General features: G+C 36.2%; 1 long non-coding RNA gene and 2 pseudogenes across 1 annotated transcript; 1 reads left to right on the forward strand and 2 right to left on the reverse strand.

The window, feature by feature from the left end:
- The first annotated feature begins 5,505 nt into the window (after positions 1-5,505).
- On the forward strand, positions 5,506-481,602 carry LOC141570434 (uncharacterized). The gene is made up of 5 exons (XR_012494439.1): positions 5,506-5,593; positions 182,729-182,821; positions 337,356-337,436; positions 424,422-424,456; positions 481,545-481,602. It is a non-coding gene; the product is annotated as an uncharacterized LOC141570434 (long non-coding RNA).
- LOC109450174 (thyroid hormone receptor-associated protein 3) lies at positions 189,289-192,327 on the reverse strand (annotated as a pseudogene).
- Positions 481,603-517,400: 35,798 nt separating the features above from the next.
- Positions 517,401-518,968, reverse strand: LOC109450175 (putative inactive 1-aminocyclopropane-1-carboxylate synthase-like protein 2; annotated as a pseudogene).
- Between the last annotated feature and the right edge of the window lie 57,748 nt (positions 518,969-576,716).

The raw sequence follows: 576,716 nt of genomic DNA on the forward strand, positions 1-576,716 counted from the left end.
ACATGGTGACAGATAGCAGTCATTCTTTTGCACGTGGCTTTCCAATTCTCCCAACACCATTTATTGAAGAGGATTTCTTTTCTTCATTGTATGTTTTTTTGTTCCTTTGTTGAAAAGTATCTGCCTATACATATGTGGGTTTATTTCTGGTTTTTCCATTCTATTACATTGGCCCATGTGTCTATTTTTCTGCCAATACCATACTGTTTTGATTATTGTCGGTTTGTAGTACAAATTGAAGTTAGGGAGTATGATACATCCAGCCTTATTCTTTTTTCTTAAGATTGTTTTGACTATTTGGGGTCTTTTGTGATTTCATACAAATATGATGATTTTTTTGGTTCTATTTCTTGAAGAAATGATATTGGGATTTTGATGGGGATTGCGTTAAATCTGTATATTGCTTTGGGTAATACTGGTAGGGTCATTTTAACTACGTTGATTCTTCCAGTCCATGAACATGGAATATCTTTCCATTTCTTTTTGTCTTCTTTAATTTCTTTTAATAATGTCTTGTAGTTTTCAGTGTACAGGTCCTTCACATCCTTTGTTAAGTTTATTCCTAGGTATTTTATTCTTTTTTTGCAATTACAAAAGGAATTGCTTTTCTCATTTCTTTTTCTGAAATTTCACTGTTAGTATATAGGAATGCAATGGACTTTTGTACATCGATTTTGTAGCCAGCAACTTGACTGTGTTCATTTTTTGTTTTTAATAGCTTTTTTGTTTTTTGTTTTTAATAGCTTCTTTTTTTGTGTGGAGTCTTTAGGATTTTCTACATAAAGAATCATGTCATTTGCAAAAAGTGACAATCTGACTTCTTCATTCCTGGTTTGGATGCTTTTTATTTCTTTTTCTTGCCTGATTGCTCTGGCTAGGACTTCCAATACTATGTTGAATAACAGTAGTGACAGGGGCCACTGTAGGGAGCCTTCTTGGCATTTGTTTTTTACAGTTCTTAAGCTCCCTTTTCCTTAAAAAATATTACAGTTTCTGTCACTGGTGGATTCTCCTCTCTAACTCGCTGGTGACTTATTTGTAATGTGTATCACTATCTTTCAGTGTGAAGACTTTGGAAATCCCCTTGACGTCCTTTCTTGCCAAATTCATCTCAGGTTGCCCGACAACAATTTTATTTTCCTAATCTGGCCAGACATCTCTGACATATTTTAGCATGTGGGCATTTCAGAGTTTAACATAGTAGCATGCTGCATAGAATTGAAATGAAGCTTTCCAGTGGGACAGTGGCCACAAGTCATCTCAGAGAACAATTAAAGTTCTTTAAATGTGGGAAAAACTCTCTGGGGAACTAGAATTTCTTGCCTGGGATGTAAGTGGTTTAAGGTAATTAGAAGCATTTTGGCATCACCCGAGAGTTTTATCCAAATTTCTGGTTCTTCAAGATTCATTGACAAGGTGGGTTTAAGAGTTCTGCCCTCAAAGGGATTTATAAAACTTTTCACATAGAGTCTAACCTTCTCTACTGATCAAAAATATTTTTGGAATTTGAGCATGTGTAAGTCATTCTATTTCTCAATTGGAAAATATAGTTGACCCTTGGTTTTTATTTTGTTTTATTTTATTTTAAGAGGGGAAAGAAAATCAATTAAATATATTTTTTGAGTACATGCTAGATGACAGGCAAGAAATAGATACTTTATTCAGCCCATACTGACGCCAGTGAGAGTAAAACCAGACGATTGCTGAGACTGTCAAAGCACAGTGGAGAAGGAGGCTGGCTGAGCAATTAACAGGAAGCCTGGGTCAAGGCATGGAAGGGACATGACCAGTTGTAGCCTGCTTACTAGCAACATCCTCTGCCCCCACCATCCAAGTCAGTGATTTCCCCTTATTTCAGTTGGTAGCCTGAACTGGGTCTTGACTTAGCTGTTCAGGAAGATTAAAATGCCTATGGAAATGCTTCTACTTATCTGACCAGTAGCCACATGTGATAAGTCATGATAAAAGGCAGGGGATAACTTATAAAATGCAGGGGTTAACTCATCACAAACCTGATCTAAGAATGTAAACATAGCCCAGCCAGCTTAGGTCCAGCCTCCTGCATGTTTTGGGCAGGCTAAGGTCAGTGACAGCTTTTAGGCTTTTAGACCTTGATGTCCAGTTCTAGGGAAGGATAATAGGGATTGGAAATGTTACTTCAATGGCCAGGATGGTTACTGTTCTTTTTCAAATCCAGGTATGAAGACAGAATTAAATACTTTTTCTTGCCATTGTGCCATGCTTAACTTTCATAGTTCCATATTATTAAAAAAAAAAAATTATGCTTCATCTCTACTAACTTCCACAAAGAATTTGAGGCAGAATGTAAGAGTATTGTCCATGAAAGTCTCATGGACCCAGGTGTCCTGAGATCTTCTTTATAGAGAAAGCAAATTATGCCCCAGAAAATTTCTTTTTTCTAATGCCCCCTTACACAAAGAATACTGAAAAGTTTGGCACGTTCTTCTTGCATGGAATTGTGCCAGACCCCATCAGTTCTATTTAAGCAGAGAAACCAGATTTCCTTGCTTGATGCTCCCTCATTAACTATATATGTATGTGCATGTGTTTCCAGTCTTCACAAATGGGAATTTTTCTATTTTGCTTTCTAACGCCACAGGACCACATATGTCAGTGGTTTCTGTGACAGTTTCCAACCCTCTTGTTCTTTCTAGCTCTTTGCTTCTGAACAGATGGCATGGTTATCAGTGTTAGTGTCTAGATCCTTCTAGGGTTTCGTATGTTTTGTAAAAGGGCATAACTCATTAAGTTCAATAATTTTTGTTGACTACTTTCAATTTTAAACCCTGAAAGGCCCAAATATATAGATTTTTAAATTAAAATTTATTGGGTTGACATTGGTAGTAAAATTACATCGTTTTCAGGTGTACAATTCTGTAATACATCATCCATATATCACATTGTGTGTTCACCACTCAAAGTCAGTTCTCCTTTCATCACCATATATTTGACCCTGTTTACCCTCTTCTACCACCCCCTCCCCCCTTACTCTCTGGTAACCACTAAACTGTTGTCTGTATCTATGAGTTTTTGTTTAAAAGGCCCAAATATTTGACAGATACTTAGATGGCTTTATGTACGCCAAGTAAGTTACCCCTAATGTCCTACTAGGAGCCTTTCTCCCCAGATGACACCCATCCAGGGCCACGGAAAGCACTGCCTTCTTATTATTAACCTTCCCTCAGGACAGGAGAAGACTTAGGTTACAAGTTTGGGCCAAGATTTTTCACTTTTGGAATTTTGTGCATACTCAGATTTGCAACCTTCTATTGTCATTGTACCAGCTACCAAGTGGCAGCTCAAACCCTTTGCTTTGCAGAAATCCTAGTTTTGGGCACTTAAGGTAACTTGTCAACTCAGCAGAATGTCCTCTTTTCCTAACATGGTTTCTCCTTTGCATACAAAATCCCCAACTTCCCTGTGATGATTTAAACTAAGATTAACTAAGAGTTACATTAAAACTATCACTTACTTTTAAATACCTGAAAAAAACAAACAACAACACCCAAAAACCACAAAACCCTCTGCCCTTTGTTTAGCTACAACCTCCTCTTCTTTTCTTCTTTTTATAAAATATTTTTCCCTTTAAGTTCTATTTCTTAACTCTTTTTCATCACTCACTTTAAAGATCTCCATATACACCTTAAAGGAGAAATTTTTTAGGTAGAATTTCAAATTCCTACCATCTTGGGGCAAGAGTGAAAATGTGAGTTGCCTTTCCTCAGCTTTGTTGTTCTCTGTCCTATTGTCACGCAGCAGCCTACCCGTCTGTCCCCTTGTATCTGCCCCTAAAAAAAGGAGAGTCTGTGAGACGGATCCTTTCAGGGACTTTGCTTCACCTTTGTGCTTGCACCTTATGTCTCCCTGTTTGGCCCCAAAGGATGGCTGGTTAGTCAACGACGGGTAAGATTCCTCAAGGGAGGAACAACCTAAGACAGGCACAGTCACATAGGGGCCATCTGGAGAACTAACGGGGTTGATAGAGGTGGTCATAGACCCCACCTTCCCCCAGCTAAGGAGAGCTTCTGCCTCTGTGGCTATATTCCTTCCCACAACCTGCTTGGGAAGAGATTCAATGATGTGATAACATCAGTTCTCCATCTACCTTATCAGTAAGTTTCAGCATAAAGGTTTTGTCCCTTGGGGAGGTACTTACAACAATTACAAAGACATCCTGGGACTTTCGGTTCCGGCTGCCTGCAGGCAAGGGTGATTGGTTTGAATCAGTTTCCTTGTATACTGTGTGAAATTCACAGTTCTTGAGATTGACAAGCTTTACTTCCTCATTTGTAAACCAAGAAAAGCTATTCATTGGCCCGATTCGGGGCTCTCAGTCCTTTGCAGCTGTGAGACCCTTGGCCCCACTTGCACTCTATTCTTGAATACTGCCTTTCTTAACCTTGTGCCACCCTTCTCACTTTCCACAGCTCTTGTCGTGTAGGATGTGACACTATCCCACAGAGGTGTCCTTTGTCTAGTACTCTTTTGACCCTGAACTAGAGAACAGAAATTGCCTTTGGGTTTCATCAATTGCCCAAATGTTGGAGAATTTGACTTCTGGTTCAGGGTCTTTGCCATCTCTGGGAAGTAAATTAAATAAAAGCATTTCACATCAGAAGTCAGTTCTCTAAATGCAAATTGATCTCTTCATGACTGTAATGTGATTGCTTTAACAAATACAAACACAAAAACAGAAAAAAGCAAACAAGTCCCCTGCCTTATTACAGATAGACACACTTATAAAGAATCCGCTCTGGTCTGTGTACAGCCAACACTGTATTTGGGAGGCAATATCTCATTTTTTCAAAACTAAATATAATTGAAGTTTCCTCAAGAATAAAAAATTAAAGCTGTATAGGTATGTGTGAATATATTATAATGTATAATGTACATTATGCATGTGTACATATGTATACATATTACATATACACATGCACATTTTATATATACATATAATATATAAAAGTATAATTATATAATATATGAATATATATTATATATTATAATTTATAATATATAAACAAGGTAATTATATGTTATACATATATTTACTTTATTTTGGGACCCACAACATAAGTTTAAAAACTGATTCTGCTCATGAAATTATTATTATTCTCATTAAATATTTGTGAAATATCTAGCATATGTGCAGTGATAAGCACTTAGGAATGATGGGAATGCAAAGGATTATATGAATAGGACATGTGCTCTCAGGGGTCTTGAATTTGAGTTGTGCACACAGATGTGTTATCTATAAGAGGTGAATAAATATTTAGATAGGACATGATGAGTACCAAATGTTTGGAAGATTATGCCTGTGGAGGTCGATGCCTCAAAAGAGGCTTGCAGAGAAGGTAGTCTTAATTACTCTGAAATGGAGTGATTGAAGGGTGAGGCATGGTGGTGGCAGAAGAAAATCCTGAATCATCTGAGTCAGATGGAGTGAAGGGAAGATGCTTGACTGACCATGTTCTCTTCTTTCCAGAGAAGCAAGAAGATGGATGATGTACACGAAAGACAAGTAGCCTAGGAAGAGGACTTCTGGCATTGGCCATGAGTTATGTGACCTCAGGTAAGTCACTTAATATCTTAGAATCTTAGTTGCTATATTTGTGAATTGAGAGCTGGTTTACTCATTGAAATAGGGGCAAGATGATAAGTAGCATGGAAAGTCTAAGCAATTATTATAGTTTATGAAAGAGCAACTAAATAGATTGCTTCCTGATCAGTAATAAAATCATCAGAAGCTCACAGTTCTAAGGTACTGTCAGTTTATAATTATGATTGAAGGATAAGCTTGTCAAAAGACCATAACATATGTGCTGAGAAATGTGGTGAGATGGAATGCATGAAACTAGGTAAGATTAATAATGATGGGGCTTAGGTAGTTGGAGAAACGTTCAAGAGCTTCATAAATAAAATGACAAAATATAAAGTTTAAATAAATGGTTTAGTTATCTTATGAATGTAAAAAGCTCATGTTCTTATTATGATCTGGTGAAACCCTCCAGAGTGTAGCTTCTAGGCTAAGCAATGTCATGGGTTTTAAGTTACACAAGAGATTTGAGTGTGTTAGGTTGCAGTAATGCCTGCTCTGAGAGCTCAATTAAACATCCTGGTTTTCCACTAGTGAGCTAGCATCCAATTCAAAATAGGCTGCAGTGAGTAAGGCTTAAAGAAAATAGAAATGGACAGCTGTGGTCACAGCAGAAGTGAAAGGAGGCAGTGCATACCCACAACAGTTTACAGGCTTATGGGGAATGATCTGAAAATATACCTGAGAGTCAACGTGTATGTAGGAGGAGACACAGGTATGAGTCATGACCGAAAAATAACTCTCTGGGAACCTAAAAACGTGACTTTCAGAACTCAGGGATCTCAATTCTGCTTTAAAGGTAAAGGGAAGTGAACCAAGTCTTGTGCCACTGGGAACACTATGATTAAATTGTCAGTTCTCACCTTGGCTCACATAAGTTTACTCTTCTGCCCACCTCTACCTCCACCACAACATACTCTAGGTAAATTGAGTGAAATTTTTTTATAGTTTTCTATTATGGAATTCAGTTGTCCCAGGCCAAGAAAATAACCTACTCTAAATCTATCTTTAAATGCCCAAAAACTCGTTTCAGAAAGGGATACAAAATGAAGTTATGTCTAAACGCCCCACTAATTATGGAATCCAAATGAAAACAACAGTGAGATCATCCTTTTGCCTGTCAGATTGGGGAAAAATAATCATGTATTAGATGGTGTTGGTGACCCACCCATGTCCCCTTGGCTGACCCCAGAGTTTGCCTGCAGACATATCTTAGACACGCCGACATCTTCCTGCGTCTTTCTTCCAGAAGGCATTCTCTGGACACAGGAGTATGCTTTGTCACTGCACAGGTCTGATGGGGCGTAACTGAAAGATAATGCCTTGGAGTCATCGGCAAGCATTGAGGGTTGGTGGATAAATACTCTACTTCCTTGCCTTTCACTGAGACAATTGTAAATTATCTCACACAGCCACTCTGAAGGTCTCCAGAATAATTGAGACCCAGTTGCCCATAGTTAGGGTGATCAGCTGATTCCAGATTTCCTAGAACTGTCCCAGTTTTAGCTTGGGAAGTCCTGGGTCCTGGGAATGCCCTCAATCCTCTATAAACTGGGATAGTTGAGTACCGCAGAGATAGCTGGCTAGTTGATGGACTCCTTATTGGGTTTTCTCCCTTCACTGTCTCACTTCCCCAGCCCCCACATGATTCCTAGGGTCATCTCCTAAATAAACTACTGCATACGTGGAATTATGAATTTTTTTCAATGACTTTTATTTGCACTAGATTCTAAGTTGTTAGTGTAGGAGCCCTATTTTACTCAATATTCTCTGTCCACATCGAACAGAGTGCATGAAGCATAGTTCATACTCAATAAATATTAGCTGAATGAATGAACCCTGTGTCATTAACCAAACAGATTTAATAGACATTATCTGCTGTGTGTTAATGCCAGCCTATTTGTTCCTTTTGAGTTTCCTTATAAATCTGCCCGCCACATTGATCAGATTGTAAGTCATCATGTCATTAGTTTTACAGAAATAATGTATTATTGAAGTCTTTTACATCTTTTGATCATCTTACTATTCATCCAAATTCAAGAGTTTTAAAAAATACAAATGGAATAATGAAAAAAATCAACATGTGAGTAGTGTTATCTAGACCAGGTGTTTTAGTTGTACATTTTCTCATTTAATCTTCAGGGCAACCTCGTCATTTAATATAATTATTCTCGGTTCCCAGAAAGTTAAGGCTTAAGATTTTTTGCTCATAATCACACAACCAAGCAGGGACCGTGTTTCTCACTATCAATCCTGTGTTTTTCTCATTGCATTATGGAATCCACTGTAATTAGCTAGTAGGTTATCTCTCAAACCCACCCATATTCATAGAATTCTATGAAAAGAAAATTCTGGAGACAAAAAAGCATTGGCCACAATGGGTTTGCTCTTCCTGGTAATTAGTTCTTCACTGCAATTTTTTTTCAAATCAATCCTCCTGACAATAGCATCTTTTGAAATAGTCTTCTAAGTCAGTGCTGTACACTTGTGAGAGTTTTAATCTTTGTCATTCAGCATCATTTGATTTCCTGAATAAAGAAAAAAATGCAGGATGTTTAGAGATATATATTTATAGTTGATTTTAATTTCCTGTTTGCTCTTGTAATTATGGTTTTCCTTATGAAAACTGTGTTTGAAATATATTTTCTGTCCATATGGCTTTTCTCATCTTAAAACAGGCAATCATATATAAGACAATAGTCTCAACAGTTAATTTTCCTTATTTAGTACTTTTTAGATCACTTACATGCTTGAATTCAGTGACAGCACAGTTTTACATGTGAGATGGAAGGAGAATGTGCAGCTAAAATCCCCTGAGTTCTCTTACTGCCAATTTTGATTGTAGATTCAAGAAAAATTAAAATGGTGAAGAATGTTTCAGATGTTCATTTTCAAATCAAAGTGGGTGTTGAAACTGGAAGTTCACAACTATATGTTATCACCAGCCAACTTCTCTGTCCCGGTTTGCGTGTTCACCCTCTTTCCCCAGAACTAACTGAAGTGGGTGATGCTAGGAGAGCTGATTATGCTAAATCTTTAGTGGCCCCTTGCAAGTGTGAAAGAAGAACAACTGATAAGATCCTCCAAACCCCCAAATTATGGTCTTGAATCTATTGGAGTGCCTACAATTCCCATCATTAGTATTATTATGGCTTCAATTTAAGACATAGAGGGCACTCTTTTAAAGATATTCATAAACTTGGTAATGATAGTAACAATGATGATAACACTTTACTATGAATTCACTCATTGAAGTTGTTAGAAGATTGTAGGGATTTCTTAGATGTGAAAGAAAAAAGGAGTGGGGCTGAAGCAGTGGTCCTTGGGCTGGAATTCCTGAGCTCGTTAGAGTCTAAGAACTTTAGGATCCAATGGTATAACCATAACCATGACCATAACCATAGCCATAGCCATAGCCATAGCCATAGCCATAGCCATAGCCATAGCCATAATGTCAGTGTTTCAGAAGTAGCAAAAGCCAGAACAAAAACAACAGGAAAAACTTAGAATTCATTGAGTGCTTACATTGTACCTGGGTTTTACTACATTAATTCATTCTCTCCTTACCATACACTGTGGAGTTGATTTTATTATTCTCACCTTATAGATGAGGAAACAGAGACTTAAATAAGTTAAGTAATTTGTTGAGGCTCACAGAGCTGGTAAGTGGCAGAACTGGAGTATGAACTTCTGTTAGTGTGACTCCAAAGCTTATGACTTGAGGACACCAGGTTACCAAGGTGACAACCAAAACAAACAATGCTTACACCCCACCTTTATGTACATTCAGGCCTGGGTACAGAAGAGGATCAGTCCAGACAAAGGGCAGGTAGTGGCAGAGCTACGACTATGGCCCCTTTCTGTGGCCACTTGGTTGTGGATAAGCTGTGGGGTACCTGAGAGCATGCTGGTTTTATCCCAGTTTTTCTCCCTTTGAAGTTCCTGTAGTGCGTTATGATCTGTGATAATTTTCTTTCGGTTTTGTCTGCTCTACTCATGACCACTGCTGAAAGCTTGCCCATTTTTGCCAGTATACTGCTATGTTTGAAAAACAAGACAGAGAAAGAGACTCAGAAATCATACTAATTAGGGCATTTCAGGAATAGGTAAATTCTAGTCTATAGTGGAGTATAGTTATTTTGAGCAATTGAAAGTAGGTTATAAAATTACCACTCTGAATTACTGCTCTAGTACTGTGGTTCTCAGCTGGGAGAGATTCTGTACCCCAGGGACTATATCTGGAGACGTTTTTGATTGCCACAACTGGAAATCGGGGAAGTGTTTTTGACATCTAGTTGGTAGAACCAGGGGTGCTGCTAAACATTTTACAATGCACAGGGCAGCCTCCTCAACAAAGAATTATCTGACCCAAAATGTCAGTGGTGCCAATTTTGAGAAACTCTATACTAATAAAACATATTGGAAACGAATATAATTTTTACAAATTTTTCTATATGGCAGTCAGAAGAAAATGAATATATTTTTATGCCCCATTCTCAAAGTTATCATATTCTTACACAATAGTCATGCAAACATGTGTGAAAATATGGTTTACTCACACTGAAGATCCTTCTAACCCCCTTCTCCTCCTCTGCCCCACCCCCGCCCCACTCCTCCTTCTCCACTTCTTTGTTCTTTTGCATGGATGGGCTGCATGTGTTTCCTGGAAATAGAGAATTCTGAGTCTCTTTCATGCTGGGTTTAAGAACAGCAGGAGTACACTTAAAAGCCAGTTTTGTTCCCCTCAGGTAGCATCTCATTAAACAAAACCAGTTTTCTTCAGAACTCATTCGGCATTGTTTCTTTTGTACCTTGTTTACCTATGTGAGGGCATAAATGATTGGCAAGAGCAGGACAAACCCTTGTAAACAGTGTTGGGTCACGTGGCCAACGTGTGAGAGCAGTTTTACAGTAACATCATAAGTCCTTGGAAAGGTGCATTTTCCTTTCATAAAATAATGGTGGAATCAGATGATAAAGCTTTCTAGGCAGTCTGCTTGTCTTTCCTGCTTCTAGACAGCCCTGCTCTTAGAAGCACTCAGAAAGAACTTCTGATACTGTATTTTTATAATTCCTCCAGAAGAAATATTTATAACGCCCGTTCTTTATTGTTATCTCCAAGTAACATAATGTTCAATTAGACTGTCTTATCTTAATATCTTCTGTTGTAATTCAAAGTCGTCCAGATTAATGAAAATAGAAAATTGTTCCGTTATTATCTATATCTATATCTATAATCTGTATATACAGACTTGAAAACAACGAAATCCGATCTCTGTTTTTCTAAATAACTTACATTTTTGGACCTTGTCTGCAGGTCCTATTTCTAACCCATTTATCTCTCATATTCCTGGAATACTTGTTACAAATGGAAATTCCTGTGTTTTACTCCTCAGGCATCTTCAAGGGGGTGGGGCCCTGGGAATCTGTAGTTTTAGATTCCTAGGTGATTTTTTATGCATTGAAAATTTTCAGACCCACCAGAATAACAAGATTGGTCTTCTTTTGCAGATTATTTTAGTGAGCATTCCCTGTTGCTCTGGAGAGTAGCTTTGCTTTCCACATTAACTGGTTGTCAGGTATATGTTCTCCTTGGTCTATGGTTATCCACAAACAAAATACACATAGTAGTCTTACCAGCATATAACAATAGCTATCAGAGAATATGGATGCATGGTGTTGTTATTGAAAGAGTACATAAACATTTGAAATGCATATTTTTTCTTTTCTGGGAGAAATAGCTCAGGGAAATGAATCTATCTCCTTTTGGGACCCATACACTTCAATTAGTCTTTGCCTGATAAATGGGCATTTGTCTTATTATAATAGCATACACATTCTTCTACTATTGGAGTATGGTTTATGATGTCTAGGTAGCCATACTTGTGCTTTATTTTAATTCTAACTCTGACAATTCTTAAAAGACAGCCAGATTTAAAAAAGATGCACATTTGTAAAATGCTTGCTTCAAGTTAGTTCTCTTTGGGGCATATAATGTTCTTTACAGCAATTTCCAGCATTACTGGGGCTAAAAGTGGAAGGTTGGGGTAAGGAAGAAACAGGGTAGATTCATAGGCCATCAAATGGTCCTTCAGCCCTTGGCATAGGAGGCCCCCAAAAGAAAGCCTCAGTGTATAGGGTCCATTGGACCAATTCCACCAATAGGGCATATTTTCATGATGCATCACAATCTTGGTTTAGAGGGACCCAGGACTCCATGGGTTCTGTATTCTAAGCACTAACAATGCAGGCCATAACAATGGTCCTAGGAATCTTTATCCAACCCATGGTGTACTGGGGCTTTGGGCCAAAGAGATGAAAGATCCTGGTCAAAGGTACCCAAGATGTCAGGAATGATAACTCTGCTTCCTGTTACTGTTTTATTTTTTTCTCATGTAAAAAGACTTTTTATTAGGGTAGTGGTGGTGATTATTTTACTTTGATAGTTATCCTTGGCTTGATAATTAGAAGATTTAATTATTGTACACCAAACATAATGAATGCATTCTAGGCATGCATTAAGGAATCACTAAGGTGCCCTGTAAGTGTTCTCCCTTATGCATTCAGGAATAATTTATTGTCCAGGAACTGGTTGGTATAGAAGGAAACCAAGTTAACCATGGCCACCAGGGCCACTTGGGTCTAGAAGCCTTTGCTGCTCTTGACACTACTGTCCAAATAATTTTTCTCACTTGTTGCTTCACTTCGCTCCCTCAGCCAGGCTGCACAGGGTAGTACCCTGAGTGTCCATGGCCCATTGGATGGTGTTGGAGGTGAGAATTCGGTTGTGGAATCTGACTTCCTTCGACATTAAAGGAAGTGCTAGAATGAGAACTGACTAACTCTGAGCCTAACTTATGAAGGAAATGGGGACGTAATCCTTGTAGATCTGTGCATTCACCCAGGTGAAAGGAGACATTCAGAGAGACCCCACAGGACTGCTCTGAAGCCACGCAGTATAGATGAACTAAATAGTACGTACATATCAAGGTGGGAATTTGTTTAAGAAGTAGCCTAAGAAAAAGAACAATGAAATATTGAAAATGCTATGCTGACTGTTCTCTCTCTTCAGGCCAATGATTTCCCTTTGCTAAGAACATATGCTCCTCACTGCCAAGGTTATTGAACTCTTACCATGTGGTAGCCTTTTTAAAGCCCCACAATTCCTAGTGGTAGTTTCCTGCTGTCTTCTTCTTTTTATGGATGAGGAAATGAAGTTTAGCAATATTAACTCTTCTAAGGTTATGCCAGCAGGGCTGGCCGTCCAACTTCAGAGTTTATGCCCTTACCCGTGATATATGACGTCTCTTTAGGGTGAAGAGTTGGGAAAACATGAAAGCAGATAAAAGTGAATGAGTAGCTCTGAATTGTTTTTGTGGAATTATTTAAGAAATTAGTCAACTGCCATGATTTTGGAGCTGGGAGATAGAAGTTCAGGGTGCTAATAGCTAAAGAACTCTTCCAGAGTCTTTTATTTGCAACTAGGAAAGTAAGTTGCATTGCCATGTACGCCTCATTCCTTCACATTTCCAGAGCTAAACAGGCAACTTTTATTCATTTGATTTACACAAGACTATAATGACCCAAACCTATTGTTATTCCATATTACTTTGTATTTTGACAAGTCTCACCTAATGTGTTGCATATTCTGTGTTGGCCCTGTCGGGTATTGTCTCTTGGGGTAAGAAATGGGGTGGGATTCATATACTTTATTACTGAGCTGTCTTAATGCTTACTCAGGGAAGCATTCATCATCTGTGATGATACTATGATTGGTGTTCTCAGTGGGTGCCCAAATATTCTTTAGACTCAGGACCCCATTTATTTTTCCCCTTACATTCAAAATAGTACTTATCATTGTTTCTGGACAGGTTTTTGTTTCTCCTTGATCATGTAGTTCCTGTTTAGCAGTGATGAAATTACTGCTTACATTTCCTATTCAACCCCTGAAACTTAGATTTAATCTGTTAGAACAATGTTTACATTTTGTGTTTGTTTCTTTTTCCAGTTGAATCAACCCTGTATACATTCAGCCTTTGCCCAGTTGTGACATCTACCCCAGTTAAACATGGATGTTTTTATTTTCGTTTCCTTATCTACCTATTGCTTTCAAAACAGACGTGGTCTGGATTTTCTTTTCTAAATTCTGAGCTGGGTTATATATCAAAATGTTGTTCATCTTTGACTTCCACGAGTTTCAAACCCCACTTGCTTAATAAATATTTGTTGAATAAATGAATGAATTTAAGATGGGTTAAAGATTGGATTCTTCCGGTAAAGGACTTCATAATCAACTACCAGTGGGGACTCTCCTATTATTCAGTGGTTTGCACTATCTTTGAGGTCTACCGTGGTGCTGCATTCGATATATTGACATATTGTTTTATGATGTTGATTTGCACAGGCTTATATTGTGCAGTGAAGTCTGAGTGGTAATGTTTGGCAAGTAGGAAGGATCTTTAATTTACTTTCAGTGATTCAAACATGTTTCCATAACAACTGTTTAGTTGGTTTCCTTGATTTATATTTACATATATATGTATATATGCATATACATATATGCATATATATGTATATGTATGTATTTGAAGCTTGGTCAGAAACCAGACTTTCACGTCTTGCATATTTGAATTTTTATACTGCTTCTCTTTTAGTTTATATCGTTTCATCATTTGTGGAAGAACTAACTTTATTTACCTATGTCTAAGAATGTGGACCAATTTTGAATATGTAATTAGGTGTTACCAACAATAGTAGAGCTAAAGCCCATGGATTTTACTATTTTTGACACTTTTAAACAATAATCAGGGAAAAAGTCAGCCAAAATAATTGACTAAATTGGCTAAATAATTTTAATCCAAATGTGCAATTTGTAGATAAAGTAAGAGATCTAAAATTAATATATTAAGGTTGAAAAATTTCTGCAGCAATTACTTGACTTGACATATCGTTCCTTATCTGACTTATCTAACCATCTTATCTTCAGGTGGTTAAATGAAGGAACTTAGTGTTCTTTCAGTGCATAAGCAGAATTTATTTGTCCAATGTTTATTCTTGTGCAAAACATTAATTATAAATTATAAAGATGATAGTCATGTTTTATCAGTGGCTACTGAGTGATAGAGAGGCTTTCTGGGTCCATCCCAGACTGGACCTCAATTATCTTCTACTTCTCTGTGCTAACCCTAGGGCAGGATGAAAAAGTCTGGGACTTTTTAAGGGTTCCAATATACAGTTTTTATGTTGGTTGGAATGGAATGTTGGCCTGGGAATCCAGAAACCTGGATTTTAGGTTTTGCTCTCTAATAACAAGCTGTGTGATCTTTAGGAAACTTCTTTACCTCAGACCTACATTTCCTCACCTGTTAAGATAAAATAAAGATTGAACTAAAGATTGAACTCTCATGATGCTTCTAGCACAGACATGCTATGAGTTAGATCTGTTTTATTTTTATCCCTGAGTCTGGGAAGATATTATCTTTTTGAGCAATGGAAAATTGAGCTACTTTGTGTGGCAAAAGTGAACCTGGGGCTGTTCATAGCCTTTAATCCAATCAGGAAACCCTGGATTCTGGCTACTGGGAACATGAAAGATAAAATAGCTAATAATGATGCAAGGACCATTGCAGAGTGCTTACTGATCAATTTTAAGTAACAGGTGCTATGTGGTTTTCAGATATTTTATTCTCACCACAGTCCTGTGAGGTAGATTTTTCATGTGAAAAAATTGAGAGTTTAATAATTTGCTGATGATTGTGAACCTGGCAATTTTCCGAATCAGGATTCAAATCCAGGTTCTGCTTAAATCATGCAGTTAGTGTTGCTCTCCTAAGCTGCACTGCCTCTATCTCCTTTATTTCACATTGTAACACACTCTGCATCCACTTTAGAACAGATGATTGGGACAGAGAGCAAAGGAGACAAAAAGCCTTCTTCATGGAGCTTACATCCTATCAAGGGCAGATAGCATCAATAGATGTAATAAACAAATGAGTTGCATGGTGTTTCAGCAGATGGTCAGTGCTATGGAATAAGACAAAGCAAAGTTGGGTGAAGGGAGTTGGAAACGTGTGTAAATGGAGTGGGGTGGGTTGCAATTTTGAACTGGGTTGGCAGGGTGGTTATCATTGGGATGGTGATTTTTGATAAAGGACTTGCGGGAGGTGAGGAAATTAGTTATACGGATATCTGTTAGAAGAGCATTCTGGGCAGAGAGACCAGCAGGGTCCTAAGTGGGGAGTGTACATGGTTGTAGCAAAACAGTTATTTACGACAGAATAAATAACCACAATAAAGAGAACATTGAGAACCTAATTTAGACACTTCCATTCCTGCTCATGGTTTTGTTTATTTGTTTTATAAGCAGGTTGACTCTTTTCTTTCTTCTTATCAGTGTGTTCCATCCTGCTTACCCAGCAGCCTACTTAAAAAATTTGTTTTCCACAAGAGGCTTTTCAATCTTCATGTAACTGCTCAAATATAGCAGTTCTCAAACTTTCTGATCTCCAGACACTTTTATACTCTTAAAAAATTGTTGAGGACTCAAAGAGTTGTTGTTTGCATAGGTTACTTATTAATATATACTGTATTAGAAATTAAAACAGAAAAATTATGCATTTTGTTTAAACTTGTAAAAACTTGTTGCATGTTCACATAGCTTATTTTTATGAAAAAAAGCTATTTTCCAAACATCCATCAAAAATACATTTTTTTGCAAATCTCCTTAATGGTTGGCTTAATAGAAGGCAGCTATATTCTCATACCAGCTTCTGTATTTAACCTGTTACAATACGGTGTTTGCGTTGAGGCTTATGAAGAAAATCTGACTATGGGTTGACTCTGTACTTGTAGGTAATACAGCACTATTAGCAGAGCCACATCTGTTAAACTATGCATTACCAGATGATCAGGGACCAATTGGTCTTTGAAGAAAACATGGGCAGTGCAACCCTCAGACCTGTCCAGTGGGCCTTATCAACCTCATGTTATCTCTCACTCTCAGTGTCTTTGCCTAATCTACTGCCAAAACCTCTGGTGGCTTCCTAATTACCTGAAAACATAATTCAAATTCCTTACCCTGGTTCACAAGACCCCTAATAGCCTAGCCTCTGTGGACCTTCTTGACTTTGACTATGATCATTTCTCCTTATTCATCGTGGTACAGTCATAGTGGCAGCATTTCAGTTCCACAGGCTGCTCGAATTCTCTGTTAATTGGTGATGGCCTGTCAAATAGGCTTTCTAATTATTTGCTTGGGGTACAGCTAAGATACAGACCCCAAAAAGAATTTTGGAAATAATTTATCTAATAAAAGCAATAAAGTTGTGAGAAAAATGAAATATTTTGGGATTAAGAAAACACCTATTTAATCAGTAAATATCTGTGGCATACGTACCATGTGCCAGGCATCATTTTAGGCATTTGAGTCATGTCAAAAAACAAAACAAAGATTTTTACCCTTGCGGAGCTTAGATTCTTGCATGAGAGACAGACAATAAACAATAAACAGAATAAGTAAATCAAGTAGTAGTGGTAAAATACAATAAATGCTGTGGGGGAAAAAAGGCAGAGAAGAAGTGGTTGAAAAAGATGAGTACAGATTGGAGAAAGAAGATGATATTTGAGCAAAGACCAGGGGAAGATGGGAAGTTGTCCATTCAGATAACAGTGGGTAAAGGGTCTGAGAGCAAAGGCTCTAAGATTGCCTGCTGTGTGGGAGGAAAGGCAGGAGGCCAGACCTGTGTGTGTGTGTGTGTGTGTGTGTGTGTGTGTGTGTGTGTGTGTGTGTCTGTGTGTGTCTGTGTCTATATATATGTTATTTATGGAGTAGGGAACCGTAAAATGTTAAAGTTCCAGTTTTCCCCAGCTCCTTCTTTCTTAGGAATTAGTTCTAGGGACAAGTTATTTTAACCTGTATAATTTTACTATTTGTAAAAACTTATTTTAAAGTGATTTGAATTGTGTGTTGGCAGAAATTGAAGAGTCAAGTGAAAGGGGTTTCACAAAGATGACCCAGTAATTGACATATTTGTTTTCTGCTTACAATGCAGGGCAGAAAGGATTTAATTGATTATTGGACCTTTATAACCCACCCTCTCCCCACAGTAAAAAAGCTGCATTTCCCTTACTGACATAGGGAAGTCACTTTGATCGAGTGTCAGGTTCCATTAAGGGGGCCACTGGTAGTGGGACTACTCAGGAAGAAGCTAGCTGCCCAGGTCTGTGAGAGTCTCTGCTTTCTCTGTGTGCGGGGCCTTCAGGACAATAGAAATTCCCAGTGCTGCATTAAATGAGGTGTAAAATGCTCCACGGGACACTGGACGAGCAGCTTCGGCATCACCTGGAAACTTGACTGAAATAGAAATTCTAAGGTCTGGGTGCTGGCCGCACAGAGCTTTTACATGAGTGAGGCCTCTGCTCTTCCTTCTATAACAGAAATTCTCAACCCTGGGTGTATGTTCGATTCCCTGAGAAATTGAAAAAAGCGAAACAAAATAAACAAGCAATGCCACAGCCTCTGTACCAGAGATTCTAATTTAATTAGTCTTGGGCCAAGGGCAAGGGCGTCAGTCTTTTTTCACTCTCCCTGAGTACGTCGAACATGCAGAATCACTATAGTAGGACAGATTTCTCATCCTCAGCATTACTGGTGTTTTGAACCAAGTAGTTCTTTGTTGTGGGGCACTGACTGTCCTGTGCATTATAGGCTGGTTAGCTCCATCCCTGGCCTTTATCTGTTAGATGCACATAGAACCCCTGCCTCCATTTGTGACAACCCAAAATATCTCCAGATATTGCCAAATAGACCGTGGGGTGAGGGTGGGGTGGGGTGGGGTGGGAGTGGGGGGATTGTCCCAGTTGAGAGATATTGCTCTACAGCAATAATTCTCAAAGTTTACTGCAACACTGCCAGTGGAAATGTAATGCTAACCACATGTATAATTAGAAAAAAATTTTAGTAGCCACATGAAAATAAATAAAATAAAACAGGTGAAACTAATGTTAATAATATAGCTAGTTTAATCCAGTATCTTCCAAATCGTATTTCAACTTGCATTCAATATAAAAATTGTTAATAAGATATTTTACATTCTTTTTTCAAGTCCTTGAAATCTGGTGTGTAATGTGCACTTACAGCATGTTTCAATTCAGACTAGACACATTTTGAATGCTCAATATCCACATGTGGTTAGGGGCTGTTGTGTTAGGGTTTAGTGGCCATCAGAGTCCCCTTAGGGGTTGGATAAAGTATAGATTGCTAGGTCCCAGCCCCAGAGCTTCTGAGTCAGTAGGTCTGGGGTTTTGCACTTCTAACCAGTTTCCAGGTTAGGCTGAAGCTGCTGTGTGGTGATCACATTTTGAGAACTACTGATACCGGGAAACCCTGGGGCCTTTGCTGTTAAAAAAGGTGGTTCGTGGACCAGCAGCAGACCTTGGAGTCTTGGAAGAAAATTATGATCCCAGATTGCACCCTTGACCTATTAAACTGTAACCTGCATTTTAACAAAAATGTTAAAAGAAAATGAGACTTGCCTGGATCAAAGCTCTCCTGTTAGTCTCTATACAGTGGCTGGTTTGTCTCCTCAGAACTTTTCTCGGTTCTCTTTCTCTGTTTTTCCCATTTGACTCAAGAATGTTGGGTTTTGTTTTTGCTTTATTTCCCATTAAGCATTCTCTGTTGAAGGCCTAGTGCAATGCGTGGCACATACATAGGCACTTAAATATCTATGGAGTTAATGATCCGATAAAAGGAGAGAAGCCTGGGGACAATGATCAGGTGTCTTTTTTTGGCTTTAGGAATTTAGATAAAAATGTGTTTGGAGATGAGTTGAATACCAGGATTCAGAAACCGAATGTGTGGCTCCTGTTGGCCTGACAGGTGGAATGCTCCTTCCTGTGAACTCCACCTGCACCCAGGAAGTATGGATGACTCACCTTGAAAGAATTGCCTTATGAGAAGCTTGTCAGATTCTTCTTCCTGGCAAAGTGGAGACACATTCTCTTCCTTTTAGAGGAGTGGAAATGCTCTACCTGTTTGTGACATCACCCAGCACCCAGAAGGTGTTCCTGGGATAGCCTTCTTTCAGGGCTGCGCGTTTCTGCCTGAGTGTCAGTGACCACACAGCCTTCTTCACACTTCATAGCCAGTTGGCATTCCAAAGGCATCACGGTCAAGCTGACTCAGTTCTTAATCACCAGAAACACTATTACAGCGTGGAAATTTGGATTCCAAAGGGAATTACTGATGTTATAACATCTGGCTAAAGAATTTTTATATATATATATATTTTTCACATACAAAAATAGTTTCTTGACTTTTGGATCAATTTCATTTTTTTCTTATGCTTTTAATAATAGAAAATAGTTTCTTCATACTTCTTTTGGGAAAAGGCAGTTAAACCCCCTTTTCTGCTGTGATTTGGGATTAAGTGTGAATTAACCAATGGATTTGGTAACTATATGACTTAATGTGTACAACTTGTGTGTAGACAGATGGGAAGATGGAGTAATTCAGTGGTTACTTTCAGAGGAGGGCAAAAATAAGGAAAAAAAAGCAGAAATGCATAGCAATTTCATAATATTCTACCTCATTTCTCTTTTTCTCACTCATGCCAGGCTTTTGAAAAAATCAAGACATATATAAGAGCAAAAAGTCTATTTTATGTTGTATGAGAGGATTTAAATGAGAAACAATGGCATTGACCCACTTAATGAGCTTGATTATTGTAGGGCAATGGTTGCCTAAGGGTGGAAGCAGGAGGACAGGCCAGTTTGGAGTGACAGCTGGTTGAGAGGACATTGAATCTTTATTAACGCCACTGTCCTATGGATGCACTACAAGGTTTTGTAGTTGAAGGGTGTATACTTTGAAGAGCATGCAATTTGTTGTTTATTTTCAATTTCAAGCAATTTCTCTCTTAAATCTGAAAGGGGAGATTGGTGCCATATAATCCCAGGTACATATTTAGTGAATGCTTCATAGGAGAGGTTTGTCTATCATTATGATGAAAAGAGCTACTTAATCTTTGATCTGTGAAGAAGTGAGAAAATGTAGGTGGGATTTCCTTTGATTCAGTCAGTGCATTTGGCAGGTTTGGAAATAGGCCATTACTCCAGACTTTCTCGTGGCTTAGTGGAATACCTTTGGTTATGAAGCTTCCGATACGAGTTATCTGATGCATCTCTGACAATTAAAAGATCAGTAATTCTGCTCCATTGCTTTTTGTTCTGGCAACCATAGTTGAGCCACTCATCTGGGGAAATACCTTTGCTCTGATTCCTTGGGTGAGAAAATTCCCTGACCAGGCTATGCTCTACTGCTACTTAATCAGTGAGCATGCAATTTCTGTTATCCAGTCATGGCGTAACTTCAAGGCTGGAGTACTTTCCTGGAGCAAGGGATGGCGGTTATGGAGAGAAAAGAGAAGATGAAAATAAAGGGAACTTTATACAAAGCATGAAGGTCACTCCAGTAGGTACAAAAGGCATTAAGAGAAGAGAAATACAGACTGAATAGAAACAAGGGCTAAAAATTCAGGTACTGATGGTGTTTAACAGGAAACATTATTTGTGATTGTGCTGTCTCTGTATGTTATCTCATTCATCTCCAATATAATCCTCCAAAACCCATTGCACAGACATTCTTCCCATTAAGTAGGTGAGAAAGCTGAGGCACGAGACATTTACTGATGTAACTGACTCGTGGCTCACCTAGGGATGGAGATAAAGTGAGACCAGAACTTTCTGAATTTTCTTTGCAAGTTTCCCTGGGACCTCTTCTAGTTGTGTGATTGTTATGTGTAGTTGCCAGGATTTACAGACATCTCAGAACCAATCCCAAGAAAATATCATCTATAAGGAAAGTTCTGATGTGCAGCATCTGTCCCTATCTTTTAGAAATGGGAGAATAGACTGACTTCCTGATTTAGGTCTTAGCTACCTTTCATCTAACATTGTCTGTTCACACTTTTTAAAATTATATTTGTTGGGGTGACATTGGTTAATAAAATTATATAGGTTTCAAGTGTACCATTCTATAATATGTCGCCTATATATTGCACTGTGTTCACCACCCAGAGCCAGTTCTCCTTACGTCACCGTATATTTGACCCCCTTTACCCTCTTCTACCCTCCCACCCCCTTACCCTCTGGTAACCACTAAACTGTTGTCTGTGTCTATGAGTTTTTGTTTGTTTGTTTCTCTTGTTCATTTCTTGCTTTCAGTTTTGTATCCCACATTATGAGTGAAATCATATAGTTCTCATTTTGGAGTAAAATAGGCACGATTGCTTCATATAAGTACTCTGCAGTTTAACTTCTTTGTGAGTTTGTACTCTGTATTTATTGAGGTCTTTTTAATCCTTTTGTGTCTGGCAACCATAGTCAACCAGTTAAAAATATATTTCTTTTATTAATAAAAATAATTACCATTACTTATTCTTCAATTTTCATAATATTTTATAGGTGATAATGAACCTTCATAGTTTCTTGTTGAAGCACGTAGGTGGGAAGAAGATCAAATTTGAACTGAAATTAATCTGTAATGAAGTTGAGAGCAAAATGGACAATATTGCAGTCAAGTGTTTGAAGGGCATGTCCTTGTTTGCTAAGAAAACATTAATGTTTTTGAAGCTTTTGTAAAACGGTTTGATGTCTAGATGGCACATTTTGTTACACACATATTTTTTGCTCTGGTTATTAGTAGTGAGGATGAGATGTTTATAAAGCTAAACCTGCAGAGCTTCAACCACATTGGAAAAATGACGACAAGAGCAAGTAGCAACAGACCCTCAGCACATGCTAATTGCCTTGGACATAGGCTGTCCAGTCTGCCTGTGACATTCACCATGGGTCGTCCCACAGGCGTCTATTCATCTTCCTTCAGTCAACCTTCAAGGTAAAGGCTTCTATCTAAATGTCCTTAATTTCCCCATGTATGCTCTATAAGCATACATTTTTCTTAAATCAACTAATGTTTTCAGCATCGGTAGTTTACTACCCTCTAAAAATTTGGGAGTTTACCACCCTCTAACTAAAGCAGAATTTTAAAATTGAATGGACAGGTTTATTAGATTGGATTCTCTAAGCAATTCAGTCTGAATCTAAGTTGGTTACAGAGCTAATAGGAGTGGTTCTATGAGGGAGGTACAAAGGACCTATCCAGCTGGTTGTGACTCCTAGGTAAGAAACGCACTGAAGTAATCCACTGTGTGTGTAGTTGTGCTTTCCACCTGTGACTCTATGTGGCAGTTATAGTTAGGTACATACATGGCCTGTTAGGTTGTTTTAGTCATGGATACTTTACATAAACACAAGATGCATAATATTGGATACCTAAGCCTAATAGAGTAATGTTCTTCCCGTGGCCACACCTTCTGTGAGCCTAATATAGCTCAGCTTCGGAAAGAAATAGTTACCAGATTATGTCTCTAAGTGACTCATTCTTTTTTGTTCACCTTTGAGAATAAAAGTCCAAAGAACTTCCAAGTAGGGACAATTTGTTGATTGTAAGGTGGTTAAGAAAAATAATTTGCTGTATGGGAAAGCTCAAATTTTTGCTCCTCAAATATTTTTTAGGTTGTAAAACACGTGGTATCAACTCAGTCTCACATTTTACACAAACTGCCAGGAGGAAGGGAGCTACATGACTGGGAAATATTTGCCATGAGTCAGTCGTAGTAACGGTAATTATATGGATATGCTCTTCTATGTGATGAAATTGGTGATGGGAGGTAGAATTTGAGTGTTTTGTCTGTGTGCCTCAAATTCCATTGCATAGTGCAGAGTTTCCCGAACTGACATGATCATAAGGATCATTTGGGGGTGCTTACTACATATGTGGACTTCCTCCAGACAATTGAATCAGAATTTCCAGTGGTAGGTTCTGGGAATATGTGTTTTTAATAAGAACTTTAAATTATTCTTATGATCATGCAAGTTTGCGGATGCCTACCTTTGTGGGTAGTGGAGGAAGCCTCTAGGCTCTTTTAATTACAGGCAACTCTTTCATCGTGTTTAAAATGTTCTAAGTACATACATCTTAGTGTGTTCCATAAGGTAGGCAGTACAGGTATTGCCACCTTTATTTTATACTTATGATGTCCACTTACCTAACTAAGCCAACAGTTCCTAAGGGTTTGGTTGATAATAAGAGCAATAAAAGATTTTAGGGTCGTGGTGGTGAGGGCTGGTTGTCTACTCTGTATAACAGTGTGGCCAGGATGAAATGAGCATGTTTCAGATGATAGTCTGTGACATAAATGGACATTGGCAGGGCATTTATTAGAGAAGCAGGCCCAAAATGTGTCTGTAAATCTGATGAAGGTACAATGCACTATATCCTTTGATGTTCTTTAATTGCACTTCATAAGGTACACTTGAGACATACATGGCAACATTCAGAGTTGGATTCTGTGCCCTGCTGAACTATTGGCTGAACACTGACTGACTAGAGACTAAGGCTCAGGTTCTGTCTGTAAGGATTTCGGGGAAGAGGTCTCAACGGATTCTTACACCCTGCTAAGGCAAAGATGGAGAGTAGATCTAAAATGTTTTAGCCAATTCACATGCCTCAGATGCTATTAATTTTTACCAGTGAGGGGTCCCACTTCTAACATTCTTCATGCTAATTTTCAAGTCACTAAAAAACCCTTTTATGATTTTCAAAATATGTTTTTTCTTTGCCTGCATCGCTTTTGTTTTATTCTTCTGAGTAAGGCCTATTCATTCTTTAATACATCAATTCAGGCACCATCTCTTCTTGAAAGTGTTTTCTGGTCCTGTAGGATTTTGCTGTTAATAGTCTACAGGCAAGCATCATTGGCATGACTTGGGAGCTTGTTATAAATGCAGATTCTCAGTCCCATGTGAGACCTGCTGACCCAGAATCTTCATTTTAACAAGATTCCTGGTGATTTGGAAGCACATTAAGTTTGAGAAACACTATTCTAGAAGTTAGATGCTCCTCATTTATGCTTCCTAATATGTGATAAAACTGTGATCATGGCTCTATTAGGACATTTATTACAATGAATTGCATAATTAATCATTTTTTGCCTCTTCTTCTAGGTTAGTCACCATGTCTTACTCATTTCTCCACTCCTATCACCTGGTACATATTGGATGTTTCATTCATGTGGAATGAATGAATAACCTCACTTGCTGATGACAAAATTAGTTGTTCAAATCTAAATGCAAATTTCTGAGACTTCCAGCTGGCTTATATGTCCTCACACACTCAAAGTCAGAATGCGTAGAAGACAGGACATCAGCCAGCTTTCTAGGGCTATTAGTGAGAAGAAAGTGGTTGTTGAACATAGGAGCAAGACAGCAGTGGCATGATGGGAAATTCAATGGATTTGGTCTCTAGGTATGTGAATGGGCATAGGGAGAGGGCAGAGTCACCTAAGGGGAACATATGAGGCAGGGGTTCTGAGTACTTTTTCTGTCCCAACCCACCTAAGAGATTAGACAGATATTTAGCAGTACGACTGGCTAACTATAACACAGGTTTTCATGAGGACGCTTCCCTCAACTATGTAATTGTGCCACGACCCATACCCCATCTTTCTTTTTCAGACTTACTGAAACAAACGGTAGGTTCAATGTCTGGTGTTTTGAGTGGGGCAGGAGGGCACACTGAGAGATAGTAGGTACCAAGAGCACATCCTGAGTTTTGAATCAAGTGTTTGGAACGGGTGGATAGATTCAGATACCTAGCCTGGCAGGTTAGGTTTAGATGTCTAGGAAATCAGCATACCCTAGAAAAGAGTGCATAATAAGAGGTCCCGTCAGAGTGAGGGCTGGTCCAAATGCTGGGCATTTAACACCTGGGCAGTACTTGTTCTACACCTTCCTCTCTTAACCAAGTCTCCTTTGAGTTGGGCACTGTTAACTAATGGTGGCCAAATGTGGAGAGAGGGCTCGGGATTACCATGGAAGTGCAAAACAGTTTTGGTACCTTCCCAGAATCCAGTGGATAGGCAGAGGTAGGATAATCCCCAGTCTGTATATAAGAAGAAAATATTTTTCTTCCTTTACTTTGGTTGGCCCTTAGAGTGTTGTCATGGACCTGAAGGGGGTGGCAGATAATATTTAGAGTGGTTTCAAAGCTAGTACAGTAGTACCTCGGTTTTCTAACGTCTCCGTTGACGAACATTTCGGTTTACGAATGCCGTAATTTTTATGGATCTATGGTATCATTAGTTAGTAAAATTCATGCTAAATTTGCAGTTTTAGGGGTTGATTTTAAAGGTCTGGAATGGATTAATCCATTTTGCATTACTTTCTATGGGGAAACCATGCCTCGGTTTTCAAATGTTTCAGAACTCAACGGTCTTCCGGAACGGATTACATTAGAAACTGAGGTACTACTGTAAAAGCTTTTGGCCTAAAGCAGAGGATTTAAAACAGAATGTCCAGGGAGGCCAGCAGGTGGTGTATAAATTGAAGCTGGGGTGGAGGAGACAGGGATGTCACAAACAGCAAATACCCTATGTAAAGGGTCAGCTCCAGTTGGTAGTGTCGTGTGGGAATCTGGACCAAATATAGAAACTAAAAATTTGGACTCAAATACAGAAACCCCAAATCCATCTTTTTAAATGAAACATCTCCATTTGTAAACTTTGGCACCTACTTTCCAAGATACAGGGTGCTGTGTGATGGTTGCCAGTTGGTGATGTCTAACCTCAGGAAAGCTTTTGGCTACTAGTATTGCAGGGCTTCTGTCTCCAGGGTGCTTTGGGGTCCCTTGGTGTCCTTTTAAGAACCACAAAGACTTGGATCATCAAAGGAAGGGAAACAAGAAGCTGATTATTTAGGACTTGTAGTTGAAATGAAATCAATCATCTCACTCTAGCCACCTTCTAACTCACCCAAATCAAAAGCAAACAAGTACAAATGAAACCAAATGAAAGGCAAAAACAACTGCTCCAAACCTCAGCTTCTCCCTCAGTGTCTCCACAGATGGCATCAATCACCTGGTAAGTTATTCAACTAAGAAATCTGGCAGTCTTTTCTGACTCTTTTTTCCTCTCTGACTCTTCACATCGTACGACTATTCAGGACCACCAGGTTCACCCCCTGAACAGCCACAGTTCATCCCCTCCTCTTCCCATCCCTGTCACCCCTGCCATACATCAGGCTCTATTGCAGTTTTCCTGGATTATTCCAAATGTAATTCCTTACTGGTACTACTAACTGATTTCATGAGGAAACAACACAAACAGAACCTGTTATCCCTTCTTCCAGGACTAGGTCTGTGGCTAGGGTCTGTGTCTCTATCCCCGGGTCAGGCTGAGCAGATCTCTCTTGGGTGGGTGAGGCAAGAGACCAGAGTATTTTCAGTGGTGTGTTGGTCAGCTGGAATAATTCCCAATTCCAGAATTAGAACAAAATAGCACACAGGTTAGTGCTGTCTGGGAAGTATCTTCTTCCCTTCCCAATTTCCATGGGTTAGCATCCATATATTTACGAAAGTAGGGTCATGAATTAGGTGAGTTTATGAAAAATGTACAATAATGAAATGAACTAGATCAAGTGATGATTGTTTTACACCAAATACTTCATCAATCCCTGTGGCCTGTTTGAAACTAAATGTCCATTCGTTAGGGGGCTTTCAGGTCCTCAGATCAAATAATTAATTGTAGATAAAATATGAAACTGGGAAGTAAGTGATCTTCTCAAAGTTAGGCCATCCTCTGGCTTGGAAGGTTAACCTAGGGAGTACCTTCTGGAAGCATCTTCCTGGTCTGATCTGGAGACATCCTGGTAGGACCACAATCACTGACACTAATTTTCCTAATGTTAACTTGAAGGGGAATGAGTGATTGCAAAAGCATTAACTAGAGTCTATAAATAAATTAAAAAGGAGGCTCCAATTGGAAAGTGTCTACTAACTTATTTTTCGCTAGAAAACCCTATAATTAGACTGGATTATAGTAAAAGATTATACCAATTACTTACTAGCTATGAGATCTCAGATAAGCAACTTATTTATAATAACTCTTAATCCCTTCATTTGTACAATGGAGAAGGCATCATGTACTCCAAATTTTGTGATAAAAATTACATAAGAAGGCATATAAATCTCTTAGCAAATTAGCTAGCATATAATAGGCTGTTGGTGAATTAAAACAGCATTATACTTATTCCTCAGTGAAAGTTTATCCCTACCTCTACTGGTATCAATATAAAATCATAACCATTTTAAGCATATAAAATCATTCAACTCATTTTAACCATACTTCTAAAAATCAAAATCCAGAAATTTGGAGGGATCTCAGAAGAATAAAACACTGTTAATAACTGCTGAAAATATATTCTCATGGTTCAAAATTCAAAAAGCAGAAAAAACTGAAAGGCTTTGTATTACTCACTTTTCTCAGCCAGAAAGTTTTCCTCCTACAGGTAACCAGTGTTACCAGTTTGTTGAATATCATACCAGAGAAAATTGATGCAGCTATAAGCACAAGCGAAAATACATTTTTCCCAATTGCTTTTAAAAGTGCTTTTTACATCTGAATTTCCCATCTATACTAATAAGAAGAATTATTGCTTTTTTTTAAGGACCTGAGTTGTTGCTACTTTGATACATATACCGTGTTTCCCCGAAAATAAGACCTAGCTGGATCATCAGCTCTAATGTGTCTTTTGGAGCAAAAATTAATATAAGACCCAGTATTATATTATACTAAAGACCTGGTCTTATATTATAGTAAAATAAGAGTGGGTCTTATATTAATTTTTGCTTCAAAAGATGCATTAGAGCTGATTGTCCAGCTAGGTCTTATTTTTTGGGAAAAACAGTATGTCTGTTATAATTTTTCTAAGATCATTTCTAAAATTTGTGTTACATGTATGCTATAACACTATGGGACATATTTTATGGCACTAGTATTTGTGGCAAACATTGCCTTGTTGTATATTGAATTTATGTGGCAGTTCAATATGGTTAGGATGAACTTAATTAAATTGACTGGTTACCTGTGTATCCTGATACAAATACATTTCCTTACAAAGAATATTCTGCTCTTTGCAAGACATAGGAAATCTTAAATTAGTTCTGTTTTTTTTCATTGAGTTTCGAAAAGTGGTCCCTGAAATAAGGCAGCAAAATATCATGGTTGAATTGCAATTCTGAAAGGAATTTTTAGGAATGGACTTCTTTCTTCTCTATTCCCTCCCTCCAGACTAAATATAACAGTTACAAACTAGAAAGAAGTATCAACTATTGAAAAGTTAATGGCAAGTTCCATCCAGGGAAGCTTCCAAAAAAAAAAAAAAAAGATAAAGAAAACTGTTAGGAGAGTGAGAAAGGCTAACTGTTCCTTTAAACACACTATTTGAAGAGCTGCATTTGTGCTGCCAGCAGACTTTGCTATGGGAAAATCTTGGAAACTGTAGTGCATTCTCTGGGTGCCCCATCTAGACTCCTCATGGGGCACTTCTCCAATCCCACTGTGGATACTTTGAGTGCTCCAGCTAAAGTTTGCAGCTACCCCTTCTCTGGAGAGAGGCCCTCAGTCAGCTAAGAGCTGTATCATGGGAGGTTTCAGCCTGGGCCCCAAGGAGGAGTCAGCGGCTAAAGATTGACTGGCACGAGCATTATTAAGGCCCATCCCCTTTACCTCAGGGTGGAATAGCTCTGCAAACAAGGCAGGCTCCAGTGTTCCCTGTGGGGTCAGGCTGAAGCTAAACTCCAGCTGAGACCACGTGGTACTTCGTGGTGGAGAGGAATGACTGGGGAGCAGGGAGCAGATATTAGGGACCTCATTTAGAATGGGATGGTTCTGCAATGACTATGGAAAAGCTCTTCTGAGCAAAAGTGACAGGGACGCCCCCAGTGCATTCTGCTCCTATCTCAGCCTTGCTAATTCTAACGCAATGAGCCAGTTTTCACTGTGAAGGTTAGAGCCCCTTTCATCAAGGTGGTACCATCCACGGAATTGTTAAAGTTGATTCTTGTACCATAGAATCTTGATAGTGTTTGCTGTTCATACACGATTCAGGGTCAATTATAGAGCTCAAGACACTGATACAAGGTAAAAATGAGCTCACTTTTTCAGACCCTTACTAAAAGAATTAGTGGCAGAACTCTTCTGCAAAAAAGGAAATTGAACGTCTAATAAAGGAGTAAGCTGCAAGAAGCAACAGTAAGCAAACAAAACCAAAATTAAAGGAACAGAATTAGTAAAGCTAAATAAAAACTGATGGTAAAAATGATTAAGCTGAGAGGCAAGAGTTAAAAAAAGAACAAGTTGGAAATAAAGTGCTAGATGAGTATGACATAGACTATAGGCGAGTAGATAGAGAAAATCATTCTAAAATTCTTTGTATAATTTTGGAGACGGTAATGATATGGATTAACCTTAAACTTTGGTTAAGTATATATACTAAAATTTAAGAGTAACACTAAAGGGGTGGGCTGTGCAACTTCCCAAAGTGTAGAGGGTGAAAAGAAAATCAAGAAAGGAGAAAGGGATAAAGCAACAGAAGGGTGATCATGACAAGGAAAACAAAGGATGGTCGGAATGTATCCAAGTATATCAGTAAGCACAGTACACAGTAAACACAGATGGTTGTAAATGACAAACCCACAAACCTACTGCATATTTGAACATTTCTAGAAGCTCTTAGAAACTGAATAGATCAAATGTTTGTTATGATTACTGATCTGATTGGAATTATTTCTGTGGTCCTTTTCTGTATTTTAATTCTTGTGACTTTTTGTATGTTTTTGCCCCTTCCTTTCCACCTCATATATTACATTTCCTCCATTCCCTTTTATAGTTTCCTGATATATGTATGTTAGATCTTTTCTTTCCCCCATGTTTCTTAAGTTCTCTATCAGAAGAGATTGGAGGAGACACAATATTGTTAAACTCTTTGTCTTCTGGTGGTGTGTTTTCATAATTTCTTCAGATTCTGTCTTATGTGATTCAGTTAAAATAATACTTGAGAAAGTAAGCACAAATTTAACAATATAAAAATGGACAATATTGTAGCTATTAGAAGAAGGCTTTTTGGAAAAGATGAGCTGAAATTCAGGGTCACATTGTGGCTACAGCTGGATGTTAACAAGAAAGAGCCATGTCTGGGAAACCAGTGAGTGGAGTCCTGATTGGATCTCAGGAAACCCAGAACGTCTGGCAGGGCTGTACCTGACCCAGGTACTGAGCCTCTCCTAGCAATACTATTATCAGAGGGCATAGGCTGTTTTGTATTTTGTGTTTCTGAATTCACCAAGGCTTACCTTAACCTCTCAGCAGTAAATAAAAGTAGAATAATTCTGCTGGTGAAATGGCTCCCTTTAGCTGACCCAAACAGCTGGGTATGGTGAAGAGAACAGGAACTTCATTAGACTGTGGTCAAGACAAGCCAAGTAGAATTAAGAAACGAAGCTAAACTCACCCAAGCATTCTTCTTCAGGATAAAAAGATAATATGATGGACCTAGGTATCTGCCTCTTGAATCCTTCTGTCTTACAAACTGGTACACTAACTTTGTATAGCTACCATTCTGGGATCACTGTTCTCCATCCTTTGGATTTTCATCACTTTGTTTTCTGGCTTTCCTATTCCGACTCCTTGTATACGATTAACATGAGTTTCCTGTGGCTGCTGTAACAAATCACCACAGCCATGGTGGCCTAAAACAAAAAGAATTCCTTGTCATACAGTTCTGGAGGCCGCCATCCAAAGTCATTTTCGCTGAGCTGAAGTCAAGATGTTGATGGGACTATGTTCTCTGTGGAGGCTCCAAGGAGACTGTTCTTTGCCTTTCCAGCTTCTGGTGGCTGCCAGCATTCCTTGGCTGTGGCCACATCATTCCAGTCTTCAAAGCCAAAGTCTTCAAATCTCTCCCGACTCCATGTTCACCTTGCCTTCTCCTCTCTGTGTGTCAAATATCCATCTACCTTCCTTTTACAAGGATACATATGATTGTATTTAGGGTTCACCTGGGCAGTCTAGGCAAAAGCATCTCAAGATCATTAATCACTTCTACAGAGATGCTTTTTTTCACATAAGGTAATATTGAGGTTCCAGGGGTCAGGAAGTGAATATTCGTTTTTGGGGACTGGCATTGTTTCAGCCTACAATAAAATGTCTTCCTCTTTCTTGATTTCCTCTCTTTCTGTTTTTGTTGGAATACATCCCCTAATAGCTTCAGAGAATTAATGCATGGGAAAAATTATCTGAGCTCCTATAGTTTTTATTCTGCCCTCATATTCGATTGTGAGTTTGTATGTAGAATGTTAGGATGAAGAAAGACATTGGTTTTCAGAAACACTTTGGTATCACAGCACACGTCTCTTTACTTGCTGTTCTTCAGCAGTTCCATTTCAAAAGTGTTTGAACATTTGAGGCATTAATTTGTAAATCATCCTAAGTGTCCTGCAACAGTATTAACTTGTTTGGGAAATAAGTCCTTTAATTTGTGCTTGCATTCATTCAAAGACTGTTGGAAGTTTCAAATCAAGTTATGCAATGAGTGGTGCACAAAAACTTAGCTTTGGAATTGTTTATTCAAGTGCAATTATTAAATAAAGCTTGAAAGTAAAAACAATTGAGATTTTGAACAAAATAAATGATGAGAGCTGAAATGCTATTTTAATTTTTAAAATCTCTAATTTTACTTTTTGGATTATATTGATTTTGGGGAAGAATCTTTAGTTGGAGTTCCTAGGTTTAATTTGATAAATTTATTTCGTGTACCAGGATGGGATATATTGAGAAGTTTTGCAATTTTCCAGCATTTGAATTTCAATACATCATGCAGAGAATTTAGTTGGTGAATTATATCTTGTAAAATTGTATCTTGGGTTGACTTTCCCAGAAGCAGGCTCTGAGGTGAGGATTTGTGTTTGTTAGTAAGTATTCCTAGGAAAACTAGCGTTTTGTAGAAATGGGGCTGGAAAGGAAATTTGGCCCGGCAAGGGCATGGTATCAGGCAAAGTCCCACCCAGGAAACTTTGTCTCAGGTCTGAAGTGCAGATTTGAAGGTTACACTTTAGAGTCCTCATCAGATGGAATGGAGCTAGAGTATTTATATACCAGTGATAGTTAAAGGATTCCCCAGGAGGATGTAAATTCCCAGGATGTTTCTGCTTTATATGAGTTTTGTTTTATTAGTTAAAGTTTATTGGGATGACAATTATTAGTAAAGTTACATAGGTTTCAGGTGTACAATTCTGTAATACATCATCTAAATATCACACTATGTATTTACCACCCAGAGTCAGTTCTCCTTCCATATAGATATGTGTGTGTGTGTGTGTGTGTGTGTGTGTGTGTGTGTGTGTGTGTATAGTCAACTCTCTGACAAAGATGCAGGTGGGGAAAGTACACAGGGCAGTTGGGTGCACAGGTAGGTTGGTAAAGAATCATTTGCATCCTACCCAGTCCCTGCCCTGCCTGTGGTTAAACCTCAGCCTCACCCCGTATCTGGTCATCTGTGCCTCCTTGCTCACTACCACTGCCCTGCCTTGGGGAAAGCTTATCCCTCTGTCTTTATTTTTCTTTGTTTGCTGGAACTCGGGCAGTTCCTTAATTAGGACAGGGTGGTGTTTTCCCCAGTTTTCTGTGCTTGAAGCAGAAAAGTGTGTCCACTTTAGCATATTTTATTCTTGGTACAAGAAGACCTGAATTCTAGTATGTATCACTTAAACAGAAAAAAAAAAATATCACATTTTATTGTGTGTAGAGAGATGACATGGGTAGGAAAAGAATAATTTGGAATCTTTCAGAAATTACATGCTAGAAAGTCTTAGGAAGACTAGTGTCTGAAAAAAAAAGAATTGTGGAGTATGGTGATTTGGCCTTTAGGCAATGTTTTATTCTCTACAATTTAGCATTGTTCAAGACTGATTTGAAATTAGGTGGTAGACTTAGGAAATTGCAAACTTGGTTTTTTGTTTTTTGTTTTTTTTTTTTTACAAAAATTATCTCTTTGAACTTTACATTTCATTTTATTAGTAACACTTTGAGGACAATAAAAAGACGTTTTATCAAATATAAGAGTGTAGTAAAACTTTTTAAGAGTGAAAAGACTATATCTTAGATGATACCATATTTACCTCACGTTATCTATTCCTTTGCTTCCTAAAACGTCATAGCAATGAGAGACATGGGCAAGTTAGGTAAGTAAAATAATTAATACACAAAATGAAATCCAGAGTTGTCTTATTGCTGCATGACTCATCTCTTCCAGAGTTTGATCTGATTTGTGAGGTTGTACGGGAAGAAATGCTTTGTGTGTGTGTGTGTGTGTGTGTGTGTGTGTTTTAAATGGATCTGAATGAGGTATATAGTCCCTGATTACTTTGTCTCTGGAGGCTTAGGGCTTAAAACAAAGGATGATATCCTTCTGAGAAGCATTTTAAATGTGTTCCCCTCTCCAAAATAGAATTAAAAAATTAAGAAAGAGAGAAAGAAAAAAAATGAGTAAAATGAGTGGAGAAGCATGTAATGAACACAAACTCTAGAGTCAGACCTGCACGGGCTTCTTGCTTTGCATTTCTAGTCTGCCACCTTCCTCAAGTTCTATAACTCTCATTAAACTACAGGTTCCTCATCTATAAAATGTGTGTGATAATCATACCCCCTTCTTGGAGTGTGGTGAAGACCAGATGACACACTGATGAGTTGTGCCTGCCAGAATACCCTACCCCAGGCTAGAGCTCGATAAATAGTAGTGACTATGATTATTATTGCCTCGTTGGTGTCAGACTAAAAATAAGGGCATACAGAGTGCATTATCTCTTTACAATAGTTACTTTAAAATCATTAACTTTAAATCCACACAACATTGTGATAGCAAATTTGAATAATACAGCCTTCCAGCTTTCCTTCCTTCCTTCCTCCCTCCCTCCCTCCCTCCCTCCCTCCCTCCCTCCCTCCCTCCCTGCCTTCCTCCCTGCCTTCCTCCCTCCCTTCTTCCCTCCCTAGGGTTGTATGTTAGATTCAGATTCAGAGTAATTTAAAATACTGTCCTCGCCATTTTAGTCATATGTATTATTAAATTAGAAAATACTGTCTTTCTAAAATCCCAGTAAAATTATATAGAAATTCACAGAAGTCTCTCCAGGTTAAATATCAGTTTCAGTTTGCTCTTTTTGAGAAAACGCTGTATCTGCATTTTAAAACTTCTTCCTGTCTTTCAAGAACAGCAAAGACAAAGCATTTCCTGATTCCAGACACGATGGCGTTCTGTGAATTTAATCTATTAATTCACTGTAAACCTAAGCTAAAGCACATACGTAGGTCGCCATTATAAAATGAATCATAGATACAAAGCCAATAAGCCAACAGACACACACAAACATAACCAGAAGATTTGCATTACCAAATCAAAGTCTTAATTTTCTGAGATAAATTGGGATGACCACATGTTCATCTCTGAAATCACGGACAGGTCCTACAAGGGTTGGGTTAATGCTCTTAGTTGATTTTATTATGTAAAAGTTAACAATATACAGGCAAGTGCTGGTTTGTCAGCTTAGAAAATGTTTTAAAATCATGTTCCTAAGAATGCTTGAAAGTCAGATAGCCACTGGACATTTTTCCTTGCAAGTGGACATTTGTTGATTTTTCTGTGAAGAATAGATCCTCAAGACTTCTTGCCCAAACTTAAGTTTGTCTTGTGATACTGTTTTCCTAAACAAATCATTGCATTAATATTTCTCTATCTTTCTTAAATCCTCCCCAGAAAGAGAGAATGTTTGTTAGAAACAATATAAAACTGATAATCAAACTGCACTTTGGAATAGATAGTGCTGTTTAAGAACTGCACTGAATATGGTGATGGAAGGAGAACTGCCTCTGGGTGGTGAATACACAACGTGATATATAGATGATGTAATACAGAATTGTACACCTGAAATCTATGAAATCTATGTAACCTTACTAACAATTGTCGCCCCAATAGACTTTAAAGAAAAAAAACACACAAAAAAAACTGGACTGAATCTTCTGTGACCTGGAAGAAGCCATACCAGTGATATTGGCAGGGTTCAAACACTTCTGTGATATTATTACTGGGAAAGTACCCAGATGCTTAATTTACTAGAAATCAGTAACTTTGGACTTTTGTTGCTCTAGGACCATTCCTGACTCTATCTCTCTGTAATATCTCCGGAGACATTGATCTCATGGGCTTTTCTGAGGGTTAAATAAAATGATATAGTTAGAGTTTCTGCACGTTGCTTGCAATTGAGTAGGTACTCAATAATGCAGTCCCCTTTTCCCTTGACTTTGAATCCAAGACAATGTTAGAAATTTCAACAAAGTGACATACAGTTATGAATAATACAAGGTGTAAATTGCCCAAGTGTCTAATGTCTGGTGCAGACAATAAAAGCAGCAGGAACCCGGATGAGGCAGAGGTCACTAGGGATGCCTTAATCCATTTACAGTGAGACATGACCTGGCATTATGGTGGAGCTTATGTTAGGAGGGAGGGTATTTATTATAGCTTTAATATTCAGGTTATTTTATAGCACTTTACATCTTTGAAAATGGTAATTTGTAAATAATGAATATGTCTAATCTTGTGGTACCAGAATATGTGACATTTTAGTGTACTCAGAGTGCATTGTATTGCTAAAGTGGCTAAATGACATGGTTTATTTATATCCATAGGCATACTCTAAATTGCTTTCTTAGAGGTTTTGGGCTAAGATTGATTTATCTTTGGTGCATGTAGAATTTGGAAGACTGAGTATGACATGGTAAATGTGGATTAACAGTTTTACTAAAGGTGATCTCTAATATAGACTCATTAACTCTCAAAATAAGCTAGTTCCGAATCTTTTTACCAACTGATACTGTACTCTTGATAATTAGGATCTTAAGTGAATACAGCTTATCAAATTATACTAAAATGTTTCACTGTAAGTGCTATTGAAAGCTCTGACAGAAAAACCACAGTTCTCAGGTGTAAGCTTTTTTTTTTTTTTTTAATTTTTAATATGATTGACCTACTTCATCTCCTATGGTAGCATTTGAAACTTACCATGAATTGAAGTTGGTGATATAAAACAAAATTCAGATGGGAATCATGAGATAGCCATATTCATACTTTGAATTAGCTTAGAGAGTCATTTCATCTGTATATTTGATTGGAAATTTACTGAATTTAGGAGTCATTGTGGCAGAGTGGAAAAGACTTTAGTTCAGGAGCTAAGGAGAGATGGATCCAAATACTGGCTCACCTTGTGTAAGTTACTAAGTCCTTAAGCCTTAGATTCATCATCAGTAAGAAACCGATCCAACAATAACACCAAAAAAGCAACTAAACTCATTTCATAGAGTTGTTGTAAAAATACACTCATTTGCCTAGCAGACAATAAAAGCAGCAGGGACTGGTTACTAAGCACCTCCTAAGTGTCCTGCACCAGGCAGAACACGAGCCATGTGACAGGGAACAAACGCAGGCAGCATCTGTGTTGTCATAGAATTTGAGAGACAGATAGGCGCACAATCAGATAACGACAAAAATACTTAATAGAATCATTTCTCAGGGAGGTTCCACAAAGATTCTGTGGGTAGATCGACTTGTCAAGTTTGGAAATGCTTCATTGAGGAAATGAGTTTTGAGCTCCAATTTAAAGGGTGAGTAGGGAGTGAGGTATGGTGAGAGGTCCCAGTAGACGGAACGGCATGTGCAAAGGCCAGATGGAGATACCACTGAAAGAAAGGCTAAGGAGGCGACAGCAGAAAGAGTGAGAAGCAACTTGCTGTCAATAGAGACATGAAACAGAAAAAAGGGCTTTGTGGACAATATAAAGGATTTGGTTCTTTATCCTCAAGCGATGAAGTCACTGAAGGGTTTTAAGTTGTGGGATGACATAATCAAATTTTGTGGTTATAGAATGTAACAACATCTCATAAAGGGCATGAAAACAGTTAGGCTGTTATGTAGTCTAGGCGATCAAATGATTGTTTTGACTGAGTATTGTGGGGTTGTAGAGAGAATTGACATAACTTGGGAGGTACTTATGAAGGATTGAGCATAGGGGTAGCTGAGAGAGAGGTGTGAAGCCTGACTCCTCTGTTACTAGGTTGTCTCAGTGGTTGCATGGCGCTGTCTTTTGAGAAAGGAAACCACTGCAGGGGAGAGCGCATAGTTCAGTTTTTAATATATTACACCTGAAATGTTTTGGGGACATCCAAATGCAGATGTCAAGAAGAATTTGGATTTTAGGGAAGAGAAAACTTGTCATTTTATTATTCCTTCTTCTGCTTGTGTCTTCAGCTCATTTTCTTTTGGGTTTTTCCTTATCAGCCTTTTAAACATTTCCAAAACTTTCCAGCTTACAAACACACACACACACACACACACACACACACACACACACACAACCTGAAAAAACCAAAAACCTAAAAAACAAACCCACTCTTCCACATTATATGAATATTTGTCTTAGCCATTGCCCCACCTCGTAGTCAAATTTCCATTTTCTTACCTCTTAGTCACACCTGTACTTACCAGTTTTTTCTGACCTCACCTCCAGCAAACTGCTTTGCCAAAAGGCACAGTTCTGATCTTATTTGACTTTCAGGCATTCTGTGATTGCTACTTCTTTGAAATTCAAATCTGTGTGTGTGTCTTAAAGGCATCTCAAACTCAATTCAGCTAAACCCAAACTCTTGCTCTTCTGCCTCCAAATTTGAAGGCTCTTTAGTGAATGGCTCACAGTTCACTCAGTTGCACAAGTCAGAAACCTGGGGACTTATTCTTGACATTTTTCCTTCCTTTTATATACTCAACTGTATTCAATCGTTGTAGACTTGTCATTTCTACTTTCTAAGTAATGTGTCTATTTCTCTTGATTTTTATTGCCATCACTAATTCAAGATTCTTAACTTTGGCACTGTTGATATGAGGGGACTGGGTAGTTCTTTGTTTGGGGGGTTGTCCTGTGCACTGCAAGTTATCGAATAGTATCCTTTGTCTCTACCCATCCATTAGCCTTGTTCTGTACTTATTCCCTGTCCACTCTGGCAACTTTGGCATCTTGCCATTTACTCTCCCTGCCTCAGATCCTTTGCACGTACTGTTATTGTTTGTTTGCAATGTTCTTTGTTCTCCTTTCTCTACCTCCTCATTCCCTACTTGAAGTTGCTAATGTTCATTTGTCCTTCATATCTCAACATGTGTACTTTTTACTCCCAGAGGAGCCTTTCAAGATTCCCTGTGTTATATGCTATTAACACCCTGTAGGTCTTCTTTATAACATGTATTTATATATGCAGTTCTGTAATTGAGTATTTAATGTCTGTATTCATCTCAGTGAGGATAGGAACCATCTTCTTTTGACTTAGCAGCATGTACCCATTCTCTAGTAGGGTGTTTTACTCATAGCCATCACTCAATAAACAGTGGTTGAATTAATTAATTAATTAATCCATAAATGTGAGGTATATAGATGAGATATCAAATTGCTCTGATAGGAATGTTTTATTCTTGTGATCGAATTTAGAAAATTGGAGACATTATGATAGTTTCTTATCTATTAACAATTAATTGCTGTCTACTTCATGTTATGAAGAATAAAATCTCTTTGACATGTTTTGGGTATTTAAGTTTTGATGTGTTATACAATATTTTCTTTTTTTTCTGTCAGCCTCTAGAGGGGAACTCTAGTCTGGATGTGTAAGGATATATAAACTTGGCTTTGAAATAAAAAATTGTTCAGTGAGATAGTTGCAGGGGCTTGCCCTCAAATATCTGCAAATTCCATGTATTGCTATTCAGATGCTGCAATAAAATTACCTCCCCTCTGGGAGTTGGCTGAGAAGAATTTAGTTTTCAATGAAAGGTTGGCTCGATAAATCGTATTTTCCAAATCAGAAAATAAAACTTGAAGGGGAAGAGACGTGGACAACTATTGCATGAGGTTGTAGGTACTAAGACTTGGCTTGAAGCTACCTTTAATTACATAAGCCTGATGGGAGTATCATTAATGAAAAGAAAAGCAATAGGGAACTTGAATAATTTTATATATTGAAATGTTTCTAGTTATTAATACAATGCTCAACACTTACCCATCTGCTCAACTATTTAGGCAAAGTCTAAACATATTATTTTCCCTTTCCACGAAAATAGAGAGAAAGTCATAGATAAAGAGAAAGCAGATGTTTAATTTTGTAACAAACAACAGTAATCTGGGGTTGGGTATCTTCATAACTATCCATGTTAAAGAAACATATTTTTTAGTAAAGCTGTCAATGCTCTTGAAACTGTTCTGGGAACTCTCGGGTATTTTTTTCATAACCCTATAGTGTCTGGTTGCTACAGGCTTCTGTCTTCACCACAGCCTGTGTGTCACTGGGCCAACTATATCATCCATACAGACATACAGTTGAGAGTAGAAGCCATGTTCCTTCAGTAGTTAACTCAACTTTTAATATTTTTCTTTGTAGTATGGGAAACAGAATTTTTTGATGTTGATGTGATGCCTCAATAAATAAATGCCAACTGATGGGTTCCTTCCTTTTTTCCATTGTAAAAATAATGTCACAACACTAAAGAAAGATTGCTCCCCAAGCAATACTTGCTGCCTCACTATTCTAATAAAACTAATTTCCTGTTGACATTTAAACTTCTCCATATTTGTATACACAATTGTATACCATTTTATAATGGCTGCGTTCCACTTTATCAAAATACTATGGAATAATTTAATTAATGAGTCTCCATTTATTTAACTTGCAGTTCACTTTGAATTTGTACGTTTATGTGTTTTGCCCAACTTGGGAAGTTTACATCCATTATCTCTTAAAATGTTTTTCTGCACAAAACTCTTTCCTTCTGGGACTCTGATGACATGAATATTAGCTTTTTAAATATTGTCTCATAAGTCCTCAACATTGTGTTCATTAAAAGAACTTTCTTTTAAATTCTCTGTTGTTCAGATAACATAATTTCTGTTGACTCTCCTTCAACTTTGCTGATCTTTTCTTCTGTCTTTGCCATTCTCTACTAAGTCCATCTAGTAAGTTTTTATTTTGATCGTTGTATATTTTAGTTCTAAAATTTCCCTTTAGTTTTTAAAAATAGCTTATCCTTAAGATTTTTGCAAACTTCATGTATAATAAACAAATTATACACCCAAACTTACTCATATTCTGCTGTTTGGGATTATAAAATTTATAGATTTAAATAAAATATAAGCATTAACAAGTCATTGTTGGATGTAGAAGTTAATTTTGTGTCCAACACAGAAGACTTGTCTTGCAATGTGATATATTGGAAATGTAAGTAAGGTTCCTGAAAGTTAGCATTGAAAGATAATCAGTTGAGATACTGGGATTTTATTTTCCAGTAACCCCTAGAGAGGTCTCTTTGGGCTCCCTTGTCTATGAAAACATGAAATAAAAAAAGGTGAAAATTTGTGACGGGCCAGCCGCCACAAGTCGATCGGTTCCCGAATGGGGGAGTGGGAATGAATAAAAGACACACATATGATGATGGCGATCTCGGACCCCAGTGATGCTGAAGCCACTTGAGTTTATTTTACTGCACACATATATGCAGTTTGAGTACGTGCAACTTAGCAACTTAAGTATGTATTAACATAACAAATGTAAATTCTTTAACTTTCACATAGAGGATACAAAATTCACTGAAACTCTCACAAGTAATTATCTTATCAATTGCTCTGATAGGCATCAGCCTTCTGTGTCCGGGAACTGGCCGTTCCCACCACATTCCTCAGCAGCTTACAAGCTCAAGCTCCCCCCAGGTGCAGGCAGAGACAATTGCCTCAGAGGGAGGGAAACAGGTTAAGCATAAACGGAGCCATTCTGTAAAGCTTAGAGTCACCTGTAACCATGGCTCCCCACAAAAATTTGCCCAAACTTATGGACAGTGATTAGGCCATTTCTTCTAAAATATGATGGTTATAGTTTGTCAATCTTTGTCCCTGAAATAATTTTTTTTTTAATTTTTATTGGGGAATATTGGGGAACAGTGTGTTTTTCCAGGACCCATCAGCTCCATGTCAAGTCATTGTTTTCAATCTAGATTTGGGGGGCCGGTGGGGGGCACAGCTCACTGGCCCTTGTAGGACTCGAACCAGCGACCTTGGTGTTATGAGCCCTGCACTCCAACCACTGAGCCAACTGGCCACCCCAAGAATTTCAACACGTTGCGTACGGCGGGGTTTAAATCCCTCATACCCCTCTGTTCCGGCAGGTTTTTAAAAGAAACTACTTTAAAATGCACTCTTCTCTTTAAAGCGTAAATGCTTCTATGTCATTTATTATTTTTCTATAAATAATAGATTCTACAAATAAGTTATTCTATAAATTATTCTATAAATAATTATTCTACAAATAATTCAATAAAATATGCAAAGTAAAAAGAGTCAACAGTAAAAACGAGAATTCTCGTTATCCGTCCTTAACGCATGGCTCAGAAAAAAACGAAGATTCTCGTGATCCGTACGCAATGTGTTAAAATTAATATACTTTAAGTTTAGATAACACAGGGTTTTTGTTTGTTTGTTTGTTTGTTTGGGTCAGTTAATTAGTCATATTTCTGGCAAGAATATTTTTGGAAAAGTCATTTTTCTTATCATCCATTTAAGGCACAGTGTAATGCTCATGATGAAAAATGGTAGTGCTAATTCTATATGTTTATTAAAATTAAGTTAATTTTTTAGAATAGTTGAAGCCAACATTTATTGTGTGATAGTATGTGACAGACACTTTTCTAAGGTTTCCATCTCTTATATGTATTAATTAAATCAGGGATTAAATACAATAGTTAAATATATTAATTGAATAAAGTAGATATTCTTATTATCTTCACTTAAAAAGTTAGGACATTGAGGCACAGAGAACTTATCAGTTGCCCTGGGTTACCTAACTGGAGAGTGGAGAAGCCAGGATTCAACCCAGATATTTTGACTCAAGAGTCTTCTTTCCTCTCTTCTACCTATACTATTGAGGACCCACTGTATATATGCCAGCCACAGGGAATACATAAATTAAAAGATGAAATACTGCCATTTGTGACAACATAGATGGATCTTGAGATTATCATGCTAACTGAAATAAGCTGGGCAGAAAAAGTTAAGAACCATATGATTTCACTCACGTGGGATATAAAAGTGAAAGTAAAAGACAAACAAGAAATTATAGACACTGACAACAGTTTATTGGTTAAAAGAGGGTAAGAGGAGTGGGGATGGTAGAAGAGTTTAGGGAAAGGGTGTCAAATATATGGTGATCGGAGGAGAACTGACTCTGGTTGGTGAACACACTATGCAATATACAGATGATGTATTATAGAATTATACACTTGAAAGCGATATAATTTTACTAACCACTGTCACCCCAATAAATTTAATAAAAATTAAAAAAAAGAAGCAATGCTTTTCTAGAAGTCATTTGGGAAAGAGACATGCAGACAGAGAAATGAAATACAGTGTAATAATTATTATAGTGAATGTATGTGTGCTCTGGGAAGAAAGACAAGAAAGTACATGAGCTTTAGGGAGTTAGATCAGGGTTGGCAGAGTAGGTAACAAACAGTTCTCTTACATGTTGAGAGGGGGTAAATCCATTTCCACCAAAACACAGGTATGGGTTTGTTATGTTCAGGAAATGTGCCTATAATTCTTCATAAAATCAGAGCAATTATGTCTACATGCACTATACATGAACTCTGGCTATTGTATTCGTCAGGGTTCAGTTGCAAAAAACAAAAACAAAAAACGTCTGAGCTTGTTTAAATAGAAAGAGATTTGACACAGGGAATTGGTGCTTTCAATACCAGTAGAAGAGCAGAGTACAGGCTTTGGGCTTCCAGGAATGAGTCCCTGAAAAACGCCATTCAACTGGCAGTTGCATCCTCTACTATGACCAGTAAGTGGAGGACATTTCTTTCAGCTTAGGAATCAGAAAGTTGCTGCCTAACTCCTGGTGCCAGCAGACACGACCTCAGCAGCAGTCCATGGATCAGAAAGCCACCACAAGTGTCGATTCTAAAATCACAGCCCTGTCGTCCATGCCAACAGAATGGTTCCAGACTCTCTTACAGCCATGAATCAATGTACAAGTCCCTACATTCTGTTACTGTTGTTGAAATCCAGGCTTGTCAGCAGAAATAATTGAAGTGGTACAAGAGTGGGCTCTGTTTCATTCTGCTACCCAAGTTCAAGTCACATCTGGATCTAAATCACATTTGGAAATTAAGCTGCAGGGGAGTCTGGGGGACATCATTTTAATTTCCTGCTTTTGCGTTATAGAAAGGTATACTGGAAAGGGTTAAAAGGTTATTGAGGGAGTTACTTTTCAGTACCTGCCCCATAGCAGTATCTGCTATATTGATGGTAGAAAGATGAATGGAAATACATGCCCACAGTTTGTCAGTTCTTCATCCTATGAGTACTGACATCTTCAGTGTAATCACCTTCACAAATTATTTGTTTTGTGTGTGATTTCTTTTTTTCCCCCTCAAAACTGGTTTAGATTCTTGGATTTGTTTCCACAGCTTGTGTTTAGTTACTGAATAGTATTGATTAAGATGAATATTTCTCTATTGAAAGTAAATTTGAATACTGGAAATAGTACTAAATAATGGTGAAAAAGGTAGATTGTCATGCTCAGTAATATAGTTTAGATCAAAAACATGCACAAAAACAAGGACTTTCAGTCGGAGCTTTGTCGTAGTGAAGAAAAACACTCCTTGTGTGGGGCATTCAGGCCAGATGCCTCGCCCCTGATGACCTGCAGTTCCTCAATCATTAACTCAGCTATTTATTGAACATTTAGCATGTGCAATGGCTGTGCAATGTGTTACAGCATTTAGAACTTATGTGTTGTTTTATAGTTCTTTTACACGTGCCTTCCTGTATATTACCTTATTTAATATGCAAAACCAGTTTGTTTCTCAAAAAGAAACTGACACCCAGAGACTTTATTGTTAAGAATCTCAACCAAAATGAATAGTTTCATTGGCTATTTTATTTTGTGAAATTAATTCAGTATGGCCAATGCCATTCATATTTCAAAACTGAACCAATTTTGTCTTTACTTGTGATTTTTGACATACATGGTTTTTGGGTTGTGTTAGGAATTAGAAAATTATGACTGAAGATCATTACTTTCCTGTGAATCACATATGAAAAATATCATATTTTACCACTAATGGTTATTATTTTTGAATGTTGAACAGCTTCCTTGGAAATATTTTTTTAAAAGGATAACTGACATTTATTTTCCTCAAAAGACACTGAACGATATATTTCTCTTACCCAACAATAAGAATCTACTTTATAAACCACACACAAAACATTTTATTATTTTAGGATTGTACTCATACACTCAACGATGGCAAAGCTGCCATTGTACATATAATTTAATTGCTATAGGTGATAATGATTTTATATTCCATTGATACATCTGTATTTTTTGTCTTTTCACATTATTCAGACTATTATGATTTACCTATTATACTAAAAGGGACAAAACATGGATGAGGGTTTTATATTTTGATAAATTCTAATTTTTTCTAAGCAAATACTTAAAAATAAAATTTACCTGCCCAACAACTGCCCTATTTCTTATCCTTTCTAACTTATCTTTCCACTATTAATTTTTCAACCTAAAAGTTGATAAAATTCTAGTTAGGCAATTTCTGAGCCTTTTTTATATTGGTATAAAGCACCAAAATAAATAAATAAATAAATAAATAAAAAAAGGTAAAAAATCTATATCTATCTATCTATCTATCTATCTATCTATCTATCTATCTATCTATCTATCTATCTATCTTTTTATCCATCCATCCATGTAGCCCCCTATCCATCCCATCTCATCTATCCTTTAACTCAATTTTCCTGTTTATGTATGTGGCAATTTGCAGCCTCCTAGATGTTCTTCTTAAAAGACAAATGGCTATAAAATAGTTTATAGAAATCTATTAAGTTGAAGCCAGGAAAAACAAAACAAGAAAACCAAGGGTCTTATGCAACTGGTATATACTGTAAATAAACAAAAATACATATCTTGCCTTTGTTAACAAATGTGAGGATAAGTAAAACAAGATTAGCAGATTAAATTGACTCTCCATACTTTTTCTCACTTGGTCCCTACAGGTAATCAAGGTCCATCTAGTGTCCTGAAGAAATTAATTTGTTTTCTTATGTGCAAATGGACAGCCAGAAAGTAGTGATAGGATAGAAAAGGAAACATTTTCTGTCCTACTCTCACTTGTGAATTGAAATCTGAGATGTGGTGGATGTGGGGTGGCTTTCTGATGGTTTATGTAATGATCTGCTTAGATGCCTACCTAAGGTCCCTATATTTCTTCACATCTAGACTCACACAGCCTAATCCTAGAGTTTATGACTAGCTCAGTTCCCAGTGAGGAGGGACTTAAACTGTTTAGTGCCTTAGTTCTGTGTTAGAATACTAGCAAACACTTACATAATGTTGACTATGTACCAACGCTGTGCTAAACACACACATACATGCATACACACACACACACACACACACACACACACACACACACACTAACTTAATCCTCACAATAAATCCATGAAGTTGGTACCATGATCTACATTTCATGAATGTGGGAACTGAAGCACAGGTAGTGTAAGTAACTTTCCCACAGTCACATATCTACTAAGTCACAGAGCCCAGATTCAAATCCAGGAAGGAAGGTTCAAAATCTAAGCTCTCAATGACTGTATGACATGCCCCTTCTGTATTATACTGCTTCTATATTATGTCAACCTCTTTGGTCTTGCATTTGTTTTATTATTAAAAATAAGAAACTTGCATGTTGAAAGAAACTTTATAATTTAAATATATCGATCAGTCGATCCTCATAACAATCATATGGAGAGGGCAAGGTGAGTATTATTATCTCATTCTATACAGATGAGAAGAGTACAGGCTTTGGGCTTCCAGGAATGAGTCCCTGAAAAACGCCATTCAACTGGCAGTTGCATCCTCTACTATGACCAGTAAGTGGAGGACATTTCTTTCAGCTTAGGAATCAGAAAGTTGCTGCCTAACTCCTGGTGCCAGCAGACACGACCTCAGCAGCAGTCCATGGATCAGAAAGCCACCACAAGTGTCGATTCTAAAATCACAGCCCTGTCGTCCATGCCAACAGAATGGTTCCAGACTCTCTTACAGCCATGAATCAATGTACGAGTCCCTACATTCTGTTACTGTTGTTGAAATCCAGGCTTGTCAGCAGAAATAATTGAAGTGGTACAAGAGTGGGCTCTGTTTCATTCTGCTACCCAAGTTCAAGTCACATCTGGATCTAAATCACATTTGGAAATTAAGCTGCAGGGGAGTCTGGGGGACATCATTTTAATTTCCTGCTTTTGCGTTATAGAAAGGTATACTGGAAAGGGTTAAAAGGTTATTGAGGGAGTTACTTTTCAGTACCTGCCCCATAGCAGTATCTGCTATATTGATGGTAGAAAGATGAATGGAAATACATGCCCACAGTTTGTCAGTTCTTCATCCTATGAGTACTGACATCTTCAGTGTAATCACCTTCACAAATTATTTGTTTTGTGTGTGATTTCTTTTTTTCCCCCCCTCAAAACTGGTTTAGATTCTTGGATTTGTTTCCACAGTTTGTGTTTAGTTACTGAATAGTATTGATTAAGCTGAATATTTCTCTATTGAAAGTAAATTTGAATACTGGAAATAGTACTAAATAATGGTGAAAAAGGTAGATTGTCATGCTCAGTAATATAGTTTAGATCGAAAACATGCACAAAAACAAGGACTTTCAGTCAGAGCTTTGTCATAGTGAAGAAAAACACTCCTCGTGTGGGGCATTCAGGCCAGATGCCTCGCCCCTGATGACCTGCAGTTCCTCAATCATTAACTCAGCTATTTATTGAACATTTAGCATGTGCAATGGCTGTGCAATGTGTTACAGCATTTAGAACTTATGTGTTGTTTTATAGTTCTTTTACACATGCCTTTCTGTATATTACTTTATTTAATATGCAAAACCAGTTTGTTTCTCAAAAAGAAACTGACATCCAGAGACTTTATTGTTAAGAATCTCAACCAAAATGAATAGTTCCATTGGCTATTTTATTTTGTGAAATTAATTCAGTATGGCCAATGCCATTCATATTTCAAAACTGAACCAATTTTGTCTTTACTTGTGATTTTTGACATACATGGTTTTTGGGTTGTGTTAGGAATTAGAAAATTATGACTGAAGATCATTACTTTCCTGTGAATCACATATGAAAAATATCATATTTTACCACTAATGGTTATTATTTTTGAATGTTGAACAGCTTCCTTGGAAATATTTTTTTAAAAGGATAACTGACATTTATTTTCCTCAAAAGACACTGAACGATATATTTCTCTTACCCAACTTTTAGCAATTAACATTTATTTCACAGCAATATATAACAAATAGGAACATTATCAGATTTTAAAAAATTGATTTAACCTCTGCAACATGACAGTTAACTTATAGTTGATGAAATTTCTTATGTCTCAGTAAAATCACCCAGCTGCTTGTGCTGACTGAACAACTTGGTGGTAATGCAAGAGAGGTTAAATGACTGCTAAATGTTACATAAAACAAAGAAGTCAAACAAAGAATGGGCCCAAAGTGTGGTTGGTCAGTATCTGCAAAAAAATCCCAATTAAAATTCCAATAGGCATTTTGGCTCTGAAAATTTCAGCATAGTATCTTAAGTATATAGGATAAGATTCCATGACCTTTGGTAGTCAATTTTGTGAGTCAATTCTTTTCACAACAGATTTAATTTAGTTTATCGTCTTTCTGCAGTATTCTGACCAGATCATACATGAAATGTTATGACAATTTATTGACACCTCAGAAAGAAACACAAACACTTAGGGAACTCTGAGAAAAGAGAAAACGAAACAACGAATAAGAATAATTTCTAGAGTTTACAGAAGTATGAGTTGATAACCATGAACATAGATCTGATGGCATCCTTTTGACACCTAACTCTCTTCATATTGCTTCAGGCTGCCCATTCTGATATGTCAAATGACTAGTTATGTATAAAACTTTGCCTCCACAACATACTCTGGAACTGATGATAAAACACCATCACCTGCTATGTCATGTTCAATCAAAAGACACTGAAAATATACCTTATAGTATAATGTTTATACCATGGGGTAGAGAGGTCAGGGTATAGATACGTAGCTAGGTATCAACTTCATCCCAGCAATTGTAATTCTTCACGTATGTGTTCACATCTTGTACAAGTTTAGTTTTTTTTTATATCGTACATTTATGTTCCATTGTATAACATGTTATTTCCTTCTATCAGAAGCAAATCCAGTCTTTTGACTGACCTTTTCTTTCTCCCTTAGGTTGGTTTCCTACTTACTTATAAAACTCTTCTTTTATCTTCAGTTCTTATCAAAGTCCTTTCTATTCTCTAATGATTCTTTCCTATTTTTCTTTAGCTTTTCTCTCTGTCAATCAGTATATGTCTTAAAATTCAGTGAATGTCCCCAAATAAATTTGTGATATTCTTAAATATATTTAATTTTCAGGAAATTAATTCAATAGCCAAATCTTATTTACAAATGATTATCTCAGACAAACTTCTTATTTTTATTTTCCCTAATTGACAACGAATTTCCCTTTACTCAAAATCCTGTAGGGAGATTGTCCTCTTTTCTGGTTGCTAACTTTTTTGTGGATGAGATTATGTATGAAACTATCTACTAAACTGTGGTAGAAAACTAATGATTTTATTACTCAGTGTAGTTCATAATTGTTCAAGGACTTTAATTTACTTCATTTAAAATTTGAAAATTACTTCAATTTACCTCATGGAAGATGACTGTTGTGGAATAGCGCCCAGACTGTGAATTCAACAATTCCAGTTTTGTCAACTGAGTCTATGATTTCATGCCTTCAAACAATCAGTTGCTAAGATACCCTTTGTCAAACAATCAGTCAATTCAATAGGAAGAAAAAAAAAGTCTTGTTTTTGCCAAGTCATTCCAGTCAAAACAGGTGAACTGCAATAAAAATACAAAAGATTATGTATGGATCATTGAACTTTTAATCCCTAAGATAATGAGAAAAATTTTGGGGGGAGAGGACTTATTATATTTCCATTACCTTACAGTGCCTCGCACATTATTGAGTCTGAATAAATGTTCAGTCAAATGAATTATGAATAAAATAAAAATTCTAAAAATGGTCTCCTCATTAGTAAAAAAATGTTTAGGAATAGCCAGTCACAGTATTTTTTCCTTTGAATTTTGCTTCTCTAAAAATCTCTTTAGTCTTTCCTTTTTGGTATTCTAGGAGGTAGGCATTAGAATTCTGAATCTATCTTTCATGTTTCTTGATTATTATTATTTTTTCATATCTTCCAGTTCTTCATTCCTTTATAATATGTTCTGGAAACTTGCATCAGCTTTGTTTTCTAGTTCACCAGTTCAACTTCATCAGTGTCTTTTCTACTATTAATTTTATTTAAATGTTTTAATTTTAATTTCATTTTCCATGATATTTAATTTATTATTTTTATCATTAGCTTGAATTTAATTTTTAGACTTGATCGACTCCTTTTGCTTATCCCTCTTCCAGAGGTTCCTCATAGCTTCTGGCCCACCGAAGTTCCTTTTTTTGATTTTGAATGTAGTTATGGATTATAAAAATGATTTTCTGTAAATTTTAGAAATCGAGGATGGTCAGAACTGAGTGAGAGGAGACATTGTGTGTGTCCATGATGTTTAAGTAAAAGTTCTTACATTTTTTTCTTTCATGTCAATTCTTTTCACAACAGATTTAATTTAGTTTATCATCTCTCTGCAGTATTCTGGCCAGACCATAAAATAAAAATTTATTGACAGCTCAGAAAGAACCACAAACACTCAGGGAACACTCAGAAAAGAGAAACATGATCAATCATTTGAAAGAAATAGTGTTTTTTTCCAATACTGCCAAAATTATACTGCAGTGTTGCTGGTCAAAAATAAAGAAAAAGTCCAATTAATAAAAACTAAATCACCCACAACCCCACTATTAAAACATTACTATTATTATTGTTTTATATAAATACTTTTTCATTTACTAAGACTTTCCTATGTCTTTCTCATTCAACACTGGAGATACAGGAGAGGGGTGTGGAGGATATACAGGAACTGGGAAACACACTTTTAAGGTTAAATTAATAGGGGAAGACATTGTAATGTGATTCAAAGGGAGATAGCATTATCTTTAGCAAAATAAGACTTAAAATGTAATACTTTTAGAGTTGAAGATGGGGCGAGGAGAATACCTAGAACTGGAGAGAGCTATTAGAAGGAAATTAACTTTCTCAGTGTAAGATATCTTTGATTATTATTGTTGGTGGTGCTGTTATTTTTTTTCAGGCAGCCGAAGAAAAGAATATCAGAAAACTGGCACAAGATGATCCCCTCATGTTCTATCTTATGTACTCTCAGGATAGGAAACTTCCTCCTCTCTGTCCCACACTAGACTGAGAGAAAGAATAGCTGTAAAAGAATAGTTACATGAAGTTTCATATAACTAGCAGAGGAATCTAGGAAAATTTCTAAGAAACAGGAAAACTTGGAGCTTGCTAACCACTGGATAGAAGAACATAGCTGTTTTAGGAGGGAAGGGAAGGGAATTTTGGGCTAGGAGAAGATGCCGAAAGGAGTGAGGCATTGGGGCAAGTGGATAGCAGAATGAAAGATGGGCGTGTATGGACTCTTCTCCACTAACCTAGGGATCATCCACGTGGGAATCTGTAGAAGGGCTAAGCAGTGGGTCTCCCTGCTTGTGTAGTGTGTAGAGAAATTAGATAGACTAGGGGTGGAAAGTTCTTCACCTGTTAGTGACTATTATATGCCAGGCTGGGTTCTAGAAACCTGGCACATATTCACTCATTTAATCCACACAACAGATAGGTACTATTTGTTATATATAATAGAAAATTTGGTATAATTTAGTCCACACCACAGGTAGCAACTATTAGAAAAGATTTAAGTTTTACAGATGAGTGGACTGAGATACAGAAATGTTAAATAACTTGTTGAAAGTCACACAGCTGGGAAATGTTAAAGCTAGGATTTTAATTCAGTTGATCTATGTAGTTCCTGAGTACGTGTTCCCTCACTATAATATCATACTGACCTTTAATAATTTGAAATAATATCTATGTTTCTATCTATCATCTATCTGTCTGTTTGCCTGTTTGTCTGTCTATCTAGATCTTCACTTAAAGGCCATTTCCCTGAAACAACTGTGATATAAACATAAATATCTTCCCAAGAGTGACTTCACAGGTCAGAAAGGAGCCGGATTTATGAGAACTATACTTGCATGCCACAGGATAATTGTTTTCCTGTAATGAGGTCAAAGGGAATCATTTACCAAATAAGATGAAACATTGAAACAGGCTTGGATTTTCTAATATTGTTCTTGATAAAGAGGGTGGATGTTGTAGTTTAAATGTTCCCCTGACAGAGATCCAGCAGAGGTCAATAACTCTGTGAAATCATATTTCCAAATGATAGCTTCTTTCCTCACTGTGAAGAATAATCGTGGGTGAACAAAATTTCAAGCATGTACCTCCCAGGTATAATTGAATTCCACTTAATCTTTACCCTTTTTCTCCCTTACATCAGTTACACAAAGCACCTGGAAGTATAAATATAGCTAGACTTAACCTGGGTATGGATAATGTCTTTAACAGAAGGTGAGAAAATTAGCTTGTAGTCTCAGCTTGCCTGTCAATTTACATCCTGTCAACTTCCATGATGAGTTGGCCAAAGTAAACTTCTTTGCTCCTCTATATGATGTCCTCCATGACCAAACTACAGCCTGATCTTTGACTTCAGTTCTCCCATCCCTCCTTTCAGCTACTCAGTAAGAAAATCAATGACTTCTATCTTATTTTTACCGGCAGCCCTGTAACCAGTGTAATCTCAGAAGTAATGAGACTGAAATGGTTGTCCATGTTCAAGTAGTACAACTGAAGATAGATTCATCTAAGTGATTTCCGGAAGTTGGTCTCTTTCTGAGGTGGGAAGAGGATGCTGTGGTATCAGGATACTTGCAGTTATAGTAACAGAAAAGTAACTCAACCTTGCTTATACCATACAAGCACTTTATAAAAGCTTCACGTAGCATTTCATGGGTAAGATAGGTATTAGGCTTGGTAGTCAAGATCTCTAACTTCTTTGATATTTTATTGACTCTGTTCTCTCCCCTGAGTTAGCTTCGTCTTCTGATTGGTTGAAAGATGGTGGCAGTAGATTTAAATATAAACATGTATGGAGGAAGAAGAGTCCATTTATCCGGTCTTTTCTCCACTTAGGAGTGAAGAAAATTTTCCAGAAGTGCCCCAGCTGACTCTCCTCATGTCTTATTGGCTGGAATTGTATTAAATGTCTATTCCTAAGCCAATGACTGACTCAGAGAATGGAGTGCCATTATTGGCTGAGAAGCAGATAGTTTTTGCCAGTTTATGAGTTTCGTTTGTGAAAGGACAGAGCCCTGGAGTTTCCCACTCTGCCAGTTTTGGTAAAGTTACCTTAGCTTCTTGATTAGCTTAGATCAATCAAGGTTTACTCTTGCAGCTGGGGATGCCTAGAATTTTTTTTTTTTTTTTTTTTTTTTTACAAGTGAGAGACACTTGGATAAAGCAGGATTAGCAAGGAAGAATGGACACTGTGTTCACTGGAATCACTATTGAAGATGATTATAATAAAAGAGAGGCATCATGGAGGAGAGAGGGTGATAATGGAGAGTCCTGCACCAGAGTAGCAAGAAGACCAATTTACCAATAGAGAGGACAGCAGAGTCTCTGGAGGAGGACAGACTTGGGTTCCAAACCTGCTATATCATTCTCTAGGTATATTAATGTGAGGAAATCATTAACTTGGTTGTACCTCAGTCTCATAATCACAATAAGATGTAGATAATAATTTCCCCATTTCTAAATTGATATTAAAGTGATGTAAGAAATACAAAATGTCAAAGGGAGCTTGGGGCATCGTAGATGATTGTCATTATTAGGAATATGATATGACTGATCCTCCTGGAGCCAAGTGATTAGGAGAACAGAATAAGTAGAGAGTTACCGGTAGTTGAACGATTGTGGTTAAATCATAATTCTTTGCTTTTACTGAGTGCTTCCCATAGGCCAGCGATCATTTATTGATTCTATCAGCAGACAGTTACTGAGTGCCCACAGTGTGTTGGGCACTGTTTTTGGCACTGGAGATACAGCGATAAAAATAACAGATAAACACCTCTGCCCTCAAGGAGTTTACAGTCTAGTGGGGGGAAGATAGACAAAGTAAATGTAGAAAGCATATAGAATGCAAGATAATGTTGAGTTCTAACGGGAGGAATAAAAGAGGGAAAGAGGAGGAGGAGGTCAGGAGTGGGCATACACATTTAGACAGGGTGGTCAGGGAAGGTCTTCCTGAGGAAGATGAGGTGGGGAAACACTGAAGGAGGTGAGGGAGTGGGCCATGTGGCTTTCTGGGGGAGGAGATTTCCAGGCAGAGGGAATAACAAGTGCAAAAGTTCTGATGCTGGGGCGTGCCTGGAAAGTTCAAAGAAGAGCAATGAAGACTGTGTGGCTGGAATAAAGTGAAGACCAGGAGGGGGTGAAGTCAGAAAGGAGGCAGGTGAGATTGGTGGAGGGGAGCTTGATAGAGCTTTGAATGTGATTTTAAGGACTTTGAATTTCACTCTGAGTGATAAAGTTGTGAAGGGTTTTCAGTAGAGGAATGGCATGCATTACTTCTCCTTCACTGTTAATTTCTGTTCTATTTGCATCCCTTTCAGACGTATGCTGGGATCTCTTATTCTACCCCCTATGTATTCTAGTTGCTCTTTCAAAATTTTTATTTTTGTCCCTCTGTGCTGCATAAGAGAAATTCTTCAGCACTATATTTCTATTCATTAATTCCTTCTTTGTCAAATTCTGAGTTCATCTAGGATTTTTTTTTTGTTTTTCATTATCCAAATCTTCTAATTATGTATACCTATTCTATTTTCCTGTTTTTCTATAATTTATAATTCTTCAGCAATTGTTCTTCCTTTTTCTTTTATCTCTACAAACATTCAAAATCCTTTTTTATAATTTTTAGGTGGAGTAATCTTTGAATGTTAATTACCTGAAGGCAGCTCTTTTTCTCCTTGTGGATTTTGTTGGCTGATTTCTTCCTGTAGATTTTTTCCTATGGTCGGCAGGATCATTTTTTGAGTGGGATAATTTTTATCTTCTCTCTTTTCTTTTGTGCTCACATCCTCCTTGTCTGTTTTTTTTTTTTTCCCTGTTGTCTCCATCTAGGCCTCTGGGCCTCCAGTTTAGAATTAGATGTTTTAATGGGTTAGTGCTCCTGCTTTGTTGTGATGTTTGCTATTGCGCAGATCAGTCTGGGAGCCAGTTCCTGAGCGTTGGGTTAGGCCTTGTCAACCAGCTTCACTGAACCCACAGGTTATGAAGTTTTGGGCCCTGGATGAAAGCAGTTTTATCAGCCTCCTCCTACGAGCACTGGGGAGAGAAGAATGGGCAGAGGGGAGAACTTCCATGCCAGCCCCTGGCTTCAAGCAGTGAGCCTGAGTCCTATCTGTTGTCTGCTGTAGAATTTTAAGTCCTTACTTGCAGTCACTGGAATCTCACTGCTCTTGTCTGTTTCCCGACAACAAACTCTGCAGATTCTAGATGTTAGCCACATTTCCTGCTTTATATTTCTGTTCTAGTTCTGGTCCATAATGATATTTTGAAGCCAGGTTATATATTTTAGATTTTCTCTTTTTAGATTTTTAAATTATTATTTAGAAGGAAAAGAGTGTGTCAAAGTCTGAGGTTAAACCACCATCTTTACTGGCATCTTCAAGTAGATTTTAGGCAGAAGTTTAGAATGCTATTTGTGAATGCTATTTGTGTCAATACATTTTGTAACTAGTCAATTCATAATATTTTGATATCATAATTTGGGGCTAAAAAATACCATAGACTGTGTGGCTTAAACAACAGACATCTATTTCTCATAATTCCAGGGCCTAGGAACTTCAAAGTCAAGGTGCTGCCAGTTTCAGTTACTGGTGAGAATCCCTTTCATGACTTGTGGATGGCCACGATCTTGCTGTGTGCTCACACGATCTCTTCCTTGTGCTGGTGCAGAGAGCAAGCTCTCTTCCTTTTTTAAAATGCACGAATCCCATCCTGAGGACACCACTTGCGTGACCTCATCTAAACCGAATTACCTTTCAAAGGGGTTAGGCCTTTAACACATAAACTTTGAGTGGAATACAAGCATTCCATTCATAACAGTAGACAACTACTACATTGCTATTTCTGAGTTTGCTTCAGAACCAAGATTCATGTAATTTCAATAGCTATATTGATAACATAAAGTGCTCTACTCTAATAAGCTTGGAAAACTATGGATTAAACCAAATCAGTAGAGTTTTCTAGTGAAATTCTTCTCAGATCCTGAGCCATGTGCATCCTCTAGGGAGTTTACATCGCAAATTACCTATAGGGAGTTTAAATGTGCATAATCTCCCAAACCCATTTTAACACAGCATTTTATTTATGCCATGCTTACTGATATGTCCCAGAAGAGTATTCCATGAGTCCAATGTAGGAAATGCTAATATTGACTTGATAAAATGTGTGTATGTATATACATATATATGAATATGAATTTGAATATGAATTTATATAGATATAATTCTGTCATATATATCATTAACATCAAGAAAGACTGTAATATTATGAATAAGAAAGTCATTGAAAAGTGTTTTGTTTTCTAATCAGCGGAAGGTGGAAGTAGGAATTATGGAGCAATAGAATGTCAGAATAGAAGAGTATTTTGATATATAATAAAATGGAATGTTTTTCAAAAATTTTAAGCTTTTCTCAAACTAAATTTTGTATAGAAACTACTCTCATATATATACATATATGTATGTATGTGTGTGTATATATATGTACATCTATATATACACACACATAGCAGAATTGCATTGTTTGAAGTGGAGTTGAGAAATGGAGCCCCAACCATTTTTTTTCTCAAAGAAAACTTTGAGGACCTCTGAGGGACCCTCTAGGCTCCACTGGGCCTAGCTTGAATTCCACCATATGACCATATGATGCCTCATTTTTTTAGCAAAAGAGTCTCTAAAATGTTGAAGTGATTCCTCAGTGTCTGCTGGCTAATTAGGGGCATAAGCAGAACTAGAAACAAGATACCCTAACTCCCAATTCAGTACTTATTCCCCCACAACATTGTTTTCATTTTTTTTAAAGCCTTGAAATCAGTTTTTCAAATAAAATATTATGCAGAAATTCAACTCATGAAACAGAAGTAAAGCCCAGCTCCTCTGGTTGACGGAAGAGGGATGTGTCAAGTGTCAGGTGGGAGGGTTGAGGGAGCTGTGACCTAGTGTGCCACCAGACAGTCCTGCCATATTTGTCCCCAGTGGCTCATGGCAGCACTGTTTAGAAATGATACAAAAAATTGGGCAGAAATAATTTACCCAGTCTTTCAAATCATGGAGGAAACCATGAATACACATAACAGAGAATATCCTGATACCCATTGGGTCTTACCCTTTAGAAGAGATGTGGCTCATCACTAATAGAGAAATTAAAATTTCTTCATTTAGTAAAGGGATTGTTCTTTGTCAAAGAACAAAATGGCAAAGTTTGCTTTTTAGTTTAAGGGAAGAGACTAAAGATTTCTTTTAGACCTTACCAAAAGAGCTGGCATCAGAATTGTCCATATCAGAAGCAGAAAGAATCCAGCCTGTGGGCCCCAGGGTATACACTTCTAGAACTTTGGTCATTATGTGAGTGAATCAATTTGGTGAATCAGTCCCTTTTTGTGACTTCAATTAATGACAACAAGCACAAGGAGACAGGCAATAGCATTGTTCAGAGCAATAAGTCTCTCATTTGCGTACTCAACTGCACAAGGAGAAAACATATGCAATATTCCTCATTAATAGCAGAATCAAGCCTTTTCCTTTATGAAGTGCTACCAAATTATTCTCATACAATGTTCTGTGACCTTTCTGCCTTTTGTTCTTCCTATTTAAAGAGTGAAGATGAACTTAGAAAGAAATCTAATTACTTTGTGTTGCCAAATGAGATGAGAGAGGTAATCCTGACCAAGGACTTTTTCCTACAAACTCAGCTCCCAGGTAGGGAATGGGACTGTAACTCCTGCTGGAGGATGGGTCCTGCCCTGGGGTATGAGAGTGTTTCATGGCTATTTTTAAGAATCTTCCCTCTTCAGAAAAATGCAAGGAATTCTGTCTCCATGGTCTCTTTATCCAAGAACACTAAGCAGTAAACATCAGGCTTTGGTTATTAGAAACTACCTTCAGGAATAAAGTTCTCTCTCTCTCTCTCTCTCTCTCTCTCTCTCTCTCTCTCTCTCTCCCTCCCTCCCTCCCTCCCTCCCTCCCTCCCTATCTTTTTCTTCATCATTATCTTCTATTTATCTATCACTATCTAGGGTAAGAACAATTAAATACCTTTTTTCCTATTAGAGTCTCTTCAGTGTTTTGTTTTACTTTTGCTTTATCTAGGAACTCATTTTTAATTAGAAGATCTGTATCTAAATCTGTTTCATTTCTAGTTTAATTGTTTACTCAGTGGTTCTATGGAATCTAGAGACACTTTTTGATATTCAAAAGATGGTCCTCATTAGACTCCGTCCCCTCCACTGTTTAGAAGTTGTGCAAAAGTAGACATGGCGTTCGTTTATTTATTTATTTAGAAAAACATGTTGAGCACATATTATATGTCAGACATCATACTATTGTCTAGGGCAGAGAAATGCACAGAAGAGACAGTCCCTGCTTTCAGTGAGCTCTGATTCCAGTTATAATTATGTGTATTCTATTAATCCACATTTATTAACTACATTCAGCTTTAAACCCCTTTATTTTTTTTAATTAAAATTTATCGGTGTGACAATGGTTAGTAAAATGACATAGGTTTCAAGTGTACAGTTCTGTAATACATCATCTATATATCACATTGTGTGTTCCCCACCTAGAGTCAGTTCTCCTTCCTCCACCATATATTTGACCCCATTTACCCCCCCTTTAGTATTTTGAGGCAAAAATATTTTGTTCCAAAGGTACTTGAAACTTTCAAGATTCAAGACATAAACATGGAATTAGTTGCAATGGATGTGTTAGGAGTTGAGTAATAACGCCTATAGAGGTGATCAGTGACAGCAGGAAACTATGACTTTCAGAGAGAGAGTGGTGAGGATAAAGAACAACACCCCAAAATCAGAAATTAACTTGCATTTAACTTTGGAATGTATGTGACTGTTTTTCTTTTAAAGGCAGCAGCTTATTCTTACTAGAAACATATACCTTTGATTCATTGATTATTTTGATTAGGCTACATGTATTCTTTCTGGAAGTCTATGTTGAGTACCAGGGAAATCTGCCTAAAACTCAGAAAATGAATTTTTTATTATTTTTTTTGGAAGGAGCAAGGTGGTAGAACTCTCACCTCCTTACCACATAAGTGAATTATAGAGTTGCATATTCAATCCACTAGTCTTGGTGCCAGGCCCTTGAGAAACTTCTTTGCTCATAGCTCAGAGGGCAGGTCTAGGAATGCCATGTGACCTCATGGACTTCCCTACCTCAATTCAGAGGCTGGCCAGTGACCTATTATGTGGTTTGATGCAAAAAGATGTATAGACCAGTCAGACTTCTCTTGTTCAGACCAAATTAGGAAGTACTGAGAGAAGTGGAAGGCATATCAAGTGACTTTAGAGAGAATTAAGCTATGTGGTTGAGATATGTCAGGGTCAAGATAGAGTTAGAAAAAAGCAGAAAGTATTAAAGGACAAATATATAAGAAAATGTCTGAAGGTTAAAAGAAAGAATCAAAAAATTGGTGATGGGACAAAAAAGGGCAAACAGAGATATTAGTGACATATCACAGAGTAGCTATAAAGTCGGGAAACAGATAATATTATTTCATTATGCGTTGTAGTGTAATACCAATAACCCATTTATTGTGTGTTTGGCCATATTTACAGACTTGGTCTCCAGGCTGTAGGTAGAGAATCTGTAGCCTGGCTTTACAGTGGATTCCATTCTAGTTGTGTGACTTTTCCTGGATTCCTGTGCATTTGTGTTCATACAGTACACCTCGCTATCTCCAACAGTACTTTAATACTTGAGTTAACCAAAGTGAGTCTCCTTGTCTTTGCAACCAGAAGATGCTAACTGAACCTAAATCTTTGATGGTGGAGCACTTTTCCTAACATGGGTTTATATGCTTTCTTTGAGTTGTGTTTGTTCTTACTTTTCTTGTGATCTGTGAACTATGTTGGCTTTTGGAATCTGTAAAACTTACATTTTCCATGCATTGATCAGTGCTTTTCTCCATGTAAATATTTCTGCCACATTATAAACTGTAGTGTTTGATTTAAACCATTGTGTTGTGTTTGCAGTGCAGAAAACAAACCATTCAATTTACTTCTGTCCATCTAATAATAACTCTGATATCATGCTTGCCAAAACCTCCATTAAAGACATATGCCTTGACTCATTGATTCCAATAATAGGGAAAAGCATGATTTCTCAGTAGCAGGAGATCTGATGTTACTTTTGAAGAGAAAAAAAAAAAAAAAGATACCCCAAATGTTTGTATAGCTTGAGAACTCGAGTAGGCCCTCATAGCAGGAAGGAAGTGGTGTCAGTTGGCTCATAGAATATAGTACAGATGGATGAGACCAGTAACAGAATAAAAATCAAACTTTAACTAATAAAGTTGCAGATCCGGGACATGAAGAAGAAAAGCAAAAATAAAACAAATCTCAGAATAGGTATAGTATTAATAATTAAACCCAGACTTTATAATCAGTTTCTCATTAGCCTGGGCAAGAGGGAAACCAAATGATGGTGTAGTTCTCATTGTCTGACAACAGGATATACCATATAATAGACTATTAGAAGAAATAACTATCTCCTTTGTGTTTGATCTGAGGTGAATTTATCATGAGGTCCTTGTACAGACAGTGTTGAACAAAATTATGAATCTCACCTTACAGGCTAAACATCAAATCTGTAGTATATTAAAACAAAATTGTGCACTAAATGGCTTTCCCCCCCTTTTTACTAAAAACTCATATGGTTTCCACATCCATTGATTTATTACATTGGCCCTTGGCAAAAGTCAAACTCTTTAAATGGTAATTTTGTAAAGACAAATTCGTGGAGATTTGGGTAGAGATTGACTGATATGTTCAAGATACACTGCTGTTATGTGGTTTCTTTGGGTCCGGTATAAAACTTATTCTCCTTTAATGTAAATGGATATGAATAAAAGACTCAGTTGAAATACAAGGGCCTAGAAAGTGTTCTATGCTTCTGACTGAGAGAAGATCAATGGGATTTGGTGGGTACGTATAGTACATGAGAGTGTGAAATTGAGGATTCAGGGATTTGAGAAACACATTGCCTTCTTCTGGTCCCCTTTCAATCTGTCTTCTCTCCTATTTTCCTCCCTATCAAAGCTCTAGATCATTGAGATTAGTTTGAATCAGGTGCTGGTAATACTAACAAATTAATAACAAATAAGGTACAATCATCTCCTCCAAAAACTGCTCATCTTCTCCTATTCCCTCCCTCACGCCAGAAATACCCCATCTTTTCTCTCTCTCTTTCTAATCATACCCACTTCATTTGATACCAAGTCTTTTATTCTGCCACATAAACATTTTCACATCTGTCTTCCCATTCTATCTCTTTGCCACTGTATTTGTTTATGAGTTTATTATTTCTCAACTGGATTATTGTAAGTCTGCTAAGTTGCCTCCAATTAAGTTTTCACATGGTTTTAGAGTGATCTTTCTAAAATGCCAATTTTGTTCTCTGCTTATAACCCTTCAACACCTCCCTCAAATCTTAAACATGAAACATGGCAAACAATGCCCTAAATGTCCCAGGTCTTGCTTATATACCTCGTTATATTTTGCTGTTCTCATATAAACTTCTGTTACCTATTCTTACTAAAACATCTGCAGCTCCCTTGAAAACGTCACAATGTTGTTTGCCTCTTTGCCTTTCACTTATCTCCACCTTTACCTGGAACAATTTTGTCCATTGCCATCCAGTTTTGCCTAACTCATCCTTATCTTTCAAAACTAAGCTCAGGTGACCTTCTCTTACATTCCCCATGTTGGGTGAGTATCCCCAGCGTGGGACTTTGGGAGCAGACCACTGTCTGCATGGTGTAGACCATTCCAGTAGAACGGAGAGAATGGAGTACCACTGAGTCTGGAGAAACCTCCTAAGCCTTCTTCAGTTGCTGCATGTCGTGGGCACTGAGTTGAGAGTCAGGTACCATCATAAGGTAGGGATGGGCTTCTTATGTTGGAAAAAAGCTGATTCCCAACATCGATGCACATCCTAGAAGAAGACCAGGGGTTTATTAATAATATCCTCAAAGTCTACACTTCTGGGCATAAGCTGACCCAGCTAAAGATGGTTCAGTGCCTTCAACTGGACCAGCCACGCTTGACAAAGTCATGCAGTGTGTCAAGCAGAGGAGCTCTTATAGCTACAGGGTGCTCCTAGACACCCAGGGGGCCTGGCATGGAGGGAATGCCTGTGGTAGGGCCAGGCCTACCTGAGGAGCTTGGTCTCCTATTAGAAACAGAAGCATGCTGATCAGCTTGCTGATGGGTGGGTTCAAATGAGAAAAAGCAAAGTCATGGTCTGTGCATTCCTGCCCTTTGACTTTTCCCAGCAGTGCCTCCCTTGCGCACTAAGGACTGGGAAAGCTGGAAGAAAAACATATGGCGATAGTTACAGTATGAGACACTGCCTAGCCAAAACTTGTCTTTTCTGACTCCAGTTTTCTTCAAAAGCAGCTATTTTAAAATCTCACTCTCTCTGTACTCTACATCTCAGTTTTAATTCTCTGCTGGGTTATTTTAGTTCATTTGATGAGGGACTGGAGGTTTTGCTCACCACTGAAACTAAGTTTTTAGGTTTTGCTTTGTTTTTATAATCTTGAGAAGGAACTCCAGTTACATTGATTTCTAGTGTACAAGAAACTGTGCTGTATTCTGTAATTCTGAGTGTTTTTTCTAACTGAATGAAGTTAGGAAAGCCTTTGTCAAAGGATGGGTTTTAAAAAAAAAAACCCACAGTGCCATGATAGTGCAATGAAGTGATCCCATAGCCAAAGCTAGGGGTGACAGGCTGGTCTCAGGGCTATGAGAAATGAGGACGAGAGCCATTTGGGTCTAAAAAGCTTAGGGTTGAGTCAGAAAAAGGAAAACTTGCAGATTCTCCTGGGGAGAAATTTCTTTAGGCAAAAAGTAGACCATAAATCGACAGGTACTACGTTTAGCATTGTCTACTGACAAGGAAAACAGGGGACTTGTGCTGGGGACCCATTGGTGCCAGAACCTTCCAGAACCTTTCTGACTTCCTGACTTCCTTACACATAAGGAAGTGTAAGTCACACACTTCGTGCACTGACAGCCACTCACTATTATTGGGAAAGATGTGTAAATTACTGGATTTAATTAAGCATTAATTTAAATCGATTGTTTTATCTCTTGTTTTCTGCTAATCAATGTCTGGGGTTCAGGAGAAATACATTATTTAAAGAAACATTAAGAAATTACATTTTCTTTGTATATCTGAGTGGCAGCATGACTTAAATTTTGTGAACTTGCTACAGCCCAGTATGGAATTTTTTTTTTTTTTTTTTTTTTAAACACACTTTAGTTATAGGGGTTATTTACCAGAGTGTGTACAGAAAAGTTCTGTAAATTAGGTCCCCAGGCCATAGGCAAACTTTCAACAAGTACTTTTTCTTTCCAAGGCCTTGTACTCATTGTTCTTCTCTTCACTGCTCTACGCTGTTGTCTTTGTGATGCTTATTATTAAATTTTGCGTTGTCAATGAAGATGTCAGAGAGCCGAAGTAATTTCTGGAAACAAGTGTTTACCCTCGTCCTCTTGCTTTTCATCCTACTGGTCCTTGCCAGGAGTCCTTGGTTGCCTGGTGTAAGGAAACATCATCATTATCTCATTAATATTTGGTCCTGGTCTCCCTGCTAATCAGTTTAGTATTGCTAAGAATTCAAAGGACAAAAACAGAACTCTAGTAAGAAGAAATAAATTGTTCCTCAGACTATAGTTTCAGGAAGCTGCCCAGGGACAAAAGTTTGCCTGCTGGTGAAATAAGAGGTCATTTAAAATGTAGATTTATGTGGAGAGCATAGCTTCATGAATTCAACTCGTCTAGACTCTAAGCTTCTGGAAACCAGGGACCGTGCTCTTAGCCCTGCTTTCTACACCCTTTTGGTAGCAGGTTCTCACATATGTAGATTGTGCCAAAGATAAGCAAATTCTGGAGTGAGTTTTTCTTTCCCCCCACTCTCTGTCCTTTCTGAATTTACTTACTGCTTCCTGGAATGTGTTTCCTGAGTGGACATCTGAACTGGATATGCCCAAATGAGCTGTTGTAACTCGAAATAAATTTCTGATCTGCTATCTATCATTTCGAGGGTTTTGTTGTTGTTGTTGTTGTTGTTATTATTTTAAAGTCACTGGTAACAGTAAAATAGACACGCTTGCTGAATGCTAAAGTATGATATTTGACACTTATAAGTTACTCTGGGTTATATATGTGGCGATAAGGGATAAACTGATTCAGGTAAGAAAGCTATCTGTTACAGAGGTAAATGAGAACCCAAAGAAATAACAGTTGCAACTTTCAAATCAAAGCCAGTATTTTTGGTCACTGTGACTTCGATAAATATTCTAGAACAACTGTAACTCTTGCAATAATTCCGTAAAATACAAGCCGGGTCAAAAAGGAGATGCTTTTCCACTGAGCATAATATTATTAGACAGATGGCCTTGTGTAGATATTCATTTCAATGATAAATTCTCTAAATTAGTACAGCAAATATTGACAGAGCATGATCTTTATGTCCTATCTGATACAGACTCTGTTTATTCATGTGGTCCCTGTAATGAAACTAGCAGTTCTGATGACTGGATGTAAACCTATCTCATTGCTTACATTTTTTTTTTTTAAATTTGCATACACAAAGATAAAAATTCCAGAAATAGCTAGCATGAAAACAGTCCTTTGAAATGTTGTCTAACAACTCTAACTTTTGAACCAGAATCGAATCTGAATAATGTATATCCATAGTTCTCTGAATTATTCATGGGAAATACATGGCTGGGTACACTTAAGAACTCTGATTCAGCATGTTCAATCTGGTAAGATCATTGGAACCACTCTGTGTTTGCTATTGCCATATTCACTATTTGTAAAATTATAAGCCCTGTTCTTTGTAGAAAATGTTGTAACATAACCCAACTGTCATTTAAAAATAACTAATTGCAAAAATGTGTTCTGATTCTGACACTTGATTATTTTGTTTGCCATCTGGAAACAAGCAATGTGAAGAATCATGTTTTTGTTGTTGTTATTTGGTTTGATTGCCAGATCATCCCCAATATGCTGTGGTTATAAAGGGCATTGTCACTTAGTGGAGTAGCAGCCCTTGGAGATGTGTTTCTCAGGAAATGTTTTTGTACAGTCATTTGTTTTCCTGAAGAAAAAGTAGGCAATACCATAAGGAAGATGTACAATTTCTGCTTTTCCATTGATTCTGGACATTTCAGAACTAATGGAGAGTAGTTAGGAATGAAAATACAATGCACTGAATTGGATATGAAATATGCAGTGGGCTGCTTCTTTTAGCTGTTATTCCAATCATAAGAAAATGGCATGTGCTCAGTCCTTTAGTTTTCTGCAGGAAATTCTTTGATACACAGAAGACCCTGGGGTTGATGTAGGGCTGTACATTGCTTGTTGGAAAACTCTTTCAACTAGTTCCCTTTTCCATCAATGAGTTCTTTCATCATAGTCTTTTGTAGATCAATTAAGGACCAAGGAAACTATTCTCAGATATAATCATAATAAGGAAAGAACACTGACTCTCTGGTAAGAATGTTGCTAAGGCAAAGTAGATAATTTCTAGAGAACTCAATAAGTACTTTCTGACTTTTCATGGTGACATTGCCTCCCAGACATTTTAAGGTTTAACATCTAAAAGATAGATTTATTTTAGAGTAATCACGTTTTTTTTGGAAAGAATCATTTCTTGTCTTTTATGCCAGAATTTCTGGGCCTTTTTCTATTTTCTCATCAACCTTTTGTAGATTTTCTTTTTTTCCCTCTGAATCTTTTGTTGTTCACCCAAGTTCTATCTTTTGTCCTCCTCCCTCTGCCCCACTCTGTATTTGATATCTAGGCAATCTCAAACAGTCTCCTCACGTTAACCATACTGAATGATTTGAAAACTACAAATAGTCTCAACATTTCCTTGTGGTCTAGACCTCCAAAATGATAACAGTGGCAGTAGTCCTATGTCCTTACTAGGTGCAAGGTACTGGGTTAACAGGTCTATATGTGTGAATTCATTTAACTCTTACAACCACCACCAGTGAGGTAAATGATATTATCACCTCCATTTTGCAGCAGAGGGACCTAAAGTTCAGTGATATCACACAATTTGCCGAGGGTTACACAGATAGTAAATGAATAAGCTGAGTTTTCATCCACGACCATATAAGTCTCAAGTGAGTTCAACCACAGACACCTGCCTGTCAGCCCATGCGAAACATCTTCCCTTGAGTCTCCTATAGGCCTCTTAAAGATAATATACAGATCTGTTTTCCCTTTGGCAATGAATCATGTGAATACCAATAAGGAATATATCAAATATCACTGAGAGCTACACTGCAGTTTGCACTAAGGATACAATGTTGAACAAGATTGGTGGTCCCTGCATTTATCGAGTTTATTATTTAGAGAAGGGAGACTTTCATTAATCACATTATTATGCAAATATAGAATTAATTCCAAGCTGGACTAAGTGCTAAAAGGGGCAAGTGCAAAATGCCTCTCATTACTGTTGTTTAGTCCTGGATATAGAGGTGAAAAATACCCACACCTACCTTACCATTCAAATCAGAAATTGTAGAGTCATTTCAGGTTCATTCTTTTGCCTACTTCTCTCGTCCAGTCATTCTCCTGTTGATATTACTTGAACACCTTTTGTATTTTTCCCCATATCTCCATCTGTTTTTGACATTTGTCAAAGACCTTTGTCTCTGAGGCTGTCCATCCTTCTCCCCGTACTTCTCTCTTCCTCCATAATGCCATTGAAGCCATTTCTCACCTGCCCAGCCTGGTGCCCACTGCCAGCACATCCATATGATCTCTGGGCTCTCCGTGGCATGCCTTTAGGCCAGCAGCCTCTTGAGGAGTGGCCTTGCATTCATCTATTTTCTATCTACATTACTCGAATATAAACCAGAAGGGAAAGGATAGAGCTCAGTGGAACACCTACTTTTAAAAGGGGAGAGGAAGAAGAAAATTGTGGAAGGATTTTGAGGAAAAGTTGACAGAGAGGTAGGACAAAACCAGAGGAGGGCAGCCTGGAGGAACCATGAAAGGGGAGAGTTTCAAGAAAAATAGACTGGTCGCCATGTAGATGATATCAGTCGTGTTGTCTGCTCAGCAAAGCTCTCTCTAATTGGGAACTGCCCCTTCACTATCCCATGTTGTTGTAATGGTACTGCCTGCGTGCTGATGCAGGAGTAGACTTGACACTCGGGTCTGACCAATCATGGGGTTTCCCTCTGAACAAGGATTGATCTAAATTAGTGGGAATGTGATGGAAGCAGAGCCTTAATTATTCCATGGGAGAGTGGTTTCCCAAATTGTGTTTTTGGTTTGTTTGTTTGTTTTCTTTTTAAGCCACAAAAGGCAATAATGGGCATATAAGCCAACTGTAAGTCTATAAGTACTCCAGATCCTAAAGTCAACCATTTGGGAATTAACCTTATTTTCCTGGTTAGATCTTAGTATGAAACTGATGAGTTAGTAAAAAGAAGCACTTTTAAGATATTCTTAAATATGAAGTACATGAATAATATTGACTTGGATGATTCTATTGTCTGTGACAGCATATGAAAAAACGATATGTTACAGCAATGTTAACACTTTGGAATAAGAGTATTGTAATAGGAAAAAGAAAAGATGGTTCATTAAAAAATACCTTTTTCAGATCTAATGAAAATCTAGGGTTCTTCATCATGCAAAATTATGATATTCAATTCACAGAATTGTCTCTCAATTTTGGACTATCTCATTCACCCTCTTCAGTAATGAAAGAAAGTATCTATTCCTGATGGATGATCAGAGCGATGATAGCCCATATCCTGAATAGTTCACACATGATAATTTTATAATTCATCTCTCTAAGGGAAAATCTTGCAGTCATTCTTAATGAATCTTTTTTAAATTGAGGTATAATTGACATATAACATATTAGTTTCAGGTGTACACCGTAATGGTTTGATATTTGTACATCTTGTGAAGTGATCACTGCTGTAAGTCTAGTTAACATCAGCCACCATATAGCATTGCAAATATTTTTATTCTTGTGTGATTGAATTTTAAACTGCTTCCTCTCAACAACGAACCAATCTGAAATGTGAAGATGATCATTGACTTTTTAGATTAGAAGGACCCTTAGAGATTGTATCGTGTTTGAATCCCATCCTTTTATAGATGAAGAAAATGAGGCTGAATTGCCCAAGATCACTTAGCTGGAGGCAGATCAGGAAATTTTCAGCCCAGAAACATTTTCACCTTGCCATACTGGTCTGGGACTTATCCCTTCTGAAACATCAAAGGGAGCATTACCAGCCTCTGACTTAAAGTGACTAGAATGGCTTTATTATGAAATGTTTCAAGCTATAAGGTTAAGTAGGGGTTCACATAAATAATGTGATTAATACTTTCTCTGACCATGTGCTTTGTATCTTCATAATTGGGATATGGACATAGTTCACAGCAGCTAAGGAGACCGTGCTCTTTATAAACGCTATGCAACAGCTGCACAGTATCAGCCTGGCTCTTGATAGTTTGTGAAGTAAAGCAAACTACTGAAATAGCATTAACTGTATTTGGTTTATGAAAATTATTTTTGACTAATTGTAATTTGACCAAGATTAGTAGCATTTCGTAGTTTAGATTTCTGAGATGAGTCTGTTATTTTTTACAACCACTTATGAATGGTGAGGCCCTGTCCTATCTGTGGCCCGTTAATAATGGGATTATGGTGGACTATTTGATAACTCTAGTTTGATTCAATGTACTACTGTGGTCCTCCCTAAGGATGTACTGGGAACCCTTGAGGATGCATTAATCTTTTCCCTGCATTAATTGAGTTCAAGTTTGTTTTCCAAAATGTGTCAAAAATCCACAGAAAATAATTACAGTATTTATATTTTTAAGTAAATACAGTTAAGGTGCAACATTTTATTAAAATACATGATTAAAGTATAAAAATTTCCTATTGTTTTTCATTCTTGAAAAACATAAAAATATAGAAAAATGTACATCTGCTTTCTTAAACTTCCTTTCTGGAACACTGGGCTCGTGGGGTAAAGTCAAATGCCACAGTCAGCAGCATGGAAATACCATTTGACTATAGACGAATGATGCAATGAAAATGTTAAAATATGCTTCAGATGCCTGATAGCTGTTTCCAGCTCAATAGACTTCATGGAATAGTCCATAAGGTAGGAACTTAAGGAACTGTTAGTGCTTTCAGTTCTATGATGCACATACCATGGCCAAAGTTGGCAGTGATCCCATAATAGCATGACCTAATGAAACTGAAAAGGGCTATCACGTACCAGATTTAAGCATTGTTAAGTTGTAATGGATGCTGGCATGCCCAGCCCCGATCCTCCTTTAATGAAAAATATGTTGGGAGTGCTGTCAGCAGACATCCTTAAGTTGTCAACCCCTTTAGAGGTCACTTCAGTTATAGATAGCTAACTTACCCAAGGTCATACTGTTTCATAGATGACCCATGTCCAATGATCGATGGAGCATAAAAGTTTGATTAGCTTAGTTCAACTTAGGACAACTGAAGGTCCATTCTAACTCCTGGCATTGGCCAAGGCTCTTTTTGGGAAGTCATCATAGTTTGACTTTTTGATTTGCTCATTTCTGCTTCCACTTCCTCCCTTTGACAAACATTGATCCCAAGGACACTTCTAAATAAACATCTCGCATGTAAACTTTATCTCAGAGTCTCCTTCCCAGGAAACTCAACCTGGGCCATAAATATTTACCTTTTTCCTATCACCTGAAATGTATTGTCCAAGATTATCATTTCTTTGCATGTTGGGTAATACTACACATAGAAAAACACATTGTAAAAAGTCAACCTGTTTTTCAGGAGGATGGAAGGTAGTGCAGAAGCAGAAAGGATGGAGAAAACAGGCACTGTGCCTTTGTGTTTTATTAAAGAAGGTCTCCTCACTCCACTAGGTAGTGGGGTGGGGATGTGTTGGCTAGGCTGCAATTGGTCACAGGATTATTGAGAGACAAGGGACTGTAAATAGGTATGAATGGAAATGATTTCTCCAATTCTGTTCCTGTTTGTTATTGGGAAAGTCAGGTGACTGCAGGTGCCACAAACAGGTAAGAGACCTGCTGGTTAGCTTCTACTTGGCATTGCCACTTGAACGCTTTGGTTCTAGATGGAGAGATAAATTTTGCACTCTCTAAGCTTCCAGTTCTCTTGCCTATTTATTGTTCTTAGTAAATGGGAATAATTATCATGAGTACTTTTTTTGCACACAGTGCTGGTGTTTAGGAAATCTAGAGGTGAGGAGGAGGAGGCAGAAGTTTCCAAAGGATACAAGATATTTTGGGAAGTCTTTTCACTTAGAACTAGGCCCCTATAAGTGCATTGATCACTGTGGGTAGAGAATAAAACTTTGTTGAATTAAAGTCCTTTTGGGAACTACTTTGGATCTGAGAAGAGACTTGAATCTAACCCTAAACCACAACTAATCCAGGTAGTGTTTCGGGTATGTCATGTTGAGAAAGAAGTAGGTAACAGTAGCAAAATAATCTATGAAGAAATTTGGTCAGTTTCTTGCTTTATCTTGGAGTCAGTATATATTCACTACAATGTCTTTGAAGAATTTTCATCTACATGGTCAATGCTGTGAAATATATTGAATTTAAAGTCATTCCCTGATTCCTGGGATGTAAGATCTCTGAGTTCAAAATGATAGCCCTAGCTCAGGTAAAAGCTTCAAGGAGTAAAGACTGATTCAGTTATGTTTATAAGAGAGAGAGATCACCCTATAAATATGAATGGATTAAATAAAATGGTTTCTGATTTATTCTCTTGTTAACCAGAAAATTCAATCAATCAACAAGAAAATCAACAAGAAAAGTTTGCCTGCTGAAGAGTCTTGTTAGACTTTCGTTAACTGGATCTATAAGAGGGGCAAATGGGATCTTTAAAAAAGCTGTTTCCTTGGAAGCAATTTCAGATCTAACAGAAAGTGCTTCAGAAATACCCTTCTTAAGGGAAAACGAATTTCTTCTTTGGATAAATGACGTAGGAGCAGGTTGGAAATAAAAATGGTGAACTGTGACCTAGAAGCAGGAAAATCCGGTGAAGAAAATAGACAAGTGCTTTATTTATGAAATGAACTTTTGAAAACAGTTGAGTTGAGTGCACGGAAAGGCATTCAACTTTGGAACTAAATGGTTTAACATTTAGTATTGGGAATTATATATATCTATGTATAGATATATATAACTTCTCTAAGCAGAGAAATCTCAAGTATATCTTTATTCAAATTACTTTTATGGAATAGATAATATAAACAGCAATAGTTACTACAATAATTTATTCAGCCCATATTTTTATTTTTATGATTTTGTTTTACTTTAAAAATGTTATGATTTTAAAAATATATGTGTGACTATTATTTAATTCTCCAGTTTCTCATAATTTTAGAATTATGCTCACTATACACATGAGAAAAGTGGAGGACCAAAAAAAGCTCCCACTTTTCCAAGACCACATTTTTTTTTTTAATTGGAAAAGGAGTTGTGGGGTTTAAATCTTCCCCTCACCCCACAGCCTCTTCCAGCCACGGTGCTTACAGGTCTTGAATGTCACGGTCATTTTTAGCAAACCTGCAGAGCTGGCAGCCCAGGCACAGAGCTACTGCTGTTGTTTCCCCTCTGCAAACGTGGGATTGAGGAAGGTGAATTCCTGGAATTGCTTCAGCTCACAAAACACCTGGAATTGGAACAAACTGTCCTTGCCCTCTCACTTTCTCCTCTTAGAGAGGTAGATTTCTTACACATTTTCTGAGCTCGATCAAATTGGGAATCCTACATGCTGGTAAATCTCTCTGCTCCTCCTAGGTGTTAAATATATTGACAGCTACTAGATGTTAATGTTCTATCTGAGAATTTCGTTCATGCTCTGTAATTTCAGCCTGCAGCAGTTCACATCTTGTTTTACTTTCTTGAGTTTGTCTTAGCACAGTCACACCAATTAAACTCTTAAATAACAGGGAGCTCAAGGGAATGCAATACAGATGAAAGGTATTTCCCACAATCTCATGTGCCAGGGGGCAAGAGGCATAAAGTCCTTTAGTTATGGTGTCTAGGAAAGGAATATCCACAGAACTAATTTCCCAGCTTCCACATTTATGAGAACCATGTACTGCGCCTTTTTTAGCAGCTTCTTTACCATTGTTCTAAGCCCACACCCCACGGGTCACACTGTATGACAGTGCTAGTGCTGGGATTTTGATTAGTAGAAGAGTTCTGGGAATAGCTTATCAGAAGTTCTAATGCCACTTTGGAAGTATCATTGGCAGCTCTGTAGATTTTATTACAGGAACATCTTTAAATGTTGGTACCCTGACACTTGACACCTAACTAATCCAAACCTGCACTGATAATCCCTAAGCAAACCTGATCGCATAAACAAGGCGATTACAGTACTGCTTTTGTAATTAGGGGGCTAAACGCTTATCTTTTAATTCTTCTCATGTCTCTTCCTCCTTAGGTGATAAAATACTCTGTTTGTTTCTTCTGCCTTCTTAATCTTTCTCTAAAACTGTATTTTCCAAATTGGGACTAGGGGATACTAGTATACTGTTAGATGTTTACAGGCTTTCCATGAGATCAAATGAGTTTCAAAAATGGTGCATTAAAAGAAGTTAAACATGGTTCTTTATGGTAAGACTTTTGAGGTCTTTAATATTAATATATTTGAGTGCATTTCAAATGTTCAAAAGGGGAATTAATATATGACATTTCTGAAGTTTATTTGATCAAAAACAATTTCCCCAATTCATCAATTACATAAATATTAATAATAATGTTGATACTAATGAATATTCAAAGATGTTCATTAATAAATACTAATGTTCTAGTTCGGGAAATACTGCTTGAATCTGTTCTCTCTATTTCCTTGACACTTTTCTATTCAGATCAAGTCATGTTGCTTAAGATTCCTGTAGTGGATGTTTAACAGCTGTACTCTCCTATCTCTTATCTCTAAATTTATCCTTTTCACTATTACCACTGGTCTCTTTCTAATCCATAGTAAGATTATGTTAGTTTCCTTCTGAAAACCACTTAATTTTCCCTAATGTCTGCAGACTAAATCACCACATAAACTCCTTTGTGTGGTGTTCAAAGTCATTGATGATCAAGCCACAACACACTTTCTGTTTAATCACTCCACAAATCTATATTCTTTGCTGAAGATAGTCCATTAACCTGAAAGAATCTTCTATTCCTTTTTAAGATCCAGCTCCAGCATTTGTAACCCAAATGTTAGCTGGAGCTAACCTGTACCAACGCAAATTGCCTTCTCCACCTCTAAGCACAGAAAGTGGCATTAATTTTGAGAATTCTACCTCAGTAGGTACATGTTACAGAAGAATATCGAAATCAAGTATGAGAAAAACTAAATCACACATAATCCTACTACTTCAGAATGACTATAGTTAAAACTTGTCATCTGTCTTTATAATAATATATATTAATGCCTATGTCTATCTGTATCTATTTATATCCATCTATGTACACACCCATTGCGCACACGCACACGCACACATGAAGAGATTATGCTCTACTGTTCTGTCAGTTGATGAATATTTTCTATGGCAAAAATAGAATTCCAAAGGGAGATTGGAGCATTGTGCTGAATATATATAACAAAATGCATTTAAATGGATAAATATCTATGTCTGCAAGTAGGTTAAAAACACACAAAAGAGAGCGTGGCTTTATAACAATACATGTAGGAAAGATATAAAGGTTTTAGTTCATAGGAAACAGTGTATACGTGTATTCAAAAGTATAAAGGTTTTTAATAATTATCAAAAAGTTAACAGGGCTATAGCATTATTGGAAATATAGTATCTAATTAAAGAGAACTGTTTGTTTTACTCTAATCTGCTTTGTCAAAACATACATATAAAGTTACAAAGATGTTTTCTTACAGTAATTTTTAGAAGCTTTATTGTTTTGTCTTTCATGTATAAAAGGACTTAAAGAAACTGGCCTGTGATCTATTTATTTCTCTCTGATTGTAGACCTGGTCTGTTTTCCTTATAAACATAATAACTAGGTCTCCAGACAAATAGAATAATGGCAGTTGCTAGGAGAAGAGTTCTTATCTATGGAATGATTTGAGCAAGATGTCCCTGGTTTAGGATTGCTTATTATAAACAAAACTACAATTTATGAGGCATGATGGCTCCATGGAGAATGTCACATAAGCTATAAAACTTTTTGGGTATAAAACGGTATGTTTCATAACTAAAAATTTCCCCACTGTATGAAGTGACCTATGTATCTCATTAAAGACCTCATCTATTATTAAGGACCAGAGATTTCCTGTCTGATGCAAGAAGGAAGGACTTAGGGAGTCACAAGGGATGTTTCAGACCTTTTCCAGCTTTGCAAGTGGTGCCTATTGATTGCTTGAGTGTTTGACTTTTTTAGTAAAACTTAATAAAGAGTAAGAGTTCTGATTTATATGAGTTTGAATTGACAATCACATATTTTGTATTAGGTCAAGGTCTTGCAGATATTTTGTTAGATTTATTTCTAGTTATGTGATATTTTCATGCTATAGTCAATGCAATTTTAAAATTTTATTTTCTAACTTTGTTGCAGGCATATATAATTATAGTTGATTTATTTAGTATGCATCAGCTTTCGAAGTTTTGATTATTGATTCAATAACTTATTGTATATGTTTTAGATTTTCTACATACACAATTATGTTATTTTTGAATTTTATAGTTTTATTTCTTATTTTCCATTATTTATGCCTTTTATTAATTTACTTTTAAATTTTTTTGGACTAATTATGAACTCCAGTACATTATTATGAACTCTACAATTTTAGAAGAAAACATTAAGTATTTCACTATTAATTATGATGTTAGCTGTAGGGTCTTTTGCAATGCTCTGTACCACTATTTCTTGTTTGCTAATAGTTTAATTTTTTAATAATCATGAATGGATAGAAAATTTTATCAAATATATTTTTCTGCAACTAGTGAAATGATTTTTATTCTTTATTCTATTATTAATATTTGAATACTTTTAGGAAATTAAATTGATTGTTTTATAACTTTTCAATGGCAGTATAACAATCCAGAAAAGTATAGCATTAACAAGAAGTGCAAGACCCGTAGAGTTCCAGAAATGTGTTTCTATTATTATTATTGTTGTTGTTGCTGTTATTGCAACTACAATTGTCTTAGTGAAACAGACCTTGTAAATTTTGGAGGGAAGGTGGGTACAATAGAGGTAGCAAAAAAGGACCTTCGTCTTATGTTCTGCGGATTCTGTCTCTACTATCAGCTGTCTCTGGTTGACTACAAAGAATAACATTTCTTGTTTTTAGTCTGACACTCCTAAGGTATAAGTAGCCCTTTAGTCATTGTAACAACCTCAATTAATCTTTCATAAAATGAGGTGAGCAAGTTTTAAAATAAATACTATGATAAAGAGTCCCTAATGGGCAAAGATTTTTCACTGAGAAATTAAATCCATTATGGGTGAGTGGGAGTAGGAACTACTAAATTCTGTACTTCATTTTGGGAGATTTCCACTGTTTGCATGGTAAAGGCATGGTATCTCCAGGACCGAGATTATTAACTGCCCACAGTTATGGATGTAGAAATGAAAGTTTGGAAAGGTGAAGTGATGGGAGACAGCCACACATGTCCTCAATGTGGTAGAGTCATCTTTGAAGCTCATGACTCCTACTGACTGTGTACTGTGCCAGGGTGAAACTGAAAATAGGAAGCTAGGGGAATTTTCTACCATGTTTTCCTGGAAATAAGACCTAACTGGACAATCATCTCTAATGCGTCTTTTGGAGAAAAATTAATGTAAAAGCCGGTCTTATTTTACTATAAGACCGAGTCTTTATAATATAATATAATATAATATAATATAATATAATATAATATAATATAATTAATATAATGTAATACTGTGTATAATATAATATATAATATAATATAATGTAATATAATACTGGACCTCATATTAATTTTTGCTCCAAAAGACACATTAGAGCCGATTGGCTGCCTAGGTCTTATTTTTGTGCAAACAGAGTACTAGATGTCTTTATATAAAGTCAGTTAGATAGGCATAATGAAAACAAATATTGTATGAGAACTCTAGGAGAAGGGCAAGATAGTTTTAAGGATCTAATATTCCTATTCCCTTTATGATGGTATCAGTCAATCTCCAACCAGCAATGTGAGATCATTTGTTTCCCAGTATGTTCGGACAATCACATTATCATGTTCCTGACAAGTTTCCCCAACTTACCCCTAAATTGAGATTAAATTTCTCTCATTTTTTGCCTCTTCTCTGATTGGGGAACAAAGACACTCTCAGAGACAGAGATTCTTATGCACCGGTTAACCATTTGACCCTTCCACAGAAGGTCTCTTAGGTTAGAAAAAAATCTTAGGTAACCTCTGAGGTTGGTCCTCTGCTCTTTGTCTCTGTGGTCAGCCATGTTCATTCCTGGTGGATGTACCTCTGTTGATTCAGTAGGGTGTTCTGTGAGCTAGAGAGACCTCATGCCTTTGTTGCTCATATCACCTTAAGGCCTGCGGCCCTGACTGTGCCTCATCTCTGAGAATCTCTTCTTCCAGTCAAAATTTTGGGTAAAAGGGGAAAATGAGGTAGGGCTAAAGTGCAGAAAAACTGCTGTTTTCCTCTATTAGGAGCTGAATTGTGTTCCTTCCAAATTCACATCTTAAAGCTCTAACCCCGACCACCTCAGAATGTGACTGTGTTTGGAGATAGGACCATCAAAGATGTGATTAAGGCAAAAAGAGGCCGCTAGTGTGAGCCCTAACCCAATCTGACTGGTGCTCTTATAAGACAGAGGAAATCTGGACACAGTGAGACACCAGGGATTGTGGATGTGCTAAGGAAAGACCATGTGAGGACACAGCAAAAAGACAAGCCGAAGAGAGAGGAGAGATCTGCAAGCCAAGGAAAGAGGCCTCAGAAGAAACCAAACCTGCCAACACCTTGATGTTGGACTTCTAGCCTCCAGACTGTGAGAAAATAAATCTCTGTTGTTTAAGCCATCCAGGCTGCGGAATTTTGTTATGACAGCCCTAGGAAACTAATACACCCTCTGACCTCATTCCATGTGTATTTCAGTCTGTTACTTCATACATTTTTCCATTCCTCCCTTTCTTGCTAACTCCCTCTTTCCCTCCCTTCCCTCTGGGGAAGCCACCTACTTTGTGCATGCCCTATTCTAGGAATTAGAGTAGGGCCTATTAATTCTTGTGCCTGCTGCCCTGTGCCACTATGTGCTGTGGCCAGACTCATATTGCTCTTGGCTGTTGCTTTTGCCTTATATGAAATCTCTGGTCTTGTCTCTCACCTGCTGAGTTGGGTTCTTTTATTTCTTGCCACCTACTGCAGAGGGCAAAATTCACCCCAAGTACACCAGTTGGAAGAGGAGTATTTAGAATGAAGATGCCACTGTCAGAATTTCTTTTTCCCATGGTTGGGATTTTACTCTTACCTTCTTTCTCAAAGGTGTAACTGGAAAAAGCCAGCCCCATATCTATTCTGCTCCATAGAAACCAACTGTAAACCACCTATGTTTCAGCCCCTAAGAGATCTGGGTGAGCTTGGGAGGTGGGGAGGGAAATGGCCATCACCCTACCATCGCTGCTTAGTGAACCGTTTCCAGTCACTGACCACAACCTCCAAGTCAGCCAATTTTCTGGGCACCTGAAAAATATCCCATTCCTTTGACACTCAATAGCAACCCAGGCCACTCTCCCAGTATTGCAGAGGCCATTAAGTAAGTCCCAACCTCCTCAGCTCTCTTGGAATCCTAGTGCAGAGGAGGAGACACCAGGCCCTGGATTGGTTCTGGGCTGATGGCTTTCATATTTTGCAAAGGCTGTTACAACATATCTCAATGCTTACTTAACCTCTGTTTTTTTCCATCAGGAGTTTAACTTGGCATCAGAGGTTCTTAGCATGGATTTTATAAATTAACTTCATGAGTCCATAACCCTTGTGTGCAATAGTGCATGTGTAGGTCCATTTTTTTTTTTTTCCAGGAGAAGATTCAGATTCTCAAAGGGTTTCAGAGATGACCACAACACTCTGAATTGTTGAGTTTTAATACTTACCTAGATCTGATTTAAGCAGAAAATTATGTAACTGTTTCTGTCCTTTTACTATTGTTGTGTGATCCAGAGAGTCTATTGCACAAAGCTAACCTTGATAGAAGCACATGTGGAGCTGCCACCTTTGAGTTTGGTATTGTGGTATTACCACATATGTTTCAAATTATTAATATCAAAGACTATAAATAATTCTTTTGGTATTTGTTATTTTTTGAAAGTTCCCATGGATCGCCAAATAATTCTTTCATGAATTTTAGTTTTATCAAAAAAAAAAAAAGATAGTATTTTTCTTACCAGTGTCCTTTGATACGACTCCAGGCCTGTTACCAAGATGAAGAGTTTGAGAGTCATTCTGGGAGGGCTGACTCATTTTTTTTATAAGGATTTTTAGGGTATTTTCCAATTTTCAAGTTTCTGTTTAGTTTTTCTGTTATTCTCTGCTTATAAAACAGCTAACCCTGATTAGATTTTATAGGGATTTTTAAAAAATGTGTATTTGTTAATTTCTGGTTTTATCATGTGTATTATCAACTACAGACCCCAAATTATTTTTAAACCAAACCAAACACTGACTGCACAGCTCTATAAATTATTTCGTTTTCCGATAATGGTTCTGAGCACATGCAGCTTGTGTAAATAATACTAGCAGCCGTGATTTGGGTGTAGCAAAGGGCATTGTGAAAATTTCAGATGGTTGTTAAGGACTTTGGGTAGCTTTCATTAAAAAAGGTTCTTCAAACTGTGCTTAGAGGTACACCAGGTCATTTAACCAAACTGGATCAGAACCATTGGCATCATTTATGGGTCAATGGTAACTTTTTTTTGTTTGTTTGACTCCAAGGATAAATGATTATATTACTATGATTATAATAAATCATGTGATCAATGTAAAATAGATTGGAATGGCATTTCAACCTCAGTCATTCCTCAAATGCAGTCTTTTACAAGAAATATAAGTCTTACTTTCCTTTACTTATATATGAAGAGGAGGAACTTGGGATGGGGAAGGCAAGCAGAGCAGGAAATTTAGTGTGGTTAGGTGTTTAGTGGGTTTTCTTAGTAAGTCCTTATTCTTTCCCAATCTACGAGCAGCCATTAGTTCAGGATTGAGCAAGCTCTTAGGGGAAGGAACTCTGAGGGAACTGTAAAACGGATGGCCGGCCCTTCTTCTTCACTGGTCTGGAACTAATCTCTCCAGAAAGCATGTTAAAATGAGCAACCCCAGAGAAACTTGTAAATAGTCAGCTACTCTCTGTTGAGCCCTGTAAGACAGGACAGTGTGTTATCTGAATGAAGACTCTTCTTTATCTAACTGTTATTATGAACGGGACGTGGATAAGGAAGGGAGACAAGAAAAAGGACTGTAGAGGAGACACAGTGTTAAGTTCTTCTAGTCTGACCAAAACAGCAGAGCCTCAGGTTTCAGGCATGCCGCCCAGTCCCTTCAGCTTGGCCTACCACAGCCCCTTCTTTACGAATATTATTAGGCCTCCCTATTTCTTCACTTAAATAGCAGAATCCAGGTATGTTCCCATCATCTCTGGTTTTCTCTACTACCTCGCTAGTCCTCATCTCTATTTACTTCTAGAGTCCTCTTTGCCAGTCCTTAATTCTGACTCCAAATTCTTACCAATTTCCCCTCCTCATTTCTCTCTCTCTCTCTTTTTTTTTTTAAGATTTTATTGGGGAAGGAGAACAGGACTTTATTGGGGAACAGTTATGTGTACTTCCAGGACTTTTTTCCAAGTCAAGTTGTTGTCCTTTCAATCTTGGTTGTGGAGGGTGCCGTTCAGCTTCAAGTTGTCCTTTCAGTCTTAGTTGTGGAGGGCGCAGCTCAGCTCCAGGTCCAGTTGCCATTGCTAGTTGCAGGGGTAACAGCTCACCATCCCTTGTGGGAGTCGAAATGGCAACCTTGTGGTTGAGAGGATGCGCTCCAACCAACTGAGCCATCAGGGAGCTCAGTGGCAGCTCAGCTCAAGGTGCCATGTTCAAGCTTAGTTGCAGGGGGCGCTGCCCACCATCCCTTGCGGGAGTTGAGGAATCGAACTGGCAACCTTGTGGTTGAGAGCCCACTGGCCCATGTGGGAATCGAACCGGGAGCTTTCAGAGTTAGGAGCACGGAGCTCCAACTGCCTGAGCCACCGGGCCGGCCCCATTTTTCTCTTTTTGCAGCATCCATCACTTACTAGGAAATTCTTATAAGACTTTAGGGGGACATTTGGGAGTTGGGTAGCCAAAATCTTAAAAGAGAGGGATTATGTCTCTCAGCTACATGACGATAGATGAAAATCATCTCACTAACTGTGTGGCATTAATACAGGCCAAACAGAACAAAGTATCATACAGCTGAGCTGGCTCCGTGAGCAGGGCATGAGCTGGGCCAATTTAGATGGCTTTTAAAATGACTTGCTCTATGTTTACGAAGTTTTCTATCTTAAGAAAAGAAAACACAGAGAGATTACAAGTTTCATCTTGTGCTTATTTTTTTATTTTTTTTTAATTTATTGGGGTGACAATTGTTAGTAAAATTACATAGATTTCAGGTGTACAATTCTGTATTACATCATCTATAAATCCCATTGTGTGTTCACCACCCAGAGTCAGTTCTCCTTCCATCACCATATATTTGATCTCCCTTACTGTCATCTCCCACCCCCCAACCCCCTTACCTTATATTTTTTAACGTTGAAATAGGACTCCTTGAACGGACTCATGGAAAGATTGTGTTATCTAAATACCACTTTGGTGCTTAGTACTATGATAAAAATGGAAAGACATCATTTTAGATGTGTCAGTACTTATCAAATGTGGCAGACCTAAATTGCTGATTTGACACAATTTAGAAGTAACTGGCAAAATCCTAAATGTTCATCAAAAGTAACTGAATAGGAGACCTGGACTGCATGCTGGCTGGTTTTGGATAAATTTCCCCAGTCTTTGAATTCCTAATCATAAGACGAGAGCTGCTAGGAGAGGTAAAAGCACTGGTTTCTAAGGTTTGAGCTCTAAAATCCCATCATGATTCTGGGACAATTTTGTCAAAATTACCTCCTTCATTGGTCAGCCCAATAACTGAAATTCCCCATTTAGAGATTGTTTTGTAAAACTTAAGTTGAAGATGTTTTTCTCTGGGGAGAGAAAATAAATTATTATGATATGAGCAGTTAACCACTTAGCAGAAGAGGAATTAACCCAAAAACGATCTGAGGAATGCAACAAGGTACTGGTAAGGATTCAGAAAGAATTAAAGTTTATAAAGGGCATTCGCAGGGGATAATTCCTCCATAATAACTTCGGCTTCAAGATTCTGGGCACTAAGGTGTAGAAGCCTGAGCGATGTGATGTGATGGCCGCAGCCAAATTTATTTTATAGTTTTTCAAAAAGCTGACTGATGCTGGAAGAAAATGACTCTTTCTCTGAAAGGTCTGAGATGATCGTATGGCTTAGATGACTCACTTCAAAGGTACAATGATTAGTTTTCAGAGTTTATCTTACTTCCTGGAAGGGTCATATTTTTGTACAAGAATGTAGATGAAGGTTTAGAGATATGTGCTATAAACCCAATTAATTAAGGAAGGAAGCAAAGATGCTTACATTTCTGCAATACAGTCTGTACATTCCAGAGATCTGAATTTGAATCCACATCAGGAGGCTGAGAAGAAAAGAATAATCAAGATAAGCACACTGTGCAGTACCAGAAAATGAGGAACAATTCAAAGTGATATTTGGCAGGGGGAAAAATTGCTTCGGTGGGAGTTGAACAGGAGAAGAGCCTAAGTCTCGTGTTAGATGAGAGACTGGAAGTGAAACCTGTCTCTCTCCCTCCTAAGTGTGTGCATTTAGGCAGGTTGCTTAACTTCTGTGACTCTGTTTAATTCTCTGTAAAATTGGGGTCACCATCTATCTCTTAGAGTTGGGGAATAAAAGGGCATATCACTCATAAAAAATCAGATCACTTGTTCCTAGTAAAGAGTTGTTATTAGTATCATTGGCAGTAAGACTCTGTCTTCAGGTGAACACATCAAATTTAAAAAATAATAAAAAGTTCTTCCCCATTTTACTAGGTTGGTAAGAGACTGACTCCCCAAGACTGGCTTTGCTAGTTCTAGTTCGCTCTCCTTGCACTCTTGCCCCTGGAAGAGATGAGCCGTGAGCAGGATTTGCCAGTGTCTAGTGTTTAGACACAAAGAGTATCCAGTAAGGGCCTGGAGCCTGACAGTTTCTAGAAAAGTGTGGAAGATATTTCACCATCTCATCAGGATCCCTTGAGCACGGGATTATCTCTCCCTTTAATGCATTAATGAAGTCCCAAATATGATCTAATGTCCACTACATAGGAAATTCTGTTTTGTGACATTTAATTTGAAGTAGCAAATGCAGAAGCACTATATTTTAGGCTGTGCACTATTCAGCATGGGTGAGTCCCCTGTGAAATGCAATGACAACACATGACTGTGCATTTGTATCCTATGGTGACTTCCTGTGCATTGGAAAGGTTTTCTGGAATCAGAATATTTAAGTGGCACTTTCTAAAGTTCCTTGTATATTAGACATAAATTAGCTGTGGCTTCCTATATTTTGGAAGCAATTTACTCAAAAATAATTTATGCCAAGTGTTATGACTCATTGTAAATAAGACATATGATTGGTACAATGAGATTTTACTGCCTGGCTCACATGATTGTAGTGTGTTTTAGGGTGGAGTAAGTTTTCCAAGACTGGAGAATTTGGCAAGGATAAAAGCTGAAATTTTTATTTTAAGTACCCCCTATCGCAAATCTCTCCAAGGATGAGGGAAAAGGTCAGTACACAGACATATTGTTACTCTGTGGACAACTCATTTCCAGAACTCTTCTCAGTCAAGCTAATACTATGGCATCTGATTAGATGTACTTATCCCTTATCAGCTTATAATTTCCCTTTGACCAAATCTTTACTGACCTCAGGAGGATTTGAACTTCCTCCGTTTCATGTGGAACATAGAAGCATGCCAACAAAGAGGCGGGACGTAGAATTATGTTTTCTACAGATTTAAATTTTAAACCTGTGTTGGCACCAGGGTCTCATCTATAATTTAAGACTCCCCTGCCTTCCTGAACAAATGTGCAGGGCAGGACAGCTGGTGTTTTCTCCCTTTGCTCGTTTCTCACTTCCTTCTTTTTTTCTATAGTGGGCTGAAATGGTAGCCCCCACAAAAAAATATGTCCATGTCCTTATCTCTAAAACGTATGAATGTGACCTTACTTGGAAAAAGGGTCTTTGGAGATGTAACTAAGGAAAGGATCTTGAGAGGGGGAGCTTATCTTGGATTATTCTGTTGAACCCCAAATGCAATCATGTGTATCCTTAAAAGAAAGGCAGTGAGAAGACACACAGACAAGAGAAGGATGAATGTGAGTGTGAGGCAGAGAATGGAGTGATGTGACCCGGAAATCAATGAAGCCACCAGAAGCTAGAAGACTCAAGGAAGGACCCTTCCCCAGAGCCTTTGGAAGAAGGGAGTGCCTGCCGACATCTTGATTTTAGTCTTCTGGCCTCCAGAACTGTGACAGGATACATTTCTGTCATTTTAAGCCACCAGTCTGTGGTTGTTACACTGATGATGGGAAACTACTGCAGCTTTTTCTTTCCACTTTCTCTTTGCCCTGTTTTAATTCTTCTTGTCCGATTTTTTTTTAAATTTTCACTTGCCAGGTTATGCCCTTCATCAAAATAATCTCTCTCTGTGTCTCCCTCTCTGTCTCTCATCTCTCATCTCTCTCTCTCTCTCTCTCTCTTTCATTGTTGTATCATTGCCAAGACAAAGCATATACCACTGATTAATACATATGGTTATCACTGAACTTTTGCAAAGTCGATTTGATTGTGAAGGCAACTAACCATGTTTTAAACTTTAATGGACTTACAAATCATTTGGGAATTTTGTTAAAAATGAAGATTCCTGAGCTCCACCCTAAGACATTTCTGATTTTATTGGTCTGGGTTGGGGCCTCGGAATCTGCCTTTTAAATGAGAACCTGAGAGATTCGTGTATAGATGACCATCAGTCCATACTTGGAAAAACATTAAAGCAAGGCACAACTCCCTTAGACTGCTATCAAAAACTGATACAGGTTTGTGGGATGGGGTTGTCAGTACCAAACCCTATTACAGTCCAGTAGGTGGTAGGTATAGCATGCTGAACTCAGGCCTCTGTGAAAATATAGATAACATCAAAACGATTTAGTTAGATTCACATTTAACAAGACACAGTGGGCAAGTTGAGGAAACTTGAGTCTTTCCTTAACAGTGGGTTGAAAGCCAAGAGGGGGCAGCGTGCCATTTTCTGGCGTCTCTTTTATTACCACTGCCTAGGAGAGACGACTGGAAGGGGGTTGCTCAGCCATGTTCTGCACATTGGGCCGATTTTTGGTTCTGCCTCATGGCTGTGCCACTCGGGGGAAATGGTTTTTTCAGTTTTGCCCCACAGTGGGGCGCTTCTCTGTATCTTTTGTTTAGGAACTCTAAACGTAGTTCGCAGGGAATCTTGGGTGTGAAATTCTGAATGGACTCTGGCTAGAAGCAGCTCCAGCACACTTTTTGTTTGTCTTTCTCCTCTGATCTGGGAGTTTTTTGAGGTGACTTGGTTTTGTGGGCTGTTGCCTAAGGTCACCCAGCCAGGAGGGGGTCCAGCTGTCACTCCTTGACAGGCTGTAAATGTTACTACATCTGAGACAGAAACTGAAGGCTGAAGAGAGTGGCCAATTTGTGCTTTTAGGAGGACATTGTCTGCCCCTCATGGCTGTGATGGGGCATGTACAGTGATTTTTTTGTGTTTTTTTTTTGCCTTTTTCTTGGCTATGTGGAATAAGTATTCTCTCATGCGTTAGAAATGCTGGTTTATTAGGCAAGTCCTATAAGGACCCACAGTCCATTCTGTCTTTCCTCTTTCTGAACGCTTTCAGCTCACACTGCCTTCATCTCCTCCCTGCCTCTTCATAGTGCTCCTCAGACCTTTGCTTTGGTTCTTTGACACCCTGTCTTGACCTGTTTTCTCTAATCGTTTTATATACATGGCTGGCACTGCTCATTAGGCCAGGCTGGAGGCCTTTCACACTAACAAGAGTAAATACACAGTAGGTTCTTTACAGATGGACTTAAACTCTTGTTCTCTTCAAAGATGAACTTTAAAAAAATATGATGTTTGCTACCTATCATTGAGCAGTTGTTCGCAAATCTTAGCTGAAGGGTTTGTTGCAACAGAGATTGCTGGGCCCTGCCCTCAGAGTTTCTGCGTCTAATTCTGTTAGAATTTTCATTTTTAACAAGTTCCCAGCTGATGCTGCTGACCCAGGAACCAGCCTTGGAGAACCACAGCTCTAGAGAATGTATACTTTTTTCATTGTTTGTTTCCTCATGATATGATACAAAAGTCTGCCCCCTATATATTTTTTGGAGATTAAATGGTGTCTTTGTTTGCAGCCGAGGTACCAGACTTCAAAATTGGTTAGTAAGTGAAGCACATGTGATAAGCACCTCTGTAAGTCTTGTAACAGCCATGCTGAATTGCAAACTATGGCTCGTTTGAAGCTTGGTTGGCTGCCTTCTGTGTCATGCTCAGCTTTCTAACTCATGCTTTTTGACTTACAACTATTTCCCTACAGGCAGCCTCTTAACCCCATGCTGTTTGTCTTGATCATGTTTCTCCCCGTTTCACTCCCATCCTCAGAGAGTTGTCTTCAGCATCCCATGACCCGGAAATCTCAGCTTTGGGAAAAATTGCAAAAGACCTCCCTCCTGCCAAATACCTGTTTGAAAGCACATTAGTGCAATGATGAACGCCCTAATGGACATTGTGCACTGTTGTTCTAGTGCCTTTCAGCCTCTACAGGTAAACATTACCTGCTTTTTCCTGGTCTCATAACAGTAATGAGCTGGATCGCAGAACTTTGGCATTTGAAAGTCCTTTCTCTTTGAAAGAGAAAAAGTATTCTCAGCTGGGAAAAGTTACCTTCATTTAGGTAACTAGAGCAAAATTGCATGAGATTGAAAGTTTTGGTTAATCTGTTTTACTATGGGAGCTTCTCACAGCTTTCAAAGCTTCAGGACTAATATTTTGATATCCTTGCTCCTTATTCGGTTTTACAGGGCAAACTTGATGAGCCTGTCCACTGGACTTTAACAATATCTGTATACCAGATCGGATATTGTCAAGTTTCTTCTTTTCCCTGAAGTCCTATGGAAACTAATGGCTCTGTCATTTATTGTTCAATGTCTGACTCTACTTTGCTTGTGGCAGGCTCGCTGGCCCAGTTCTCTGCACTTAGGCACATAGTAGGCTTCATGATGATATGTTTTCAGATTTTAGTTTTTGTTTTCCCCTGTCATGAGACTGAAACAGTCAAATCATGAGACTAAAACAAGTCAAAGAAAATAGGCAAAACATGACAGAGAAAGACTGGTATTGTAATTAGTAAGCAGAAAAGAGGCAAGAAGTTAATACAGACAACTTGTTTGGAATAGGTTGTGAAAATAAGCCACTCGAGAAAGTACTACCCACATACCCAGAACTAAATAAAACTATTCCTAGGCTGTTTCTTATTGAAAAGATGCAAGGAAGAGATTGCAAAAAAATAAAGAAAAAAAAAAAAAACATCAAAAAACAAAAACCTGTACAAGTAGCTACGACAGGACAGAGCTCCTGGCATTCTAAGTTCTTCAGAAGGAATATACCATAGAAATGTTATTACCAACCAGAGTCTCCTCTCCTTGCCCTCTCTGAAATCCTTTGCACTCCAGGATATGGTAATACAAATTTCAAAGTTGTCGTGCAGTTTTTTTAACAAAGAATTTGTAATTACAGAGCTTTCTTTGTTTAGTACAATCTGTCCAGTGACTTACGTATGCCAAGTTTAGCAGGGAGTCCTTGGACCTTGTAAGAGGGAGTAGTGATTAGAACTGGATGAATCCCATTTAACATAGTGGTCCAATGTCACGCCCACACCCTTGTTCTTGAAATTCAGAGAAAAGTTAAATTGTTACAAGAATAATTTCTCTTAAAACATTTGCTCCCTGGACCTGACATTTTGGTGTTTGGGTTCATCTGCTGTTTAGCGTCAAATATTGAGGAGTAAGTAACAGTGGGAACCTTTCTGAGAACACGCCAGGGACATGGTAATTTCTGAAGTAGGAGCTGCTGAATGTCCAGCAGTCTGCATTTAGGCTCTTGGACTGCAATTCCTACATCATGACCCTGGTCTGTTAACTGGGGGTCTGAATTGGTGAAGGTACATTCCATGAAATATAAAGTCATCTTCATGTTTAGCAGAGGTTGGACAGTTTGCTAACAGATTCAAACTTGGTGTGTGTGTGTGTGTAGTTTAAAAATAATAATCACAAATGACAGTGTGCTTGAAATCTTTACTGTAAAATACCTGTAGAATTTTTTCCCCCTGAAAATATCTAAAATGCCAGAACTGAAAATGTCCTTAGAGTCCTTTCTACCCTCCTCCAGTCATTTGTTATAGGTTTAAAAAAATGATATCCAGAAAGAGGAAATGATTTATCACGCCCCCAGTTTCTGCCACTTCCTCCCTAGATCTCCAGTGGAATTTCAACAACTTTCACTCACTGCTGTACCTTTGCCATCACTGTTTTTTTAAAAAACACAAGGGAGTACAAAGGGCTGAGAATCAGGCTGAAGAGTACAGATGAAGACAATTACTTGCTTCAGAGAGAGCTCCATTTAGTAGGAGGGCCCCACATAGCAGTGGCAAGACTGTTCTTTAGCTGGTTGCCCTCCACCCCCACATTCCCCTCTCCCCTCCCCAGCTGGGCTCCACAAGTGGTTGCTGGTAGAGACAGTCTCTGCTGTGTCCAGGGAAACAGTGCTCTTTGATCTCATCCTCATGTTTGTTCCCATTTACGAAGATCCCTATATAAAGACTATATAAAGCTTTTTTTTTTTGGTATAAAAACGGTGAACCTAGCTCATGACACAGGGAGGGATTCTGACTGCTTCTCCAATGACAGTGAACCAGGAGTGAAATGGAGGGAGGAATCATGAAAACCAAGGTCATACACAAAAAAATAAAAGAAGTCCCTCAGAAATGCAATCTGATCCTAGGACTTCATTCAGTGCTTTTCTCAATCTTTGCGGCCTTTGACAATTTTTTTCTTACCAAATGTAAGAAACTAATGATAGTCTTTCAGAACAGAGAACACGATATCTTTCCTAAAACATTAGATGATACAGGCTAACTGGGGATCAAAGCAGTTCTTAATGGGGAACTGGATTGATGATAAACCTCCTTAGAAATATTTGGGATTATGGAGTGAAGAACTTCTTTTTGGCTCCAAAAAAATCTCACTGAATTTCCACTTGAAGTTGAACTCAAGGTCAAAATAACCCAGCATTATCCTGGAATAAGTTAGTTTATTTCCTCAATCAGCTTCTGTCTGAAAAGCTTTGAATAAATTAATAATAATAAATAGCATATATTTAGTACATAGATATTTTAAGAATCCTAGAAGATTTAGGGAACATGAAGTTTCTTGAAAGATAAAATTTAGCAAAGTGATAGAATCAAATACCTTCACTTATAAAGAATTGTACTACTATTCACTTGGTAGGAAGACAGACTAGGTAGAAGAAAAACTCTTGAATTTGAAAAATTTTAGTATGATGGCAAAAGATGAATTCATCTTGATAAAGGAAATGGAAGAAACTGCAATAAAAGAAAAAACAAATTATTTTTCTAGGATTGCAGTGCACAGAATCCAGCAAGCATCTGAGAATATCTTCCAGGAAGAGTTCATGGAAAGTTTATATGCAAAGCAATCAGAGGTATAATAGTAACTCTCATTTACTTGGCACTTACTATGGACCAAGCTCTGGATTAACACTTTTACAAACGATATCTAATTTAATCCTTAAAAGAATCCAGTGAATCATGTGTTTTTACTCCTATTATACAGATAAAGAAAATGGAGGTTTGGAAAGGTTAAATAACATGTCTAAAGTCTTAGAGCTAATAAAATGTGTGAGCTAGAATTTTAGCCTAAGATCTGACTCCAACCTTTCGCTTTAACCACTGGGTTGCCGTTTCTGTATCCATTGTTTCCTTTCACTGTCTCTTAGGAAGTTCAATTCAAACACCTGTCAGACATCTCTGTAAATCTTAGAAATTAAACCAATTCTCTTTTTCAATTTGTATGGATTCAGTCCAATAGTTACTAATCAAAACACTGTAATCCTGAAATCAGACTGAGATTTAAAATCAATTTAAATGAGATGGAATTTCACATTGTGTGAAAATATGCATAATTTATCATTTTTTAAAAAAAGCTGTCCATCTTAATTTTAGCATTTTCTAGTATAAGCATATTTACACGAGATTACTGTTTAAAAGTATATTGTACTTTTTATCTATATTTAGTGTTTGCTAGAGTATTTATATTAGATTAGCATTCCATTGGGTTCAAATATTTGCTTTTTGCTTCAGTGAATGCCTGTTAGTCATACTAGAAATCTGTTTTTGACATTTTCTGTTTAGCAAGCCCATTGTTTGGCACCTAATTTCTTAAAAGGAAGGAGTTCAAGAACTGACTGTGATTTAGGTAGTTTTTCTGAATAAATGAAGTTATTATATCCCCTGCAGTTGGCTCAAAATGAAGCTTCTATTTTATATACAAGGTGACAGTTGATACCAGTTGTTTGATAAATGTCAGTCTGGTGAGAAAACTGCTGCCAACTGAAAAATGTAGGCCAGAAATAAAAAAGAGGCACTGCTTTTTACATGAGTATGTCCCCTGAAGATGCAGCTTGATGCCACAGGCTGTCATTGAGCTCTGCTGATGGGGTTTGGGGTTTGTGGTTTACTTTAAAAACTAAGAAAGGTTCTAAAAAAATGCTCATACTTTACAAAATCATTACAAGTTTGCAAACTCATTGTCTACTCAAGCACACTGGTAAACAGACAGTCACCCAAGTATATCGTGGTGGAGTAAACGTTAGAAAGCTGCGTGATGATTTTGGAGGTCTCGAGGAAGGGTGGCTGAGTCTTCTCGCAGGTCCTGGGCAAAGGATCACAAAGGAGGTGACATTGGTTCCAGGTTTGAAGGCTTTGGCAAAACACATCAGGAGAACAGGTCTCCATGCATCAGAAGAATTTACTTTTGAGAAATTTAAATGGATACTTTTTTTTTTTCAGTTTTGCAGTGAAAATTAATCAGTGTCTTTTCCACACAGAGAACACTTTCATCTGTGTTTTTCCCACTTACCCCCATTGAATGTATGTTGGGACATACCCAGAGCTTAGCTCTCAGACCTCTGTCATTTCAAAGACATCTGAAGTGCCAGGAGTCAAATGAGGACCAGGTATTGTGAATAATCTGTCAGGAGGAAACATCGCCTCTTTGCATGTGCTCATTGCAAGACAAAAAGGGGATATGCTGGGGAACTGGCCTCAGAAGTCAGCATAATTCAAGTGAAAATTTTATTAAATCCATCGATAACAATTTAGCTCTCTGCTAGCTTGCTGACCATTGCTTAAGTCATTTCTTATTCCAAACCAGGTCACTTGCCTAGATTATAACTAAGTTGTGCCAAACTCTATCATTTACCCTATAATCTTCTGGATCTTAATGGGTTTTCAGGGATCATAGCAAAGGAACTAGAGTGTGCACACTATATTATGACATTTACTTGGCTTAGCATCAAAGCCAAGTGAAGACTGAATGCCTCTACCCCACCCTCATTGGCCAGGGAGATATTGTGGGCACATGCTGTATTCATCTCCTTGATTAGCAGAGCACACTAAATTCTGGACCACGATTTGAAAGGGAAGTTACTGCTATACTATCTCATTGGCCATGAACTTCATTTTTTTTTTTTTTTTTGAGGGGGGAAATTGAAAAGAGAATTTTATTGCTTAGAGGGTCAGCAGGCAGTTACTGGTAGACTATATAATTAATTTATAATTTGACATTGTCTAAGATAGAGGAAGAAACATGTTCCTGTTGGTCTGACTTTTCCTGGTGGGACCACACTAAGAGATTTTGGTAATTGAGATTTACCTTACAACTGTGATTCTTTACCTTTTTTCTACTGTGTTACATATGCTTATATATGAAATACTCTCATGGATAAATGTAGATTTGTATAGTTGCATCACTACTTAGATAAAATGGGTTTTGGATCACACACAGATCATGTGTTCTAGTCTCTACCCTTATTTTCAAAATTCATTTGCTACATACCTATGTATCTCAACATCCCAGTTGAAGAGAACTAATGTAAAACAATAAAGAATTTGTTATTTGCTTCCCCAGTGTTTCTGGTCTAGCTTTACACAGGTAAATCTAAAGATCTATAGCACATGTTCTAGTGGGAATGGAGTGGGGAATGAATAGGGGCCATGCTAGTCAGTATGTGTTTTCTGCCTGCATAATTTAATAGTTCTTGAAAGTCTAAAATGTGAGATGTAAGGTATTCTGCAATATGCCTCTATTAGATGAACCCATGGAAACATTATTGCACATAGTTACATATGAGGTGCAGCAGAATTTAAAAAAGGTAGGAAACCACTACTAAATGGGTTATCTTAAAAAAGATCATAAGATCAGTGAAGAATGCAATGATGTATTGAAGTGAACTGTATCTTGCTGGATTTGTGACAATCTGGGCTGGCTTGGCTTCGGTAAATTATTTATGGGTCAGAGTTAGTCTCTGGACTTCATGAAAAATAGGAGGGGTGTTAGAATTCTCCATAACATCACCTTAGAATTTGAACATTATATTTTACTTTTAGCAAATGGAAGCAATTTTCTGCAGGTCAGTATCTTAAGATATATGGATGGTCTTTTGAGAAGTTCTGCTGTGTAATTTATACTTTTTGAGATTTTTAAAAAGGCAAGTTAGCGAAGATTTTTGTAATTTTTTGTGTTTTCAGTCACTCTGAGGACAAGCTAATTTCCCTCTTTCAATGCATATGCACATTTATAAAAGGCCTTGACTAGTATCACATAAATACTAAGAATGCTGGAGTTGAGAGTCATGAAACCTGGACCACTATAATTATTGCTTCAATAATATCACTAACAGGACATGTAGTGGGACTTTTGTAATTGTGGCATTTTGGTCAAAACCTCAAAGCCGAGAATAATATGTGAAAGATACTCTTTAATTCTAACGTGTTGCTGGTTTTCTCTGTACTTTGTTAGAAAATCAACTCCATGATACCATCCAACTTACATAAGAGAACTATGAAGCTTATTACGGGCATGTAGAGATGAAGAGTGTGTTTCCAGGGCTTGGATATCCTCAGCATGTGGATATTTTTCTTAGTTTTCTGGGGTCATAAATCCTCAGTTTATTCAATTTGGCAGTGATATTACAAATTATTAAACAACAGACTGGCTATTTTAGAGCTAATTCATATGCTCATGTCTCTCCTGAGACTCTTGCCCTTCCCTCTGACTATAGGCTTTATCTGCCACTTGGAGTGAAGGTTTTGCTGCTTTTTAAGCTTCTGAATTGGTAGCTATTTCTTTATAGAGATTAGCATACCCTTACATGCAAATTCTGCCTCCCCGCTTCACCTTTCAGTTCCTACACCTTCAAAAAACGATGCCAAGTACTTAATCCTTCTAACCATAATAGGTCTGTGAGGGCATCCAGTAGGGAAAAGTTCCCCTTGAGATTTCAGTTCCTCTATACACGATCTATATTTGGTACTTTGACCATAGGAAGTACCAACTCAGCTTGTTTTCCAGTAAACTATAATTTCCCAGAATTATCCAACAATTATACAGTTTTAAAAGTCATATGGAGCTGTAGCTTGTTTGTGCTTAATTGCATTCTTGTTGTGGTTACTGATTGTTTGACAGTATCAACATATTTTTCTGTCCTCCATCTTCTCAGCCTGACCTCCATAGTGAAGCCATGTTCTCAATGCCACAAAACTGACCTAGAGAAAAGGAAAAAAATGAGATACACTGAGCAAGAACAAGAAGATAGAAATTTAATGCTGATTCTTTCAGATATCCCGACCTTTTTGATCTTCTCTAGGCCAAATGGCATTTGGTATTTGAATTTTTCAAAAAGTACAAGTATTAAAGCCATTTGCAAATGTAGGAGGTTGTGAAATGACTGTACATGTAACTTTTTCCAACCAAGATGGCTCATACATTATAAAATACATCATGGAGTGTATTTTCCTGAAATATATCACATTTATGAGGGTTTGTTTGATGAATTGGACCGCGTAGAGTGCATCTCAAGAGACAATGGATACTACATAGCAAGTGTCATTGTGGTTACATAAAGGTTTGTTGGTGGCAAACAAAAATTAAAACTTGTGAACAACAACAGCAGCAACAACGAAATATTTAGGTTGTAATAAAGAATAAAAAGTGTTTATTTGAGAAAAGAAGGGATTGCAATCTGGGCCACACAACCTAAATTATGCTCCAAAGAGAATAAAGAAAGGCAGGGTTATAAAGACTTTAGGTGCTCTCAGTCCAGTCTTCTTTAGGTAAATGAAGGATTCTGGCTAAATTAATAGGGATTGGTTGAGCCCAGTGTACAAACGAAGGGTTGGCAAATCGAGTTGGCTCCTTTCAAAGGTAAGAAACATAGATGGTCTGGTAGTCCCAGTAAGGAGATGATAAACTTCAGGCACAGCTGAAAAGTTCAGAAGTCCATGGAGAAACACGCTGGGTGAACATGTATCAAATAAACTTCTTCATGGGTACCTGGCTCCATTTTAGTTCCTTTCACATAAATGAATCCAGTTTGGCAATCTCCATTCACTCTCTGAAATAATTACTTTTGTTTGCCATAAAACTTGTCATATGATGGCCTTGAGTCTCAGAATATGGCAGGGAGATAAAGAAGATAAGTTATTGGCATATTTTACAGTAACAAGTAATGCCTGAATAAGACGCATAGAATCACAACTTGTTTAATTTAAGTAATTCAGAGAAAGCCAGGATGAAATGTAGCATGTTTATAATTTCAACAAATGATTTTTTGAGGTCTCTTCTTTTAAAAAAAATGCTGTTTGAAATCAGAATACTGGAGTTTAGGACAAAGAAAATCATTCCATCAGTTAGGTTTTGCTCCTAATGAAAAATAACTGTATAGATTAATTTATATTAATATTTAAAAATAGCATTTATGGTCTTGTTTTTTGTAACTCCAAAGAGACTATACTTCAAACACAATCTCTATAAACTATGTAGATCATGCTAAGTGCACAGTTAGCTATTAACTAGAGATTTCAGGCAGTGTAATCAATCAGAATAATAATACCTAGAAGGGAAAGCAAAACCCTTCTTTTTATCAATAGTTAAATAATTTAGGGTGGGGTAACATCTTTTTAAATCTGAATTTTCTGGATAATTGAGGATTTTAAAATTGATTTGTAGTACTGTAGTGAAAATGGCAGATTAAAGACTTTTGAAAATTCTCTTCTGCATAAAAACAATAAGAAAACTGACAAAAATTGTCAGAAGCAAATTTTTAGAACTCTGGAAATTAATAAAAGACTTGCAGCAATGTAGAGTGCATTTATTCAAGAAAGTGGCTGAATCTTAGTAAGAACAAGAGCTTTGTGATGTTTTAATTTATTACAGTCCCATCCTCTAGTCTGCAGCTCTGTGTTAGCCTTGAAAACCAATTATCTGCAATCAGTGAAAACCTGGCAGCCACTGGAAGGGGTAGAAGAAGGTCAGAGATCTTTTAGAGACCCGTTGCCAGAGCATTGTCATTACTGGTCCTGTTTGGTGGTTCACTGGGAGATCCTATTTGCAAGATTGTCTTTTTTTGAACTCAGAGATCAATAGCGCAAAAAGCCTCTTCTCTGAGGGTTTGTCAAAAACAATTATAGGAAATTGCTTAACTTCACAGATGCCTGAGTCAGTAGGTATTGGGGCAAACAATAAACTGACCATAAAAGTGAAAAAGAAAATTCGGGAAATAAGACTTCCATAGGAACTTTGAAAAGTGCTAACATTTTCCTGGGAGTCTACAAGGCCATGCCCATGCATAGGGATGCAACTAGATATTGCCACGACATCCAAGTATGCAATCAGTGGCTTTGTCTCAATAAGCAATGAAATTAGTGAGTAGTTTAGATGTGGCTGAATTCACTAGTGAGTTGCATGTGGCTCCATCTATGTATCAGACACATATGATAGCATCATACATGGTCTGCAACAGATTGTGGAAAACACAAAATTAAAAACTAAAACACCTAGCCTCTCACTACATATAGATTGAGAAATGTGATTTCAGATAATATTTTATATTGTTAATGCTTACATGTATATAGAAGAAGTATGAACATCGATTGGAAAAATTCATACTAAATTCATGGCAGTAGTTATGGGCATGTGCAGGATGGATAGGAGAATAAGACTAGGAATTTGGAATAACTGAGGTTTCATGTTTATGTAGTATGCTTCAATCTATTTATTGAAAGAAAATAAGACAAATGTGACAAGCAGTTATTAATTTTGGGTGTAGGTGATATGAGTTTTTTATACTGTTATTTATACTTTTATGTGTTTTTCTCAAAATAAAACCTAATAAAAAAAGAAAGGAATTCTTCCAAATTAGAACAGGAAGTAAGCTGAAGAAGAATGTCTTCAACAAGAGGAATGGAATGGAGCCCAGCAACAGAAAAATCAGCTAAAATAATGGAAGGCATTAATGACATGGTGAAATAGCTTCTTCACAAACGGGAGAAAAGCCAGTTAGTTTCCAGTGGGGGTAGAGGGATGGGGAAGCCCCATGAGAAATACATGGTTCAGATTTAAGGAAAGCAGTGATATGATTTTAAAGATCTAATGAAGTGTAAAGAAAAAACATTGATTTTCCAGTATGTTAGAAACATCTTTACATGGCACAGAGAGAAGAAAAGGTTATCCCAGTACATTACTAGGTTATGTAGTAGATATTTACATAGTCATCATAATGGAAATACCCCTTAGTGGTTTTCAATGTTTAGAGTCACCTATAAAGCAAGAAGGAAAGTATTAAATATGACAAAATAGACTATAAATGTCATCACCTGAGGCAATGCAAGAATAGAGATATAACTTATTCTTTGCATAACTTGATGTTACAAATAGATAGCTTAATAATTCCACAAATGGAGAATTAAATTGGATGTCCTTTGAATATCTATAAAATATGTGGCCCTACCATATAGAAATAATTTGAAAATAGTTCAGTATAAAATTAGACCAAAAGTACATTAGCCAAATCCATTGAGTGATGAAGCAACCTGAGAAGGAGGGTTAGAGACTGAAATAAGACCTGAATTACTTAAGTTGTAAATTGATTCCATGGTAAACAGGCTCTAAACCAACCCCACTGGAGACCATGGTCTGAAAATCCCTATTGACATGGTGACTATGCAGTAAGCCTTGGTTCTTCCTCATTATCATGAGAAAAACCAACCTGCATGTCTGAGCTTTACATCTAATGCTGTCTCAAAATCTTTTTATTTTTTTGATGAACAACATGCAGCCCAGTAAAAATTATCTCATTCATGTGGGAAGACAAAGCCAAATTGATCTTTTTTTTTTTTTAAGTGGCTAGTGAATTTATCCCTAGCAAGATTTAACATTAAGAATGAGAATAATAAAATAAACCATTTTATTAATATTTTTGTGCAAATTTGAAAATATTCTACTGAGTAGTTATTTCAGTTTCCATTTCTATATTAAGAGAGTTAAGAACTTGGGATGGTATTGTTTGATTACTCCTCATTGATACTGTGTTTCCCCAAAAATAAGACCTAGTCAGACAATCAGCTCTAATGTGTCTTTTGGAGCAAAACTTAATATAAGACCTGGTATTATATTATATTATATTGTATTATATTATATTATATTATATTATATTATATTATATTATATTATATTATATTATATTATATTATATTATATTATATTATATTATATTATATTATATTACAAAGACCCGGTCTTATAGTAAAATAAGACTGGGTCTTATATTAATTTTTGCTCCAAAAGATGCATTAGAGCTGATTGTCCGGCTAGGTCTTATTTTTGGGGAAACACGGTAGTCCTCAAAAATTAAATATGTTAAATTAATTTTAAATTATTTAGGGGAATTTAACCAAATAACAATACTCTTCTTTTAAAAAAATCATTAAAATTGCTAGAATTATAAATGTAATAATGTAATTCATGTATTGGGTTAAAATACATTAAGAACTTGGAGTTTTACTTTGTATTTTCGATAAATCAAGTATCATTTATTTAAAAACTACGGTAGTGGTGTACAATAACAATCATCAAGGATATAAAACAATTCCTTTTGCTAAAGCTGATGTTGGATGGGAGGTAGAAGGGAAATAGGAAGTATGGAAAAAAGGTAGAAGCACTAATTTTCATATACTATATTGAAGCATTAAAAATGTTTGGAGACAAATGCTGCATGACGATGAGAGATTTAGAAATAAACATTTCCATATATTATGTTAGGCAAAAATATAGACATTTCTGATTCTGGTAGTGGCAGACTAGGTAATTGGGGACAACCCTCCTGCTGAAGACAATGGGAAAATATGGTCAAAACACGTGTTAAGGTCTACTTGAAGTAACTGAAATGTTAACCAGATAGGAGAATTACTGGACCAGTATTTGGGGGAGCATAGAGGCCACGGACATTGGGGGTTATTTTTCTTCTGGGGAAGGTTGCTGATTTTGTGGTTGGTAAACATGAGATGAGACTTGGCAGCACTTTCAACAGTGAGGTTAATAGAGACATGTTGGGGTTCAGGTTTGACAAGTGGGAATAAACCCTCGTGGGTCCACTTACACTGGGATGAGATCCCAAATATTGCTGCATTAAAGGAGTAAGCAGGAACAAGAAAGTCATGCAAACAGACAAATAGACCATTGCAATAGAATAGAGTGCTTCATAGAAACAGAGCAGAGTATGTAAGGACACCTGATTTATGTGTGGCAAAGGCACAAAGGATCAGTCTTCTTAACAAGTGTTACTGGGAAAATTGGATATTCATATGAAAAAGGCCCCAGATAAATCTGATCTTTACCTCACACCATACACAAAAGTAATTCCAGATACATTTTTAAATCTCAACATGAAAGGCAAACCAATAAAATTCTAGAATATACTGTAAGATACTATTTTCATGAACTCGTAGATGCAAAATACTTAAGTAAAAAACAGCATGATCCTTAATGGACAAGATTGATAAATTTGTCCTCATTAAAAACAAGAACTTCTGTCAATCAAGATACATCAATAAGTGAAAAATCACGATAAAGAATTGGAGAAGATATTTGCGACACATCTAACTGACAGGATATCACATTTAATAAATATACCGTTTGGGTTTACCCTGAAGCAGACCCTGAGAAAAGGACTGAGTGTAAATAGTTTATTGTGGGTTAGTCCTAAGAAGCACTTTAAGTTCTGAGACAGGGAAGGGAAGAAACGCAATACAGGGTACACTGATGAGCAGGTTATTGCAGTTTTGCTCTATTACTATCCCCATTCTTTTATTTAAGTCCTTAGAGCTTACAAAAAAAGAATACCGACTGAGGTTCCAGGATCATCTCTTATGCTTCAGAATTCTGCCAGTCCATCTCTACAAACCAAGCACAAATAAAACATGAGATTAAGATCAAGAAACAAGAAAAGAAATAGGGAAAGAGAATAGCAAACATTTCCATTTCCAAAATTGACAGTTGTGGGCAAAAATATCTTGGTTGCTTGGTAGAGGCAAAAGCTCTCAAAAGTGATGTGTAATCCGTATTCTTAAATGTATTTTTAATTATTAACCATAAACATACCTTAGAACTCCTAGGAATACCATTATTGTTGGGCACTGAGCAATTTTAACAATTATCTCCAGATCTGAGGGAAAAAGTTTCTCCTCGACCTTACTATCATAAAGTATTTCGCTGTGAATGTCATACCTTGCTACAATATTGAATAGATGTTGTCGTGCGAGGCACCCTGCGGGGTCTCTAGTCTCACTCCCCACATAAGAACGCAGGATATGGCTAGGCCAAAAAGGAACACCCACGGAGCCATAGGTAGGGGAGTCATACCACTATAGTCTCACTAGAAGCACTGTAGTGTCACTGGAGGCTGGATCCACATGACCTGCAACCTGCTGTCCGTTTCTCTGCCTGCCAACCAACCGACTGACCAACCAACACAGCCGTGGCAGCTATATCAGTGGCTAATTGGCTAACTGGTTACAGCTGACGGCCAACTAGCCACAGCTGACGGCCATCTACTACCCGAGCCAGCACCTTTCCACGTGAGGCCGAGAGCCTGGAAACTGCTCTCTGGGACTCGGTCCCCACAGATGTACTCACACGTTCAGGACCTTCAACTGGAAATGCATGGTTTTTGTCACCCTAGACTCATATTTTCAGCTGTCTCAGAAATTTCTAACAAGAGTTTTCATTACATGTAATCAAATATCATAAAAAAGAGTAGATATTCAATATTAGGTAGTTAAAACATGGCACATTGGAGAGCCAGAAGTCAGCAGATAAAGACAAACACAGGCATAAAGGGGGAAGTTTTCTTTCTAATGCACTGTTATAAACATGCAGTCAAATAGCATGGGAGTTATCAAGTATGCTCGTTTCCCCTTGAAGCTGTTACACTCCCCCATCATGGTGTGCAGCCACAGGGACACAAGGCTGATGCAGGGAATGCTGCCCTGAGCATCTGATGCCTTGCCCTGTGATTCAAGCAGAGTCTGATGTAAATTGAGCAAATAGACACAAGCAGACTCCCATTAACATTTGTAAAAGCAACTCCCTCTTGAATTATGCAGTGGTTTTTAACCTGTTGAAAGAATTTTATAAAAGGAATTCTAGGAAAAGTATCAGTTTGAGCTGACATTGTTTAAATGCCCTAAGGAACTGAACCGTTCCACAGACATCAGTGCTGAAAAAAGTGTTGTGAATGACTTTTAAGTGAGTCGTGTATGTATCATGAGCCAATTAGCAGAAATACTTCTTGTGTGCCTGGGCACAGTGAATCTTAGTTAAAGGACAATGAGCTACTTCAAAGATGAGCTATTCCAAAATAAATTTCCCAAGGGGTGAGCCCCAGCGGGAACAACATGACAACCTCACTATTGTGAAATAATATTAAGAACTGAAGCAAAAATCAGTGTCCTATCATCCAGCTATCTCCAAGCTAAACATACTGAATAAATCAGTAGCCTAGCTTGTCCCAAAGGCAACACTTGTTTTTAAAATATTTTGCTTAAAAAAGTTGTCAGGAAGTCAAGACACGATTTGTGGGCAGAAGGCAAGGGGACAAACGTCAGAACATCTGATTCTCAGAGCTAACTCTTGCTCTGAGTCAAGCTCTGAGTGATTGACTCTGGCAACCTGTTTCTCCCTGATAAGCTTTAATTTCCGATGGAAGTTTGGTTGTACCATATAATTTTTAAGATCCCATCTAGCTCTCAAATACTATTAAATTGTCTGGTGTGAAATTGCAATATTTGCCTGATTTTGCCTTCAGAATGGCTATATCATATGGTTCAACCTAAATTATTCTAATCTTGAGAGGATTAATGGGTGCCTGTAAAAATCTCCTTTGGGACTTTTTGACACACAAGAGAAAATATCCTAAATTATGACTACAAGTAATTTCAAAATATTCCATTGATGTTTTGATATATTTAGTCTGTAAGGTTATTTTTAAGGGGGAGAAATACAATCAGTCAAACATATCATTTAATTGACTTCATCAAGCAATTGGATCAAAAGTCACTCTTTACTTCATAGATTATGCAGTACAAAGTATCTGACCTAGATTAAGCACTAAAAGATATACATAGACTAGGTCTCATATTAAACAGGTTATATATCCATTTATTACATTGCTTTAGAAGTTTTGTGTTATATTATTATACTTGAAAAATTAAAAGAAACACCTTTAAATGAATTTATCATTTTTTTCTGAATGGACTAAAGATTAACATGCATTTATGGAATTCTTTTTATTAATTTATTGCAATTGGCCATCCTCAAGGTTGTCTCAGGAGCAGCAGGGTGATTTGAACACAGTCTCTATTTCCTGCTCATTTAAAATAGTCCTACTTCAAGTTAAATATATAAGCTTTTTCTTGGAAACCTTTTTTGAAAATGTATATTTTTGAGGGCTGGGGAAAGGTAATCCACTTAGTTGCTAAACCCTTGGTTTGGGTTAGTTATGGGAAAATGGTATCTATAGGGTGTTACTGTGATCTAAACTTCACCCTGAGAATCAAAATCATCTACCCCCAACACTGCTTGACCAATGAAGACTGAAACCCCTACCCCCTGAAAAAATCGTAGTCTACATTACTAGAAAATTCTTTGAATCCCTTGTGTTAAATTCTCACCTTGCTGTTTCCACTAGTCCAGAAAGTTGCCTGTATTGTCCTAATCAAGCCCTTCCTTTCATTACTGAAGGAGTAGACCCACTGAAAGACCCACCGGAACTTCCAGTTCTTAATAAATTCCAATCTTGCCTTATCCCTCCAAGGCCAAAGCGTTCTCCATTATGGCAGTAAGCAATAAACTAGCTTTGATTTATCAGCAGGTTGTGCTGGTGACCTTTGGAAAACTGGCATTCAGTAGTCTACTTCCCAGATTTACCAGCATGATTAGGATTATGTGTAGAACTGTCTTGACCTCCATTTCAAAGGCCATAAAGAGTGACCAAAGGTTTGAAGTCTTGTAGTTATAAACTATGATTTCACTCATGTATTTTTTAGGATGATTAAGAATAATAAGTGACTTAGGTAGACTTCACATTCATTTGTTCAACAAACAGGGAGTATCTGATTTGAAGCAAACATTTTTAGATTGTGGGGATGTAGTAGTGAATGAGGGGATGTGTTTCTAGTCTGCAAGGTGCTTACATTCTAGGGGGTTGAGCTAGATAATAGTTATGTGAACAAGTAAATAAGCAAAACCACTACAGCCTGTGTAAGTATGGGAAAGAAATGAAAAGTGGGGACCTGTCTACGAAGGCCACTTACGATCAGATGGACGAGACAAAAGTGGCCTTGTTGATGAGGAAACATTTTAGCTGGGGCCTGAGGGAGGGTGATTAGTAATCTGTTGAGGAGTTAAAGGGCAATCTTTTCAAGTAGAGAGACTGATGGGAAGGAGAGAGATTGGATCCTTCAAGGACTAAAGGAATTCAGAGTGGCTGGAGTACCAGAAGTAAGGAGTAGGGAGAAATGTGCATACATTGAGACACATTTTCAAGGTAAGACTGGTAGGGCTAGGTGAGAGGGATGAGGGAATAATTAATATTCATTCCTGATGATACCTGCCTGTCACGTAGAGATCTGCAGGGAATGGACAGTCATCAGTATCTGAATCTGGTTCTTTGTCACCGGATTCTCTCTCCATTTCTCTCTGTCTGAATTCAGCCTCACTTTCAACAGGTTGGTTACAATACTTTCTCCCTTGGGTCAAGTAGGAAAAGAATGATTTTATTTTTCTCTATGGACTTTTTCTCAGAAGAAAAAATATTAGCTTATAAAATGGGAAATATGGATGCCACTTGAACACAAGCCTGCTTTCCTAAGACACTGCTGCAAAACTATTTGTCCACCATATAGTCAAAAACCCAGGCTGTCATAACCAAACAGATACTTGGGTAACTTTATCCAAAGCACATTTTAAATATTAACTTACCAAATGCTTAATTATTCATTGTACCAAGGGCCTGGCTCCTTTGGCTTGATACTTAGTATTGCTAGCAGTCAAATCATATAATGAGAATTCTCTAGTTCTATCCTTACCAAGCCTCCTTCAAAGTATTATTTGATCTCCCATTTGGAACAGTTACTGGAAAAACAAGATGCTTGCTAGAGAATTATAATGCCTTGTTCCTTGGGTAGTTTTGTTCATAAAGGAATGTACAGGCTTCCTGAATTTAGTCATCTGTCTTGAGCTGGTTAATGAGAGTCTGTTTCCAAGAGATGGACCTGTTTTCTATCTGTTTACAAAACACTTCTGAGCCTAGAAGGCTAATGGCTAGAATGATAATGTCACAATTGTAATGAAGGTATTTAGAAGACAATCAAATAACATCATTTACAATGCATGAATTTTCCTATTTAGTAATTCTGTCACATTGCAAGTAGGGTATATATGTATGCATACACATACATATACATATACATATACATATACATGTACATGTACATGTATGTATATATATATATATATACACCATATTTCCCCGAAAATAAGACCTAGCCAGACAATCAGCTCTAGTGCATCTTTTGGAGCAAAAATTAATATAAGACTGGGTCTTATATAGTATAACATTATATAAGACCTAGTCTTATTTTACTATAATATAAGACCTGGTCTTATATAATATAATGTTATAATATATAATATATAGTGTTATATTATATAAGACCCGGTCTTATATAGTAGAATAAGACCGGGTCTTATATGAATTTTTGCTCCGAAAGATGCATTAGAGCTGACTGTCCGGCTGGGTCTTATTTTTGGGAAAACATGGTATATACATATACAGTTTATCCTTATTATTTATGGATTTAATATTTGCAAATTCACATGCTCATTAAAATTTATAACCCAAAATCAATGCTCGTGGCACTTTTGCAGTCATTCACCAACATGTGCAAAATGACAAGAAAATTGAATTGCTTAATGCACATTTTCCTGGTTGGGGTTAAACAATGCAGTACTCTGCCTTTTTGTTTTAGCTCTTACCCTGCAAAAAAGTATACTTCCATGAATTACTTCGTGTCATGATTTTTGCATTTTTGTCGGTTTTGTTGATTTCTGTGTTTAAAATTGTCCCCAGTAGTGCTACAGTGCTGTCTAGTGCTCCTAAGCACAAGAAGAATATGTTGTACCTCATGGAGAACACGTGTGTTAGATAACTAATTATAATGTTGCTGGCCATGAGTTCAAAGAATTGATGATATATATAAGGGTGTCTTTAAATTAAAACACACATAAAACTAAATTGTGTGTTGATAGGTTGATGAAAATGTGATCGGAGCTCACAGGAACCTAATCCTTTAGGAGCAATGGTTCCGCATTTGCTAATTCAGTGTTCACAGCAACTTTACCGAACATAGTTACTATGAATAATGAGAATTAACTGTGTATGTACATATATATACACATATACAGTTGTTATATATGCATATGTATATATTTATATATATGTGTATGTATGTGTGTGTGTGTGTGTGTGTGTGTGTATTCAGTAGTTTCCCCTTATCCACAACAGATATGTTCCAAAACTCCCAGAGGATGCCTGAAACCGAGGCTAGTACGTATCAAATCCTATATATACTATGTTTTTTCCTATACATACCTAGCTATGATAAAATTTAATTCATAAATTAGGCACAATAAGAGATTGACAACTAATAATAAAGTAGAACAATTATAACAATATAGTATAATAAAAGTTATATGAATGGCTGCAGGGCCATTATTAAGTAAAATCAGGGTGATTTGAACACAAGCACTGTGATACTGTGACAGTTGATCTGATAACCAAGGTGGCTACTAAGTGAACTAAGAGTGGGTGGTGTTTACAGTGTGGAGATGCTGGACAAGTATGATTCACGTCCGGGCAGAAGGGAGCAATACGACACGAGATTTTATCATGCTACTCAGAAACGTGCACGACTTAGCACTTACAAATTGTTTATTTCTGGAATTTCCTATTTAATACTTTTGGACTGTGGTTGTCTGAGGCTAACTGAAAACTGCAGAAAGTGAATCCGTGGATAAGGGGGGACTACTGTGCATATTTTTATACAACATGGATTATATCAATAGATACATAGTAATTCTGTAAATAGAAATGAGGGTGTATATCTATCTAGATATTTATATCTATCCCTATGTCTGTCTCTCTGTCTATCTATTATCATTTATGTATGAATATTAGGTGTGAGATTTTGTGCATTACTGGAAGTTAAGCACATATTCCCACAAAATCAAAGCCACTGAGAGGCCCAAGCATTGGGGTAGACTTAGCAGAAGTCTTATCCAGGACCCCATTTTCATGTGCATGTGTTGTTTATTTATTTACTTTTGGCTGTCTGCTTTATTCCTCTCATTCTTCCCACACCCAATCTTCTAACCAAACGTATCAGAATACATGTGTTTCCTCACATACCACAGGGTATTTGGCCTCTGTGTTTGGCTCATGTTATGCCCCCTACTTGAAATGCTTTGCTTCCTTCATATACACAAACCTGAACTATTTTTTTCCTGAAACATTCTCTAATTCCTATTTCCCCATCTCCAATTAACTGTCATGTGTCACTCTTTAAACATTTACCACAGTCTGTTCTTCTCTGTGGTGCTAATATATTGTACCTTTGGTTGATGGTTTGGATACTTGTCTCACTCATTTTGTGTTTCTCACTTTGCCAAACTAATCCCTTGAACGTATTCAATGTGTTTATAGAATACAAGTATTTAGTTGAGTGAATCAACAATTTTAAGTCACAAACATCTTTGAAAGTATGGTTAACATTTCTTTGAAAAAAAAAAAAAAAAGAGCAACTTAATAATTGTACTACATTTCCAGGTGTTCGTAGCTCTCTCCCCCATCATTACCACCTCCCTGAGTCCATGACTCTTCATTAAAAATATCTGACTTACTCCAAATTCCTCAGAGTGACAACAAAAAGTTGAAGCCTACAGAAGTCAGGTAACTTGTCCCAGGCTAATGGGAAAGGTAGGACTGGAGCTGAAGTTTTGTGATTTCTAGGCTAGAAGTCTTTCTATGTGAGTGCTTTAATCTGGATCATAAGAAGGGATTCTGTTTTCTATAGTTGGGGAGACAGGCACCTCAAGGAAGTTTATTCACTTTTAGCACAGACTAGTGTGCTGGTAGATATGCTGATATTATCAGGGAAGTAAATACTCAGAGTCAGAACAGAAAGCAGAGTACAGAGAAGCAGACAATTGGTTAGAAACCCAAATCTGCAATCTACCATTGTTTGATCTCTGGCTCAGCCAAATATTCTGGGAAAATCCTACAGTAGGAAGTCAGGTAAAGTCATGAGTCTTAACACCTTGGGGTGCAGAGTCTTGAATGCTTTGTAAAACCTCAAGTGCTGACTCATTTTTACTTAGCTTGGAGGAGATTTTAAATCCTGTACACCTGGTTTCTCTGTAGAAATACGATAAAGATCGGTTCTCTGGAAACATCATATTGCACATTCACCTGAGACTTTTGGGGAAATCAACCCTTGTACAATGTATTTAAAGATAAATGTTCTTAATCTTTGTCTCAAGGATTATAGAAAACTGGGCTGTGCTTTGCTGATCTTCAGCCAGTAGCAAGACTGAATTCACTATTCTTCCTTAACCTAGCTTGTCAGACAACCCTTGTTTTCTGTCACCACCAATTCTAAAAGACAAACCACGCATGCTTTAATCTGAAAATGTGGCATCTTTTCTCTGTCTTCCAAGTAGCATTCTAAAAACACACCAAGCTCAGCTCAGATTTTCTAGGAATATGTTTTCTATAATAGCTCGTGTCTTGGCTTTAACAATACTTGTATATATTTTACATATCGTTATGAAATATTTATAAAAATATTGACTTAAATTAATGTAGTCATTTATGTTAGTACTAGTTGAGGACTAGTTTGATCAGATTAGGCAGAATTTCTCTAATTGTTTAGAAAGACTGGCGTTTAAGAAATTCTTCAAAGTCTATATTCCTTTCTTTTTTCTTTTTTATTGATTATATCTTTGTAGTCAAAAACATTATTTAGGTTCTCTGGTGTTCTCTGTTATATAAATTTAAATATTTGAGTGTTCTGTGTGATCCAACTTTAATCGTAGTAAAATGAACATTGGGTATATTTTATTACCTTTTTTCTTATACAGTGACTTATTTTAATGTCTTCATATAAAATCTCCCTTTGATTCAAAATATGCAAAATTTTAGTTTCTATTAGATTAGGAAATGATAGATTTATTTATTATATCCTTTAAATTTATATATAGCTATAGGTAAGTGAACTAGTTTCACTAAGTCATTGTAAAATCAGTCCTTCTTAAGGAAAAGATTAATGTTTGATGTTTAATAATAAAAAAATTGAGAAGTCAACTAATTAATAGCAAAGAAAATTTCTAACACCAACATTTATATAGTTTATAAGATTTTTCATATTGAATCAGATAAACTATTTGAATTTGGCAAAATATGATGCTTAAGTGAAGATAATGTCCGTCCTTTAAGAATCATTACTAAAATATTTGGAATTCATGTTTATTTGGTTGCTTATATATTTATTTCTTCCTGTCTCAGGTTTACAAAAGGAATTGAGGTGGTTTAAGGAAATACATTTTCTAAGAAAGATGATAAATAAAGATAGGAAGCATAGTAAATGGGGAAAGTGTGGGATAGTAAGGTGACTCTAAGTGTAGCTTAAACTGTGCTTAGAAGTGCATTCTATAAGCTCATCTCTATGTCATAGAAATAAGCTGCAGATTCGGGCCTGAGTTTTTCAGCTGCCAAAGCAAAGAATTATAAACAGCACAATAAAATATACCAGTGGCTCAGGAATGCTACTAGGGACTGAGAGAGAACTCCCTGAGTGTCCTCATAAAGAGGACTTGTCAGCAGCAAATGATCTTCAACTGTGTCATTCTAAATCTTCAAGAGGTATTTATATGTATATGTGTGTGGGTCGAACAGATTCTAAGATGGCACCCAGTGATCTGTGCTTCCCTTGTGTAAAGCATGCCTTTATGTAATCTCCTCCCCTTGACTGTGGGCAGGATCTACACGTATGACGTGCTGCTAGCCAGTAGAATAAGGCAATGATGACAAGGGATGCCACTTCCATGGATAGATTACCTGAGATTCTGACTTGTTCCCTCTTTCTGGCTCCCTTGCTGGCTTTGTTGAAACAAGCTGCCAAGTGGTGAGCTGTCCTGTGGACACATCTACATGTCAGGGAACTGAGAGTGGCCTTGGCCACCAGTGAGCAAGAAACTAAACCCTTCAACCATGTGGTTTTGGAAACTGATCCTTACCTGCCAGTCTTTAAATGAAACCCTAACCCTTGTTGATTTCTTGATGGCATCCTTATGAAGACTCTGAAACAGAGGAGCCAGCTAAGCCATGCCCAGATTCCTTATCCACAGAAACCATGAGCTTACAAATATCTTGTTCTAAGCTGCTTTGTGCTAATTGGTCAGTCAGCTAATACAGTGTGTCTGCATATCATAATAACTTTAACAAAATATTATACAACACCAAAGCCCAATTTAATAATATCCTAATGCACATAGTGTTTTAATACATTGTATTTATTTAGGGATAAAAATTTACCCCCCCTTAAGACTAAAATGGATGCATTTACTGGTCTTTCAGTAAATCTTTCATAGATATGACTTGCACAATTAAGTTTTTGTAACAATTGGGTACAGGAGAGTTTGATGTATATTCGAATAAAGTGGAATGCAAATGTTCTAAGTTACCAATAACAGTATAACCATAACTTGATAATGAAATTAAATATGAATTTGGAAATTAAAACACTAAAAGTAAGAATAAATAGGATTAGTTTTTTGGCCATTTGCTTTCTTCCTTTAAAATATACAATATGCAAACAGACTTCTATTATAAATATTAAAACTACTTAAAAATAAAAAATAAAAACTAACGTTTTCTTCTCTCCTTTGAATACCACTTAGCTCTCCAGTTTTAACCACTGATATTAACATTTTTAAGACTAAAAATAAGTAGAACTTAAAGTGAAATAGAGAATACATTTTCTAATAGAAAAAATAAATAACTTAAAATAAAAGGAAATGATGCTGAAACCAGTGAAACAATATTAAGAGTGTGAAAATAAAAATGAAATTAAAAAAAAAAAGTAATTAATGACAGATGTGTAAAGTATCAGAACTTAGGAGCCTTAGAATTTATTTTAAAAACATATAAGGGACAATATGTATTAAAAGATACATAAAATTGATAGGTAATATTCTGGTTATATCTTTTTATAAGAAAAAATATATATTGACATATATAATATATATAATGATTACTTATGTAATTACATAGTTATAATTGTGTATAATATTTCTCTGTACCACAAAACTTAGTGATATAAGCAACAACAATTGTATTCCCTCTCCTAATTTTGAGGATTATTAATCTGTGCAGAGTTAAGCTAGTGGTTTTTCCACTCCTCATAGCTCTGATTGGAATCACTTGATGTTCGTCTAAGATCAAGCTGGTTAGGAGGGTCACGGCAGCATCAGTTATACTCGTACCCAGCATTTTTATAGGAATGCCTGGAAGGCTGGGCTCTACTGAGTCCCCTCTCTCCACATAGATTCAGGACCTCTCTTTCTTGTCTCTTCAGAAGTGTGACTGGACCTCTTTCATGGCTGTTGCTCCAGGCTCAAGAGACCAAGAAGGAAGCTACAAGTTTTTTAAATCTCTGGGTCCACACTGGCATAGTGTAGTTTACACCGTAATGTATGCATTAAAGCAATTCTATCAGGCCCAGGTTCAAGAGGAGGAGAAATAGACACACATCTAGATGGGACATGTTTCAAAGAATCTGTAGCCATCTTTAATTTGCCACATGTAGTAAAGTAGATGTGTAAAATGAGATATGAATACAGAAAAAAAAGAAAAGCCAATGAACAAACTGTTATCAAAACCTTCCATCCATGCAGATCGCTGAGTAATTAAAAACTAGAGTATCTACATCTTCAATAATGATAAAGAGCTAAAACTGGTCATACAAAACCATAGCTAAAAGTAGCCAAGTGGTATGAATCCTTAGCCGAGTTCACTGACGTGGAAAGGCCAACAACTCAGAAACTCTTGTTTGAATATGTATGTGAGGGACATATTATTGTATTAGTTATGTATTTTTGCATAATAAATTACCCCCACCAAAAATTTATTATTTTGCAGTGTTTGTGAGTCAAAATCTGGGAGAAGCTTATCTGGGTAGTACTGGGCCAAACTTTCTGAAGAAGTTACAGTTAGACTGTCAGCAGGATTGTGGTTTCCTATGAAGGCATGAGATGGGTAGGACCCACTTCCAAGATTACTCATGCAGTTGTTCGCAGGAGGCTTCAGTTCCTTACTACATGAGCCTCACCAAAGGCTGTCTCAGGCTGTAGCTTCCCCAGAGTGAGTAATCCAAGAGCGAGAAGGTGCACACCCAAATAAGAAGAGCAGTTTTTTATAGCCTGATTGTGGAGGTCACATACCGTCACTTCTTCCAAATGCTCTCGGTCACAGAGACTGACCCTGGTACAATATTGGAAGAGACTGTACAAGGGTGCAGATTCCAGGAGGCAAGATCATCTTGAAATCTGGCTACCATAGGTCTGTGGATCAGGTTCCAAACAGCAAGGGAAAGCCTTTGTGTTTGCTCTTAGGTCACATCCAAAAGCATGTACTCTCTGCATGAAAATGATTTATCATTTTTATCTTAAGTTAAAAGAGGAAGTCCTTCTGGAGAAAAACACATATGCTCTTAGGATAAACGGACTGCCTCCTGGCTGTGCAAGTTCTGTGTCACATGATGGATTCATGGCTATGGATTAACTGAAATGTACATGTGCCCAATGCAAACACTGTCCTACACAAGCCATGGACTGGCAAATGTCCAGTGACCTCCTCTTTAGGAAGAAGAAAACAAAACAGAAAAACAAAACCTGTAACAGTGTCCCAAAAGTATTGCAGAAGATATTTCATTATGACCATGCAGAGAAAACAAAGTAGGTTGAAATGATGCTTTTCACTCATGGCAGGAGTATCATCTTACAAAACAGAAAAGTTAAAGAAAATGATGTATGTATGTATGTCACTGATACTTAGGTTTGGAAGGGACATTAAAGGTCATGTAGCCTAATGTAATTTAAAATATTTGTTTACTTTAAAATTATTTTTTTAAATTCTTGATCTATGTACAGTGAAACTCTCTTTGTGGTATATAGTTCTTTGGATTTTGACAACTGCGTACAGTCATGTATCCACCACCATAGTTTGTGACAGAGAACAGTTCCATCACTCCCCAAATTCCCTTGTGCTGTCTCTTTATAGTTAACCCTTCCTCTACCCTCTAACCCCTGGCGAACACTGATCTGTTCTCTGTTCCTGTAGTTATGTGTTTCCCAGAATGTCATATAAATGAAATCACAGAATGTGCAATATATTGTGACTGGTTTCTTGTACTTTGCAAAACACATCTAAGAGTCTTTCATTTGTTAAGTAAATCAATAGTTTGTTTATTTTTGTTACCAGTGATGTTTCATTTTATGGATGTACCATAAAGGATATCTGATTGAAGGACATCTGGGGTGTTGCTAGTTTTTAATGATTTAACAAAAATAGCTATAAACATTTGTATATAGGTGTTTGTGTGAACAAATTTTTTTTGTAGAATGAGCTGGCTGAGTCCTATGCTAAGTGTATGTTTAACTGCACAATGAGTTGCCAAATGGTTTTCCTAAGTGTTTGTACCATTTTATGTTCCTTACAGCAAGCAGTGCATGAGAGTTCTAGTTGCTCCTTATTCTCATCAACACCTATTGTTAAGTGTGTTTATTTTTTTTAAGTGTTAGCCGTTCTAATATGTATAATATCTCATAGTGGTTTTAATTTGCATTTTTCTAATGACTAATGAAGCTGAGCATCTTTTCATGTGCTTATTAGCTATCCTTATATCTGCTTAGATCTTTTGCCTGTTTAGATCTTATACTGGGTTGTTTGTTTTCTTATTGTTGAGTATGAGAGTTCTTTATGTATTTTGGATTTAAAAATTTTGTCAGAAATGTGACTTGCAAATATTTTCTCTCCATCTGTAGCTTATCTTTTCATTCTCTTAACATTATCATTTGTAGAGTAAAATTTTGTTTTTTAAAAAAATTTGTATAATTTATTAATTTTTTTATAGATTGAGCTTTTGTTATCATATTTTAAAAATATTGCCTAACCAAAGGTCACAAAGATTTCTCCTATGTTTTCTTCTAGAAGTTATATGATTTTACATTTTTAGATTTAGGTTTATGGTCCATTTAGAGTTTATTTTTATAAAAGGTGTGAGGTAGAGGACAAGGCCTAACCTTACTTTATACATGAAAAAGCTAAGGACTGGGCTTTGGAAAAAAAGTACTGATTTGCTGAGATCACAAGATGTATGGCGGTAGTACTGCGCTGGGACTGGTACTGGGTAGTACTGTACTGGGTAGCCCTGGTCCCCTGACCCCCATTACATCTAATTGTCACTTGAGTAATTTTCAGTTTGATTTCTTTTCCCAAATTTTGTTCCTGAGCTCTCTCTGGGTTAAAACATCTTGATTCTGTGCAGGGCTTTGGCAATTTTATGCGCTTAGCAGTTGTACTAAAGGCAGAGATGTATAATTTCTGGCCTGGAAATTAGAGACATATTGTTGTGTCAAACTATACTTTGTTGATCAGGTATTGGCACAATAATGCTGCATAACAAACCAATTTAAAAAACAATTCCTTATAGTAAGAGTGTTCTTTCTTTTGCTCAAGAATCTATGGGTCAGCTGGAGTTTGGCTCATCACTTTTTTTTTTTAGCTAGGCATTTCTGCTTCAGGCTGCAGGTTATGTGGGTTTATTACAGGCTGTGGGTTGGGTTCAGTTATGTTTCTCATATGTTTTCTTCTGGATCCTAGGCTTCAAGTAGTGTCTTTCTAGGACAAGCTCTATTCTTTACTCATGATTAATTACTGCCAAGTCATGCAAATATATGTGAGGGCTCTGCTTACATCATTCTCCCTACATTCCATTGGCCAGAACCGATCTTATGGCTAAGCCTAACACCACTGGGGCAGAGAAGTATACTCTAACCGGAGCAGCTAAGGCAAGCTATCTCTACTGATAGAATATTTCAGGTGTGCTAAAGTAGAAAGAGTATGTCTGAATGTTGAGACACATTAGAACTCACAGAGCCATTCACTGAATGGTGATATTGTTAGTTTGTAGCTATACGTTTGTCTGAAGGCTAAAGGTGATCCCTGGGATACAGCTTGAAAAGAGCTCACCTTGTATCACAACAATGATAGAGAAAAATTGAGATTTGCTGTATTTTGCTTGAGGAAACAGACGTATTTTCTTGGCCATGTGGCATTCTTGGTTTGCAGGGTGTTTGTGATTGGGCCGGGATGCTATTAGTCTCAATATGATACTGCCAACATCTAGATCCTTCTTTATTCCCTGCTGCCATGGTGGGACCTATAGAAAGGGATTAGGGTAAAAACCCAGAGTAACTTCACTCTGAGAAAGGACAAATGGAGAGACTGCTGAACTACGCTCTTTCAGGTGGGTTGAACTTTATTCTTTATAACTCCAATCCAATCAGAAGAGTACAAATAAAATAAACACAGAGATCCACAGGGTGGAAAATCAAAAGTCATAAGTATGCTCCATACCCTTTGAGGTCTCTATAGTATTGGCCATATACCATGGTAAGTAATTGATGAAATCTTGTAGTTGACCATTCACAATAGGCTTTTTAAAAAGCACCAGTCCTTCAGATCATATTTCCATTGCTCCATTTTTCAAAAGAGAAAACTGTATAATGATTCATAAATGTGCATGTAAATTAGTCCTTTTTTCATTAATTTTTCTTAACATTTTCACTGATGATTTTTATAAATTAGAACTAACAAATTTACTTTTCTCCTTCATTCATCTGAAGTAAGACTTCTTAATCTTATGTATAGCAATCAGAGAAAGGTTGTGCATTAGATTAAAATTATTTTAAGAAGCGTTTTCCCCCATACATGTTTTGTTGCTTTTGTTGTTTATATCCTGTGTTAGTGACTTGCTGATAATTGGAATTGTTAGATCTTTTATATGTGATTTTAAATATTATGTGATCATTATCTGATTATGCCCTGTTAAGTCTTCTGATAGATGCAGTTATTTGGAATACAGAAACTGACACATATACCAGACTCAATGAATGGCCCCTCACTTGTTCAGAGAAATTGTTTCTGCAAAACAAATTGAGGGTTTGATCAAAATTTGACTTGGTAAATCAAAAAGATTTCCAAAAGGATGTGAATTTTAAATGATTTCCCAGAAGACAAGAGGGTCATGGAATTGTGACAATGGAAAGTATCAAGGCAAGAGCCCCAATTAAAACACACACACACACACACACACACACACACACACACACACACACTCCCCAGAAACAAAACAAAATGCAAGGAAATAAAGTGATTATAAGTTTCAACAAAGTAATTATTTCGCTAACAACAACAATAAAATTCCCATTCTACAATTATATGCTGGCTAACTATCTTGATAATAGCAGCTAAATGTAGTGTTGGTTAAAGTGAAATAAACACAAAGCTGTTTGAGAACACGTGAGTACAAACCACAAGATGATTTATTTATGTTTACATGTGGGACTTACCTCACCACAGCAGGGCTCTAGGATTTACCAGAAATGTTCTGGATATTTTATAGTTTTTGGCTGCTCTAATTAAAAAAAAAAAAGTTTTGCTTTCAGCAATGGATAGGCACTGTCTACATGCCATTTTGAAATAGTCCTAACTCAGTCATCATTGCTCACTTACCCAACAGAAGGAAACAAGTCTTGGTCTCTAGCAGATAAGCACCAGGTGGTTTTGCAGAATTAGAACAGAGAGGGAAATGGTGTACTGAGCCTGGCATTTCCTGTCTTGATATGGTTGATTTAGGACTCTAACTGTTAATTAAGCAAGAGGTCACTTGAGTTTAAATATCTGAACACAAAACTCAACCTAAAAGGCAGTGCGTACCCAAAGAAATCTAGGAAAGTTATTGCACTCTTCCCCTTAGATGTAAGGTTAGTAAATGAAACTGCAAAACTCAAATAGTTCAGACAACAGTATCACATTTACTACTGGAATGAACACCACCAGAAAGCCTCCGAGACACAGAGTAAAATACATTGGAGTCTGACCAGAGCTAATAGCATTACTTGTAAGTTATTCGCAGCTAATATCTATTGATCAGCTTGCCTTTATCTGTCACTGGATATAAGTAGGAAGGGTGGCCCATAGGATTTAGTTCTCAGTTTTCTGAAAGCACCAAGGAGAACTACTTACCAGAAGTGATACTGTGCTTCAGACAGAGGTGAAGAGGAGAAACTGCCAGGAGCACAGCACCCATGCTGCAGACTTCAGTTTGCTAGACCTGCCTCAGAGGTGAATGGTCCACTCTAGAAGCTGGGTTTTTTTTTTCTTTTTTTTTTTTTTTGGCCAAATTCTCTGATAGTACTGCCCCATGTAATGTTTTGCCATGAGGAAAGAAATGTTCTATAATTGCTGTCCAATAGGGTAGCCACTTGTCACATGTGGCAATTGAATACTTGTGGTAAGTGACTGAGGAACTTAATTTTTCATTATATTTAATTTTAATTCATTTAAAAAGTTTAAAATGTACCTATTTAACTAATGCTTACTATATTGAAATGTGCAGAATTTTCATAACGTCCTGACATCCATATGACCTTGATATAAACTTACTGAATATCAATCAGCTGAAACGTTGTGCTTTACAGTAAAAACACTAGTGAAATGACAAGATTTGTAAAACAGTTTGGTCATTGATATGGTAAAATTGTTTCTTTGGGAAGCAAAGCCTTCCCAAATAAAGAAATCTCAAGAACATATCTCACTTTCTGCTTTTAATAAGCTAACAGTCTAGTGGGAGGAAGAGACAAATGAGGAGATATTTTAAATATAATATGATAAGCACTAGGATGGAGGAATGAACTGTAACCAAGGTGCCATCAGAGACTTTCATGAGGTAGGCTGTTCAAATCATTCTTTACTTGTTAACATTTTGGACATACAGTATTATAAAGCAGGGTTTTAGGCACTATAAGGGATACAAACACAAAGATGGATGAGAAAAATCCCTGCCTTTAAAAATCTCTGAACTGAATTAAATAACCCATTTGTCTTCCCCAAAGGATATATATGTTTTGAAAATAGCAGTATAAGGTTCTTTCATTGCTTAGTTCTAAGTAAAACTATTGTCAGCCATTGGGTCTTTTGTGAGTGAATGTAGATTCTTAAAGAATAGTTTATTGTTGCCCCAGCTCAAAGTCTTCCTTGGCTGGTCACCTATTGCGTGGGCCCTGTATTAGGTCTTGTGTACTATTCCCTCACTTGTTAGTATGGTTTCCAGCAAGAGGACAGGATTGAGGATGTGAATGAACACAGAATGAACACCGCTTAGCTGATGCTTTGGTGGCTGTTGACCTCTCTTTGCTCGCCACTGCAGTGATGGGCCACCCATGCATGATGGTACTCTTAGCTCAGAGGCCTGCTCCACTTTTCTGCCCCAGGCCATTCTCTGAAGCTGTGGAGCACACACTCAGTACATGCTAGCATGTTAATGTCCCTATGAGTGATCCTTAAAAAATGGCAGACAGAAATCAGTGTCTAAATGCCCGAGTGTCAACCCTTTGAGTGGACATTCTGAGAAATATTTTGTTCACTTCTCCAAGACCTTGGAGAAATTCTAACACAAAACAAAACAAAACAAAAAACCCAAATAAAACAAATAAACAAAAGGAGAGAGGACTCCCATTGCTTATAGCAGTAGCCTTGACAACACATCCTTACCTTGGTTTTCTCCCCTTTGTGTTGCATTCTTCCTGATTTCTCAGTCTTGCATTTTACTTTGTGAGATCACATTGCAAGTACACTATCTGTACTCAACTTAACATTTCTGTGTGTTAAGTAGGTTGGTAGTTTAAGCTCTGGTTAACAGTTAAATTATGTGTGTATCTATGCTCATACTGACTTGTTAAGAATACGTCATTTGTGATTCTCAGAATATATCCTGAATTCTTTTATTTCATGGTGTTCTAGGATGTTCATTGCTTTTTCCTAAGTCCATCACATTAAAACAAAACAAAACAAAATGAAACACACAAAATCCTCCTCATTGGTTACTTATCTGCATTGATAATAGTCTAAGCTTTATTAGGTTCTTGCCTTGGAAATCAAACTCAGGTAAATGTGAATTTATCATGACCTCATCTATTCATGAGAAGACCTGACCAGAAAAAAATGCAAGAAAAACTCACATTTGTGACTTCTTTTATTCTTTAGCAAAACATTTTCAAGCTTTCATTTTGAAAAACATGATCTCTCTCTCTCTCTCTCTCTCTCTCTCTCTCTCCCCCCCTTTTTTCTTTCCTTCATTTTTTTAAATTAATCCCTATTTATTATTCATTCACTTTAGATTTAAATGTGTTTTTGCCATGTTATCCTTCCTGTGTTAGAATCTACAGACACTATTATATTTATCCTCAGCTATATAACTATATACACATATATAATATTATCCCAGGTTTAGTAATACCCCTCCTGATATCCAGGCTTAGTATTGCTTATTAGTGTCTACCATGTTATATTTGCATAAATAGACTAAATTATTTTAAGTTGAGGACCACATGGTTTCACTGATATGTGAGAAATAAAACTGAAAGCAACAAGTGAACAAGACAAACAAGCAAAAACTCATAGACACAGACAACAGCAGAGCGGCCACCAGAGGAAAAAGGGGGAAAAAGGAGGCAGGAGAAGATAAAAGGGGTCAAACATAACTCGACGAAAGGAGATTTCACTTGGTGGTGAACACACAATGCAACACACAAACAATGTACTACAGAACTGCACACCTGAAACCCACATAACTCCACCAACCATTGTCATCCCAATAAACTTAATAAAAAACAAAAATGATTTATTTATCAACATTTTAATGCAGAGAATTTTAGAGAAAATAGTTTCATGTGCTCTCACAAAAAAAGTAAAATATCTGATAATTCTGTGTTGAAATTCTCAGAGTTTTATTAATAAAACTGAAACTTAAAGTTAAAAAAAGAGTTAATTCAGTTGAGAAACACTAATGGATGCTAAAACTAGTTGGTAAAAGTGGAAAAATTATAGAATATTTACATAGTCCCAAGGAATTTCCCCACCACTAGTTATTAATTACAAAGGGAAAATGAGTAACTTTCGAAAGAGAAATCTTTTTGATTACCATCTGTTAACTCCACTAATAATGAGATGAAACAAAATCATGTGTCACTTGATAGGATACATTGAACAGAACACAGCGTCACTTCTGTGATAGTCCTGCTGAAAATCCATAACTTGAATGTAATTATGAATAAACATCAGGCAGACCTAATCTGAGGGACATCCTACAGATTCTAACATATAATTGTTAAAGGTGCCAAGGTTATGAAAATAAAGAAATGTCTGTGGAACTATTCCAGATTAGAGGAGGCTAAAAAGACATGACAACTACATGCAATATTATGATCCTGGACTGAATTATTTTGCTATAAAGAACATTATTGGGAAATTGGTATCTTGGATGGGAGTCTGTGATTTCATAATAATGTATCATTGCTAATTTCCTTATTGTGATGGTTGTATTATAATTATGTGGGAAGATGTCTTTTTTCTCTGTTTCTTTGTTTCTTTGTTCCTTCCTTCCTTCCTTCCTTCCTTCCTTCCTTCCTTCCTTCCTTCCTTCCTTCCTTCCTTCCTTTTAAGGAAACACACACTAAAAAACTCAGGGATAATGAAGCATCATGCCATCAACTTAATCTCAAAAAGTTTAGAAAAAAATATTTCTTGCAGTATTAAAAAAGCAATAAGACTTAAACTAAACTAAGATCAGTCTAAATTATATTATTTAGTCTAGAGTTCAGTGGCATCAACTATAATTCGAGAGAAAAAAATATGTTGCAAAGCTTAGGAATGAGATGGCGAGAAAACAAAAAAATATGATTAGACATACAGACGGCCAACCAATATATGTTCAAAAAAGACTTATAAAAAACATTTCAGAAATGAATGTTAGACTTTTGGCTTCTAGTTAGGATGTGAAGAGTTGTTAGAACCAAGGTATCCCAGTATAATAACTAGCAAAATTGATAAAGTAATGAGAAGCCAAATATTTCTAAATGATTGGAGATTTGTGGATTTAAATTAAAAAAAATTAATTTGAGAAAGAAATGAGCCCTTCCAAGGTGATCAGAGACCAACAGGAACTTTCCATCCTGGAGACACCTGCTGAGCCTTTTCACAGTGATTAGAGGAGCAGGGTTGCCTGGACAGAGTGACTTTGTTTGATTAGGAGAAACCAGCATAGTTACTAACAGCCTCTTGCACTGACGTGATGGTTGGAAATCTGTGAATCTCAAAATGTAGTTCTACTTCTTGTTGCCCACTGACCATTTTCCAATGCATGTTAACTAAGTACATGACAATGAATTGGCAGCTGTCATCTATACTGGAATGCATAGAGAAATATCTGTTGTTGCAAGGTTCTTATATTTCAAGTTCCTGCTAGATGCTTGATGGAGAGTTTTTTTTCTGCATCTATTCAGATAATTGTGGTTTTTCTTCTTTAATCTGTTGATATAGTGAGCTATATTGGTTGATTTTTGAACCAGCCATGCAATTCTAGGATCTATCCCACATATCATGATGTAGTATCCTAGTTATATAATGCTAGACTCAATATGCCGATATTTTGTTCAGGATTTCATCTATTTTCATGAAAGGTACTGGTCTGTAATTTTCAGTTTTTTAATCATGTCTCTGTCTGGCTTTGGTACAGTGAAATGGTGGACTCATACAGTGTATTGGAAAGTATCTTCTGCGCTATTTTCTGGAAAAGAGAAAGTGGAATAATTTTTTTCCCAAGTATTTGACAATTTTCACCAGTAAAGCCATGTGAGCATAGGCCTTTCTTTGGTGGAAAATTTTAAACTATGGATTAACTTTTCCTGATAGGTTTAGGACTATTCATATGATTTATTTCTTCTTTTTCTTTCTTTTCTTTTCTTAATTAAAGTTTATTAAAAGCTTTAATAAACGTTAGTGGGGTGACATTTGCCAGCAAAGTTACATAGATTTCAGGCGTACAACTCTGCACCACATCATCTATAAATCATATTGTGCGTTCACCACCCAGAATCAGTTCTTCTTCCATCCCCACACATTTGATGCTCCCTAGACTCATCCCCCCCTCCCCCCCCACCCTCCGGCAACCACCAAACTGCTGTCTGTGTCCATGAGTCCCTGTTTCTCATTTGTCCTGTTCTCTTGTCATCCCTGGTTTATATACCACATATCAGTGAAATCATATGGTTCTCTGCTTTTTCTGTCTGACTTATTTTGCTTAGCATTATAATCTCAAGATCCATCCATGTTGTCACAAATGGTCCTATTCCACTGTATATATATATCACAACTTCTTTATTCATTCATCCATTCATCTATCATTCATCTATCAAACGACATTTTGGTTGTTTCCATATCTTGGCTACCGTAAATAAAGCTGCGATGAACATTGGAGCACACTTGTCTTTATGGATAAATGTTTTCACACTTTTTGGGTAGATACCTGGGAGAGGGATTGCTGGGTCATATGGTAATTTTATTCATAGTTTTTTGAGGAACCTCCACACTGCCTTCCTTAACGGCTGCACCAATCTGCATTCACACCAACAGTGTATGAGGGTTCCTTTTTCTCCACAGCCTCTCCAACACTTGTTACTATTTGTCTTGTTGATGATAGCCATTCTAACTGGGGTGAGGTGATATCTCATTGTGGTTTTTATTTGCATTTCTCTGATGATTAGTGATGTTGAGCATTTTTTCATATGTCTATTTGCCACTTGTATGTCCTCTTTCGAGAAATGTCTCTTCAGGTCCTCTGACCATTTTTCAATTGGGTTGTTTGTTTTTTTGTTGTTGAGTTGCCTGAGTTCCTTGTATATTTTGGATATTAGCCCTTCATCTGAGGCACTGGTTGCAAAACTCTTTCCCATTCAGTTTGTTGCCTCTTTATTTTGTCGATGGTTTCTTATGCTGTGCAGAAGCTTTTAAGTTTGATATAGTCCCATTCATTTATTTTGACTTTTACTTCCCTTGCCTTTGGAGTCAAATTCATGAAATGCTCTTTGAATACAAGGTCCATAAGTTTAGTACCTATGTTTTCTTCTATGCAGTTTATTGTTTCAGGTCTTATGCTTAAGTCTTTGATCCATTTTGAATTAATTTCGGTACATGGTGACAGATAGCAGTCCAGTTTCATTCTTTTGCATGTGGCTATCCAATTCTGCCAGCAGCATTTATTGAAGAGGATGTCTTTTCTCCATTGTATGTTTTTGCTTCTTTGTCAAAAATTATCTGTTCGTATTTATGTGCTTTTCTTTCTGGGTTCTCAATTCTATTTCATTGGTATATGTATCTGTTTTTCTGCCAGTACCATGCTGTTTTGATTATTGTGCCCTGTAGTACAAGCTAAAGTCAGGGAGTGTGATACCTCCAGCATTGTTCTTTTTTCTTAAGATTGCTTTGCCTATTTGGGGTCTTTTGTGGTTCCAAACAAATCTGATGATTTATTGTTCTATTTCTTTAAAAAAAAATGCCATTGGGATTTTTATGGGGATTGCATTGAATCCCCATTGCATTGAATCTGTATATTGCTTTGGGTAATATGGCCATTTTAACTATGTTGATTCTTCTAATCCATGAGCACGGAATGTGTTCTCTTGACCAGGTTTTGATATCAGGGTAATATTGGCCTCATAAAATGAGTTAGGGAGTACTATCTCTTCTTCAAATTTTTGGAAGAGTTTGAGCAGGATTTGTATTAGATCCTCTTTGAAGGTTTGGTAGAATTCACTAGTGAAACCATCTGGTCCCGGACTTTTGCTTTTGGGAAGGTTTTGGATGACTGATTCAATTTCATTACTGGTGATCGGTCTGTTTAGATTTTCCAGTTCTTCATGGTTCAGCCTAAGAAGGCTATATGTTTCTAAGAACTTGTCCATTTCTTCTAGGTTATTGAATTTGGTGGCATATAGTCCTTCATAGTATTCTTGGATGATACTTTGTATTTCTGTGGCATCTGTTATAACTTCCCTTTTTTCATTTCTGATTTTGTTTATTAGTGTCTTCTCTCTTTTTATTTTAGTGAGTCTAGCCAAGGGTTTGCCAATTTTGTTAATCTTTTCAAAGAACCAGCTCTTTGTCACATTAATTTTTTCTATTGTCTTTTTGTTCTCTATTTCATTTAGTTCTGCTCTGATTTTTATTATTTCCTTTCTTCTGCTGACCTTGGGTTTCATTGTTCTTCTTTTTCTAGTTCTTTAAAGTGTAACGTGAGGTTATTTATTTGGGATTTTTCTTGTTTCTTGAGATGTAATGATATAAATTTCCCTCTTAAAACTGCTTTCGCTGCATCCCAAAATTTTTGGTAGGATGTATTTTCATTGTCATTTGTTTCTGTGTATCTTTTGATCTCTCTTCTAATTTCTTCTTTGACCTAGTTGTTCTTTAAGAGTATGTTGTTTAATCTCCAAGTGTTTGTAGTTTTTCCTGCTTTCTTTTTTGTAGTTGATATCCAATTTCAAAGCCTTGTGATCAGAGAATATACTTGGTGTGATTTCAATCTTCTTAAATTTGCTGAGGCTAGTTTCATGTCCTAAGATATGGTCTATCCTTGAGAATGTTCCATGTACACTAGAAAAGAATATATAGTCTGATGTTTTAGGATGAAGTGCTCTATAAATGTCAATTATGTCCATTTCATCTAATGTGTCATTTAGGGCTGCTATTTCTTTATTTATTTTCTGTTTGGATGATCTATCCATAACTGTTAATGATGTATTTAGGTCCCCTAGTATAATTGTGTTTTGGTCAATTTCTACCTTTAGTTCTGTTAGTAGTTGCTTGGTATATTTCAGTGCTCCCTGATTGGGGGCATAAATATTGATGACTGTTATGTTTTCTTGTTGTATAGTCCCCTTTACGATTATGAAATGTCCGTCTTTGTCTCTTATTACCTTTTTCACTTGAAGTCAGTTTCATCTGATATTAGTATAGCTACACCTGATTTTTTCTGGATATCATTTGCTTGGAGTGTCAATTTCTACCCTTTCACTTTGAGTCTATGCTTGTCCTTGTAGCTGAGATGTGTCTCTTGGAGACAGCATATGAGTGGGTTTAGTTTTTTGATCCAATCTGCTACTCTGTGCCTTTTTATTGGTGAGTTCAGTCCATTTACATTTATGGTGATTATTGATATGTGAGGATTTCCTATCATTCTATCTTTAGTTTTCTGATAAGTCTGTGTTTCCATTGTTTCTTTGCCTTTTTGTTGTTGGTATTCTATGATTTTTCTCTCTATTTCTACTTTTATTACAGTATATATTTCAGTTCTGAATTTTTTTTTTTGAGTGGCTACCATTAAATTTATGTAAAAGAAAGTTTGATACATATAGTATTCCATTTTCTTCAGCATGCTTACTTTCTCCATTCCCGTGTTCCGATTTAGGCTTTTACTCACCCCCTTTTTATGTTTTGGTTGCCACAAATTGTCTCTGTTGATGGTGGTTGAATAGCCTCCTTTAGTATTTCTTGTAGTGCAGGTCATGTATTAGAAAATTCCCTCAGCTTCTGTATATCTGGAAAGGTCTTTATTCCTCCTTCATATCTAAAGGATATCTTTGCTGGGTATATTATTCTTGACTCATAATTTCTCTCTTTCAATAGTTTGAATATTTGGTTCCACTCCCTCCTGGCTTGTAGAGTTTCTGCTGAAAAATCTGATGATAATCTAATGGGCTTTCCTTTGTAGGTTTCCGTCTTCCTTTCCCTTGCTGCCTTGAGGATTCTTTCTTTGTCGTTGATTTTAGACAGCTTCAATACAATGTGCCTTGGAGAAGGCCTGTTGGGGTTGAGGTAATTAAGTGTTCTATTTGCTTCTTGGATTCGAGGATCCAGTTCTTTCCACAAGTTTGGGAAATTCTCATCAACTATTTGTTTGAATATACTCTCTGTTCCCTTCTCCCTTTCTTCCCCTTCTGTTATGCCCATCATTCTTATATTGCTCTTTCTGATGGAGCCAGAAAGTTCTTGTAGAGTTCTTTCATTTCTTTGAAGTCTCAAGTCTCTTTCTTCTTCCATCCGTGTCATTTCCAGGTTTCTATCTTCGAAGTCACTGATTCTTTCCTCCATCTGGTCAACTCTACTACCTAACCTGGTTATTTCATTCTTAATTTCTCCTATTGAGCTTAATCTCCAGAAATTCTATTTGGTTCTTTTTTAAAATTTCAATCTCTTTGGTAAAACTTTCTTTGATTATATTTCTGAGTTCATTAAACTGCCTTTGTGTGTTATCTTGCATCTCATTGAGTTTTTTCAGAACTGCAGTCTTGAATTCTCTGTCATTTAAGTCACGTATTTCCATATCTTTAAGTTCATTTTCTGGAGACTTTTCATTTTCTTTCTGAGTTGACTTGTTGCCTTGGTTATCCATGGCAATTAATGATTTGTTATTTCTTTTCTTAGACATCTACAGGAGTGGGTTCTGCAACAGGTTGATAGGAAGAGGTCTTTCTTTTGTTTTCCAGTAGGTGTTGGTAGAATGTTTTATTTTCTCTCCAACTGCAGCCTTTTTTCTCTCTCATACTGTAGTGTTATGTTTTCTCTGCACTATTCCAGCTTCTCACACAATGGTGGGGATTCCCTGGAAGGCGGACTTCTCCTCTGTTAACAATCTGCCTGGGTCATAGGGTGTCATGTCCGTGTGGGGATGTAGAGAGCTTTTGAAGTTCCAAAAGCTCTTCCTGCACCAGATTCAGGGCCTGTGTGTTTCAGCAGTTCTGTTTACTCCTGCAGGGATCCGCCCAGATAGGTGGGGAAAGAGGCGGGGTGGGTTGTGAGAGGTAGCCCAGAACAATGGTGGCAACCACCACCACAGACGGTCTTGCTTCCACTGCTCCCTCCCCTTTGCTGGAATTAGTTGGGCTGCGAATCTGTGTCTGTGGACCACAGTTCTCAGAACTGCAAATATTCTGTTCTTTTGATCTGACACTGCTACTGTTCCGCTTCTAGCATTGCGAGGTGGAGGCTGGGCGAGGGTAGGGAGGGGGCGGCTAGTCTGAGTGCCTAAGGCTTCAGTTCTCTGCTCGGCAGTGAGACTTAAACCGCTGTTTTCAGCTTTCTTCCCTCAGTCTTTTCTCCGAGGTCTCTGCTGTGAGCATTGGGTTCAGCCCTGTTATATGTTGTCCCCTCAGCCCTGTGGGCCATAAGTGGAGCCCTAGCAGTCCGAGTTCTTCCCTCTCCCACAGCTGCAGTTGTTCCAGGATGCAGCAAACTCGGAGTATTGATCTAGGTCTGCGTCCTGCGCCCGCGTGGCTCCGTCATCGCACTTCTCCCTTCCCTCCTCCCCCACTCGCCCTATTCACCCACCTTTAGGTGAATTCAGTAGTGAGACTCTTCATGTTGCCTATCCGCTGTGCAGGGAGTCCTTTGTGGAGTTATAGTTGTTCAGTTTATTGTAAATTCCAGGGAAGATTTCCAGAGGCTCACCTCACACTACCATTTTGATGATGTCTTTCTTTTTCCTTCATTTTTGAGACTATCATACCAGCGTTTTGGTATTATTGGTAGTGGTGGTGTTGCTTCCTAGCAATCATAATAATTTCTTTCCTTTAAAAATTTTTAGTGATTCCCACAATGATAAATGAGCATGTTTCCACTTAATGATAACAACCTGCATGTCATATTTCAGAAGCCCTGTCACAGGCTTGCTTTGTTTTTCTCCATTAGTGTTCTGTTTGCTTTTGAACAGGTCAGAGTATTAACCAAGGTGGATGAAATGATTCTAGCCTCCTGGGGATGGTGATGAGATCATGTAGTCTGTACTTCCATCTATCTGTTTTTAGGTTCAGAAGTTCAAGAATTTATTTACTTCTACTGAACTTGATATTTGAATTTCAAAATAAGGAATTTTTATTGGTCAATTTCAAGAGTTATTATCACTGAAATAAAAATGATGAGGGTAACAATAAAGTTTCTGGATGAGTTTTACTCCAATAACCCTCAAATGCATAAAATTCCTGTACATTTCAAACAGCAAATAACCCACACTTTTATTTCCTCTTCAGAAGCCATAATTCACTGAAATACTTAATAAAAGATAATTCAGACGGCCTTGTAGCCAATTCTTTTAATCATGTCCAATGTTTTTCCCTCTGAGAGTTAAAAAATCAATTTTACAACTTATTTTCATCATTATTTTATGCACTCTAATTTGCAGAAGTCCTATAGCTTTTCAAAAATAAGCATAGTAAAGAATTTCATCTAAGGAAGTTGCATGCCAATTTTATAACTATGCAGCGATGACCTAAATTTTTAAATCTTGACCTTGATATTAATTTCAGAGAATTAAACTGATGTGTAAGACTCAAACTAAATGACAGGTTTCTTAAAATTCAGCAAAAGCATTTTTTTTTTTTTTTGAGATGGAATCAAAGGAAAGAGAGAAGGAAGTATCTATGTTCATTTATTGGAAATATTATTTTCAGGTTATACACTTAACATGGTACAAATAAGAAAAATTAAATTTCTGGAATCTCATCATAAAGGTAAGCTTTTAAGTCTTTCATGTATGTAAAGTTAGGACCATCTTTAATATTTTTGTATGCTATAATTTTTACTTATCATTAAATATAGCATAAACTTTTTCATGCTATTATTTATATCAGATAATATTTCAAAATATATAGTCTTTAAAGATAATCATTTATAAAATGTTATTATTTCTATTACATTGTTTTTAAAAATGTAATTTTTAATGTCTGCATAATGCTTCATGATGTGGTTTTGTCATATTTCATTATGTCATTCCTCGAATGGACATTCACATGGTTCCTTCCTTCCTTCCTTCCTTCCTTCCTTCCTTCTTTCCTTCCTTCTATTTTTTTTTTCATTCTTATTAATTATATTCCCATAATATCTTTTACATTAGTGTTTGACTACATCTCAAATTCCATCATTCTAGAAGTGGGCTTCAGGAATCAAAATGTTAAACTTTCTAGGGTAGTTGATATACATTGACAAATAGCTCTCCAGAAATTCCTTGCTAGCAGAAACATATTAGTGTGCTCATGTTATAACAGCTTCTGGTTATAACCAGTATTTCATTTTATTCTGTATCATTAACAACTTGATAAAGTATCCCCTTAGATATTTTTCACAGGGTAATTTGCATTTCTTTGATTACTAATGAGGTTTTAATTTTTTTTCATATTTCTTATATATTCAAATTTCTATTTATGTGAATTTTTATGCTTTTAGTCCATTTAATCTGTGAGACTTAATATATGTCTAATTCAAAGCTCCATTAAAGTTCTAAGGAAATTATAGTAATAAACATTTTAATCATATGTCATGATTTCTCATTCTGACTTTAGCTTTTTATTCCTCATTACTATGAATGATATTTGATGATATAGCCCTTTTAACACCCAGGAGTTTTGATACCCCCTAATCGAGAAGAAATCAGCAATTTTAGTGTCAGTACAAGAAGTACAAGTGGCTAGACTTACTGATTGTAAAAACATTAAACAGTATTGATAAAGATACACAGTTGGTTTAGAGTGGAGTTAAGGCTAATAGCCAAGTTTTCTAAATCTTCTTTGTTCATATGTTGCTAGTAAATTCTAAGAAATTTAAGCAGATCCTACAGTTCATAGAAGAAAACAATGATGCCAAGTATAGTAGGTCAAGCAAGTGCTACTTTAGAACAGAGACGAACTCATCAATTCCAAATGTGTGTCTTGTATTTTTATACTAGGAAAATATAATCATTAGTTTTCTTTTTTTTTTTTTTTCTTTTAGTCAAACTGTTTTAAATAGAGTGCTTTGGATATAAAGACTATTACTGTGTTTCCCCCAAAATAAGACTTAACTGGAAAATAAGCCCTAGCATGGGTTTTCAGGATGACATCCCCTGAATATAATGCGTCTTTTGGAGCAAAACTTAATATAAGACCCAGTCTTATTTTGGGGGAAACATGGTAGGAATGCTCCATACAGTGTTGCTTTGGAGGGTTGAATTGAGCTCTGAGTGTATATCTGTTATATTTATTATCAATTGCTATGTAAAAAATTGCCCCAGGACTTAGCAACTTGAAACAAAATGTATTACTATTTCACAGTTTCTATGGGTCAGGAATCTGAAGGTATGCTTGTTGCTTCAAAGTCTCCCGTGAGGTTCCAGTCAGCACTGGACTAAGCCTAGAGTCATTTCGAAGTTCAGTTGAGTAAGCATCTTCTTCCAAAGTCACTCACATTGACCTCTTGGCAGATAGGCTTCATGAAATGGCAGCTGGCCTCCTTCAGGATGGGCTGTCCAAGAGAGACAAAGAAGGAAGATACAAGATAGAAGCTGCAGTCTTTCTGTGATCTTACTATAAAAATTCCCATCTGGTAGGCTGTATTCTGTTAATTGGTAGCTAGTCATTCCATCCAGCCAGACTCCAGAGCATGAAGACATGTGAATTATTGTGGGGAGGTTACTTGAATTGTTGTTTGCCTTATCTTATTGCACTCCAGCAACAGATGGATTCACACACACACACACACACACACACACACACGTGTGAAATACATATAAATAATTATCTAAAAATCACGTGATTTACACTTGATAAGCATGTCATAAAATTTGATAAACTATTTTGATGTTAAATAGTTTGCTTAGATTTGGGCCATTCAGATCTCATCACTTTTCACCAAATTGCATCTGGCTTTGCTAAATGGAGCACATATTTTTAGATACATGTTAAGTTTTCAGAACAAACACAGCCTAGAGAAAATTCCAGATATCTTACAGTCCAGATTGACTTCCTCTTTTCCTGTCATATTAGAGTGCTAGACTAATATGCTTTGGTATTTGTAATAAATTGTCCTGTAGAAAATCATGAGCTATAATGTGGTATTTATTTTTTCTGCAAATAATAGCTACTTAGGCAAATTTGAGATGTATGTCTTTTTTCTAGGATCTCCATTAAAAACAAGTGTCAAAAGATCTGGCTTGGTGGTTCGGGCAGGAGGCAGGTAGGAGAGAGCTGTTCAACATACCTCAGCATCCGTGATACTTACGTGCTTCTGGGAGATAGTGGGACTGCTCATAGGAAAACAGAGAAACAAGGTAAATCGTGACGCCTTTGGGAAATGGCTCATGGTTTCCATATCTAGTTTCACTGGGACTTGAAAGGCAGAATGCCAGAACTTCACAAAAGTCCCTTGGGAAATCAAGGCAGTTTGAGAAACTCCAAATGGGAACTATACGGGGCCTTCAAATTGAGCATTGGGATAGCATGTAATAGGCTGATTAATGGTCCATCAAAGATGTCCATGTCCTAATTCCTGGAACCTGTGAATATGTTACTTTACACGACACAAGAGATTTAGCAGATCTAATGAAAGTTACAGACCCTAAAATAGGGAGATTATGTTGGATGATTCAAGTGAGTCCAATCTAATCACATAAATCCCTAAAAGCATAGATTTTCTCTTGTGGAGGCAGGAGAGATGTGACAGAAAGGAAAATCCGAGAGATTCCAAGCCTAAGGAGGATTCAGTATGCTGTTGCTGGTTCTGAAATGTGGGGGCCCACATCAAGGGCCAGAAAGGCATCTAGTTGCTGAGGGTGCCTCCCAGCTGATAGCCGGCAAGAAAATAGGGTCTCAGCCTTACAACTGAAAGACTGCCAACACTCTTGGTGAGTTCTTCCCGAGCGTCCCCAGCAAGGATCACAGCCCTCGTGATACCTCGGTGTTAGTCTTCTGAGGCCTGTGCTGGACTTCTAACCTGTAGAACTAGTAGATAATAAATGGATGTTGTTTTAAGCTGCTAAATTTGTATAATCTGTTATGGCAACAGTATTAAACTAACGCAGAGTGTGAGATGCAAATCTCTTGAGGTTTTAAAGAGCAGATGCAGGAGTAAATCAAGGCAGCTGACTGAAGGTGGTAGGTGGAATTCCTCTTAGGGTACCAATATTTGAGGGGTGTAGGAAGGTCAAGGTGTCTACAAGGTTCTAGCTAAGGATTTCAAGGCACACAGAAAAGAGCTTGAGGGATATCCATAGAAGGAACTAAATCGTCCACTGTGCAGTGAAAGGCCAATTTTCAGAAATGAAAGCCTGCTCAGTCAAGCCTAGTTTACACTGGCCCCTTGCCTTCTCATTCATTTGGGAGAGTTTCAGCCCACCCCAGCCTTCAGGCCCCTACAAGGATATCAGAACAGCTGGGAAGGGGTGGGACCAAGAAAGGGCTGACATTTAGGTAATAAAAGAGTGTAGGCATAGAAGACAATAAATGGAACAAGAATAAACTTCATCAATTAACACCCACAAAAGCAGGGTCACAGCACGAAAACGGACTCCTCCCAGGGTTATAAATCATGAGACAGACAGACAGAAAACCTTCAATGAAATAAAGTAAAAACAAAAAAGCTCCACCCTCTATTAAAGCAGCAAGTGCTTCAAATTAGAGATATAACAAACATATTCCTTAGCAAGTTGAGAATTATTCTCTATTAATGTGCCTTGTGTTTAATGGTACGTCAGTGAAGATGTTCTGTTCATAGATTTAGATTAGGGTGGAGTTTGTGTCTGCTATGTGGCATGGGAACTTGGGAGTTTCTATTGCAGTGGTCCTACAGTGTGTAGGGTGGTGAAAACAAATGACTCAACAATGCTTCGACTTGAATTGTTTCTCTCGAAGACTTGCTTGGTGTTTATCTCATAGACATTGTGAATCTTGTGACAACCATGTTGCCTCAATGGCCCACTAAGATACTCAGAGCCAACATATCAACCTAACAATGAGGTTTGCATTTCCTTTCCCTGGTGTTACCTTGTTTTTCTACCACCATTTTGATCTCATGCTGATTGTTTCATCTATTTATTTCTATTCTGTTGAATTTTGTGCATTTGGCCATCGATTGAAGATGCCTTTTCAGAAGGAGACTAAGAAGGAAAGAGTGAAGGAGAAATAGAACAGAATGAAAAAAAATATATAAGCATTTATTTTCCTGAACTGATGGCTGGGCACAGCCTTAAATCTGTACACATGCCTGCTTCTTTAGATAGAACAGAAAACGTTTGAGTGAATTCCCAGATGCACAGCCTTTTGTAAATGTTAAGCGTCATTGACTGGTTTGGAAATTTCAGCTATGGCATTTCTGCTCCTTTGGGTGACTGCATTCTTGTTTGTTTATCTGCTGGAAAGTCTTGCTTGACAAAGCAACTGCCCATATTGGCTTTCTTCCCACATTCTTCTGTGTTTTGAGAGTACGCTAAGCTCTGTTACAAATCAGGCACGTCAGGTCCTCCACAAATGCTAATGGGTTGACGTGAAGTCCTTCTATCATTTTTAAAAATTTGTTAAATATATTTGACATATAACATTGTGTAAGTTTAGGGTGTAAACCATGTTAATTTGATACATGTATATATGTTGTCATTGTAGTGATAATTAGCACCTTTATCATGTTACATAACTATACTTTCTTTTCAGTGGTCGAATGTTCTAGTCTCTTAGCAAGCTTGATGATTACAGTACAATATTGTTGTCTATATTCATTATACTGTGCATTAAATCTCTGGACTTATTTACTTATTTATTTCACATTATAAGTTTGTACCTTCTATCTTTTTGAAATAACAAAATTAACTGATGGTAACACTAGTGAAAATAGATAGCAATAGCTTCCTTTTTATGATATTTTGTAGCCTATGACCTACTTTCAACACATTATTTTGCTTCATTCAACCATGCTTACAATGAAATGTATTTAACAGTTTATAAATCTTGATCAAAGGCAATGAAATTTTTAGTCAAATGTATTTCATGTTACAAACCCCAAATTCCATTTTTTTTCTCATTTTCCTTGCCTTTTACATCTTTCTCCCTTTTTCTTTTTTCATTCACTCATTAGTTTACTTACTCATTTATTTCTTCTTTCAGTTTTCTGATAACCAAGGATACTTTGCCTTAAAAACATAAGAGGCCATGCTCGTCTCTTTCACATCCTGTTTTATGAAATGGTATGAGGGTTGGTGCAGAAGTCTATTCTCTGTTCTCCCTTCTTTGCTGTGGAAGCATGGCCTGGGCTTCTGTTCTGTCAAAGGCCAAAGGATTGAATCTAAGAAGGGCCTAAGTGGACACAGGGGCTTTAAGAGCAAATGCATTATTCTTTTTGCTTTTTATCTCAGTCATCTCCCTCTCATAGTGCTGATTTGCTTTAGAGTGGCCTTTACTCAAAATGCAGGGATGAAATAGAATTATTAGTTAATTTGGGAGGGAAAAGCAGGGAGAAAGCAGGACATTTCAAGTAGACCTCCTATTGAACTCTCGCAACACTTACTAGAAAACTCTAATTTTAGAAGCGCTCTTTTCCAGGTACTTTTAAGGCACTTGTCTAGGGCAGTTGTCTAGGTAGAATAATATTTTCAGATATTAATTGATGTCCCTTCCCTATAGATCCTTGTGTCTTGTGACTCTTCTCTGTAACCAGGAAACTATAGCCTTCCACAATTATGTTTCAGGAAATAAATTACACAGTGGAATGCAAAGAACATAAAAAGGTTTAAATATGGATTAAAAACCAGGCAAACCTGAGTTCGTGATATAAGACAAAAGACAGAAAAGAATATATGATTGGTACCCAGAGCAGGAGAATTTTCCCTCACTAGGGGAAAAACAGAAATTGAAACTAGAGCATTAGCTAGACAATGTTGGCTCACCAAATGGAAGCTGTATGGAATTTTTCCTTGCATTGAATGTAAGGTTGGACAAAAGAGACAGGAAACACACAAAACAAAAATCTCACTGGACTTAGGATGATCTGCAAGAAATCTACTTGTATCCTGTTTCCTAAATAAAGTCAGAGAGGTGGTAAGGCTTATAGAGGTTTTTACACACGAAACGGCATAAATACTTGAGTAAACATACAGAGTGTCTAGGCATACAAGCCTGAGGAAACTATATAGAATTAAGTCATGCCCTGCTGGTTTATGGAACAACCAAGTATTTTCAGTATGCCTGAGAGAGTCCCAACATTGCTGAGACAGAAGTAGACCTGGAAAGATCTTGGGGTGGGATGGGGAGGATGCAACTGACCTGATAGACTAATGACCAAATCAGCCAGTGCCAGTTTGAGTGATGACTGAGAAACAGATTTCGATCCCATTTCTATCTTCTAAGTGAAAAATCAGCCCTTCTCCCCTCAATTTGGATGTAACTTCAGGGAAGGGACAGAACTCTCAGATTTGAATGCGATAACCCAGAATTGACTAGATAAAGTTTCTACCACAGAGTGGAATATGAATATTTAAAAAAAATAATAATAGTACATTTCTTGTATCCTGAGTTTGTGGATTCGGTGTCAAAAGCATCTCATGTGCTAAGAAAAAGCCATTTAAAGCTGTGGCAACAGACTTCTCACTGAAGATGGCTGAATGAGTACATGAGTTTATTTCTCCACTCTCCTAAAGGAAAACAGAACATATACCTATTGCAGCTGCAGAGTCTGACCATATGGTCTCCACACTCATGTGATTGTCATGGTCCCCTCCCTCATGAACTTCAGAGTTCAGTGAGATGTTCAGAGCTCACAGAGGGAAAAGCTGCACTGTTGAATCAACACTTGTTATCTTGGTACATTGGTAACTTGGTACTTGGTACAAGTTTTGAGGTGTAAGGGAAAGTGACATCTAGGAAGGTACCACCTACTCTGGAAAATGAGTAAGACTTATCTAAGTAAGAGTGGAAGTGTTGGGAGTGAGAGGGTGTCCCTGGTGGAAAGCATAGTTTATGCAAAGACCTTGTAGGAGTAGGTGTGTAATTCAGTCTGACTGGAGATCAGATAGCAAGACAGTAGGGGGATGGTCAAGAGATAGGCTGCGAAAGTAATCAGGAGCAAAATAAGAAAACCCTTGTATTCCATCCTAAGGAGATGCATTTTATCTTGAGGGCAGTGAGGAACCACTTCAACATTTTAAGCAGGGGAATGTCCCAGTGTATAAAAGGGGGCAATGGACAAAAGAGATCCAGCATAGGAGTCAGAGAGACCATGTAGGGAGCATGGCAATAATCAGGGAAACCATGTTGATAACTGCATTAGGAAACTAACAATAGGAATGAATATAAACCACGGGTGCCAAAAAATGTATACAATTGGATGCTTTGGTCAATGTTGCTCAAGCAGTAGTTCGCCGTAATCAGAAGTGTCTGGACGCTGATGGTAACCACTTTGAGCACCTCTTGTAACTGCAGAAATCAAACGTGACTTGTATTCATCTTTTGTTATCAGTATAAATTGGGTATTACAATTTTAATACAGTTTTCCTTTCTTAAAATGTGTATACAGCTTTTGGAAACCTCTGTATAAGTATTTCTACTTTAGTCATTCATATATATTATAAACAGCTAAAGATTCTTCCAGATTTTTACCATGTTATATGTATTAGAATGGGTCCTAGGATCTAAATATTGTCATAAATGTTCCCGGAAACAGATAATACTGAAAATCTGCATACTTGGAGAAACAGTAAGTGCAGTTTACTTATCCTATTCTGGTGTCCTTAGAAAGAGAAGAGAAATTGGAGAGGAGTGAGCCTGTTGGGATGTGAGGGAGTTTTTTGTTGCTCAGCAACATGACTCAGAAGCGGAATAAGCTCTCTAAAGTGCACCTGTGACCTAACTGTGAGCATGACACAGGGACTCAGGGGAGAGAAAAGGAAGCAGAAAATTAAATATCTGGTCAAATATTTAATAAAATGTAATGTTCAAAAGGAAGATATAAAATGCATCCAGGATCTCAAGGTATGAAAACAGAGAAATCAAAATTACCCAAATCTTATGGTAGGGTTGATGTTTCTCCTAGTTAGCGAAAGGATGTGTGGTGAGTGAACAATGTGTGTTTCTTCCTGATTGAGGGGCACTCCTTCTAAAGAGTTCAGGGAAATGACCAAGCTGTGAATTATTGGGCATGTGTTGGCACTGGAGTTCTCTCAGCAACTTAAAACCACACTGAGTGGGTGAGATGTGAATCATGTTACTATATAGCTGCTAATCGGAATATCTCGTGCAACAGGAGCAGTGGCAGACACAGGTTGTTCCTAAGTTAATGATCTTACATGGGATGGGCTGCTCCATCTACAATATGGGGACGTGCTCCATTAGTCATGTACAGTAAAGCCTCAACCAGTATGGCTAGGAAGTGGGGCAAGTCAAAAGTGGGGCAAATTTGTACTTGCGGTCAGCTGTGGTTAACATGGAAAACACTTTGTTGCTGCAAAACTGGTATTCAAGGTCCTTGTGAAATCCATTAAATCTTTCTCCCGCTTTTGAAGCCTATGCATTGAACACAGAGCACGATAATGCAGAAGCTTGGGGGACTGGATTGAATGCATTCTCACCCTGGATTTATGCTGAAAACTGCTTTGTTAATGAATCTTTTAATATAGCCTGTTTTTGTCACTTTCTCTTGCCCCTCCTCCCCAGGCTTGTAAGAAATAGAATACTGGAAATACGGCTAAAAGTTGAAGGATCAGCAGTTTAGATTCAGTTAATTGAGACTTTACTTTCTCAAAGTACTGAGAAAGTATTGAGATGCTTGCAATTTTTAGCTCTGGCTTTCAGGGTTGCTTTAACAAAATTTTATTTTATTTTATTATTTTAAGACTCTCTGGTTTGTAGTTATTGTAAAACCTTCACCAGTTTTAGGCTAATAACTTGGCTATATTTTCCTACATTCACCAACCAGATTTCCCAAAGGTGATTAAATGAGAGTTAAGAACAGCATGTTTGTCCATATGATTACACTTTATTAAAATACCTAAGCCCAAACATCAAAAGAAGCTATACTTAAATTGTGTAAACCGAGAGCAAGATTTAGAATACTATAATCAATGACTTACCCACTAAATGTCAACTTTTAAAAATGTTGTGTAATCTAACCCCCTTTTCTCTTCAGGGGTAAGAAGAAACAACACATCCTACTGTATTTCCTGGTAGTGAAAGTAAGGTGCAGGAAGGAGATATTTAAGTCAAATATAAAACATCTTCATGTGTCTTTTTGGCTTCTAAACTACGAATAATTCAATTATTATATGTTATTTCCACTTGTTTCCCCATTACATATTTAATATTTAACAGAGGGTATAACTGAAATGCCCATCCAGAAATGACACACTCAGATAGTGCTTTATTTGTTCTAATCATTTTAAACACTTCCTACCTGACAACATCTGCCCTGAGTTCTATTTTCATAAGACCAGTTCTCTGCTAGTTGTAACTAATTAAAAACCAAAACCCAAAAAACCTGGAGACATCTAATCTAAGCTAGACTACTAATAGAGGATGATGTACAAGGTTTTACCAGGGTCTGCAATGACTCATTTTAGCAACAGACTTTTTGGACAACTCAAAAGTAGTGAACTTGCAAAAAAGAATCAAAAGCTAGGTTAAGACAGAGAAAGAGAAGTTTGAGAACAGGGGACTCCTGCAGTGTCCATTATTCCCCTTCTTTGTATGTCTCTTTGTTGACTCTTCCAAATTCTCCTTATTGTCACTTACATGAGGAAACTGGTAGAAAATATATATATATATATATATATATATATATATATATATATATCTCCCTAAAGCAAATCTCTTTGCACATGATTATAAAATCAATCTTTACACTTAATGAGGATAAGATAAAAAGTGGGCTTTCTGATTTGAAGTCTCAAAATCTCTTTGTTTTGGAGTCACAAGTAAAAGCAGACTTTGGTGGGTAGAGGTGGCTTCCATGAGACCAAAGTAAAGGAGTTCAGCACAGTTTACTGAAGCTGGAGAACTTGGCTCCAGAAATGCCTCCCCAAAGCGACAAAATAGAGAGCAGGGTTCTATAAAAAGGAAGAAGAGTAAAGAGGCTTTTTGGAGGTTTTCCCAAGTAAGAACCATCCATAGCTCATGTCATCCCTTTGCAATTTCAACACTGCCATCGAGGAGAAGTGATTATCTCACCGTGAGATAATAACATTTCTGGCATCCATGCTTCCATGTGGTACCTGAGGAATTAGGCACAGGAGCAGGAGTCCCTGAGAGAGTTTCCAAGGGAAGTGGTTAGAGCAGTAGGAAAAGTGCTGAGAAGGAGCTTACGGAATAGCTGGCTGGCTCTGCCCTTCCTCTTCTCTTGATTAACTCCCTTTTATCCTTCAGGTCTCCCTGCCCTCCAAGATGCCATTCCTCACTGTCAGCGCTATGATGGCTGCTCAGTCTAGATGTTCTTACGGCATCCTGGGCTTACTTCTACCCTCATACCTTTTACCCTGCATGTCATTTTGTTTATCTCCACCAATGGATTACATGCTCCTTGATGATACGGAGCACACATTTTACCTTTTTTTTTTTCAGCAAAGACTACAGTGCCTGCCACAAGCTTAATAAATACTTGGTAACTGAACAAACCACTCAAGCCAAATGAGGTCATTCTAACCCACCGATGGCATACAGACTTCGCATTACATGCCCACACTGATTGGCAGTGGCTGCCCGAGGGGATGGCCTCAGAAGGATTTTGAGGCTTCAACAGAGCTCAGTGGTAAAGGGAACCTGTACCAAATAGTGATGTGTTAGACGTTGTCCCTGCTCTAAAACCTGTCTTTGATTTTATTTTTACCTCCCCGAGTGATGTCCTGAAGAAACATTAGCCTTAAATCCCATGATGTAATTGTTTACAGTGAACATAGAGCCTAAATTGGAAGTGACATTTAAAAAACTGAGAAACAAAACAACAAAAAGCAACAACAATGACAACAACCAAAAAAGCTTAGGTTCAAAGAGGACAGGGAGAACTTTAGTTAGCATGTTGGCAGCCCAGTTATACAAGATAATTCTCTCATCTTCCAACTAAAGACTATGAAGTCATACACACACACACACACACACACACACACACACACACCACAAAGATGACAGCAATATTAAAAACTGCAGAGAAAACCACAGGCCCAACTTATAGGGATTTGGAGACTACAGCTTTGATTGGTTTGACAAAGTAACCAAATCAGAAACAAACAAGCAAAACATAGAGTGGAAAGATAGCATGGAGGGGTTTGGCTCAAGTCCAGTCTTTGACCCCTAACAGGAATTTAGGCTACTGACTTCTGAACTGGCCAGAGATTTGCCCTGCTCTCCTCTCTTATCCTGACCACATGAGCTCTTCTTTTTTATGCCTTTTTGGAGACTTTATGTCTAAGTAGGTAGCAGGTAGAGAGGAAAAGATGTGATGACCATCAGTCCCTGGTTTGCAGTCAGGGAGACGGGAAGTGTCTGGGAAGCAGGGCATGTGGGGATGTAAAATTTTCCACATGTACAAAAAAAAGTACCCTATTCTGCATCTGGCTTGCTCTCAGAGTGGCAGACCTGACAGATCAGGAGATGGCATGCCATGCTAATATGGACATATGTGGAGACATTGTTTATAAACCCTATTTCCTTTTCCTCCTCAGCACAGAGCTAGATTCCGTTGTTAGCCTCCTATAGTTAGGTACAGCATGGGACTACATTCTGGTCAATGGAAAGTGGGGAAAGTAATGAGGTAAGCCACCTGAAGACCTAACCACAAAACCTTCTGCGCAATATCCTGTCCTTTCTCTCTTCCTTGTTTGCTGGCCAAAATACAGAAGATCCAATGAAGGATTCAAAGACCTTAGGAAAATGAAGAACTAGATGGAAGAAGCCTGGGGCACCTTTAGACTGGGCAGTAGAGATCTTTTCAGAACTTCACTGGAACCTTTCTTGTGTTAAGTCAGTGCAATTTGGGGATTCATTATAGCAGTTTGTCTACTGTGATTAGTACATCATACTAGATCATTTCTGTTAGCCACCAGCCATTAAGCAGAGATTAGGAGATATTAAGGATTTCTTTATGGATCTTCTATATCAAGAAGCATTAAACCTGGGGTTGGTTATCTATTGTTTGATCTAGTTCACCTATTATGTTTTACCTCAAATATTAGGGGTTTAAACAATAATCATATTTATTATATAATGATGTTATGTGCAAGGAATGCAGGCCATTGTTGATTAAGTGATTCTTCATGTATAGGAGTCACTCAATGCTATTTAGCTGGTAATCAGTTTGGGCTGGAATCAAAGACAGCTCAGCTCTTATCTGTGGCATCTAGGAAGGGATGGCTGGAAGGCTGGGCTCAGGTGACACAGAATTTCAGCTTGTGTAAGATCAGTTGAGTTTCCTTCCTCTCTCTACACCCACCTCCCCATACAGACTCCAAAATACTATAGTCTGGCTCAATACACATTCTGTTCCTTTATTATTTACTTGTAGACTCTAAAACTCTAAGACTCACATGCTGCTGATAACATGGATATCTGGTCTTGTATGTGGTAACACACTATTCTTTGTCATCATGAACCTTTTCTGCTGAATAGATAAAATGATTGTATTATTCTGTTATTGAAAGGAGAGTCTCTGAAAGCAATAGGGTCTGGCAGCAGTCAGAACAAGGACATTGTGCTGGAAATGCTCATTACCTATTCATGGGAGAAAATGACTGACTAAGGCATTTCTGTCATGTAATCATTATAAATAAAGTTGATTTGACTGTGAAATAACTTTTACTGTAATGGAAGTCAAGAATGAATACACACAACAACTACCCAGATGTAGATATTCACTCTAGAGATAGCCCATGTCCCTGGCTGATTCTCTGGTTTTATTTCCCTTTGCTCACTTTAAACACTGATGGTGCTATTTGTGTCTTGAACTCTACTAAAAGACACTTGAAGGAATGTATCATTCCGCCTCGCACTTGAGTACATATACTTCTGTAGTGTTTTCCAATGGTTTCTAAATGTTTTCATTGTGTTTTAAATTTTCTGAAAGGCAGGGATTTTGTGAATTTTCAGTATTTGTTATAATTCTGGGTATTTAATAACATTGTTGAAAAATTGAGAATCAACATAGCAAGTTTCTAGTTAGAGGTCTTGTAAAAGATGGAGTGTTTGACATTTTTGATTAAAATGGGGTTGGGGGATATCCATGTATTTCAATTTTCCACGCTATTTTTTTTTTTTTTAGTTTCCACGCTATTTTTATCCTCAAATATGTAGTATGGTTTAAAGGGAAAAGTTGGGACCTTGAGCCTCGGCAAGTTTGTGTATCAGCTCGCTCCACCATTTCCTAGAAATGCAACCTCTGTACTTCAATTTTTTCATCTTTAAAATTGAAAGATAATAATAACTATCTTATCTGGTCTGTTGCGCAGAGTAGCTGAATTAACACATGTGAAGGGTTTATAAGCCTTCCCAGCGTATATTAAGTACTTGTGATAAGCAGAATAATGCTACCCCCTTCCCGCAAGATGTCCATGTCCTGATCCCCAGAACCTGTAAATGTATTATTTTACATGGCAAAGGGATTTTGCAGATGTGATTAAATTAAGTATCTTTAGATGGGGAGTTATCCTGAATTATCCATGTGGGCTCAATGCAACCACAAGGGTCCTTATAAGTGAAAGAGGGAGGCAGGAGAGTTACAGCTAGAGATGGAGATATGACCAGGGGAGCAGAGGTTACAGTGATACAGGGATGGGAGGAACCCAGGCAGCATCTAGAAGCTGGAAGAGACAAAGAAGTGGATTCTTCTCTGAGCCTCCAGAAGGAACCAGCCCCGCTGATACCCGAATGTTAGCCCAGTGAGACCCATTATGGACCTCTGACCTCCAGCACTGTAAGATAATAAATTTGTGTTGTTCTAAGCCACTAAGTTTGTGGTAATCTATTTACAGTGGCAAGAGGAAACTAACACAGCACTCGATAAATGTTACTATTATCATTCTTCTCAACTACAAGTCATTGTGAAAGGTCTACCTGAGTAAGACAAATGTATAACAGTAAAGCAGAGCAGATTACAAGGTAGCTTGTTTTAACTATGCTTTTCTCTGAACACTACAGCCTCTTATATCAAGACAAAACTGATAACAATCATAATAAATATTCTAGTTTCCCTACTTTACTTTTGAAAAGTAAGTATTTGAAAAAAATAAATGAAACATAAAATTCCCTCAATTTCCACTTTTAAGCAGAAAATGGCCATTAGTGAGCTTGTGGTTATGCTGTTTGAATATTTTTTCCCTCTTGCTAAGAACCTTCTTGTTCCCACGAGAACCCAGAGGTACCCAAGTCACATGGTGTTCTTCCTGTAATATTTTGTCCTGTACAAACAATAGGATGCCAATTATCCAGCCTTCACATGACAAACAATAAGAACTCCGACAATATTATTTTTGGTGAACTGATCCTATGAAATTAGAAGTTTGGAAAGAACCACATGCCCCAACATCATCCTGTTTATCCTCTTTTTTCAGAAGCTTTGTCTCTGCACTGTTGTAGGCACCCAAGATATAATTTGTTTTCTTTAAAAGGCAATGCTCTGGCTTCCTTCAGAAAATACTGCTTTCCTTCCACTCTCCCTACCCGTATGTACTCAAGTAAATTATTTTTTACACAGACCAAACCTAGCCTGCATGTTGCAAGGGTTTAAATATAGATATCTCACTGCATCTTAAGACAGTTTCCTCTTTCTCAGTCCTCAAAGAAGAAATAACACTGTCATCTTTTCTCCTTGTTCTATTGTAGATATACATACTGTGCTGCAAAAAGAGGTAGAGGAAATGAAAGGTGGTTGATGGAAATTTTCAATTCACTGGTGCATAACTAGTGCAATTTAGTCCTTCAATTTTAGGTTTTTCTGTATTTGTATTCAGTCAGTAATTGTGACTCACCTGGATGGCTTTTCTGCTGCATATAAACACATATGTATGAATACATACAAACATATGTATATGTACATGAACATATGTATATGTTCTAATAATGCTCTTATCTATTTCCTTGAAAATGAGTCAAGCTAAACATTTGCGGTCTAGAAAGCTGTCAGTGACAGCAAAGGTGATATCAAAAGGGCCCAGGAGCCAACTGACTAGGTTTCCATTAATTGGGGCTTCAAAATCGGTTACAAATAAAATGGCTTAGATACATAAAATACTTTCAAATCCATTAATTCATAATGATACTTGAAATATAAATGGCCACTGTTGAAGGATGATAGTGAACCAATTTAGTATTTTGAAACTTGTAAATAAAGGAAAAGAACCATTCATTTCTCCTGTCTTTTCTGTATGAACTATACAGCAGGATAGCTAAATAGTGGTGAGAGGAATCCTCTCTTTATAGACGTATTCCAGTTAATAAATGAAGAAATGACATAATTAGAATACTACTATTTTGCAACCCCTGATGAAATAATAGATCCAGGACATCTCCACTGGTGGCTGCTAATTAACATCGTAACGGGAAAAGATAATTCACTTTATAAGCCTCCTGATGAAAGTTCATCTCACCATCTGTGAAGTAGCCTTGCCAAGTAATTGAACTTGAATCTCATGAAACATCCAGACTTAACCAGCAATACAGAGAACAGAGGAGCATACTAAATACACCATGGAAAAGCAAAATCAAAAATGTAGAAACCAAAGGACAAAGTACCTGGCCTAACAAAGAAAATCTGTAAAGAAAAGAGAAAAAAAAAATGAGATGAGAAGGAAACCTCTGGTTTACCCCCTGCTAGGGTAATAGCTCTCTGGGGTTCTGATTGAAAGCCTGGGAGTTTATCAGGGGCTGGTACAGCCCTGGCCTCCTCCTTTTTTTCTTTCTTTTTTTGGCTCCCAAGCATTGTAAGAATGGTGAAAGCCCTACTCAGCTTTTCAGCTGCTTTTTATTTGGCTTCTTGGCTTTGGCCCTGCACATCTAAAGGTGTGGAAACTGCTTCAATGCTAAAACCAGCAGAGTGGTGGGCTTATTTTCTTGACTCCCTCTACTCTAGGATCTAAGCCTTTCAAGACCTGTTTGTCTTAGCAGCCTGAACTGCAGCTTTTCTCTTTCCAGTCCTTTGAGATGCCAGTCTTTTCTGGTTTCTCTGTCTCTTCTCTGGAGACTTCTACCTAGTTTCTCAGACTCTCACTCACTTTTGAATCTGAAGAACTGCCATATGCTACAGAAGAATGGTGAGCTTCCTTCAATGAGCTCCCTTCCCATGGCGTCTTGACCTTTCAGGTCCTGCCTTCCTCAAAAGCCCCCTTGTGACTTCAAGCTTCAGAGATGTGTCTCATTCCTCTTTTCTTGGAGAGCTGCGCTGTTGTTACTGGCTACCCGGTTATAGTCACAAGCAGAGGCCATTTGATGGTACTAAAGAAATTCTTGATTATTTTAAGTTTATAATGGTATTATGATTATGTATGTTTTAAAAAGTATCCCTATCTTTTAGAGGAAAATTGAGGTATTTGAATGTTTATATCATAATATTTGCTTAAAATAATGTGGAGGGAAGTTAGGAAGGCAAAGGATACAGATGAAATAGATTTGCCTCTGTTCATACCTGTTGAGCCTGGGTGATGGGCCATGAAAATGAATTATAGTTTCTTTTTACTTTTGTACATACTTAAAATTTTCTAGAATGTAAAGTATAATAAGTAAATAACACGTAGGCTCTGTATTCTTGGTTTCCTTTTAACAGATGTGAGAGTACTCTTTGAGAAATGGCCTCAGTAAAGCAACTTCTGTAAAAAGCCAGTCACATATTGAAATAAAGTAATGCACCTTAATATAAAGGCACAGCCACTAATGCACTGACTCCATTGCCCATTACTTGATCTCAAGGAATATTTATGACAAAAGGGAAGACATGTTGAAGACGTGGAGAACAGTGCACACTAGGGCTTAGCAGAGAATTCAGGATTGCTGAATTCAGGAGGCAGCCCCAGAGGAGGAGAAAAGCACTGGGATGAGTTTTCATTCTAGTTTATTGAGGTTCTCACAGGCAAGACAACGAGTCAGGAATGACACCACGGAATATATAGTTCGTGTTCTAGATGAGATGCAAATTTAGTCACAGTTCAAGATTATACTTAATTCATGAAATTACAATTGGAAAATTGATGACATTGCTTTCATTTCTTATCAGTGAACTGTCTACTTTCTAGTACTTTCCTAAGAGATTTTAAAGATTTTAAAAATGCCAAAGGGTGATATGGAACTCAGTGAAAATCATGTTTGCTTTTCCTCCTCCAAGCCTCCACCAAACGGTATCTAAATGAGACTGGATTAAAACAAACATCTCCTCCAGGGCAGAAGGAGATGGTTGCTATATTGCTGTCCTCACTGGTTGCTTCTTTTAGTGTCTGCTCATCCACTTAGCAGCAGTGGCAGGCATGTGGTTCCCCAGGGGACTTTGCTGGGCCACGTGTCCTGGTTCACTGGATTCCGGAGATGGATATACCTATCATTTTCCCATCTCACAGGGAAACTTGTGATTTGGGCTGAAATGTTCTGAGGTGGTATGGATTCTTTCGGCCAGATAGAAATTTTTCAAGTCTGTAATAAAGCTATTGAGGCTATTTACAGGTTACTGTTTTCCAGTTGCCTCTCTTTTGTTTTTATTCTATTTAATTTTATTACTTCTGTATGAGAGTGGCACTAAAAAGACTACTTTGAAGTAAACAGTAGATTGTAGGGTAAGCACAAAACCAACTATTAGATCGGTGCAAAAGTAATTGCAGTTTTTGCAATTATTTTTAACCTTTTTAACTGCGATTACTTTTGCACCAACCTAATATTTCTGTAGTCATATTTCAGATGGGGATTACTATAATTCACAACTGAAATGAGTCAAGGTAGATTTAGCTAGTATTCCAAGTTTCAAAATAAAGAGAAGTTACATCAGCTAATTAAAAATACATCATGAGCTATTGAATTTCTCAAAGCATTTCTACTTCCAGTAAGTGGCAACAGATAACTAGAGTAAAATGTGTCTATCTTCCGATATGTGCATATGTAATACATATACATATGTACATACAATACATAGTAGTTTGAACATTCTTTTATATTCTAATGAAAAAGGACACAAAAATGTTCTCTTACTGCTGAGTCAGGATCTATACTAGTGATTTTTATGACTTAGAAGATCATTTATTTTTGGTACATCTTTTGAGGTAACCGAAGCTATCCCAGAGGTAGCAATCTGTGACTTAGATGTCAGAGGCCCTGGATTCTACTGTAAACTCTGCCAGTAACAGTGGTATGATCTTTATCAAGTGGGTGCACTCACTGTGACTGAATTTTGTTATCTGCAAAATAAGATAGATGAAGTCTTGTCTCAAGTTTTACTTAGCTTAAAATTCTATGATTTTTCATAATGGATCATCAATGATTTTAATGGAATAACTGTATGTTTCCTTAAAACTATAAAATAGTCTCACAGAATAGTGTAGATTTTGGCAGAAGAATTAAGGTAGATTGAACTCTAATACCAGGTATCCTTAGCGTTTAGTAATAGTAATGATAATGGAAAATATCCTATTTAACCATGTGGTTACCATATGCTGGACATTGGGCTATGTGCCTTACACACTCATTTTACTTACATCCATGTGAGATGGGCACTATTATTACTATTTTCATTTTACAGATAAAACTACTGAGAAAAGAGAGAATATGTAAATTAATAGCATATTTTAGAGTTGGGATTTGAACCAGAGTAGATTGTGTCCAGATCCCATGCTCATTAACCACGATCTTTCACTGCCAACCTACAGTGTTTTCTATCTATGGGCTTTTATTATTTCCCCATGTATGTTGTGAACCTTTGACCCATGATTCTATTTAAAATATCAAATAAAAAGTTATTTTATATTTTCGATGTGCCTTAAGATTTATAAAGTGTTATTGTACTCTGTCTCATCATATAGGCAAAGCAATTCTGGAAGTGGGAATAGATATTATTATCATTATTTTTTATATGGGAAAATAGAGACAGAGAAATTAGGCATTTTCCAAGCTTTCATGAATAGATTTTAGAGTTGAATCTCTGTCTTTAGGATTCTGTCTGCTCACTGCCTTTTCTATTGTACTACTTATAATATAAATGCAATATTTTCTGCAGCGCGGATGAAGAAACATAAACATAAAAATCCATAAAAGATCATATCACTGCATTTCTCAGATATTAGTACATTTGAGTTGTGACACTGTTTCCAATCAAGTTGGAAGAAACAAGATTCTCTTGATTTTGACATATCAGATCATCTGCATTGATTATCTTCAAGGACATTGAAATGTGCTCAGTAGACTATGATAATGCAATGGTACTTATTTGTGTTTTGTTTTTTCATTATCTACCTATATAAAATGGAAGACTCGTAGACCAAGAAGAATACCAAATGATCTTCTAGGTGTCCGTTCAAATAAGTGTATCATAAGCAGTAGCTATATGATATTCAAAAGCCAGGTCAATTAAATGAGTGGAGTTGCCAGTTGTTGGGCTGAACTGGAGATAAAAGCTCTCTCTGTGGTCAGTTGACTGGAATATTCCAGACTAAGTAGCTCACTCACACAGCCTCTTCCCCATTTGTTTTCCTCTTGCATTAGGGTCATCATTTATTTAGTAATCTACTGAAGGCACACAATATGCAAGTGGCTTCAAAGATGTAAAAAGAAAAATACAATCTTCAACCTAGAGAATAGTTTAGTCATCGTAGAAGGTAATCAGCCAAGACAAAAGAAGTCATAGAGTTCAAATTTATAGACTTGGTAGAATAAATAATGTGCTTACATTAATGGGGAGGGTATTTAACACTTTGGGGAGACTTTGGGTCTGAATTATGAAAACATACGAAGCATTTTCAATAAGTACAAAATTAATTATTGTTTTCACTTTGCTGTGAACCTAAAATGTTCTAAAAATAAAGTCTATTAAAAAATTAAGAGAATTATAATCTCTAGAGAAAAAGAAAATATGCAAGAAAGGAATGGTAATCACCAGGTACTATTTGGCTGTGAATAGCATGTCTATGTCTGTAATAATGTAAAAAGTGAATACTTATCTATCCAAAATTGCAAAATAAATAAAATAAATAAATTGGAAAGACAGAGGGACAGGAAATATGTGTCTGTATAATATGAAAAATTTCAGTCCTATTAAACACATATTAAACTTTATACCAGGGGTGCCAAAAAAATATACACATGACTTGTATTCATCTTTTGTTATCGGTATATATTGAGTATTACAATTTTAATACAGTTTTTCCTTTCTTAAAATGTGTATACATTTTTTTGGCATCCTTTATATAATGAAATTTAAAAATATTATTTAGCTTTCACTCCCCTTCTAGATATGTTGCACGGCTTATGTTATTTGAGTTTTCTATTTATGTACCGCTATTAACTAGGATTGTAATGTTTTAAATGTGAACATATACTGGGGAGTGTTAGTAAAACATTGAACTATCACCAATCACACCCTTTAAGGTTTTGACTAGGTCAACATTGTGGAAAAATATGAAAAGAAATGACAACATTTAGATAAGACTGAGTATCCAAAAGCAAATAACAAAGTATTAATATTACTGCTATTTTCCAATTATGAATTAAAAGAGATAATTTCCCTTACTAAAAATGAAGTTTGAGCCTGTACACAAATAATGATAATACTAAAAATTATAGGATGCATGCTATTTAAGAGTTCTCACAGACAGCCCTGAAAAATAAGGAGAGAGATAAAACCTTCTCAGTGTTGTATGATGAGGGATGATTAAATGGAGTAGGTAGAATTTGCATGGAGTTTGCACTCAAACAGTGAATGTAGAAAACTTCTTGTTATATATCAGACCATTGTGACAGTGTCTGCTTTTAAGTAATCTTTTTTCTTGTTCTAGCTGCTTTAAATATATTTTGTTTTTGATGTTTCACTATTTCACTTTATAATGTATCTAGATATGGATTTCTTATATTCTGCAGTGTGAGATTTATTGTCCTTCCTGAATCTACCACCAAGTTCTTCATCAATTCTAAAAAAATTAGTCATCATCCCTTCAAATATAGTTTTTCTATTGCTGCCATGTGGAACTCCAAGAGATGTATTTAAAACTTTATATTATTTTCTTCCATGGTTTTAGTTTTGTAATTTTACTTTGTCTCTTGGGAATTATAAGAGGTGCTTTTGTTTTTGTTTTTGTTTTTTCACTAATTTTTATCAGTTTGTTACTGCTGCATAAAAACTACCCCAAAACTCGGTGGATTAAAAAATATAAGGATGTATTATTGGTCATGAACCGGGTCAACAGAACTGATCCTTCTGGTTTTTATTGGGCTCACTTACCTGTATGTGTCTGTAGGCAGCTGTGGGTTGATTATGTAAATTGGCTGATTTGGGTGGTTTCAGCCAAAATGTGTGGGGCTTCTGCCAGGATAACTCAGCTCTGCTCCAAGTAGTCTCTCACCCTCCAAAGGCTAGACTTTGAATATCTTCATGGTGGTGACAGTGTTACAATAGAATAAGCAGAAATACACAAGGTCTATTGAGGCCCAGGCTAAAATTGGCACATTATCAGGTTTCATTATTACTCTTGAGAGCCCTAAACACTTTTGCAATTTTGGATCTTGTTTCATAAAAATGTTTTAAAAATTATATTTTAGAAATGTCTTGGCATAAAAATGAATGTAATCCAGGCTCTATTCATTACTATATATTCATTATTATATCCATCTTTATTCTGCTTTTGAAAGAAATTAAGATGAAAACATTTTTGTTTGCCCCTAAAAGTATTGTGGCTCCTTGGCATTGTGACTACCACGCCTTAATGCGTAAGTTGACCTAGCACACCATTACTTCTGCCACAGCCAATCAAAAAGCAAGCCCAGACCATATGACTGGGGAAATAGATTCCACCACGTGATGGGAAGATCTGCAAAACCACATTGCAAGGGTGTGATTATAGGGAGGGATGAAGAATTGAGTTGACTTCATAATCAATTTACCACATCAATTCTCTCTTCCTGTAAATTTAATCTGTTTAGTTCATCTGCTATTTTTGCTTTTTGCTTGATATTTTGCTCAACTTTTAATTTTCTTCTTTTGTTTCCCCAAACATTTAAAACACACTTATTTTGTATTTTGATTCTGATAATTACAGTACATAAAGTGCTTACAGATCTAATTGTACTGTTTTTGTTTCTGCTAGCATTGCTCTTGGGGACTTCTTTTAGTAGGGTTTGGAAACTTTGGTTCGATGGTATGCTCTGTGTGCCTTTGCTTTTGCCAGATGCCCAGTATATTAAACTCAGAACCATCTGAGGTTTATTTTTTGATTTGGAAGGGTTTTTTTTTTGTTTTTTGTTTTTTTTTTGTTACACATTGACCAAGTAGGTGATGTAAATTCAACTACCAATCCTCAAGGATGCAGCTAGTCCTCAGGAGAGATGCTTTTCCTCATCTGGAGCTGAGACAGAGTTAATTCTCTTTGCCACCTCCCTTTTTCCTGAAGCTTACCTAATTTTTCCTTTGGCTTACCCAAAGGGCCTTTTTTTTTTTCTTTTTCCCTGAATGATCCTTATAAAACAAAGTATTAAATTTTTGCTATTAACAAATGGCTGTAGGTAATCTAGCCTGAATTTATCCATCAGCATTTTTCCTCCTCCTTCTTCCTCTTCTTTTTCCTGACCGAGCACAGCATCTCCTCTAGCTTCTCCTTCTCCTTTCTCTTTTTTCACAGGGCAGTCATTTAGTTCCTGTGAGTTTGGCTTTTTATTTTAAAAAGTTTGTTATATTGTATCTATCATTTTTAGGTATTCTATAGTCGGATGGCTTTTCAAATATGTAGTTACCACATTACTACAAATGGAAGTCAGTTTTACCTGCTTTAAAACACACACCAAATACAGATCAGTGAACAAATGAATTCTATAGCTGCAAGACAGACTTGGAGAATAGGAAAGGTACTAGAGACCAAATTACTAGGAACTCAGAATTCTTGCAGACACTGGTATCTCTCCTCTCCTACTCTATTTTATTCTCTCCACACATATTGCATAGTCAGTGTTCCCATTTCTTCAATATACCTGCCTCTGTTCTAGCTCAGTCTGCTTCCCCTGCCCATGATAACTTTTGGAAACATTGTGCCCCGTCAAATCTTATTTGGCCTTCATCTTATTTTTGCAGGATTTTGTTTTACTCTCTCTATATTTTTTTCCATTCTGTGTGTCTTTAGTTTCTTTTTTTTTAAATTGAAGTTTATTAGGGTGACAATTGTTAGTAAAGTTACATAGTTTTCAGGTGTACAATTCTGTATTACATCATCTATAAATCCCATTGTGTGTTCACCACCCAGAGTCAGTTCTCCTTCCATCACCATATATTTGATCCCCTCTACCCTCATCTACCACCACCCTCCCCCCTTACCCTCTGGTAACCACTAAACTATTGTCTGTGTCTATGAGTTTTTATTTCTCATTTGTTTGTCTTGTTCTTTTGTTGTTTTCGGTTTATATACCACATATCAGTGAAATCATATGGTTCTCTGCTTTTTCTGTCTGACTTATTTCACTTAGCATTATAATCTCAAGATTCATCCATGTTGTCACAAATGGTCCTATTTCATCTTTTCTAACTGCCGAATAGTATTCCATTGTGTATATATACCACAACTTCTTTATCCATTCATCTATCTTGATAAGAAATTGAAATAAAAATTGGTAAGAGAAAATGTATGTCTATTTGCTGTGGTTAAAGATGGATTAACGTGTATCTAGAGGAAAAAGATATGGGTTTATGTCTCTTTTCTGACATTTAGTTATGTGCGACTCCAAGGTTATAACTTATATTCTCTAAGTTTTAGCTTTCTAATTTATACCACAAAACCTTTCTTGTCTGTTATAAAGGTTATATTATATAATGTATATAAAAGTACTTTGTGCCTTTCTACTGTGCCAAGTAACGAGAAGGTAGTATTACTATTTACTACCACTTATTTCAATTCAGCAGATAACAGACATAAAAACAATGACAAAAACAGCATACCAAAATATAACCCTTACTTTCAAAGCATTCATTTTGCAGTGGAGAAGATAAGATGTGACCCACATACATACATCAGGTCATGGGGTAGGTGTGTACTAGACGTAGAGAATGAGGTCCAATGCTGGCACACAATTGGGGGGTGTTAGAACCTTTCACTAAGTGGTAACACAAGGCGAAATCCCTTTGGGAAAGGAGGGGTTCATGGGGAGACATGATTTCAGAAAGGCATAATAGATTTAACAAAGATTTTATGGAAAAACAATGTCTTAAAACTATTGTCAAAGAATAAAACAAAGACTTCCAGAGCAAAACCAGCCAAAATCCAAGTCTACACCATTAGTTTGCCAGGCCAGAGAACACAGAACAGCGAAGAAATTCAATTCACTGAGTCATTTGCTGAAGAAGAATGTCGGGGGCGGGGTGTGGGGGTTATGTGCTAGAGAGGAAGAGTTCATACTTAACACTGAGCAGAGAAAACCAGCACTCTGAGAAGGTAGGATGAGTCCATAGGTCTGTGTACACTTGGTTAAAACTGTCTCATTTTTCATTTTTCAGGAAAGTGTCCTCAGTGAGGTCTGATAAAGATCTTGCATCCAGGTCACTCAAAGTGCAGGGAAACAAGTTGTTTAGAGCCAGCTGTGATAAAACACAAGAGTCAGTTCTGATATCTCCTAGCAAGTACGGCTGGAAGTGGGAAAGTTGCGTTCACATTGGCCTGAGGCAGATGGTGTATGTAAAGAGACATAAACTGTGCTTCTAGACTGCTTTATAGCTCCAAATGAGGTCTGTGGACCAGAGAATAGGCATTATCTGTGTCCTTGCTGGAGGCCCAGCATCTTAGACCCCACTTCTGATTCAGTTCTTCTGAATCAGAATTTAAATTTTAGTAGGGTCCTCAGATTTTTCATGCATGCATTAAAGAAAAAAAAATTAAAATAAGGTTCTAGCATAGTGGTTCTTCAACTTTGGTGGGTAACAGAATCAACCGGAGGGCTAGAGTCCCAGACTCCCTGGGGTAGGGCCTGGGTCTTTATAGTTTTACCAAGTTTGTTTGGAGATCTTGATATCAATAAGAGCTTGAAAACCATTATTTTAGAACATGCTTTGTCTATTCAGAATCCATAAACTCAAAACCTGCATACATTAAAGAGGTATTATTCTATTTAAAACCCGGCTGTATTACAAAATCAAACCACACGTGCTGTTTTAATTGGAATTCATCCTTTATAGTTTACAGAGTCACAGGATTTGTGACCCTTACAATTTCAGTCACCTGAAAACACATCTAGTATATGTAAGATCATTTTTTTTTTCTGCAAGAAAACTATAAGAAAAAAATACTGCATTCTTGAGAACATTCCAATGAATGTTTCTTAGTAAAGAAACAAAGAAATTCCCAAGTCTTGGAAGTGGTGGAAACAGTCAGCTATGATAACTGTTTACGGGAGCAGAGCGAGGACAAAAGTTCAGCTTATATTTAGGAAATTTCTCCACATATTATATATTGAGTCATTGTATTTCTTTGTGTTTAAAAAAAATAGATATTTCCTCTTTCAGTGAATGAAAACTGGCTTTTGTTCTCATGATTTCTTTTACAAAAAAAGTAAATTTTGGTGTGTCATATTTAAAATCCTAACCAGAAAATGAGACGCTTTCTTCCCACCACTTTTTTCTAGGGTACCCTGATGTCAGCATCAGAAAGAATGAGGTCATATGCTTTTAATAAATCCAAATGCCATCAAATATAGGAAATCATTTGGTTATTTCCTTGACTGGATACAAAACCTTATATTTATTAGTCATTTAATTATGAGTTCAGAAATGAATTTGTGATGTGGAAGAATAATGTTCATTAATAATTAGGGATATGAGCAATGCACAAAATTTTCTAATAGGTCCAACCCTTGTATTTCCTGCATGGTAAACATTTGTGAAGGAAATATGCTTTAATAAGATAAGAGGTTTCAGTAGAGGCATATTTGTAACTTCTCCCTGAATAGATTCAACATGAGACTGGCAACTGTACCGAGAAATATATTTAATCCTATTTCATTATTATAATATACTCAGCTTGCTTTTCAAAGCATTAATATAAAATCCTAAACTTGCTTCTCAAAGCATTACATAATGGGACCCTCTGTAACCAGGACCCTCATCTTACACATGATGAAAAAGTAAAGCCCAAAACTTAGCTGTTTAAAGAACTGAGAGTCAAAACTAGTTCTTTTACACCTGAAACTAATATAATGTTATATGTCAATTACATCTCAATAAATAATATCTTTTGACTTTTAATGCAAATAACTTTCCAATAAATCTTTTAGCATTTGATTTGTATCTGAACAACACTGAATGTTGTGAAGAGGAATAAAAAGCTTCAAATGTGCATATTTTGGATTCAGTCATTCCAGATCAAGGTCTTCATTCTAAGGAAATACTCAACAATATGTATAAATATGTAGTATAAGAATATTTATTGCAGTGCTGTGAAACAAGAAAAAAAATATGCACCTCTGTCTTCAGTTTAAGAAAAGTGGATCATGTCAAAATTGGTGGAAAATTTAGAAGGAAATTGAGCCCATTATCTTAAGTTCACATAAAAAAAAGTCTAAATTAGTCATTAATGATTTAGGGTCAGAATACTCATTCTGGAGAACTTGAAAAGCTGCATAGCATTTAGATAGCGTGGGAAAAGAGAGGCCAACTTAAAGCTATAAGTGTCTTGTTTCACACAATCTGGGCTCTTTCAGGCTATGGAAACAGTGTCTTCATGAAAACCAGCATAAATCTTAGAGGATGAGAGGTTCCATTAAGTATCTGGTTCATGTGAATATTAGTAAAATATTCAGAGCAAGTTAAATATTTAAATGTAGGATATGAAACTGGGGTATAAATTTAGTGGAATAGTATTATCCATTAAGATTCTTCTAGAAGAATATTTCAAAACATGAGAAGATAGTCACAATGACATGTTAGGTTTGAAAGAAAGGATGTTAAAAATAGTATGTTTGGGATAATCTGAAATTTATACTGATATACCTATATACATTCAAAGAAGGATAAAAGATATACACTAAAATGATTGCAAAGATTATCTCTGGGTGGTGAGATTAGAATTTTTGATTTGTTTATTGGGAGGTAGGATAGCATATTCATTGTCTATTGCTAGTATAACAAAATAACACACATTTAGCTGCTTAAAACAACACATATTTATCATCTGACAGTTCGGTAGGTCAGACATCCAGTAGGCCCAGCTGATGTCTCTGCTCTGGGGCCCATAAGACCAAAATCAAGGTGTCAGTTAGCCAGGGTTCTTACTTGAAAGTTCTGGAAGAAAATATACTTTTAGGTTCTTTTAGATTGTTAAAAGATTCAGTTCCATATGGTTATAAAACTGAGGTCCCCATTTCCTTTCTGGCTGTTGTGAGGGTTATTCTCAGCTTCCAGAGCCTGTCAGCATTTTCTGGTTCATGGCCCCTCATCTTCAAACTCAGCAGCAAAGTCATGCTTTTAGTCTCTCCTGTCTTCTCATTCTATGACATCCTCTGACTGAGAAATAACATCCAGCTGGAGAAATTCCTGTGCTTTTAAGACCTTGAGGGATTAGATTGAACCCACTTTGATAATCTAGAGTTTTCTAAAATTCTACTGTTTAGCAATCTTAATTTCATCTTCAAAATCCCTTCCATATATCACAATGTATTCACAGGATCCATGGGTTAGGAAATAGACTTCTTTGGGGGACAATTCTCTGAACTTCAATAAATAGTATAATGGTTAATGACATGGGCTTTGGAGACAGACAACAGACATAACTTGCATTCTAAAAGCTGCCACTCAATATATGTAAACTTTGGGAAAGCTAATCCATTCACATTACAGTTTTCTCATGTACAAAATGGGGTTAATAACTATACCTATTTCACTGGACACTTATAAAGGTTACATGAGATACTACATTAAAAGCATATGGTAACAATTGTCAACAAAGATTTACTATGTTATTTTCATGGTTAATCTTGATACATCTGTCTTTTCTACAATGAACATATATTAGTAATTATAAGAAAAACAATACAAATTACTTTAGAAGCAAGAAAGCTTAACATTCATATGGTTATGTCTGTTGGCAAATATATATTTTGCCATTTTAAAACAATTTATTTTCTGTAACACTTACTAAATATTTAATTCCAAATATGTATATTGAAATATATATATATATATAATTCTCCAAGTACAATAGTGTTCTCAATCTTGTTCCTTTTCTCTGTGGAGTTTAAAAAAAATCCTGGCACATGGTAGGTATTTTATAAATATATGTTAAATAAAGGAATTTTTAATATCCACATAAAAGAGCCTAACTGAAAGAACTTTGGATAAGTGAACAATTTTTTCGTTTTACATAAATTCCCTAGAAGGAAAAAGGCAAAACAATGACAGTCTTTACTTTTAAGAAGAAGTTACTGAAAATTTAAATTTTCACTATCTAAAATGTTCTTCCATATTAGTATATTTAAAATGTAGTTGTTCATATAAAACTTCCCAGTTTAAGGTGAGAAGTAAATGTACATAATAGTAATTTATTCACATTGGTATCTTTTAAACCATAAAGCCTGGCTCTGATTTCAACTATGAAAAACTATCATATAGCTAAGCCAGAGAGATTTATTTGCTTTCATTAATAAGTAACTTCAGCTCTCAATATGTATGATGGGACCAGAGAGTTACATTTTCAATGTGTAATACATTTCTGTCCAAAAGCTCTTCATGGGCTCACTTTCTACCTAAAACTTTCCTATCTACTTTCTTATACCTGAAATGCCACAGTTGTACTTCTCTTAATAAGAAAGAGTATTTGCATTTTAATGGTGGATATTTAGTGTGAAGAAGTATTATACAGACATGCTAGAGGGAGAAAAAGGAGAAATGGCAGAGAAGGATGCTGTGTGTAGGAGGAGGGAGGGTCACCATTAAACACAGGAGAAAGAGATGAAAATAGGATCGAAAGATGTAGGTGCTGAAACTTTCAATTCACCTGCATGTCTCTGGAGCAGCCCGTCAGATATCTATGAGTTCAAACTCGGAAATCTTAGGACATATATAAGCCCATTCTGACAAATGAACCAACAAGCCCAGTAAGGGACAGGTAGTAAGACTTTGGTTTGTGGTGGGATTAAGGAGTCATGGGGAATTCAAATACCCTCTGTTAAGACTACATCTGTTTGTTCTCTCAGGTTGGTTAACAGTAGGGAACAACCCTGGAATAGCTGGAGAGTCTATTTCACGTGGTAGGTAGTAATGGGAAATATGTGACTAGTGCCCATTTAGGCAGCCAAATCACATTCACGCAGCTAACAACTTGGCTAGTATGTCTGCTCTGTGTGTGTCTGATAACATGAGAGGAGGATGTTGTATTAGAGGCTTTGACTTAATCTTTACCAGGCCATTAAGTCAAAAGAAGCATGAAAATAAAATAGTCACTGAATACATCATCATGGCTTAATGCAACAGATACGAAAACCCAGAATTATAATACAAAGAGGAAACTCTAACAGAGTTTTGTAAAAAAAAAAAAAAAAAAAAAAAGACAAACTTGATATATGGAAAAAGGAACTCTTTTGTCTTTAAAGAACAACATGAGGCTGAACCCTGTCATCTTCACTGGACTAGTGTTTTCAACCTTCATATGTTCCATTAGTAAACTGTGAAATACATTTAGGGGTTTCCATCCAGAATTTTACAAATGAACTGGAATATGGTAGAAAACACTGCATTTGTGTGCATTAAGAAGCACTTATATTACTGTATCACAATTTTGAACACATCAATAACTATTCCAGTACATTAGTTTCCTTTGTTATGTTGTTTGCTTTACTATAAATATAAAAATCACATTTTGAGAAGGTAACCATAGGATCACTAGACTGCCCAAAGACTGAGGTCACAAAAAAAGGAAATAAAAAATAGAAACCCTGAAGTGGACTATGAAATGCTAAAGACAGTAGCTGTAAATTATTCTTTGTGTCTCTGGAATTCAGTCTAGTGCCCAGAACATACTTTGTCCTAAAATAATCATTGTTCGTTGATTTGACTTTCTTCTATGAAAGCAATAAGCCTAAAGCAACAAATTATGACTTAGTGGAAAGATTCACTCTGAGGTGATGATGTTTGAATGAACTCTTGTAAAATGAATAGGAAGAGGACACAGCAAAGAGCGTGTGTACACTGACCAGTAAAGAACGTGACTATTGTAAAAAAAGCCCTTTCTATGTGTATGAAAGATACCCATGAAAGACAGAACATAATGTGTTTATGGGATAACATAGGGTAATAGTTTCATGGATTTGGTTAAGAGAGAATTTCTTAAACAGGACACAAACGTCCTAACAACAAAGGAAAAGTTATGGAAACTCAATTATATGAAATCGAATAACTTATTTCCATCAAAAGTATCATAAAAGGAAAAATCGATACCAGGCACCATATGAACATATTAGAATAATTTAACTAAAATTTTTAGGAGTTGTTAAAAGCTGAATCTGAGCCAATGTGTGAGAATAGAACTGCTGGAGCTGCAGACTCGAGGGAATTCTCCATGGATGCTCACTGAATGTTCACAAGAAAGATTTGAGATGAGGGTGGGAAGTGAAGAAAAAGCCTCCCTTGTATTGCAGGCCTAGGGGTATGGAGCTGCCCCCACTTTGGGAAAAGCATGAAGCCCCCCACATACCCTTCTGCCCTATCTCCTCTATGAAACAAAAGCCTTAAACCACTAAGGAGAGATCAGCAAATGCTGTCACAAGATACAGTTAAAGACTACTACTGCTAGGGGGAGGAAATTGGCAAAAAACAAAACCAAACCAGAAACTCCTTCTGGGGGTGGGGCAGGAATGCATCAGAGGCCTTAATTATTCAAAATCTCCTACTGCTGGAAGAAGGGCAGAATTACTATGAAGGTCCACACCCAAGATGCAGACACAGCATCTGTCTAAGACTAGGCTGAACCAAGACAACAGACGAATGTTCCCCTCGCCTCACTCCTGAATACCAGCATAACAAATACCAGTGGCAAGTAGCAGCAGTCTGCTTCTAGGGGAAAGTCAAGAGCATGGAGAAAGAACTCCTCTGAGGTGCACTCGTAGGAAAAGCCTAAAGCTGCTCATAGAAGAGTAACATTGAAAAAACCGCTTTGGAAACCAGCACTCATCTACAGATAATGTTAAAGGAAACTGCAACTGGTAGTGCACTAAGTGTAGTTATAGAAAAACAACAATATCAGGATCCAACTTATCTTCTAGATTGAATCTACTTCCAAAACTAAAACTCAAGCAAAGGGAAGTATGCTCATTTGTAGACATAAATACTATCTACCTTGGGCTCTACTGTCTTATATAAAATATCTGGCTTTTAACCCAAAATTGTGAAACACAAACAACAAACAAAAACAAATGAACAAACCACACTATCAAGAGGCAAAGCAGTCAACCAACATCTTAGATATGACCCAGATGTTGGAACTATAGATGGGGAATTTAAAATATTCCTAAGTAATTTGGAAAAGGCTCTCTAAGTGTGAAAGGTGGACAATGTATAAGAATGGATGGGAGATTTCAGCAGAGATGGAAACTCAGAAAGAGGCAAATAGAAAGACTGTAAAAAATAACACATGATAATAAGGGTGAGGAGTGCCTTCAAAGAACACTGCTGATGAAAGAATAAATGTGAAGATAAGTCACTAGAAATTAAGCAAACTGATACACACAAAAAAGTGAGAAAAACAGAACATAGCATCCAAGTGCTGTGGGACAATTTCAAATGGTCTAACATACATTTAATTGACTACCTAGGAGGAGAAGAAGGTAAAATTCGGACAGAAAACAATATTTGAAAATATAATGGCAAATAATTTTAAAAAAATAATGTAAGCATAAACAATAGATCCAAGAAAATAAGACAACCCAAACAGACTAAATACCAAATTAATTAATTAAAAACACAACTACACACTATATATAAGACATTTTTTTCTATATCTCATAAAAAAAACACAACTAAATAAAATATGTGAAATGATTTGACAAATCTCAATGATAGGCACATACATTTTTGTTATATTATTCTTTAATTTTCGATGCTTGAAGTATTTCATTAACTTTTTGTTCAAAGAAAAAAGAGCTGAGGTGTCATGGGAACCGAATTCATTTTTCAGTCACCAGAGCATTGGGTATAAGAGGAGGCATGGCAGGGGTACCTCATGGTAGTGACAGAGTCTCTCACATAAAAGTGATGAGACCAGGTATGTCTTTCAGAAGGTTAGCTCTGGTAACAGTGATACCAATGAGACCAGTGCCAGGTCAGACCTTTCCTGAATTTGTAGCAAGTAGTCAACTACCTGTTTAAAAAGTCATGTTTGCTTCTCCCAGTGAGGTTGCATTTATGTCATGATTTAATAGGCTTTGGCGTTAGGCAGCACTGCATTAGAATTTCAGTTGTGCCGCTTTCTAAGTATGTAGCTTTGCAGCAGTCACTCTGAGCAGTAATTTCTTCGTCTTTGAAATAGTAGTAATACTGAATTCTAGCTCATGGGTTGCTAAGATTAAATGAGATAAGGGGCATAAACTTATGGCCATAACTCCTCCTAGGTAGTCAATTAAATGTATTTTAGACCATAAAACTATGACCATATCTAATACATACAAGTCATGCAACAAATGTCACTTCCCTTCTTCATTCTTTGGTAAAGAACCAAAGAACTGTGTTAAGTCTGGTGTGCTGGGATGCCCTCTTCATTTGATCAACTCTGTAGGCTTTCCTTCTGGAGTGCTCAAACAAGAGCAGAACTCTATTTTTTTCCTCTGCCTTTTCCTTATTATGAATTTGACTTTATCTCCTTGTGTCAGTTAGTTTTTGCTGCTTAACAGACTGTTCCAAAAGTTAATGGCTTAAAACAACAACCATTTATTTAGCTCACAATTCTCTGCAGCAGCAATTTGGGCTGGGTTTAGCTCGAAAGTTCTTTATCTGTGATCACTCATACTTCTGCACTCAGATGGCAGTTGATAACCTCACACTCTAGCAGCTCTCTTTATTGGCTGGGATGACAGTGGTGAGGGTAACAGGGCCATGTATCTCATCATTTATCAGGCAATTCCAGGCTTGTCCACGTGGTGGCAGTTTCAGGGTTTCCAAGATCAGTAAGGGAGCAGGAAACACTCTGTACCGCATTTTTGATGCCCCTATTTGCGATAGGCTTGCTAATGTTTCTTTGGCCAACGGAGGTCTCAAGGAGTGAGAAACGGATTCCATCTTTTGATGGGAGATGCTGCAGTGTCACATAGCAAGAGTGTATGTAGGAAGGAAAAGATTTGTGGGCATTTTTACAATCTACCACACTGTCGAAAACATAAACTGAAGACAGCAATAATTCTTTTCTGTCTGCTGCTTCACAGGTAGATCCACTTTAAAGCTCTGGTAGAGTCTAGCAACAGTCTTATAATAGGATTCTCCCCTAGATGATTAGAAAAGATGTGTTATAATGAGAGACGATTGATTATTATATATCTTGCGGGTAATGTCGTTCAGTGTTAGCTGAGTATTATTAGGGAATCTTTTTCATGCTTCAGTGTTTAGAAATTGAGGTTGTTTCATTTTGACTTATTTTTTTTTCATGGAGCTCTGCTTGTCCAAACCCTTAAACTATTACTCAATTTATTAAAAAGACCAAACATGTTCCAGATTTTGTGCTACATGATGATTAACATTAGTTCTTTACAAAATCTAACACATATTCTTTAAAATGTATAAGAATGGATGGGCAATTTATAATTTTAAGAAGAGACAATGGGTTTAACCTTGGAGAAATGTTAATCTCTTTAAGAAATCAATAGCATTGCTCTAATGATCTGGGGGGTGGATATATATATATATCATATATAATTTCATATATATGATATATATCTGATATATATCATATATAATTATATACATTTATATATAAATATATGCAATTTATATATATATATATATAATTTTTAAAAAATTAGTGTTTTAAATGAGTAAAACCAATGTATATTTCATATGCTGAGCCATGAGTGCATTCAATTCTATCTGTCCTTGAGTAATGTGTGAAATCTTATTAAACTGTTCCAGTATTAGGGAAGAGGAATTGAGTAACCTAAAACTAGAAATTGCTTACTTGAATAACTTTTTTATAGTCAAGAGGACCAGAAAGAAAGATGGGGCTGTTGAGCAAATTTGTCTCTAAAGCATTATTCCTTAAGTAGGATTATTATCTGAGTTTACTTTATGACAGTCACTACAGCTCAAATAGTGGACTTTATTTTAATTTTAAATGAACTAAAGAGTCTAACTTTTCCGCAGTGTATTTTTGAATGATTTTGTTCACAGACTATAACCTTTATTATATTGTCTGAAACTTTTATTCTCTCTGACATCCAAGGTTGTACATGATTTTCCATGAATCCTGATGTTTTCCTTTTTAGATACTTTTTATTTCCATAAAAAAGAACCATAGATAAGTTTAAGTAGCTGCAGAAATTCAGTTGTTCAGATAACAACAATGGAAAATGTACCCAGCCTCAGCTGTGTCACTCATTTTTCCCTTTCTTATGTTGCTCTGAGTTTTTGGTCTTAAGTAATGTTTGGATGAAGTTCAGTAGAGTTCAGCCTTTGTGCATTAATTAAGTACCATGTGCCACATATTGTGCTATGTGATGGACCTACACAATTGAAAAAATTAGTACTTGATAGCTATTTAATATGAATAGATAAATAATACCTAGAATTAGGTAATCAAGCCCTTAGCTATATGTATATTGTCAAATCTAGTACCCAAAGTTGCTACCCAAACCTGGCTTGATAACAGAATAAACTGAGAAACTTTAAACACTGCTTAGATTTCTGAGTTCCATATCCAGAGGTTATGATTCAGTACTTCAGCAGCAAGGCTGACTGAGGATTTGGTCTTTTTTTCCCCCAAAGCTCTTAAGATGATTTTGATGCAATTGGCCTAGCTCTTGTTCCAGGAAAGCCAACTGGGGACCACTCATCTTATTGAAATGTCTTAGAATAACTATGATAGAAGTAGCCTTGATGTGTATATTATTGCTGTGAATGTCCTCCTTTACCAAATAAATAAATAAATAAATAAATAAATAAATAAATGCATTGTTTATATCTTGGTTTCTAAAGTCCAAATTGGTTCTAATCAATCTCTGTGAATGATGCTGGTTTGTAGCCCAGTAACATGCAAGGGTTGCACAATTCTGGAGAAGAAAAAATGTAGATCACTAATTGTTAGATATTATTCACAACCCAAAAGAATCTACCTCCCCTTGCTCTATAATTATTTGTGACAAAGGCTGGAAAAGAAATTCCAAGAAAAGTAAAATATTAGGGAGGATTCAAAGATGAGAGTATTATTCCAGTAATTCATTGGATGGGTTATGAAAATTGAAAGAGCTGACATCAGGTCTTGAAATCTCTCAGAAGAACAGCTGGCTGAGAATACCAAGGAAGAAATAGAATTCATTGTATAATTTTTCTCTCGTAACCACTTATGGACCAGCTGTACCATGTCACTTGTATAAGGTGCACAAAAGCAAAAGGCCAAGGAGAGTACGAAAGCAACCCACTAAAAAGTGTTCATGAGATGGAGTTCTACTTTGAGAAACTGAAATCCATTGATGATAACAAGAGTAAAACCTTCCTATATTTGCTTAAATCCTTCCTATATTTGCTTGATATTCACAACTGACAAACCCTTTACAAATATGTTAACTCAGCCAATACCCACAAAAAGGTTACCAGGAAGAAACCAATCTCTTCCTTTCATAAATTTGAGATGGAGGCTCAGAGAAATTAAGTGATTTTTCTGAGCTTACATAATTAATATGAGTTGGGATTTGAGTATGAAAAATGGTATGTAAAAAAAAGTATCTTTTTTGTCATTTTTTTCCTATAATGCATCTGCCATATAATACTTAAATTTTCACTTAGAAATAGTTCCTATCCAGATTGATTTACCAATACTCTATCCTGAGTCCTGGACAAGTCTGTAATCTACCCTCACAAAATGTCTTTGTCGCAGTGTTGCATCAGCTGCCAGCATCCAAACCCACTTTCTCAGCCTCTGGTTTCTACCCTTGAGTCCCAGACCCTGCTCCCTTTGGAATGCCATTTTATGTGAACTGTTTCTTTTGTGCTCAGTTATTGACTTTCTCCTCAACATCTTTCACAGCTCCCTTATTTTCATCCTCCTTAGTCTGAAGACCTGGTTGACGCCCACCTGAGCATCTGGTCTTGGCCCAAGGGTCCAAGCTCTCCTGCACAAACACAGGGGGCACTTTCAAATTCTATATCAAGTGCACCTTTCCCCAAAGCTCATTATGAATATCCTCAAATGCCATCTCAAGGGTTTTTTTTTTGTCTTATGGTCTGTGCCATGGGAACGTTCTTGAGTAACATCTTTGTAAGTAGAAGAAGGAGAAGGCACTGACCCATTCACATGGGTCCGTCATCTCAGCCAGATCAGTAAAGTTCAAGTTGACAGCTGGTTTGCATTGCTTGTTTGGTGTTTATGATGGCTGAGATGATTAGATAGATTCAGATTCATTGGTTCAGGAGATACCTACAAGCTGGATAACAGATATCTGAATAATTGAATCAGGACATTATTCAATTATTCAATGATCTAAAGACTTATTACTGCATTTTAATACTGAAAGAGATCTCAGGGGTAATTTAGGTAAACCTCTTCATTATATGGGTGAGGAAATTGAGATCAGAGATCACAAACCCACATATTAAGCTCAGGTCAATGATTCTGTAACAAAGATATTCTTTAATGTCCTAAATATTTATGGTTTTCCCCAAGTACTGTATCATAACTGACATCAACTGTTCACAGCTCTTTATACTGATGACTATAATAAAAATTTTCTTTTGTTTCCTATCTAAGGCTATAGATAGGCTTAAGTCTCAGAAGCAAGGTTGCAGTTCTGAGGTAGGGGAACCAGGACTGGGCTGAGAACACAGAATATGAATACAGTCAAGAGAATAATTTATCCACCCAAATTTGGTCAAGGGAGGAGAATTTAATTTGACAATGGGCTGATAATTAAGTGTCTAAGCAGACATAAATTTAAAATTTTTGGACTCTTAGACACAATGCTGCACAGTGGTTTGGTTTTGGAGCAAAAAAGCCTGAGTTTGAATTCCATCTCTGTCATTTAATGTGAGAAAGCTGTTTTTCTGTGCCTTTCCCACTTCCCCCCCAAATTCCAAATGGAAGATAATAATAGTACTGAATTCAAACACTTGTTATGGGGATTGAATAAACAAAGCACTTGTAGCAGTGCCAGAAAGATAGTAAACACTATAAAAATGATTGCTAATAAACTGTGCCGACATATGTGTGCAAAGATGTTCATTGCAGCAATAGTCATAGAATTGAAAACAATAGAACTATATTCTTTCTGAGGGGTTGATTAAATAGATTACATTATAGCCATAGAAAGCAACATTATATTGCTGTTCAAGAATGTGAGGGGGCTCCACCATTACCATCTATGTCATATGGTTAAGTAAATATTTTAAGAAATACAACAGGAAGATATGATTTTTTTATTGAAATACTTTAAAAAATGTATGTTATATGCATGTATGCCCCAAAGGTCTTGGTGTTTTTCCATCAGTCTGTTGAGTGCTTTCCCCTGAGGACGGGCGTTGTGACAAGGGTGGGCAGTGGCAGGAAGGAGCCATGGGAAGAACTTACTATTTTCCTTGATTCACTTCTGTAATGTTTCAATTATTTTTCAACCACAAAAGTATTTAAAAAATAGTATAAATCTAGTAAAATCCGAGGTGAAAAAAAATGCAGTAGTAAAGAAGGTAACGTTATGAGGAGTTAGAGGGACTTTAATATATTAACATTGCCTGCAACACCTCTAGACTGATCTCGGAAGCCCATCCACTCTCATCCTTACGGAACAAATGGATTTGTGCTTCTTTCAGGTCACGAGAATATTTAAATGACATTAAATAATCTATAAGAGTAATGCTTCTCCTACATGCCAGGAAATACATAATGGAAAGGGAAAGAAATCTGCCTCTTATCTCTGTGTTGTGCGTATGTGAAATGGCTTCTTCCACACACTGTGAAATAATGACGCAGCTAGACCCATTTATTAAGCCCTGGATATATTTCTGCAGGGCACTACCACACAATTGTCATTTGACATTAAGGTGATTTATTGATAAGTTCATTACTGCTGTGCTCTCTTTCAAATTAGTGGAGCATAACATACGAGGAACGGAAAAGCTTTAGTTGTCAGATGTGAGTGGGATACAGAACCTGAGATTTGCATTCAGAAAAGACTCTGGTGGCAAATTGGTTGGGTTGGTTGCATGGCTTTGAAAATTGGTGTATAATTGACTCCCAAAACAAGACAGGCTAAGTAAACAATTCACTTGTTTGTAATTATTTATGAACAGTCTAACCTCAGCTGTCCTCTTTGGTAATGCTTTCTGCGTCAGTTTGAAGCACATCTTGTGACGGATTAAAGAAGTATGTCTGATAATATAAACCAGAAGCATGGTTTTATGGAATCATCCTTTCCCTGAATTTACCTTGCCTCCCAAATGTTATTGTTATTAAAAAAAGAAAAGATTAAGGAGAAACTGAGAAGAGGTGGAGAAAAAAAGGAAAGCTTTAGTTCTCTTTCATACCAATTTATTTTTTGATTATATTTTACTTAATTTTATTTGACAAGCACATATAATGCTTATTTATCTTGGCATTTATCAACACTGGGAAGCTATGATTTTAAAAATGTAGATGCTTATACAAATCATAGAAAAATGACCCACCCATTCTCAAGGTTCAGTTTACTGACCTGCTGATTAAAAATGATTCCATAATCTTAGCTCTTAGGACGTGGATGACAGTTTAAAATCCCTCACACCTTGCCTGTCAGTAACCTTGATTATCTTTTTTTTTGTCCAGCCTATGAATGCCTGTGTAGATTTCCTTCTTTACCCTTATCATATTACTCTTCCACTATTAATGTCGTGAAAAAATGGTACCTAGGGTTTATGTAGAAAAGATGAAACTAAGGAAACTCATTAAAATTTGAATGCAGAAGAGAGGCACATATACAGCAATTTGTTTAAACATAGTGTAGTTGTATATATGGTGCCAAAAAATGTATACACATTTTAAGAAAGGAAAACTGCATTAAAATTGTAATACTCAATATATACCATAACAAAAGATGAATACAAGTCACATTTGACTTCTGCAATTATAAGAGGCACTCAAAGTGGCGTCCAGACACTTCTGATTAAGGTGAACTACTGCTTGAGTACAGAAAACATCTCTTAAAATGTGTAGACATTTTTGGCACCCCCGGTGTGTTTGTGCCCGTGTGTGTGTGTGTGTGTGTGTATGTGTGTGTGTGTATTTATATACACTTATACACACACACACACACATATATATATATATACACACATATATATATATGATTTTCATCAACCTAGATTTACTTTATATAAGTTAGAAAATCTCAATAAAAGGTCACTTTATCCAAATATGGCAGATTCAAATTCAATATTTATTACCTGTAGTACATTTAAACAGTAAACACAATCCCAAACATTTTCTTACTATTATCATAGTATAAATGTCTTCTTCTTGGTGTACAACCCATCATTGTATTTTACTTTTGACATTCCTGATTTCATTCTGTAGAGCAGGGTCTAATTTAGAACAAACTTGGGTCCTGAGTGAGAGCTCCAGTCCTCCCCAATACCATCCTATGTATTTAGATTTTTAGCATCATCATTGATGAATATTTTGAGGAAGAATTATTTAGTTACAGAAGTGTTAGTCTCCTCCTCCTCTTCTCCTCCTCCTCCTCCTGCTCCTTAAACATGTTCTACTGTATCAAATTGGGAGGGAGATTTATAGAAGAGCTTAGGAGCTATTGATGGGCTGCATCAGCTTTGCTTAAAAAGATAACAATCAAGTGGAGATAAGACCTTATGGTCAGGCAGGACATGGGAACTGCGAATGCTTAAAATATATATAGATATGGCTTTTGATATCGTGTTCAGTATTGCCTATGGCCTTACTTTGTGTTCTCTGAAAGTATAATGGATTTTAAATCCTAATACACAGAATCAATGTTTTACATTTTAATCACAGTCTAAAGTTTAACAACATTATTATGTAAGAAGTAGCCTTTCCAGTCTTCTGTAAAACTTCATGCACTAAAATCTAATTGCAAAAGTTTAATTCTGGGAATCATGAATCCAAGATTATGATCCAAAAAATTAGCATTTGAGAAATGAAATCATAATATATATTTGTAATGGATTACTGTAGGATTTAAAATAATATTATGTTATAATAGAAACAATATGAAAAATGTATACACCATATATCAGGGTTGGCAAACTTTTTCTGGTAAAGGGCCAGATAGTAAATATTTTAGGCTTTGCAGGCCATGTGGTCGCTTCGGTAGCCACTTCGCTCTGCCCCTGTACTAAGAAGGTAGTCATAGACAATGCATAAATGAGAGAATGTGGCTGTGTGCCAATAAAACTTTATTCATAAATATAGGCAGCAGGCCAGATTTACCTGTGGGCCACAGGTTGAAATATGTTCCTATGCAAAAAAATTCATTATACATTGGTTTCTGTAATATAATTTTATTACCTAAAAATTATATGGCTGAAGAGATCGAGAAAAGTTAAAATATGAACGGGGGTTATTGTTGCTGAAATTATGTTTTGTGATACTGTGCATGTATGTATATCAATGTACGAAAATATAATGATTTTAAAATAAAATATATTTAATATTAGGAAACAATTTAAAAACTAAAAATTATAAGTATTTAAAAGAATAAAGCGATGTTTAAATAGTCTGGCTTTCTATATAGTAGTTATATAAGATATGTTTAAATTTTTTATGTAATTATAACTGTTGTCATGTCAGTTTTCGTGGGTGTTTTGTTTGTTTGTTTAAAATGATGGCTATGTTCTTTATGTTATGGGCACACGGAATCTGTTCAATTCAGGGTTTCTTTATTATTTCAGGCTCTAGTTTCTGACTGGTTGGTTTAAAATATAGGTTTTATTATTATTTAGCTCTGGCAAGGCCACTGGTCAGGAGGCACCAGCCAGTGAAAAGACAGTTTGTTATACTAACGAATCTAAAGAGAAGTAGTCCCCATGGGGGCTACACAAGGAAGGAACAGGGTCTGTCAAGGGGTGAAGGGATGGGGACAGAAAGTATTGGCAAGAGCTTTTATTGTGGTGTCTAAAGAAAGGAACAGATGAAGCAGGGTAAGCAGGTTTTGTTAGATTGTTTGAAGAATTTCACTGGGCTCTGGGCAGGCTGTCCCTAGCTGTTTGGTACTTGGCCTTGGAGATGATTGGGAAGGTAGATAGTGGCTCAGAGTGTAAGACTTTGATTAAGGAAGTGGTTGGAGGTATCGGCTCTGGATTAGCTGGTTTGCTTAAAAGGCATGCTCTTGGCAAGTAGTTTGCTATCTCTAGAAATTAACTAATTCTGGGAGCGGCAATCCCTCCAGAGTCATCAAGGACCAAGATGTCAAAGTATCAGGAAACAAAAGGCATGGTTAATACACTGGTGTACAGGGGTTTGGATAGACACATTGATTATAGTGGGTTAATAAAGTTGGATCATTTGAGAAGAATATGGTCAATATTTTACTTGTCATTTAAATAACCAATATGCAATGTACTGAGAACCAAATTATTGCTTTTCTCTTTAGAGTGGTCTTAGACTCCTTTCACCTTATCTCAGTAATATCTCAACTGATAATATATTCAGATTCTGTGACATGGTACCTCATGGCATAAATGTACTGAATGTACCAGGAATCTTTAGGTTGCCAGTTCTGCCATGAACAGTGTAAACTTTTTCATCACAATGCCTTAATTTCGAAATTTGTAGATTGAGAAAATATAGTTTTCCTGGTTGCCTATTGGGGTTATTGGGAGAATAAAATCAAGCACTTTAAAGGCTACAATATATTACAAAACAAACTGAGCACCACTATTATTAGCTTTCACCATTTTATCTGTTTTATGTCGATGCCTACTGGGTATTCCCATAAGTGTATCTGACCAATGCCTGAAAGTTAACAAGTCCAATACTTTTTATTTTCCCTCAAAAAAAGGGATTTCACTTTTTTTCCTCCTTGATGGCATCAATTCTTCCAGCCACTCAGGCTAGACACTTGGGCAGAATCTTGATATTTTCACCTCTCTCTCTGACCCTCCGCATGCCAATCAGTTGTCTAATCATTTGACTGCATAGTACTGGTATCTTTGTATCTTACACCTTCCTCTCTGTCTCTACCATCTCTACCCAAGGTCACATCATCACAAATCTTCCCTAGCCATCCTGTGGGAGCTTACCTCTAATTTCTTACCCTCTATGTCTAACCTAAATGCTTAACCAGGGAGATTTTTCTCACCTTATCATTATGTATGTATATATTATATAAATTATATAATTTACCTTATCAATCAAGATGTGCCATTTCCTTGTCTCTGGGGCCTATAATGCTTAAATTTCATTTCCCCTTTTTTCTTCTCTCTCTCTCTCTCTCTCTCTCTCTCTCCCTCTCTCCCTCTCTCCCTCTCTCCCTCTCTTTCTCTCTTTCTTTCCTTCTTTCTCATACAGTGTGATGCTTCGGAAAACCTAAGAAGCATCCTGAATAGAGGTAATAATTTGTAGTCATGTTTCTATGTAAAGTAAGGAAGCCACAGAGAGGGATGGTGAATGCAAATACTTGCCTTTGACTCATGTTTCTTTAATCTATTTAGGGAAAAGTTATTCCCTTTGTTCAAAGTCTGTTGGAATTTCTCTGGGCAAGGACTGGGAATTTCCCTGAGCAGTTTCTTCTGAGATTGGATTTAGGGGAGACTGTGCTCAGATTTCATTTTTAGCCACTCATGGCCCAGACAGGCCTCTAGAATTGGGTTAGAACCTCTTCTCCCTTCCTGGGTTGGAAGATGGGTCAAATCCTTGTTCTCTTTTATAGGTGCCCAGGCACCATTATCACCATGCCCCCATACTCCAATTCATGTGTCTTTTTTTTTTTTTTTTTTTCTTGTGCAATAACACTGGCTAGGCCCTCTAGTATAGTGTCAAATAGAAGTGATGAGAGGACATTTTTGCCTCGCTCTCCATCTTAAAAGAAGCATTCAATATTTCAAAATTAAGTTTGATGTTAGCTAAAGGTTTATTATAGATACCTTCTATTACATTAAGGAAATTCCTTTCTATTCCCAATTTACAGAGTTTTATTATAAATTAATGTTGAATATCATGAGAAAAATTTTCTGTATCGATATAATCACGTTTTTTTTCTCTTTTGTCTGTTGATATGGTAAATGACATTGATTAATTTTTCAGCATTAAACAAAATTTGTATTCCTGAAATAAACTTTACTTAGTCAAATGTTAAATCAATCTTGCATTCCTGAAATAATCCTCATTTAGTTATCAATATATATTTGCTTTTCATATATTGATTGTTTCATATTGATTTATTATTTTTTAAATGACTTTTTGTCTGTTCATATTGGTCTCTAGTCTTCTTTTAGTGTCGTTGTCCAATTTTAGTATTGGATAATCTGGTCTTAAAGACCAAGGGATATTGGTCTCTAGTTTTCCTTTAGTGTCTTTGTCTGATTTTGGTATTGGATAATCTGGTCTTAAAACATAAGTTGGCAAGTATTCCATCCTCCTATATAGTTTGAGAGTCTATATAGAATTGATGTTTTTTTCCTGAAGTGTTTGGTAGAATATACCAATAAAGCTGTATGGACCTAGAGTAGTTTCTCTTGTGAAGTTTTAAATTAATGAATTCAATTTTTAAAAAATACATAGAACTATTCAGGTTTCCTTTTCTTTTTTTTTTTATGCTAGGTTTGGTAATTTGGTATGTTCAGAACTGCGTTTCTTTCTGGAGTTTGCGATCACCTGATTATTGGCAGTTTTCAGTTCCTGAGTTCCTCATTTTCTTTCTTCCTGTCAGCTGGTAGTCTCTTTCAGCTCTTGGAGGTCACCAGTTATTCCTTGCCACATGGCTCTCTCACAGGCCCTCTTGAAACATGGCAGTTTACTTCTTCAGGGCCAGCAGGAGAGTCTCTCACAGCAGTTTGATAAAACAGTCTTATATAACATAATCATGGGAGTGATTATCCCATTATATTCATAGGTCCCATCCACATTTGAGAGGAGAGAATTATACAGTGCATGTACATTGGGGGTAGGAATCTTGGAGGCCATCTTAGAATTCTGCCTACCATGCAGTTGCTCCTAAATTTTCTTATTATCCTTATAATTCCTGTGGGATCTATAATTATTTCCCTTTCTTTCATTTCTGATATTGGTAATTTGTGCTTTTTTTTTTCTTGGTTGTTCTTGTAAGATATTTACTAACTTTAATTTCTTGGTTGCATCGACTTTAAAAATTTCTGTTTATTGATTTTTCACTCATTTATTCTTTCCTTCTTTTAATGTATTTTGGGTTTCAGTTAACCTTGTTTTTCTAGCTCCTTAAGATTGGCTCTGGTAATTTGTTTTAGACCTTTTCTCTTTTCTATTATAAGCATGTGAAGCTATTTGTCTACCTCTAATCACTGCTATAGCAACACGCCATACATTTGGATATGCATGTTTTTATTTTGATTAAGGTCAAAATATTTTACTGACTTCTCCTTTGATTCACTTAGAAGCATTTAATTTAATTTCCAATATTTGAGGATTTTCAGGATAACATTCCATTATTAATTGCCAACTTAATTCAATTTTGATCAAAGAATATGCTCTATAGAACTAGATTATTTTAAAATGTTGTAATTTTAGCCTTTTACAATTACTTTAAACTTGTTTCCTAGCTTAAAATGTGGTCTATCATGAAGACTTGCACATATACTTGAAAAATGTTAATTAGGAGAAGTTGGTGGATAATATGGTCAAGGCTTCTATATACTTGTTGAGTTTCTAAATTATTGATCTACCAATTACTGGGAGAGATGTATTGAAATCTCCACACTTACAACTGTGTATTTGTCTTTTTCTCATTTCAGGTCTATCAGTTTTTGTTTTATATGTTTTGAAGCTTTGTTATTAGACGCACACACTTTTTAAATCACTATCTATTCCTGATGAATTGACTATTATTATGGATCGTAGCTCTTTATCCCTAATAGTATGCCTTGTCCTGATGTCTTCAATTGTTTGATACTGGTATTAACATTGTCACTCCAGGTTTCCTATGATTAATATTTGCAAAATATTACCTGTTTCATCATTTTGGCTTTACACACATCTGTGTCTTTATGTCTAAAGCAGATTTCTTGTAGACTACATATGAGTGGGTCATGCCTTTTTCACCAGTCTGATAATGTCAGACGAGTCATTGGAGTATTTGGAACATTTGCATTTGATGTAATTATCAGTACAGCTGAGTTTGAATCTATCATCTTGCTATTTGTTTTCTATTTCCCCATACTTTTGTGGTTCCTTTTCCCACTTTTCCTGCCTTCTTGTAGATTTAGCTTTTGTTTTGTTTTGTGTTTTATAGTTGTTTTCTATGTATACCTCCATTTTACATTTTTAGTGGGTGTTCTAAGGTAGCCCTGTACAATTGACACATGATGCAAATCATATGTATAATTTAAATTATCTAGAAACAATACTAAAATGAAAAAAAAGATACAGGTAAAGTTTATGTTAGCAAATTTTGAATCCATTACATTAAAAATATTAATGTTAACATATAATTCATATAATCAATGATGGGACAAACTGGCATCATAGTTCTCCTACTGTGATGCACTGAAAGCATTAAATAATTTATTTGGCTTTCAACCAAAAATGAATAATAAGAATGTAATCATAGAAAGTATTCAAACAAAAATTGAGCGCTATTTCACAAAACAACCTGCCAATACTCTTCATGAAAGACAAGGAAAGGCTGAGGGACTGTTTCAGGTGAGAGGAGACTAAGGAGATGTTATAACTGGATGCAATGTGTGATCTTTTACTGGATCCGGGATCAGGAAAAATAAAAATGTTAAAAAGGATATTATAGGGATAATTGGCGAGTTTGATAATACACTGTAAATTAGATAATAGTATTGTATAAAAGCTAAATTTAGTGAACTTTATAGTTATTACTCTTTTTATGTAAGAAAATGTTCTCATTTTTAAGAGGTGAGTACAGGATTATTTAGGAACAGATACTCTTTATGTCTGCAGTTTAGTCTTAAATGATTCAACAAAAGTAAAAATAACAATAGATGTTAAATAATAATATATATTTTATGTACAGAAAAATGATAAAACAAATGTTGTTAAATATTAACAATTGGTGGCTTACTATTCTTGCAACTTCTCTGTAAGCTTTTTTTTTTCAAAATAAAAATTTAAAAATAGTAAATTTTTAAAGGTTACTAGCTACACGATCAATTAAGATACACAAAGCCACTGAATTTCCATGTGTGCAACAACTATGTATAAAATTAAGTTTAACACGTGATGACATTAGCAATAGAATGAAAATGCCAAATACATAGAAGTATATTTAAATTAAAATGCACAAAATCTCTGCATGGAAAACTATAAAATGATAACACATTATAGATAGAAATGAAAGAGGAGCAAGAAAAGGGGGCTATATCATTTCATAGATTAGAAGACTCAATACTGGAAAAGGGACAATTTTCCCCAAATTAATAAACACTTTATATGCAATCCTGAAAAATATCACAATTTAGGAGTTCCAGTCAAGATGTATTGTATGTCAACTGTAATTGAAAATTAAAAGGTGTTAAAAAAGAATGAAATATCACAGCTTTTGTTTCTTTTTAAATTAATGAGCTGATTTAAAAATTCATATGGAAGAGCAAAGGGCCAAGAACAGCCAATGCATTTTGGAAGAACAAAGCTAAAAGTCTTGTTGAACAACTATTAAGATCCATGATAAAGCTACAGTAAACAAATAATACAGCAAGTAAGAAAGAGCCTATTGTTTTGGCCCAAGTTGGACAAAGTGACCAATAGAACAGTAGAATCTAAAAACAAATGCAAGTATGTATTTATAAAATTAAGAAAAAAACAAATTTTGACAAAGTAACAGTGAATTGTAGTAAGACCATTTACAATAGTCTTGTACATAAATGTTGCTGCATCAGTTGAATAGGCACATGGAAAAAAATAAACAGTGGCTACCAACTCGCACCATACATAAAGAATCAGTTCAATGTGGATGCAGATCTAGATTGAACAGTAACACAAGAAACCTTGCAGGTTTAAACAGAGCATTTTCCTAACCTTTGAATCAGCAAAGATTTGTTAAACTGGGAAATCATAAAGATCTAGTAATTTCATTTCCAGCATGTTCTTCACAGTGTTGCATGTATTCTTTATAGTCACTTACTTATTCACCCTTATGCTTAAACAATTACTTGAGCACCTGTTATCAGCTAAATCCTGCAAGGGATATAAATGGGTAGAAGACATAATCTCTGCTTTTTGGCATCTTCATGTCCCTCCCATAAAGAATAACATTTCTCCCTCTCTTCCCCCTTTCCTCTTCCTTTTCTCTCGTCTTCTTGTACTTCATATTAAAAAGGTATTCACTGCCAATGATTCAACTGCACTGTTCAAGCATTTTATGTGTATGAACTCATTTAATCCTCAGTAGTTCCCGTTTTACAGAAGAAAAAGCTGAGTCACACAGAGATTAGCTAAAGAATTTGCCAAACATTAACAGCCCAGCAGAACAGGATTTTAATCCAAGAAATATGTTTTCAGAACTTGAGCTTCTTATCATTATATATATATATATTATATGAATTATGTATATATATATATATATATATATATATATATATATATATATATATATATATGTTTCATAGCTATCTAAAATTAAGGGTCTTCCAAATTTAAGAATGCTCTCCTCTTGGTCACATTATTATATTATAAACTCAATAAAATAGAAATCTCCAGACACCAAGGGACAGAAGAAACTAGTCAAAGAGTTTCACATTCCATTTACTCCTTAGCACTACCTTATTACTCATGCTGTTTCAGCCATCAACCTGAAGGTTATAGTGTCACTTTTCAGAAGGATGCAGGGCCCCTGTGTGGCCTTTTTCTCATAATATTCTCATGAGAAAACTTTCTCATGATATTCAACATTAATTTATAATAAAACTCTGTAAATTAGGAATAGAAAGGAATGTCCTTAATGTGATAAGAGGTATCTATAATACACCTTTAGCTAACATCAAACTTAATTTTGAAATATTGAATACTTCTTCTAGGATGGAGAGTGAGGCAAAAACGTCCTCTCATCACTTCTGTTTGACATTGTGCTGGAGGGCTTAGCCAGTGCTATTGCACAAGGGAAAAAAACAATGACACATGAATTGGAAAGAAAGTAGTAAAACTGTCTTCACAGGTGACATAATCATACATGTAGAAAATTTCAAGTAATCTACAAAACAACTAAGAGATTTAATAGGTGAATTTGGCAAAATTTGAAAATACAAGTTCAGTGTACTTATACTTCTATATTATGGCAACAAATAATTCGATAATGACATTATCCATACATGAAGAGAAAACTTTCTAGACTTGGGGATTGTCAACAGAGAGAGTGAATGGATGGCTTCATCTCCATTTATTGCATATTTTACTGGCTTTGTCATTTTCTTCTATACAGTTGACCCTGAACAACATGGTTTTGAACTGTGTGGGTCCAATTATTTTCAGTAAAAATCTGTGTACAAGTGGACCTGAGCAGTTCAAACCTATGTTGTTCAAGGGTCAACTGAACATAATTCACTATGAGTACATTTTTTTTCCCTATTTTATCGTAAGTATTTAATAGGAAGTTAGGAGAACTGTAACATGTGATGTTAGCTAAATGTCATATTAAATTTTAATTTTGACCTTTTTAAAGTAGATTCTTAAAATAATCTTGGTGAATACATTTTTTCAATATTCGTATAATTTTAAGATAAAGTTTACCTAGTGTCATTTACTTGACTAATTGATATAAGGTAAGCTTTTGTAATTTAGAAACTGGTAGAACTGGCTGAGGATTAAGGGTATTGCTCTCTAAGTGCTGAGATTGTGACAATAAAAGAAGAATATTAAAATAACTTCTTAAAGACATAGCTACTTTGAATTGCATATAATTTATAATTATATAAAATTAGTAATTTCTCCTCCCTACTGTTAATGCTGGTATTAAGTGGCTATTTTAAGCAGATGGAACAATTGCTAAGTTGCTCTAGAGGGAAAAGAAAATGACAATTTATTTCTTCATTTAAATATAAATTCCGAGTAATTAGTGTCAAATTAAGTCTCCTATGCCGTCATCACAGTTGCCACCAGATGATAATCATGGTTGAGTTTGCCTTCCTGAAGGGAAAAGAGAGACTTATACAACATAAGCACACTTGTACTAACTGAACAAGGTTTAGATGTAAAAGTTATTTCCATGTATGAATGTCTACCATGACTAAAACTGCAATTGCATTGAAGGTACAATCTGTTTTAAAAACAAGCAGCTCGTCTGCTTGAACTCAGGCACTAATGTCTTTTGCCCTTTGACTTGATAGAGATATAAAGTTATCTTTTAGGAATACTAGGATAACAAAATATTGTGTCTGAGTAGAAAATTTCCTTTTATAGAATATAGTTATTGAGATAAGCATTCTTCATTATGTAGTTTCTAATTTGTTAGAAAAATCATGAACTACATTTGTGGGAATGATTTTTAACAATGGTTTAAGAGCTTGACACATACTAAAATTAATTATATAGTTGATAAACAGCAGAAGACTGTGATGAGAAACAAACTGAAGCAATCCAAACAAAACAAAACAAAAAATCTGTGTAATCTCTGTAAATCAACACGATGACCAATACTTGAGGTTATTCTCCACTTACAAGGTGAGCAATTACACCAGCTCATACTGATTTTTGTGGTATGTGTACACACAAAAATTGTTGGATTGCTAAGTTGCGTCAGTCAGTTTCTGAGGAATAACACAAAGCTGTGAGGAGGAAGTCAGTTTTATTCTCAGAATGAAGAAATGAATAGATCACCAGGGTTATCCAGAAAGTATGAACAGAAAAACTCAGTTCTACCTAAGCTGAGGGAGACTTTGAATGACATCTGATGACTTAAAAGGGCAGCTGAATGAAAGTCAGGAAAAACAAATTTGGTATCAAGAGATAGTAAAGGAATGGATGTGGTGATGATGAGGTAAAAGTGAAAAGTAACCAGGTACAAAGCCTAAGGACTGAGGAAAACATAGATCATTATTAAAAGATGATCAGTTATAAGGCCAGGGTTAAATCTTTGCTGAGAACATTGTTGGAGTTGGCTGTAGGGCATCTTATGGAGATAAGTCCTTTGTTCTATGTGTGGTAGCTATTTGAGTCTGATTTTTTTTCTTGCCATGGTCCGACAAAATAGAATATAATTTCCTCTCTATGAATAAAATCTTTAATGTCTTGGATGAGGATTTTACTATCAGGGCCACTTAAGGGTCCCAGACTGTGCTAGCAAATAAGTAGCCTGAGGTCTAAGATGGTAGAGAGGATGTTGATTGGCTTTACACACACACACACACACACACACACACACACACACACACACTACCACACATGTACATATCATGTTTACATTATGTACAGTCCTGGGAAAACAAATGGTGGTTGAGGAGATGAGATGGAGAGAAGAGGACAGATATGAGCTTTGGTGTCAACAACAGGCAAGGGACAGGTGAACAAAAACTAACAAACAAGATGACATAATATCATGTTAAGGCTCTACTGGGAAGGGAAAATCAGGGCAGGACATCATTATACATCAGAACATTTAAAGCTATGCCTGTTTATCTAGAATATTGAAGTGAGTAGATGAGAAGAGGGGACAAATCCTATATTGTCAAAGTTGGTTGATATTTTTAATGTTGAGAAGTTCTGAGGAAAGCATTTATAATTCTGAGTTTACAACCTGAGGTGAACAATGTATCTCATAAGATATTTACTTTGGGCACATATTGCTGAAGATAAATCTGTTATTGAACATAATTTGCGTGTTTAGATTAATTGTGGTTCCATTAAGGTTTAAGAGGGAAGTATCACTTGCACTCAGGGCTTACATGCTCTGAGAACACTACTAAGCAAGCAGGAAAAAAAGTCATTTTAGGAAGTATTTAAGAAGTAATAAACAGTAAAACTGCCTCACTTTTGGAAACCAGGACAGAAATACAGTATACCCATCTACAGCAGGATTTTAAGGTAACATCATTAATAGTTTGACAACCAGAACTTTATTTCCCTCTGATGAATATCTAGATCCTTACTGTATCTCCTAAGATGTTTTCCTTTTATGCATGACTCCACTCTAATATAGAAGGAATTTTCTGAAAATGCTTCCTGCTTAACATCCTTCAGTTGTTCCTGAAAGCCTTCCTTTCTAAACCGGGGTGGCATACGAGGGCTCTCAGGATACAGCCCTGACCAACTCCACAATCCAGTCATCATGAACTGAGCAAGGTCTCTCTAGTGCTAGCTTTCTATCCACATTTCAAGTAGGGTTTCCAGGCGGGCATTCCCACCCATTCTCAGGAATTCTTTTTCACTCTCCCATCCCGAATCCTGAGAAAAGTTGGTTGGGAAATTGGGAAAATCGACTCCTTGAACCCAGGTGGTTGGTAGTATCGGCCATCATTTTGTGAAAACGATTCATCGTAGACAACAGAAAACAGTTTATATCTTGGGATTTGGGAATGGAAAGCAAAAAAATTCCTGAGAACGGGTGGGAATTCTTGCCCAGAAACGTTAATTTCAAGCATCTCCTCATTCACTGGGAGCACTTTCCTCATAGGCATGTTTTCTCTGTCTCCCCAAATTCAGCTTCTATGCAGTGAGTTTATACATAAAAATTCCCCATGGTACCCTTCCATGTAGCTTTTCTTGACCTCTCCCTTTGCCCTCAGTTTGTGGGAATCATAGCAGCCATTTTATTGTGTTGTCATTGTCTCTCTTATCTGGGTCCCTGACTTCAATGAAAGTTCTTTCAGGATGAGAGCTCTGTCTTATTCATCTTTGTATTTCCATTTATTGGTGCAGTAACTGGAATGACACAGGCCACCCAATAAATGTTTATTGAACAAACAAATAGATTGTAATGTAGCAAGAACCATATTTTGACCCACAGCAGGGCCTTCTGGACACTACACATGTATGCGTTAGGATAATTCTTAACAACTACCTTTCTGATCCCCTTATTTGCATTAAGTGTCTATTGAGGGCTGGGGGAAGGGCTAATAAAGATCACACTTCCTGCTTCTGCTTTTCAAAGTGTCTCATTCAAAGCCCTCAATGCAATTTCTCTTCTCTAAGCTATTTTTAAAGGGTATTGGAGTGTTTTTTTCTTAGGGAGGAGATAGGTTGTAATTAGTCATCCCAGTTCTTTCCTCCCAATCACATTTGTAACAAGTAGTAATTTACCTCCATGACATGGAACTCCATTGTTACAAGTACTTGGTGAGACTACATCTACAAGATGTCTGGTCAGATTAGGTATTGAACTTGAAACTAGAATTAAAACTTTCTAAGGATCTACTAAAACTGTTTAAATCCTGTAACTATACTAATGGCTTTATTAGTAGTTAGTTTTGTTAATTTATGTTCTTTAGTTCAGACCAACAGATATTATATAGAAACTACAAAAGTGTGATGAAAAGCCACAGTGAGAGAAAATTCTGTTACAAGGAATCTTAATTATTCTGTTTCACTTAGTATTTTGAGGATGCTGAAATTAGGGACCAATCTGTCTTGACTATTATTGTGATCCTTTTGCTATCTCATTTTTAAAAAATCAATTTTACATAATACCCATGGATTATTACCTCACATTTTTCAGAATACATTTATAGCAGGTGGAAAAAGTTACAAAAATAAAATAATGTACTTGTTTTAACAGATTGATTATTTATAAAAATGATTCACTGAAAAGGGGAGTATTTCTTAGAAGGAAAAAAAGACCAATAAGTATAACCAATTAATGCTTATATTTTTTCTTTTAAAGTCCAGTTAAAGGGAAACCACTATTTTCTTAGAGTCCAACTGTCTGTATTAGTAAATCAAGGGGTTTAGTCATGAAGTGATGAGACTTAGCTTCTATTACATCCTGTTAAAATAATTAGTCACCATTCCCTGAATCAATTGCATCCTCTGTTCAGCCTCACATAAATCATTCAAGTGATGGTGGTAAGGAACTGGCACTTTTTCCCCCCAGGTTTTTGTTGTTTTTACAGGGACATCCAGTGACTGAGTTTTGACTTTATAGCATATCATAAAAAGGACAAGCAAAAAATAAAGCTGTTATTCTATACAGGTACTTTTCTGAGAGGACTGTAACTTGTAAAGTCCCTTAAGTCTTATTCTCAGGCCAGGTTCTGAGGTTATGACTTGGGAAAGACAAGTGTCCGTTTTGATTATTTTATAATAACCTGTAAAAATGAAGTCTGGAAAAAACATTCGATGATTCAACTTAGAATTTATTACAAAAAATGAGTGCTAGATGGAACTAGTGATTATATTGAAAAATAATAAGATGACCACAGCACTACAATTATGAATTCCAAACTGAATTAAGTTGTCCATTAATTGTACTCAAGGTAGCAAAAATAATTAGCATATTGTCTAGCCCCCGCCTTCATTTTTTGCTTTAAAAAAATATTGATTCCAATCTTTTTTGTCTGAAGTTGTATGGTTTCTCTTTACCCATAAACTCCCTACCTCAGATAGGTTTTTCTTCTACTCTAACCCAATTTAATAAAAGAACTTATAGAAATTTTCCTTTATCCCTAAAGATCTGTGTTTACAGCTATGTCAAGTTATTTTGTTTTTCTTCCTGGCCCGAGACATTTGATGTGTCTGAAAATTAAATTTGAAGGTGTGGATTTCAGCCTGGGTTGTGCAAATGTTTTTTTTATCAGCTCTATGAGACTCCTGAAAGTCTAACCTGAGATGGCTAAATACACTTCTCAAAATTTCTTTTGTCTTATGTTGTTGGAATATTAAGTAAATTGGTAACTTATGAATTCTACTTTCTGACAAATAATAAAATAAATGAAGGTTAGGAGATGGGATATTTTAATAAAGAGCCTAGATATGTGTATAATTTACGTATTACTTATTTAAGGAATTAAAATGTTATACAAGAACACAGAACACTATGAATCTACTGAACATGAGTTAATCAATTTTGATTATTCAGACTATGTTTTGATGTCTTATTGTTCTTCTTGGTATTTCCAAGGATGTTTTTTGTCATACTGTATATATAAGAAACATCCATTACAGTAGATATTCAAATGAAAGAATTCCAGATAAACTTTGTACTTTTACACACACACACACACACACACACACACACACACACACACCATGTACATGTACATATATTTATATAAGCTGATCAGAAAAAACACATGAAGTTTATATCTGGTCTCATCATCTCTAAAGACATCTTACTAATAGGTATTAAGTAATTTGCCTCATAATAAATCGTTCAACCAAATAAGTCTAATTACCTTAAACAAATAGTCATTGTTATAATGAGTCCATCATCCATCCATAAAATCAAGACTTCTTAAGCCATTGGATCCCTAAAACATTAATGTCCTTTCTGGTCATCTAGTGATATTTACTCCTGGCTTTTGCTTTAGTAGCTTTTCATAATAGCACTCTTGGGCATGAGGTTTCATTTCACAAGAAGAAAAGACATTTGATTCATATGTTTAAAGAGCCTACTATAGCATCTGTTCCCTAAAATATGAATGCATAAGTAGTTTGGTGGACAAAGTAGACAAACCAAATGGGTTTTTCCTGTGAAAAGGCAGCTTTCTTATTCCACAAAGCTACGGTCGCTTTAGTATTCTCTGCAGAGAAAAATCCTTGACCCGTCATATGGTCATAAATACATGCTACCACTGGCAGCGATCTTTGCTGTTAATCTTTTTTTATGCATGAACAGATTTATTAAAAAAAATTGCTTAAGCTGTCAATGGTTGGTATCAGTCAGTGTTTTCTAAAATTGAAAATAAATTCTCCCTTTTTTTTTTTTTGACTAGCCAACTATCTCATTCACATTTACTATACCGGGGCCTGCCAAAGAACAAATTAAAATCCGTTAGAGTATAAAGTGTACAACTCTACATGGCTCTGAGAAGTCCAAAGTGAGGCATGAGGTGGTAGTGATGAACGTGCCTCTGATTTACACTGGCAGTATTTCAGACCAAAAAGAGACAATGCCACCACTCCAGGGCTGTCAGGCTACAGAGTCACAAAGTTGGGTTAATCTCTGCAGCCTTGGTTAAATACCTAATCAAACTAATTCAGTGAGAACCAAGCCAGGCAGGAAGTCTTCTTGAATCTCATTTATGTCAATCAATCTTAGGTATTGAGACCTGGAGGATGTCAGCTGGTATGCAAGCACAGCGCTCCTGAGGGGAATGTGCAGGTGTCCCAGGGGAACAGACCCGAAGACTTGGTGAGTGGCTGGTTTTGTACAAACTAAGTGGCTTTATGAGCAGAATCCACACGTTTTGGGAGAATAGGGTTAGCAGTATCTCAAGCCCCAGTCTCATGCCTCAAATAATATATATGGGAGCTTTCAAACACTTTAAAGGATGGGAAGGTCGAAACTAAATTAAATTGAGCCATCTAATGAGAACCAGTGTTATTGTAGTTTTAGAATGTTTCTAATAGTGGTATTTACTTACTGATAAAGTTTAAAATGGTTAAGGTGTCAGAATCCCCTAGGAATGGTAAATATATGTGGTTTTAGGTTTCTCTGCAACATTTTGTTTCCCCACGTAGGCATGGTTCTTCATTTGATTGGTAATATTGGCACTTGTTCAGACCAGAGCTGTGTAATGAAACATGTCATTGGTGATGTCTCATTAACACACCTTAAAAACATTCTGCTCTGAAGATTGAAATTAATGTTTTACTGGAAATAAATGCATGTGCTTATAGTAAATCCATTAGAAAGACGGGTAATTTGACCACAGGTATTGCATGCGGTAAATATTAATACTCTTTTTGGTTATTAGATGAAAAAAGAGGGTAAAATACTGAGATGAGAAAATCACACATTATCCACTGGGGAATTTGGTCAAAAATTGATTCTTTGGGCCTTCTTCAATCTGGGAAATCAGGGAAAAGGCAGAAATATCTGTCAGAAAAGAGTTAAGCTTGGTTACATTGAACAGCCAAGAGGCAAATAAATCATGTTTTGTCATTTGAAATCAGTCACAGGCAAAGAATTTTATACCTGGAAGAGTCTTTTGTGATGATCTTACGCAATTCTGTCTTTCATCCAACTCAGTGCTGTAGGACTAAACACTGAAGACGGAACTCAGTGTCCTGGTGGTCAAATCAGAACCAGCCTCCCTTATTCAGACTGATGCTCTTTCTACTGTGATATAGACTTTTCCTGATTTTCTTATTTTTCTTTGTTTTTGAGAGAGTAATTTTTCAAATAATAAATATAGTTACCATTTCCACAAAGTTTAGAGCATTTCAGGCACTGAAAGTGTTACGAGTATTTTTATCTCTATTGTGCTGACAAAGAACTGAGCACAGTGACCTTCAATTACCTGCCCAAGTCACACAGAGAGGAAGGTGTGTGTTGCAAGGGTTTTAACGCAGTGGTGTCAACCCAGCTCTAGAGAGCAAATGTCCGACATTATGTAAATGTGCGAATGAATCCAGGAAGAAGAGGGCATGAAATGATACATAGCTTTAAGTGCATGATTTAAAAAAAAAATAAAAACCTATGTTCTAGTATTTCACGGGGAAAAAGTATCATGCAATAAAAACAAAATGAAAATAACAGATTCTGTTATGACTTAGAGCCCTGGAGTAGTTGGCCTTTTATTAGGGGTGTGTTACCACATTGTCTAAAGTCGCTCATTTTCTTTAAATCACATTGAGGATGCCAGGTAAAAGCATCCCCCAATATTTTGGGCAAGGAAGTGCTTTTAAAGGATGAGTTCTTTTCAAGTACAGACTGTACTGAATCTAAGAGGAGCTGTAAGTTTTGTACTTCAGAACTAAATAGATTTAAGAGTAGCCAAGCAAATCTTTAAAATATGATTTGAGATGATATGTATGAAGAACAGCTTATACAGAAGGAAGAAAATGTCACAAAGGAATAAATGCACATTACTTACAGTTTAAATACACAATGTGGTATATAATAAAGTATACTTCATTTCTGACCTATGTCATAGTAATTTCATGTTAATAGTAATTGACTTCATCCCAAATTCTTCTTAGGAAACGGACACATGGAATAATTTTGTAGGTAAATGGAGAACGTGAGAAATGATTTTCCAAAGTTCAAACTTAAATATGTCATTAGAAACATGAAGTGTTCTCAGAATATCCAAGTAATGCAGGAAACCTAGGGGCTGAAGACTTTAGGACCCTTAATTCTTCGTGATAACTTAAAAGCTGAAAGACAGGAGTGTATTTTGAGCATGGGGCCATTAACCATAGAGCAGACAGAAGTCTTTTCCAGATTTTATTAAATTAGAGTTACAAGTTGCCTAGTTTTGGGGTTATAGACACACTGATGTTTCCTGTTTGCTTGCTTTATTTTTCTTGTTTGTGTATTTGTTTATTTTGCAGTTCTTAGTTATGCATTTCCAGAGTGCTCTCTTCTAAATTCGAAATCAGGCAAAATTTCAATATAGCTAAAAGGAAAAATAAGAGAGTGTATTTTTACAATTTCACAAATTACTGAAGCATCATCATCCATACCTCTTACTGACTCTGAGTGCCCATTTTCTCTCTATTCATTATATCAGCTTGAAGCCTGAGTGACAATGAATTTGTCAAAATTTATGATAAGAATGCAAGAACAACAATAAGGATTCTGAGGGCCTAAGTTAGATAATGGATGTGTGTGTGTGTGTGTGTGTGTGTGTGTGTGTGTTGGTGAATAATTATGTGATCACCAAGAGAGAGGAAGAAAACAGGGCACCCTGGGTATCATATCGGTGAGGGCATAGTTAAGGAAATAGAAAGAGAGGTAGGTATTTCAAAATGGGGAAGGGTTTGCATTGGAACTTTGTAACAAAGTTCTGGAAGGGCTAGAGAAATAAAACAGAGAAAAGCAGGAAAACTGGAGGAGCCAAAAGGCAGAAGGGGAGATACGCTGAGATGAAAGAACAAATGATACCCCTAGACTAGAGCTCACAGCGCTGTCCCTGCTGCACTGCTGGCAGTGCTGGAACTGAAGATGCTGCCACTGCTGGGGCTCCAAGCTTCTGCAGTCACCCCATGCCATTGCTGCTACAGCGGCCTCTAACAACTGCCATTGTTGTCAGTGTCAGAAACTGGAAGCTTTTCTCTTCCTCTCACCTTCTGTTCTTCCACCAGGTCCTCCCATGAGCAGGACACAAACAGGAAGCCATACAAAAAAGGAGTCTGGGAAATGTAGTTTCAGCTTGTCAACCCCAGCTGTTCAGAACAAAGTTTAGAAGGATACATGAGTGGCTGTACTTATATTTGCAATAAACTACAAAATGACCGTCAACTTGGATGCACATTCTTCATCATGCCAAGGGTTCTGAGAAAAACTAGCATAGGAATTTCTTCTAAATTTTGTTTACATGTTTAGGTACGGGCATTACAATTTATAGTCTATTGCAGAGAGTTGTAAACTTTTTCTTGAAGCTCTAGATAGTAAATATTTCAGGCTTATGGAGCACACAGTCTTTGTAGAAACTACCACCTCTGTTATTATAGCATGAAAGTAGCCATAGACAATGGAAAATGAATGAACATAGTTGTGTTCCAATAAAAGTTTAATTACAAAGATAGATGGCTGGCCTGCAGATCATAGTTTGTATATGCCTGACTTATTGAATAACAGGGTACTAGTTCTTAAACTGTAGAATGATTTGAAAAATACGAACTTATGGTGGTCAGAATTTAAATGCTGTATTAATTTTGATTTAGTTTGCAAATCTTTCTTTGAAGAATGCATGTATGATATATATGAAAAATGACATCTGTTGTTGATGATTTCAAAATACTTAGAAGAAAGTATAATTCTTTTATCGTACTGGCAAATAGACAACTGAGTGAAAGAATTTAGAGTATCTGAGATCAGAAACAGGTTTGTCTCAGAATCCCTTTATAAAGGCAGCTCAGAATGTGTTATAGAAAGAGGAGACCAATGGAAAAATGCAGAATGTGTCTGTTTGATGACCAAAGACACAGGTTAGAATTGTGCCAGGCCGGGAGGCCATCAATGACTATGTGAGAAGGCCAAAAGTAAGAAGAAGGTAATTACCATTTGAATTATAAATTAGAATTATGGAAATCTGGCCCAAACCTGTCTGAAGCTATCAAAAGAGTGGAGGGCACACTTAGAGCACGCCTGATGACAGGACCTTGAAGAGCTGTCTGCATGTACCCGTTTGTTGCAGCGTTATTCACAATAGCCAAGATATTGAAACAAATGTGCATCAATGGATGAGTGGATAAACAAAATGTGGTTTATACATACCATGGGATTCTATCCAACCTTAAAAATGAAGACAATCCTGCCATTTGCAACAACATGGATGAACCTGGAGGGCATTATGCTAAGTGAAGTAAGCCAGTCACAGAAGGACAAATATTGAATATTTCCACTTACACGAGGGGTTGAAAATAGATTCGTAGAGGCAGAGAGTGTAATGGTCATTGTCAGGGGCTAGGAGGGGACAATGAGGAGTTGCTAGTCCATGGGTACAAAGTTTCAGTTACACAGGATGAAAAGTTGTAGAGATCTGCTGCACAGCACCATACCCCGAGTGAGCAGTGCTGTATTGTGCCTTCTCCTCTCACACAAACTGTCCCTTGCTGCTCTCCCTATTCATTTCAGCAAAAATATCATTTTAGAACACACTATCAGTAGTATGCACATTTCTAAAGTTCTGAGATTTTGTGATTTACGACCACACTATCACCACTCTAGCCATGTCTTTTTTTCCTGGGTTTCACAGATTTCCTTCCAAAGATGAGACGGTAAATATCTGCATTTCTTTTGTGATATTCCCTCTATCTCAACTCATCTCATTTAAACAACTATTCAAAAAAAGAGAACACACAATTCCACAAGCAAGGCATTCGGAATTTATACAAAGCCCAGGAATATATCAGACCTCATCTTACAAACTTCCCTGAGCCTTCCTTCTACCCAAATAACAAAAAAGTTAGCTAAAATGCCTAAAAGTTAAGAATATTGCCTCAAATCTGCACTAATTTACATTAGTAAACAGAATCCTTTCTATAATGAAATTTTTTCATTCAAGTAGATGGTAATTTTGCACTTCATGAAAAGTACAAGGGAAGAGTTCTTTCTTCAAGTTTGTATGGTTGAAAGGTCCCCATCCAAAAGATTCTTTAGGATAATAGAACAGGACTTCTGCAAGGACTATTAAATCTTACCATTTTGGATGTAGGAAACTGCTTACAATAGTTCAATGTTGACGTTTTCAGTTTATATAGCAAACTATTTAAAATTTCAGGCTAAAATTTCTAATACATCACCCTGATGCACATATGTACCTTAGAACACAGAATCATCCTATGCTAATTTTTAGAAAGCATTCCATTTGTACATGTTTTCTTTTTATTTTTTTTCATCTGCCACTTCATTTATTTTTTTATTTGCAGGACGAGTTGAAACAAATTTTAAGGTGTTTTCATTTTTTTCCCCTAAACATGAATCATTCAAGTAAAACTAACTTAACTATAGAAACGTAGCAAAGTAAGGGGAAAGTAGCACAAAAACCCAAGAGGCAAAGGTTAGAGGGGAAAGAGGTGGGTGCAGTCCTCATATACCATATGCATAAACGCCTTATGAGTCACCTGCTCAGGACCGCCTCCCCAGAAGGCAAGCACAAGGACCCCATTTTAAGAGGATGTCTTCCCCCCACACATCTGAGAATGTTTCAACTTAAAGCTTAAGGTTAAAAAAGAAAGAAAACCCCACAAACCATCAGCCATAACCACCTTCCTTAATCGATCATAAGAGTTTCTTTTCATTTTATAAAAAGATTAATACAAAATATTGAAAAAATTATTTTCTCATCTTATATTTGTAAAGATAATAGCATTCAGAAGTATCTTAGAAAACAGACCAGAAACCGCTGTCCTGTTTCCACCCGTTGCTGAGCAGATCAGCGGGACTAGAAAGTTAGGATACTGGAGCTGCCAGTGGAGAATGGGAAGCCCAGCCCAGGAGAAATCAGGAAATATGGGGGAGGGGGCACGTGGGGTGTGGTTAGGAACAACACCATGTGATAAGGCTGTGCAGAAAAGGGGAACACAAGGTGCTCAGAAAGGCCTTGGACTCCTCCTCGACATACAAAACTGATTTGTACAAAGATCCAAGCAGTTTGGTCCCAAACTGAGGTGAACACTTCAATGTTTATTCACATGCTTTGTTTTCGCTTTTAAGAATCAAAGTTGCCCAAATTAAATCTTTCTGCTAATATTACTACATATGCCTAAAAAGGGGGGCAGGAGCTTTTAAAACCAGGATAAGGGAGAAGAAATTGAAAATCATCAAATTAGTCTTTGCTCCAAATGAAATTAAGAACAAAACTGTTGGTTTCTAATAGGGAACAAACCAAAATCCAAGCACCGCTCTCCCCTCCCAGCCCCAGCCCCCACCCCACACACCAACAACAAATGAGAAGCACAGCTAAAGCCCCATGTGCTGTGTTCTGCTCAAGAGTTGGGCTTGACCCCAGGCTCCACACCAGCCACCTCTGTCTAGTGGGACGCAGCGCCAGGGATGCTTTCAGCTGTAGTAGGATTCTGCATGGCTGGTAGGGGGTATGGGTGGGATTTTTCAGAATCTTCTTGGGGCTCCTCTGTTTAGCTCTTCGCCAGCCATCTTCCCAGTGCCTCGTTCCCCTGCGGTGGGGCTCCCATCAAGAGTGGCCCCTATTCAATGGTGGGCTGTAAATTGCCCTTCTCTTCTCGGTTCTCTGTCCCACTGTCGTCATCTTCAATCTCTCCTTCTTCCCCACTGAACTTGTCGTGGGCTGACTTGGGACTGGTGCTGGATTTCCGGAACATGAATTGGCCCCAACCCCGGGGAAAGGCTCCTCAGCCCTGGCCCTGGCTCACCCACTTCTCACTGCCTTCACCTTCATGGTCATCATGCAGGTAATACTTCTTGCTTTGGGGAATGTACTCAGGGTCCCACTCCTCCTCCCGGTTTCTTTTTTGAAAATCATTGCTGCCGTTGTTGTTGTTGCCAGAGTAGATGCCTCTGCCCCAGCCTCTTCCTCTGGCTCGAATTGAAAGGTCCCTCGAGCTCTGCCTCCTCTTTCACTTGGACCCACAAGTCTTTGGTCCCCAGTCTTGATTTGTCAAAGCCCGTGGTGCTCTCCTCTCTGTCCTCTGCCTCTTCAGTGTACTCCTCCGCTTTGTAGCAGTGGGACGACGGGGAGGAACAGGACGATGACCTGGACCCGTCTCGTGCTCGCCGGTGCTTCTTCTGCTTCTTTGATCCTATATGGGTTTTCTTGGTTTTCTCAGCTGATCTTTCCCTCGAGTGGCTTGAGTCTCAGGAATCCACTGATTCTCTTGATTTACCTCGTTTAAGATCTCTCTCCTTATGTGTTTTACGACGTTCAATATCAAGGCGGAGATCAACAGGATCATCTTTGTATTTTCCCTCAGTCTTGTAGCCAGTATCCCGGGGACTTTTCATTTCATCATGAGCCAAACCATGTTTTCTGAATGTAATAGGGAAAATGTCTATCCTCCTGTGTATCTCTGGGCTTTTCTTGTTTTTAGCTGCGCCCTGCTCACTTCCTCTCTTTAGGTATTTAGTAAAGCGTTCATGCAATGTCATTCCTGAGGACCCAAAGTGATGCTCTTTGGCGTGGTGGACAGTGGTCACTATGTGCTGGGCAAACAGCTCGGAGGGGCTCCGCTGAGACTGAGCTGACTGTATGTATTGGAAAATGGAATGAAATTCCTGTTCCTTTTTGTTGCCATGCACCAGATCTCGATAAAGCTTGCGTTCCTGAGCCAATAAGCCACTGGGTCTTGCAAGGTCCTCATCAAAAGAGTCCATCCGGACATTGACCTGGGCCTCGCGAGTTATGGAAAAGGAAGACTTCCCCGTGGAAAAGTCTCCTTTGGCTCCTAGCGTCTCTCGGCTCTCAAAGGTCTTTCTTGGGGGAGGTGATGAGCTTTTCTCCTGGACTGCTTTGTAGGCGGTCACTCGGAAATTCTTTTCAGGCACGAACCCCCTGTGCCCACTTTCGGTTCTCGTGAGCCCTCCCCAATCCTCCTTTTTGGATCTCTCTGAGAAAGACTCCTCCTCCAACTCCTCTGTTTTCCTTTGCTTTTCCTTCCCTGGAGGAGCATACACCAGGCCCTCCCATTTGCCTGACTTCTCCTCCTCCTGGTTTTTCTTTGCACCTGCTATGACTTTCGACATAAGTTTGGGTTCATCGTGAAACTCAGATTCTTTCCTCCCCTTAACTTTGTCCTTATCTTGGTCATCCATCTCCTCCTTGTGGAGGTCAGCCATCTTCTTCTCAAAGTCATCTCAGAGCTTACACCTTTTGGGAGACTGGCTACCCCGAAAAGGCTTCTCAGAATCAGTTTTGGGAGCAAACAGATCAGATTTCATTTTTGAATCACTCAAGCCCATATCAGAGCAGCTCCCTTTCTCTTTCATTTTCTCTTTATCAGTAATTGTTTGTTTCTGTTCCTTATCTTTTCCATTCTCTGTCTTCTGCTCATCTAGATACCTCTTTGTATAGGTTGCTCCTCCTGGAGCAGCAGCCTTCTCCTCCTGACAGGAGCCATATGTGGAACCAGTGGCCTGGAGGCTTACCCACAGGGCTCAATTGGGATGGACTCAAGGACCCAGAGCCATGGTCAAGCTGACCTTGGTGTGTCCCAGTCTGGTACCCAGAACCACTCTGCAGAGTAGAGCCCATCTGAGATGTGCTGGAAAGTGGAGGGCTAGGCTTTGGCACAGGACTAGGACGGGGGACTGCTGTCTCACCACCACAGACTGGAGGGGGCTTTTCAGAGCAGGGCTTCGCTGCCGGGGACTCAGCTCAGAGACTGCCGAGGCCCGGGATGCACTACCAGCACTGTAGGTGCTGCCATCTGCCCACGGCTTCGAGCTCTCAGATGCTTTTGTATCTTCAGAGGTGCCTCCAGAGAACGTCTGCTCCTTGGCCTCGTCTCCCTGGTTATCCCCAGCAGCATGAGATGGCCGGCTATCCTTGGAAGAGGACTTTTTCTCCTTTGCAGACTTGTGCTTAGGTTCAACTCGGCTGTGGTTGGAGGAAGAACGAGAGGATGAGGAGCGCCTTGACCTGTCAGAGGAAGACTTATCGGAGTTTCTAGAATGGCTTCTGGACCGTGGCAAAGGGGACCTTCTCTTTGGGGACCGGAATCGGGAGTGGCCCCGACGAGGACTGTATGCTTGCTGGTAATTCTGCCAATTTGAGCGGTAGTTTCCATAACCTCCGCGGTTATACTGGCCCCACGGATAAAAGCCTCTGTTGCGCCCACGGAAATAATAGGGGCTTCTATAGCCTCTGTGGTGACCTCGGAAATCCTGATTCTGTATCAGAATCGAGAATTGGAGAATATGATCTGGAACGAGACCTAGAACTCAGCCTGCGCTTCCTTGAACGAGAGCTAGATCGACTTGGAGATCGAGACTTCGAAAATGACCGAGAGAGAACGAGATCGTGATGCAGATCTTGAGCGAGAAGAACAGACCCAGACGTGGAGTTGTTTGTTTTTGACATCTCTGCAGAGAGGGTCAGTCACTTTTCAATTACACCTTATGAGCGATTCGACTTGCTCCAGATGCCAAACAGACACTACCTCAAAGGAACACTGGCAGCGCCGCTGGCGTCTCCAGTTTACAGTCAGGATACAATTCTGGGCCCACGGCAGCGATCACAGCTGCAGCCTCGCGATGGCTCTGTACATGTTTTCATACGTTAAAAAGAACATTCCTTTTGCAACATCCATTTGAAGTGATTAGAAGATACTAAGCACACAATTTCATCTTAGAAAACTATTGCAGGAAATTATAATACTAAAATACTAAGTATAATACTAAAACACAGAAAAATTATAATGCTAAACAAAAACTCACTTCCTCGTGTACAAACTATTGATTACCTAAGACTAGACAATGTCTGTAGTTCGAGTTTTTGAGTTGCCATCTATTAACTGTATAGACACACACCTATATGTATGTATATAAATATTTTATGCATGTACATACATGTATTTTCAATACGTAATTTTTCTTGCGCAAAGTAAAAACAGCACTGTCTCTTTTTAGACTGATAGTAAGATTCAAGTGATTTCAAACTAGGGAAGGAAGCTAGGTATAATATATTGTTTCAATATTGAATATTTATCACTTTCTATTCCTTAAAAGTGGTTAATTGAAGGAGACACTTTAAACAAGAGAAAACTGCTTGAGGTTGTAGCCTAGTAATAGAGGAAAGACTGAGCGAATGTTTTGTAATGATTTGGACTTCACCATAAGACTCAGTGAGCCCCAGAGTAGCAGTTCATGTTTAATTCATATGGTAAAAGGCAAGTCATAGGTAGATGAAAAACTTTCTACTCTTCATGCATTGAAGCTTACTGAGATAAAAACAATACATTTTAAATAATGATAATACACTGCAATGGTTATTTTAGGTTCTAGTCTATTGAATAGAGAGATTCCTCTAAAATGAAGTAGGATTGGAGGACAGAAAATCAACTTCCAAAAGGGAGGGAAAAATGTTTCTTGGATGGTTGGGAGAGCTGTGATCCAGAAAAGACATATGGTCTAGTCAGTCTGGCGTTTCTCCAGTGTAAACCACATGCAGACATGGGAAAAGCTAGGGTAATTCTATGTGTTTATTATGGTCAATGTTACACTAAGGTGGCCAAGGCAGTGACCTGGACTTTGCCTTGTGAACATTAATGGTTCTCCCTCATAATTTTATGAAAGCCCAATGGACAGAAAAAAAGCACAGCTAAGCAATTAAACCTGAGAGTGCTGAAAATATTTCACTTGAGGAGCTATTGAGAGGTCTGGTCTGTGCCCATAGTAAGGCATTGAGTTTAACATAAGGACTGCTAAAATCCCATTGATTTTGTATTGCTAAATTCTGGTCCCAAAGCCAAAAGGTTATAAAAGTTCTGACAAGATGTTCATTTCTATTACTTTTTGCTTATGAGCAATGTGAGTGTGAAACTGTTTTCATCAGATATGATTCAGAGTTACTCTTTGTAATGTTCTAGGAGAGGTAGAGGTTTTTGTAATTATTTCCATGGAAAATTATTGTGTGGCGGTCTTCCTTGACCTTTTTCTATTTGACTCTATTCTATAAGCTTATTATAAAATTTACTTCGAAGCATTTTCTTAAAATTGCCAACTTTGCCAGTAATATCAATAAAAGTAAGTGAATAAGTAAGCTTTGGGGTCCATTATACTAAAGGATATTTACTGCACAATCATGGACAATTGATTAACTTTGATATCTCTGAACCTTAACCAATCCAGAAAATATAGCTAATAACACCTGCCTTGTACAAATATAATGAAGAAACAAAATAATGCACATAATATGCCTAACTCACAGTAGGTATTCAGTAAATAGTAGGCCTTATAGAAGTTTCATGTTGAAAGCCTTATTGGAGGCCCGTTATAAATTTTGTTCCACCTCAGATATCAAAGCTGACTCATTAAATTAATTTGTATAGTAATATGTGTGGCAGTTTTAATTTAGCTTTCATGCAAACCCAACTATCTTTTTGTGTTATCTGAGCATTCAACAGACCAGTTGTTCAAGACCTTGATAGATATTGCATCTGCTAAAAAAAAAAAAAAAAAAGTTATTTTTCTTTATAGAGATGATGTTGGCATCTTATCCTTAAAAAATAGGTGGGGTTGGGGATGGTACAAGTCTATAAAGCATAAGACTTAACAAGGTTGATTTCATTATCTGTATTTCACGTCCCATCTTCTGTCTCTCAAGGAATTTGATCGAATTACTCTTATCCTCTCCTGTGTTTTCTCTGTTTCCCCTATTACTGTTTCTTTCTCATTAGCTTGCACCTTTTCTACCTTACAAATAGACAAGCAAGCCTTGATATCTGCTCATATCTCTTCTATCATAAAATCAAACTAAATAATATACCTTCAATAATATACCTTGACATCTAATATACCTTGACCTCGACTGTCCCCTCAACACACACACACACACACACACACACACACACACACACACACACACACACACAGAGAGCTAGATTGAGGAGATTCCCTAGATGCAATGCACAGGCTGAAGTTCTCAAACTTTAGCAAGTACCAGAGTCCCCAGGAGGGCTTTAATCTTTGGTCCCAATCCAGAGTTTCTGATTTGCAATTTCTCAGGTATGTGATGCTGCTATTCAAGGAGACATCATGGCCTAATGCATGCTACGACATCACTAAAAATGAGAAAAATGATATTCAGCAGATCTCCTTTCAGGAAGAGCACTGTATGTATGTTGACTAGGACTTCTCTTGCATTTCCTTTTCTCTAATAGAAATTATAATTGGCAGTGTGCTGGCAATTTGACTGTACAAAAATACAATGGCCTGATTTGAAGCATTTGCTGATTTCCATCGTGTCAATACTCCCACCTTGGCTTATTTTGAACTACAAATGTATATCAGTGAATTAGAGCTTGGTAAGAAATCCACACATTTCTGTCTCTTAGAAGCAGGTTGGAGCCAGATCCAGCACACCACTGATTAATGTAAATGTAGACATTTCTTATTGACAGAGAAGCTGAGATAGACACAGGAGAAACTCAGGTAGTCTCACTTGGCTGTGGAATTTCCTTTCCTTAGCTACCATCTATTTTTATTTTCCTTCTCAATGCATTGATCATTGTTCTGGAAACCCCTAATATGACTTTCTGTCCAATGCAGAAGTTATGTATAGATTGTTACTTAGCAAGGGAAGGTGGGGGTCTAATATCCCATTATTTATGAAATTTCCCAATCCAGGGTCTAAAAAAAAGGGTTTGGTAGAAAATATTAGAGATGGGAAAGGGGGGGGGGGGGCAGATACTACTACACTGTGAATCTTTCAGGACCTTCTATTTCAATCCCGTATTTGTTTGAATATGTCGAAATTACATAACTAATGACACTCATTAACAGTCCTTTCAATTCATAAACTTCCCAGATGTATTTATGTATTTTTTTTCACCTAAAAGTTCTCTTCAAGTCTCCAAAGAGACAGGAAAATAAGGAAAACTATAGTCAGTGAGAATTGGCAGTGAGACCATTCTCTTTCTCAACTGTGCCCAGGGTTCAGGTTGGTCTCTTCAGTGGAGATGATGAGAGAAACAGAAGGCAGACCTGTGCTGAAGGATGGGGGGAGCATCATAAATGCTGTCAGGCCTCTTCCTGTCCCATCATTCTAACACAGGGGTGCTTTCCGATTATTTTATAAGATCGTAGCACTAAGCCCAAAGAGCACTGGAATCATGTCCCACTCCCAATTCCCGGTCCCTGTGCTAGCCCTAATTTTTTTCTTCAAGTGAAAAACAGACTCACTTATTATTATTTTTTTTAATGTTGTTTATCCAGGAGGGGGGTGGGGAGCACATGAGAACAATTCTGTATAGAAAATGTGCAATCATTTTAATTCAAAGAATGTACATTTTTGTTTCTCAGGTATTTTATACAAAATAGAAGATGGCAGTAAGTGTGTGCATATGAAATTCTGTTTGGAGATGCAGAGGCCTGGTACTGGTTTGGAATTTCCCCTTGATTCTACACTTGACAATGAGTTATCTTTATGAAAAGATTTGAAGGTAGTGGGTTGTTGGTATAAAGTTGAGAAACAGTTGCTTGGGGCTTACCAAGATCAGATGAAGGTCTGGGCAAGACTGACTCAGTCTTTAAAAAACAAATGTGGCCCTGTCCCAGTAATATTCTGATGAAGATAAGGCTACCTGTGACTAATACAGCTCTTATGCTCTGTAATTTCCTCTAGGTATAGTGTGTCAGCTCTTCCCCAGTGGTAATTTGCGGCAAAAATCTTAGCAAATGTGAACAAGATTTATGGGTTCATTATAGAACATGAGGAACTAGAGAGAAAAATATGCTTCAGTACCTCATTGCTTAAGAAGATGGAGTCCCAGGGGAAAAGTTTTATTGTGGAAAAGAGGAATAGGCAAGCTAGTCCCAGAAAACTCCGGAAAAAAATAACAAGTGGGAATTAACTTTAAAGAAGTGGTGATGAGATCATGTGTCCTGGTCAGAGTCCGCGGATTTTCCCAACTTTGTGTAGCCACCACTCGTCCTCCGTGTACATTGTCTTCAAATGGTTCAACATTTCCTAAGCCTCATTCCCTTTGTGTAGCTGTTTTTTGAAGACCTTTTTCTTTCTGGGGTGTGAACGACTATTAGAAAGGTAATATATAAGCCACTTTCAGGAAAATTCCCGCTTCAAAAAGACATCATTCAGAACTTCTGTGAAGAGAAATGACTACATCTATAATCATGGAATTCCCAAATCAATGGCAGACAGATAGGGACGGTCTTTGGGTCAAGATTTTTAGAAAACTCCTCAATTTGTGCCACGTACTTCTGAGGCTGGCCTTGATTTGGACTTAGAAACATGGATATAAATGCTCTAATTAAATCCAGTTTCATGAAAAGAAAGCCTCAAAAAAATCCAACTAAAAATTCACCTTTATTTTCCTTTGTACATTTTCATTTAGTATTTAACCTAAATTTTACTACATGGACTTCAAAGTTATTTCCTCTGAACAATGTACATGTATTTTAAAATGCATCTCTTCTTTTCTTCCCCTTACAAAGTGCAAATGATGAAATGATTATGTCATTTTAATTCCTTTCCCAGGTGCCACCCTGTGGGTCTTTTGCTCTTTATTCTCACCTCTCCTGTCCTTGTCTCTTATGAAATTTCATAGCTAACGCCATTTCCCTGTTTCTAGAACAGTAATAATTACGGCTAACCATCTCTATTTTTAAAAAAATCTCTTTACAGTGCTGGCAGCAAGGCAGAAAGAATAGATGAGTCACAGCGTGATTAGGAGAACTTTTCTTTGGACATCTCACCAACTTTGTTGGTTTTCCTGATTGGCCACGCCGATTGTGCTCTGGTTCCCCAAATGATATTTTATGTGAATTTAGCTCTCCTTCTACTAATTTTCAGGCATCCTGGCCTTTTCCTTCCTTACTCTACTTCTGTCTTTGAAAGTTAAACTCTTGAGCTTTTCCCCTGAGAGGTAGCTACTTCTTAAGACAAGTTCTTCAGGAAAAAACACTTAATAACAACCTCCGACATCAGTGAGACCAGAAAGCCTGAGAGCAAGTTCTCAGTGATCTTCTGGCTCTATCTTTTTTTTTTTTAACCTGAATAAAAAGGCACACTCAAAAATTATCTAAATGCTTGTACTATATGCCTTTTTTGTAGGCATATACAAAATAGATCCCTATTTTGTAGGTATCTTTGAGTATAAAATCATTTCAGCTTTTAAGAGGCATAGACTATGGTTAAGCCACCCAGATCATTCTTCCGATCCTAATAAAATATATCTTTTCCAGCCTAGTGTTGTTCTAGTAACAGGATATTATAAAACCTGACAGAGTATTTTTAGCCCTGCCAGGCCCCTACCCCAGTCAGATCTTCTTTCACTTTATTATGTCACCTAACTGAATCACCCTTATCTCCATGAAACCATGGTACCATCTTGAGGAATGCTTGCTTCCTTTATCTTTTGCTCATCGCGTTCAGTCTGTTGCCAAGTCTAGCTAAGTATCTCTCCACATGGGTACCTTTTCCTTGCATCTGTGCTCTCATTTACAGTCCCACTGTTATTGTCATCATTTAGACTCATCTTCTCTTGCCAGAAATATTGTGAACTCAACTCTCTACTCCCTTCCATCTCTCCTCCCTTCAAAATATCTTTTATCGTACTGCCGTCACAGTAATTGTCCAAACTATGAGCATGTAATTCTCCCATTATGTGCATTGCATTAATAATAATAATAATAATAATAATAATAATAATAATAATAACTTCTTAGCTTGATAATTAAAGCACAGTTTAGCCAGAGCTTAACTTTCTGATCTCTCCTATTACTATGAACTCATGGCTTTTCCTAGAACATGCCTTGGTGATGGTGCTCTTGTAATGAGCCTTTTCCATGACCTCTTGACAGTTTCCTCCAATCCTGTATTAGATCACATTTCATTTCAGATGCCTCTATGGTCACCACCTGCACCACCGGCACCCCTGTCACTCTCTAAAATATCCTTTGGAGCGATTATACAGTATTGGTTCAGACAGACCTAAATTCAAACCCTTACTTTGCCTATTACTAATTTCATGGCTTTGAATAGATTGCATATCTTCTCTGAGCCTTTTTAAAAAATCTGTAAAATGGAGATAACATTTTCTTCTAATGTGAAGATTAAATGAAATCATCTGCATGTAATTCATACACGGGCCTGTCATTATTAAAGATTTGTGCACATATTACTCTTTTAAAATAATTCTTCTTTGGTATTAACTCTGGCTTGCATTTCAGCCATTTGAGATCCTGATCTATCTTCTATTTAATTATGCACACATTGACAGCGTTACTTATTTTTGGATCCATCAAAATGACAACAAAATACCTAAATCAGGAGAATATGCAGAATGCTGAAACTGATCCTTTTAGGATAAATTAGGTCTTTAAATGAATTTAACATCTGTGAACAAGTGGCAAACGTGGCCTGTCCCTCAGTATCTCCTAGGGCCACCAGGTTTCTGTTATCCACTGTTCAAAGTGGGTACCTGAACTGATGCTCTCTATGAGCTTATTTAATCAAATACATAAGGAGGGCCGAAGAACACAAAATTATGGGACAAAATTAGAGAACTGGATGAAATGAGAAATGAGAATAGAGTTGCACTGTTGTACCTGCTCATTGGCTTAAATATATACATTTCAGGTTGAGTGCTAATAGGGAACGTAATGTATTTTATTGAGAATGGAAGTTCAAATTGAATTAACCATATTTCTAAGTGAAAACAAAATTATTTACATGATAGACACAGTATAAGTGTGTAGTCATCAGAGTTCTCTGCTACTATTAGAACTTGGGGAGAGAGAGGGAAGGGGAGCGAGGGGCAGACTACTTTAGGAGACCAGAAATAAGTAAATATCATGATACCAATGTGCTCTGGAATGCATTGAGTGGGCAGTGAATATTCATCCAAAACATATGTTTCATATACTTTGAAATTGGAAATTTTGATATTTCATTACATAGAAAAGAACTCTCTACAGAGTTATCTCCAGGCTTTAGAAAGAAAGAACAGAGCCCTTTCCACAAATTTTCTTCACTTGTCAAAATACTGAATATTTGGGGTTATTTTGTTTTCTAAATATTATGTGAAAATTAAATCCTAGCATAAACTTTTACTATTAGGGAAGTCAAATCACTGTCATCTTTACATGAAAGAGGTTGAATAGATGGCTTCATTCAAATCCTTGGCAGTAATAAAGAAATGTCTAAAAATCACATCCTAATGAGCTTTGGCTTTAGGAATAAGAAAGAAAAGACTGTTTTCATGTTGAAGGAGGATAGGGTGCACCCACAACAATTATTTATTAGTTATTTGTAGAGGAAAGATCCCTAATCATATCAAAGTATGTAAGCAAATAAAGATCACATTGATTATGTGATTGATCTAAAAACAAGGAATTTCTTATAAAATAAATCCTAAAAGGTTATACATTATTGTAATTTGGCTTGATATAAGATTTGATTTTTCAGGGTTTCCAAATTTAATTTCCATTTGTGGATCTCAGATTTTTGTGTGTGTGTGTTTTTTTTTTTAAAGATTTTATTGGAGAAGGGGAACAGGACTTTATTGGGGAACAGTGTGTACTTCCAGGACATTTTTCCAAGTCAAGTTGTTGTCCTTTCAGTCTTAGTTGTGGAGGGTGCAGCTCAGCTCCAGGTCCAGTTGCTGTTGTTAGTTGCAGGGGGTGCAGCCCACCATCCCTTGTGGGAGTCGAACCGGCAACCTTGTGGTGGATAGGACACGCTCCAACCAATTGAGCCATCCGTGAGCTCAGCAGCCTCTCGGCTCAAGGTGCCATGTTCAATTGTAGTTGCAGGGGTGGCGCCCACCATCCCTTGTGGAGTTGAACCAGCAACTTTGTGGTTGAGAGCCCACTGGCCCATGTGGGAATCGAACCGGCAGCCTTCAGAGTTAGGAGCACAGAGCTCCAACCACCTGAGCCACCGGGCCGGCCCTCAGATATTTTTTTTAAGTGTGCCTAACATTTGGACAACTGAAGACAGGTGAGCAAACACTATATTTAGAATAGCTCTTCTAGCATGTCTCATTTCTTGTGAGGAGGGATCCTGAGTGAAGAGAAATACATGTGCTGAGAAGTGGTGAAAGTGCATCTGGGAGATGTTGTTTCTGTATCTCTTTTCAGTAGTCATGAAATAATCACATTTCTTTGCTTTTAATCTCTTTGTCATTAACTGTATAGCTCTCTTTTTATTATTTCCTGAAATTATGCCCATTTTTTCCATTTATGAACTGAATTTCTTTTTGATTCCTGTGAATTTTTTTTAATTAAAATTTATTTGGGTGACAGTGGTTAGTAAAATCACATAGGTTTCAGGTGTATAATTCTGTAATACATCATGTATATATCACATTGTGTGTTCACCACCCAGAGACAGTTCTCCTTCCATCACCATATATTTGAACCCATTTACCCTCATCTACCATCTCCCTCCCCCCTTGCCCTCTGGTAACCACTAAATTATTGTCTATGACTATGAGTTTGTGTTTCTTTATTTGTTTGTCTTGTTCCTTTGTTGCTTTTAGTTTTATATACCACATATCAGTGAGGTCATATGGTTCTCGACCTCTTCTGTGTGACTTATTTCGCTTAGCATAATAACCTCAAGATCCATCCATAATGCTGCAAATAGCACTACTTCATCTTTTCTTGTGGCGTAGCAGTATTCCATTGTCTATATGTACCACATCTTCTGTATCCAATCATCTATCAAAGGACTCTTTGGTTGTTTCCGTGTCTTGGCCACCATAAATAAATCTGCAATGAACATCAGAGCACATACATCTTTATCAATAAATGTTTTCAGATTTTTTGGGTATATACCCAGGATTCAAATGTTTTTATCCATCTTGTGTTTTATTTCTCTTTGGACTTTTCTTATTACATCTTATTCTATTCTGAGGTCCTATCCCTAAGTAACTTCAGATATGGCTCAATGTAGAATGCAGGAAAGAATCATGTTCTTAGAGATGCCACATAGATCTCCTGGCTTTAGTCTTTTCTCATCTTTAAATGGGACTACTGTAACTCCTTTCTGTCCGTCTCTGTAAAGATACAATGAAAGCTACAGGTATGAACATGTGTTGAAAAGTTAAAGACACAATACGAACATTAAGACATTTTTCTTCAGATATACGCAATTTAGTATTCACAATTTGAACATTCTTCCTTCTCTTACAAAAATATTTTTATCACTAAACATTTCCCTCATTTCCTGATTGGCAGAAAAATGGGCATCTTTGGCCAATCTAAATATTCTATGTTTATTTTCATGTTGAATGTGAATAACAAGAAAAGAACACATTCTATGCAAATTTAAAAAAAAATCTGAACTACTTTATAATAATTACATTAAGTTGCCAGGAGGCCAAAATGAAATTTTGCTTCAGACACACACACACACACACACACACACACACACACACACACACCTTCCTACCCATTTCAACACGAGAATACAAATCTTGATTCAAATTAGGTGTGGGGTGATAGGGAGAACTAGAGGAATCTAGACCTGGGCCTTTGATGTGTGTTACGCTTGACTACTGGTAACATATAGTGGGATATTTCTTCAGCGTCCATATGGTGTTCTCAGTCTCAGCATGATAAACATTTCATATCAGATAATTCTTTGTTCTCAGGGGTCTGTGCTGTGCATTATGGGATAGATATTTGTCAGCATTCCTGGACTCTATGCACTATTTGCCAGTGGCATTTCCTGTCACCCCCATGGAAACTATCAAAGATGTTTCTAGACAGTATCAGATGCCCTGTGGAGGGCAAAATCCCCTAGGTTTGAGGACCTCTTCTTTAGGATAACTTCACTGCAGTGAAAAATTTTGCATACCTTTTGCTTCCCCATTGTGTCTGTTATTGATAAACAGGATACAAAACAGTTCAGCTGATTACTAATTAATCATTAGAGATAATCGATGATGTGCTTTTGGGAAGAATATAATATTAAAGCCCCAGCATATCATTTGTACTAATGTCTCCTGTATTCAGATGAGCCTTATGAAAACATGTTTACATTATGACAAAAATTTGCACTACCAAACTGATCCCTGTTCTGACTTCTGAGTGAACTCAAACATGAACAAAGGTAAAGGGGTTTGATAGTCAGACATCTAGTCAGGATTTTCTCCTTTAATGTTCTGATTAAAATACGGTCCTCCTTTTTGAAGCGTTTCCTTGAGTCTTTGGGATTTTATTGTACTTTCTCCTACCATCATTACCATCTGGGCCTTCGGCATAAATTACATGTTGCCTTATATTGTTCTCCGACAGTACAATAAATGTTAGAGTTGGCTTCCTAGTGAGATTACAAGGTCTCTGGGGAACATACTTCTCTTTTATCTCTTGTGACATCAAATATAGTGTCACAGTCATTAAAACATAGCTGAGTCTTTGGAGAAAAACAGATGTGGACTCTACCCAGGGTTCTGTCACCCAAGGGCTAAGTAAACTTGCACAACGACTCAATCTCTCCATGTAGAGTAACCACTACCTGCCACATGTTTGAATTATACAACTCACTTTCGTGCACTCAAAGCAAACCTCAGATTAGAATTTAGCTTCTTATCTAATTTTCCATTCTGCTTAGAGAAAACAAATACACTGGTCATGCTAACCTGGTTGTCTGGACCCATGATTGCTATAATACTTACTTAAGTGAATTAATACTTAAGCACCCTAATTTTGTACATCCATGTTTGTGAGCCGGGTTCATCTAAGACAGTGTTTAACAGATGAACCTCTCCCATTATACTGACAATATCAGATTTTTGAACTGAAAAGCTTAAGGACTTTGGAATGTGGGAAATGAGAGAGCAAATATCACATTTCGAGGCTACTTAGAGGCCCTTCCTGGAAACCACCAACCTCTCTTCAGGGCCTCTTCAAATTTCAAGCTTGTTGGGAGAACTTATCTTAAAAGATCACAAAAATGAATAGAATAGGGGATCTCCCCTGTAGGAGTTTACCTTCAAATAGTTTTTTTTCCCCTTTCATTTTGTTCTTTCTTTTTTAATTAAAGTTTATTGGGGTGACAATTGTTAGTAAAATTACATAGATTTCAGGTGTACAATTTTGTAATACATCATATATAAATCACATTGTGTGTTCACCACCCAGAGTCAGTTCTTCTTCTATCACCATACATTTGATCCCCTTTACTCTCATCTACCACCCCCCAGCCCCCCTTATCCTCTGGTAACCACTAAACTATTGTCTGTATCTATGAGTTTTTGTTTCTCATTTGTTTGTCTTGTTCTTTTGTTTTTTTTCAGTTTATATACCACATATCAGTGAAATCATATGGTTCTCTGCTTTTTCTGTCTGACTTATTTCGCTTAGCGTTATAATCTCAAGATCCATCCATGTTGTCACAAATGGTCCTATTTCATCTTTTCTTACTGCCAAATAGTATTCCATTGTTTATATATACCACAATTTCTTTATCCATTCATCTATCGAAGGACATTTTGGTTGTTTCCGTGTCTTGGCCACCGTAAATAAAGTTGCAATGAACCATGGAGCACACTTATCTTTATGGATAAATGTTTTCAGATTTTTTGGGTAGATACCCAGGAGAGGGATTGCTGGGTCATACGGTAATTCTATTCGTAATTTTTTGAGAAACCTCCACACTGCCTTCCATAGTGGCTGCACCAATCTGCATTCCCACCAACAGTGTATGAGGGTTGCTTTTTCTCCACAGCCTCTCCAACATTTGTTACTATTTGTCTTGTTGATGATAGCCATTCTGACTGGGGTGAGGTGATATCTCATCGTGGTTTTTATTTGCATTTCTCTGATGATTCGTGATTTTGAGCATTTTTACACATGTCTATTTACCATTTGTATGTCCTCTTTGGAGAAATGTCTCTTCAGTTCCTCTGCCCATTTTTCAATTGGGTTGTTTTTTGTTATTGTTGTTGAGTTGTATGCGTTCCTTGTATGTTTTGGATAGCCCCGAAGGCACTGTTTGCAAAAATCTTCTCCCATTCAGTTGGTTGCCTCTTTATTTTGTTGATGGTTTCTTTTGCTGTGCAGAAGCTTTTAAGTTTCATATAGTCCCATTCGTTTATTTTCGCTTTTTCTTCCCTTGCCTTTGGAGTCAAATTCATAAAATGCTCTTTGAACCCAAGGTCCATAAGTTTAGTACCTATGTTTTCTTCTATGAAGTTTATTGTTTCAGGTCTTATGCTTACGTCTTTGATCCATTTTGAATTAATTTTGGTACATGGTGACAGATAGCTGTCTAGTTTCATTCTTTTGCACGTGGCTTTTCAGTTCTGCCAGCACCATTTATTGAAGAGGTTGTCTTTTCTCCATTGCATGTTTTTTGCTTCTTTGTCAAAAATTATCTGTCCATATTTATGTGATTTTATTTCTGGGTTCTCAATTCTATACCATTGGTCTATATACCTGTTTTTCTGCCAATACTATGCTGTTTTGATTATTGTTGCTCTGAAGAATCAACATAGTTAAAATGGTCGTATTACCCAAAGCAATATACAGATTTAATGCAATCCCCATCAAAATCCCAATGGCATTTTTTAAAGAAATAGAACAAAAAAATCATCAGATTTATATGGAACTTCCAAAGTCCCCGAATAGCCAACGTGGTACTAAGAAAAAAGAACAATGATGGAGGTATGACACTCCCTGACTTCAAATAGTTTTTATTGTTATGTGACTGATAACTTTAGTCTGCTTTTTAATACTCAAAAATAATTAAAGTGGTGCAATAAATGCTTGTAGATTTCAATAACTTAAAAGAATTAAAGTAACATTGTGTATATAAAATGACTTCATACAGCTTGGTTTCAAAGTTTTAGACGTCAGTGAACAAGTCAAAAAGTTTCTCTGTATGGCATTCTTAGCAGTATAGTCTATTTTATCTAGAGAGAAAGTTGGGACGATTTGTGAGCTGCAATAATGAAAATCTATTGCTTTATATTTCAAAATATATTTAACATTTAATAAAATTTGAAAATAATAACCCAAATAACTATCTGAATCTAGTGTATTAATAAAGATATCTATAAGAATGGACATTAGCAGAATTACATGTTGACAATGGAAGAAATCCTTTTTTAACTTTTTGTCTTTTTTGCTACTTTAATGAAAGTGTTACCTTATCTTGGAGCCACAATGTAGCCACACTTTGAGTTCAGTCAGTAACTTTTTCTGGTTTCTTGAATGCCATGTATGGGTAAAGGCGTTGTGATATCTCCAATAATAACACCGCATATTTTTATAATATGTAACAACACCAATGAAAACAATTTCTTGAGAACTTACTGTGTGTCAGATCCTACTCCAACTCTCATAAATCATCTCATCAAGTTTTCAGAACAACTATATATGGCAGATATTGCCTAACTTCTCAAATGAAGAAACTAAAGCATAAGAATGTTAATAAACCTGCACAATGACATACAGTAAGTGGTAGCACACTAAGAGAATTTTGCTATTCAAGTACATCTAGCCATCTTTCACCAACACTGACTCCTTAGACTTCTAAGTCACAGGCAATGTACCAATACAGAACTGCAGCTTGTAGGAGGTAATACAGCTTTAAAAATGACTTACTGGATATTTCTGACCTTTGCCTAAGCTTACTTTTATAATAAATTCCTTATTTTCTTTCCCTATCTAATTGATATCATCTTTACTTTAGAAGAAGACACCTGAAATGATGTGACCTAAGATGATTTCCAAGCTGGGGTTTCCAAGCTACATTCCCATGTTCTCCAGGGGCTCAATGGAAGTGGTTCATTGCCGGTGTGGTAAAGGGAGGTGAGGGGGGAAGTAGGGCATCAGGTCACTGCTGCCCATAATTCCATTAAACAGCTTCACTTCTCTTCATTTTCAGTAGTGAATGCCTTCTATTTATTTTATTTTATTGGGGGGAAAAGTTATCTGTTTTTTAAGAAAAAGTTTCAAAATCACTTACCTGGTTGACTTCTGTTTTTAACAGAGGAAACTGGGGCCTGGGGTATTTAAACAATTGGCCTTAACTCTCACATCTTGTTAGAGGGAAAACCCAGGTCTCCCAGCTTCCAGTCCAGCCTACTTTCCACCACCCCATATTGCTCATCTGCAGGAATGTAGTGTAGGTGTGTTATATTGAGACCACAAGGCCTGGCCTGTCACTCTGCCCACTCTGGAGTTGCTGGAAATTCACCTGACCTCTGTCTCTACAGCAGAGGCTCCTGGAATTTGTTCTGAGACACAACCTCTACTTTCAAGAATCTGATAGATGCTCTGATTCTTTGAAAGCCTCCTTAAATTCCAAGACTGTACCTACATGGTTAAGGTCAAGATTAGGTCAAATATTTTATGATAACACTTGAACTTGGAAGTACAACTAGGCCACCTGCTTAATCAAAAGGTGTTTTCCAAGGTCTACCATGCACCACAGTTGTTCTGAGCACTGAGGATACAGTAATAAACAAAGCAGAAAATAATCCCTGATGTCACTGAACTTACAGACAATAAGGGTCAAAGGGATAAATCAAGCAGAGAAAGGGGAATGGTAAATATTAGGAAAGTGTACTGCTATTTTCCATCAGGTGATTAGGACATAGAGAAGGCAATATTTAGGTCAAGACCTGAAGGAAGGGGTGGGAACAGCAGGTATAACAGCATTGAAGTAGTAGAGTGTTTAGTATGCTTGACGGACAACCAAGAAGCCCATGTGCATGGAGTGACGTGAGCAGAGTGAGTAAAGAAGAGAACAGCAGGATATGAGAGGCGAGGAGGTAAGGTTGAGAACCATGGTATCAGTTCCCAACTTTGTAAAGACTGACTTTTATCAGTTTGTTTATTAAGCAAAGTATTCACACTTGCTTATAATAAATTTATTTGTCTCTGGTGGGGGTGATGGAAAGCATAGCTCATCTTTTCTTTTGAGATATAGCTACATGTAAATTACTGATATTATGATAAAAATCTAGGACATTCTATAGTTTCTTGATTTCTATGCATATATAGCTAATTGTGCTTTATAAAATCTAAAGATGTTGTATAGGTGTGAAATTAATAATAAAAAGAAACCTACCAGGTAGTTTTTTCAAACAATTCTTATTGTGTTACTGATAGTAATAAAATACCTAATTAAAATCTGTCATATTTTGTATTATAAGAGGCCTTCTCTTGTTATGATTCTTCTTTGTCTCTAAAATATTGGGCTCTTTTTCAGAATTCTGGGTCCTTGTCCACTATCCTTCTTAGCCTTCTTTATTGATATTTGTAATTTCCAACAGATTACCAAAAAATGCACACCCAACAGAGAACTAAATTCTCAATAGCACAGTAGTATATAATCCAGCACCAACATCACAGTTGCTTTTTTCTTTTACAATTCTCTTGATAGTCAAAAGAAAACTCTGTTATCAGGCAGGGCTCCTTGTGGCAAGGTTTGAAATCATCTCTTTCTGAGAGTAATTTGAATGCTCCAATAAAAGAAGAGTTATGAATCTTTGTTACAGTTCACTGTGGTCATCTTCACACAGGGTGTATGGACCACAGCAGCCTTTATCCTGGGCACTAGTGAAGGATAATAGACATTAGAGATGCTGAGGAAAAGGGGAAGTGAGAGCTGGCTGGAAGAAGAGGGAAGGAAGTGGTAAATAGTAGCTAGCTAAATCCTTTGCCCAGAAAATTGTAGCATGTCAAATATTCTGCTACAGCCTCATAAGAAGTTGTTCTTTACAAGATTTTATAGTTTGGGGAGGAGCATACAACTGGAGTTTGAACCGTCTATTCTCTAACATCATTGTAATAGCTAACACACGTTGTGATTTCAGTTAGAGAGAGGTCATCCTGCGAAAACAAAGATTTACGGAGAAAGGGAAGTTGTTCAGGGAATTTTCCAAAGATGTATGTGACTACCTGATTGGTAAAATGTTTCTCTCCAATAAGGAAATGGATATTTTTAAATTAAGAATGGTGGTTTTTAAGATTGCTATTATTAAGAGAGAACACTTTGTGTGTGTGTGTGTGTGTGTGTGTGTGTGTATGCAAGAACTTCTTGAGTTTAAATCGTTTCTTGATTTCACTATTGTTACAAGACCTTATGATTCATGCTTACAGATTAAAAAATCAACTAGTCCCAAAGGGTGACTCCTTCTATAAACAAGAGAAGGGTTTGTATGTCTCAAGTAGCCAGTTATGCTCAAAAGCCACCGTCTCATTTTGAGATGGTCTTGCTGAGTCTCCAAGAAAGCAGCAGAACTGGACTCGAATTCTATGTCCAATGACATCTGATTCCTAATTTAACTTGCATTCTGGGTAATTCTGTGACCTCAGCTCTTCTAACAGCCTGGTTTTGGACATTAATACGTCAGCCTGTATAGGTTCCTTCAAAGCATATCTAATAGTCTTCCAGTGATTGACGGAGTTTACCACTAGATTCTTGGGTGGATGACTAGATTTATGTTTATTTAGCTCATAACAAGAACAATAATTTAGACTGACTAAGTGTTAGATGCTTTCTATCCACAATTCCATTTAATAAAGGAGATTTACTAGTCTTATATAATGGAGAAGAATCTAAGGTTAAGATATCTCAGCACTTGTCCAAAGGCAAATGGATGGGCCAGGAGTTGTGGCCAGTTCTGTCTGATTTCAAAGCCTAAGCTAAGAATTATGGTACAAGACTACTATACACAGGGGAACTGTGTGTGTGTGTGTGTGTGTGTGTGTGTGTGTGTGTGTGTGTGTGTCCTAGGTTTGGGGTAACAAATTACAACAATCCTGGTAGCTTAAAACAACAGAATCTACTCTCTCACAGTTCTGGAGGCCAGAAGTCTGAAATCAAGGTGCTGTCAGGGCCGTACTCCTACAGATTCACTGGGGGAAAAACCTGTTCCTGTCTCTTCGAGTGTCTGCTGGATGCTCAGCGTTTCTTCACTGGTGTTTGTATCACTCCAATCTCACCTCTATCTTCCTATTGCCTCCTCTGTGTGCATTCAGGGCCCACTTGGAGAATCCAGGATAAATCCCTTATCTCAATATCCTTAAGTTAATCACATCTTTTGCAATATGAGGTAATATTCACTCTTTGTCACATAATATTCACAGGTTCAAGAGATTAGGAAGTGAATATATCTTTGAGAAGCCTTTTTTTTTTTTTTTTAAGTCTACCATAGTAACTCTTGGGATCAGATGTCCTACCTAGAGAATTTGAATAACTATATTTCTTTTCAAATTTCTGTGGAAGTAAAATTAACATAAAAGGCAAAAACCTGGATTGATTCTAGTGTGTTAACTAATGTGGAGGGAACAAAATAAATTGGGTTTCTTTACATTTTCACTGAATTCATTGTATTTTATCACTTATATAGCACATAATTGTATAAATACATCATTCATTCATTCTAAAATATCTATAGAGCACCAGCAGTGTTGATAATGCTTGGTCCTGGGACACAAAAATAAATAGGGTAAGGTTCCTTCCATTGATCAGCCAGTAAACTAGACAAGAAGATAGTCGTATCATCATTTCATTCAACTTTCAAGTACTGTTATGCTTCTGCAGCTAGGCTATGCTGCCCATCTTTTAATCCATACAGACCATCTTCTCATTTGGTATTGTTTATTCTCATTGTAGGGAGAAGAGAACCAAAAAAAAAAAAAAAAATTAGCTTCAGATCACACAAATAGAAGGAGGTAGAACTTGGATTTAAACTCCTGCAGTCTGATTTCAGAGTTCAAGCTGTCAAATACTGCATGTACTACATTGATTGTTTTATAGAATTACTCTATAATGGAGTTTTTAAGCATGAGCATTATCCTTTTGTAAATGTTGTCCAATTTTTTTCTAGGTATATTCAAACTTTTCTATGTGGCTTTGTCTTTTCTGGTGCTTGCCTCTTGGATTTAGGATCTGTGACAGTTCTGTTTTGATTGGGATTATATAGGTTTACCCTCCTCCAGGGACTAAGATTAACAAGAGCTCAGAGACCGAATTCTACCAGAACTTCCTGTCTGTATCTCCTTTAACTTAGATGTGAAAATTGATAATAGAAATGGTGAGAAATTGTCCCTTTGTAATAACCTACAGATTCACCAATGATAAGAAGACTCATGAGCATTTGGTAATAACACATGGATTTCCATTAGTTTGTTCTACAGATTTTCCAGGAACATATAAGAGTGCTTTACTTGGCATCTGAGGAACTGATTCTCCAGTTCTCATTTTCACAATTTTGCTCCATCGGCCTAAATACCAACTACATTTTCTTTCAATAACTAATAGCATGAGAGGTCTTTCCTTCTACAAATGCTTGTTATGAATAATAACATTCCTTATACCTCTTTCTATTCACCAAAAGACCTGACACAGTAATAGATATTCAGTAAACATTCAATAAATTCATGTCAAGTTTTATTGATTATTCATCTAATTGTTTCAGTGAGTATCAGATGACATAAGAACAGATGGTGGATTTGATGCACAGGAATTTACCAATATACCTCCAAATGGACCTGTAATGTCACTAAGAGTTGGATTGCAAGTAACAGCCAAGAAAATGGTTCAATGGTGTTAACAGCAAATTTTTACTATTCACTGTGGCTTTACTCAAGCCTGGGCCAAGATGCATTTTCAGAGGGACACACTTAGTGGTGGTCCTCCCTGTCCCTAATTTATTCCTGCTTCTATGACAACTTGCACAGTGGAAGCATCAGCTTGGACGATGCTATGGTAGTAACTTTTTGTTTTCTTAGCTGTTTCTGCCCAAAGTTGTCATATCCAGGGTAACAATATTTTATGGGTCTCCTAATAAAAATGTCAAAGAACTAACAGCTGTGCAGTGTGGCTAGTCATCAGGGAACACAGCCTGTTGCTTTTACCTCACTAAATACTTTATTTTAATTGCAATTAGAAATAGTAAATAACTCAGTTACTGCTCTCTTCTTCAAATTATGTTTTCAGATTTTCAATATCTGCTTCTCTCAAAGAGCTGTTAACTCCCTATTTGATGTGGTCTGAAAGGGAGGGCTGGAATTCTAATTTCCTGCATTTGTGAAAACACTTCTCTTTGGATCCAGATACAGAAGTGAAAGTGTGATCTGGTACCATTAATATATAGTACTATAATATAAATAATGCTTTCATAAGTGATACTACTAAATTCTCACTGAATGTTTTTCTACAACAATGTCTTCCTTCTTTCAAGAATAAAGTGGTTCTGAATATTGGAGCTTTTACTTTGGAAAATCCTATTCCCTATGTCTACAAGGAAACTTCCTCTCCAATCCTGTGAGGAACTGTACTGGGTAAAATTCTGATCTTCCTCTCCATCTTCATCTATCATTCAGGAATTGAAAGCTTTTCTTACCTTTTTATTGTCTCCAAGTTCCTTTCTACTTTTAATGTCTCTTCCTCTCACGCCTTACTTTCTCTCTCTCTCTCTCTCTCTCTCTCTCTCTCTCTCTCAAGCAAAGCACACTTGGATAGGGGCTAATTTGTCTGAACTCCTGTTTGTAAGGTTGATGGCATCTCAGACATCTGTGGCTGCAGCTGGGGAGTGAGTTTTATTTGGTGTGGGAGGTAGAGCCCCTACTATATTTTCCACTCCAGTTTTACAAGAAAGCACGGTTGATGTTACAGCTTGATTCCTCATTAAGAACCTTAGGGGGGTGGGGTGTCCTTGAGTAGTTGGAACCCATAGGGGATGGGGGTAAAAAATTAGGCTTCCCACACCTCCAGTCATTGGAAGCAATACACTTGGAAGTGGCTGTTTAGAGAATGGTTTGGAAGCTGTGTATTAATCTGCCCTCAAGGTAAAGGGTTTAAACTTGGTTTATAATTAAAAACTCAATCAATCAAAAGGATTTCCCTGAGTATATTATCCACACACTTGTTCTTGGATAAGCACTTTTTTTTTTTTAAATGATTAGATTCAGGCACTTAATAAAGAATAATGTTATGATCTCAAATACAGTTTGGGGGATTATACCAGCAGCCTCCTTGTACCCCATTGTACACCAATCATTCCCCACCTCCCTTGGAGCTCAGGGATAAGCAATTTTATTCCCAGTATAAAGTTTCACAGACTTGAAGAGAACTTTCCCCTTGGTTATTTTAATGTGAAAATATGTAGTCTACTGTTCATCAAAATTTACACCACCTTGTATTGTCAGCTATAACTGTGGCAACTCAGGATTGCAAACCAAGTTGCTAATATACTTCTAAAACTGCCATACCTCCCTTATTTTTCATTTTTGCTTTCTCTGTTCATCTCTATGTTTTCCTTTGAAAAATAAATAGGACAAGTTCTTTCCCTACAGTAGGTTAATTTTAAACCTTAGGTTATTTAATTATCTTTTACTGACCGGATGTCTCTACATTCATTTAGGTATGGCTATCAGTTGTCAGTGATCTTAACAATCCCACCTAGTTTACTCTGACGTCATCTGCATATCTTTTCAAGAGGAAAAAAGTGACTGGAAGCTATAAATCCAAATATACTAGCAATAGACTTGTTAGTTTGGTTTACTGGATAGAAAACCTCTTATTTCATGGCTAAATTTTATTGCACACAATCAAATCTCTTCTGAGCAAATGTGGACAAGAAGCCAACGACAATTTAGAGGTTGAAACTATGGCTGTGGCCATCCAATGGTTGGGATTGAAGTTATGTGATGGTCATGTTTTGGCAGAGTTTGTTTGCCAGGTGGAAATGGACATGATTACCCTGTGTTAGTTATATGTACAAGGTGTTTTATTTATGTTACTTCTCCATACTGTGGCTTTAAATTATTTGCTAAGAATTGATTGGGACATTTGGTACACTCTTTATTTCAGAATCTTTGTTTTCTGTCTATGGCAACATTTAACCTTGTCCTTTTTTATAATAACAGAGTGATCAGAGCAGTATGCACTATTATGGGCACCTCTGGTAGTGTCGTTTAAAATACTTCCTTCTTTTTCCTGGATGGATTATATTTTAGGGCTCTTCTCTGCAAAAGGATTTTGCTTTTCTGTCCTCTTGAATTTATGCTGGCTCTGGACAGTGAATTGTGGCTAGAATTGACATGAAATATTGCTCACCAGAAGTTTTCTGAATCAGCTCAGAGTTGTCAATCTGTTTTCCCTTACAAGATCCCAGAGAGAGGTTATCCTCAGTCTGTGTGAGCAAGGGAAAAACAGTTATAAGGGACTGGCATCCTTTGAGCTGTTTGTTACTGTAGAAAAATGTAGCCTAAACTGACTAGTAAAACACTCTTGACTTAACAGTTACACCTTTGGGTATTTATTCTCAGCAATAACTTCACAGGATTAGAGATGCTCATGACATTGTTGTAAAAATATTGAAAAATTAGAACCAAACGTATCAACAGTGATTTTACTAAATGATAGCATATGCGTGCAATAACAAAATATGTAGCCGTTAAAACTTATGATAACATATTTACATATATGTGTTTATGTAATTATATGCACATATCTATATCTATATAATATTGTTGTGGAAGCATCTCAAAAATACATTGCTAAGTAAAAAATGGGGTTATAAAATGATATAGCCCAAATGATCCTATTTTAGCAAAATGATAAAGAATATATACTGAATACCAAAATACAGAGGGTGCCAAAAAAATGTATGCACATTTTAAGAAAGGAAAAAACTATATTAATTGTAATGCTGAGTATATCCCATAACAAAAGGTGAATACAAGTCACATTTGACTTCTGCAATCACAAGAGGTGCTCAAAGTGGTTACCATCAGCATCCAGGCTCTTCTGATTATGGCGAAATACTGCTTGAGCATAGATAACATCTCTTGAAATGTGTATAGTACATTTTTTTGGCACCACCAGTATATTTATAGGAGTAGAATCATTATAATAAGCATCAAAGACAGACCAAAAATAGAAGAGAAGTCATAAAATTATGCCGGGAAGGCTTATGGGCACACGTAGAGTGAGAGATATATGATTCTATTAGCTTTATCTTTTGAGTAATGTAGAGGAGCAACAAAAGGACTATGCTGTTAGTTGTCAATGCCTTCCTTTCTCTCCTACTCACTGTCTTTGTGAATAAAAGCCACAGGTGCAATTTTGATTCAATGCATCTTTGAACATGAGCTTAAAAATCAATAAATTGAATGTTGAGGCTAAAATCAGTTCCAGGGGAATTTATTATTTAAATCAGAGTATACCCAAATAAATATCCCCCAAAGTTTTCACTATTCACAAAGCAGCAAGCTTGTTTACTCTGCGTTGTTTACTCTTTATTATTTACTTGTTTACTATTTATTCTTTACTTACATATTGTATTCCCAAGTTCTAATATTAGAATCACAAAAGGTATTCATAAAGTATTTGTTAGATGAATTACTGATCTTTTACTAAAGCTTATATCTTTTGATTTACACTTTCCAAAATCTTCTCAAACATGTACTTCTGAATCCTATGACTTAATATTTGATCGCATATACCATGCCATTGGACAATATGGTTGGTTAAGTATAGTGATTGCTACCATGGCTTGTGCCTGTACTGGACGTGTTTGCGCTCAGATCCTTCCCTCCTTCGCTCTCTCCTGTATCATGGGGAAGCTGGCACTTACAGGCTGTAATTTCCAGGCTGCCATGACAGCTGGCATCTTACTGGGATTGACCAAGGAGAGGCACCCATAGAATATTTGAGGGCAAACAAAGGAAAAATCAGGATACTCCTGTCCCTCCTATTTCACTGGTGCAGCATTTTGCGGTATAGCTCTGTGACTAGTTTCATTTGACCAGGTCTACTAGGTTCGAGATTCCACTGTGTGATTCTGGCTCTAAGATTCAAATAACATTATCTCATGTTGAACCTCCAGCCTAGCAATTTGGGTGGCTTCCTTTTGTTGTTAATGTCTGGATAGCCTCAGTCTTTTTTTACCTGTGTAACCAATTCCCTACATTAAATATCCTCCATCATTAGTAATTAGTTTCTGTTTTCCTGTTTAGAATCTGACATAAAAAGTTAGTTATTAGTTGTTTAGTTTGAAATATGATTTGCTGTCATAATGAAGAACAAATGAGATTTGATTTATAGTATTTTTTTAAAATTTCAAAAACATCATAAAATAAAAATAAAAGAAACTAAAATCAATAAAAATCAAACTTTAAGGGAATACTTTCTTAAGAACTCAAAATTAACATGTTTCCCTGTGTGGTCACAGTGAGGATGGGGAATGATTATGTTTATATGATTCTAAATAAGTAGAACTGATCTCTGTAAACAAAACCATAGTCTTGCTTATTCTAAGATGCCATTGCTGCTATGGATAGGACTGATTACATTTGAAATAGTGATGCCCGCTTTCCAGTGGTATTAATATAAAGAGCAACACCATCCAAGAAAAAGCAGAAGCCAACTTGGGCAAGACCTTCAGTTCTCTTTGTGCAAATCGATGAACTCTGCTGAGCCTCAGTCTCTACTGATCACCACTCTGGCTCCCGGCTCTCCCTTTCTCCTATTGAAAAAATGGGAACTCCAGTTCCAGACCATGTTCTCTAGATCACATCTGTATTCTTAGCCACACCCATGAGAGGCTTTATTTTCACATTCCATTCCTGCAGTTGTTGAACTTTGAATTGTAATTAATGTGTTCTCTGGAAAAGTGGTGAATTTCAGCAGGCTGTAGATGTGCCCTATCTTTGTACACAGTTGACACATACTTCTTGTGATTATCTTTCCTTCAAAGTTGTCATAATGTGTATCAGGCCAAGAGCAATGAAATATCACATTATTTACTTTTACTTGTAAAGGCAGTGTTGTATAATGTTTAGGACATTGAACATGTGTATTTGGAGCCTTACTTTGCCATTTAACTAGTTCTGGGAACTTGAGGAAGTTGGTTCAAATCACCAAGTCTTTATTTTGTCATGTGCAAAATAGAGATAAAAATACTTGCAATATCCAACAGGTATCTTTGAGGATTAAATCAAATGTTACATAAAGAACTTAGTATAGTACCTGGAACATTGGAATATAGTAAACACTCAAGACATGTAAGCTATTATGGTGATGATGATGATGGTGATGGTGATGCCTGTATAATAGAATTTAATGAGAAGACTGATTAAAAATAGCTAGGTGTGGCCTGGTATATTTTAAGTTTTCTGCAGACCTGGCATATATTTATAAGTGTATTTCTATATAAGCGTTTTTATATAATTATCTTGTTTATAGAATGAAGTCCACAGAATACTTAGGACCTTTCCAGGAAAAGGTTATAGACAAATACGGTCCTGTTTTCTCTTGTTTTTCTTAAGTCAAGTAGGAGTCTATTGAAGGATATGGAAAACTAAAAGAGCCAGCTCAGTGCTACTTAAAAGGTTCATACTAAACTTGAGATGCAGCACAGACATTTCCCTGTCTAACTGCAGCATTCTTCTGGGTGTAATGCAATGCAGGACAATCAAGTTCAGTCATGAAGAGCCTCGTCTCTAAGCTGCCTTATAAAATAGAAGAAAATGGGTGATTCCTTTCCAACTGAGGATATATTTCCTTTTTCCTTTATAGTCCTCAAATTCTGCCTTGTTTGATGAGTAACACAACTGTCAAATATCGTACATTTACTGAGTTCAGTCTGACTTAAATTGACATATTCTGACATCCTATTCTACTGACCTCTCTTTTCTCATTTTTGTTTGCAATTTCATCCTCCTATTTCTGACATCCTTAAACTTAAGCAATGTACTTTCCTAAGGTTTTATCCTAGGTCCTCTTTACTCATCACTCCATGTTTTCTTTTCCTAGGCAATCTAGGATAGCCACACCTAGAGTTACCTCTCCCCTGACAATTTAGGCTTATATATTTTAACCCTGACTTCTGCACAGTGGCCCATACATTCAGCTAATACATTTTATCCTAGTATACTTTCTAGGTATTTCAAAATCAATGTATCCAAAACAGTATCTTCCTCTAGAGTAAATGCATTTTCTTTCATTATGTCTGATCTCAACAAGTGGTAGCAAAATCCACAATTTGTATACGTCAGAATCCTCAGTGTTTCCTTCTCTTTTTCCATTACCCGACATCCAAATAATTACTACATCTTATTATACTGATACGTCCTAAATATTTAATCCATTCATATACTCCCTTCTCTGCTGCCATCATACTGGTCAAAGTTATAATCCCCAACCATCCAATGCTGGTCTCCCCCATTTCTTCTTGCCCTTTTTGGTCCAACTTTCACATAGAAGACATACACTTTTTTTTTAAACTTTTTTTTTTGAAGTAATTATAGATTCATAAGATCTTGTAAAGAAGTATGCAGGGAAGTCCTGTGCATCCTTACCTCAGCCTCCCTACAGTATAATATCAAAAACAAGTTGACATTGATATAATCCACAGAGTGCCTTCATATTTCACCAGTTGTTCATGCACTTGTGTTTGTGTATGTGTGTAGTTCTCTGCAATTTTATCACATGTGTAGCCTTGTATAACCACCATCATAATCAAAACACTAGACTGTACCATCACAGTACTCCCTCATGTTACCCTTTACAACCATACTCATCCCTTCCCCTGCATTTAATCCAAGGAACCACTAATGTATCCTCCATAGAACCTTGCCAGCACCTTGATCTTGGATTTCCAGCCTCCAGCACTGTGAGAATCAAATGTCTGTTGTTTAAGCCATCCAGTCTATGGTATTTGGTTATAGCAACTCAAGCAAACTAGTGCAGAATCCCTCTCAATCCCTGCTGGTGCCATCTACAAATATAGAAGGCACATCCCTGGGCTACCTGGTGTCACTGGGCCACCCTCTGCAATAGAATAGGTGAGTAGAAGTGACTGGGACTGGTCCTTCTGTGATTCTGGGTGGAGGATGGGGGGAATTATGCTTCTGTTGATGCTGCCCTGCCAGGGACAGACTGCCACTGGAAGCAGCATTGTGCAGTGATGACTGGGATGGTTAGAGTTTTCTGCTGTTCCTGCTGCTGCTGGATCGGACTACTGCCAGGACCAGATGTGAAACCAGAGCTGGGGCTCTCTTTTCCCAGTCTTTGGCCAGATAGGACAAACTTTTCTTTTTGTTTGTTTGTTTTTGTTTTGTTTGTGCCTGTTGATGGTTCTGGGTTTTCAACTGCTCCTCTGCCCAGTCTGAGAACATATGGAAGATAAAAAAAGAAAACCTAGGACATTTCACCGTGCAGCCGTTCCTCATGTCCTAAGGTTCCTAGCAGTCCGCCTTCTAGTCAGTGCCATTGTCACTCTTTCAGCTTACTTTCAGAGTTCTTTTATCATTGTCCAATGGACAATTTCTTGAGTATTTAACTACATGTATAAAGCAGCACAGGAAAAATTATTCTATACCATCTTGTTCAGAACAGAAACCAGAATAATTGTTTAAGAAAGTAAATCTGTTCAGATTGCTTTATCCTTTACTAGCATCATTATAGGTCATTGATGTGCTTTCTGAGTTGCAGGCATGTGGTCTTCTTTCACATCCTCTTCTATTCTCAGGATCCCCCTGCCCACACATTAATTCCTATTTATCATTCAGAGATCAGCTGAAATACCATTTTTTTAAAGGAAGTCTTCTCTGACTCGCTCCACTGCATCAGATCCTCTTGTTATACACTGCCACACCCACTCTACTCTCCCCATGTTCATCCATCACAATTATAATGAAATGGTTGTGTAGTTAATTGTTTAATATCTCTATTCATTGTTAGAATGCTAGCTCTTAGGGTTTAGATCTACCTTGCTCATCACTCTTCCCCCCACTGCTCACCAAGTATCTGAAGGCATACACATTTTTCATTACTTAAAATTTTAAAATTCAGTATGTATTTGGAACTTTCTATTTTCAAAAAGCTTTGAAGTCATTAATTAGATAATTATTAAAACAGTCCTGAAAGTTTAAACAATTAAAAATTGCACAGCAATTAAGGTGCGGGTTTTTTTTGTTGTTGTTCCCAAAGCTCAGTCTGAGGTAATTCCTCCCACCTACAAGGAGAGTTCATAGTAAAAATACCTCTGTCTCTTTTCATGGCAGGTCAATAATTTTGTTATAAACAGCAGAATTCACTAATTTCTTCCCCAGTTGTTTAGTCCAATCAGTCAAGTATGGAGCAAGATACTGAAGAGGCAGTGATGAACAAGACGGACCATAGTCCTTATTTGATGGAATTTAGATGTGGAAAGCACAGAGATTATCTGAATGAAGTCACCATGAAGACCAACAGCTATGGTGAGCTATGGTGTTTCTGACTTGAGAATTGGTTTCAGTTTCCAATATTTCTAATTTTTATACAACAAAGAAAAACAGAGAAAATTTTTTTCTTGAGCAACAAACAACAGAGTTAAGAGAAGACAGCATGTTGGAAGAATATTGAGTATCCACAGGCCAGTACTTTTCCCTAAATCTGTAGGGGATTTAGTACATTCTGTTTGGTTTAACTACTTAAAAATACAGGAAGAGGATCTGAAGTAACAATGTGTTGCATAATGTTATTCCGGAAATCCCATGTAAAAAGTAATGCCACCATCAATGTAAAGTTGCTTTTATTTCCTTAGTTTATAAACTGAATTTTCGTTCCAGTAAATACACTGCAACAATAGTTGTAAGTAGGGAGGACTGATAGTTCCCTAGCATTTCCTAACATTAAATGAAACAAAACTCCAAACCCTCAAAGACTGTTTGCTATCATCTTTCCTTTAGTAATAAATTAACCTCAGCTCACTTGTTTGCTAGCATTCCAGTGAGAAGAGTAAGTTGTAACATTTCACTTTTTTGGTCTTGACAGTGGAAAACATGGTTGAAAAAAATGCTGATGCTCAGTGTGTTTTGTTAAGTTCATATGTCTGATTGTAGCCTTTCTATCTTTGTTAGAATTATTGTTAACTGTAGTGGATATTTCATATTGGTTGTGTTAGAGAAAATAATCCCATTTAGATCATTATAATGAACCTCTGAATCTGCCATAATCTTAACTAATCAATCAAGTGACTGCATGAATAATTTTATTTCTTTCCTATGATTGAGTTGACAGATTTGTGAACTTACAGATTAAATGAAATCAGTTAATAGTTTAAAAAAATTGTATTTGAAACAGCCTAATTGGACTTAACGATGATATTCAATTGTATCTTCTTCCCTATTCTAAGGTTGAAAACGAACAGTCAGATCAATGGAGGTCAAAGTAACAACTAAGCTATGTGGCTTAGATGTGAGACTAGGAGCAGAATTCCTCTTACCTTGCTCTTAATCTAAACCTTAAGATGATCTACTAAGAGTTGTTGTTTTAAAATAAATACATAGATTCTTTGACATTTCTCCTTTCAAAAGGCGTACTTTAATTCTTCTCTTCTTGAGTGTGGATAGATTCAGTGACTTGCTTCTGAAAACGAAAGTATGGCAGTAGTGAAGATGTATGACTTTTGGCAGTCATAAAAGGCTCTGTGATTCCCTCCTTGTTCTTTCTCTTAGATCGCTCACTTTTGGGAAAGGCGCCTGCCATGTCACGAGGACATTCAACCCACCTATGGCAAGGTTCATGTGGTAAGGAACTGAAGTTTCCTGCCAATGGCTATGTGACGGAACCATTTTGGAAACAGAAACTCTGAGGAGCCTGGGTAGTGGTTAAAAGCTTATGTCCGACTTTTAAGGCCAAGCATAGACAATTACAAAGGCTTTACCTGGCAGGCCTCATGGGAGAAAGCTGACCTCCCCATACCAGACCTGGCGTACAGCCAATAGACTGTAGTCTCTGAAGGGAGTTGCAGACAAGGACTCCGTCTCCTTGGCTGGTCTTACTCTTCACATATTTGCATTCCTAGCCCTGGGACACTTTCTTTCTAAGATCTCTTCATCTGAGGACTGGGCAGAGGTCTTCACGTACCTCTTCTGAGGCCTCCTTATTGGGAGGAAAGGAAGAGGAAAGCTTGAAGATAACTTTATTCTAACTTAGTACTCGGTACTTTTTTACTCCTAACCCTTCCCCTTCAGTCTTCTTTTTAGGGTTCATAAAACTCCCAGAGCCTTTTTTTAGGGCTCCCTCAACAGTGAGGCAGCCCCCACTTTTGTGTTGATCTATCTGATCCTTGATTGGTGTACCATTCCATGGGGGAAAATGGAACAAAGGGCAGCAGTGCTTTCTCCAATTTTAGTCCCTTGCTTGTACCATCTCAATAAGTAACTGAGGGCTGAACACTTTCATTTTTGGCTTGTTGCATTAATTGGCTACTCCAACACTTGGCAGCTCTGCAATCTCTCTTCAGCTCAGCTGAGCTCCTGACAACCTCCAGCCCACACATCAAGCCTGCAGATGACTACAGGCCTGACCAACACTTTGACTATAACCTCATGGGAGACCTTGAGCCAGAACAACTCAGTTAGGCTAATCTCAGATTCCTGACTCTAAAAAACTGTGTGAGATAATAATGTTTGTTGTTTTAAGCCACTAAGTTTTGGGACAATTTGTTATGCAGCAATATATAACTCATACATTGAGGCAGAGGTCTGGACAGAAATTAAATAAAGAGGGTATTACGAAGGCTTCTCTAAGGATGTAATAACTGAACTCAGATCTGAAAATAATAGGAGCTAACTAGATGAATTAGGAGAAATGTGGATGGGTAAGAGGTATCCCAGCCTAAGGAATAGCATGTGGTTACCCAGAATGCCTGCTTCACAATTCTGAAACTTTCATAAGGTAAGTAGAAAAAGCAAGATGAGCCAGAAACATCTCTGGAATGCTGACCTAGGCACTGTTTCTGATGTGTTTACTTTTGGGAAGCAGGAAGTACACATCCTGCCTCTTTGCAGGAAGAGTCCAGAGAGAGAGAGAAAAAGGCTGAATTGAATACGCTCAGGTTCTTTTCTCAATCTCATTCTCAGGAGAGTCATACTTCTTCCTCAGAGGGACCGATAAGGGAAACCACTCTAAAAATGGAACAAAATAGGGTCTTAGTGAAGTTGTGTTTTTTCCACATGTTGTTAGAATGATTAACATCCTGGGGAAAATTAACAGGTTATAAAATCAGAACATGTTCCTATGATATTTTGGGCACCAGTGATTATGATTCTTAGCAGAGCAAAACATGAAACTTTTGGTGAGTGAGATTATGGACATGGTCCTTTGTCAGGAATAAAATGATAACTTTATTACTGTGAGTTGATTTGTCTTCTATAATAACCAATTTATCTGGGGCCAATTCACTGTTTTCTCCATTGAGACACTAAAAGACTAGTAATTAACTTGAAGGAAAAGAGACAAGACTGAATTCCATAAAAATACCTTCATCAAGTTCTTTACATTCTCTAGTCTTCATTTGTCTTAATACCACACTGAACTATTTATTTATTACATCCATTTAACAAATGTGTATTTAGGGACTGGTATATGTGGGCTGTGTGTTAGACATGGTGGACACAGTGCTGAGCAAAACAAAAGGACATCATTTCTGAAATTAAAAATCTTATAATCTAGCGAGGAAAACAGACATCAATCATATAATTACAAAAATTAAATCTAAAGTGACATTGTAATAGCTACTATGGATAGATGTGTGGTACTATTGTAGCCACTACAGAGAATTGAATTAGGTGGGAGATAAGGAAGACTTCTCTAAAAAAGTAATATTTAAACTGAAATTTAAAAGACAAGTAGAAGAAGCTACAGCTATAGTAGCAGTAGGCAGTTAGATGAGACCTAAGGGTTAGATGAGACCTAATTTTGTCTATACCTAATTAAGAATTTGAGGGTTCATCTGGCATTTCCAAACATTATATTTTTCTGTACAGAATGAAAAATGGATGCTAGTGATGGAAATTTATTTGCCTAGAGTATTCAATTAGGGTAATTAATGCTAGCTCCTGAAAAAATGAGATTTAAAATTTCAATAGGTTAACATTATAGAATTTTCTTTGTCATCCATGGAACGGTCCACTGAAAGTGAACCACTGCTTCATGGTGGCCTTCCACAGTGTTTCAGGGACTCAGGATTCTTCTATCTTGTGACACCATCATCCACAAGGGTCCAACAGGTGGAGGGAGACAGAGTGAAGAAGGCATAACTGCTTAAAAAAAAAATCTAAGCTCAGAAATAACACACATCATTTTACTCATATTTTATTGGTGTGACTAGTCACATGGCTATGCCTTTATGTGAATTGGTGCTGTAAAATGTACTCACTGCCTTGAAAGATACCTCTGAGAAACACCTACTATATTCTAGAAGGGGGAGCATATTTTTTTTCTTTTTTCTGTGTGGACAGCTAACATCTTTGTCACTCTGACTGAAAGAATGCAAACTGCTGATTAGTTATTTAAATACACTCCCAACCTTTAATTTCATTACTCTCTAGGTCATTATGTAAACATTTCAAAACAACATATTGATTTTTAATTAAAAAACATGCTATTTGGCATTTTGAAATGAGATATGCAGATCTTCATGATCACAGATATTTTATGATATTTTTACAAGAGGAAAACATATTCCCTGGCAGGAGGAGAGAAATCAGAATGGTTTCAGAAATCTTGCTTACGGACAGGGTCTTTGCTAATTTTTCTCAAGTCTTGAGCAACTAATTATTCTAAATCCAGTGAATACAGAGAACATCCTTAAATAAACATTTATAGTTTCCTTTCTAACTTTAAACTTCTATTCAGTTGTAACAGGAAATAAAACAGAATTTGAATGTATGAAAGGTTCAGTTTGAGGTATTTTATTTTGATCATTCTTAAAACCCATTGGTTCATGTGAACTTTTTATGGTTAAGTTTATAATGTGAGTTGTTTATGACCAAAATTTATAATGGGAAATACCAAGAAGTGTGTGTGCGTGTGTATTTGGCTTGCTTAAAAGGAAGTTTAGAGATCAGATATGAAGGTACAAGGACTACTAAAGCGGGCAAAATTATTGTACATTGTGCCACTCTAACACTGGAGTGAGTGCCAAGCCTGACTTAAGCCCCAGAAACATGGACAGCAGAAATAGTAACTGACTCATCCACTGAAATGAGGAAAAGTAACTGGAATTCTGACTTCAGACTAATCGCAGTAAGGCTCCAGGTGTTAAGATCCTGATCTGATGTCAGAAAAAGTCGAGAACCATATGATTTTACTGGTATGTGAGATATAAAACTGCAAGCACCAAAGGAACAAGGCAAATAAATAAAGAAACAGAAACACATAGACATAGACAATAGTTTAGTCGTTACCAGAGGGTAAGGAGGGATGGGTGGTAGATGAGGATAAACGGGGTCAAATATGTGGTGATGGAAGGAGAACTGACTCTGGGTGGTGAACACACAATGTGATATATATAGATGATGTATTATAGAATTGTACACTTGAAACGTATATAACTCTACTAACCTTTGTCACCCCAATAAACTTTAAAAAGGAATTTATAAAACCCTGTAAGATATTATATCTGTATAGTGCTGTATAGGGATTTCCAAAGCACCATCCAGGTTTGATATTTATCACCACTGCAACACAGCAATAAAAATCACAGACAGTTATTAAGTTACACACTTCAGAGAAGTTAGGTATGCACAAATTCTTTGGTTAAATTGCCTTTCAGTGGTTAAGAGTGTTTCTAGAACTTATAAACTTTCACTTGACTTTAAGTTTATGTCACTTCTTCCTCTTCTATTGATTGATTGCACTTTAAGTACAACTCTAATAAACTAATATTCATGAATAATAGTTTTGACCTGGTGAGTTAGGCTATTATATCATTGGATTATTTTTATTGCTAGAGGTTGAAGTGTTCTAGGATCCTTACATAGTCTTTGGTTCTAGCATTTTTTCTAGCACTTAGGAGTTTTATGACCTTGACCAAATTTCTTATCTCTTTGAGTCTGCTTCTTTATCTGTAAAATGTCCTTATCAGTGTCATGAACCACACATGGAATAATTTATAAAGATTGAGGCCAATTTTTATAAACCTTAACTGTTCTACAAATAAAAGGTAATGTTATTATTTGGCTTCCTCTTCCTTGTTGGTCTTTATAATCCAACCCAATCCAGAGATAAATTAGATCTAAACTGATGGGGTTGAGCCTAACTGAAATTGGGTCTTGGGATAATAAACTTGTTTTATGATTTCCTGACCTTGACTTAAATTGGCCAAGTATCCTTGTTTGTCCAAAACTTGCTGGGTTTTAGCACTGAAAGTTCCATGTCCTGGTAAACCCCTCAGTTCTGGGAAATCCAGGATGGTTGGTGACCTTACCTTGACATTCTGACTGTAAGAATTCTACACAGAAACAGCTTTTAATCTTTTCTTATTGTTAATATGAGATCTTACTTTGGCAAGAATATCTTTTCCATGTGAGTCCATTTGTTTTACAGAATATGGATTAGATGAGCCTTTCAACCAGAACAGATGGCTAAACAATATGTAATACAGTTCATGTGCCTACCTAATGCCATAGGATTTGTACACAGAGATACATGTTTAATTCCTTGCTCTGTCAATTAGTAGGTATGATAACTTCCATCTATCACTCATTACATTTGACTGAAATAATTTAACCATCTGTCTTCCTCATCAGATCTCAGCAGGAATCCAGTCACATTCATCTTTGATTCTGTAACATCTAGCTCAGTGACTGGCACAATGAGGAAACTTACAAAGTGTCTAAACTGAAATATAGAGCTTAAACTTATATGGCTCAGCCCTTATGAAAGTCAGGTTTCTGATGATCTATAAAATGTACATAACAAAATCTTCATTTAAGCCTCTTAGAGTTTAGTGAGGCTTAAATGAAATGAAAAATGTAAACTTTTATAAACTGTAAATTATAATAATATTTAAATTTCAGAAAGGATTGATATTAATATTTAATAGCTCTAACATTTAAATTTATCTTTTAGTCTGCCGTGACTCCTGGGTTGTTGATTTGGTCTTTGAATATTAGATTTGTGCTTCTATCCAAGTTTATATCATCTATCTTGACATAAATGACTGCAGGACAATGTGAAACAGAGTCTCCTTGTCATGGATATTGCCATTTATAAATTAATATCATATCTAAATATTAGAAGAAATGTGGGTACATTTAAATTCAGTCCAGTTTGTTTCCTGGAAGACTACTCAAGAGTCATCTGTATTAATATTGTGCAATAGTTGGTAAGTCGATGAAACTGCAGTAAATTATATATTTCTTGCCAAAGGAATTAAGTCTTCATTGCAACATAATTCATAATCGACTCATCAACTATATTCCTGTTTAGAAAGCCTTGTTTAAATGCTATCATGTTCAGGACTTGATTTTGTGGCCAATCACAGGTACCATATTCTTACAGCAATTCCCGTTTTCTTTCTCTCTGGTTCTGAAAATTCATTAAGAACTCAGTGCAGCTTTATCAATGTGAAAAATAGTCTTTGGCTCTGTATGTGGATTAATTTATCTAAGTGACAATTTCTTGGATTATCTTAATGATGGAACAGGTAGCTCTTTTTTTCTTGGTTTCTTCTCCTTGCAGGATGTAATGTGTAGGGTCCCCAATAATTGAGCCCTCTCCTTTTACAGTGATCTAAAAGAGGGCCCCAGACAGAGGAGAGTATTCCAGAGCCAAATCTACCATTTCCCCTCTGAATCTCATCTTACCTTCTTTCTGAGATACTTGGAGTGAGAATATGGTGTTAGAGTCTTTATAGTTGGAGCCAAAGTGAACAATTCTTTTGTATTATAGGATCTTTAAAGAAAAACAGGGCACAAGAGACCTGGGGTACACTGGGAGGACTCCCAGGATCAATCTGAACTTGCAATTATAAAAGCTCTAGTGGAGGGTAGTGGGAATGGTGAAGTAAAGACCAACGTGGATATACCCAGCAGAAGATAAGATGTGCTGGCTTCCTAGGCCATGTTATCAGGAAGAAGAGACTAGAATATTCATACTTTCATGCATTCATCCTTTTACTCAAGAAATATATATTTGTTACCTGCTATGTATCAGGTAAGCACTGGGCTTGTACCAATGCCTGTGACAACTCTTCTGATTTCATGTCATTTGAATGTTGTTGTTTTTTGTGGGGGAGCACTGATAGATGGATAATAAATAGACTTAAAAAAATAACCAAGCAACATGAATATCAGATAATAATGTGTGCATTTCAAATATTTAAAATAAGTAATGCAATAATGAGTTTTAGCACTTTTATATTGTTGAATAGTTGGAGGAATCCTGTCTTCCCATCAGTTGGATTCTCGAACTCTCCGACACTCACAGTTTCAGTTGTGTAATACACTTTCCCCAGGGTTTCCATGGTTTTTTGTGTACACATCTGCTATCAGACTCCTCCCTGTGTTCCTCTTGGCAACAGATACCTTTGTCTTTTCTGTGTTGGTATCCCCAGCATGGTGCCAAGAATGTAGACATTCAACAGCATTGCCTCATCCTGGTTTCTTTGTAGTTACTCTCATCTCTGGAATGCTTCTGGTTCCCTTAGGCTTGCCTCTAGACAGTGTTCTGTAGATACTCTCCTGAGATGTGGGGTCTTGTGGTTCCCCATATGGAAGCTCTTAGAAGACAGGATATTTCCTATCTATCTTTGTTTCACCATCACCTATCATATGCCTAATTCATAGCAGAGCCAGTGTTTGATGAACTGAACTGAAAGTCTCTACAGAACATGTTCTGTAACTTTTTAAATTGAAAAAAATGTAGTTAACAATGTGATGTAATGTTTACAAAACTGATTTGAACTAAATAGACTCAGATGGAAGATATTTCAAGATTGAATATTTTTGAACAAAACAAACTTTATTTTGTGTCACCCAGATTGCATTTTCCTTAAAAAAGCACAAGAAAACTTCAGTTTTCAGATTACTCTTTTTCATATAGATTTCTACTTTCCCTTTACAGATGAAAACAAAGGGCCAACTTATACCACATTCCTTAGGAGTAAATGCCTACTGAGTACCTACAAATTATTAAATATTACTTAGGGTACATGAAACAGATAAAATTCAAACTTAAATATTTAAAACAATATACTTTTTCCCCCCAAAATTAGTTCTTCACATTCAAATGACCATATTTGAAATTATGAAATAACAATAAACAGTTATACAATATGAATTACTTAAAAACAAAGTCAACATGTCTAAACAATAGACCTTTCTCCATGTTATGAAAACCAGGAGCCAAGGAAGAAAAGTTATCAAAAGAATTTAGAGACCCATGAAAGCCAATGAACCGGTTCCTTTAGGTTCCTGTTTGAAAACTCTTTATTTAAGGAACATAACTAATCAAATCTGTCATGAAGCATTTGAAAGTCAATACCAATTGAAAGCAATAAATAAAGGGGGAGAATTTCTGCTGAGGGAAAAAAACCAATCATTGACTGCTGAAATCTGAAACCATCCAAGTGGGAGTTAATGAATATCACTGGCCACCATATCAGCCAAAGCACTGTTAATTACTTTAGTGGTGTGGTCTAGTGTGGAGGTTGACAATATATTTTGGGGGGAAAAATTTTTTTGAAATACTTAGATAATCTTACAATATCTAGAGTTTACTTTTGAAAAAATACACATGCAATTGTTTGATTTAGTGCTAGGTATCTGATTAGATAAAAGCAAATCAATTAATCAAGAATGTATTTCAGGTACATTCAGATTAATTGATTTGCTTTTATCTTTTGCTTTTTTCCAAAATGAAAACGTTCAGGAGACTTCAAGTGCAAGTAGTGTTAGCAGAGGGTTATATCCTTATGGGAGAATAATTGGGCATTTGATTTAAATCTTTTTTCTTCAATACAGTATTTTGGCAGTGTGTCTTCACTTGAACAGGTTTATAGCTTAGTGAATATTTTTAATTTACTTTGATAACAAAGCATCTTATTTAGAAACAAAGGTGCCATTTTGTTTATCAATTAGCCAAAAAATATTTTAAAGTAGGCATTGTCATCAGGATATGAAATTCAGTTTCCCAAAATTAAGGACAAATGCTCTTTTAATACTTGTGTGACTTGTTGAAGACTTGGATATATATATATATATATATATATATATATATATATATATATATATATATATATGCAAGGATGCTATTGAGTTATTTCAATGACAGGAATTACTTGGAAGTGGGAGATGACCCTTTCAAAATATATCTGCTTGATCCTAAAATCATGTAAAAGTTAATAAAAATGAGATTTAATGAATTTTAGTCATTATATTTGTCAACTAGAATGCATCTGCACTGTTTCAATATTTAATAGCCTCCTCTGTGGGGCTGCTTATGTGTCATGTAATCGAGTTTTCCCCAGAATATCTAAATTTGAAGTTGATATTATATCTATCATTGTCAATTCTATAACGCTAACAAAGCTACCTCTTTTCCTTGGTCCTGTGCTATAACATCTTCAGAAATGATGGTGATATTGAGTAAAACCTCTTGGCTCTGACATAATGATTAAAATAACATAATAGCCAGACTGGCAATACAGTATCAACAGCTTGTGTGGTCAAATTGTAATGTTCCTGGCAACTGGAAAATAATAATTCAAAGGCACATTTGCCTACATTTTATGGCATGTTATGGCAATTACATGGCATTACAGATGCTGAGAACTTGAGATGATTACTACACTTTTATTATAAAAGGGAGGAGAATCCTTGGCACTAGAGATGGGGAAAAGATGAATTATCTCTCTCCCACTGAGCTTTAGCCTGGGAAATTTTATTTCAAATAAAGCAAGCACTGGGAATATTTTAATGCTGTCTGACTTGGATGTGTTTACTTGGGATATTTAAATTTAAAGCTATGGCTTTATTACAGATTTTGCATTACTTTTAGAGGTTATTACTGTCTCCTAGTGAACTATTAATTTCTGAAGATATTAATAAGGTGAATAGAAAGCTGTTTTGTAAGGTCATTCTTGGAATGTTCCTCTTAATACCATTTGAATTAATTCAGAAGTTACTAAAACCCTGGTGTCTCCTGGGAACTGTCTTTTGTTTATCTCAAGACAAACCCCTTTATGAAAATGCTTTATAGCACCAACTTTCAAACAATACTGAGCATATCCTTTATGTTCTTAGAATGATCTGAATATAGTTTGAATATTTTTGGATCCCAAATTGCTAGATTTCGATACAGTGTTATGTACGACTCATATTAAATTTCTAGGGGCAGGTGCTATGTCTATTCTCACAGACTACATACAGGCCTTGCAAAATTAGGTCCTAGTTACTTTTTAAATGACAATCATTTCATTTTCTCCGTCTTATTTATTCTTTAAAATTATGAGATGTCCATATTACACTCTGAGTAAAATCTCTTAAGTGTATTGGAAAAGTGCATAATTAAACTCTCTTTCTAATGGCCATTTAGACAAACCAGGTAATTTAAATTCAACTAGGCCTGATTCACCTGGGTTTTCTTTAAACCAATACATGTGTAAATTAAATTTTATAAATTTATATATTTTTCTTCTTATTTTGTCTTGTTCTAAAATGATTTAAGGTAGTTACCAAGATGCATGCAAATAAGATAAAAAAAAAGAGGGAGGGATTAAAGAGTAGATTAACACATCTGGGTGAATGAAGGTGAGAAAAATAAGATGAAATTAAGAGTGTGATTAGTAAACAAAGCACATGCTGCAATGCTGCAAGGATGTTATATATTTTCTAGTGATAGGCAACAGATACATTTTAAGCTTTTGGGAAGACCATGGAAACACAGAATCATGGTTGGTTAACTATCTCAAGGCGTCCATACATTAAGTACAAAGCAGTTACTTAAAAGAGTAAAACAATTCTCCACATTGAATCTATAGAAATATTTTTGCAGTATGTTCGCCAAAAGAAATTATGGTGCAATGTGTTAAACAGTGTTTTCCACAGCATTCTTTTAATAAATACAAAAATATATTTTAGGAAGCTGTTTGTTTGTTTTCAATAGTGGCCCTCAAAGTGAATTAGAGACATCATATCATAAAATAAATCGGTGGAAAATAACAAAATTAAAAAGATTGTACACGATAACAAAGCAATGTGTAGTTTTCTCAGTCTGGTTTGATTCATGGAAAGAGTAGTATAGTCAGAGGGAGAAATGTATCTATATAGTCACCACCTGAACTCAAAATGTCTTAGAGCACATCATATAATGCTGTGCACATAGTAAAAATCTAATATGAAAGTAAAGAAGTAGTGATTACAATTTTTAATTACCTGTTTAACGTATACTCATTTTGAAAATTAAAAACAATACAGGGCTGTACAAAATACAAAGTTGGTATCTCTTCCCTTCTCATTCTCACTTCTCAGAGTTTTAACCATTCTCACTTCTCACTTCTTAACCATTTTAAGTTTGTCTTTTCAGAGCATTTTTAAAACTATAACCTATTTATCTCTATTTAGTGGAATAATAACATACTTTTTTTTTTTGTAATTTTTTTTTTTTCAAGCTAACACTTTATTCGGACCTCTTCTCTGCCTTCCTGGATTTTCTATAGCTTTTCTAAAGCTGTATAATTTACCAGCTGTGTGACTTGGGCAAGTTACTTAATCACTCAACGGTTCATTTCCTCATTTGAAAAATGAGAATAGTATGCATAATAGTATTTCATTTACAGGTGTACTATAAGGATTAAATGAAGTAATACATATAAGACATTTATAACAATGGCTGGCACTGTAGACCACTCAAAAAAGTTGTTATTATTATTGTTACAGAGTCTGTACTTTTTACTGACTGTATTTTGGAGATATACTTAAATTTATATTTTATATAATCAGTTCTGTATTGGACATTGAAATAGTGGAGGCTAGTTTTTCTTTTTAATGTAAGAATACTTAACATGAGTTACACTCTCTTAACAAGTTTGTAAGTGCACAATGCAGTATGTTAACTGTTGGTACTATGCTGTACAGCAGCTCTCCATAGCTTATTCATCTTGAATGACTGAAACTTCATACCCATTGACTAGCAGCTCTCCATGTCCCCCTCCCTTCAGCCCCTGGCAACCACCATTCTACTCTCTGTTTCTATGAGTTTGATTCCTTTAGATGCCTCACATAAGTGGAATGATGCAGCATTGATCTTTGTCTGGCTATTCACTGAGCATAATGTCCTCCAAGTCATCGTGCTGTTGCGTGTGGCAGGATTTCCTTCTTTTTTAAATCTGAATAATATTCATTGTACCTGAAATAGTGGAGGCTAGATTTTGAGCTGGAATATGCAATAAGATTTTGAAAGTTTGAAGAAGAGATAAATGGCTGATTTGAAAGAACTGGAGAACAAATTAGGAATTGGCGTAGAAGAGAGAAGGGCAGCAAATCCAAGGGGAGACAAGAGAACCTTGCTAGAGGGACTCACTAGGCTCTTTGAGTGCAGTTTCCTATTTTTCAGTGTAATCACAGTTAGCTTTCTAGGGGGGAAGAAATGTATTTTTTTCCTTAATATTCCTATATTTAAGAAATGCTACAATTTTAATTTGAGCACTCAGAAAAATTCAATGAAAAGAACAGAGAACGAGCCACCATGGGCTCCACAAAGACTAAGCAGGGAAAAACATACAATTAAAACAAACAGAAAAGCCACAGCTTTATTTGAAGTACTTAACGACCTTCCCTTTACCAGGGAACAATGGGCAATCCATTATTAGAGTACAACACAGTTCGGCATAAAATTTAATTCAAGACATTAGAGGGCTCTGCTAATTCCCTGCTTATATTTCAGAGGTACTAATGTGGCTTCCAAGAAACTAGAGCAAACTGATTGAATTCAGGGTTGAATTTACTTGCCTTGAGAACTAAGCTGATGTTGTATACACAGCAGTGTAAGTACGCTGCTTCGTGGAGCCAGGTCTTTGTGGCTGGGGACTTGGTTAATAGTGGAAGACTACATCTTCTGGGGGAAGCTAATGGTACGATGAGGTAGAAGAGTTAGGAGGCTAGAGAGTCGTGTGTGGAATTGTTTGCACTGGGTCTCATCGTATTTTCCACAGGGGCAAGGGTTGGTGACAGAGTGAATTACTTGGAGAATCAGAAAGTATTTAGACAGGGAATGCTTCAGAGTGGATGGAAGGATATTTACAGAAATAACCTTGACTTGTTTTCTATCATAAAAACTTACCAAGCTAATTGCCATTCGAATAAAACATCTTAGGTAGTTTTCTGTAGCTCCTCAATATGTATCTGTACTTTATCAGCAGTGTGGTGTAGTTAGAGAACCAAATGTGAGTTTAGCCACTTACCAGCCATATAAAGCTTGAACAAATTGCTTCTTTTTTTTGAACCTCAGTTTCTTACCTTGCAGGGTAGATGAGAGGGTTATGTTTCCAGGCTGGCACATGAAAAGTGTTAGGCAAATTGTAGTTCCCTTATTTTGATTGCATTATTATCCCAAACTATGTACATTTCTATTCCAACAAAAATATGAGTTTTGACTATCAGAGGTGAGGGTGGGGTGGTCCCTCTTTTGTTGGTACTCTCCTTAGTAAATGCCTTAGGATCATTACTCAAATAAATAACAATTTTATGAAAAACAGTAACTCTGTTTACAGTCAGTCAATTTATATACTTGAACTGGGCAACATTACCTCAAAAGCTCAACTGCAGTCAGGACCAACTGCTATGGAGTTCAGTTTCTCACATAGTGGCTCTAGAGAAGACAATGTGAGGGAAAGAAGTTTCCTATTCCTGCCTTTCCAGTCCAGATATTTAGTTACTTTAGAATTTGCTGCTGTTTGGGGAATGAGGTACTTATGGATAAATGCTAGATACAGGCTGTTGAGAAGGTGACTCATATATTACCGACTTTTTGGACTTGTAACCCACCTTATTGCAAGTGCTGGGGATCTGGGGTTCCATGTATTAAGAATTGACGAGAAAGGCCCCCCTTCATGAGCACATGTGTGTGATACTCACACAATGACGCACACATATGTCTGTGTGTATTTATATGAATATGGGTAGTTACAGCTATGCATCTATTAAAGGGGTCTGCTATTTATATTTGCATTTTATTTTATATTTAAAGTACATATTTTATTTTATTTATCAATTCATTGAGCAATGCACATTTATTAAGTACTTGTTGTGAATCCGTCTCCAGGACAAACATAAACACGCAAGCATAATGTTGCTCTAAATCCATCTTACTTTTTCATTCCACATAACAAAACAATATGCTCCTTGGTTGCACTGGATTAAAAATGCCTGATATTTTGTTGTGTGGGATAATAAAATATCCACAATGAAGTTTTAGAAGGTGACCTAATTACTCCTGATTGCCCAGGGCTGGTAAAATTGAGCATTCTTTTTATATCCTTCTAGATTATCATCGTCTTACCCGAGCTCCCTCCCTTACTGCTAATTAACTAAAATCTTTCTGAATCTTAGCCTTCCTTCTTTGATTTGTTGTTGCTGTTTTTGAGAAAATAATTGCAAACTTTTGCTCCTGACTTTCTTTGGAACTTTGCTCCATCAACTTGACTGATTATTGTGTGTGTGTGTGTGTGTGTGTGTGTGTGTGTGTTTGTGTGTGTGTGTGTTTCTGTTATTCCCTGTATGCTGGTTTCTCTTCTGCTTACAGAATGGTTCAAGCTTTTCCTTCTCTAAAGAAGAAAAACCATGCTGATCCAGTTCCTCTTCAAATCACACCATCTTTTTCTTTTGTCTTTTCATTCAATATCAAAGTTCTTTGAAGACTTGTACATACTGCTGACTCCATCTGGTTGCCTTCCACTCATGACATTATCTCTTGCAACCTGGCTTTCCCTCCCAGTGCATTCCTGAAAATGTTCCTACGAAGATCAACTCTAAGCCCTGGACATCACCAAACTTATCTTCAACGTTGACTTATTTGGGAAATTTGGCCCAGCTGATATATTCTGTGGAAATCTCTTAGCTTCTGTTCAGTCTCTATTTTCCCAACTTTCCCTAATCTTTACCAAGATTTTTCCTCTATTCACTTTATTTCTTTATGAACTCTTCCCCTTTGTGATGTCTATTCAATTATCTTCAACATGATGTAATTAAATCTCTGAATCTTTATTATTTAATTAAAATATGCATCTTTAGGCTTCTAAGTTCCAGACATTCTTCTATCACTTGATCCAGTTGTGCTACTAACATCCCAAGTCTATGAAGTCGCAAATCAAACTCATAGTTTTCTTCCTCGAATAGTACCTTTCTGACCTCTATATTTTTAGGAAACTGTCATTTTTCAGTTGGGCAAACTAAATCTCAGATTATTTTTTTTGATGTGAGAAACTGTGATGTGTTGTATTTAATAAGTTACTGAGCTTTATTAATTATAGTTCTCATAGGAGATGGCCTTTTCACATTGCATGGGGAATTTTGTAGTGGTAGACAAGCAAAAAGCCAGAACAACACATTTTCTGAATCATGGATCAAGGTTAATAAGGATCTATTCTCTCCTTCAGAATAAAATAGAGCTTCAGTTTGAATGCTTTGACATGACAGTATTCATTGGTATCACATGGGTCCCTGAGTCCTGTATTGGGAAGGATATTATAAGACTATGAGCACAAAGATTTCCTGAGGAATTCATCTGGCAGGAGGCATAGTCTGGAATCAGGCCTTCAACTTTCCAGATTGGTGTATAGGACCAAGCTGCAGTCTTATCAGGAAACTGAAGTGGACATCTGGAGCCCAGGAGGAAGGGTGACCAGGGAGGTTGGCCAATGAAATAGATGATTGGGATGAGTGTTCAAAGGACTAAATCCACCCCATAAATAGAGACTATTTCCAACCCTCACTCTGTTATGAGGGTGGAATATACAATTCATCGCTAGCCAGCAAAAGGCAGGTCTTTAATTTGTATGGGGCAAAGGAGGCAGGAAGAAGAACTTTTTCCGCATGTTTGGTAAATCTGTCATGCCTTCACTTTAACCCCATGTTCACAGCTACTAACTTAATTCTGACCTAAATTGTTACTTATACTTTCAGACTGGATTTCTTCCTCCAGACTGTCTCCACTTCAGTGGAGTCAGCTTGATGCAGTCAGGTTATTAGTCCCAAAACATAGTTAATTTATGCCAATTTCTTATTCATATCGTTCGGTGACTTCCCCTCTGTCTTCCGAATATTATCACGCCAACTTTTCTTTTTAGCCTCATCACCTATTATTCCCTAACTTTTAACCTGGATTGAAATGTTCATTCATTTTTTCATTTAATAACACAACTTTTTGTCTCCTAGGAATTATGCTAAATTCTAGAGATATAAAGATGATAGAATCAACATTTTTGAGCAATACTTAGTCTTATAGGGACAAAGACACATAAAAAATCCCCATATATATTGAGATAAATGCCAGGTAATGGTAGGTACAGTACACCATGAAATAAATGAATGCTTACATGCACATTTAAAAATAATTTTTTTTCTTTCTCTGATCGTTTGTTGTTATTATATCCTACTGGACCACAATCTCCACCTTTAATCTGTTTTTCCAAATCCTATTCCATATATATATATATATATATATATATATATATATATATATATATATATATATATATATATATATTAAAAGGCTTCTCTACGAAGCCTTCCTGAATTCTTATAACCTGATGGAAACTTTGCCATAGGACTTTGGACATTTATGTGATTATTTTGTGTCTAACAGTTGTTTTTCATGTTTTTGGCTTATGTCCATCCCAAACCTGGAGATCCTTAGAATAGACTTTCGATGTGTTTGGTTATGCTTTAACCCCTAACAGCTCTAACCATGGTTCTTTGTACTCAAAAGTATTTATCTTTCAAATTCCTTGAAATAAATTATTGATGTAGTTGTTCAATATAAAAATGGGATTGCATTACTTTATCATCAGATAAGATGAATAAAAGTACTGGAAAAATTGAATACAACTATTAGAGAACACTCATGCCTGTGTTTCTACAACAAAGAAAAACAAAATCTGTTTATAGCAGAATTTCTTAGTAGTGAGGTCACACTGAATTAATCTATCAGGAAAGTGGAAAAAAAAACACAACCTTATTGTTTGATACTTGAAATATGAAAACTGTTTTAATATGACCCATTAGATTAATTCTGAGAAATAATTTGTTAGAATTTATTAGGTACAAGTTTCATTTTAGCATTTCTTTTGGGATATTTGGTTTGACATCAGAATGCTTCAAACATTTTAGAAATTTTTCTATGTTGAGAACAGATTTTTTTAAAAAGAAAACATACACTGTAATACAAATGAAAATCATTGAAATGTTTTCTAACTATCTGCATGTTCATATGTGTTTCTTATTATGTAGTTGAGATAGTAAATGCCAATTATGGGTATTTTTACTCCTGGATTCCTGTGGGGAAATATCACAAGAAGGGAAACATTATTATAAGGAGATAAAAAATAAAAAGCGACAAGTGGAGAATTGAAAGCCACACACAATATCCATGGTACCCATATAACATAAGGCTTACACTTCAGCTCTTAAAACTGTCATCTCTTTATTCCTCATAAAGTGGAGGTAGGAAATGTTTGAATTTCAAATCTAATTCCCAATACCATCTCCCTCTATTTACAACCTTAACCCAAATCCTAACGATGAAATGATAGCTCTGAATGGTGATTTGTTAAGTTTGCTCTGATAAAGCTATATAATCTTGCTTTCATATTACTTTTAAATATGCGCTCACCTATTTAATCCATTGAACTCCTAATTCCTATCAAAGTAGACCCTGGAAAATTAAATCTAATCACAATAGTTCTAAACTTAACATTGATTAACAAGATTCTTTAGTACCATATGTAATATGGTACATTCTAGAAGGAGGACTAGTTTGAGTATGGAGCAATTTCAGCCTCGTCTTTTAATCTGCAATTTAATTTTCTTCAGCTACCACAAAATGCTTTATAAACAGCAGCTTGCAAAAAATATGGGTGCAGGTTCTAATAAGAGAAAACAGGATGGCTTCCTGAGAACAGAACGTGAATTGTGGCTCGACTCCATCAGAGGCCAAAGCAAATATGAGCCCATAAAACGAAGAGGGTTGTGTCTGACTTTGAATTGTGGCTGGTCATTGTAAAATAACTCATTGTTCGCCAAGCAAGACGTAAACTGTTCAAATTGACTGGATGTGTTACTTAGTGGAACTAGAGCTTAAAATTCAAGCTATTTCCTTGTGCAGAGGATTGACTGTACTATTCATTTACTGAGATAAACATCCTTGAAATTGTTGGCAGTTTACAAAATGTGAAGATTGTACTTTTGGATACATAGTTGTGGTTTTGAATTCTCTTTCTGTTGCCTAGGTGTATATCCTTGGACAATTTTTAAAATCCCTCTGAGTCAATTTCCTTATCTTTGAAATCTCTAATATCTGTTATATTGGGATTGTTGTGAAGATTAAATGAAATGACATAAATAAAACCTCCAATAGACTACATGGGAAGGAGCACCAAAAGGACGAGCCAGAGAAAAGTGGAGGAAGCCAGGAAATTGTAACGTCTCTATTATGTGCTGTCACTGAACCCTATGCATAAATCGATCCTGATACCTTCTGTACAGTGCTTTTTTGCCTTATTTCTCTATGTCAACACACAGTGAGCTTTTTAAAGAAAGTCACCATCTATTTATTATTTTTTTAATTTCGGAATTTTGTCCAGTAGCTGACTCATAGTTAGTCCTGATTAAATGTTGCTAGTTAAACGAATAATAGAATGGCCTCAGGGATGCTGTAACCTAAGAGAAATTTTGTCACTAGAAGTGGCTAAATCTCAGGACAACTAGTCCATGGACCAGGCACAAGTTATTGGTCTCAAATGCTCTTTAACAACCCTAGATTAATGTGAGAATTCTTTCTTGAAACTGCAGATTTCAAGAACTGGGAATCTATGAATCTGTAGTTTTAACAAGCTCCCCAGGTTATTCTGATATACAGTCAGACTTTTCTGTAGCAATTCTAAAGTTCTTCGCAGTCTTACTCATGATTCAATAAAAGTTTGGTATTAGAGTGCCCAAGGTGAATTAGTCAGGACCAACAAGTGGACAGAGAATAATGCAGGTCATCAAGGAAGAGGATTCTGAGAAACATAGGCAGGCATGTTTGCCATAATCATCTTAGATGGTGCTTGTGAAACATCTGATTATTTGAATCAGATCAGAAAATCAGAACAGAAATCTGAAAACAGTATGGCAGGGCTGGAATCCTATCTCCACTTAGCAAGTAACTTACTTAATCTTTCTTACCTCAGTTTCCTAGTTTGTAAAATAAAGATCATCATATTTCTGCCTTACAAGGTTCTTTGGAGACTAAATGAAATAACCTATGCAAAACACAGTTCTTGGCATAAATATGTGTTCAGTGCATACTAATATCATCATCACCATCATCATCATTATCTTTCCAGGACCAAACAAATACTGTCTTTCTCCTAAATTCTTACCTGACTTTTCCAGTTCATAAATATATACCTTTCTTTGAAATGTCTTTACATATAAATCATGAAATAATTTTAGAATTTAGTTCTGTACTCTCTTCTGTAATGATATTTTTTAGTAATGATTTTCTTGTCTCCACTTTGATCTTCTGAAACAAAATGTATGCTTACTCAGAGTCAGTTCTCTTTCTATCACCATATATGTGACCCCATCTACCACTCCCCCTGCCCCCTTACCCTCTGGTAACCACTAAACTATTGTCTGTGTCTATGAGTTTTTGTACACTGACCTGAAACTATGTAACTTTATTAACAATTGTCACCGCAATAAACTTGAATTAAAAAAAAAAAATAATGTGTGCTTATTGATAATCTGTAGCAAGTACATCTATGTTGGGTTGAATATAGAGAAGTTTTTAAAAGCACACGTTAGATGGACAATACTGTTCTACAAAGCAATGCCAATTATAGCCAATTCCCTCTAGAACATTTTAGAAATCATCAGCAACTACAAAAATGGAGCTGATTCTTTTTATTTTGTAACATGTGCTTCCAAAATTAATTCCAACCACTAAAACGTATCAAGAGAAATGCTTTGGTCTAAAAATAGGTCACACACATGTTTTTGAGGTCAGAATTCTAAACACTGGTTAAATTTCTACATTTTCAAGAGAACTCTGTATGGGACTTTGGGTTTTGCAAGTATGAGACACAGTAGAAATGAATCCACTCGGTCCCATTTAACTCTGAACTTGCTGGCCCCCAAACACAGACGAAGAAGGTGTATTATTTTACTTCTATTTTATATGAAAAGTGGGTCAAAATTAGAGATGCTTAGTATTAGCCATTGGCTTTGAAACATGTAAAGCCTAATTTACGTATACAGAAACATGCACCATGCACATATATTGATATTTTAACGAAAAGTGATTTTAATCCTATGAGTTAATTTTGCTTGCTTTACTTTGTTGGGGGAGAATAAAGGAACTGAGGGATTACTTAATTGTATTTTTAGGTTTATTTTATGTTTGATTAGAAAATTTGAAAAATGGATGAAAAGGTTAAAAATCTGGATTATAAGAGTATGTTAGTTGTAAAAAAAGGAAAAATGAAGGAATGAAGAGAAAAAGAGGGACAATTTTACCATACTCACAGTTTAAAAATGTCATTCTCATGCCAGGGTAGATTAAGGGCAATAACACATATTGCTAAAATTCTGTATAATATTTAAACGTGCATTCCCAGAAGAAAATTAGATTTTAAAGGGCATACAGGTTATGAGGAGTTCTCTTATTTCATATTTATATTTAACCTATAAGTTATACTTTAGCTGGATTCTCTTTACATGTGACTTTTAGATGAAATGATTTTCAGGCTCAATGTTTTTGGCTTATTCAAAGTTTTAGTTTTAAAATTCATCCATGAAGGTTAGCAAAATTGAGTTGGTCATATACCATGCCTCTGATTCCTTCCATTTTGTCCATAGTTATTTCTTTAAGTTTCGCAATACGGAAAGTATTTATTAACCATTGTGCTAAAATAGTGAAGTGTGGGATAAAACCAAACCAACTTTAGTTTCCAGAACTCATCTGCCTTTGAACATTTTAAACATCCCTGCCACTATTAGAGGAAATTATCTATTTTACTAGTCTCTAGAATTAATATGTATATATTCATATTTTGACTTCTCTTCCTTTGTCTGACCAACGTGTGTTGTTGCTAATTAAAATGGACTCATTAATATGGACCTTATGCTGCCCTGAAGTGAGAGTATGGCTATACTGGTAGCTAAAACTGAAATACTCCTTCCCAGGCAGAAAGGAGCAGCACTGACCAGATCTTGTCTATAGTCCTGCCTGAGAGGCTTGATGCTTGGCAGAGTGAAGGCGTCTGGTTTGTGGTTTTATGACTGGCACCTAGTGCGGTGCTGAATGGTTCCTTCCATATTTGTAACTTCCCCCTCTTTCAATATGCTAAGAATTGAGAAGCTTGATATTCACTTGAATGAATTTATGTGAATCCTATCCTAAAAATTTCTGTATATGGTTGAGCAAACTTAGCAATTCTATTGATTTAAAATTATATATAATATGGTTTATGAACATACCCATCATCGTGAGCTTAAGGGACCCATATGATATATTAATTAGTGGCTCTAGCTGTGTGCAATTAACTAATGCAATATAAATTTCCAGCAACCTAATCACATTTAAGGGTGAGACTAACAGAGGACCAGCTCAGAGAGATCTTGGGAATAGTCAAGACCAATGATGGAAAAGAATAAGGAAGACAGCTCATTTTTAGAAGTTAGAATGCTAGATAGACTATAATATTTGAAGGATATATAACTGGGTCCTGAACTCAGCAAAGAATTCTGTAGCCAGCAACAGAATTGCAACAGAGGAGAGGGGTAGAGCAGAAATGAGCTGGCAAGAAGAGTCACTATTTGTTCATTAGGATTTGTAAACTTCTAAAATTGTTAGAAACTTGGAAGAAATGCAATCAAGGCTGAATGGCAAGTCAAAGAAGGTTTCCTAGTACAGTCAGAGTAAGACCAGAGACCCCCACCCCCCCACCCGGTTCTCTGGCAGTGCTCCGTGCACAGACCAGGAAGGGGAGTGGGAGACCCTCTGCCATCCCATGAGAGAGGTTAACCAAATGCCCTCCCCTCCCCCTGCAGTTGTTCAGACATGACATTTTTGCAAGCATTCATTGAAGTTCATATTTCTTATTTTTAGATGGAAATCCAGCTATATTCAAAAGAAACCAAATTCAAATATTTGGCAGCCTGAATTCTGGATCTGAAAGATTCCTCGTGGTCAATTTTATATATGTCTGTCTTCTGTGATAACTTCATTTATTTGAACTTCCTCAATGGGGGATAATTTTGCCTCTTTAATTTACCAGGCTGAAGATTCTACAAATGCTTCAGTCTATTTGGGGCTAATTTAATTCTCTAATAGTTTTTTACAGGTCTAACCTAAACATTTTGCTTCAATTATACCCTTACTTCTTTGGTTCTGTCCATTTGAGATAAAGTACATAACAGAATACTTGGTTAATAATCGAACACAGTTATACATTTTTTTCTGTGCTTTCTTTTCTCTAGATTTAATATAAACCCAAGTCCTTTTAAGAGGAAGTTCATTACCCTTCCTTGATCATTTTTGGTGCTCTTATTTGAACACTCTTGGGTTTTCCCATTTTATTTATTTATTTTTTTCAAAAGAGAGAAACTGAAACTGACAATAACTCTGTAATGGGGCTCTGGTGTGCTCAATATACCAGATAACTTCATAGCTTTTAAGTTATTTTTTTCTTTTGACATACTGCTTTTTAGCAAAGGCACCACATTGCCTAAGATAAACATGTCCATGGTGGTTTTGAAGCCAAAAGCTGTTTGAGTTCACTTCCTTATGGACAGCACTCAACCTAAACAATGAAATGAAAAGAGGTGCTTTTGTAAAAGCCTTTCTATAAACCTCTCTGACTTGAGTGACTCATCCCAGAAGCCAGTGTTTTTCTTTCCTGCTATGGCAGAAATCATCTGCTGGTTGTCTTTAGAATTTATTTAACAGCCGCTAAATGCCAATGGTGTTGACAAGAAACAAGAATTAGAATTAGCTTCTGTTGGAAGGGTATCACATCTGAATAGCTTTTCAGCGCTGAACTGGGGAATGTGCTTGATGTATTTGGAGGGCATAATAACTCACAAATAATTGCTTTTCGCTTGGCAAATTTTATCAAAATGATACATTTTTTTTACTTGTTTTACTAAGTGGTCCATGTACGTTGAAAATCATGAACACATTCTATAGACCATTTTCAGATAACAAAATACCATACTTTAATTTCATTCAGCAGAAAACTAACCAAGTAGTTAATATTTACAGGCAAATCAAGCTACCAGAATTTTTGATGAAACAACTACTGCTATTAAAATATATACATTCATTTGTTGTCAGTCAAGAATGCCAGTGACTAAATAAATTACAATAAGTAAATAACTAAATAAATTATAATAAATAAACAAACAATTAGAATTCTGCAAGTTTAGGTAGCATAACCTCATTTAAAATTAACATTTTCCTAAAGAATTAAATGTAAATTATTTTGATAGATCTGTACCTTTTTCTTAACATTTTTAGGAGCTCAAACTATTGAGTAATATAGAAAATAATCAATTTTTCATAGCTGCTTATAATCTCTTTTATAATTGTGATGTCAATACAAATTTATGAACACTGAAAGAGAGTTACTTTATTAAAAGTGGGAATAATTGAGTAGATACGTGTGTAATTACAAAGAATGGAAAGTTTCAAGCAGAGTAGCTAATGCAGAGCAGGCGCTCTATAAGTTGTTTTTAATGAGAGGAAAACACACTGTAGAAATTCCCTTTAAGATAAATTTTAAAAAATAAGGGAAAACTAGTTTGGAAGAAATAAAATACGTTACATCAACTGATGGCATCCATTTTGCTTGTAGGGCATGTAATAAGAGGTTTGAAATATCCTACATCTTCAAAAACACACCTGGGAACTTCTTACCTTTTATTCCATTTAGAAATGATTAAAAGTTGTTCAGATCAGTCTTATGCTTGTCAAAATAATATGTTTATTGATTTCAAATATTTTTCCTTAATTAGAATAAGGCTCAAACTAGCCTCTTTTATCTCTTATCCAGAATCCCATCTGTCCAAACTTTTTTATTAATACCAACGTCTCTATATTTTTCTCCATTCATCAGTATTATGACAGCTATTTTCAGAAAATACTCAGGTCTATTCTAAGTTATACTGCATTAACTCCATTAACTCCATGAATCAGCTACGATTTCTTTAAAATATGCACAATAGAACAAAAGATTGTGACTGGTGATTTTTAATAAAAATTATGACCAAATAGAGTATGCTGGATCAAATCTACAATTCAAACTCACCAAAAGAGGGAAAATGTGTCTTAAAGGAGAAGCTAACCAGTAAATATTTCAAACAAGGGTAACTTTCTGACATTAACATGTGTGTGTCCTTATAAGTAAAAATAATTAAATAATTGATTCTTGGAGAAAGAATATGTCTTGAAGTTGACCATGCAAGTAAAGCCAAAACAAATACCAGTACTAAAAGGAGGTGGGCTGTGTGTGACTGGGAATTATTATAATGCTGTAAAATAGCTCATTGTTCATCAAGCAAGACGTGAGATTTTGAATTGACTGAGGATGTTATTTACTTGACCTAGACGCAGAGGTTATTTGTTTATCCTGAGGTTTTGCTATGGTGTTAATGCTTTGTGTGGTGCCCCCCACACAGTAAGTGCTGGGTAGAGGCTTTCTGAGTAGTTCATGCCTTCTGGGGACACACTGTAAAGGGCTCTGAAATCATTTAATCTCTTTACATTTTAAAGAGCACTCATTCAAAGAAACCTGATTTGAACTTCAGTACTGTCATTGCTTAACTGTCTGTCATTGGATGAGTTATTCAACCTTAATGAGCTTCTCATCTGTAAAATGGAATCAATGGTAACTACTTCATAAGAATATTCTTAAGATTTTATATATATGTGAAAAATCAAAATAATGTTTCAGGGCAACATGACTTAGAACAAAATGCATGAATTTTATAATCAGACAGTGACATACTTGGCCAATGAAAAATTGTTTTATTATCGGTTTGCCATGCAAATTGGCAGTGTTTCCTTGCCCCTTGATATTGGATTTGGCAATAGGACTTACGTTGACCAATGGAGTGTTAGTGGAAGTGTCAAGGCCATGACAAGTGGCATGTGTTTTCGTTCTCTCTCTTGTGATTACGCATATGCATGAGGAGAGAATGTCCAAGTTAATTTGTTGTTTCAGAAAGAATGATGAGGCATGTAGAGTAAATTTGAAGTCAACCTGCAAATTGGAGCCAGGTAGATGATCCTAGCTGAGCCACAGCTTATCTTTAGAGTAATAAGTGATAAATAAATACGAGTTATTGTTAATAAGGAGGACTTCAGAATTTTTTTTTTTATCTAGCACTATCTTAGCACTGGTTGACTAATACATGGCTCCACTCAATTATCTTGAATGCAGAATTTGTTTTCTGAAAAACTGTTCAGATGGCTTTACATTTAATTTCTAAACATATTTGAAAAGTAATGGTATAATATTCTCTCTGTACATTTATGGAAATCCATGGACTAAGAAGCAAAATATATCTTAACATTAAATCAGGTGCCTTAACATAATTTTGTATATTTACAATGTAGCTTTGTATATTTAATTATATTTATTTATAAATATGGAATACAAATTAACTAAGTTTATACATAGCTTATCTCTGTGAATTTATAAAATTTACCTATGAGAGGCATAATTTTCCTCTCAAGTCACATCTGGTAACATAAGGCACGAAAAGATTTTCCAAAAATTCTGAATGTTCAAAGTTCTTGAGCTCTCTCTTTGTTGGAAGAGATCCAATGTATTGGTTTAGTTGTGGGGCTGAAATATAGGGATAGAATAATGGGAAGGGCTCTCCATCTTTTGCAGTGCTTACATGCATAGCCTTAACTTGACAGTGTCAGCTTTGTCTCTATATACAGGGTTGAGATAAGCCGAAGTAAAAAAAATAAAATAGAATAAGAAAAGTGACCTCAAACTAGTAGGTCAAAGAATATAGATGCTTATTCTCTCTCATGTAATAGTGTAATAGTTTGGAAGTGAGCTTTCCTGGAAGAAAGAGTAACTTTGATTGTCATGGTCACTGATATAATCACATTCCTTCTAACACATAACTCTGTCATCAAATATGACACTGTTATCATACATATGGTTAAAAATAAGTGACTGACATGTTTAGCTTTCAGCCAATGGGGAAAAAAGCAGAGGCATCCTTACAGTTTTAAGGCTCTATCAAGAAAGTGACGCGTATCACTTTTGTTCACATATCATTGAGAACTTAAGTCACTTGCTCATATCTAACTGCAAGGGATCCTGGAAAATGTAGTCTCCAGCTAGGGAGCCAAGTCTTCAGCTTTACTCTGTTATCGTAAAACTCTACCACACACACAATATGTTGGATGAAAAAGGGCCTCTTTCAACCTCTTCTCTTCCTAAAGAGAAAACCCTTGCACTCTTAAGCTGTTGCAACTTCTATACTGCAACTAACCTCTAATGTCAATTTTGGGGATCCTTTGTACAGAATTCCTACTTCAATTCTCTATTTCCAGTAGTGTGACATTGGACAAGTTACTCTGGAGTCTCAGTTGCCTTATCTTTAAAATGAAAGTTAAAATATTCATCTTGCAGAGTTATAAAATATTGTAAAATGTTTGCAGGTGTACTTGGAATAGTGGCTGGCATATGCTAAGCATCTAATAAGCGTATCCTGTTGTAATTGTGTAGTTTTTGTTATAATTATGTTGGAAGGGGACACTCATTATATGTAATTATATTGGCAGGGGACTATTGTTGGAGTAAACCTGAGATCTAGATTCCAACATGAAGGAAATCCTAAGCATAAACTCACTTTCCCACACCTCTGCCTGGCTGCTCCTCACATCATTCCCCAGAATGATTCTCCAGGCAAGTTTGCTGTTTGACTTATTGGTAGCATGAGCCTCCTTGGAAGCTCACCTGTCCCTGGAGCCTGATTTCTGCAGTGTGGCTCCTTCCTGCTCCAACAGCTCCTCTCCAATGGTACTTAAGATGCCAGTGCAAGCCACATAAATCTCTGCGAGTGTCAGTTGGGCCTACTTGTGACAGAAGAGGATCTCTTCTTGCAGAGCCCCACCAGCCTGGTGTAGTCAGCCCCTGACCATCCCACAGAGTCCTGTGGTTAGACACATCCCAAAGCAGACCCGTGTGGACATCTTCACAACAGGCCTGGGCAGGAGCTCCAAACCCAATTTGTCTCCAGATGTTCTCTTGGTCTGCCTACTCCATAAGGAGGTGTGGTGGATTTCATCTAGGTTGCGTAGGGGACTGCCACCCCGAGTGAAGGGAAACTCGACCGTAGCTTCCCTGAAAAGTTCCTGGCCTATATATCACAATCTCTGGTAGGTGGCAATTGTCTTCTTCTTTTGCTACATGAGTTTTGTAAACATATTCAAGCTCCCTTCACCCAACAGACTCATTAGAACTGCACTGTCCAATATAGTATTGGACTGTGTGGCTGTCAAGCTCTTAAAATGTGCTGACATTTTAAATACAACTGAGATGTGCTGAGATTTTTTAATAGACACTGAGTCTCAGAGATTGCTTAGTATGAAAAAAAATTAAATATCATTACATAATTTTTATATTGATTATGTTGAAAGAATATTTTGGAATATTGACTTAAATAAAATATAATTGTTAAAATTTTGCTTTTTATTTTTACTTTTTAAAAAAATGCAGCCACTAAGAAATTTAAAATTATATATGTGGCTCATATTATATTTTCATTGGACAGAACTGCAGCAGATTCAGACCCCAGCCATGTAGGAATTTAAATTTCAACTCTGTTTATGTCCCAGTAAATTTGAAAACAATTTCAAGAAGTAAGCAAGTGTTTTCTTCATAGAAAGGACACAGTAGAAATGAATTTTGCCAATGCATGATAAATTGTGTAGAGACTCTTGACTACCACTAGCTGACCCTAGGAACTTATTATTGTTAATAAAAATCATAAAGAAGAAACATTTATGGCACTGTATGTATTGTTACTTAATTCTGTACATTTCAAACAATGTCAATATTTACATAAGGGTGACACAAACGAGATGAATTTAGGTGACTCAGTAACCCTCAAAGACTGCAAACTAAAAATGATGAAGTATAAAATTTCAATATTACTGTCAGAACATGTATTTTTGAAATACTCTTGTCACATACTTAATGTTTAATCAAAAGTAAATAGTGACAGTGTCTAAGCAAGTCTTAGGGAGATTCTAATTAGTTGAGGATATTTATTTGCAGTTATTCTCTCTTAATACGCTGATAGATAAAATAACTACTTTGTCAAATTTGGCATGGGGGAACTCATTTGCATGGTACTCTGTTTCTGCACTGAATTCCATTAGATAAAGAGAAGTCTATACTAGCATGTCTACAGCTCTTAAACGTTAAACACTAGGGATAATATTCCATCAACTTTTAGAAACCTGATTTTTGGTGTATATGTCTGTATCAGTCGGGATACAGGCAGAAAAGCAGAACCACTAGGAGCTATAGCCTTCCTTCCTTCCTCCATCCCCTTTCCTCCTTCCCTCCCTCCATCCCTCTCTCACTCCCTTCTTCTTTTCCTTCCTTCCTTCATATATTGATATTAAGGGATTTGACCTTATGCACTTGAGGGAGCGGATTAGCTGGTATTGGGAGGCTGTTATCTTTGTGTCTGATGCTAAAGCATGAAGTTCACAAGGATAAGGGAAGATGCATGTAAAGTGGAGGAGAGCAGGAACACGCTGGAGCCCACAAATATTAGTTCTTATTGTCTTTCACCTTAATGGCATGGTTTCCTGAGGAGCCAGGCTCTTCATCATGTCCTCCCCCCACCCCACCCCTGCCTACACACACACACACACACACACACACACACACACACACACACACGAGTTGGAAAAGCAGAAGGAGAATTCAGCAGAAGGCAAAGCAGTTGTGGTCAGGGCCCCTGTCCCACTCCAACATGGTGAGCCAGAGGATAAGAGATGATTTTTGTGACCTAAAACAATGGCTGCTGCTTCACTTCCACCCTCCAAATCTGACTCTTTCTGTGGCTCACCATCCTGTGGAAAGATAGAGGGAAGGGAAATCTGGGAAACGTAGTTCAACCTAGCCAAGTAGACACAACAGGAAGCTCCTACAGTGTCTCTCAAGTGATCTTTTTCTTTTCTGTGCTTTTCAATTTGTCCTCTACACATTGTGTCCCTGGGTGTATATGTATAGTCTTTCTTGTTTTTTTCTTCTTTTGTATGTTTTCAACACATTTGTATTGTGTCCTTGATGTATCTCTCTTTGTTGCTGTTTTTTGAGGGCTCCTTTTTTTTGTTTATTTATTTGGTCTCTGACTCTGTCTTTTCCTTCCTGTACCTATGCTCCTGGCCTCTTGCCTGTCTGCCCCACTCTCTTCCTCTTTTATGACCAAGAGATTAAATTGCTTTAAAAGGCTTTTTTAGTCCATTTAGTGAATATATTTTTATGGCCTCCAGTCTTAATGTTCAAATAAACTACAGCGCAACTTAGATTTATTTGTAGAAAAAAAAAAATCAACTTAAAAAAAAGTTGAATAACCCTAGATTAATGTTTTCTGTAAGTATATAACCCTGGTGGGAATGATCTAATCAATATTAAAAGTAATTGATGCCAAGCTTTAATGGATGCCTTAGAGCAGCTCTGACAGCTGCCATAGGACACCCCTTGCCACAGAAGCATTTGACCAGTACTCCATCTGGTTTTTAAAGAGTATTTATCACCTCATGTCACTGTTTTGCATTTTTCAAGTTGGGTCTTACCACATGTCAGAGAAGATAATCATCTTAAAATAAAGGAATCTCCAGAAAGTATTATTTTCCAAACATTTTTCTAGAGATATTTTTAAAACCACTGTCCATTTGTATCAATTATTAAATTATTAAACGTACAATTGCCCATGTGGATGTTGTTATTGTTTTGTCATACTCTCATGTGGACCAGATTAATGCGGAATTTTCCTTCTATAGCCTAAGTACATGGGAGTTTGAGTTTGGGGGAAGGGTAATTTGAAAGCATTCAATGTTGCTTAGTGTGGTGCTTGGGCCATTTGCCAACAGGGAAGACATGGATTTGCTGGAGAACAGCAGAGAGCAGTGGGATACTTGGGTGGAGAAAAATCAATGTCAGAATAGGCAAGATGGAAGAGTGCAAACAAATTTTCTCTGCTTCTTAACTAGGAAAGGTGCGTATCTTCAAAAAATCTCACATCTGCAACTTGTAATTAGAGGTGTGTGGAGGTTGCCTATCTATATAGGTTGTGGTCCTTTTTGGGCAGGAGGGGTAATGGAGTTTGCAGTTCAAGATGTAGGACCATTCATGACAGCTGGGCTTTTCTCTCAAGTGCACATAAACTCATTCACACCGTACACACAAAACCAGATTGGAAAAGGAGTTATAATTATAATATTGGTATTTGACATTGGTATAGAATTTTAGAATTTGCATAGTGTTTTCACATGCATTACCTCAGAATGAAGAGAATAAAAATAAGCATCAGTGATCACAATTAGGAGGAAATGTGGAGAAAGTGATGAGGAAAGAGCAAGAGAATAGATAAGGAAGACACTGCCAGTGGGTGGGGACTGGCCAAAAGGTATGAAACAGAGAATGGCAGTTAACTGAAGGAACTTGGTGCCTTATCTCTAATCTCATCAACCCATGACTAATATTTTCTGTAACTACCTCTAGGCATCTTGCAAAGAGATGCAACAGATTGGAGAGTATTAAGATTTCACAGTCTAGACTCCAAAATTAGTTAAGAACTTTTGGAAAAAATTAGTACAAAGATTTCAGAAAAGACAGCTGTGCAGGCTGCTTTTACTGTTCGTGTGAACTGTGGCCTAAAAATAAACTTCAAGCCTTGCGGGCTTTTGAATGCTCTGAAGTCCCCACATGTGTTTCACACAGCTCTTTGGCCATGGGGAAGCAGAGGCGAACAATCAGTAGGCTGTCAATTCGTTCGGCATTCGTGGGGTGGGATGGGTCGTCAATTTAAGCAGCTCCACCAAGGGACCTGATAGCCCGGCTATGCCAAAACCCAGACAGTCCAAACTGACCTCACTAACACAGCAGTCATATGACTCTGGCTGGACTGGCTTTGGAAGTCTGAACAAACCCTCTGTGGATCTCCCCCTACCCCAGAAAGCTGATATCAAAGGATAGTAAACAACCACCTGTCCTTTCAGAGGGATGACATCACTTAGTTCCTCAGGAGTAGGTCTTGTGTAGATTAAATGTCTTATTTTTCTAGCTTGTCATGGTTATATCAAAGCTAGGATGATTTTGATCTAAGCAATGAAGTTGTTCTCTCTTCTTTAGGGTTTGCGTGTTCATTGCTGTTCTCCTCAGTGCCTCCAAGCATTCTTGACAACTAGAATTGGGGTATTTAAAACAATGGGCTTTATGAAACTCTTTTCAAATTTGTTATGACCTCTCTATAGTGTGGGTCTCCCTGATGCAAGAGAAAATAAAATAAACAAAAACCACATGATTTCTGTTCTGCTCTGCCCCTTAATAATAGGCATCATAACTAGGCTTGCGTTTCCTCATCTTCAGCAGGTTCCTAACATCTTCATGTTAGGTTGTCTCCAAGTCTTCTTGAGTTTTGATAATGTGTGACAGAAACAATTATAATTCCTATGTCAGACTTTCTTCTTGTAATAAACATGCTTCTTTCCTCTAAAATTACTAGCAGATGGGTTCAGTGTTTTGGAGTCCTCCAAAACATGAAGATGAAGCTTTATTCAAATATGAAGAATTTTGAAGCGCTTTGGGCATGGCTCTTAGAACAAATTAATAATTCTATTAGAGGAAAAGGCACCAGTGCACAGCTTGTCATGAGGAATAAATGGATGGATATTGGGAGGGCATGGGAAAGGTGGGGTGTACAGAAGCTGTGACACAGATGAGCTGGCAAAATGCTCCCTTTTCTGTCATGGCTGGAAAGTGTCTGGGTCCAGGGTTTGTGGTAACAAATCAGGATGCTGCCCACTGACTCTCCCTGTAGGAATGTGTAAAAGTCATGTCATGTGAAGCCTGGGGCCCAAATACCCAGGCCAGGAGACAAAGAGCCTTTCATGCTGGTGGGCTATGGCCAGAAGGCTGGTAGGGCCAGGAGGGTGAACATGGTGTCACAATCCTATCTTCGTCAGTTAGAGTCTCCCACAAAGGTACTCTTAGTGGAAGCCAATCTTGCACTAAATTGCTTAAGACAGACACCTGGGAGGTTTATAATGAGTTTCACTACTGTAAGGGGCCATGAGTTCCTTTGGATTCGGATATTATGTGGTGTTTTTGTAAATGCTTGGTTAGATCATGTCTACAGCAAAACTCCTTGAATTGAACCCTACAAAGGAGGTTTTCTATAGAGCAATTTGAGTGCATATTAGGCCATCTTGCTTCTCAACTGAAAAATATCCAAAGCCTTCAACCTGTTGTTATGTAAAATCTGAGTTCTATGTCATGGTTTACAAAACCCTAAAGAATCTGGTATCCACAATCTTTCCAACCTATCTTATGCCCTTCCCGTGATTTTTAACCATACGTTAGCTATGATTTTTAAAGAGACTTTAGTTATGCTGGCCGCATTTCTGTTCCTGAAACTTATTAAATATTTCACCACCTCAGGACCTTTGCACTTGCCTATCTCTGCCTAGAATACTTTTTTTATTTTACATCTCTGATATTTATCTGGCTGACTCAGTGTTGCTCTTTAAGTCTCAGCTTCTTTCTGAGGTTCCCTGAGACCTGTAGGTCTCGTTTCCCTCCACAGCTAAGCTTTCCCTGACTAATTTTTGTAAAATTGGCTCCTGCATTTACAATCTATTTCTTCCTATTATTGTAATCAGTATTGAGCTTACTTATTCCTTTATCTCATCTTTACTTGACACTTCCACTAGGAGGAAAACACAAAGAAAGCATGGAATGTGTTGTTATATTATCTGTGTGTATGTGTGTGTGTGTGTGTATGTATGTGTATATATATATATACTATATATATACACATACATACACACACACATCTATCTATCTATCTATCTATCTATCTATCTATCTATCTATCTATCTATATATATATATATAGAGAGAGAGAGAGAGAGGAAATTTGTTTAATAAATGAAAGCTATGGGCCAAGAAATACCAATGGAGGGAATAAGTCTTTGAATTTCAGAGGGAGAGATCTGGGGACAGATGATTGAGAAAACAGAGGCTCCACCAAGTGGCAAATTTTAAAAAAATGTAACAAAAAAGATGGTGTGTTCCCTTATGACCTGAGAGCGCACTGTAGATGCAGATATATCCAAGAATAAGAACAAATGAGGATACAGTGCCCACATATGGGTATGACACTATTTGGAACAGATAATTCATCTGACCCTTGTCTTGGGACTTAAGTAGACAATCAGTAATTACTCATTCCCAATCTCACCAATGTAGTAATTTTATTGTCCTGGTTTCTAGAACACTACTGGTAACCAATTAATGCTGCATGAGTATAGCATGAATAAGTAAATACCTTGTATGTGAATCTAGTTAGTAGAAAGACAGAGGCATAAATAAAGAGGATGCTTTGGTATATTGATGGTAGTTGAACTGATATGGGGAAATGTTGCTCTGTGAGTAGTTTGGATAGAAAGAGCTCATTGTCCACCACTTTCTCGTATTCCAAATCCTTTTTGGTCTTGTTCTCCTCCTCAATCTCCTTTCATCTTTTAATCACTTTATTTTTCTCTATTGTTTACAATTTTTTACAGGCTTTTTACTTTACAGTGACATTTCTTTACTGTTTTCACCTTCTCCAAAGAATGAGTGTGGGAGGATCTCAAAGCACCAAATATGTCTCATTGGTGCTGTTGAGACTTTTGAGAAGAACATATACACAAAGGACCATAAGTTGATGATTTTTGGTGATACTGATTTTTTAATGATGATGGTGATGAGATCATTAAAACATTAAGACGTCTAGGTCATGAAAATTAGGCATTGACCATGAAATTAAGATTGTAGGTACCATGTTTCCCCCAAAATAAGACCTAGCTGGACCATCAGCTCTAATGCATCTTTTGAAGCAAAAATTAATATAAGACCTGGTCTTATTTTAATGTAAGACCGAGTATGATATAATATAATATAATATAATGTAATAAATACCAGGTCTTATAAAATATAATATAATACTGGGTCTTATATTAATTTTTGCTCCAAAAGACACATTAGAGCTAATGGTCCTGGTAGGTCTTATTTTCAGGGAAACATGGTAATAGAAGAAAGGTGATGTCTCTACTTGGATTCTCCAGAAAGTAGAGCCTGAACCAAAGGCTTAAGTGTGAATATTTGGAGAGTGAGACTCAAGGAGGTGGAGAGAGGGCCAGGTAAGCAGGAAGTTGAAGTTGGCCACTTCTGTAGACAAATAGTTGTTCGAGCTCCCAGTTCTGCCCAAAGAGGTATATGAAATGCATCTCAGGATTACCAGTATAGGGGAATAAAAGGGAAGGTAAATCCATCAGTTTGTGTTTCCCATTAGTCACAGGATGATAATTTTTCATCATTTTCAAGTTAGATATTTGTGAATGCCAAGAGAATTCACATGGGTCCACTACTACAGTGTCATTAAAAGAAACAAACAAAGAAACAAACTCCTGGGCAGAAAGTGAGTGATATGTGGTCCAGATCTGAAGTGAGGCACCATCAGGTTGCACCATCGTGAAGTTGGTCAGATTGAGATAGGTGAGGGCAAGAGTACTTAAAGTGGTGTAAATACATGTTTAGCATACAGGGAGGTAGCATTGTGAAAAAAGAAAAAGAAATAAAGGAAGGAAGGAAGGAAGAAAGAAAAGAAAGAGACAGGGAACAAGACAGAAAACAACCAGTGTGACATGACACAATATAATTCACCTTTTGCAAACTCAGGCTCTCCCACAGTGAAATAAAGGAATTAATGTTGGCTGAACATTGGAATTATCTGGAGATCTTTAAAAACACTAATGCCTAGGTTTCACCCCCTCCGATTTTCTAATTTAAATTATCTCTGATGCAACCTAAACATTGGGATTAAAGCAAACAAACAAACAAACAAACAAACTGCCTAGGTAATTCTAATATGCAGACAAGAATGAAGATCTCCATCTAGAATCTCTAAGTGCTCATTCAGTTCTAAAATATTATGATTCTAACTGCTATTTAAAAAACTGCTAAGGAAAAATGTTCTTTAATCATCTTCTTTAGCTAGGTATATTCTAGAATAACTTTCAAACTTAGTGAATTTATGCTTGTGTTCCTCCATTTGGGAACCATATCTCAAACACATGATTGTGGATTCCTCAATTTTAGACAAATTATAAGTTAAATTAATTATTTCAATTAGGCTTTGATTAATATGTTTTTGTTTCTCTAGAATGACTCTGTTGTAATTTCTATTGGCTGCACAGTATAGCTCTTCAGAACCTCTGCCTGGTGATCTTTCTTCTTGCCAAATTCTTTTGGAGAAATTGTTAACTGGAAACTCTTTGTCCTATTTTGCAATATTTGGACTGATTTTCAGTTACTCTCTTCTAAAAATATGAAATACTAAGCAGATATAAAAATTTAAAGAGTGTGAAATATATGTATGGTATAAAGAAGGAAGATACAAAAAACAAAACAAAATGAAACAACAACCAACTCATGCATTCACCACCCATTTTAGAAAAACAGAATGTTATTAAAATTTCCTGTGGGTATGCCCTTGCATCCTAACTTATTCCATTACTACCACTCAAAGGTACTAGCCAGCACCAGGAGTATTTTATTTGTGATTGTCTTGCTTATCTTTTAACTTTATGTGTTAGTAACACTGAACAATGCATACATTAATTTTGCACATTTTTGAACTTTACATAAATAAAGTCATATTATGTGAATTCTTCTTTAACTTGATTTTTTAGGCTTAGATTCATCTGAGATTTGTTTATATTGCTGTGCTGCAAATTATTCATTTTTACAGCTGTATGGTATTCTATAGTAGGACTAATACAATTCATTTACTTATTTAAGTTAGATAGATTAACTTTGGTAGCAAACAACCCTAAAACATAGAATGGCTTATCTCTTGCTTTCATAATGTCTGATGTAGACATATTTTGTTGAATAGCTCTCTTTGTGTATCCTCCAAGCAGTGACATTAGGGATCCAGGATCCTTCCATTGTGTGCATCCATCATCTTGCATTTGTGGATTGTGAGGTGGAGATGGGGTGAGGATGGGGGTACTGAGTCTGTGCATGTGAGTGACCCAATGAGAGAGGCAGACAGATGGAGATGGTGATGGACATGGAGACACAGGCAGAGAGCACAAGGACGAAAGAAAGGAAGAAAGGGTTACTGCACGAGACATTTATGAACATTACTAAAACTGATACACACACTTTTGGCCACAATTTAGACACAAGTCAACTACATGGTCCCATCTATTAGGTTGGTTGGTGCAAAAGTAATTGTGGTTTAAAAGGTTAAAAATAATTGCAAAGACCACAATTACTTTTGCGCCAACCTAATAGGTGGCAGGAAGACTGGAAAATGTAGTCTTTCTATGTGCTTAATATGAAAATAAAGTGGTTTGGAAAAAAACAAGACAGTGTTTGCTATACACTAATACCTGTACGAACATTTGAATTGTTTTATTACAGTTGAGCTGCCATAGACATTCTTTATGAGTCTCTCAATATCCATATGCAAGAATTCTCTTGTACAGTAGCTTTTGAGCATTTCTTTTAACCATTACTCACTGTAAGATGTATATTTTACATCATCTCCCAATATAAACTTATATGCGCATAAATACTTGAAGGTGTGAGAGAATTTTCACCAAGAAATACTATCTATCATTCTTTACATAAATTCACATTTTAGAATTCTCCATTTCTGTTGTTTCCATTCTGTGTAAACTTTAATACTAATTCTCCTCAAGTAGAAAGAATTAAAAGCTAATACTGAGATGCTGTTTTTTCACCTCTTAGATTCACCAAATTTTTCAAATATAACTTTCCCATGGAAAAATTACTCACTTCAGAAAATTTGATTTAAAAAAAAAACAAGATCATCTAATCTCTTCCTTGAATCTAGGTCGGGCCCGGGATGAACCAATCCAAATGGAAAAATTTACTGAAGTCTGATGGTAGGACACTGATTTCATGATCACAGTCTATTTTATTATTAGGGTGTTTTCTTTCAATTTTGTCAGTGAGTAGGGGAAATATAAAATATTGCTTTAATCTGCTTTTCTTGTAAAATTTATAAGGATGAACTTTTTATTTTCCAGATGTTTGTTAACTACTGCATGTATGTATGGATATATTTGCTTGTGGATACATTATGAATATATTATGTATGGATATGTTTTTTATGAGCTCTTTATATATACACTTAACCTTTAATATTGAAATGCAAAAAATAAACAGGTATATTTTATTTTATGTATAATTTTGTTATATGAATATGTTTATAAATATATAAAATATATAAATGTGTAATAATTATAATATGTACTATTACTGTATTGATATATAATTAATATATTTTTACATATATAATATTTCTTCATTTTATAATGACCATGACAGGAACTATAATTTAAGAATATTAATAAGAATTTAAGAATATTAACAATTTAGAATGTTAACTTATTAAGTAGCTTTGAAGATCAGTTGGAAAGAAAAGTGAAATTTGGTGCTGAGACAGTTGAGCAACTTTTTGCATTGATCCATAAAAAAAGGTCGTAAAATGTGAAATGCAGATGAGAAGAGAGGCGATGTCACAAGCTTCAACTGAGTATTTTTCAAAAATGTAGACGATTTGGCAGTTCATTTATTGCCCTAAGAGGAAATGTTACCAATGTTGATTATAAGTTATTGTGTCTGTTGCCTGGGAGGAAGATGCTGTCAAAAAGAAAAATGAGAGTTGGTAGAAGGAGCAGTTTTATGGAGGAAATGATCGGCTTGGGAGATTTAAAAATAATACAGAAGCAGAAAAAATTCCCATAATCCTAGAGGGGAACCGATACTAAGATTTTAATTTATGTATATCCTTTTAGACTGCTCAAAAGTATACTTTACAGAGTTGAGATATTATTTTAATTACAATTTTTAAAATCATTTTATATTTAATGTGAGTACATCTTCATGTTAATAAAATTTTTGTATAAATAGCTATTTAAATATGTTCAGAATAGCTTACATAAACGTGCCGTTTCCTCACTTTTGGACATTTTCATTAGGTTCAATTTGTCATTGTTTTTTTTAAAAAATCAGCGTAATCTGAAATATTTTTGCATATACATTTTTAATGATATTTCTGATTATTACCTAGAATAGAGTCTCAGACATGTTACTCTTGCAACAGTTATGGATGTTTTAAGCCTTTTGTTGTGTGGCTTCTACCTCTCAAAAGAATTTTGCCAATGCATACATTCTCAACCAGTGTATCAGAGTACTTGTTTACCATAATTTCTTCAACATTAAATACATTAAAACAGACAAAAGCAAGAAAAAAAAAAAACATTGCTAATTAAACAGGGTGAACAAAACCAAACACCAGCATCTCAGTGATGCTGTATTTATTCATTTATTTTTTCCATTTAGTCAAATACTCTGGGCTTCAAACGTTGTGTGTGTGTGTGCACACGTGTGTGCTCATGTAAACACTGTTTATTTTGATTATTTATTGAGAGTAATTTTAATCAATTTATTCATATTTTATATATCTCAAAGATTTCTACATTCACTTTAATATTTTTTTTGCAAATACATCTCCCCCAGTTTGCTGTTATAGAGACTGTTTCAATATACGTACTAATTTTATGGAATTCCTTATGATGGTTAAAATATTAGTCAAAGAGGTAAAATAGTAGGAAGTTTAGGGTGTCCTTGGATCATCAACGGAGCATTAGGAATTTGAAGTCACATTATGGAAGATGGAACATTTAAAAAGAAAATAAAAGGATGCCAAGGATAAATATTGCCTGTGGGTTGCTAGCATGGTAGGCACTTAATAAATATTTGCTGACTAACTGCATTTAAATCCTGCCCAGGATTTGTCTTACGTTTATCTCTTCTCCAGTGCAGGTACAACAATGAATTTCTATCCTTCAATGAGGGCAAAACATTTGTGTAAGTTACAATTGGGTAATAATTGGAAATTTTTCTGACTCCATGCTTTGAGCCCAAATGGTTGCTGGACTTCGATAAATTTTGGTGATCATGTCCTTAGCCATAACTAAAGCCTATGACTTTCGCTCTTTTCCTTGTAGTGTTAGAACTTTCTGGCATAGTCTTGCATCTTCATATTATATAGCAGCAGGAAGGGAAGCCCTGGTATTTGAGACTTAATACTAGTACCTCCTGAGTAGATCAGGCAAAGTGCAATGTAACTGAGAGACTTCTTGGTGAAGCCAGTAACTTTGTGATTTCTCCTACATTATACTATATTTGAAAGAGATGAAAGGTTAGTCTCAGATGGTTATATCTCCTTTCAAACAGGCTGCGTTGTTGAGCTTGATGGAAAGTTTTGGTTAGCACGATGAACCTAGCCTTTCTGCCACTGAGTATTTAGATTCATTCTTAGATATAAACCAGAATTTATCTCTGGCCTTCTAAGGTTTTTGTTGTGGCAGGTGATTGCAAAAAACCTAATCGTGTGAGATAAAAGTGACTTTTCTGGTATTTTTACCATCTTCACAATTGATTATGAACCAAGATATGGCTGTAAATGTACAGTGAGGGGTACACGTGAAGGGATGTGGGCTTGGGGATAGTCCACATGCCGGTCTGGGGCCCACTGCCTACTAAGTGTGTGACTTCAGGAAAGTTATTTTATCTCTTTCACCTAGAGTTTCCTCATTCTTAAAATAGAGTCTATTACCTTATGATGTTGTTGTTTCTGAGCTCTTGCATCCTGCAGCCTTGTTTTCTCAACCCTGGGACACTGGAAATCATTTTTCTCTGAGCTGCTGGCTCCCCGCAAACCAGGTCATGTGATCTCTGGTAGAGCTCCTATATTTCTTGTACCAGGCCTTGAGGGAATGAAAATGTCCCCCCATCCTTAATTATCTGAACATTTTTCTCTTCTAATGTTATACCATGGTGCTATCCCATATTATACAAGGCACCGAGCTATATAGGGAACTACTCCCTTGCAGTGTAGGCCAATATTTTCAGTTACTCTTATGCCTATTGAGAAATTTCCACAGCATGCCCCAAACCTGTCCAGATTTCAAAAGGAGAAAAGTGAGGATATTAATGTTTGTCCTCCTTGTTCTAATTCTTCATAATCTTCCTGAATCTCTCACTGTCATTCTTGCTCTCCCATCTACCCCATCTTTTCCATTTCTTCCCTATACTTGTGTATACATCTTCCCTATACTATAGCCTGAGATCTTTCTACCTGTATTTTCAAAGCAATCAGATCTGCCTCCTGATAGCTAATTTTAGTAGGTGAAATCTAGAAAATCTGTCTATTTTTCAGTAACATAAAGAACTCAAGCCTCTTCTTTTGTTTTAAATCTAAAATTTCACTTTTGAAGTTAAATCTGAATATTAGCTCTTTGTCTGTGAATTCCTGCTATCACAGCACTTATCCTTAAAGCAAATGAATGCCTCTGCCTAACTAAAAAAGTTGGTACAAAAAAGAAAAAGAAAAAAACATATTACTATTATCCGGTAATTATCTCCATTCCCCTTTCTTAAGTTATTATTATAACTTGAATTTTTATAATTATTTACTAAGATAAATTTCAAAACTAAAATTTTAAATGAAAATGATAAAGTACTATTTGACATTAATCAATACTCATTTTTTGACAAACATACTGTTACCATATTTTATTCTAAGTGGATCTCTGCAACAAAACATAATTATTCTTTTTTTGGGTGAATAGCCTTGCCCAAACTTTTTTTAATTATTAAATCAGCTTTACTAACATACAATTTATAGAATCTAAAATTCAGCAATTTTAAGTGTATAATTCATTGAGTTTGGACAAATATATAGAGTTGTGTAACTACCACTACAAACATGATATAAAACATTTCCATTACCCCAAAATATTCCCTCATGCCCCTTTGCACTCGATACTTACATCCTATTCCCAGCCCCCTGGTAACCATCGATCAGCTTTCTTTCACTACAATTTTGCTTTTTTTAGAATTTCATGTAAACAGAACTATACATTCTATACTCTTTCATGTCTGACTTATTTCATAGAGGATAAAGCATTTGAGATCTATTCATATTATTGCATATATCAACTGTTTCCTTTTTTCTGTTGAGCAGTATTCCATTTCATATATGTACCACAATTTGATGAGCATTTGGGTGGTTTCTAGTTTGTGGCTATTATAAATAAAGCTACTATAAATAGTCAAGTATAAATCTTTGTGTGGAGAGATATTTTCATTTCTTTTGTGTAACTACTTAGGACTAAAATTACTGTCTTTTATGGCAAATAAGTGTTTAATTTTTTTAAGAAACGTCTAAACTGTCTTCCAAGTGGCTCTTTTATTTCAGATTCCCACGAGTGATATGTGATTTGCATTTGCTCCATATCCACATTAATGCCTGATATTTTTCAGCCATTTTAATTTAAGCCATTGTAGCAGGTACATAGTATCATCTCATTGTGATTAATGACCAATGATGTTAAAGCATCATGTGATTATTTGCTATTTGTAATATATTCTTTATATGAGGTTCTTTCAAATATTTTGTCCATCTTTTGTTGCATTGTTTGGCTTCTTTGAATTACACTGAAAGTGTCCTATACATATTCTGGGTACAAGTAATAAGTGTCTTGCAAAATGACTTCTCCTAGGCTGTGTCTTTCCTTTTCATTTTCTTAACATGTCTTTCAAAAGGCAAAAGTTGTTTTTTTATTTTTTAACTTTAATGAAGTCTATTTTGTAAATTTTATTTTGATTATGATTGATTTTTTGTGTGCTTGAGAAATCTTTGCCAAACCCATAGTCACAGGATATTCTTCAACTTTTCTTCTAGTAGTTATACAAGTTCAGCTTATATAATTAGGTCTGTAATCTATTTTTGAGTAAATTTTGTATATATAAATTTAGGGTTGAGTTTTTGTTTGTTTGCTTCTTTTAATCTGCTTTATTTATTTATTTATTTATTTATTTATTTATTTATTTATTTTTCAAATGGCTAGCCAAATGTTTCTGTTCCCTTTGTTGAGAAGACTGTCCTTTCACCACTGAATTACCTTGGCATCTTTGTTGAAAATCAAATGTCTATATATATGCTAATCTATTTCTGGACTCCATTTTCTGACCCATTTATCTATATGTGGTTATCATAATACCAGTATTGCACTTATCTTGACTACTATATATTTATAATAAATTTTGATCATGTAATCATTTAGTATGAATCCTCTAGCTTTCTTCTTCTCAAAATCATTTTGGCAATTTTGGATCTTTTATATGTCCATATTTGGAATTAGAATTATGAATTTGTACAAAAAGTCCTGTTGAGATGTTGATTGAGATTATGTTGAAGCTTTAGATCAGTTCAGAGAAAATTGACATCTTAACACTGTTGAATCATTCTATCCATAAACATGGCTGTATTAGTCAGCTCAGACGGCCATCACAGAATACGACAGACTGGGTGGCTTAAACAACAGAAATTTCTTGTCTCCTAGTTCTGGAGGCTCAAAGACCCACATCAAAATGCTGGCAGATTTGGTTTTCAGTTATGCCTCTCTTCTTGGCTTGTAGCTGGTCACCTTCTTGCTGTGTCCTCACATGGCCTTTCCTTTGGGTGCATGTTTCCGGTGAGGGAGGGAGGGAGGGAGGGAGGGAGGGAGAGAGAGGGAGAGAAAACTCTGCTGTCTCTTTCTCTTCTTATAAAACACCAATTGTATTGGATTAGGGCCCCACCCTGCCAGCCTGTCTAATTATTCACACAGCCAATCATATCTTTCCATTAGAACCAGAGGTCACTCCACTCCCTTGTTGCTACAAAGTTTATCTCCCACAGCCCTTGCTTGTTTACTCAGTTCCCAAGTGCCATCCCCATGCAGTTTTGCATGACATGCTATGTCCTCTTCTCCTGTGCTGTGTGCATATGTGACTAATAAACTGTCTATCTTAGTTTTACAGTGTCAGATGTTGTATGTTGGTCCTCCCAAACCCTAGGGTAAGAATCCCTACCTCACTAATGGGGTAAAGAGGAGGTGATCAAAATAAATATATCAGATAGTTGATTTTATTGTCTCCTTTTTGCTTGTGTGGAAAAATAATATGTAAGAAGATATATATATATCTCCTATCTCCATTTTTCCTCCCTGTCCTCTGGTTTTCATTTTTTGGCATCAGGAATTCTTCATGGCAGAGAACACATGTTGTTGTAAGCCAAACTGCTTTCCAATGTTTTGTGAAAGCTTGAGCCATATAGTTGAAGAGAGTGAACTAGGGTGCAGGAGGATAAAAGTATTTGGAGGGCAGCAGGGGTTGAAAGAGAGATACCGCCTTCAGAGTTTTAAGTTTACCTAGGGACTATGAAACTTAGTCTGATTGCCAGCCTTGTAACATATTTCATCCCATGCTTTGTGTGGCACGGAAGCAGCAGGCATTGGTTCAGAGGGACTGTGAGGCCTTAGATCAGGACGGAGAGGAGTCTTTTTCTGTAATTGAGATTTCCACTGGCCCTAATATAATGACTAAGGGTGAGATTTAAATTGATTTAAGGAAAGTAAAGAGATGTGAATTTCTTTACTATACTAGTTCATGGTTTATATCTTCTACAATTGCCAGGACTGTTTCACGTGTTTGGACTGAGCGATGGATATGTGATCAGTGGGCATTTTGAGTAAACGTCTTACAGTTCTACAGAAATGATAAAACAGTCAAAGAAACTCTTGGTGTTACCAAAGTGAGAGATTATATGTTCATTTATTCCTTCTTCATGAATACAAGCCTGGAAAATAATGTGTGACCATCAACAACTGCAGTAGTGAATAGACTAGGATTTTGCAAGGTGAAACAATCTGCCCAGACCCCTACAAACAGATCCAATATTGGAGATGCAGAGTATATCCCTGTTACCACAGGTATTGTTTCTTTATAAGTTTGAAAACTTCTGTGGTCCAAGTGACAGGTAGTTGCAAATATTACTTTTGTTTTTGGCAAAGAATAGAAGGCCTAGGCAGGTGAGAATGTTTCAGATTCTCTGCCCAGAACCTAATTTCCAGGGAAGCCAAGTCAGCCAATCAGTGCAGACAGTTACTCTCTGTCACTACTTTGAGATGCTTCTTTCTTGGTTTTGAAAAATCTTATCAAACAGCTAAAAAAAAGCTAGCAAAGCAATCATAGAAAGCCCTAAGAGAAGTCTAAGACAGTGTTTCTTTCTTTTCTATCTCTTATGGCTTCCTACATCTGATTAGAATTAGAGATTGGGAGTGATCCATTAACTACTGTATTATAGAAGGAGAAAACTATACTGATATTTCAGGTTTGAAAGCCAATATGAAATTCATCAAAGAATTAGTTCCAAAGAATAACAGCCATTTGATGAATTCCCTATCTTTAATTATAAATATTGTCTGCAATGTTTGTGAGTAGGAAAGACCACTTTTGCTAGTCACCATTCCCTGCTCTTCCATCACCTCATGTAAAGTAATATTTTTTATACGCCCGGAAATCTTTCCAGACTGAGGCTCATCAAGTTGTAATCTTTGATGATCTTTATACCAGTGTGAATAAAATAAGACAAGTAGGAGGATTATCTAAAAATCTTATATTGATAAGTCTTTTATCAATTTTTAAGTTTAAAAGTAGTTTTAAATGCATAAAAAATTTAAATGCAAAATTTTAAATGCATAAAACCTTCAAATTGTTATGTTTTAGTTCTGCAAGGTAATTTGGCATTCATAGTTGTAGTGAAACGAACACTGGATGAGGAGTCAGAAGACACGGATTTATGTCCTGGTTCACCAATTCCTATCAATGTGATTTTAAGTGGATTTTCTATGAGATTCATTTTCTGCATCTGTACAATAGAAATTCAACCCCTGCCATTCTAACCCATTACTGTGGGGATCCAAGAAGACAATGAATGTGAAGATGATCTGTAATTATTGAAGCAGTGTATAGATTTGGGTTGTTATTATCTGCTCCAAACCTGTCCTTTTAAACATAAAGAAACCAGTGTCCTGGTTTCTTACTTGTCCAAGGTCAAATAAAAAACTCCCAGAAATAGAAGTTTTAGTATATTTTAAAAACATCCTAGTAAACCCTCTGAATATTCTCTACTCTAGGTTTTATATTCTTGCCCGTACACCATGCTCCTCTGTTTATGTAAAAAGCAAGTAAAATATCTGTCATTTTTACAGTGATTAAGTAAGTCTCTCATACCCTGCAAGACTTGCAGCTACTAGAGGAAGGAATTTTAAGGGACATCTGTGATTTTTAGTTGCAGGCATAAACACACTAATTCCCTTGGCTCCCTGAATAGCAAAGTCACAATAAAATATGGGAGATGCCATTGCTATGAATTTATGTCATATTTAAGAGGGAGGGGTTTGTTTACTTTGTTTAATAGAGGAGGATCTCTCTCAACTCTTTACTGTTACATCTATAGTACTTAGAATGTAATAGGGTTCGGTGGATATTTGTTGAATAAATGAAGTCTGGCTTTTATGAGAACTAAACAAGTTACTATTATTAAAAGTCTTTTATGTGTATTTGGAAAGGATGTGGTTGATGGATTCAACTATATTATGTATCAACAATTTGTAAATAATGCTGGGAGATTTGTAGGAAAAACAAACAACACCCTTTCTTGAGTTTTCCTTTCTTGGTGTTCAGGCAGGTAGAAGATGGTGCGGGGAGAGGAATAACAGCAAGGAATGATGAGAATTCAAGTTTTGTAGCAACGAAGAGCAAAACTTTACTCTGTAGGCCTCAGAAAACAAAGGATTTCTAAATGAGGTAGAACATATGTCAATATTAAAATTGGTAGTAGAAAAATTATTGGAGATTGTTTCTGCGATACGGTGTTTAAACAAAGAAAATATAAGGGCTAACGCTATGAAGAAGATCTAGAAAGGGACACATGCAGAGTTCTGTAATAAAAAGAAGAGTATCAAATTCTGACTCAACTGGTTACTTAAACTCTTAGAAACTCAGTTGCTTCATCTCTAAAATGCCAATAGTAATAATGAAATATATAAATAAATAAGTGCTCAGCCTAGTAACTTGACATGTAATTTTTTCCTTTTCTCCTTCCCTTCTTCCTTCCCTTCTGATGGTCTTCCATGCTTTTCTTCTTCCCTCTTCTTTTTTTTTTCTTTCCTGTCTTCCCTGAGGGAAAAGCCTTATGTACTTAAAAAGTCATATATACTCTGTGAGCATTAATGGAAAATTTGATAAAACTATAAGTTTTCAAGTGTCAAGATCTCTACTATTCCCTTGGGTCTCCGTTAATGGGGAGGCAAAAGCAATATGTGATGTGGTCTCGTAACAATATATTGGGTGAGTCAGGATTTATTCCCATGAGAAAAAGAGCCATAGGTAAATGATATAATGCTAAATTGAATGTAGGCAGACATTCAGTTTATATATATAGTACCAAACATAGTACAAAGAACAATTTCTGTGGCCAGGTAAGGAAGAAGAAAGATCGATTCTACTTACCAGTTGCAGTTCAGAGAACTGGGACTGCCAGGCAAAGGCAATCTTTCTGGGAAATCTGCTGCTTCTGCAGAAGGAGGGAGGCAATTTTTACACAACTCATGTATACTATCTCTCTGTTTTATCCTATGGTCTCATCTGTGAACCACACCTACAAATAAAATAAAATAAAATAAATTGTTATGTTAAGTAGATGCTGAAGAAGACATATTCCTTCCCAAAGAACTTTTCTTTTCCTTTGCTTCTCTGAGTGCTTGAGAATGTACATTTGCTCAATCTCTAATTCTTGAATCTTACTCAATTCGGGAACAGGATATTTATAAGGTATCACAAAATTAAGATATCCCAGTAGAGAAGAGAGCAAATATAATCATAGAGAGATAATTTCCTCAATTTTAACCTTAATTTCCCTGTCCGTTCTCCAAATCCCATGGTCACAACCTATCAGCTTAGACCTAAAGAGAAACTTGAAAAAGTTCTGCTATGTTAAAAATGTAATGAAAAATGAAAAATATACCTTTTGTGTGTTTTGTTAGTTTCTTATCTCTGCTATAAAACTACTTCACTATTTCATCAGACCTACCAACCCAAGGATGTATCATGATTCTTCCTAAGGAAAATTACAGTGCTCAGCAGGTACATAGTTGGGGGGATATTAAGAAATACAAAAGTACTTACCAGGTTTGAAAACATCTTGGTAAGAGTTTGAGATCTCACAAAATATGCAGAGACCCAGTGTACTGAGCTCCCATTATTGGGAAATAAATGAAATTCACATACATAGGCCTTCTGTGCTTACCTAGGCTGGTTTTTGGACTGCCCGGTTTTGTACACCCCAAAACTGAAAGCATGGGAAACAATAGTGGCAGGAAGAAAATATTCATAATTTCCACTCACATAACTTTTATTTCTTGCCTTCTGCTTTAATATTCTAGCATGTAGAAAGTTGTTTTGGAGCCCAAATGGTGTGCCAGCTTTCCACGGGGCATTGTAACAGGATCCTATGTACCTTATAAAAACACAGGTACGGGGATAGAGATATAGTGTGGGGTGGTGGGGCAGGGAAGTTACTCAGACTGTCAGGGGAACCACATAAACAGATGTTTCTGGCTTAGGGGTCATCATTCAACTTGCTGGTATCACAATCCTGTTTTGTAAAATGAATCCAAATGCAAATCATGGAAGTTTCAACACTGTTAATATTCAGGTGGTAGCGTGTGGCATCTGGTTAACTTGAAGAGAAGCTAGCAGCTATACTTCTCATTAAGTGGGTGCGACTTGACTTGCCATGGGGCTGGCATGCATTTTAAAAGTTGAGTTACTTTCATAACAAATGCCAGGTGCCAGCTGGATTTATAAACATGAGCCAGGTTTCAAATAAATCTGGTTGAACTTGAAAATATTAATGTGCCACGTTGGAAACTCTATGTTCTACCCATTTAGCTTTCCAAAGCTTCACACACAGTTTAAGGAATAAATTCCTAGGGCTCTCGTGTGGGGAGAGTAGAGTGAGAGCTGGAGGTGGGGGTTGGAGGGCTGTGATTTGACTGGAATGGACTTGGATCCTGCAAATCAAAGATGCTGGAGTGCAAAGAGTTCCTAGTTCATTAAAAATGATAATAATAATAATAAAAGACTTGGTAATGCTAAAGGATTATTGTAATGAAACAAGGAGTGTTTATCTCCTATTTCTCTCAATGCTTGTAATAGTGAACTGGAATCTATGAGACATGAGTAGTAGACAAATGATATAAATGCTCCACCTTTCTGAACCTTAGTGTTTGCTACGACATGCAAAATGAGTATAAGCAGTAATACTACCCTACATGTATTAGGTTGGTGCAAAAGTAATTGTGGTTTTTGCAATTGTTAATATATTTAACCCTTTAAACTGCAAGTACTTTTGCACCAACCTAATGCATAAAAAGCTGTAAGGATTCAACTGAGGGAAAAACAAACTGTGAAGGTTTTATCACTCTGATGGTTCTCTGAAAAGCTTTAGGGACCCCACCCTATTTATTTCCATTGTTATACATGTTTTGGAATGTATTATTTATAATGTTATCCTTTAATTTTAAATTGTTGCCCAAATGATATCATGTATAAGCTCATCATTGAACTTGAGTACAAATATCCTGTGCTTGGTTTTCATGTGTGAAAATATTGAATAGACACTCATTATTTAAAGTGGAATTTTACTGCATAAGAAAGAGATCTGATGTTTGTAAATAAAATCATTCTTCATAAAATGGTACACAAAGTATATTTCATATATGGTATAGTATTTGAGGACATCAACTAAACCATGGTTAAGTTTGGATTTTGCATTTTGTGTTTGGGTGATCTTGAGACAGTCATTTAAGTACTCTAAGCCTCAGTTACCATATCTATAAAATGGGTCTGTGTTTTGAGGTTAAAATACATCATGCATGTAAAATATTTAGTATAATTTCTGACTCATATAAAACTTTAAATGTTAGATTTTAATACTTAAAATTATTTGGAAGACTGTGTTCCCTTAAACTTTCAAAAACACTCTGATTGGGCCAGCTGGATAAAATTGAATAAAATACATGAAAAGCATGATGGCTTTGTGCAAGGATAAAGAGAACTGATAAATATTTAAATTGAATGTTTATCAACTCTATTTATCTAGTCTGCTTAATACTATGCTCTAGGGTTACAAAGATGAATAAGACATGGTCATTGAATGAATAAGTTCAGTGTGCTTGGGGACACGGCATGAGGATCAGTGACTTTACAGAGCACTTAGTGTTCTGACGGAGTGTCATGGAATTTCAGAGAAGACACAGCTGAGTCTGAGTCAGCACCATCGCGAGGGAGATGTAGGAATTAAGTGTCCAGAAAGACTTCTTAGGTTAGAGGATGCTTGAGCTGAGTCTCAGTGGTAGGAAGGGGGTGGGGGGGGGTGATTTCTAGACAGAAAAACAAGATGAACCAAGATGCAGAGGCCTGAAAAAGTCTGGCAAGTTCATTGATGTAATTAGGTGTCAGTATACCTAGTGGCAAGTATTGCTTTGGAAATGTGGTAAGAGAATGGGCTGTCCAGGAAAAGAGACACATAATAGGAGGTGGGCTTGGTCTTGAAGACAGACTCTGGCAAAATGTTTCTGACAGTGAATGAATGAAGAGAAGGGGGCAAGAGGGCATGGCAGAGATAAAATGACAAAACAAAACCAAAACCCAATAAGAACATGGGTGCTGTAATTCAGGCAAAGGTGATGATGACATGAGCTAAGGTGGTTGCAGATGAAGTGAAAATAAGTGGCAGAGAAGAGAGAGAGTAGGGTGGTGGAACCGACTGGTATGTAAGGAAAAACACAGGATAAAAGATGACACAAATTTCTGCCTTGGGCCACTGAATAACACTACCTGTTTCTTAACATCCTTCAGGAATTCTTTTCTGATTTCTTCTGTCATCTCCATAATTGACTGAGTGCCTGAAGCTTTAAAGGTATTGTGTCTTAAAGCAACTTCCAAGGAAACATGCACCATTCGGTACCAGATCCAGAAATCTGAGTAACACCTTATTTCATCCATCCACTCCCAGATACATTGGTGATCTTCCCTCCTCATCATAATTCAATTTGATCATTCTTTCACATAAAGCACATCTAAATCAAATGTGATGTTTGGGGTAAAGATACATTTTCTAAAACCCTCAGCCTGAATTTCAGGATGTAGGTACATCTTTCAGATTGGCATAATGCGATACCTGACCTTAATCTTACTTCACTTCTCTGGACCTTAGTCTCCTCATTTACAAAATAAGTATATGTTGGTCCAAATTTTTGTTCTGTACTACTGGAGCATAGAAAACTCTTTGAGAATGTGCCTTCATGTTCCAGAAACATGAACATACCTATACATAAACAAAACCATTCAATTTCAGAGGGGACTCTGGATCCTTCTTAAAGTCTGTTCATGAATCCCAAAAACAAAAACCTTAGAGCTAGTTAATCTATGAGGTCCTTCCTAGCAATCTGTGTTAGGGAGAATATGTACATCTATGAAGACAGAAATCCAAGCACTAGGAGAGAGAGAGAAAGAATGGAGGGAACTGTGGCCCTATTCTTATCATGTTTATTATTGTTATTAATGGTATAATAATATTATTATACATTATTGATTATATCACGTGAATTATAGCTGTTGCCTTGATTTAGTACACTGGATTCTAATGCAAAGTGTGCTATCAGTTTAATTTAAGTCTTGGTGGCGTGGTCAATTACTTCTGTGCCTCTCTCTTTAATTTATGTCTTAAGGTAAAATCTATTTCTCGTATTTAAATTAAAACCTACCCCAAACAAACCAAACGATCCCTTCCTTTTTATGACAAGATTCCTTTTCTCCACTTGGACATGCATGTTGTCTTAATAACCTCTATAACAACTTCACCCAGAGATACTGTGGCAGGTTGTACATACATTCATGCTGGGCCCCAGTTGTGTTGGATGTGTAAAGGAAGATGTTGACAGGGGTTTTTGCATTTTGTTTTCTGACTTGATTAATTTGTCCTTATGAATTATTATGTTGCTGACAATAATTGTAACTGTCAGTTTGGAAAAATGGTCAGCTCTTGACAAGGTAACGCCAGAGAACTTTGAGCTAGTTTTTTATGAAGAGAAGATGGAGTAATTAAAAAATATGCCTTACATGTACACTTGGGTTTTCATTATTGCTTAACAAAATAACAATGTGCATTTATTTGTCCCTCCAAAGCATCTAGTTATGAATGATTTTCCAACTTGGGAATTTTCAGAATCAAACCACTTTAAACAAGCCATATCAAGTTCTTATTTGGTTATTTCTTTAGTAGTCTTAAGTTCTCATCCTGCCTATAAATCTAAAGTTAGTTGCAATGTTGGTGTGCTATTTGACTCTGAAATAAATGTCATAAACAAATACAGTGACAGAATTATATACGAATTTCAGAAGTTATATTTAGTACAAGGTTTCTACCAACTGTTTTAGTAAGTTTAACATATCATGGTTTTTGGTTTAAAATGGAAAAGACACTTGGTTTCTCAGGATTCCCAGGATTTAAAATAGTCAGTGAATCAACAAAACAAACAAAGCAAGAAAAATCACATTTATGAGGAGAACACAATATATTTAAAAATATACAAATCACCAAAAAATTGAAAACTATTTCTAAACAGGGCTTTATATCCAAGTATTCTAGTTTGAGGTCCAAAGATAAGCCATGCAATACATGAACGATTCTTTATTCTGAACATGTATTTGTTTGTCTTTGAAGAAGAACAAAGGTAAAATTTTGCAAACACCTGAATACAATCAGTACTGGAAGGCTTAAACTTAGTGCCTAAGAGCTGTGGAGTCGGGTAGAGATGGGCTTCATCTCTTGCTATCCCGTGAAAGTGGGTACGTTACTTAATCAGGGTCTCAATTATCTTAACTGTGAAGTGGAGATAATGTTGTTCCTTCTTTATACGATCGTTTTAAAGATTAAATGAGATGATGTCTTCACCCCGCTTTAACGACTCTGTAGGGCTTGAAATGCTGTTGGAATGGTCTGCTTCCCTTCTCCCATCCCTTTTAGAATGAAAATTCCATACCCACAGAGACTTTGCCTATCTTATTCACCATTGCATTTCTTAGAACAGTACATGCACATTGTAAATATTTTATAGATATTAAATCAATGGATTGACCTTTAATACTAGGCTAAAAGGATTTGATATTATTCCCTGTAGCAATGAGAACTACTAAAAGTTTTTAAATGTGAGGAGGCGTAGGGAGTGGTGGTAGGGAAATAAGTTATCAAAGAAATAAACTTTAATTAAAAAAAAAGGAATATAAATCCAACAGCAGCATATTCAATATGTGTTTGGGAGACAAAGGGGGATCAATACCAGAGGGAGGAATATTTGCTTAGATTTGATTTAATAAACTTTGGAACAATAAAAGTGGGTTTCAACAATCCTCACCCTAAAATAAGTAGCTCCACATTAAAAGCTACATTTTTTTCTGGTTTGATACTTTGCAATGTTCTCACCCTTCCTAAATCTCATGCTAATATATAAACCTTCAAAACTTTCATAGTAATTGAAGAGTAAAATGGTCGCATGGGGAGAACATGACTTCTGGGGAATGGGGTCACCACTGATTCTTCAGTCTACCTCCTACTGAAGAGTGGGGAAAATGTTGAAATGGCATTTCTGTATGTATGTTGTGATCTCACTTTTGAATTTTGCACATCCAGTCTGTTCCAGGTTGACCCTTATTTGATTTGGATTTGTGTGATCAAAGGACAAAGGGACCCTTTCCCATCTTGCCCTTGCGTTTTAGCCAAAGCTTAGCTGCCCTTGAGAATTCAACAGAAGTTCTGAATTTTGCAAAGTTATACCAAGTTCAGAACAAGGTGAAAAATGAGCTATGCTGAATCTTCTTACTTCCACAATTTCTCTTTGAAAGAGACATATGCGTAGTACTGCTTAGGTACAAAGCTAAAGTTTTCAGCTACCACAGCAGATACACACTGATATGCAACAACAGATCTTTCTTGTTCCTAAATTTGTCTGAATAGAGAACACATTTTTTCCTAGTAAACGACATGGACCACACCTTAGAAAATACCTTTCTTAACTGAACCATGTGCTACTTTCATCCTTGTATCTTTGCAAACAGTATTTTTTAAAGGTTCACAATTCACTGTGTTTACATATTTTTTTGTCACTCCAAAATATGCTAGATATTTCTTGTTCCATTAACATAATAAAAGGTGGTTTCCATCTCTGAGCTCACTTATGAAACTCTCACAGCAATGTTCTCCCACCCCATGGGGAGGTCCTATCCATTGATACTTCCAGTTTTTCTTTACTAATCATCACCACCTCATCCTCACATCCCTCCCTGCCCAGATTAGATTTCATGGAACAGAGGCAAGTCTCCTCTCAAGCTGTCTTCACTCCCTTGCTCCCTGCCTCTAGTATACTTATCAGGAAAAACAAAAACAAAAAAGTCAACCCTGGTTAAACCTAATAGTCTGCTCTATTCCTGCACCTGAACAGCTGACATTTCTGGAGATAATCTCACTACTATGCTAAGTGGCACCATCTTGAATGTATGATCTTAAATATCAGCTGGCCATTCAGCAATGTCTGGAACACCCACTTTCCTCATTTACATAGATCAGTATTTTAAACTTCCTAACCTTTTGTCTGTCTCTAATATCTCCTCTTTTCTCATTCCCAACTGATTATCTCAGCTGACATCTCAGTTATTGTGACATATCAGATGGGAACTACTCATCTTCCTCCACAGAATCTATAATCTACTTGTGCGTGTACCACCTGTGCACATATGGGTAATAGACAAAAGGTCCCTTCTTCCTGCAAAGGCCTCCCATCCTGTTAGCTTCTGGATCTCATCCCTTCTCACCTACTCATTGATTTTGGTCCTGCAGTTGCCTCACCCCACCCTCAATCTCTTCTGCATAGTTTCTCCTTCTGTACAGAATCAGTTCCATGGACAAACACCCCTTAATTATTTCCTCTTCCTTCTTCTCATGGATTCTCCAGCTGAAGCTAATTTCCATGTAACCCTTAACAAAAATTCTTGCAAGATTTGTTTTCAGAGGCATCTTCCACTCTTCCTTTCATGGTTCTAGTTTAGAAGGGAGATGGCTGAGTTTCATTTATATAAATGTAAATCTTAAATAAATTCTACAAATCTGCTTTCCATAAAGATTATTCTAATGTATAGTCTCACCAAAAATACTTATTTCCACCATATTCTTGATATATTGAAAGGGTTAATGAAAAACTTTTTATATCATAGTGTGGCAAATGCTCTTGATCTTTTTGGATTTAAGAAGGCTTTTAATAGGATTAAACTAAAATCAGTAAATCTTCACATTAAAATAGCTTCATTTACTTCAAATTTTATTCTATTTGTGATTATAATATTATACTCAGGGGAAAAAAAACAGTAAACTGAGTACACAATTTGTCTTCATTTTCTTCTACATATGTTTGAAACTAATAGCAGAAGCTTAAGAAACAGCCCTCACATATTTTCAGGCCCATATATTCCTGTATTATTCAGCATGTTTCCTAAAATTATCGATTTAGAAATTTATAAATTATTTTTTGAATAACTAATTCACCTTCCATCTAGTAGTATGAATGCTAAGGTGCATGTAAGTATTTTTTATTATAATTCATCAAGAAGCTAATTATAAAAATACAGTCAAAGTTAGTTTCCCAAATTGATATTTTATTTCACTGTGTTTCAACACATAATTCATAATTGTATCTGTCAGCCCACAGATTACATGAGTCCTTTCAGTGTGTTTAATGAATTTTTCAATAACCCTGGAAAGCATTGACCCAGTAACAAAAGCAGCTTTTTAAAGGAAACTGAAAGCTGATGGTAGCATCTGTGGAGTTTATGATCCATTTTTCAGACATTATAAATTTGACAGTTTACTTGCTTGCCCAAGGAATGGGACACGACAACTGAGGATGTTTTAAAACAAATTAAACATCAGAATTTTATCTTTTATAAGTAAAAATTTCCTTGTACAAAAATTCGTCCTTGGAAGATTTTTAACAAATGATAATATTTGTGTTTCAATAATTTATAATTTTTAAAAGTTTATTTTTGAGACACATTACAAATTGTATTTTCTCTGCATCGATTGCATCAGAATGCCAAAGCACTTTCAGGAGGACACATATTCCAGTTGCAAAGTAATGACAATTAATGACGGCATGATCTTTCAGAAGGTTACTGTTGCTAAAGCATTTGGCCATCAACCTATAATGACCAATATTCTGGTGAATGTTTTACAGTTCTGAAGATAACTGTACACAAACCACGTTGGAAAAACATTTAAAAGTATGAAAAACTTAAGTATTGATGAGACAGCGAAACAACTGGAAGGATTTTAAATTTATTCATCCACTTTGGAAGATAGTTTTTAATTATTAAACAAAGTTGAAGATAAGCTTTATTTCCTGTTATTCAGAAATTCTATTGCTAAGGATACACCAATGACTGCTTATTTGCAACAGGATATGATGACAAAGATTTTATGGTAGTACTGATTGAATATTAAATGAAATCAAGTAGAAAACAAAGTCCATAAAGAGCTGAAAAAAATAAAGTATGTCATTTTGATCCATTATACTTAGTATAGAATTAGAAATATTACGCAGCTATGAAAATAAATGAAACACAGCTACATGTAAAATTAAAATCTGGGCATGTTGCAGGGTAAAGTTCTGATTTCACGAGATTACATAGACTATAATTGCATTTGCATCAATATTAAAATATGCAAAATTGAGAAGCGTCTTTCCCCACAGAAGCTGAGGTCTAGAGAGATTTCCTGAGAAGAGAATGTGGGATAGGGCAGCCACTTCAAAATATACTCATATTTATATATGTTGAGTTGTATGCAAGTTTCTCCATTTTAGGCTTGTGGTGCTTCCAATCTGAGCTGAATATTCTCTAGGATAATAATCATTTTCTTAATGGATATTGTGGTCTCCTGTCCATTTCTGTTCTCTAGAGTTATGTTCTGCTCTTCCAGGAAGTTCAACCAGGGATCAAGAGAATGAGAATGGGATTGTCCTCCCCTGAGATGACCAGTTCTCTAATGGGGTGTTTTAGATTTCAAAGAGCTGTCCAGTAGTTCTTCCTCCCAGATATTAACCTCTGCGTTTCCTTTTCTTTATACAAGCTGGTAGTGGGATGGAAGTGGTAAGTTCCAAAATGCCTTTCTTTTCCTGTGGGTCAACTAGATCAGGTCATTTGAATGGAACTTAACCCATTGCTACGTGCTGCAGGAAACAATAAGGACCAGTTGAAAGAGTATGGATAGATGAGTAGCAGCCATTTCTCATAATACTAGAAAACCACTCTTTGTGGGCACAATAGCATATTGCCTCCTGTGCTGGACGTGTGTCTGAATACTCTCAGGTCTCATTCTCCCTTCTGGCCTCTGCTGTGTATTTTTGTGGAACAGGAGTCTACAGATTGCATTTGCCAGCTTCCCATGGCAGCTGATTCTTATTAGATTCTGTCAATAAGAGCCATTGGTGGGAGATGGTAGATGAAGAAGTGAACTTTCTGCTTCGGGTTTTAATACTATGGCAGTTGCATTGGACGTGGGGTGACTCTTGACTACAGGAACTTGGGCAGAGGCCCCAGCTTTGGTAGGTTCCACGTGGACATGACGCCTCTTCAGAGATCCAGGAGTGACTGTGACAAATGTCTCCAACAGCATGGCAGTAGGTACAGGCTAATGGGCTCCAGCCCAGTGGTTTTATTAGCTTTGTGTCGCAGATTGTCATCCTTTCTTCCTTTCTGCTTCTAGAGCTCCCTCCACCTCCATCCGCTTCTTTCTGTTTTTGCTCTTCCAAAACCTACGTAGCCAGTGCCCTGTGTTAAATTCGTGTTTTGGAATTACTTGTGGTGCTTTTGTTTTCCTTACTAAACCAAGACTCATACACTGCCATTATCACTTTCTCTTCCAGTTAGGCTGAGGCTTTTGCAGAATCACTTTGCTGAAAGGTAAAGTCATTTGTCTGCAACTGAGAATAGGAATTTGGGAGCAAAACTAGAAAGTGGAGGGTGCTTTGTGGATGTGACTTTCTCAGTGTCACTTCACTCTTTAAGTATGATGAAATTGCAGGAAATAAGAAATCCATGTATACTATGCATATAAATTCCAAAGCAAATAGCATCCAAATATTTGATGGAAGGTTAGTGTTTATTCTTATAGTCTGAGGTTGACTTTTCAAAAATTCAAATGGGATATTTTTCACAGAATGCTTGCTTTCAAGTCTATAAAATGTGGTTTCTTAGTAGAATGATAATTAAAGTGGCTAGAAGGCTTTTTAACTCTTCCTAAGTTGGATCTTTATGCTTGACAGTATTATTTTATAGCTTAACAGTATTATTTTATGAAACTGAAGTCTGAGGGTATTATAAAAAGTAGGTTTCAAAATTTAACCATAAAAAATGCACCACTTCTGTAAATAAATATATACTGAGAGAGAGGGAAAAAAACCACACCACTTCAAAACAAGAATCAATGATTTGTGAGGTACTGACAATCGAGCATGAAATTTATAAATTATTGTCCCTATTTTTGAATAACCCATTCCAGGGCTTCACTTCAGTCTATTTTTAAAATCTGATTCCACTTAAGTTTGTAAACACCAAAGCCCTTCTCACTGCATATAGAAGAAACCTTGTACACAAAGGGAGAGCAAATTTTAAAACTAATCCTTGAATGCAATGTTCATTTCCAGTGCTGTTTTCCAACCTTAAAAATTTACATGTATCTTTCTGTATCTGCTGGATCAGTGAAAATAAGGAAAATCATAACAAAATGCTATTTGTTGGTGAGTGTTGGGGAAAGCACAGAAAATGTGGAAGTTACTGAAGCTGGTACTTACTTCTCTCTTTTCACAGAGCCATCCAAAAATAGCATGCATGAGGGCATCTCTCCAAAGGGATGTATTTGTGAAGGCATTCTGGAATTCTATCCAAGTTCATGAGAATCATTAAAGATGGGGGATTTCAACCCTACTGCTTTGGAATACCCAAACATTGTACTTGGAAGAAAATCTTTCATGCGATAAAAGTTAGAACTTCAAAAAGAGTGACGTGAAAGTTAGGACCAAAGGACAGAAGACAGCCTAACTTGTCAGTGGCAGAAACAATGTTAGGACTTGCAGGTAAAATAAAATAAATGGAATCTAATTGGATACTTCAAAATAAATCAATGGAGAGCAACCACTGAGATCATTCAAACCTTCCATAGTGGTTACCTTGTTCCTGTAAACTTGAGCAAGTCAAAACTAAGAAGCCAATAAATGAGAGAGACCCTGATGTATCAGTTCATTCTCTGAGAGTAGTAGCTATGCTCTCACAGTTTAGGTTTTGGACATGGGCTAAATAGTGTAAAAAGTAAAATCCTACACATCTGCCATTCTCCCTTGCCCCTGAGACCCTTTGTTCTATGTTACATGAATTAATTCTTGCTGGGGATGACTGGGGAATATTTCACGGAGGTGGATATATTTTAGCTTGATGTTTAAAAACATAGAGAACTTAGACAATGTGAGAAGAGGAAAAAGAAAATCAGGCAGCACACACTGAAAGGGAAACATGAGTGGGTAATTTTATAAGAAGATAAAATGCCTGTTCAGGAAACACAGAGTCTCCGAAGCAGGGAGAGAAAGAGATAATGCTTAGCTTCTTATTTGGGAGGCAGGGCATGGAATTTGGAACAAATAGGTAAACCAAGGAGTCACTTTATGGTATGTTAACAGTGGAGTGATGACGAAAATTCGGTGGTCAGTTTGTGTGTTAATGGGGTTACAGTAAGGAACAAAAGTATCTGCTGGATTAGATGTAGTTCTCAAAGGGGAATATTGCAGACAAATTACTCCTTTTCTGTTCTGGTCAGTTGTATTCTTTGTAAAGCAATAAACATAATACAATGTGACAGAATGCAGATGGAAATCATAAACCAAGGACCAGAAAATTGAAATGGTATTTGACATCAAGTGACTTCCCTATGTACATCTCCAGAAGACTCTGGGTTTATCAAAAGGTGGGAAAAAATTTTTTTGAAGGTGGATGTGAAAGACTATCAGAATATTTCAGTCTGATCATCAAAACTCACCAAGAGAAATGGCTTCTCAAATCAGACCCTCTTACCTTAGGGATTCTAATACTCAAATGTATGCCCTACTGCATATGTTTTCTTGTAGATAGGAACGGTTTATAGTCCCATTTTATTTTCCAGGTAATAGTGGTCATTCTGAATGGAAATGCAATTTACCTTTTGTGCCCAGTGAACTTCAAGGAATTTAAAACATGCCTCAGACACTTCTAAATTCATAATTATAACACAGAAAAAGTAAGATCTCAACAGGTGAACTCTTTTTTTACTATGTAATCTGCATGTCCCACCCAACATTTAAAAATTCTGGCATGTCATGAAAACAGAACACTCTTTCAAAACCCCTTTCAGGTTTAGATTTTTATTGGGTTTTCATTTAATTTCAGGAGAAATTATCTTAGTGATCTGAAGGAATTTTACTCCCTCTTCCTTTGGATAGACATGAACACAAATCATTTCTTTTCCATGGAAAAAACCAAGACAGGTTTGTCCCTAGTCAGTGAATCTAAAGAATTCAAAATTTTAGCTACTTGGCTTTGTTTTCCTAAATCAACCATGTTGTTTGTCACTGAAATTAACCATTACTTATTTCACTGACTAAGCCAATAAACCTGGCATAAATCTAGACTAAAGCAAATTGAATAAAAGCTAACTTAACTGTGTCATCTTTTTTTGTTCTGGGGAAAAACAAAACAAAACAAAACACAAATTGTGAAAAGTCACTTTTAACCTGAGGGTTTGTTGTGTGTTTTTTTTCCACCATTGGGAAAAATCATTTTGTTTCCACCTGAGCCCTCTCTTTTTATAGCCTATTTTCTATACATCAGAGATACTCTTATTTCATTCAATGCATACATGCATAGTCTAATTTGTCTTTTATTTTCTTTTTAATGCTATATACCCAGGTAGTTTGAATTCCACTGTTTTTTTTCCTCCACTGTTTATTTCCACATGTATTTAAGTGCTTTATAAAACAGCAATAAAGGGTTAGGGTTTTATTTTTGTGTATGGTTGGACATATAAAATTCTATTACAGATTTTTTGTATGTTTTTATTTCTCCATATTAAATGCAATTTGTTCAACTCACTGATGTTACTACCTAATTTCAGAACTCATCTAATGATAAAGCTTTTCCTTAATACAAATAAGTATTCCCATAAATACATAAGAGTGAATGAAAACCTAGCATATGTGTTCCTCTTTCTGACGAGGTAGTTACAAATCTATTCCAAGGTTCTAGTTGGGACCAAAGAAGCTAGGCCAGGTATTAGTGCAGAGACTAAGGACCTCGCTCCTGGCCCAACATCTGTGTCTTTGCATCACATCCTAGTATTTCAGCTGTTACAGGGAAGCAATGAACGTAGTTAACACTCTGCTTCCACGAAGGACTTACTTCTGTTGGTGGAATCAGACTGTGAGCATCTCACTTTCCTCTCGGTGCTCTGGCAGTAACAGAACAGCCACTTCAGCAAGCCCTTGGAAACTGTAAGCCTCAATGAAGGTTAATAAAACCCTTTAAGAGCTTTCAATGAAAGGTATGACTGAAAAATAAAATGTTATATGGCTTAGTCAGTCAAGAGGTGTGGATTGTCGTTTGGTATATTTCCAACCTATCCTGTTTTGCTCCGAGGACTAATACTAAGGAAATCTCATTTGTTGTTACGAATCAAACTAGAAATGTCATAGAAAACATCTTGATATCTTGAGTGATTATTGAGCTCATAGGATCTTTCTCTGAGATAAAATATTAGAGGAAGGAATGTCCTTAATTAAATGATACTCCCAGAATTACCAATTTAAACTTAGCTATCATGAAAAACACAGAAAAATAATTTAAAGGGTCATCTTATTTATTCAAAATTTGAAGGAGGGGTATGAAAATCTGTTGGTTAATTTTTGTAAGTCACTTACTTAAGCTCCCTTTATTACTTTATACAATTAAAGCTTAAAAACTATTCATGACAAATGAGTACTGAAATTAATTGTGCATACATGTGATTAAAATATACCTGCAAAGAATATATATGTGGTAGGCAGAGAATGAATGACAGTTTTAGGAAAGCTACATTTGTGTTATGGTTAGTACTTGTTCTACTGCATTAGAAAAATTAATATAGTGAGATATTGAACTTTTAATCTGTTTATGGATTACTTATATGAAAACGTTAGCTTCATTCTAACTTGAGAATACTTTAGATACATTTCTGTTAATTTTGAGCAATTAGAAAGACACTCTAGTGCTATGCAAATTTAGGCTACTTTTTATTGTACAAAGAGACTTCATTGCAATGAAATGAGAGTATGCTTATTTTGAAAAGTCTCAACCTCTCCTGCTCCGCATCACCACCTCCATGCTATCGCCTTGCGATGTCCTGCCTACCCAATCCTCTCTGTTCTGTAACGTGTATTTAACTCTCCCTGAACATCTTCACTGAAACGTACCAGATAAACCCTTATCCATTAGGCATAGGGATAGGAACTTAGAGATTTTCCTGAATTTTGGGAAGGGTTTTTTGTCTCAACCATACCACTATCGAGAATATAGTGGTATGACTCCCCTATCTATGGCTCCGTTGTTGTTCCTTTTCGGCCTCACCATATTCTGTGTCCACCCACCGAGAGCAGGAGCTGAGTCCCTGCATTACACTGTGTGGGGACAGAGCCCCAGAAAGCAGTTTCTAGGCTCTCGGCCTCACGTAGAAAGGTGCTGGCTCAGGTAGTAAATGGCCATCAACTGGGATTACATGGCCGTCAGCTGTAACTAGTGAGCCATTGGCCACTAATATAACTGCTGTGGCTACGCTAGCGGAAAATGGGGGCTAGCAAGAAGTTGGTGGCTGGGCCTGCAAGCGGCGGCCAGTGAGGGTTGCGAACAGTGTGGCTCCTGCTCCCTGTGTCTCCAACCCAGCCGCCAGCAAGAATATAATAGTACGATTCCCCTACCTATGGCTCCGTGGGAGTTCCTTTTTTGCCTCACCATGTCCTGCGTTCTTATGTGGGGAGCAGGAGCAGAGATCCCGCAGGCCGCCCTGCATGACAAATGGTGCAGCGGGCAGGGTGCCCCACATGACACACTGTGTCTATGAGTTTTTGTTTTTTTACTTGTTTGTCTTGTTCCTTTGTTGTTTTCAGTTTTATATACCACATATCAGTGAAAACATATGGTTCTCGACGTTTTCTGTTTGACTTTTTTCACTTGGCATATTAATCTCAAGATCTATCCATGTTGTCGCATAATCGACTCCAAATTATGAGGGAAGATGAGAAACAACCCAGGAAGAGGGCTTGCATGCATACTACCAGCGATCTAAAATTGAAAAATAAATATAGATTTGAAATGACACTCTCCTAAACAGGACTCTCTAAAAAAAAGTATGATTGACTTGTCCATTTTAATGGTTATATATGGACTATTTTACTCATCTTTTTCTATTTTCTTTTGAATAAAGTGGGGAAAATGTAAGATCTAGAGTTAATGTAAAAATAAATCAGAGCCTTTTTATGGCAACTTGGTAAGTCATTTTCAGAGGCAGAAAGAAAAATGTGAGCCTTTGTTCTTAGTTTATAACTACATTTAGTTGAGTGTTTTCTAATTCCATTCTAGTGTTTTCTGAAATGTAGTTAAGTTTTTCTCAAAGAGAAAACTCTGTTATCAAGTAAGTGTGATCACATTGCATGTTCTATTTAGAGAAACATAATGTACATTCTCCTATTCAAGAAATGTTAAATGGCTCCTTTGGTAAAGAATCACAATTAATTTTGCTTAACCAAACAAACAGTTTTTCTTTTTATGTTTAGTTCATCTATTAACATTTCCCAGGGCACAGTTTTCAAATGACATTCTGCTGTGTGCAGTAAAGTATGTTTGTGTAAGTGGTGAAATAGGAATTATCAGCAGACCCATTTCCATTCGCTTATGGTCCTCAGGTGAGAGGTATAGAGTAATGGACCAGCTGCTGCAGTGAATAATTAGATGTGGAAATAGAATCAATATGTTCTTGGTTCCCGTCACCCTTCCATCACTTAGTATGACTCAGTTTGTTTAAAAATCATTTTACCGCTGTATTTTCTGAACTGTCACATAGAAGTGGTACAGCCCACACTTAATGCACAAGTAGGAATATTGCACTAGGGAGGTGCTATCTTGTGTATCTTGGCATTGCAAAGTAATTGTCTATCTGAATTTGCACATTTATGGCACCTTTCGCTAAGGACCCAAGAGGTTGTCTTCAGTATGAATGTGAACTTGAGCTCATACAAAACTGCCTGCCTGCTTCTCATTTGTTCAAAAAGAACTGATCATAATGTTCTTTTGATAAAATCTTTTTTTATTCGTAATAAGTTTCATTTGAGTCAGCTATTATGTTCAAGGTGGTAGTTTCCGGGGAAAAAACATTAGGACTCAAATATTCATTAGTGCAGCAGGCGGCATGTGTCTTGGAATGTATTCTTATTTTTTGACTGTCATTTTGACATAGCTTTTAAGGAATAAATCTGAGTTATTTTTAATGTGGATGCCCACATCCTATGGATGAATATGGGTAAGCTGATTTGATCATTAAGTCAATCCTACTTCAATATAAAAAATCCAAAGGTCTGATTAAAATGTCCTAAATGAAACTAAATGTTACACCTGCCTCTAAGCCATCAGAAACAAAACAAAGCCTTAAAACGACCAAGATAGGTGTCATTTTGTACAAAGCATTTTATGTGTAAACCCTCTGCCCTGAAGGATTCTGTAATGGACTGAATGTTTGTGTCACCCTAAAATTCCTATATTGAAATCCTAACCCCCAATGTGATGGTATTGCTAGGAGGTGGAGCTTTTGGGAGGTAGTTAGGTCATAAGGACAGAGTCCTCAGGAATGGGATTAGTGCCCTTATAATATAGACCCCAGAGATCTCTCTTGTCCCTTCTGCCGTATGAGGACCAGCTAGAAGACAGCAGCCATCCATGATCCAGAACATGGTCCCTCACCAGACATGGGATCTGCTGGACTTCCCAGGCTCCAAAACTGTGAGAAATAGATTTGTTGTTTATAAGCCTCCCATTCTGTGGTATTCTGTTATAGCAGCCCAAACAGACTAAGATATATTCTGAGTATTACTTGAGTATAAATAGGAAAAAGATCAGGGTGCTTTTTACATTTGCCATTGTGATATCATAACAGATGCCATCCTTTTTTCACACTCAGGATATGTACAGAATTATGATTATATTCATAATTGAGGGAAACCAACATGACTGTTATTTTATACCCTGTACATATGTTTATGTATTAAAGAGACCTGCCAAAGGTGAAGTCGGAATCAAGCGTTTACAATTTAAGAACACTAGAAAAAGAGACTTTTTTCTTCTTTTGTTTCCATAAGAAAAGATGCAGAAAAATCTCACCTGACTGGTCACTGTAGGAAAGTTTTATCAATTGCCTGGGTAATCTATTTTAGGGTTATCATATCAATCAAAGTTTCATGGTTAAGAAAAAGAACAAACAGTGAAAAGCTTGCTATTTTGGTGCAGGGAAGAAGGAAATTTACATGAGTTTTTTCTATTCTAAAAAGTGATTTACAGTTTAATAATAGTGTATGGGAGCATTATTGTTCCCATTTCCCTACTTTTGCTCATTTGGGATAAACTTCCACGCAGTCCCTATTTCAGAGCTCCTTACATTAACTAATGCTCTGTTGACAACTATTGTACAAAATAGCTGAGTTGAATGCTTACATACTGTTAACCAGCCATGACGCGGAGCAACATCTTAAATTATCGGGAGTCTATAATAGGGAACAAGCAATAGACAGAAAACAAACTTTCTTGATTTGGAATTCACTTGTATGTCTAATTTCTTATATCTTTATTTCTTTTGTTTGATAGCTTAGTAATAATAATTTATTTGTGTGCTAGGCCTTAAAGAAGAGAGGTTCCTTTGTCTTGAGTAGCGCCCAGTCTTGTGGGGAGCAGAGAATGTACAGTTAACGGTACCATGTGAAAAGGGCTATGAGTGCGGAAATCACAAGGCACCTAGGTGTTATGCTCAGAAATCAACACATAATTTGGACTAGGGAGATCAAAGGCTTTCCAGAGGAGGTTAGGGTAACTTCAAACATATTGAAAGGGATGGTAGAAGAAGGAATGTGAGGTAGGAAAAAAGCAAATTGAGAGAGAGACAATAGTTAGGAGGCTGCTATAATCATCTAGGAGGGAAATGAGTAGGGACTGAACAGGAGAAGGGAATGGAAGGGTGAGGTCCCATGCAAATGTCCTTTGTGACCTGGGCATGGAGTGCAGAAGTTGATGAGCAACCTAAAGAGGAGCAACGTGACTCTGAGGTTGCCATGTAGAACATGACTCCAAAATTTTTGTCTTTGTAGCTCCCCAAAATGGCTCCAAGAATGTTGAGGTCAGTCATGGCTGCAAATTCCTTATAGAGTCCTAATTAGAAGGAATTAAAATAGTTACTCTGTAAACTGATCCAATGTTGTGTCTGTTTTTATAGAAGTCCCAGGAAAATGGATTATACACAGAATACGATGGTATTAAGCTAAGTAGGTGGTGAAACTAAGTTATTTTTTAAATTATCTTTAGCTCATTATAAGAAGTCTGATGGAAGAATGTCTTTCTTTGCTTTGAAGATCAGAAATTGTATTGCAAAAAATATGGTTGATGAAATGATTTGCATAACATTGAAATCCTTATAAAAGTTTTCTTTTTGTGCTTACCTAGAACTCTAGGCATAAAGCATACCATAACATGTGGCCCTCCACTAAGGAGACTTCAGTTTTCACTAAGATAATAAAGGGTCAAAGTTTGAATTAGCAGCAACAGAGAATATCTAAGATCAGTACATCCCACAAGGGAATTTAGTGGTCTATTCTGGGTAGATTTTGATCCATGACTTGGTAAAATTCTTTCTCTTAAACCATTCATCAAAGCAGCAGGGTGAAAGAGAGATCACTGTATTTATTTTTAAGCAAAAGAGAAAGCCTCCCATATCCTTCATCTTATTTGAGTTTGTGTTTCCCTCCAAAATAGACATTAGTATCACATTGTCACAGAAAATTACAGAACACTATTGTCAGAATTTAATAGAAGTATATGAGTTATGTGGAAATCTAACTGAAGGATTTTAAGACAAAGTCATAAGAGGTATGACATAAAGTGAAGTTGACAAAGATAACATGGCAAAGGAGAAAATTTAACTATCTCTTTAAATGTGCAATTATATTATGGTGTCTTTCTGTTGGGCAGCTAATTAAAAGTCGACTCCCAGACAATTGTACACGAGACCGGTGGTTTGCCTTGGGTAAGTTGCTTGAGTTGTAAAGCAGGATCATGGATATGATGGGAACATATTGTTCTAAGTGCCACAGCAAGGTTCTACCCACTAAATTGTTACTAATATTACTTTGAAAGTGATATATAAGAGTTTGATGTCATTCATTATCCAGTATTGCTAGTTATTGTGTTACATAGTCTTTCATCTGCTAAATAATATTTTTCAATCAGAAAGACATTGTCTTTTAGTTTCTTTCTATTGATTTGATGCCATGTATTTTATCCTTAATATTTGTTTATTGATTAACCAAGAAGGAAAATATTTAAACCTGTAGCCTTGAGTATTATAAATCCAACACTTTTATTTTCCCAAATGGGGACACTGACATTCAGAAAGACGTCAGACCCAAAATCACACTGCTAATAAGAGGACTCTCTGCCACTGGACAACAGGACTCCCAGAATCTAGACCTTTAATTTTTCCACCACTCCTGGTTCTCCCCTTTATTTGACACAAGAAACCTGTTTCCTGCAGCTCTGATGATCAATAGTTTTGAAACTAGAGTTTTTGCCTTGTTTGGTTTTTGCATTGTTTCTAATAACCTCAAATGACTTCTAATGCTCAGGGCCAGATTGACTTCATGGCTGCTTCTTTCTTATTCAATTCTGAATGCACCTACATTCCATGAAGAGTGGTCTAAATGTCTATGCAACCCTCTTCTCCAACATAGTCCCACAAGTTTCCCTGGCCTCTCATTTCTCAGTTAGTCTGTAATGTAGTGGCCCATCATCAATACACTGCAATGTGGTGGTCCCTCATCAAAGGGCTAAGGGGGAGGTCAAAGGTGAGCAATTGCAAAGGAGTCTGTCTTAAAGGTAATGTGCAAACATCTTATCTTGGCATACAAGGCTCTTCATAACCTGTTCCTCCTGGGCCCATTCATGATTACCTTATATTAGACATAAAGGACTCTTTGCTGCTCTCAGAACAAACATTTTCAATATTTCTTTCAGGTCAATTCATACCCATATTCCAGCAGTCTTCTCCCCACCTCTGCTTTATCTAATATGGTTATAACCATGAATGTCCTTTCTCCTTCCATTTTCCACTCTGAAGCTAACAATTTGTACATGGTCTCACCTTGTCCATATATTTCCTCGATTCACTCATCCACATTTATCTCTTCTATGTCTGAAATTCTTAAACACTTTTTTCTCAGCACCACCCTCTGAGTCTTAGAACATCTTGTACCTGATACTCAACTCTGTTTGCATAATGTTTACATATATATCTTATTCTACAACCAGTTTCTAAAGTCTTAGAAAACAGGCTGGTGCTTAGGTGTCATTAGGTTTCTCTTTAGATAGGCCTGTGGTGTTAGAACTGTTCCCATGGTTCTACCCCTTTTGAGCACCTGGCAGGATTGCACTTCCTCAGTTTCTTTAAAGGTAGGCACAGCTTTATGACTTGGTTTGGACCATAAAATGTGAGAGAAGTGATATGTGTCATTTCTAGGCATATGCTTTAAGAGCCAGTTTGTGGTTCACCTCATTCCTAAACCTTGTCATGATACCGTGGAAGCAGATATGAAGACAGAATCCCCATCAGCTTGGATCCTTGAATGACTACAGTGGTGGAGCTCACTATTGAACTGCGATGGATGTGTACTCTGAGTGAAAAATAAATAGTTCCCTTGATATGCTCAGATTTGGGCACCGTTTGTTTCTGCACCATAACCTGTGTTGTCCTATCTGATTAGGCATCCTAGTTAAGTGCCATATCCGTAGTAGATATCCAGTAAATATTTGTGGAGTGAAAGTTAAAAGAGTTAACTAGACACTATAACTTATAATTCATTTTGGAAAAGACCGAGTGATAACCAGTAAGCATAATCAGGGATATCAGTAACAAAGTAAAAACAGCAAAAAGATGATTTTGTGCTGACATACAAAATAAAACTTAACAATTTCCCTTAACTTTGGTTGACCTTAGAACTGCTGAGAGTCTGGAGCGGTCTGAAATTGCAAATAATTGATGTCTCAATTCCTGGAATAGTCATTTCTAAGGCCAGTTAGGAAATGGAGAGGAGATAAGAAAGGAGAAGCTGGAACAATGAATGTTTTATAGAGTTGGCAAATTGTGTGAGGGAACAAATTGAACAGTCATTAAATATATGTATATATATATATATACACACACACACACACATATATATATATTTATATATGTATATATATATGTATATATATATATATGTATATATATATATATATATACATATATATATATATATATATATATATATATATATGTCTTACTTTGAGCCAGTCTGAGATGGGCTTATACATTATATTTCTATGTATTGTATCTATTTAATACAGATACATATTACATACACAAACATGATGAAAAGCAAAGGAGGAAGGCTGGCGTGTATTTTATGAAAATAGCTACTTTCAGAAAGATGACTTGACAAAAAGAACTAATGACCTGGGTATTTAATAACTCATACCATCTATAGGTAGCATCTTCATGGCAAGTTTTGTCCTACTTGTAGTCATCTTAATTTTGCATGTAATTTTTAAATGAACTGTGTATGCTTTTGTAAGAGTAAATCGTGGTGAAGTCCTTAAACATACGTAAAACACTTCAATATCCTTTCAGTTCTTTGCATTTTCATTATATATAATTCATACAATATTATTCCACGTACTCATTGCCAGCTTACTCTGCTCTAAGCAGTATTCCGAATCAGCACTTCTTAAAGCACTTCTTTAATGTACTTACTAATTACAAAGGGGTCTTGTTAAAATGCAGATTCGTAGGCAGTGGGATGGGGGCTGAGGTTCTGCATTTCTAACAAACTCCAACGTGATGTCAATGATGCTGGTATGGACCGCACTTTGAGGAGCAAGTTTCTAAATAAATGTTTCCGTGTCGCCATTGGTCTGCCTTAAGCTATTACTTCCCAGCTGAGAGGTCAGAGTCACTGGAGCCAGGAGCCACTACCTGAGTTCCCGCCTCAGGAGGAGGTCCTCAGAGGCGCACCCAGTGGCATCTCAGATAGTTTGCAGAAGAAGTCACATCCAGCACTCACAGATTTGCCCCACCTGAGCCTGGCCAAGAAAAAAATCCACTACTTGGACCGTTAGCCAAGAGCTCTTCTCTATTCATCATGAATACGTCACCCAGTGAACTGATGGAGAATATATGTTTCTGATCTCCGCGGAGAAAAAATGTGCAGTGCAGCTCAACTGTCAGCCCATCAGAGATGGGGAAGCACAGAAGCCAGGTAAGGATGCCAAAGGAGTAGAGCACCAAGAGGCACCATTGAACATCTATCTTTACTTATGGCAGGTACACTCCTTTGCAGCCAGTATGCCCATGAGCGAGCAGCCTGGTTAGTTGAAGATGACTGTTCTGATGATTCACATACATCTGCAAATTACAGTTTCTTTGTTATTCTGAAGCACTGGATATAAGAGTTTTAACATTGGCATTATAAAAACACAATCTGATCTTATGTATATTAATGAAAATAAGAAAGATCTGCTAGTTACTATAAATATATTTCTTCTGTTGTAAATTTTTATCATCTCTTTTTGTGATAAAGTTTCTAGTGAATACTATCAAGAATTTGAAGATATCATTACAATGCCATTAGACATTTTGCTGTTATTTCAAGCCCAATGCCTAGTACAAGACAGTATGTTCATGAAAGCCAGGTTGTATTTCATATTAAAAAATGTATAAAGGTTTCTTTTGAAAAATTTTCAAAAGGTTAACATTTGATGCTGTCCTATTATTTTTATCCTTTTTGTCTTCTAATAATTGTATAACAAGTATAATATTTTTTCATTAAGCCCCATATAAATATACCAAATCCCTCCAATTTACCCAAATGTGCCAAACAAATTTTACCATTTCCCTGTGTTCTATGTTGTCAAATGGTTGGAAAACCATGTTATTGGGACTATAGCAGTGAATGATGCAAGAGTATTCTTGTGGGAGGAAAAGAAAATAATAGCAAATACATGTATAAACAAGAAAACTATCAAAGCATTGCGCTTCTCACAAAGCTATGTGAATTATGTTGTTTGATTAGACAGTAATGGGGTGGGTTCTTTCAGTTTGTGATCATGAAAGTCTCTGTTAGGAGGTAACATTCAGATCTTGGGATCTGAAGACCAAGGAGACACCAGCTACACTATAATCAAGAAGATAGAAATACGATGGCAGAGGGAATAGCCAGTGCAAAGGCTCTAAGTCTGGAAGTACTTGGTTTGTCACAGGGCAAAAAATTAAAAAAATAATAAAAAAATAAAACCCAAAAAGAACAAGGCTAATGTGGTCACAACCTTGTAGTCAACAGGGAAGCAAAGGAGATGAGCTTGAAAACATCAGCAGGGGTCGGGCTATGTGGGTCCTCAATAAGGAATTCATTCTGAGCATGATGGGAAACTGGAGGCCTTCCCCTGGGAGTGCAGCAGCATAGAGCAGGTTTTAGTTAAATGCATGGCCTCTGGAGCCAGCCGGCTTGCCTACGTGCAGATTCCGACTCTGCCATTTTCTGGCTATGTGATATGGGCAAGTTATTTCACTCTGTGTGTCTCAGTGTCCTCATTGGGAAATGGAAAATGTGGATGGCAATAGCATCAACCTCATAGGATTGTTAAGAGAATTGCATGAGCTTGTATTCGTAGAGTACTTAGAACAGAGCTTGTCATGTAGTGGATCTATATGTATTTAATCAGGAAAACATAAAGTTTGATTTTTGTTTTTAAAAGATTATTCTGATTCCACAGTGAACAATGGCTTGTAGAAATAGGAGAAAACCAGGGAGACTGAGATTTTCACAATTGCTTGTTACCACAACTACCGTTAATTATCCTACTTAAGTTTACCTATAATTTCAGCAGAAATAGGACTCACTCAATAAAAATCTTTCTAATTGAGTTTTTAAAATATCAGAATATAGATACCTTATTGGTGACATTTATTTTTCAGTGCAGCTTTTCTAAATTATCTTTTCTAAAGCATTTTAAAAAATTACTACAGACAAGTATATTAAGTTTTGTGTCAGATGTTTTGCTTTGGTAAGTATTGAGTGTTATGGTTACAGGAAAAAGTATGTGATGGTGTGGATCAGAGTCTATTGTGAACATTTAACTTTTCAAAATGTCTGAAGAGGAAAAGTAAATAGGTGGATGACAAGCAATGAAAATAATTGATACAAAGCTAGATAACACTGGGGAATGGTGGGGGAAAAACAACAGCTTTGATCAGAAAGTGAGACATTTAGATCTTTTTAACTTATTTTTTTTAAATGTTTTGCTTCCAGGTAAACATATATGTTAAAATATGCTCACAGACTATATTGCTCATTTCTTATTGATATAACACTCCATGTATTGCATGCATCACTCCATAATTATCTTTGTCCCTGGAACCTTCTTTGTATAATACCATTTGAAAACAGCAATTGGGAATTTAGCAAAATATTAGGACAGTTTTAACAATGTATTATATAAAATTTACTATATATTGTTAGATTATATGGAGATCTGACAATTAAGTTTGCAAACTCATCCTAGAAAAGGTGCTACATACCTCATTGCTGAATATCACTATGGTTACCTTCCAAGTACCCCCCTTGGGAAGCTGTGCACTGACACCAGTGCCTAGTCCACCGTTCAAAACAAATTTGGAACTCTTTTCTGGAATGGCCATGAGAGCTGTCATCATATTACCCTTGATGTCCTGAATGTCATCAAAATGTCTTCATTTCAATATTTCTTTTATCTTCGGGTAAAGAAAGAAGTAATTTGGGGCCAGATCAGGTGAGTAGGGAGGGTGTTCCAATGCAATTATTTGTTTACTGGCTAAAAACCCTCTCACAGTCAGCGCCAGGTGAGTTGGTGCATTGTTGTGATGCAAGAGCCACAAATTGTTGGACAAAAATTCAGGTCATTTAACTTTTTCACGCATGCAACCTTTTTAGCACTTCCAAATAGTAAATTTGGTTAACAGTCCAAATTCATAATGAATAATTCATAATGAATAATCCCTCTGATATCATTGTTGCAACAAGTTCACGAACTTAATTGTCAACCTCATATATATGTATGTAGTTGTTGTATATTATCTAGCAACAACTTCTTAAAATTCAATTAAGAAATGTTAATATTTCTCTAGTAAATCATCATACCTAAGGCAATTATTTCTTTATAGAATTCATTTGGATGGAACTCTTTTTTTCTCATTCTGACAACACACAAATTTTATTTTATCTAAAATAAGATAGCTCAGGCTTAACAAAAGTCAGAGTATTAAGTGTATAATATCATAACTTTCAAAAATGACGGTTGTTAAAATTTTCACCATTCCTGGGGTATTCATTATTTCTATAGCAATAAATATAGACAACATGCATTGGAAAGTTGCCCTTCAGTGATCAAAATGTGTTGTTCCACTCCAAAACTTACTATATATTTTCCTTTATGTATTTCAGAAATAATTTCTTCTAAAAATGTTTTGTTTAAGTTGGACAACTCTTTGTTTAGAAAGCTCTGCAATATTCTTTACCAAAAAAATCAGAAAGAGTGCTGCAGTATACAATAACTAAGAAACATATAAAAGGAAATATTTAGGAATGTGTGTTATCTGGCTGGTGGGAAATAACAAAATATATAAATTACATTGAATAAATAAGACAAAACAATTTGGTCTCCAGTTTGATTTGGAAAACAAATTATATCCTAAGATCACTCAAGAAAAATCTCAGCATATAATACACAGTCAAATTTTCTTAAAATCCTACTTTTTCATTTCTGTCAAATCCATACACATAAAGCAACTTCTCTTAAAATCTTTCCTCCCACCACTACCTTATAAAATGCGGAATAATCCCTTGCTCACTAAATTCAGCTGTCTCAAACTCTGGTCTCTCATTTTAGTGCCAAGTCCTGAATATCAATTTACCCACTCCCCTCCCCTCACGCACTTGGTTGTCTTTTCTGACAGACCTAACTACTTCATTGGTTCTTATCTTCACCCATTGCCCTGATCTGTAGGACAAAGACCAAACAGTTGAGGAAGATACAGTCTACAGAGTCTGATGAGTTTAATCACAAATGCAAAGATGAATTTTGGGCAAACGGCTTACTTTTATTTTATGATATATAAACTTATAATACATAGGGAATCCTCTTAAAAAAAAGAAAAGAGTTTTTGATTATATACCTGAATATCTCATCCCCTAAACTAGATGATAATGGCAAAAATATATTTGCAAAATATACTGCAAATATTAAGCTGTGCTTATCCATGATGGTCATTATCTTAAATTTGTATACAGGCTTCCTTGACCCAACCCCATGTTTGAGATTTTCAGGAACCAAGCTTATATAGTCTCACTGAAGGCCTGTAATTGAACACAAATAAACAAACTCTGATTCTATTTTGTCTTGCAATTGCTTCTTCTCTGTATAAATATATCTTTACAATAACTTTAATTGTGATAACTTTTAAAACAATGTGAATTGGATAATTTATGTTCTTTTCTAAAATATAATACAGCCCTCACACTTTCGAGGGTTTCACCATCATTGTTAAACATGAAAAAAAATTTTAAAAAAGATATTTTTTTTGCATGGGCTTTCATTTTGGATGCAAATGAAATATGGCAAATGTTTAATCATCACCTATCATTACTTTTTTTTGGATACAATAAGTTATTTTTGAAGAGGGATAACATCTTACTTAGTCATGGCTGTTTACGAAGTCATTTAAATGGAGTAGGGGTAAATTATATACATCCAGAGAACTAAGTTTAGACTTTGTTAGATTTAAATATTTGGTATTTGTTAGAGACTCTGATTGTATTTAGATAAGAATGTAGGAAAAGAATGGTAAAATGAACATTTGACAAGAATTCAGGAACCCTGTGTTCTATTCTTCGCTATTATAATGAAATGTTATCTCCCTAAGTAAGTTTCAGAATCATGCTTGGGCTCAGTTTTCCATCTGTAAATTGAGAAACTAGGCTGATTGATCTTCACATTTCTTCCCACCCCTAACAGTCTATGTATCAAAAGCAGAATGCTTTGCACTTTTTGCTTAGTGCTTTCATGTGATGTGAAAATTGGTAGTGGCCTTATAATAACCTATGGGCAGTTGAATGTGTTTGGATTCAATCAGAACATGCGGTTATGACTTAATCTAATTACCAACTGTAGATATATTCACTGAAAGAAAAGTTGCTCAGTTAGTGACATAATTCATTTAACTAAATATTATGCCGGGTGAAACTATGTATCATCAATAGCACAACCCTCTAAAAATCAGGATGAAAGTACCACCTTCTTGAATGCCCCTCCTTTTTCTCTAACTCTCACTCCCACCTTTTCTCGCTAATTTTAAATCGCTTTTACCATTTAACTTAGAGTGGAAATTTTGAATTTTCTCCATATTGTTCCAACTTTTATCGTACTCCCTAACATTTTCCTATAAAATACTATTTTCTATAATTTAATAGATTTTATAACATATAATATTTATAATGTATATATAACATAAAGCTTTATTTCCTTTTTCCTACCTTCCTGAAAAAATCTTTGTGATTCTCATCCCTTTGGTGAAATTCCTAATAATTTTGTGACTCTTATACTCAATCTGTAATTAACCCTGACTCTGATTAAAAGTGTCTATAAAAATGTATCTTAGACTTATCAAGCTCCACTTAAAACCTCTGGCACATGTTTTAATGACTTCAAAATTCCTACATTTATCATCTTTTGGTTTAAGAAACTGTTACCTTTACATCTATATGTCATTTCTTGCATTTCTTAGTTTTCACTTGTATTATAGAATATATGTACTATTTTAACCTTTCCAATGAGCCTTGGTATTCTTTGAAAGCAGGTGCATATCTTATTATTTTTATATCTAATTCTGAAAGCTTTCTTTGCCCTAAGATCTCCAGATATAGCTGGAATGAATGGAGTAGGGCGGAGAAGGATGGTGGAGGAAAAGATGAGTGTCTGGAGAGTTGAAGTGGAGGCCTGAACCTAAAGTATTACATGGCTTTGTCTCCTGAGTATGAACTTCTCCCATTGGGCTTAGCTTCTTGAGTATGAAAAGCATTAGGAGGAAATGAAGGATTCTAAACCAGGAATCACATGATCACGTCTGTATTTTACGAGGGAGGTGAAAATGAGGAAGCAGGTAGGCAAGTCAGTAAAGAACCAATAATGATTTATGTGAAAATTGCCAAGAGCCAGAATTATGACTGTGACAAGGGGCAGTGGAAAGAGATGATGGAATTGAAAGCTAATAAGGAGATCAAAACAAACGCTGTTTTGCAAACTGCAGATTACTACCCATAAGTGAGTTGTGAAATCAGTTTAGTGGGCCTCACCTAATACTGTTTATTTGTATTGCTCATTTTGGGATCTTCTGTATTTATTTAAATATTAATGAAATTATATTTGATATTTACCTAATGCTTTTACTTTATCATACACAATAAATGAAAACTTTGTTTTATTTATATTTGTGGGGTGTGTGTGTGTGTACTAGGTCATGACAGAAAATGTATTTCATAGACAGAACATTGTCAAGGCTAAGTTAAGAGCATGGGGTGGGGGAAACTGTTGCCTTTACATCTATGTATCATTTCTTACATTTGGGTATCATTTACATCTATATAACAGTCAGGATTTAAGCCCAGGCAACTTGGTTCCTGGGCTTAAATCCTGACTTCTGTGTATATTAGCTGTGGGACATTGAAAAAATGATTTAGCCTTGTCTTGCCTCAAATTCTTTATCTACAAAATAAGGGGAATAATGTCTATTTCATAGAGCTTTATAAACATTCAATGTGTTAATATTTATAAGGTTTTTAGAGCAATGCCTTGCATATAAATGATACATAAACGCTATTTATAATGTTTACTATAGGCAACAATAAAAAGAAACAAACAAAAAAAATCCCTACTGATCTGGAGAACTTGGTGATGGACTAGAAGTGAGAGGTTAGTGAGGGGACTACAAATAGGCTTAGCTTCAGCAAAGAGTTCTTAGCTAGATATCTCAGTTTGTGGTTAAAGTCATAGAAGGACAGGAGCTCTCTCAGGGTAAGTGCAGAATCTGCAAAGTTTTTTTTTTTTTTTTCTGAAGAAGACTGAGAGAGGTCAGAGATGAAGGAAAAAAATGTGATAGAATTGAATGCAAGGCAGAAAATAGGAAAAACTGGAAGTAGTTAGAAAACTAAGTTAAAGGAGTGGCCTATAGCATCCAATGTCTCTGAGAATTTAAGTAACACGGATGGAAATGATCATCTATTGTCTTTTACCAAACAATGGTTGTTAATAAAAACCATTCTGTAGAGGGATTAGGCAGTTAACTAATCCTACTGCTAAACATATGGAAAAAAATAAATTGGTCAAATTGATTTTATTGTCTTTTACATTTGTTCATGAAAGTAATGGTTTGTGCTTAATCTTCTAAATTGCATATAAAGCTGAGGAACCACAGGAAGGTGCTATATGTAAAAAGTGACCAAATATCAGCAATTTCGTATGGTTTAACCTATTTAATGATGACAACATATGGTTAAGACATTAAACAATGACAGCTCTAATTTACTTTATGGGAATTCCAAAGGGTGTAGCACTAGTGCTGTGTGTTTGTAAGTGCATCTAAGATTTGGAAGGAAGGAGAGTTTGAAAAAGACCACTCTTCCTCCTCACCATTCCATCCATGTGGGACAGCAGGGAGACCTAGACCCGGGGGCTGTGGGGGGTGGGGGACGCTAGGATCACTTCCTAATGGACATGACCAGGAACCCCAAGGTTTCTAAGAACCCTAAGAACTCTGGGTTCTTCCTCAGAACCCTAAGTTTTAACAGGCAAGTGTGTGCATTCCTGCTTCAGGGCCGGTAGTAGGATAAGTAGGTAAGCAGAGTGATTACACGTGGGAAAGGTAGAAAGTAAGGGAAATGATTAACATGTGATTTTATTTCTCAAAGATGCGTTTTTTCCACTTTCTCATTCTCTTCCTTTGGGGTTCTCTTGGAAGACACCCACTCCGAGGGTCAAAGAAAAGGGAGGGTCTCTCCTTCATTTTTAGAAGGATTCTGTTTGAACCTGGATCAGGTCCACTATCCATTATCCATTCCTCATTTTTCTCCAATATTATACAATTTTGCACGGACGAATTTTTAGTAAGATTACATCTATAAAAATAAACCTTTTTCACAAGAAATACACCTATGAATTTGTCCTGGAAGTTTTTTTAAGCTAAAAAAACAAACAAAAACATTTTAAATGTTATAAAATCAGACTGCTGTTGAAAGGCAAGAGCATAAGAAAACTATAAAAATCCATCTAAATTTTTCTAGAAGCAATGGAATTCTGAATAGTTACATTTTTACTAATATCAGAAATATAGATTAAATTTTACTTTATGTATGTGCAGAATTTATGGGTAATAGGAAGAAATGGTTTTAGCAAAATGTAATTTGAGTTTTTAAACATGATTGACGAAACAAGGTACAAAGGAATCTACCTACCTTACTTGAATATGTAAGTTCTATGTTAAGAATGTACTGTATTTAATATCAGAAAAATTATATTGGTGTTAATTTAGTCTCCAGCTAAATGTCAACTTCTCATGTGATGGGAGCAAACAAGTAAGCACAGATTTCTTTCTTCTCACTCGACTGAGGTTGGTTTGTACCTAATGGTGGTGGTGGAGTGCATGCCTGTGGGTGGGGATGGGAAGGGACTAGTCATTAAAGATTTAGACCCTCAGCTGTGTACATCTCGCCCTCTGCTGGTCACTAAACACACAAGTCAAGAAGTTTCCATGGAAAAGAAGTTGAAAAATAATTATCCTTGTTGAACTAAAATAAGCATTCAGTTCTAGACTTATTTATCTCAGCCTAAATTGTAATATTAAAATGATCAAGGTTCTTTCATTTGTGATACCTAAGTCAGTTTTCATGTGACTTTCACTATGGCTAACATGTAAATAAAGATTTATAGCTTAGTTTTAAAAGTTTGTTATGTGGAAATACAACTTTCTAAACAATATATAAGAATTATTATTTTGAATAGCAAAAATACATAATGAATTTCCTTTAAATACCTACTTTTCATAAGGACATTTAAAAGTTGTTAAATTGTTATTCCTATATTGAATACTTATAATAATTTAACTTGAACTCACCATTTGGAAATAACCTCTATTGGGAAAAGAACTCTAGTTCTACATATATGTTACCATAACTCTAACATAAGGACAAAGTAAAGGCCCGGGAAACCAAATTGAGGAGCTGAGATGGGTTAAGCAGGGTCATAGCATGGAGAAGAGCTTGAGAGTTTCTTGCCTCAGTCAAAACTGGTTTGTGCATTGGACCATTACTGAGATTGTAGGTGACTGACAAGTAGGCCAAACTGTGGGGTTCAGGTGGGAGAACCAATGCACCTGATACCTATACCTGTAATCCATTCTTTCTGAATCTGATTTCCTGTGGCTAGGCTTCCAAACTCCAGTTTCTTACATGGGGCATTTGATAAGAATGTTCTACCTTTACTTATTACAGGTACAAATCATATGTAACTCAGACACTTTTCATTAAAGACCACAAAGAAGGAGAACCCATACTTGGCCCTGTCCTTCTTGAGGAAAATGCTAAGTTTTAATTTCTTTAGAATAATCATAGAAGTTAACATATATTATAAAGCATATATTGAAACTGGGAAAGGAGAGAGCAAGGATTATTCACAGTGGCCTACAAATGACAGATCTTATTGGATACTGTCCCTCTCTCCAGTATGCATATATAACCATTATTTCAACTGTTAAATAAATTTTTAGGCACACACTGGAGGGGGAAAAAGCCAGTGCAATATCAAGTAGAATCATCAGAGACAAATAGCACATTAGACTTCATTCTGGCCACAAGTTCTTGGATATGGCTGTGATTGCCATGAATGAATGAGATTCATGCGGTAAAAAGACAGTCAGGTCAAGGAGATGCCGTAACACCAGTTGGGAGCATTGTGATGGGCAAGGCAGTGACTCAGTCAATTAACATTTTCCTTTGCCTGTAGAGTAAAATCAAAATCAGATAGTTTTGTCTTGTTTTGTTTTGTTTTGTTTTTTAAAGGAAGGAATGAACAAGGAGAAGTCGTGATTTCCATCCTTCTAAAACCTGAGGTAGGCAGGGATATATTCACACACTATGTAGTATAAATGTGTGTGTAAATATAGAGAGAGTGTGGTGATACAGACCTACACAGATATAAACAGAAACATGTAAACTCATGAGCAATGTGTTCTTCACAACATCTTTGGTCATCGTTTCCTTTTCTGTAAAAAAAAAAGGCTTAAACTCATTAAATACAATGTCTCTGACAGGCCTAAAATTCTGTCTGTGTACTTAATCAATTTTACTCGTCCATAAAAATGTTTGGAAGGAAGACTGGGTAATTTTGGAATTGGCAGAATGGTGAAAATCTGCCAAATCTCCCTCAAAGAAGTCTTATGAAGGAAGTGGATCTTGTTTATGTAGATTCTTATCTAAATTTGGCACTTAATACATGAGTTATCAGAATCCAGATAACTGATAGAAATGTTTTCTTGGAATTTATTTATGTATTTACTTTTCTGAGTTGGCAAAGCCTTACATAGAGTTTTGAAAGAGAGAAAAGGCTGGGTTTGAGGGGTTTGGGGTGGATACGACTAGTAAGGGAAATCACATAGTTTAGAATTTTAGAGTGGAAAGACCACTTGAGATTAATGAATTCAGTTTTCTACCCAGTCACAAATCCAGTCCTGAAGAGTGTTGGAAAGTTTAAGGGACAATACACATACAAAGAATAATGTCATAGATGTTAAGTACTTGAAAATGAATAAGAGTTAATCAGATAAACATAGATGAAAAAGAAACTCTAGAAAGATGAAACACCACGACCAAAGGCAAAATAATATAAAAAACATAGGGGTGATGGGAAGTTACAGGCATTTCCATATCAAGAACATTAATTGTGAGATAAGAACAGTGGCAAATGAGACTGAAAAGATGGTAATTATGTCATATTCTATGCCAAGTTAAATATCTTGGGATTTATTCTGTTGCCAGTGAGGACTTAAAGCAAACTATTGCAGTAAGATTTGCATTTTAAATAAAGCAGCTAAGGTGTGGCATGGTTGGTATATTTGAAAGTGGCAGGACTAGAAGCAGGATCTTTCAATAGCCAAGTTGTGATTATGGAATTGGCATCTAGGTCAGAGTAGAAGGTTAGAGGGGAAGGAGGAAATAAAGACTAGGAATTTTTGGAAAATCAAATCAACAGGACTCATTTAATTGTTTGCTTTTGAAAAATGGTAGAGAAAATGCACAGATTTTTGGCTTGGGTAACCATTAACATAGGGGAAACAAGAGGGTGATAGTTGAAGGGGACCATGATGAGTAAGCACATGGCCTTGGACATGTTGAATTTGGGTTGCGTGTGAGATATCCATGTAAGTGCCTAAATGATGTCGTGTTTAAGGGGTGGGGGTACAGAAACAGGAAAAACTGATAACTACCATCAAAAACCGAATAGTACTTAAACATAGGATTTGAAGTATTGGATAAGATTGAGTTTAAATTCAATAGAATTAAAATAATTTTATTTATTTATTTATTTTTGTCACTATACAGTAGATAAGCTAATGAAAAGACCAGGGAAATTATAGGCCAAACAAACAACTTTTACTTTTCAGGACATCTGAATTTTATGAGCAACTTGATTGCTCCCGCTACTTAGTAAAAGCATTTAACACATCATAAATATTCAAGTAATGGTGACTATGATTTTTATTATTAGTTATAATTTCACATCAACTAGGGATTGAAGGAAAAAAATGGGGTGTAACAATTCTTGTTTCTTCCAAAATCAGAGCCCATAAAACCCCACGTATGAATTATGCAATTAACTAATGTTCTAATAATTAGGTGTCTGGTAGAATGCTACTTCTGTTAATGAATAAACAGAATTAAGAAGGGAGAATGTTTCTGAAACAGATGAACTTGGTTGGTTTTGAAAGCATTACAAGGAAGCAAATGGAGTGGAATGGAAAGACAGGTGGGAACAGATTGGGAAAAGGACTCATGTGAAACCAAGTAGCATGGACTTGATCTTGTAGGCAGTGACTGTTTCAACATGAAGAGGCTTGAACAGATCTGAGTTTTTCTGAATTTGATTATGGCAGCTGTGTGAAGAAAAACTGAAGCATGGAGAAGTTATAGTCACAGAGGAGCAGTTAGGAACTAAGGTCATGGAAATGGAGTGCGAGAATGATGGAGGAAAAAGCTATAACAAATATTGTGTGACTCAATGTGGGGATTTTGGAGGATGAATTTATATACAATACCCTGAGGTTTCTACCTTGAGATAAAATAGTCTCTTTGTGGTATACATTTATTTCACTTTCTTCAAACTCTGCAGTGAATCATTTAATCTATTTTTTTTCTGTGAAAGGAATGAATGATTGGCATTTTAATCTTTGTGTTTCTCATTAGTAGATAAGTAAACTGAAATCATATTATTGTTCTCATTGACTTTCACATAGAATATTACTCTTGAACTAAATATTATTCTCCTCAGCATAAGATATCTGTTGCTTTTTTTTTTTTTTTTTACCATCCTTAATTTCATTAACATGACTGGTGATTCTTTTCTTTTGGTTGTAATGCTTACATTTATTAATAGTTATTTAAAGCAAATATGTTCAGAAGTGGCTCTGAGTTAAAGTTAGCAATATTAGAACAACTAGGAGTTCAAAAAAACCCAAGCTCTGTAAGTGGTGATTGTATGACAATGCTGTAAGTGTGCTTATGTTCTTTTATTCATTGATTCTTTTAAATTTTATAGTTTAGATTTAGATGCTGTTGACTTAATTAGGCCTACTTGGCAGTGCTTTTCATTGTTTTAAGCCCAAAGGCTTTAAAAAAAAAAAAAAAGTATACATATGACTTGCATTCATGTTTTGTTATCAGTAAATACAGAGTATTACAATTTTAATACAGTTTTTTCCTTTCTTAAAATGTGTATATATATTTTTGGCATGCTCTGTGTATTTCCTATATACATACCCGTTTCACATTATGGATTATAACCCAATAATTTCCTTTACCTTCCAGAATTCCCCAAACAGCCTGACAAGTAGTTTTGCTCCAATTTTCATATAGCCTTTAAACAGAGTCCCATTTTAAGTTGGGGTTAAATGTTCTAGTGCACATTTTCTTTTGTCATGCAAAAGCCACTTCTCAATGAATTTCCTAGAGCAGTAGTTCTCAAACTTTTTGGCTCCAGACCTTTTTATCCTTTACATTTTTGCAGTTCACATTTTAACGTTTGACTTAATGAAAGATAGCTGGATTTGCATATCTGTTTCTGTATTCAATCTGTTGCAATATGTTGTTTTGTTGAAGTAAAGGGGAAAAATATCTGGTTTTACACAGACATAAAATTGAAAAAGGGTGATGTGTTTTAATAGACTTTTCAGGTAACTGCATATTCTTTCACACAACACCAAAACTTCGCAATTAGTAGTTTCTTACAATTAAGTTGCAATGCAGAATCTGAAAACTTAGTATGCTTTTCATAATCTGTTACATTGAAATCCATTGATCTATCTTACACTTTGAGTGGATCTTTTATCCATGCAAGATTAAGTCACATTGTGAATTGGTCACTTGAAAAATGCTGGTTCCTTGAGTTATGAAGATCTTCCAAATGTGGATATATTTCATGATTCAGTATCATCATATGTCATGAAGTCTCTGGAATACTCCACTGTATACTTGAGGGAGAGTGAGTTTGCAAAAGGCAAATACGGTCTTGACTATGTCTTGACGTTTAAGGGTTTGGGGACCCCAAAACGATTCGGGGACCACACTTTGAGAATTAATATTCTAGAAAAATGGGCTTTCTTTTAAAAAGAAAATGAAACTGTAGGCAAAAAATTATCTTTGGCTCATTTATGTTCTCTCTTTACATTTACTAATAAAATAAAAATAGGTGTTAAGAGGTTTCAGAAGCCTACTAGAAGATATCTATAAAAGTTGAGTACATATGCCCGTGCTTGCATTCCATTTCTCATGATCAAATACCTCATGACTTATGAGTCACATCACATAAATTATTGTATAGAGCATATAGAATATATTATATATGTGGATTGAGGTTTGCAAAACAAGTTGTTTACTAGTAGGGACAGGACTATGACCACACATCTGAGATTGATGAAAGTGAAGTGAAAAACAAGTTTTTGTGTGAAACTGAGCATAACAAAATTGAGCGATAAATACCTTTACCAAAACAACTTCCGGTTATCACCTAAGAGGTAAACAAGTCCCAGGAAAAGAGGATAAAGGCAGAACTCCAGAGCAATGCCATGAGAAGTCTGACTGGGCACTCTGGCTAAAACTCTCTGCAAGGGGCAAGCCACAACATCGGGACTCTCTGAAGTTCTTCCTTGCAAGACCAGCTCGCCTCAGACCCACCGTGGACCCAGTCGTCTCTCCTGGACCAGGGACCTTCACTCCCCTAACTGAGTTTGGGACTTGGTTTGTTATTAAATTCTATTCTATTCTTTATAACCTTCTGTGCTTACCAGAGCATTGTCCTCTAGAGGGACTTTGGCTCCCAAATAAAGCTGTGTTACTCACTCTATCTGAACCAGTGTGCCGGAACTTTGTTCCCCACTCACCTCAGGAATACCATGCAGGGACATAGGGCCCTGCCGAGGGGTTAATATCTCCTTGACTTTCACGAAGAGACTGAAATGTAGCGACTGTCCTTACAGGCTCTTGCAACAATTATACAAGCCCTTAGTTCATCACAACAAGCCTAATAGATATTATTATTATTATTATTCATGTATTCTAACAATAATATATGAGGAATCTACTGTGAAGAAAATATTTTTCTTGAAGAATGTGGGAAATACAGATAATTCAGTGTGATTTATGCAGAGAATAAATATGAAACAACTAGGATAAAATGGATGATTATGACTCCTTTAAATCTGTTAGTGCTTTAATCTATAACTTAGATATAATGGGCATGGAAATAGTTAAATTCCATTTTTTAACTTCTTTTCCTTGGTTGAATAGCGTGTGATAAGTTTCTATTGTCTAATATCTTATTTAATTCTTAGACAAGCATAGAGTATTTGCTCAGTATCAGTTGGCACATAATGTTAAATAATTTAATTTAATCGTTCCAGGAAACTAGCTGATCATTGCGGTCTTTTATTGATTAGTTTATATGCAAATATTGAATGATTTTTAAAAGCATACACACATGCATAGGAACTGAATTATTCAGTGAGATAGACTTTTGTCCTCTCTGAAGGAAAACAATAAATGTGAAGTTCGTATGCCTAGTTTTTGGTTTACTGTTATGAAAACAGGAGACTCATATATTTATTATTAAAGAAGTAAATTTATGGCACTGAGGAGAAAAATACTTTCTATAGTTTTTAGATTGGTTCTATTTAAAGCAATTCTTCATTTCTTGTGTAGTTTTTGGAAAGCATTGTATTTCTGGCTGCATAGATCTTGGCAAAATAAGTTTTGAGAGTCATTTAATCTAGTGGTTTACAGACTTTTGTATTTCATGGACAATAAAATGCAATTTAATACAAGAGAAAAAGAAGTTTGATTTCATTGCCAACTCCTTGTTTTGTCAAAAAGGAAATTAAAAAAATAATAAACAAGAATCAAACAAAAACCTATTGCATATCACTATCACTAATCATAATGTAAAGAATTTCTTAATACCAAAAATTAACAAAGACAGTATTGAATATATGAAAAAGTCAATATATTATCTTCATTTCTCTCAGCCCTATGCAAACTTTGTTATGAGAGCTACTGCCATTGTTTACAAATCACTGATCTAATGCTGTGTAGAACTAACCCAAATAATGAAAATGTCTTCTGTTTTAAAATATCATTAGGGAAAGGTTTCTAGAACAGGTAAATCTTTGCTAAATGAAAAAAGGATTCTAATTTTTAATTATTTTCCCATTTTTTTCTCCCACCCTTCTGTTCTTCCCCTATCGAATGAGGAGGGAAGGTAAAAATATGAACAATATGTTGCAATTATTCTTCACAAATGCCTATTTTTATTTCTGGAATGTTCTTGTCTTTTTTGTGTCCTTACAAAATTCTCATTGCATCCTCAGGTACTTAGTTCATACCTTCTCTGAAAAGCCGTCTTTTGTCTCCTTAATATTGCTTCTCTCTCTTCTTAGCAAATTGTGTAGACTTACATAAGAGCAATTTTACCAAGTTGTCATAATCTATTTGTATGTGTATTTCTATATGATAATTTCTGATATTAGTTGTCAAATGCAGTCTGTTTATATTTATTGTTATTTTTAATACATTTAGTTTTATTTTCACATCTTAGTTGATGATTTCTATTTCCCTACCTTTTCTCATTTCTTCTTTTTTCTCCTTTCTTGACTTCTTTTGGAGTGACTAAGTTTTAAAAATCTTTATTTCTCCCTCTATTAGTTTGGAGTTATAAACTATTATTGATTTATTGATTATATAGATAGCATAATTTGCAAAGTCTAAATTTAATTCATTTCTCCCCTCCTAATTATGAGATCCCTGGAATACTCCCTTCATAAATGTTAAGAAGGAGTACACTATACTAGTTTTGTCTTATATTTTAAGATCCTTGATTAGTCATTACTGTTTATTGCTATTATTGTTTTATAAAAAAGTTGTTACTCTATATTTCTCATGATTTTACAAATTATATTATTTGTCTTTTTTTATTATTATTAATCTTTTCTTCTTGCTTTCATTCACTTCCCATTCAAGGTTATTTTTTGCTTTGTTGAAAGTGTTTATTTTCTCCTTATTCCATAAAAATAATTTCAAAGGGTGTATGGTTCTAGTGAGTCAGCTATTTTCTATTAGCTCTTAGAGATAGTATTCTACTCTTCTCCAGCTTTCATTTTTTGCCAAGATGACAAATATAATTTTGTGTTTTATTTTTTTTTCTTTCTCTTTGCAATTTTTAGGATTTCTATGTCCTTAGTAGTCTTCAGATTCATATAACTGTGCTTAGAAACAGGTTTTCTTGTATATATCTTGCTTGGGATTCATTCTGCTTTAAGAATATGAAGATGCTTGTCTTGCAGCCATTCTCGAACATTCTAATCATTAATCTCTTGAACATTGCATTTTTCCCATTCTATTTTCTCCTTTCCAGAATTACAACTATACCTTTATTACGTATTCTCTTACCTTCAATTTAATACTTTCTTTAAAAAAAAAAACTTTTTATGCTGCACTGTAGGAAATTTCTCTTTCCTGTTTTTTTCTCAATGTATTATTCTTTCTCTAGCTATGTCTTATCTGTCATTTAACCTGTCTAGTATACTTCACATTAAAGTCATTATATTTTTATTTCAGAGTTAGAATATCGGTTTTGTTTCTTTTAAAATCTGATCTTTCATAGAGCAGTATACAAATGAAGAAGAGAAACCAGCATAGTATCTGGACCATGAAGACTCCCCAGACTCAGCACTGGTTTGTATCCAAAGTAGCTCCAGAGAATAGTGGTGGGGATGGGGGAATGGTGGGCATAGAAAGACAGCTCATTTGTGAGCAATAAAAGCACAGGACCTGGCTTCATGCCTCACCAGAAAGGTAGGTCAGAGACACAGTAAGATGATGGTGGTTGCCATGTTGTCTCTAGTAAATTTTGTGCATGAGCAAACTTGAAGTATTCTCTAATGAATACCCAGAAATCACCATGCAGGGTAGCATTTGCAGGGAAATGATGGTCTCACACTAGCAGACAGGAGTGAAAATAGGTGGGTGAGTTATTACTATTAATATGTACTTATTTAAAACCCCAGTTATTATGGTCTGGAGAAACATAGGCTATAAAACAACAATTAACAGAAGGTTGAAGAGTGACTTTGAACAGTAACACTAATACTACTATTGAAATAACATATTAATCTCAAATATGATCAACAATTTATAAACTAGTTAAGATGCATATTTTTTCATTAGCTTATTAACATAATTTCATTAGTGAAATCTCCTTCACAGAGACCTCATCTTCCTCTCCCTTCCCTCACCCTCACCATACCACAACACCAATAAAAAATGAAATACTAGATCAAATGGATATTTTTTATATATAAACACTATAAAATTGATTTGACTATTTCAGCTGAATCGTTATTTCATAGACGAATTCATCATGACTTCAATATATGCACATATATTAGAGCATAGATCTACATGTGGATTCTAAGGCAATTCTCTCTATGTGTCACATTTAGGTTATCCTATCCAAAGAGAATTATGTCAATGAGCAAAGTCGATTTGGGAAAAATAATGGTATTCATAGAATAGTTATATATTGAAGAACAAATGTTAAAAAAAAAAATGTTTCTATCAGCCTGAAATCAAGTCTAGGCATAGATTTATATTTATATGCAAAAGATAAAGATAGAGAAGTTTTGGATTAGTTTTGCCAATATCTGTAGGTGAACATTTCTAGGACTTAAATTCTCTGTGAAGGAAATTCAATTTAGCAATTCAACTAAACAAAAATTGACAGATGTCTTTTTTTCTACTGAGTACTTCTGGTCTACCCCTTTGTCACATAGTCTTTGAATTCATTCCCTCATCACTGACTAATTCCCAGGAAAAGGCACCAATCCTCTGTCTCCTCTTTTCCAAATCTATAGAATTCTTCATATTGTTATGAACTATTCTACATATAATACAGTTTTAAATTGTCCCCAATAAACAATAAAACTCAGGTATTGAGTATATAATTTCATATGCAGAACGGTGTTTAACAATACTGAGTGCCACAGATTTATGTGAAGAACAAACATAGTATGGTCCAGTGGAATCTCTGTAAACATTGGCAAAACTTTAAGTTCAACAGCAATGAAAAGATTGAGTAAAATAAACAAAAGGTGAGGGAAATGACACTAATACATTTGATAGTTTAACATCCAGGATCAAATTTGAATAAGGAAATGCTAAGTGTTTTCTTTAACACTAAAAAACGGTATCTTTTCTCTCTTCCTTCTTCCTTTCCTTTCCTTTCCTTTCCTTTCCTTTCCTTTCCTTTCCTTTCCTTTCCTTTCCTTTCCTTTCCTTTCCTTTCCTTTCCTTTCCTTTCCTTTCCTTTCCTTTCCTTTCCTTTCCTTTCCTTTCCTTTCCTTTCCTTTCCTTTCCTTTCCTTTCCTTTCCTTTCCTTTCCTTTCCTTTCCTTTCCTTTCCTTTCCTTTCCTTTCCTTTCCTTTCCTTTCCTTTCCTTTCCTCCTCCTTTGTCGTCTTCTTCTTCTTCTCCTTCTGTTTTAATGAATTCTTCAAGAAGGTACATCTACTCAGTGTTGATAAACTACTTTTGGTGATGATACCTGCCATATTTTGCTTCATTTAGAATTGTCATATTCCAGTCAGACAGCTTCCCTCTTCCTCTTATCTCCACCAATCTTCTATTCTTTCTGTGGTGTTTACCAATGTCACTGAAGATATTTAAAATCTCTTGCTTGTGTTTTGCTTCCTGCTTGGATTTAATTTGTTTCTCCTAAAGCATAGTATACATCCCTAAATGTGAATGGATTTATGTCAAAACTACCTTGAAGTAGGGGCAGCAAAGGCTTTTATACTTTTTGTGAGAACTGACTAGGTCAACCGCTTTCCATCTACCAAACACGTATTCATCTCTGTTTCTGTTTTCATTCCTACACTTTAACTCCTCTTGGTTTTCCTACTTCTCTGTGAGCACACTTTTTTGTGATCATAGAGGTCCTCATTTCTGCATTCATTTATTAATGTACCCATTTTTGTATCCATTCATTCAAGAAAACTAATATTAATTGAATGCATACCATATTCTAAGTATAAGAATATAGTGGTGGAAAAGATAGATATGGTTCTTATTCTTACAATGCTCTCTGATTCAGATAACTCAGTATAACTATTATTTTTAGGTACCATGATTGAGGTGATGTGAATGCACACAGTACAAACACCTAACCTAGCCTAGGAAGATCCAAGAAGTCTTTCTGTTGAAAGTGATGACGAGGATAAATAGGTAGAAGTAGAACTTATATGTAAATTTACAAGGTAAAAGGGGTCATGAGAAACTAAGAGAATGTTCCAAGTAGTTGGAACACCTCTGGCAAGGCTGTGAAATAAAAGAGAATATGACAGGTTTGAGGAAGGTATTGGTAGGACTGGAAATCAAGTTCATAAGGGAAGATGTTAAGAAAAATAGGTGAGGTAAAGTGAGGTTTAAGATTAATTTAGTCATGTTTTTTATTTTTTTTTATTTTAATTTTTAGTTGTCTAACTTATTATAGAATTTACTGTTTTAAAGAGACTGTGTCCTAAGGGATAGGAGAAATTATTAAAATATTTTAAGCAGTAGACTGATAGAAGTTACTTGATTTAAAAAAAATAATAATCAGGCTGCCATGTGCAAAGTGATTGGAGGAGCCATTACCAGAAAGAAGGTGAATGGACTATAAAGAGTCTAGGCAAAAACTGATGGAGGATGGAATTAGTCCAGTGGAAATGGAGAGAAGGGGAGAGTAGGAGTAATATTTATACATTTAAGGAGTAGCATCAATGGGATTAATGGGCAAGAAGCCAAAGATAATAACCAGATTTTTATTTCTGGAAACTGAATGAACAGAAAATTTATTACCTGTCATAGAGAATGCTAAGGAAGTATAGTTGGAGGGCATGGGAATGTATAAACACAAATTAGGTAATACTGAATTTTAGTTTCCAGTGGGATACTTTAGAGCTAGTGAATCAGAATTGCAAGAGACATCTCAGACATCTTTCTTAGTATGTTTACAAATAGTCAATACACATGCCAGTGAAATACAGAGACTGGGTGAGAAGAAATACCTCACAGAGTTTATAGAGTAAGAAGAAAACAAGGCAGAGGACAGAGCCCTAAGGAATGCCAATGTTTAATAGACGGAAAGAGGAGCAATTAAAGATAATTTGGGATGGGTCAGTCAAGAAGGAAAAACAAAAGTGTTAGTAAAGTGAAGGAATCAATTGTTTCAAGAATAAAGGCATGGATAATAACATATGTTTGTAATAAAAACATGAATGAAATTATTTCATAAATATAAATCAGTTCTGTTTTTATTCCTTAGGGAGAAAGCACTGTTAATGAATTGCAAGTAACCCAATTCAGTGCCAGGAGTGTAGAAAGTAAAAGATTCATACAGAAACTAAAAGAACATTATCCACTCAGTAGATGTTGCGTCCAATAGGATGAGGGTTGTGGGGAGGGAGAAGGGCCGCACAGGGCTAAGAAAAGACAGGAGCCAGGATTAGAGTGCCAGCGGGCCCAAGGGACTCCAGCCTCAAGGACTGGGCTCCCAATCGGGCCAATGCGTGGTTTTTATTGGTAAACTTCTAAAGAGGTAAAAGATTGTTAATCTCAAGATCTGTGTGTTAGTAGCCTGCTTGCTGTCTTTCCGAAAGTTCCCATTGTGTTCCAGCTTGTACTTTGCCTTCACACACACACACACACACACATCTCCAAGGAATCCATTGAAGGGGAGGGACCACCGATATAATTCCATCGGGCCTCAGTTTGCCGAGACTTCCCCTCAAAGGAGCTTTTTCGATATCTCTCCATCGGGCCTCAGTTTGCTGAGGAACTCCCTTGTGAAATCCTGGGAAGAGTGCGGGGGAACAAACGGTTTGGCAGCTGTAAGGCAACAAGTAGACATTTAAAACACTATTTCTATCAGCACTGCATGAGTTTCACTTCTTTCTTATTAGCACTTGATATGGTCAGTCTCTTTAGTGTAAGCCATTCTAATAGATGTGTAGTAATATAATATTGTGATTTTGATTTGTATTGTACTAATGACTAATGATACTGACCATCTTTTCATTTACATATTTACCAACCATAGACCTTCTTTGGTGAAGTTTCAGTTTAAATATTTCAGCCATTTTGTTTATTGGGTTGTTTCTTATTATTGAATTTTGAGAGTTCTTTATATATTCAGTATATAAGTCATTTACCAGGTATATGATCTGTAAATATCTTCTTCTAATCTGTGAATTATCTTTTTATTCTCCCAACAATGTCTTTTGAAGAACTATTTTAATTTTTGATGAAATCCAAATTATTATTTTTTTAAAACTTTACAGATCATCATTTTGTTGTTGTATCTAAGAAACCTTTGCCTGCTTGTTAGTAGTGATGTAAAATGGTACAATAACTTTGAAAAACTTAGTCTGACAATGTCTTAAAAATTTAAACACCAACCTACCACATGATCCAGCCATTTAGTTCTTAGGAGTTTACCTAAGAGAATGAAAGCAGATGTCTACACAAAGACTTGTGCATAAATAGTCATAGCAACTTTACTTGCAATAGCCAAAACTGGAAATAAACCAAATATCCACCAACAGTTGAATGGATAAACAAATTGTGGCATCACCATACAATGAAACATTAGGTTGATGTAAAAGTAATTGCTATTTAAAAGGTTAAAAATAATTGCAAAAACCACGATAACTTTTGCACCAACCTAATATTACACACCAATAAAAAATGAACAAAATATAAACATACTTAGTGGATGAATATTAAAATAATTATGAGTGAAAGAATCCAGACAAATAGTGTATATTGTATGATTTCATTTATATAAAATTTTATAAAATACAAACTAACCTAAAGTAACAAAAAGATGAGCGGTTTCTTGGGGACAAGGGGTAGAGAGAAAGTGGGGATGATTACAAAGAGGTATGAGGATATTTGAGGGGATGATCAAATATGTTTATTATCTTCATTGTGGTGATGTTTTCATGGGTGTATTAATTGGTCAAAAATTGTACGTGTGCAGTTTATTGTTTGTGAATTAAACCTTAACAAAGATGTTATATATTGTTTCTACACTCTGATATCACAAAGATACAACTCTACCAAAAAAAGAAATTCACTCAAAATCAAAACATTGTTCAGTAGTTTTTCAGTCAGGATGAGAGAGCACCGAGAATTGATAATGAAGCCTTGAGACTGTGGTGACAAATTGCAAGATGTGTACCCTTCTGTCTTGAGCTCTCCTTCAATAGGTTGGAATCACTGCCTTCAACAGAAAGTACTTCTCCCTAGTTTCTAAGTAAACTTCTAGGAAACAATATTAAGTATACCTCTTTTTTTAATCTGCTTCTCAAAGGTATTTTTTTATTAATATATTTCATTTTCTAATAAAATTTCTCCAGAAACAGATGTCTTAAAACTATATATTGGAAACACTGAAAAATGTCTTCACATCTGCCACTTCTAAAACACGTTTTATCATTTCACAACTCTTTCGAGTCCTTTGGTTTCTTGAATGCAGTATTTTTACATGAGACTTCATTTTAATTTTCTCCATTTTCAGCATTGGTTGTAACTATAGCACTTCTAATACCACTTTGAAGACATTTATCATACTTTGTCCTTTTGATTCTGGACATATAATTTTAAAGCATTCAATTGGCAAAGTATATTTTATGCTGTGGGCTTGAATTTATTTAATGTTTAAGTGAAAAACTCATTATTTGTCTGATTAAAACTTTTTTAATAGTTTAGGATAAAGTAAACAATATTCTCCATAGTCCTGAGAGATGGTAATGAGTAAAAGAAAGGAAATTAGTCTGTCAATCTCTTCATCTCATCTCCACGTTTTCACCAAGCCCAACCAAGTCCAAGGGGGAAGATTTATAGGGGGGGGGGGGTCTTTCAGCCCTAGACCTCCGGTGGAGAAGCTGCGTATACCTCAGAGAAACTTGGCCTTTGGTTGGTGCCATGTTCCATACAGCAAGGGTGTAATGAGGTGGAGGTAGGATAAGCATTCATTCCTGTTTGCTTGGGACAATTTTAGTCTTCATTGATTTTTTTTGGCCTAATTTTCAGTAGCTGTCTCTTTTACTCTCAAGATTATCCTGGTTTGAATGATGGAGTGGCCCGGATCTGCTTCACTGGGTGGGTACAGATATCCCACAGTAGTCATAAGGGCTGGTTGCTAAAAATTCACAGCTGGTCCTTGTCAGGGAAACTGACTTCAGCTGAATCAGACCCAACATTGCATGGGAGGTTATGCTTCACTTCCCTGTCCTCCACCTCAGTAGCCAGAGGCTGAGAACTGATGCGGCCAGGTTGACCCCTTTGCTCAAGGTAGGACGGACTTTATGATGCATTTTGTGCTCCAAACTCCCCATGAAATCAGACTAAAGCGAATCTGTTGTTGAGATCACAGCCTTGCTTAGGTTTTTCGTTTGCTTTGTTTTCTTTGTTTGTTTTCTACCTTAAACTGCTTCACTCTTTCTCTTGAGAATTCTGGATAAATATATTTACACAAGAATCTCAGGTTTACCTGAGATTCTTCTAGAGAACCTTACGAAGATAGTTTCAGGATTGGTGCCAAAAAGCAGACTTTAAAAATAGGACTGTAGAGGTAGAAAACTAGCTAGCTGGATGGCAATGAGAGGCCAGTCTCTGGCGGTAGGCAAAAGGTTGACAGTCGGCGGGCTTTGGCTTTGTGATTGCTAAGACCTTCACCTATGGTGAATTTAGATAAGATGCAGGCAGAAGGGCATAGACTAACTGGCCAATGTCTCCAGTGTTTGAGCTGTAGGGGGAAAACAGTAACTACAAGTATAAGAGTATAAGTATTATTGGAATCAAGTAGCTGCTGTTGAACACCATTAGTGTGTTAACAAGAGATAGTGGCAGGCTCAGATCTATTCATCGTAAATTTAAAGCAAAGTAGCAAAGTTCAAGAGTCTTCTTTGCAGTATTTAAAGAGACTCTCATCTCCTAAAGCCAGAGGGAAGATAGAGCCAAAAACCAGGCTCAGTGCTTGACCATAAAAGAGGCAAAACTACTTCAGCTTAGGAAAGTCTCCTACAACCAGTCACAGCTTTGTTAGGGAGAAAGTATGATCCTGAGACTTCAAATGGAGGATATTTATCTAGATGCACTGGGAAACCTTGATCTCCTGGTAGCCTGTATCCTCCGGGCCTGCAAAATCAGCCCATTTCCCTGATTGGAAGTTAAGACCTCCCTGTTTACAGACAATTCAGAGTCCTCCAGTGAGGTAGGAACCTTACAAAACAATGCTTTTCTTCCGCGTCTACTTCCTACACCTCCATGACCACCAGGATCCATAACTTGGGTCAAATTTCAAGATAATCTGACTAGGGAAGTGCTGGGGCTGATGGGGAAAAAGAATTAGACACCAAAGAAACTGAAAATCTGGCTCACATGTACTGGCAAGAAAATCAGCGAGTCAGCATAATTATATTAATAGTTGTGATTTTGGAAGTAGAAACAGAGGCATAATTAAATAAACAAACTTTAAGGTACCTGACGATTACTAATATTTTGCACGTTGTTAATACAGTGCTTTGTTTCAATTTTAGCTGCAAGTATTTTTACATTTCCCAGCTAAGGCTTAAATAAATTAAAAGTTCCAACTCAATTTTAAGGTTTTTTTCCAAATAAATGAAAGCGTACACATAATAGTCTATTTCATAACTTAATTATATATTTTATCAATGTCTATTAAAATGAAAAATGCTTTATTAAAAGGAAATTATAGTTAAACGTTATTTTATTTCTGAGGATATTATCCCAATATTGTATTATTTTAATATTCTGAAATTATTTTAATTATATCAGATTTGAAGAAATCTTAGTTTATAATTTGTAATTATTCTGGGACCAGTTAAGTGGTCTCTCATATATTTTCGAGAAGATTCCTAAAGGTAATAACTATACAACCAGATTTTCATAAACTATGTCTACCTGATAGAGAAAATAATTTAATATATTTTTAATTTGATTCAGAAAGTATTTCAGTTGAATGCTAAACATATAATCTCCATATATATTTCTGCAGAGCGGTGCCAGTTAACGATCATTTTATGGATAAAGAAAAAAATTAAAAATATTTGTTATTTAAACCAATCCCATTTGGCCTAGAAAGTCCTGGTAGAAGTAAGAATGGGTGGTTTGTATGCAGATTGATACATTAATGCATCAAATATGTTTATTACCTTGATTGTGGTGATGTTTTTTTGGGTGTAGTCATAGGTCAAAAATTGTATGTGTGCAGTTTATTGTTTGTGAATTAAACCTTAACAAAGATGTTATATATTGTTTATGCCTGTTATTATGGACCTTTCCACTTGAAGATGTACCTTTTAAAGCATAAATATCTCTGAGAACTTCTTTAGCAGGGCTTTATACAAGTGATTTTCCAACTGTGCCTATTGGGTTTTAAGGAGTCCTCAGCAGAATGTCAGTGGTCATATCAGTTGTAAAAATAGGACAAGATGCAGGGCTCTAGGCTCCCCACTCTATATTCAGTGAGAGCAACTTCATTCGTATCTACTGTATACATTGGACTTCTAAATAGGACTGCATTTGAAGAAAGAAATAATTACATGTGAAAACTATTGACTTAGTCAAGAGGAAGACGATTATAGATTTTAGTCCTAATTGATTTTATCTGCTAAGGCGGGTGTTTTGCGTGGAGTAGCAAGTTAGCCACCTCATCATCACACCTCAGTATCGCTTTCAAGGACCCTCATGTTGTTCTATTTTATCATCTACTGCTTTCCACTGCAAGTCTATTGCTCTTTGTCAAATTGATGTCTGGGTATCCTTTACTTACTCTCAACCCTAAATTCCTGCCTGTACTGATGTTCTTACCTAGAGACCTTTCCAGGTCACACAGGTCATTTTTTTCTTAACTGCCTATTACATGTATTTCCAATATTAAACATATCCAGTAATCTACTGTTTTCATACATTTCTTCTTAGTTTTCATTAAATAGCAGCCATGTCTTATCTTATAGACTGTTAGTGTCATGCAGGGCGGCCTGTGGGGTCTCTGCTCCCGCTCCCCACATAAGAACGCAGGACATGGTGAGGCCAAAAAGGAACATCCACGGAGCCATAGATGGGGGAGTCATACCACTATAGTCTCACTGGAGGCTGGATTCACATGACCTGCGACTGCTGTCCGCTTTTCTGCCAACCGACGACTCTCCTCGACTTCACTCCCCAGCGCAGCCGCGGCAGTTATATTAGTGGCCAGTGGCTCAAGGGTTACAGCTGACGGCCAACTAGCCACAGCTGATGGCCATCTACTACCCGAGCCAGCACCTTTCCCCGTGAGGCCGAGAGCCTGGAAACTGCTCTTTGGGGCTCTGTCCCCCCAGCTAGACTCAGAGTAGAAACTCAATAGATAAATAATGTCAGATCATTCTAAGTACTACTTTGCCTCATAAATTAGGTTCGTAGATCTTTGCTCTTTTTTAAAAAATAAATGCTTATTTTGAAACAATATCAAGGGTACAGAAAAGTTGAAAGCACAGTATAGGAACTTTTCCCCTGAACTATTTGTGGAAAAGTGGCCAACCTGCTGTCCAATCACTTCCAAATATTCTAGTATTTTTTTTATAAAGACCTTCTCCTAAATGAACACTGCTGCATTTCTACCACTTAAACCTTAGCGCGATTCCAGTTTTGCCAATTACCTCAATGTTTTCCTTTATAGCAAAGGTTCCAGTTCAGAATCACGTGCTGTATTTTGTTTTCATGTCTCTTTAGTCTCCACGACACTTTTGAAGATTACAGTCCTATTACTTTGAAAAGTGTCTAAGTCCCAATGAGCAGCTTCCAGGCTCTCGGCCTCACATGGAAAGGTGCTGGATCATGTAGTAGATGGCCATCAGCTGTTACCGGTTAGCCTTTAGCCACTAATATAACTGCCATGGCTACGCTGGTTTTTTGGTTGGTTGGCAAAGAAGTGGTCTGCGGATTGCATCTAGCAAGCGGGGTGATTGGTTGCAGAGAAGCGGATGGCAGATTGTGACTCCTGCTTCCTGTATCTCCAACCCAGCCGCCAGCGAGAATATAGTGGTATGAACCCCTTATCCATGGCTCCCTTGGTGTTCCTTTTTGGCTTCATCATATCCTGCGTTCTTATGTGGGGAGCAGGAACTGAGTCCCTGCATGACACATGGCACAGCGAGCTGGGTGTGAGGCCGGCTAAAGCTCTCTGAAGGGCAGTGGAGCAGTTTGTGTGTATGAACACTTGGTCTCAGGAAGCCCGTAAGGAGCAGCTGCCAGAGAGCTGGACCCCCATGGAGGTATGAGAAGACATGGATGGCTCTCCAACCAGCATAGAAAGCTGTGCAGCTGCCAGAGAGCTGGACCTCTGGGGAGGGGTAAAAAGACGTGGACAGTTCTCCAACCAGTGTAGGCCTGAGAAGCACATGGCAGGTTGCAGATCAATCGGCTCCTGCTTCCTGTCTCCAACCCAGCTGCCAGCAAGAATACAGTGGTATGACTCCCCTATGTATGGCTCCGTTGGTGTTCCTTTTTGGCCTCACCATATGCTGTGATCTGGTGTGGAGAGCAGGACCAGAGACCCCACATGACAGTGTCCATCAGTTTGGGTTTTATCTGATGTTTCTTCATGATTCGATTCAAGTTCCACGTCTTTGGGAGAGAGATCACAGAAGTGATGCCATATTCTACTTACTGCATTCTATTTTATGGCAAATGATTGTAATATTTACTGATATTAATGATATATACTTTGATCACTTGATTAAGGATGGTATCTGCCAGACTTCTCTACTGTAATATTACTCTTTTTCTCTTTTTAACTGGTAAGTGTATTACGGGAAGGTGTTTTTAATTATGTAAAAATCCAGTTCCTGATGAAAGTTTTATTTAAGTTTATACATATTGACCTATGCTTTCCTATTTTATTCAGTGTGTCACAAGACATTACCATCATTATGTATTTTGATGCTCAGCTTGTCCCAGGTTTGTCCTGTGAAGACCCTTCAAGCTGGCTTCTATGAACTCGTACAATCTTTCCATCATTCTTTGGGAACTTCCTTGTGTTTTGGCACAAAATGGTTTTCCAAGTTCATCACAGATTTCATACTTCAATTCCAACACAGAACTACCAGGTTCATTCTAATTTTCCCCAATTCTGTAGTTGTAACTCCCTTCTCTGACAATAGCAATCCTGTCTCCATTAGCCCTAATGTATTTAATTTGTTTGGTACCCCTTTATATAACCTGTTTCCCACTGCTATTTGCACCACATTCCCCACTCACACTGCGTGGCTCTGATTTCTCACATTGCCCTTCCAGCCTCTTCCCCCCTCTCCCCGCCCCCACACACGGACTCACTCCCTTCTCATTGGGCTCACACTCGGACTCCTTCCCACTCCAGGCTACCTCCATGTGGGTACCTCCTTCTCACGCTTTCATCTGCACTGCTGGATGTCTCCTCTACACAATTGTCCTCTGATACCCACAACTGGTTTCCTCTCCCTGGACTACTCCCTTTCTGTTTGTGCTGTGTCAGCGCACATCAAAACATTCCCCATGTGTTGTCAGCCTCATCAGTCCACTTGGATTCTGACACCTAATGACAAGCTTCCTCTTTGCAAAGATACACTCCTTATCCTGCTCAGGCTGTAAACCTTGAGCCAGGCCACCCTCCATGTGGATTATTTCCTTGTCACTGTGTTGTGACTCTGACTCCCCACTCCAGGCATTCCTGCCTTTCTCCTTCTGTTGGGTGTTGATAGCCTGCACTGGTCACTCGTGACACATAGCTGCTTTCCTCAGCCTGCTTGGTCCTCAGACCCCATACCAGGCTGTACCTCTACCTAGACACCTAATGTGTCCTGCCTGACTTTAGGACATTGGCACTGAATTGTTCAGGAAAGAAGGGGGAGAAGAGAGGAAAAAGAGAGAGAGAGAGATCTTTTTGCTTGCTTATAGTCACCAAAATTTTCTTTCTATTGTTTTTCACTTTTTTTTTTTTTTGTCCAGAGAGTCTTTTCTAATCTGCTTTGGGACTTTTATCGCAGTGAAGCTTTGTTTTCCTAACCGATTATCTCAACCCTAGGTTCTCTATTATGTATTGTTACATGAAAGTCATTGCACAGATAAAACTTGCACACTAGGTGTCTAATTGTTTTTAATTCATACCAGTATAAGAAATTATTGGCTCAACATGATGAGTTCTGATTTACATATTCTTATTTAGAAGTAGCAACCTATTATCATTATTTGATTCATTTAATTCTCTTTGGATATATTTTATATTACACTGCAACAGTACTTTCGAAGTGAAAAATCTAGCCCAGCAACCAGTCAATATGGTGTTAATGAACATGTGACTTTTATTCCCACTGGATTGACTAGTCATCTGTCATTTGTCATTATCTACTTATATTCTTTTAGTAGTGAAATGCTCATATTCATTTTGAGAATTAAATACAAATGTAAACACAATACAAAAGGTAATGTTCTAAGGCAGACAATATTCCTAAGGATGTTTTTTTACCAACTGTGTTTATTCATCATATAATTACAGTGAAAAATGTATACATAAAACCAGGAAGGATTATAACATTGTTTTGATAGTGTTTAAGGAAGTATTTGGGGTTCTGATATTAGCAAATATTCCAATCGGTCCAATATTTATTCATGTCAGAAGTAACAAAGACACTACATTCCAGACAGTGTCCCATTGTCTGGCACAGTTACCTTGTAGATTAAGCAGAACTCAAATATGATAAGCTAAGAAAATAAAGGATGTTTGAATAGATATGCTGCTTTTAGGAGTGATATGATTACCTAAATGCATGTTATCTTTTTAATGGAAAGACAACCTTTGTTGACTTCCTTTGCTATGAGTGAAAATAATTTCTTTCTTACTAATTTTAGTCAAAAATAGTTCAGTGATTGGCTGAGCTCCAGTGGCTAAAAAAAAACACACAACAAAACACACACACACACACAAAACATAGAATCCAAGCTATTTGAATTGCATCTGGTGGCAAATGTAATAAGGTTTGTGCCACGAAATGTAGGCATTCTGTAGGCACGAGTAGAAAAGAAAAGAGCTAGTTTGAGGGTATATTCTTTGTGTCAAGCACTATGTGATTTCATATCCTTCTTGAACAATCCTGAAAGATAGTTATGATTCATCTCAACAGCAAATTAAAAGAGAAATTAAGTAACTTGCTTGATCATTTTATTTTTTGATGATTGACACTGCCTGGAACATACAGAGAAAACAATGTAAATGGCATCTCCTGAGGTTCACAATATTTTGACCCTGTGTAAGAGTCAAGCATAACTTTGTCTCCTCCTCAATTTTCCATGATATCATTTTTCTTTCCAAGCAAGCTTCTTGTGATAATGCAAGACATTGTGTAGGGCTTCGTGAATGTTAAGCAAAACCAAAATCAGAAACTATGTTTCTACTTGAGTTTGAATATTTCTTCAACGGGGAAATTAGCGAAAAACATGGACATAGCAAAAAGTTACTCAGAAGTTATTTACTAACTTTCCCAATCATACAATAATAAAAATTTTCCTTTCCTTTGATATTTTCCTGATCTAGAGAAATAGTAACTTTTCATTAAAGATTGAAATAGTAAATGTAAAAATTCAGTTTGATTTTGTAGTCCTGCATGGCTACGAATTGTAAACTTTTATTTTACTCAATATGGCCATTACATGTTTTATTATATTTACACTGTCAAAGATGGCGTTGGATACATGCCTGATATGTCTTTTAAAATGTTGTTAATGTGAAGTACAGCTGGATTAAACAGTTATGTTTCAACTTTCACTAACTCAGTTTTCTAGGATCAAATTGTGAAACTAATGCCAGTTAAGGAGATATACCCACGAGTTTCAAAGGGAGGTGGAATTGTTAGAGGTGGAATAAAAGGAAGAGATGGTTTTTATCATCTTGTGTAATATTTAAAAATACTCATCTATTTGTGATTATCTCTCCACCACCCATATACTGTGCTCTATTGGGATTCTTATATTAGCAAATGTTTCAATCAGTCCAATATTTATTCATGTGTGTCAAAGATACACATTCCAGACAGTGTCCCATTATCTGGCACAGTTACCTTGTAATTATAATGATGAATTTATATTGCATTGTAATTATATGATGAATAAACACAGTTAGTAAAAGATCATCCAAAAGAAAGCTCTATTTAAATGCATCTATATGAAAAGATTAAGTTTCTTGACTACCTTTTTCCCCCTATTTGGGAAAAATTATCATATGATTCTATCACACAACACAGTAAATTTATTGAATTGTTTCTTAGAGCAAATCCTCAAAATAAATGCCAGGTAATGTATCTTAATAAACAGGAATACTGCTACACAATTAAACAACTTCAAAGTGCACTTATAGAATTGATTCTCCTTTGGACTCCCTATATTTGATGATGGTAATGAAAATATCATTTTGCTATCCTTTGAAAATTATCAGCCCTCAAGAAGTTAAAAAAGGCATTGGAATGCAAGATGAGTATATCCACATAAAATTGGTATAGCTTTGTAAATATATATATGTATATACATATAATATCGATTCTGCTATAATTATTTATGGGCATCAGATATTCTTGATGACAGGATCAGTATTACTGATTTGTCCTTTTGCCTCAGGCTTTAATATGACTCAACAGGGCATCTTTACTGATTCTATTTTTATTTAACCTAATCATTTTGTTCAGCATGGCTTGAATTGCATTCATTTTAATTAGAAAAGTATATTGCATTAAAATGTTATTTGTATTGATTACTGAGATAACTTCAGTTTACTTAATCTCCCCCACTCCCTGTAATACAGATCCAAAGTCCTGCATTCTGGTGACATTGATCATCATGCTTTGTTGAGGCCCTTGGTCCTCTATTATTGATGACTACTCTCCTGTTTTCCTGCAGGCATCTGTACTTGTGATTCCTGCTGTATTCACCAAATTTAGGAATGTTGCCTATTCCACAGTAGTGTCAGCTAACTGGTGCTTGTAACTGATGTCAGGGTTTCTTTATTTTAAATGCTATCAATTATACCTACCAAGTTTGCTAGAAAAGCAAAATATTTTTTCAGAAAATTTTAAGTGTGTCTACTTAAGATCAGAATTTACAGTGGAACTTATATATCATACATGCAAACATAAGATGGTAATATATTTCCATGGAATATATAATTCACCAAGAATCATTCATGTTACCTTTGCCACTTGGACCCTTAAGAGTTGAAGATGATTCTTATAGGGGTTCAATGGTTTTGCTTCTTGAGGTTTCTGCTAAGTAATTTTAATGGTGATTTTAGAAAAAAATCATTGAACAGCTGTTTAATAAGCTGTGAAGTAACATAGGACCAGAATTTCAGTAACTTGTATTAGTTACTTGATCTTTGATACTTTTGTCTTGATGTGGCCTTGCTGTTAGTCTAATTGCCCTTGGAACAACTGATAGGAAGATAAAGTGGTATAAAAACTGTGGTTAGATGCATCTGATACTTTCTTATGTTGCATCTGAAGCCCTCACTTTCATTTCTTCTTAACATTGATTAATATCATCTGCCACTACCATGCACTCACTGGATACAGGTGAGCAATATGGGTCACATGTGCCATTTCCCACAGAAATTAGAAAAGCACAGGTTTAAAGGGAGGGTGAATGTCAAAAGTATTAGAAATTTGAACTTTTTAAAGTGTCCTTTCCACTTGAATTTCTTGTATAGAGGAGCAGTGTGGGCCGGCGAGCTTGTGAGAATTCCTAAGAAGGGTTTAACATGGCGCTTAACTTTAGACACAGTTAAGAAAATCTCATTCCTCTTTAATAAAGTGGCTTAAGGCACTGCAGAAAGTCTTGCCAATAAAATGAACTCTGTCTTCCTTTGGGATGTTCTGTGTCACTCATCAACCAACATGCCAAACAGTAGGAGTTCCAATGATTGCAAGATACACTGTTGTTTTTTAAACTACATATGGTGAAAACTTTACCTCCTGTCACACCTCCCAGCCTTCTCTCTTCCATCTAGGCTCTCCCTAGCTCCTACCTGTTAAAGCTACATTCAAACCTGTTCTTCCCTGTCACTTTCTCCATGACTTTGACCACACTCTTCCCTGTTTATAGCACATTTTCCCTCCCTTCTCCCCGGGATGTCCTCCACCTTCTGGCGAGAAACCCTACTTAGTGATGTCTAAATGCCTTGGCTGGCCCTCCTCTCTGCACCCATAATAATACCTTGTGCATGTCCTTATTATTTTATTGTAGCTACCAGATTTTTTCTCTGCTTCCCCAACAGAAGATCATAAAAATAGTACACAGGAGTCCTTTGGGTAGCAATTCCGATCATACATAAACTCCTGCCAAACTGCTAGAGGAATGGATTTGGAAAAGAACATTCTCAGAAAACAACTGGAATGACCCGTAATCACAGTTGGGGCTCAAAAGATTGAGTTTGGGGCCCTGCTGGAAATCTGACACATTTGTGCTCAGCAGTGGGTAGAGCCAGCTCACATATTATATTACATTATACAGCACATTTTTTTTTTAGCATTTTGTTACTTGGCGAATGTTTTGAAACATTTGTTTTGTTCCTCTCATTCTCGTCAAGCTCTTTGTGACGTTCATCTCTAACATCAGAGGGCAGGCTTTGGAGTCTGAGAACCAGATTTCAATCCCAGCAATTACAACAATCCTGTGTGAACATGTCCATAAAGTGACCATAGGATGATGATCGGTGAGCTATTAATGTATTCTAAGGAATACACCTAGGGAAACGGACTAAATTATTTAATTGGTATGTTTTAAAGAAAATGAATCTGAAGCTTTCATGTTGGAAAAAAATTAAAAGGATATAATAATGTTAGCATTAAACTGCATATATTAGCTCGAATTCATGATTTTAAAATTGAATGATCTTTTCTGTGTTGTACCCAATGCGACCCACAAATACCATCATCTTGAACCACCACTGGTATTCATTGGGGACAATTACATATGGATTCTTTGGCCCACATATTTGGTTTCTCATACTATTCTCCATTTGGAGGAATCAAGTATTTTTGGAGAGTGTGTGATTCTATGTCTTCAGGGTAGGGAAAAAATCAATATGGGTTTGAAAATCTTGTTTTTGCTGGAAATCAAGAGTGCTTTCAGAAAATCTCAGGGAGTACAATAAGTTGATAATCAGCTTAATGTGCTCCTGGGTCAATGAGTGATGATTGGACAGCCACAAATTAGAATAATCGAGTTAAACTGGAGTTGAGGTTGTGATATGAATCATAATGATGCTTAAAAGAGAAAAGTGAGTAGAGCGTGTGGCAGGGTTGTTGTGATAAAAAAGAAGGGTGACTGTATTAGGATGTGCTTAACTTAAAACTGATTGTCATGGAGCACAAGAGTTTTAACACAGATGAGTATTTTATATCTTTTATTAAGCATATACCAATTTATAAAACGTAGATTGAATCTCTAGCTATGTAAATAGGGTTGTGAAAGGTTTTACTTGTTCAGTACGATAGAAAATGGCTATAGAATTCCTGGGCATGGCCGGTATTTAAAGCTTTTTGTTTTTGTTTCTGCTGTTTTGTTTTGTTTTGTCCTCGTTGGTACTTCTGTGAGTTTTTCCAAGGTCAATACTGAGAACACTAAGCTATTTTTTCAGAGATGCTCTTCTTTGGGGTTCCATTGTCACCCTAGGTGCCTGTAGTACAGCATTTAACATGGCTCCAGATCTGTGTATCTTCTTCTATGTGGCTCCATATCTGGTTCATGGGAATCAGTTGTCCATTGTTGCCTTGAAAACTTTGGGATTATGGCCGGCCTAATTCAGCTATTTCTCCTACTAGAACTTCTGGCCACCACTTGCTCCCTGGTAACTTTTCTGACACATTTAACAGGAAGCTGTAGCATCCCCTAACCACAGATAGCACTTAGCAACTTCTCTGAGAAATCCCATTGGGACCCTTCTCTCTTGACATGAGGCAGAGGAAGAAGCATACTCAACCCCCCTCTTGCTGTGTCAGATGGGACTCAGAGTTTTTCAAAACTCCTCCCTCAACTCACCAACCTGTGTTCTGTCTTCACGCTCTGAAAAAATTTTATGCCCTCAATCTGGGCAAGTTCTCTAGCCTGTTCTTCTTTGACCGTCCTTTTAGAAATGTTTAAATGGTAATCTGTCTCCCACCTCATTTTGGTATCTGATATCTACTGCCTTTGGGGCTCAGACATAATTTCACTTTAATATCCTAGTAGATATAAGTATTGCCCATAATGCTAACCCATCAGAACACTGTACGGAAATAGCAAGAGAATGGGTTTTGTAAGGCTGACCAAATGACACTTGAAAAATATGATTTCAAAGAAAGACCGGGACCCAGATTTATGATTTTGTCAGTCACTCAGGTCTGCATTGCTGTGATCGATGTGATAACCACAGATTGATTGGTTGGTAACACAGATCATATACCCTTGACAGACTTGAGACAGTATAATGGTATGTGTGTTGTGGGCTTGGGACAGTCTTGTTAGATTGTTACAACCTGGAACATTATGGAAATAATTATTGTAAACAGCCTAAAAATTTTAAGGGTAGAAATAATGAAGAGATAAACCCATGGTATCGATCATTTTAAAAAGTAATGCATTTTGTAATTATCATAATTGTGTATGTTTTGTCTGCTATTTTAAATGTTTAAGGAAAATGGTAGTGTTAACTTTCCAGGTTTTTTTCTAATTTTATTTTTTTAAAGATGTGATTAGGGGAACTGCCAGCTTTCTTCAGTATCTATTCTCATTCTCCTCTTTAGTAGTAGAATCCTCAGATTTTAAGCTGGGCATATGGATACCCAGCTGGAAATACATTTTCAATCTTCTTTGCAGCTAAATGGGGCGATGTGATTTAATTTGGGTCCAAAACAGATGAAACTATTTACATTTGCAACTTATGGATTATATTTAACTTAAAGACAAGCTGCTTATCACAGAGTTTCTCTCTCTTTCTGCAGGCTGGAATACAGGTGTACAGTGACACAAGTTCTGTCATATAGTAATGGACAATACCCTAGGCCTAGGGCAAGATAGAAATAACTTGTTTTCCTGAATAGCCTTGTAGAACAAAGCTGCCCTATAAGCTAGAACAGATGGAATGGTACATAACAAAGGCATATACATGTATCTTAATTTAAGCCATTTTATTTTTAGGTCTCTTTGTTATAGCATTTTAGCTTTTACACTTAAAACTATAATAGAATTTAATTAACTAAGTGTTCTGGTAACCTATTGTTGTGTGACAAAGCCACCCTCAAACTTAGTGGCTTAAAACAAAAATTGATTATCTCTTGTAGTTCTCTAGGTTGACTGGATTCAAGCTGAGTAGTTCTCATATGGGATTTCTTATGATTCCATCAGACAGATAAGAGGCTAGGGTCATCTGAAGGCTCACCTGGTTTGGACATCCAAGATGTCTTACTCACATGGTTAGGAGCTCAACTAGCGTTGGTCCTGAAACTGGAGCACTTATATGTGGCCCATCCATGCAGCGTAGGCTTCTCACAGAATGATGTGTGGGTTCCAAGAATGAATATTCCAAGAGACATAGACAGAAGTGCCAAGGCTTCTTAAACGTTTGCCTTTAAAGTCCCATAACATCACTTCCACTAATTCTACTGGTCAATAAAGCACTAAAATCAGTTGAAATTCAAGTGGGAAAAGATTAGACTCCAGTTCTCAGTGGAATAAGTAGTAAATAATTTGCAAACATCTTTAATCTACCATAATAACTACATGAGACTTTTCCCCCAGAGTCTTTCTAAAATTTTTTAACATCTTAATAAATTATTTTTCCATGTGAAACCTATTGTATGATAGATTGACCATTAATTACGTTGTAAACAATGGTTAGTATTCCTCTTAACATGAAAGTGCCATAGACGTCAAATAATCTTAGCAACAGTTAAAGTGATTAATTTTACATCAGAAAAAAGTAAAATAAAAGAAAATTATGCGAATGAAATACCATAGAGCCATTGTCAAGGCCATGCTACTACTATTAGTTAGCCTTTTTATTAACTATGTATAAGACATTGGAAACAGTGCATTGTCTAGATTATCTCATTTATTCTTCACAAAAGCCAATGAGGTATTTTTACAATTGTATAATTGTGCAATTGTATATTTGCAATAGTGAAGAAATGAAAACGCGGTTTAATTGCCTAAAGTCACAAAGTTTTAAAATGGCTGAACTCAATCCAGGGTTTCGGCGCTAAACCACAAGGCTATCTCTGGATCCCCACAGCTCTGTTTTGAACAAAGATTGTTTTGTATGCTGTCTTATTTGGTAGTAGCATAACGAAAGAAGATTCTGCCTTGTGTGTTTTTCTTTTTAATATTGACTTTTCATGTCAGTACGTGGGTACATTCTTCCAGCTCTTTCTTCTGAGTAATAGACACACTGAATTTTTTTCAATGCTTTCAATTATATCTTGTACTTTTTAATTATATAAGAAAAATAAGCAGTCATTATTTCACTTTCAAGAGTCAACTGTTATTTATGTCTTGAACAGTTTTTATTGTCTTTCCTCTCTATATTTTCTACATTAGGTTTGTATTGCATTTACCATTTTGTGACCTGCTTTATAGTTTTGTTTACTATATCATAAACATGTTCTAATGTGATTGAAAATATTTTAAACATCATATTAAAAACTTGTGTGTTAAATAACATTTAAAATATACACAAAGATAGAATAGTATGGTGAACACAATGTACCCATTTTATAGCACCACTGTGGTGAACATTTTATATGAGAGTTTTCCCACTTCCCTCTGCTTGAATTACTGTATCATTTCATCTAAATGTTTTTTTTAATAGTTCAATGTTAACCATATTTTGCTTATAAAAAAATCTCATTATAATTGGAATCTTATCACGATGTTCCCGACTAGATTATTCACTGTTCTTCGATTATATTAAGAAAAGCATATCAGTGCTCTCATATGAACATCTGTGCTGTATGAGGTTTCTAATTAACCTTCATGCTGCTGATTCTTCAGCAAGATTCTCTAGTATATACATAACATATTGACATACCAAATATACAAAATTAATAAAAAAGCAAAGCTCTGGTATTAATCGCTTTGAAACCATAAAATCCACAGCTGGTAACTTTGAAGACACACAATAAATTACAGAAAGAAAGACACAGTTGAGAGTTCTCATGCAAATATCAGAAAGGGAACACACCCTTCATCTTAAAATATTAATAGCACTGTCCTGTAAAATCCTCCCTTTCATTACAAACTCAGTTTGTTTTAACACTACCATCGGCCCTCACCTTTGCCCAAGAGAGTATTTATCAGGCTGATTTATATCTCTTGTCTACATAATGAAGCTAATGAAAAATGCCTGCCTTCTAAGTACTGCCTCAGAGGCTTTGATAAAATTCTCTCAATAATCCCTTGGGAAACAAAAAACATCAACAAACATAATTTAGGAACAAAACGCCTGACAAGAACTAGGAATTGTTTCTGAGGTAAAAGAATGTCTTTGAGTCTTTTGCAAGGATATCTGGTTCTAGGATCATAGGCAAAAGTCTATCTATGCGTCCACTTAAAAATCCGTTTCTAAAAGGTTTACAGCAGTACTGATTTAGTTCCTGTGGGTCCCAATCTGACTTTAAAATAATGGTTATCTAAAATCACATTTGTCAATCCATTTGAGCAGATGACTGAAGAAAAAGGACAACAGTAAAGTATTTTATTCTGGAGCAAAGTTAATCTTTCTATATTCATTACTTTTTCTTTATGTGCTCATTCTATACCTGAAACAAATTAGGAGTTATTTTTGTATTGTTAGTTCACTTTACATTTAATTCTTATTGTTTCTCTCTGCAGTCCACTAAGTATGTTCAGTTTATGACTGCACTTATCTCCCATGTATTCACCAGTGTTACTTGGTTCCTATGATTATTATTAATAAAAAATAATACTTGTTTCCATTTATTAAATGCTTACCATGTGCCAGGCACTTTACAAACTTTACCTTTAATCTTCCCTCTACAACCATGTGAGGGGTACTACAGTTTTTCCACCCCCAAATAAGCCTTTTGGGATATTGATCTTAAACTAGTTATTTTTAAGAAACACAAAACTCATAAAGAATCTTTGATACTTCCCCCACCCTCTTCCATCCTCCCCTGCCTTGCCTGCTGTCCTGCGGGGCAGCCTGCGGGGTCTCTGCTCCTGCTCCCCACATAAGAACACAGGATATGGTGAGGCCAAAAAGGAACACCCACGGAGCCATAGATACGGGAGTCATGCCTCTATATTCTCGCTAGTAGCATCCGCCTCTCTGCAATCTGCTCTTGCTAGCTCAGACACCATCTTCTTGCTAGTCCCCATTTTCTGCTAGCATAGCCACAGCAGTTATATTAGTGGCCAATGGCTCACTGGTTACAGCTGATGGTCAACTAGCCACAGCTGATGACATGCAATCACAGTTGATGGCCATTTACTACCTGAGCCAGCACCTTTCTATGTGAGGCCCAGAGCCTGGAAACTGCTCTTTGGGGCTCTGTCCCCACACCTGCCTAAAGGAATTCAGATAGAAAAATCTGCATCAGGAAAGGAACCTTAGCACATATGAATTAAGTGTGGCAGACGGGGAGGAGCTGAGCAAATCTGTTTGTTAGAGTCCCTCTGTGTCCCATTGTTTCCCTGTGGCCTAGTGAGAATTTGTTTACCACATGTTTGCCTCATTAACCTGTGAATTGCCTGCTTTCCCTTTGAAATCCCTTTCCTTAGTCAGGAATGCCACTTCCCTTTCCTTAGTCCAGAATGGGATATAAACTTCCACTGCCCAATGTGTTCTCAGGTCTCATCATCTTAACACCTCCACATGTCCATACATATTTAATTTGGACATTTTCTTGTGCTACTCTGTCCCCTGATAATTTGATTATTAGCCCAGCTAGAAGAACTCAGAAAAGTGGAAGGAAAATTATTTTTTGTGCTCCCACATATGTAAGGTAGATGTTATTATACTTTATAACAGATGAGTTCACCGAGCATCAGAAACATTAAAGAACCAACCTATGGTCACCCGCAGCTCCTTGGGTTTGGGGGAGTGTGGGGACAGAGCCAGGAGTGCAGTTTCCAGGCTCTCGGCCTCACACTAAAGGGTGCTGGCTCAGGTAGTAAATGGCCATCAACTGTGATTAGAATGCCATCAGCTGTGGCTAGTTGGCCATCAGCTGTAACCAGTGAGCCATTGGCCACTAATATAACTGCTGTGGCTACGCTAGCTGCAAATGGCGGCTGGCAAGAAGATGGTGGCTGAGCTAGCAAGAGCGGATTGCAGTTAACATGGCAGATTGCAGCTAGCAAGTGAGGTGGGTTGCCAGAGAGAAGTGGACGGCAGGTTGTGGATAGTGTGGCTCCTGCTTCCTGTGTCTCCAACCCAGCCACCAGAGAGAATATGGTAGTATGACTCCCCTATCTATGGCTCTGTGGGTGTTCCTTTTTGGCCTCACCATGTCCTGCGTTCTTATGTGGGAAGCGGGACCAGAGACCCCACCTGACCCCGCATGACACATGGCGCAGTGAGCAGGGTCTCCTGCATGACTTCCCACATGACAGGGAGTGTAGTTTTGTCTGAATATAAGATCTATCTGTTCTTCAATATTATCTGAATAGGTAATAGAAATATCTTCCTCTAATGTTCATGCCCTTATGTCCTTTTATTATTAATAGATTAAAATAATTTTCAATTTCAGTTATATCATTGACCTGTATCTTTACGGATCCAAAACATATGAACTTAAAAGGATCTTTAAAAAATAGTCCAATACAAAAATATTGTTTTCTTATTCTTTGATATTTTATGTTTTTAAGCCTAAAATATTCAGTGTTGCTGTCCTCTGCTGGAGGAAGACATGGAACTTAGGAACTACCATCTGAACTCTCTTCCCCGGTCTCGTGTTCCATGTCTCGAATTTTATAAAGGAAAAAAAAAAAAGAAAGAGGAAAAGAAAAAATAAAGAAACTGACTGTCCATAGTAATTATTGCTTTCTAAAAAATTATTTCATTTACCTTCTTGTATTTCTTTGTTTGAGTTCATGGCTTTTGCTGAAATACTTTCTCTAATAATTCTTTTTAGTAGGGGGTTCTGTGTGATTCAAAATTTCCTCAGTCTCTCCCTGTGTGAAATGTCTTGATTTTGACATGAGAAGTTTGGACTGGTTATATAATTCTAGGTTCACTGCTGTTTCCCCTCAACATTAATTGTTGCTATTGAGAAGTCTGCTTTTAATCTAATCATCCTTTTTTTTTTTTTTTTGGTAAAATTCTTTTGTTGTAATATATTATTCCAGAGGTTACTTTCACTATTTTTCTCTTTTCTTTGATGTCCTGAAATTTTACTGCAATTTGTTTAGATGTATACTTATTTATGCTTCTTGGTATTTGATATTCAAATTCTTTCTGAGGAAACATCTTTTTAAAATTCTGAAAGACACTAAATAAATATCTCTTGGAATATTGCATTCTTATCACTCTTCTCAAAGTCTAGAATTCCTCTTAGGCACATGTGGGCATGTGTTATTCTGGCTTCCATTTTTCTTAACTCAGCTTTCAAATTTTAAACAAATATTTTTATCTCTCTGTATTTTCTTCAGTGCTGTCATTCAATTTACTAATTATCTTTTCATTTCTCTAGTTTATTTTTTGTCCTTGACTTTTATGATGTTAATGTTACAAATAATTTTTATTCCCATGGTTTCAAATTAGTTCTTTTTGTTTGTTTGTTTTTGATTCATAGCTACTTGTGTTTTTTTTTCCCTGAAAGCTTTTCTGTTTTTTTTAAATGAATATTGTTCATTTTTTATCTCTGTTAACATATAAAATATATGTAGTTTTTGACTGTCCTAGTATTGCTAATTTCTCAGGAGTAAATTTCCTGTTATTCCTCTAGATAATAATCAGGGAAGGTAAAGGAAAACTGTAGGACAACACTTAAGATATCTTTATGTTAGATATTTGTAAAATGTGCAAGGTATCTTTCATGTCCTTAATTTTCTTCATGTAGTTTGGAATTTTAGCTTGTAAGATTGTTCCAAGTCTTTCTTTTTAACCCCTGTTCCTGTGCCTGTTTACCAGTATTTAAGTTGGTTTTACTCAGCTAGGTAGGTGCAAAAGTAATTGCAGTTTAAAAGGTTAAAAATAATTGCAAAAACCACAATTACTTTTGCACCGATTTCAGATGTGGGTCTTAGGTTGGTGTCTTCATTGGAAAATTTTTTTCCCTCCCTGACAAGATTCTCTCTCTAGCTTTTCTTCTGACACTGGTCCTTTGAGATTGTGATTTTGGTTTTGAGTTTGACTATACCTTTTAAATATCTAACCACGATAAAGATACATTTAATATTTTTTAAGGATTTAACCTATTCAATTAGATTAAATTCTGTAAATGGAAATAAAAACTCACTAACTGTCTTGAGCAGAAATTTCACAGTGACATATTAGTTGTAATCGTAAGCTCACATAAAGTTATAGGAAACCCTTTCATTTTATTAAAAATAAGTAATAAAGATCAAACTCAGAAAGAACAAGGGACATATATAATGCCACACATTTTGTGAGTAGAAATAGAAAACTACAGACCAATTTCCTTGACTTCTCACTTCTCTACTACACTTAATTGATTCTCCTTGTACAAAATACTCATTGACATCTGCTGATAATAAAGGCTGACACTATTTTCATTGGCAGAAACAGTTATCTCAAAATATCTTCACTTAAAGATTCGTGGTGGCCCATCAAGCTGATCTGGCCTGTACATATATTTGTTTGGCCCACTTAGAGTTAATACTGTTCATAGTTGCCACTACTGAAAACGAGAGATAAAAATCAAATGAACAGACTGCAACAACTGGGAACAGTGGGCCACATTCTGGTCTGGCAACAGTCACGGTGTGCATTTAGGTGGAGCATTGTTGCCACTTCCCCCCATCCAGCTGTCTTACTCGTTCATCCTCCTTGCCTATCCTCTGAGGTAGTGACCTGTGATTTAAACACTCACAGTGCTGTAACACCATCATTGAATTTTCACGTCTTTGGATTAGAACACATTGTCTCTTTTACAATGGTGCCTTATGACTATCTATCGTAAACACCTTCTTCCACATCACTTTGATCAGATTAAGTATTTTCTAGCAGAGCAAAGCACTTTTTAGCAAACATATTTTCTTCATTCTGGGAAGCATGGGCAGGTGCAAGAGTTCTGCAAAATTAGGCAGCAGCACAGTGTTTGGGGACCCCAGGAGAGTTTGAGAGCCAGACGAAGGGAAAACAGGGTGCTGATGACCCGTTTCACTTTCTTTCTAGTTGTGCTGGGCACTTAATGACTTTGCCTTAGCACTAGACAGCATAAGGTCTTTGTCATCTCCCTGCCCCTGTCCCAGGCTGGTATAAGTACTTGTGGGATGCAGTATCTCTCAAACATTGAGCTGTATGACCAAGGCAAGCTACCTTTGAGTCTGAAGTACCTCCTCACTCACCCTCTGTACCAAGAGAGTGTCCCTGCTTGCTCTAATGGGGGAAATTTGAGTGTTGAGTGTTATAGGAATTATAATACAAAACAGACAGCAGCCAGAAAAATATCATTCTAGTGGTAACTGTTTAAAGAACTGCTCTGTTTGCCACCGGACTAATCAATGAAAATAATTCTAGACTCATTCTTTCATCTTTTTTGGTGTAATTTTACACAAGACCTTGTAAACACTAATCGGTTCTCTAAATTTCCATTTGTTCCATTCTATTCATACATTCAGATCCCAAATGCCATTAGCCAAACATAATAGTTATTTGGGTTTTATGCCTCCTGGCTATCTTTAGCTCATTATCTTGAAAATCATCAGTCTGAATCTTGTTATATTTGTGTATATGTACGCATACACATAGAGATAATTTCCCACTGACATCCGGTAATATCCCTCAGAGATAACATGGTGTATAGTGGAGAGGAAATTTCGTCATGGCCTTTATAATATAAGGCCCCCTTCTAGTTTCTCTTACAGCATCTTATGCTTACACATGTTGTGGGACTCACCAAATATAGTAGTTTTCTAGGGCTGCCATAGCAAAATGCCACAGACTGAGTGCTTAACAACAGGAATTCGTTTGCTCATAGTTCTGGAGGTTGGAAGACCAAGACTGAGGTGTCAGCAGGCTTCATTTCTGCTGCGGCCTCTCTCCTTGGTCTCTAGATGGCCATCTTCTCACTGTCCTCACATGGATTTTTGTCTGCGTTCATGCATCCTTGCGTCTTTGTGTCCAGATTTCCTCTTCTTATGTCAACACAAAATAGGTTGGATTAGGGCCTATCCTAATGGTCTCATTTTAACTTAATCACCTTTTTAAAGGCCCTGTCTTCCATCACAGTCACAATCTGAGGTATTGGGGGTTAGGGCTTCAATATATGAATTTGGTGGGTGACATAGATCTGCCCATAACCCCAAATGCATTGCGTTTGTTTGCTTGATCTGTCTCCTACTAAAAATGAACTACCTGAAGGCAGGGATCATGTCATACTTACCTTTGTGTTCCATATATCCAGTACTTTTAACTCTAAAAAAAGTAATCATAGAGCTGAATAAGCTCAAGAACATAACTATGATGTTTTGTTGTTTTTAAAGAAGTTTTATTTTGTCCTGGCACATTTTGTTGGGAATGATGGGTGTCCAAGGGACTATCTTCAACTAAATTACGCTTATAAAGAAATTCTTCATCTAGCCATATATTCAGGGATAGCGAAGAGATACACTTTTCTATTTAACATGAGTGGGGAAAAAAATAACGCATTAAATCATAAGGAAACATGTAAGGATAAATAAATACTGGGAAATGCTGTTGGCTTCTATGTCAGATGAACTAAGCCATTGCTCATACCTTCAGGGAACTCAAAACGAACTTAGGAACAAATATGTTTAAATGTTTAGGAACCCTAAGGAACAAATATGGATAAAATATGTATCAATGGGAAAGTGCTAGCAAGTGTCACAAGGATTAAAAAAGACCAGATTCCATTATGTTTTAAAAAAAATTCCTGTGGGTTTTGGTGACTAAAAATGGTGACTTTACTGAAGCTACTAGGTTAGAGCTGGGCCTTTAAAGATAAAGGGGATAAAGCAGCACAATATACATGTTTGGTTCCAGAGTGTGGAAATCAGTATGGTAAAATGATCAGGAGGCAGTTGAAAAAAATGTAGAGCACAGCATGGGGAGTGTGGTCCGTGGTATAGTAACAGCCATGTACGATGTCAGAGCGCAGTAGACTGGGAAGGGGATTGTCACTTTGTGAGGGGTGTAAATGTCTAATCATTATGTTGTTTTGTACACCTGACACTAATTAAAAAAAATTGGGAAAAAAAACAATAAAAGTTGAGAAAAATCCACATAGCTCTCATAGCATAAAATTTGTCATTATTTTATTGACTAATATATTGCTTTTTAAAAAATCTTTTAATTCTGAAAAATGAACTGTCATGAACATTTCAATGATAACATAAATTGTCTTCTTTTCCCAGTGCAAGCCAATGTTGTCAGTGGATAAATAGCTAATTAGTCATAAGATATGACTTATCCTTTTGTTTGGCTGGCATTCGAGTTAAAGTTCTGAGATTTAGGTCATGATTCATAAGATGACGGGACTTATTCCCTTGGATAATAAGCAGGAAAGGAAAAGGAGAACTATAGGACAACACTTAAGATATCTTGATGTCCGTAATCTATTATTCTAAGTTTACAGGAAAATTCCCACTAGCTTTAAACCCTGACAGTTTGACAAGTACTTTATATCACTTTATCCCATACACATTCCATGGCACTAAATTTTTTCTTATCTTTTTAGCTCTAGGTGTTGTTTCCAACTCTTCATGGCCTGAATGACAGTTTATATTGTCTTCAACAGAAAAATCAGTGCACACATTAGGTAAGCCTCTTGGAAAATACGCATCTATCAGTTGATGTTGGCTGCATTTCTTTTTTTCTTTGACTTTGTATGGTTTACATTTCTCTCATGTTTATCTTAGGAGATATATGTCCTAGCACAGAATGCAAATTGGGAGTACAGAGCGTTCTAAACTAGTTTCCACTTGGGATTATTCAGTAACAGATTATTTTGATTGCTTTAAAAAGTTGAAGAGGTATGCCTTGGAACTCAGATTTTTATATTCATTTATTATAATGTGTCCAGATGTTGTTATAGGTGATAGTTCTTAAGGTTGTTTTAAATAGTTTACTAAAGGTGAATTACAAACCAATTAAGAGGTGATAGATTCTATGTATTTGCTGTATACTTTCATATAAGAAGTTGAAATCCCTTTCTTCTGCATGCTGTTCCTTGGCATGCTTGAACTCATATCCATTTCTTATCTTATTTCCCCCCTGACTCCATGTTCTGCTCTATATTTTAGGGGGGCCCAAGATGATCTTCCTTGTGCGTGTGTCAGATAGCTTCCGGATGAGTTTGACTAGTGTTACGCACTCTCAGGAAATTGGAGGGTGAGGGAAGGGAGAGTCAAAGCATTTCTTCACCTCTCTCTTTGGCTCAAAAAAAATATCAATTTGTACCTGTGCCTCTCTGACTCTATCTCCCACCTAATAGGCCCCCCCAGCTTCCTCCATGTACACCAAGCTTTTTGAGTTTCAATAACCCCATCGGTTCCTTTCGTCCCAGCTTTTGCGTGATAGCAGCTTCTGCTATTTCCAGTCTCAGGGTTACCACACTGTCTTCTTATTTGGAGTCTCAGCTCTATCTACTAAACCAATGCCACTTCTATTTTAAACCAATGCCACTTCTATTTTAAATACTTGTGTTACCAGAAAGTGGGCTCTTCTCGGCATGGTGTCCAGGTTCTTGGCGTCTCGAGCAAAGAATTGAACGAGACACAGAAATAAAGTGGTGAAAGAGTAGTTTATTAAAAGAGATAGTTCACTCCAAAGAACTAGGAGCGGACTTGAGCAACAGAGAACGGCTCAAGGGCCCCGACTAACAAGGTCTTGGTGGCTTTTATCTCTTTTTCTCTCAAATGGGCTGTTCCTTTTTGGGCATGGGTCACTTGATTGACACCGGTGATTGACAAGAGGCTATTATCTCATCTTGTTAGACTGCATGTTCCTTCCCAGAATTTGGTCTGTTATAATGATATTAATGAACTTCTGGACATATGTATGATATTGTAATGATGGTATAATAAGGCCCAGGTGAAATGAAGGTCATTGTGGCTTTTACTGAGCAGGTGTGAGTGGCCAGTTTAATCTACTAGGGTATTTCGTACCCATTTGTTTCTCATAGGGGTAGATAATTACAATGAAAAGGGGAAGATTTGGGCGGAGAAAGGAGGTCTTCTGGGTGCATTCTGTGGATTATGCAGGAATGCAGAGACCCGATGCCTGTCTCTAACTGTCTGCTTTGTTTTCCCCTTGAGAGACATGATCCCCATAAAATCTCTATGGGAAGTTGAGAGACAGAAGGTCTTTTCTTCTGTATCTTCTTCCTGCTGGATAGGAGCGCAGAGCTGTCCCTACCTATTGGGGAATTCATGGAACTCTCGCCCTATCTGATCTCAGATGAGAGGAAGGGGTCTTGAGATCCGCCTGGAAAACCGTGTTGGCATCTTTGCTTGCAACTGGCAACCTTGCTGGGGCATCTTCTGCATCCCCAATGCCCCTGAATGAGAAAAAATAGACTTTAATTAATCCATTCAACTAGTCATTCAGGTGTTGTGAATTGTCCAGGAGTTAGGCTCGGAATGGGTAGAACAGAACACTAGGCTTCAATGATTAGAATCAACAAGTATGAATCAGAAGTTTTAAGGTAATTATCTAAAGCAAGGGTAAAAGATTTCTATGATTCAGGTTAAAAACAATCTATTATTTATGATTAAGAAACTAATGGAATTAAAACACTAAAGAAAGAAAACAAAGTTGCTATAGTGAGAAGCCTTTTCATTTGGTCTGTATCACTTGCAGTAATTAAGTTTTCCTGGTTGGATTCTAACTAATTCATTCCATTTTCACTTTGCTCACCTGACAACTGGTAAAATCACACAGTTCTCTTATCACAAAATCTCTGTTGTTATCATAAGCATCACTGATAATGAAATATATATATTGCTGTCTGCAGAGTGCTCAGAGCTGTAGATGGAATAATACTAGGGATAATACTGGGTGCAGGTATCGGAGGTGGTAAAAATGGGGGTCAGAAAGTTTGACACACATAGTGGGGTTCTGAGTTCACAGATGGCTCAAAATATGGGTCTCAGAGAATAAAGATACAAGTGAGGAGTGCTGAAGCCTCTGAATTGATAGAGCTTGGGGATATTATTTCTTTATTTATTTATTCACAGACAATACAGACTCTAACCAAGTGCCAGAATCTTTTCAAGGGACTAGGATTAGGCACTAGACAAGATTAAGAACATACGAGATGCAGGCAGGGATGCATCCTTCTGCAGTCTCTAGGGAAGAATCCATTCCTTGCCTGAATGAGCTTCTAGAAGCTGCCTGCATTCCTTGGACTGTAACCCCCTTCTGTTTTCAAATCCAGCAATCATATCACTCCAAGACCTCTGTTTCTCTGATGTTCACTCTCCCCTCTGCCTCTTTTACTTATAAGGACCCTTATGACTACATGGGACCCACCCAGATAGTCCAGGATAATCTCCCCATCTCAAAATTTCTTAATTACATCTGCAAACTCTTTTGGCAGGTAAAGTAACATATTCACAGGTTTTAGGCATTATAATGTAGCCATTGTGTCAGGAAGAGGGGAATGGGGACATTATTTGGGGGGACATTATTCTGCCTACCACACCCCTGGCATGCCCTGTGAAGGACTGAAGCAGTCACCATGATACTTTGGAGGGGAGATGCTAAGAACAATAGGGGAATCCCAAACTTTAAGATCAATACGTGAATTTGCATTATTTCCCAACACCTCATTTTTTAGGAATGAGTTTTCAAAATCAGAGAGATGGTGAGACCCTTAGTAAAAACTTATGAAACTATCCAGTTCCTGGATAGTCAGTGGAAAACTTTTATCTGAGAACAATTTTGCAGCATATTTTTATTTTCCTTTTTTAGGTTTGGGTGGCTTATAGCAGCAAACAAGTGGGTGGGCAATTATGAGTGATGGTAACTGTCTTTTCTAAGCAATTGGAAATAGGTGCATGCTATGTGTGAAATGAGGGCAGAGTACTGAGCAGCTATGGAATCTTCCAGCAGCACTGGACCCACACACTCTGGGATGTCATGTCCACACTGATAACCATAAGCAGTGCCTTTTCATACGCTCAAAGGACAATGGCACATGCATGAAAACCCCATGTGAAAGGACATTCTAGACTATGAATTCATATATTCTAATGGAATCTTCCCAATTTTCCATTGAAGGTTTTTGAGAAGAAAGGTAGAATTTGTGGGGGGATAGAATGTAATCAAATGAGTAAGGAACCAACCAGAGGCATGTTTATAACCAGAAACAGGGGAGGGAAGCAGATGCCTGAAAAAGCTTTGACTGACCTCCATCAGTTTGGGTACCTGAGTGAGCGATGGGATTACATCCTAGGAGAACAGAAGTACTTCTTTGGGGGAAGACATTATTCTACAAGCCTGAGAACACCCTACATTTCTCAGCTCTGTTCAGGACAGTAAGTTAAAACCCAGTTTCTATTATATTTTTTTCATAAATGTCCATTTAACAGCCTCCCTTGCTTCACTCCATATGAGATTCCAGGAATGGTTCTAAATCACACCTCTGCGAAGTTTGACTCAAGTAAGTTATCTAAATGTGGGACCAATAAAGAACTATTTAAGAAGCCCTGATAACTGATAATGAGGATTGCATTGCATTTTGTGTGTCTGTGGCCTGAGGTCACCTTTTAATTATCAGAGTGTCATGATGAATTATTTCACAAGAAAATTAAAGATTCCACATCTAGTTCCCAATTCTAAATTTATGCACACTGAGGGCAGAGATCTTTCTCTTCAAGCCAAAACACAAATTTCCCAATAAACAATTTATCGCTTTTTAAAGTATGATGTAAGAAATGGGTAGAGCATAAGGTCTGTTTTTCTCACTTTAATTCCCAGGATCTGACTTAACTTGAAAGAAAGGACTGTTTTTCTTTTGTTTGCTAAATCTTCTGTTTTTCCAAAATCTTTTCGTGTCTGGGAATGAGGAGGTTTAGATCAGTAACAGGTATTAGAAGACACAGGAGTTGATGTTAACTTAAGGCAATGAATAAGTTGACTATGAATATTATACAGCACATGTTTGCATCATTGCAAATAATAAGTAATTTTTTCATATGAAAAGGTATATTTTCCTACTCATTTTCAAATTTACCATTTCTCAGTTGAAATATATTTCTGCTCAACATTTCCCAGGATTGTATAAAAAAAGGACCAGTGATTTTCCCATTCCCTACCACTCATCTACAGTATGGCAGGCATTTTTCTTGCATCGTTGTTAATACTCTTAACAACCCAACTAGAAACTCGATGCATTTGCCATTTTATAATGGACAAATCAAGGATTAGAATACATTTTTAGTAAATAACTGAGTTGGGATTTCAGTTGGGAGAATTTAACCCCCAAATTTGTCCTCTTTCCATAATGATTTGTTGTCTCTTTCAATGAATAGTACTGAAAATATTCTCCTTCTGCGAGAGGTGCAGCCATCAGTGAATTATCTCAGGACTGGGACTGAATTACACAGTTGATGCTGCAGACCTCTCCTTCCCCCCCCCCCCCTTTCTGGCTGCATCCCTTTGGCTCTTTTATTGAACTTCTTTCTCTTAACATTTAATCAGATTTCTTTAGGCAGATCTGTTTCCTCTTTCCCGAAAAAAACTGCAACAATTTGAACTTAATCATGCAAAGTTGTGAGTTTTCACCCTTACACTTCAATAGAACAGATAGAAAAGTATCCAGTTATAATTCTGCAACATTGTCACCACATTTTCTGTGTATGGGAGCATTTGAGTGTGACATATGCAAGTGACTAGGTTGGGGATCACATGTGTTCACAGATGCAGTAACTCCAACTTGTAGATACACAGCAGAATTCACAAAATCAGTCATAGTGTTCCCATGATTCTTGTTCCAGGGGTATCATGTACTAACTAGTTATAGAAAGAATTAGACTCAAAATTAAATGTATTTGCCATGCCTCATGTATACTATGGCCTACTTAGCGATGTTTATTTATTTGTTAATATGCTGGCTGTGCTGCACATTTGAGGAAGGTAAAGATCATTTCCATAACTAGAAGGTATCAAGCAATGATGGAAGTTGAGAGGTTTTCAAACTGTGGTGATCAGTAATCTCTACTCTATGGGGCCTTGAGAGGAAAGAGGAGCAGGTTGGCTCAATGCCTGCAATCCAACTTCAGACAAAGCCACTCTGCATCTTTGTGTTTAATATACATTATATTGGTGTCCATGTAGGATTTGTTTTTTTATTAAGAAATGTTTTTACTGCTAAAAATATTTTTAAAATTGGTTATTTTTGTCCATCCCACTGACAATACAGAGAATCACTCTGAGCCATAAAGCACACAGCTAACTAGTCAACCTAAATCAGAACACTTATTTTTTTATTCCCCCTTTTTTTTTCTAGGTTAGTTGGTATTTGTGAAAAAATATTTTATAAAATTTTATTGAAGTTTATTATTTTCCTAAACATTTAATAATTGATTTTTGACTATAAAGACCCTCTTCCCCCGCCCCCCCACCCCAATTTGGACATACCCTTCTCTTTCGAATTGTACTTGAAATTAAGATTTTAAAATCAAAATCCTTTCAGAGAATTTCTGAATAGACTATTTTCCTGAAAGAAGTTTTCTAGAAATAATTTTTAAAAAAGTAACTGCAGGGTTAAGGCTTGCTTACTTACTCTTTTATGCAGCTCAGACACGGTAAAATAGTTTCCCCAACCTAAAACCAGAAGCTTACATTTGTCAGGTATGCTTTGTTTTTGAGTTGTAATAATGTTTAATTTCTATAGGATGACTTATAGACACACAATGTGCTATATAGATGGTGTCTTACAGAATTGTACACATGAAACCTATGTGATTTTACTAACCATTGTCACCTTGAATTTTAATTTAAAAAAAGGAAGAAAAATCAATAATGTTGTACTCAGAGGAAAATTCAATGTACAAGTTCGCTTTTATTCTTTAGAACACATAACCTCTTCAAATAAGTTTGCTTATTCTTCCAAGTAAGTATTGAGATGAAATCTTTATGAGATTTGTTTGACTAGATTTCTAAATAGGTGTCTCTGTTTTTAGAATGCTTTCAGATATTACGCTGATGTGTGTTTTAAATAACATTTATCCTAGGGGAACACTCAGGACCTCTTGTTGACAACTAGAGCCACTTTGATGCTTTCTATTTCTTGCCACATTCTTAGGCTTCGAACCAATTTTTGTGTTTCTCCCTGGGGATGCAAGTACAGAACAGGGAATGGGTTATAGAAAAGAAAAATAAACACTTAGTTTTATTATTTTCTCTTTCCTTTCCCCTGATTTCCACTAATATTTATAAATATTGAGACATCAAAATGAGAAATAGTGGAGTATCATCATAATAAGAAAAAAACGAACCTGGGTTAGAATTTGGGTTTGAATGCCAATTTTATTATTTACCAACTGTGTGATTTTGGACAGATTACTACATCTCTCTAAAGCTTTATCCCCCCTTGTAAAATGGAGATTGTAATACATTGTGAAATGGGTATTAAAATTCTGTGTCTAATAAATAATGGGTATTCAAGAAAATGTTAACTGAACATGAGTGTTATTTTACAAATAACAAAAGATCAGTTCACTCCAAAATACCCTTTTCACCACTATAGATAGGACTACAGGAAGTCATTGTTTCGTATTATAGAAAAATTCAATATGCATGAAGTTATAATTGTCTAGGGAATGAAGTAATAAACGTGCAGGAACAAAATACCTTATATAGGATGGAAAACTTATCACATAAGGTGGCAGAGCATATCTTTGAAAAAATGGTCACTATGACGTAACTGTTGGTGGAGAAGTGGTCAAGAACAATGTGACTGGGAACTGATAGTATCTCAGTGGTCAGAGCTATGGCTTTGTAAGTAAATGTAACAGCATTAGTTATTCGGAAAGAGCTTGCCAACATGAAAGACAAGGCAACTGAAAGGAAAAATTTACAAATGCTTCAAGATAATTTATGTTATTCCCAGGTTCTGCCTATGCAATGACATTTTGGTAAACCATGCAGTAGAGAAACAGGGCAGAAAAGGACTAACCCTTATTGAATTATATGTTCCAGAAATCATGTTAAGCACTTTTTGCACATAAGAATAAGGTCATCCTGCAAATCATCTTCTGTTTTTTTGGTAACAGAAAAAAATAATCCTCTCATGCTTACCAGAAGGATGTTGTTGGAAACAAAAGTTGTTTCACTATATATATATATATATATATATATATATATATATATATATATATTTCAATAGCCTAAATTTTATTCATTTTCATCTCATTTCCACAAATTCAGAAATAAGTATAAGCTCTTACTGAATGAGACTCACAAATGAAGTGGTATTAGTTTCCTAGGTCTGCCATAACAAAGTATCACAGACTGGGTTGCTTAAACAACAGAAATTTACTTTCTCACAGTTCCAGAAGCTGGAAGTACAAGATAAAGGTGTCAGCAGGGTCTTCTGAGGGTCATGCAGGAAGGATCCATTCTAGGTTTCTCTTCTTGGCTTGCAGATAGCCAATGTCCCTCTGTATCTTCACACTGTCTTCCCTCTGTGTGTATCGGTGTTCAAATCCTCTGTGTTTAGATCTTATAGGACACCAGTTATACTGGGTTAGAACCCATTCTAGTGATCTTATTTTTAACTTAATCGCCTCTGCAAAGATCCTATCTCCAAGCCACAGCCACATTTTGAGGTCCTGGGGCTCAGTTAGGATTTCAACATATGAATTCTGGGGACGGGGGACAACCTCAGCCCTTAACCACAATTTTCCTCATTTCTCTTCTTCACAATTCCTAGTAGGAATTGACTTGTTCCTAAGAGATGCTCAATAAACATTTGATAATGATAATTCAGAAACTCTTTGCATCAGATAATACAAAATGAAAGTTTGTTGTCCTGAAGATCCCATAAAGAAATAGCTTTCTAAATTAAGTCAAAACAGAAACCATTCACATTGGAATTCTTTGACCATTTGAACCAGGCCAGACCACAAAAGCTAATTTAGGTTTGAGGACTGGACGGAATAATCACTTGGACACAGGGTCATTTCCTCTTTGGTTTACAACAAAACCAGAAACATACAATCAAAGATATATGCCAGACTGAGCATATAAATGAGTGGAAGTGGCTCTCTGTCACCTCCCTTTTTTCCTCCCCAAAACAAGCCCAATGTTTGATGCGCCCACAAGGTACACTGAAAATCTATCTGTTCAGATGTTTCCAACCATAGTTAAACTGAAGAAGGTGGGGATGAGTGAGAAAGATGGAGGTGTGAAATTTCAATATTCAAGTATCCACCCTATTTACAATAAAGAAATACTTGCTACAACATAATCATATACTTCCGAGTTCTATTTCTTGTTGTGTCATTGGGTGTTCTCAAGGTTTCAGAGAGCAGGCATGCCCTATAACCATTTTCCAATGAAACATAAATTTGAGCATGTAATATGTGAGAAGCACTTTGTAAACTGTAAAGTACTATGGAAATAATTGATTTTGAATGTTGTAAATAAATGTCAGCTATAATTTTCATTCTTCATTAAGATACGTAGATAGATGATAGATGATAGATAGGGAGAGAGAGAGAGAACGCAGATACTTTACTAAGGATTGGGAATGCAGATGTCAAAAAGATCCCTTTTGCATAAAATGTGCAGTATAGCAATTTTGACATAGTTTTCATAATGATGGTTTTATCAAACTACATACTTATCAAAACTACATACTTATTACTATGAACAGTTGGAAGAGAAGCTCAGTAAACCTCCAGAATTTGACAACAGGCTTCCATAATTCCAGGATGCTAAAATGAAATGCATTTAGTGGTACCATCCCATACTTCTCTCTTCTTCATGCAGAGAACACATTCCTTGCAAGTCCAGAAAGAAAGTTGTTTTTTGCTATTTTCAGCATTCCTTTTCATGCCTATAGATTCTGAAACTTTTGAATCTCTTTTTCATAGGGGCAGGAAATTTATAGGACTAGTCCTTTGAGGAGAATCTAAATAATTCCAGGTCGTGGCCAGGGAAATGAATGAAAAAGTAGGGACCTTCTGATATGCTATACTTGTCAGAAGTGAGGAATACCCAAACTCTCTCCATCCTGCAAATGAAGTCACTACTTATTCACAACTCATTGTGAATACACTGTGAATTAGTAACAACTTATTCACAATTGGTTGTGAATAAGTGGTCACAAATTTTTGTATGAATAACTTTTTATTCATGGATTGAAAACTGGGCTTATTACTGTTAATGGCTTTTTATTTTTTATTTTTAAGTTAGATAAATGTATCTTAGAAAGAAAACTACAACAGAAAAATGAAGGGTAATTAATTGCATACATTATTCCAATTTCAGTCTGTCTAATACTCAGAGAACATCTCTTCAGTGCTTTTGGCCAATAGTTTTTTAATTGAGACCTAATGAACTCTCCATCTTCTGTCAGGACAAAATGGTTGTAGCTGCAAAGAATGTGCACCGATGTCATTAACTCTCTTTCCCTGCCAGCACATTCAAGCTAAAGAACAAAGTCACAATTCCACAGGGACAGAGGATGGACTTTAAGTAGAATTGTGTGGGCAGTGAGTTATCTTCAGTAGTAAATCACTGTATAAGTAGCCTATTAAAATGCACTAAAATTGGAAAGGTTACGGTTAGTGCAGTTCTTATCCAAGTCTTGAGTGTTAGTGATAGCCCATTGCCCTGTGGTAGCCTGACCTGTACATCATGTGCCTTAGAAAAGGAAAGCTCGTGTGATTTTTCTCTTTCCCATTGCACTCGAGGGTGATCTCAGCATCAGTTAAAAATTCCTGTCAAAAATAAATGCTGAGAGATTGAGAGTTCATCATCTATAAAGACCCAACAAAGAATAACTTGTTTTACTGCTCTTATTTGGGCATTTATTGGCGCTCTTAGACAGGCTGGTTAAGTCTTTTGAGTCTTACGATTCCTGATAACAAGAGCTTTCTGTAAAGAGGATGTAAAGAGAGAAATGTCAACCTACTATTTCCTAATACATTATATTTGAATTCACACCCCACTTCTCACATGGGCCTCTGTTAGATGGAAATTATTGTCATGTCCCTGATGATCTAGGGTCAATTCACATGGGTAAATAAGGCATTCCAACCGGGTGTATGATAGGCAAATAAGAGAAAGAACTGGTTCAATTAATTGCGAGTAGTAATCTTCATGCAAAACAGCTTTCCTCAGAATTTCCAAATACTGATTTACAACCAAGAGTTTTTCAGATAATCACCCACAGTTTCCAGTAATCGCTCAAGCCACCTCTCCTACCTCGTGCCCCTTCACAGCTCCTTGTATTGCCTTCCTCTGTCAGGGTTTGCCCTTTCCGTGGACACCATCTCCCTCACTCTAACCACCTCAAGAGCTTCCTAGCTGAGCAGGCTTTTGCCAGTTTCAAGTTTTCCTTGTCACTACTGTCCCTGTGTTTTCTATTTGGATTTCTTGCCTGTCTTTTACCCATTATTTCTCCTTATTCTCTTATACCAGAATATTTCTGAACTTTGAGTGCTTGCCTAATCTAAAGACCCTCTAGCTTCCCAATCTTTATTCTGTGAAACTAGTTTCCTGGCCTGTCTCCAAAATCAATTGTCATACACTGTTCTGATATTACTATAGAACTTGAACAAGTCTCTTTTAATATCTTTGGTCTCAATTTTCTCACTAAAAAATAAGATCAGTGGTACTTGAAGGTCTTTCATTCTGATGTGTCAGTGGGGTTGAATTGCTAATGCAATATACAAGTTTGCCAGTTTGGGTCATGTTTACAGTGACTTTCAAATGAGTGAATATTGGTAAGTGAGTACCTGGGATTTAAACAACTTTTTGTTGTTTTGTGTTTTCTAAGAAGGTTTGTTTCAGAAAACGTTTTTAGGATAGTATTTTTAAAAAGAAAAAAATTCTAACAGATGAATATTACAGCAGCTTTTAAAAATATTTCAAAGAATGTGCTTTGGCATTAATTATTTGTAATTTACATAAGACTTGATTCTACCTAACTGTCCATCTCACACAGTATCATATTCTAAAATAAATACAAATGCAAATTACTAATATTTTTGATCCCCTGAAATATCCTAGGGCTGTTTTAAATATGTTTCATATATTAACTCATATATTCCTCAAACCCTATTAGGTATTATGCATACTATTGTTGTTCCCATTTTACAGATGAACTGACTGAGGAGGAGATGTTAAGTAACTCGCTCAAGACAGCATACAAGAGTCAGGATTTATACAATGTTTTCTGGCTTTAGAGCCTGTGCTTATAAATATCTTACTGTCTGCCCTTCACAACCAATTCAGAGAAGGTCCTTGAATGGAGTATATTGAAGTAGAGGCTCTTGAAAAGTCAAATACAGTTTATATTTATAACAAAACAAACCTTATAACACTTGCCCATACCATTTTACTCTAAAAATAAAATTCAAGCAGAATAAAGGCTGCTTACCAATCTGCTCATTCTTATCTACTTTTTCTTTCTCCCCTAAATACAATCTGAATGGCTTTTTAATGTTTTCCCCACTTGTCCTTTTCCCACCTCCCAAATGTATTTTATTTTCCCCAGAGGCATATGTCCTTCTTGTATGATTTGGTTTAATTCCTTTAGCTTATTCAATACAGTTTCTCTATTTGTTATTAAACACGGATCAATATGAGAGCCCAAGGGAGAACAAAATTCATAGAGCAGAGTTGAAGAATCATATTACCTAAATACATATTGCCCCTGTATACATCTAGATAACTTCAGGTGTACATGTCCTATATGGAATTCAACTTTCAGTCACTTGAATTTGTATGGGTTTCTTCACACTAAGATTTCAGTCTAGGTTTACTTCCAGCTCTCGAGTTCCCTGGATGATGAACATGAGAAATATCTGGGGCTAGATATTTGGACCTGCGTCATGGAAGGAGAGGAATCAAGAAGCCAAAGAAATGAAAAATTCTGGTTACCATCTAGACGTTTTGTTTTTCTGAAAACTCATAGTAACATTTAAAAACATAATATCTGCTTTGAAAAAAAAGTAAACTATGAGTTTATGCCACATGTATTTATTTCTGCCTTTCACTTAACCAACTCACAAGATGACCTGAATTTCTCACTCTTCTGGCTGTTTAGGGGGTAATAAAGTACAACCTAAGGAAAGAGATGGCTTAAGACAACTGGTTTTTCTTAGAAGAAAAAGCAAATGAATTTGGGTTACAGAGGAAGAGGCCTGGAAATTTTACACTGAATTCTAGAGCTGTAGAAAGAAATTTACTATTTCAATAATGGCACATTTGAAACTTGGCTTTCTCAGTGAGGTGACAAAACTCTTTCTTAAAAATGGTTTGAAGTTAAATTTTAAGTGAGCAATTAGCAGAGGACTTATAAAAACTGTATTACAATTTGTAATCTCAAATTTGCAAAGTTAGTAACCGATTTTATTCTTTAAGCTTTAGCGAATGAATTAATCAGTACCTGCTCATATGTGAGTGTGTGAGTTCATGTTTGCTAATAGATGGAGGAAGGATAAGTCAGGCTGACTCACCCCTGGTGAAAAACATTTTCACTTCTGTCTCAGACAAGAATAAAATTCAAATGAGTTTTTATCTAGACACACTGCCGGTTAATCACTGTATGATAACATTTAGATCATCATTCAGCATCACGAATGTTTAAAACAAAGCTTTATTTTCTAAAGATGGAACACATAGTTTTTTTGGTTTTTCTTTTTCACATATTCACTGAACTTACAAATCCTACTAGGAACTGAATTATTGAGAATAGACTATCAAAGATGCAAGGGAAATTTCCAGCTCTAGGGAATAAAAACATAATTGGTAGATTAGAAAATTGTACATGAAAAGTCAAATACCAATAGAATAATCCAATTCAGTGATATGTCACAGTTCCTGGAACTTTTCTTATCTGTGTAGATAAAGTTGTTTGCTTGATAAGAATAAACAAAAAAAAATTAGCCAATTTAGATGCCAAATATTAAGTACTTAATACACAGCTTGTTCTTTAGATACCTCTGCAGATTTTCACTCAGAACCTAGTAGTTCTTGGTTTGCATACAGTTTTAATAAATTTAAACATACCTTATTCCACCCGTTAGCAAATTAAAAAACAACTATGTAGTTAGAAAGTCGAGGACTGTCTACATGTAAGAACTTGAATGTCAAGGAATAAAAGTAGACTACTTAACAATCAGATAATAAGAATAATTAAAGATTTAAATGCTCACAGAAATGAAGTCCAAAATGCTTCCTCAGCTTCCCGTAGGCCATGCTGCATCAATGTTTCAGAGCACAGTCTGGAAATTTATGGGCATAACAATGACCCTGAGTTATCACGAAGAGGTTTAATTCATCCTCTATGTGTGAATTTATTTGAAGAGATTTCAATCAAAATAATTGGTATTTATTTAGTTAAATCTTTACTAATCTAAAAACAGCATTCTCCAAAATGGTTTTTATAAATCCCATTCAAGGCAGAAATACAAGAATCATTACAGGGCATCGTGTGAGTTAAAAATCAAGTATGCGGCAGTCGCAGTATTCTTGTTAGAGCCAGAACCCACTCTAGCACATGTTGTACCTGGGGTGTACATTTAAAACTAAGGACAATTTTGCCAAGTTCCAGAATAAGATTTTCAGCTAACTTTCTCCAGAAACACCATTAAAAAAGAAAAAACTGAAGAGGGGAAGCTCTAGAATGAACCTCTCAGGACTAGTTGGATGATACAAGCTGATACAAGACTGAACAAGTTCAGACGACCCCATAATTTTCCTTGGAGAGGAGGGGGTACATCACCTACGAGAAGCGAGAACAGGTTCAATACAGACGATCTTTAAACTTGAGTTGCTGCCAGATTTACAGCTCTAACCTTACCAGTCTCCTCACAGAAAATAGTTATTTCAGTGAATAGCAGAAGGAATATCTACAATCTACGTCTTGGCCCAAGATATCAAAGATGATTCATTTTCCTCTAGCAGAGAGATCCAGAGAGTTCTAAGCAATGTGGCTCTTTGGTCAGACTACTACCTGTGGCTTCCAAGGGAGGCTCATGAACAATCATTTCCAGCATCACCTCTGAAGTTTCTGGTATTTATTTCTCCCAGAAGACTTTGCAACCTTGGCAACTGGATAGCTGTGTGATTCTGTCTTGATCATCTCAATTAACAGCTTTTATCAGAGGATCTGCTCTACTTTATTTTGGCAGTATTGATGACACACCATTCTTTTAAAGACATACCTCTGAAAAAGTGACGTTGAGAAACTACATTGAGGCAATATGCTGCTGTCACATCAGACAACTTGATTCCTGATCATCTCTTTTTTGAAGGAAAGGTCAGAGATTAGAGAAGGAACTGTGCATATTCATATACTATTTGATACTTTTGGTAGCTATAACACGACATTAGCATTTAAAGTTAACTTCTGTGTCACTGACCCAATTTAGTAATTAGTTTCTGTTTGTTGGAATATGAATAGAGTATTTTTCCCTGTCTGTTTGAGAAATTCATTAATTTCTAGAAAGAAATCAAAAAGCGTCACAGAAATACAGGAGAAAAATATTAGTTTTTATGAAAATGCTGAAGATTTTATTAAGCTCCCAGAAGTTTTTCACTTAAGTTTAACATGAATTTTGGGGAATGCTTATAATGATTTTACTTGGCATTTTCCCCTTACTCATAGTTATAAAATTGTTTTCACATGAGAAACTCATCAATTACAAGTTCTTAAATTATTTTCATGTCAGTCCTGTTTATTTATATTCTGTTTGGTAATATGGTTTAATGGCCTAAAGAAAAAAAATGTTTAGCTAATTCACATTAATATTTGTTGATAATTATCGTAATATAATTGATATTTTATAGAAAATTATTTTTCTGTTTATATTTTCTCAAGAGAGAATATTATATATTCCTAATTTTTATATTAGCATATTTGGGGGCCAAGTTTATTTTCTAACATAACAGTTCTGCTTGCATAATAAAAGTGAGTAGATGAAACTTAATTAAAAGAAATAAAATTTATGGAAAAATACATTACAAGAAATATGTTCATAGTGTAGGAATATTTTTTTCAGTTATTGTGTCTGTTGCACTAACTAATTTATTCTTTTATAGGGGCACATAACTATTTGGGGGACATATTTTTTGGATCTTTAACAAGATTCTGAAACCCTTTGAAGGCTGAGAAATACCTTTTTTTTTTTTTTTTCTGTAATCTAATACCAGCTATTGTATTTGATAGATTGTATGAACCTGGTTAAAATGGCTGTATTTCCAATGGATATAATTTCCAAGGTAATTTAAAAATAAATTGATTCATTTATTTATTCACTCATCCATTTCTTTATCCATAAACATGGATTTCTTGAATACTTAATATATACCAGACATCATATTTTATGTTAGAGGTAAAAAAAGACCAATAAGAACACATCTAATGTTTAAACAGTTCAGAATACTTAACAACAACAAAAATAGTGTTTTCCAAGCCACTCTATCAGTCTAACATAATTCTTATACAAAAACAGGTTAGGAATAGCATAAACAAAAAGGAAACTATAAACCTACTTTACTCACAACTTAACAAAAATCATAAACAATAATTAGATAAAAGAACTCGTTAAGCAGTGATATATTGAATAATTAGTTTATCATGGACAAAGGGAGTTTATCCCCCAAAATGCAAGCATGGTTCAACATTAGAAAATCTATTACTGCAATGCATTACCTTCTGGTATTAGAGAAGAAAAAAACACACTAATATGAAACAATCTGGGTAAATTAAAGATACGTGGTTTTTTTTCTTTAATTAATGAAGGAATTAGGTGAAATAACAGAACATGTTTAAAAATTGTGATGGGGAACATACACTGATATCATATTCAGAAATATAAAGATAGATTTATTTGCTTGAAATTTAAAAATAAAATACAGTTTGTACAAAGATACCATAAGTAGAATTAAAATATAACTTGCAGACTTTTGGTTTTAGATAAGGTGGAGTAAACACCTTTTTATCTTCCATTAAACTCAGTTGTAAAACCTGGACAGAATGCATGAGCAGTTGTTTGAGAACTCTGAGAAGTAAATATAAGAAGGCGGATTGGGGACGAACACCAGAAGTTGAAGTGGCACTGAGCCAGCTTTGAGTTTGCCATGTTTTTCCTCCTTTGGTATGTCCTGGCCAGAAGTCAGCATATTCCAAAACCCAGAAAAGAACACTGTGGTGAAGTCAGGGGAGAGATGTAGGAGAAACCCTCTAGTTCTAGCTCAGGAAACCAAAAAGGAAACTCCCAAAACTCAGAAACAGTTAGGGGAATTTCTTGGATATTTTTCCCCTTCTTTTCCTCTATTATCTTAGAAGGAAAGGTCATAGCAAGGTAGTTTTTGTTGTTGTGTTTTTTTGTTGTTGTTTTTTGTTGTTGTGGTGGTGGTGGTTTTAATTGCTCTTCCTTGAAGAAACAGATTCTTTCCTTGATGGAAAAAAGGATGCATAAGTCCAATCTGTTCTAGAAATATGAGTGGCCCGTTCAGTACATAACAGTTTAAATATCAAAGTATATGAAGTATATGGTAAATATACAAAGAGAAAGTAACATGCTTCCTATGTACAATACAATATTTTAAATTATAAAATAAGCTCCACAAAGTACAACTGGCAAGTGAGACACCAGCAGGAGCCAAAACTTAGAGGGAACCTCTTGAAGCCGTGATTCCAAAACGGTGTCACCTAGCCTGTTGTGTTCATTTTTTTTCCTTCTTTCTCTGTCCTGCTGTGCCTAACCCTAAGCAAGGTGGAAGTGGGTAGTTTCTGGTTGGAATTCTGAAAAGGGCAGCTGTGGAACATGACAGTTCCTGTGGGATGATAAAGAGGAGGAACTTCGAAAGACCACTCAATAAAGTTGCTTATGAGCTGGGCTCACCCCAATTTGTGTTGTACCGGAAGGAAGTCTCATGACATTTTTAAAGTGCTGAAGGAAAAGAACTATCAACTCAGAATTTTGTGTCAGTGAAAATGTCCTTCAGGATTTACAGAAAACAAAGCCAATCTCAGATAAAAATAAATAAATAAATAAGCAAGCTTAATTGTTGGCAGCAGCCCTACTTTGAAAGAATTGCTAAAGAAAGTTCTTCACACAGAAGGGAAATGATAAGAGAAGGAAAATTGGAACATCACAAGTGAAGAAAGAGAAACACAAAGGGAAAATGCCTAGGTATATATAATACATTATTCGTTTGCTCTTGAATTTTGTAAAATGTGTTTGATGGTTGAAAGCATAAAATATAATATTCTCAGATGGGAGTTTCAATGTATTAAAGGTAATATATGACAGCTAGCTGTAGCATAAAGGACAGAAAGGGAATTTATAGTGGTAACATTTTCACATTCCAATTAGGTGGCAAAATATTGATTTTAAATAGACTGAGAATATAAGTATGTATTTTGCAATTCCTAGAGTAAGCTCTAAATAATTATACAAATAATTATAATCAAAATGATTAAGAGCAGTATTTGTATGCAGAACAGTGAATAAGAAAAGTATCAAAAGAAAACCTGAAAACACCAATGACCAAATGATGTTAAGTTTAGCAAAAATATAGAATCTGTCTTCAAAGTCCCTGTGGAAATTTCACATAATATATATTTGAGAATTAAAAAGCATTATCTGATATCTCTTTAGAGATATGTTGTGTTGAAAAACCAACGCGCACACAACAAAGAACAGTGAAACAAGTTAAATAGCTATAGGATTTTTTTTAACTTTTCTATTATTACAGCTATTTAATTTATGAAAAGACAAATGCTATCATTTTACCATCAATTAGACACATTAAACAATAATAACCATTACTATTTCTCTTAACTGGTCAATTGATAAAATTTGAGAGGCTTGGCTATATTTGAGAAGTGGATATTATGATTTATTAAAATCTTTTTTTTACATGAGAAATTGAATGTTCCATTTCAATTTTAATTTTATTCCATTCATAATTATACTTCAGGGACACATAATCAGAAAAGTTTCTACTAGGTGCTCTATGTTCTGTGACTAAAAACAACATGTGTTGATTTTATAGTTCAACCGAAACTCTCATAAACTGCTGCTGAGAATATAAATTGGTACTTTGAAAAACTGTTGGCAGCATCTATTATGAATACGTGTAAACTCTATGCTCTAGTATTCTATTGTTGTATAACAAATTACCACAGACTTACTGGCTTAAAACAAAAACATGTTAGCTCACAGTTCTGTAGGTCAGAAGTCCGACCCAGTGTGGCTGGGTTATCTGCTCAGGGTATCACAAGGCTGAAATTAAGGTGTTAGAAAGGACTGAGTCCACATCAGGAAGCTCGGGGGCAGAAATCCGTGTCCAGGTCAGTCAGGTTGTTGGAAAAATTCAAGTCATTGAGTCTGTAGGACTGAGGTCCTACTTCCTCACTGGCTGTCAGCTGAGGGCCCCCTAAGTTCCTAGAGGTCCCTCTTTAGTCCTTGCATGTGGATTCCTGTATCATCAAGGCCATAACAGTGCAGCAAGTATCCCTGTGCTTCGGCTCTCTCTGGCTTCCTCTTCTGCTCCTGGAGAAAACCGTCTGTTTTTAAAGCAGCTCATGTGATTAGATTTGGTCTATATGGATATCTCCCTATCATAGATCCCACTTGGATGTTTCCCTGTCATTACACATGGAATCTGGGGGGCCATTTCACTATTCTGTCTACTGTCTCCTATGACTGAGCAGTTACATGTATAGCCAACAGAAATGCATACATATGTTCACTTATATGTTGGCTTAGATGTACTGCCAATAGAAATGCATACATATGTTCACCAAAATACAGCACAGGACTGCTAATAGAAGCACTACTCATATTAGCCAAAATATGGAGAAATTATTAAACAATAGGATAAATTATGGTATATTCTTATGATTGAATGCAGAAGTGAGAACGAACAAATTAAAACTATTCATAATAACACGAATGAATCTCACAAACATAGTGTGTAGTAAGCAGATAACAATGTTTTATGGACGCAAATGGAAGGGTACTTAATCCAGTCCAGAAAGTCATAGAAAACTGCCTGGGGAAAGTACAGCTTTCACTGTAAAGAATTTGAGTGAGTGAGTGAGTGATGGGAGAAGAAGGGGGAGACATGACTGAATTTTAAATTGACAGACTAATACGCACATAAGTAACACAGCTATCAAAATTAAAAGCATATTAATATTATGAATAAATGGCAAAATGGTGGGATAAGAGGTACTGGAAAATTTGGCAGGGGTCAGAACATGGAGAACCTTGCAAGTCATGTTAGGAAGATTGACTTTAATCCTATAAGTGATGCAAAATGAAGGAAATGAGCAAATTTATATTCAGGATCACTGACACTGCAAAGTGGAAGACGGAATTAAAAAAGAAAAATATGGAGGAAACTAGACTAGTTAGGACTTTTAAGGAGCACAAGTGTGAGAGGACGGAAGCCTGAGTTAGCTAGATTGAAGCGTGGGAGCAGCAATATAAGAAGCATGGATGCCTTGTATCTGCCTCCTTTCCAAAAATCTCGTCTTAAAGTCTTAACTCATGCGAAAGTATAATCAACTAATAATTATAATTGTTTAGTATTTCCATGTCTCCCAAAAGAAGGTGAAATTATCGGTTAAATAGGGATCTAGGCTGTAAGTTGAAAAGAAAAGATGACTTCTAGTTGTACAATATCAGGTATTTTCCTGAAGTGTGTGTGTGTGTGTGTGTGTGTGTGTGTGTGTGTGTGTGTGTGTGTGTGTTTGTGTTTCGTTGTTTCTAAGTCATCAGGACTTTTCCAAATCACCACATCTATGGGTAAGGGAACCAGAACAGAAAATATATTCCAAGGATGAAATGTCAAGCAAAATCTATGCTTTAATTCTATGAGCTTCACAAAGTCAGCAACTGCAGAGATGTGGGACAGAAATTATTCAGGACTTGCACATGAAATGATGACCAGTGGAGCAGTTGTGTGAAGGAAATTTCCTAAGCCATAAATTTACTGTCTTTGCTAGAAAAACCTCATAAAGTCAATTCCTGTAGACATATAATAGGCCAACACAGGGGCCAATGGCATCTACATAAATATGTTCATTTTGACTTGTACATAAAAGTAATATAAATGTTATTTTTAAGTTTCCATTGTTATTGTGTTCTATAAAGGTTTCCCCCAGGTTGTAACCATCATTAGCTTACAAAGAGAATAGAATTGACTTTGGAAATAAAGTGTATGTGTTTATATGATTAATTTCATTCAAATTCTATATAAATTTAATTGCTGTAGGTGTTCTCAATAAAAATAAAGAACTAATTTTACATTAATTAAATTAAAGTTAGTTTAGAATTAGTGTTTGGGCTATTCCTTTGGAATTCCCCTTTTGTTCCCACTCCCTGACCTCCCTTCTCTCTCATATCTCTGTCTTATATTTCGCTATGAGAAATTTGACTTCAGAACCCGTCATCAAGTAAATATGCCAAACTTCATCTGTAAATAATTGCTCTACCCACAACAGGACTTTTAAATTTCTTAGAGAAAAAAAAATAGCAATGACTTTTAGTAGGATATTAATTACTGAGTTTCCCAAAAAATGAGACCTAGCCGGACAATCAGCTCTAATGCATCTTTTGAAGCAAAAATTAATGTAAGACCCGGTATTATATTGTATTGTATTATGTTATATTATATTATATTACATTATGTTATACCCGGTCTTATAGTAAACTAAGACTGGGTCTTACATTAATTTTTGCTCCAAAAGACGCATTAGAGCTTATTGTCCGGCTAAGTCTTATTTTCTGGGAAACATAGTCCCTTTTTGAAAGTTTTGATTTTTCTCACATTTTCTCATTATTGTTTCATTGAGTTATATTAATAAATCTTTCTGTCAGGATCTATATCTTTGAGTAGTTTTACCTATTTTAGATAGAATCATTCAGTATACACTCTTTGTGTCAGGCTTATTTCACATAGGATGGTTTGAGATTCATCCATATTGTTACATATTAGTTGTCTGTTTCTTTTTATTGATGTATTCCATTGTATGACTATACCATTTATTTATCCACTCTTTTTTTTACTAACTCATTTATTGAGAGACATGTGGGCTGTTTCAATTTGGGGCTATTTATTAGTAATAAAGCCACTATAAATATATTTCTACAAGTTTTTCACGGAAATCTCTCTTAATTTCTTTTGGGTAAATATCTAGGAGTAGAATTACTAGGTCATAGGAACAATGTTAAGTTTACTTTTACAAAAAAACTGCCAGACCTTTTTCAAAGTGGTATCTCAGTGTGGCTTATAAACTTTTAAATTATGCTGTGCTTTGTGTATACGTGAACCCATTCAGTTAAATACTGGTCCTTTAACTAGAGAAGTTGGAAAATAGAAAATAAAATTCTCCAGCTTAATATCCAGAGGTATTCGTTTGAATTTCTTTCTCAAAATAACGGCATTTAAAAATAATTGCCCTTAATACTCATTCTTTGTATTGTATCTAAATTTTATTTCAGTTTTGCACTCTGCCTAGGGGCATTTTATTCCATTAACATTCAATAAGCATTTGTGAATAGCTAATATGGTCTAGGAAATTCCTATGCTTAATGGTTAAATAGGTAAATAAATCATAATCCCTGCCCTCAGTGATCTTAACAAGAGACAGATGTGTAAACAGCTATGTGTAAATATTATAGGTACTATTTTGGTTGTTTATATATGGCATAGGGAGGATAAGCGTAAGGAAGGGTAAAATTTGCATGGTGGAATGGGAGAAGAGTCATGAAAATCTTTGAAGGGAAGATGCTTGCTCTTAGTTTTTTTCAATAGGACTTTTAGAAGTTGTTATGATGGTTTTTATATTACTTATTTCTATTATTTGTTGTTCTTATAGTTTTGTGAACATATTGGTTTTTTCCCTCTGCAAACATTACTGTGGAAAGTGAGCTGGACAAATGATCCTCATTCTAGTCTCAGCGCTGTTTCTTGAAGTGTGAATTTCAAAGCCATAGTTTTCTAATTTGTGTCCTTGTCAACTCACAACAATGTGAGGATCGGGGAGGGCGTGTAGTATGGTAATTCACCTTCTTAAAATATAAGCAAACGTAATGCATTGTGAAGATACACTATCAGTAATGATAACATGTACCCTTTTTTTTCCTTTGAAGTCTTCTCAGATGCTCTTCAAAATACTTCTATGCTTAATGTGTAGGTCCACACAAGTGTATATTTTTATGAAATATCACACAATTGCCTTTTGACGTGTGTTTCTCTGGTTTAGAACTCTCTTCCTCCATCTTATTCCCATTGTTAGTCCCATCTCTCCGGGTTTGCTTCATATCCATGGAGCTATATTTACCAAAGTGTGTTCTAATCTCAAATTCACTTTGTTTATTATCCCTACTCTGTTTATTCTCATGGAGAAACCATATTCCTATTGCTGTTGTAACAAATTACCACAAACTTTGTGGCTTAAAACAATGCAAATTTGTAATCTTATAGTTCTGGAAGTGAAAAGACTGAAGTAGGTCACACTGGGCTAAAATTAAGGTTTCGGCAGAATTCCATTCCTTCCTGGAGTCTTTAGAAGAGAATGCATGTCCTCTTCTTCTCCAGCTTCTTCAGGACACCTATATCCTATGGTTCATGATCTCTTTCTCCATCTATAATACCAGCAGTGTAGCATGTTCAAATCTCTCTTTGATTCTACTCTTCTGCCCACCTCATCCACATTTAAAGGACTCTGATTACTTTGGGCCCACTGGATAATTCAGGATATTCTCCTTATTTTAAAGTCAGCTGATTAACAACCATACCCTAATTCCATCTGCAATCTTAAGTGTCTCTTGCCATGTAATAGAGCATAGTCCCAGGTTCAGGGGATTAGAACATGGATATCTTTGGGAAGTAATTCTTTTGCCTACCATACTCGTATTAATTTTTTTGTTGTTTTTTATTTCTTTGTTTGTTTTCACTTAAAAAATTTTTCTTGTTTAAAACCCTGGGCACCTCCTTCATTGTTAGCCCTTTGTTCCCGTTACAGCTTATGTTCTCCACAGTCACTTGCTCCCCAGATTTTTGATGACTCTCCTGTCTTTCCTTGCAAACCTGCCTTTGAGCAAATGACTACTCTCTCCCTTTAAAGCTTCATTGGGACTAGATCCCAGAGTGCAAGAGGTCCAAAGTCCTCAGGACTTTGGGCTTCAGTCTTGCTTCTGGCCACCCACTTATTTCTCATGTCATCCATTCTCTTTTCTTGTTAAAGCACCAATGTTTAGTAAAAACTAAAAGTAACATTTTTGTTATTCCTTGCCATTTTTCCATTTCTTCTTTTGAGTTCAGAAGCTCTTAATAACCTTCATGATCTTAATGACTTATTTTTGGTAGGTGTCAATAATGAGTCTAGGAATAAGAAGTAGTGAGTAGCAGACAGAAGTTTAGTTAAGTGACAATCTACTTACTGTCACATTCTATTTTTTCATTCCTGGTCAATTGTGTGTGTGTGTGTGTGTGTGTGTGTGTGTTCGTGTTCAGGTAATACTAGTTTCTGTAATAAATAACCCTTAAAATTTCAGTGTTTCAACATATTGGAATTTTGTATCTCACTAGCAAATAGTCCAATGTAATTGTTCCTGGTTGGCAAGTAACTTTTCTGGATGTGGTAATTCAGGTTTCCTCCTACCTTGGAGCACTGTCAGTCTGGAAGGCATTGGAGTCCTCTACAGACAGCAATAGAGGAGGAAACTGGGGATATAATGCATGGGACATTTTATGGACCTGACCTAGGAGTGAAATGTATAATTTCTACTCAAATTCTATTGGTATGAACTATTCCTATGGCCACAGCTAGAGGACTGGGAAATGTAGTTCATAGATAGACAGCGCTTTCCAGTGGCAACTCTACACTGGAAAAGCGTGAACATGGGTGGACCTCTAGCCATCTTAAACATAGCACACTTTTGACTGGCTCTGTTATCTCTCCATACCTTCCCTTCCAAACCCACTGCCTACCATCAAGCTCTTTCTCAATCCTCCATAATGCTTCTCAGAAATGCTCTACTCTCCTCATTTGGGTGGAGAGAGGCTCATGCACATAAAGTGATTTTGGACAAGTGAAGTGCATGTATCCCTCCTCTATGACATATTCTTTAGCTTATCCTACAATGTAACTCTAGGTTTTATTCTCTTTTCTCTCCCCAGTATTTCCCATAAAATGTTAGATTTGTTTTCTTTAAACTCGGAGTTTGGAGTCTTTTACTGCAAGAAGACTTGCATGCTTATCTTGTAGCTCCAACAAAGCTGAACTTCCTTCTCTCTCTTTTTTTTTTCTACCATTTTTTCCTTTTAAAATAGGTTTCGATCTTCTCCAGACTCTTCAAACTCTCATGTTTCTTTTCATTTTTTTTGGTATTATGTCATATTGTGTGTCAAATACCAGTTTATCAACTCTAAGTCAGATTATAGTAAACGCATTTCCTTAAGACTTTACCTTTCTTACCCATACAGAGCAGACAATTTGAATAAACAGGCAAAGGTTTAATGTTTGCCTTTGGCAGGAGACTTTGGAATATTTTCCTGGGCTTCTATGTGGTCAAGACTGATTTCTCAACTATTTCCTGCATAACTCTTGGTCAATGACATACTGCAGTTGCAAAAATTGCATGTGGGTGGTCAATCTCCAAATTGGCCATTCTCTGGGTTAAAATAAATGAATTGAGAAAACAACATTTGCAAAACAATTTAGACTTCCATTTTCTAGAGTGGAAAACACAAAGCAGGGTTGGTTCTTATGTTGCATCTTGATTGAAGATAGTAAAATTTTCCTTCTTTATTACGGATTATACTTTTTTTGTTCTAGGTTTTTCTATAAAACTGATCAAATCTATGGTTTATCACTACAAAAGCTCAACCTCATTCCCATAAAATTTTGGTAGATATAGATGTACAAAATTCTATGTACAGTTTCATTGGGTTTCAAGATTTTTCAAAGCACACAAAACCCTATTTTCGACTTTTCTCAAGGAAATATAGTACAGTGGTCAAGAACATGGCCTCTAGAGTGAGGACATCCAACACACATGCTTTGATCTTGAGTAAGTTCCTTAACCCATAGGTGCCTTAGTTTTGTCTTCTTTTAAATAGGTATAAAAATATTAGATCTTATAAGGTCATGATGAAGGTTAAATTAATTAATGTTTCTAAACCATAGCCTGCTGCATGGTAAACACTATATGCATATTAATGACCTGAACTTATAATAAATTAATGAGGTATTTTTCTTCTGAAATTCAAGGACTCAAATATAGCAGGTCATCACTATGAGCCCTCTTCATCCAAATTTTTGATCACTGACGTCTTAATGGAGCCACTGAACAATCTATTAAAATTATTACATTGGCTAACATGGACTTTTCTATTTTTGAAGTGTATATTCTTATACTCGTTTCAGTTATTTAAAGAATCAATGTATGAATTAGCTAATATGTAAAAACTTATTGAATTATCCAATGTTGGAGGTACTATATTGTTATTCGAACAAATGAACTAAAAATCTAAGAGAAATTCTATTTTAATAATTTATACATGCTTTTCCAAGAAATGAATTAATTAGGGGAGAATGTGGTGGCCCTGTGTGTTGGAGATAGAGGAGAATATGGTTAAAAAAATTAGAATTAAAAAAGATTCTGTGTTATATTTCCCCCCCTAGTTTCAGTCTTTCTCTTTAGTGACTTTTATTCTCAGATAATTTTTAGTATAAAAAGATGAAATACTGTGCCTATAAACTTGTGAGCAAAGTATACTTGCTGCTGTATTTGATTTTCTTAATTTTTCCCTTTTTTGCCCTTCTCACTCTCTTTTTCGCTATTAATTATTCATTTAACCTTTATCCCCAACTGCTCTAAAACTTATTTATTTTTTCCTGTAAGCAAGAGAGAGAGAGAGAGAGAGAGAGAGAGAGAGAGAATGTTTTGGCTCAGGGGATGTCTTAAAACACAATTCATAATCAAGAAGAACAAGAAAACTTATTTTTCTTTGCTCAGAATGCTGTGAATTAGCTGTGATTAGTACTAAAGCTGCAAGTTATAGAACATACTGAGCTAAAGTAAGTTATTCACTGGTGAAGACTAAAAACTCCAACTCTTCTCGGAGGAAGAAAATCTCTTCATGCCTAAGTGTTTCAGTTTATGTTAAAAAAAAAATAAAAAAGGAAGGAAGGAAGGAAGGAAGGAAGGAAAGAAGGAAGGAAGGAAGGAAGGAAGGAAGGAAGGAAGGAAGGAAGGAAGGAAGGAAGGAAGGAAAGAAAGAAAGAAAGAAAGAAAGAAAGAAAGAAAGAAAGAAAGAAAGAAAGAAAGAAAGATCTGTCACATGAATGCTAACTGACCATTCTGAGACTTCACTTCTTAATTCAGTTCAAATAATCACAATCCTGTTGAAAAAAAAAAAAAAGTTCATGCCTGCATCAGCCATTAAGTAAGCTATTTCCTTCTGCAATTAGGAAAGGAATCAGTGTTAGACATGGCACTTTTATTCCTTCTTTAATGTTTCTGTGGGTCTTACTTAGTGGCTTCTATTTTTGTAAGCGATGGTTTCAGAACCTCATCTGTTCCCTGTCCAAATAGAAGGTGATTTGAGTGTCACTAAATTGCTATCACACTTGCTATGGAAGAGTTTAAACCAGAATCTTGAGAAAATCATAGTTTATCCACATTGACATTCAACAAAATAAATTAAACCAAAGGCATACTTTGGGTAGTAATAATGCCAGCCCAACAGCTGAAATAGACATTAATTTACCCATAAATTAATGCTCTTTTACCATAATGGTTTAACAACATTTTGTTTGTTTTTAACTTCTGAAAAGATCTAAAAAGCTGTTTCAGGCAATGTATGATCACTTCCCAGAGGAAAACTAGAGCCATTTTGATAGGGGTCTGCAGGGAAAAGAGCACTGGGCTTGGCATAGAAGATCCAGGTCCCTTTCCCATAAATCTTGGCTCTATCAACAGAAGTCAAAGAGAATCTGCTCACTAAGTTCATCTATCTAGCAACAGGGGTCAAAAGTGAACCACATGTGGGGCTTAGAGCACACCTTCCCCAGCACTGCACCTGGAGAAGGGCTCAGTATCCCCCGCGCTCCTTATAACCATTTTCTGATCACTCCCTTCTTTCTCACTATGTTTGAGGAAAACAAAAAACACAAAACCCATGAACCTAAAACACAGCTTGAATCTCATGTCATCAGATTGAACTCCTCTCAATCCTGTAATCTTGATTTTCAGCCTGTTTTAGCTATTCCTTCCTGTGGTCTTGTTCTAAGCGTAGTCATTGTCAATTAGTGCAACACTATAATTCCAATTTCATGCATCCTGCACTCTGATGACTCAGTTTTCAACTCATTTCCGCAAACTTTTCAATCCCTTGTTAACCTAAATAAGGAGGTAAATTGAGGCAAGCTAGAATAACCGGAAACTGAGTTTATTGGGGAATGGGAGAGGAATTGCAATTCAGAAAATGCATGATGTAGTAAATTACAGGTAAGTTCATTGAGGGCTTGGGGCGGGCTATTATTTATGGGGAAGGAGTGCAAAGAGGCGGGAGTCCAGCCAGGGTCCAAGAAGTAAGTTCATTGGCTTGAAGATGGGGAGAGATTCTTAGCAGATGGTCATTCGTCAGGAGATAAGTCTCAGTGTTCTATAAATAGGCATTTATGAGAAATCAGCCTCTCAGTTCTTAAGTTTGTCTTCTGAGGGCACATGTGTGAGATTCTCCATTTCATATCCTCGGTTTCATTTTAGATTGCAATCCTTTCATACCCTCCACATGTTTCCTTGATGTCATCACTGTTTCACTGTTCTTCATTCACTTGATATGCTCTTGCTCTCCTTAGCAAGCTTGAATTCCACGGTCAGTAATTATAACTAGTCTCTTGCACATTTGACTCCTTCATCACCTTTTCCCTGTGCTTTACACACTTGGCAAAACCACACTGCTGGCTAACTTCAATTCTCTGCCCCATCCCTGCCAGCCCCTGTGTAGCTTAATCTTGTGGAGAAATACATAACCATGAGGAGCTTGTTCCACTTCATATCGATGAGCATGAAACTCACAGTGGGACCTTAATAGTCTCAGGAAATTATTTTAATGTTCCTTGATCCTTTCAGTCTCTTACTCTCTTTGATGACTATTTCTTATTGTCTCATTTCTCTAGAAACTCCCAAGACCTCATCCCCTATTCTCTTTCTCAAATGATAATCTTACTTCTTAACTGAGAAAATCGAAGCAACCAGATAAACCACGTTTAGCCTCAGATTGTTTGTTACCTGTGCCCACAGGGTCAGCCTTCCCATTGATACTGTTCAACATGTTCATTGTTCCCAGTTCTCTGAGCTGTCATCGTCACATGGATTCCATCCTCACCTACCCAGTGTCCCTGCTCTTACCCTCGCTTGTCACCCTTATCTAGTCTCATGACAAAGTGATCCTTTCAATACGTAAGTCAGATCATGGCACTCTTCTACTCAGATCCTTTCAGTGGTTCTCCATTTTACTCAAACTAAAACCCAACAACACTAGAATGGCCTTGTAGGGATCTGTCACCCTGTTATATTTTCCCTTGTTCCTCTCCAGCTACTATTAGGGTTTTTCATTTGCTTTTTCCTCTGCGCAGACTAATCTTCCATCACATGGCTTACTCTCTCACCTTCTTCAAGTCTTTTACAAATGTCCTCTTCTTACTTGACCATCTTATTCAAATTACAACATTGTCATGACCCTCAGCATTCTTAACACCCTAAACTTGCCCTAGCTTTGTAGTGCTCATTAAATTTTAGAACACTGTTTGATTTATCAGGTTTAGTGCTTATTGTTGAAGCTTTCTGCCCATCAGAATATAAGTTTCGCAAGGAAGATGTCACTGGTTTCTTTCATGGATGCATTTCAAGTGCTAAGAATATTGTGCTGGCTCGGAGTAGACACGCAAATATGTTGGATAAATGATGACTATTCATAAAAATTTGATATTAGCATTTGTGAATGAATTTCAGTTTCAAATTTATATATATATATATACACACACACACACACACACACACACACACAGAGGGTGCCAAAAAGTGTATACACATTTTAAGAAAGGAAAAAACTGTATTAAAATTGTAATACTCAATATATATCGATAACAAAAGATGAATACAACTCATGTGTATACATTATTTTGGCACCCTGGTATTTGATGGAATTATTTAGAAAATTTAAGTTAGTCATGTAAGATGAAAAATATAAATTATATGCAAGGTTCTGTATACACACACTCATAAACACAATAACCAAATACTTTCAGTGAAGAACTTTCAGTTCCATGAATAGACTATTAACCCTGAGTGAGTGGACAGCTCTTTAACTTAAGTCTTTTGGATATCTTGTTCTTCAAGTAAATCATTCTATTGTGGAACTGGCCATAAAGATACTTACCTTGGAGAAGTGAAACAATGTGTATCATTTTTTGCATTTTCTATATTGTGCTTTTGGGTGGCAGGTACAGGTAAGTCATACCAATATATTACCACATGGTAAATCTCATACTAAAAAGTGCAACTAGGAAAATAATGGCCTTAAATAAAAGTCACCCATCTCCTATTTAGTCTGTTGGTATATGTGTAACATTAAAATGATAAATTAGAAAATATGTGATACTGTAGAAAAGAATTTGGAAAAAAATGTCAAATCCCATAAAAAGTTAGAACTTCTTAATCTCTCCCTCATGAGTAGGTTGGGCAATACGACAAAGAATTTTAAAAAATCAATCATAAAAAAATGCTATTTTGAAATCAAATTTGGCCTACATTTTGATATTTGTATAAATGTGGCACTTCTTATTCCCTATAATTATGTGGTTGGGTTAGGTCTTAAAGTTACATGAAATATTTAGGGTTGACGTACCAATGAAGAGTGATGCTCCAGAAAATAAAAGGGGTGTCTGTGCAATAAGAAAACATACTTTTCTACCTTTAGAAACCTTGACCTAGAGATTTGGGACTGTAGATCTTGCTATAGTGGTGGAGGTTTTAGACAGAGACTGAAGTTCTAGTCAGACTGAAGTAGGATTTTTAAAAGAATTGTATTCTTTTAACTCTACTATAATACTTGACCCAGTTTACAACCATGAATTCTGGAGCCATTCCCAGGGCCAGAGCCAGAGCCTGAGCTCTCTTCTCGCTGTTTTAAGCAAAGCAACCAGCCTGGCCCTGAGTGTTGGCAATAGAACAAAGTGGAGGGATAAACTGATTTTAAATAATGATGCTATAAACTTTAATTAAAAAAAAAATAATGATGCTTTATCGATGTCTTATACTGTCCTTGGACACCTCTTTAGTGCTATTTATAATTATAGAAGCCCATGAGATCCAAGCACCACTGGACTTAAAGGAATCCAAACATAGTAATTACACCACAGTACCCATTGTCAGGTTCCAAGAGAGGGTGAGGCCATTTTAATCAGTGGTCCCCTCTTGGGCTTCCCTGCTCTTCATGCTTGAGACAAGGCTGACACAGTAAGCAGGAAGAGAACGAAGCTCACAGATGAAAGACCCTCCCCCTCCATGTGTTCTTTCATCAAGGAAGAGGGGTAAAAAACAAGGGGGTCAGAAAATTGAAAGGGAGAGGCAGGATGAAATAGGATGGGAAAGTGCAGAAACGATAAATGTGTGTTATCTGCACAGAAGCGAGTTCAAGTTTTCCAGAGAGAACCAGCACACCTCTTCAAGCTAATTCACCCATCATAGTCTTGCTGAGGCTGCTAATTCAACCTAATGGAAAGTGGGTAACCATGTGTGTATACACATCTATTTGCCAAGTATCTGTTTATAAAAGACTTACCTACCACTTCAAGGCTGTTCCCTGTTCTCTGGCTGAGCCTAAGTAGTTTATCAGGATTTGGAAAAGAGACTCATTAAGAATATAAAATAAAAAGTAACAAAGACATACCAGTTGAGTTTATGTGGGTATGCAGGAATAGGGCCAAAGTAAAATATTCAAATAGTTTTTCAAGTTTGAGACATTTGGAAAAATTAAACATAAATTTAGCTTTTCCTTTGAATTGACATGTTTTTGCATTGAGGAACTGTTACTTGTATTCGTTTTTGTATCTAATAAGATTTTTTTTTGTTGTAGAATGGATAGTAAACATGAAGTTATAGATTATACCACTGAAATAATAAAACTTAATTACATATTTAGCTTTTCTTTGGGATCTAGTAATAAACAAATCTAAAAACTCTAATTAATCCTTAGATACAATATACATTAAACTTCCATAGAAAACTAGGCTAAAATAAACTTAAATCACTCTTAAGATGTTTATTTCCTTTGTTTTCTCCAAATTAAGATTTTTCAAAATAGACTTATATTAAAGACTTGGAAACAGATAATAATTTGTTTGTACTGCATAAAGCAGCTGAAGGAACCATTAGCAATACTAATAGTGAGAATCAGGATTTAACTAAGTTTTGGGGAGCAGAAATATGATATTAAAATAATGATTCTGATTGTCATACACATAGCTGTTCATAAAGGTAATTAATGTTATTTAAATAAAGTTCAGAATGAAACATGATAAAGGGAAAAATCTTTTATTGTCAAATATTTTGCGCTGTGAATAGACTAGGGCAGAATGAGAGAAATCAAAATACCTCTGTATATGCTTTTTAATTTAAATTATTTTGCTACTAAAGTTCTTTGTTTTGTCATCTATAAAATGATAAGATTGAAATAGATATCTCAGGCATTCTTTGAGTTTCTGTTTTTTCAGTTTAAGGAAGGAACTAAGGAGGATGAAGGAAGGAATTATCTTTTATATGAGTGTTTCCTTTGGAAGAAAGTGAAGCTCAGAGATTTTAAAGTGTTTCATCACAGTGAACATGGTTCAGATCGTGTATTCAAGTCCAAATCAGTATTATATGAAATTCCATCACAAATGGCCCTCTCTTTTTAATTCAGCGTTCATATCTTACCTTTTGCTCTCCTCAAAGAAGGACACAGTGAATCCATAGAAAGTTAAGGAAGCACTGTGTTGTGCTTTCCTCTCTAGCAAGGACTAGCTTGACCAAACTTTGGGCAGGCTCCTCTGAGCCCTTTTATCTACCAGATCTCTTCCTTGATCCGCTGAACTCAGTTTTAGCAAAGAATCCTGCTAAACCTGTTTATCAAAAATGCCCCCACTCTTGATATCCAGTCAAGCTGCACTTCCTGCTAATCAAGTTCCTCTTTTCTCTCACCTTTGATACCTAACCAAGTTCCTCCCACTAATTTTTCATCCTCTCCCTCACCCTGCTCCCTGGCTTTAAATCTCTACTGGCCCCTATTCAGAGTTTCATTCATTCTCCATCCTCTGTTACAATAGTCTTGAACCCCATTTTCTTTGTCTTAAGTAATTCTTTCTTGATGATTTTAACAAATATCCAATATGTAATTTTTCTTTAAAATCATTAAACAAAGGGCAACCCAGCAAAACTCAGACAATGCCAAGTTTTCTCTCCTTTAACCTCTTCTGGAAAAGCAGAGGCACTAGGGGAAATGAGCCAAAAGCCTGTTCCTTCCCATGCAGAGGAAGGAAGCGGAGTGAAGGATGAAGAGCAGGAACTCTGGAGCAAGACACATCAGAGATCAAATTCTAGTACCATTGCTTCCAAACCTTTATTTCCTCACCTATAAATGAGCACGATAATAACACCTGCCTCAAAGACTATCATGGGGATTAATTGAGATAAATGTTAAACTTATTGGCACTTTGTAAGTCTTCAATAAATATTAATAATAATCACAACACTTTTCTACTCAGGGTAGGGTATCATCATTCCTGCTGACCATCAGGCCATCATTTCAGCTCAACTGAGCCTTGCAGGAGCGGGGCACACCAAAAGAACCATGAGCAGTGGACAAAACTGAACTCTGGGTTTAGATTAGTTTCTTAGCTGCATTTGGGTCCTGAGCCATGGAGCTTGGCACTGTTTCTCAGGTAGCAGATGTCTCACTACATTGCTGCTTAGTTCTAGAGATATAATTAAATAAAATATATAAAAGGGGTGATCTGGATGCTCTGGGTAGTCTGCATCCGTAATAAAATGTCCTACCTAGGAATAAGTGAAGCATTTACAAAAATCTCTTAGCAACTGGGGAATCTGAATTATGAAGACAAGATGATAGGTATGCTGCCTATAGAGATCACATTCCAATGAGAGAGGGGTTAGATTGATTTAGCTCTGGTCCTCACCTAAGCCTTATGTGTTTCCATCGTATTTACCAGGCTACAAACATGGCCACTGTAGTGACAATTAGAGTGATGCTATTTTTTAACTGTATAGTTTCTGTCCTTGTGGAAATGTTTTTCTCCCCAAGATCTAATACTTTAGGACATTTTTAAGATTTTTTTCATTATCTTTATGCCACCATAAAATTAGAGCTATAAATATGGGAATTGACAGTACAAACAGGAAAGAAAGATTGGTAAGGCATTTTAAGCCCTGAAAGATTTCTTAAAACATTTCTCCTTGTTCTATGAGCCACGGCACTCATGATTTTCTATTATTTTATTCTGACTGTGTGTGTGTGTGTGTGTGTGTGTGTGTGTGTGTGTGTTTAATCAATAAGTATACATGAAAAATCAATAATTCTCAGAGAGAATGATATATCATTGCTCCTTTTGAGGAAAGAGTCCAGACTGTCAGTTTTTAATCAGAAGGTGTTCATTGAAAGTATACTGTATAAAGTACTATGTCAGGAAGAAGAATTCAGAGGAAAAGTTTTTGCCTTCAAAGAGTTTATATTCCAGTTAAAAAGAGAAAACAAGACAGTGCAGTGGCTCTGCTGTGTCTCTCCTCTTTTCTCCTCCTTCCGTGTGGCCCTTGGTCATCCTCTTTGCTAGAACCTGGCATGGCCTGAACCAAGGCAAACCCCTGTGAGCGTGAGGTTATGATATTTAGGACAGAGAGAGGGGAAGATACTCTGTTAGTATAAGACATAGAAGCCATATAAAGAGAATCATGAGGCTCTTTTGTTTTTCTAATCTCTACATGCAAAATCCAGGTAGTTCCTAACTTGCATTCTCAGGTCTCTCTGAGGTAAAGCAAAATGTAGGCAACTAGTTCATAATTGTTCCAGAGGCTGCGAAGGGGCACTTGATTGGTTAAATAGAGAGTTTCAAGTTACTCAAAAATTATGAAGGAAAAAGACAGAATTTCAAAGGCAGAGGGTTATTAGTTAATGACCACAGAGTACTGGTCATGGAGGTGTTACCAAATCCCAGTCTGAAAATTCAAACCTGGGGAGAACTTGGAGATGCATGAAATACAGGTCTCTGTGTCTCTATATGGATTGGGACATATGAGGGAGGCAAAGGCCTTGAACATTTTTCTGAATTAGATATTACTATTTAACCATACAGTTGTTTAAAGACAGGCTGTACCAACTTTCCATTTTATTAAATGACACACTACCAATAATAAAATGATAGAGAGATAACATAGAGTATGTAGCCAATACACAAACAAATGTTCAGAGAAGGAAGAGACATAGTCAGGGTAAACATAGTTTATAGTCAGAAACATCATCAGGGTAAAAATGTAACTGAGTCTTATAGGATCAGAAAGATTTTGATAAATTGAATGAGGTAGGAGGGGAGGTGTGCTTTATGACAACAGTGTAAATAGAGAGGCAGGCATGGAAATGAAGATGCCATATGCAAGGGATAGTGAAGCAACCAACACAACTGAATACAAAATGTCTATATGAACAATGTCAGAAATAAGACTGCTTTGGAAGTGCCATGTTCTAAAGACACGTAACTATGGGTAGAGAACTTTACACTTGTTAAAATAATTGGAAGAAAGCCTTTGGAAATCCTTGAACTGTGGAGAAACATGCTGGGAGTTAGTTATATTATAGAAAGATCGGTAATTACAGTTAGGCTAAATGAGAGGAGGAAGAAAAACAGTGGAAAAGAGGCCAGGCTTTTGTAGCCATTCATGTGTGAACACAGAGGAACAGACCAACTTGACATTTCAAAGGAATAAACAACCAAGGTTCGTGCTAGGTTATATAAAAGGAATAACAGAGAGAGAAGGTTCAAAGATGGCTTCCAAACTGTCAGGCTACCGGAAGAGTGGTTGGTTTGAATGTTGGCACTGCTTAAATGTGAGTTAAGGGTATTGAGCTGAAGTCCTGTCTTTTCGACTAATTAAATATATCACCTCCTTAAGTAACAATCTATTTAGTTCAGTTTTCTCATCTGTAAAATGAGACAGATGGTTTAGGTGATTTCTGAAGCCTTGAAAACACTCTGTTTTTATGAATCCCACTTTAACTGTGTCAAATTATGCATACTAAACACCATAATGCTAAGCAAGGCTTAGAATACACCTATCTCTAGCCAATCAATATTTCTATTTTATTTAATCTTTTACTGCACACCATGGACCAGCTTATGATGGCATGAGTTGCTACTACATTATATAGCTGCTTAATATTCTGTCTAACTAAGGAACAATAGTAATTTGAACTTAAATATATAAACTGTTCTCTTCTACATTTTGATTGTTTTTTTTTTTCCTTCAATTCAAGGGGATTTTATAACATTGGCATGATCCTAGGCAAGAATGTAAAGTGTATTCCTCCAGCTCATTAAGTCAAAAGCAATGGGAATAAAAAGCAGTATTACTCAAAACAATAAAAACTAACATTTGTGTAAATTGGAAAGCAATTTATATGCATCATATCTTTTAATATAGAGCCAACTTCTGAGAGTTAAGTTCTAATTTTACCCTATTGTTATAGCTGATAAATTGGAGATTCAGCAAAGTTATAATTTTACTAGTCATAAAGTACATAGCAGTGAAATTGGAACTCTTGATTCTTTCTGATCCCCAAATTTATTTTCTTAACTTTTATATTGTGAGAGAATTAAGACAGATTATGAGTTCCTCCAAAGGATAAATGGAGTTTCTTCATGGATTAAATAAAACTTAAAAAACAGAGACACAACAAAGCTGTTAAGTATTGGATTAGCATCCTTTTACCTGGCACCATGCTATGTTAATGGAAAACAAAAATACCTTTAAGTTTTTACATTTGAGAGTAGAAAGTAAGGAAATGAATCAGAGACCCAACTCTCTACTCATTTCCTTGTAGCTGAATAAAGCAAGCAAGGGCCTATTTCTTCTTTACTTGCCACTAAACAGAGGAATTTAACATTTCTTGTACCTTCTTCTCCAGTGGCCAGAATATTAGGCACGGAGATGTAATTCACTGTGACATATTTCAAATCTCAGAACATTCATTTTAACAATCATACAGTCAGAGGTCACCAGAAAAGTTGTTGGAAAGAACTTGTGTACGTAAAAATGCTGTTGCAACTTAGTAGGTAATTATCAATATTTTTATCCAAATGTCATTAAGATTTTAGAGTTGCTCAAGCTATGACATTGTTTTTGAGCTAGTGATACGAAGGAGCAAGAAAAATCAACAACTTCCTAATTAATAGCTTCTGTGTCACCATAGCTACAGCATAATTATGTATCATGTGTGTTTAACTTGTAAAGTGTTGATTAAGTTCTATTGAGTAAAAAGGGTATGCTAAAGCTATAACTTTCAGGTGAAAGAAAAAAATAAATGGACTGAGATAGAAAGTTTGTTCAAAATGTAGTGGAAAATAAATCATGTTACTAAGATGAGGATGGAAACTCATTCTTTCTGTCAGCCCTAACTTAGACTATTTTTCCTCATCAGATATCTTCTGAAGTTTTTGTACATTTTCAGTCATGTTTAGAATACATGGATTCATCATATATAATAAGGATGTGAAATAAAATCCACTGGAAATTTCCAGTGTCTGACAGTGCAAAACTTAAGGATTTGTCAGTTCATTTTTTTTTGCACAATTTGCTGAGAGGGTATTATGTACCTGCCATGGTGCTAAGAGCAGGGCATCTGAAAGTGGTACACAAACATGTAATACCCTTGAAGAGTTTATAATCTAGTAGCTGAGAAGCACATTAAGTAAGAAAACACACATAAAAAAAACCATTATCTAATTGTATAGTATAAGTGCTTGAGAACAAAAAACAGGGGGTGATCTAAGAGACTAACAATAGAGGGGGAGGAGTCAGGAAGATATAGTAAGTTATCAGAGAACACTTCATGAAGAAGAGACATATGAAGAGAATAAATTAGTTCAGCAAGGAGAGGGAGCTATAGCACTCTATGCAGGGGAGAAAATAAATAGGTACAAAACGTCTTGAGGAGGGAAAGTGCTGGAAAGGTGGCCAGTATATATCTTTTTGAGTTTGTGTTTTCAGTTTCCTCAGATAGGTACCCAAAAGTGGGATTGCTGGGTCATATGATAGTTCTATTTTTAATTTTTTGAAGAACTTCTGTACTGTTTTCCATAGTGGCTGTACCACTTTACAATCCCACCAACAGCGCACGAAGGTTCTCTGTTCTCCATAGCCTCTCCAACACTTATTCTTTGTTGTCTTTTTGATAATAGCTATTCTGGCAGATGTGAGGTAGTTTCTCATTGTGATTTTGATTTGCATTTCCCTGACGATTAGTGATATTGAACATCTTTTCATGTGTCTGTTGGCCATCTGTAGGTCCTCTTCGAAGAAATGTCTAGTCAGGTTCTCTGCCCATTTTTTTTATTGGATTACTTGAGGTTATTTTTTTTTTATGTTGAGTTGTATGAGTTCTTTATATGTATTTTGTATATTAACCTTTTATTTGGATATATCATTTGCAAATTTTTTTCTCCCATTCAGTAGGTTGTCTTTTTGTTTTATTGATGATTTCTTTTGCCATATAAATAGATTTTTAGTTTGATACAGATGTATGCATCCTTATGTTCATTACAGTGAGAAAGATAAATCCCCCATGATTTCATTTATATGTGGAATCTGAAAAACAATACAAATGAACAAACAAAACAAAACAAAACTTAACTCATAGATGCAGAGAAAAAAATGATGGTTGCCAAATGGGAGGAGAGTGGGAGAATGGGTGAAAAAGTGAGGTACAAACTGCAAGTTATAAAGTAAGTCACAGGGATGTCAAGTGCAGTCTAGGGAATATAGTCAACAATATCACAATAATTATATATAGTGATAGATGGTTAATAGGCTTATCGAGGTGATCACTTAATAATATATATAAATGTAACCACTATTTTGTGCACCTGAGACTAATATAATGTTGTATGTCAACTATAATTTAAAAAATGTTAAAAGGCCAATAAAAGTGTGAAGCCCAAGCGGGAACTAGACAAGGGATGGAGGTAGAAAGGATGCCAAGATTAGGTCATACAGGGTCTTGTAGACCACAATAAGAATTTTGAATAAACTGAAAGCAGAAGAGTAAAAAAAACTCAATTTATATTTTTAGAATATCTTTCAACCTACTATATGAAAAACAGACTTAAGGGGAGCACAACTGGAAGTAAGGAAAATATTTAGAGTGCTTTTGCAGCGGCCTAGCAGAGCAAAGGGAATAATAAGAAGAAGAATGGGAAAAAAATGATAACTAATTTGAGATGAACTTGGTCAGACTTGTTATTGTGTTACATATGGGAGTTGAGATGAAAACAAAGTTTTAAAAGGATCAGGAAAATTATAGGAGATCAGAACAATACTACTTTTTATATCTTGATTACTATCAAGGGTACACAGGCATATGCCTTAGTGAAAACTCAGCAAAAATACCCTATGATTTGTGCATTTTTATATTAAAAGAAAAATTATAAACAGACATTGAACACTAATTATGTATGCTAAAATATTTAGGGGCAAGTATACTGATGCCTGCCATTTACTTTGAAATACTTCATAAAATAAGATGGATTGATGGAAAGCTAGAAGGATGACTAGATGAATACATACATGATGAAATAAGCAGAGTAAACATCAGTAATCTTGCTAAAATATCATACAGCTGGTGATAATGGTGTTTGGAAGTATGTGTTAAAAGCATTAAAATATAGATTTCTTTGACCTAGTTATTCTACTTCTAGAAATGTCTTGTGAAATAATCAGAAATACACACAAATATTTATTATATAATGTTTAAAGATAGTGAAAAATAAACATAAAGATCTATAAATAAGGACTGGATTAAATATATTATATTACATTCATACGATTAAATTCTATTATCCTCAATATTATTTTGTGGGATAAAATTTAAGCAACTGTGAAATAAATTCAAGATATATTTCTAAGTGAAAAAAGTAAGTTGATAATATATGACCCATGTTTTATAAACAATTTGAAATGTTGTTAGTTTACCAAAATGTTAAGAGTTATTAACAATTACTTCATTTGCCACATTTTCTACAATATTAAATTTATGTCTACTTCTTAATAAAAACAAAAATGTAATTTTAAAAGAGTTTTACTGTAGCTTGTTTAAAATTAACTTAGACACCAAGATGAGCAATATTTATCTATTATAGTAGAAACGAGACTAAAATATAGAGGTAGATTATGGCTTGGAACTTTCAGAATGTAGTCAGAATATTAAATTGGAACTTCCTTAATTTTTTAGCTACATTCAATTATATGTAGTTTTGGGAAGCAAACAGTCTCCATGAGGTTTTAGAAATAGCCAAGGGGAGCTGGTGCCAGAAAAAGAAACCAAAAATGTTGTTGGCTGACATTTTAAAAATCTCAAAGCAAAGACAGGAAAATCACTATTTGCTTCCGACAAGCCTTGATGTGTCTGGAGAAAACTGTTTTTATTTTGTTTTCCTATGTTGTTGGGTTTTGGGGGTTTTGTTTCTTTGGTTTTAGTTTTAGTTTTTTGTTTTTTTTTTGGTTAAGGTAATGAAATTTCTATGACCCACTAACCTCCTTATACCATTAAGTTACCTTTGACTAAAAACAGTGGATTCTTTCTCTGTGGTTAACACGTTCCCTCTAAGTGTCAGGCTTTCTGGAATTTCTATCAGAAACCTCAGAAATCTGTCATGATTATCTTTATTATAAGTGGTGAAAAAATGTAATTTAGGTAAGTTGTTTTAGACCACTTAATGGACAGCTATATCACAAGAACCCACCCAACACTAAATTATCTGTTGACATCAGCCTAAATAGTTCTCAAATTTATATTTAGTCCTGTGCTATTTGATGTCTTAATAGATTATTTTAATTGGTATCAAAATAAGTTAAATTTCCTAAAGAAAGGAGTGATTGGCAATGCAATCTACAATAGAATGAAAATCTTAGATTTTAACACAGTTTGGAACAATGGCATAAGCTGAGATGAAATGTAAAATAAATAGATGAGAAGTCATATATTTTTATTGCAAGTATCAACTGCATCTGATCAGAATTGGAGAGTATTGGCTTAAGAGTTGTGTATAAAATCCTAGGATATGTTTTTAAAAAAATTTTAAAACTTTCATTATTTGCCAACATCAAGATTCAGTGGCCAAAAAAGTGTATGCCATTTTATTTGATCGAGGATTGATTATGTCTAGATTAACTATTATGTTGTTGTATATAACTTGAAGTATGTTTCCCATTCTTGTCACATTTTAAGAGCTCACTATACAAAAGACTACCTAGGTAATGAAAGATGTGTTTTCCACATTGAATATCAAAATTTTGCATGATTGTCAGAAGAACCAAATGGAAGCATAATAGTGTCTTTAAATATTGAAGAGCCTCTATGTGAAAGTGAATTAACTTTAGTCTGAGGCATTGTAAAGTAAAATATTCACTAAAGGGAGTGATTATTCATGTTTCTTTTTTACACATACTCTTATCTCTTTGAAGGCTGTGTCTTATTCTTCTATTTCCAGCACTTAACCTAGTTTGTAATATTTAGTTAGCATTTGTGAATATTGGTGGATGAATAATAGAATAAAGGCAGAGTTTTCTAAATATAAGGCATTATTTTTAACAATTAAAACTGTCCGCAAAGAATATTTTGATCCTCTAAGGAATGTTTTTTTGGTTTCTTTTTTATCTTTTATTCTTTAAATTTGGTATATTTAGGATGTACAACATGATTTGATGTATATATTACATAGTGAAATGGTTACTAGAGTCAACTTGATTATCATATCCATCCCTTCACAATTGCCTTTTATGTGTATGTGGTGAGAGAACCTGAACTCTACTCTTGTGGCAAATTTCCAGTATTCAACTATTTAGCGGTAAGAACAGATGAAATAGAACCATTTGTGACAACATGGATGGATCTTGAGATTATAATGCTAAGCGAAATAAGTCAGACAGAAAAAGCAGAGAACCATATGATTTCACTGATATGTGGTACATAAACCAAAACAACAGAAGGACAAGACAAACAAATGAGAAACAAAAACTCATAGACACAGACAATAGTTTAGTGGTTACCAGAGGGCAAGGGGGGAGGGTGGTGGTAGATGAGGGTAAAGGGGCTCAAATATATGGTGATGGAAGGAGAACTGCCTCTGGGTGGTGAACACACAATGGGATTTATAGATGATGTAATACAGAATGTGTTTTTCTAAAAGACAAGAATGGTAATACAGAATACACCTGAAATCTATGGAACTTTACTATTGTCACCCCAATAAATTTTAATTTAAAAAAAAATTCCAGTATTAAGTATAGTACTGACTCTGGCCATCCTGCTATACATGAGATCTCTAGACTTATTCATCCTACATAACTGCAACTTTGTACCAGAATAAAACTATTTTAAACTTAATAAAACAAAACAAAGAAACAAACAAAAACTGGGAACGGTGACAGTGTAGTCACTAGAATGATTTAAGCAAAATCTATATTACCATTTTCAAAAGCATCAGAGAAGAAAATTTCTGCCTTAACAGGCACCTTGTTTTACTTTGCATTCTCTCAGTCTCCTTTAGCTACAAGCACCTTTTTCACATTATTTAAATTTGCTCTCAATTTTTCTACCTTAAAAATACTCTATTGTGCTACTGTCCTATATCTCACCTTCCCTTTGTAGTCTGTCTACAATTACTATTATATTACATTATTATATTAATTATGTTATTATCATTATTCTACTTCATCGTCCCCTTTACTCTTCAACACAAGGCTTCTTTCCTCACCATTCTACTGAAACTACTCTCATCACGGCCCCTTACAAATTCCTTATTTTTAAATCTAATGGACACGAGTGCTCTGCAACATGTGACACTCTTGCCTTTGAAATGGTCTTTCTTTGGCTTCCATGATAAAACACTCTGCTGTTTGTTTGTTTTGTAGCACGGTCTTTATGTCCATGCCTTTCATCTTTTCAATGGTGGTGGTTATCTGTATCTGTCTAGAGTTTGTTTTTCTTCTCATTTTACAATTCTACCTCGTGACTTATCCAATCACTTGCTTCAATTGCTGTGTATATACTGACTCACAGATCTATTTTTTTTTTCTATCCCAAGTCAAGTAACTAAGTCTCAAATCTATATATGTCTTCTTATTAAACATTCACATTTGAATGACCTATAGGAACCCGAATCCAACATGTCCAAAACTAACCCTTCATTCTTACCTCATTTCAAACCTGATTCTCTTTCAGTGGATAATGTAATCAGTACACTTTTCCAAGTCAGAGAGCTTGTTATTATTCTCTGCTTTTCTCATCCTCAGTTAATCTACGAATACACGAGTGCTTAAGCAATTCTATCAGCCAAATGTCATTGAATATAACAAATATGTCCTCATAACATATGTCCTTATATCTCTCATGTCTTTCAAACATATTATCTAATTCCCTAGTTTAGGCCATCAAAATCTGTTGCCTATAGCAACCAAAAGCTGTCAGAATTTCCTATTTTATTTCCCTTATTTGAGTTCACCTTTCACACAGCAGCCAAAGTAATTTTCTAAAAGACAAGAATGCTGATTTTACTCCCTTTCATCAAATTCTTTAATGGCTACCAATTTCTTTCAGGTTATAGTGCCAAGTCTTTCAGACTTTGAAATCTAGTTATATTTCTAGTCGTCTCCCACTACTGTTCATCTGTTACCCCATATATAAGCTCTACTTATTCCTATCTACCAGTCTTAGAAAACACTATGTTCACCTCCTCTCTGGGCCTTCACATAAGAAATTTGTCTGTTTGAACTATGTCTTCTTTCCTTCTTCCTATGGCTAACTTTTTAACTCAGATGCCCCTTATTCCAGAGAAACCTCCCTGACCTACCTCCTCTATACTCCAAACATGCCCTTAGTTACCCATTTAGAGTACTCACGGTAATTTGTAATGGAAAATTAGTTGCTTCTTTGAGTTGTTCTAAGATGATAAGCTCTGAAAAGCAGAGACAATCATATCTAGTTCAACACTGTCTCCTCACTGACTAGCGCAGAGATTGGTATATAGCAGCTACTCAAAATTTTTTTTTAAAGAAGCAAGTGAATATAAAGAAGAAATGCTTGTCACATAAGGATAATTAAAAGTAAGTTACACATTCATGAAACAATAATAATAGTTTAAGAGCATGAGAAGACAATGGCAGGGACACATTAAAGACTAGAGTTCTTAGTTGGAGTTATGGAAGATAAATATCAACATCTGAGAATTCTTCAGAGCAATACGAGAGGGTCACCTTCATCTGAATAGGACCTAATATGAAGAAGGAGGAAGGTTTGTCATTTCCATGTTATTTAGGATAAACTTTGATTTATGGTATTCTGTTCTATACATCACTCAGTAAAAGAAGGATTTGAAAAGATAGTTATTGGGACAGCACACAGAACAGTAAAGATGTTTTCAAACCTTTCTTAATAGGAATAGTTGAAATAATTGGGGCCCAGCTAGTCTAGCAAAGACAAATAATTGAAGACTGACTGACTCACTCCAAATATTTGGCTGAAATATGGCTGATTCCAAATATTTGAAAGTCTCTCATAAGAGAAAAGGATATTTGACTCATGTGTCTCAGAGGTTAAAACTGGTATAAATAGGTCTGCATGGAGAGTGAACATTTCTCATCATGGATATTTCATATGACCTAGAGCTTTGCAAAGCACTTTTAGAGGTGAAACTTTCATGTCATTAACGTATATAGGCATAGGATACAGGAGTACTAAGGGTTCAAACATTAGGGAGTACAGGAAAGGCCCATGATAGACGATCACTATTCACATAAGAAGGTTTGTCAGTAAGAGGTGAGCAAAGGTGTGAAGCTAAAGTTATGCACATGTTGCATCAAGGTGACGTCAAGGACATAGCATGAAAACTTCCAAGTTAGAGCCAGTGTTAGGACCAGAATCAGGGAACCACAGGACGTAGTAGCAGCATGTTATTCAAAAAAGAGAGAATCATGCAGGCCAACCTGGGACCAGTAGACAGACTCATGCTCTTGTGGGACCATTAAAAAAATATGGGGACCCTGCTTCCCAAACTAAGCCTTTAATCCCAAAGAGTAAACCAGCTGCCATCTGACACTTCTGAACATTCGATTATTCTCTTTAAATGATAGACAGCATAAAAGACAAACCTTACCCAACACAGGAGAAACAAACCTCCCTTCTGCATCTAGGTCTTCTAGTTCCAAGGTGAGGAAGCTGAGGCACTCCACGGTTTAAAGCAGTATAATTCTCTGGAATTCTTTGAAGGCTACAGATTGAGGGATGCTGGAGAGAGAAACAGGGGTCTCTGAATTTGAAGGAAAGTTCCTGGATATGTGGGCTGCCAAGATCCTCCCAACTTGTCCTCAGCCAGATCTACTTTGGAGTTTTGGTTTCAGATGCTCCCCAGATGTCATGTAAATTAGAGGAATAGGCAGTGTCATCATTTGCCCTTCTCATGGGATTTCCTTAGGAAGAGCCCTGTCCGTTTAGCTCCTCTATATCTGAAAATTGATCCATGAAAATGCTTGTGGCACCAAATATTCATAAGAAGTATAGACCTTCAAGAATTTTATACTATTGTGCGAATGAATTCATTGGTCTTTTACCTGAGAGTAAATTTTGGTATATGGGAAGAAAAACTTGTCATTAAGAGGAAAAGTATGTGGAAGGGAAGTATGCTGGTGACAGTTTCCTCTTCAGAACTTGCCTGAAGAAAGTGTTCCTCCTGCAAGGGGGTTGGTGTGTCCCCTCTGCTTAGGACTGTCATGGGTAGATTTTGACCTTGTTTTATAAAAGTCATCCAGAGTCTACACAGATTATGAATCCTCTGATCTGCTCCAACTGCGAGGACACACAGTGCCCTATTTTAGGTGCCAAGTTTGTGTTCTCTTGGAAACAATACTTAATAGTTTGAAGTATCAATGCTAAACCAAGCGGAGAGATTTCCTTTTTATGAAATACCCACAAAAGTCAACATTCTGTTTTATAGCATCCATTCACCAAGTAACAGAATAATAAAAACAACATTGGAAGGGCTTGAAAGTACTCAAGATATTTTATTCTGGCATTTAATATAATTTCAACAAAACATTTTGTAGACTAGTTAATATAAAAAGAACAGGAAAACAGTATTTATGGCACATCCATCTTGTTCTCAGAAATTTAAAGAAAACATAGAGTACATATAAAAAAAAAATAGACCCTACCCTGAAGAGTTAGTAATTTGGTTGGGGAAAGAAGACAAGCATACCAAAAAAGTTTAATTATACCCAAGGTAGAGCATATTAAGGAAAGTATTTTTCATTACTCTTTTCCAATACCTGACAATTTCTTCTCTAAAATGCACCTTGAATCTGTCCTTTTCTTTCTTATAGGAGGTCACCAATCATCTTTTACCTGAACAACCTCCTTTTAACTGGTTCCTACATTTCCTTCTTAGCCCTCTCCAAAAAAATCTCCACATAGTAAACTAATCATTTTAAAACAAATTTAATTATGGCACTCGTCTGCATTAAATCCTTCAAGGGATTTTCATCACACAATCTTCACCACACTACAAGGCCCAGCAAGAGGCAGCCCAGCATGTTCCTCCAGCCTCTTCTAGGGTACCATTATATGCTCACTCAGCTCAGGGGCTTTTCCCATGCTATACCTCTCTTCCTAAAATGCTCTCCTCCCAACTCCTCCTTGGAACTAGGATTTTTCCTTCATTTAGGACTCTAGTGTCACCTTCCCAAAAAGAACTTCCTTGAATAGTAGGTATAAAGTCCACCTCTGTTCTTTATCTCAGCACCCATGTCATTCTTAGGACACATTCAGCTTTCAAGTTTTACATACTTTTAATTAAATTGCATGCTTTGGGTATACCCCCATCCCTTGCCCCACAGAAGTTCTTTGAAGCAGGAACTATATTATTCTCATCCATATTGCTCCCAACCCTAGCACCTGCTTTGGAGTAAGTGAATAGTACATTTTAGTTGAATAAATGACTGAATAAAAGAATGCTTAATGTTTTAAATAATGGACTGATGTTTTCTAACCAATATAATACTTCATATCAATATACATTGTGTAATGAAGTAGAAGTGAGAAGAACTAGGCCATGAATTCCATCATCAGTGAAAGACAAGTGAAGCAAACTGAGGTGTATTGTTAAATATTTTATCTGCTCAGTCTGTGAAGCAGCAGTTTGGAAACACGATTTTGCTATTAATAAAGTTGAAGAAAGATAAAGGCTTACACAAGCTGAGAGACTCAGAGTCAGGTTAATGTAAGAGAAAGGACTTGAGGTAAAATCTTGAAGGAAAGGTGGAATTTGGTTTGGATTGGAAGGGGTCAGAAGAAAAATGAGCAAATGTACAAAGCTGTAGGAGCAGGAAAGCTGGGATTAGGTAGGTCGGTGGGCACTGAGGAATCCTAACTTCCTGCTTTTTAGACATAACTTTGCATGGAATTAGATTTCTGTATTCTCTGTTCATCCACTTAAATAAGATCTTTGCTTTTCTTAAAGTGTTTCTTGAAAGTGTGATGACTTCCTTTGACAAAACCATGAGAAATGAAGAAACCAGAATATTTTACTCTGTGACCCTTCTTGAGATTCAGATTTTATTATAGATCGTGTAAAGCTTTTAACTTTATTTATTTTATTGAAGAGTTGGTAATATTTTGCTACATCTGAGAATAACTCATGGCCCAGGAGGCCCATTCATCACCTAGGGCTCTCTTGTGATGGAACCAAGTGGGAAGAAAGAGGTATCTGACTTTGTTATTTAGTTAACACTCCTTAGGGAAAGTACTTTATCCAACCCTGCATGTGCATCTTGAAAAGAGACCAGCCTAGAGGCTAGGAGTATTAGAATTTCTCCAATATATCTGACACATCTTATATATTTTTATACTTCAGATTCTATTTGTCCCACCTCTTCTCCAGCCACTGCTACAAAAACCATTTCACTGAACCTTTGCTTAGTTTCACACAAGTACATCTGACAGCAGAACCTTACTCTGTCTCATCCCTGAGCTCTGCTGCTGCCATGGGCCTTGTCCTATGATGGAGGGATACTCTGGACACTAATGCAGGCATCCAAGGAGGATTGGAGAGTTTACACTCATGAGCCCATCCTTGACCAATGGCCAGGAGCTGATGCATAAATGCTTTCTCCTTTGTTCCCTGGGTAGATATCTCTGAGGCATATTTCATATGTCTTCTCTTAAAGTCATATTTAATCAAATTCCAGCCATCGACAGTGGGTAATGAGGTAATTCTTGCATTGGCTATTGGTTTTTCCTTCTCTCTTCCACTTTCTTTCTTCTCTCTTCCCAAGTGAACTACCTGCAAACAAGCCTTTTCCCCAGACTCTCCTTTGGGGAACCCAAAGTTAAATCATCCTTTAAAACAAAGCCAAAATTACTCAAATGGCAGGATGCTAAGGGTACTCAAAAAAGACCTATAATCCAAAATAGTACAGATGTAAGGCAATTCACAGTTCAACATGTCACCATTGTAAACACTAGCCTTTGTTGCATAAATTAATATCTTTTGGGGTGGTTCTTGGGTGAAAAGCTGGAGCCAGGTTGGCCAGACAAAAGCCAGGTACCCAGCAGACAGATCAGGCAAGTTCAAGTTCTTTAATGATCAAGGGGCGTCCTAAGGAATGTGGTGTGGAATGCTAAGAGAAACAATGAGAACAGTGATCTAATGCTCAACAAAATCTTTATACGTGATTCAGGTTTGCCTGGATTTTATAAAAATGTAGAACTCTGTAGCTTTTTCTCTTCATCTAGTTTACTACTATACTGGTCAAATGTATATGGTCTTTTACAACTTAATAATTTTACAAACAGCTAAAACCAATCCCTACAGGGTGATCAACAGCAAGCCTGCCATTTCCATTTGGGCAATGAATTATTGAGGTGATTGTAGTAAAACATAATCTGTTTTACTTATAGGAAAGTATAAGAAGGCTGATATACATGGACGAGAGTACCTTTAATTCTTTGCCATGCCCTATTCAGCCTACAGAGAATTATGGATAAATAGAGCACCGAGAAAATGTGTAGATAAGGAAATGGGGCCCTGGGAGGTTGAGTGACCATGCTAATGGCAGGAAGTAAGGTCTTCTGATTTCCAAATCAGAATAAGTTTTCTCTGATCTGTGCATCTTCTCAAAGGAAAACATGAGTAAAGTTGAGGTAGCAAAAGCAGGCCTAGGTCATAATAACATATACTATCTTTGAGAATTTGTTTTTTTCCTTCTTCTGTAAAAGCTTTGCTTTTTGTTTCCTTCACAAATCTGTTCTTCCCTCTACTTCCTGCCCCTGCTTGTTAGAAATAAAATTACTTCTTTTTAACACACATATGTACATAATCACTCAAAGTATTTATACCATGTACTCTGTTCTTTTTAGCAAACTGTACTCTCAAGCTCTAAGGTTTTCAAACATCTTAAAAAGTCAGCTCTTATGCATGTTCCTATCCCAACCACCCACAAGCCATTGTACTATATTGATTTAATGTTAAGGAGAACCCTCTGCTGGGCTCATAAAGACTTGAGATTTTAAGAGTCTTGCTTCTTGCTTCTCAAGTTTAGCTAAGTGCATTCTTTTGATAATGTTCAAATTTCTTTATTTTTCCTATTATTATTATTATTTTTAATATCTTGATGTTTAGTGCACCATGAATGCCTCTCATAGTGCACTTTTCCCTAGGTTAGTCTGAAATTTTAAAATACTTCTGTTAAATATTTATAAGCAAATTTAATACATTCCAATTCTATGGGAAACTGAGAGAACCCAATTTTCCCATTAATATTACGTAGGTAGTTAACTTAAGGGGCTTCAACAGTTCAAAGCTCACATAAATATTAACTTTAATCCCTTACATCTAGGATTTCCCATTGTTAGTTTAACCCACAGAACCCAATAACTTCACTCCCCTGAGGCAAATCCTTGAGAATACTGTTCAGTTTCAAAATCCATTCCGAGCTCCTGAATCATTTTAGACTCTCACTTTGCTTGGCTCACTGATCCTGGTGTTGTTGTTGTTGTGGTTGTTGTTGTTTTCATTCTCACAAATATGTGAAATGGATGAGAATATAAATTTGAGTATGATCATTATATTTTTCTTTGATCACTAAACCTATTTTGACTAATGCAAGTAAAACTCCAACTTTCAGTTAGCAAATATTTCACAAAAGTCCTTTCCAAATGGAAATGTTAGAAGAATCTAAAAGGACCCACAAGTCAGTTTTGATTATATTCTAAATAGAAAATTTTAGATCTCTGAATACCTTAAATTCAAAGAGTTTAACCAAACAAATGAATCTTTAAATAGTCAATAGAAGCTTGCTGACAAATGTGGGAAATATGCTAACAGGAAAGCAAAAAGCGTGTAAAACATGTTATTTTCATATTATTTCCTGATGAATGATTGATTCAGTAAGCATGCCTAACTCCTGTCTCCCTGTCTCTTTTTATAGAATTAGCCAAATACTTGTTTTCCCAGCCTCCTTTGCTTTCCTAATCGAAGAGACCATCATAGTTGGCATCACCATTGTCCTTCAGCCCACCAACAATAAAAACAAATCTAGCTCTAGACTTTTGTAATTAAAGAAAAAAAATAAGTTCTATTTGTCTAATCCAGTGTCAACTGGGTTTCTTTTACTATGTGTGTTTAAACACATCTGAACTGTTACACCTTCTTACTCAATATATGTGCTGCCAGGACTAGTGTTATCCCATAAGGATCATTACCCTCCATAGCTTAGTGTGCAAAAGGAAGCTACAGACAACCATAACTCTGCCTAGTAATCGAACAGAAATATTCTCCTAACCAGCTATTCTATATTGAGTGAATGTTATTTTATTCAAACAACATTAATTAGTTTTGTACCAATTACGATGAAGCAGTACAGAGATTTTATTCATCAATAATTAATTTTGTTTGTTTTTGTTTCCTGCAATGTAGTTCTGAGTTTGAGCGGCAGTTCTTCTTGATTGTTTGGGAATACTAACAGAAATAATTATCCTTAATTATGGTGGCAGTTAGAAAAAAAGCGTTGAATTATTAATTTAACTCAGAACACTCTAATTGAGAAGCCTGGGAATTTTAGTTCTCATTAGATGTCATACCAATTCCTCTCCTATCCTCCTCATCTGGATAGAAGTAAAGTGTGAGTCAGCTTGATCTCTTAGCTTGGATTTTTTGCAGAAAAAAACAAACAAACTTGTATACAGAGGGAAATAGTTACTACTTCAGTAGAAAGGGGATAAATGAGAGAAACTAGAAATCCAGTTATTATTACCCAAATAAGCATATCATTCTTCTAGATATGCTTATTTGACTCTGTTGATAGAATGTTCCTTTTTTTATCTAACCAGATTAGGGATTGCTCAGAGATAAATGGGTGATAATGTTATACAGTAAGTAATAAAGCACATCATCCAAAGGTCAGACAGGGAGAATTTATTGGGTGCTTTGTCTACTCATCCTTCCCTTTAATTAATATTATCCTGGAGACCACAGAAATTGAGCAGGTACATCTGTACAAGACCCATCCATCCTAGGGATCCCCCCCAGGGATCAGAGGATCTTTGGCAGAAGACTTCCTCTATTCAATACCACATAGATATCTTTTCTTCCAAAGGCATTGTCAACCATGAATCTATATAAATAATTTAGGTGGAATCAATATTATAAAAAGTAAGAGACAAAGAGAAAGCTCCAGGTGAAGTTTCATGTCTGCATCTGAGAAGAATGACAACAGTAACAACAAAAAGAGAAACCCAATGAATTTAATTATTCTTGTCTCCTCCCCTGTTTAAAAAAATAATAATAATAATTCCTCTAGGTTGAATTGGAAGAATAAGCCAAAGTTGAATTTCCTTTTCCTCTGTGAGAAAAAGAAACATTCCTAACTAAATATATCAGTTTCGTAGGGCTTCCATAACAAACTACCACAGACTAGGGGGTTTAAACAAGAGAAATGTGTCGTCTCTCAGTTCTGGAGGCTAGAAGTCTAGGATCAAAGTGTCCATAGAGTTGGTTCCTTCTGAGATCTGTGAGGAAGAATCTGTTCCATGCCTCTCACCTAGTTTTTGTATTCTGGCAATCTTTGGTGTTCCTTGAGTTGTAGATCTGGCACCCTGATCTCCGACTTCATCACCAGGTGGTATCATCCCTATGAGTGTGTCTGTCACTATGTCCAAATTTCCCTTTGTAAAAGGATGTAGTCACATTGGGTTAGGGTCCACTGTAGGGATCTCATCTTGGCTTGATCTTGTGGAGATAACCTACTTCCAGATAAGATCACATTCACAGGTTCTGGGAGTTAGGACTTCAACATCTTTTGGAAGACACATTTCAAGCCATAACATTAGATAGTTTGAAATTATCTAAGGGCTTTTAACAAAATGTCAACAGAACAAGTTAAATTCAAAACCTCTAAGAACAAGTGCATAAAGTTCCAGATTATCTTCTCCTAATATTCAGACTTTACTTCAGACTTGAGTAAAGTGCTTAGAAGGCAACATTTATTCCTAAATTCCATGTTCAATGACTTATAAAGGAGTAAAAGAGTCAAGGAGAGATCATCAAAAGTAAATAAAAGTAAATAGAAGGTCTGGGTGAGTGAGATATAAAGAATTGTCACTGTAAACATACAAACATTCTACAGCAAAAATAGGTAACAAATTAAGCAAAAGATAGATGAACTCAGTCTGAAATTACAATCAAAGCACCATTAAAAAAAACCCTCCATGACTGCTGCATATTAAAGGAGAATTTAGTGAAGACATGAATTTTGAGGAAAATGTACTCAAAGGTAACATTATTAATAGTACCAGAAGGAGCACTAAAAGAAAAATTACAAAAGGAAAAAAAAAATCAAGGTTTTAAATGACATTATTACAAACCAATATATTGAATAGAAAGAGCATCTATTATAAAAGAATAGAAAAGCACAATTTTAATTACTTATCTGGGGAAAAGATTGTTGCAATCAATATACAGCAAGTCAGCAATGGAAACAAATGAAACTAATAAAGGGAAAAATATAGAAATGGACAAAGACCACCCAAATATAAGCATCATTGGTGTCCTTTAAAACCGTTCAAAGATATAAAAGCTGAAACTTCTTTTGAAACGCATCTATAGGTCACAAGGCACACATAGTAAAAGGGAAAGAGATAAATATATGTTGATGCTAAGCCATAGCTTAGAAAATAATAATTTATTTAATTATGTAGATAGAAAATTGAATAGCTTATAATGAGGGAATATCAGGATGGCCTTTGACATCTTTCCTCCAATATGCCATGCCGGAGAAACTAGAGCAACACCTATATTTATAAAGGTCTAAAAATTAGAAAGTATAATAAGAAATTTATATCTAGAAACATTATTCTTCATTAAACCACACATTTTCCCAGGCATGAAAGAATTGAGGAAATACAACACTCCAGATCTTTTCTTTCAAAAATCACTTGATGATCAAATCTAGACAACAAAGATAAGTAAGAAATAAATTAGCTAATAACAGGTAATCTTTGCAAAAATACCAGTGTTAAAGATTTGAATACAGAATTAGGAATAAATAACCAGAGACCTATAATCATATAATAATGTAAATGCTGGAAACCTTAACAACTTAAAGTATAATTAACAAAATTGAGAATAATAAGGAGGTGGAAAAACTGTAGAGTGAACCAATTTACTTTGCTTTCAAAGCAGGGAGACAATTTGTAGTAATTAGTTTTAAAAAGGAATTAAAAAAAATGGTGTTTCTAAAATTTCCAGTTTTTCTTTTTAGGGAAATTTCGAGAGCTACCATCACTTGAGATTAAAAAAGGAACACAAGCTTCACCACTTTCTTCATTTTTCAGTTCAGTTTCTTTTTCCCTATGTTAAATATAATTAAAAAATAAATTTTAATACCTTTTATTAAAGGTAGCATAAAAGTACTTTTATAAAAGTACTTTCTTTTCTCATAGTTCTATCCTTTTCTACATAAAGATCTTAGAATAATGTCCGCCCAACATCTACCATGAGTAGTAGGTGGAAACATGTGGAGAGTTTTTTAACCTCTTATTTTTCTGTATTGCTGCAATTTGTCTTTTGAATATGTAACATTAAAACAATAAATCAGTTTTCAAAATAATAGAAATGGCAATATGTATAGGAAACTGAACAGCTAGAGAACAGACACCACCAACCATTTCTATGTCCTTATTCATTTTGACAGTCAGATTCACTTTCCCCTCTTTAGTTCCACTGCTTTATAAACTTTGAATTTTGAGGAATATTGTTAGGATGTTTATTAACTTAGGAGCTCATGCATATAGACATTCTGTCCTAGTATAGTATTAAATATTCTTAGGTGATTGATTTCATGCAGAAAATGAGTACATATTCTGTTTCCTTAAGGGGCAAGTTGCTACCTGAATTTATTTGAGCCTTATTGTAGTTAATGTTGCTGTTATGTCATAATGAAATATTGTCAGCCTCCAGCTCACTAAGAGTGTAATCCCATCAACTACTAGCTGGCTTAGACAGCAAGAGCAAACATGTTGCTAAAGACCTGCCATCTTCCCTAGCTATGATTGATAACCACTAGCAGATTACAGAAATGAAAAAGGACACAGTTTTAAAGAAGCAGTGTAGAATAAGTAATGTCTCTGCATGAACAGAGCAGAGAAGTCTTACGGGAGCACTGTCTACTACTTTGCCAAATACAAAAGGGTGCTAGAACTCCTTAGGATATGTCTTGATGTGGACTTTTCAACTTTATTCTCCTTCAAGTCTTACACAAATATTCAATTCTAGTTCAACTAGAATTGATTCATGTTTACACATATAAGCTTGACATTGCAAAAGCTTACCTTTCCTTCCATTATTTTCAGGTGTGATGCATCAAGCTTTTGAGAAATATAGGGAAAATATGACCATAAATGGACAATTGCATTGTTGCTCCCTCCCCCATTATGGAAACAAGATTGCGTTGGAAGCCCGGGACCCAGATGAATTCCCATTTGAGCTAGATATTTATTATCAATGTGAATTACTACATACCTCTGGTTCTCAGTTTCCTGTACATACATGAAATGAGGAGGCTAGACAGCTGATTCCTAAGTTCCTTTTCAGCATTAGTATAAAAGAAAAAAATGAACAGATATTATAACATGACATTTAAAAGAAGCCATCGATTTCATATTTTTGAAAACTGTAGCATTTCATACATAGTCTAGAGAAGAAAACATAACCTTCTGTTTTTCACTCTTTTAGTATAATAAATAGAATAAGGAATTGCTCACCTATTATATGAGGGAAAGGCAAATCCACCAAATAGAAGCAAAAGTGCATATTAAGACAGATACCATGTAGAATATCTTTACAATTTAAAGTGTGTTGTACTTCTACAGATGGAACAGATTAAAATGGAACCGTGATAAAGATGGGAAGAGACATGTTTCAGAGTTAGGATGTAGCGTTTAGGCATGGGATGGGAAGTTCTATTTGATTTCCAGAATCTGATTCAAAACAATTGACAAAAAGTCTTATGCTTTAGCATTGTACTGCTCAGCTATAATTTTAGAATGCTCAGCTAAAAAAAAAAAAAAAAAAAGCCAACAAAATCTAAAAGAGTCTCTCTGGGTCTGGCTTAGAGGTCATCTCAGTAATAATATTATTTTTAAAAATCAGTGGATATAGCAATACAGAAGAGGGTGGATGATAACAGGCATTCACAAAGTTCCTTTTAACCTCCTTCTAAGATTATTCAGGAAGCTCTGGAATATATGGAAATGTGCTATATTAAAGCTAGAAAGTCCTAGTACAAATTACATTTGTTTTGTGAGTCAGGCAAGCCACTTAAACTTTCTGCACTAGTATGCTGTTAAATTGGTTTGTTAAAAAAGAGAGATTGTGTCTGTGTGTGTGTGTGTGTGTGTGGGTGGGTGGGTGGGCACGCGCGTGCAATGTATATAGTGGAATTCAGAGAAAAATAACCATTTCTGAGATGTCAGTTGTTGCTTCTTTAACTCATTTAACAGTATTAGTCAAAGATTATTAGAAAATTTGAAACAAAGTTATTTTTCCACTTCAAAAAACTTCAATTGATATATAGCATTAATAACTATATTATATATCTTCATGACTTAGTATGTTTTATGAAATAGAAACATCGGGAAGGGAATCCATCTCAGTATGTTAACAGACCATCATTGTTTCTCATTAGTCAAGTTAACAATAGATCTGGTTTTGCCGTAATAGCTGTGGGTGTAAGATAATTATATTAACTTCCAAACAGAAACCTAATTGTATGTATCATCTTAGCATTTGTTTTTTTAATTTTTAGGAAAAGATTAGAATTAGTTTCTAGAAATTTTGTTTTACTCATCATTCCTTCATTTTATGGATTAGCTAGCTACACATAATTAGCCACAATACATAAAATTGCTATGACATTTGCATAATGAAATGTTTATTGTTTTGTAAGTGTGGCTTTATACTGTATTTAAAGTACTTGTATACAGTTACAAAGCTTTCTGAAGATCTTTGATCTTTTGTTTCATAAGATTTATATATGATTTAAGTATGTAATATAAGCCACAACCACATTTTCTAACTTTCCCTTTCTCTACCTATTTCCCCCTGCTTTCTACTATGCCTTTTATTTCTATTAGTTTCCAAAAATAGATGTAACTACCACTCATTTTCCTCAAAAATGCTAAAATCCACAAAGAAATACACTCTTTTCATGGATTAGAAGATGCAATACTGTTACAATATCAATTTTCCTCAAATTAATCTACAGATTTGACATAATCCCAATTTAATTTCATCAGGCTTTTTTTTTGTTAGAAATTTTTGGTAGAAATTTAAAGGACCTAAAATAGACAACACAATCTTAAAAAAGAAGGTAGAGTACCTACACTAACTTACTTCAAGACCAACCATAAACATGGAGTAATCAAAATAAGTAATCCTGGCATAAGGATAGACAAATAAATCAATGGAACAGAATAAAGAGCCTTGAAATAGGCCCACTCTTAACAGGCTTTTTGATTTTCTACAAAGGCACTAAAGCAAACCAATGGAGAAAAGAAAACCTTTTCTACAAATAGTGCTGGAAGAACTGGATAACTCTGTATGAAAACATAAACATAAAAGCTAAAACTATAACAGTGTTTCCAAAAGAAAACATAAGAGAAGGTCTTTAGGACTTGGAGCTAAGCAAGTGTTTCTTAGAAGGCCATGGCATTCAATAACCATAAGAATTATTTTTGTGATGGTGAATAAATTAGTCTTCATCAGAATTAAAACCTTTTTCATCAAATGACACAATTAAGAAAAAAGATAGGCAAGCCAAACCCCAAGAGAAAATATTCACAAAATATGTATCTGACACAGAACTAGTATACATTTCTGGAGAAGTGAACTATATCATTAGTCATCAGAGAAATTAAAATTAAGACCACAATCAGATGCCAGTATACATGCACAGAATATCTAAAATTTAAAGACACAAAGCAATATGTTTGTGGGTATATTAACCAATTAGAAATCTCAAACCCTGTTGGTTGGAGTGTAAAATGGTACAAACATCTTTCTAAAAGTTCTGATAGAGTCTCATAAAATTAGACATACATCATACCCTAAAACCCTGCAATCCTGCTTCTAGGTAGTAACCAAATATGAATTAAAATATAGGTCCACATCGAGACCTAAAACAAATGTTCATAGTAGTTTTATTTATATTAGACAAAAATTGGAAGTTGCCCATGTGTTCATGAAAAAAAGAAATAAACTATCACGTATTCAGACAATGGAATAGTATTCAGCAGTGGAAATTAATGAACACACAACATGGATGAATCTGAACTTTTATTGAGTAAAATAAACTTTACCCAGAAATGTACATACCATTTGATTCTATTTATATGAAATTCCATAATAGGTAAAACTAATCTCTGGTGAGGAAAAAATCAAAACAGTAGTTGCCTCTGAGGGATGTGTATAGGAATTGAAAAGAAAACGGCACAAGAAAACTTTCTGGGGGAGATGGCAAAACTCTTTATCTTGACAAAGCTTTGGGTTACATAGATATTTATCAAAATGTATTACATGGTGCACTTAAGATTTGTGCAATACACTGTATGTCAATTTACATGAAAAAAAAGCACTATAAACAGATGTTAAACTGCAGTTAGTGATATATATCCTGAAGTGTGTGGGGTGAAAGGTACAGATATCTGAACTCACTTTAAAATGCATCAAAAATGAGATAGATTAATAGATGGGCAGAGAAATGGACAGTTGGGTAGATATGTGATAAAACAAATAGAGCAAATGTTTAGTTTAGAATCTAGGTGTATTTAAGTCAACTTTCTTATATCTTTGAAAAATTTCATAATAAAATATGGGATAAAAGCAATAAGTAAATATGAACATCAATTTTAAATTAAATTGTGGTTGTTTTAAATGACTTTCTAATTTGAAATTCTCTGACTCAATATATTCTCTCTATTATGAAAAGGTCATTTTTATCATAGCAAACAGAAAAGAAAGCTATGAATGAAGAAACTGTTTTAAAGTGCTGTATAAACATCGAGTACCATAGGATTGAGAGTTTGATTCTTTACCCAGAATTTTCAGTAAAACACTTTTAACAATAGGAGCATATTTCAGTTTACCATATAAAATAGGATTTACACTTTGAGTTAGGTATGTAAAATTTTAAAGCTGGAAGAGACCTTGGCAGTCATTTTCTAATTTTCTTGTTTTACAAATGTGAAAGCTGATGTCCACAGGGACTGTGAGTTCACTCAAGGTCACACAGCTAGTAAATAGCAGTGTTGTTTACCAAAAGGACTTTGGGAATCTGATTCATTTCCCTTTGAAGGTCCCTTGTGCTATTGTGAGAATCAATTAGACAATCATCTAGACTAGTCCGGAACAGCCATCTGTGAAATGGGAGTGAGAACACCTGCTCTACCACTTAGGATCTCTCAGGAAATGCTTTGTATTGTTCACAAAACGGTGAGAAACTTAGATATCACTTATTTTCAATTTGTATGTCATAAATCAAAGAGATATACATCTCACATCAGTGACTTTCAGAAGGGGACTGAGTTACCAGCTGTAATTTAACCCATTATTTCCCATAAAATATACACAGGTGAGAATGCAATAATCCAAGTGACTGTGAGAGAGTAATCCATGTAACAGTGGGGCTGGAACACTTTGGATAGTTATGAAGTTCAGCACTCTTTACCTTAAATTCACCAAGTGAAGGAGAGTTTATAAGTTTTTTTTTTGTATACACTCTTCAAAGATATTCAGAATAAAACTTATTTGATCAGATGCATATATGTGAGCTGTCTTCAAAGTAAAACATGAAATCTGAAGAGAGGTATTGTTTGATAGGGACAAAGCAATAAAATATTTAAGCAAAAAACAAGTTTCTAAAATAATTTTATTTCATGTGGAATCAAAGTATTCCATTTGTTAAATGCCAAATTTCAATGTATATCAACATAACTCTTACCACATCTTGCCCCTAGAGAAAAGGTTGGGAAGAAAAATATGCTTGACAGTTTTCTTATAAAAAAAATTCTCAGGAAAGCACTATAAAAGCAATTTCTAGATTGCCATAGAGATATAAGAAATTTCTGAGAGTTCTGTGGAACACTATTTGTTAATATGCTAAGTAAGCACTGATTTGTTTATTAAATGGCTGCATGTGTGGAGAAAATAATAAAGTTCCACAGTATTTACAGTTTTCAGGGTATTTTGTTTTCTCTGATTTGATATTCATAGTATCAAACTATGGAATATCAAAAGATGGAACTGATATTAATATCCTTATTTTATCTATTAAGCAATTGAGGCTCAAATAGTTTAAAAATAACCACTTGTTATAAACAAATGATAAAAATAATAATTTTGTAATTTTTCAAGTTCTTAGGGTAAATAAGTATCAAAGATGTGACTTAAATATGTTTTCTAGCTTTCAAGCTAGTGCTTCTAACTGAACCTTCTATGTAAATTTACCACTTATATCACATAATTTTTTTATTTTCAAAAATTTGATTATTTCTATCAAAGCATAACAAATCTGTTTCTATGTTTTCATAATATGTATGACAAAATGATAGAAAAACATAAGATTTCAGAACAGAGCCCAACAATTCAATACATTCAACTTAGTGGTAGTATGAATTCAATAGTAAACCCAACTTGTCTTTCTTGATCTTTCTTTCTCCCTCCCTTTCTTCTATCAATATCTGTATCAGTATCTATTTATCTGTCTATCTACTTACTCTTCTGTATTTATTGTAATATGCTATTAACCATTTAATCATCTCTGTATACTTCTTTCCATGTAGGATTTCGCTATTTTTAGCTCTGTACCTGCTATTTTTGTAAGGAGCAGTACCTAAAGCACACAGCTTCAGATGGGATTAAGACACTTGCAGTACGCATAAAAAGTAGGTAGTACAGAAGAAATATTAAGTGGGTTCATTTTGTAGAACACCAGATCTTTTGAAGTTACCCATAATTACTGTCAATACATATTATGAAGTTATTATGTTTCCAATTCTCCTGTAGACCTGGGAGCACAAAGAACAAAATTCTGTTTGTGAGATGACTTTAGCCTAAGTGACAGGTTTGGGGTTTAGTCTCCAGGCATTATAAAGCTTTTGAAGGTTTGTATTTTTCGGTTTGCTTTTAGATTTGGTTTTGATTTCAAAAATAGAATAACCCATTTTGAATTTTTATAAGATAAAGTATATAACTCAAAGGAAGAAAAGCTAAAAATATGGTGCCCAATTAGAAAACCAGTAGAGTAGTTAAGACAAAAAAAATTTAAAGACCTGAGTTGAGGCAGTTACAGTGAGTATAGAGAAGAGACAGATCAATTAATACTTAGGAAGTAGAGTCAACAGGACATGCTGAATGAATAGGTGTTCAAATCAAAGAAAGAGAAGGGTCAACAATGCTTTCAAATTTCTCCTTTGGAAAAGTGACAATTCCAATCAGGGTGAACACCGGAAGTAATGTTTTCTTTTTGGTCCTTTTATTTTTGTTAGGGTAATATGTGTTGACAAAAAGTGATTCGTATTAAATTTGGAAAATGTCACTTATCTGCTCTCCTCAGATAAATTGTACACACTTTGTTAGAATTTGGTAGATGGTGGCTGCTGGGCTGAGCAGCAACAGATTTGCCTTGATATTTACAGAACAGGGTGAAGGTAGGGATAGAAAACTGGTAACTGCAAAGAGTGTGTAAATGTAAGTGTTTGGGAGTTCATCTGTGAAAAACACTTTATTATTATTTTTTACTTTCACATTCAAAACTGATGGATATGAATGTCTATGTATTTGAATGTGCGTTATCTTATCTACTAAAGAGCCCAGATCCCCACATATTTCAGCAGATCTGCAGCGTAAGGCCACACGTGTGCCCAAAATAGGTTCATGAAATGCTTCTCTGGCCTTTTGTACAACACGACTTGGTAAAACACTTCAGGCTCATGGCTGTTTCCAGGCCAAGTCAGTGTTGTAATTGCTTCATTTGTTCCCCCACATTTCCAGGAAGAGATGACACCATTTCCTAGATCTGAGATGTGAAGAGTTCAGCTCTGTCCTCTGTGTGCTGTATGGTCTCCAATCATAGGAGCCCATAAACAGCACAAAGAAGGGAAGAAAGCAGTTCCTTTAGCTTCAGATCTTTAAAACTTCTGAACCTGTGGGGATGAGCAGAACATCCATGCTGTCTCCCCCCTTCATTATCTGTCTCTTATACCTCTCTACCCTAGGATACCTTGGAACCCAATGACTCTAGCTCTATAAGACAAGACATCAAAGCATCCCTTCTTCATACTTCAGTCAAAGGATAAAAACCACCGGTCGTGTCAATGTATATATTTGCTTGGGAAGGAATACTTTCTTCCATTAGGTGAAAGCATCTTAAGCCAGGCTTCTCCTGGCCTAGAGCATCAGTATGGTAGATTCCAAATAAAACTCAACAATCCAAGCCAGGCTGTAACATTCTCTGCTTCTTTGCTGTCAACATGACATCAAAGGCAGCCCTCTCTCCCTTCCATACCAATGGCTCCAACCCTCCTTACCCTTTTACTTAATCTTCACGTTCACCCAGTGTGGTCTGTATACAATAGTTGGGGTGAAAAATGCAATTATATGGACCCCACCACCGCCTACCTGATCCTGGAACTCAAGGACAGGCTCATTACTTTGCTGATATTTAAATTTTCATTCAAATTCCCTGAGAATTGAGAAGAGACTTGTCTATTTGTTTTGGTGAATGTGAAATTTCATATTTTAAAAAAAATGTTTGCAGGATTTGGGGCAAGGGAGATTTTGAAAATGCTGTCTCAATTTCTTCCCAGAGGAGGGCCCAGCCTTTAAAATGTTGGTTAGAATTTGTGGTTTTACTTTTTTTTTTTAAACATCTGTTGCCTACTGTGTCTGTAGTAATCAAAGGTTTATGCCATATTATCATGTGTTAGTCAGTGAAGTCAGCAAAATCTGTCTCTGTTTAATAACCATTGTGAATGGAAAGGAATTAGTCCTATAATTTAAATAATGAGTAAAAATACTGAGCTAATTAACTTTTTTTGGAGCCAATTATTTTTCCCCCCTAAGTTACAAATAACGTAGAAATGGTTATGCCTTGGTTTTAATTGTTTTCCTCTCTAGGGGTATCTAACTGTGTATATTCATAGTATTTCTGAGAATTCAGGAAGCATGCTTGTTCATCAGGAAACAGAATTAAATGTATAGTAAACTTATTCAAGTTTCTTCACGGACTCAAAAGCGGTTTCAAAGACCCGTGAGTTTTCTATTGCAATTCTTGGACTAATAGATTATGTAACTACTAAACATGCAAAGCACTGAGTAGATAAAAATCAATTTAACTGAAATTACTTTAGTATCAACCAACCTCTATTCTTCCACTTATCCTTCAAAAACCCCTCCTCCCAGGAAACACACCTACAAATTTAGGAATTCTACAAATACAAATACTTTCCTTTAAAAACTTTTAAAATTTCCCATTAAAAAATTTAAGGATTCTTTTTTGTTAACACACTTTGATTAAAGAAGCAAAAGTATCTATCCTCTGTTTATGCTATAGTTTATTCTATTCTGTTTTTAAAAAGTAAAGGCTAAGATAAATAGACAGCTACATCATCATTAATATTTGAATTCAAGTATAACTTAATTATTCTTACAAGGCATGGTTACTGGTTGTACAAAAATTTCAAATTTATTAGAATGACATAATCCAAACAACTAATTGTGTTGCATAACATTCCTGAGGAAATACACAAAGTGATTAGAAATATTAGCTATTTCTTATTTGAATTATGAATGATGGAAAGGAGAACTAAATCAAATGGCAAACATACAGGGCTCTTTCTAAATTAACAGAAAGTAAAAATAATTTATTATTGTTATATTTGCTCTCAAACGACATTGTAGCTTTCTTGATTTGACTGTTTTAGATTTTGCCAATGTGCACCTTGTTTTATTATCACCATTTTTTCATCCCCAAAGAATCAGAAAATGTGGCAACTACTTTAATCTGATCATTAAAGTGGTAGATTATAATTCCGTCAAAGTGAAGTTTATGAGTGAGTTGTTTAGGTAAGATGCAAAATCTCTTCTATAGAACATTAAAATTAGGCTAATCTTTTTGCCACTTGATTCTGGTGTAGGTTAGGAAGATTAATCCAACTGTTCACAATAAATTGAAATGAGGAATAACTAAAGGCAACAAGGTTGGTTAGGAAGGTATCTCAAAAGTTCAAGTGCGAGGTAATGATGTTTGAATTGGTGGTGTAAATGGAAAGGAATGAAACTTGAGAGATGTGGAAGAGCAAAATATAAAAGGACATTGACATTATATGTGAAATAATTTTTTTAAGACAATTTTTTGTAAGGTAGAAAGCCAGGATGAACAGAAATATTATTAGTGGATAAAGATTCAGAGAAAAATGCTGATTGAAAGAATGAAGAATATTAGTTCAATTGTAAATTTAAGTTGAGTTTGAGGTCCTCGCTGGAACATACAGATAAAGATATTCCACAAGCCAATGACAGTGGAAACATAGGGGTAAAGCACAGGCAATGATAGGACAAGTGCTAAAATTTAGTGTTCTACATAAGTACTTTTCAAATTTTAACACAGATATGAATCATCTGGAATTTCACAACTGTGCTTTTTGTCCTAGTAGGTTTCAGGTGAGGCATGAGACTCTGTATTCTAACAAGCATCTAGGCAATGCGCAAATTACTGATCTAATGCGCATACTTTAGATAGTAAAGTACATCCTTTTTTTCTCAAACATCACTACCCATTTGAACCTATGAAAATTTAAAACAAACAAACAAAAAATGATGCTTATTCTCACTCTCAGAGTGTAATTATATTGAATTGCAGCTTGGGCGCTGTGACTTAAGTCCCAAGGCAATTCCAATATGCTGCAATATTTGAGAACTTTGTTAAGATGGTGGTTTGAAAGAGGAAAAGCATTTAGATAGGTCTATAAAAGGGAAAAGATAAACCATAAAGAAAAAGGGCAACTAGGAAGGTGAGAAGAAAACCAGATAGGTTTTTATATTTTATAAGTCAAATAGAAATCAAATCTGAAGAAAGAGTATAAGGTGCTTAGTATTATCAAGTGCTTTAAAAAAGTTGAAAAACGTGAGGCCAGAGTAAAACACATTAGATTTAATGACTGGGAGGCCCACGGTGGTCTTAAGAGGTTTGATTTCGGGTTCCAGAAGAGTTGTTGTATTCATTATTGAAAAAACAATAAAAAAATGAAAACTCTGCAATGTTCCTAGAAATGATTATGAATTAATCCTTGTTAAAAATAAAGGATAAAAGTATATAAAATCTCAAATTCTGCTACACATAAAAGGACTAGCACCAAGGTTTTTTCTACTTCATTCAGGATGGTCCTTTTTTATGTTTAGATAGATGATAAAATCATCATAGCCAAAGAAATGACTGATTTTATCATTATAAGATCATAACATTAACATTATTTTATAATTTAAATATTAACATGGAATTTATCAGTAGATAAAAAATAAAACAAGATCTCCAATATTCCAGACAAATATGAAACCACAGAAAAACATTATTTCCTCCCAACATATCTTTATTGTTTAGAAATATAAGATTATAGGAATTTTGACATAAAAGCCATTGTTTTTGCTAGATACATATCACAATGTTGGCCATATTTATTGAATCTTTGAGAAGAGTGATGAAGAAATTAGCATGCTCATTTCCTCCTACTTCACCTCCTTCCATTTTTTAAAGTACACACACACACACCACTCACACACACTCACACACACACACACACACACACACACACTCACACACACATACACACACTCACACACACACACTCACACACACACACACACACACTCACACACACATACACACACTCACCCACACACACACACACTCACACACACACTCACACTCACACACACACATATATATATATATATATAACATTATTGAGATTTATTGTATTGTTCTATAACTACCATGAGCACAGTTTTCAACTAAGTTTTATATTTTTAAAAAATCAATATTCACCAGTGGTCTGTAACCATGATTACTTCTTTCCTCTTCTTTTTAAAATATATGTATCTCGGTTACTTAGGTTTCACTGTAATTTTATTTCTTTATTTGTTTATTTGTTTTTTAAAGGAAGTCTTCCTGGGTATTGTTCACTGAATTCTTGTTTGCTTGCACGTTCTCAGTTGTCATTATTCTTAAAGGACAGTTTGACTGGATATAAAATGAGTAGGTTATACTTCTGTGTATGCGCTTATAACTTTGTAGCAATAATACTATTTAACATTTGTTGACCAACAGTTGTGTGCCAAAAAATTGTACATTTGCTATCTCCTTTAATGCCATAGTAACACTATTGTGGTAAGCTAAATGATGGCCCCCAAAGATATCCAGGTCCGAATCTCTAAAACCTGTGAATGGTACTTTACATGGCAAAAGAGACTTTGCAGGTGTGTGATTAAGTTAAAGATCTTGAGATGAGGAGTTATCCCAGATTATCTGGGTGGGCCCTAAACTCACACGTAAGTGTCTGTATAAGAGAGAGAGAGGTAAGGGAGATTTGACTACACAGAAAAGAGGAAGATCATGTGATAGAAACAGATGGAAGCAGAGTCAGAAAGAGAAGATGCTGGTTTTGAAGATGGTGAAGGGACCATGAGCCAAAGAATGTATCTCTAGAAAATGGAAAAGATAGGGAAACTGATTGTCCTCTAGCACCTCCAGAGGAAGCATAGCCCTGCTAACACCTTGATTTTGGGCTCAGTGAAACCTATTTCTAACTTCTGACCTCCAGACTATGAGATAATACATTTGTGATGCTTTAGGTCACTAAATGTGTGGTAATTTGTTACAGCAGCCATGAGAAATGATAATTAGATATGGTTACTATTTTAGTTGCAGCTGCTGTAACAGAATACCATAAACTGAATTCTTTAAACAACAGTTTATTTATTACAGTTCTGGAGCCTGGAAAGTCCAAAATCAAGGTGCCAGACAATGAGGTTCCTGGTGAGAGCCCTCTTCCTGGTGAGTGACAGCTGAGGATGGAGAGGGAGGGAGGGAGGGAGGGAGGGAGGGAGAGAGAGAGAGAGAGAGAGAGAGAGAGAGCAAGCTAGCTCTCTCCTGGCTCTTCTTATAAGGGCACTAATCCCATATGGGAGCTCCACTTTCATGACCTTATTGCCTCCCTCAGTTCTCATCTCTAAATACTATCACAGTGGGGATTAGTTTCAACTATGAATTGGGGGTGGGGGTGGACATAAACTTGAAGTCCGCAACAGTTACTATCCTGATTTTATAGATGAGAAATCTCAAATACAGAGAAAGTAACTAACTTGTCCAAAGTCACATAACTTCGAAGTGTTAAGAGTCAGGATTTGAACCCTAGCAGCCTGACCCTATCACCTTCACTAGTAACATAATTGTGGCTTGAAAGTTGAGAAGGAGCCTCTGCCATTTTACCCTTTCAGTTCTAGTCTCTGTCAAGGTTATATTAAACAGTTTCTGAGCCTTTCTTTTTAACTACATAATATTTAGCAGCAAACGGCCTAAGTTTCAACTGAGATCATTATTTGAGGCATAAAATTTCTTCAGTCAGCGAATACTAACATACGGATTATGAAATTAGCAAACATTATCCTATTACCAAACTAAAAGATTTCTATATTGCCTTCTATAGGATAAATCACAGTTCCTAATTAAAACCTAATTCGCTGGAATTCTGTTTGCATCAAAATCAGAGATTTAGAACCTTAGGGTTCAGCAAGAATTATTATCTCCACTGAAAGTAACCAAAAAAAACAGTAATTTCCAATAATTTGTGAAGGAATATAAAACTATTTCCATTAACTGAATTTCAGAGGACAAGTTTCATATATTTTACAAACAACATTTTGAAAATGAGAGAAGTACATCACATGGCAAAGATTCAAATAGTATAGAAAGGTATAAAATGAGTAATTAGATCCATATGTCCTATAATGTCTTTCACAATTTATACTCATATAACCATTTTCATAATGGAGGGTAACCATGTAATTTGTCATCTAAAACATGATATTTTTGAGAGTGACAAGTGCTAAACAGATAAAAAACTAGGGAGGGGCAGGCAAAAACGAAGACCTAACTGGATTGATTGGTGGAAATTAAAGACATTTTCAGGTTTTACCAATAACTACAAAATGATGACAAAGGGTTTATTATATCTTAGTGTTCTTTTGAAAAATGATTATAGAGTGAATTTCTAAAAATATGTCAAAATTTGTGTTGATTTTGTTAAATACCAAATTACTCTCCAAATTTACTCTCATACCAACAAAGTATGAGAGCTCTGTTATCCCATAGTCTTTCCTATAAGAAATAATACCCAAGATATTTTTGGCAATGTATTTATAGATTAAATAATCTCTTTTCTGATTTGTTTTGTGTTCCCTTAGTTTTATGTAGTAGTTACCATTTTTTCATTTGTTTGTCAAATACATTTTTGAGATTTATTTGTTTATATTCTTTGCCCATATTTCTATTAATTTTCTATTGCATTTCTATGTATTAATGTATAGTATAATAGAAATATAATTTATACATATAGTATATGTAAATATAATATTCCTGTTATCTTTGTTTTCTTATTGGTTTATGTAAACTCTGTGAATTCAAAAAATTCACCCATTGCCTGTATATGTAAATATTTTCCTAATAGATCCTCAGTGTTGTTTTTGTGGCATTTTTAAGTACTGCACCACTTATATGTACTCAAATTTGTAATCCATTTCCTTATTTTCTTCTAAAGATATAATGTTTTGAACATTACTTTCAAAGACAATTGATACGTTGTCAAAATCATTGTTTAGGTTTTAGAACAAGATAATAGTGAAGTCACTATTCATATGCTATTCTGAACCCTTATATTTGCTTTCTCTATGGCCAAAATCCATATAGTTAATTTCAGATACTGGTCACAAACAGTACTGAGGGAGAGCACATAGATGAATTGGTCTGAATCATAAAAAAATAACAGCAGCACTCAGCAACTATGATATTGACAGTCTACCATGAGCATCACCTTGGTGCCAGATGGAAGAAAATCAGCAAATACATTAGTCAGATTTCTATTTGTGCTTCTGAAAACAGCTCTCTTCTTCATTAATTGCTGATCACCATACTATGGAAAAGATAATATTCTACCTTCTCACCAATACAAACTTTTCCTTCAAAACTGTAAACTTGCATTTCAGTGGGCTGTCATTGATTAACAAGGTTCAATGTCTCGATTTAGTTAAATAATACACCAAATATAATTGAATATTAGTTTGAATGAAACATTGATGAGTTAATTATTATTATTACTTTGAATTTGCATTCACTTTGGATAAAATATCAAATTATTTTGTTAATTCATTAATTACTAATCAAAAATCATCTGAGTATCTTTTATGGGAACTGATAAATTCTTAGGATTAAAAGATAAGTAAGATATTGTGGCTACATGGCAGAAACTCAAATTTTAGTTATGGATTAGGAAAAATGGGTATATTGTAAAGTGAAAAGGTCTGTAAAAAATCTAATGAATAAAAAAGGGAAATTCAATTAAAACAGGTACAAAGCTATCAACAAACAAAGGAACACTTATACGTAAGTTAGGAAAAAAATATCCAGAAATCCTAGTTATTACTAATATAAACAGGAGTTCACACATTAAAATTAATTTCAACTTTCCTTTGGAGTTCATTATGTACAGCTGACCTTCTTGACCTGGGATCATTCATCATCGTAACAGCTGAGTTCCAGGAGCGATTGATGAAATAGTGAGGGAGCAAGTAGACATCTGCTTAGCCAGTTAAGTGAGCCCAACCAGTTCAGAAAACATCTTGATGACAGTTTCAGAATCATACCCACTTAATACTGAAATTTGTTTTGAGAATTTCTTAAATATATCTTGGGAAAACTGAAGAACTCAGATAGTATCATAAAGAATACTTTTCATAGCAGGAAGAGGAAAGGAGACAAAGGAGAAGGCCAAAAGCTTCTGCAATCTATTTATGAAAACGTTAGAGTTGGTCAGTCTGCCCCCAGGCTGCAGTAAAAGTAGAACATAATCCCTGAAACATTAGGTATTCTCTTTTGGTTGCTATAAGCAAATAGATGTTAAGCTCAAGACTTCTGGTTCCTGCTCAGTTACTCTTATTATAAGGGCTCTAATTGCATGCATGTGTATGTATATATTTCCTTCTCTTTAATAATAAGTAATTCTTATTAAAAAGCTAATCTTATAGATCAGTGATAAAATTCAAATTCTGTATTGTCATTACAATTGTTTCCTTCCTGGGGCAGGATCAGTGGATTATTCGCTGATACTCTGAGATTTTTTTCTGCAAACATCGGACTCAAACTCTATACATAGGTTTTAGAAGACAATTTTTTTTATCTCATTTCAAAGTTAGACTTTGACTATATCCTTTAGGGCCTTTGATTTGCTTTCAGAGGAAAATTTCTTACTTTATGAGTTTATTTACCAATAGCCTAAGGACTGCTCATAAAAACAGTCAGACTCCCACAGTCAGAAGTTGCTCAGTCACTCTGCTGTATGCCTCCCAGAAAGGGTTGTGGAGAAAATCCAGGCCTATTAGCTGCAGTCATTGAGCCTTATGAGCACCAGTGAGACACACAAAAAACGTGATTTCGGGGATTTAATAAACAGCACTTCTGCCCTTCCATTTCCCTCTTGGAATCTTTGTCTATAGGATGATTTAATAGTTGTTCACCAGCTTGGGCTCTCAGCAAGCATCTAGTATAGCAGTAACTATAACCTTTGACTGGCACACTTATTTACTACCAGTGAGGGTCTATAAAAATAGTGAGATATGGCTCGTTTCACCAAGCAACAAACTTTAGCACCAATAACAGTGCTGAGGGGAGGCTTGCAAACTGAGGAATGCTTTAGTGCTGCCTATTATCTCTAGCCGTGTGAACAACCAAAGACCATCCAAAGCAGCATAACATCTATGAAAAAAACAGTATGCTTGCCATAAAAACAGCCTCAGGAGAAGTTTCCTAGCCTCCAACCTTCATCCAGATTGGTATCCACAGGAACTCTAAATGGAAGTTCTGAAACCATCATTAATTAGTATTTCAATCATTTGCACCCTTTCCATTCTTAAAGATCTCTTGGTCATTGATTACCTACCTGGACAGCCTATACCTCTGTTGGTTTTTTTCCATTAAAACTTTAAATGGGATTTATAGATGATGTAATACAGAATTGTACACCTGAAATCTATGTAATTTTACTAACAATTGTCACCCCAATAAATTAAAAAAATAAATTAAAAAAAAAAACAACTTTAGATGTCAAATATTTTTAGGATTTTAGAACACCTTCTAGTCTTTGATTTATTCATAATCAATCCTTGTCCTTGTTCCCCCACAGCAAGACATACTCCATGCCTTCAGTATTTTATACAGAGCACTAACCAATCTCAGTTGTCTTACTCATCTTCATTAGATGCAGAGAGACTGCGAGGCTATGTACCCCAAACCCTTCTCTCCCTTCTCCCACCTCCAAAAACAGCTATAATTAGCCATCTTTACCTTTGTAATTCAAGAGGTAAGACAAGTTAAACTTCTTTATTTGACAATGAACTCCATCCATTTTTGCTCTCATTCCCACTTGCAAAAGATTTATTCATATCTGCCCCTTAGAGCTGCAACTTCTTTCACTCTAGTAGCCTTGTTATCATCCCAACATCCTAGATTAGGATTCCTTTATAGACAACTGTTAGCGCAGAAAGGCCTTCTTGGATTTACGCTTCCCTAGGAAGGATGCTGGGTGTAGAGGGGCCATCTCCTCTGCCCACTCTTCTCTGTGGCTTTTTTCCGGATCCTAGTGTGACTCCATTCACTACCAGACTGCAAATTTGCTGTAGGTCATGACAATTTCTTTTGAGAGCTATTTCTCAGTATATAGTATCCCACTGCCTACCAAACAAATTTCAAATGCTTTAATATAGTATATAGTGAGTTCATGGGTCTCAATTAAGTGAGGTTACACAAAGGAAATGGATTTATTTTACCTGGTAGCTGTCTGTAAATTTTCTATGTGGATGCTCCTTTTCTTGCTGAGTTACCGACCACACACAGACATTGAACTGGAGGTCTTAGCTTGTATGTAAGGTATCAAAGAAAAATAAGAGGCATACAGATTTGAAAAGAAGCAATTTGACTATTGATAATCACAGACAGCATGATTGTCTACATAGAAAGTCCTATGGTATCTACAAAAAAGCTCTTGAATTTAGCAGGTAAAATAATGTGTGTCAATATATAAAACACAGTTGTATTTGTACATAAGACCAATGAACAACTAAGCATTGAAATAAAGTAAACTTCACAACTGCACCAAAAATTCAAATAATTAGGTATAAATCTTTTAAAAAATATATATATATATATATGTATATACAGGATCTGTATGATAAAAAGTACAAAGTAATGGTTTTAAAAAGATATGAATAAATGGAGAGATATACTATGTTCATAGATTGGAAGACTCAATTGTTTTGAGATGTCAAGTCTTCCTAAATTACTCTAGATTTAACATAATCTCAGTCAAAGTCTCAGCAGGATTTCTTGTATCACAAAGCTTGACTCTAAAATGTATATGGAAAAGTAAATAAATTAGAATGGTCAATACAACTTTGCAAAAGAGCAAAGTTGGAGAGCTCATACTAACTAATGTTAAAATTTACTATATCTATAGTTATTCCTATAGTTCTCTACCAGAGTGAGATACAAATACACACTTTTTGGAAATAGCTGAAATAATTCTTAAAAAGAAAACTGAAAATACCAAGTTTTGGTGAGGTTGCAGAGTTAATGAATCTTTCCTGCATTGATGGAGGAATGAAAAATGGTTCAGTCACTTTGGAAAACAATTTGGCAGATTTTTTAGTGTTAAACACATGCTTACCATATGATCCTTTAGTCCCACTCCTAGATATTTGTCCAAAATAAATGAAAACTTATGTTCACCCTAAAACTTACACATGAATGTGTATAGCAGCTTTTTAATAGTTGCCCAAGAAATGGAAATAATCCAAATGTGTTATACTAAGTGAAAGGAGCCAAATCCAAAAGGCTTCTTGCAGTAAGCTTCTATTTATACGACATTCTAGAAAAGACAAGTTTGTAGGGATAGAAAAACCAATGATTGCCAAAGTTGAAAGGTGAGAGAAAGAACTGACGACCAGAGGAAATCAGGAGGGAATAACTGTGGTGGTTATACAACTCTATGTATTTTTCAAAATGCATAGACCTGTATGCAAAAAAAGAATACAGTTTAATGTATGTTAATTAAAAATGTTTAAAATATCTTTAAAATACTCCTGAGGTCATAGCTCCATATCTGATAATCAACAATAAAAAGTCCCTAAACATTAACAGATGAGAACAAAATTAGCAGTCACACAAATCTTGGCCTATATAGATATTCTCATGATGATTCTAAAAGTATAAAGATAATCCAAAAGCATGAAAGAGTGACTACAATAAATCTGGAAGAATCTTATTTTTTTATTACAGAAAAATGAGAGACAGAAAATCTGGGTAAATTCTAACTACATATATAAAATGATTTGATTATCTTGTACTCAACCCATCAAATTGGTTATATAAAAATTTCATCAGTTAAGAAAAATATCCTGTGAAATACAGTCAAATATTACTTAACCATTGTTAAATTGATCTTGATCCATCAAAACAGTCACACTCATTTGTAGGCACTGCCTACACAAATTAGGAACTTGTATACAAATTTCCTAATTCTTCCCAGCTCAGTGCTTTTTCCACTAGTGCAGTCTAACTTTAATACCGAAAATGTGATAAATTCTGTCATGGGTTTAATTTTCTAATTAAGATAATAATTAGCAACTAGCTTAAATGTGCTACTCAGCGTAATATTACTGATTAACCCAGCAATGTACCTGAAGTATGACAGGCTAGTATGAGTCCTGTATGTGACCCTGTAAAGAGGCCTTGTCTGTGACAGGTGAATGTGATATCACCTATCTCCATCCTCATTGTTGGTGCCACCACCTGCTCTAATTTCAACAGTAAGTTGAATCATTTTGTTTTGGGCAATCATTCTGCTATCTAACAGCGCATACCATAAAATAAACTGGACCACACTGAAAGATTCAGGGGTTACAGCCAGAGCACTGACAGCATCTGAAACCCATGTTAGGAGGCCCCTGTGTGGAAAATTTTCTTGGAAATCTAGAATTTTATCTTTCAGACAGGTTTCCCCCCTTGTCATTGGGTACTATTTTTAAAGTACCCAATATGTTTATACACCGTTCTTACGATTGTGTGTGTGTTTCTTCCCTTAATTCAAAGCAAATTGATAAATATGTGAAGTATGTTAAGACATGGTATGGAGAAGAGGAATTTGTGTCTACATCTTTTCTGACTTTTAAAGATCAGAATATATTTCTTAATATTTTATTTAAAGGGTGTTATGGACTGAATTATGTCCCCCCAGAATTCACATGTTGAAGCTCTAAATGCCAGTGTGACTATATTAGGAGAGAGGGACTTTAAAGAGGTAATTAAGGTTGAATGAGGTCATACCTAATCCAGTACATTATGACTGGTGTCCCTGCAAAGTCTTTGTGAGAACACAGAAAATGTGGCCATCTGCTAATCAAGAGAAAGGCCTCAGGAGAAACCGAACCTTCCAACACCTTGATCTTAGACTTTGCATCTCCAGAACTATGAGAAAATAAACTTTTGTTGTTTAAGCCATCTAGTCAGTGGGTTTATTGTTTGTTTTGTTTGTTTGTTTGCCTCTCAGGTCCTTGTCTTTTTATTTTTCTCAGCAAACAAACTTTCTCAGCTTTTGGAAGCACATATGGACAAAATGTAGCTTTCCCACAGATCTTGAATTCCATATTTCAATTCCGGCCACTGAGAAGACTGATTCAACCCTCTCAGTCCAAATTCCAAAACCTCAGGAGACAGAATCTGATTGACAAAGATTGGTCAGATGTCCACCTCTCGTCCAGTTGGCCATGGTTAGTGGAGCAAGGTCATGCCATACGGTACCAACACAGATCCTGGAATCCTCTGGCACTTTCCACACTGAGTTGAAATGATTTGTTCTGTATCTTTCTCTCCTGTGGATTCCCATCTCCTGGAGAGCAGGGATAGTATCTTATTCAGCTTTCTGTCCTCTGAATCTAGCGTGATGTCTGACACACAATAGGTATTCAATACACATTTGTGGAGCTCAAAAACATAGGTAGAGACTGAAGACATCCTGACTAAGGTTATACTTCTCCTTGGAGGAGTTATATCCAGAATACATGGACATTGACCAAATTCAGAAAAATCAAGTTCCAAAGGACTATGGTTGTAAGTGGTAGCAAATGGTGTTGTGTTGATAAATACATAGTATAGTTAGAAAGGTGGGGGATTTAATTGTGTTCCAGAAAGATATGCTGTTAAGACTTTGTAGATGAACCAGAGAGTTGAGACAATAATGATTTAAGTGAAAAAAAACCCCAAAAACAAAAAACAATTTGGCCTTTCTTATTTGAAGGTGAGAGTATGAGATGAACAGTCTGTGGTATTTTATTATGGCAGCCGTAGCAAACTAACTAGCATCGTTTCTCACTATAATGTAACCTTGAGTTTGACAGTGACTTTCAGGGACTTTGAAACTAATTAGAACCTTTCAAACAGATTTTGAACTGATTATTCATAAAAGCTACACAACATTCTCATGCATTACACCACAGATTTCCAAAAGAAGACCTTGAAATCAAGACTGAAAATAAAAGTACTGGAAATTGCTTCATTTTCTGTCTTACTTTGTTTCTGGAATGGCTGAGTTTGGAATGCTGTTCTGTCATTATGTTTAGACAGCCAAAGGTGTTATAGTTCAGTACGAATTTCCCAAAAATGATACTCAACTCTCTATAATATCCAGTAATTCACTTTTGTTTCTTTGAAAAAAAGAAAAACTATGTGTTTATTTTTAAGGAACAAAATATTCATTAGGTATGTGACTTTTGCTGAAGTTTTTGACTCATTCTCGTTTATGATCATGAGTATTTAATTATTTTAACATTGATGCTTTGGTATATGCTTTAATCGCTTTATATAGAACAGTTGTAAATGTATGGCTATCATGTTTGTTAAAATAAAAACAACACCACTAATATAATACAATTTTTATTTTAGCTCAAATCGTGTCTTAACAAACAGTAGCAATGCTTTTCCTGACTATCTTACAAATATATTTTCTGATGCAATTTTAAGATCTATAACTTCTTTTGTTAGGTCATTATACAGCTAATACTTACAATTTGATATTTTTAAAAGCTCTTTAAATACTTTAAGACAGTCTCGTGAAATCTAATATCTAATATGTCTCTCCAACTGGAGGGAGAGGGTTAGCATAACCACTGATGAAATAATGGAAACTATCCACAAATGTATTAGGCTCGAGGTGTTCCTAATCTGGCCACTTAAAAGGTGGTTTGGGCAGCAAAATCTGCAAAAAGGGATTGAAAGTGTGGCTTTTAGTATTAGTTTGTGTTGATGAATCTTCTTGGCATCCTCAGTGAATTAAGTGGTTAAGAACTTCTTGAGAATGCTTCATAGGTGGCTTAGGAGCCTGGAGACAAAGCAACCAGAATAACAGAATAATGTCAGTGTGGCCAGTAGGCTCAATCTCAAAGTATGAAATAGGCGCATTTGAATGTGTCATTGCACTTTTTCTCTTACTTCTTTAGTTCTTTTCTTCCTTCCTCCCTCCCTCCCTCTTTACAGAGTGTCAGTTTCCACACAGGAGTATTCACCGGAACAAGACAGATATATTCTGGACCTTTCCTAAGTGTACCTCCTATCACAAACTATCTCCCTATATTGTCAGGGCTCTTCTGTCATGTGGTGCTATTCATCTTTTAATATGTTAGTGAAAATTGTTTAATTATTTGGTATTATCTTTTATGAGATATTTCCTATGAATGACATTTGAACTAAAATTTGGAAAACCAATTCCTAATTAGACTTTTAAAGCATAGTCTAATTCTTCATCAGCCTAGTAGAATAAAGAGTTTTATTCCTTATATGTATTTTACAACTGCCTTCTTTCACCCAACCATAATAATAACTAGATTCCTTTGAATTCTCATTACAGTACTTGTATTATCTGCCAGGTTTGCACCTGATAATCAATACCTGGTAATGAAAGAGGGGCCATGCAGGGTAGAACTGATATGTTAATTAGGTCTCACCAAAGGATAAAATGACACCTAACATTCTTTCTTTAATTCTAAGGTAATGAAATATATGCATACAAATAATTATAGTATTAGTTAGTTTGGCTTGGTTTCATCATTGTACTGGGTTATCAGGTAACCACAAAGACTCCATGCATGAACACACAAGTTTTTCTTGTTCACCCAACATGTCAAGAGTAGGTGCAGGATCTTGGCTCCACAGTCACACAGAGCACAGGCTGTTGTATGCATCACATCCTTTTAGCTGCATCCTATCGAATACATGGTCTTCTTGGTTAGAGCAGAACAGAGACTGAAATTGTACACGGACTTGGCACTACTTCTGCCAGTAAGTTACATATATCACTTTCCCTCACAGCCTATTGTCCAATATTAGTCACAGGGTCCTGCCCAATTACAAGCAGGTGGAAAACTGAAATCCAGCGATGTGACTAGAAGGAAAAAAGAACTCCATGTGGGTGAACAACAAAACTTTCTACCAATAATTCATCTTAGCAGACCCTCTAGTAGAGTGACAGTGAATTACTGATTTTAAACTTCATGTAAGCAATTTTAATGCACCTAAGAAAATTGTTACACGTATGAAATCACTTTTTTAAATGAATGTATCAAGTAATACATATTCAAGTTGGTGTTGTACCACTGCAAGGATATGTGTATTACACCTCAAGATACTTTTTTTGGAAATCCTTCTTGAAAAATGTTTTCAGACTTGGCTAAGTAATACATATCCATATATGGCTTTAACTTCATAACTTATTGGTGAAAGAGTTATTCACTTGATAACTTGTCTATTCTTGGGGCTTGACTTCAAATTTCATTTATATATGTATGTGTACATTTCATTTATCTCTTCAAAAATAAGCCAAAGTATTTCATGCAGGCTTTGAAGAAAATTCAAACAAATTCCTAGAAATGTGTTAACAACTTGATCATAGGATGTGTAGTTAGTTTCCTCTAATGCTTACCTGAGGGAATAGCACATTTGAAAGTATAATGTTAGTTCCAGTGTTTTATTTGGAGTGCTTCTTGTTTCTTTAACTTCATAGTTATACTTATTGTAAAAAGTTCACGAAGGAGAATATTTAGAAAGTCAGTAAAATTTAAAGTCCCACATTAAACTGAGCTGTGAATATAAATTGGTAATAAGCCAAGCTGATTGGCACTGCCTATCCTTTTATTCTGCGTGGGCAGCAGTTTTTCATTCCTCTAACATTTGTAATAAAGCAAAGCTATAGGAAAAGTCAGAAATGAAATATGAGAATTTTGAAAGGCATATTCCTCATCACAAAAAAAAAATGACATGAAGGGAAAACATATCATGATGATTAACTACTTCATATTATCACCAACAGAAGTTTTCTAACACACAAAGACTAAACAAAGGCCAATTATGGGTATATAAGGAGATAGACTCACAGGCAATTTGTAATTCCTCATCAACCTTTATATTTTTTGCAGTTCAGGTTTTTCATACCCACCTGGGGACTTGCAAGACAAGCTGTGCAGTACCAACTTTGTACCTCCATCCCACTTTTCATTTTATTTCTCAGAAGCATGCTTCCCAGATTTAGTTACTATAACTAACAAAATAATGCCACTTGTTCCAATGACAACCGAGAACCTGCACAATCTAATATTACATTAATATAACACAGCCCAGCCATCCTTATTTTCTTTCAAAAATATTTGTCATTGCTGAACCAGATAACCTTTCCAGAGGAGTAAATTATTTTAGGAAGGCAAGTTAGGCTTTGGAATTTATAAAGAATATAAGTCATGAGCATTCAACAGGGTAAGATATTGCTTTAGATGTCAGGCCATCTTGATAAAAGCCAGTGTCTCCCCCTAAGTTACCAGCCTTTAGAATAGGTATCCCAATGTTATTAATACAGGTACCGCATAGCATGGTGGGTATTTCTAGTCCATGCTCTCGAAATCTGGCTAATGAAAATGTCTGCTGTGACCATGGTAATCTCACTGGGATTTCCCCTGACATTAGAGCATTTTTAGATCTTCCTCATATTAACTATTAGAACGTCTTTAGTCAGTTTCCCAGAGATCTTCTGAAAAATCCGAATGGCCTCATTGAGGATTCTCTTAGGAATATGTCCAGTTCAGTCATAAATCCCTGGAGACTCTGAGACACTTTGGTTAAAGGCATTAGAATACCTAAGACAGACGAGTGCTGTACTTGGAGAACAGACCATATTAACTGCAAAGTACTTCATCACAAAGATACTGCCAAGAGAGTTTTCACAGTTCAGTTTTTTCTTGCTTTTATCCAAACAAGCTTTGCCAGGCTGCTGCTGTGTTGCTGAAGTTTATAATTCTTTTTTATGGGTGTGATGGTCAGTGTGATGTGTCAACTAGGCTAGGCTACAGATTCCAGGGATTCAAACAAACATACAGGTATTGCTATGAAAGTATTTTGTACATGGGACTTAACTACAGTCAGTTGACTTTAGTAAGGGAGATTATTCTAGGTCGTCTTGGCGAACCTGATTTGATCAGTTGAAAAGCCTTAGGAGTGGAACTGAGGCTTCCCTCAAGAAGAAATTTGTATTTGTGGGCCGCAGCTTTACTCAGAGCCAGGCATCCTAGCAGCCCTTACTGACAGTCTGCCCTTTGGATTTTGGACTTGACTAGTCAGCTTCCATGATAAATTGAGCCTCTTACTGGTTCTGCTTCTGTGCTGGAACACTAGCTGATACCATGGATAATATACCCAGGAAGTCCTGAACCAGTATTTGGAATAGATCTTAGACTCAGAAAAAAACTCACTCTGTAAACTGGGAGCATTGCATTATTAGAAGTTTCTGCTAGTAATAGTTCATAAAACTACTATTTATAGACTGAAGAGCTACACAGAAATATCAGGCATTGGCTTACTCACTCCGGGTTGTGTAAGGTCGTCTTGTGAAAAATAGGACAGTCTTTGAACTAGTGCAGGCATTCTTATCTCAGCAAACATCTTCATTTAAACCTGAAAGAGTGTTGTTGCAGGTGTGCCATGCTTTGCCTTTTCACAGCTTTAAAAATCTCCCGAGGGGAGGGGAGTTTGCCAGCTTTATTCTAAAGCAAACCAAAGTATTATTAGCTTATTTTAGAGTCTGTGCAAGAGAAAGTGGTTTATCAAATTTTTGTACTCTACTTTTTTAAAAAGCTGTCAAGACGTTAAATAGCAATGTCATGGTATAGCACATTAGATTTTGGATTGACCTAAAATATGCAGATGATGAACTTGAGATGGATTGTATATGTGCTCAATCACCTGCCCAAATGCCCAAGTTATGCAGAAACATCATTGGAGTCTTGGAGATGTGATGACATGGCTGCCACACCACAGTGTTTCATTTTGAGGCACTATTATATCTTATCCAAGTTTGACTTTTCTTTACAGTAACTTTTCCGAGAGATAAATGAGTTTCGCCAAATCAGTTAGTATGCTTTTTTAAAAAAATAATAAGAAAGTAGTCAGTATTTGTCCATAATTTCTTCTTTGAGCTTTGGCTACCAGGGAGTTGCAGAATAAAATTCAGCTTCCAAATATGGTTATCTACATGAGATTTATTTTATTATTTTATAGCTCCCTTTATGATTTTAAATGTTGTCTTTCTTTTAAATGGTCACAAAAACAGAGGCTGAGTTAAATACTTGGGCTCCGGTTGTCTCTTAGAGAAGTCATTGCAGAAAGAGGCGTGAGGGGGAAGAGAAAAGAAAAGGGACAGATGAATAGCAGGGGCGTTCAAAACATCACCACAGTGGGCAGCACGACTCGATTTATTCAGATCCTCATAAGTATACAACATGCCCCCCTGAAATGCCCCTGCAGGATGGGATTGGAGCCTTTATCCAGTGAGATAAACTCACATACAAAGAAGACTTATCAGACTATTCAATAGCACCTGTCCCATATTAATGGTGTCTCTTAAGTTATTTTTGCTGTGAATGAGGCTTCAGGTAGAAAACCTGGATGTAGGATACTAAGGGTAACAGGTAAGTCTGAATGCTCACTGTTGCTGCGGCTGAACTCAGAAGTGGGTCAAGGAGGCTGATACAGAGTCCCAGGGGCATCTGCTCAGTCATATTATGTGTGTGCCTTTTGGTACAGCACTTCTCAGTTTTCTGGAACATAGTTGAGGAGAAATACATGCACACACACACACACACAAACACACACATGCACACACACACACACACACACACACACACACAATCATTACTTTCAAGTATACTCTGCAAGCTTTTTCTTATTTTGGGCATATTTGATTGAGTTTGAAGCTACAATTTTAAAGGAGAGGAAAGAAGGAGTTGAATGAGAGGTTTTACGAACAACAAGTGAAATAAATGGATGGAAAAGTGTCTGGACAAATGTATGTCCAGTAGTTGTACTGGAATGGAATGAAGGCATTTCTATTCTCTGCAAAGGCTTTACATAAACTAGCTAGAAGCATCACTTCTTTTTTCATGGAGAAAGAAGAATCGATCAGAAGATTCCTTGGAAATCTTTCTCACTCCAACAATTTGCCCATTTACATGCATGTTGACCCATAACCCGCCTTCCCTTTCACCTATATGGATTAACTATCTGCATTCTTCTAAAGGCCAAGCCCCCGCTACCCACTCCCTCCCACCTGCTGGCAGGTATGGTTCCAGTGACTTTCCCTCTCTCTTGTATCACTACTTTTCAATCAGGAAAGAAAAAGCAGTAATATTTCCCATTAAAGGGAAAACAAACAAAAAAAAAAAAAAAACCTTAGCCTGCTTTCCCGCCCCCGTCTTCACAGCTCCATTTCTCTGCTTCTCCTTGCCACAAAATTTCTTACATGATTTATGTAGGCTCTTTGCCTGCAGTTTTTCTCCTTTCTCTATCCTTAAATCCATGCCAATGATACTGTCTCCACCAATCCACTGAAATGACCTCCACATTACTTATTTAATAGCAACTTCTCCATCCTCCCCTCACACTGGCTCTCATCAGATTGAACACAGTCCCTCCTTTCTGTCACTCAGCACCCGGACACCATCCTCTCTTAGTTTCCTCCTACTTCATTGGTCACTTCTCTCAGGGCCTGCTCACACCTTTTCAAGGTGAGAGAAAGCTGACTGAAAACAACAATAAAACTTAAACACTGCCAAGAAAAGCTAGTTAAAGGAGTAAATAGGGAAAGAATAGGGGGTCTTGGACAGTTAAGAGTGCAGGCTGCTTTTATGTGGTGGTAAAAGAAGTGCTTCTGGATCTCCTCAATGTGTACAAGAAACTTAACCCTCAGTGGTCCTCAGATGCTGGTGAAACATGACATTGAATTCCTGAATGTGCCCAGGGAATAAGCAGGGCATACAGGTTTTAAAAAATAATATAATTTTAAAATGCAAATCTATTAACTAATATAATTAATTAAATATAAATCCTTTCAGAACCAATATATAGTCGTAAGAAGCCAACAAAGATTTCATAAAACACAGCAAAGGTCTTCTCATTACTGTTTGTCTTATAAAATTCTAGCTTGAATATGATAGGAAATTCAAGACAGCTATTCTAGAATCACAGAAGTTGTACATTCTTGGCAGGAGAGGAAATAACACATTAGAGAAGACAAGCCCATTAACATGGAGCTCGAATGGAGATAATTAGTGGTTTCAAAATCTTGAAATCTATGGTCACCTACTGTGACAGGAGTGAGAAGATAGAGTAAGACTTTGAGGAGCTTAATCAAGTGATCAGAGGTACAGGACAGGAAGGGGGAAAAAATCTACTTGTCCACTCAGATGGAAAAACAAGAAAATGGTAGTGTCAGAGACCTCGGTGAGAAGACTGAAGTGCTCAAAGCAAACAGTATCTAGCATTTTGACAAACTGTGTGGCAGTGTGATGGAAGAATGTGTGAGCAATTTTCTAGAAAAGAAAGAACTTCCCATAAGTGAGATGTGTTTACCACAATATACTTTCAGCTGTTTATACAAAAAGTGTCAACAACACATATGTATCCAGGAGGCGTATTTCTATTAATCACATTCTCAACCCACGAGTTATAAAAATTATTGTATAGGACAGTTCCATATGGTCAGGCCATCTGCTAAAAGACTTCCCTCAAGCAGATGAAGAAAAATACAATTAAAGAATGCATGTGGAATGTTTGGGGCCATTTTTATGCATTCCTAGTTTAGCTAAACTTCAACAGCTGTCTGCCAAATTATATTCACATTCACCTACTGACCAGCATCACAAAATATTATTAGAATTCAAAGCTGCTTGTGTCTGGGCAAGGTTTCCCACATTTCAAGATCTTTCCGAAGGAGGTAGAAAACAATAGGAAGTATTTCAATGCTGACATCAGGGTTCAGAAGAGAAACACTTGGTTTGATGGGGGCAGCTGCAAAAGCACAAACTCTGGAGAGTGTGCCCTCAATGAACTCACCCTGACCCAGCTGCTTCTGCTGAAGGAAGAGTCTGACTTTGAATATGGAGGAAACTAGGCTTGCCTTAGAAGGTAGAAGAAGTTTTGACATACTCTACCAGACTACAATTCCCAGACAAATTTCCTTAATCATTTTATTATAACGGTTCATTTTTAAGGACATAGCAAACTGAGCATATCATTGGTACCAAAGATAATCCCAACGTGAGAAAATGCATTTATCGCTTTTTTGTAACCACTGAAGGAAAAAAAAAAGCACTGCATTCCAATGACTTCAAACAAGAAAATGTAGCATATATAGGGAAAATCTGGCAAAACTATTATGAGAATCTAGTTTTATAATTTGTTTTTATAGTGATCTGCCTATCTATTTTGACCCTCAGTTCTTCACCAGATGTAGGACTTGCTTTTTGCCAAGTCACAAAAATTATTGTGCTTTTCAATTCAGTACCCATTCACATCGGTTGGTCTAAAATTTCTAAACAAATGTATAGATTTTAGATAGTCATATTTGTAAACTTTTTATGTAAACTGGTCATAAATGTCATAGAGAGAGTATCTCAAAATGGGAAGAGGGGCACAGGAAGGGAGCTTGGTTGGTCAATTAGTCTTTAATACTATCCAGATAGGGAATGTTGTGATTGGTTATGAGAAGATGAGGCTATATGTCATCTGGAACGTACCTGACTCAGTGTAATGGATGTGTTTCTTAAGACTGTTTTGGGCCGGCCTGGTGGCTCAGGCGGTTAGAGCTCCATGCTCCTAACTCCGAAGGCTGCCGATTCAATTCCCACATGGGCCAGTGGGCTCTCAACCACAAGGTTGCCAGTTCAATTCCTCGAGTTCCGCAAGGGATGGTGGGCTGTACCCCCTGCAACTGGCAACGGCAACTGGACCTGGAGCTGAGTTGCACCCTCCGTAACTAAGACTGAAAGGACAACAACTTGAAGCTGAACAGCACCCTCCACAACTAAGATTGAAAGGACAACGACTTCACTTGGAAAAAAGTCCTGGAAGTACATACTGTTCCCCAATAAAGTACTGTTACCCTTCCCCAATAAAAAAATAAATAAATAAATTAAAAAAAAAAAAAAACTAAATAAAAAAATAGAAAAACAGACTGTTTGCTAGTAGATAGAGGCAGTGATCTATTTGTCTCTATGGGATGCACACCAAATTTCTACTACTATGTTTAAGCCAGCACCAGACCTGAGCAACTAGATTGTTTTTGTTCCTTTACCCTCCAATAATTGTGCTCTCTTTGATCCCAAAGACAAAATATGACCAAGGCTCATGTTGAGCATTCAAAGAGAATGAGAAACAAGTGCAAATGTATGAACAATGGCACATTCAGTCTCTTTACAGATAATTAATTAATTACCTAATTAATTCCACAGAGTGTTCTTCCTGAGTCCTTAATACATTGCAGAACTAGTCCCTTGTGATTGATTGAGGAGGGGATGGTGTATGGCAGCATCATCAAGTTTAAAGTCATAAAAGTTATAGAATATAAGAGCTATAGAATAGTTATAGAACATAATCAGCAATAGCTAATTACATAAAATTCTCATTTTACAGATAAAAAAAAACAAGAGTCTCAGATAGGGGTCATAACTTATTCAGACAGACAGCTGATAAGCAATAGGACTAAACCTAGGATGCCTAGCTTGAAATTAGAGCTTTTCCTTCGGGCAGCTCATAAAATTTTACTAAGAACCTTTCAAATCTATTATCTGCCATCTTTGGACTAAACTCCATGCACTGAAAATTATAATATAATCTCCCAGCCCACACAGTGAGTTATGAATCAACTCCTACTCAGGATGAATCTCAGCAGGTTTGTGAATCATAGCAGTCCCTCTTACTCCACTTTCCTATGTCTAAATTTGAAGGGAGGAAGAAGAAAACATGGGGGAGATAGAACTACCTGTCTCTCCAGCTCTGCTGGGAGCAAGAACATGAACCCTTTCTCCAGTGGCACTTCAGCCAAACTGGATTTGAGATCACCTACAGGAAAGCGTTAGTTGTGGTGCACAGTGCAACTTATTGAATATAACACTGTGACTTAATAAGAATGGAATTTTGTCTAATGGTTTAAACATGCTCATTAAGCAGAAGAGATACTACTGTGTGTTTATAATATGTGTATGTAAAACACCAAAGCAGAATATGACAAACCATGTTATCATTGTCTATAACAGGACATGCTTTATTCTGACATCTGGAAAATTTGTAGCAGTCCCCCCAATTAATATAGGACATTTGCATATCTGTATAAGACAACAGTTCGTATAGCAGATGCCAATGCATCATTAATAAAATATGTTCAGCTACTATGTACTTCAAAAATTTAAAGGAATTCTCTTTACCAAGGCTGAGAGCTGTCTTGCCTTTTTCATGATATTACAAAAAAGGCAATTATCAAATATGTTATAAGTGTTTATTCATGGATGTCTTATAACACATTGAGGAAGTTTCTTTATATGTTTAGCTTATTGAGCATTTTTATCATTGAGTGGTATTGGATTTTGTTAAGTTCTCTTTTTAAATTTATTGATATAATCATGTTTTCTCTAACTTTCATTAACATTTATTGATTTTGAGATGTTAAGCCAACCTTGCATTTCTGTGATAAACTCCATTTAATCATGGTGTATAGTCTTTTTAAAATATATATTTCTGGATTCAGTTTGCTAACATGTTAATTTTTTGAGTTTTTGTGCCAGGTGATAATGTCTATAGTATTCTGTTGTTGTGATGTCTGTGCTCCTTTGGTATCCTAGTAAAACTGGCCCCAGAAAATGAGTTGGGGACTCATTCTAGTTTTCTATTTTAACCTCCTCTTCCATTTTTAAAAAGAGTTTGTGTTGAATTTCGTATGATTTCTTCCTTACATGCTTGGTAGAATTCATCAGTGAAAGCATTTAAATCTGGGCTTTGCTAAGCAAAAAGATTTTTAATTACTGCAAAAAAATCAATTTCTTAATTTGATATACATTTATTTAGATTTTCTGTTTTTTTCTTGAATAGTTTTGGTAAATAGTATACGTCGAATACTTTTTCTATTTTGTCTTAGTTGTTTGCTTTGTTGGCATAAAGTTACTTATAATATTCCTTTATAATACTTTCTGTAGGGTATGAAGTCATTTTTCTTTTTCATTCCTGATCTTGACAATTTATGACCTCTTGCTTTATTTCTTGGTCAGTCTAATTAAAGAATATCTATTATATTGATCTTTACAAAAACCCAAATTTTGTTTCATTGATTTTATTTCTTAGGTTCTTCTATTTCATTAACTTCTGCTCTCATTTTTATTTTCTCCCTTCTTACTCTGTATCTGACTTGCTCTACTTTATCTCAATTCTTGGAGTAGAAGTTTAAATTATTGATTCTCTATTTTTTTTTCTAATTTAAGCATTTATGGTTATAAATTTCCACCTAAGCACTGAATTAGTAGCATCCCATACATTTTGACATACTTTTATAGTGTTTACTTTAAGACATTTTCTAATTTTATTTTTTATTTCTTCTTTGAGTCATGAGTTACATAGAAGTATTTTTTTAATTTCCATATATTTAAGAGTTTCTCAGATATCTTTTCTTTATTTGTAACTTAATTCTCTTATGGTCATAGAACATACATTGTATGATTTCATTCTTTTGTCTTTTACTGAGCTTTGTTTTATGAACTAGTATATAATCTACCCTGAAGAATGTCCCATGTGTTCTTGAAAAGAATGTATATTCTTCAGTCATTTGGTAGTATGTTCATTTGGTCAGTTGGATTGATAGTGTTTCACAAGTATGTAGCCTTACTTATTTTGTTTCTAACTGTACCAATTATTAAAGTGAAGTATTGAAATCTCCACCTATAAAATTTTAATTGTCTATTTCTTCTTTCATTTTCCAGGTTTTGTTTCGTGTACATTGCATCTCTCTTCTGAAGTATGTATGCATTTTTAATTGTTATAATTGTTATATCTTTTTGGTGTATTGACCTTTTTGAGAATAAGGAATGGCTCTTTTTTTCTCTAGCAACATTTCTTGTCTTAAGTTCTATTTTTGCTTGATATTAATGTAGCCATTCCAGCTCTCTCATAGGTATTATTTGCGTGATATGTCTTTTTCCATCCTTTTATTTCAGCAATTTGTGTTTTTGAACCTTGAGTTTGTCTCTCATAGACAGCAGATACCTGTATCTCCTCCTTTTGAATGGAGTATTTAGTCCATTTACATATACTGCAATTATCAATATAGTTGGATTAATGTCTGTCGCTTTGATATTTGTTTTTTTCTGTCTCATGTCTTTAATATTCCCTTTCCCTTATTGCTTTTTTTGTGTGTGTTAAAATATTTTCAGTGCAGCAGTTTTACTTCTGAGTGGATTGTGTTAGCTATGTATTTTTTGAGTTATTTTCTTTGGTTAATTGGTTGCTCCAGTTACAATATGCATTTTCAATTTATCACAATCTACTTCAGTATGATAATTCCAATAGAATATGGCAACTTTGCTCCAAAATAGCTCTGATGTGCTTTTTACATAGTCATATTTGTTACTTTAACATTTTAACATTCATGCTTACTGATATTCTCTGGAAAGCCCTAAGAAGTCATAATACTCATATATTCAGTGGGTGTTATATCTGTTTATTGATGATGATGGTCTTTTCATTACTCCTTCTTTGAGCACAGCTGGTAAACCATATCTTTCTTTGATTCTCAGATTCTGCAGTGAGTGTAGATAGTAGTATAAAGAAAATGAATTGTCTTTTATCACTTTCTATTTGAGGTGGATTGACTGGACCCCTGCTTCATAATCCCCTCAAAGGTAGCTAATAATACAAATACAATTGCCCACTAGATTTTCTAAGAATCCACAAATTATTTGCCCAAGTATAATTTTTATCTGGCCTCTGAAGGAGTTTTATTTAAAATATGACAAATCCACTTTATTTAGTAAAAGTTATGACTCTAAATATCTATTAAGTCATTACATAGGTTAATCAGAAAAAGTCTAGACTTAATTCAGGGTTGATTCCTACTCCCTGTCCTCTTGCCCACAGCCAGCAGATGCCACTGTGTGCCCGGTGCTATGGGTGCATGGCCTTGCCATGCCTAAAGAAGCATATCTTCCCCATGGGTTTTCTCACTGCAGGGCCTGCTCTCTATCTTCTGTCTTTGAGAATATGCAGCCATGAGTTGCCCATGAGTTGCAGGCTAGACACCTGGCTTTCTCTGACAAACTCACAAGAGGGGACAGAGTTTGCTGGTTTGTTTGCTTGTTTATTTGTTTGTTTATTTATTCTCACTTGAACCATAACCTTTCCCCTTCCCTTCAATTCCTTTTTTTTTTTTTTTTTCACATTTCGCTTGGGATTTTTTTTTTTTTTTTTCTATTGGTCCCAATACACATCAGTATAGAAAGCCCTGGGCTTTCCAACCGACTCACCAGAAAGGGAGTCCACCAGAAAGGGAACTATGTGGTAGACTAGTGATTCCATAACAAGTGCTATCACTGAAGGGCAGTGAGAATTCTTTCAGGTTGTAGTGAGTAAAGTATAAATATCTCTAGGCATCATTTCAAAAGCAATCTCCTTGTTTAGTACGCATTCCTTTAATATATCACTGTCATTTTTCATTATAATTCTAAGAAATCATTTGGATTAAAACAGGATGTTTATAGAAAGTCCCCTTGCTTTTACCCAATAAGGCTTTTGGAGTCATGGACATAGTAATGCCATGAACTTTACAACGAGGAATGCTGAGTGCTTAAGCTAACTGAGTGCCAACTTGCCAGTCTGCTTGGCGTTCTGTTAGTAGGTCCTCGTTTATTTTCTTCAATTTTTCTTCATCACAGAATATAGATATCAAACTGAGATGTCAATATACATATAATTTATACTGGTAAATGCCATGTTATCTAGCTTCTGTTTTGAAAATTCTCCCAGACTCCTCTCCTCACATCATTGTCTGACCTTTTTTTCCTCTAAGTGCTTTAGCGTTGAATCATTAGAAAATAGTACATTTAATTGTGAAATATATATATATATATATATATATATATATATATATACACACACACACACATATATAAAACGTGATGTCTCACTATTGTTAACTTCTTGACAAACTATAGTACAACATCAAAACCAGGAAATTGGCATTTATAAAATCCATAGAACTTATGCAAATTTTTCTATTCATACATGTATGTGTGTGTGTGATTCTCTACAATTTTATCACATGGGTAGCTCTGTGTCACCATCACCACAATCAGGATACTTAACTGTATCATCACCACAAGATTCCCTAGTCCTACCCCTTTATAGCCACATCTGCCCCAGTCCCAATCCCATGTCTAAACCCTAGCCACCGCTAATCTGTTCTTCTTATCTATGATTATGGCACTTCACAAATGTTACACAAGTGGGTTCATGAATGAATCTAAAGTAAGTGTCCTTTTGAGACTGGCTTTTTGCATTTAGCATAATTTCTTTGAGGTTAATCTGAGTGGTTATCTGTATCAGTAGTTCTTTCTTTGTAATCACTGAGCAGTATTATGTGATATGAATGTACTCACCGAAGGACCATCTGAGTTGTTTTCAGTTCTGGATTATTAAAAAATAAAAAATAAAAACCTGTTGTGAACTCTCATGTACACATGAATCTGCATGAATTAAAAAAAAAATTTCTCTGTGATGTATGTCCTAGTCATGTGGTAAGTCAATTTTTAGTATTGAAAGTAACTGCTAAACTATTTTCCGGAGTAGCTGTACCAAAGGCAATGAGTGAATCATCTAATTTCTTTGCACCCTCTCCAGCATTTAGGGTTATCACTAGTTATTTTATTTCAGCTCTTCTGATAGATGTGTTGTGATGACGCCTTTGGTTTTAATAATGATGATGATGATGGTAATATTTTTCATAGTTCCTTCTTTGAATACTGTTGGTAAACCTGTGTTTCCTTGACCCTCAGATGATGTTGAATATCTTTTCACATGCTTCTTTTTCATCTGTATAGTCTCTTCAGTTAAATATCTATGTTTACCTTTTGCTTATTTTTAATTGGATTGTTTTTTTACTAAAGCTGCGTTTTTAGGAATTCTTTATATATTCTAAATACATAATTTTTTAGATGTGTGATTTGCAACTACTTCTCCAAGTATGTAATTTGTCTTTTCATCCTAATAATAGAGTCTTTTTACAGCATAAATTTTTAATTTTGGTGAAGTCCATTCTGTCAATTTCTCCTTTTATAAATCATGCTTTTGATGTCAAGTCTAAGAACTCTGCCTAATCCTAGGTTCTAAAGATTTTTCTCTCGGATTTTTTTTTTTTTTTTTTTGGAAGTTTTAGAATGTTCTGTTTTATACTTAAGTCTGTGATCCATTTTTGAGATAAATTTTGTATAAGATGTGAGTTTTAAGTAGAGGTTCATTTGGGGCCTATGGATATCCAATTGTTCCAGCTACCCCTTGTTTTTGTTCTTTTGTCAAAAATTAATTGGACACATATTTGTGGATGATATATTTGTGGCTTTTCTGTCCTGTTCAATTGCTCTTTGTCTATCTTTTCACCAGTTCCACAATGTCTTGATAACTATAGTCCTAACACTGGGAAGTTTGATTCTTCTCGCTTTATTCTTTTTCAAAATTGTTTCGACTATGCTAGGATATATGACTTTTAAAGAAAAAACACATACTCTATAGATACATAAAACTAACAACAGGAAGGCCAAGGCTAGGAGCCATATGTATAGTAACAAAACATTATCATGCTGTCAGTAAAAAAAAGTGGATTTGTATAATCTAAAGAAGAAAATTTTTAAAAAAATCTCTATTCTATTTCTAAGATTAACTGTTAGGAAGTAATCAGGAAACTTTGTTGTTTGCTGCCTAACAATATGAATTGTGATACTGCTTCTAATGGCCCACATTTTGAATCTACTAATTCTAACAGATTGGGGTTATTCAAAGTATGGTTCACTTTCTAATGTTGGTCTGAAAACTGGTTTGTAGTGAATCCATAACATGATAAGGTAAGGAATTGAAAGTAAGTTTAAACTTTTATAGCACTTGACAAGATAATTTCCTGTCTGTTGAACTTAATAATTTAAAAATAGAAGCTTCTACCCTCATACACTGTTGGTGGGAATGCAGTCTGGTACAGCCGCTGTGGAAGGCAGTGTGGAGGTTCCTTAAAAAATTAAGAATAGAATTACCATATGACCCAGCAATCCCTCTCCTGGGTATCTACCCAAAAAATCTGAAAATATTTATACATAAAGACACGTATGCTCCAATGTCCGTTGCAGCTTTATTTATGGTGGCCCAGACATGGAAACAACCAAAATGTCCTTCGATAAATGAAGGGATAAAGAAGTTGTGGTATATATACACAATGGAATACTATTCGGCAATAAGAAAAGATGAAATAGGACCATTTGTGACAATGTGGATGGATCTTGAGATTATAATGCTAAGCGAAATAAGTCAGACAGAAAAAGTAGAGAACCATATGATTTCACTGATATGTGGTATATAAACCAAAAGCAACAACAACAAAAAAGACAAATGAGAAACAAAAACTCATAGACACAGACAATAGTTTAGTGGTTAACGAGTGTAAGGGGGTGGTGGTAGATGAAGGTAAAGGGGTCAAATATATGGTGATGGAAGAAGAACTGACTCTGGGTGGTGAACACACAATGGGATTTATAGATGATGTAATACAGAATTGTACACCTGAAATCTATGTAACTTTACTAACAATTGTCACCCCAATAAACTTTAATTAAAGAAAAAAATAGAAGCTTGTATTCTATGCTCGTTTTTCTTTTCTTTTTTTATTGACACTCATTTTATTATCACTTATTTTTTTGACACTTATTTTAACTTGTGATAAAAGTAATGATCCACTACAGACTAAAATTTTGTTAAAAAATTGCTCTTTCATCCCAGATAGCTAAGAAGCAGTGATTAGACCCATGCTTCCTAACCTATATAATTTTATAACACAGATTTTAAAAAGTTGGTAATGTTTGTATGGGACACTGGAAGAAAATCAAGGGTATTTAATAGCTGTCTAAGTGAGTTTGAGTGAAAAAAAATTGTTTTACACAATATAGTTATGATAAAAAAGCATATTTCAAAACAGGAAAGACGTTAATTGTTGAACCAAATAAAAATATTTTCCAATTTTTTTTAAATGAGAAATTTGAACTTGGTTCTGTGCAGGTGATTCTCTGCATCAGGACATAAAAGAGTTGAATTTCTATTTAAGGAATTTAACAAATTTTGCTTTTCTTCAATCACTAAACAAAACCTTGAAATTTCTTGTTGGAGAACCCTATTTGATTTTTAATCCAACTATACTGTTTTCATAGAAAACACTTCAAAGTATCCAGGATGCTCTAATTTGCAGAATGATCATGGATTGTCAGAACAGTCGTGCTGCAGTTCCCTGAATGCATCACTCAAAAAGCTCATCAAGAGGAAATGGACAGAGTTTTCTGATTCGTGGAAACAGAAATAGAAGATGTTACCTGGAGCTGCCGTTACTAGGTGCCGCATTTGGCCTCCTTTCCCTTCTACCGCGTCTGGCCACATGATGATCTTTTCAGCATGTTTCTTGGTGCCTGGAATATAAACCCCTTCAACAGCACTCCAGGCCTTCCGCCACAGTGGACAGCAGTGGTGAGCTCTGCAGCTGGCCCCTGATGAAGACATCCAGGTAGGAGAGCACCTCCTTGACCTTTCCACCGTGTCCTAACGGAACAGCATGTGCGTGGTACACTCCTAGCTCATAGCCTACCGGGACCACAGGCCGCCTCGTTACTTGCTGCCCTGTTCCAAGGAGCACCAAACAGGCTGCTCACAGACAGGCAACCGAACCAAGTTCTCCCCTACTCCCTTGGGCCCTGCCAAGTTGCCACCAGGGAAGAAAAATATCAGGATCTCCTGGCTCATCATTTTGTGTCTCCGCACATCTGTTTGGAAGCTCTGCACCAGGCTATATGTTCTTTAAAGCAGGAATCATCTCTACCTTGCTCACTGTAGTACCACCATGTCCAGCACAGTTTCCTATTACATAGTATATGCTAAATGTAGTAAAGAGTTGCTGAATGAATTCATTTCCATCAATACATGACTGGTTGAATAAGTATGATCTCTTCATACAAGAAAATGCTATGCAACCTCTAAATTGAATTTCCCAGGAAGCTGTCAATAAATAACCCTGGGCAAAAAAGTTAAGCTGCCAAACAGCATGCATAATATAACCCAATTTACATAAATTATATATGGGTTTGTTTATACATATGGCAATACCATGAAGAATGTTAACAACTCGGGTTTTGTCTTATTTTAAATTTTCTAATTCTGTTTTTCTCTAATCTTTCTACAATTACTTACATAGACAGTGCCTCACAGAGCATTAACAGGGATGAGTTATGGTATCGGCAAGAGGAGTAAGTGAGCAGCCAGTCCAAAGACTGACCTTTGTTGTCTTTCTTTTCAGTTGACCACGCAGTGTATGAACTGAGCAAATACACATTGTGTACACTTATAGAATAGTTTGTATTTTCCAAAGGTCTTCCATATATCACATCTCATAAGCTTCTCAAGTAAAATTATGACTCTTGTGCTCCTTTCCTTGCCCCAACTGACAGTGTGTTTTCCTAACTTTTAAAAGTCCCTCCTGTGTGAAGTCCTTCAAGGAGGGACCGTTAGTGAGATGAATCAACATGTATCTTTGGGGCATAGTGGTTACTCTGTCTTCTCTTGTTCAGCATCATCACTCACCCTGCTCCATGCCTACATGGAATTTTTACTAAAATTGTTCTTATGGTTTGTACTTGGATGTTATTTTCTTAAAGCACAAGACTATGGAGAATAAGGCAGAAACAAATTCAAACAAGGTCAGTCATGCGTACTCAGACTCACTCCTCTGTGTTCATGGCTAAAAACTTGGTTAATCCATATTCCTGCTCCATCTGACTCCCTGCTAATATCGGGTTACGATGGTCTACACGGTCCCTGCCCTCTGTGCACCTAGACTTCTAGCTGCCCACGTCAAGACGCTGTCTTACATGCCCAAATGTTACTTAAGTTTACAGCTCAAACCCCAGCTTTATAATAAATGAGCTAAAAGACAGAAAGGTAAAATGGTGAACCCAGGGACACACAGTCAGTGATGGAGTTTAGACAACACAACCTACTGTGTTGTTTTTCTCACTTGTGACACTATTGTAATTACAAAATGATAGTCATATAGTTTTATAATTGCAAACAAACTTTTAAACACAGCTGTTTTTAAAAAATAAAATGGGCTTTCTCCATCACATTTTTCAATAGAATAGACATGAACATTTCTAACAATCTTCCTGCAGAGGGAGAACACATGTGTTATTTAAATAGCTCCTACACCATTCCCCTGAAATGGATTTAGTTAAGATCAATAATTGTTTTGACTTTATTTGTCTTTTGCATTTTTCAAAACGCAATGTTCTTTTCTGAATATAAAAGAAAATTGAGACAATTAAGAAAAACGTGAAAACATAAGTTTTCATAATCCTATCACACAGAGCTAACCACATAAACATCTCATAATATGTTTTTGGCAGTTGGTTCTCTAAGCAATTTTAATTGATAATAGATCATGAGCATTTTTCTGTATCATTAAACATATTTAAACATAATTGAAAATGCAATTTTTAATTAGATTATTTTAAAAGCTTTTAAGAGAGCTATCAATCAATCTATATGCTGTATTTGTTTGCAAACATTTTTCTCAGATTGCTTATCAATTTTATGGCATTTGCAATACGTAGAATATCTTAATTTTCATGCAGTATAATTTAAAGATCTGTCTTTTTGTACTTCTATTCAGAGAATGACCTTTCCCATGTTTCAGTAAGGTAAATATTTACATAACTTTTCTCCTAGTCCTTTTAAATGGTTTTGGGGTTCTTTTTAGTTTAATACCATTCCTTTCTAAATCTATAAGTTTATTTTGTAGTATGTGGTGACATAAGGGTCTTACTTTTTCTAAATTGTTAAGCGGTTCTTTTTAATCTTTTAAATAATCTAGTATTTGCCAATAGTTAGAAATGACAATTGTATCTATTTATACATATAAATAGATACATAAAAGCACCAACCTCAGACTTCACAGTACCAGCCAAAGAAGACATCTCTTGCATAATTCATTTCCTTTACTACTTTGCCTTCCACTCCCCAGCTCAGCCCTCAGAGGTGGCACTGGGTGGAAGAGAAGGAGCTGACCCAACCTCCCCACCCCCCACACCAATCTCTCTACTCCCCACTGTAGACTCCCAGTCTGAAGTTCCATGCTGACAGAAGAGGAAAGTTTCTTTTAAAACATTATTTGAAATCATGAGTCTTAAACTGAATAAAACTTTTAATTCTGAATTTAGCCTCCTCTTGGGAAAGAATCCGAAGGATTTATTATCTAAAAATAAATGAAAAAAAATTTAAGCCTAAGATATTCTGTCAAGTGGAGGGAAAGTAACCCCAAGTGGCTTTAAAGAAAAGTAGGTGCTTTTTATTTTAACCCTGTTATCTCCTTATTCTGCTCTTTCTTCCTAATGGGTATATATAGGTAGTAAAAGTAGATAGATGATAGATAGATAGATAGATAGATAGATAGATAGATAGATAGATAGATAAGTGGATATATAATTTCTAGTCATCAGATGTGTCTGTGTATATGTTTGTGTGTGTGCATCAGACTTCCCCTTATAAAACTCTAATATATTTTTAGAAACTAGAAATAATATCATTTATGAGATTGAGATCAATTCCTGCCTTCTAGGAAATGACTGGAATATCCTTGAGCAGAACTTACCTTGGTTCTAACAGTACCCCTCAGTATATGTACCCTTTGTAAGGGAACTACCTAGTTCTGTAGTACTAGTACTAGTAGAACTAGAACTAGAACGCGTTCTGTAGTACTAGTTCTGTAGTACTAGTACTAGTAGAACTAGAACTAGAACAAGTTCTGCAGTACTAGTTCTGTAGTACTAGTCAGCACTCCCACAATGGACCCTGCAACACTCAGAGGAAAACTAATTTTCAACAATGAAAAAAGGAATGAATCACATCATAAAAGGAGTAAAAAGGAATTATAATTCATCGTGCAGTTTCAGAATGGTAAGATCAGCATCATAAATGGTATTAGGTTGGTGTAAAAGTAATTGCGGTTTTTACAGCTATTTTTTTTCTCCCCAATGAATAACAACATAGATTTGATTTGATTTTTTTCTACTCAGGTCCTCTGCCCTTTTGTTTTTTTAATTAGTTTCAGGTGCACAAAACAATGTAATAGTTAGACACATCCCTCACAAAGTGATAACCCCCCTCCCCCAATCTACTACCCCTCTGACATCGTACATAGCTGTTACAGTTCCACTGACTCTACTCCTTATTCTGTACTCCACACCATATATATATATATATATATATATATATATATATATATATATATATATACACACATATATATATATACACACACACATATATATATACACACACACACATATATACACATATATATTGTGTGTATATATATATATATATATATATATATATATATATATACTAAATTATAGTTGGCATTCATTATTATTCAGCTTCAGCTTCAGGTGTACAGCACAGTGGTCAGGCACCTACACCGTCCCTGAAGTTTTCTCCCTAATAAGACAAGTGTCCATTGGATACCCTACAAAATGTTTACAATACTATTGATTATAGTCCCAAAATATTTTTCGTATCCCCATGGCAATCTTGTAGTTACCGATTGTGCTTTCTAATCCCCTCACCTTCTTCCTCATCCCCACCCTCTTCCAATCTAGCAGACTTCAGTTTTTCCTCTATCTCTCTGTTTCTGATTAGTTTATTCATTTATTCTTTTCTTTAGATTCCACATATAAGTGAGATCATATGGTATGTGTCTTTCTCCGTCTGACTTATCTTATTTCACTTAGCATAATGTTCTCTAGGTCCATCCATATTGTTGCAAATGGTAAGATTTCATTCTTCTTTATGGTCAATTAATACTCCATTATATAAATGTACCACAGTTTCTTAATCAAGACATCTAGTCATGGGCATTTCTGTTGTGTTCATATCTTGGCTATTGTGAATACATCTGCAATAAACATAGGAGTGCATAAATTTTTTTGAATTAGTTTTTTGGATTTCTCTGGATAGATACCCAGGAGTGGAATTGCTGGGTTATAAAGTAGTTCCATTTCCAGTTTTTTGAGATACCTCCACACTGATATCCATAGTGGCTGCACTAATCTGCAATCTCACCAGCAGTGCACAAGGGTTCCCTTTTCTCCACATCTTCGCCAGCACTTGTTGTTTGCTGATTTATTGATGATAGCCATTCTGACTGGAGTGAGGTCGTATCTCATTGTGGGTTTGTGTTTTTTTTTTGCATTTCTCTAATGATTAGTAAGGTTGAGCACTTTTTCATATGTCTGTTTGCCATCTGTATCTCCTCTTTAGAGCAATGTCTCCTCATGTCCTCTGCCCATTTTTTAATTGGGTTGTTTGTTTTTTTGGTGGTGAGTTATAGGAGTTTTTTTATAAAGTTTGGATATTAACTCCTTACCAGATGTATCATTGACAAATATTTTCCCATTCAGTAGGATGTCTTTTTGTTTTATTGATGGTTTCCTTTGTTGTGAAAAACTTTTTAGTTTGATGCAATCCCATATGTTTATTTTTTCTCTTACTTCCCTTGTCTGAGAGGATACGTCAGTAAAAATATTACAAAGGGTAATGCCTTTGCAACTATTTTTAACCTTTTAATCCACAGTTACTTTTGCACCAACCTACCATGTTTCCCCGAAAATAAGACCTAACCAGAAAATAAGCCATAGCATGGTTTTTCAGGATGACATCCCCTGAACATAAGCCCTAATGTGTCTTTTGTAGCAAAAATGAACATGAGACCTGGTCTTATTTTGGGGGAAACTTGGTGATAGTTATGTTAATATGTACATTAAACCCACATTCACATATACATGCAGTGGAGATATATTGATGCATGCCCTAATCCAGTAGCTCTTATACTTAATGCCCCTGTAGATATGGCTCTGCCTCAATGACAGAGCACCCTAACCAATGTGTTGAGAATGTGCTATATTTATCTCCATAATATATGAAGAGCTATGTGAAATTAAAAAAAATACTAAAAACCCAATAGATAAATGAATATAGAATAAGAAAATATAAATGGCCTTCAAACACATAAAAACATGCTCAAATACATTGAAAACAAGATATGCATGAATTGAGACTGTACTGTTATATCACTTTTCACTGATCATATGAGCATAAAACCCAGAAATTTGGTAACACACTCTGTTGGTGAAACTATAGGAAACTAAGACACTCACATATGTAGCTAATGGGAAGTGTAAACTTCTAAACCCCTATGAACATTAAATTAAAACTACAAATAACTATTTTTAGTACTACTTATGACATCAAAATTTGAAACCCATCCAAAAGTCTACCAATAGTAGGCTGGTTAAACAAAATTGTGATATATGCATGAAATGGAATTTAAGGCTACTGTAAAAAATAATGAAGTTGTTTGTGTGTGTGTGTGTGTGTGTGTGTGTGTGTGTGTGTAACAGAGCATTATAATATGTCATGTGTTGTATATAGTGGGAAAAATTAGATGCTATACTCATTTAAGCTTTTCTATTCATAAACAACCTTTGGAAGTGTACATTTGAGAGAAACAGCAGTTATTTATGACAGGTGCATGAGAACTTAAAGGATGGAAATAAGAGTATAATTCATTTTCTTAATTTGTTAGTGTTTTAAGTGTTAGTATATTATATTTACAAAGAATTTAAATAAAAAGAAACCATAATAACATGAAAATAAATGGATGAAGGGACAAAGAAATTTAAAAGAAAAATAAAGAAAAGAAAAATCAATGCAGTTGCATTTCCAGATAAAGTTGGCAGAGCAAAGTCGATTACAAAAATGTTCTCTCTCAACACCTAAGTGAAACAGAAATTGCAATATGTCAATAAACATTCACCAGAAGAAATAGATAGGACATAATGCCGCTTAAAAAATGGTTGTTAAGGAAAAGAACCCCAAATTCCGTTACAGTATGATTCTATTCCTAAATTTTCTTAGAAGGGGCACTAAAAAGAAAAAAATATATATTCAGAAAAATCTTTAGAATATATGCTTGTCTCCCTGTATTTGAAAACACACGTACAGATGGCAGAATAAAGCCAGATTTATATGATGGAATACTATTCAGCCATAAAAATAGAAGGAAATCCTGCCTTTTGCAATAGCATGGATGAAACTTGAAGCCGTGATGCTCAGTGAGATAAGTCAGACTAAGTAAGACACGTCCTGTGTGCTCTCACTTTTATGTGGAATCTAAAATATTCGTACTCATAGAAACAGAGAGTAGAATGGTTGTTTTCAGTGGCTGGGGTTGGGGGAATGGGAAGATGTTGTTCAAACTTCAAGTTGTAAGATGAATAAGTTCTGGAGATCTACTCAGCAACATGGTGACTATAGTTAACAACACTGCATTTTATGCTTGAATGTTGTTAAGAGAGTAGATCTCACATGTTATCACAATACATACAAAAATGGTAATTATGTGAGGTGATGCACGTGTTAATGAGCCTTATTGTGGTAATCATTTCCCAACATAAAGACATATCAAATCATCACACCATATACCTTGAAGTTACACAGTGTTGTATGTCAATTATAGCTCAATAAAGCTAGAAAGAATTAAAATAAAGAAAAAATGATAAGATAATAAATAAGAGAAAAATAATGAGTATAGAGCTACGGAAACATCTTTAGAACAATAGTTACACTCATGTGTATTTAATAAATAAAAAGAACAAGAAGAGGAAAGATATTCATGCCTAAAAACATTATGTGGGAAGGTTTAGGATAATCAGTCAAGACAGAAATAAAAATACAAAGAGATTTAAAAGAGGAGATGTCTATCAATGTGGAGGAGAAGCAGAATTGAAACAATTGAACCAAAATTGATGTCTCTGAAATAAAGACCTAAGTAAATACAATAGAAAAATGTGTTCCGAGATATAATAGAAGAACATTCCCTAAAATGGAGAAAATTTAATCCATTTGAAATGATGAATCATATTCCAAAAAATATTGGCAAAGAATGATCAATATTGTGGCACATCCTGCTCAGTATATTGAAATATATATATATATATATATATATATTTTTTTTTTTTTGAAATGTGTATATATATATAGATACAAAAAATATCTTCAAGCATCTAAAAAGACTAAACAATATTCCTCTAAAGGGATTAAAGTCTGGTCTCAGATTTTTGTTTATTAAAAAACATTTACATAGAACTTTTTATTTGCTTTCCTGGCACTGTTCTGAGTGCTTTACAACTGTTATCACAGTGACATTCAGTTTGCTAATACAATGGAACTGTGGCTATTAATGACAGAATTCAGGGAGGAAAAACTGTCATTCCAGAATTTGTATCTAGAAAGGTCATAATTCATTTATATAGCAAGAGTTAGACAATTTAAATAAGAGAGCTCGGGGAATATAACAACCCAGAGTCCTTCTTGAAAAAGTACATTATGGATGAAATCAGATTAATCAAGAGATTAATTAAAATAAAGTACTCAGAAATGAAGAGGCTTTGGGAAAATAACTGGTAATGTTCATTGAATCAATTGAACATACAACAAATATTAAACAACTGTAAGAATTACATCTGCAGAAATCTTTAAAATCTTGAAAATCAATGGTGATAATAAAAGCAATAAAAATGAGATGGGGGAAGGAAGAGTAGAGAGAACATAAGATTCCTAAGCTCCTTACTTATTATATCAGTGAGTCAATTTTTCATAAAATTGAAAAAAATAAATTAAGAAAAAAATTTGATTTTTACGTTTTTTCATACTTGTTTCCACCATCTTTTGGTTGAAGAAGCATTGCTCAGAAGTTCAACATTTCCTTCACTTCAAATTCAGTATTCTTATTTTTTCCATCAGGTTCAGTATATTTAAACTCTAAAATGTTATTAAAATTGTTCATATAGAATGATCACAATACTATAAAATAAGTCCTATCTATAGAACTGGAAGATACAAACTATGTAAATTTATCATGCTTCTTTCCTACCTTTCTGTTAGTTTGTCCACCTTTTTCTCTATATTAATGCACAGAAAATATTTGTAATGATGCCCATCAAAAGCTAATTCTAGTTATTTTGTGGTGGTAGGATTTTGGAGTCATTTTTATATCTTCTTTATATATGTTTTTTGAATTGTTTAAATTTTCCATAGGGAACTTGTGTTTTTTAATAAAAATAATGTTATTGACAAAAAAAAAAAATAGATACTATCTTGATACATGCCAGAAGCCTTTTAGAAGTGTGACCACATTATAAAAGAAAAAAATTAAACTATGCAACAGATAGCATTCTTGCAATGGAAGAATCATTTTCTCTGAAAACTAAAATATATCTGAAACTGAAAATAACCACTTACTCAGACATTGTTCATGTTCCTGAGATGGTGAACTAAGGCCTTGTAATTGGTCCATGATGCTTCTCATACACTTGCAAAATTGGGAGTTGGGGTTGCGGAATTTTCCTATATTTGCTTTTGAGTAAAACCGTAAAAGAATGGATTCTGAAAAGAACTGAGGGTCATCAAGCCCCATTTTACAGGCGGGTAAAGTTAAGCCTAAGAGGCTAAGTGATTTCTACTGAAAGATTTACAACTTAAATTAACTGAGGAGCCAAGGTAAGCCCTGTCTTCTGAAATCAGCCTAATTTCGCTAACCTACCACATTACATATTTGACTTTTCCATACCATAGAGATGAATGTTTCACCAAATGAAAATACTATATTAGCTGAGTATTTAAAAGAATTGCTCTTGTGTTCTGTTAGGCTGCCTTTAATTAAACCAAAGCTTTAAAAGCCTATGACATAAATTCATGGAAAAGAAACTACCTCTTCACTACATTTTCAACAGTTTTACTATTGGGATGCTCACATACTGCATGATTTCTTTGTTTTGGTTTGTGGGTTTTTTTTACTTTTTTGAGTTTTGTAAATTTTCAATAATTACGTTTATTATTTTGGAATATTAAAGGAAATGATTATGAGTCAGGAATTAAAACCTAGGAATTTATTTCTTAGCTCCATAAAAGAAGTTTCCTTTTCCAGATAGGAAAAGAAGCCCATCCTTTCTTTATAAAAGCTATCAGGAATTTGAAAAATAATTGGTAGAGAAGTAACTTTCAAAGAGACTGATCAGTGTACAAAGGATCCTGCAAATAGCCACGAAGGCCGGGAGGAGAGGAAATGGATCATCATATTTGGGGACATCAACTCACGAGCCTGAGTCACAGGCTCAGGCGTCCCATACACAGCAGCTTGAGCTGCCGTCCCCAATTCACTTTTTTCCAGCATGAGTAGAGAAATATTCATCTGTTTCTGTGGTGATCGGGGCTTTCACAATATCCTCTGGCCAAAGAAATATAACCACAGCCATAATGATTTCAGACTCAAACTATTTCAGCAGCAGCAACAACAGCAAAAACACAGCAGCAGCCAATTCCCAAATAAACTCATGTGACTGCTTCATATTAGCTAATTATCAAGGGGATTTTTATGGGAAACCGTATCAAGAATGTGGTGGAGCTTCTTAGGATGCTGTTTTTCTTTGCTTGGATCCGAGGAAGAAATGGAATGCCAGGGCAGTAGACTTTATGCATCAGAGAGAGAGGAATAGAAATAATGAGGATTCTAAGAGGGTTTTAGTCTGGGACTTTGATGCTAATTAATCCCATGACTCTTGGTGAGTCACCTGACCTCTGTGCATCTGGATTCTCTTCCCCTACCACCTATTCACCTCTATCCCTCCATTAGAAACAGGGATGATATGTGAGATAAATATTCTCCAACTGTTCTCTTCTGAGACATTCATAGTAGATGACTTTTGCATGTGACACTTTCCCATGAGCAAGTCCATATTTTGACATAAAAGAAAATTGGTTGGGAAATAAAGCAAATAACGCTACAGACTGCCCAAGGCACAGATAAAAGAGATCACAGGTTATGTTGAATTCCCAGTATATTAGCTAGAACTCCACCCCTTCTCTCCCACTGAAGAAAACATATCGGAATGCAAGTGACTGAGAAGAGTGTTATAGGAATAAATTTGGTTCCATACTAATTTATATGCCAATAATTAAAGCTAATCTTCAGGTACAAGTTCTTACAAGTCAATGAGAAAAAAGTCTTTCTAAAAAGAGCAAAAGGACAGAAAGTATATTTTATAAAAACAGAACTATACATGTATGAAAAGACTTAAAAATTCCTCAAAAATAACTCACCACTTAAGGAATCAAAATTGCTAGAACAATTTATTAAAACTTTTTAACATTTCATAACATACTTAGTTGTCCAGGGCATGAGTAAACAGAAAGTCCTATTTAAAATGCATTTGACTCAGCCTTTGGAAAGGTTTTGACTATGTACATAAAAAAAAATTAATGTATGCATCCTTTGATTCATCAGTTCCTTTTCCAAGAATTCACCATACAGATACACCTGCTGAATTGTTTGAATTACACTGTAATTTTAGTAAGACTAGCCTAATGAAAAAAGAGTCAAAACTGGACTTGGTGAAGTGAGATTTAAGTTCCAGCTCATCTTACTTTGAAACTTGAGCAAGCCACTTAAACTACCTTGATTCTCGGTATCATTTTGTATTTTATAATACTATGTACCTTACAGGATAATTAAAAGATAAGATGAATATAGAAAGGCAAAATCTCTTTGGAAATGCTAAATTATCAATAATGTTTTTAACAACGCCATCACAACTAAAATATCACATTTGCAGTTGCATCCTACTTTATGAAAATAATCAAATACATATATCCTTTAAAAACAAGACAGAAAAAGATTCTTATTTTTACCAAAATAATTTGCTTTGAGTTGCTCCATATGAATCATGTTAATCATGTTTCAATAATACCCCATAATAAAACATCAATTTCAACAGAATTTGTGGAGTACACATCAACTAGAAAAAGGGAAGTACATCTAAATCTTTGTGAGATGTATTTTAAATATAATACAAAAAACATGACTCCGAATGAAATGCTTTTCTACCTGTTCCAGAACAGAAAAACAGTAGTCTCATGTTGTGGAAACTAAATTAAATTGAATTGCTTTATATTAGAAAAAAAACAACGGTTGATCTTTGGAGATGTATATTGGAGAGCTATGATAAAAATAGCAGGAAGAAAAATCTTCTGGGAGGCTGTGTATACTCTGAAAATGAATCATCCCAAGAACACTATTTCTCCAAGCATATCTCAGTGTCAGAAGCTAAATTGATACCAAAAAGGGATTATAGATTTCTTTGAGATTCTGTACATTTTAAACCTCTTTAGATCATCCAAAAGGACATCTGGTCCACATTAACCAACTAAGTAGAAACTTCATGTGATTCCCCCTAACAAATGATGTCACTGACACGGAATCAACCCTCTTTGATTTCTAGCTGGAACAACATTTCCCAAACTCTGTTATTCTGTGGAACACTGGGCCTGGAGAACATTCTTTCCAGGAAATATTTAACAAGTTCCTGTACACATACACTCACAATGCTTTATGATTGAAAAGTGTTTGGGACGCACATAATGCTGTAATTCTCTCAAGGGCTCCTGATGCTTATTGGCTTATTAAAGGTTATGAGAATTCTTGCTGTAAAGAAAAGTGGAAAGGTATGACCTAGACCTTCCCAATCTTGTTGGAATCCAAAATGCTTTTGTGCTCAGCACATCTGCTAAATTTCCAGAAAGCAGTAAATTGTGTGGGGTATTAGTTTGGGAGATTTTGTTATGGGAATGTAAAACATGGCTACATAAACACTTTTTCGAATGGACTGCATATTATGCTGGAAAACAAGACTTTAAATTTCTTCTGGAACTGGAAGTCATAAAAATACCTATCCTCATGTATTGACTTTTTTTTGGTATTTTTAGCAAATAATGTGACATAGAAAATAAGAAACATGGCCTCATATTTGATGAGTATCTACCCTGTGCCAGGCATTGTTCTAGGCAGTGGAGATACGGCATTGAACAAAACAGACAAAAATCTCCACCCGCATGTATTCAACCTACAGGAAATAAGTTACTATGGGTGCTTTAAAAAGACTAAGATGTTACATGACTAAACGTACTCTAAGTTACTTGTGGGATAGTCCATATGTGAAGGGACTTAAGAGTTTCCCAAACACAAGTCATTGGTTTTTGATTGTCTTTTGCATATTTTTTCCAGCATTTTAAAAATAATGTTTACCATCTTAACTGTTTTTAAGTGTACATTTCAGTAGTGTTAAGTACATTCACATGGTTATGTAACCAATCTCTAGAACTCTTTTTATCTTGCAAAACTGAATTTTGCCTATTTAGAATACATCGTATTTCCAGTAAGTTTATAAGAATGAGAAACATAGGATAGGTCTTGGATAATTTCTAAGTGTATAATGTATGAAATCAAAAGCCTTTCATATTGTCTAATCTGATCAGTCGGATTGAAAATTAATAGTTATGTATTTAAAAAAGCTCCTGCTGTCTTCTAAACTTCTTTCTCTACAGTGTTTAATTTGCAATTCCCTGTTCAGATGAACAGTTTATCATAAAGCTCTTGCTAACTTAGCATTGGCTTACAACACACATGATTCTGAAGAAGCTTGGGAATATGTCCAAGATCTTCAAGCTTTAATTTACAACCAACATTATAATTTAGAAGTGGAGTAAGATATCAGCTGTCACATCAGTAAATTGGAATCAATTTGCTGCCCTTAGAGTTATAGCACCATAAATAAGAATCCGGCAATGATGGTCCTATCTATATCTAACTAACCAGGCACTCAAAGCAAACCACAGAATTATTACTTGAAGTCAGAGGGAAGCATGTACTCTAGCTGAGTTTCCTCAGTCTCTCCTACAAACTTTGCCAATTTCTAATCCTTTCACTAGAGTCACTTTTATACAGGCATTGAGAAATATTTGCTCCTTAGTCTATTATTACTTACCGTCATCTAAAAGAATTTGCTTGTCTGAAAAAATTGTAATTATTTCTCAGCAACCCAAACTATTTGTGTACTTTTCCAGACCACTTGTGAGATAGTGATCAAATTCCTACAAATAAAGATGAACAAAATTATTGTACATGAAAGGGAGCATCACTCCGTAAATTTACTTAAAATTTGTCTCACTTGTTCATTCATTTGCTAGAAGAATTTACTCATAGCCTGCCATAGTATTCAGCAAATACTTACCAGTAAGACTCTACTGGTTAGCTACAGCTACTCTCCTTTCTGAATGAGTGTGCTACCCACTGTGACTGGTCCGTGACTACATTATTCTGATTTTTTAATCACTTGGAACGTCACTACTGCTTAGAATTTATAACTTTTCAGTGCCCCCGTTTTCATCTCTAGGTTAATTAGCTCAATCGTTGGTAGTGAATAACTATTTGCCTATTTTTTTGATGTTTGCTTTTTCTATCACACGAATTACAAAGCAATTTAGTTAGAGATCTCCCCCACCATCACCATAGCCCATACCCTTCAAAGATCTGAAGACATGATGAAATAAAATGTAGTACCTCCCTCAGAAAAGTGGGGATCCCTGTTTTATTTTGCAGTATTTAGAGACTTGAAATTTTCATTTGTTTTATAACATTAAATTTGTTGAAATTTGTCCATGAAAGGTTTATTTTGAGATTCGTTTTAGGCACCCCAAGCTTTCACTAGTTGCGGATGCTTCAGGATGTCATATGATAAACCTTCTTACTTCATCATGTTTGAGTTACTCAAGTAAAATATTTTTAATGTGACAGGGTAGCAACTTTTTGTCCTGTCTGAAAGAACTTTCCCTGAATTACTTTGTATTACAAAATCCTCTTCAAACAGACAACCACAGACATTTGAAATTTCAGGCGTTCAAAAGCTTTATTCACATTTAAGTGCTAGAAACTTATTACATTCCAACTGACTTCCAGTTCCCAGGCTTACTGAATTACTGACTCATGCTGACTCATGGATGGATCTTATCCTTGGATGCTGCTTATTTATAACCTGAACCAAATTCTCAGTTTATTTCTTTAAAAAAAAGATTAAGAAAATAAAGAAAAAAGAAAAAAAATCTGTCTGCAGCTTTGATTGATAGTTTGAGTTCTGTATCTCACTTACAAGAAATATCTCAAGTGAGGCTGGAAAATACCACAAAATAGACAGATATAAAAGAAAATGATCCCTAAACTATCGTAACAGTAAATTCCATTTATATAGTAAAATACTTCACATATATTAGTTCATCTGAACCTCATAACAGCCATTTTGCATGTAGAATATACTTCTGCTATCATAGGCCTAGCTCTCAGTTTCTGTTCTTGGAGGTCATTCCACAGTTACTGCCTCCCTAAGCATTTTCTGTTGTCAGAAATTGCCCAAGAAATGTGCCTTTGTACCTCTATGTATGTGTTTGAATAGACATTCTGAGATCAAGTATGGCTCAAGGCAAAAAGCATGGAGGTACCTCTTGCCTCATCGGGTATGTAGTGCAGTGTCAGCGGTCACCTTGGCTGTGGGTGGGGAAGGAACCATTATAATACAGCCCCCTCATCCTCAGCTCCTGGTACCCAGATTCTTATCTGAGCCATTTTCTACCATTCTGTCAATTCCATTGCCTGGTTAATTAGACCTGCTGTCTAAATCATCAATTCAATCTCTAGTCCTTGGCAAGAAAGCAACAATGAATTTGTGTCTCTGGAAATTAAGAAAGTAGACAGAAATTTAAGGTGTATTTGGATCAATCTCCAAATTTTCAGTTGAATCTCTCCTTTACTAATAGGTTTAATGAAGGAGAAAGGTTAGCAATGTTCATAGGTTCTTTCTGGTGTTACCAGATTAAAAACTAAACCCATTCATAGACCTATTACACAGTTAAATATTAAGTTTCAGACATTGTGTACCCGAAGCAGAAACACAATGGCAAACCTACAGAAATATGGAACAGGTACTCTAGCAAGGAATGTCCTATTTCTTGTATTCGCTCATTAGCCAGCATGAATAATTAGAGAGGACTGATGATCCAATGATCGTTTCTTAGTCCTATCGTATTTGATGTATCAGCAGCAGTTGACACAGCTGATCACTGTCATCTACCCCCTGGATTATTGCAGTAGTCTCCTCACTAGTGTCTGTTCCAGTACATTATTTGGTCTACTAAAATTGCACATTAGTTGTACAGAATCTTGCCAAGGGCTAGAGAATGAATTGATTAGGCTTCAGGGCAAATGAAACAGACAATGGAACTAACAGGATGGTAGAAATTGGTTCAAGTAAAGATTTGGGTATCAGGGGCTGGGAACAAAGGGGCTGAATTCCCTGCCTCATTTGCAGCCAGGATGATCGCTAACAATAAACATAGATTCCTCGTACCCATCCATTATTCTAATCTTCATGTGTGGGCCTATTAAAATGTAGTGTAATTTAATCAAGTTGTTTATACAGACCGGGGCTCACAAAAGTTATTTGCCTGGGACCCCACATACCCATTGGGTTGCCCTGACTGAAATCTTGCATCAGTCCATAAAATAGGACATCTTTTAATGATTCTTCTGCCCAGAGTAGGCCTTTTGGTATGCCCTGCTGCCGCCACCACTGGTCCTGATGCAAGGCACACCTCAATCTCAAGCTCTTAGCATTTGCTCTTCCTGAGCATCTCTTCCACGAGATGCCTACAGGTGTCACCCTCACCTTCACACCTTACTCACGTCATCTCAGTGAAACTTTCTCGTGGTCATCCTATTTATGAACGTTCCTCTCTCCATTTTCTTTATCACCTTTCCTTACCTTTTTCTTTCTATGTAGCCCTTATCACCATTTTGCATTTTACTTAGTGTTTGTGTCTCCCCACGAGAATATAGACGAGGGTTTTTATCTGCTTATTCACTGCTCTGTCTCCAATTGTTGGAAAATATATTTGTTGAGTAAAGGAAAGAATATTGAATGAATGAGTGATGGCTGGACTTTACTTTGAAGTTTCCGTTCAATTCCACAATCCATCATTTCCACTTATGAAATCTAATGTATATATTGATTTCCTTTTAAAAAATATCAAATGACAATGAAGAACAAGTCTACACTGAAATTGAAAAATATTTTAAAGGAAGATTTTACAGAAGGTGATTTTCTGGTCTTCCACATGTACAGATCACTAATGTTCTACCCACCTTCTTAAAACCTTGAAAAGCAACATTCAATTCCAATACTATTTGTCAATTGCTTTTTATCTTATTTCAGCACAAAATGTGTTTTTCTATTTCAGTAACTATTTTGAATTAGCCAATTTCTAGCTTCTCTCTCTTTCCAATAATGGCCTTATTTAGGCTGTTTTTCTTTTCTTTTATGGTGGTCCTGAAACTTCTCTCCTTAACTCCTATTGTTTTGTGGTTGCCATATGTATAAAATAATTCTCAGAATAATGGCTAATGATATTTTCTATGAAGAATATCTCAGGAGAACATGAAGCATTATGTAATGTATGGAAACCTGGTAAAGACTTGCTCATTAAAGGCAAAAAGCTACCAAAAATCATTTTATTTGATTCTTTCATATTTGATTCAGAGCATAAAATGGTACATATAGTTCCCATGATTTTAAAAAAATATGTATTTCAGAGTGGCAGTTTACCTAGAAGGCATTATGTACTTTAAATACCAAATTTGATTGTCTTTTTTTTTTCTCCCTTGGGATGGTTGGGGGCTGGTATAAATCAACTTCAAGAACCATATGCTAACACTTTTTTAAATTTAAGACTAACGTTAGCAACAAATCTAATGTCAGACTGATTTCAGAATTCAGGCTTGCAAAGAGGAAAAACAAATTTTAAGCAAAAAAGAACATTTAATTTATCTGCCTTTCCAGTAATGCAGATTATAGATAAAGACTGCTCTCCAATGTAATGTCACTCAGTAGAATTTGAACTCCAAACCTTTTAGGAGTGGCGATCCTTTGCCCAGCCCCAGCCACAGTGGTCCCCATGTAACCATAACATCATTTCAAGAAAAATGGACCACATCAAGGAAGAGATCTGTGATCCTGCGTCTAGGATCACTAATTCTTGATCACTAATTCTTAATTATATTACTTTAGGACTTGATCACTTAAAACTTAGATTAATAAATTTAAAAGATTAGAAAATTGGAAAGCCAATTATGTGCATATTATTCATAAATACTGTTAATAACCATTGGTATTACCATGACTTAACAGTTAAGAGTTTGGGTGTTGTTATCAAACTTCCCTGCCTTTTAGTTGCCATGTAGCCTTGGTTTAATTTTCTGACTATTTTTATGATATTGCTATCATTATCATTATTTTTACTATCATCTTTTAAGACCCTTAAGCAAAGTTGGAGTACTCCTTTCTATGCAATATTTATCCAATAATATATAAAACTATGGACTTCTGGGAAATAATAGGAGCTCTCCAATAAAATAGATAAATTAAGTAGTTAATAATAATACTTAAAACCCCAAAAGGGTATTATCTTAATAGACTATAGGGTGTAACAATGTAAATCTCTGCCCAGTAAGGACAAGATAAATTTGGGGTTCTAGAGAGCCAGAGAAACATCATGAAAGAACCGTGGCCTAAAAATTGTGGCAGGTGCTGGTGGTAATAAGCACCATTAACTGGATGTGAAGGGCACCAAAGATATATCTTAAAGCACAGCTTTGCTGAGTAACTCCAGGATAATAATAAAGTTAATTTCCAAACCCAAATATGAAATACCTCATTTAAAGGAAAATATTTTATGTTTAGACACAGTAAGGAAACTATGTAATAATTTCATAAGATCATGATGTCTAGAGATTTTCTGAGTAGATTAGCTACCCAGCCTCATTCACTTCTGATCTTTAAAAGGGGCTGTAAGATATGTGATAATTTTGTCAATAGGTATACAGTGGAATCCTCAAAACTTTTGTTCTTTTACTCTGAAAGAAATATTGAATAAAATATGTCCCAGATTGTACAAGTTAATATCAATAAGTTTTCAACTTGTTGAAAGGCTTGAGTCAAGGTTTAGCTGCAAAATATATAAATTCCAGTATATTGTAAGTATTCACTTTTAAAATAGACGTTATAATACTCCTAAACATAACTACTACAGTCTAAATACCATGGTGATTTGATACTCACCATTATCCATTTATAAGTAAATAATATATTTAATAATTATAAACTTTATATGTCTTTTTTTCTATGAGCTACAATTTTCATTCTAGTTCCCTCATAAAGCTTTATCTCAGTGAAATAAAATTTTATGCTAAAAAATCTTATGCTCATCATTTATGTTTTTACTGAGGAAATACATACACACACACACACACACATATACTGAAGCTAATTTTTTAAAAATTTTGTGACCCATAAATCTCTAAGTATTAAAAAAAAATCCTTCTCTATTGGGAACTAATTATAATTATTGTTAGTTCATAATTTATCAAGATGATGTAAATATTATAAAATTTGAAACAAAATATTCATAGGAAGAACTTTAGGAAATGCATCTGTTGTTGATTTATGTTGGTTTACTCACCAATGAGTTAGTATGTTTATGAATAATTTATTTTTTGCTGGATTAGACAGCATAAATTATATTCCTATTTTTTTGTTTTTATAGATGTAAGGGTTGATAAACTATGTTCACATACAAGATAAATAGAAATGCAAGAGTTTTCCTAGTTCATTGTGACTCAGTTCTTTAAGTTCCGTTCAAGTTTTATGCCAAAAGTCACATTGTGATTTTCACCATAATTATTTTTAATGATATATTGGCTGGCATTGTCATTATGTCTTTCTTCAATGTTCTTGAAAGCAAAGAACTGAAACCCTGGACTTGCAAAAAGAATGTCTTACTTAATCACTGGAGTTACTCATTTTATCATCACTCTCTCAAATATTTCAATTTACCTTTTTGTTTGGTGCTACAAAGGTTTGGACACCCAAGGACATGTACAAACGTACAACTGAATATTGTTGAAATGTATAACTGAATATTGGCTTTAGTGTGTAAAAGTGGGAGAAAATTAATTTTGAAGGAGATGTTTGGATCACAGATGAGTTCTCAGGAAGATTTATTTTAGGCGATAAAATTTAGAAGTTAATGTTGAAGATCTAGTAACTGATTCCCTTAAAATTATTCACTTAAAATTATTATTCTTGCCGTCTTACCATATGGAAAGCCTTTATGTACCCCAGGGATTCATGCACCCCAGTTTGAAGAATGTTGTTTTTGAAGTCTCTGAAAATCGTGATGAATATTTATTTAGTAGGATGAAAGTCTCTAAAACTACAACTTGATATTTGGAGGAGAATGAATAAAATACATTGTATGGAAATGGCAATATGTATGTATGTATGTATGTATGTATGTATGTATGTATGTATCTATGTATTTAAAGATAGGAACATGGTGCAAGCCTGGAGGTACAAAGTTGCTCTTGAACATCTCAACTAAATCCAGGATATCTTAGCACCCAGGAGATCTCTTTCATTTTGCAATTGCTCTACACATGGCTTATATTTTATTAAGTCACTATAGATGCAGTACAGTGTTATTTTTCTCAGTGATATGAACACAATAACACAGCTAAAAAAAAATGTGCTTCCATCTCATTCTTGCTATCTTCTCCGATTCAACAAAAAGGGTGTGTGTATGTGTGTGTGTGTCGTAGAGGAGGGGGTGTCGTTACAAAACATTTATAAGTAAAACAGAAACTATGCTTTTAATTTGTTGCATTAGCCTATCCTTATATAAAACTGTAATTCAATTTCACTACTTTTATAGACAGAAGCCCAGAGAGGTAAAGACATTACACAGAAAACTTCTTAATGGCTGAGGGAGACTAGTCACTATGTCCCATGGTAAGGTAATTTACCCTAAGATCCTGGGATCATGCTCTGTGAAACTGTTTGAACTTGGGAGGGTAGAAAGTAGGCGAAAGTTCACAAATTATGATTTCTCTGAAAGTAAAAATTAAACAATTCAAAAGTAGGCAAGATGGGGCTAACATAAGAAAAGGAAAAGAAAACTAACTATAGTACATTTCAGCATAAGCTGTGGACTTAATATCTAAAGGAAAGGGGTTGAGTTAGTTGAGTCAGATAACAAAGGAGTTCACTGAAACATGGCAACCTCACCAAGCATCTCTGGCAGCAATGAGAAAATTGTAGCCTTAGACAGACTTCTATCTTGAATCATGTTGCTTGAGTCAAGGAGGCCAAGCAATTGGGTGGAAGAGAGAAAAGATGACTGATGAATTAGATTCATCACCAAGGTCCTCTGTGGACAGTCTCAATCTCCATTCTTCAAATGGAAATAATACATCACATGGAACTTCCTCATAATGAGACATACACTGTATAACCAGAAAAACAATGAACAACCAGTTAAATAATGGTGTTCATGAGATCTGCTTTTTCGGTAGTGTATTACTCAATAATTCCAAACTCTATATCCAGGATCTTCAATGAAATTATAAACAGTTTCTCATTATTTAAAACCATTTTTTAAATACTTGATCTCACAACTTTATAACACAGTATGAATTGATTTCTGTGTTTTATTCTATTGAAATAATTTAGAAAGCATGGTCTTTTCAGGATTCTCACATTAATGTACTGTTCATGGAGAAATAGCCCTTTTCATACATCTGGCAAAGGTAAATTCATGCTGTATCTAGGCTGTCAAAACTTAGACTGCTGCACAGCCTGGGGAAAGAGTACAAATGAAGGCCCATGTACCATATGTCTATATATTTAAAAGACATAAGTCTAAACGCAAACTCTTTAATGAAATATGCCCCATTATCCTATATTGATTAATGCACATTCAAAATAATAAAATAAAAAATATGTGTAAGGCTGTGGATTTTATTTAACTAAAAGTTAATGAAATATCAGACAGTATATTAAATTATTTTGACACATCTGTCATTCTGTTGATATCTCAGTAATGCTTATAAGTTAGAAAATAAATACATAATTTATAAGTTAATGTATATTTTCATAATAAAATTTACTTTTCTTGCTTTATTTTTTGCACAATCACTATATACTGTTATAATTAAGATTTTCACATAATTTGCCTTCTAGTGACCAGTTATTTAAAGGATTAAAAATAACTTGCAAATGTACTCTGAGTGTAAGTTTTAAACATAGTTTCATCAGAAGTGTAAACAACAGTGAAAGTAATAACAGATTATTTAAATTGTTTTTGTGTACTTATTGAAGTTTATTTTTTTCTAAAACATTCAAATCTTTAATATTAACAGGAAAATCTAATATATAGACTATCAAATTTTAAACCAATTAATTTAAAATTAGCTGTGTGTTTTTATTTAATTTTGAGAAGTTATGTTTAGCCTATTTTTTTTTTTTACAAAAAATACTACATTAAGTCAACACATTGCACTAAAGTGACCTAACCCCTTAAAATATAGTCCCACAAATATGTATTGTAGCTATTTACTTTGACAAAATCAACCAAGTATCATGAGATTATTTTCACCCTAGACATTTTGGGGAAGAAAACCATATATCTATATCTACATATCTATGATCTAGATCTAGACATAGACATATAGATATGGATATATAGATATAGATATGTAGATATATACAGATATATATATATATATCTACACACACACACACACACACACACACACACACACATATTCTGGGGGTGCCAAAAAAATGTATACACATGACTTGTATTTATCTTTTGTTATTGGTATATATTGAGTATTACAATTTTAATAGTTTTTTCCTTTCTTAAAATGTGTATACATTTTTTGGCACCCTGTGTGTGTGTGTGTGTAAAAGAAAACTAGCTATCTCACATTAAGATTTCTAGTTGATTGTGACTTATTTAAAATCAGAATTAGAGTCATATCCCCTAATTTCTGATTCAAATCTTTTTAATCTTACCTTATATCAAGTCCAAATAATTCCATTTAAACTGGTTTATAGTCATTGAAAGTTTATTAAAAAACAAACCAAAACTTACAGTGAAGATTGTGCTTACTTTTATATTAATTCCTAAATCCCAGTATCCCTGAAAATTAAAGTATTTAAAAAAACACACACATAGAAGTACTTTTATCAAGAAATAAGTAATTTTTTCTGGTTTTTGAGGGACAAAAACAATATGTAATTATTTATACCTCTAGATGCTTTCAAAGGATCTGTCTTCCAAATATTCAGTGTAATTGTGGTCTGGATGAGAAGGGAGGGGAAGTGAAATGAGCTGCCTGTATAAAAACTAGAAACATTTGCACAGTGCAGTGTCCCTGCACAGTTTCATGGATCAATTTACTCGTGAGCCTAATCATACAAGATAATCTGTGTTCAGTAACAACAAATCAGTATTTTTCTCAGCAACATTATTGAATGACACAAATGAAGTGATTCTTACCATGAGTAAGAGATTAGCTCTCTAATTTTGTGTTGTCATGTCAAGACAATGATTTTTGGGAATCTTGTTAATGCACGGCTGATAATGCTGATAATGGTGAAGAAATTTTGTCCTCCCCACACAGATCTCTAGTTTTTTTCATTCTTTTCCAATCTTCCTTAATGTGCTTCCCTCCCTGTATATTTGTCTATCATTTTGTCCATTCTTTTGTGTTCTTGATTTCAGTTGGACAGCACACTTGCGTCACAGTGGTTGCAAGTGGTTGAGAACTCTGTGGAGCCCGTAGGATAGCAGCCTTCTGGCCCTGTTTCCCAGATCTCTGTTTCACTGTCGCCAGACTGCCACCCATTCTTGCCAATGCCTCTGGTCACAGGGCTGGGAAGTATGTGTGCAGACATGCTTGCATACGTAGCCATTTCTGAATCACAGATTCGTCATGAGTTCTTTTGCCCGATATCAATAACCACCGAAATCTCACCGCAGTTTCCCCAGGGCTGAATTTACTCACCTCAAAAAGAGGCATCAAGACTATTCTGAGATTTTTACTACATGGACAAATGAGGGAGGCTGTAAAATCACTTTATGTGAAATAACAATCAAAAGCCAACTTGGAGCACAACAAGAAGGAATTAGACCACCACTTAACTAGCCTTACCGGAATCGATTCCAAGAACGCAAGATTCTACTGGGAAGCAATATATTTTCTGGAACTGAAATCAAAGGTGGATGGAGAGAAGGATAAACCAATAAAGACATCCATGGGGAACCTGAACTTTTATCATCTTGATTATAGTGTTTTCAAGCATGAACTGTGCTTGGCATGCAAAAATCAGTGAAATGTCTAAAAACCAAGTGTAAACTTCACACACCAAAATCTCTTGCCATAGTCCTAGACAATACTGTCAATCAGCTCTGTAATTGTGTAATTGAGTTTTAAACAAGTACTCATAATGATGAAACAATATAGGGGAATAAATTGTTGTAAGAAAAGCACATTGTGATGTCTAAAAGTCAGACTGTTACCGTAATGCTAGCAGTGCATTTTTGTCCCCCCTGACTGTGGTCCTGGTCACAGGCTAGTTTCTGGTGCCTATGTTTAATATCATCCAGTGCGTCTTGAAGAAATGTGGAAACCTTGGGTATGCTTTGATAAATTATTCAGTTAAAACGAAAGTTCAGAAACATAGAATATAACACTGATATACTGACATATAGTAATAAGAACATAATAGACAACAGTCTTTTTAGTCATTTTAGTGACATATTATGGGACCAAATATCACTCTTCCTTTCACCTCTTTCCCCTTAGTAGCCATAGATCTTTTATTTTTAATCAGTTGCTATATCCTTGCTGCATTTTAATTCAAAATATTTGCTGTATCATTCTGATTGACAAGTTTATTCAGAAAAACAACTTTCTTTTAAGATTTGAAGCATAATTGAATTTTTCATGATTTAAATGGTATTTATTGAACACAATTTTTTCATAGCACTGAAGTAGGTGCTACTGTGGAGCATGGCAAATAATACATTTTATGCTCTTAAGAGGCTAATACAGTATTTGGGAAAAGAAAGGTATATGCGTGTTAAAATGAAAACTGAAAAATTATTATCGGTCATAAAAATATTTAATAATACCAATAGTTTTATTAAATATCATAAAACTTTTTCTATATATTAATTTTAGTGTATAATAACTAAACAATAGAAATTAGAGAATGTAGCATGTAATTTCTTTTTTGTTAGGAGGAGATAGAAAATATTAAATAATTTATGAGACAAAATAATTTACTAAAATTGGAATGATAGGTTAAGCGGTGATTTAATAGTTTTATTTCCCTTATTGCCTAATGTGCACTAAAGTTAAAAAATTATACATGAGTTTTTCATATGGATTTTTAACCAATGTATATTGAATATTTTGATAGTGGTAAAGAATATCTAGTTAGTGATTAGATTAACTATAAGATGAACTTATAATTGATAATGCATTGACACTTTGAAAGTGATTGTTTTTAAGAGAAAATAAGCATTTCAGAGGTGAATATTAAGAATTTCTGAAAATAATAGTTTGGGTTTAAATGTTTTTAAAGCTTTTTTTTTAATTTTTTTTTTTTTTTTTGCATTCAACTTTTATTTCTCATGCTTCCTGAGCTTTGCTCTCATAGTATCCTCTCTTAAGAGTATTACAGTCTTTTGACTTTGTTCATCTGGATTTATTAAATGAATTATTACCACCTGTCTGCTCCACTATATGTCTGTCTTCAAAACATCCTAACAGAGCCCAAATACCCTGCTGCTGATGCCACCTTTTACCATTAAGAAATATGTTTATAAAGCACAGAATGAGGAGCAGCCTTAAAGGTTATGGTCTTGAATATACATTAAATTAAACTTTTCATTTGTCCATTTGCTTGGCATCTGAGAGATTTCCATATACACCTTGGGACAATAAAATATTTGGAAGCTAATTGAATTGATAGATTCCTTTAAATTTGTCTTTGCTGGAATATCTTCCAATGTCTTCTTCAATTTGAATGCCACTGTGATAGAATGACTGGGTTGAGATAGAGAGTGGCTTATTTAGACAGACTAGTTGGAGGAAATCTCATGGGCCAAGGGTTATGTGAACTGAGGCATAACATATGAAAAGGGGCAGAGATACTAAAAGCTGGGTGGTAAACTTTTTTGAGCAAAGGAAATGCATATACAAAAGTCTCAAAGTAAGGATGAACTTGTATACCAGTAGTTCGAAGAAATGGAAGGCCAGTGGGGATGGACAGGAGAGACTGAGAAGGAGATTGACATGAGGTTGAGGAGGGATACAGAAGTGAAACAATGTGAGGTCTGTGGGGATGTGTAAGATGTTTGCATTTAAGTTGAAATACAGTGAGAATCCATAAAAATATTTTAAGCATAAGAATTTCATAATCAGATTTACATTTTTTTTATGATGTAACTCTGGTTCATAAATGGAGAATCCACTAGAGGAGGCAATAGATGAAGCATTGTGAGAATCTAAGTGAGAAATAATGATAGACTAGACAAGAGAGATAGAGGGAGAGATAGAACGGAAATTCACTTTGGAGGGATAGCCAACATGATATGCTGATGGAGTGAATTTTCAAGGTATGCAAGAAGTAGAAATTGTGATTGGTACCCGGGGATTTGTATTGATGTTACTGATGTTACTGAGATGGGAATAACAGTACTTAGGAAGGAATTCTATTTTCGACAAGCTAATTTGCTATGCAATAAATATAAATAGGTTAAATTCCACTATTAAAAACAGGTACCTTTGGAGAAACGTCTATTCAGGTCCTCTGCCCATTTTTAAATTAGATTGTTTGGGGTTTTTTTGTTGTTGTTGAGTTGTAATATTTTGGATATTAGCCCCTTATAAGAGTCATTGTTTGCAAATATCTTCTCCCATTCGGTTGGTTGCCTCTTTAGTTTCTCAATGGTTTCTTTTGCTGTGAAGAAGCCTTTTAGTTTGATATAGTCCCATTCATTTATTTTAGCTTTTACTTCCCTTGCTTTTGAGGTCAAATTCATAAAATACTCTTTGAATATTAAAAAAGAACAAATCAAAAGCATCTGACTTATAAGAATTACACCTATGAGGTCTGACAATTAATTTCACGAACTCATCCTAGAAAAAGTGCTATATACCTCATTGCTGAATATCACTACAGTCACCTTCGAAGTACTCCCCTTGGGAAGCTATGTACCAATGCCAGTGCCTAGTCCACCCTTCAAAGCAATTTTGGAACTCTTTTTCTGGAATGGCCATCACAGCTGTCGTTGTATTAACTTTGATGTCCTGAATGTCATAAAAATATCTTCATTTCAATATTTCCTTTATATTCAGGTAAAGAAAGAAGTCATTGGATCCAGATCAAGTGAGTAGGGAGGGTGTTCCAATACAGTTATTTGTTTACTGACTAAAAACCCCTCACAGACAGTGCCCTGTGAGCTGGTGTATTGTCGTGATGCAGGAGCCATGCATTGGTGGCTAAGAGTTCAGGTCGTTTTCATCTAACTTTTTCACACAGCTTTTCAGCACTTTGAAATAGTAAACTTTGTTAACTGTTTGTGCAGTTGGTACACATTCATAATGAATAATCCCTCTGACATCAAAAAAAGTTAGCAACATCATTTTGACTCTTGATTTGGACTGATGGAACTTTTTTGGTTGTGAAAAATTGGCTGACTTCCATTGTGCACTCTGACCCTTTGTTTCAGGGTCATATTGGTACACCCATGTTTCATCACCAGTGATAACACAGCCCAAAACATCGTCTTGTCTCTCCAACAGGTCTTGGCAAACTTCAACTCTCCTTTGCTTTTGTTCATCAGTGAGCTCCTTCAGGACCATTTTTGCACACACCTTTCTCATGCCAAGATTTTCAGTTAAGATTTTCCTATTTCTCTGTCGATGCTCACTTGGTCTGCTATACTTCTCACAGTAAAGCCAACGATTTGATGCAAAAATTTGACGAATTTTTGCAATCTTTTCCTCAGTTCTGCTCGTTACTGGCTGCCCTGACCTCTACTCATTAGTGACCTGTTCTCTCCCCTCAGAAAAATGTTTAATCCATTTGTACACTGCCCTTTTTTTCATGGCATTATCCCCTAAACTTGGACTAATATGTCCCTGATTTCACTTCCACTTTTGCCAAGTTTAACAAGAAAATTAAAGTGGTCACTTTCTGAAGCAGTCCTGGAAGTCCTCTTTCATGAGTGTCTTTACTTCATCCTCCTTCATGACAACACTCCATGTCACACATCACTTCTGGTACGGCAATTTCTGTCAAATAAAAACATTGTATGTGTCCCCATCCACGTTATTCACAGGATCTGGGACCATGTGACTTCTGGCTCTTCCCCAAAGTCAAAATGACCATGAAAGGTAAATATTTTGAATCAATTTAGCACATCGAAGCAGCCATGACAGCACAAGTAAAGACACTCATGAAAGAGGACTTCCAAAACTGTTTCGGAAAGTGGCAGGAATGATGGGATAAGTGTGTTTGAAGTGAGGGGGAGTGTTTTTTGGGGGATTGATGGCACTGTTTCTTTTAGTGTAATAAACTTTTTAAATTTAAACATTCACCATATTTTTTAATCATACCTTGTATGTCAATAAAGTCAACTTAGTTAATTAGCTTAAGGGTTCTAAATCTCTATAGACGTTTGGCAATGTTTTCCATCAGTTACTGAAAGAGGTATGTTTAAATCTTCAATATGAATTTTCCATTTATTCTTTCAATTTCATCAGGTGTCACTTTCTATATTTATAAAATATGTTAAGTGAATATAGATACAGATGCTCCTCAACTTATGATGGGGTTACATCCCAATAAACCCATCATAAGTTTAAAATATTGTAAGTCAAAAATGCCTTTAATACACCTAACCCACCAAACATCAAAGGTTAGCCTAGTTTCTACTGAATGTGTATTGCTTTTGCACCATCATAAAGCTGAAAAATCATAAATCGAACCATTGTAAATTGTGACTGCCTGTATTGGTGTATCTTTCTCTTGACCATGTTATCGTATGAAATCACTTACTTATATTTATAATACTTCTTGTTTTAAAGAAAATCTACTTTGATATCAATATACCTGCAACAGCTATTATTTTTGGTAGTGTTTGTATGGAAAATCTTTTTCCTTCTTTTACTTTCATCCTCTTTTTTTGTAATTCATGTGTGCCTCTTACAAACAGCTATAATCCAGGTTTCTTTTTTTAATCTAGTCTAACAAAACTTTGTCTTAATTAGTATATTTTTTCATTTGCATTTAATATAATTACTAACATATTTAAGTTTAAATACTTGGCCTCCTCAAAGGAGTGGTAGGTTTCTCCAAGTAAATGTTTAAGCAGACAAGTAAAGTGGAATAGGAATATTGTTACTGAGACCCCACCCATTCCTGGGAAACTTTACAGGGGAAGCCAAGATGGTGAAAAGGAAGGTCCAGCAGGTAGTAAGTGGAAGAGCTGAGATTTAAACATGCACTATGTAACTGAAATCTGAGATCTTTTTTCCTTGACCAAACTTTTTTCCAAGAACACACACCCTTTTCTACCTACAAAAGACCTGTTTAAATGATGCAGTCTGGAAAGATAAACAGAAATGGTTTTCTGTGTGAAAGTTGTTTAAAATGAAAATCCTGGACACAGAGTCGGGACTCGGTAAATATGAGTAGCCCATCCTTCACTGGAAATCCCTTTCCGCTGTTTGAATACTCTGTTGGTGTTTAATAATTGCCCTTTATGAGTAAGATACAAGGCCCCAAACTATAATTTAAAAGGCATTTTTGTAGAATATGGTGATGGAATACCTGAGAGATGTGTAACAGAGCCAACTTTTTATCTTCTTTACTAGGAAGATAATAGATGGCACTTAAGATTAATATGACATTTAAAATTAAAACAAAATAAAGATAAATATGATATTTTAAATGACGTAGGTAAATACCAGGAAAAAAATTAAAAAGTTGAAATTTACTATTTCATGTCAATTACATAAATTGAAAAATAAATCAATAAAAATTGCATAAATTTAGTTATTTAGGAAGAAACTGTATTTTATTTAATAATTTAAAAGGCATTTTAAGGAGATAAAATTTTATACTTTATTAAATATTATATTTATCTTGAAGAAGACAACATTTTAATCCTAGAAATAGCTAAAATACCTTTATGCTATAAAATTTCCATAAGGAAATTACATTTTTTTTAGAAAAAAATGGAAATGCTTAATTTCTGCCCCCATCTGATTTGTGAATGACTAGATGCAATGCAATATTATATCAAATCCTAAATTGCCTGAACTGAACCAAAACTCTGAGATCTGAAAGTAGCTACTACATACTGGATTGTAGCCCAGGTAAATTACTGTTTGTTTAGGGGATCAAAAATACTATTGAATGTGGGACACTTTCAATATGATTTTTAAATTATGTATTATATTTATTTGTTTTATTTTTAGAGGAAATATGCACAGTTCATTACTGCCCTCTACTGCATGGAAGGGCGAGGAGAAAAGAACTCTCACAGAAACCTGTTATCTAACCTACAGTTATCTGATTTTCTGTATTAACATACACCAGCCATTTTTTCTGTAAAATATGCTAACCAATACTCATTGCAAAATGAGCCTTGGGTTAGATTGTTAGTGCATTTAGAACACTCATACTTTAAGAGAGAAGATGGTAATTTAAAAAAAAAAACAAAAAACAACTCATCAGACAAGAAGATCTTGATGAAGCAGTTATTCTTTCAGGGATAAGTTCTGGAAGAAAATTATAATATTACTAATAAGTCAGTATAGTTTCTCTTAGATGGTTAGTATTTGTGTGGAAAGAAAATTTAGAGAACATAACATTCAACTACTCAGTCAATCTTAAAAGCCTATTGTTGCAAACCAACATATTCATAAGCCAATTTTGTCTTTTAGAAACTACGAAGTTCTTTTTGTTATATGTAGAGAGCCTCCAGCTATGAAAGCATAAGGCCACGCCCTTCTTGCTAACAGGTGTCTTGCTATAATAGAATCAAGTCTTAAAACACCTTCTGCCAAATATGCAAATATTTATTAGCAAACAAGAAATCATCCAATCTCATCATGCAAGCTGGGAGAAGCCCCACTCTGTCCTCATGTACTCTCAACAAGCTAAATTCATTGCCAGTCTTTTGGCAGAATCATCCAACACTCTACTTAGTGCACAAAATGGCTCTTCTATGCAAGGAGGGACAGTGGTTGTGGGAGATGAGTCAGAACCAAATATAACACAGACAATTTAACATCCCTCTCTAAAAGACAGAAGTATCTTTTACATTGTCAAAATAACATCAAAATAATACCTAACAAAATTAAAATTATTCCTGATTATCATCACCTGATTCATTTTCAGTCCCCAAATATACCCGATATGTGCTTTTCAACATCTAAGCTCTGTCCCTCATTACTGTTTTGGCGATGCTCTGATTTGCAGAATGGTTTTCTACTAATATGGATTTCCCACATCGTTGGGAATATTCTGCTATTATCCTTGGGTCCTTGTGTGAAAGGATTATTTTGAAGTTTATGAAATGATAGTATAATAGTAGGATCAATCCACCTTATTTGTCAGATAACATAACAAATTCCTCTGTGACAGGAGTGGGGTCAATGGACAAAACAGAGCTTTGGGGTTAAAATGCCACTTATCCTGGATTCTTGTATTTTGCTCCTGCAAGGTGATTGTTTAAAGTGGCTGAGGTTAGAGTTTGAGGACTTCCCCCTGAGATTCAAAAGGAAAAAAGGACATGTGACTGTTTTGTGCCTTATTTCTCATAATTATTTAACACTTGACAGGTACTGGTTTAAACTTGCTTTCACTACAGCATTCCACATTATAAAGAGGCTATAAAGGAACTTTCAAAAGCTGGAGGAACTGATATTTAATCCCTCCAAAAGAAAAAAAAAAAAAGAAGAGAAAACCCTAACTGTTGGTAAATAGTTGAATTGACCAGTTCTCAAACCCTACCAAGGACAATGAATTTTTATAGCCAACAGATGTTGTGAGAGATTTCAAAATATGTAGGGGACACTGTGAACACCAGTGGGAAACTTGGAATATTTTTGCAAGTTAAACCACAGTAAAGTAGAATTAGTAAGAAAAACATCAAAACAATATACCTAATTATATTAATATCAATGATGAGACAAAATCAAAGAGTGATAGAGTTGATCAGAGAAAATTGGTTGGAGATGAGTCTTAAATCAGCTCTCATAGGAAGAAGCCTGATTGAATTAATAGAATCTGATTTTTCCAGTTTGAAAGGGCAATCCTTAGTGTTTTAGATAGATGAAGTTCTCCATGTAGGAATGCCAGGATAGTGCAGAAAGGCAGGCAGATGAGAACTACAGTGTAAAGTAACAAAATGAGGTTGGCTGGCCCAAGCCCCTCTAACATAATTTTGATGTTGGCAACACATGTGGCCTATGCAGTAACTCCACTATGCAACTTTCCAGCAAAAAGTGACAAAATTCCCTTTTAGGCTGAAAAAAATTTAGTTATATAAAATTAAGTGCATTAAAATAACATTCTTGGCATAAACTTGTGCTTGGATTTTAAATAAAAAAGGAAAAGCTTAAGTGTTGAAAAATTAATGTAGCGTATTTATATATGGAAGAGGACTACTGCTGTAATTAATATTATACCACCAATGAGTTAATTTCTTTGCCAGGCAAAGGAACACAGACCAATAAAGCAATTTACTAAGGAATTTCTTACTGTTCTTTGTAGAAAAAAATCAAGGGGTTTTAATGTGTTAGAAAGATAAAGTGGCTATGCTAATTAAAGATTGAAATCACATTCTGGATAGGACAGGATAGGTTACTAAGTCTGTGACTAATTGGTAAAACAAGTCTATTGATTGCTCCTTATTCAGGAAAGAATCATCAGTTAGATCTGGGAGGGTATGGGGTACTGATAGCTCTCAAAGTTCTTTGTCATTTATCACCTTCAGCAGATGGGCCTCTTAAGGTTCATCAACAGTTTCAATGAGTTGTGATGAAAACTAGCATTCAGTTTTGCTATCTTTTAGACAAGTGCTATTTTAAGTGGAAAGGTCTCCTTTTACACAATGTGGAAGTTATCTAAATCGGATTGCTGTCTGATTAAATTTCTCTATTCTGTCTTCATCCTCCCATTCCCTATACTTCATGGCTCAAACGAGATTAGCAAAATATGATTCCATCAGGTGTAATTTCTGATAAAGATAACATGAATAAACTTCCCAGGTCTAAATTTCATTGCTTAACATTTTTGTATCCTGAGTGAGTTAACAGGATGGTGTGATAATATTTCCTGACGTTCCCTGGAAATGGTTCACTTGATCCATTTGTTCTCATGCAATTTATAAGATTTAACAAAACCATGAAATTAAATTGAGATTCATGGATAAGGAACTGTATAAGCCAACATGAATTTACAATGAAACTCAATTCTATACCTGTTTCCTTTGACCAGAATAAATTGGCCGATTTCACAATTTCATATTGCCTAATGTTAGCATTTACTATACAGCAAAATACATCCTTTCCTTATTCAGAATTAGTTGGAAATGTGATCTATAATTAAAGCACAATGATTCAACTTCTCTTTAATAGAAGAGGCACCAATGATTAGCATTTTCCAAAGAGAGTTACATTCCTTTATGATGTTTGCCAACTAGCATTTTGAAATTCAACCCTTCATATACGCCCTACTTTGATTCAGAAACACACCAAGTTAAAAATTGCAAGAAATTACATGTCAATAGACACTACCAAATGGAATGTACACCACCAATAAATGCCAGCCTATCCACTAATCTCCCATACTTAGTAAACCAGGATAGTGTGCCTGTGTAGCTACACAGCTACACAGAATGTAACTGTGTAGGCTTCGACAAGTTACATGAATTTTATATGCCTTCATTTCCTCACTTCTAAAGTAGAGATAATAGCGTCCACTCACAGGATTCTTGTAAAGACCAAATAAGATCATACATATAAAACTATTGGAATGGAGCCTGAAACATAGTAAGTACAAAATATGTTAGCTATTGATACCATAGCTACCAAATTCTGTACATTTTGGTGACATTCTATTGTTCATTATCACTCTACCATGAAACCATGCAACCAACTCACCAGGTCAAGAACTGGGAAGAATAATTCGCACAAGTATGACATTTTGTGTTGATAGATTCTGAATAATCAATTTAGCTTCTGTGTTAAATTGCGTTCTGTGTTAAAAGTAATTTGGGGCATTAATTACTTTCTTAGGTGGGTCAAAAACAGAGCCAGAAATAAAAGAATCCCCTAGTTTGACACATCCTCATCACTAGCAGTGTGTTTTTGAAGGGATTAGTGGTAGAATTATAAATAATACTTATTTTCTTCTTCATGGTTTCCTTGATCTTCAAGTTTGTCTCAGCCAAGCATTACTTCTACAGCAAAAAACATAAACAGGTAAACAAAAATCCTGACAATATTTTTTTAAGGAAGAAACTAAAGAAAATGTTAATTTAATAACTTCACTTGTTGAAAATAAAGTTTTGAAACCTTAGTAAATAAGCTTTAGCTAAAACATTTAAATCCACAAATCATAATCTGATGAGATGCACAAATGAAGAGTACTTACAGTGACAAGAAAAGATAATTTCCAGTTTATTGCCTATGAAAAAATTGTTCAAGACTCATCTTGGGCTATGTGGGAAATAGCCTCTCTACCAACACACTCACAAAAAGCAAATACAATGTAGGAACTTTAATATTAATATTGATTAGTACTTAAATCTTGAGCTTCCAATCCCTACTTGCTTATTTATGAAGAGCACCTTTTTACACATATAAATGTCTTTGAGGATTCTCAAGGGTGCTTGTAAGTTTCATCTCACCAGTTCTGGCCTCTTGCCTACTCTTTCTGTTCCCTAACCTGTTTGACTTCTTTCCTTGGAGCTGAAACCTTACCTGACCCATTACTATGTCATTATTTCTTCATGATGCTCATTTTGTGGAAAAGTCCTATAGCAAGAGAGCACATGCCTTACAATTTCCTGGTAGTTGATAGAGTTCTTTTCCTTGCCACTTGAGAACATGACCAGGGCAGGTTCTCATGGCCCCGAGCATTCACTAACTGACACTGTCACTTCTGCCTTTGAAGATGCTTCCTAACTTACCCAAGCATCAGTATTCTATGTGATACAATTAATATTTACCACCTATCTATTATGTTCATATCTTCTGTTCGTTCAGAGGGTACTCCACAGCAGAGGTGCATGAGTCCCAAAGTATTGTAGATCTCTCTGCTCATTTCTCCCAGGTCATGCAAATACCCACACAGTTCCAGCTGGAATGAGTTTCAAGATCAACTGTGTTCTTATACTAACAGGACGTTTGTTAAATATGGACTCACAATTCCATACCCTTCCCTCCATTTGGAGCCCTCTTATCTTTTCCTGTGATTTGGGCACTGTTGGAGCCCAGCTGATCAGATATTTTTGTATGTCATTTCTCAGTATATTAGCCTCTTCCCCCACCTCTCCAGGAAGTCTACCTCTCTGCAAATTAGTAAATTCAAATGGATATCTATCAACTCTTACCAGACATAGGAGTATAAGCTCTTGTCCACCCAAGATAAAGTTCAAATACGTATACCTTCAGCATGTACTCCTTTCCCAAGAAATGAAGTTGGTGGCTCTATTTTTTATTTTCTTTCAAATTTTTATGTCCCAACTAGAAAGTGTTAAAATTAATAGACTGAAGAATAGTTACCCAGGTGTGCAGACATGACCTTTTAAAGCTCTCAGTTAAAGTTATCAATGTTTCTGATTTTTCTGCTTGTCATAGCATTTGCTTAGGTAGTGAGAGATAATCTATTTTATATCTTTTTTGATTAAAAATACTTATCAATATTGAAACAGTATGGGGCTATATAAGGTAAAAGTATGAGAAAGAGAGAGTTAGGAAAAGCACAGGAAAATCAAGAAGTGCTGAAGTCCTACCAATGGTTATGTTGAAAATATTATTAGAGGAAACATTTGGGAAATTTTTCACCCTTTATATAACTGTAAGATGGTATAGTTTAGATGGAGTTTTATCCTTTTGAGCAATATGAGGAAAGTATAATATAAAACAGTGATTTATTTGCACACTTAGGGTACACATTTTCACTCTTTGAATGGCACCATGTTTGTACTGAATAACTTCCGTAGATTTTGAAGTACTAGAAATAAAAATAACATCAACATCTTTTGGCACAGATTATTTTCAATTGAAACATTCTGCTAGTCACTGATATGATATTACTGGAGTCTAGTTTTTCCATTCTTGAATGTTATCCTCAAACTACCAGATGAAATCAAATTCAATTGCTTTCTTATCAGAACCTAAAGTTGTTCACATCACAAGTGGGAAAGGAACCCATTTCCTATAAATTTAAAACCCACTCAATTTTGTATAAGATATAGTCAAATTATAGGTGCACTGTCTTAGATAAGCCATTTGATTTATGTGGAAAACAGAAAACTCTACCCAGTGTTCATGGAATCAAGCCTGCTGTCTTGAAAATAGATTTGGTTTCATATTTATCATACTAATCTTCACTATTCATATTCTTCCTCTCTCTCTCCTTGATATATTTTCTGATGAAAAAGTACGTAGTATAAAGGTCAGGTTGTGAAGAATGATCCCATTTATGTTAACAGTAAGGTACAATTTCTTTTTGTTGTTGTTTTTAGATAGCAACAATATTTCATGGATATCTTTGAAAGCTACAACTGATAAAATCAGTTGCGCAGTCTAGAGATTGCTGTGATCTCTTTCTCCTTGACCTGTCCTATATATGACGTATGAGCTCATTTTAGAGCAAATGAATGCTCAATTAAAAAAAAAGGGAAAAAAAGGAAATGTCTGTATTCTCATCCCCTACCCCAGCTCACACTCAGATACTCTACAAAAGGAACAATGAACATGGTCGTAGGAAAGCAGACCTGAAGTTTGAAGGCCTGCAGTAATGTTTGTGACCAGTAGCTGGTTAGCAGATATGGAAGAGAGAAAACAATATTTATTGCCACATTTTTCTTCCTAGATTTTTCTGTTCTATGACATATGATGGAGATGAATCAAATGGCCGCACTTTTCTTGTTAACCCCAGGCCTGAAGAAGAATGACATTGAATTTACAAGAATAAAACCCTAGTGAGCGAGACTAATATCGGGCTTCAGTCCTAGGAAGGACATGGAACTGGGCTCATGACAAAGGCTAACAGAAGAGGCCATAAGGACCTTTGTATAGGATGAGTCCTTATCCTAAATAGGAAACAGTCATTGTGGACCTTAGGACCTTAGGAAATGCACCAAAAATTTTCTTGAGCAAGGCTGATGTCTAGTGGAATAGTTTTCAATTAAACTGATGGTTTTAAAAAATTCTTATTTGTCCTCTTGAACCAAGATAATACTTATTGTTCCACCTTTTCTATTCTGTCAGCAGGGAGGGATGGGATGTGAGGAACGATGAGAGTTTTGGTAAATCCTAGCCCAAAGACTAAAAAACTAAAAGTAGAAATCCATGGAAGTTTCAGTTACAAATGTAGTTACCCATTTCAGTTACCAATTCAGTTAAGGACTGACATTATAAGAAATTTGAAAGTTTTGATTCCTTATGTTTGCAATATTATAATTGTTATGGTGACTTTTTGTTGTTATTAGCAGCTTTCCTGCTTATTCTTGAGAATAACAAATGCCAAGGGAACTAGGGTGACTGTATCTCATTTAATGAGCTCAGTTTTGGAGGGCAGAGGGAACGCGGACGGACTAGAAGACAAGGTAGCATTTACAAAAGAAGAAGGCCGTTGAATTCTTGGGACCTATGAAAAGAAGATTAAAGAACATAGGTGACTGACCTAGTTTTGCATGATTTTAGGAAAGTGCTTTTTAACAATAAAAAGTACTAGCTGAAATTCCTTAAACAGTTTTAATTTCATTCACAAAGTTTATGGAAGCTTTTTAATTTCTGTATCATTGGGTTAAAAGTTGATACAAGTAGGAAATGCCAGGCTGTTCAGTAAAATCTGTTACACTCAGTTTTCTCAGGGGAAGGAAAACAAGGCTTAACCATGGTCAGAGATGAGTATCCCAGCCCTGTTTTCCTCAAACTACCTCATCCTCATCCTGGAAGAAACATAGCGGTACTAAGGGTTACACTGCTACATTAGTAAAGGGCAATCTGTTCCATTCACTTGGCATAATTCTAAGAACAGCAGCATATTTTAGTAGTTAAGTTGTAAATGTCCTATTAAATATGCTTCCTGTATATCCCCATACCAAGTCGTCCAGAAAAAGTGATAAGACAGTCCTCTGAGAACTATCTTATTAAATAATTTCCCTTCCTGTGGTTCATATACAAGTTTCTAAAAAGCATTCTGGAATATGAGCCAAAATGGGATATAGCATTATACAATAATAAAAATGACAATTAGGAGACTAAACATACATGAATTCAGAATGCTGATGACCACCCCCCAATCCAAAAATATAAGTAATTTCAGGAATTTGTTCACGTTGTCTTCCAGGCTGGTGATAATTAGTATTTAATATTGGCAGACATTGCCTGCTTGCCCTCATATCTCTCTAAGGAATTCTCCCCACCCAGAGCCCCTGCTGCCCAAGTATCCACAGATTGGAAATGAGAGCCCCCCCTCTCATTCCCAACCTTGAATAATTGAAGAAGGATAACTGGTCCCTGATTACAGGCAGTGTATCCATGGGATACTTAATCAATTAGTCCTACACAAAGGTTAATCACATTCTCTCTGTTGACTACAATGGAAAGTAAGGACTTCATAATCGGAAAGCTGAGAAACAGTAGGACCAAAATTCCTAGAGTGTGGCCACATCGTAATTGCAAAATCTTAGAAGATAAAATCTATTAACTAAAAATTCTAAGCTTTCCAGAGATCCTGAGAATCCAACCCCTCCCCATCAAGCTCTAGGTTTAGTGAGACCTTTGTGTGACTTCTCTTCCCAAATTTCCCTGAGAATCGTTTATTTTCCCAAGAGCAGCTTCATGATAAATTGAATTAACTTGATTTTTTTTTCTATTTATTACAACTATAGGAGCCAGGACAAAATACCATACTCTATTTTCCATTAAAGCAAAGTCTCTTTCTGACATTTTTCAAAATTTGCATTCTCCAAGTAGCATTCTTTTTAGAAAGCCTTGCTATGCATTCCCTCCTAGTATGTACAAATTGTATCATATAAAGGAATAATTATGTATTTTCTTTAATTTTCCTTTCCTTGTTCTGTGAGTTTCACAAGAAGTGGGAGCAAGTTTTCTTTTGTACCCCATATGACACATAGTATACTCACATATCAAAAAAAAAAAAAAAAAAAAAAAGCTTTAAAAATATTATGGTATGAAAGACCCAGGGAAGTAGAAGGAAAAATATGAGATTTGGAATTAAAAATAGATGAGGATTTTATCGCACATGATTCTAGTTGTCCTGTACTTTCCAACTATGGACTGAGTCAGCCACCAACATCTTCACTTGCCACGTGCTATGGACCAACCTCAACTTGGTTTACAATATCATTCCCCTCAGTCACCATCGTAAATGTAAGACTCACAGCTCATTGCATGGATACCAGGACCCTATTCTTCTGTATCGCCATTAATCTGACTTCATCTCCCACCCTTCTGTCCTCCCGAATGCTTCCATTGTGGCTTCTGGAATTCCTGCTCTGTCTTCAGCAATCTTTCCTCCATCTTCAACCTCTTTTCTGAAAACTCCCCCTCCCTTGTTGCTCTAAATGGAATTTGGCTCTTGCCTAAATGTGTTTCCTCCTGCTTCCCTCTCAAGTACAGGCATATTTTACCCTCTATTCCCTATGGTCCTTACAGTCTGAAAATTGAAGGAGTCTCCTCATTGTTCCCCCTTGTCACTTCCAAACTATTTTACATCTTTTTTCAAAACCGTGTCTTTTTTGAAGCACATGTCGTACTACTTACCATTCTCACTATACTATCTACCAAACTCTCAAACTCATTGATAAACTTCTCTACTGTATTCATCAATCATTGTGACTTTAACAGCCACAAATAGCCATCTAACACCCTGGTTTCTCAATGTTTGGACATTTCAGAACCAACAGGCTTTTCCTCATCCTTATCTACCCTCCCAAATCCCCATTTCAGTCATCCCATTCATTGATAGTTATGTATAGTCATCTTCCTGTGTTCCTAATCCAGTTTCAGTCTGTTGACTTTGCCACTTTTTTCGTTATTTGTAGCCCCAAGGTAAGTCTCCACTATCTTCTTTAGCTAACAAAGATACATTAGCCCCAAACTATAATGACTCCCATACAAAAAGCCGTCTTTCATCGTACTGGACTTGAAAAACCCCAACCTACTTAAACTCAACTGTTTGCTTACTTGACACAACTGTCCCCAACCATCCTAACACAATGGATAAACTCCACATGCTTGCTGAGTGCACTCACTGTAATTTTGTGTTCATACTAACAGGCATTCAACACTGTTCTAGTTAATTCACTTTCCATTCTGAGAATAGTTAACACGTTGTTCTTAAATCTCTAAAGCTCAGTTGCCTTTGACATATAATTGTCAACTTCCAACTCATACTTGATGGAAAAAAATAAAAAAAAGATAAAGCATTAAAGAAAAAAAAAAGCCAACCTCATCTTCCTACTACTAATTTCCTCAAACTACCACCATCCATTCACACACACACTTCTGCTTTCCATCTCTTCTAATGGAATTGGAGTTTTTTTGTTTTGTTTCTTTTAGCTAAGACTACCCACCTCTCTATGAGCCCTAAAGCCTATCTTTCTTGTCTTTATAAGAAATTATCCCTTTTTTTGCATCATCAATGTTTCTGTCTATGCTGGATCATTTTTTTAAGTTAGAAATATGTCTTTATGTCTCCATCATAAAAACAAACAAACATACAAACAGAAAACCTCTTTTGATCCTACATAGCTTCCAGTCATAACTGTGCGTCTGGGGTATCTTTTCACAGAAAACTCCTACCAAGACTTATCTAGACCTATTGTTCCCACGTCCTTACTTCACATGTTCTCCTCAGTACACTGCAGTTGAGCTTTAGCTCTCATCGTTTCATTAAATTGGCTTTGTTTGGAGTTCCCAATAACCTGAATCTTGTCAATGCCAGTGGCCACTTCTCTGTCTTCATCTTACTATGATTCTTCTCTCAGTAATTGACAGATTTGATCTCTCTCACCTCTTTCACCATAATTATTCTTTCATTCTGTGATGACAGTCTCTTTGTTTTCTTCATACTTTACTGGAAACCTTTCTCTCTCTCTCTCTCTCTCTCTCTCTCTCTCTCTCTCTCTCTCCCTCCCTCCCCATGTCTCCCTCCCTCCCTCCTTCTCTCCCTCCCCCACCCCCCACATACCACACCTTCTCCTTCCCCATATAACCTCTGTCTTGATGTCCCAACGCCAAGATTTCTATCTTCAGCCCTCTCCTTCTCCCCATAAGTTCTATGGTATTAAATATAAACATATATTAAGAGTTCCAAATTTATATCTTGATCCTCAACCTCTCTCTTAGACTACTCTAGTACCTTGCTAGGTACTACAACAGTGTCTGACACGTAGTAGGTATTTAAGAAATATTTGTTTACTGACTGATTAATTTGAAGTTTGAAAAATAGTTAAATCTCAAACTATACCATTAACTCATTTTGTGGCTGAGCAAGTGATTTAATATCACTAAATATTAGTTTTCAAAATATAACAATAATGGACCTAGAAATTATGGGACTATAATGAACCTTAATTGAGATCACATAGTTCAAATTTCTATGTAAATCATAAAGTACTATAATTATATTCCAATCACTGTCTATACAGATTGCTTGCATGATTAAAATCCTATAAAGTGTGATTAGAGTTTTATATAAAGAACAGGCAAAAAAAGGTTAAAATGACAATTTCTACAACAAGAATATATGCTTCTGTGTAATAATATTTGACCTTTGAAATATTGTATTAATGTGCTACTCTTTATTTCAAAGATAAGAAAATAATATTCAACATTAGTTGCATGCAACTTGTTGTAATTTTATTTCATTAAGGGGGAAACATCCATAGAGAATTTTACTCAATGTTCTTAACTAAATTTTGAAATCTCAGACATGATACTTAGGAAAAATCTACCAGCATGCCTTACCACCATGACCATTTCTGACTACATCATTTACCAGCTACTTGTACAAATATCTAGAGTTCAGCCATTAGGAAACCCTTGAGTCCAAAAAGGAAATAAATGCTACACTTCAGTGGAATGATAACTGTTAAACACAAAGTGCAACCCATGAACAACACTGAGATTCTACACACAACTGATTAAAGAAACCATTGACTGAAAATTAACCAATTAAAATTTCGAGTATGTAAATCTGAAAATATATAGATTAAATGCTGACTAGAGTGTTAGGAAGATCTACTGGAAAATTAAATGACCAGAATTGTTCTGTTGAATTGAAAAAAAAAAAAGAAGAAGAAAGTAAAAGCTGATCTGGAAGCAAGAAATTCCATTCCCGGAAGTAAAACTTATTAACTCTGATGGATTCTCCCATCTCTCTGAGGATCAATTTATTTTTGTACAAGAAACTGAAAGGTGTAGGAGATGACCTAAATAAGCCCTAAGGTCTTTCAACTTCTAGAGTTGGAATTCCATGAATATTTTCAGAGAGACTAACTTCAAGATGGGTGAAGCTACAGACCAGAATGGACAGCGTTAAGAAGCTGGAAGGAGTTATTAGGGCTGGACACATACACCATTTAGCTAGAGGGAAATCTGAGATGGCCTAGATTCAGTTCCTAGCTTCACTGCAAACTCTCTGAATGACCTCTGGGAATTTTTGCTTTATTTTGGTCCCCAAACTCCAGGGAGTTTTAGAAATTATATGAGATAAGGGTGGGAAAGCACCTTTCTCCCTTGGAAAATTCCAAAGGAGAACTATAAATAGTTTCTATAGCTCATAATCTCAGTGTTGTTCATGGGTATTTATTGAAGTATTTGTCCAGACTTTTGCTATCATAGATGAAATCAGAGATGACAGATTGTTCCTCTATTTATCAGGTTCTATAATAAATGAAATGTACACACTTTGATACAGAATGTCGGGAAAATCAGGACTCCCTAACTGAAAAGAAAACAACTCTAATTTTTATACTATTACAGAAATATAGTTCCCATAAGGCAGGAATTTAAAGATGTGGATTTTGCCAGGTTAGGTGGATTAAAATTGCACTGGAAAATTTTTTTGGAAACTTTGTACTTTTTCATTTCCCCAGAAATCCAGTTGAGTAACTTTGAGGAATCATACTTTTTACACTTTTTCTTTCCAAATTCTCCTATCTCAAATGACATCAATTTAATTAATTGCATTTTTAAGTTCAGCGGTAAACACAACCTTTCCAAAGTAAGTGTAGCTGTCAGTGAGAAAAATGTTTGGGTTCCACGTTTAGTCTAGCTTACCACATGGTATTTGCTAAAAAGCCTGTCTCTTAGCTATGCCTATCCATCAGGGTTATGCTCTGAACCTGGAAGTTTAGTGGTCAAACTGTTTTAACATAGAAAAAGGTTGTATTCTACTTAAAAAACCATTAAAAATTCAATCAAGACTTTCAACTCCATTATCCTTTTTCTTTTTCTCTATTCATATATAGGCATACATAAATAAAATACATTCTTTTCAATATGAATATATAATATGAAATTACCATTTTCCTGTTGATATAGAATGCATGCATTTTTTCAAGATTTGGATAAAAATCAAGTTTGTGATTCATCTCATAACCATATTTTTAGTCAAACTCAAATAGCTGAGATAAAAACTAATCAAAATATGAGATATCTCATGCAAAAAACAAGTATAAAGTACAATGCAGATTAAAGTGGACTTTCTGGGATCACCATAGATTTGAATTCACTTAAAAATTTAATTCAAAATAACTTAAAAATCCTCAGAAATGGTTGTTATAAACACTTTCTCATTGTACTACATAGGCCCTGTTTTTAACTTCCCAGAAATACAGCAGGGAAATGGAAGACACGGGCAAAAAGAAAAGATGGCAAAATGAATGAAAGTGAGAGAAGAGACTCAAGAAATTGGGGGGGAGGAAAAGGCAGAGTGAAAGAAGAAAGAAAGAAAGAAAGAGAGAACGTTAAAGCAGAATAATGAGGAAATAGGATGACTGATAATTAAATGTCTTGCTGATTTTTCTTTCTATGCTTTCCTGCTTGATAATTTGTATAATTAAAAACAAAAACAAAAAAGAGAGGTTCAGTATTTTCTGACTATTTTGCCTAATAGGAACTGAGTTTCTTTTTCCATTCAACTCACAGTCAAGCAAGTGGTGATGGGATGATTTTTGATACCATTGCCTCTTCCCAAATTCAGATCTTTATGGAGAAGACAGGGGCCTCAACTTCCAAGATGTTACAATTATACACTGATTATCTCGTCTATGTGTTTTGAGACTGATATTAACAGCCCCATGAACCCAGTGGTGAAATGAGCTTGATAATCTTCATATAAGCAGATGCCATGACATATACACTCTTTATGGATTCTTGAGGAAAATATACAGAGGAATGAACAAGGCAGGAATAATGAGATGATGAGACTATTTCAGTTTTTATTGTTAATATTTTAGTTAAGTGAGCTTAGCTTATATTTTAAGGGCTGGATTTACTGATGGAAATAACAGTAGGCAGAGTGTAAGGAGACTTAGGTCCCAGGACTAACTCGGCCTTTAACTAGCTTTAAGAATTTAGGTATTCCTTAATGAACACTTTGTTTTTAATATGGAAATTCAAGATGTGATATTTCCACACTGGTTCCCTATTTGTTCTGCTTTGTAAATTTAAAACAACTGCAAAAATGCTGGTCATTATTGCTTTCTTTTGTAATAATGTTATCAAGCACATAGTGGTATAATAATTCATTTCCATTTGTAAGATTCATTCTACCAATTTCCGCCACTTCTTCTGTACTTACTTGTCCCACATAAGGGACTGTTTTGATAAAATTGTTCTCCTTATAACCCATCCTGCCTCATTTGTAATGTTTTCTCTCACTGGCAATTGCTCCGATTGTTACAAGACACTTAGTCTCTCTACTCTCTCCCCAAGCCTGTAGCTTTGCTTGCATAGGCAGTGAACTGTTCCTCACACTTAGAAGACGCACTAGAATTAAACTGACCTATTTGCAATAACAACCATGTGTTGCTATGAGATGTGCCATGACAGGACTGAAAATCATTATCTTTGCCGTACAAGCAGAAGGTACAAATAAGGTGACTAGAGAAGTTATTTGTGTTAGCAACAGATGCAGACGAGCAAAACAGCTACGCCAATAATACTGTCCATATGCTGGTGCAAACAAAGAAAGATGTGGCAGTCCCAGGCTAAGTGAATTAGTGCTCCTTAATTATGCCGTTGCCTGGGGAAGGGTTGTGTTCTTCCTCGATGATGCCTTTTCAGTGACAAATATTTTGTCAGTTCCCACTAACCAAGAGCCAGGCTGTCCTGGACAAATTCCACGGATGGTGATTGCTTTAATCAAGGATTGTTAATGAAATACCTTCTTTGGCCTCGGATGCTCTTTGGAGTTCTAACAGTGCAATAGGTGGTTTTGTTTTGCTTTCCACTTTAGCTTTCAAAATCACCCTGTTGTCTGTGCCACCACTTTTGGCTAGAATTTTGTCATCCTTCGTTCCATCATTTGTGCCCCTGCCCCAAAATATGAAATGGAAAAGACTGACTCTGACCATGAGATAGACTCAGCAGTCGTATTTAGCTGAAGTCTAAGGGATTAAGGCCTTGAAGTTGCACTTTATCTCACAATCCCATAAATTAGTACTTTTTTTTTTTCCTAGCACAATTGATGTGGTTGGTGAACAAATCTCCCTTTCACACACAACCTCCCCACCAGATTCCCTGCTTATTCACATAAACATCAAGAATAGTCTCTAAAGAAAACAGAAGTCCTATTCTGGGCAATGTGGAGTCACAAAGGAGGAGAAGCATTCACTCATTTTTATCTTGATATTAGTGATATAATGTGGCTGGCTGGCTTACTTCGATATCTGAATATCAGGATTTTAAAAGCAGCCTTTTTTCTCTGGCTGGTTTCTCCAATAACCTCAATAGATTTGTGGTGCTGTAGATAAGATTTTGGTAGTCCACGTTTACCCACTCATAAATTAAATATTTGTTTGAGACTAGTCTTACATGCAGTATATTGCAGTAAATCCCATGGGGAGTACAAAGATGAATTAGTGTCCTAATCAAACAAATAAGAGTCTGATAGAAGAGACTAACACCTATATGTAAGGAACTCTTATACATGTTTTATTCTCTTTCATGCAGAATGGTGTTACTATCAGTTTAGCTCCAACTAGGAACCTCAGTATCATCCTCGACTTTCTCCCTCATGTATCCCACCTTGGTTATAAGAACCATTATGCAATTTATTTCCAAAATGTTTTCATTTTTAGTTTTTTTTTTTAATACTTTTTGTCTTCCTTTCATTATCAATTTATTAGTTCATAAACTTAAGTTTTCTCATTTGATCTATGGCAATGAATTTTTTCTTTGATTATTCTAGAAGTAGTATGGTGCTATCGAAAGATTCAGAATAGAGGAACTATGTGATTATGACTGCTTTTTTAAAAAGAAAAAAAGTGTTAGTGTTGTCGATGACATAGGATCTAGGTCGTGACTAGACAGCTTTCCTAGGAGGGGCAAAGACCATTTCAGTCCCATTGATAAAGAAAAAGAAGAAAAAAGGAAGCAGTTAAACCAAAAATCAATTATAACATGGAATTAGGAGAGACTTAGCTTATTCCCTTTATTAGGGCTATAGTAAATGTATGACAAAATACAGTTCCTCAACAAATTTAACACAGCATCCACAGAATTCAGAACACTGCATGAGGTATGCATAATGGACAGAAAGATGTGCCACCCAGATTGCCTCTTAAGGGCTGGGTGATGAGTGGCATAGACATACTTGGGAGTTGAAAGAACCCCTCTTTGGAGTCTTGACCTGTAAGGTGAAAGATATCTTAGTGGAGAAAGCCAAGTGAAAGCCTATAAAATGATCCTACCCTCGGCCAAGGTATCAAATCAAAAACATTATCACATCCTAGGAGATGACTGGTGAGCAGTATCAAATAATTTAGCTAACTAGTCAAAAGGCTGGGAGAGAGACAGATTGGAGGATCTGGGGGAAAAGATAATTGGGGTAGAAGTATGTGGCTAGACCTATTAGAGAAGGATAAATATGAAGATTTTTCTATCATATCTTAACATTCATAAGAGATTAACCATCACAGAAGAGATACTAAACCCCCAAGTACACAGAATGATTTGGCAAGCTCATGTTAGCCAGCATCTGTCATTGTGTTCACTCCAGTGCTGATGTGATAGGCCATGAAAAAAGTGATCGCAGTGGCAAAGATGAACCAAAGCTGATATAACTACTGTCTCCATTGAATGTCCAACTTGCCAACAAGAATGGTAAACATATGTTAAGAAGATAGATCTCATGTTAAGTGTTCTTACCAAAATAAAATTAAATTAAAAAGAAACATACACACATAAGCACACATACAAAAAAAGTATGGCACCATTTCTCAAGGAGACCAACTGGCCACTTGTTGCCTTATTAATCACTAATACATAGGCCAACTATTTGTTTTGGCAGAAATAGGTACATAATCTGGGTATAGGTTTTTTGTTTTGTTTTGTTTTTCTCTCCAGTGTTGTAACCAGAACCACTATACAAGGGCTTATAAAATGTTTGACCTACTGGTTGGAATTCCACATAACATCGCAACATATCAGGTAGCCTACTTTACAGTAAAGAATATTTGGTGATGGGCTCATGCCATGAGATCCACTAATCATATCACACATCACACTAAAGGGGTTCAGGACAGCCCCCTCCCCAAGATGTGCCATATTGGCGTGTGACTTATTTTGAGCTAAAGGCAATTGAGATCCTACAATATCATGAGAAACGTTTACCTCTCCCTTAAATAATTTAAATTAGGGGCCTTGCTCATAATGAGAGTTACCATCAGAAATAACTCTTCATGACCTATCTGTAATGCAGGGCAAACTTCTAATTACTAAACAGCTAATCTCCTTATTGCCCTGCAACGACCCTCTGAAGCCCCAAGGTGCCTTAAATCATCCTTAGCTCAGAATGTCACTTTACCTTTCTGTCTCTGACTTTCTTATGTATATGGGTGGGAACCCATATGGGTAAATATGGGATATTTACATATATAATTAAATGTGGTCATTTTATTAATCTGTCTCATATCTATTTGATTATTACACCATCCAAAAGAAGATGGAAGGGTAAAGTTTTTTCCTCTGCCATAAGCTTCTGGCCTCACAGAATGCTGGAACAATGTCCTGAAGGCTTAGTTGAAGCATTAGCTGACATACAATTTTTGGGGGATGGTACATACATACTCTAAGATGCAGAACGTACCTTGAATCAAAGAACTCTATATGGTGCTGTGGACCCAATAGGAAAAACATATGGATCCAGGGACAAAGCAGTAGACACAGGAGTTGCCCTACCTATCCTAAATTCCAATAGCCCACTTGGGAAAATTGTGCTTCTCCTACCCATAACTTTGGGCTTTGCAGAGTTAAGAGTTCATGATCCCCAAAGAGAGGACATTTCCTCCAGGAACACAGAAAAAGACCCATAACTTATAAGTTATAGCTATTCTCTGGGCACTTTAGACAGGTATCAACAGTAAGAAGAATCAGCATACGAAGTTGGACAATTAAGTTTGAGAACTCATCCTAGGAAAAGTGCTACATACCTCACTGCTGAAGATCACTACAGTCACCTTCTAAATACACCCCTGGGGAAGCTATGCTCCAATGCCAGTGCCGAGTCCACCCTTCAACTCTTTTTCTGGAATGTTCATAAGAGCTGTCGTTGTATCACGCTGAATGTTATAAAAATGTCTTCCTTTCAATATTTCCTTTATCTTTAGATAAATAAAGAAGTCATTGGAGGCCAGACCAGGCAAGTAGAGAGATTGTTCCAATACACTTATTGTCCCTCACAGACAGTGCCATGTGAGCTGGTGCATTGTTGTGATGCAAGAGCCATGAATTGTTGGCGAGAAGTTCAGGTTGTTTTTGTCTTTTTCACGCAGCCTTTTCAGCACTTCCAAATAGTCAACTTGGTTAACTGTTTGTCCAGTTGGTACAAATTCATAATGAATAATCCCTCTGATATCAAAAAAGGTTAGCAACATCGTTGCAACAAGTTTACAAACTTAATTGTCAGACCTCATATTGGCCAGCAATTAGCCTTGACCATTGGGAAGAGGTAGGGCTGTTGTTACACGATAGAGGCAGGGAGGAATATATCTGATCTTAGACTGGAACGCTTCTTGTTACTTCCCTGCCCTATTGTGATGTTACATGGACAAGTGCAGCAATCATACTCTGAGAAGCCATGGTGACCACAGGCTCAGACTCCTGAGAGCTATGGTCTTAGTCATGACACCAAATAAGCCACTGAGGCCAGCTGAGGTGTTCACTGAAGTGAGGGAAATCTAGAATGGATAGTGTAGGAGGGAGACCAGGATAGTTTGTTGTGACCCCAAAGTCAGCTTCAGTGGAAGGAGGTGTAGTTCATCCCACTCACCTCCTTCTCCTATGCTTCTCTCAGGAAGACAGATCCACCAGGTGCCTAATGGAGTTATTACCTAAGCATATAAGACATGAATCCCAGCAGTGTAGACATAGACTGTGATGGGTATGGAGATGTAGCACTCAGATTCCCTACAAGAAAGGGCGCACTGTCTATGTTCAGAGAGCTTGTCAGTGCATAGTCTCCAGCTATTAGCTATTTCATGGACGGCCTCATCTGAAGTCAGCTTGCCCAAGGACATGTCCTTCACAAAGGGTCCACATTCAGTGACCGATGAAGTGCGGATAATCCATTCCTGTCCAACACTCCATGGGTCACTTTAACTCCACAGCTGCCCCGAGGAGGCTGTTATTAGGCCTATATTGCAACTCGACTTTGTGTTTGCTATAGTCTGTTTCAGAGTATGGTTCCCAGAAAAACCAAAATTTAGAAACAGCTGTACAGTGACAGACTTTGAAAAATGCCCTTCAAATGATTTGGAAAGCTTATGTAACGATACTAAGAAAAGGTAAACAAGTCATAAATTATTTCAGGGGTAGGGACATGTTTTATTCATCTTTATATTTTTTATACCTGGTGTGGTAACTGATATAGAGCATTAAATTGCAATGAATTGACTCATAGTAGACTAGGAAACTAGGAGGCTGGAATAATATATAATTTTTAATAACTTTGAGAGATTCATTTTATAATTACTCATCCTTTCTTGCTCCTATTTACATATTTGCTTTTAGAGAGCAAAGTGTGATATAATTACAATCATCACCTCATTGACATACTATACTCTTGATGTTAAGAGAATACTTGTCCCCAAACCTTATATTTCCATGAGGAAATATCCATTCAAGCTATACTTCAGATGAGGCAGACCATTTCTTTTTTTAATTAAAATTTATTGGGGTGACAATGGTAAACAAAACTACATAGGTTTCAAGTGTACAATTCTATAATACATCATCTATATATTGCATTACGTGTTCACCACCCAGAGTCAGTTCTCCTTCCATCACCATATGTTTGATCCCCCACATCCCCCCCTCCTACCCTCTGATAACTATGAAACTTTTGTCTGTGTCTATGAGTTTTTGTTTCTTTATTTGCTTGTCTCATTTCTCTATTGCCTTCAGTTTTATGTCCCACATATGAGTGAAGTCTTATGGTTCTCAGCTTTTTCTGTCTGACTTATTTCCCTTAGCATAATAATCTCAAGATCCATCCATGTTGTTGCAAATGGCAGTATTTCATTTTTTCTTATGGCAGAGTAGTAGTCCACTGTGTATATATATCACATCTTCTTTACTCAATCATCTATCGAGGACACATTGGTTGTTTCCATGTCTTAGCCACTGCAAATCATGACCACTCTTTTTACTTGTGAGGGTGGGAGAAATGTCATGTGTAGTTTGGTCCCATCTCTGTTTTGTAGCAAACTGCCAACAGCAGACAAACTTTGTTTTGTTTTGTTTTTTGCAATTTTTAAGAGGTCTGCAACTGAGTGAAGGGGTGTTAAATCTAGGACTGTTTGGTAATTATTCCAATTTGAGAGAATATGAAAAAATCTTAGGAAGTCTATTTGGCTTTTAATCCAAGTCATATTCTCCAAAATTCATCTTATCAATCATAACGGTCTATTTTACTGTCATCAATTGAAGTTTTATGTGCAAATATCTCAGATGGGGAGGGAGAAGGGTTAAACCCCAAACTCTGGCTGAGTCCCTAACCACTGATTACTTTTCCTGTTGATAAGAGCCCAATCCCCTTTTGTACCCTTCTCATCCCTCAGTTCCCTTCATCAATTCATTCTCATATTCTAAGTGGCATAGAGTCTATTTGAGTATTTACTCACAATCAGTGTATAGAAAGCATTATCCTTTCTAATCCATTGTGCTCACTTCTACCTATAACTGGGAAGGCAAGCAACAAACCCTAGCAAACAACTACTTCTCTGTTAAGGTAAAGAAGGCCTCTGTGCTGGCAGTGTCATTACCACCCATTTACCTTTCATTCTAAGATTTACATTGAGAAATGTTTACTTTGCTTCATAATTATCTGTCTTAAATGACAAAAATAATACTTTTGAAAAATATTAAACTGGTATATTAAATTAATTTCCCACAGGTCAGTTTCCCTGCAGCTCTCAACAAATTGCAGATATCACCCAGAACGAAGAAGTAAATGGTAAGTTCAAGTTTTAAAATATGTTTGAGTCTATAATGATTATGGTCCTAGAAGTGTTTTTTTTTTAATATAAAACTATTTTTTCTGTATTACAAAAGTTTTCCTTTATATATTAAGAATAATTGTTGGAAGTCTGAGCTTAGAGGTTTAACATAGTTCTGGAGCATGGTGACTACTCAGTTTCATATTTGCTATATTTGTTACAATTTGTTTTAATGATAAAAGGGTAAAATGGAAAAAACTTATATTCTTCACTTTTACTTAACATTATAGTATGTATATTTTTACATTTTTTATATATAATGTCATTTTTTCTTCTTCATCTTCTCAAAACACATTTGCATCCAAATAAATAGGTCAATAGCTTAGCGTACATCATTTCACTCATTGGTCCATTTTCATAAAATCACAATAAAAAAGGGTGCTTTTGTTGATATTTATCTTTGCAAGTCAACTTATATATGCTAATCTTTGACCAGCTTTCCTACTTACTAATGCATTAAAGATCTTTCTTCAAGTCAGAAAGTATGTATCTAACTCATTTTTGGCATTGCTTTGTGATTTTGTAAAAATTAATAGAATTTTTGTGGCAGTTTTAGATTTACAGAAAAATTGAGCTAAAGTAGAGACTTCCCATGTACCTCTCAACCCACACCCACGCAGTTTCCCCTGTTATTAACATCTTGCATTAATGTGATACTAATGTAAACTGTGGACTTTAGTTAATAATAATGTACTAATATTGACTCATTAATTGTAACAAACATGCCACTTTAATGCATCATTTTTTTAAACAACCATATGACATTATATTGTATAAATGTTTCTCCATTCCTTAACAAAAAAAGGATGCTGACTGTTTATAACTTTTTACCACTATAAACAGTGCTGCAATAAACAGCCTTGAACATTTACCCTTATGTACTAAGGATTTCACTTCTATGAGATGAATTTTCATATAAAATTATCAAGAGAAAGTGTATGCGTATTTTACTCATTTATTGACACTTGTATAATCATACCCTTTTTCATCAGGTTTTACAAATGTAAATCAGGTCTTCCTCTAGGGTCTTGGTACATAGCTATTAAGATTTTTGAAGCTTATTTAGTATGTTAAGATTTCCATGAACAATTGAATGACATTAATTGGCTGATATCACTTACTGTAAGTACTGTACTCTCAAGAGATGTAAATGACTATCATCAGACTGATAGATAAGAACATGCATTCACTCTTATTTGAATGTTGCAATTTTTTTCACTAGTAAATTTCCTAATGGTTCCTTCCGGGTGCTATTTCTTGGCAGAATTATTGCCTGTGTGCTCTGCTAAATGTGCAGAGCAATTCAGGATTCAAGCTCTGTAAAACTGATCTAACTGGGCAATTTATACAATTTTACACATGAGTACTATATTCATGCCACTTCTCATTTATCTGGAATTATTGTAAAGTCACGTAATTACTATGAAATAGGATTTCATGTGCCAAGGACTCAGGTCATCAATGGTGTACCTATAATATGCCGACTTCTTGACTATGAACTTGTTGGCTATGAACACATGTATGTGTGGCACTGGAAAGCAGTGGAGTTAAATCAGTTTCTGAATGTGTTTCTTTGTGGGTAAGGCTATCTAGAGATGATCCATTTTAACAACCAAAATTTAAATGAAGAAACTCAATTTCAGAGAACCAAAGGGGATTTCTACAGATCACCCAGCCAGTTATTGATAGGATCAAGACTAGAACAAACATCTTCTTAAGTGGCAGTTCAAGCCTTTTTTCACACTTAGTCCATCAGCATGAACTCAGCTGTGCCACTTCCTCAGTTTATTCAGTTGGAAAAATAAACCAAATTTCTGCCTTTCCTCAACTTTGCAGTATTAATTATTAAAGAGGATATTACATTCAAATTATAATAGCTAGTTTCTTTATCACTTACCATGAGCCTTGTATCATGGTTAATTTTTTAGAGATATTTTTCTTTAAATTAAAAAATTTACATAACATGAAATTTATAATCTTAACCATTTAAGTGGATAGTTCTGTAGTGTTTAGTACACTCACATTGTTGTGCAACTAGTCTCCAGAACCCTTTTTATTTTACAAAGCTAAAATTCCCTATCCAATAAACAAGTCTCCATTCCTCACTAACCCCAGCCCTTGGCAACCACTACTTTCTGTCCCTATGATTTTTACTACTCTAGGTATCTCATATAAGTACAATCGTAATATTGATCTTTTTGTGAATGGCTCATTTCTCTTAGCACAGTGTCCTCAAGGTTGATCTATATTGTTGCATGTGTTAGAATTTTCTTGTGCTTTAAGGCTAAACAATATTTCTTTGTGGTGTGTGTGTGTGTATGTGTGTGTGTGTCAAATTTTGTTTATCCATCTACCAATGTGCATTTTGGCTGCTTTTGCCTTTTGGCTATAACATGGGTATACAAATATCTCTTCTAGACCTTGATTTCAATTCTTTTGGGTATATATGCAGAAATGGAACTGTTGGATCATATGGTAATTGTATTTTAAATTTTGGGGAGAACCACCAAGGGCTGAATGAAATGTGAGCATTCTCTCTCTCTCTCTCTCTCTCTCTCTCTCTCTCTCCCTCTCCTTCCAATGTACATGAATAATAATAGTAATAAATCTTTGGGGAGAAAAATCATAACAGAATATTTACACAAGCAGTGAAATTATAAATCTACAATTACTTTAAAAAGACTATATATCAATTATGTTGATTGTCCCTTGGAGACTCTGTTGGCAATAAAGTTGTAGGTTGAATATGTTGTGAGTGTGAGCCAGTGTGGCGAATCCTCTCCCCTTGGGAATGAATTATGGGCAGCTTGGCAAATCTACATGATAAAGATCCCAATGTTGGTAAGTTTAATTTTAAAAACCTGATTTTCCTGTTACCTGATTAGTTCAGGGAAACACGATGTGTGTTTTGTTTCTCTTTGAACATCTATGAAAACCTAAACAGAAGTGATAAAATTCTGAGTTTGCTGACAAGGTAGTTTTATTTGAATTATGATGGAGAATATTCCTTGGAGACTGGTCCCACCAGTTTCTGAGGTAGCCAGTCAGCACAGGAAGGGAGTGACCGTGAGTGAGAATGAGGCTGATAATGTGAAGCTGTCAGTCTTCCAGTCTTTCCAGTCGTGAAAGCCTTAAGCCAAACCCTGTCTAAGGCTCTGGTGAGTGATGTGAGACTCCGGGAAATCGCGTCTGGCTAGAGCCTCTTAGCTATTTTTCTCACAAAGCTATGTTTAGTAATTTGGAAACTTTGCACCTGAAAAGAATTTTTAAGTGGCTCTGACACTCACTATTTGGGGAGCTTTGGGAAAATTAGTTAACTTCTTTTTGCCTCGGTTTCCTTTTAGTGAACTAGAGATAATCATACTACAAACCTGATGAGGGTTTTGTAAGGATTTTAAAAGGTAATATATGTAAAGGAAGATACATGAGCCTCAGTAGATGTTTATCTATCATAAAAAAGTAGTACTATTACTTAGCTAGCATATTCCTCTGGAAAAAAAGAATCTAGATTTCTAGCAGGTTGAAAACAGCTAACCATTGTTGATGATCTTGTGACTTCCTTATTTCTACTCTCAACTCCCCAAAAGACCACCAGAAAAAAAAAAAAAGTGGTGATCAAAAAAGTTAAGTTAATTAGACTTATCTGCAAATAGAGAGAATAACAACAGGACAGAGTCTGAATTGTGTCTTAGAATGGAAAGTTTAAGGGAGAATATCTGTAGGGTTTGGGAGTTTGGACTTCAGTGATCTAAGACAGATCTTTCCAAGCAAGAATTATTTGGGATTGGGTCAAGTTTGTGACTAAAGTTCTCATGCTGAAAAATTAGTGAAAGGATTTTGCATTATGCCAGTCCTTTTTCCTGTATATATTCCATAGTTAGAATGATAGATATATGAAGGTAATGAATCCACAATGTTGATAAATTTAATTTAAAATTCTGTTTTTTTTTCTGTCCATTACCTGAATAATTCAGAAAAATAAGCTTTTTGTATTTTTTTCCTCTGCCTACTTATACTATGAGTACCTGAATAGAAATGATAAAAATGTAAGTGTTTTCAAGGAGACATTAAGAAAATAAATAGCGGAGCCAAATAAGGATGGAGATTCCTAAGCTCATTGTACTCTTACAACATGCAATTTAGCAAAAAAAAAATTTGCCGTAGACCAGATGATAGGTCCATTAATGAGGAAATAGGAATTAAATGTGAATTTAGTAATGACCCTTGGCTCCATTATGAGGAAGAAGAGAATAAGTCGTTAAGATTTTCCATTGAAATGTGCTTTTTATTATATGGATATTTTCATGTATAATATAAAATATACAAGAAATATAATATATAAAAAGTACAACATTGAATTAAGAAAAAAAAGCCTTAATCTTTTAAGACTGTTCTATACAGAATAAAAGACAGAGGTTAGACTTTGAATTATTAGGATCTAGAAATGTGAAAGATCCAATTGTGTAGCTCTTTATTCAGCTGATTTTTAAAATCAGGCTTTATTTTATTATATAATAATATATAACCCAAATTTATCACTTAATCTTTTAATAGCTATGCTCTTCTTGAAATTTGTTGTAACCTTACTTAGATTGCCTTGTTCGCATTCCATTCCACAGAATTCCACATTAATCTCTGTTGAAAATAATATATGTGTTTCTCCAATACTCAGATTATCATCTTGGAACTGATTATAATTCAGATTTCATAGGAATTAATTTCTACAACTGATCCTGTCACATCTATTCATGTAGCGTGTCACTACCCAATATTTTAATTTTGTTATCAAAGTCTGAGGTTACTATTTGAGGGGAAAATGTTGACTCCTTTTTTCATAATGCTTCCCAAATATTCAATGATTGTCACTAAAAAGGTCTAATAACCAAAAGACTGTATAACCTGAAGAACACACACTGAATACCTGACATGCATGGAGATTCTTGCTTTCAATTAGGAAAATATTCAGTCTAGAAGGAAGGGAAGGAACCCTTAATTTAAACCTGCTGTAGGCAAAGCATTGTCCATATGAATGTAATATAATAGCAACTACTTTTTTCAGGGTAATTATGATCCTAAAATGTGCTAAGTGCTTTCATAAACATTATTATTTTATCATTTTAAAATGTGAGGGAATAGCCTCATGGAGGTGAATAGCTTGCACCACTATTATATGATAGAACAGAGTTTCAATTATATTCTGACAGCCCTAAGCTATTTTTTTTCCTATTATGTCATGCTATTGTCTCAAAACTGTATTCTGTGAATTTTGAAACTTGTATTCTAAGGGTAAAAAATGTCTCCCATGGTCCAGATATAAGCCATGCAGTAGAACTGTCAACCTAGAGCTGATTTAGAGTCTTCTCAGGAGGAACTCCTGCAGGAGTGTGAAGTTCTCAGCAGGAAACAAACAAAAACCTAGAAACTCTGCTAGATGCAGGGAAGTATTTGCATCTGACAAGGCTAGACTAATGAAACAGATTTCCAGTAATGAGACTGAGGATTGGTGGTCTTTAAAAACTCATGGAAACTTCCCAAGAAAGAAAGAGGTTGGAATGATGTACTTCAAAGGTGGAGTACACTTTTGAGCCACTAAAGCAGGAGACCACTAGAAGCTGTAAAACACAAGGAAACAGATCTTCCCTGGAAGTCTCCAGAAGGAACACAGCCCTGCCAACATCTTGGTTTTAGACTTCTGACCTCAAAAACTACACAAAAACAAATTTGTGTGATTTGCGTTGTTTTAACTAACTTTTTAGTAATTTGTTGCATCAGCAATAGGAAACTAGTATCACTCTCCTTACCTTTCCTTCTTTAATTCTGAAGGGTCTGGGGGTGAAATTTAGTGAGTGGAGGAGGAGGACTATTTTAAAAATAGGCAAAAAAATAGAGATGAAGTAAGGGCCTGGCCTCTTCTTCTAACTGCAGGTGTCCGGCCCAAAGAAGTGCCAGGCTGACCCTGATGTATTAATTACTGAACAATTGAGAAGTGACTGACCAAAGGATATTTTGTTACCTATGAGTTATGAGACTTGTATTGGACTTCACTCAAGGGCCAGGAATGAGGAAGATTATGAGAACTAGAGAAAATAACTTTTTGATAATATCCTGTGAGCCCCACTTTCCAAAATTATAGCACCATAAGAAAATATGGCTCACTTTGAATTAGGTGACTGTTCTATTGCCTCTTCATTCTATTGGCTTAAACTTCCTCCAAACACTCCTGTTTTCGTGACTCCTGCTAAAGGTCTTTGTAATTGTCCCCTTTCTCCATTATGCTGTTCAAGTGAAATTCTCAGTATTGACATTCTCAGATTTCCCACATTCAGATTTATTTACCTTATATGTTATCAGCCTTTAAAAATTCCTCTTGTTTATAAAAATAATAATAGCCTTGTGATGATTGTCAAAGTATAATTTTCAAAATATTAAAAACACAATTGTCATACAAATAGATAGTGAGCATACATAAAAGTTTTATTTAACTCGCTAATGAGAGAACCAGTAAAATGAAAAATAGGAATTGTATATGGTCAGTGAAAAACAGTGCTGAGACAAGATTGCTAAATTAGATACAAATTGGGTTATGTTCTACAGAGCAATAAAACTGTGACTTTGAAAGTTATCAACTGTGACAGAAGAAAAACAAATCATTGCACCTTATCCATTTTCTGCAGCTTAAATTCTTATTTCAGAGCTGTAAGGTGCCTGAGCATCTTTGATTACTACAGTGAAAGTTCCATTTTTTTGAGTGAGTCAAGTGTGTTAGGTAATGCTTTGGAGTAATATTAAAGGTTGCACAATCATCTTGATGACTTATTTCCTAATTGAGAATAAGTCTCTGTAACATCATAAACTATTAATACATCTAAAAAATTTTAAATTACTAAATATTGACATTAAGGAGAGAAAATTTACTAAATAATGTGCAAATCTAGTTTAAAACAAGATTTTCAATCTTTAGTCCTGTGCTGGATTGTGCTACATCAGCTTGGTTAAGCTGGGATTGATATTTTCCCAATTCTCCTCTGTATGGTCCTAGATGTGAAGGTAGAAGTCCAATAGCAGCCATGATTCTCAGAAGGACCATGGAATCAATTATAGTGATGTTCATTTGCAGAGGCATCTAGCAGATCGTCCTTCCCTCCCCACCCCCCTTTCTGATCAGCTTGCCTTCCCAAAAGAGGGCTGCGTGGGACAGAGCTGTCCCAGGCCCTCCAAGAGTTGTTTGACAATGGCTACATAGAGGTAGCAGCTTCTTGTAGACATCTCCATGGCACTCCTCTGCACCTATTTCATTATCTGGGTGTGCTTAGCTGCTGTATTTACCTTCAAGCTCTGACTTTTCCATTCTTGCCCGTGTTTTCGGCAAATGAACTGATTAGTAACTCTATGTCTAATCCCCACTCCTTTTTCCAGCCTTCACTTCACCAGCTCCTCCCATGCTTCTGTAAGATCTAATGTCCATAATGAATCTCTTATTCCCTGAATACTCAGAGTGGCTCTGCTTCCCTGACTTATGCATTCCTATTATTTTAGAACTGGGATCTCTAATTTCATCCTTCTCAAGCTGAAATATTTCCAATCTCATTGTGACATAAAGCCTACTAAAATTATAACGATGATATTACTATTATTATTATTAATAGCTAACACTTACCTAAATGTATAAGGGGCCTAGCATTATAGTACATGATTTACTGCTAAATGCTCAGATGTTTCCTGGGCTCTTTAAGACTGCTTCTTTTGTCTCTCAAAGAATATCATGTTTTAGAATGTTAGAAGTATTCTTAATCCTGAAGTCATATTGGTATAAAAGGATCACAGAGAAATTTAGGGGAGGAGTTAGAGGTTACAGGTAGTTAGACTACTCTGGAGCCTGTTTTATTTATGTGGTAGAGCAGCCCCTAGTTAACTATCATTATTGGTTCTCTCAGATGTTAAGAACCATCACTAAAAGGTATCATGTACACACATATTTTTGGCCCTAAAATTCTATGTATTGCAGAAAATTCTATATATTGCCCTAAAATGCTAATATTATATATATATATATATATATATATATATATATATATATATATATATATATATCATCTAGTTTAAATATTTCTATATATAATTTATATATATAAATTCCCTTACTGGGAATTTTTCCTGTGTCAGATACTTTGCAAAGCTGTTTACATATGTTATCTCATATAATCCTTTTAGCAACTCCAAAAGGTAGGAACTATCATCCTCTTTATATAAATGAGAAAGCTGAAACTGAGAAAAGTAACTTGCCCAAAGTACACGTTGTATATCTAATTGTAATAGAGACACTAATTGTCTTCCTGCACCCATTCTATCCCGCAACTAGACCCCTGAGTCTTAGCTGAACAGATCATCACAATAATGATGACTACCTTCCCATTACCCCTTGTAACTAGGCACTGCCATTTGGCTATATTCTGACAATGAGGTAAAAGTAGAAGTGGTAGAAAATGGCCCCATAGGGAGAAACCATATTCTCTTCCTTGCCTTCTTTCCCGATTGCTGTGATGCAGATGTAATGGCTAGGTCTTAAGCAATGATCTTGGGTCACGAGGTGACATTGGGAACGGCAGTCAAACACAGTGGAGCAATGTGCCATAGGAATCTTGAGTTCTTGATACTGGAACACCATAGATAACTGCCTCTGAATTTTTATCTGAAATATATATATATATATATATATATATATATATATATATATATATATATATATATATATATATATATTTTCCTATTTAACCCAAAGTTATTTGGAGTTTTCTATAACTTGCAACTGAACCAAATCTCAGTTAATGCAGTAATATAACCTTTTTATGCGCGCGCGCACACACACACACACACACACACACACACACACACAACTGAACAACCCCACCATCAGTGTCACCATTCATTCTTACCATTTTTTCCCCTCCTGGTAGATGGAAAATTAAAAATATTTCTCTGTTGTTATAGATTTCAAACCTCAAGTCTGAGAATTCATATTTATCAGGAATCCTTAAAAATGTCAATTCTCTACCAACATGACCGCTCATCAGGGTACGAAGAGTAGAGAGCTATAGCTCAACTGTAACTTTGATTTTGTTTTGTAATAGCACATTAGTGAAAAAATGCATTATTTAAGATTATGAAAATTAAAATTACTTCAGTCCTAAGTGACATTCAATTATAAAATTGGACAGATTGTTTTTTAAAAACTTTAAGAGCACAGCCCTAACTCAGTTGAAAGCATATGTTGATTGACTGGCAGGTTTTTGCTCTTGCTTTACACCTATGAGAGCAGAATTGACTAGCCTTTGGCCTGTCAACAAGAATATGCAGATTATATCATGAATTTTTTTTTTTTCTTAAAGTTATGAAAGTCAAAGAAGCATGCTAAGAAAATAAAACTTTTCAGTGCACATGTGTAAATATGCAGGCAACAAGGCTAATACACTACCTACTCAAGCTCAAATGTTTTTCCTAGTTCTTATCATTCTTGGGGCCAAATTTCCAAGATCACTGATTTTAGTTATGAATCACAACTTCAGCTTGGAAGGCAGTGGGCCTTCCATTCACCAATTACATTGATTTCTGCTGGGCACTCAGACTTTAACAAGCCTTGCAAATTCTGCACATAATTTATGATCTAAGCATTCAGATTCGGATGAAGGGAGATAAATAAACTCTGTGTTAGGAATAGATTTGGGTAGCATCCTGTGACGACTTTATAGGAGTTACTGTGTTTCCCCCAAAATAAGACTGGGTCTTACATTAGTTTTTGCTCCAACAGACTCATTAGGGCTAATGTTCAGGGCATGTCATCCTGAAAAATCATGCTAGGGCTTATTTTCTGGTTAGGTCTTATTTTCGGGGAAACACAGTAGGAAAAAAACACTGATGTTAGGGATTTTAATGTTCAGCGAGACAATTCCTCTGTAAATTAGTTCTCCCTGGACTTCTCAGTGCAAACATTTCACCATCGGAGCTTCATTTGGTCATGAGATGAGTATGTCTCTTGTTTACCTTTAAACACTTCTGAAGTGAATAACATGTTAGGTACATCAATTCCGTTCGAAGTGTATACATGGAGAGTAGACTGTAAAAGAATGAGAGGTACTGGACTAGCACAGGGTGTAAGCACTCCTGTGAATGGGCAAGCTCAAGTGACAGGCTCAGGTTCACCAGGAGCATTAGGAAAGCATTTTGTACCTTTAGTTAGAGGTGAGGAATAAACACAAACAACAGTAAGCTGTGTCGCGTCCAGCACAGTAAGAGCACTAGGAAGCGAGAAGGGCAGCACAAGGTTAAGAAAGACAGTAGATGAGAGTAGAGTTCAAGCAGGGCCAAGGGACTCAAGTCTCAAGGACTGAGCCCCAAATCGGGCCAATGCATGGCTTTTATTAGTTAGGTGTGGAAGTAAAACTAAAGCTTGTTAATCTCAAAATCTGTGAATCCCATACATTGCAATAGGAAACTGATTTAAGCCAATCACCCTTGCCTGCGGGCAGTGGAACCGTAAGTCTCAGGATAAGTACTTCCCCAAGGGACAAAACCTTTATACATATGAATAGATGGAGAGCACATCATTGAATCACTTCCCCTGCAGGTTGTGGGAAGGAATGCACCACAGCAGCAGAGGCTCTCCTTAGCAGGGGGAAGGTGGGGAGCTGTGCCCACCTCTGTTGACCCCACGAGTTCCCCAGGTGGTCCCCACACGGCTGTGTCTGACTTGGGTTCCCCCGTGGGGGATCTTACCTGTCTTTGACTAGCCACCCATGTTTTGGGGCCAAACAGGGAGACATAAAGCGCAAGCAAAAAGGTGAAGCAAAGACCCTGAAAGGATCTGTCTCACAGACTCTCCTTTCTTTGGGGGCAGGTAAGAGGAGACAGATGGGTAGGCTGCTGCGTGGTAACAAAGCTGGATGTGAAAAGGGGAGGTGATGGGGTCAGATTCTTGTTTCTCCCGCTGGCTCACATACTGTTTCAGGTCACAAAGCTGGCACTTAAAATCCAATCAACTTACTTCTCTGTAATATTCTATCAATGTGAGAAAAAATGTTGAATCAATCCAGTTTAAAATTGAAAAATGAACTAACTACTCAATCAACTGAATACCTATTTTATGATGTCAAAATGGTTTTACAAATATGTTTCCCTGAGTTTACTAAATTGAGCTACTTTTTTGGCATCACTGGAACTAAGCAAGAAAAGGAAGACAGGCTGATTGTGTCCCTCTTTGGAAGGGCAGGAAGAGAGTGAAGGTGAAATCAATGGTTATCTAAGTGAATCATCCCACAAAGAACCTTATACTGATTTATTGGCCCCATTTACTATGCAGCAGTTCCCCATTTTCTTATTGTTGTAGCCCTGCTTCTTTTCTAGAAGGAACCAAAGTTTCCAACAGCTGGGAATTCATTTCCATTTCATCAGGGACAAATACAAAGATGTATTTCTACTTTAACTTCCCAAACCCATTTTCAAAATGTTGACTCTGCAACAAGGAAGAGAAACGTAATCCAATGAGCATTGTCCCACTTCTAATTTAAAATACTAGGGTCTATTCAGAACTGAATAACATAGCGGAAACATCAAAATAATCTTATTAGAACTCATCAAACACTGACCCCACCAGGGGTGCTCTGTACAAATTCTGAATCCCGTACAGGTTCAGAAAGGTCCAGTGGTGCCAGATTTCTATGTCTGTAAGAATCTAGGTTGTTTGAATGGGAAGTGGGTTTAGTTGCCAGTAGTTTCCCTTTTGTTTTCACTGTTTTTTTCTCCATCATTCTTAGATAAAATAAGGATCTAATGTTTGTTTTTTGGAGGCGTAGGCCCTCTTAGCCCCTTCCCTGTGAAATCAAATAACTGTGTTGTTGTACATTTGACTTAATATAGCTGCTGCTTTTAATGTAGTAATCCTTGCAAATGAAAATTCAGTTAAGGCAGCCTGTCTGAAATGGAGACTCCAAAATAATGAATAACAAATGCACAGTAATGGCAAGACCCAACAGTGCAGCAGAGTGCACTTGTCTGCATTTGGAAAGTTCTGTTTTTGTTCACATATATTCGGGGGACCCAACCAGGAATACAACAGAAATTAAGCTGCCAGAATTATCTTCAGTTTGTCTTGAGATCACAGCCAGGTTTCTAGTTTCTTCATTATTAGAGTACCATATGGCTATTTCTAAAGTAAACACATATTTAAATCATTTAAACAGTTGATCCTGTTGGTAGGGATTTAAACACAATTATACTGAGAAACATAATACAAGAATTTCTGAATGATTGTTTTATTTTCTTATATATAATAATCCTCATGTATTAACACTACTACTACTACAGTAAGTGACAATGTGCTGGACACAGCTCTGATTTTTAGTAAATAAAAGTATTTTCTGCTTTTAACTAGTATAAATTTGCTCACATGAAATGGTTTTGTAAATACTTTTTTAAAATTACGTTTGTAGTCTCAGTCATCATACGCATTTTAGAAAACATATATTCCTGGCAAGGTAGGAGGAGAAAATATGTTACTTCATTTCTCTAAACACATGCATACGGGTATATCTCTGCTCAGTTTAAATTTGTAGAAAGCTTTCTCTGTTCTCTAATACTCAGAGATGAAGCATTTAGAACAACAACAAAAATTATTTGTAATAAATTACAGGGATCTAAATATTAGAAGACTGGCTCACCAAATAAAAAATAAAACAGGTGCTTTAGGATCAAACTTAAAAAAGTTAAACATATCACCATGCTTAGGCCTCAGCTACTTATAAGTGGAAAACAACAATTTTCTCACAGGAATATCATACCCACAAATGTCTTCATATCATCAAGTGCTACATTGCAAATTTCAAGAACAAAGCTATATTAGGGAGTCACAACTTTAAGAGAAATTTTTCTTTTCTTTTTTTTTGGACGACTAGAATTTGATCGGAAGCCTGCTTTGTTGTTTCTGTGTGTTTTGTTTTGTCCTTTGCCCTTATCTAAGGATGCAAGGTGATTGTTCTCTTTGTTTATGAAAAGTGCAGTTCCCCCTTATCTATAATGGCAGCAGAGTAAGGTATCATTGCTTTCACAATCTGATACACTCAATTTTTACATTATTATTTTGAGGAAGTAAGGATCGCATCCAGAGTTCTGTGAAGAAAAGAAGACAACCTAGGAAATGAAGCAACAATTGGCATAATTAATAATTCAGTATCATCAGAAATATGGAGTAAGGAATAAACACAATAATATAATCCCATGTGAATTTCCAGAGATTTGAAAGAGGTGAAAACTTCTCACAAAATGTCAGCTAGCAGCTCAAATTTTCACTTGGATATTAATGAAGAGAAAGTCTACTGGAGGATTTATATATATATATATATATATATATATATATATATATATATATATATTCTAATCTCTACTTTTTAAAGTGATGAGTCATAAATATGAATGACTATGTGTGCAGTATTTTAGAGAAAAGTATCATCCACATATCTTTGTTCCTTTTAGTTAAAACATGTGTTTTAGTACCAGACTTATGAAGATAATCTCTTAACCTAAATGGGCCTTTGTATACCATAACAAACCAAGCAGGGCATATGGTATCTTTGTAAAGGGTGGAGAAGGGCTTTTATTGTCCTTCATATTACTCTACATAAAATAATCAGTTTTATAAATTCAAAGTTGTCTTATAGTAAAAACACCGAATCACTCTTTAAAAGAATTGTCCTAATGCACATTGGGCTGTTACTCTTTTTATGATTTTTCAAGGTACCACTCATAGACAGTTCCTTCCATCTCTTTCAGTGGAATTGACCTTTTCTTCTTTTGTACATGATACTGACATAGTAAGAGTCCATAGAGAAGGGGATTGAGACGAGATGTATTAGCTAATATGTCTTGCTGCTTATCCAGACAACTCTCAGTGGCTTAACACAACCCATTAGAATTTCACATGGCGTCTATCATAGTCCAGTAGGGTATTTGCTGGAGAATCTTCTACTCAATGATTCAGGTGCCCAGACCCCTTCCATCTTATGATTTTTCTCATTTACAAGACCTTTGAAATTGTTTGCCAGATTCTCACAAGCTGGCCAGCAGATGGAGGAAGAAATAATCATGCACAGAAAGATTTTATAACCCAGGCCTTGAAGTGGCACACATCTTTCCATTGGTATCCCATTGGCTATAACTCAGTCACATGACCAGACCTGACTACAAGGGAGGATGGGATTTGTAGTCTAGCTGTTTTCCCAGAAAGAAAAAGAAATGGCTTTGGTACACATCTCACTAGTCTCTGCCAAAAAGTATATATCATTAGCTGTAACACAGTTTCTTTCTTCCAATACATATATTTAATAACATTGTATGAAAGAATCTCAATTTCCTGGATCAAAAACACACTTGTAGTCACACCCAAGGACTAGAAATGTTCCACCACCAAATACACTGTATGACTGCTTTTGCTTTAAATGTTCTCTACCCCAGCTCACCTCCTTTAATACAGACTGCACTCGAATATGAAGTATATATTCAATAAAAGGCCATCTGGCTCTTCTTAATGTCTAAATTATTAAAGTTTTATGCATTCATATCAGCTCCTGTGTGTTTACTTTGAAACAGGTTCAAGTAAAGTTCACTTTGACAGAAAGCCATAATGACTTCATGCATTAATTAGCCTGGTCTAATGGTAAGAGTATTAAATGAACTCAGCAGTCCCGCTTGTTATTGTTTTTTAGATCAGCTTTGCCACCATCTTGTTCTCGGTATTTTTGAAAACTCAGGACTCATTTTATCCAGCTGTCACACAGAGATAATTCTAGGGCAAAACAGGTCATTATAAATCTCTAGGCGCTAAAGTATGACAAACTCCAATGCTGCCAAAGTTCCTGCAGTGACTCAAAAGGGTAGCAGAGTGGGGGCAAAAAATGTTGCCCTGAGACCTGGTGTTTCACAAGCCCTAGACTCAGACCTTAATTGAAGTGGTGTTCCAACCCTTGAATCCAGTTCTGGAAGCTGGGTGTCAGTACTTAGGCATCTGCATTTTAATTGTTCCATAGTCAATTGCAATGTCCCACCAGTAGAACCATAGATCAACTTTGGCTCCAAAATGAACTGTATGCCTGCAACAGTCATCCACCCGACTAGAACAAGAGGAGAAAAAATTGGAACCACAATGTACATTTAATTGTTCTGTGAAAACTAAGTACAAAAGTAAGATCAGTTAATATTAATATAAAGCTTGATGCTGTCAGGTTCACTCAGACCTCTGTAACACAAAGGAGAGAATTATCCTGAGGAAAAATCCCACAGCTTTTAGGGGAGCCAGTTAAGTGGATTAGCAAATTATACTATGTGGTTTTAATTAAAGTAATTATTATTTTAAAAATGGGAAAATGTCTATAAAAGATTCTTCCAAGAAACTTGGGGTTGAACAGAATACTACACATATAAACAAAAGTGATCCATGGGAAAATGGCAGAGCTGACTTCTCCTGTCTTTGTTCACTACAGTGGGAGGAAGGGAATGAAGAGAAAGGATCTCATCAGCTGATAGTAGTATGTTACCTAGGATGAACTTGGGGAAGAATAATAAAGAATCCTCTTCCATCTCTTTATGGTAAAGAAAACATTTTTTAAATGATTTGAAGAAGTAATTGCTTTTTGAAAGAAATGTCTGCTGTGGGAAGAATATTTTGAAGATGAATGTTTGGAGAAACTTCCAATATTACATGATTTTGAAGCAGAAAGCAATTAATATGTGCAATGTTTAAAAACTCTGAAAGAACTCACCTGGATATAAAATGTTCTGACTTAGCTAAAATATTTACAAGTAAGAAGTTGCAGTGGATTTTGAATTCATTTATTAAAATTGTACAAAATTCAATTATTTTTATGAATCACAAATTGACCTTGGGGACCATAAAATTTTACTAACAAAATTACCAAACGACCCCTTTATTTAATCTGTGAACTGAGTTTAAAAACAATGGTATCCTCAGTTAGTAAAAAACAACTAATAATGGATTTGTTTAATTTAGGTTTGACTTCATTTGTGGAAATTTCCTCAGCTATGATAACCAGTAGTAATAAGTGTCACAAAAAGTTACATAAGAAAAAAAAAAGAGTTACATAGAAATAAAAAAGAAGAACTACATTTAATCATATTTTTCTCTCTCCCAAAATACCAGTTTACCAGTCTGTGTGGATTCAGTTTTTCTTTGTTTTGTTTTGTTTTGTTTTGTTTTGATTTGTTTTGATTAGTTTTGGGGCAGAGGGGAGGTGGTGACTGCAAATAACTAAAATTAAAATTTAATTTTTAAATTATTTCCCCCTTATACTATTTTTAGTTTGTATTTCATTTCTATTTAAAATGTATGCAATATATTAGAACAGAAATACATATGCAAATTATAAATTAATGGAAATACATTTATTATAGGAATATGTTCCATAGGTATATACTCAAATATTTTTTACTGATAAAAAGGAATAATGAAAATCCTGGAGATACAATGTGAGAAATACAGAGGAGGGTATTCTAGCTTCCATAACAAATGAGCTTTCAATATAATTAAATGCCATTCGCCTCTGTGTCTCACCCTTACTCCCTAAAAATCGTGTATCAACTTCTCCTATCTTTTAAATTTATCCAATTTGCTTTATGGAGATAATAAAATAATATACAAATAGAATTTCTATAATGGTCCCATTTAAAGCACTGATCCTTTCAAAAAAACCCCAAACAAGGTCCATGAAAATCAAGTGTGGTACCTGATTAAATCAGTTACAAGTTATACAAATATTTTTTGATTCTACTTATTATTACGTAACTGTAGTAGACAAACCATTCACCTTCTCTCAGCTTCAGTTGCTTTAGTGCAAACAGAATACCTGCCTTGTCTCTCAAGGTGTTGTTGAGGGGACCAGATAATATTCACATGCTCTGAATAAACTACGAAAATTTATATTTTATATAATTTGGTATAGGATGGTATTGTTCTTTTTTCATATAATTTGTGTACTGAGCTCAGACATGAGGTTGTAGGAATATAAAGAATAGTAAGAAAAAGTAAAGAATAAGAATAAAAAGATTAGAATGCCCAGTCAAAAACATAGGTTAGAAAGGAAGGTAGTTTAGACAGGAAAATGACTTTTGATAGATTAAACCCAAATCATGTGCAACTTTATGAGTATGAAATACACATTCTGCAATAGTAGGTCCATTTGTATTTTTTTTTCTACTGAATACTTAACATTTGCAAAGTAATCAGGTTATTTGTTGTACAAACACTCACCTAGAAAATGAACAAGAATTCAAAGCATATGTACTCATCATGTATTCTTTTTGAAGTAGATTGCTGCCCTAGGGTATAATCATTATATCTAGTGGTGTTTGTGAAAAAAAACAACAAAGGTATTCATATTAAGAGACATAATTTCTCTGAATTTTACAGTTTACATATATTTTCTTCCCTGGATCTTTGTCCCGGAGAGTTTTGCCGAGTTCAGTTGAGTTCACATGTAACTGTAATAAGGAACAATATAATTCATGATCAGTTTGTAAGTCTTATTCTTTTGCTCAATTTTATATAACACTGAAGGGCTTCCATTGTACAGCGATCTTGGAATAATAGAAGTTGACCTAATGTCAACCAAAAAAGGAGAAATTAAGCAGAATTATTTAAAGTACAAAATATACAAAGAAACAAAACAGAAACAGAATCATATACGGAGAACAAAGTGATGTGTGCCAGAGGGGAGAGGGTTTGGAGCAGTGGTTGAAAAATGTGAAGGGATTAAGATAGAAATACAAAATGGTAGTTACAAAACAGTCACAGGACTATAAACACAGCATAGAAGATATAGTCAATAATGTATAGTGTCAGGTGGGTACTAGACTAATCGCGGGGGATCATTTCATAAACTATATAATTGTCTAACCACTATGCTGTACAGCTGAAACTAATATAAAATAGGATTGAATGTCAACTGTAACTGAAAAAAATAATTTAAAAAAGACGTTGACCTAATGTCAACCATAAAAGGAGAAAGAAAGCAGAATTATTTAAAGTATGCTTTTTTCTGTAAAGTGTCAGATAGTATATATTTTCAGCTTTGGGGTCATATAGTCTTTGTTTCAACTCAACTCTAACACTATAGTGTAAAAGCAGCTGTAGACAATACATGAACAAATGGGCAAGGCTTTAATAAACTTTATTTACAAAGAGAGACCATGGGCCAGATTTGGCCTATAGGTCATACTTTGTCAACCCTGATCTAAAGATTACTTGAGGCCCATACCAGGCATTAAATTTTTGAGTTTTATAGATTGTTTTGTTCCCTTGTTAAAATTAGCACCTGCCTACTCCAAAACTAACTCATTTATATTTTAAATAGAGCCTCATATACCTACTTAAGTATTTTTAAAAAGAGAGGTTTGCAGATTCTTCCTCTCACTACTTAATCTTATTGAATTACCTTGCTGCCCAGAGTATTTTGCTTTCACCTAGAAAGCATTGAGTTGAGTGGAGTAAAAAAGTGATGATGATTTTTTTCTTAGCATTCAAACTCAAATTCAAACTCAAAAAAAAAAAAGGTATAGACAGAAATCAAAGATGCAGACATAGGAGAGGGCCCGACCCATGAGAGATACCTAACAAGAATTAATAATGTTTAAAAAGGTACTAAAGAAACAATGGGCCCAATAAAGAAATAAACTCCTAAACTCTGTTAATTTTACAGTAGATTATTGTATGAGAAATAATCTACTAGACACTCTATGTCAGCCTTCAAATGTGATCATTTTTTCAATATAGTGCTTTCCTCCAAAGATTTTTAAATAATTGCTGCAGAAGAGATTCTTTTTAATATTAAGGTCAAGTCAGGTGTTGGTTCAAAATCTCAGGAGCTTTCCCCATTGGAATCTGACACTGGCCCCGTATACAAGAGGGCAAGAACAGACCAAAGAAAGAGGCAGGCCACGCCCGATTCGTAGGGTGGCAGTTTTAATACACAAGAGAACTTACACACAAGGCTTGTTTTGGCAGCTGCAAGAGGAGTAGATTTCTGTACCTGCCCTCCAGAATCTTAAAAGTTTAGAGGCCTTAACAGGATTCAGTCAGGTATTCAGTTCAGATGGTCTCATTGGAGCACATGGCACAGCCTATGGCTGGCTGACGGTCTTGGCCAGGGTGCTCGAGGTGGCCCCATTCCCAGGCAAGGGCCTATGATGGCTAGTGCTTTAAATGACCTAGAGGAGAAGCTTAAAAGTAGGGAGCAGTGGTGGTCAGGACCAAATGTTCCCCTTTGTGACTTTTCTTCAGTCTGCTCCTATTTATGTACTTCGTGTCATGTAGAGAATAACTGTTTGTTTGTTTTTTTCAAATATCTACCTCACTTTTTCCCTGACGCTACCCAGAAGAGTTACTCTGTGTACTAAATATTATAAGAAAAACTGTTTAGAGGACAATTACCTTTTACAAATTAGCATGTAATACTTTTACCTGGAAAGTGCTCTTCTAGACAAAGCCCGGTTATCTCTATTGACTGTTTTTAATAAAGCACTAAGATCTCAGAGAAAATGTAACATGCTTTAACTGAGAAAAACAAACTGTTCCCTTTTAAATCATCAATTGCATAACAGAAAATGAAGAGGACAGCCAATGGAATTACTTGTTTTGATGTGGTACCGAATACATATTGAATGGCCTTTTTAAATGGGCTCTATTCATCATATTCCGTCAAAGAGCAATTACATTCCTTAGTCAGAATGTTACTATTTGCTAATGGGTATGATAGCAAATGGAGAAGTGTACCTTAGTGGATTTGTTTTATGTTTCATTATTTACCCCATAATATCTTCCTAGCTGCAAAAGTCTCTTAAGTGCAACCTGCATTTACAGATGGTCCCCAACTTATCATGGTTTGATTTACAATTTTTCAACTTTATGATGGTGAAAAAGCAATTCACACTCAGTAGAAACTGTGTTTTGAATTTTGAAGTTTGCTGTTTTCTGGAGCTAGCAATATGCAGTACAATACTCCCTTGTGATGCTGGGTAGAAGCAGCGTGTCACAGCTGCCAGTGAGCCACACAATCATGAGTGTAAACAATCAATACTCTACAGTGCTGTCATGTGTTAGATGATTTTGCCCAACTGTAGGTTAATGTAAGTGTTTTGAGCACGTTTAAGGTAGGCTAGGCTAAGCTATGATGTTCGGTAGGTTAGGTATGCTAAATACATTTTCGACTTACGGTATTTTCAACTTACAATGGGTTTGTCAGGAGGTAACCCCATCATATGTCAAGAAATATCTACATATACATTTTTCAAGTGTGAAACAGCATAATACCTTATTAAATATCATGAAATTATCATAGAAGACACATACTGTTAAATTTTGAAATCTAAATGCCTAAGTAGATGAACACATGTAAACTAGGAAAAAAAAAACAAAAAAACCCTAATAGAGTGGAATGGTAATCAGGCCACCTGAAACATTTATTTGTCCTTTCTCAACACTTGTTATTGCATAACATCAAGTATATACTCCTGGCTTTCTCGTAGCTTTTGAGTAAGAGATCTCTTATATTAAGGGAATTTTGTTATCATAGGTAGAAGTGAGCAGTAGAACTGTGCAACTCCTCCCTATGTGTGCGACTTTTCAACATACCCATTATAAACATCATCTTTGTTGGGTAGAAAGCAAGCAATTACTGGCTGAATGCACCAGAAACTGTTGATCTTGTGTATTTTGAAGATGCCAAACAGAGGTAGGGAAGAGTAGAAGAGAGAACAAGTCACTGAGAATCAGAAGACTGCCTAATTGGATTCTGAGCTTCAGTGTTTTCTCGTCTGTTAAATCAAAGGGTTCTGTAAGAGGATCTGTAGCTTCTTCTCATCCAAGTCTCTTGATCCTGTGTTCCAACTCAATACAAAACATTATCAACTGCATTCAGGGTAGCAGAGACTAGAAAGAAGAGACAAGAGTAAGAAAACAGCTGTTTTATTAGATTAAGGCCACAGTTTTAGGTCTTTTCAGCTACTGCTCTTTGTGACGTAGATTTTCCTAAAGAAGTTCCCTTAACACCTTTAACAAACTTCAGTTTTATGTAAGCATTTTAACTACATCATTCATGTTATAGCTCTCTTTGTATCACAAAGGTGCCATAAACTTTATCTAGTTCATATATTGACAATTGATGTTTAAATCATAAAATGTTTCTTGGCTTTTAAAATATTGCAGCAGCAACACTTCTAGAATTGGCCATTTTGCAATAGTTCCAGAGGCTGATTGTGATGTGTAGATTATATGTTTATTTTCTTGATTTATTAAGCCCTTATGTCCCAATAATGTCAAAGTTAAATAAGTGAAACATGGAATACATCTTAAAAATTAGATCATGTAAAGAGACTTGGGAGGCTAAATTTCATTTAATTATTATGTATATATACTTCTACAATTTATAGCACTCATTAAAGTAATCTACATCTTTTTGGCACTATCATTTGCCATTAATTTTACGTTACAACTGTTGCCCAGTGAGCTGATAAAGATATATTTAAACATTAATGATATATGTTTAAGTTCATCTCTTGAGAAATTAAAATTCAAAATGAAGAAATCAGAAAGAAAAGTTAAAAACAATTAATAACTGGTGATTGGACCAAAATCAAATTAACTAAGTAATCTTGGAACTGTGTTTAGATCTGGAAAAAAAGAAAAAAAAAGCTTCTAGGGTATTCTTTTTTTGCTGTTTATTTAACCCCACTGATTGGATTCTTTACTGCTTAAAATAAGTAAAGCATATGTGTTCTTATTCATGGGTTAATTGTTACTAAAGGTCAAAAATAGTATGAGGCCACACCAGGGTTGAATTTAATTCTCTTAGCATGTCTTTTAGTTTCAACATTTTTCATAGTTATAATGAACTCACTCCCATATTAATATCAATGAGACATGAGAAATGATTCTTTTACATAATCATACAACTAAATTCAATCAAATGCTTCAAAAAATATTATCAACTGTGTAGGGAAAGCTAGTTAGGATATAAGTCAAGCAAATGATACAAATCATTGTCTTTTTATAATTCAGCAATAAAATTAAGTTTTTGTCCCAAAATTCTTTGATATGATAGGAAGCCAAAGTTCCCCTGCAGCCAGTAATGAGACATCTTCTCTTTTCGAGCACTGATCTAATGTACAGGGGGTTTGGTGAATAAACCTCAAGAGGGCAGAGGCTATGGTGGTTTCTACCCTTCAGTCAGCAGACCTGGCCATACTCTAGTTTAGCCACTACTGAGTGGTATAACCATAGCGATCTTATGTAACTCATTAAGCTTCAGTTCCTCATTTGTAAAATAAAGGTTATCATAATGTATCTTGCATAGCTATTGTGAAAACAAGTAGTGAATGTTAAACACTGATCTTAAATTATCTTGCTCATTTTGAGTTTTATAGACATGACCACCAAAAGCCAAATCAGCTGCAAAATCTAGAACAAGAACATTTCTTTTGTTTAAATGGAAGTATTCTACACCCCTACTCCCACTTCCACCCTCCGGCCCCTGAACTAATGCAGAAGAATCACATGGAGAATAAAGAATGCAACAAAATGATCATAAACTGTGTTCAGTCACCTTCCTTTAAGCAAGTTGACTGAACCAGGACTCACATTTGCAATATCCTCAGGAGGAATAAAGAGGAGTGAGAGGGGAGTTAAGTGAAGAGAGCAGAACATAAACAGAAAGGAAAGGGATGAGGCATGTCAGAGCCTAGGGAACCCAGTTTGAAAAAAAGCAATTTGTGACTGGCCTTTCAATTTTTGTATGTAGCAAGCCACTTAGAGAGGATCTCTGCAGTATAAACTTCAAAGTGGAAACTTCATCTTCTTATGGCATTCAGTCCTACTTCTTAAAAGCATTCAACATTCAACAAATAATCTGCAAAGTAAGACTAGTTTTATATCAGTTTGGCTCACAATTCAGTATACCAAAGTACTTGAAGGCTCCAAGGGTTTATCTATCATCTATCATCTATCTATCTATCTATCTATCTATCTATCTATCTATCTATCTATCTATCTACCTACCTATCTACCTATCTGAAAAGAGAAGCTTCAATATCTGTTCAAGGCTTTTTAATTTTAGAGAAAAAAATAGTTAAGCCCAGGTTGTTTAACTGTCATTTCCCAGCTCACAGAGCTAGTTCGAAACAAGGAGTGACCAAGTACTCAGGTGTCCTGATTCCTTGGAGGGCGGGACCACACACTGACAACCATGGCCCTGCATTTAGTCAGTCACAGTCGGAGCTGTGGTCCTGCTCTAAGGCAGTAGCTCCATGGCCATGAGGCCATCAGGTCGTTCTCCTTTTTACCCACCGCGTTTTAAAATCCTAATCTTTCAAAATTTCCCCACATGTCCAGATTTCTAAATTCTCTTCAAGATGTTTTAATAAAATAATTTGCTTGAAATTTTCTATTTATGAAAAAACTCCACTCCAATCTCTAACCAGCAGACTCCAGCTAACACGAGTCATCAGGTGAAACTGAGAAGAAAGACAGGAGCTTGTTTAAGTCCTGAGGTGATTGTTTCCTGAGACCGACGTGGATCAGATGGTTTAGCTGGAAGAAGAGTACCCCACACTGGGAAAAGAGAACATTGTCCCCTCACATGCCTCTAAAATGATATGTAAAGGGAAGGTCTCAAACTGAGAGCACTCAAATTTAATTCTCTTTCTTTTATTCTCATTTTTTTTTCTGACATAAAATACAATGAATTGGATTATGGATTAGTCATAATCTTAGCTCATGACATAGTCATCACCATTGTATTTAAGGAGAAGTCTGCTGCTAGTTGGTTCTTGAGTTAATAATTTTTAATAATATAATAAGCTTGATGGACACCCCATGCCAAATGAAAGCAAGGCCCTTGATAATAACCTCCATGCAGCCATGCAGCCCACCCCATCTCTTTGCCTGCCTCCACCCAGAATGACCCAGCTCATGCAAGTCTGAACTGGATTTGAGGCACCCTTGTCATAATCAGTGAGTTTTCCGGGTTTTTGTTATATTGAACTAGTCATTATTTTTCTAAGTGGCACCACTGACCAATCTCATTATTTTCATACAATTAGTTTAATCAAATTTCAGATTTAAACTTGGAAAAACAGTAGGGCAGTTAGTTAAGGGCTCAAATTCTGGAGTCAGACTGACCTTGGTTTGATGTCAAAAGCTACCATTTATTACCAACACTTACTTTTACCCTGGGCAAGTTGTATAACTTCTCTAAGCTTCAATTTTCTCATAATAAAAGATAATAGCTAGTATTGTAAGAATGAGGTGATATAATCATGAAAACTATTTAGCATAGTGCCTAGCATAGAGAAAATGCTCAATATATGCAAGCTATTATTATTTTTATCTACTATTCTCTGGGCAGTACTTTTTAAGTACTATATTTAAAAATGTACTGTTATAACATGTCATAAAACCAATTTTGTCATTGTGGGCTTTTAATTTCAAGGAGATGATTACTATTGCTCCATATAATAGTGATGATATCCTATATTTAATAAAAGTGACATGAGTTCTTAAAACAGGTTTACCTCATCTGTTACATAAAAACTTTCTATGAGGTATGTTTGAGGAGGCAACATTGTTTTAAATTTATACAATTGAAATTCAGTGCAATTAAGTAACTAGTAAAAATGCATGACATTCATATGCCTAAAATAATTCGACAGTCAATAAATTATGTTTGCTTAAAGCTCTCCTCTCTGTTCTGAGAATGGAGGCAATGTTTTAGGGAGTCACTTCTTTATGCTACCTAGTCACATTTTGTTGACTGGGACAAAGTAAACACTTCTTTTCAAACCAGGAAAATTTGTTACTTAGTTTCTTAGCATGAACCACTTTGTTTGAAAACTCAAACACACACCAAAACCTTTTTCTTAATTTGTTTTTATTACTATTAACCGTTTATTATATCCTATTTATTAGAGAAAATGTTTTTATTTCTTTGGAACCTGACACATGTCCTTTGCAGCGTTCCTCTTAGATTAGTCAACAATAAGTCTTCCAAAGCATTTGAATGGCACTCATATTTGGAAACAACCTTGTAAACCTTTCTGAGACAGAAGAGACTGTTTTAAACTGGCCTTGGCTTCCTGATACCTTTGAATTTCTGGGGAAATAAAGCCTGTTGTCTGGTTAGAGTTATGAATTTCATTATTTTATTTATATTATTTTTAAGCTGAATTAACCTGAGAACAGTCCATTTTGTGAGCAAATCAATCTTCTTCTAGTTTGGCTAATATGAGCAGACTTCTTTCGTCACACTACTAATGTCTAATTTTACATTTAAGCATGCAAGTCACTTATATTCAGTTTTTCACATGACCATCAGAATTATCTTTTATAATATAAAGTGTCAGTCATCTACTGAAAATGTTTTAATAGCTTTCACTGTTCCTAGATTAAAATTCAAATTGTATTCCATGGGCTTCAAGGTTCTATATATTGTGGCTCTCTACCTTTCTCACTTCCTTCCTATCATCATCCCCTCCCTCACTGTTCTACAGCCACTCTGGTCTGTTTTCTATTCTTCCAACATTCCAAGATCTTTTTTTTCTTTAGAACCTGTACACTGGAAGTTCAAGATGGTGGAGTATTTTTCGCCATTCAATTCTCTGCTCAAATATCACCTGTTTATAAGGGCTGTCTAGATCATCTAGAGCACCCCTTCTAGATTTTCACCCTCCCTAATAACTCTTATTTTATTTTTTGCAAACATTTTGTTTAGCCCAATTACTTCAATGAAAGTAGTGAATTTGCATGTCTTGTTCACCATGGATCCCCTAGCATCTCTAAGAATTCCTGGAACCTAAGAAGTGCTCAATCGATACTTAGTGAAAAAACAAATGTTGGGATGAATTGATAAAATATATGCACAATAGACTTAAATCTAGGTCTCTCTCACTCTAAACCTACTCTCTCTCTACTTGCTCTTACATTGTCTTCATGTTCTGGAAATTGTACAATAAGTTATGGTTTGTTCCAGAGTCTTTGTTGAGGGCCCCTTCTTGCATTCCAGAAAGCTAACTCTTCTCTTTTGTGAAGTGCATAGTCGCATCTTTCATGCTTAATTCCCTTTCCCTAACAGGATATATTTACAATGGAATGGTGGGGAAAATAAAATTGAAGGGATGGTGGAAGAAGAGAGATGGCAATGAAGGAGGCTAAGAAATCATGGGTGATTTATATTTATATAAAATTATTAATATTTATGTGGTTGAAGGAAAATGGCAATGGGTTAAATAGCAAAATTAAGTAACTAAAAACTTTATCATACGGAAACTAAAATAAATCAAGAAAAAGTACATAATAAATAAATAAATAGATAGGTAGATACTTATAACCCTTGTGTAAAAGAGAAAGAAGTAAAGCAAATCAAAAAATTCTTACATATGAATGACACTGAAAAGATCTCAAAATTTCTGAATTTCAGCTAAGCAGTAGTCATATCAGAAAACAAGAAAGACTGAAAAAAAAATGAGTCAAGAACTCAAATTAAGAAATGAGAAAAAAAGAGCATTTTGTTCACAAAGAAAGAAAGAAAAAATTAAAAGGAAAGAATCGAGGAAATGTATTTATAAATGTATTGTTTACCATTTTATAGCTACATCCCAGGGACTGACCATAATGAGTACTCACTAAATATTTGTTGAATGAATAAAGAGTAGTTTGGGATATCATTAAAAATGGGAGGCAGAATGTTGGCCTGTGCGACACTGATGGGATCCTACTACATGTTCTTATTGGACAAAAAATGGAAAAAACTGAGACATTCTTCAGGAAAACAGTGCCACCATTTCCATGTCGTAAATGAGGCTTATTAGAACTAAGGAAAACTAGTAGATCAGGCAAACTGGGCAAGCAAACTTACAGAACCAGTGGAAGAGATGATCTTGACCGTTTCCTCTTTAAACCCTACAGCTGGGTGAATGCTGTCACAAGGAGGACGTAAAAGACTTACCCCATATTTTAATCCAGATCCAACCTAACCCTGTGGATATGAAATAAGTTAATGCCGTGAGATACACACTGGAGTGGACCACAGTTCCCTCTCCCTCTGCCTCCAAACCCAGTCAAAGGGCAGATTTCTGAAAAGTCCCTTGATCTATAAATGACTTAGATAGAAGGAAATGCACCAGAAATCCCAGGGCTATCCAAATCAGGACAGATGTAGGGACTTTTCCAAGTCCACATGAGTATAAATTTTTAAAGTGAAGCCAAAAACTGACACCTTTCTGAGGGAAAGTGGATGTTTCAGTCATAATTTTGTTTTGAAACAAAAAAATCTAACAATGATATTCTTTAAAACTTAGACATTGATTTCTCTCTCATTTAAAAGACAACTTGAACTTCAAAAATCACCAGGGACCCAGATTCCTTCCATCTTGCAACTCTGTTATCCTCAGCATATGGCTTTCTCCGCATAGTCCAATGTGGCTGCTGGAACTCCAGCCATTAGATCTTCATTTTGGCTGGTAGGAAGAAGAGAATCAGAAGAATGCACCACCTTCCTTCCAGAATATTTCCCTAAAATCATACACAATATTTTTGTTTATGTTGTACAAAGCCAATAACAAACTTCAAAAGGCCAGAAAATAAATATTTAAGCAGTCATGATTGAAGCTACAGAAGAGAAGTTCTGGTGAAAACAAAGAGAGAGAACCTAGATATTTGGTCCTAACTAGGAGCTCTTGCCATGGAGAGCAAAAACCATCTTCTGGGACTTTCTGTCCACAGTGCTGAATCTTCCACTTGCCCCAGTTAGGGATCTGAAAAAGAGCTGAGTCTGCAGCCAGCAGCGTGCTCTTCGGGGTAGGTAAACCTGCCAGGACTCATTCTGCATCCAGGTATTGTCCTCAGTGCTGCTATTACGAATCTTGCCTTGACTTTATGAGAAAACATGGGGACATGGATTATTCCAAATCTTTTAAAACCTTAATTTGTCTGAGGTCATTTTATTATCACTGAACCTGGAATAGGAAACTGAAGCACACACATTTAGTCAACACAAAACAGATTCCCCCTGCTTGTCTTTCTGTCTCTGTATTTCTCTCCTTGATGAGTAAGCAGGCTTAGGGTTTCAGAGGTCACCAAATACAGGGGTCAGCAAACTATTGTCCCTGGCCGAATTTGGCCCACTGCCTGTTTTTATAAATAAAGATTTATTAGAACACAGACATATCCATTCATTTACATATTGTCTATGGCTGCTTTAATGCTACAATGGCAAAACTGAATAGTTGTGACAGAGATCATTTGGCCCACAAAGCCTAAAATACTTACTATGTGGCCCTTTACAGAAAAAGGTTACCGACCCCTGATCTAAAATCCTAGAGCTAGAAACATTTTAAAGATGACCCAGTGCACGGGTTTCAATCTTTGACCCTTCAGAAAATACACTACTTCCTCTTCCTCCCCTCCCCCCCAATGACTTTTACCTTTAAAGATTATATCTACCAAATTGTATTTATTAAGTAATGTAATATGCATAATGACTTTCAATTAGAATAGTTCTCAGCATTAGACCATTTGTGGGGCCATATTACGCTGCTACTATTGCCTTAAAAAGTAACGAAACAGTTTTATTCAGACTATGTGCAGTAATTGAGGAGGGCATAATTGATTTCAATTAACCTTTGTTTAAAATGCAATAAAGTTTTTACATTTCCCTGACTTCCTAAAGGATCAGAGGTATTTTCACACACCCAACCTGCCCCCCCCATCCCCCAGGTTGAGAATCAGAATAGATGAGGAAACCATCCTAGAGAGGTTTTTGCTCAATGGCACCAAGTAAGGTTTAACAGTAAATAAGACCCACGTATTTGGACTCACCTTTCCGTTTATTTATTTATTTTTTTGCCAGCCACATGAATGAATGAGAAACCAGGAAATAACAAGTGAACCTCCTACTGCCTCACTCAGTTTACACCAGTACACAACACAAATTAGTCAGAGAGCTGGGGCACTCATCGAAAGAGCAGGTTGGATCTGAACCTTGGAAACCAATAAATCTTCTCTTGGAAGGGAATTTAAAAAAAAAAAAGACAGGAAAAATATGTAATATTCTCAAATGTTAATGGATATTCAATTTGTTTCAACACCTAACTTTCTACGGCACAACAAATTTACTGCACCCTTAATCATTACCAGAGAGTAAAACAATTAAGGAGTTTTCTGCATTCTCTGAAGGAATTCAGGCAATTCTCTGAGGTTGCTTGTTCTCCTTGTCAACATCATACTTTATTTCTGACGTTGCCCATTTGGCAAGAAGAGCACTCTCGTCACTGTGATGTCCTTTTCCCCATAGCATGAAAGTTTGCAGAATAGTTTAAGCTACCACGAGTGGTTCCAGAACTGCATGCTCCACATGCACTTTGGAAGTGTTTTGCCCTGAAACAGGATTAAGCCCTGTGCAAGTTGGACTGGGGAAAGGCCACACAGATTCCTTGGCAAAGAAATCTTAGAGTCAAACTGTTGTATTTCTCATTTTAAAAGTATTATTCAGTTGATGTTGTTGTTTTGTTGTTCATTTGTTTCATTCAGATTTGACTGAAAGTGTCAGCAAGGTGACAACTAGCATCATTGAAGTATCTTTTATCCATCCATGTGTTGAAGTTAGCCTTGTTTTAATTTACTAGATTTACAAATAGAAAATAAAAACCAAGAAAGAGATTTTCCCCCATTTAAACGATCTGAAAATCATCATAGTAAGCAACTCTAAAAAAAAAAAAGAAAGAAAAAGAAAAAAAAACAAAAACTAGCAAACTCCTAATTCAAACTCTTGGAGAAGAAGACAACAAGCTAGTGTAGTCAGGGACTTGGCCGAGTCATGGAAGGAAGAGCTCTGGGAAGGAAGCAAGGAAACCTGGGTACTGGTAGTCTAGGACTATGGACAGGTGAGCACTGCTTTCTTCACCCATAAAATGACGAAGAGAAGGATACCCTGGGGAACATTTCCATCTAGCAACTCCATGACTCAATGACATTGATGGGACTCTAGACCATTATTGGACCTGAAGTCTCCTGATCCCCAGTGCAGTGATATTTCTGCTACATCAATCTTCTACCTTCTCAAATTTGATCAAAGTAATCAACTTAATAGACAACTGTCTCCATAATCCATCCACATATCTACTTTGATAATTCCATAGTATGATCTTTAATTCTTATAAATTTTAATAATTTATATACCTAGGACCTCAAATTGTTTGATTCATGTGTTAAACATTAAACTTTTTTTTTCAAGTACTCATGCCCTGCACTGTAAAAGATGCTACGTAAAAATTCTTAAAGATGACAAAGTCTCTGCCTTCAAGGAATTTGTAATCTGTGTATGAGTGAGTAGATACTACTGTCTCCCTCTGATAGATGAGAGGTTAAATGATTTGCCAAACCACACAGGAGAATGAGGCAAACTTTAAGCTAGAACTTATTGCTCCTGGCTGCCATTCACGTGTTCTCCTCACCAAATTCAATGAGGCTTGCCTGATAACATTGTTTTGTAGCTTCCCTCTTCCCACTATCACATATAATGCAAAATAAAAGCAATATTTAACTCTAACACAAAACTTTCACATATTCTGAAATTAAAACTGCTCCAAAACATTACACCAATTCTGAGCTCAGGCTATAACAGAATTGGAACAAAAAATAGTGATGTGAAAAAAAAAAAAGAATCACATGATTATAACTGAATTTTGTAGCTCATGTATGTATGTGCTCTTAAGATTTAAAGAGAGAGCTTTTTCAGTCCATTCCTGCCATCTCATATCTATTTATCCTAAACCATTCCAAGGAAAAACATAATTTAAACTCTGACTGACCCTAGTTAAGAATTGGGAAATTCTTCCGATTTGAAACTTTTTGTTTACCTCTTTTATTTTTGATAGTTTTCTAAGTCATTTTTTGAACTCAGTGCTTCAGGAGATTTTAATTGTCTGAATCTCAAGAGCTTCTGCAAACGCTTTATATCTGTTATCTGAAGCAAACCCTTTTAAGTAAAAAGATCATTTATTTTGGGGAGAAGAGGAAATATAACTTTAAACCTACGAGTTATCTCAACATTTAAAAATATTGAAATAATTATCTGAACACTTTATATAGTGTCAAATTTCTAGATAATGAAAACCTCCACAGTTGTCTGAGTTATTGGTTTTCTTTCGTATAACTTTTGCATAAATTACAGGTCTGCGTAAGATTAAAATAGTTGAAATTTTAAACAGGGAATATTTACTACAATAAATTATACCAGCAATGTGGGTTCTTTATGAACTTAAACACAAACAATTCAAAAGCAAACTATGCAAAGTACACTTATCATCATTAAATGGCATCAACAGGTTTTTCCAATTACAAGTGCTTATGAAATTTAAAAACAAAAAAAATACCATTGAACTATTTTGTGTGAGATGTATTCTACAACACCCTTAAACTAGCTTTAAAAAAAGGCACAGAATAATAATTACATGAAAAAATCCAATTATATTGATGTATTTCCTTCATCTTAGCTTTTTTCACATACTTTCAAAAACAGCATATTTTTATTGTTTTTTATGACACTATATTTGTAAATTCTATTCAAACTGCAAATATTCCTGGTCTTAGAGAATTGAGGAAATAATAATTCAAAGACAACAGTTTTCCATTTGTTCAAAGCTACCCTTTAGCCATTATCCTACAATCATTTTATATGCTATTTAAAGAAAATACAAGACTAAAAAGCATTGGTATGACTGTGAGACATTTTTGCCTATAATTTGTCAATGTCCCATGGAAACATTGCTTTCTATAGACTTTCTATTTCAATGAAAGCCACCTTTTTGGGATGCTTTTAGATTTTTGTGCTTTGATGTTTATGTAAGTAGATATTTTTTCATTTATCTCCATAGCCCTGATGAAATGAAAAATAAAATGTTTTCCCTACTTATCCCTACAGCTTTGAAGCATCATTCATATTAAAATCCTATTCAGTTACTCAAAGTGACAATAAACTCCCCCTCATATTTCCTGTTTTCCTCTCCTTCCCATATTTTGATTTCTTTGAAAGGAAGCCCATATTACAACTTTAATTCAGTGAATCCAAAATGCTGCATTATCAAAATGTCCCACTTAGAATAGACATTCCACAAACCTCTGTATTTCCAGAAGCTCTGAGGCTTTGAGGTAAGTAATCATTGTGGCATGCACTCAGATAAAAGGAGAAGTAGCCGTCCAATAGCGTTAAACTTGATTCTCAGAAAATGTCTGAGAATGGGAGGCTTTCTACAAACTAGAATAAACAAACTCTATGTATACACATTTCCCCTATTTTGTTTTTTTCTACAGTTCTAGATTTTATTTTATTTTTTCTTTTACTTTTTTTTTTTTTACTAGTTTCAGGTGAATAAAACAACATAATGATTAGATACTTATACTTCTCACAAAGTGGTAACCCCCGTCCCAGCCTACCCATATCGTAGATAGCTGTTACTATACCAATGATTATATTCCCCTTGCTATACCTTGCATCCCATGATATTATATATATATATATGTATATGTATATGTGTATATGTATATCTGTATATATCTATCTATCATCTATCTATCTATATATCTGATATATATGTATATCTATATATCTGTATCTATATATATATAATTACAGTTAACATTCAATATTAGTCTACATCAGCTTTAGGGGTACAGTGCAGTGGTCAGGGTATACACAATCTAGGCAGTGATCCCCCCATAAGTCCAGTGCCCATCTGGCACCCTACACAATCTATACAACATTTTTGATTATGTTCCCCATACTGCATTTCACATCCCCATGACTATTTTGCGGCCACTGATTAGTACTTTCTAATCCCATCACCTTCTCTCCCATCCTCCAAACCCCCTGCCATATAGCAAACAACAGCTTTTTCTCTGCATCTCTGAGTCTATTTCTGCTGTGTTTTCTTGTTTATTCTGTTCTTTAGATTCCATATACAGGTGAGATTGTATGGTATTTGTCTTTCTCCATCTGACTCATTTCACTTAGCATAATATTCTCTAGGTCCATCTATGTCATTGCAAATGGTAAGATTTCATTCTTCTTTATGGCTGAGTAATACTCCATTGTATAAATGTACCACAGTTTCTTTATCCAGTCATCTATCGATGGGCATGTCAGTTGTTTCCATATCTTGGCTATTGTGAATAGCACTGCAATAAACATAGGGGTGCATATATTTTTTTCAAATTAGTGTTTTGGATTTCTTTGGATAGATACCCAGGAGTAGAATTGCTGGGTCATAAGGTAGTTCCATTTTCAATTTTTTGAGGTACCTTCACACTGTTTTCCATAGTGGCTGCACCAATCTGCATTCCTACCAACAGGGCACTAAGGGTTCCTTTTTCTCCATATCTTCGCCAACTTTTGTTGTTTGTTGATTTCTTGATGATAGCCGTTCTGACCGGGTGAGGTGGTATATCATTGTGGTTCTTACTTGCGTTTCCCTAATGATTAGTGACATTGAGCATTTTTCATATGTCTGTTGGCCATTTGTATCTCTTCTTTAGAGAAATGTCCCTTCATGTCCTCTGCCCATTTTTAATTGGGTTGTTTGTTGTTGTTTTTTTGGTGTTGAGTCATATGAGTTTTAAATAAATTTTGAATATTAACCCCTTACCAGATCTATAATTGGAAAATATGTTCTCCCATTCAATAGTATGCCTTTTTTGTATTTTTGGTTGGTTTCCTTTGCTGTGAAATAACTTTTTAGTTTGATGTCATCCCACATGTTTATTTTTTTCTTTTGCTTCCCTTTTCCGAGGGGATACATCAGTAAAAATATTACTAAGGGTAATGTCTTCAAATTTACTTCCTATATTTTCTTCTGGGAGCTTTATGGTTTCAGGTCCTACATTTAAGTCTTTAATCATTTTAAATCTATTTTTGCATATGGCTTAAGGAGGTGGTCCAGCTTCATTGTTTTACATATGTCTGTCCAGTTTTCCAAGCACCATTTATTAAACAGACTCTCTTTACCCCAATGTAAATTCTTGCTTCCATTGTCATAGATTAAATGATCATATACTCATGGATTTACCAGTGGGTCATTATTCTGTCCCATTGATCTATGTGTCTGTTTTTATGCCAGTACCATGCTGTTTTAATTACTCTGGTCTTGTAGTATGATTTGATGTCAGGTAGAGTAATACATCCCACTTTATTCTTCTTTCTCAAGTCTGCCATGCCTATTCGGGGTCTTTTATGGTTCCATGTAAATTTTAGGATTATGTGTTCTAGTTCTGTGAAAAACGTCATTGGTAATTTGATAGGTATTGCATTGAATCTGTATATTGCCTGAGGTAGTGTGGACATTTTAACTATATTAATTCTCCTTATCCATGAGCATGGGATATGTTTCCATTTATTTGTGCCTTCTTTAATTTCTCTCTTCAATGTCTTATAATTTTCTGAGTAGAGGTCTTTTACTTCCTTGGTTAAATTTATTCCTAAATATTTTATTGTTTTTGAAGCAATTGTAAATAGGTTCCCTTCACTCTTTGTCTGGCTAATCCCTAAACATCTTTCAGAACTCAGATTACATATTACTTTTTCACATTCTCCTTTCCTGACTATCCTATAAAAGTATATGCTACTCTTTTGTCTCATAGCATATTTTAACAGCTTCATTGAGATATAATTCACATATCATACAATCCACCTATTTAGGTATACAATTACATGGATTTTAGTATATTCACAGAATTGTGCAACTACTGCTATAATCTAATTTCAGACCACTTTCTACCCATGTCACAGCATCAGTGCTCAGACTAAAGCTCAGATGTGTAGGGCTTTGCAGAGAAATTTACATGTGGTGTGGTCTGAACAGCTGAAAACACTAGAGATGAAAATTGAAGAACCCAGACTTGTCACCAGAGAATAATTTTAAAAGCCTTTTGAAAAGGCGAGAATGGAAAGAACTCATATTTGCAAATAAGAACATCTGAATTATACCCCACCCTGCCACTCAGCCACTCTTGGGTAAGGTGGGTGTGATCTTGTCAGGATCCTATAGGACACTGCATCCATCAATTAGGGAACACTTGTTTCCTTCCTTTCTGGCCTGCCCCAGACAGCATTCTTGTTCACATGCAACCTGCCTTAGAACTTTAGAAAGGACAAAAAAAAATCATCTAGGTCCCAAAGGTGATTATAAAGAACATGACCGAGAAATAAAATAGGCCTGGAATTTAAAAGAATGTGAAATTTAACAGATATCAAATACAAAATAAACCCATCTAAATAGGGGCCCAGAGACTTCCCTTTGTTCCTCTAGGGGGTACCTCTAACCCCCATTAAAAACACTTCGCACACATATAATGACTAAAAAGAAGTCTGCAGCTTCCAAAAACGACAGGTGCTCAGTGTAAGGAGGTTGATAACTGAGTCAGATGAGCCCCTTCCTGGAGGAGCCCACTGTTCGCTTAGTCATAGTACATACAGTTCAATACCCCCGCCTTCTGGAGCAGAGGTCGATGACATCAGGGACATCCTGACCATGCGACTGGCTGAAGTCGCCGGTTGGGAGACAGACACCTTAGTCCCCTTGTGCGTCCTCCAGTTACTTCCCTGTCAGATCCTGCTTCTGTTCCACTAGCACCAGATAGAACTGATATGTGGTGAGTTTTAGGTGGAGGAACTTGTCCTCAAAGATGAGACAGAACAAGCCAGACTCCTTACACTTGCAGGTCTTGCCATGGACATCTTTATCTCCAGGAAGCAGCAATGGAGGAGCAGCTCTTTCTCAGATGGGCATGAGTCCATGTACTTTTTTTAAGTTGATCCATAGAGGCCAGAGCCATGATTGAGAAAGGGGATCTTCAATGCCTTTAACTTGTTAATGTGGTACCTGTGAGCTACACTCAGCTGGGAGTAACTAGGGGCAAGTACAATTTATCAGTCTGTTCTCTGTCTTGGAGCAACCAACATAGCTCTTGCAGGGCGATGCCAGAAATGCTGTGCAGGTAGCCAAAGGAGCTCATGGCAGAGACCCCCTCCTTGTTGTAGAGTATACAGAGTGCCAAAGTGGAAGCCAGAGATGACAAAATCCTTACTGGTGCCCCAGATCACAGGGGTACTGTTGAGGTCAGGCAACAGGACACTGTGAAATGTGATGGGTTCATCAAACGCAGCATGTTAAGTCTCATCTATAATCACATACAGTTGTACCTTTGGCAAATTCCAGGTGTTCCTTCAGTGAGTCTCAGGAACAGATGTCACCCAGAGGATTTTGGGAGTGAATCAGCAGGAGGTCACTGACCTTTCCCCCCTTAAGCCTCGCCTCAACAGGGCTTGCTACAACTTGTCCCCAGTGAGCTAGAAAGGATGGGTGTTCAGATCAGTGATCTCACTGCCCAGGTAAACAAGAATCAGCTCAACTTTCACAAGCACATGGGAAATAAAACCAAATCCACTACAGAAGGGGGCAGGGGGCAAAAAGGGCTCACCTGGGTCACCCAGAACCATGGTCAGCACAGGGAAGACAGAACAGCAGCCATTTGCAACCACCAAGTTTTCTGGATCAAGATGGACAGGTGCCTTGCAAGACTAGGCCAGGACCAGGTCACATCTTGCCATAGCAACAGTTTCCCTCTGTCATTGGAATAAAGCAGCAGGACCTCCTCAGGGCGGTTCATGTCACCCCGACTCAACCTGTCAGTCATCAGATCAGTGCAAAGCTTTTTCTCACGGGTTCCGAGGTTGATGAAACCCCGTGTCCTTGTCCTCATGGCACTTGTCTCCTTGGTAGGTCTCATGCTGCTGGACATTGGAGTGGTATAAGGCAGAGATGTCACTCCCATGGGTGGACAGGTCATGGCTGACAAAATCACTTAGCTGGTGAATTAGCTGGTCAGGCCACCTGCCCCCTCTGATATCATCCCTAGAGTCCTGGGAAGGGCAAGGTAGGTGGAGCCCCAAGCCACCCATGGCCCCAAACTGAAGGAGGTTGACCATCTGACATATTAAGCAGCTCGGAAGGATCTCCTGCTTCAGTGTGGCCTAATTGTGCCTCTGCTCTTCCAACACCAGGCCCTACTGCAGGCATCTGGTCATTGGCTGTAGGATGTGCTCCTCTATGATCTGCTGCAAGTGCAGCCTCATCTCCATCAGCTGGGTGTCAATGTTCTGGTTTCCAAGGCCCTGTTCTCCATCTGTCCACAGGGCATGGGGAGGGTGTCTGATCTGTGACTCATACTCTGGATATTTGTATTGACCTCAGCAGGCTGGCTGGAACTTTTGCTTCTGTTCCCACTCATCTCCCCCTGATATAAAATCCTTATGCCCGATGAAATCACTCTTGGCTGTCAGGGCTCAGAGACCTTTCCACCACCCTCCTTCTCTCACTAAGCTTACTTACACATCTTTTTTATTCTAACCATCCTAGTGAATGTGAAGTGGTATCTGATTGCATTGTTGATTGGTGTTTCCCTCCTTAATGATATTGAGCATCTTTTCATGTGCTCATTGGCCATTTGTATATCTTCTTAAGATGAATGTCTATTCAAATTCTTTGCCAACTTCTCAATTGGGCTGTTTGTCCTTATATTATTAAGTTGTTGGTATTCTTTATATATTCTAGATATAAGACTCTTGTCAAGCACGTGATTTGCAAATATCTTCTTCTGTTTTGTGGGTTGTCTTTATATTTTCTTGATATCATTTGCAGCACAATTTTTTTTTTCATGAAGTCTAATTTATCCATTTTTTTTCCTTTTATGTCTTATGCTTTTGGTGTGATGTTAAAGAAACTATTGCTTAAGTCCAGGTCACTAAGGTTTACTCCTATGTTTTTTTCTAATATTTTTTCTAGATGTAGCTCTTGCATTTAGGTCTATGATCCAGTTTTAGTTCATTTTTATGTATAGGATGAGGTAGAGGTCCAATTTCACTCTTTTGCATGTGGATCTTCCATTGTCCCAGTACCATTTATTTTAAAAAATATTCTTTATCCCATTGAATTGCCTTAGCACATTTATTGAAAATAAATTTGCCAGTAATGTAAGTTTATTTCTGGACTCTCAATTCTATTCCATTGATCTGTATGTCTATTCTTATGCCAGTACCACACTGTCTTGATTACAGTAGTTTTGTAATAAGTTTTAAAATCAGAAAGTATGAGTCATTCAACTTTGTTATTTTTCAAGATTGTTTTGGCCATTCTCAGTCCATATCCATTACTTTAAGCTGTTGAGCACACATCCTTCCAGCATGATTCCATACAGAAATGTAATTTTTAGTCCTTCCTCTAATGTTTGGAAACATGTTGTGTATCTACCCAAATTATCCCAGACAATAATCAACAGTGAGCACAAAGAGCAGCTGGAAATCGAGGACAGGATGGAAAATGGGCTGTAAGAGAAAATGACTGATTTAGGTCACCAGAAAGTTTTTGAATAAGATATTGTGGGAACAAAGTGAATTTCACAGCAAAAAATTAGATCGTAAATCTTAGAATAAATTCCTAAAACAGTTCCCTTGTGTTTTTCTTTTCCTCATGTGGACTGAATAGAGTGTGTTGACTAAGTCAGTTCATTTTCTCAGGCTCCTTCAAAATTAAATAAAACTGTGTTGTTTCTCATGTTCTTATTGCAGATCCTGCCTTTTGGCCTTTTGTAGCTAGTGTTCATGAGATTTTTCTTACTCGTTGGAGATTAAGCACTTCATGCTTTCATTATACTCAATGGGAAAAAAAAATCATTTGGAAATGCACCTATATTGACAGAGTTACAATAAAGGTGTCCATTTATAAGAGTTTTGAGTTCATATGTCCAAGTGTCAATTCTTCAAGTAGTCACATCATTCCCAGTCCGGTGGTGAGAGAAAGTTATTGTTCTGATTTTAACTTCAGAAACTGAAATTCTGAGAGATAAATTGATTTACTTAGATAATTTAGCCAGTATTAAAGTGCCGTTCATCAGCTTCCTTGGAATACTGTTAGGAGTTGAATGGTGTCTTCCAAAAAGAAATGTTGAAGGCCTAACTCCTGGTTCCTGTGCATGAGAACTTATTTAGAAATAGGGTCTTTGTAGATGTGGTCAAGTTAAGTTGGGATCATTAGAGTAGACACTAATCAAATATGACTGGTGTCGTTATGGACAACAGAGGTAAAGACTGGAGTGGAGCAGCTGCAAGCCAAAGAATGCCAAGGGTCGATGTCAATCATCGGAAACTAGGAAGAGGCAGGAAAGATTCTCCCTTTAGGTATCAGAGAGAGCAAGGCCTGCCAACACCTTGATTTTGGACTTCTAACCTCTGGGACTGTGAGACAATGCATTCCTGTTGTTTGATACCATAGTTTGTGGTACTTTGGTACGGCATACCTAAGATATTAGTGCAGACTCTAAGCATTCCTTAACATGATACTTTATAGCAGGAACTGAGCCTTCTCAGAGCACCAAACAGTGCTTCACAAAGAACATCCCTTGCTAGTCACATCAACTCCACTGTACTTGGACAAATTCCATCTTAGACAATGACCAGAGTATAAAATATTCTTCCCCTGCTTGAATACTGTCAATAAGGAAAACATTTCTACATCATGATTCAGAGAACTGCCCCTTTTGCACAACTCTGGCTGTTCTAAGTTTCTTCCTCATAAACTAATTTGCCTTCCCCTCACAGCCATCCGTTAATACTAGTTGTGTTTTTCTGGGCTTTCGGGATGAGTCTAATTCCTCTTACATCTGACAGGCCTTTAAACACTTCAGATCAGATAGATGACCCCCATATCCACTTTTCTTCTAAGAATTTGAACTTCTATTCCTAGATCATGCTCCCCAAACCACTCACCATCCCTACTGAACAGACATCTTTGAATAGGTGTCCCTCTAAGTGTAGCATCCAGAACTGAATGCGAAATTCCCAGAGTCAGCTCCTTAGAACAGACAAAAGCAGAGCCAGCTCTTCTGCTGGCATAGACACTTCTCCCAAAACAGAAAAAATATTGCTATTTTGCTATAGCCCAAAATGCCTTTCAATGAGGTAAATCTTGGCAAACGGAAGAACCCTTTATTCTGATTAGCATCTTGATAGATTTGGGATGGGACAAATTTTGGAGTCCATCAATTTTTTTCCCATGAGAAGACAGAAAGTTCTTAAATAGTATAGGGGTGTGGGATGGCAGTACAACTATATATGTATCCCCTTCACGGAATAAGAGCCCTAAGTATTTCAGCAAGTTAGATGGACCCAATGAAACAATATCAGGGACAGCCAGATGGCTCAGTTGGTTAGAGCACGAGCTCTCAACAACTAGGTTGCCAGTTCTATTCCCAAATGGGATGGTGGGCTGTGCCCCTGAAACTGAAGGTTGAAAACGGCAACTGGACTTGGAGCTGAGCTGCGCCCTCCACAACTAGATTGAAGGACAATGACTTGGAGCTAATGGGCCCTGGAGAAACACGCTGTTCCCCAATAAAATTTATTTTAAAAAGGAAAGAAAGAAAGAAAGAAACAACATCAAATTGAATGTGGGTAAACAAGAAATCCAGCACTTGGGATTTTAAAATATATACTTGCTATGGACTGTATTGTGCCCCCCACCCCCAAATTTGTATGTCGAAGCTCTACCTTCCAGTATGATTGTATTTAGAGACAGGGCTTTTCAGAGGTAATTAACATTAAATGAAGTTATAAGGATGGGAACTTAATAGGATAGGATTGGTGGCTTTATAAAAAAGAGAAAATGAATGCTCTCTCTCTCTCTCTCTCTCTCTCTTCCCATGTGTACGTACTGAGAAAAGGCCATGTGATGATATAGCAAAAAGATGGCCATCTGCAAAGCAGTAAGGGAGTTCTCACCAGGAATGAAATCAGCCAGCACTTTGATCTTGGGCTTTTTGGTTTCCAGAACTATGAGAAATAAATTCTATTGTTGAAGCACGCACCCAGACTATGGTGTTTTGTTTTGTTGTTTTGTTTTGTTTTGTTTTGTTTTGTTTTGTTTTTTCTATGGCAGCCTGATCTGACTAAGACAATATTGACACAGGATGAAGAGATAAGAGAAATGGCAAAGTGTGACAAAGACTCAAGAGTTTCTCATTACAAACTGTATATGAATTGCAAATGTGTTGAAGCTATTCCAAAAGTAACAGTGGCCAAAGGCTGTCCTAACACAAGTATAACCTAAATGTCAGCTGAGACCTCTCCCTTCTCAGATGTAGGCTGAGTTTACACTGAAATGCCCATTTCTAAGCTCCTTGCAGCAGAATGCTTCACTGAATTTTTGTGCATTTCTGTAGCTCATGAGCTCATGCTCTCAAGACACCCTCAGCCTCCCAGTTCTTTCCTGCGTTCACACTAAAGTCTCTGCTTTGCCTTAAGACAATGTGTGTACTAAAGAGCTCATCAGAAGCTCCCAGGAGATTTGAGCTCCTATAGCTACAATGATGACCAATTTGATAAATTACTCCCATTCCTTTCTCTCCTTCCAGGTGACAGTCCCTCAGTCCCCATTCCTGTTACCTAGGATTACTTCCTAAAGAAATTACCTGCATACAAACCCCTGTTTCAAGCTCTGTTTTCTAGGGAAGGGGAAACTAAGGCTAAGGCCTTGGTTTCTACTTTGCCTTAAGACAACGAACCATCTCCAGTCTTTCAGTGCCATGTGTCGAAGATCAAAGCTAGTGTCCCTAGAATTCAGACCCTCAGTAATAATAAGGTGAGGTCACCTGTGTGACTTTCCTGAGCTCTTGTCCACCTACCCTTTCAAACAGTTAATATGAATCATATATTCAACAATATTACACAATATACTCTATTTATGCCATGATAAAATATGCATATGGATAACTGAAGATCTTATGACCTTGTCAAATGGATGTTTAAGCCTGACTAACTAGAAATCATAACCTTGATATTTATGACCAATTATCATGGTAAGACTAAGAAAAAGGGAAAGAAAAATTATATTTTTAAGGAAAAATAAATTTTAGGAAATCTGTAAATAACACACACACAAAATAAATAGACTGCAAGAAATATGGTCTTAGTGAAAGAAGTTTGTTAGAAGGAGAGAGTCCATAAGTTAAATAAGACATTTATTCAATTATAGAATTAATAGAAGATATATAATTTGTGGCAACGGAATTGTCTGAGGTTCAAATAGAATCCTTTTAAACTTCAACTAGTACAAAGGTTACTTCCCCTATTTATACCACCACAGCAAGTCCAGAATAAATAAACTAATTTGCTTTTTCCTGGACTATTTTGGTTAAAACAGACATACCGGGCTTTATAATAGTGCAGGATAAGTGTAAAACTACAAAACAGAAATGATTTCAGATTTGTGCAAGCTTTCCTGGACCTGAAAACTTTGCTTAGGTTGTTTTTATCAGATTAGGTCTGAGTTCATCTAATGGATATGGAACTTTCAGAAATAAGAGTGCAATGAAAATGATTTTTAAAAGTAAGTTTTCCATGAATCCAGAAGAACATTTGACATTTGTTTAAGTTATTCATTTTTTAATAACAAATCACCACAAAACAGTGGCTTCTAACACTAGCAATAGTTTATTGAACTTTCATAGCTTCAATTTTGACAGGGGTCTGTGACAAGCTCACCTCTGTTCCATGTAGCATCAGCTCACCTGGGGACTACAGGATCCCCTCCAAGATGATTCACTCACATGGCTGGCAAGCTGGTGCTGGCCATTGGCTGATAGTTGAGTCATGAGTGTCTGATGTCTGGAGCTTTGCATTCTACCATGTGGACCTCTGCAAGGCTGCTTGGTCTTCCTAGCAGTATGGTGACCAGAATGAGTGAGAGTCCCAAGAGAACAAGGTCAAAAAATCACCTATTATGATTTAGCATAAAAAGTCGCAAAGTGTCACTACCTCCGACAACCAGACTCAGGTGGCGAGAACATAGAGTCCCTTCCTTGATGGGAGCAGTTGTAAGATGAGCAAGTGGAATAGAATATATTATTGCCATTGTCACTATCACAAGAGTGAGTGAGGGAAAGGGACAAAAAGACTTTCTGTAGAGCTAGTTTCATATGAAAATCCTTTTGACAACAATATTTGGCACATTATTCTTCTATAAATAGGAGACCTGAATGTAGCAACAAAATAAAACAAACTACAGTCTCTGAATTCATGAGCCCTGCAAAAATCAGAAAAAATTAACTTGAGCAGTAGGTGAAAGTAGCGTTATCACTTACTAGTATGAACTTGGCCAAGCTTTTGAACATCTATAAACCCTAACTTCCTTATCTCTAAATTGAAATTAATTACATTATGACAGTTGGGAGAATAGAATAAAATATTTCATGTAAAGCACAAAACTAGCAAATGAATTCAAATAATATTATTTACTTTCTTCCTTGAGCAATGCATTTCATGAGCTATTCCCACCCATCATTCAGATCCACAATATGATAAATTAAATAACAAACATGAAAGGAGATTTCTTCTAGAATTATATTTCATGAAGAAAATTCTAGATACTAGGCTGTGGAGTGATATATTATAAATTGCCATTTTTACCTATTAACCAAATATTTCATTTAAACAAAAACTCATTTAGCAAGTCAAATGCTATGTGAATATACATTAATCATGGCTTAAATATTCAGAGGCAAAATGTTACCTATCCATGAAAAACAGAATTAAGAAAGCCTTGGGGAACGGTGAAATTAAAAACAAAAATAGAAAACACCCTGATCTGCTTCCAGCAAAAGCAGAGATTGGGTTGTATTACAGGAAATAACTAAATGATTAGCACGGAGCATACTTAATGTACATATAACATATTAGAACACACTAAATTAGTGTGATCAGGATCAAAATACATTTATCAAATACTACAAGCAGTAAAAATATTCAAAATACGTGTGTATATTTTTACTACTTAATCACAATTAATCAAATAAGTGCAAATAATGTTAAATGCAGGAAAGTTAAAAAAGCAGCAAGAGTAATGATTAAAGTTTTAAAAACTGGTAACTAGGAGGGAATAATTGACATGAAATGTATGCAATCTGGTTAAAAGTAAAAGATAGCCAAGCCCTTATTAATAATTGCTTACGAATACGTAAAGAATATCTAAAAGAATTCCTACCTTTCCTTTCCTTTACCCAAAATGTTAATAAAGGGGCTTAATCAATGACAAAGTTTTAAGTGCAATGGTTTTTAAGCACCTGAGACAAGCTACAGGATTAAGTTTACAATCAGTCTTTCTAGGAAGGAAGAACCATTTCACTTCTTAGCTTTGATATCTTTCTAGCTACAAACATGAGCTTGACTGATGATGATTACCAATACACTATATTCTAGAAACTAGAATCCTATGGGGGAAAAAATACTCTTTGAAAAAATTACATATGCCCTGGTCATTTATGTAACAAAATAGATAAATGCCATTCTCTTGGCAGTCCCTATAAGAATCCCTTTTATAAAGGGACACATCTTTGTTAAGAAAAAGTCCCTGGTAATTTGGACTGTGGAGGAGAAAAGGGGATGGTGATGGACATTGGAATACAGGCAGTGGCAAGGGGCAGGAGGGATTTGTTTGCTGCTTTTGAGAGGAAAAAGATGGGTGGGGTGGGGAGTGTCAGCCTTGACACCAACAAGAAACCCAACTGTGAGCCTGCCTTTACACCATATCATCAATACATCTTTTAAAACTTGGTGATGGAGTGTTAGTCAGCCTTAGAAAAAAAAGGAAATCCCATCATTTGTGACAACATGGGTAAACCTGAAAGGCATTATGCTAAGTGAAATAAGCCAGACAGAGAAAGACAAATACATGGTATCAATTACATATGGAATCTTTAAAAAAATAAAGTTGAAGTCATAGAAAAGGAGAGTAGAAAAATGTTTGCCAGGGGCTGGGAAGTGGTGGAAGTAGGAAGAGGTTGGTAAAAAGGTACAAACTTTCAGTTATAAGAAGAATAAGTTCTGAGTATCTAATGTATAACATGGTGGTACTAGTTAAAAACACTATTAGTGTATAATTGAAATTTGCTAAGAGAATAACTTAAGTGTTCTCACACAAAAAAAGTGTAAATATGTGAAGTGATGGATGTGTTAATTAACTCAATGGGGGAATTTTTTTCACTATGTATACACATATACATATCACATTGTACACTTTAAATATCTTACAATTTTGTCAATTATATCCCAATAAAGCTGGAAGAAAAAAAAACAACTTTACAAAATGTTTGCTTGGATTAGAATAGCAGATTTCTTACGAAAACAGTTGGAGAAAGCTGAGATTTTCATCTAAGGTACTATTTTATTTCAGCATTTGGAGTAGCAAAGTGACTCTGGGCTCTGCCAAATGTGGACACAATATGTTGTCTTCCAAAGCCTTTATGTTTCACTCCCACTTAGTCTGTTCCCAGCTTTAAGGAATCAATTCCAGAAATCGATTTATTGAGTCTGTTTGGATTTGTAATGCATTTTCCCAGAGACGTGATGGGTGTGTTCCTGGGCCTACCCACAAACTCTACTTATTCATAGAATGTTAGAGCTAGGGAGTCTTAAATCTAATTCAACCATTTTAAAACTATGGTGGTGCTGAAATTGTAATAATAGTCATCCCCAAAGAGCTTTTGAAGACCTTCTTGAGTCCGTCATGTTTCCTCTGTGTCCTGACCAGGCCAGTTTGTGTGGGGTTGTAGAACATCCAAGAAGCTGTACCAGTAACAGGGCTGACCCTGGGAAAATCATTGGCAGCAATACTGAGCACTCTCTGAGTTTAGAGATCCATCCGGGAAGGAGACCCAGCAGTGAAGCAACAGTGAAATCATTCTCAAGGTAGAAGTGTCTCACTAGGAAGCAGGAGCGCTCAGTCTGGAATGTGTCTACAGAAACCAAACTTTATTTTATCAATAGTTTTCTTTGACTGATTTGACTTTACATAGTAGTTCTCTGGAGCAAGTGGTGAGAGGAAGTGTTGCCTCAACTGGCACCAAGACACTATCCTCACCCAGGGAACTTGGAGTGGCAGGGATGTCGCAGCAGACAGCTTGGACAATCCCACTTTTGTTTCCCAAATGCCAAGGCTCAGGATTATTTACCCTCTATGTACTCCATACAACAGCAAAGAGAAGTCAGGCTTCACCCCAAAACAGTAGAACCCCCACATAATGCTTGTAAATAGCTTCTTACTAGCCAGAAAGATCCAGGATAAGGTTGCCCCACCATTTTTTTCTAAGCCATGTCCTTTTTAGTTAATCATCTAAAAAAATCTCTTCTCCTTCTCTCCCATCAAAGTCACTTATTTCCCCCTAAGATGACATGAACCATCATAAAAAAAAAATTCCTGTCCTAGGACCAACTGTGTAGAAAAAATAAATACCCATGGTTTTCTATTTGGCTGTCTATGAAATATTATGATCACATAATTAAAGAATTCTTCTTATTACTGAAAAAAGTGCCCTCGCTGATTAACACAAACTCTGGAGTAAGACTCAAATCTTTGTTCCACTAATTTAATAGCTTGTAAACTTGGAAAAGTTACAAGGTCATTCCCAGCCTTAATTTTCACTACGGTGAAAGGGTGACAATAATAGCATCAAACTCATAGGGCAGTTTTAAGAATTATAAGGGTATTGTATATAAATGGTCTAGCACAGTGACTGGCTTCAGAAATATTCAGTGAGTAGTGGCTTTTACTATTGTTATTAATATTGTGTCTGTAATTAGTTTTATTTGAAATCTAACCTAATTCTTTAGATCATTTGGCTTCCTATCTGATTTGCCATAATCGTGTAAATTTTAGTCATATTTACGTAAAACAAGCTCTCAATTTACTAAAAGTACAATTTATTTTTAGATAAATTGGCTCCTCTCTGAATGTTATTTCAGTAGTGTTTACGCATGTCTCCAATTTGTTCCAATAATTCTCAACTCTAATTTCTCTAAAGAACAAACACCCCCCTTTTCCTTTCCCTGTTGGCCACTCGGTGTGATATTGTTGTGAACACAGGTTATGTCATGATCAACATCAAACACACAAATGTTTAACATCAATTCCTGGAACTTTTCACTACCCAGCAAATTTATAGAGGACAAGGACCATACTTTATTAAATTTTTTCCTTTCCTTTTCAGTCCTCCATACACAAAATACAAGTAAACTTTCCACCTCATAGGCGACCATTGAATGCATTAAACAAAATAATTTAGAATCTTTTACCATTAACTACCTATCATCAATATGATTGTCGTCTTATGATCTACTGCCCTCCCCCTCCAATTAATTGATAAAGATGTCAAGTATATTGAATTTGAAGTGAAGATGTATTACTTCTGTCACTTCAAATTTGTCACCACATTACAGAGTTATTTTACCTTGAAATCAAATATCACAGAACATAAGTTATTTTCCCTTCTATCAAATATCACACACACAAGCCTGGAATTTAATTTTCTTAGACTATTTGCTGACACTGGACTGTGAATATCATCTAAATAGACATGTTGTACTATCTGCTGGAGCATAGCAAGCCTAAATTTTAAAAGGCTGAGCAATTTCAATACACACACTACTGTCTTAAATAATTGGTATTATTTTTTGTTCTAGTATGGCCTGAAAAAATGGCTGAAATATCTGAAAAGGCACATCAAGTGGTAACCACTGTGTTTCTTGATTGTATCAAGTAAAATGAAAATAAAATCTGGTTGGGAGATTTTAACAAAATTTACATGAGGTAGGGATCTTAGATGCTTTTTAGACTCCTGATTTCTCTGCAATTTTTATGAGTTTTTCTATTTTTCATTATCAAATACACATTTATAATAATCACAGAGCAGTACAACGAATGGCTTCCATTTAAAGAACATTGGAGCAGTACTAATCAGTTAAGAATGAAAATGAGAAACATATTTCTGATACTAAAGTTTATACTTTACGGGTTTTGTTCTCTTGAGGGAATTTTGTGTTGGCCAATTAAGACAGAAACATTGTTACAACTTTTTCTGTTTATATTTGCTATGTCAAACACACTGCTTTTAACACTTCTTTTTTAAAAATCTGATAGAAAAACCACCTTATGGAATCTGTGGTATTCAAATCTTTGTACGTTATCATTGGTTTACATATTTGCTTGTTTTCTGCCCTTGTTGTATTTCCTGGCCTCCATTGACTTTGGGCTTGGTCATTTGACAGGCTTTGGAATCTGATCAGATGTGACATTTGTCACTGTCGAAGACAAAGCTAGGTACTACTTAAAGCTGGGAAGATAGATTTTGTTCAGTGATAAGCTCTTGCAACAGGAAAAGGGTCCAGTGTAAACTGAACTCAGGTTCCCTTCCTGCAGAGACGACGGGGTGTTTTAAAGGGAGTGTAAAGGAGTAGGGAACAGGGATTGCTGAGACTTGAACAGAGCCAGGAAAATGGAAATTTAAAAAAAGTGGTAAGAGGGGTCAGTTAACATGATTAGACCATCTGGGGTTGCTAATGAGTGCTTATCTGGAGAAGAAACAAATTTCTGTGTCTTTGTGACAGGAGATAGTGATGTAAGAAGTTAGACTATCCTAACTACCTTCCCACAGTGACCAGGAGATACAGTTATCTTCCTGAATGACTGGATTTCAAGAGAAGTCTCTGAGATCCTTGAGGAAGTAGTTTTGGTTCATGGAATACTTACATCTCAAAAGGGCAGAGAAAGAATTTATAATTGCAACATTTCTCAAGTAACAGATCTAAGAGGGGTTTCAGGAGCCTAGCTGCCTATCACCAGGTTTTAGCTGGAACAAACAGTAAATTTTCCTGGCAGAGTTGGGCTTCCTCAGGCAGGAATTTTAGGAGGAGCTGGGGGTTTCCTAGGGCTGAGGCCTTCAGCTGTTAGAAACTATACTAACATTTGTTCAGGTCTCTTAATGTGTGTGAAGGGGAGAGATGGATGAAATCATTTATACTGAGAGTCTGATGTTTTCATAGGCCAACGTTCAGGCCTAGTCAAGAAAAGGGCTCAGAGGAGCCTGACTGGAATTTGGTCAGATGAGAGTCTTTTTCACCATGTTGACCAGAAGAAGATTTAAATGCCTCAGAATGGCTTGGCTGCTGTGCTTTTGCTCTGGCCTTCCATCATGATAATAGTATATCCCCAAAAGTAGCTACCAAAAGATATACGGAGTGGAATCTTGCCCAGCAGAACCAATCAGAACTCAGAGAAGCCTACTAGGGGGAGACCAGGAGAGCTGCTGATAATTACAGCAGAAATAATTGGTGTTTCTCTTAAGCTACTGGTATTGGGGTTGTTTGCTGCTGTAGCAAAGCTGACTGATACACCATGGAATCCCTTCCCTGGAAAATGCTCATTGATCTCATCCTCCCCACTCCTTCATTAAGACATGAGAGACGAACTACATCTACCCATTCCCAAGTGGATTCAGTAAAACAAAGAAAATATGACTAATTAGGTCAAGTCTGTTTGCCTCTTCACTGCCCCAAGTAATATATAAGGCTCCCCAAAAAAAGTTGTGGTGGGGGAGTGTGAGGAGATCTGTCTTATCTATATTATGGAGGCTATTTCCTTTCACAAAAAGAATAAAAGTTTTTGATTCCTTAGGCTTATATAATGATTATTGGCAATAGCTGTTAACCAGAGTATATCCAAATTCTTTATTATAACCTGTAAGATCCTTCATAAGCTGGTTTAAACCTCTATTTCCTCTCTGCTCTAGCAACATAAAACTACTCACCATTCCCTAAATATTTTTCCTGTCTATGAACTTTGCACATAAGGTACTCTCTGCAAAACATATCTACCATTATATCTCTCTCTATAGAGAATCCCCATTCCTCTATGAGAGCCAGGTCAAATGTACCCTCCTTCACGAAGCCTTTCTCAATTTTCTAATCACTCCCCCATATTTGTCAAATCCTAACTCCACCTCAAGATCTATCATAACTCCAAGTATCTTCAATGTCCATTTGGTTGACGCATCTGACAGTTTCACACTTCTTTGACTTCCTGAACTCCAATGGTTGTCACATCTATTCCACTTCATCCATTCACATGAAGGTATTTATATCGATCGCTATTATATTAAAGAACATCCATACTTCTCAAGAAGTTTTTTTCAAATACCTCTAAAAGTCAACATTAAATAAATCATCATTATAATATAAAAAGAAAGATATTTAAATAATGTCAGATATATAATATAATGAGGAAAACAAAAATATGTATGTGCACTCGAGAGAATGAGAAGATAAGTCACAGACTAGAAGAAAATATTGCAAAAGACATATCTGATAAAGGACTGTTATTCAAAATATACAAATAACTTAAAACTCAACACTAAGAAAATGAACACTTTTATTTAAAAATGGGCAAAGATCTGAACAGACATCTCACCAAAGATATATAGATGGAAAATAAGCATATGAAAACATGCTCAACATCGTATGTCATTAGGAAATTGCAAATTAAAACAGCGACAGATACTACTGCACACCTAATAAAATTACTAAAATCCAAAACGCTGACAACACCAAATATTGATGTTGGAAGTGGAGTAACAGGAATTCTCATTCATTGTTGGTGGGAATGCAAAATGGTACAGCCACTTTGGAAGACAGTTTGTCGATTTCTTACGAAATTAAACATACTCTTACCATACGATACAGCTATCACACTCCTTGGTATTTATCCAAAGGAGTTGAAAACTTATGTGCACACAAAAACCTGCACATAGATGTTCATAGAAGTTTTATTCATAATTTCCAAAAGTTGGAAGCAACCAAGATAGCCTTCAGTAGGTGAGCTGATAAGTAAAACTGTGGTACATCGAGACAATGAAATGTTATTCAGCACTAAAAGGAAATGAGACATCAAGCCATAAAAAGGTATGGAAGAACCTTAAATGCATATAACTAAGTGAAAAAAAGTCACACTGAGGAAGTTACATGTTGTATGACTCCACCTATATGACACTCTAGAATAGACAAAACTGTGAAGACAGTGAAAAAGATCAGTGGTTGCTAGGTGTTGGAGAGTGGTGAAGGGGGATGGGATGAATTGGCAGAACACAGGATTTTTAGGGCAGTGAAACTATTCTGTATGATACAACAATATGAATACATGTCATTATACTTTTGTCACAGCCCATTAAGTATGCAACACCGGAATGAGCTGTGATGTAAACTGTGGACTTTGGGTGGTAATGAGACCACAATATAGGTTCATAGATTGTAAGAAATGTACCACTCTCAGTGTTCTGCTTACTTTTTCTATGAACCTAAAAAATAATCTATTAAAGAAAAAGGCATGCACAGAAAATTTATTCATAATTAATTTACAAGTGCATTTAATAATAATTCCATTAGAATAGTAATTACAAAGAAACCTTAAAATGGCCATTTATTTAGGGGGTAGCCATGGGGAATAAATGCATCATCCATTATTTTGTAAAAAAACATGCCTCATATAGCCAATTAATTGGCAACATACTCTCTAGAAATGGGCCTGATCAATTCAATGTGGAACATTTATCCAATAAAATGTTCTCTTGGCAAAGTTATGTGTTTATTTACCAAAGATTAAAGACTATAGTACAATGCCAAAAGTTTTGTTTCAATTAAAATAATTTAATGCTAGTAAATCCATAACTTGCTCAGAAGACAAGACAACTGGGAAAATGATGTTTGTTAAGTACAAGTGTTGCCTTTACTGGAATGAGGATGTTTCAGAGATAACTCAAAATTTAATGTCCTATACATTTTAGAATTAGCATAAAGATTCTGATGTAAATCTCTTTTAGCCCTTCTGGCTTGTTTTCTGATCATGTCTATCATTTGTCTTAGCTTCTTATTATTTAATAATTGACTGAGTTGAGTGGGTATTATTTTGGTCTTTCTTATATTCCACAAACAGCTACTTTTATATAAAATAATTATCTATGTAAACATTGAGGCAGAGAATAAATTAATATATAGGAATTTGGCGGCAATTTTTCTACAACGAAGCTATATCTTCAATTTTTTTCACCACTTTATTCCAACTCTAAAGGAATTTTGCTGATAAAAAAACACCTAGAATTAGATTCAACAATCAAATCATTACCATGTTTTCTAATTAGCAACTTTAGAAGAGTTCAGTACAGGGAGAAAACATGAAGAACTTAGTATAAGGTAAAAATATCTCAATTAAATTTGAGAATTTTTAATTTAAAAATAATTTATATTTGTATTTTGAAGTAATCTGGGCAAATATTTGAAAAAAATAACTGAGATTGTTACTTTATGCTGATGTCAAAAGAAAGGATGGAGTAAATGTTTGCATGTGTGGTAGGCTGAATAATAGCTTGTCAATGATATCCAGGTCCTAATCTTTAGAACCTATGAATGCTACCTCGCATTGCAAAAGGGACTTTGTAGGTGTGTGATCAAATTAAGAATCTTGAGATTGAAAGATTATCCTGGAATAGGTGGGTATACCCCAAATGTAATCCCAAGTGTCCTTATAAGGAAGGGGAAGGCAAAAAGAGGTTTGACTACAGAAGAGAAATGACAGTGGAAGAAAGAGGCTGGAGTGATGTGAGAAAATGATCACAAGCTGTAGAACATACGCAATCCAGAAGCTAGAAAGGGAATGGAAAAGATTCTCTCCTAGAACCTCCAGAAAGAACAGGCCCTGCCACCACTTTCAGCCCCGTGAAACTGATTGCACATTTTTGTGTTTTTTTTGGCCTCCAGAACTCTAAGAGAGTAAATGCGTTGTTTTAAGACACCCAGTTGTGGTAATTTGTTTGAGCAGCCATAGGAAACTAAAACCATATGTAAAAGTGAAAAAACAAAACACATATCAAATACATATGGTGTGCATACTGAAGAATTTGGCAGAAGTAATTGATGTCTACAGAATACTTAGAAATGAGTAAAAATAGATTGATGTGATGGATAGAGTGATGAAAAGATGAGTATATTATATATATATATATATATATATATATATATATATATATATATATATATATGTAGAGAACAATGTAAATGGTAGAATCTAAATGGTTTCCGCTATAAATTTTTTCAGGTTTTCTAAGGTTTAAATATTTTCTATAAAATATTGGAGAGGAATCATAGATGAAAGTAGGTTATCATGAGATAGGAAATAATCTTTTATTTTATGGCATTAAAGATAAAAGCTAATGAAAAGATTATTGGGTTTGCATGAATCAAAATGAAAAGCTGTGAGGTAGAAAATGAAAAAAAAATGAACAAAATTAAAAGAAAAATAATGAACTGGGAAATATTTGCAGCATGTGTGTCAAAAGCTATGTATCTACAATATGATAGTGGAATATTGTCACTAGGTGTTTAGTGGTCTCCTAATGCTAAATACATAAAATTACTGCATTTAGAATTCAGGCTCATACTCTGTACTTATTATCTTCATGGTCAACTCTGTTTCTTTCTTAACTGTATCATTATTTGTGTTATTATTTGGGAAAAGTTATAGGCAAAGGGTATGGAAAAAGAAACCCACTTAAAACTTATGAGAAAGTTGTCCTTTTATTTATAAGATGATATTAGTTAGTAATATAGATGATATTCTGGACTTTTCACCAGCAGAGCATACACACTGAATGTTAACTCAAAGGAAGAGGGGAAACTAAAAAGACTAGCCACAGTCTTTTCTTGATCGCTTTCCCACGGCACAAAACTGTCTATTAAGAAACTAGGACATCTCTAATTACCTTAAACATTGAAAACCAAATATGAAATATAAAACGTCCCTTAATTGTTATTTACTATAATAAAGATCATTATAAATAATGAGATACCACCTCTAGAGTATTCATCATAGAAATAATAAGTACTAGTATATTACGGTGGAGCCAATCACTGGAAGAGTATGTTGCCAGTACAGATTGTTTTCAGAGAATTTTTAGCGATCAGAGAAAATGTTCACGAAGAAGTTATATGAAATAGCAGTATATAAAGTCATTTATATGGTATGGTCCCAATATTTTAACAAAATCTAAGTAGAAATAAATACAGAAAAAAAAAAGGTCAGAAGGAAGAACATCAAATTGTTAGCAATAGTTTTAGATTGTGGAAAATGGTCTTTGTTTCCATCTTTCAGATTTCTCCTATATTTTTCTCTATTTTTTTTTTTGCAATAAATAGGAATCACTTTTATAATAAAGCAATACTATATATAACACAAAAGTTACATTTATGTGTGTGGAAATGGACAATGTGATCATATGAAATAATGCCAGCAGTGGTGCCAGTCAGCAAACAGAAGGGAGTTGGTCCCTACTGCATACCTCCATGCCTGCTTCTGCAACCCCAGTTCTACATTGCAATCTCCTAGGGCATTTTTTTAACTTATAATACCTGGACCCTACCCTTAGAAATTCTGAGACTTTTTGAGTGGCGGTAAGGCATTTGTATCTTATTAAATTTCCCCAAGAGGCTTCAATGTCTTGGAGGCAAATTTGAGAATTACACAACTAAGCAATGGTTTTCAAACTTTAGTTTGCATAACACTTGTTTAAAAATACAAATTATTGGACTCTCACCTTTCATTTGAGGTAAAGCCTAGTTATTAGGTTGGTGCAAAAGTAACTGTAGTTTAAAAGGTTAAAAATAATTGCAAAAACCGCAATTGCTTTTGCACCAACCTAATATCCACATTTTTAACAAGCACCCAGCTCTTCTGATACACATGTTCTATCGGAAACACTTTAAAACTTATATGTAATTACACTTTTAAATATATATGGAAGTTGAGAGTGTTTTAGGGGGGGCATTTTTTACTTTTATTCTAAATTCAAACTGCCATGGACATATATGTATATACATACGTATATATGTATTTTTTAAAATATTTCACTTCTTTCAACTTAAGTATCAGTTTCCGTTTCTGGTTTACTTTGTAAATACAGAAGTGTAGTCTAGGGGTCAAAATAAGTAACTGCAGTTTGCTCAAGTTTTGCACAAATTATTTATACTTATTCCATTTTTAAGAACTACTTGCCCAAACACTAAAGAATCAAGACAGTTTCATGCTTAAAAGAGTTCTGAAGTCCTGATCTTTGCCACTTCCTAGTTGTATGGTCCTCTGAGCCTCAATTCCCTCATCTGATAAATGGGACTATCAGTAATGCTTACTCCACAGGGTTAATTAACAATTCATGAAAGTACTTTGCACAGCACCTAGTATATACTACAAGTTCAGTGAAAGGTTATGTTTCCTTGTACCAAAATCCACTTATTAAATTTGATTCCAATATTTAAATTGAATAATATGACTCCAGTGACGCATATTATTCTTGATCATTGCAAAAGTGCTGCAAACGTCTAAAATCTGGAAGAAAATTTCTATCTACATTCACACTGATGCAGATTACTTATTTTGTTATGATTATTAACCCTAACAAGTCTCTTCAAAACTAAGAATCGGTTGTGAATTCAAATGAGTTCAAATCACTAAGGATTTTTATTGAGATCTCTTGATTAAACCCCAGATGAAACACTCCACGGTATACCAAGTGTGAGGCAGTCATTGCTTTCCATGGATGGGCAACTGCTTCTCCTGAGACCTATAATTTTTGCTGGAGAACACAGAAAGCATATGACATATGGGCCAAGAGTGGCCTGTGGGTGATTGTCATCTACTTGTGTCCTACTTGTCACTTAATTACAGACCTAGTCTCCTTTGCTTTCCTGAGCCACCATTGCCAGCTCTCTGTGGTATTGTGGTAGAAAGCTGCTTCCCAACAAAACCCTTCATACTTCATACCAGCATCAACAAATGTGTCTGTCCTATACATGAAAGACCATATACCATGTTTCAAAGATGGCTGGTCCCAGGTTCATAACTCATTAGCCGGTTGCTTAGAATATGGCGTTCCTGGAAGTAATGCCAAGGGTATGATGGTATTTGCCTGAGTCGGATCCATAGATTGTCTGATCCCCAAACAGTTGTCTCTCTTTTCTGTCTCTCTCTTTTCTCTCTCCCTCCCTCCCTTCCTTCCTCCCTTCCTTCCTTCCTTCCTTCCTTCCTTCCTTCCTTCCTTCCTTCCTTCCTTCTTTCCTCCTTCCCTCCCTCGATAGATAGATAGATAGATAGATAGATAGATAGATAGATAGATAGATAGATAGATAAATAGATAGATAGACACATACTCACATACCTGTGGATATTAAACATTATAATAGGTGAAAATATGTGAAGCTCTTAAGCACAGTGGCTGGCACATACAGAACACTTAGTATGTGCCAGCCAGCATGCTAAGAACTTTACATACATTTCCATTTGTCCTCACAATAATCTTAGGAAGTGGATTGTATTATTATTATTATTTTACAAATATTATTGCAGAGTTAGGGAAGTTAAGTAATTTACCCCAAGACATACAGCTAGGAAGTGATAGAGCCAGAATTCAGTATTTCATCTTGGAATTTCTAACTTCGAATCATATGTACATATAACTTGAAGTTATATATGTTACATATAACATATATGTTTATAAATAGTTTATCAATGGACTATATATACATGTATATGTATATATATTATACACACACACACAACTCTGTCTCACACACACACACACACACACACACACACCAGGGGTGCCAAAAAATGTATACAAGTGGATACTTTGGTCAATGTTGCTCAAGCAGTAGTTCGCCGTAATCAGAATGTCTGGACGCTGATGGTAACCACTTTGAGCACCTCTTGTAATTGCAAAAGTCAAACGTGACTTGTATTCATCTTTGTTACTGGTATATATTGAGTATTACAATTTTAATAGTTTTCTTAAAATGTGTATACATTTTTTGGCACCCTCTGTATATGTATAAATAAATAAATAAATAAATATATATATATATATATATATATATATATCCATATATATATACTGTACATGTATATATGTGTGTGTGTGTGTATATATATATATATATATATATCCTATATGTGTAAAATGTAAGTTATTGATCCAACATTGGAACATGTGGTTTGAGTTATTTTCCCAGTTTGCGAATGAATTTAAGTCACATCTTTATTGGGTTCTTTTTTGTTCACTGAAGAATATATATATACATATATACACAGATGTGTTTTATGTTACTTATAAACATATATAAGATGTTTTAAAGTTGACTATATATGGGTGTATATGTGTGTATATATATATATATATATATATATATGTTGTTACACACAGGTATACATATAACACACACACATATGTATTCTTCAATGAAGATAAAGATCTCAGTAAAGGTGTGACTGGATCTCAGAAAAGGAATTTAGATTCATTCTCAAACTGGGAAAATAACTCAGAATATATGGTCTACTAATGGTGGATTAGTACCTTAAGTTTTGCTGAAGGTACCAATTCCATAAATTTTGTACAGTCTCTTGATTGTAAGGTATGAATCTTTTTTTATTGGTCCTCAAAGAATAGGAGGAATATTGCAGCTTTAAGAGATCATTTGGGGTTACAGCAGATATACGAATTGTTGGTGTTAATCCTTGTTTAGAACTGGGAAAACGCCAGAGACATCAGAGTTCTCTCCAAACATTCCTTCAGTGTTATCTTTGGAAAATCAAGTTACTCTATATTAACCACACAAACAAAAAAATCTTAATGTTTTGGCCAAGTGAATGAATTTGTTATACCTTATTTATTTAACCTGTTTCTTCTTTCTGTTGATTTCAAAATATTTTCTTTTTTAATTGGCTTTATGTGTCTGCTCATTATCTATCTTGATTATTAGCCAGATTACTTTTGAAAGCCAACTAGAATCTGTTTTCAATTTTCAATTGAGAATGGTCAACCACAGCATTCCCAGAATTTGGCCTGAAGTTTTCAATTAGGTTGCAATGACTTTTTAACTTGAAAATATTGTTCTTTCTGACTGTATACTTAACAAGAGAGGGAAAACAACTTTCTCCTTACTATGAGAGACTTCACCAAATAATAAAAAATAAAATAAAATAAAAATGAAAAAAAACCTGACCCAAAACACTAAAGTAGATCAGCTATATTGAAACTGGTGGGAATTAAGATACCCAATGAAAATAATGTAGCACTAAAAATATTGACAATGTTAGTTTTGCAGGTTTTTCAAAAGAAATCTAACATTATCAAAGCAAACTGAAATTTGAGCTGTGGTATTTAAAAATAATACTTGTTCTGTCTTTAAGGTTTAATTATTAGAGAAGAAATATTGCTGATTTTGACCTTTGCATTGTTTTCGTTCTAAAGAACTCCAATTTCTAACTTCAATTTCTATTTAAGGATGGTTTAACAAAGCCATGAAAAGAAAGTTATTTTTCTATGGAATAAATCTTACTAGGAGAAGACATAGATTCAGGGGCTTCACACTGGACTGCTTTGTTTCTAATACTAACGTTATGGAGGTTTATTCTACATGATTTTTTCCCCATATCTTACCATTTGAATCACTAGGCAGTATTGGAATAGATTTATTGAATATGATTGAGCAAACAGTACTCAAAAATTATCACTATGACCAAATGTTCTTCAGAGAAAGCCCTGACATATTTAACTCTTAGGGTTTTATTCATACTCAGAAAACTATTATAAGTCTCTGTTAAGGAGAACACATTTGCCAACATACTTAGAATACCACCAGTATTCGGTGAAAAAAATGGAGGTGGAAGATAAAATAACAACAACAACAGCAACATAGAAATTACTAATGCATATGTTGTAGGTATTCACCGGCCAATAAATAACTATTAACATATACCACATTCAGTCACTTCTCTGTTATTGGCCTTTTTCTCCTCATGATTTTCTAGGGATGCTACCATTCTATTTGTTGATTTGGAGACTATAGAAATAAAATATCAATTATTTTGTTTCTTCCTATGTATTATTATATATCATAAATACATAACATATTTCAGTAAATCTTTAATAAACACAATACCAGCAGTCACTTATTATTAACTATGTACCAAGCATTCTGCTCATAGCTTTATGTGCATTTTTTCCATTTAATCTTCATAACATCCTTAAGAGATAAGCTTTACATTTATCTCCATTGGTAGGTAAAGAACCTGAGGTTAAGTGAGCTTAAGTAACTTGTCTAAGGTCACAATGTCAATAAGCATCTATTGATTGTCTTGTGTTACTCATGCTATCACTTCTAATTCAGTAACCCTGAACCATGTCTTTCACCTTAGCAGGGGAACTAAAGATAACTTCCTTTCAGAAGTCAAACAATAGAGTCATAGAACAATTACAAATATAATTTGTACCAGGGTGATTACAAATATAAGTATGAATTTGGACAAGTCTAAACAGCATCAATTTTACTATCTAAAATATACCAAATCTAATATTAGAATCATTAACTAACATAAAAGATCTGAAGCAAATTTTCTAGATGTGAAAAAACTGAAGACTAACATGATTTATTGTGAAACAGCCAAAGTGATTCATTAATTGAGTGCAAATGAATGTAAATATCCTTATGCCCGTCAGATATATTATCAACAACGACCTTGCCCCTTCCCTATACAAAGACTTTGTGATTGGACACCTCTAGTAAGAGCATTAAGAGTCTCGCTGGAAAATGTCGCCTCCTTTCTAAGTTCCCTGGCCTCACACCAGCACCGAGTTTGTAAGAAGTGATGTGAAATCCATTGGCCTTGGAGTGTCATACCCTAAAGATAATTCCAGATGGTAAAAAGTATCCTTCCTCAAATACAGGCAAGAGTCTGTTGTCATAGATTTACTAGTATATTTCTTTCTTCCCTTCTTTTTCATCTTCCACTAACTACAAGCTTTCCACAATTCTTTTTGGTGAAAATGGCACAATAAATATAATAATATGCTAATTTTTCCAACACTCAGAGGCTTACCTCAAAAAGGCATCTCTTTGGGCTCACAACTCTGAGTTTTTATGAAAGAAATAAACTAGATATATATCAAAATGAAAGTGAAAATTGAGACTACCAATCGCAATATGACTTAGTTGTTCAATAAAAGTTTGCCCAGGAAAGACAAGACTGTAAACCAATAAATATTTTGTCCAAGATGTTCATGTGAATTAGTTTATCCGAGACAATAGTTTTATTACTTGGGCTAAGAGCTGTCTTGTCAAATAAGAGTTGACCTGTCAAATCTTCCCGTACGACACTATCTTACTCTGCTTACAAGTCACAAATTTTTCCCAATCTCCATCACCTCTCCACCTTGAAATGCCTGCCCAGACCTCAGCATCCTATAAATATCCATTCAGACTTCCCTCTTGTGAAATACTACTAAGATCTGTCAAGGTAGCATTCTACCTCACTGCAGTGACTTCTAATCTATTTGGTTTGCTTTATTAAGTGATTGTTTTGTGATATTTTGGGGAGTTCAATAAAAGAATGTCAATATGGTACAGAGATCTGGAATCTTCCAAATCTAGGTCACCAAGAACTCAAGCTGTTTTTAGTTTAATCTATTTTACAAGCATCTTTGTTTTCAAGACTTTAGGGAACAGAATAAGATGGTTCCATGACAACCAATGAATGTGAAAATTTCACAGAGAGGATTTCAAGATTATTTAACATAGCTTCATATATTGTAAGTGTAGATCAAAAACACTTTTCAGTGGTTGGTTTTAAGGTTTCAGCAATTTTTATAAGTACAAAAGAAGTGCAGAGGACAGAATTTCATTGTTTTCTTTTTGAGTATGCATTTCTCACAAATTAAATCCACACTTGTTTCCTAAAGCAACATTTGGAAGATACTTTTTTAAGTAGGCCAATGACTACTTATTTACCCACTTTAACAAATTAGTAGTTTAGATAAAGTAATTCCTTTTATCTTGTTATTTTAAACATCAATTCCAAGACTAAAGAAAGGAAAGATGATTGACTTAAATTCTTAAGAGTAAAGAGCTTAAGAGATCATAAGCTACAGGACTCTAAACATTTGTTTAAAGCCTCAATTTCAATTATCTATATTTTTGTGAAATATTGGCATCTTTGTCATTTAAGATAAAGAGATCTTTGAGCCAGCTGTAAAATGAAATGGTTGTGTTACTAATTGTCTGTTTGAATACATGATATAAATACCCTTTTACTGCAGATGTATTAATATGTATGCCAACTATACATATAATCTATGTCACCTAATGCTGTACGGATATATTGATAAACACCTTTCAATATCAGTACCTTTCTCACTCTTAGTAGGAAGTCTTAATGTTGGGGATCTAACTAGGGTTTATACACAAATAGTTTAGCCTTTGGAAAAGGTAGAAAGAAGTATTGATAGTTCTACTTTTTCTTTGCTAGATCCCTAAGGTAAGGAAGCCCTACCTCATTGGACCAGATGGAAAGGGAGAAATTATTTTAAGAAAAACAAAATGAGCAAATTAAGGTCTCAATGACTTAGCCTGTCACAGTCATCCTTTGGAACACTGGAAAGTAATAGAGAACTTCTCTTCAGCTGTTCACTTTTAGACAGAAGAGGAAACAGAGGCTAATTAAGAATTTAAAAAAACTTCATAAATACAAAGAAATGTTTAGCCTTAAAATAAATGGATTTTGTGCTAACAAAATACATGCTTTATCATCAGAGGCTATGAAACTATCCCATGAAGAAAATTGAAATGCCAACTAGAAAGAATAACCAAGAAAATATTCAGCAGGTATGAGGTATGAGGTAATTAGTAACCCTGCTGTGGAGGTTAGTGAAAATGGTGATTTCAATTTACTTTCCATTATTTAGACATATGGAAAAGAATAGCAGTGTAGGTTATGCAGAGTTACAATTAATTTATTTTTAATTTATATTGGTTTTAATGACATTTTTTAGAAGTTATGTTTTGATGTGGCATTTTTGCTATAATGGTTAGGGTTGCCTTATAGTACTGCTTCATAAAGCAATAATGAGAGATGAAAGAGTAGAGAGTTTGTGAGCCTTTGGAGACAAGGCTGTGTGTCTCAATTATTTTTGCAGCCTTGGTGCTCAGCTCAGCATCTGACACTTAGTAAGCACTCATCTTTTACTACGTGAAGGGAATGTTCTTGAGGATGTTGAGGGACCTGGGTACCTCCGATTACAGATATCAGTATTAGACAGTTGTTTTACTTACTAACTTGCCTTAGAGACATAACTGGGAACATATATAGCAAGTCTGCCATCATTTCTTCAGCAGCAGAGCGAAGAATGTTTATAAAATTAGGTGCCCCATTTAAAATTTCATCTTCAGCATTCACTCACTGCGTGATTCTGGGCAGGTTCCTTCCCTTCCTCAGAGCAGCTCTCCTTGCTGGGAAACGGAGATGAGAGGAGTAGCTTCCTCAGAGGATTGTTGTGAAAATTAAATGAGATAATCCATGCAGAGTGGCTAGTGTGGTTGCCTGGCCTATAGAGGGCATTTGGTAAATACCAATTATCACTCTTATTCATACCCTACAATAAAATTGCCAAATCTATTGACCGCTAACGGTATTAATTTCCTGTGGCTGCTTATGACAAATTACCACGAACTAGGTGATTAAAACAACAGAAACATACTATTTCACAGTTCTGGAGGCCAGAAGTCCAAAATCAGTATCACTAAGCCAAAATCAAGTTGTTGGAAGGTCACATTCCGTCTGAGGTTCTTGGGAGTCCCTGTCCCTTCCTTGCCTCTTCCAGTTCTGGAGGCTGCCAGTATCGCTTGGTGGCTACATCAATCCAATCTCTGTGTCTTCTGTGGTCACGTTATTTCCTGCTCTTCTGAATGTTTATGTCAGTCTCCCTCTGCCTTCCTTTATAAGGTTACACATGATTGCATTTAGGGCTCACTCCGGTAATCTCCTCATTACAAGATTACTAACTTAAGCACATCTGCAAAATCCTTTTATTTGCTATACAAAGTAACCGGCACAAATTCCAGAGATTAAGACCTGGATATCTTTTGGGGGAAACATTATGTAGCCCACCACATTGACATTTAGTGCTTCAAAAATCAAAGGACTTGCTTCCCTAGGAAATCAGAGGATTTACATCCCCCGGTACATATTATGCAAGTAGTTTGTATCTCTCTCTATCCCTTTCTTTCTCCACCACCACCCCACCCCCGTTCCATTTACCTAACTCTATATAAGTCAAATGGCTTGACCAAATAGAGTTTTGATTTTTTTTTTTTCTTCTTACTTCCCTGGAAAACTGAGGTAGGCAGCTGCCAGCTCTTGTTAAGGGTCTCAAGTCAGGACCTGGATCTCTGTGAGGCTCTGTGATTCTTCTGAATTTTCTAGCATGATTATTGTGCCATGGTCACAAAATCTCTGTCCTACACACAGGCATTCAAGGTAGGAAGAAGAGAGAGTGTTTCCAGCTGCTTCTGTCTGTTTATCAGTAAACCAAAACTTTCCCTGAAAATTCTCAGGAGAAATCATTTTGTGTCCTATTGGCCAGAAGTGCATCCTCTATCACTAGATGGGAAAAGAAAACCATATCTTTTCTAGGATGGATAATAGAAGGCATCCAGGCAGGAGATCAGGGATATCTGTTGTGTAAGCCAACTAACAGGGTCTACAAGATACCTAGCCTGTAGAAATGTTGGAAGGAGGACGTATTGGATAGAGGAAGAAAGAGAAGCAGAGAGGAAGAGCTCTTACGGAATACCTACTGCTGGTCAGGCAGTGAGCCTGATAGTTCTATACAGTTTCTCATTTCATCTTCACAGTAGCCTTTTGAGATTAGTATAGTATTCTCATTTTGCAGGGAAGACAACTGAGTTTCAGAACATTTTAAAAACATACTCTTAGTACACAGAGTTAAAAATGATGAAGATAGAAGTGAAACTTAACTATGTCTAAATCCAGGTACCATGCTCTTTCTAGCATTCCAGAATGAGTTATCAGACCAATTAGATCATCTGTACTTGACTTCTTTCCCTACTGGCTACTCTTCTTCAAGATCTTTTTTAACAGTGTTGACCAAAACTCAGAGAACTTCACTAAAATCATAAGTCACTCCAGGGCTGTGATTATGAGGACAGCTGAAATGCTCCAGTTCCATCACAAACATGTTATGAGAGGCTTGGTCAACACATTGCAATATGTAGTAGAAATGAGAATGTGACACAATAAACCTGAGTGTTTGTCCTCACCACAGAGGGTGGGTGTCCTGGGCTTCCTGTAGTACAAGTCATGCTTTTCATCGAGAACCACTGGTTAAATTGTGTTTGTTGATGAAAAATGCTAACAGGAGCACAACTCAAGTATGGCTGCTGACATTTGGAATTAAATCAGTCTTATGTCTTCAAATCTGTCCTTACAGACATGAGTTTCTAAATATATTGCTGAGAGATTTTTACAGAGAAGAAATTCCATTTGTGGAGGTTGGCTTATTTTTGAAAGAAGGCAAATCCTTCGTTAAAAGTTTCTACAAATATAGAAAAGTATAAGTCAAAAATCTGCCCCAGAACTGAAACAACCATTTTTCATTATCTGAATTTCATCTCCTCAACTTCATCTCCTGCCCCTTGAACTAATCTAGTACTTTCTGTCCCTGGTAGATTTATTTAATTTAAACTCATCAGTTGATTGTGTTTTATAAAAGCAACAGAGAAAATAAAAATGCCAACCTACCTAACAAAACATACTAAATATGACAAAACAGTTTTAAATTTACCTTTTGTTCTGATAAAGTGTAATCATTTTAGTAACAAATTAGTCAATATCAAGATGATCTCAGATTCTTAAAATGAATTCATTTCCTTGCAGTTAAAGAAGGTTCCATCCAGTGAAGATACAGAATAACATTTTATAATTTGCATATAGTTGAGTACTTGTAGATAGGGATTACTGACTTTATTCACCCATGAAAATAAGCACTGGTCCATTTACCTACTGCTCTGGATGAACATGCCCCAGTAAAGAGAGAGAGAGTTCCTACCCCTTCAAAATGAGACAAACTGAAGAAAAAAGGAGACCTGTTTCCCAGCTTGTTAAAAAGATTAGGTTTAGACCCAGTTCCTGCTTCATTCAAAGCAAATGTGCCTGACTCACTAGACCCCCATGTCCACACCTGACCATTTGCTTTGATTCCTGGGCAGCCAGCGTGGTCCCTTAGACAGCACCAAATACCAGCAAAGCTGCTACCATGCACACCATGTATGATACCAACTGTCAGAAAGAGAAAGTTAAACCTAAGCTTTGCCCTTACTGGGTTTGTGTAGGCTCTGGAGAGACCGGGCAAAGCAACCTGAAAATGCAAGGCAGTGAACTTGGATCAATGTAAAACATGAGGTGAGGGCAAACAGCACATAAAGCCAGCTCACCCTCTTCTTCCTCTATGGATAGTTCTGATACATAGTAGGTCAATACAACTTTTCTAAGGATGTTCTGTAAGATGAGCAGCAGTTGTGTGCATTGCAAAGCTATGGTCAGCTTTGTCTTTCACTCTAGACTTCCTGGGGCTGCATCCCCAATAAGGCATTAGCTTGTAAGTTTTTGGCTGCAGGCTTTGTTTTCTGAGGAACCCATGTTAAAACAGAGAGAGTGATAATAATCATACTTGCTTCCAAAAATAGTTTGTAATGCAGGGGTGACAGGGCTTTCACACTCAGCATTCTTGAAGTTTAAAGGGCATGCACATGGGCGTGATAAGATCCAGGAATGGTCACAGGTCTAAGTCAGAGTCCAGCATGAAGCAGAGAAGTTAAAACCCCTCCTGTGGAAATGGAAGTGGAAATGGCAATCACACTTTCCCGTGTCCAGCTAAGATAGAAGATCAGAGAGAGAAAGGGCAGGAGTTCTCTTGTGAGCCTATACTCCATCTAACCTCTCAGATCATAGTGAGGTTCTCTGAACAGGGGCATTTCATTAGAAATGAGAGCAGACTGAGTTTTCAATATAAATTGGTGGAAGGCAGGAAGAAGACAGGACAAATGTGAAAAATCTTTATGCCTGGGTACCCTAACAGTGGGTTTCCCCCATGGTGTTAGGAAGAGTCCAGGCTTCTGAAGACATGAAAATTCAAGAGAATCTGCCTGAGGAATAAAGGAAATTTCCCCAAGATTACAGCTTCACTGATTTCAAAAAACCTTTACTGCTCCTCACTCTATACAAGTTAAAACACAAAGTGTGTTAAAAAGAGCAAGTGAGTGGTCATCCAAAGTTATGATTTCAATATTAGGTTTGCTACCTACTAGTTTTGTGATGTTAGCCAGGTCAGTTAATCACTCTGTGTCTCAATGTCTTCTGTGGATTCTACCGAATGCCAGCCTCACAAGACTGTTAGCAGAATCAAATGAGATAATGGAAGACATCATTTTAAATTGCTGCCTCAGAATATTTTGGGCTACAAGGTACAAAATATCTAACTAAATATGGCTAAAATAATCAAGGCATTTATTACCACTCATGACCAGAAGCCCAGGAAGAATTGCCAGCATTGGTGAATTCAGTAACTAAATAACGTCATCATTCTGCTTCAGCTTTCATCAGTTCTCTTGGATTCCCCTTGAGTTTGCCACTGCTAGAAACATCATGTCCTCACACGACTATATTAAAGGTAGGAAAGGTTAAAAAGTCTCTCCTCTGCCTCCCTCTTTCTTTCAGGAAGAGAACCATCTTCCAGGAGCTCCAACAGACCTTCCCTCAAGTCTCATTGGACAGAACTGGCTTATAAACCCCACTTCAATCCAATCATAAGTGATGATGTAGGATTGCCCAAATTTATTTAAACCAATCACCAATCACCCCTTGGGCTGCAGGAGGACCTCCCCTCTCTTCTTAGAGTCCATTACCACCAGAGAGGTGAACAGAATCAGAGTTTTGTTGTCACAAAAGTAGGAAATAGCATTGACTAAGAAACCAAAAGTGACTGCCGAAGTTTAAAAGTGTTACAAGCTTTAGGGATTAAAAAAAAAAAAAAAAAAAAAGGAACAAGTTCCTGTCCTTAAGAATCTTAAAATCTAACCTAAGGAAACTATGAAGCAAAACAAGCTTTACTGAAAGAAGGAGGCTTAGTTCTGAGAATGGTTTCCCTGTGAATTTGGATTCCCACTCTTTCCAAATAAATGACAAGGGTAATAGATGTATAATGTGTTTACCACCTAATCAAGTGGTTCTGCAAAAATATAAAAAAGATCAAATGAGTGACATGCCCTCTCCATTAAAAATAAATTTCGGTTTATGAAACTCCAAGTTAAAACTGCATTTCTGAAAAAGAACAAAACAAACAAACAAACAAAAAATCCCAAAAAAAACCCTGCATTTCTGACTGTTACAGACCGAAGAGTTTAGTTCTTCACCTTCTCTGTGTTTGAGTTCTGAGGTGCATGAAAATTGTGTTTTCTTCATGGGGGCCCCATCATCTACCAGACCACAGCATTCATAGCCCTCCCAACGTGTCAACATGTAGGATGGGATGCCGAGTAGTAGTGGGTAATTTCATCTTTCATTTGATGGGACTGTTGACAGAAATGGTACAGGGTTTCAAAGAATTAAAAGCAGAGACAGGTGTTTGGAATTTATAAACAAACTGCGTAACTGTACTACAGCAGATAAGAATAGATAAGAGTTCTTGGAGAATCCACCCCCCGTATTTTCTTCTTGTCTGCATTCCATTTCCCATTGCCTCTGTTTGCAAATTCTGTGTTGCTATCAGTTTTTAATGAAACCAGTATGTTTATCATATTTGATGGCAGACTCGGTTGTTTACAGCTTAAAGTTATGTTATTTTTCTTCCTCAGACAGATTCAGCTGGCAGCCCCTGCAGATTCCTTTGCACGAAAATGACACTAACGTTTTATTGGCAAGAAGCAAATTCTACACCTCACAATTCTGCCAACAAGATAAAGCATTACAACTGATTTTTCTCTTCCTTAAGGAAAAAAATATCAGAAAATATAAAATAAAAAGCTGCAGCAAGAAAACATGCTCGTATATCACAACAGGAGGGTGGGCTTTAGAGCTTTTTATGATTCCAAAGGCTTGGTTGATCCTATAGCAGCCCCCTCAGAGCCATCCGTTGTCATGATGGTAGAAGACCTTAGACATTAGGAACAGACTTGATTTGCCTGACTAACTTTCATACTTTCAAAGCTTCAGACATCAGCAGCAGAGAGGAACCAAGCAGACACTGAATAAATAATAAATAATGAGAAACATGTTGCAACATTCACTTTCAAATTATATTTCCAATTTTTTTCTTACGTCCACAAATTTCTAGTAAAATGAAGTTATGCAGTTTCATTAAATTATCTAGATGCCATTTAAGAAAAAGAGCAAAACAACTTCAGTATAATTTCAAATGTCTCCTTCCGGCAGACGCAAACATGCTGAAGTCTCTGTTGTATAAAGATTTCTCCTTATTCATGATGTCTGGCCAACCATTTCTTCCCTTCCCTTTACCACCAAAAGAGATTTTACGCTTTTTCATATTCTCTCCACTCCTTTGTCACAATAATCTTTCTGCCTCCATCAACTTGCTTAACCATTTCTTAAAGTCCAGTGGCCTTTTTTCAAATGATCTCCTCAAACATATTGAAAGACCTGTCACTCTTGTTCCATTCATCCTGTTCATAGGCTGCTAAGACATCACACTCACCTGAAACTGCTTAACTTAATCATATCATTGGTTTCTCCTAAATATAAGCATTATCCGGAAGGTTTCTAGGAATTCAGCTTTTGTCGCTCTCAGACTATGGTATCTACTCCTATAGCAACATATATCCACCACTTTTGCGTCTATCTCTTACATTTCACTTCTCATCAAATAGCAGACCCATTTGTCTACTGCTAAATTAAATCAGCATATAGATGCACGCGGTGCTTCAAAGAACTCCCTTTGTCCTATCCTGTTCCTTCTGGTATACCTCAAGAGCATTGTCTTTGGCTCTTCCTTCTTTTGAATTTCCAGCATTCAATCAATTGTTCAGTTCTTTCACTTGTATATCTGCACTTATTTCCTTATCTAAGCCATAGTTGTTACTGCCAGGCATAAGATCAAGTTCCTATTACCTCTGTTCTAGACCATTTTTAACAGAAATGTATCCTGTCTTTCCACTTCCTTCCACTCATCCTTTCCCTGGCAGTTATTTTCCTGATGTACAATTATGATTATGTTACTCCTGACTCAAAAGACATTTACTCTTTCTCCATTTTCTACAGAATAAAGGTCAGTGTGTAGTTTCACATTTAAGGTCCTTCATAATTAGGATGTTACCAGGCTTTACAACCTTAAAAAAGTCTTGTGTAGAATGCACGGTTTTAGCAGCCTAACAGGATTTGCCATAGAGTAGGACACACACGTACACACACACACACACACACACACACACACACACACAGCAAAAACAAAACAAAAAATAAAACAGGAAGAATAAGTTGTGGGTTTTTTTTTAAGTTAAATGGTGAAATTTAATTTTTTAACAATGATTTTATTGCCATCTGCTGGACTGATTAGAGCACTACATTTGAAGCATCTTTTTCTTTCAAATGTGTGAAGTATGGCTTCAGTTTTCAAAATTCTCTCCAAATACAGCTTTAATGTCTCATCTAACAGAGGGTGTTAGAGTTCATGTAAGAATTACTTTTGATCACAAAATTACAATTAACAAATTGGCATGACCTTTCTTTATAAGACACTGAGTGTTCACTTTTTATTACTGAGAACAAAATTAAATAATTAGTGTTAATGGAGAAATATAGTGTCTTGTCTAATGTGAGGTAACATTCAGAAAACCACATTTTCTGATGATACTCAACAATTCAAAATGTTCTCAACCTTTGAGACTCAGAACTAGAGTTACTTTTCCCAATGAAGCTTTCCCAGGACGAGTCTCACCCTCCCTGAATTTATAGAACCTACTATTTGCATAAACCCTTCGTTTGGGAGACTAATCATATTGCATTATATTGACATGTAACATTTCCTGTGTTTGCCTCTCAGTAGGCAGTAGTGGTTAAGAATCTGATCTTTAAAGTCAAACTGCCTATTTCCAAATGTGAGGTTGCCACTTATTAATTGTTAATTAATATTTTTGTCATCAGCTTTCTGTTCTGTCAAATGGAGATAACAATATTTCCTTCACAGGGTTGTTAGAAAGATTAAATTATCAAAAGCTTTAAGATCACTCAAAACTGCCCACCATGTAGTAAGAGCATTTAACAGTTATTAGCTAATATCCAGTAGATTGTTAGATATGATTACTGTTAGACAATAATCCCAACAGGGGTTAGTCCCATATATAGTAGGTTTATAACAAATATTGTTAAGTGACATACTTTTTACCTATCTTTAAATTAATTCAGTTTTTTAAAAATACAGCTAAAAATTCATCCACCTTAACAATAAAATTTGATGAGTTTTAACAAGTGCATACAGTTGAATAATCTACCCACAATCAAGATAAAGAAAAATTTTATTAACTTATTGTTCTCTACTCTTTTTAAATATTTCCCTGTTCTCACCTTCAACCCCTAGGGAACTTCAAGCTCTAGCAACCACTGTTTTTGTACATGTCACTATAGCTTTTCCTTTCTAGAATTTGGTATGAATGGCATCACAATGTATATTGTCTTTTTTGTGTGGATTCTGTCCATGTAATGATTTCAAGATCCATCTATGTTGTTTTGTATAGTAATAGTTAATTCCTTTTTATCACGTATTAGTATCTCATGGATACCTGGATTGTTGCTAAATTTTGGCTACTGTGAATAAAGCTGCCATGTAAACTCCCATATACAACTTTGTGTAGATATATGTTTTCATTTCCCTTGGCCAGATGCCTAGAAACAGAGTTGCTAGGTTGAATGGTAGGTGGAGGTTTAAACATAGAAGAACTGCCAAGTGGTTGTATCATTTTATTTCCAATAAACAAAAATGCGTTCCAATTATCCCACTTCCTTGCAAATACATGACATACGTGTATTCAATTTCGTTCATTTTTAGCTATCCTAACAACTAAAGATGTTGAACAGTTCACTACTGAATATGTTAAATATAGGATTTTTGTAGATAAGCTTTTACCAATTTGATGACATTCCATTACATTCCTAGTTTGTTGAGATTTTTAATCATAAAGTAAGTTGCATTTGCCTAATGTTTTTTTTCTATATATATTGATTATATTGTTTTTGAATTTTTAGTAAGTCAGTATAGGAAATTACATTAATTTATTTTAAATGTTAAATCACATTGTGTTGCTGTCATGAACTTCATTTGGTCATGATACATTATTTTTCGCCCCCTGACCCCCAACTGAATTCAGTTCACTAAAATTGTGTTAAGTGCTTTTGACTCTCTGTTCATGAGAGATATTTTGACATTTCCTTTTCTAGAAATATGTTGACATATAAAGTGAATTGGGAAATGTTTCACTTTTATTTTTTTTTTGTAAGAGCTTATGTATAATTTTCTTCCATAAAAGTTTGATTGAATTCATAAGTGAAGCCATCTGGGTCTGGAGTTTCCTGTGTAAAAAAAAAAAATCTTAAATTATAAATTGAGTTATTCTAAATAAGTTTTCTTCTTGAATGTGTTTTAGTAGTTGGTGTTTTTCAAGGAATTAATCAATTTCACATAGTTGTTGGATTTATTGGTATAAAGATTTTCAAAACATTCCCTATCCTTTTAATGTTGGTAGGACCTGTAGTGATGTTTCTTTGTTCATTGCTGATATTGGTATTTTGTGTCTTCTCCCTCTCTCCTTGCCTTCTTTTAAATTGATTGATCTAACTAAAAGTTTCTAAATTTTATTCTGTTCAAAGAATTATATTTGGGTTTATTAATTTTATCTATGGTTTGTTGATTTTCTATATTACTTATTTTTCCTTTCATTTTTGAAGGATATTTTCACTGAACATAGAATTATGGATTGACAGCTATTTACTTTTAGCTCTTTTAAAATGTTGTGCTACTTACTTCTGGCCTCCATAGTTTCTGATGAGAAACCTACAGTAATTTGAAAAATTGTTTCCCTATAGGTAATGTGCCATGTTTTTCTGACTGCTTGCGAGTTTTTTCTTTGTCTTTAATTTGCAGCAGTTTGATTATTGTATGTCTGGACTTAGATTTCTTTGGGCTTATTCTGTCTGGGATTCATTCAGCTTCTTAAATCTGTAGGTCTATATCCTTGATCATACTAAGGAAATTTTCAGTCATTGTGTTTTCTTTTTTAAAATATTTTTTCAGCACCCTACTTTTCCTCCTTCCCTCTGTGACTCTAATAACACGAATATTAGAACTTTTGCATGGTGCATTTGGTCCCTGAGGCTCTGTTTATTTTGAAACTTTATTTTCTCTATTATTCAGATTAGATAATTTCTATTTATCTATGTACAAGTTTACTGACTCTTTTTCCTGTTACCTCTATTCTACTATTGAGTGTATTCAGTAAGTTTTGCTTTTAATTTCGAATACTATATCTTACAGTTCTAACATTTCCATTTGGTTCATCTTTACACTTTCAATTTTTTTCCTGATACTTTCTATTTTAATATTTGTTTCAAGAGTGTTTGCAGTTGCTCACTTAAACGTTGTTATAATAGGTACTTTAAAGTCTTTGTCAGATAATTCCAAGCAGGGAAAGGAAAGAAGCTGTAATTTAGAGTGGAATTCAGAAATTTGACTCTGATAGGGAATTGACATTTTAATTACCGAATGAAAGTGTTCTGGTAAAGAAAGGGTGACTAGGGAATATTATTATTATCTGAAAATGACCACATTAAACCTGTTCTCGGTTTAACTTACAGAAAGGGGTATTTTCTTATGCACCCTATGGATTTCTGGTAATTTTTCATATGAATTACATATACATGATTCTTCACTCATCTCTCTTCCTGGAGTATTTTATCCTTTCCCAACTTAAAATCAATACTGCAAATCAGTTTTTGTTGAAATTTTTACAGTTACAGTCCCAAAGAGGATATATAAACAGTTTACTTATTAAGTCCTTGTATGTCTAAAAATGCCAGACACACCCATCTCAATTTATAAACAATGTCTTGAGAACAGGATTCTATGATCACAGCACTCTTCACTCAAAAGTTCACATTGTTATTTCACTGTCTACCATCTTACTCTGCTGCAGGTTAGAAGACCAGCAGTTTTATCACCCTTTTCTTTGTAAATCTGTTTTACTGTCTGAAAGCTTAATAAGTAGTGTTCCTAATCCTACAGGTTCATTACTTGCCCTAGGATGTGGCCAGCATTGGTTGGTTGTTTTATTTGTTTGTTTGTTTTTTCATTAAATTCTTCCAGCACTCAGAGGGTCTTTATCATCTAAAAACTCAAGTCTTCATCCAAGTCATGGGGATATTTTTCTATTAATTCTTTTACTTTTGTTATTTCTCTTTTTCTTTCTCTCCCTCTTATTATTTGGAATAATTGATTTTATAAGTTTATCCTACATGTCTCTTATTATTCCTAATTTCCGTTTCTTTCTTTTTTTTTCTTCTGTATTCTGGAATGATTCCTTAAGCTAATATTTTATGTTATTGCTTACTCAATATTCAGCATCTATACTGTTTTTCACACTTCATTTTTCACATTTACTTTTGTTTTTGTTGTCTCCATTTCTGCCACTGAATCCAGAATCCAGCTTGATAGGACCATCTGTTCTAACTATTTATAGGGATGGTTCTCTTTCAGCCTACCAATACTTATTAAAGTTGCAGTATTCGATCAACACTGAGAAAAGATGAAATAAGCCATGTAAACTTTTAGCATCAAAATAAATGAGTATTTTACTGAAATGCAGTAAAATAATAATAATAATAATTGAGGAGAAAAAGAAGACAGAATGAGAGGGAAAGCCAGATTATTAAAAGTGGAGAAAGAAAAATAGAGACAGAATTTTGTGGCTGAAAAGCTAGACAATTCAGGGAATGCTGTGAAGAGTTTTATGTTGAGTTGCTTTGTATCGATCAGGACGTGTGTGAAGAGCAGACAGCACAGTTAGTGAGGAGCTGAAGGGGCAGAAATCGTGAAAATGGAGATGTTCTCAGAACTCTGGGAGGGAGACCAATAGGTCAAGAAAAGCCAAAGAAGTGTGAAGACAGGAATTGCTGGTGGAGAACACATTCCTGGGGTTGGATACCCAGGTCATCAACATCAAAGCACAAGGTGAACCTTATGGAAAAGAACAATACAAGGTCAAACTTGAAAACGAACAGGATACACTAAAGGAACAGAAGACAAAGCTGGAAATTAGCACCTTTAGCAAAAAGCTCACTGAGAGAAGACAGACCGTATTCAGCAGGAAGACAGAACAGAGCAGAACTTGAACATGAAGTTCATGTAGAAGGCCCTTCAACAGTTACAGGAACTGGCTGATAAGAAAAGAAGCAAGAAAAGAGAAGACATGGGAAGGAAACAAGATATTTTATGAATATGTGTCAACCAGCAATGTGAGGAAGAGAAAACTTGGGGAAAGAATTGGACAACATAATAGAGGAAGAGAAGGAAAAGAAGTTAGCTGAGAAGGACTGGGGGCTGAGACTTGAAAAGGAAGCAAGGAAACAACTTGTGAATGAGGTCCTCTGGACAAGAAAATTCCAAATTCAAAAAGATAGAAAGAAAAGGAAGAATGTGCTATGGAAAAGGATCACATAAATGAAGGTCTTAAAGAACTTAACATGGAGTAGGAGAATTTGGCAAGATACTGAGATTTAGCCTGAAAGTACAGGAGGCAACTACAGAGGCAAATATCCTACCAGCAGCAGGCCCAGGAAGCAGAGAAGGAAGGGGCATGCCAACAGTTTGAAGCAGAGGTAGCAGCAAACAAGATTTGCCATGACAAAATCCAAGAGATCTGGACCACCCATTTCAAGTATCGTACAGAAACATGCATCCCACACAGAGAATATGCCCCAATATGCTTCTAGCATAGTCTCATAAATATCAATACATTTTTTCTCAGTCTTTGACTATGTTTGCCTGCAATATACTTGTATGTTCCTTTTTTTTTTTTTTTTTTTGGTTTAGTATTCCACACAATCTCTCCAATTTTATCACCATCTTTGCAAACCTACAAGCAGTTCAGCATATTATTAGGAGAGAGATTCCTTAAAGCTGGGAGGTCTGTTTCCTTGTCAAGTGTAAGTTGGCAGACAGGAAAAGAAAATATAATTTACTATCCCAGAAGGCTGGTGACAACAGGCCAATCAACTGTGATCCTGGAATTAGTGACTAGGAAGACAAACCACCAGATGCCTGGGCTTCTCCTAGATCTTGAGACAAAGGAGGTTAGCATCTGAGAGGAACAGTTTGGCTCACAAGGACTGTTCTAGACCACTGTGCACTGTGACAGCCTCTTCGAGGTTCACTCAGGTGACAGGCCTGCACAGCTGGCCGACCTCAAGAATTTGCAGTATTATTGGATTTTGCCCCAGGCTCCTCCAAAAGTGTCAGTCTCTTCTCAGGGCTGAGGTTTTTCAGCTCCTCTGTCCCAGGGGCTTGCAAGGAAATCACATGGCTGACCCTGCACTGTCTCCAGGAACACTTAATCTTTGCTTGGCAGATGGGACCCACTCCCCTTCCTGACCCTCCAGTTGGCTACTATTTACCTCCCTCCCCTTACCCGAAATTTATACAAACCATCTCCTCAAAGGCCCACTGGGGACCTTGGGAGGAGACAGGGGTCAAGCACCTGGACTGAGACTATCATCTTCTCGGAATCCCTGGGAAACTACCATAGTGGGGTTTTGTTTTGATTGTTAGTTTTACTTATTTCCCATACATTATAAATTCTTTGGGAATAGATATTTTATCTTTTAATCGTTTCTTATCTCCACTCCCCTTATCATAGTGTTCAGTTTAAATTTGAAAATCAGTAAATACCTTCTGCTCCCAGAATTCACATTAGATCAACTTTACAGACAATTCCAAGTCATAACTCTAGATGGGGCACGTGATACATTTCAACTGCCTGAGAAAAGCAAGTGAGAATTCCATCGAGTGGCTCAGACTTCCACTTCTGAATTTTGACTGCTTTTTAATTTTGGGAAAGATCTACCTCCATTAAAAGAGGTGGGGGGAAAATTGTTTCTATGGGTGAGGGAGAGAATTTCCCAACCACGTACTTCACAGCATTAACAAAGTGAAATGTTTATTTCAAAAACTGAAAAAAATAGACATCAAGGGGGGGGATTGTGAATTGTGCATATATATATATTTCTTCTGCCAAGAGTTTATCTGAGGTTTTGACTTAAAATTAAACTCAGATGCTATTTGTTAAATGCCATTTAAAAAAAAAAAATAGTCATCCCAATCCTACCTCCATGATGGGCTGGAAAACATATTTGCCATGCTTTATTGACCTTGGCTGTTCATCTTGTTCCACTGAAATGAGCAGGTTATGTTCTCTAAAAATAAATGCCTAAAAGTATTTTTATAGATGCTAATAGATTAGATGAAACTGCTCTCTGTAACCACTATTCAATGGTAAAAGTCAAAATTCACATTTTCTTTGCTCAGTCTAGCATGTTGTTGGTTCATCTTTAACACTGCCCTTGGAGGAAGATAGAAGAATGAATCGAAGGGGAACTCTTCTTCCTAGTAAAAATTTCCTTCATCCAACACTGAAGAGAAACCCAGAGAACTTAAATGTATCTTTTACTGTAGAAGAAAGATACAATGATTCAGATTAATGAAAGTGTGCTTTGGGTTATCTAACCAAACAAATGGCATTTGATCGTGTAAAAGAAGCAACCTGTGAGACACGCATGGACCTACAGGCAGACGTGACTCCCTCCCTGGTGTACCTCTGATTGACCAGGCTTCACCAGCACGAAGGTTGACCATGTCTCTTTCACAGTGGACTGCACTCTGGACTGACCCAGGACATGAAACCACATTCTCTGGTAACGACACTGGTTAAGACGCCACAACAACATGGCTGGCTTAAATGAGCATCTGTGGCTGGCTGGGCTAGGAAGACACACTGCTGCCTCAAGAGCTCCTACTGTATGGTTGTCCATTGATGGGCCTTTTCTTGAGGAGTAGAGGAGGGACTGGGCTAATATTTGAGATCCTTAAATTATAGGAAGAGCACTGGAACCTGCCAGAACTGTGTTCCATTCATTCATGCCAAAGAAGATTATTGGAACAGGGTCAAAACCAGCTACACCTACTAAACAGAGACGTAAAAAGGCAAAACTTTAAGGTTCAGGAGATAAAGTATGTCATGGAATTTGGGGCTGTTTATGCCCCCACATCAGCAGTGCCAGGCACTGACAATCTGGCTGGAAGCTTTGGAGGATTCTGGAAACAGTAAGACATAGGTGCCTTCTTGGGTAATTGGCAGGAATAATGTTCTTTTTCCTAGTCAGCTGTGTGGGCACAGGGTTCTAAGCAAGAGGAAAACAGAGCAGACGGTATGCAGTGTCCTGAGAAAGTCCTAATGATGCTCTGGGCATAACTTTGGCTGATCCCTACAATGAGGATCCTTCTTCCGTAGGTTAATAGATAAAATAATACACTATTTGTGGAGAAGGTACTTGCAACAGTCACTTGACATAGATTATCTCAATCTTCACAGTCATCTTATGGAGTGCTAATATTCCCATCCCCACTTTCTAGATGAGAAGACTGAGCCCAGGGATGATAAGTATCCAATGTCTCGCCAGTAATAGAGGTAGAATTAGTATTTAAATTCAATTAGTTGGACCTCAAAGCCTATGGCTATATTCACTATAGTTGACTATTTCCCAAAGCAACATCACCAGATATATGTATATAAATATAGAAGTGTTATTGTAACTATCTCAGATAGCCACAAAAAAAAAAAAAAGAAAAAAATGTATATGTTATGTTACAGATGCAAAGCTGTAAGGAGCACAGAAAACAAGGTGATTAACTTTGGGTTTAGGCACCTCATCAAGGAGATACCTACAGGAGATTAAGAAAACGAATGAGCTGTTTGCCAGCCAAATAAGCCTGGGAAAGGGCACCAGGCAGAAGGGACACATGTGCAAAGGCTGGACAGCACAGCTTAGCATGATGTGTTTGTGTAGCTGGATGGTTTCGCTGAGTGTAAGCCACAGGTGACGAAATGGGGCAGGCCAGGCAGACAAGCATCAGATCTGATGAGACGGAGCCTTTGGTAGAATGTATTCTCCAAGGTTTGGAGATTTGAAGTTTTATTCTATGGGTAATGTTGAGTCACTAAAAGATTCAAGGCATGTGATTATGTGAGAATGGTGGTGACCTAATTAGGTTATCGTAGCAAAGGTAAGAAACTGAATATAGATACCTACTGTATTAGTTCCCGCAGTAGGGTCACTCTACTTAATTTTGACATAAAGCAGTTAGGGCCATCTCAGGAACCCATGCAGCATTAAATGGGAGACGGTTCCTTTAAAAGCCTCACTCATTTCCCACAAAGCACTAAACATGACGATGGAGGCTTTGTTCCTGCTCTCCTACTGTTACATTCCTTCCTCCACTTGATTTCCAGTAATTTAGAACATCTCGTCTCTCTTTCTTTGCACTACTTGTCTGTGTGGTGCAATCAAAATGTTTTTCTCAGTATTTATATGTGCAATTCAGGGTTTCATCTGAAAGCTGACTTTCCTGGGACAAGTGAGTTGACAACCTCGGGAACCTTCACACTGATTCCAAATACGCAACTGAAGTGTCTTCACCACTAACAGTTCAGCTTTGTTTGTTTCATGCTAACAAACACCTATGTACATGTATACAGATATGTGTATATAGAGAAATGTATACAAGTATGTATATATATACTCATGTGTGTATATATACGTACATATATACACACAGACGTATAGATATATATCTATATATATGTTTCTATATATCTACAGGTTTCTATATATATATATGTTTTAATATATATGTTTCTATATATCTATAGATATATAGATATATGTAAATATATATAGATATATGTAAATATATCTATATATCTAAATATATCTATATATAGATATAGATATATTCATTTCATTTCAAACTTTATTCTTACAATTTAAAGAAATATACTATCTTAATGCTTTGAAGTTTTGATTTCTGGGTTAGCAATGCCTCACTGACAGAGTTGTTATAACGCTTAAATGACTTGGCATATCACGTACATAACACAGCCTGACCCAAAGCAGGTACACGCTCTTACCTCCACTTTCCTCACTTCTAGCAGACTAGAAATGGAATTAAAGAATTCCATATTGTATCTGTCTGGACAGCGTCAGGCAAAGGATAGAAAACTACCTCAATTTATCTTAAATGAGAAGGAGATTTTCTTAGCTTTTATAATAAGGAAGTTCAGAAATGGCTGGATCCAGGACCTCGGTTGGATTCTGTCTCTTACGTCTCTCCTTCCCTTCTCCTTCACCCTCTGACCTCCTCTTCTATCCTTTCTTTCTTCCTTCCTCTTCCCTCCTTGATGTTGGCTGGATGCTCAGGAGGCTTCTCCCCAGAAGTGACAAAGACAGCTGCCAGCAGCTCTAGACTTAAACTTTACCAACTAAGCAATCTCAAAATGACAAAACACTTCTTTCCAATAGCTTCATCAAGAATGTCCCACAAGGCTGACATGACCTAAAAGCCATGGGAATCCTGAGAATCATTTGAAAATTATTTTCACAACCTCTTTGTGTCAAATGGGTACATTGTACCTAGAATACTGCATGGAATTCTAGTAAATTCAAATAAGGAAAAACAAATAAGCTGACAAACATTCAAACAAATTACTCAGATGAAAGATGTGGACTCCACTTTGGGTTATAAAATAAAGATTAGATTCCAGCCTAGAAAAAACAAGGGCTTCAAGCCTCTCTGTAGGAGAATATACTAGAAAATCCAATGACTAGTGCTCTCAAAGGATAGACACAGAGACTCACCCTGGGGGAAGAAACTCCTGTGAAGAAGGAGGCAGAAATTGGAGTGATATGGCCACAAGCCAAGGAACTCCAAGAACTGCTGGCAACCAACCACCAGAAGCTAGGAAGGAGACATGAAACAGATTCTCCCTCAGAGCCTCCAGAACTGTGAGAGAGAAAAATCTGTTGTTTAAGCAACACATTATGTGGTAATTTGTTACAGCAGCCCTAGGAAAATAATATAGATAGCAATTTGGGGCAATGGAACAAAAATTAAAATTCTAGACAAAAGACCTTAGTGTTAGTTCATTTTACATTTTTATGAGCCATGCAGAAGGCCAGTTATTATGCTGAGAGCTTCATTTCTCTTACCTGCAAAATGGGGTAATAGCTCTCCTGCCAACTTAGAAGATTATATGAAAATTAATTTTTTTAAAACTATACTGGGTATTCCAATGTCTGTTTAGTCGAACTTAAAGATGAGCTCTATGATAAAGTACGTTTGGAAAATTCTACATGTCTGACTTTTCTCCAAAAGACCCACGACACAGGTTATTATATAAAAGGCAAGAAAAAGACTTGTAATTTGGAATCTATTTAGTCTTATTTGACCCAGTCGTCTCCATATTTTCTTAACCATAAAATATTTCCCTTGAGGAACTTCAATTAATATCTTGTGGATGCTTGCATTGCTTTGGAGCACAGTTTGGGAAATACCACTCTATGCCTTTGGAAGATACTCTGTCTTTTGAGGGTATACACTTAGGAATTGATCATTTAAAGATAAAATAGAGAACACTTGCAAAATCTGCAGAAATTATCCACACTATGTCTTCATGTCAGTGTTCTTGGTTTTGCATACCACCCACGTGGCTTCTGTTGAATGGAATTGGAAGAGCTGTGTAAATGAAGTACATATTTTAAGAGGTTTTTAAAAATGCATGCTCTAACCCCAAGTCCAGGAACCAGAAGTTCCTCTAACTCCAAAACCATAGCAGGAAGAAAACAAACATCTACTAAGACGCCTCCGTGTTCTGGGACCCATGACAGACAATTTCACAAATGTTATTTCATTGAAATCTTTGTGGTCTTAATGTTTGTCTCTTAAAACTTACATGTGGAAAAGATATTTAGGTATGAACATATATTTCCTATAATACCAAAAACAACTTGAGGTTACATTATTTTCTAGCACTTTTATTGGCAATAGAACCTAAAATAAGTAAGTAGTTAACAGTCTAGTCTAGAATCCCAGATCATACATATTTTATATTTTAAAAATCCTTTCAGGGCTTTCATCTCAGGGAACCATCAACTGTTAACTATCCTAGTACCAACTCTAAGTGATGAGCTAATTCATTCATTCATTGTCCCAGCTGTGGCAGTGACTGTAACAGTCATAGTCCCTGGAGCCTGTGTTCTAGAGGGAGGAGATTAAGCACAGACAATGAAATGAGTCAATATATACATGAACATACATGATAAAACTACCGTGAAGAAAAATTAAGCAGGGAAGTAAAATTGAGAGTGAAGTAAGTATGTTATTTCATATGCACGATCAGGGAAGGCTTTATGAGCTAGAAAACTTGAGCAGAACCTGATGGGATTATAGGATTAGTCAAGATATGTGGGGAAAGAGAAGAGAGTACCAGCAGGAGGAGACATCAAATGCAAACAACCTGCCTGCAGTGGGACAATACTTAGCATATTCATGGACCAGTAAGGAAGCCCAATATGGCTTAAACAGAGTAATTAAGGGGATAGAGAAGTAAGAGAGGAGGTCAGATAGTTGTGTGCAGCAGTGAGGACACAGCTCATATACGGACTTCACAGCGCGTGGCAAGACTTTGACTTTTACTTGGAGTGAGTTGAGAAGCAATTTACTGTTTTGAGCAGAGAAGTGGCATGATAGGACTTGCATTTACAAATGCCATCCACGTGGAGAATATGACAGTGGTGTGGAGAAGAGAAAACTGGACGTAGGAAGACCAGTTAGAGGCTGTTAATCTGGATTAGTCTAAGAGGTGGTTGTGGCTCAGACCAGGGCTATGGAGAGCATGTGAGGTATGAGAGAAAGAGAGCAGTGAAGGAAGAATGTGAGGTTTAAACCTAAGCATCTAGAAAGATAAATCCGTTAGATAAGATGGAATGACTAGATAGGAGCATGGATTTTTTGTCTTGTTTTATTGTTGTTGTTTGTTTGTTTGTTTTGTGGGAGAGGGGCAGGCACATAGAGAAGGGAGAATCAAGAGTGTAGTTTAATACAAATTAAATTTAACATGCTTTTTTAATATAACATCCGAACGAAGATGAGAGCTAGCAGTTGGATATGCTAATGTGGTGTTCAGCGTGGAGTGTGGGCTTGGTATCATCTGCTCATAAATGTTACTTAAATCCATAAAAATGAGATCACTCAAGAATTGAGATTGGACAAGGAAAGGGGCAGGAGACTGAGTCTTAGGATATGTCAATGTTTAGAAGACCATTTTTATATACATATGAGATTCAAAGAGATATCATACTTTGACTCAGGTAGCATGGCTGGAAAGATAGCAAGCCAGGGTACTTTAATCATAGCCAGTGAAGTTCTTCATCATGTAGGATATTCATACTCTTGTCCTGAAAGAGATGGTTCAGCACAGGATCTGCAAACACTGCTCTTGCCTCCTGAGAATGACCTTCTTATAAGAAGACTCTAATGAACCATGGTAAATTGGCAAGAACCAAGTTTTTTTTTTTTTTTTTCCAAGTCAAGTTGTTGTCCTTTCAATCTTAGTTGTGGAGGGTGCCTTTCAGCTTCAAGTTGTTATCCTAGTGGTGGAGGGCGCAGCTTAGCTCCAGGTCCAGTTGCCGTTGCTAGTTGCAGGGGGCACAGCCCACCATCCTTTGCGGGAGTCGAACTGGCAACCTTGTGGTTGAGATAATGCACTGCAACCAACTGAGCCATCCGGGAGGCAGCTCAGCTCAAGGTGCCTAGTTCAATCTTAGTTGCAGGGGGTGCTGCCCACCGTCCCTTGCGGGAGTCGAGGAATCAAACTGGCAGCCTTGTGGTTGAGAGCCCACTGGCCCATGTGGGAATCGAACCAGCAGCCTTCAGAATTAGGAGCATGGAGCTCTAACTTCCTGAGCCACCGGGCCGGCCCCAAGAACCAAGTTTTTAATCACATTGATTCCACTAGGCATATAAAACCAGATAGTCTTTCGATTTCTTGGGGTACAGAAGAAAAACCTATAGATCAAAGATCATAAACACTATATATAATATTCTTGGCATAGCAGCAGCAATGACATATTGAGTGTTACTATGCCAAGCATTTTGCTTCATTCTTATGCTGGAGACTTTCCATGTCCACTCTCCATCCTGCCCCCCATCCGTGCTCTGTGCCTAGAGATACTGATCAGTATGGATCACATCAGATGACTCTCTTCTCCTCTGTTCCACACAGCTATCTTTCCAGATTCCCGTCCTCATCCTCTCCACTCATCCCTTCCAGATAGCGGGCTGGGGAAGGGGAGTGGAGTACAGCTCTATTACCAGCCTAAGGACACAGTACTAACCATTGTGCTGCTTCCCCTAAAGCCTACTCACGATTTTGTAAATTGGCCCTTTCTTAAGCCCTCTTTACGTCACCCCATTTGAGCATGTCGTCTTTTTCCTTTCCCTGAGTAATCCACCTTTAAGATGTCTTATTAGCCCCCGCCCCGCTGCACCATGTCACTACATCATAGGTACCGTCCCCATTTTACAAATAAAAAAAGAGAGGTCATTTGCCTGAATGCACACAAAAAGGGGCAGAGTCAGGATTTAACCCAGGGTTGTCTGACCCCAAAGCCTGTATGCAGCCATTTCACTATATTGTGATGCAAAGCAATTCTAATCAATAGTAATTTCAAAATTATAAACAGTTATGAAGTTATGAATACATCAATTCACAACGTATTAAAATGATTTTAACATAATCGCTTATTATATGCCAGCATTTAGTAAGTATTAGCTCTTTTGATGTTTATTCTAACCCCATTATTATCACCATTTTAGAGATAATGAGAGCCTTACTTTCTGATAAGAATTTCCAAAGGAAAGACCTTTCACAGAAAAGCCTCAGTGAGCAATTTGACTTTCATGAAAAACACAAAGGCAACACACAAGGAGAGAGATGCCAACATAGCCATGGCAAACAAATTAATAATTTCGTAGTAATTTTTTTTCAAAGTTCCTTCTGGTTTACTCTACCTGCCAAGGCTTTCAGCACTTCCTCCTCCACCTGTGCTGCCTGAGCTCCATTCGGATAATTCTGCTCTCCTGTCTCCCAGGTCCCCTCCTGTCCAAACATTTTCTATGCTTCTCCCAGTTTTATAAATACCAATGTTCTATCCCAAGTGTATATCCCACTGCACACCTAGACCCATCTGGTTTGGATTGTGGGTTAGTCTTCTCCTTAGCGTAATCCAATCTTTTAAGAGAGAATAGTTAAAATTATCTACCTACCTGTCATTTACCTATCTATCATTCCCTATCTAGGTCTGTCTATCTATGGATGTCTTTTGAATGACATCAATGGTTTGTCTCCAGAGCAATGTAGAGGGGAGATTTAACTTCCAAGCTAACAAATTATCCTGCAACAATTTTATGGATGCTATCTGAAGATGAGGAAGAGAGAGAGAGAGAGAGAGAGAGAGAGAGAGAGAGCCAGAGTGGTCTGAGGGTGTTCATGGAGGAGGTAGGCTGCCATTCTTGTTGACATAGCTTTGAGTCTTCCCTTTCTGGCTTGAGGATATTAATTACTAGATGATAATCATTAGGTATCAGTTCTCCAGTCCAACTTTCTTTTGAAATAAGTTTTAAGTAAAAATGGTTACTTTCTAAAGGTAGTCATTATTTTCAACAGTTTTCTCCAATTCTAATAGAGTTTCTGTGCCACTTCAGATGCTCAAAGGAGGTTAATCAGAGTAGGTCCGTCCCTCCTGAGAGCTTCTTCATTGCTTGCACTGATTATTTGTCATTCCTGCAGTACTGCTCTTAGAATCGCAGCTTTCTTTGGGCTGCTCAGCAAACACAGATCCTCAGGCTGTAGGGAAAGCACACCAGATTCACCCACAAGCCTCGTGCTTGTCCCACACACAGCTCTGGATTTCCTCGCTCCCGGGGATACAGTGCAGACACTACAAAATAATCAGTCCAAGATTTGTGTGGGCCCTGGACTTTCAGACTCTAATCCTGCCTAGTGTGTGGCCTGTCAGGATTGTGCTAGCATGCTGTATTTACTGCAGTGGAGTCGTTAGGGTCCTATTATCACAGACACAAGCTGTGATTGTGTAGGAGAAAAGAGACTACAGTGGACCCTCGCACAACACGGGTTTGAACTGCATGGATCCAGTCATACGTGGATTTTTTCAGTAAATACTGTAAATGTAATTTCACTTCCTATGATTCTTTTAATGTTTTCTCTAGCTTACTTTATTGTAAGAATATGGTGTATAATATACACAACATACAAAATTGCATGAATTGACTGTTTATGTTATCTGTAAGGCTTTGCAGTCAACAGTAGGCTGTTAGTAGTTAAGTTTTGGGGGAGTCAAATGTTACATGTGGATTTTTGATTGCATGGGATGTGAGCACCCTAACCCCCACATTGTTCAAGGGTCAACTGTATTTTCTTTTTCTAGTGTTACTTCTGAATCTTTTTCTCTTTACTCATCATGCATCTTTCTTTTCACTCAAAAAGAGGTAAAGCCATCCTGCCAATTTCTCCACGTGCCTGACCAGTAAACCTGAATATGAGAATGTTTAAACACCCACTAGGCTGGGGGTTGGCACAGTTAAAAGAGTCCATTCCTTGATATTGGCCAGATGATGTCAATATCACAGAGTGTTAGTACATTTATAGGCAACAATCAATGTGGAAAGGGTAAAGCGACATTTTGGCTCTTCTTTTAAAAACTCAAAGCAATAACATAGTGGCTACAAGTCCGGGTTCAAAAGGCCAGAAATGCAATTAGTCTGTTAAAGTCTCAGCAGTTCATATGGTTTAGGGATTTAAGGAATGGCATTAAAATGCCTTAAACATCATAATCCACAGAATAAAGTGTTTTGAGCTGTTTGTTTTTGTTTTGTTGTTTTTAAAGAAAAGAGGCCCCTGCCTTTATGAGCTTCTTCATAGGGATTCCATTCTAGAATCTTAGGCTTTAGAGAAATAAATAAACTAAAGTCCAAGGCTCACTGAGGTCTCACCAAGAGGTGGCATTTAGAGCTGATTGTGTCAGAATCAGGGAATCGGGGCTGTGGCCAATCGTAGTTGCTAGTTTTCATATAGGGGAGGCAGTAACCCATATGGTGTGACTTTTGAAGAATTGTGGGCACACATCCTTTCCTGAAATCAATTCTCCATGCTTTGTTCTTGTTTTAAAAGTCACTTTTGGTTTTAGAGTAGAGATTTTCAAAGTATGTTTGTCAGAGCCCCAGGATTCTTTATCGGTACCTATGGGGCTTGGAGAAAACTGTATGGGTGGTCTCTGGGACCAAACTCTAGATTTATCCCCATTTATTTATTTTTATTTGTTTGAAACATTGACTAACAAATGGGTTGAAATATTTAGTGCATAAAATGGGTTTCGCTAAAAAGTAAAAACAAGAAGATGAACAACAAATAATCCACACATTTAGAAAACTATTGAGTCCAGGTGTCACTGTCCATGGCAATATATGAAAATGCTCCCGTGCATGTGGAGTAAGAACACAATGGTTAAGCATTCACAGGACTCACTGCAGTGGGCTTAACAAAGAGCAGGTCTCTAACAATGGAAACCCCAAACCTCAGATATGATGGGGGCGGGGTGATGGAGGGGTAGGAAGGACTGGGGCATGTCAAGGTCAAAAAGGGATAAGGAGGACGAAAGGAGGCTGAGCCCCAGGGAAGTGACACATTTTAGGTACTTGGTAGAGTCTGCAGTAAAGAATATGGAAATTTCCACAGAAGATTCCAAAAGGGGCAGGCAGAACATTGCAAGGAGAGGATAAATAATATTAAATGGGAGATTCAGTTGAAATGCCCTGTGAACAGCGTCAGATATGAAGTCAATGGAGTGGCCTACAATCAAGTTGCGAAGTTCAAAGGAAATATCTTAGAACCAGTACATGACTTTCAGCCCCTCAGCAATTTCAAGGGTATAAAGATTCCCCAAACGGGAAATTCAAAGCAAGGTTTAAGAGAAATCTCTAGGTAGAGAAAGTTGTACTGTGACTTCTACCCTCTACCCCCTGGGGAAGAGGGAACATGTGACCCAGCTCCTCACTATGAGTCTAGGGAGAGGTTTCAAATGGGACCACTTAGAGAACCTGTTTTTGTTGCCTGAGTTTGAGAAGCTCCTTTCACACATGCCAGAGCACTCTGGTGTTCTGTGGGAACAAAGGAAGCTGCAGCTAGAAAATAACTTTGTTCCCTCCTACTGCAAGTCAAGATGTGTAATGCCTACTGCCAGGTGGAGACTCCATAGAAGGAATGCCAGCCCAGGGCCTTTACATGCATGTTCCCAAAGACGTGCCAAAAAGCACTTCTGCTAGAGGACATGAAGATCTGCACTGAGAAAATCTGTGTAAACTGTAAGACCAGAAATTCAGAGTCTGAGGGGTGACCAGAGCAATAGTCCAAACGTGAGGTGAATTGTTCTCTGACATTGTCCCAGAGGCCAAGCCTTTGGGAGTCCTAGAAGAATGCAGGTGAGGCTCTGAGAGCAAGAAGCCAGCTTACAGGCATGACAGTTAATCAGCTATGTTTCCTTTCCCCTTTTTCTGTCTTTCCTCTCTGTTCTGGACCCCTAGAGTTAGAAACAACAGCTACTGCATGGCAGAAAATGTTGGCAAGAAAGCAAGAAGTCCATCACACCCCTTTTGCCAAAGACAGATTTGTCCCATGCCAGCCCTGGCAAATGGAGAACAAGTCTGATTTTTGAAAGCAAATTGTAGTATTAATTAACGTATTACGACTGAAGATCCTGATTTCTGAAAAAAAGACTCTGCTTTGTAACTTAAGCTCTTTTGGATCTCTTTTTATAAAATAAGAATGACCAGCAATGTCATAGTGCCTGACAGTTTTCTTCCTAAGGCAGAAAAAAATAATCTTCCCCAATGATTTAATCTTAAAGTGGCAGTGGAGGGGAAAATGCCTTTAATTATAGGCTCATTATCCAGGCTTGTTTATTGCACCAGTTAAAAGTGCTTATAAGATAGTTGATTCCAGCCTCATGGCAATGCCCCAGGCAGGTCTTGACCTTAAGCTAAAAAGTGAAATCCCACACACGGTAGTCAAGGGAACAGTGACACGTGGAAGGAAGTATGAGGTGTTGAGAGGTTGGTTATACAGTTGCTTGTTTTGTGTCTTTTAGTTTTTCCTTGCAGAAGGTTCTTGTAGGTAGTATTCACCCTCAGAGTTCTTTGGATCTCACCACATGCCATCATTCTACATAACCCCATCCACTGCAACAGAAAAACGTCTATTTTGAGTATTTATACCATATATCTATATAGATAGATAGATACATAGATACAGGAAAAACAAAACAAAAACCTTCCATATATATATAATATAGTTTGTTTTTCATTGTTTTTCAAAGCGGGCCCAAAGAGAAAATAAGGGAAAAGAGCTTGGCTTATAGGAGGCAATGGTTTATATACCCTCACCCTAAAAGTCCTGTTTCCTTTTCTTTATTTTTTGGGGGGATGGGGGAGACTCATTTACCTCCTTTCAAAATATTAACAGTCTGTCTGAGTCTGTTCTTATTTGCTTCTCTCAGCAAGACCATTCACAACTTCTCACTAATGGGAAACAGTCACATAACAAGAAAGACAAATATTAATCTCTAAGGAGAAAAAGAGATATGGGTTCATAAGACAAAAGAATAGGCAAAATGTAACAACACATCATCTATTCGAGGCAGCAGGAAATAGAACTGGAATGATGGCTCAAGAATTACAGGAAAAAACGTATGAGATCCTTGTTTCCTTGGGGTTTTAGGAAGCAATTCTAATGAGCTGTTTTATTCATAAAATATTTCTGAATATTTTATCAGAGCAGTAAATAGTAATCGTCTGGAAAAAATGTACAGTTTTATTCCTTGACCCACAGATGGGGAAAGAGCTTGTATGAACACTGGAGGGAGGACTATGGGTCCGATAAAAAACAGATTTTCAACTTCTCACAGGCAACACCAAGGTATATTTACTCATTGACATGCTTAATAAATGTCAGGAGTTAAAGTCACATTGGTAGTTTCAAGGACAAACTGAGCCTTCATCCCATTTTTTAACTGAGTGATGGTAACTTTATCTCTCTAGATCTTAGTTTCCTTACTTTAAAGCAGGAATGATAGTAGTCCGGACCTCGTAAGATTTTTATGAAAATTGAACAGACTCATGTTGATGGGTGACCGTGAGAAAGAACTGCTCAGATTTCATGCCATGGAAGCATACTTTCTTAACAACCTCAGTTACTGTCTTTTTGGATCCACCACCATATTTCCATAGGGCTACTCCCAGCCAATGACACAGTGTGGTAGGGGTACCAATTCAGATCATTCCTGTGAGATATGGGACGCCCAAAAAAGATGACTTTAGCTTGAAGACTTCCACTGGCTTGGCAGAACATTTCTTGGAATTGCACTGCAGCTTGGGACTCTTCCTACCTGATCCTCCTTCCTCCCTCTCCTTCCACGGGTGTTAGACCATCATAGTAGTAGGATGGCTTCTGCCGCTACTCCCTCCCCTTTCATCCTTCACAGATTTTTCACCCACAGTAAATCTTTCTCATTTTATCCTATCTTAGTGTATACAATCTAACACAGTTGGTAAAAACCATCATCTGGTATGCAGTACATGCTGAATAAATAGCACTTTTTATTATTAACAAATAGAGTGCTAAGTAGCATAGTGGAATGCTTGTGGGAATTCCAAAAAGAAAAATGATTTCAAACCGAGACATTTAGAGAGACTTCATGTGTGAGATGGATTCTGAGCTAGCTGGAAGACTCTTTAAAGTGAGGTGTGCTTAAGACCGGGGCAGGCAGTGTGAGCTAGGAGAATAATACAAGCAGAGCGAAGAGGCTAGGGAATGGAGATGCTTCCAGATCAGCTGAACTGTAGGGTGATGTACAGTTGTAATGCCACACAAGTCTAGAAAAGTAGATTGGGGCTAAGCTGTGGAGAGGGATTTATATTAGTCAATTTTGCTATTGTAACAAGCAAACCTCAACTCTCAGTGGCTTACAGCAACAGACATTTATTTCTTATTTGTGTCACATGTTGGTAGCTGTGTATTAGCTGCTATGGCTTTACTCCATGTTTCTTCTCATCTTATGCTTTGACTTAAGCTGAAGGAGCTTCCCCATTTGGGAAACATGCTTTCCCAAGGAAAATGACTGGCAGAAACATACAACGCCTTTTGAAGCTTCTGCCAGAGAAAAGACAAATGTCACGTCTGCTCATATTCCATTGGCCAAAACAAGTCATATGACCAAGACTGACATCAGTAGGGCAAAGAATACCGCTCCAACACAGGTGGCACATTGCAATGGATAGGGACACCTAATCCTCTCACAAGAATAAGGGTTAGCTAGTTTGTAACAACAAATCAGCCTACCCCACATAAGAAATTATTCAGTTGACCAAATATAAACATTTAATAATTTTTAGTAGGCCAGTGACTCATCAGGGTTGTTTGGGGGGTATGTAGATAAATCAGGAATAAGGAATGAAGAGAAGAATAATACTTCCCTGGTCCAAGCAAGAGATGGTGACAGGCAGGCTAAAGTAGTGACGGTTGGAATTAACTGTGTCCTCTGTTCCAGGACCCAACTCTCTAGTTTTTATTCAGAGACCTACACAAACAGATGAAGAAGAAATTCTCTTGTTAGGATGAAAAACAATCAAATCACTTTATAAGTATCTGGATATTGGGGCAGGCAGGGCCAATTTCAAGTTGGCTTCAGAAAACTATGAAAAAGACATTGAATTCATCTCCAAAGCCCACTATCCTCCCTGTATCTATCTCCTCACAGGACCCCACAATTTCCATCTCCATTGACCAAGCCCCAGCCCACAGTGCTCTCATTCTGTCCCTAAGATGCCCAGGTCTTCTCTCCTGCAACCTGCATAAGCCCTCCGAGACAACTCTCACTTCTGGCCTGAACCCTCTGCTTCAACCCACCTTTCTCAAGCTATGTTCCCAATCACCAGTTCTCAGGGACTAGCTAGGTAACTGGCTAGCTGTTCCCTCTAAAAATGCAATTCACTGTAAAATGTTACTTTACTCTCCTGTTCTAAAATGTTTACGTTTAAAATGACTGTTCTAGGTAGAGAATAGCTTGACCTCCAAAAAGCAGTCTCCTATGTAAGCCAGTGGACAGAGATAAGTCTTAAGCAAGGACAGCAATTGGGGACAGATCTGAAACCAGATCACATAGGCAAGTGCTCATTGTGTTAGCATCCCAGCTTGGCCACTCCCTGTCAGGGTACATGAAGTGTGTCACAAGTTGTTTCCTGGTCTGCATAGGGTCTAGATTGACTATATGATACCAAACATAAAATTCCATAATCTTACAAATGCATTTCAATTTGGATAGTACATTCAGAGCAAGAGACCAATCCCTGAGTACCCAAGGACTTACTGTGATCATTCTGTACCCTAAAAACTTCTTAGGAGTGTCAGTTCACTTGTTGTCATCCTCTCATGCCCATGGACAAACAGTTTATAAGTCGCTGTTTTCTGATGGGAACATAAAGTAAGGTCATCACAGAGAAAGACATGACCCCAATCCAGTACTGGTTTGGCAAGTATGTCTGGTCTCTTCTTGAAGTGCAAGATATCTTTCACCCACCGCGGAATCCGTGTCCTGATAAAGGCAATTTTTTTTTTTTTTAACTCGGTAATTCTAACAACATGTGCCCCTTAGGTGAATAAATTACCTGACACTTACAAGTGGCATCAGGTCACCTATTAATCTTCATCGTACCATCTACTGCAGGCACACAGAGGGAAAGGCTTCCTCCCCACAACTGCCAGATTCACTGCTGGAAATATTAGTGCATCCAGTTGGTCCTGCAAATAGTGCCTGGGGTCAGTTGCTCCTGAGCCACTTCTGAAGTCATGCAACAGCTATAGAGCAGAGATAAAGCCACTCTGTGGCTTAGAAGCTCTGCCACAGCATCAGTTCCACAGTGCCTGGGACTCTGTGGGACTTTTGGCACCAGTTTCTCATCCATGGGAGGGAGGGAGGGAGGAAAAGAGGGAGGCAAGGAAGGACGGAAGAAGGGGGGGGAGAGAGAGAGAGCACCACTACTACTGCAAGTAACTCAAAAGGCATCTGTTTGTGAATAAATTTTGCAAAGTTTGAGTGGAGTAAGGCGACAGAACAGGGCAAGATGGAGAAACCTGAGCTGCAAGAGGCTGGAAAGACTTGGGCTGACTTGGCAGATGACAGGTTTTGTTACAGATTTTTAAAATAATGTTGCTTTAGGAACAGAAAGAAAGCCAAGCCAAGAAACATCAACAGTAAGTTTTCCTCCTTTTTCCCCCTAAGATATGCTGAAGCCAGGTTTAATTTTATGTCAGGAAAGAATTCTCTCCTGAGACTTTCTTGGCTACGGTTCAGTTGAGGATAATGTTTTCCAGCCATGTTTCCAGAGTCCCTCAAAAGTTGAAAGGAAAAGGGCAACCAGTCATGAAGCCTTCACTTGGAAGCAGCAGGGGGAGCTGTTATGATAAAGAAATGGGTGGTTTCTTCTCTTACCAAGGTGATTTCTGAAATGCAGTCAACATTATCTGCATGTGGTTTTCAGGACCAGGGAGTACCTAAAGAATGAAATATTTACAGATGCCAGCAGCTTTTATATCTCTGATTTTAATGCAAAGCCTTCATCTTATATTTTAACTCAAAAGGAAAAAAAAGTCCTAGATATGTGTACAAGTTGCTAGCAGTATTCCATGATTACTTCCATCACCATGTAATGATATCTCCATATTGTATTTTGCAATGCCAAAGTCTTTGATGGAATTGGATGTTTAAAGTGGGACTTCCAGGGCATAAAAAAGAGCCATTATAACAACCTCACCAAAATGTACCTCTCCTTACCACATAAGGTGCATCGATAGTGCCCAGGTGACTTATGTGTTTAGTAACTCTGGTTTCCACATTACTTGAGACCATTTCAAAACTGAGGGGGAAGGAGGTAGGGAGGCCAAAGTAACCACATATCATTAGAAATTTTCTGTTCTCCTTTGTGTTGGGTTACTTTGAAATCCTACGTTAAAATACATCAATGTTAAGTCAAAGATTAAATGACTGTTAACATTGTAGGTAATTCTCATGCTCACCACCCTGATTACTTGGTTTCTTCTAGTATCTACAGATGTGTAGAACCTTCTGGAGCTATGATTTGACAATTATTGGTGTCTCTCTTATACATCCCTATGACTATATATGTTATTGTCAACTATGCCCCCAGGAGTACTACATGTAAACTTCCAGAAAGGTCTGGGAAAGGGAATGCTGTAGTTCAGGGAAACTGAGTCCAGGAGAAGAGGGAGGCAATGTGGGATTGGCTGGAATATAGGGAGTTCAAGAGAAGAGACATCTTTCAAGGAGGAAGTTAGAAATCAGAGATTTCTCTGACTAGGTGTGTGGGCAATACAGTCACCTTAAAGGCTAATTATATGGCCCAAAGGATTCTATTATAATAGAGTGACTCAGATTTTCAGCAAATTATGGGGAAAAGTTCTGAGAAAGCAAGAAATTACCTAGAAAATAGACTGAAATTCATAGAGGACTGGCAGGAACAGAGTCTACAAACAAGCAATATTATCTAGAATATATAGATAGAGGTGGGAGAATTGAGAGAATAAAGAGAATTAGACACAAGGAGTTCAAGAATAGCCATGTCTTCTTTTAGAATAATGTTTTTTTACATCCTACAGTATCATGAAATACATTGCATTCCTGCACTTGAGAGAGGAACAAACATATCAGCTATTTACAAATATGGCTGGCTTACAGAAATATACTTCATAATGTACTGATCAGCAGTGTTCACAGTGTTTCCAGAAAGTTCCAAATCATCCAGCATATATTATACTGAGGCTCTCATTCTGAACTGCAACCTGAGTAAGACCTACCCTCTCTTTGCTTAATTCTTATACTATGAGTTGAAACTATACTTTTGGTCAAAACGAGACTGCTTCCCTGTGTGTCCTTTGTGGGGACCACTGACCATGCTCTATTGTCCAGAGGGTTCACTAGGAACATTGCGATGATTCAGGGATAAATCAGTAATGAAACGTTGGCCTTGATAGTGGTTTCGGATTGAAGTTTGTTCTTTCCTTGCAGAATTACTATGAATTTAAGTGGGTTTACATATGTACCTAATTTATTAAGCAGTATTAACTCAATAAGAAATTGGAAGCTTTATATATTTTTAAAGCATTCCTGCCAATTGTACTGTACCAAGTGTTCTCCACTGGGTAGCAGATCTCTTCAGGGCACCCAAGGCAGCTCGATAATTTTCCAGTTGCTTTCAGATGTTAAGCCCCAGTCCAGTCAGTCATCAAACACGATCTTTTCCTCACCGTCTGCCCTTCTGCACTTTCCCCACTACAAGGACGAGCTGGCGCTCTGCTTGGTTGGAGTCCATCTCAGAAACACCATGGCCTTGTATGCCTCTTCCAGGATTACTCTCCCGGAGCCTTGAGCTGACAGGGGGGCAGGGAGGATGAGAGTAGCACGCTGACAGGCTGCTGCCATTACCTCTCTTTCAGTGAGGCATGTTTCTTTGTCCACAGCCTGGCTGTTGATGACCTTTCTGAGGGCAAATTATGGCTTTTGGGGGAACTAGAGGTCTGAGTTCTTTGCACCACAATGATTTGGGAAATACTGCTCAACCTGTTAAATAAAGCCCTTCAGCCCCTGTTACTGGCCATATATTTCACAGCATCCTGCAGCTGGAGTGCATGGGGCAGCTGACTCGGAATGGGGGTTGAATCAACTCAGCTACATCATAAGTAGTGTGTACCTCACCCACAGGAATCTCCTATCCTGGACATAAAACTGAATGAGTTCACATTGCCCCTCCCCACCCGATAGCCCCTCTCTCTATCCAAGATTGATCTCCCTTGGACCAATGAGGTACAGGTAAAATCGCAAACCCATTTCTTCAG

Source organism: Rhinolophus sinicus, linkage group LG03 (genome assembly GCF_036562045.2).
Source record: "Rhinolophus sinicus isolate RSC01 linkage group LG03, ASM3656204v1, whole genome shotgun sequence".
Classification (NCBI taxonomy): domain Eukaryota; kingdom Metazoa; phylum Chordata; class Mammalia; order Chiroptera; family Rhinolophidae; genus Rhinolophus; species Rhinolophus sinicus.